General features: G+C 39.4%; 14 protein-coding genes and 1 long non-coding RNA gene across 29 annotated transcripts; 5 read left to right on the top strand and 10 right to left on the bottom strand.

Moving 5' to 3' along the window:
* Window positions 1-75,451: 75,451 nt before the first annotated feature.
* Window positions 75,452-106,129, top strand: ankrd27 (ankyrin repeat domain 27 (VPS9 domain)). 5 transcript variants are annotated; one of them, XM_053479624.1, is made up of 29 exons: window positions 75,452-75,586; window positions 82,208-82,330; window positions 84,844-84,954; window positions 85,048-85,204; window positions 86,294-86,448; window positions 86,539-86,598; window positions 86,694-86,747; window positions 87,014-87,079; window positions 87,680-87,756; window positions 87,861-87,982; window positions 88,553-88,631; window positions 88,809-88,941; window positions 89,259-89,351; window positions 89,763-89,887; window positions 92,476-92,558; window positions 92,779-92,894; window positions 93,481-93,573; window positions 93,705-93,902; window positions 94,422-94,466; window positions 94,762-94,881; window positions 94,973-95,017; window positions 96,995-97,117; window positions 98,118-98,315; window positions 102,498-102,617; window positions 102,758-102,922; window positions 103,093-103,186; window positions 103,801-103,840; window positions 104,099-104,162; window positions 104,267-106,129. In XM_053479624.1, the coding sequence occupies exons 2-29, from the start codon at window positions 82,229-82,231 to the stop codon at window positions 104,672-104,674; spliced, it is 3,246 nt and encodes a 1,081-aa protein (XP_053335599.1). In that variant the 5' UTR covers window positions 75,452-75,586; window positions 82,208-82,228; the 3' UTR covers window positions 104,675-106,129. The 5 variants fall into 5 exon arrangements, 4 of the variants coding, with proteins under 4 accessions (XP_053335599.1, XP_053335607.1, XP_053335589.1 ...); XM_053479632.1 differs by lacking the exon at window positions 75,452-75,586 and adding an exon at window positions 75,849-75,929; XM_053479614.1 differs by lacking the exon at window positions 75,452-75,586 and adding an exon at window positions 80,552-80,593 and having other exon boundaries at window positions 98,121-98,315.
* A 55,719-nt stretch (window positions 106,130-161,848) lies between these two features.
* On the bottom strand, window positions 161,849-164,314 carry LOC128507207 (uncharacterized). The gene is made up of 3 exons (XR_008355794.1): window positions 164,231-164,314; window positions 162,659-162,764; window positions 161,849-162,545 (listed from the first exon to the last, which is right to left on the bottom strand). It is a non-coding gene; the product is annotated as an uncharacterized LOC128507207 (long non-coding RNA).
* A 68-nt stretch (window positions 164,315-164,382) lies between these two features.
* Window positions 164,383-232,754, top strand: mafb (v-maf avian musculoaponeurotic fibrosarcoma oncogene homolog b (paralog b)). The gene is made up of 3 exons (XM_053477913.1): window positions 164,383-165,783; window positions 171,778-171,845; window positions 232,631-232,754. The coding sequence occupies exons 1-2, from the start codon at window positions 164,807-164,809 to the stop codon at window positions 171,803-171,805; spliced, it is 1,005 nt and encodes a 334-aa protein (XP_053333888.1). The 5' UTR covers window positions 164,383-164,806; the 3' UTR covers window positions 171,806-171,845; window positions 232,631-232,754.
* On the bottom strand, window positions 232,574-401,276 carry wwox (WW domain containing oxidoreductase). Its single transcript, XM_053477901.1, has 9 exons — window positions 401,101-401,276; window positions 400,789-400,853; window positions 397,858-397,915; window positions 397,487-397,656; window positions 386,236-386,342; window positions 358,458-358,546; window positions 352,251-352,436; window positions 349,128-349,392; window positions 232,574-233,902 (listed from the first exon to the last, which is right to left on the bottom strand). The coding sequence occupies exons 1-9, from the start codon at window positions 401,205-401,207 to the stop codon at window positions 233,711-233,713; spliced, it is 1,239 nt and encodes a 412-aa protein (XP_053333876.1). The 5' UTR covers window positions 401,208-401,276; the 3' UTR covers window positions 232,574-233,710.
* A 741-nt stretch (window positions 401,277-402,017) lies between these two features.
* Window positions 402,018-409,329, bottom strand: hprt1l (hypoxanthine phosphoribosyltransferase 1, like). Of its 2 annotated transcripts, XM_053482533.1 has the most exons (9): window positions 409,235-409,329; window positions 407,443-407,549; window positions 406,887-407,070; window positions 406,571-406,636; window positions 406,454-406,471; window positions 406,127-406,209; window positions 404,366-404,412; window positions 403,114-403,190; window positions 402,018-403,025 (listed from the first exon to the last, which is right to left on the bottom strand). In XM_053482533.1, exons 1-9 carry the CDS (start codon window positions 409,253-409,255, stop codon window positions 402,978-402,980), a joined length of 651 nt encoding a protein of 216 aa, XP_053338508.1. In that variant the 5' UTR covers window positions 409,256-409,329; the 3' UTR covers window positions 402,018-402,977. The 2 variants fall into 2 exon arrangements, with proteins under 2 accessions (XP_053338508.1, XP_053338512.1); XM_053482537.1 differs by lacking the exon at window positions 407,443-407,549 and having other exon boundaries at window positions 409,235-409,298.
* A 9,001-nt stretch (window positions 409,330-418,330) lies between these two features.
* nfat5a (nuclear factor of activated T cells 5a) lies at window positions 418,331-437,549 on the bottom strand. 6 transcript variants are annotated; one of them, XM_053476336.1, is made up of 15 exons: window positions 437,204-437,549; window positions 431,799-431,892; window positions 431,526-431,648; window positions 430,289-430,351; window positions 429,225-429,798; window positions 425,710-425,893; window positions 425,358-425,548; window positions 424,893-425,065; window positions 424,634-424,768; window positions 424,454-424,506; window positions 424,243-424,375; window positions 421,859-421,933; window positions 421,634-421,758; window positions 419,270-421,547; window positions 418,331-419,168 (listed from the first exon to the last, which is right to left on the bottom strand). In XM_053476336.1, the coding sequence occupies exons 5-15, from the start codon at window positions 429,728-429,730 to the stop codon at window positions 418,948-418,950; spliced, it is 4,074 nt and encodes a 1,357-aa protein (XP_053332311.1). In that variant the 5' UTR covers window positions 429,731-429,798; window positions 430,289-430,351; window positions 431,526-431,648; window positions 431,799-431,892; window positions 437,204-437,549; the 3' UTR covers window positions 418,331-418,947. The 6 variants fall into 6 exon arrangements, with proteins under 6 accessions (XP_053332311.1, XP_053332296.1, XP_053332304.1 ...); XM_053476321.1 differs by lacking the exon at window positions 430,289-430,351; XM_053476329.1 differs by lacking the exon at window positions 430,289-430,351 and having other exon boundaries at window positions 431,799-431,882.
* A 5,420-nt stretch (window positions 437,550-442,969) lies between these two features.
* On the top strand, window positions 442,970-449,746 carry dbndd1 (dysbindin domain containing 1). The gene is made up of 4 exons (XM_053487111.1): window positions 442,970-443,055; window positions 443,983-444,129; window positions 444,439-444,576; window positions 448,607-449,746. The coding sequence occupies exons 1-4, from the start codon at window positions 443,025-443,027 to the stop codon at window positions 448,774-448,776; spliced, it is 486 nt and encodes a 161-aa protein (XP_053343086.1). The 5' UTR covers window positions 442,970-443,024; the 3' UTR covers window positions 448,777-449,746.
* Window positions 449,747-450,920: 1,174 nt separating this feature from the next.
* On the bottom strand, window positions 450,921-461,502 carry afg3l1 (AFG3-like AAA ATPase 1). The gene is made up of 16 exons (XM_053487100.1): window positions 461,248-461,502; window positions 460,973-461,060; window positions 459,729-459,817; window positions 458,208-458,357; window positions 458,039-458,113; window positions 457,659-457,783; window positions 457,208-457,481; window positions 456,973-457,110; window positions 456,702-456,855; window positions 456,169-456,276; window positions 455,907-456,032; window positions 455,591-455,701; window positions 453,420-453,535; window positions 452,607-452,807; window positions 452,305-452,499; window positions 450,921-452,178 (listed from the first exon to the last, which is right to left on the bottom strand). The coding sequence occupies exons 1-16, from the start codon at window positions 461,371-461,373 to the stop codon at window positions 451,918-451,920; spliced, it is 2,337 nt and encodes a 778-aa protein (XP_053343075.1). The 5' UTR covers window positions 461,374-461,502; the 3' UTR covers window positions 450,921-451,917.
* Window positions 461,503-467,566: 6,064 nt separating this feature from the next.
* On the bottom strand, window positions 467,567-495,986 carry tdrd12 (tudor domain containing 12). The gene is made up of 36 exons (XM_053485902.1): window positions 495,934-495,986; window positions 495,665-495,711; window positions 494,452-494,616; window positions 494,193-494,329; window positions 492,327-492,446; window positions 492,166-492,221; window positions 491,982-492,067; window positions 489,076-489,283; window positions 487,873-487,940; window positions 487,700-487,779; window positions 486,204-486,272; window positions 486,068-486,116; window positions 485,849-485,922; window positions 483,338-483,421; window positions 483,183-483,243; window positions 482,627-482,734; window positions 482,338-482,523; window positions 481,957-482,110; window positions 481,740-481,867; window positions 481,468-481,656; window positions 479,914-480,042; window positions 479,426-479,543; window positions 479,202-479,341; window positions 478,008-478,225; window positions 477,141-477,222; window positions 476,870-477,051; window positions 472,871-473,078; window positions 472,205-472,297; window positions 471,923-472,095; window positions 470,686-470,904; window positions 470,540-470,604; window positions 470,379-470,445; window positions 470,147-470,260; window positions 469,836-469,989; window positions 469,402-469,462; window positions 467,567-468,713 (listed from the first exon to the last, which is right to left on the bottom strand). Exons 2-36 carry the CDS (start codon window positions 495,701-495,703, stop codon window positions 468,634-468,636), a joined length of 4,164 nt encoding a protein of 1,387 aa, XP_053341877.1. The 5' UTR covers window positions 495,704-495,711; window positions 495,934-495,986; the 3' UTR covers window positions 467,567-468,633.
* Window positions 495,987-498,466: 2,480 nt separating this feature from the next.
* On the bottom strand, window positions 498,467-503,319 carry urahb (urate (5-hydroxyiso-) hydrolase b). Of its 2 annotated transcripts, none has more exons than XM_053484990.1 (4): window positions 503,257-503,319; window positions 498,933-499,065; window positions 498,678-498,813; window positions 498,467-498,581 (listed from the first exon to the last, which is right to left on the bottom strand). In XM_053484990.1, exons 2-4 carry the CDS (start codon window positions 499,052-499,054, stop codon window positions 498,483-498,485), a joined length of 357 nt encoding a protein of 118 aa, XP_053340965.1. In that variant the 5' UTR covers window positions 499,055-499,065; window positions 503,257-503,319; the 3' UTR covers window positions 498,467-498,482. The 2 variants fall into 2 exon arrangements, with proteins under 2 accessions (XP_053340965.1, XP_053340968.1); XM_053484993.1 differs by lacking the exon at window positions 503,257-503,319 and adding an exon at window positions 501,288-501,371.
* A 6,336-nt stretch (window positions 503,320-509,655) lies between these two features.
* On the top strand, window positions 509,656-515,489 carry si:dkey-234i14.3 (fibulin-7-like). Of its 3 annotated transcripts, none has more exons than XM_053484980.1 (7): window positions 509,656-509,748; window positions 510,942-511,116; window positions 511,612-511,782; window positions 512,663-512,845; window positions 513,052-513,189; window positions 513,411-513,546; window positions 514,940-515,489. In XM_053484980.1, the coding sequence occupies exons 2-7, from the start codon at window positions 510,948-510,950 to the stop codon at window positions 515,298-515,300; spliced, it is 1,158 nt and encodes a 385-aa protein (XP_053340955.1). In that variant the 5' UTR covers window positions 509,656-509,748; window positions 510,942-510,947; the 3' UTR covers window positions 515,301-515,489. The 3 variants fall into 3 exon arrangements, with proteins under 3 accessions (XP_053340955.1, XP_053340951.1, XP_053340959.1); XM_053484976.1 differs by lacking the exon at window positions 509,656-509,748 and adding an exon at window positions 509,830-509,987; XM_053484984.1 differs by lacking the exons at window positions 509,656-509,748; window positions 511,612-511,782 and adding an exon at window positions 509,830-509,987.
* A 529-nt stretch (window positions 515,490-516,018) lies between these two features.
* Window positions 516,019-543,187, bottom strand: glg1a (golgi glycoprotein 1a). 2 transcript variants are annotated; one of them, XM_053478499.1, is made up of 27 exons: window positions 541,599-543,187; window positions 535,022-535,051; window positions 532,580-532,666; window positions 532,270-532,485; window positions 531,649-531,852; window positions 531,494-531,565; window positions 531,192-531,378; window positions 530,435-530,646; window positions 529,866-529,987; window positions 527,887-527,988; window positions 527,520-527,673; window positions 527,221-527,250; window positions 526,578-526,715; window positions 525,193-525,279; window positions 524,992-525,054; window positions 524,723-524,836; window positions 523,703-523,791; window positions 523,415-523,532; window positions 523,145-523,237; window positions 522,697-522,834; window positions 522,446-522,569; window positions 522,129-522,271; window positions 521,919-522,020; window positions 521,724-521,831; window positions 521,514-521,634; window positions 521,329-521,435; window positions 516,019-519,460 (listed from the first exon to the last, which is right to left on the bottom strand). In XM_053478499.1, exons 1-27 carry the CDS (start codon window positions 541,896-541,898, stop codon window positions 519,293-519,295), a joined length of 3,429 nt encoding a protein of 1,142 aa, XP_053334474.1. In that variant the 5' UTR covers window positions 541,899-543,187; the 3' UTR covers window positions 516,019-519,292. The 2 variants fall into 2 exon arrangements, with proteins under 2 accessions (XP_053334474.1, XP_053334484.1); XM_053478509.1 differs by lacking the exon at window positions 527,221-527,250 and having other exon boundaries at window positions 541,599-543,185.
* A 2,159-nt stretch (window positions 543,188-545,346) lies between these two features.
* Window positions 545,347-554,050, bottom strand: rfwd3 (ring finger and WD repeat domain 3). The gene is made up of 13 exons (XM_053491215.1): window positions 553,840-554,050; window positions 552,921-553,135; window positions 552,134-552,444; window positions 551,217-551,275; window positions 550,923-551,135; window positions 550,008-550,099; window positions 549,804-549,918; window positions 549,320-549,542; window positions 549,075-549,225; window positions 548,498-548,674; window positions 546,675-546,889; window positions 546,100-546,314; window positions 545,347-545,995 (listed from the first exon to the last, which is right to left on the bottom strand). The coding sequence occupies exons 2-13, from the start codon at window positions 553,133-553,135 to the stop codon at window positions 545,825-545,827; spliced, it is 2,157 nt and encodes a 718-aa protein (XP_053347190.1). The 5' UTR covers window positions 553,840-554,050; the 3' UTR covers window positions 545,347-545,824.
* Window positions 554,051-556,468: 2,418 nt separating this feature from the next.
* On the bottom strand, window positions 556,469-572,088 carry ticrr (TopBP1-interacting, checkpoint, and replication regulator). The gene is made up of 22 exons (XM_053491078.1): window positions 571,023-572,088; window positions 570,693-570,939; window positions 570,367-570,599; window positions 570,039-570,249; window positions 569,018-569,159; window positions 568,730-568,857; window positions 568,367-568,558; window positions 568,115-568,260; window positions 567,909-568,009; window positions 567,662-567,749; window positions 567,455-567,537; window positions 567,128-567,355; window positions 566,958-567,045; window positions 566,796-566,871; window positions 566,564-566,698; window positions 566,365-566,455; window positions 566,190-566,248; window positions 565,786-565,920; window positions 565,481-565,623; window positions 561,736-563,764; window positions 557,545-557,673; window positions 556,469-557,255 (listed from the first exon to the last, which is right to left on the bottom strand). Exons 1-22 carry the CDS (start codon window positions 571,698-571,700, stop codon window positions 557,125-557,127), a joined length of 5,493 nt encoding a protein of 1,830 aa, XP_053347053.1. The 5' UTR covers window positions 571,701-572,088; the 3' UTR covers window positions 556,469-557,124.
* A 337-nt stretch (window positions 572,089-572,425) lies between these two features.
* Window positions 572,426-573,572, top strand: zcrb1 (zinc finger CCHC-type and RNA binding motif 1). The gene has a single exon (XM_053515127.1). It carries the CDS (start codon window positions 572,460-572,462, stop codon window positions 573,117-573,119), a length of 660 nt encoding a protein of 219 aa, XP_053371102.1. The 5' UTR covers window positions 572,426-572,459; the 3' UTR covers window positions 573,120-573,572.
* Window positions 573,573-576,290: the final 2,718 nt, after the last annotated feature.

The following is a 576,290-nucleotide window of genomic DNA, read 5'->3' as shown; positions in this document are numbered from 1 at the left end:
GCTAAAATAGGATCTCCTGGCAGGATCTCCTGAAATTCAGGAGAAGGTGTTACAGTAGGCTACGTACAGTACAGTTATTTTTTAGGCGGTCACTGCTGTTAACTAAATCAGAAGCAGTAATAATTCATTTTCTTTCATTGTCCACTTTTCACATCCTTTAGTTTTCATAGTCTTCTAGTAGGATTTGTCCTTTACACATCCTCCTTTTGCACAGCACCACAGGAAAAAAAATCAAATGGAGTGAGATCTGGACTTCTTGGAGGCCATCCATAAGGTCTGTGTCATCCTAGCCAATGTCCAGGAAAATGCTGGTTCAACCACACATGCACAGTAAGAGCAAAATGGGGGAGAGAATGTCTTCATGACTCCAGTGATCCTAAAAGTTTCATAGTCATTAAATGTTGCTTAAATTTTACTCACCATGTATATATGTTTATATTGATTTATTTAGCTATCTATGTATAGACATGTTAAATATGTACAATATATATATATATTTTTTTGCAGGGGGAAAAACATTTTATGCAATTTAATATGAGGGATATCTTTAAAAAAAATCAGTTAAATGTGCTGTAAATGTGTCCTTTGTTGTGAAACAAAAAATAATAATTAAATGGTGTGAAAATAATTAATTTATCATACAAATAGTATGAAAGAGATGTATTTTAATTTTAGACACTTATTTACATGTAGTGTTACTTATGTTGAATTTGTTGGACTTCTTAAAGAAACCTTTTAAAACTGTTTACATATATATCACATTCAGATAAGTAATGTTATCTCCCCTAATACAGTGCTGAGCTGTTTTTTTTTTTTTTTTAATTTGACGATAAAAATACATATTTGGTCCTTCTGTGTGTGTGTCACACTAAAGGACAACCATTCTAGTTAATACATTAAAAAGAAAGTGAAAGGTTAACATATTAAAGTATTGTTTAAAACTTTGAATAAGCCAAGAGCAATGAAACTTTTACTTGCAATCTTCCACATCTCTTTTAAAACAAAATAACTCTCTCTCTCTCTCTCTCTCTATATATATATATATATATATATATATATATAATCAACAAATTGCAGTTTCCACTAGAGGTTCTTCAGCCACTGCCTCCTGAGGGAATTTCTTATATTTAAGCAGAGAAAAGTAGTCCTACTGTACTGTGTGTACAAGTTAAAGGGAAGTAAGATGAAAATGTGAGCTGGGTAGGTTGAATGGAGTGGAGGTAGTGATGCAAATAGTACAGGGAATTAATAAGGTTGTGTGTGCAGTCGATCGCTCCGATTACATTAGGAAAACCGGCGATCGCTGCAAATTGCGCTTTAATGTTTGGCTGGTCAACTGCATGGTATGGAAACCTTATATACCCGCTAGACATGCGGATGATCCCGTCCCATACAGCTGGCATTGCACTGCTCAAAGACGACTGGCTTAACCCAGAGCAGTCTGGCAGTTCTCTTCGGAAAGAACCAGTTGCCAGGAAACCAAGCGTTGTCAGCACCTGTAAGGGAATGGGTAATGCGTGGCTCCTCGCTGTCTCTCTTTCCAAATTTGGACCCAACTCAGCACAGAGCTCTAAGAGGATAGCTCTTGGAAATCTGAAACGGCTAATAAGCCAGTCATTATCGTGGGCAAGAAAATCACTGTGATCCCTAAAAACGCGTCCCTTCGGATTCGGCCACTGACAATGTCCTCTAATGAGGCCAACACTGCCATTTCCATAGACTAAGGGTTGTATACATTTGCAAATGCTTTTATATGTTCTAAATCTCATAATTGGTAGAAAAATTTTGCGTCAATTAACAAACTTTATCAATTATAAATTAATAGCAATGTTTTTACATGTGTTGGTGTGATACTTTGTAGTGTGCAATTTAACATAATTGCCTCTAGGAGTCACCAACGGAAATAAAACAAACACACACAAGAAATACACGTACGCCAGACATGAAGTTGGCGTGGAAGAACGCACATTCTCACGTTAATTTCACTGTTAGTAAATCCGACCGTGAGCGTGAAAACTGGCGTAAGCAAAGTTTTTGTGTGTACGCAGCGTTGATACATGAGGCCCCAGGTGACTGACTAGGCCAGTGAATAACATTCCATATGCCAGTTTGGCTCCCCAGTTTCAGGAACATTAATTTTGCTTCACTGTCTAAATTTAGGAGCACAGGCTGGCTAGGATTCATGAAGTACAAAGCAACTAACAAAGTGAAACAGGTACATTTTTATTATATTATTAATGGTAAGAAGTAAAAAGTAACAAAAGAAACTTCTTGAATGAGGCGGTGGCCTGTTCTATCTTAATCTTCTTCCATATGACCTATGATGAGAAAAAAGATTAAATTAATTAATTCAATAATGAAGTAGACATTGCTCAGAATTTAGTTAATCAAATGCAAAGAAACCCTAGAAATCTTACCTAGGATTCTGCCCTCGTTGTTATTTTGACCTTGTACTGTAAAAAGAGGGCATCACATATCTCCAAGTCCATAATTTTATTTAAATGTATACTGTAAATGAATATTTAAACAGAAATACAGTAACTCACTGTTAATATTCTGATCCAAATTCCCACGGTCTTCAAATATATTATCCTGCACAACAAGTTGATGTGAGAGGCTTCCCTTATTGCTTATGTTGATCCTCCCATCTTCAGTTTAAAAGACTTGAAAGTTTGTTTATTAAATAATAAAGGTTTTACATCAAACTGATTTTCACATCAAATAATTCAAGCTGATGATGATCCTGATTTGGGAACAGCTCTACAAGAGCTGCTGTAGAGCGTCCTGATCTGCACTCAATCAACATCAAGCGGTGCTGGGCCAAGGCCACCGTCTTTACACATTGCTAATTTTTTACACAAACTTACTTAACTGTAATGTAATTTATCCTGTATAGGAAGATAGTGAAAGACCTCACCCACTCCAAAAATGGACTTTTTTCTGTTGCAGTCAGGAAAGTGTTTTCGCTCCCTGAAGGCGAACACAGAAAGACTGAGGAGAAGCTTCTTCCCGCAGGCTATTTGGACCCTCAACTAAAATGCCACATACTGTAGGGCTAAACAATCTGATCTGTCTTCTTTGTTCACTCACACAATCAATCAATAAATACTCTCACTAAATTCCTGCTAACACATCAAGGTGGGGATGTCGCACATTACCCAAGTTGCATATTTGCACATTGCTTACATGTTGCACACTTCCTGGTATCTTATTTTTTTGCTCGTCTTTACACATTGCAAATTTTTCACACAAACTTACTTAACTGTAATGTAATTTATCCTGTATAGTTTATACACTTAACACCTATTCTCTATATGAATATTCTTATTTCATTTAATTGTATTGTAGTAAGGTGGCACGGTGGTGTAGTGGTTAGCACTGTCGGCATGCACGTCCGGGTTCGATTCCCGTCTCTGTGCATGGAGTTTACATGTTCTCCCCGTGCTTGGTGGGTTTCCTCCCACAGTCCAAATATATGCAGGTTAGGCTAATTGGCGTTCCTAAATTGCCCGTAGTGTGTGCGTGTGTGCCCTGCGATGGATTGGCACTCTGTCCAGGGTGTACCCTGCCTCGTGCCCTAAGTCTCCTGGGATAGACTCCAGGTTCCTGTGACCCTGAACACACCCTTTCTTGCGCCGCAAGGTGGCGGAGCTGCAGCGGGAGAACATGGCTCTTCGCGAGACTGCCCCTCTTCCGGTTGGCCCGCCGCCCGTCGCAGCAGCTGCTGTGCCACAACCTTCATCTCCTCCTGATGTTTACCTGGCACTTCCGGATAAATGGGATGTCACAGATGGGAAGTGTAGCGTTTTTCTAACCACACTGGATCTCGTGTTTAAGTTCAATTCCACCAGGTACTCCACAGACCGGTTGTGCATCGCCCTTCTCGACTCATTGCTATCCGGGCAGGCAGCTGAGTGGGCCACGGCGGTTCTGTGCTTAGATTCAGACACAGCGCATTCCCACAATGAATTCATTTGCCAACTGAAGCTCACTTTTGAACATCCTGACGGTGAGGTGGAGACCGACACTAAACTGTATCACCTTTGGCAGGGAGGGTCGTTTGTGATCCGTTACAACGCGGATTTTCGTACCCTCGCAGTCCAGACCACCTGGGGAGCCCTCCGGACGACCTACTACAAGGGACTGGCTTACCGTATTAAGGATGAACTCACCGGACGAGAGCTGCCAGCGACACTGGAGGGTCTCATCCAACTCGCCCCTCCCACGCCATCACCCCCACAGTCACCAGACCCGTCGGATCTCCACCTCCCGCCGTGGTTGACACGGGTGTCGGGGAACCCATGCAATTAGGACGCGCCCCCTTGACCGCTGCAGAACGGGAGCGGTGTTTTCGAGAAGTGCTCTGCGCTTATTGTGGATCAGCGGCGCACCACAGAGCTATTTTCCCACTCCGGCCGGGATAACGCCCAGACCCGGTGAGAAGTGAGAGCAACTCGACGGGTCACCTTCAACTCTCCGCTACCACGACAAACTCCTCCCGTTTCACGGTTCAAGTAAACCTCCAGTTTGGCCACAAATAGGTCAGAAGTACTGCTTTCATCGACTCCGATGCCGCAGGTAACTTCATTGACCCCTCTTATGCCAAAAAATTTGGGGTAAAAATCGAGGCGTTATCCCAGCCCGTTCGAATTACATCTGTTGACAGTCGGCCCCTGTCCTCCAGTCCCATCACAAACCAGACCCAACTTATCACGCTTTCTATTGACCAACATCAAAAACAGATCCCTGGCTGATTTAACATGATCCACTCATCTGCTGGACTCACACCTGGATCCTCCAGTGGGGAATGACCTGCACCAATCTCTATGAGCTTCGGCTGGGACGTGCTCTAGGGAGTCCGAGGCCCCTCGACATGGTCGCCATTCCTGCCAGCTACCGGGACCTGGCTGTGGTGTTCTGTAAAAGACAAGACAGCATCTCCCTCCTCACCGATCTTACGATCTGGCTATAGATCTTCTGCCAGGTATGGTCTGGATGTAACCAATGCCCTTAAGGCACCATCTGGCCTTACTCCCCGCCTGCCGCCGCGGGGTTCTTCTTTGTGAACGCTCTGGGCGCTTTCTCTGGTGCTACCATTTTTAAAAAGTTGGACCTCCGGAGCGCCTACAACTTGGTGCGCATCAGAGAGGGCGATAAGTGGAAGACGGCCTTCATTACCCCTACAGGACACTATGAGAGCTTAGTTATTCCATTTGGACTTTGCAACGCTCCGGCAGCCTTTTAACACTTCATTAACGATGTCCTCCGTGACATGCTAGGTCAGTGGGCATTTATTTACTTGGACAATATTCTCATTTACTCCCGTACAGTTGATGAACACGTCCAGCATGTCAGGGCGGTCTTAAAGAGATTGCTCGCCCATCAGCTGTACTGTAAGTTGGAGAAGTGCGCTTTTCACGAGCGCTCCACCACGTTCGTGGGTTTCGTCATCTAGCCCCAGGGTGTGGCCATGGACACGCAGAAGCTTGAAGTTGTGCGTCATTGGCCCTTACCCAAGACCCTTAAGCAACTTCAACGGTTTCTTGGGTTTGCAAATTTCTATTGTCGCTTAATCCGGGACTACAGTACAGTTGCAGCGCCCTTAACCGCTCTGACCCATCCATCATCTCGCCCTTTCAGCCTCAACTCCACCGCCATCTCCGCATTCAAGAAACTCTGCCACCGCTTCACCACTGCTCCAATTCTTCTCCATCCAGACACCAGCCAACCATTCGTTGTGGAGGTGGACACCTCAGATGTGGGCGCTGGGGCTGTTCTCTCCTAGCAAGGTCCGATCAGAAACTACACCCATGTAGTTTCTTCTCCAAAAAATTTGCCACCACTCAGCAGCGATACGGGGGTAGGGGACCATGAGCTGCTGGCAATGAAGTGGGAGTTGGAGGAATGGCGTCACTGGCTCCATTCATTATCTGGACCGACCACCTAATCACCATTTGGAACTTGAAACAGCTGATCCAAGACAGGCGCGGTGGGCTTTGTTTTTCGAACATATAATTTCCACCTCTCATATCGCCTGGGGTCTAAAAACACCAAGGCAGACGCCCTCTCCTGTCAACATGAGGAAGACGTCTCCTGGGCGGACCCTGCGCCTGTCCTTCCACCCTCAAAGATTATCGTACCACTTCAATTAGACCTGGAAACAAGGATCCGCCAGGCACAGAACACAGAGACCAAACCGGCAGGCGTGCCACCTGGACGACTCTATGTGCCTAGCACCATGAGATCAGAAGTCCTTCAGTGGGATCACTCGTCCCCCATCTCGGGACACCCAGGCACGCGACGTACCCTACAATTTCGTCTTTTCGCCATCTATCGTGAGGGATGTCAGCGAGTCCGTCCAGGCATGCCCAGTGTGCGCCAGGGCAAAAGACACCAACCAACCCACATCAGGAGAACTTCAAACACTTCTGGTTCCTCGTCGGCCCTAGACGCACATTACCGTCGACTTCATCACGGGCCTGCCGGCCTTCGAGGAAAAAAGACACCATCCTAACCATCATCGATCGTAGGCCGTGCACATGGTGGACCTCGCCGGACTCCCATCAGCCAAAAAGACAGCCGAGCTGATATTAGAGCACATAGTCCGTTTGCATGGGTTTCCAAAGGATATCGTCTTGGACAGAGGGCCCAGGTTCTGGAAGGCCTTCTGCCGTCTGTTCAACTCCACCTGTAGTCTGTCATTTCGATACCACCCTCACACGGAGAGACGGAGTGGGCCAACCAACAACTGGAGCACTATCTGAGATGTTTCTTCGCCGACTGCCAGCGCTCCTGGGCGCGCTAGCTCATCTGAGCGGACGTTTCACACAGCCTCCATGTCTTGTTTGCCACAAAGGTAAGACCATTTGATGTATGCCACGGTTTCCAACCTTCGATATTCAATCACCAAGAACCGGAGGTTGATATACCGTCAGCCCAACAGTTGGTCCGCAGGTGTCGGCGGCTGTGGAATCAAGCAAATCGGGCCATCCAACAAGCTAACGCCTGCTACACCACCCAACATCGCCGTCGACACCCTCAGGGGCGATTGTATCACCTAGGCTTTCACCTAGATTCATCGGCCTATACCGCACCACCCTCCGGATAAACCCTGTCACCTACCAGCTCACACCTCTCACATCTCTCAACTAAAACCCTTCACCACCTTTATAGCTGGTATAAAACCAGCAGATAGCTGGTGTGAAGGTTGTGGTTAATCCCATAATCCTAACATTCAGTAATGCTGAAGGTGAAACTAATATATGACATCATGCAAAGCAAGATAGTTCAAGCCGTGATTTGTCATAATTGAGATGATTATGGCATACAGCTCAGGAAAACCCCAAATCCACAATCTTTCTAAATTTTCTAGACTGCGTAGATTTGAATACATAACTTTCCCATTATGGATTTAAGAACATTGTGTTCACTCCACCACCTGGGTTCAATTCAATTCAATTCAATTCAAATTTTATTTATATAGCGCTTTTAACAATGGTCATTGTCCCAAAGCAGCTTCACAAAAAAAAAAAATTTAAGATTTTTTTTTTTTTTTTAAGAAAAGAAAAGAAAATATTTGGAAGTGTGTATGTGTGAGAAAAATGTGTCTAGATAATAATTAAATGAATGAATGATGAATGAAATGTCTCTGATGAGCAAGCCAAGGGTGACGGCGACAGTGGCAAGGAAAAACTCCCTGAGATGGCAATAGGAAGAAACCTTGAGAGGAACCAGACTCAACAGGGAACCCATCCTCATCTGGTTGATAACAGATAGAAATAACATCAAGTGTGTTGTGCAGGTGAAAGTTCAATATATCAGAAGTTGTGTAGATTCAGTTCAGCAGTAGGTGCAGAGGGCAGATGGGGTCAGATCACTGGAAGCACAGGAGCAGGATGTGTAGCTCCAGCCATCATAAAGCAGAATCTAGCTGGAGCAGGTCCTTCTCAAGATGCCTTAGAAACCTCGCAGGGTTGGCCTTTGTCTACTGAAGCTGGCACAATCTCCAGATGTCTCAGGATGGGTAGAAAAATACAGAAAAGATGGAGAGAATTAGCGTAGTTGCCATTCAGGATAGGTGTACTGGAGTATGAGGTTATGGGATGAGTTACGCGTATGCCAGATTAAAGAGATGCGTCTTGAGCCTACTTTTGAATTGGGAAACCGTGTCTGCTCCCCGAACAGTGTCTGGAAGGCTATTCCAAAGCTTTGGAGCCAAATATGAAAATGCCCTGCCCCCTTTTGTAGATTTTAAAATTCTGGGAATTACCAGAAGTCCGGAGTTTTGTGATCTTAAGGGACGTGGTGGATTATAGCGTATCAAAAGACTGGTTAGGTATGAGGAAGCTAAACCATTTAAAGCCTTGTATGTAAGTAGTACTATTTTGTAATTAATTCTAAATTGAACAGGTAGCCAGTGCAGGGATGATAATATAGGTGTTATATGATCATATTTTCTGGATCTAGTGAGAACCCTGGCGGCTGCATTTTGGACTAACTGTAGCTTGTTTATTGAGGATGCAGGACAACCACCTAGTAATGCATTACAATAGTCCAGTCTGGAGGTCATGAATGCATGAACTAGCTTTTCTGCATCAGATACGGATAGGATACTCCTAAGTTTGGCAATATTTCTAAGATGGAAAAAGGCTGTTTTTGTGATATTGGAAATATGATTTTCAAAAGACAAGTTACTATCTAATATCACGCCCAGGTCTTTTACTGTTGAGCTAGTAGTAACAGTACATCCTTCTAAACGCAGGCTGAATTGTGAAAGCTGTTGTGTGCTGGTTTTTGGGCCGATGAGCAATATCTCTGTCTTATCTGAATTTAGTAAAAGAAAGTTATTGGTCATCCAATCTTTTATGTCCTGGACACACTCTGTTAATCTAGACAACTTGGGTATTTCATCAAGGTCTTAATTCCTGCAGAAGTCTTCATTACTTCCTCATTCACACCAGCCCTGTAAGACTGGCATCTTTGCTAGGTATCAAGGACCTCACACTTACGGAGCATTTAAGATATAAAACGCTCTGCTCGTGTTCAGCTCAGCCCTTGAGCTTATGTCTAGTTCCAAGATACTCCTCTATCTTAGTGCCAAGTCCCATTTCTGTTCCCTGCCAAGACCCAGCTCTGTCCCCATGCCAAGTTCCTGTCCCAGCCCTATGTTCATGCCCTGTCTCACCATAGCCCCCATGTCAAGCCCCAACACAGCCCCAAAGCCTTGCACCATGGCCTCTGTTTCAGAAAGCCTGAGAGAAGATTTTGGGGGATGTTCTGGACCACCGATGGCATTCTGGAGTAGTACCTTTTGTGAGGTTATGTCAGGGATAATCCCTGGAGGGTGCTCTGTGCCCATGAACTCTCCATTTTGTGTTTTTGGCACTCCTTGTGTGTTTTGGATCTTTTAAGTTGCTATCATGTCTCACTGTCTTGTGCTTCCTTTTTATGTTTACAGGTGTTCTAGTTATTCTCAGAATTACTATTATTATTTAAATGCCTAAGTTTGGGCTTGTCTTTATTCTTGCATCTGTTCTGTTCAGTTTAGTTTACTGATGTTTTCCTGATGTTTTCCTGATCTTGTTTACAGTATGTCCCATATTGTTAATACTACACTCATAACATTCGTGCATACACCATGCCTGCAGTACCATATTATTACACCTACAATTAAACTTAAGTCCTTAATGAAAAAAACATTTTTACTGGTAATTATACAAAAATGTCATACACTTTAATATATTGTCAGATCGCCTTTTAGTTTTGTTTACATAGTTACAACATTTCCCTGACCAATAACCCTTCTAACCAATCAAAATTGAGCACTAAACTGCATTGTGGTATAAAATAGAAATGCACATGAGTGAGCTAGTACGATTAAACAACCTTAATAAACCCAACTAGAGATCAGTGCACATTATTTATTACCCTGCCAATAAATAGAATTCATGAAGTACAAATCAACTAACAAAGTGAAACAGGTTTATCTTTATTACATTATTTATGCTAAGACGTAAAAAGTAACAAAAGTAACGTCTTAAATGAGGCGGTGGCCTGTTCCATCTTAATCTACATCCATCTGACCTATGGTGAGGAAAAAGATGAAATTAATTAATTCAATAATGAAGTAGACATTGCTCAGAATTTATTTCATCAAATGCAAAGAAACCCTAGAAATCTTACCTAGGTTTCTGCCCTCGTTGTTATTTTGACCTTGTACTGTAAAAAGAGAGCATCACATATCTCCAAGTCCATAACTCTATTTAAATGTATAGATGAATATTTAAACAGAAATACAGTAACTCACTGTTAATATTCTGATCCAAATCCACACTGCCTTCAAATGTATTGTTCTGTACAACAGGTTGATGTGAGAGGCTTCCCTTATTGCTTATGTTGATCCCCGCATCTCCAGTTTGAAAGACTGAAAGTTTTTTATTAAATAATAAAGGTGCAGTTTTACATTAGTGTCACATAATATTTCACATCAAATAATTCAAGCTGATGATGATCCTGGTTTGGGAACAGCTCTACAAGAGCTGCTGTAGAGCGCCCTGACCTTCATTCAATCACCATCAAGCGGTGCTGGACCAAGGCCAGTGAAAGACCTCAGCCACACCAAAAATGGACTTCTCTCTCTATTGCGGTCAGGAAAGTGTTTTCGCTTCCTGAAGGAAGCGAAAACTGAGAAGCTTCTTCGCGCAGGCCATTTGGGCCCTCAACCAAAACTCCACTAACTGTAGGACTAAACAATCTGATCTGATTCTTTGTTCACTCACACAATAAACACTCTCACTAAATTCCTGCTAACACATCAAAGTGGGGATGTCGCACATTACACATGAAGTTACATATTTGCACAATGCTTACATGTTGCACACTTCCTGGTATTTTATTTTTTGCTTGTGTTTACACATTGCAAATTTTTCACACGGTGGCATGGTGGTGTAGTTGTTAGCACTGTCACCTTGCACCGCCAGGGTCCGGGTTCGATTCCCGGCCAGGTTCAATTCCTGTCTTTGTGTGCATGGAGTTTGCATGTTCTCCCCATGCTTGGTGAGTTTCCTATATGCAGGATTGGATAATAGGCAAATATATGCAGGTTAGGCTAACTGCTGTTCCCAAATTGCTCATAGTGTATGAATGGGGTGTGAGTATGTGTGTATGCCCTGCAATGGGTTGGCACCCTGTCCAGGGTGTGCCCTAAGCCTCCTGGGATAGGCTCTGTGACCCTGAATACAGGATAAAGCGGTATAGATGATGAGTGAGTGAGTGTACTGTAGTATAAGAACATTAACCCTTTTTTATTTTTAGATCACTGTATACACACGTATAAGCATTTCACTGCATATTATACTGTGTATGGCTGTGACAAATGAAATTTCAATTTGCTAGTACCATCTTGTTGTTCGGCCACAACAGTAGCTGCTCCTTCTCTGGCAGGAGGTCCTGAAATTCAAGAGAAGCTGTTACAGTAGCCTACATACATTATGCTGGTGCATGTTATTACTTTCAGGCGGTCACCGCTGTTTACTAAATCAGAAGCAGAAATTTATTTCATTAACTAAAGAATGAGAAAGCTGGACTTGACAGGACAAATAAAAGTACATTACAAAATTCTATATAATTCAATTGCAGTAAAATACAATTAATTATTGGTCATTTATAATTAATTGTAATTATAATACTTCCCACCAGTGTAATTGGTACGACATGTAACTTGTCCTTTAAAAGTGTTTCCCAACAGAATCGCACCCGTATGTACTCCTTCATCTGTAACATCTATGTTTACCCCTATAAGATCTAAAAGAAGAAACAACATCTGAACATTCCAAAGCAGTTGTTGGGTAAGAGTACCAATGTTTGTGTACAGACAATTACTTAATGAAAGTACTTACCGGGGTTTGGGTATGGTGGTGGTGGTGGTCCTCCTGCCATGGTGCACAACTGAGAAGCAAAAGCACCAAACCTCAAAGATTTTCTGTTTTAGTATCTTCCAGTGTTGCCAACTCGTCAGTAAGGAAAGTAGCTATTGGCTGTCGTAGAAGTCGCTAGAAGTCGCTAGATGACGTCATCACGTAATTTGCATAATGCACGCTGCACATGCAAGTTATTTGCAAATTCAGAAACCGAAAGTAAGAGACAATTCTGTCATATGGTTTTCTTAAAGTTACTTGACACTTATTTGAAGCTTGTAAAAATGTGTATTTGTATTTGACAAACCCATTTGTAACATTTCGACTTTTATCTCATAACATTGAGTTTATTCTTGTAGATTTACATTTTTTTTAAATTTTTAACGTGGCACTAAAACTCCACCGTACCGTCGTAGTTTTTATACATAGATATATAAATATATATTACTATATATATACCACCATTTTTTTTTCATATTTAGCAGATGTTTTTATCCAAAGGGACTTATAAATGAGGACATTTAAAGGAATTAAAATCAACAAAAGAGCAAAGACATGCAAATGCTATGCCATGTCTCAGTTAGCTTATTACTAGTGCATTTAGCAAATGCTGATAATAGAATAGAAAAAGAATAATACATGCTTATGGTAGGCCTCTGTTTTTATTTTTTTAATATATATAAAAGGCTAAATAAAATAAAAAATATAGTAAACAAAAAGAACAGGAAAGCTAGTGTTACTGGTTAACATTAGTTTATTTTTTTTAATGTCACAATTCCTACCCTCCTCCTTTACCCGGGCTTGGGACCGGAAAAAGTGACCCAAATGAGACACTTTGGCAGAGTTTTTTTTCTTTTTCTGTTTTGTTTTGTTTTTTGCTTGTTTTTTTTATCTTTATAATCTTATAATCCAGTTAGAACCTTAAAACATGAACAGTTTAACCATAACATTGTAACATTTTTTAAATACCATCTACATTAACAATTTAACAGAGTAGTCCAAATTTTTTTGTTTTTTCCAGACCCCCCTCAACACTAACACTAGTTAACACTAGGGGGGGGACTCCTGCGAGAGGATAGGCCTGTCTGTGAGTGCTTTGGGACGGGGGAGGGGCCGGCGGCGGCAGCTGCTGTGGCAAGTTGAGAAGAGTCAGTACAGACACATCAGCGTCTCCAAAAGTCTCCAGTAACACAAGAAAAAGTCGCCAGATTTGTCGCTAGTCGCTTTTTTATAAAATTGACGCTAGAGGGATTTCAAAAGTCGCTAAATATAGCAACAAAGTCGCTAAGTTGGCAACACTGGTATCTTCTGCCTTTATTTCTTTCTTGCTTACCTGCTCGTTCTTTAGTTGTGTTGTTTCCACTTTTACTTTCTCTTTGAAAATACCAAGAATGTATCGAATTTATAACGATTTAGGTTAATTTGATTATCTGCATCAAAATTTATAATAAACACTTTATCGACTATACATCCAGCGTTTAGCACAATTTAGTGGATTTTACCAGTTCTGCTTATCACGTGGCCAAAGATGATAACCCAAAATCCAGTATTTACCCTCACTTCTTCCACTACGTGTCAGTCCAAGAATAGTGGACCTGGTCCTGCTCAGCAGCTGTGAGATGGGTGCACGTCGTTTCATTGAAAGATTATGGCGGAGTTTCTCGTTGACGCCATCAGACTCTTCTTTAATATGGTCTAACTGGGAGTCTCTGTGGGAAGAGCTAGTGAACACGCAGTTAGCACAGCTAGAGAACAGGGGCAGAAAAAAACAACACACAGAGCAAGGGATAGAGTAGGAATGGTAAGCTTCCACTTTTATATAAGAGGAGGTTCTCTTTTTTGTCAGGAAAGGTTAAAGCTAATGTTAATCTGAGAAAACAAAAACAAACAGAATCTGCCTTTCTGGTGGCAGAATAAGTTCAATGGCACGTTTCTACTCCCTCTTTTTTTGTTAAGTTTGAATTAGAAGGGTGCTCCTAAATAAAGGGGTTTCGAAATGGGGATTTCTCAGTACCAGGACTGGACGGTGATTGGTAATAAAAAAAATTCTCTAGGCGAAAGATAACAATGATGGTATTGGTTTACTTAGCATTAGGGTTGACAACCATACACCAATTGAAATGCATCTTACATTTGGGCATTTGGCAGACGCTTTATCCAGAGCGATTTACATTTTTATCTCATTACACATGCCTTGCTCAACGGCCCAACAGTGGCAACTTGGTGGTTGTGGGGTTTGAACCTGGGATCTTCCGAACCAGAGTCCAATGCCTTAACCACTGAGCTACCCCTGGCCAGCTACCCCTGGCATCTTCAAACTTTATGGACAGTTTCCTAGTTGACCTACTTTAACCTTGGCTTGGTAGGATCCCAGCATGAAAAGGGAAGATAAGGTGAAAGTCCAGACGCCTTTGAACCTAAGAATTAATGTTTTATCAATATGTTACGTTTCTACGGTTTCCTTGCTTTTATGACTTTCACAGGTACAATCCTAGAATAGCAGCAGTACTCAAAACAGAAGAGGAAACTGAGAAAAAGAGAAAAAGAAAGTTTTTTTTCCTAATGTTAGGACACTTATTAGGACACTTGTTAGGAATTTCAAATTAGGAATCATAGTAAATAATTGAGCTTTAAATAGCACTAAAAATTGGTAGGAGCAATTTGTAATTAACTTAATCGATCACCTATCATTGAATTAGGGACCCAACTCTAATTTATTACTTTACGAGTTTTTAAATTTTAAAGTTATAATGATAGTTGACGATTAAGTTTGAATAATGTTTATCATCAAAATCATACAAGTTACAGTTAAGTTAATCCACCGGTATCTGTGCGATGAATGCCGAAATTGTAATAATTTATGAAGTTGAATTCATGTTTTAGATTAAAACACTTAGAAAATGATAAACTTTTCAGGATGTCATCAAAATCAATAAAAGTAGTTTTAATTAAACCAATATGTATGGGGAAAGGACCCACTGGAGTGAGTTAGAGTTGGATGTAAAGAGGTTAGGTCACTTTAACAACTTTCGAACAGTGTATTCTCAACTGAAAAATGCTACGTGCTAACCACTAGCCTCCGATGCTACTAGCATAAATACTACATGCACACAGTCATCAATGTAAACACGCTAGGTTTGCTAACTAGCGTAGCTTATGCTAGGCTTTGTTTACAACTGATTTCAGATGAGGCTTAATTTACAACTGATTTCAGATGAGGCTTTATTTACAACTGATTTCAGATGATTGTTCGTGGTTATGCAGGAATGCCGAGGTGGTGGCTTACTCCAGGATGAAGGTTTCGTAGGAAGGTTTCGAGTCTTGAAGCAGTTGGTAGTCAGTCTTTGTGTGAGCACTTCAGGGCTGGATGTTGTTTGGAGCAAATAGAATCTACCTTGGTCTTTTTAGTTTTACTGCAAGGTCACAAGTACAATGTGATTTGACTTTTAGGCTTGTGTGTGGCAGGGTTTCTTTGCTGCCTGTTACCCACTATCAATTACAAACAGGGTTTCTTTGCTGTTTGTACACATATTAACACCTGATCAAGGTTTCAGAACACTCATTTACATACCAATTAGATAGATATGATTAGATTTGAACCAGGCACCCATTTGCACGTTAATGGGTAACCTAAGAGAGTAACGATCGTCTAGTTGGAGAAAATTTGCAACACAAATAACTCCAATCTAGCGATATAATCATCTAAGGCCTTTAAATGATAATTGGAGGAACATCGCTCAGATCAATCTTTATCGTGATGAAGGAAGATTTCTTCGTTCCAACAGGCAATCTTGATAATATTAGAATGTACAGCAAAGAGATTTCTTCGTCTTTACAGCACCATTTTAATATTATGAACTGCAGTTTACTCTTTAAATGCTATAGTGACTTGGTCTGTCTCTGCAGACAAAAGCTCACGTCTATAGCTGAGCTTGAATATGGAACATACATTTTCCGCTTGCTATGAGGGCTTTTTAAAGATGATAGGAGGAACATCGCTTAAATCAATCTTTATCACGATGAATGAAGATTTTTTTGTTCCAACAGGCAATCTTGATAATATTAAAACTGCAGTTTACTTTAACCATTAACCGTGGCTAAATGTTAGACAACTAGCGTTTGTTAAAGTACAGTACTGAAGGTGGCTTTGAACCATCCGATCAAGAGAGTGAGTTCATGTTGCATTTCATTCATTCATACAGCAGTGTACCGCGATGCAAGTAGGTATACAGTATCGCAAAAAGTCTGTTTCTCTGTCTCTAATCTATTTCCGGTTTTATAATTTCTTAAGCCAAATAATGCCTGCTTTCATTCTCCACCAATATATATATATATAGGGTTTACATAATTATGACAATAAATGACTGTCGCATTCTCCACCAATATATGTAGACATTTTAATGTGGACACAATGCCCAACGCATTCTTCCCCATTAATATGTAGTGTTTAGCTCTGGGTCAGAGTTGTATTGAATCTTTAATGATTCGGGTTAATTTGATTAACTGAATCAAAATTTATAATGTACACTTTATCGACTATTATGATCAAGATAACTTAAGATCTGGGCAAATGTTTAGCATTTAAAATACATGACCAAGACAACAGTTCTTTATAAAGAAACAAGAATTTATTTGGCTAATCTACGACACATGAAACTACGCTACTCAAACGCATGCACACACACACACATACACTGTTAGAATTATTTTATATATAAAGTAGTTATTTCTACTCTCTTACTCTCTTCCTCGTAGATCTGATATTACCATGTTAAATCTTTCCTGTTGCTATCTTCCTGTCTCCTCTTGCATCTGCTCCTTAAGGTGTGAACGCTCCCATGCTTACCTTCCCATTCTCTCTTCATGTCTCTCTTCTCTCTCTCTCTCCCCCTCTGTCTCCTTCCCCCTCTCCCCCTAACTCGAGCCAACATCTTGTGATCTGTCTCTGGACGGACACCTCTTTATCTTCCTCTCCTTTGATTCTTCAGGATCTCACCAGGACATTTACAATGGTTCATGTTCTTTGTAGTAACATATGTCAATGGCACAGGCGTTTGGTCAAACATATATAAACCCCATCTTTTGCTGTTAATAAACAGAGACCTTTCTGACAGACAACGTGTGTGTGTGTGTGTGTGTTTGACTGAGTCTCTCCTGGCGCCAGAGAAGCTTACCGAAACACAGCGGACAGACCAAGCAACTCGCCTCTCCTACTACGTAACTTTAGAAAAACTTTACACACACATACACACACGCACACACATATACAGTATACAAACAGTTTGGATGAAAATTAATGAAGTTATTCTAGTTATTCTCTGTTTACTAGATCAACAACTCAGGGTGAAGCTCTAAATCTGTCCGCTTTGTTTTCCGGATCGACAATTTACACCCTTGGTTTTGGGGTTTATTTCGAGGCATCTGGTCTTAGCGTAGCTCCAGACACAGCAAACTTCCTGTCCGATGCTTTACAAATGCTCCTTTACGTATGTTCGCGGATTAAATAAGATGCGACATGCATGACATTCATCTTTATTTCTTTTGTTTGCATAAGCGATTTGATATATATGTTAAGGCCCCCCAGCTTGGGGAAGCTTTATGCACTCCAGATGTTTAGGATGACATCATTGCATGTAGAATGAATTCTTTTGTCCTGGTTGGCTATATAATGGGGGAGCATACGAGACATCGTGGCGATTCTGCAGTCTCCCCCGGACGTTATTGCATGATAAATAAAGGTCGATATCTTCTCAAACCAAAGCCTGGGTCTTCAATCAATTTCCACGACATCTTGGCACTGCGAGCAAGTGTGGTGAAGGGGCAAAGGTGTGGCTGATCTCCGTGGGCATCCTTGACAGGCAGCACAAACAGGTGGCCACCTTAAAAAGGTAAGCAACTTAAAGGACGCCTGATAAAGACCTCTCCAAATTAAGTAGTCTCTACGTGGGCTTTGGTTCCAGAAGGAAATGCATGCATCAGCTTACTAACTGTTGTACTGATAGTAAATTGATAAAATAAGGATTGCATTTGTCTGTTTTGTTGTCAAGAGGGCATTGATTGATGGCAGCAATAAGCAGACGGTATAAGAGAGCGGATTTGAGTGTCTATTTGAGTTGCTAAGAAGGCAATGTAAAAAGGTATATAGTCTTGATAATAATTTGTACTCATTGTCAAGTGGGCCTTGATTGGATGGCAATAGTGGAAAGCAAGTTAATACGGAGTTGCACTTAATTAGTAATATTGCTTGTGTAAGGATATGCAGCAATTAATTAAAAAATACCCTTTCATATGAGGAACACATTTTGGTGCCGTAAGCATTTTGTAGCCACCTTAAAATTTGTATTGTATGAGGTTTTTGTGGCTTTTATTGATATCTTTTCTATGAGGAATGTACTGTTGTACATCATAAACATTGTGTAGCCACCCAAAATAGGTATTGTATGAGGTTTTTGTGGCTTTTATTTTATATCTTTTCTATGTGGAGCACTATTTTGTGCTATTAAGTTGAATGCAATTGCAATTGTTTTGTCTACGCAGATTGTTTGTGTCCAATTGATGTGTCTGTCTCTTACTGTCTGAGTGTGTGAGAGCTCTATGTTTGCTTGAGTGTTTCTGAGAGAGCGGCTGGGTGAGTGAAACCATAAGCTTCGTGTCGAGCAAACGGGCCTGGACCTCCTGAGGGAATTGTGTGTACAACCCTTAGAGGGGGGCAGCTTGTTGCCAGACCGGAGACGTGTGTGTGTGTGTATGAGCCCTTACTATTTTAATAAATAAATAAAGAGCTAAATAGATAACTATTAATCAATAAAAGGGACACGTGTGAGTGGAGGAATGAGCCCTAATTAGCAAAGGGGACAAGTATGCAAAGAATAAGCCCTATTTGACCAGGAAAAGAGGGACAAAGTATGAATGCTTAAGCCTATGAATGAATAAATAAATAAATAGTGTGGAGTGGTGAATGTGTCTGAACCCCATATTAATACTGTGCCATTAATCAGTAATTGATGAAAGTGTTTACTGTGCATAAAAATACTGTGCTTTTTGGCAAGTACTAATAGTAATAGTGAATATTGTACATTAAGGAGTGATTATCATTTTTAAGCCTTGTTAAGGAAGGTGGATATTTCTGGCATTATACAATATTGGATGTTGTTGTAAGTAAAGTTTAGTCATTAAATAAGTGCATAGGCACAAGATAAAGTAAGACTATTTAAGTTGTGGTGACATAGGCTATAAAGCATAATGGCAGCCTCTCCAGTGGAGATATTAGTGCTGAAGCATCCTTTGTGTGCAGATCTCATAAATAAGATCTCCAATAAATGGCAAAGCGGACTAAAGATATGATTACAAAATGGCCAAAGGAAGGGACATTTGATGTGACACTTATAAAAATTATAAAACGGCATCAAGAGAGAAAAAGCGTGTAAAGAGAGAGTTGAAAAGACAGCAGGAGAGAGAGGTCCTAGCGCTGTTTAAAAAGGAGGGGGAGGAAGTGGTAAAAGAAAAAGCAGGCTAGGAAAAAGTCTAGAAAGTCAGGAAGTGAGGCACAGAGTAATGGTGGGGAAGCGCTAGTTACACCTCCCCCATATGTGAAGACTGAAGGTCAATTCCCTATGCTTAAGGGCATGGTGGAAGTTTCTGGTAAGATGCAAATGGAAGGTAGATTTAGAAGGAGACTACAGAGATTCGTGTGCGAAGTCAAGAAAGAGGCAGGATAGGAAAACGGATAGAGAAAAAAGCACACCATTAGATTGTTACAAGGAAGTAAGGGCAGATCTACAGAGAGTGAAGATGTTGTATGGGAAGGAAGATAAGTTAGAGGAACGGGAAGAGGTGCAAGCAAGTGGAGAGAGAACAGACAGGAGTGCTAAAACACCAGTAAGAAGTCAGGTACAGGTAGATACAACATTAAGGACTGGGCATGGGCCTTTGTGCAGTGGCGAGGAAGGGGATAAAGAGGAGTTGTCATTTAACATGGGCAGTTGGAAACTGAGAAGGAACACTGGGAGACTTAGGAACCTGGCTCCACAATTTCCAATTTTAATTAAAGGTGCACAGGGACAATATGTACCATGGGCAACTCAGGATCTCGAGGGACTTGTCAACCGCCTCCCTAACATTCACGAGGGTGCAGGGAAATGGATTAAGGTCTTAGAAGAGGAGACCATAGGCAAGCTTTTGTCGGTGGAGGACATGAAAGCTCTGTTGGCAAAGATTTTAGGTGGAACCAAAAACAAACTATACGCAGGATTTACGAAATACTCAATATGTATGATTTAACACCCTTAGACTTACTTAGGAATAAATGGGAGACAGATTTAGATGAACCAATTTCAGAGGAAATCTGGCACAAAATAATACAGGGAATTTTCTCATCATCCATTTGCCTTAGACATGCTGTAATACAATTTAAGATTGTGCATCGGCTACATTGGTCAAAAGTCAGACTCTCTAGGATTAAAGCTGATATAGACACCACGTGTGACAGATGCAGACAGGCTCCTGCAACTCTACTGCATATGTTCTGGACTTGTCCAAGACTCTACATGTTCTGGACCAATATTTTTGAAACTTTTTCTGGAGTATTTGGAGAGATAGTAGAGCCAACTCCATTTGTTGCATTGTTTGGTGTGCCTTCAGAAAATACCAGTTTTAACCATAGGGAAATTAAAGTATTGGCCTTCTGTTCCCTTTTGGCTAGGAGATTAATCTTGACTAAATGGAAAGACCCTGATCCACCAACATTTAGCCACTGGATAAGGGAAGTGATGCACTGTCTTAAACTGGAGAAAATTAGGTATATTGTTAGAGGGTCTACTGACACATTTTATAGTATTTGGCAGACTTTCTTAACAAAGTCACTCTGTTCTATGCATATTTGCACACACAGCACAGTATATTTCAATTTGTACAGTAGATTTCTATTTTTGCACATCATATTTCTATTTTTATTTTTAGTTCTATTTTTTTTTCTCCTAGCACATTTCTATTTTTATTTTTAGTTCTATTTTTCCTAGTTTAATTTAATTTTTTATTTAATTTCTATCATATTTCTTTTATTCATATTTATTTCTTATTTGTAAACTTTAATTCTCTTCTAGGGTCAATGGCAGCCGTAAAATGCATTTCACTACATTTCGTACTGTGTATGTTTGTGTATGTGACAAATAAAATTTGAAATTTGAATTTTGCTGAGGTTATAAACGCAGATAAGATAAAGGTAAAGGAATAAAGATAAAGGAAGTGTGTGTGAAGATTACTTATTATTATTTTATTTATGGACATCTGATTGTTATGGCATCCTTGTGTTTGTCTGGTGCTGGGGGGAGGGGGATGGGAGGGTTTGATTTTGTGTTCTCTTTTGTTGTGGTTTGTTGTGTTTTTTTTCTGTAAAGTTTGAAAATAAATAAAAAAACTTTGATCAAAAAGATTTTAGGCGGAGGGAAATTGGAGGAGATCCTCCAGGCTTCGGACCTGAGTGAGGCCATAGATACATACCATATGGATGGAACTGTGTTTGATGCTTATCGTCCTTCTGTGTGGCAAGCCTTGCGTATTGAATATCCAACTAGAGGTGACCCAAAAGCTTTAAAAGGGGAAGAGTTGGAGGAAACAGAGAATCCAACTCTGTACATCCAGAAGCAGCTAAAAAGGTGGAAGCAAGAGACTAAAAGTGATCCAGAGGGAGATGCACTGTTGTCTACGCTGTTCAGACAAACCATAGTAAATGCCATGCTTCAACCGGTGAAAAGTAAACTGGAAGATGTCGTCGGCTTAACTTCTAAATCACACAAAGAGTTCTGTGGACAACAAAAAACAAATGTCCATGAGGGCTCCAAGCAATCCATCACCCACAGTACAGCCAGCCGCAGTCACTGCGATGACGGCACCAGCAGCATTTTCTCCAAACTCAAACCAGATGCCTGTGCCTATTATTAGCGTTTTTACTCAAAAGCCAGGGCAAAGGGAATGGAGAGCCAATCAACAACAGAGAGGACAAAGGAACACTCAGTCTCACTTTCCCCCAGGCTTATGTTGGGGGTGTGGACAGGCTGGACACAACCGATCACACTGCCTTTCCCATTCATGGCCCCAAGCCCAAAGGGGTGCAATGGGAGGGGAATGGCAACAGCCTCCTCGAGATCAGGGTTAAGGCCCAGTAAACCCACGGGGGGGGGGGTTCAAAACAGGGATATTAGGGGTGCCCAGAGAATTCTGCAGGGAAGAGTCAGTTACCTATTTTGACAACTAGTGCAAAACAAGAACCCATATTACACGTTGAGATAGACGGTAAAAGTACACCCATATTAGTTGATACAGGAGCGGTTTATACATGCTTAAACTTACGTCATGCCTCACATCTCCCCATGTCTGGGAAATTTGCCAAGACAGTAGGATTCTCGAGAAAAAAGCAGTTAATTCCTATGACCGCTCCAGTCCGTCTACAAACTAACAAAAAAAGTGTGACCCTACCTATATTAGTTTCAAGTCAGGTAAATTTATTAGGAAGAGATGCTTTATGTAAATCAGGACTGCAAATATGGTGTTCCCCAGAAGGTGTGTATGTTGACATGAAAGGTATTAAAAATCAAATGGAAATGATTGAGCCACAAGCAAATGTGTATTGGATAGGACAGCTGGAAAAAAGATGTTAGTCAAATAATCCATAAATGGGAAAAGTTCATTAAAGCACAAATTCCTGAAGCACAGCTACCTTGTTCGGCTTTCCTCTGCACAATGATTTATGACCCAGCTAAGGATACTGACTTAGAACAGACATGGCAGAAAGAGACAAAAGAGAACAAGGTTGAGTAAATTACACAGTACATCACTATAGGCCAGCAAGGAGCAGCTATCAGTGTAGATGAGTGTGATTTTGTAAAAAGGTGGTTTAATGTAACGGATTCTTATTCTGTTCCTCATGACTTTGTATGTAGGAAAAAACTACAGCTCAAAGGACTTAGGACCAATGATGAAGAAAGCTAAGGAAGTCCAGTGGGAATTAACCATAAACCCGTTGATTTTTCATTCTGCAGATATAAACTATATCAAAATCTTGTGTGGTAATAACTTGATTGGTACTCCTCAGGAAGTGGTAATTAGCAGCAACTTACCAACCCAAATGATATCAGCATCTAAAGTAATTGATACTGCCGAAGAGGAATTGTATAGGGACATGGAGAGTCAGGTCCCACCTGAATTATGGTCTCGGCATGATACAGATGTAGGTCTTATTAAATAAGCCAGCCCAATTCAAGTACAACTTAAACCAAATGTAAAACTGCCCAGGATAAGACAATATCCTTTGCGACCTGAGGCAGAAGCTGGCAAAAAAAACACCATTGAAGGCCTTGTAGAAGCATCTGTGCTAGAAGAGACAACCAGTTGTTGCAATACTCCAATTTTCCCTGTGATCAAGCCAGGTACAAATAAATGGCATCTTGTGCATGATTTGCATGCAATTAATAATATAACTTAGGATTACCCAGCTGATGTCCCAAATCCACACACACTGCTTACCAATGTCCCTCCCGATGCCAAGTACTGTAATTGATCTTTGTTCAGCTTTCTTCAGTATTCCAGTGGCGGAAGAGAGTAGGTATTTGTTTGCATTTACATATGCTGGTAAACAATATACATATCGTAGAATGGCACAAGGGTTCAAACACTCACCAAATATCTTTAATCAGGTTTTGAAAGCTGATTTATCAGTTTTAATAATGGAAAGTAACTTTTGCAATATATGGATGATATCGTAATCTGCTCATCCTCATTAGAAGCATGCCATAGGGCAGCACACAGTCGATGTAAATCCCAGTGCGGCTTACAAATGTTCCACCGGCGCTAGTTTAGCGGCTGCTGGTGTATGCAGTCCCTCAGGCCTGAGAACGTTACGCAGCGGTAGTCCCGAGGTCCCGTGCCTCGGCATCGCCGCGAAACCTCAGAGACCTGCTCGTTGCCTAGCCGTGACGGGTAACCCTGTCCCTGGCTAGGTTCACCTACCGAGCGCCACTGAGCTGCGGGTGGTCGCTTGGCTCATTCGCTGTGATATGCCGCCATTATGGGCTTAGCGTGCTCGGCCTCGTGCAGCGCCTCAGAAAGGGAAGCTGGTGCCACTAACCTGATGTGCTCGCGGAGCCACGGCAGTCGGAGTCCCCGGACAAATGAGCGACGGGCTAGCTCTTCCCGCTTGTCGTGCTCGAATTCCGGATAGCCCCGGCGCGCGAGACATCTCAGATCCGTGGCGAACGCCCCCAGTGGCTCTGAAGTGCGCCGCTCGCAGACCGCCAGCTCCTCGCACGCTGCCTCCTTACGGTCACCCGCGCTGAACCAGACAGGTGAACGACTCCCGCAGCTTGGCCCAGTCCTTCCCCTCATCGGTCCGGAGGTCTTCCAGCGCCGGGAGCGCGTCGCCCTTCAGCGAGAGAGCTACCCGGACTGCTGGTTCCGCCGGGGACCAGCCCGCAAAGTCGGCGGCTAGCTTAACTTGGACGAGGAATGCGTGGGGTTTAATGGCGCCGTTGTAGTAGGGAAGGCGCAGCTGCAGGTTGCTTCGCCGGCTGACGGCGCACGGAGCTGTAACTTGCTCCGGCGCTTGCGCAGTGTCGGCCTTGGCCCCGAGATCCAGTGCCAGGATTTTTTTATCTCGCTGCCCCGCTTTGGTTGCCGTTGTGTGCTTGCGCTAGCTCGGTCGGGAAAAGGCTTTTTTTTTCCTGAGTAGTCGCTCCGCTACTCGGCGGCCTGCTTGGATTTTTAGTAGGTCCTCCGTTGTGCGCTCCAACCCGTTACTCTCCATCCCACTTTTGACACCAATGTAGCGTTTTACCGCCGAGAAGGATGTTGGAGAGACGAGTGAGCTTACTTGCTGCCCAATGCAATGGCTGGGAGTACTTTATTTTATACACACAGTCATACAAAAGCATAAGCAGCACATTCACATGAAGCCTACATCCAATTTAGCCTAAGCATGAACCGGAGCAAATTCCACACGTTACACACACACCACACACAAACAGGGCTGAAGCCACTTACCCAAACACCCTTCCCCAACATGGTGAACACACCGACAGCGCCTTCTTCACTGTTTTCTCAGTATGAACTGACCATGTGAGATCCTCTGCTATATGAGATCCTCTGCTATATGAACACCCAGGAAACGGAAGCTGCTCACTCTCTCCACAGCAGCGCAGTTGATGATGATGGGGGAATGTGCACCTCTACACCTCCGGAAGTCCACTATCAGCTCTTTGGTCTTTCCGACATTGAGGGAGAGATGATTCTCCTGGCACCAATGTGTCAGGGCTCTGACCTCTTCCCTGTATGCTGTCTCATCACCGTTGGTGATAAGACCCACCATTGTTGTGTCATCAGCAAACTTCACAACGATGCTGGAGCTGTAGTGGCCATGCAGTCGTATGATTTAGAGTGAGTACAGTAGAGGGCTCAGTACACACCCCTGTGGAGCACCAGTGTTTATTATAACGGAGGATGAGGTGATACTGCCCAGTCTGACCATCTGGCGTCTGTCAGACAGGAAGTTGAGGATCCAGCTGCAAAGAGAGCTGCTCAATCCTAGATCTTGTAGTTTCCTATCCAGCTTAGAGGGAAAGATGGTGTTGAATGCAGAGCTATAATCTGCAAGCAGCATTCTCACATGCATATCATTCTTCTCCAGGTGGGTAAAGGCAGTATGTAGAGTCAGGGCTATGACGTCATCAGTGGATCTTTTATGGCGGTATGCGAATTGTAGCGGGTCCAGTGAGTTTGGCAGCGCAGAGCAGATAAAGTTTCTGACCAGCCTCTCAAAGCATTTGCTCATGATGGGGGTCAGGGCTACTGGTCGCCAGTCATTCTGAGATGTGACGGTGGAGGATTTGGAGACACTATGTGCGCACTGACGTCATCCATGATGCGTTTGTTGTCGAGTCTCGTGTTGTTTGCTGTGTCGAATCTAGCGTAAAATACGTTTCGATCCTCACACAGAGAGGCCGAGGTCTGCGGTGTGCTGGTTTTCCCGTTGAAGTCCGCGATTGTATTCAGTTCCTGTAACATTCTTCTAGGATCATCAAATTGTTGTTCCACCCTGTCCCTGTACTCACGTTTCGCAGACTTAATAGTCTTCCAGAGTTCGTAGGTGTTTATATTCCGATGTGTTAGCGGAGGCGAAAGCAGAGTTCCGTGCTGCCAGTGCCATGCGAACATCACTGTTTATCCATGGTTTCTGGTTTGGATAAATTTTTACTGTTTTGGATGGTACAACATCATTTACACATTTCCTGATAAATCTGCAGACTGAGTCTGCGTATTCATTAATGTTGTTCTCAGCCATTCGAAACATTTCCCAGTCCATGTGATCAAAACAGTCCTGTAACATGGAATCTGATTGATCTAACCAACAGTGCACCGCCCTTAGGGTTGGAGCTTCCTGTTTCAACTTCTGCCTATAGGCAGGCAAAAGCAGAATGGAGCAATGATCTGATTGGCCAAATGGGTACGCATTCCGGAAGGGAGTGTAACAGTGGTCGAGCAGCCGCTCTCCTTGTGTGTTAAACTGAATGTGTTGATGGAGTTTTGGTAAAACTTACCTCAAGTTGGTTTTGTTAAAGTCCCCAGTTGTGATAAACACCGCCTCTGGGTGCGCGGTTTCCTGACTGCTGATAGCGCTGTACAGTTCCCCGTGTGCTCGGTCAGTGTCGGCTTGTGGGGGAATATAAACAGTCGTAATGATGACTGCTAAAAATTTCCTCGGTAGCCAGAATGGCCGACAGATAAGCATCAGAAACTCCAGGTCTGGTGAGCAAAAGGACTTTATCGGGTGCTCGTTTGCATAATCACATCAGAAGTTGTTGATCATGAAGCTCACGCCACCGCCTTTGCTTTTTACAGTTAGCTCCCGCGACCTGTCTGCACGGTGCACAGAGAATCCTGGTAGCTGAATCGTGGAGTCCAGTATCTTGTCTGACAACCAGGTTTCCGTAAGGCAGATCACGCAGCAGTCCCGCGTCTCTCGGTGGAATGAGATTCGTGCCCGAAGTTCGCAAAGCTTGTTCTCCAGAGACTGCACGTTAGCCAGTAATAAGCTGGGGAGCAGTGGTCTGTTAGTGCGCCATCTCAGTTGGAACAAAACGCCAGATCTTTTGCCTCTACGCCGGCGTTTGCGAGTTCCAGGGATCCAGGACAAAGGCGTCTCGGACGAGATGAATTGGGGGTTTGTAAATGGAGGATCTGTGTTCCAAAACTTGAACTCCAGGAAACGGTGAGAAAGTCCTGCTCATATATCCAGCAAGGTTTGGCAATCATAAACAAAAAGACATAACGTTACTAGTAATAAAATAAAATAAAAATAGAATTAGACACAAGATTATGATTATTTAGATTGTCTGATATATATGGCTGCTGCCTGTTTTCTAGACTGCTTGGATTTGAATGCATAATTTTCCCACTACAGATTTGAGGACATTGTGTTCACTCCACCACCCGGGATCAAGGACTTCATTCCTGCAGAAGTCTTCATTACTTCCACATTCACACCAGCCTTGTAAGACAGTCATCCTTGCTAGAATTAAAGGACCTCACACTTACGGAGCATTCAAGATATAGAATGCTCTGCTCATGTCCAGCTCTGCCCTCAAGCTTATGTCTAGTTCCAAGATACAGCTTTGTTTCAGTGCCAAGGCCCAAATCCGTTCCCTGCCAAGACCCAGCTCTGTCCCCATGCCAAGTTCCTGTCCCAGCCCTATGCCCTGTCTCACCATAGCCCCCATATCAAGCCCCAACACAGCCGCAATGCCTTGCACCATGGGCTCTGTTTCAGAAAGCCTGAGAAAAGATTTTGGGGGATGTTCTGGACCACTGATGGCATTCTGGAGTAGTGCCTTTTGTGAGGTTATGTCAGGGATAATCTCTGTAGGGTGCTCTGTGCCCATGAACTCTCCATTTTGTGTTTTTGGCACTCCTTGTGCGTTTTGGATCTTTTAAGTTGATATCATGTCTCACTATTAATATATTAATATTAATATATTAATAGTAATAATTACTATTATTATTTAAATGCCTAAGTTTAGGCTTGTCTTCATTCTCGCATCTGTTCTGTTCAGTTTAATTTGCTGATGTTTTCCTGTTCCTGGCACAGACCTTGTTTATGTCCCATATTGTTAATACTACAGTCGTAACATCTATGCATACACCATGCCTGCAGTACCATTTCATAACACTTACAATTAAACTTAAGTCCTTAATAAAAAAAACAAAAAAACATTTTTTACTGGTAATTATACAAAAATGTCATACTGTACACTTTGTCAGATTGCCTTTTAGTTGTGTTTACATAGTCACAACAACCTTACAGTATGTGATGTCAGAACATTTAATTTTCTCCGACCAATAACCTTCTAAGCAATCAGAAGTAAGCACTAAACTGCATTGTGGTATAAAATACAAATGCACATGAGTGAGCTACTACAGTTAAACCACCTCAATAAACCCAACTAGAGATCAGTGCACATCATTTATTACCCTGACATTAAATATATTTATAATATTTCTGCATAGTTATGAGGATATTGTGTTATTGACCTTAATTCAGGGTAGGATTCATGAAGTACAAATCAACTAACAAAGTGAAACAGGTTCATCTTTATTACATTATTTATGCTAAGACATAAAAAGTAACAAAAGAAACGTTTTTATGACGTTGAATGAGGCGGTGGCCTGTTCCATCTTAATCTACATCCATCTGATCTAAAATGATAAAAAGACCAAATTAATTAGTTTAGTAATTAAGTAGACATTGCTTAATATTTATTTCAATAGCAAAATATCCTTGAAATCTCACCTTCGTTGGTGCCCTCGTTGTTGATTTGCCCTTGTACTGTAAAAGGAGAATGTGTCACACAAGTTTATAACGCCATTTAAATGTACAGATGAATATTTAAACAGAAATAACTCACTGTTAATATTCTGCTCCACATCCACATTGCCTTCAAATCTATTATCTTTTAGAATAGGTTGAGTTGAGAGACTTCCCTCATTTCTTATGTTGATCGTCCCATCTCCAGTTTGAAAGAGAGAAAGTTTAAAAATAAAGTTTAAAATAATTAATTAATTTTTTTAAATAATAATAAAGGTGCAGTTTCATATACAGTAAATGGAAAGAAATAATTCAGACTGATGCAAGTACCATTTTGTTGTCTGGGAACAACAGGAGCTGCTCCTTCTCTGGGAGGAGGCCCTGAAATTCAAGAGAAGCCACATACAGTACAGTACAGTACGCTGCAGCATGTTTTTACTTTCAAGCGGTCACTAATATTTACTAAATCAGAGAGATTAATCATTTTTATTACCAGTGTAATTGTTACGGCATGTAAATTGTCCTTTGACTTTATTACCCATCAGAATTGGACCCAGATGCGTTCCTCCTCCTGTAACCTCTATGTTTATTCCTGTACGACCTATCAGAAGAACAAAATTCTTTCCAGCATCTGAACACGCAAAAAATAGTCGTGAGCTAAAGCCTATAGGGTTTGTGTACATATTATCACAATGAAAGCACTTACTGGAGTTTTGGTTTTGCAGTGGTGGTCCCCCAGCCATGGTATACAACTGAGAAGCAAGTGCATCAAACTTCAAAGATTTTATGTTTTAGTACCGTACCTTCTCCCTTTGTGTCTTTCTTGCTTACCTGCTCATTCTGTGGTTGTGTTGTTTCCCGTTTTTACTTTCCCTTGAAAATATCAGGAAGGGCGGTGGCTCCAGGAAGGAAGGGCGGTGTGCAAAAAAACAGGTTAGATTGGTTAGAAAGGTATGTATTAATAAATATATATAAAAAGAATAATTTTATATATGTAATAGTAGGCTATCCAGAAAAATTCTATATATGGATGTTCCGGACCACCGATGGCATTCTGGAATAGTGCCTTTTTGCCTTTTGTGAGGTTATGGTCCACCTCAATAAACTGACATAACCTCACAAAAGGCACTATTCCAGAATGCCATCGGTGGTCCGGAACATCCAGTAAAATGTTTTTGAGGGTGATCTGTGCTCATGAACTCTCCATTTTGTGTTTTTGGCACTCCTTGTGTGTTTTGGATCTTTTAAGTTGATATCATTCCTCACTGTCTTGTGCTTCCTTTTTATGTTTACAGGTGTTCTAGTTATTCTCAGAATTACTATTATTATTTAAATGCCTAAGTTTAGGCTTGTCTTTATTCTTGCATCTGTTCTGTTCAGTTTAGTTTACTGATGTTTTCCTGTTCCTGGCACAGATCCTGTTTACAGTATGTCCCATATTGTTAATACTACAGTCATAACATCTGTGCATACACCATGCCTGCAGTACCATTTCATAAGACTTACAATTAAACTCAAGTCCTTAATGAAAAAACATTTTACTGGTAATTATACAAAAATGTCATATACTTTTAAATATTGTCAGATTGCCTTTTAGTTTTGTTTACATAATTATGCGATATCAGAACATTTAATTTTCCCTGACTAATAACCTTATAACCAATCAGAATTGAGCACTAAACTGCATTGTGGTAAACCACCTCAATAAACCCAACTAGAGATCAGTGCACATCTTTTATTACCCTGGCATTAAATATATTTATAATAATTCTGCATAGTTATGAGGATATTGTGTTATTGACCTTAATTCTTGATAGGTATTTTACACTTCTTTTATTATTAAATTCATGACTTATGCTGTATAATAGTTTTGAAATGAAGTTCTAATAAAAATAGACATGAGTGTATGGGAGAAAATTTTATTTAATTTCATTTGATTTTACTTACTTTTGCGAGGTAGAAGGTACCATATCTGTATATAATCGGGGATGTGCGTGCGAAGCTGAGACATAGGCTTCTCTGTGTGCATAGGAAACCAGAGCTTTACATTGGGGCACCTTCATTGTGAGCTAAAGAGGGCCCCTAATGGGAAACAGATGTTGAAGGCATGTACAGCGAGCCCTGCATATATAATGGTGGAAACGGACCAGAGATTCAGTTGTGTCCATGGTGCAGCTCCGGCCGTTATTGCATGATAATAAAGGTCGTAATCTTCTGTAAGCAAAGCCTGACTCTAAGTATTTTTCCACAACATCTTGGCGCTGCGAGCAGGGTGGAAAAGGGGCAAAGGTGACTGATCAGCATGGGCTTCCTTGGTCAGCAACACAAACAAGTGGCCACTTACAAAGGTAAGCAACTTTTGCTTATATACTTAGTTTGTGTTGTTTGCTGAGGATCACCCATGGTGGTAAGGAGGCCTGATAAGAGCCTCTCCAACTTAAGTAATTAAAATAGGCTTTGTTTCTAGAAGAGAATGCATGCATCAGCTTACTAACTGTTGTACTGATAGTAAATTGATAAAATAAGCATTGCATTTGTCTGGTTTGTTGTCAAGAGGGCATTGATCGATGGCAGCAATAACAGACTGTCACGAACCCCGTTTACTCCTCTCTTTTGTTTTGGTTTGTTGTTTTTTTTCCCACGCTGTCAGATTTCTCTTCACGTGGTCATGTTTTCTCTAGACTAGTCACGTGTCTTCCCACGCCTCCGTACCGCCCCTCCCACACACACCGGTTCCCCATTCACAAATAATTTCTCCTGGCATTTGAGGAAGCGGAGTGCGCTTCCTTGCTGCCGAATTATTGCGTGTTCCACAGCCCAGTTATCTCGCGGTTATTTTTCTAGGATTCATGTATATTTTGACCAAGTGTTTTGTTTAACGGTTTTCGCTTATCGCTCTTCGCTTCGGATTTGTTGGACCTGATATCTGCTTCACGGACACCGATTCACGCTTCGCCCCTTGACTTTGCTATCGTCTCCCGTTTCAGATTTATTTGATCTGGCTCTGATTGCTCTCATGGATACCGACCCACACTTCGCCCCTCGACTACGCTTCTGTTTATTACTTCCGGATTCCACACACTTCGAGACACCAACAGGTGAAACGACTCTGCTCTTCCCCTTATCTCTGACCCGTGCGGATCTGCATCCACTTCTGTTTTTTCTACTGCATTACGATACCCAGCAGCCATCATCCACGTCAAGGCTAACTGTAGGATCTTACTTCATTAAGACATCAGAGCCTTACTGCAGAGCTGCACCTCAATCCTCCTTTACGGCTCCGTATTCACCATACAGTTGCATCCGTGATAAAGTTATGCCAAGCACTACCCACCCCATCTCCTACACATTCATTATTAAAGTTTTTCAAGTAGCATTCCACAGTGGTGTCTGCTCTTGGGTCCTATCAGCCTGCCTGACCTCGCTTAGCCCATGTGACAGACGGTATGAGAGAGCGGATTTGAATGTCTATTTGAGTTGCTAAGAAGGCAATGTAAAAAGGTAGATAGCCTTGATAATAATTTGTACTCATTGTCAAGTGGGCCTTGATTGGATGGCAATAGTGGAAAGCAAGTTAATAAGGAGTTGCGCTTAATTAGTGATATTGCTTGTGTAAGGATACGCAGCAATTATTAAAAAATACCCTTTCGTATGAGGAAATCATGGACTATGATGTTTGCAGTTGACATTGTGCTCTGTAGCGAGAGCAGGGAACGGGTGGAGGAAAATTTGGAGAGGTGGAGGTATGCTCTGGAAAGCAGAGGAATGAAGGTTAGCCGCAGCAAGACGGAATACATGTGTGTAAATGAGAGGGACCCAGGAGGATCGGTGAGGCTACAGGGAGCAGAGGTAAAGAAGGTGCAGGATTTTAAGTACTTAGGGTCAACGGTCCAGAGCAACAGAGAGTGTGGAAAGGAGGTGAAGAGGCGGGTACAGGCAGGTTGGAATGGGTGAAGAAAAGTGTCAGGTGTGTTGTGCGATAAAAGAGTATCAGCGAGAATGAAAGGAAAGGTGTACAGGACAGTGGTGAGACCAGCGATGCTCTACGGCTTAGAGACAGTGGTGCTGAAGAAAAGACAGGAGGCAGAGTTGGAGGTAGCAGAGCTGAAGATGTTGAGGTGCTCTTTGGGAGTGACAAGGATGGATAGGATTAAGAATGAGTTTATCGGAGAGACAACCCACGTTAGATGTTTTGGAGATAAAGTCAGAGAGGCCAGATTGAGGTGGTTTGGACATGTTCAGAGGAGAGATTGTGAATATATCGGTAGAAGGATGCTGAGGTTGGAACTGCCAGGCAGGAGGTCTAGAGGAAGACCAAAGAGGAGATTTATGGATGCAGTGAGAGAGGACATGAAGTTAGTTGGTGTGAGAGAAGAGGATGCAGAGGATAGGGTTAGATGGAGGCAAATGATTCGCTGTGGCGACCCCTGAAAGGGAACAGCCGAAAGACAAAGAAGACCCTTTCGTATGAGGAACACAGTTCGGTGTGTCGTAAGCATTTTGTAGCCACCTTAAAATTTGTATTGTATGTGGTGTTTGTGGCTTTTATTGATATCTTTTCTATGAGGAATGTACGGTTGTACATCATAAGCATTGTGTAGCCACCCAAAAAAGGTATTGTATGAGGTTTTTGTGGCTTTTATTTTATATCTTTTCTATGTGGAGCACTATTTTGTGCTATTAAGTTGAATGCAATTGCAATTGTTTGTGTCTAATTGATGTTGTGTCTGTCTGTTACTGTCTGAGTGTGTGAGAGCTCTATGTTCGCCTAAGTGTGTGTGTCTGTGTGTGTGTGAGACAGAGAGAGAGAGACAGAGAGAGAGAGATGGAATCTGGGTAAGTAATACCATAAGCTCTGTGTCCAGTAAACAGGGCTGGACCTCCCGAGGGAATTGTGTGTACAACCCTTAGCTGCCCCCCAGCTTGTTGCCGGACCGGAGATGTGTGTGTGTGTATAAGCCCTAATTAGCAAAGGGGACAAGTATGCAAAGAATAAGCCTTATTTTCTAGGAAAAGAGGGACAAAGTATGAATGCATAAGCCTATAAATAAATAAATAAATAGTGTGGAGTAGTGAATGTGTCTGAACCCCATATTAATACTGTGGCATTAATTAGTTATTGATGGAAGTGTTCACTGTGTATAAGAATAGTGTGCTTTTTGGCAAGCTAATAGGCAAATAGTAAAATATTGTATATTAAAAAGTGGTTATAACTGTTGAGCCTTGTTAAGGAAGGTGGACATTTCTGTGATTATACAATGTTGTATGTTGTTGTAAGCAAATTTAATCATTAAGTAAGGGCTTAGACATAAGATAAAGTAAGAATATCTAGTTACACCTCCCCCATATGTGCAGACAGAAGGTCATTTCCCAATGTTTAAGGGAACGTTGAATGTTGAAGAAATGCAAATGGAAGGTCATGTAGATTTAGATGGAGACAACAGAGAGCCAGGTGTAAAGTTGAGAAAGGTTGACTTGTCAACCGCCTCCCTAATATTCATGAGGGAAATGGATTAAGGTCGTAGAGGAGGAGACCTCAGGCAAGCTTTTATCGGTGATTGATATGAAAACAAGATTTTGGGGAGAGGAAAAACGTGCTTCTGACTCGATTGAGGCTGTGAATACATAACATGGATGAACTGTCTTTGAGGCTTACCGCCCTGTTGTGTGGAAGGTCTTGCGTGCCGAGTATCCACCTATAATTGACCCAAAGACATTAAAGGGGTGACCTGGAGGCAGTTACAGCTTGAAAAACTTACAGAGCGAACCAAGAAAAAGGCCCAAGCTACTCTGATTACCAAAGAAACAGGGAGTGCCCCAAGCAGTCCTTTACCAAAGATCCAGCCAGCTGCAGACACAGTGAGGCATCATCAGCAGCACTACCTCCAAACTCAATCCAGATGCCAGCGCCTGTCATTTAACGTTTTTACTCAAAAGCCAGGGCAAAGGGAGTGGAGAGCCAATCAGCAACAGAGAGGACAAAGGAACACTCAGTCTAACTTTCCCCCAGGCGTATGTTGAGGGTGTGGACAGGCTGGACACAACCGATCAAACTGCCTAACATTCATTGCCCCAACCCCGAGGGATGCGATGGGAGGGGGTGGCAACATCCTCCCCGAGATCAAGTTCAAGGCCCAGTAAATCCTTGAAGAGGGGGATCCAAAACAGGGGTGTTAGGGGGCCCAGAGAATCCAATAGGGGAGAATCAATCACCTATTTTGACAACTAACAAGAACTCATGTTACACACTGAGATAGACGGTAAGAGTACCCCATGTTAGTTGATACAGGAGCAGTTTATACATGCTTAAATTTAAGTCATGCCTCACATTGCCTCATGTTTGGGAAAAATTTTCCCAAGACAGTAGGATTCTTGGGACAAAAGCAGTTAGTCCCTACAACCGCACCAGTCCGTCTACAAACTAACAATAAAAGTACGACCAACTCTGTATTAGTCTCAAGTCATACACGAGTTAATTTACCAGGCAAAGAGGCAGTAGGTAAAATAGGACTGCAAATATGGTGTTCTCCAGAAGGTGTGTATGTTGATCACAGAATCCTGAAGCACAATTACCCTGTTCAGACTTTCACTGTACAAAGATACTGACTTAGGACAGGCATGGCAGGAAGAAACAAAAGTGCACAACGTTGGTTGAACTAGTTACTTAGTATATCATCATAGGCCGGCAAGGAGCAGCTACCAGTGTAGATGAGTGTGATTTTGTAAAGAGGTGGTTCAATGTAACTGATTCTGTTCTTCAGGTGACATTATATGTACGGTAGTATAAAATTGCAGCTCAAAGGACATAGAACCAATAAGGAAGAAAGCTAAAGAGGTCCAGTGGGAGTCAACCATAAACCCGTTGATTTTTCATGCTACAGATAAAAGCTATATTAAAATCTTGTGTGGTAATAATTTGATTGGTAACCCTTATAGGGAAGTTGTACTTAGCCACAAGTCACAAACACAATTGGCATCAGCATCTGAGATAGTTGAGACTGTCGAAGATGAATTGTATAGGGAAATGGAGAGTCAGGTCCCACCTGAATTATGGGTTCGGCATGACACAGTTGTAGGCCTATTTAAATCAGCCAGCTCAATTCAAGTACAACTTAAACCAGATGTAAAACTGCTAAGAATAAGACAATATCCTTTGCGATCTGAGGCAGAAGCTGGCATAAAAAACATTATTGAAGGCCTAGTAAAGGCATCTGTACTAGAAGAGACAACCAGTTTCTGTAATTCTCCTATTTTCCCGGTGATCAAGCCAAGTCCAAATAAATGGCGTCTTGTATATGATTTGGATGCAGTTTTAAAGTATAACAAATTCAAATTAAAATTTTATTTGTCACGTACACAGTCATACACAGTACAATAAGCAGTGAAATGCTTTTTCGACTACCAGTGACCTTAAAATAAAAACTTAAACATAAGAATAAATATAAATTAAAGGTAATACGGTAGAAAATAAAGTTAACTGGTAAAATATACTGTACAAGTAAAAATAAAGACATATTGCAGTAAAAGAAATATTGAAGAAAAATGAAATTAACTAGTAAAAGTAAAAATATACTGTGCCTAAGATAAAATAAGAATAAAAATATACTGTACAAATAAGAACAAAATATATATAATATAGAAATATGAAAGAAGAAAATAGAAATTTGTCCATAAGTAATGTAAAAAATGGCTGAGGTGTGCAAATATGCATAAAGTGACTGACTTCGTAAAGTGTCTTATTATTAAAGTGATTTGTGCAGTGGTCAGTGCAGGTAATTATCCAGCAGATGTTCCAAATCCACACACACTGCTAACTAATGTCCCTCTCAAAGCCATATACTTCACTGTAATTGATCTTTGTTCAACCTTCTTCAGTGTTTCAGTGGCAGAAGAAAGTAGATATTTGTTTGTATTTACATGTGCTGGTAAACAATATATGTACCAAAAATGCCATGGAGGTTCAACCACTCACTGCATATATTCAATCAGATTTGGAAGCTGATTTAGGAGGTTTAAGGATAGAAAAAAGCCTTCATCAGCATATGGATGAGTGTTTAATATGTTTATCAACTTTAGAAGCATGCCATAGGGATTCCATTAAGGTACTCAGAAAGCTATGTAGCTCAGGGAGGTCATAGAGTGTCCAACGCTAAACTACAATACTGCGAGCCTCAAGTTGAATGGGTAAGGTGACTAATTTCACATGAGACGATAGCCGTAGTGCCTACCTAATTAGAAGGCATAAGTAAGGAACCATTGTTACAGCCAGATAAACAGTGATGACCTTTCTAGGGGTAACAGGTTTCATGCTGACTGGAGTGAGGAGTATGCAGTAAAAACAGATCCACTACGGAAAATAATGAGAGAAGAAAAACTGCAAGATCTAAATGCTTCCTTAAAATGGAACACAGATGAACTGTTAGCATTTGAAACCATCAACAAGAAATGCATTTTAGGTACACCTGATTATATCCAGCCGTTCTATCTGTATGTGGCTAACCGAGCTGATGGATCTGCCTCAGCTATATTGATGCAGGAAACTTTCAGTGATAGGAAAAACCAGCCCTAGCTTACTACAGCTCTAAGCTAGATAATATAGCTCAAGGATACCCACCATGCTATCAACAGGGTCTTGCAGCTGTACCTTATGCATATGGAAAATCATCTACGTTGACTAGGTTACCTATAGGTTGTATTGTTGATAAAACAAGGGAAATTTGTTCTAACTCAAGCTCGCATTCTAGGTTATTCTTTACTGCTCATATATCCCGACATTACTATAAAGCGATGTGACACAGGTAACCCAGCTAAATTAATCCCTTATGCCTATGAAGGAGTGTCTCATGATTGTGTGACAAATTCATTGGCATTTACTAGGTTATGGCCTGATCGAGTCTAAACCGATATCTGATGCAGAAATCACTTACTTTGTTGATGGATCTAGCTTTAGAGACCATGTAGGAAGTCACACTGGGTATTCAATAATAATGAAGAATGGAGAAGACTTTAAACCGTCTTATCTCAGAATTGTTCGTAACCGTGTTTTACTCAATCAGCTGAGCTGAAATGTGCCCACAGCCACCTGCCAATTATGAAAAGGGCTAATGGCAAATATTTTTACAGATTCAGCCTATTTGCATGGTGTATGTCATCTGTTTGGAGCAGTATGGAAGCAAAGAGGGTTTAAAAGGAGTGAAGGAAATTACATTCAACATGCTGAACAAACAAGTAACCTAATATCTGCTATGATGCTACCAAGACGGTTGGCTGTCATTAAATGCCAGGCCCATAAAAAGGGAAATGACTACGTCACTAAGGGTAACAATATAGCAGACTTAGAAGCAAAGCGAGCAACAAAGTTTCAGCTGGCAGTGCAGGTGCCAATAGTCCTTATAGAACCGCAGCCTCAGTTGAAAGATATTATTTGTATTCAACATCAAGCAAGTCTTTACTAGCACTCGATGTGGCTCCAGAGGGCAGCGCAGAAGGACGCACGGGGTATTTGGCATTCACATGAAGGTCTGATCATAGCACCCACAGCACTGTTGAACATTTTTGGTTTTAAATGCTCATAGATTTGACCATTGGACAAGAGGTGAGGTACTGAGAAAAATCAAACAACAAGGGTATTGGTCTTCATATCTGCATGCTATGGTTGATGATTTCCTAGCTTTATGTGAGATATGTGCTAAGCATAATGTCAGGAAGGAAACAGCGACACCTATTGGTCATATACAGGTACCAGAATGACCATTTAAGCACTTAGTGGTGAACTATGTGGACATGATAAAGTAGGGTTCGAGGCGAAAGGTACATAACTGACAGATTTAGTAGATGGGTAAAATCAATACCATCTGCAGACGAAGGGGCAGGAACAGTTATCAAATCACAAGGGAAGTGATACCTAGATTTGAAATTCCGTTAGAGATCAGTTCAGATAATGGATCAGTATTCATTCAGAAAATATAAGGCAGGTATTACAACGGTTGGGAACATAGCAAAGATTTAGGCATGTCCACAGTCCCAGGAGAAGGTAGAAAGTATAAATGGCAATCTTTAAGCCAAAATTAATAATATTTGTAGTAGTACAAAGCTTAACTGGGTTGAGGCTTTACTTTTTGCACCAATGAATTAACAAGCATGCAAACTAACAGAAATACACACTTAACCCTGCATGAAATGCTTACGGGTCGACCCATGCCTGTGCCATTCTGTAGAAGCCATATAAAGGCCCACCGCTAAAACAACTGCAACAATCTTATATAAACATAACTAACTGCCATATGTAAAGCAATTATGTGCAGGAAATGAGCAAGGAGGTGATGAAGAAAAAGACGCTCCATGTCCCACCACTCCAGGGGCACAGGTCTATCTCCGAGTGTTCAGGAGGATTGGCAAAAGCTCAGGAGGGAGGGGTGCCACAAAGTTGTGGCAGCCACTCAAACAGTAATTCAAGTGAAAGGCAAAACCACATGGTATCACTTGAACTATTACACAAGAGTCCCCAAAATATGAGTACTGAAAACTGAGGAAGAAGGAGAGAAGAACCTAACATCAAGAAAAGTGCAAGAAGTTAAATCTTTATTGGGAAATAACCAACTATTGGCACAAGTTGGATACCAAATTGTGCAGCGTCAAACACTCCACTGCTTCAAATTAAGTATGAGAAACTGCTTAAGAGCAGCATCCCACTTCTGATACAAACGAGACTGACTGACTGACTTCAACCAGTTTTCCCCTGACACAATTGACAGGACAAACAACTGTACGGATTATGTGTGACAACGATTCATGTCCTCTATATTGTATAAATGCATTTCTGTTTAACTAACACTATATTGCTTTCACAGATAAAACAGCAGAAGCGACAACTAATTTTAATTTCCTCCGCAGGAAAAGTGCACGAGAAGGAAGCAAGCCTTAAACAAATTATGACAATGTGTAATGCCACTAAACAACGTTCTCTTTTATTCCAGATGCAGAAATGTAATTGAAGCAGCTAATGGGTGACGTTATTGTGTCTAATAACCAAAGGTTTTCTAAGATTAACAGCATTTCCTAGCAACAACAGACAAGGATAAATTTCTGGACACAGTCATTAAGGATATCCCTAACTCACCCATATATAACTCTAATAAGAGACTTTACTGGTTCATATATTGATGCGTATCGTCCATGGCATGAGCCCATAATGACGTGCTGGCAACCTCTCTTGTGGGCTCCAACTGACTCTCTACGATGCGCAAAGCATCTGGGTTGATTATTATTATATTACGACAAGGCTGTTTAAAATTCTATCTATTCTTAAAAATTGTATTGTGTTATGTATGTTTCATTGTAGGTTATATGATTTATCCAATTGATGTAATCCTAGAAAATCACTGTATTAATTACATGTTCATGTCATATTATTGGGTTATGGGAAGTATAAGGTCATGGAGGTCGAGTCTTTTACTCCGTCATAGTCAAATCAGGGCGGAGATGTTTGGCTCGATCTTCCCTAGAGTACGAATCCATAGGTTGGTCATTGATAAAAATCCAGTGATTTAATTTAATCACCAGTTAGTGTAAGGAAGACTAGCTCATGGAGTCGCACTCTAGAGTAAACAATTAGTGTGGGACTTATAAGCCCCAGAGGGGGGGATATGGGAGAAAATTTTATTTAATTTCATTTGATTTTACTTACTTTTGGGGGGTAGAAGGTACCATATCTGTATATAATTGAGGATGTGCGTGAGACATAGCTGAGACATAGGCTTCTCTGTGTGCGCTTGCATAGGAAACCAGAGCTTTACATTGCGGCACCTTCATTGTGAGCTAAAGAGGGCCCTAATGGGAAACAGATGTTAAAGGGATGTACAGTGGGAGCCACGTCAAACAGCCGCTTGGAGCATGATAGGTCCATGACAGGACCGTGACAGGACCATGATCGATCCGTGCACGGAATGTTATCCCCCGCGATGACGTAGTTAACGATGCCCCGCCCCATAAACGCCCCCATGCGCTTTCTAAAAAGATAGTTGCAATGCTGTATAATTCCGCCAGATGGAGCATTGACTGCTTCAGTTAACTGCAGTGTTCAAGCAGCCGGTTACTATATTTGATATATATATAACATAACTTACGTCAACATAGTTTCATAAATAGATCATGTGGTAAAGAAGGGGGATAAAAAACGATTCATAAAACAGATTTAAATCCCTCAATACACAATCCATGATGCTTATGCTATTTTTAATTAATGATTAAATTAATTAATAAAACTACTTATTGCAATATTTTTCACGACATCCTTAATAATACTTAAAGACACGGTAACATCTGTAATTTATCTATACCAGTCGTTGTAGGTACGGAATACAATGCGGGCTATGTACAGTATTTTACATTACGGTGTATTTTATCTATTTCCGTTTAATACACTGGTAGATAATATTTTGTTGCAAAGTAACGCTTAAAATTTTACTTCTGCTTGGGTTTGTTTTCGTTATATTTTTTATGTTTTCGCTAATGTTTTTTTTCGCTGATAGTCAAAAATTGGCAAAACAAATCGATTAATAACGCATAATATATGAAACAAATATCTGTCCATACGGATCAGTATGTCTTTAGTCATTTAACCAGTATAACGTCCCCCATTAAAGATCTGATGGGACATTAATCACTTATCACTACGGTGAATAGATGCGGCAGCAGAGACAGATTAAATCCCCATAAACATTCACACTTGAACACAATACTAACAGAACTAAACAGTTCCAGAGGGTCAGCGCCTGTTATCAGGACAGGAATCACCTACAGGATACTACTGTAATTTTTACTGCTTATATATTTTTGCCATAGTTTTATTTGGTTTTACGCGATTTCATGTTTTATTTGTCTGTGTGTGTGTACGTGTGTGTGTGTGTGAGAGAGAGAGAGAGAGAGAGAGAGAGAGAGCGTGCGCGCGGGAGAGGGCTTATATTGTGATTTATTCAAGGTTACTAAAGCCTGGCTTACTACTACTAATAAAATATTTCAATTTAACCCATGGGTCTCAATCACAAAATCAGCCAACGCTGTAAACAGATGACAAGACAAATTATATAGGCTACTCTGAAACGTTAATTTGAACATTAAAAAAAAAAAAAAAAATATATATATATATATATATATATATATATATTACGGGGCTTCTCAGTCTTTCGTTAATTTTACTACTGACTGGAAACCAATGTGGCTTATTAAAGATGCACTGTTTTATTGGACATGGCTGTTTTGTAATGTTATGCAGAATAAACTCTGTCTACGGTTCGAATATACTGTGAACCAGTGGCGGCCGGCCCATAGGGGGCGCTGGGGCACCGCCCTCCCTGATAAGAGGGGCTAAAAATGTAAAATATATTTTTTACAAATTAAGTTTTTAAATTCGGTTTACCCACCAGTATGTGCCTACATGCGATATGAATAACATATACAACATTTCCCACCTAGTGGCATTCATTCAACAGTGAATTTCCACAGACAGACTTGTATCGTTTCTGTCATGGGGCGCTGAGAAAAAGCGCCCCTGAGTGCAGCCAAATAGCCAGTCATGTAGCTGTTGCTAGGGTAAATTAATAAATATGCGGCCAATCAGGTTCTCAGAATTTTATGGTCTTGGGGCGCTGGAAATTCTGCCCCAAGCCGCAGAAAATACCGCGAGATTTAAGTTTTTTTTTTCTTTTGAGGCGCGGCCAATCAGAGAGAGGCGGGGTCAATCAGAGTAATGATGGCGAACTTAACGAGCGAAGAGCAGTTTCCACCAAATTCGGTGAGATCCTTAATATACCCGTTTTAGACTGTTGTGTTAAATTGCATTTTTAAAACTGTTTTTCTTTGTGTGAACCACTTTGAGATGCAACTTTGCTTGAAAGGTGATCCAGCTGATCATACCCTTTGATCAGTGGCGGCTGGTGAAAATTTTTCCTGGTGGGGCTGATGTGACAAAATATTTCTTTGCTTAGTCCAATATAAGAATTAAAATCAACAGTCAGACGATGATTACAATTAACAGTAATGATTTAATCTCCTCCTCAAAATCACCAGTTTCACAGATAAAGTAAATGAACAAATTTCCATTGTATAATACGCCATGTATTCATGTATTCTGGTGATTTTGAGGAGGAGATTAAATCATTACTGTTAATTGTAATCATCGTCTGACTGTTGATTTTAATTCTTATATTGGACTAAGCAAAGAAATATTTTGTCACATCAGCCCCACCAGGAAAAATTTTCACCAGCCGCCACTGCTGTGAACGTCTCAAAGTCACGTCTCTAGATCCTTCCGCAGTAATGTTATCGTGGTGTAAATTATTAACGTATCGATGTATTTCACTTGCAGACAAAATAGTCTAGTAACGAAAGTAACGAATTCGTCACTACTCTTCTCTTACGCAGCACGGCTAAAAAGATAATAAAAATGACACCAATCCTGCCATGATGCTACCCTGTCCATACACAACACTGGCTGGGGAGATGAACTCAGACTTTACAAAACTTACTATTATTTCATGAGATGAAATTAAGCTAGGATGAAGAGAACAGAAGTGAACTCTCCTCTGTGTAATATCTAAGTAGAGTGTAACTGGATCAGCCACAAAATGCCCCCCGTGTAACTCTGATTAGGAAAAGCTCACAGACACCAAACCTGCAGCACTTTGGTGTAATTTTTATTATCTTTTTAGTCGTGCTGCATGAGAGAAGAGTAGTGACAAATTCGTTACTTTTAATAACTTGATGTTTGATTGAATATTATATCATTTCCAAGTTTGATAGTGTCGATTTTAGAGTGCATTATACGATGCGAAAAGGAAGTAAATAAACACGTAGCAATGCAAAGAGGACAGAGCTGTGAAATATTTAAGCAATATAAATTCAACAAAGTGTGATCATAATGGTTGTTGTTGCTGCTGTTTATGTAATTGGTTCCACCGTGTTACTGAACGCAACTGTGTTCACAAAACCGAGCGTAGGAAAAGAAAAACACTCGCTAACGCGTTTGAATGAAAAGGGGCGGCGGCTTTTCTTTGAAGATAGCGATTGCGTAATGGGCGGCAATCCGTGGAAGGGGGGTATAACACACCTCTGAACGTCCTTTGTCTTGTAAATGATTATATTCGTTCACCTTCCAATCCCCCACAGCGCACACACTGTTGCTATGTCTGTTGGAGCACTTGGTTATACACAGCACCTTAATGTATGAAACACTTACTTCCTGGTTTGTTTTATTTTAAATATTGCTTATTACCTTTTCCCGCAAAATAAACATTAAACATAAACAACATGTTATCATTGTGTAAATGATATCATGGTGTCTTTTAATTAAGGACAAAAACATACCCTGCGCTTGTGTTTAGGACTGATGCTGAACAGCTGTGTTCTTAGGTTTAATCAACGATTTACAAGACAACAGTTAAAGCGGTTGTGGATGAGAGGTGTGTGTGTGTGCGCGCGCGCTCCTGCATTTCTCCGTTGGTTTAACACAAACATTTTGCGCACAGACAAGTAAGTCTGAAGTACCCCTCCCCCTGCCAAAAACACACACACAGAGAGCAATTAGCACCATGTCATAGTCAGTATTCTCCACTGAGGTTTCTTACCTTCCAAGTTTGTCTTTGCTCTTTTAATGGATTCTTAAAACCCCCCCAAAACATTATACTGAGAAAAAAATGATTATGGGTCACAATCACAAACACAAACTAGCACAGATACATATGATCAAGTGTTTAACTGTTGTTTTCATTCGTTTCTATAACCAGTAATAATAATAATTATTATTATTATCATTATTATTAGCCCAACTCTTTGACTATTTAAAACAACGTCGGGTCCCATTTTTTGCACATTGAAGTTGTTGGTTTAAGTAAATGTATTTTTAAATACACAAACAATCCCCCAACAATTAAAACACGCACACATGACTTTAAAAATAAAATTTATTCTTTCAAAACTAGTCAAAAGTAAAAGTAAAAACAAATAATTTGTATAAAACAGGTGAAAACATGTTTAATTTTTGCTTAAAGGTCATTAAAATACCCGGATAACACCAGCTGCTTATCAGTCTCTATCTGGTTCTTGTATATATTAAAATATCATTTTTAAAAAATATTAAAGATGGAACTGTTTAATTCTTTGTTTCCCCCCTAAAGTATCAGACGTTTTGCAATTCTATGTTCAGAACATACAGTAGACCTGACCAAACATCATTCTAAAGCTGTTGCACTGTGACGTCATCCCTCCTACAGCTCCCTTTAACAGCTTGTTCAGGCTCCTCCAGTAGCTCCAAAAGGCCAACCGTCATCCGTCTGACCCCCCAGTCCTCCACAGCGGAGCCCTGATTAAAGACAACAGGAGAATTTAGTGAAGACAAAGATAAATAAACTTTACAGAATATCTAGTTGTAATAAATATAAAAGATATTAGTAAACCTACACCACAGAGTGTGTAAAATACTGTTTTGGGGAATTCTGGAATGTAAATAAACTGGGATAACTTTAACCATTGAACTTTGTTAGTGTTAACCCCGGTCTGTCTGTATTATCGTCTGCATTAAATTAAAATGCGCTTTTCATACAAATAAGTTAGGCGATATAACACTCGTATATATTAGTTAATCTCTGAAGCCAAACTATAACTACCCGAGTACTGAAGCCCCCCTCACCTCCTCCCACACACACCTCCCCCCCACAACACACACACACACACCTCCCCCCCACACTCCTTAACTGATAAACACTTCAGAGTTTTATCCAGTTCGGTAACTAAGCGCTCGCGCTACCGCGCAAAGTCACGGCCAAATTGAGAAAAATATAAACCCGGTTATGAGCGTTTAGCTCGCGAGCTCTTGTACATCTATCCTCAGCTTGTGTCCTTCATGAACTGCATCACATAATATTCACAGATATAACCTGCAGATTAACTCTTACCCAAAGAATAAATAAATGCTGAATTTATCCAGACAACACGCGGTCAGACTCTAAAGGCATTGTTATAGAGCACAAACAGTCTTCATCCGGTAGTGCAGCTTTTGTATTAGGGACATTAATAGTATTTTCGAAGCTTTAGTGTCTTTTTTAATTAAAGAGGAGTGACATTGTGAGTTTGTGACACTGACAGTAAGCTGTAATGTTAACTCCAGACTTGGTAAACAGATCATTAAGTTATCTAAAGTCACATCTGACCGCTGCTGGTGCTGCCAGTGATTTTCAAAACGGCCAATAAAAAAACTAAACTGGGAAATAAACTGTAAACTAATCCCAAACAAATTTTATAAATAAAAACACCACTTACCGCGAATAGTCCATTAAGCCGCCATCTTCATCTCTAGTGCAGTTTGGCAGCGTCAGTTCGGTGGGGGTGGGTAGTTAAAATCACGTGATTGCAACTCAGCGCAACTAAATTGCTGGCTTGTGTTAACGGGTCCTTGAGAACGAAGCGCCATCTAGTGGTGGAACCAGGTAAATGCATAAATAGGGCTTGAATGGGCGTGTTTACTGTGAAATCTTGACACGCCTTTCTCGAAGAAAAAGGAGGGGGGACTACGGCGTGCATAAGGCAGCCGTACGCCATTCGTACGCAATTCACACTTCCGCGGCTATTTGGCGTGGCTCCATCTGTACAGCGAGCCCTGCATATATAATGGTGGAAACGGACCAGAGATATAGTTGTGTCCATGGTGCAGCTCCGGCCGTTATTGCATGATAATAAAGGTCGTAATCTTCTGTAAGCAAAGCCTGACTCTGAGTATTTTTTCACAAGTGCTGTCATGATATGCTGGATCAATTCACACTAAGCCATAAATAAGAATCATTTATGCATCTACCTACATGTCATCATAATGAAAAGAGAAGTACAAATCAACCAGTAAGGTGAGTCATGTTCAGCTTTATTGAATTACTAATGCTAAGAAGTAAAAGTAAAAATATCAACAACAATTTTTTTTTTAATAACATGGCCCTTTGTTTCATCTTATCTTAGATCCACATCTTCTATAATAAAAAGACAAAATTAATTAGTTTAATGTCAAGTAGACATTGTTCAGTATTAATTTCAGCAGCAAAATATCCTTGAAATCTCACCTTCATTCCTGCCCTCGTTGTTGACTTGTACTGTAAAAGGAAAATGCGTCACACAAGTTTATAACGCCATTTAAACGTATTCTGTTTAAATAAAGATGAATATTTAAACAGAAATAACTCACTGTTAATATTTTGCTCCACATCCACATTGCCTCCAAATGTATTGTCTTTTAGAATGGGTTGATTTGAGAGACTTCCCTCATTTCTTAAGTTGATCGTCCCATCTCCAGTTTGAAGGAGAGAAAGTTTAAAAATAAAGTTTTAAAATAATGAAATAATAAAGGTGCACTTTTGTTTACAGTAAATGTAAAAAAATAATTCAGACTGATGCAAGTACCATTTTGTGGTCTGGGAACAACAGGAGCTGCTCCTTCTCTGGGAGGAGGCCCTGACATTCAAGAGAAGCCACATACAGTACGCTGCAGCATGTTTTTACTTTCAAGCGGTCACTGATATTTACTAAATCAGATAGAGTAATTTTTTTTCCTACCAGTGTAATTGTTACGGCATGTAAACTGTCCTTGGATGTCATTACCCATCACAATTGGACTCATTTGAACTCCTCCTCCTGTATTGTCCATGTTTACTCCTGTACGATCCATCAGAAGAACAAAATTCTTTCCAGCATCTGAACATGCAAAAACTAGTCCTGAGCTAAAGGCTATAGGGTTTCTGCACATATTATCACAATGAAAGCACTTACCGGAGTTTTGGTTGCGCAGTTGTGGTCCCCCAGCCATGGTATACAACTGAGAAGCAAGTGCACCAAACTTCAAAGATTTTATGTTTTAGTACCGTACCTTCTCCCTTTGTGTCTTTCTTGCTTACCTGCTCATTCTGTGGTTGTGTTGTTTTCTGTTTTACTTTCTCTTGAAAATATCAGGAAGGGCGGTGGCTCCAGGAAGGAAGGGCGGTGTGCAAAAAAACAGGTTAGATTGGTTAGAAATGTATGTATTATTAAATATATATAAAAAGAATAATTTTATATATGTAATAGTAGGCTACCCAAAAAAAATCTATATATGGATGTTCCGGACAACCGATGGCATTCTGGAATAGTGCCTTTTGTAAGGTTATGTCAGGGATATTCCCTGGAGGGTGCTCTGTGCTCATGAACTCTCCATTTTGTGTTTTTGGCACTTCTTGTGTGTTTTGGATCTTTTAAGTTGATATCATGTCTCGCTTTCTTACTTACTTGCTCGTTCAGTGATTGTGTTGTTTCCAGTTTTACTCTTTCCTGAAAATTCCAAGGAGGGGGTGGCTCCAGGAAAAAAGGGCGGTGTGCAAAGAAGCATAAGTTTCTAACCACTCTAACCTACAGTAGTAAAAAAAAAAAAAATTAAGCTAAGTATACCAAATCCTAGCATGCCAAAGCATACTTAAATGTACTTGCAGCCAGACTAATGATTAGTATACTTGAAGTTTGCTATTTTGGAACAACTAATTTTGTACTAAGTGTATTTAAGTTGTAATTAAATTGTACAAAAGCACAATTTTAGGTGTATTAAGTATACTTTTGTGTGCTAAAGTGGAACAACTTTAAGTATATGTTATAATTATTTTATATATAAAGGAGTTATTTCTACTCTCTTGCTCTCTTCCTCATAGATCTGATATTAATGTGGTAAATCTTTCCTGTTGCTATCTTCCTGTCTCCTCTTGCATCTGCTCCTTAAGGTGTGAACGCTCCCACGCTCACCTTCCCATTCTCCCTTTATGTCTCTCTCCCCCTCTCTCTCTCTGCCCCTCTGTCTCCTTCCCCCTCTCCCCCTAACTCGAGCCAACATCTTGTGATCCGTCTCTGGACGGACACCTCTCTATCTTCCTCTCCTTTGATTCTTCAGGATCTCACCAGGACATTTACAATGGTTCATGTTCTTTGTAGTAACATATGTCTATGACATTACAGCGGCTGTAGCGGATGTGGTTAATTGAAAGATATAGATAAAACTAGGTGTTTAACTGAAACGGAACCGGTGTTGTAAGCAATAAGCTAAAAATATACACAGCGCTGTCGTCGCGAGTACCTACGTCATCAAAACCGCGTCCCGTTAGAGGAGACGCGCTACTTCGGGTGTGTTTTAAAAGGTTTTACGTTCACTAACTTCTGTTGTTGACGTAATTTATGCATTACAATATTAGTAATTTAGTGAGGCATTTGTAGCGTGCACTTTGTGTATAAGCTGGCCCTGGCGTAGAGGCGCGTGGCTAGAAAATAAATAAATTAATTGGTTATAGCCATATTCCTTAGAGTGTTCTTTGGAACAGGGAACGGCGTGCAGTTGCAGTTATACACGTGGGAGGTGCATGAGTTTTATTGTCTCCCTGACGTAGAGGCGTGTGGACTCAGCCCGGCGCACCTGAGGTTCATTTTTCTGAGAGTGTTCTCAGAAACAGGGTAGATTGGCCGAATGCCTTATTAATTCACTATATTGGTATTTGATAAGTGTGTGAATAATCTCCAAAGGTGTAGAGGCACGTGAGATTTGAAATAGAATCCATATTCCTGGTAGTGTTATCAGGAACGCGGAGGTATTGCACATTTTGATAATACACTTATAAATTACAGTATTCTTCAGTTTTAAATAGATTCTGATACACTCTGTTCGAACGTCACACCACCCGTAATTAAAAAAAAAAAAAAAAAAAAGCTTAAAGTGTCCGCTTAACTTCGATAAGCTTGGTTTGTTTACTAACTGTAACTTACTAACAAAATGGGTAATGGTCGTTCCAAACAGTCTCTTACTCCTAATGATTGGATGTATAATCAAGGATTTGGAATTTTTGTTCAACCTTTCATTAACAATTTGGCTGGATGGACGGAGGGTTCTTCTCAGTGGAGACATTATCCAGGAGAAGGTCCATTTGACAATGCTGACATTATCACATGTTAATCTTGTCTCTCATCTTTTACAGGCTAGTTTGCTTCCCTCACAATTGGCTATAGTGAAGGTCAAAGGGTCATGCATCTGGTGACTCTGAAGAGGTTTTGGGTAACTGTTTAGCTGATGAAGTTGCCAAATGGGCCGCTAAAGAAGCACCTTTGTCCCCACAGGTTTGTAGGGATACAGTATTCTCTCTGACGTCCCATGTTTCCGTCCCAAGTTTGTCATCTGACATTGACATAGCCTTCTTGCAAACCCATTCATCACCCGAAGATCTACATTTTTAGTCCTCCCGTAAGTGTTCACCTGGCAGCGATATGCTAATTCGGGATGAGACTGGCCGTATAGCTCTTCCAGCATCTGTCCTCCCGTTATTAGTGCGACATTTTCATGGTATTTCACATGTCGCAAAACGGGGGGTAAGATCGTATGATCGAGGACAGATTCTGCATTCGCAATATCAAACAGGCTACACTTGTTCTTTTAGATTCCTGTTTGATCTGTGCTCGCGCAAATACACAAGGACAACATGTTAAACATGATGCCTTGCCAATGCCTATTGCACCATTTCAATGTTTACAAATTGACTTTACACACATGCCACCTGTCAGAAATCTTAAATACATGCTTGTAATTGTGGACAGATTTTCTAAATGGGTAGAAGCATTTCTATGCTCAAAAGAAAATGCAACAATAGTAGTTAAAATTCTGGCTAAAGAAATCATTCCTGGATATGGTATTCCAACATCTATTGACAGTGATAATGGTACGCCCTTCGTCTCCAAAGTGACACAAAAATTGTGTAAATTTTTAAGCATTGATTGGAAATTTCACATCCCCTACCATCCCCAAAGTTCTGGTGTGGTAGAAAGGATGAACAGAACAATTAAAGATAGGTTGACCAAAGCCATGATGGATACAGGTAAGAACTGGGTTGACCTGTTACCTTCTGTGCTTTGTGAAATTAGAATGACGCCCAATTCTACAACCAAACTTTCACCATTTGAGATTATAATGGGATGACCATTCCCCACCCCCTGGGTAAAAGGTAACCCTGGTGTTTCCCTTACAGGTGATCTGGACGTGATTGTCGGCGATTACACGCAAGCACTCATTGAAAAACTGAACAGTGTTCATGGTAATGTCTCTGCTTCTCTCCCTCTGCCTACAGACAAGCCTACTCATTCTTTTATCCCAGGTGATACAGTGCTGGTGAAAAGTTTGAATCCCAGGAAGGTGGGGGACGCTGCCTACAGTACATCTACAACTGTAATTGCAGTGACTCGCACAGCTGTTCTCACAGATTCACAGCCACAGTGGATTCACGCCAGCCGTGTGAAGAAGGCACCGCAGACGACTCTGACTGCTTGAGATAATCGACCACTACTTCACAAGATCTCCTAGCCCGCACCGAGGGGCTAGTGGAGCGACACACGTCCTGAAGACACCTCAAAAGGGGGCTCTCGTCGCTTCTCACCTTTTTCACATACACATATAGGTTCAACTTTGTATTAGCTCTTTTTCCACATTTTATTTTATTTTGTGCCAACGCCTGATGACCTATGTACTGTTAATTTCATTTCTAATTGTGATTTTAGAAGTGATTTAATCCTGATCTTCTCTATAACTTTTCTATCTATTCTCTTTATTATCCTTCTTATCATCTTTGCTGACTTTACTAATTATGAATCTCTGCTTCTTCACGTTAATATCTCTTGCTATGTTAACTAATTGACATTCACAAATTCTTTTAGAATTTAAGGGGGCAACTGTTATAATTATTTTATATATAAAGGAGTTATTTCTACTCTCTTGCTCTCTTCCTCATAGATCTGATATTAAAGTGGTAAATCTTTCCTGTTGCTATCTTCCTGTCTCCTCTTGCATCTGCTCCTTAAGGTGTGAACGCTCCCACGCTCACCTTCCCATTCTCCCTTTATGTCTCTCTCCCCCTCTCTCTCTCTGCCCCTCTGTCTCCTTCCCCCTCTCCCCCTAACTCGAGCCAACATCTTGTGATCTGTCTCTGGACGGACACCTCTCTATCTTCCTCTCCTTTGATTCTTCAGGATCTCACCAGGACATTTACAATGGTTCATGTTCTTTGTAGTAACATATGTCTATGACACAGGCGTTTGGTCAAACATATATAAACCCCATCTTTTGCTGTTAATAAACAGAGACCTTTCTGACAGACAACATGTGTGTGTGTGTTTGACTGAGTCTCTCCTGGCGCCAGAGAAGCTTACCGAAGCACAGCGGACAGACCGAGCAACTCGCCTCTCATACTACGTAACTTTAGAAAAACTTTACAGTATACTTAGTACACTTAAAGTATATGCCTGTGTGTGTACTAACGTACATACCTGACAGTAATTAATGAAATGTAAGTATATATTTAATGTATTATAAGTACATTACAGCTATTCTTACTGTGTTACAAATACATGATTAATATACTACGAGGATATTCTTATTGCACCAGTAGCACGCTGTTATACCTCTGGCTGGCAATCGTGGTAAAATCCTTCAACTGGCGATAGTAAGAGGCTAACCTTAGGAAGGTGCGTAGCTGCGACACATTTATCGGTTCAGGCCACAGTTCACGTGGATCCCCGCACGATTTCCTACACGCCCTGACAGGAAGTTGAATCCAGCAGTTGGGGAAACAAAGACAGCTGTGGGAGGCGGCTTCCCCTCGGTGCCTCCCGGAGCTAGTTCAACGGCTGCTGGGGTACGCTGTCCTCAGGCCTAAGACTTGCAGCGGTAGTCCGGCGGTCCCTGGCCTCTGCGTTGTCGCGAAATCTCGGAGGCTGGTTCGAGGCCTAGCCGCGACGGGTAGCCCTGTCCTTGGCAAGGTTCACCTACCGAGCGGCCCCGAGTCACGGCAGATCACTCGGCTCTTTCGCCGTGGTGTTCTGACATGATGGGCTCAGCGCGCTCGGCTTCGCGCAGCGCCTCAGACAGGGAAGCCGGTGCCGCTAACTAGATGTACTCACGAAGCCGCGACGGCCGGAGTCCCCGAAGGAACGCACGACAAGCTAGCTCTTCCTGCTTGTCGTGCTCGAATTCTGGGTAGCCAGCGAGACACCTTAGGTCCATGGCGAACGCCCCCAGTGGCTCGGAGGCTGGAAGTGGAGCGACTCCCGCAGCTTCGCCCAGTCCTTTCGCTCATTAGCCCGGAGGTCTTCCAACGGCTGGAGCGTGTCGCCCTCCAGCGAGAGGGCCACCCAGATAGCTGTTTCTGCCGGGGACCAGCCCGCAAAGTCGGCGGCTAGCTCCACTTGGGCGAGGAACGCGTGGGACTCGACGGCGCCATTGTAGGAAGGCAGGCGCAGCTGCAGACGGCGCACCGAGCTGTAGCTTGCTCCGGGGCCAGCGCTGCGTCACCGTAGGAATTCCCCCCCGAGGTCCAGTGCCGGAAATTTAAATGCGCCGCTCTGCTCTGGTCGCCGCTCTTTGCTCGCCCTGGCCCCGTCAGGGAGGGTTTTCCTCCTCCTTAACTGTTCTGCTACGCGGCGGCCTACTTGAATTCTCCGGATGTCCTCCGGATAAATAAGTATACTTTGGAAATTAAACAAAGTATATATATATTTTCCAATAATATATTTTTGGAAAGTGTACTATAATACAATTATTTTTAAGTATATTTAAAGTATAATTCCAAAATTTAGTAAAAGCATTATGTTAGTATTGTCACATCTGTACCACCACGGTCCGGGGAAATAAGATCTGGGTCTCCGGAATACTGAGCCGCAGCTTTGTCCCCCCCTAGTGTGGTAAGGTGGTAGGTCTCCCCATCACTAATGATGTGCACCTGTGTCTCTTCCCTGTGTGTCTCTATTTAAGCCAGTCGAACCCGTACAAGCTTGTCCGTTCACTGTTGGTGTCACCTGTTTGTTTTATGTCTGCCAAAGCCGGGCTATATCCACATGTCTCCTCCTCAGGACTAGCTGGAATCAGCAGGGTTGGGGAAGGCCTGTCAAGGGACAGGCAGAAAGAGAGCAAGAGCAGGCCGAGACGCCGGCCACACCTGTGTTAAACTGCTAGTGACTTGGTCGCTAATCTACTGTGTCTGCGTGTGTGTGAGTCTGCCTGCAGATCCGGCCTGAGGAGGGTGACCGGGAACTAAGTTTGTTTGGTTTTGTTTGTTTTATTGTTTATGCCTTTTTAGTTCTAGTTACTGTTCAGCTGATCCCTTGAAGGAGAACAAGGGTAATCAAAAAGAAATAAATATTGACACTAACTAACCTGCGTTTGCGTCCTCTGATTCAATACCAGAAGCATGACAGATGAACGGACCTTCATGGACGCAGCAGGAGTTCCCCTGCCAGATGAAAACGCTCGCCTCCACAGTTACCTGCGCGACCAGCAGCAGAAGATCGGCAGCCTAGCGCGGGCCGTTCACGACTTGGCCTGCAGCATCAGCCAACTCGCCGCTGCGAAGATGCCACCAGCATGCCCGCCTGTACCCAGCGCTTCGGCCGTTCCACGTCCCTCACCTCCAGAAAGGTATGGAGGCGACCCTGAAGGATGTCGCCGATTTTTACTCGCGTGCAAACTGTATCTGGCTGAGTTCCCTAACATGACGGATCCGCAAAAAGTAAGTTTTGTTATGCAGCACCTCACCGGGAGAGCCCTGGACTGGGCGACGGCCGTCTGGAGCGCGGGGGGCGCTACGACCACCCGGTATCGGCGATTCATCGAGGCCCTTTGCGCCGTCTTTGACCATCCGGACATGGGGAAATCGGGAGAACAGTAGCTGCTGAGGCTGAGACAGGGAAACACACCTGTGGCCGAGTATGCGGTGCGGTTCCAAGTCCTGGAAGCCGAGTGCGGATGGTGCGATAAGAGTTTGCTGGCCCGGTTCCAAGATGAGCTGAGCGCGGAGATTCAACGAGAACTCGCATGCAGAGATGCAGAACTGTCGCTAGAAGAGTGCATCACCTTAGCGATTAAACTCGATCAGCATCTACGCAATCAGCAGCGCTGCCCTCCGTCCCGGCCTGAGAGACGCACGGAACCGCGCCGCTGCAGCCGTCTCCCTCAGCAACCGCTTCCAGAGCGCGAAGGGTCCCCCCGTGGCCAAGCCTATGGATATAGGCTCATCACACCTGTCCACAGCAGAGCGAGCGAGAAGACTGACTGCTGGCCTCTGCCTGTACTGTGGAGGCGACAGGCATAAAGTCAGCACATGCCCGTTACTCAAAGTAACCCACCGCACACCCCCACGCACACACACACCTTTTTGTTTACCTGCTCGCTTGTCATTTGGAAATAACACTGTGTCTGTCTTTCCTTTAATAGATTCCGGGTCGGCTGGCAACTTCGTCTCGTCCGCTATCCTTTCCGCGCTGCGAGCTTCTGTGTCGAAGCTTCCGTCCCCGATAGCGGTGAAAGCTCTGGATGGCCACCCTCTAAACCAGTCGCCACTTGAAGTAATTTCTGCGCCCCTCCGGTTAACATTCCCCGGTCACGCTGAAGAGATAAAATTCTTTGTTCTCCCTCAGAGTGATCATTCCGTCGTGCTGGGTCTGCCCTGGCTCAGCTTTCACAATCCTAATTTTGATTGGGCTAAATCTCGCATCCAATCGTGGTCCCCACGATGCGCCAAAACGTGTAAACCGCCGACATTGGCAGTCCAAACCACCACAATTGAGAGCCCGAATGATAAAGTGTCCATTAGTGTGCCACCGGAGTACGCAAAGTTTAAAGACGTCTTTAGTGTTAGGGCCGCAGCGAGACTTCCCCCCCATCGTCCGTGGGATTGTGCCATTGAGCTCGTGCCGGGGAAAACACCGCCTTACGCACGTATTTACCCATTGTCCCGGGAAGAAACCAGGGCAATGGAGGAATACGTGGAGGAGGCTCTCCGACAAGGTCTCATCAGCAGGTCCACGTCTCCAGCTTCGGCAAGTTTCTTTTTTATAGAAAAAAAAGGCGGAGGCTTACGGCCCTGCATTGATTATCGCTGGCTTAATGCAGTCACAATAAAATATAAGCACCCACTGCCGCTGGTACCGGCCGCTATCGACCAACTCCGAGGTGCATCCATATTCACAAAGCTCGATCTCCGTAGCGCTTATAATCTCGTTCGCGTGCGTAAAGGGGATGAATGGAAGATGGCGTTTAGCACCTCATCTGGTCATTATCAATATAACGTAATGTCATATGGGCTGGTAAACGCACCTGCGGTGTTTCAGGGGTTCATGAATGACGTGTTTCGGGATATGTTTAACCGCTGTGTCATAGTATATTTAGACGACATTCTGATATACTCACGGTCGTATTCCGAGCACGTTAAGCATGTAACCAACATCCTTCGTCGCCTGCGCGCACACGGGCTCTATGTGAAGGCGGAGAAATGCGAATTCCACAAGCGGGAGGTTGCATTCCTCGGTTATCGCATAGGGCCAATGGGGGTCGAGATGGAGAAAGCCAAGGTGGAGGCGGTAACACAATGGCCAGTGCCCAGGTCAGTAAAGGCGCTACAAAGTTTCCTTGGGTTTGCAAATTTTTATCGGTGATTTATTCGAAACTTTAGCTCGGTGGCAGCGCCCCTCACCTCCCTACTTAAAGGTAAGCCTAAGAAACTGAAAGCGTTTTCGGCCGACGCTGAAAGCGCTTTCCAAAAACTGAAAAGGGCTTTCACTACAGCTCCTATCTTGCGGCTTCCCGACCCCGAGAAGCCGTTTATCGTAGAGGTAGATGCATCAGAGGTGGGGATCGGGGTGGTGCTGTCACAGCGCCAGGGGCAACCCGAGAAACTGTATCCTTGCGCATTCTTTTCTAAAAAACTGACAACTGCCGAAAGGAATTATGATATCGGTAACCGGGAATTGCTTGCAGTTAAAGCGGCGTTAGAGGAGTGGAGACACTGGCTAGAGGGAGCCAAACATCCGTTCATAGTATTAACCGATCACCGAAACCTAGAATATATCCAACAGGCGAAAAGATTAAACACTCGGCAAGCCCGGTGGGCGCTGTTCTTTACTCGGTTTTACTTTCACATCACCTATCGGCCTGGGTCAAAAAATAAGAAAGCTGATGCGCTGTCTAGATACTACCCTGCACCTGCGCCGGCAGAAGTGCCTGAACCCATCCTGCCAGCGCCACTCGTAGTTGCCCCGGTGACATGGGATCTTGACACAGAAATCGCGCAGTGAGGGCGCACTAATCAGGTACCTGTTGACTGTCCCAGCAGTCGAACTTATGTCCCTGAGGCGCTGCGTAACCGATTAACGATTCAGGCGCATACTAACATGGCGTCCGGACATCCAGGCATGACGCGCACTCTTAAACTTCTCACTCAAAAATATTGGTGGCCGGGGATAAGAGAAACGGTAAGAACAGTTGTTTTATCTTGTGCCGTCTGTGCTGTCACAAAAAGTCCTCGCAGCCTCCCCGTTGGGAAACTAATGCCCCTACCGACGCCGAACAGGCCGTGGTCACACATTGCTGTGGACTTTGTCACGGATCTGCCGCTGTCTAAAGGGTACACCACGGTTCTGGTCGTAATAGATCGGTTTTCGAAGGGATGTCATTTCATTCCGTTTGGCTCTCTCCCGTCAGCCCTCCAAGTAGCCGAAGCCCTTTTTGAGTTCGTGTTCCGTTACTACGGCATGCCCGAAGATATTGTTTCCAATCGTGGCCCCCAATTTATCGCTAAGGTCTGGAAAGCGTTCTTCCAGAAGTTGGGGACCACCGTTAGCCTAACGTCGGGCTATCACCCCGAGTCAAATGGGCAGGCAGAGCGGACTGTTCAGGAACTAGGGAGATATCTTCGAGCATATTGTAATAGCCGACAGCATGACTGGGCCAACTGGTTGCTCTGGGCAGAGTATGCCCAGAACTCGATAGTACACTCCTCCACCGGCCTGGCGCCGTTTCAATGTATACTTGGGTATCAACCTCCGCTCTGTCCTTGGGACGCCACTTCCACCGAAGTACCTGTGGTGGACCAGTGGTTTCGAACCGCGGAGAGAGTATGGGAGGATGCGCACGCGCACATCTCCCGAGCAGTGTCCCGTTTTAAAAGGTTTGCCGATAGACGAAGGAAGGAAAGTCCTCCGCTCCAGGTAGGCGATCGGGTATGGCTCTCGACACGGGACCTTCACCTCAACCTCCCGTGTCGTAAACTCTCACCCAAGTACATCGGTCCTTTCCCCATCATAGCCCAAATCAACCCGGTTTCCTTTAAACTTAAACTCTTAGCACATATGCGCATTAACCCTGTGTTTCATGTCTCCCTTCTCAGGCCAGTGATCCGGGGACCCCTCGACGAAGGCACAACTGACCTTTCGCTCCCTGGGGCCGTGGAGATAGAGGGTAACCCGGCATTCAAAGTCACGAAATTCACGAAGGAGAGGAGGGTCCCTCCAGTATCTAGTAGAATGGGAGGGCTACGGTCCGGAGAAAAGGAGCTGGGTCCCGGCCAAAGACATCCTAACCCCAGAACTCATCACCACCTTCCATCAGGAGAGGCCGGAGCGCCCAGCACCCCGACCTCCGGGCCGCCCCACTCCACGGCCGACCCATCCCGGCCGCGAGGCCCGACTTCCTCCAACAACGCGTCGGGGGCGCCCTCGCCTCCCTAGGGAGGTCGGTCCTGAGGGTGGGGGGGGTACTGTCACATCTGTACCACCACGGTCCGGGGAAATAAGATCTGGGTCTCCGGAATACTGAGCCGCAGCTTTGCCCCCCCCTAGTGTGGTAAGGTGGTAGGTCTCCCCATCACTAATGATGTGCACCTGTGTCTCTTCCCTGTGTGTCTCTATTTAAGCCAGTCGAACCCATACAAGCTTGTCCGTTCACTGTTGGTGTCACCTGTTTGTTTTATGTCTGCCAAAGCCGGGCTATATCCACATGTCTCCTCCTCAGGACTAGCTGGAATCAGCAGGGTTGGGCAGACAAGAGAGCAAGAGCAGGCCGAGATGCCGGCCACACTTGTGTTAAACTGCTAGTGACTTGCATGACAAGTATGCTTTTTATATATTAACTGATGGTACAATTTTTTGTTAGTTTATTTGCAATGTACTATCGAGGATTTCAATATATTTGTAATACACTAAAGTGTATTTTTTTTCACTAGGGCTGTATTATTACATATATTTTTTATATATGTAATTGTAGGCTATCTAAAAATTTCTCTATATATGCAATTTATTACAAATAGGTTGTACTTCTTTTTACTCAACAATATTTTTATTGCTTTTATGGTGGATTGATGGGTTCGAGTCACACCTCTTTAAGTAAAATTAAAACTGTTTGGGAGAAAGATTTGAATTTGTCACTGTCAGATGATACTTGGAATTAAATTCTTCAACTTGTCAACTCGACCTTCTTATATGCTCGCCACTCATTATTACAGTTTAAGGTTGTACACAGGGCTCATTTCTCCAAACTTAAACTTTCCCGTTTTTACCCAGACATTGATCCTTGCTGTGATAAATGTAAAAGCAGAGAGGCGCCTCTTATTCATATGAATTTGGAAAAATTCTGGAGGGATCTTATTAAAACCTTGTCATACATATTGAAATGCAACCTTGAACCAGACCTTTATGGTAGTAATTTCTATGTGATTTCACTTACTTTTAGGTACCCATTGGAACATAATAGTCATTTTCTGTAGTCAGTTTGAGAAGTGCTTGCCTAGGAATCCAAGCTATACATAGGATGGGGAATCGTACGTGCAAAAGCTAACCATATAAGGCCTCCTGGAATGTGCTTGCCCAGGAAGGTGAGGTATACATAGAACGGGGGAATTTAAAGAAACCCAGCTGTTGTGGAACATCACTGTATACTGAATACTCCATTGTATCAGAGGGTATTTAAACGAAAAGCGTTCAGAGTTCAGTGTGACACTGCAGTCTCCCCCGGCCGTTATCTTCTGAAAACCAAAGCCTGAGTCTTCAATTAATTTCCACGACACCTTCTGATTGTTTTTTTTTTGTATGAATGGAGAGGAAGATAAGCGTCTAACTTCAGCTAAACAGCGTTTAGTGCTAAACCACTACACTACCATGCTTGCTACACAAGTGCTGTTGTTGGACTATTTTTTTTATTATGAATAACCACAGTGAATTCATTCAGCAATTCTGTGAAAGCAAATCTTTTTGAAAATGGACAGTTTATCACTTAGTATGAATCTTAATTCTTCTGTGTAGAAGAACAAGTGTAACATGTTTCCAAGTTCTCTAGCCCACATTTCTAAGGTGGGAACAGCATCAGATTTCCACATGAGTTTTTTTTTCAATAAACATACAGAATAAACTGCAAGAACTCCAGATTCATTGAATACGCTTCAGAAAGAAATTTAAATATATTTTTCCAGAATGGTTGTAATTTACTGCATGCCCACAAAGAATGAAACAAATTCAAATTAAAATTTTATTTGTCACATACACAGTCATACACAGTACGATATGCAGTGAAATGCTTATGAAATAAATATGAAAATTAAAATAAAGGGTAAGTTTAACTAGGGAAGAATAAAATAAAAATATACAAATAAAAGTTAAAAAATAAAATATCTGTACACAAAAATATACAATATAGAAAAATATATGAAGAATATATAAAAAAATGTAAAACAATAAGAGCAGCCGAATAAATGGTAATAAAAGAATGGTTATGTCCATGGTTGTGCAATCCACATCCACATAATAAAAGTGACTTGTGCAGTGCAAATATGCTTAAAGTGATTTGTGCTGGAGTGATTTGATTTGATTTGATGACCACGAAGTGTAGTTGTGCAGTGGCCAATAGTGTAAACAAATGTCCAGAACGTCCAGTGTGTGTGTAAAAACCATATGTGTGGGTCAGTACTGTGTGGTGGTGTGATTGTGATTGAGAGACCGTATTGCCTGCGGGAAGAAGCTCCTCCTCAGTCTCTCTGTGTTGGCCTTCAGGGAGCGGAATCTGCTCTCAACAGAGAGAACAGTCCATTGTTGGGATGGCTGAGGTCCTTCACTATCTTCCTGGCCTTAGTCCAGCACTACCTGCTGTAGATTGAGTGCAGGTCAGGGAGCTCTGTGCGGATGGTGCGCTCAGCTGATCGCACCACCCTCTGTAGAGCTCGTCTGTTCTGCATGGTGCTGTTCCCGAACCAGGTTGAGATGTTTTCCGTCAGGATGCTCTCTAAGGTGCAGGAGTAAAAGTTCCTGAGCACCTTGGAGGGCAGTCGGAAGTCTCTCAAGCGTCTGAGGTGGTAGAGACGCTGTCGGGCTTTTTTCACCACGATGTTGATGTGACAGAACCATGACAGGTCCTGCGTGATGTGAACACCGAGGTATTTAAAGCTGTCCACTCTCTCCACTGGGCTCGCGTTGATGACGGGGGTCTGGTAGTTCCTCTCCCGCTTGGTGCTGAAGTCCACTACCAACTCCTTTGTCTTACTGACGTTTAGAAGGGAGGTTGTTCCTCTGGCACCAGTTCTCCAGATTTTTTTTTTTTTTTTTCCGGCCTGTCAGTAACACAGATAACACATAACAGAGTGTATATGTAGTTGTGCTATCATCATTCACAGCCATTTTAAAAAAAATTTATTTTATTTTATTTATTTTTTCTTTTAATTAACAGTTTTTTTTTTTTTTTGGTTTGTTTGTTTGTTTGTTTCCCATATTATGACAGACAAGACCGGGGGACCAAAAAAAGAGAAGAGAGAGAAAAAAAAAAACAAAAAAATAAAATAAAATAAATAAATAGACAAAAGAACAAACATTTAAGAAAAAAGAGGGGGAAAAAGGGTGGGGGGTGGGGTGGGGTGAGGGGGAGAGAATATAGTCAGAATCTGCTTCCGTACCTGCTGAAGAAAAAAAAGAGAAAACAACAAAGGACACAACAGCAGAGAAATTGCAGCCACAACCAACATCTGTATGATTCGCAGTAAATCATAAATCCTAAAACCTGTTGAGCAGCGCACATAATAAAATATTTTGAACTAAACATTTTGTTTTGAAGCAACAGCAAAGACAGTGTGTGTGTGAGCACCTGTTTGTACACCAGTGTGAACGTTTGTGTGCACACCTGTGTGTGTGAGCGCGCTTGTGTTCACAAGGTTCCTCCATGTAAATGTTTAATAGTGTGTGTGTGTGGGGAACCACAGTCCTGCCCCGCAAGGCATGGAGCAGACACGGCGGAGACCCGGGCCCCAGACATCCAGAGGCCTCCCAGAGCACAGGAGTCCCAGGAGAATCTCCAGATTCCTAATCCCCTTCAGGTTGGCCGTCTCGTTGTTATCAGAGATCAGGCCCACCACGACGGTGTCGTCAGCAAACTTAATGATGGTGGTGGAACTGGTAGTGGCCACACAGTCATATGTGTACAAAGAGTACAGCAGGGGGCTCAGAACACAACCCTGGAAGGCTCCAGTGCTGAGAGTGATGGAGGCTGAGACGTGTCCGCCCATCCTTACTGCCTGTGGTCTGCCAGTTAGGAAGTTGGAGATCCACTGACACATAGATGAGCTGAGTCCCAGGTGCTCCAGCTTGGTGGTGAGTGTGGAGGGAAATATGGTATTAAATGCAGAGCTGTAGTCGATGAAGAGCATTTTAACATAATTCCCCCTTCTAGTGTCCAAGTGAGTAAGTGATGTGTGGAGGAGATGTGAGATTGCATCGTCTGTGGAACGATTTGGACGGTAAGCGAACTGTAGTGGGTCCAGTGTGTCGGGTAGTGATGAAATGATGAAGTCTCTGACCAGGCGTTCAAAGCACTTCATCAGTACTGAGGTGAGGGCTACAGGGCGATACTCATTGAGAGAAGCAGGATTAGGTTTCTTTGGGACAGGAACAATGATGGACTCTTTGAAGCATGTAGGGATCACCGACTGAGATAAAGAGATGTTGAATATCTCAGTAAACACAGGTGCTAGCTGGTCTGTGCAGGCTCTGAGAATACGACCTGAGATGCCGTCTGATCCTGCTGCTTTCCTGGTGTTCACTCTCTTAAAGGCTCTCCTCACGTCATGCTCGGTGATGATGAACGCATTTCCGGTTCTGGCAGTGTCTTCCTGTCTGCAGCTGTTAGCGCCGCTAGCATTAGCATCACTAGCGTCTTTAGCTGCAGCCTAGAAGCGAGCATAGAAGGTGTTCAGCTCGTCTGCCAGAGACACGTCTGCGTTCATCATACCGGATGTTGGTGCTTTATAATCCGTTATTGTCCTTAGTCCCTGCCACAGGCTCCTAGAGTCACTCTGTTGGAGCTGTGACTAGTTTTCTCCCGTAGCACTGCTTCGCCTCTTTCACCGCCTTCCGTACGCTGTATGACGCAGCCTTGTATGGTTCCATGTCCCCCAATGCAAGTCTCGTGTTGTAGGCAGCGGTGCGAGATCTCAGAGCATCGCGGATGGTTTTATCCACCCACGGCTTCTGGTTGGGAAACGTTCTAATAGTCTTTTTCTCCACGGTATCGTCCGCTAGTTTCCCGATAAATCCCACAACCGCTTCCGTAAACACGCTGACGTCATCATCGGAGCTGTTTCTGAACATGTCCCAGTCTGCGTCATCGAGTGCGTCCTGTAACGCGGCCACCGATTAGGCCGTCCAGGGCGCGACCTCCCTCTGAACCGGAACTTCCTGTTTTAGCCTTTGTTTGTATTTTGGCAAGAGGAAGATGGCGGCGTGGTCGGATTTACCAAACGGAGGGCGAGATTGTGCCTTGTAGCCGTCTTTGACCGTTGTATAACAATGATCCAGTGTCCTTTCGCCCCTGGTGGGGCAGGTGATATGCTGATAAAAGTTCGGCGCTGCGCGTTTGAGCGTCCCGGTGTTGTGTCTGGTAGATAAAAAGGACGACACATGATGGACAGTAGTTCCAGATTGGGTGTGCAGGAGCGTGTAAGAGGAACAACGCTCGCGCTGTTGCACCAGCTGCTGTTCACCATTAAACACATGCCGCCTCCCCTTGACTTCCCCGAGGTCCGTGTCCTGTCCATGCGGTGAACCGAGAAGAACTCTGCCGGCTGGATGGCCTGGTCCGGCACCGCTGGGTTCAGCCATGTCTCGGTGAAGCAGAGGAGATTGCAGTCCCGAATGTCTCTCTGGAACTTTATCCTGGCCCTGAGGTCATCTAGCTTGTTCTCCAGTGACTGGACGTTGGCGAGCAGGGTGTTAGGCAGAGGTGTGCAGTGTGCACGGGCTCTCAGCCTGTTCCTGACGCCGGCTCGTTTCCCTCAGGGCCGCCGCTTCGCATCGCGTCCTTGTTGTCCCTCAGGATCTCACTCGGCCAGCTCGGATCCGGAGTTAAAAACGTTGAATTGTGAGTACATTATTTACCAATAGAAACAAGAGTGTATCTACCATAACTAATGTACTCCATGGTGGTAATTTTGCTGGTTTTAAAACGCTGTAAACTTACTTAAAAGACAAAAACAAAAAAAAGGTGGTCGGAGCAGTCGTGACGGCAGCCGACCTCACCGGCGCCATCTTTGAATTTTCCAACAAGGTCCTGTTGACACATTGCACTTATTACAACATGAAGAGATTGTTGGGAATATCTTATGAAGTTTTGATTTAGAATAATGGAGCCTATAAATTACCTTATATTGGCTCAGATGATGTCTTGCGTTCACGAAACATGAATGTACATTACTCAAGCATTCATCCCACCTGTTATCACTAATGCTAATACCTATTTCATCTTCCCAATCCTGTCTCATTTTGTCTGTATTGCTGTCCACCTTCCCTAACAGTAATTTGTATATATTAGATACATTACCAATAATTCCAGGATGTAAATTAACAATTGTATCTAATGTAGGATCCAACCTTTTAGTTTTAAAGTCTTTAATATGTTTTTTAACAAAATCTCTAATTTGCAGATAGTGAAAAAAGTTTGAGGAAGTAAGGTTGTGGCTTTGTTTTAGCTGTTCAAAAGAGCTAAATGTTCCTTCTTTGTTAAGATCTTGAATTGTTAATATGCCCTTATCTTTCCATTTAGAAAAAGAATGATCATTTAATCCGGGAGGGAATGCATGATTATTGCAAATTGGAGAGTCCAAATACATATCTATAATTTTCAAGTATGCTTTAATTTGTTTCCAAATTTTAATTGAATTAGAAATAATTATATTACCTTTAAAGGTCCCACACATCCCATTTTTCATTAAATGTTAATATGATTCTTTAGGGTCCTAATGAAAAGTTTGTAATATACTTTAATTAAAAAATTCTCAATGGTTGTGTAAAAAAACACTACTTTAACCTGGTAAAAACTAGCTCTGTTCTCAGCAACCTGTTTTAGTACATGCTCCTTTAAATGCTTATTATCTCTGCTGAGCCCGCCCCCCAGTACTGTGGGGCGTGTCTTCACAACACACGTGGGGTATAGCCACGGGAGTGTAGTCCAGTGCGGGCAATGCTTTGGACTGCATTACCCACAAAGCATTGCCCACAATGCGAGCAACAACAAAAAAAGCGGAGAAGCTTACTGAGAGAGATACGAACGCGATGTGTTTACTGATGTGTTTACATGACTTTTTAATCATTAACAGATATCGTTATAAACCATCTAACGTAACAAAGGTTTGCAACTAGACAATCACCTTAATGCATTGTTTATTATAAACGTGCAATTAGGAATTATATAGAGACGGATGTACATAGAGAAGACGACATAGCCATGGTCTATGAGAGTGTAAGTTAACTTACACTCCGCATTCATTGTGATTATTAGAAAAGGCGATCTGCAAAGATTCATAGAAAAAGAAATCACACTCACCGAGCCTGGTGAAGATGAAGCAGGAACACGAAGTGTTAGTACAGATCCCTTTTTTAGGAGCAGCTTCCTAGCAAAACCTGCTTTATATTAACCCCGTTTATAAAGCAGTCTGGTGAAAAATGATTAGCCCGAACATGAATGCATTTAGGTAGATCGGCGGGGACGTTAGCTTCAAAAACAAAATTCAGCCACTGCGTCCTCAGCGGCTCAGATGTCGGTAGTGAATGAAGACTGCTGTGTTCGCTATTACACCCAACAACTGTACACCACACTCGCTTAGGCGGCATTTTGCTCCAGCGGCGAAAAACAATGGCCGACAGCTTCTTCTCACTCGGGGCGGGTCTTTGCTAAAACACCAGTGTCAATCAACTATAGCAGGAGCGGCCTCATGCGGTGTGGCGTCACATCGACAGGCATTTGAGATTGGCCTGATTTCAGAAGGGGCATCTTATTTTAATAAATGAAAAGAAAATCACTGGGCAGCTCTTTATCATTGTAGAGTGGTTATATACGCACTCTTCTAAAAAACATTTCAGTCCAAACAGCTTGAAAAAGTGCATGTAGGCCCGTATGACCCCTTTAATATTTTTTGTATCTATTTTGGTAGGACTGTTAAGCATAGCCGGCAAAGAGGTCATATTGCAAGAAGCGTCCTCTATAGCTAACCATTCTGGCTTGTCTCTTTGTTCCACCAAACAAGTCTTTCTCCACCACGCCAGTGTGTTTTAATTAGCTGCCCAATAATAATATTTAAAATTCGAAAGACCAAATCCTCCTAGATCCCTTGGTTTATTTAAATGTTTTTTTTATTAATCCTAGCAGTCTTATTAGCCCAAATAAATTGAATTATTATTGATTCTAGATGTTTAAAATAACTTAGTGGAATAAAGAAAGGGATAGCTTGAAAAACATATAGAAATCTTGGTAATACAACCATTTTTATAACATTAATCCTACCTACCATGGACATAGGGAGTGTCTTCCAAAAACTAATATCACTTTTAAGCTGGTCTACCAAACAGAGAGAATGAGTCAAGAGTTGGAGGCAACTCTGCGGTGCATGACCTCTCAGAACCCAACCTCTTGGAGCAAATTTCTCCCGTGGGTCGAATACGCCCACAACTCTCTCCCAACTTCCTCAACGGGATGGTCCCCGTTCCATTGCTGCCTGGGCTATCAGCCACCCTTGTTTCCTTCTCAGGAGGAAGAGGTACAGTAACAGTTCCTTCTGCCCGGCTTTTTGTTTGCCGTTGCAAAAGAACCTGGCTACAAGCCAGAAGACAACTCCTCCGGTCTGTCAAAAGTTATAAGAAACAAGCGGACCGACGTCGCTCTGCAGCCCCAAGATATCGCATTGGCCAGAGAGTCATGTTGTCCACAAGGGATGTACCTATAAAAACGATCTCTCGTAAACTCTCACCCAGATTCATCGGACCGTTTACCATAATTAAGATCATCAATCCCTCTTCTGTAAGATTAGCTCTACCTTCCACCATGCGTCGCATCAACTTTTCACGTATCCCAAATCAAACGTCTGATTCCTAATCCGCTATGTCCGCCCACCCGCCCGCCTCCTCCCCCCCGGATCATAGATGGTGGCGAAGCATTCACGACCCGTCGACTCCTCAAGGCCCATCGCCGAGGGCGAGGCATTCAGTATCTGGTAGATTGGGAGGGTTATGGACCTGAGGAGAGAAGCTGGGTTCCTGCAAAATTTATTTTGGACCCCAAATTGATTACAGACTTTTACAAACGTTTCCCCGGAGGCGCTACGTCCAAACACCCAGAGGCGTTCGTAAAGGGGGCGGGGGGAGGTACTGTCACGAACCCCGGTTACTCCTCTTTTGTTTTTTTGTTGTTGTTTTTTCCCACGCTTTCAGATTTCTCTACACGCGGTCATGTTTTCTCTAGACTGTCACGTCTCTTCCCACGCCTCCGTACCGCCCCTCCCACACACACCGGTTCCCCATTCACATGTACTTTCTCCCGGCGCGCTTCCTTGCTGCCGAATTATTGCGTGCTCCACCGCCCAGTTTTTCTCGCGGTTATTTTTCTAGGATTCATGTGTATTTTGACCAAGTGTTTTGTTTAACGGTTTTCGCTTATCGCTCTTCGCTTCGGATTTGTTAGACCTGATATCTGCTTCACGGACACCGATTCACGCTTCGCCCCTCGACTTTGCTATCGTCCCTCGCTTTGGATTTGTTTGATCTGGCTCTGATTGCTTTCACGGATACCGACTCACGCTTCGCCCCTCGACTACGCTATTGTTATCACTTCCGGATTCCACACACTTCAAGACACCAACAGGTGAAACGACTCTGCTCTTCTCTATTTCTGCCCCGTGCGGATCTGCATCCACTTCTGTTTTCTCCACTGCATAAACGACATCCAGCAGCCATCATCCACGTCAAGGCTAACTGTGGGACCTCACTTCATTAAAACATCAGAGCCTAACTGCAGAGCTGCACCTCTACCCTCCATTACAGTTCCACATTCACTATTCAGTTGTATCCATGATAAAGTGACACTAAGCACTACCCCCCCTATCTCCCACACTTTCATTATTAAAGTTTTTCAAGTGTCATTCCACAGTGGTGTCTGCACTTGGGTCCTATCAGCCTGCCTGACTTTGCTTGGCCCCCTGACAAAACCTTGCTGTAGTTTTAAGTTTCTTGAAGGAATATTATCTCTGCACCTATTTTCTTAAGATGTGCATAAACTTTCCCTTTTTTGATTGGACTGTTAATTCCATGTACATTCCAACTTAACATAGTCAATGTCCCGCCACCGTTAACTTTTATATTATTCACTGTTTAAAACAAAATTGCATTGTAATTGACCTTCTTGAATACTTTTTTTAAATTAAACCTACTAAATAAAGGAAAATGACATTCCCATGAACACGAACATAATGAACCTTAAAAAATAGAACAAAATCCGGACTCCATCCACCCCCCCCCCTATTATTGTATCCCCCGTAACCATTATGGTTACTCTTCCCATTAAAGTTAACGTTTGCATCTGTCAACTCACTCTCGATGCCCCTTGGCATTCTTCGATTAACATAGTCACCGCATATCTCAAAATATCACTGAAATTATAGTTTATAGTCTTTTGTTAATCAAATATGTCCGTAGCTATACTCGTTCGTTATGATTCCTTTGCCACTTTCAACTGGTCAGTCCAATTGCTTTACCAGTTGGCCACTGTTTGACATAGATATGATTCGGCCACCTCCGGTGAATCAAAAACCTTTGTTTCATTAACTTTGACGGTTACGATGAAATTAGAGGGAAAACGAAATCCACATCTCACCTCGTGCTCTCTGCATTTTTTTCGTATTCTTTCAAACTTTTGTCTCTGTTTCCTTACGTCGGTTGCAAGATCAGGAAAGATATGTTTCGTTGTACCATCGTATTGCAGGGGTTTCGATCTTGCCAGACGTAGAATGCTTTCCTTCACTTGGTAATGATGAACTCAAACGATAAATGCCCGGGGTCTCTCATCTCTTGATGGTTGTGGCGATCGGTGTGCTCTGTTGATAACTGGACTTTCAAAATTCCCTTCGCTCAGTACCTGCATCAAAAGTTTGGTCACAAACTCTGTTGGTTTACCTTTCTCAACACCTTCCTTTATTTTATAAATCCTGATGTTTTGACGGCGTGATCTTGATTCTAAATTACATGTCTTTTCCCGAAGTTTTCCACCTTCAGCCTCCAGGTTTGCGTATCGTTTCTCCAACAATTCAATGAGGGTTTCGTGATTTTTAGTCACCTCCTCCGTTTCAGTCACCCTGGCAGAGATATAAGCGTGCGATACCTTTACCTCGGATAATGTAGATGAAAGAACATCAAATTTTTGGCCGAAGGAGCTGTTCAAATTAGCAATTGCTTCCAGAATGTCTGAATTTGTGGCGTCTGTAAAGTTAGCCTTGTTGCTAGCGTGACTATCATCTGTCGGTGATTCGGAAGAATTGGTCGTGTTTTCTTCATCGATACACGCCTTTTCAGCTTTCTTTTGCTTTGCTGGCATTTTAAATCTTTCCGAACGGGTTTTTAGTACTTTTAAAAGACCATAATGTATTTATTTAAATGAAATTATTGAGATTATCGGAGAGCTATTGAAAACATGTCTACTCCATTCACCGCTGGAAGTGCGCCCCCCTATTATGAGTACTTTTATACTAATTGATAAATACAAACCTAAATCAAATGATCAAAACCCATCAAAATTTATTCAAGACTTGGACATCAGCATGGTCCCATGTATTTTTTTTTATAAAGACAACAAAACAATATTTACATTCTCAAAATCAAATATACAAGTGTCAGGGTGGACATTTTTAAGCATTTTGGGCAGACAATCTAAGCATATAATTTTATAGAAGGGCTTTTATTACAAAAAATGATTTTACACACACATGTTAAAATTGTTTATGTCCTCTGTCCTGCATTGTGGTTTTTAAGTGCACACTACACTGCGGTGTTAAATATGTTCATGTATTTTGTAATGGGTTTGGCACAAGGGGGGCAACAACAAACATGGACATGTGGCAAGGTCTTACAGAAAAGGGTAATTTTATTTAGGGAAGGTAAGGGTTTAAGGAGGGAGAAAGGGAAAAAGGAAAGGAAAGGCGTGCATGTCTGGTGGGCAGTGCCCTGCTGGCATGCGGGCACAGGCTGGTGAGCGGTGGCAGCAGGCAAAGTGGTGCATGCTAGCGGCTGGCCTTGCCACAGTGATCAAAGGGCCGAATACCATTCACAAATTTAAAGTCCTTGGTTAATGTATATTAGACGGCTATAAACCATAGAAAAAACTATTAAAATGCTAAAAATATACAGTATAATGAGGGCAATCCGGTACAACCAATAATGTTGCTACCATATTTTTTACGGTAAATTTCTGACAACCACAGTTGCCAGTTTTTTACCGTAAACTGTTTTAATATACAATAAACATGTAAATAAAATGGCTATAAACCGTAGAAAAAAAATATTAAAATCCGTAAAATATATATTATAATAATATTATAATGTGCAATCCTGTCCAACTATTAACGTTGCTACCGTATTTTTTATGGTAAATTTCTGGTAAATTTATATTTTTTTACCATAAAATTTACGGTTTATTTTTTACAGAGCAGATATTTTTCTAATTTTTAAACTCTATTAACAAAAGGTTAGTAAAATATAAACTTATGCTTCAGTTTATTAGTAACAAATACCTTCTCTGAGAGTTTATATGTTACATCCAAACTTTTTTTTTATTTTACTGCAATAAACCATATTTTCATATGTTTTAAACTGTTAAACTAAACTTTAAGGTCCTACTTTGTATAACTAACTACAGTTTTTCACTGTAAATTTTACGGGTATCCCTAGTTTTGTAAAATACGGTTTTATTCTGTATTCGGTATTTTACTGTTAAAATTACGGACGTTTTTACAGCGTATATCAGTTATAGGTCCTGAAATCATGAGATGGTTCCTGAAAGCCCTGTTAAACAGACATTTTCTGTCAACACTGGTAGCATAGAGATGTTTCCTTGTAAGCTCTAAGACATTCCCTGTTGGCCCAGCACTACCAGAGCAATGCTTGGCCATGTCTCAGCCAGATACTGCACTCTCTCTGTCTAGCTCAGCAGCGACCTCTGGCACAAGGGAAGTGCTGCTGTTTCCACTAGCTTGGTTTGAGAATAGTGCAGTGCTTCTACCATCAGGTGTGAGGACAGGGTGAATGTAAGGGAAATGTATCACTTACAGCAAAAGTAAAGAAATAATTCAGGCTGATACAAGTACCATTTTGTTGTCTGGGAACAACAGGAGCTGCTCCTTCTCTGGGAGGAGGCCCTAAAATTCAAGAGAAGCTACATACAGTACGCTGCAGCATGTTTTTACTTTCAAGTGGTCACTGATATTTACTGAATTAGAGAAAGTAATAGACAATAAAAGCACTTAACGGAGTTTAGGTTTCGCAGTGGTGGTCTCCCAGCCACTGCTCAGGGACAGTGGTAGTCTAATGATTAAGAGTTGGACTATTTATTGGAAGGTTACAGGTTCAATCTCCAGCAACACTAAGCTAACAATGTTAAGCCCTTGAGCAAGACTCTTAGCTATTAACAGCTCATGTGTGTAACAAGATGAATGTAAGTTGATCTGGATAAGGGCAGATATTGGTAGTTCTTACATTGATGTGAGAGGTGCATAAGAGAGTGGGGTTGGAATTGGACATGGCTAAATTAGGGAAAAAATTGGGAAACCCTACACCCCCCATGAAAAGAATGGACATGGACAAAGAAATATACAATATATGATCTTCTTACTGATCGGTAATGTGAATATTATTAATTTTAAAACAAATTTTGCAAATGTCAATTTTGAGTAATTTACTCGAATACTATTTGGACAGTAGGCATTCCTCGAGTGGTGACATAGTAGAACATAACATCACTGGAACATTTAACTATATGTATCACTCTGTGTCACAGGTGTTCTAATAATCGAGAATAACTTTTGGTTGGCAGCATGAATGACAGTATCGACAGTACTGGAAAGAGGGGAAAGCAGCTGCCAAAACCCACTTGCAAAAACCATTAACGGAAGCACTTTTAGCAAGAAAACACATCTGATAATGTTTTGTCAACTTAAACAGCACTTAGTAATTGCTCCTAAGTCATTTCAAATTTATCCATCTGTGTTGTTCTGTTTAAAGCTAATTAAGAAGCAAAGCTAACTAGTTTGTAACACAAGGCTAAATCCCTAATCTCTCTCTAACCCCTGATCAAGAAAACTAACTAATGTGTAGAACTAGGGATTCTAATTTTTTAGAAAATTGAAGCTTTCCATTTTACGCTTTTTGAGATTAAACTCCGGAACCATGGAAGTTAGCTGATATTCTAATGCAAAATAAATGCATTAAATAAATGGAAATTAGTTATGGAATTAGTTCCTCTACTTGCTGCAGGATATGTGTTGGTGGTGCAAAATAACTGATTAACTAAACAAACAAAACCTGTTTAAAATACAGTAAATGTTCTTTAAAGAACCATTGAATAATAACAATATCTCTACCATAAAGACGGTTCTGGCCTCGACTGATGTTGACAGCTGTTTCTCTGAGGACTTGACTTGGCTGCAGTTGCTTGATAGTTCAGGCCTGGAATTCTTGAAAGTCTACCTGAGTCTCCAATAACTACCTGGACTCCATATTAACATCAATTAACATCAACTGTTATAGCTGAACTGCCTGCCACCTAACACACAGTATGAATGCAGATAAATTCCTGCTTTCTGTTTCACCTAGATAAGGATGGGTTCCCTGTTGAGTCTGGTTCCTCTCAAGGTTTCTTCCTACTACCATCTCAGGGAGTTTTTCCTTGCCACTGTCGCCCTCGGCTTGCTCACCAGGGACTATCTGACCATTTTGATTCATACCCATTCACATTCCATACAAACTTAAATGATTCTTTTGATTGTGTAAAGCTCCTTTGCGACAGTGACAATTGGTTAACGTGCTATACAAATAAAATTGAATAAAATTGAATTAAATATCACACACGAGGTCATGCTGTTGGATTGAATATCTGCATGGCTGTAATATCTTAGACACTAGGTCTGTGCTCTTTTGCCTAAAATCGCATCACAGCCATGCTGATATTCAGTGAAACAGCACTCCCTCTTGAGTGATATTACTTACTTATATTGTTACAATTATGCCTGTCAAGTGGTGTGATATATGAGCAAATTTTTAAATGGGTGCCCCAGGTTTACTGATGCACATAGGCTCCCTAGCCTGTCTGGTCGAATCCCAAAGACTAGTTATTGAAGCAATTATTGCTGAAAAACTTGGGGGAAGAACCTCATATGGGTCAGATGTCTATCTATTTATAGTACCAGACAAAAGTTTTAAACAAGGCTGAAGGCATCCAAAACATGCAATAATCTCCATTGAGCAATTGATATTGAGATGTGTCTGCTACTCATGCGTTGTAATGCGTTCATAATGGCTCTAATCTAAGATCTTAATCTGTGATTTCTGAGGCTGGTAACTGGTGGTGTTGGTGGCGCTTAATCACCTAATGCCATATGTGTTGGTGACACGGTGGCATAGTGTTCAGCAGAGTTTGCATGTTCTCTCCATGATTGGTGGGTTTCCTCCTGGTACTCTGGTTTCCTCTATTACGTCCCCAGGTCTAGGGTCCCAGGGTGTAATAAATAAAATCTTAAACAACCAACTTTGTCTTCGTTATTCTCTTTTTATTTTCCACACACACACACCGGAAGCTCTTGGCTTCAGGGTTGGGCCAAGGCCAAAACAATAAACAAAAACCCTGCCCTATCTCCTCCCAGAAACTAACTAAACTACAAAGAAAACTAAACCAAAAACACAAGGCTAAGCTATCTCCCCAACTAAACATACAAAAACAGGAGAAAAAACGGGTCTAACTAAAAATGGCACCCAACCCCTACTGCGTCCATCAAAAGAAGTGTATATACAAGCAAAATAACTATTTACAATATTTACAACACAATTAACATAAAACAAAAGAGACCACCACTCACACCACACACGCTCACGAACACTGGTGCGACCTAACAGTTCTATTTTTGTAACAAAACAAACACAAGCGAACATCTCCACCAACATCACCGCGCGCCGCTTTCGGCTTTCGTCCGCGACCTTAAGGCGACGCGCCGGTCCCAGGATGACCAATCACCGGGCACGTCAGCGCACGTCCAATCAGGGCGGGGCCACCTGCAAAAAAAGGGAAAGCGAGAGAGAGAGAGAGAGAGAAAAAGAGCGCGCGTGCCCGCCACCACAAGCATCCACGCCTCTACACACCTACATGCCACACACACAGGCATGTAACTCCTCCCACAGTCGAAAAGCAGATTAGGCTAATTGGCGTTCCAGAATTGCCTTTCGTGTGTAAGTGCGTTCTGTTCGTACCGTCTTTATACTGTACATTTCAGCAGAGCGTGTGTGCTCTCTGATTAGCATAAACTTCTCTGCAAAGTACTGTACCCGGCATAAGGTGTTCAGGCATGTTACAATAAGTGTGATTCCAAACCTCAGGGAGTGATACTGCTCAGTTCAGTTGGAACCATGAATGGTGTAGGGAACAACTGAACAACGGGTCAATGAGATTTATTTATTTTATTATTATTATTATTATATAGAGCATATAGATGATTCTATACAACTTTAAATGAACCTTAAGCAATAAATTATTTTTACTATAAAACTATTATATAGGCTAGTAATCTGAAAAAAAACTGCACAATAATATTTTCTCTGAACATCTTGTAAATGAATCGAATAATGTATTTACGAGTTATACTCATTTCAGTAGTATACGCTTTATAATCGTATCAGATTTTGATTCAATAAATATTCAATATTTACTGTCCATAGTGTGAAATGTCCTCAGTAGCAGCAACAGGTATCTGGGATGCTTGTTACCAGGATAACGCACTAAGGAAGTGACATCTGTACTAGTGGCGTTGCAGGGTGTTATTTATTTTATTTTGCTGTAAACAATAACACACAATCCAAACAACATAGCCAGAGAGATAAAAGGAGCAGTAGATAACACACAAAAAAAACAACAACAACAGAAAATAAAAATAAATAAATTAATAAATAAATAAATAAATAATAATGGTAACACACCAGGAGAATCAAAAAGTAAAGGAGCACCAGAAGTAGAGACTAAAAATTCATCCCATACTGTATATCTCACATAAATGTAAAATTCTAACTGCTTCAACTAGCTTATAATACCGGGATGAATATCTAAAACCGTTGAGCGGTGTTTCGAATAATGGAATTTTGTTGGAGGGAAGTTCCCCAAATCGGACTTTCCCTGCACAAGGAGTAGGGAGCACCTTTTTGAAGTACACGGGAATAGAACGCAACCCGTGTCTGCTCGTAGAGGGCGGGTCGGGTGAGAGACCGTTGTGATTGGCCAGTCAAGCTGTCACTCAAGTGGTAAGGGCTTGGGGAAATGTTGTGTCTCTGGCTAACGTTATAATGTCGACTCAGGCAGTCTGGGTTATCCTCGGTTTGCTGTAATCCATGGTAAAGCTGTCATGCAGAAGAAACTGACATAAAGCAGGTAAGCTTCTCACAAGTGTTCCGTGTTGTTTAAAGCACATCACGTGATTAGTCACGTTTTTACACCACACTGAATAGCCGCGTGTGTGTGTGTATTAGCCAAGTTAGCTTGCTGCCGTGTGTGCCTGTTTATTATTGTGACAGTCTCATGGTTTTTTATTTTGTTATTTTTTTTTATCCATGCTTGATTTTAGTTAGGGGTTAACGCAGTCTGACTAGTGCAGTGTGTGTGTGTGTCCTGGCATGCTAGCAAAACCAGAGCTAAATCGGAAGTTTGCAGGGTGTGATGGTCGACACTATAACATCCATGTCAGATGACCAGCTGAGGAAATGTCAAAAGCTGAGTAAGCATGTTGCTAAAACCTGTGCCCGCGTGTGTGTGTGCGCGCATGTATGTATGTATGTATGTATGTATGTGTGTGTGTGTGTGCGCGTGTATGTGTGTGTGCATGTGTGTGTGTTTTCCTTTCTTACGTAGCTATGATGAGTGTGTTAGTAATTACTCCTTCTCAAGCTGTAACATGGTCTTTAGGTGAGTGTACCTGCAGGACTGAACGACTGACTTAAGTTTTATAAAAGTATAGCTTTTCTAATTATTGTGTTATGTATGATGTTGCTTAAAAAAAGAGTGCAAGTTTATTTATAAAGCATGGTTGCAATAGTTTTGAGAATTATTTGACAAATATAAATTTTCTCAAAGTCAGCTGTTTCAGTGTTTTTTTTTTTTTTTTGGTTTGCATCTTTTGGTCAGATGTTACTATGGTATACTAAAGTATAATTACAAGCATTTCATAAGTCTTAAATACTATTATTGACAGTTACGTTAAGTTTATGCAGAGAGTCTGCATTTGCAATGTTGAGCCTACTTGCTCAACACCTCTGTAATTTCCCCTGCTATACAGTCAACCAGCTTCTGGGCCACATCCCGACTGATGGCAGCCCATTCTTGCATAATCAACAGTTGGAGTTTAGAATTTTATTTTTCACCTGTCTCTTGAGGATTGACCACATGTTCTTAACGGGATTAAGATCTGGGAGTTTCCTGGCCATGGATCCAAAATGTTTTGTTTCTTGAGCCACTTAGTTATCACTTTTACCTCATGGCAAGGTGCTCCATCATGCTGAAAAAGGCATTCCTCATCGCCAAACTGTTCTTAGATGGTTGGGAGAAGTTTCTCTTAGAGAGTGCCTTTGTACTATACTTTGAATTCTTAGGCAAAATTGTGAGTAAGCATCGTCCCTTGGCTGAGAAGCAACCCTACACATGAGTGCTTTAGTGTTGGCATGACGCAGGACTGATGAAATGTTCATTATTATGCTTCACTACACCATAGTAACAACAGACAAAAAGACCTTAGAACACTGAGACAGAAGACTTTGTAAAGACTTTAAAATTTTATATTTGTACTGTAAATACAATTGCAACAAGTATAAAGAAAAACAACAACAAAAAACTTTCATCAGTTTGTACATAATCAAGCTGACATGAAAACTTTTAAATTGATTTAAAATCAGTTTAAATAAAGTTTATTTCATTTAATTTAAGCCTGTGCAATGACATGTTCTCTGTGTCAACAATCTTCTAATAATAAACGTTGCTAAATTCTGACTGCGTATGCAATCTGCAAAATCAAAGCTTGTAATAAAGACATGTGCTCAGAAGGCATTTTATTAGAAACAATTAGTACATATTCAAGCAATTATTAAATCTACCAATCAGCTTACAGAAGTGCCCTCAGATAATCAGTGTGTACAACCTTAGTAAGAGGAAAGCATCTCAGAATGTAAAAAGGCAGATGGGTGGCAGCAGCAGAAGAAGAAAGGTTCTCCTTTGGCAGCCATGAACAGTGTGTCAGCAGTCCAGGCTGGTGTGATTTTGTGGAGAATGTTTTGGCAAACCTGGCCCTGTTAATGCCAATCAATCCTCACTTTAATGCCACATTATTTGAATATTGTTGCTGAGCATGGACACAATTTATTATCTTCTAATATTTACGTACAGCATGATAACACAACGTGTCCTAACACAAAATTAATTTTAGACTGGTTTCATGAACATGACAATGAATTCAGTGTTCTTTAGTGGCCTTCTGCAGGATGCAGTTGTGTCACCATGGAGCAGAATCTCAGAGGAATGTTTGCAACATCTTGTGGAATCTATGTCATGAAGAACTGAGACTGATTTGAGAGCAAAGGAAGGTCCTGCCCAGTGTTGGTAAATGTTCCTAATATACTGTCGGTCTTAGTGAGTGTATTTTTAATTGTGATGTAAAGCTGTTTTCTAGGCAGTCCAGCAGCTGTATTCTGTCCTAAATTCATTGAAATAACAAGTATGTTAATCATAAAGTAGAAAGTATAAGGATTCTTATTTTTTTGAATCACAATTAAAAACACAAACAAAAAAAAAACAGGAAGTCAGGGAATGAGACGACGCATTAGCAGCAATATTTTTGAAGCTTTCCTCATGGTTAGTTATGTTCAGACTGACGGGATGTTATAATCACAGTAAGCCATAGTAAAACAGGAACAGAAATTGAGATTTAATGCTAAAAAAAAACTCACAGGTTGCCTAACTCCCTGTTGGCAACTGTCTTACTGAATCAACAGAACCTTGAAATGCTGTCTCTTGTGTCACATACATCCATCTCTAGTTTAAATATATTCATAGGTTCAGGTGCAGCACAAACAGGAGCACTGCACAACAGCGCTCTCACCCTGTCGAAGCTTTCTGACACTAGCTTATCACGTTTAACACAAACCCTTTTTCTGTGGGAAAACTACAACTGCTGAACATGTGGTGGTACTCAGCCATAACTAAGAAATGGCGCAAGTTAAGTGAGGACAGTCTTCAACTTTCACCTTTCTGTAATCAGAAGTAGAAAGAAATTAAAAGCCATTTTGTTAAAATCAGTCAATATTGATAATTCCTCATTTGTAATGTGTAAGTAAAATGCTATATATTTTCTAGTAAACAGCAGGAGAAAAGGATTTAATTAAACAATTGTTCAAGGCACACAAGGATCGATACTCACCAACAGCTGTTCAGCTTGGCAGGACAGGTTTATGCTGATAGATGCTGCAGATTTTTAGGCAAGAACGCTGAAGAGCTGCTATTTTTGTTGTATAACATTTACTGATGAAGCTGATACAAATTGCACTGTAGCACAGTGTTTATTGCATGCTGCATTGGTGTGTTTAAATTTATTTTTTTTATTGTTAATCGCTGTGGTAGGCTGACGTTTTGTCTCGGTTACAGATTAATCTGTTGCACAGTTGCACAGTTTCAGTTATGACATAAAAATAATTGAAGTTCCGTTTTTCATCAGTCTCTGTAGTGGAACATCTGTAAACAGATTAGCATACTCCTCAAAGTCTGCGTTCAGATCCAGTTCCAAGTCAGGGAGCAGTTTGGAGTTCTGCAGACCGGTAGACAAAAGAAAAGAGTGTGGGTTAAGCCATTATCAGTATCAGCAATGTTTTCAGTTTCAGTTGCTATAGTAACTAAATCAGGATTAATACCAGGGGCAGACAATCACATCTCAGCTTTTCACAGATAACATTGTTTTTGACATATCCACATGGCATACAATGACACGACACAAACTGAGCAAAAGAGAGGGACAACTGGGCTACATTACAAGCTTTATGGAGCCTTAGTAAGTAAAATGCTATATTCACGAAGGTTACATCAAAAGTCAGCTACTGTAGATCACTTCTAATCTTACCTTAACAAGTGCGCCTGCTTGAAAAAGGTGCCAGAAGACGACCAAGCGGGTGGGCTCCATTGGCCAGGTAACCATTAATAACATTGAGGCACTCAACTGTCTGTGCCTTCTGGTCATTTTTGTAAACTTGCTCATACTTATTTTGATTAAACCTGATGTTTAGTTGACCGACATGCCACAGATCTTGTCTTCCAGCAGGCATCAAACCTCCCATTGCTAATGGAGATTGTTTGCAGAAAGTCTTAAGGGTCGCTGTCAAGATTCCAGGGGTTTCCTAGCTGTCTTGTGTATTCATGTTCAATGTCACAATTTATATTGTCTCTCTTAGAGATGGGGGCAAATCAGTTGAGGGATTGCCACACTCTCCAAAATGTAATTTTCCAAAATAAAATTTAAATTTTTATGAGTCAAAATGTATCCATAATTTTTAATGAACTTTTAGAAAATACATTATTTTTTGACATCATCTCCTTGTATCTCAATACACGTTGTCCATCTGTCAACAAGCTTACGTATTCACGCATTGAAAATGTTTTAGGGTGAGCTGAGATCCACAATTCCACCACAGTCTTCACTACTTTCTCAGAAACCAATTCTTGGTTTAGAATTGAAACAAAATTAGAAAACAGCTTGATATAAAATTTATATAATATTTATAATATATTTGTAAAATCGAGATAGTTACAGAATCGCAATATGTATCGAATTTGCATCTAGGTATTGTGATATCATAGCGGAAGGTCCCTGTCGATTCCTGTCCCTAGTGTCTCTCTGCAGATCTTTTTGAAAATGTAAGGTTGTTGTAAAGAAATAAAACTTCTGTTGGTTTTGTTGGGAAATTGCTTTAGGGGGAATGAGTGTTTATGAATTATCATTATATTAGAGTAAAAGGATTCGTCCTTCAACATCACAAGTGTGTGTTTCCCTGCCAGTCAGTTCTGGCCCATAAAAACCAGATCACATGGTGTGTTTCACATTCCTCTGCTTCTCAGCATTCATCAGAAGGGCTGTGGTGATGAGGGTCAGAGTTCGGGTTGTGTATTATGTTGTGATGTGTTGTAGTAGAGAGGAGGGCCTTTTTACACTCAGGATTGGTATTGACCTGCCTTATGGGTGGTGTGATTTGCCTTCGACTGTGCACACCTCTTAGTCCACATGTTGCGTGCTTGGACCGGACTCTGAAAAGCTTAATGATGGCTCTGTCTTTCCTGATTCGTCACATTAGGGCACTGAAGATGCGCTTATTCTCTGTGTCGCATGCGCTACTTGATCATCATAAACAAGTGAGTATGCTAACACCTGAGCTGGACAACTGAGGAAAAGAATTGGTAGCTTGAGTAGTATAGCTGATGTTCTCTTTCAAGATTGAACCTTGAAGATTTTTGTTAAAAAATTTATTCTCACTTATTCAAATATTAATCAGCTAATCAAGCTGCTAATAAAACAGTAAATCCTTTTTAAGACCATGCTTAACCTTTCTGTAGGTCTAAGAAAGGTCTGATCCTATTTGAACAGGATTTGTCACCCGTGCTCCTAAACATTTTTTTTATATTAAAACTATAGTTTTATAGATTTTAAAAACGTTCATAAATATTTATTGTGTGTCAAAAATATGTAATCGGCTTGTTTTCATGATAAATAGTCTGTAACTTAATTATACTGTACTTTTGTTATCAGTTATGCGCTTATGCTGAAAAAGGCAGCCGTCGTTTTTTCAAGAAGTAGACGAGCACAATGAGACAAAACAAAATGGCAAAAAGCAAGTTTTTTGTTTGGCTCAGAAAAAAATCCCACCCTGTACCATGTATACGTTTTTGGATTTATAATAGAACTGCCACAGGCTAACAGAGTAAAGTGTGACATCAGGACGAAACTGTTAACTCAATGTTGAAAGCAGAACACTTGTTGGGAGGTTACTGTGCAAAAGTGTACAAAAGTCCCTCTCATTTCTTTAGGGTTTACTTCCAAAGAGCCAGACTTTGTTGTATTTTAATATAGTTTTGAGGAATAGTCCCTCGATAGTTTCTTTTCAATTATATCTTTATTTAATATGAATATGAAATCGTATTAATGTGAATGTAATATGAAATAATGAGGGGCTTTGCACAGTAATGTGTATAATCCTTATAGCTATAAGGTTCCAGGTTGGGTACAATAAATTTTTTAGTTTGTCAGAAATAACCCTTACATGTATGTATAGGATTTATTTCTATCTTTTTAAAATCAAGTGTTTTCTAAAGACCTTGTTTCAGTTTTTCCTGCCAGATTAACAGAGATAATTGACAATAGTACCATTAGGATTACCTAAATACATTATTTGATTGTTTTAATATAGTCTGCATTGTTGTTGTTTTAAAGATATTTCTCCTATAATTTGCATTATGAAAAAAATTAAAGCACAGTTAGACTATGTGTATCTTTTTTAGTCTGTTGTGGTCAAAGTCGATTTGTTCTTACTAGTGTGTGTTTTTAGATATTAAGTGTATTAAGTTGGAACTTTATTTATATTATTGTATTTGTTTGCTTGCTTGTTTATTCATATATTTATTAAAATATTATAATTTATTATAAACCCTCAAGGTGGCACAAGAGAAGTTTAGTTATGTACAGTATTTTGTAATAGCAGTGTTTTCCTTTATTGTAATATGAAGTGTTTTATCAGTTTTAGCTACTATGGCTATGACCTTAACCAGCAAACAAGACTGTATTCATACAAGCTAATAGGATTAATGTGTTGCCCCACAATGCACAACACTATATATTCTCTCTTTATTTCATTTTGTGCTCTTTTCCTGCTTATTTAAAATTGTACTTTTACTGTCTTCTTTCCAGCTTGTCTCTCTTCATCTCCCTTCTTCTCACTATCCTTGATGTTTTCCCCTTCATGTCCACTGCAGGAGTCTGAGTGCTGGGTCCCTATGGCTGTGTATGATGAGAATATTCTGAAGAATCCATTTTATCTGGCACTGGAGAAACAAAGACCGGACCTCTGCGCCAGAGTGGCAGAAGTGCATGGCATTGTAAGCAATTTTCTTACAACATAAATTTTCTTTAGTCTGCATCTGCAGTGTATAGAAATATCCTGTTAATTAAAGGAATCTACACTTGTAACGTCTGTAGATTTTGCTTACTTTTGTCATCTATAGTGTATTTAAAATGTTAGCATATACTTGGCTGAAAGTTTGTGAACACCCGTCCATCTGACCCACATGTGGTTCTTTCCCAATCTGGGGAAACCGGAAGCACATAATTGTTAAGTCTTTGTAAACTGTTGCAATTGCAACTGGAAGTAAGAAGCTCAAACATGTTCCGACATGATAGTGTCCACGTGGACATTTGGAGCTAGATGAAGATATGTTTTGCCATGGTTGGACTGACGTTCTGCCCCAAGCCAAATAAACACCTTTGGGATGTACTGAAATGCCAGCTGTGAGCCAGACCCTTACTAATGCTCTTTTGCCTCAATTAGCAAAAATTCCCAAAGACACTTTCCAAAATCTAGTGAAAAGACTTTCCAGAGGAGTGGAAGCTTTTACAGCAGCAAGAATGTTAAAGAAGCAGCTTGGCTATATATATATATATATTTTTTAATTTGTTGCATTTACGATTGAACCTGATCATTCTGACCACTGAGAATGTCCTACAGTATGTTTAGTCAGTAAATGTGTGAATATCTATCTATATCCAGTTTTCACCATGTGAACAATACCATGCTGTACTGAATCAGTTGTAGACTCTGTTTGGAAGCAGCATGTGGTGTCTGTGTGGTTAGCACTGTCGTCCTGCACCTCAAGGGTCAGGGTTTGATTTCCGCCTCTATGTGCATGAAGCTTGCATGTTCTCCCCCCGTGTTCGGTGGGTTTCCTCCCACAGTCCAAAGACATGCAGATTAAGCTAATTGGCGTTCCCAAATTGGAGTGACTGTGGGAGGGAGTGACTGTGGGAGGGAGTGACTGTGGGAGGGAGTGACTGTGGGAGGGAGTGACTGTGGGAGGGAGTGACCCGCCATGTGACCCAAGTCTTCTGGGACAGACTTCCAGGGCCCCCCCCGCAACCCTGTACTTAGGTTCAGGCGGTATAGATGGTAGTTTCAGTCTACCATCAGTCCTGTGTCATGCCCACAATAAAGAATGCTGAAATCCTGAGAAGCATCCTGGGGTTGCTTTTCAGTCAAGGGAGTAGGCTCACTCACAATTTTGCCTTAGAACACAGCCATGAATAAAGAAAGGTACAAAAACATCCTCTGAGAGCAATTTCTTCTTCCCAACCAACAACAGTTTGACACGCAATGCTTTTTTTGAGCATGATGAAGCATCTTACCATAAGGCAAAAGTGATAACTATTTAAAAAAATCTTGGGTCCATGGCTAGAAAACTCACCAGACCTTAATCCTATTAGGAACTTGTGGTCGATACTCAAGAGGCAGATGGACAAAGAAAACCCCACAAATTCTGACAAACTTCACGCATTAATTATGCAGAAATGGGCAGCCATCAGTCAGGATGTGGCCCAAAAACTGGTTGACAGCATGGCAGGGCGAATTGCAGAGGTGTAGAGAAAGTAGGGTCAACACTGCAAATAATGACTCTTTGCATAAACGTAATTTATATGTGTATAAGTCTCAAAACTATTCCCGCGTCTATGAAACATTTACTGATTTTTTTTTTTTAAACCTGCCTATAACTTTTTCTTTTTGTACTTTTTGTGCTAAAATATTCAAGGGTAATGTAATGAATAATGAGACATTCTTACTAAAGAGAGTACATTTTTAAAAAGCAAATATCCTTTATAAAGATTAAAACCATTTAATATAAAACTCATAAAATAAGGAGGAACCCTTTAATGTTAGAAAGGAAATCTTTGCCGTTGAACACAAGCAGTTTTAAATCCTGGTTAAAATGTTACATGACCATTTTTTATTCTTTTGTCAATAGTGACTCATAAACCATTCAGTCGTTAAACATGTTGTTGGGAGTGCTCCATCTGTGTACCATTCAAAGTTCAGAGCAAAACCCCCCCTTCTTTGTTGGTACCGATGGCCACAGATGTTGCACCCACCCGGAGTAAATGCTGCATAATTGACACTGTCCTTCAAGCAACTTGTATTGAGCTATGAATTTAAATAGCCATTTTAACACGATTTTTGTGCAGATGTGGCAGCAACGTTAATGGCATAAAAATATCTTGTATATAAACCTGTAGGGAAAAAAAAGACAATATATTGTTTAAAGGGTGAATTATTAAATTATATAATTTAGCACGCCTCTCCGCTATACTTCACGACCTCTCACCATGTAACCTCTGAATGTTAAACCTATGAGCAGACAGGAAGTACCATCTGTAGAATTTTGCATGAAGAAATTGTGTTTACCCTGACTTAGTGTTTGCTTCTGCTTTTTACACCGAAGTATTTTTTTAGATTGATAAGCAGAAATCATTTATATTGTCTTACTTACTATGAAATAGGCGAGGGGGATCTAGATTCTTTCTAAATGCACTGTAGTTCAGCAGATGTCTTCTGTTATGTCTATAGGTCTTGGTTCCATGTTGTGGAAGTTTAACAGCTAGTTCATACACAGCAGCACAGTTTGAGAGCTATGTCCTCTTGCCTGCAGAACAGGGCTTCCAGACAATTGATGGAAAGGTGTGTACATACACAAACCCATATCTGATCAGTCACTGGGAGGGTTAGCAGTGTGCACTGATTGTATGCAATATTCTCTCTTGTATCTTTTAGGAGGTGTCCATAGAAAATAACCAAGTGCATTTGGCAACAGGGTTTGTGAGCCCTGCTTCAGTCCCCATTTTGTTTGAAGAGACATTCTACAATGACAAGGAGCAGGCCTACAGTATCCTGTGTATCGCTCGGCTTATTGAGTCTGAGCCGAGCACAGGTAAAGCTCTTGACCTCTTTACACTGGACCCTAACTGGTGCTGGAACTGGATCAGAGAAGTGGTGGAGATTTCCAAGAAGTGTTTAATGATATAATGAGATGTGGGAGTGTTATAACGCATGGTATTAAAGTAATAATAACCAAAGTGTTTTAAATGTTTGACAACATCTCTAACTTACTGTCTGAACTTATTCAAGCCTGTCTAAAATTTTTCAAGCCTTTTTATATAAATTTTATGGACTGCAACTTATAGCTCATAAAAATCTGAGCTATGATCAATCTGCCCTTTCAGTGGTGACCTCTCGTGACTCTTTGTGCAGGATGTCCGTGATATTCGTTTGGACAACTGTGAAGTCAGCACCCTTCCACATGATTGTGGTTGTGTCTACTGAAATAGATAGAGAGATACAGGGTATTTGTACAGTATGAATAGTAATTATCTAAACTTGAAATTCAATATTCTCATATTTTGAGATGCTGGATTTTCATGGGTTGTAAACCGTAATCCCCTAAATCGAGCCAAAGAATCTTACATTATACAGTATATTTCACTTTACATGTAAGGAATCTAGAATATATAACTGTATATAGTTCATATATGGTTTCACCTTAATAATGAAAAAAAACTATGCACAATATTCCTATTTTTTGACATCCACTGTAGATATACATTGATTGCAGTTATTGATTTATTTAATTATTGTATTACATTTATTGTTAGCAATAAACTTCACATTTAAAGTATCTTATTTTATGAAATTCATATGCATGTCAAGAAACATAGATAGGTGGTTAAAGCACTTTATTAATCTCATTCATGTAATACAGTACACATTCATGCAAATTATTTGATAGTGTTATAGTGGTTTCAGATAATCTTAATGCTGGATCTGAAAAGGAAAAAAGGAAAAAGTGGCATATCGTGATAATTTTATTGCACTTTTGTTTTTGTTTCAAGCGAAAGGCATATTTTTTAGGCAGTTTTGCAAAAGAAAAAAAAGGCAATAAGTGAGACTAAATGAATAAACTCTGTGAGCTCTATGATCTTTGTGATAAAAAGCCTGATCTTTGTGATACTCTGATTGCTAGTCGAGCTGAGTCCTGTCGTTGCACACTATTGCCTGAAGAACGTCGAGGAGGTAAAGGACTTCCTGGGCCGTCATGCAGAGAAACTGGATAAATTCATTGCTCCCTTTCGCCAGACCTTTAAAGAGCAGGAAAGGAAAAGTCTGCGCCATCACATAGTGAGAGAGAGTCAAATTCAGCTTATTCCTCCTTAATGCAGGTATCGTGTGGCCTAGAGAAAAACATTTACATTTGCTTTTCTCCCTCAGGATGCTGTACATGCTCTATATACGAAATGTCTTCAGTGCTTACTGCGAGATTCACGCCTGGTACGTAGCGATCAACTTGTGCTCTAGAGTTTATCTGTTTGTGTACTGGTGTCTTGTGCTGTGAGCTGATGAAGTGAATGTTGTGGATTTTTTAGAAGGTGCTGACCAAGCAGGAGCTTCAGATGACCCTTCTCAAACAAGCAGTTGAGGTACGTGTACATGGGGCTACAGCCACACTAATCCCAATCCTCTCCCAACATATTTATATTCCTAGGGGATGAATGCAAGTACTTTTTAAAATTAGGAGTGCTACTCTCTTCCTCCTCATAATAAGCTAAACAATGTTTTTTTTTTTTTTTCATTAAAGTAGCCTACATCAGGACAGCTTGAAGTACAGAGTAGATAGTTAACATTTTGCGATTTGTCTGTAGGTCACCTTATTTATGCATATTTTGAAAATATTTTTTTATGGCAGATGTACATTCATGACTGTATCCATGATCTCCTCTTTCGTTATGTTGGAACTCTTGAAGCAACTCAGGTACTATTTATATGTTTTTGTGCACTCGCAATCCAAGGTTTTACTGTCTATGTATATATAATTTTATATTATATATATATATATATATATATATATATATATATAATTAATTTAATTAATTGAAATATTATATAAAATTCATTCATTAATTTTTTTTATTTTGCGCATTTTCCCCACATTTTATTCCACAGTACTGTTAAATTCTCAGTTTTAATTAGTCTAAAGTCCTTGATTCATTTTCTATAACAGCAGCTTTTTCAGCAGTTTCCGCAGCAATAAAAATCATAGGTTTATTCTACTGCTTTATTTTTTAAATGATCTATAATTATCCAATGGGTTAAAAAGTTATATAGCAAATAGCTTTAAAAAAGTTTTTTTCTTCACAGGAGATGCTTTATTGTTTCTCATTAACATGACAAGCTGCTTTAATTAATATAAAAATGGTATTAGTGGAAAACTGCTGTGGTGTAAGAAGAAGAACACACTTTTATGGGAGAATATTCTTATTTAGATTGGTAACCGCATCACGTGAACCTGTATATGATTATGTTTCCATAACAGCACATTTCATCTCATTGTCTATATCTTGTTCTTTAATAGGATGCTGCATTCAATAAAACTACAAGAGGGCTGCAAGAGCTGCAGCAGAAAGATCTTGGAGTGAAGTCAGAATTCAGGTGAACCTAATACATAAAAGTTGATTAATTTGTCATTCAGCTCTCGCTCTGTCTCACACCTTCTCGCTCTCTTCTGCTGTTTTTAATTTCCTCGCTGTATGCAGTATAAATATTCCTCGTGCCAAGAGGGAATTAAGTCAGCTTAACCGCTGCAGCTCTCCTCAGCAGAAGCTGCTCTGTCTTAGGAAGGTTGCCTTCACCATCATGCAGTCACCCAGCCGCAAAGGTGTGTTTCTTTTAACCCTTATTTCCTTACTTTTACTTTTTATTACTGGAAGTCTTAATTCTTTGGGATATATTTATGCTTGGCTTTCCGAAAAGTGGAACACATCTATGTGAAAAAAGGTGTAAAGAAAAAAAAAATAGAGTATGTTGATTTGCTTTACCTAGTAATGCTGCTTTATTGTTTTCCTTGACAACACAGTTTAATGGGGTTTTGTTGTTGCAAGACAATGTTGTATTTGTCCTTCTGTCCAAGCATTCTCCTAAACTTTACTATAGTAACCAGATTAGCTGGGACACACACTTGCATGCACACACACTCTCTCACACAGCATTCTTAACTCTGTTTCACGGCAAACTGTTATTATTGAAATACACGGTGTTGGCAGCGCAACAACACTTCACTGTTTGTGTAAAGTAGAGCAATCTGCTCTTGACCAGTGTTTGCTAAGCTGCCAAGTGGGCCAAATGCGAGATTATTGAAGCAGACACAGTAGGAGTGTATTGCAATGGTGAGACTGGAGCACATTTACACACTGAATATAGAATGGATTTCCTCTCTCTTTTGTTTTAGTTAACTTGGAGGCTGTATGTGCAGATGATCTCCTTTCAGTGATTCTGTACCTCCTGGTGAAAACCGAGATCCCTAATTGGTATGTAAAGCAGTAATCCAACATATTCAGAATATATCATCAAACTGAGATCGATCGAAAGCATTATGTTTTTTGGCCTGGGTTTTATTTGCATTTAATTGCCTCTAAAAGCCATGCATTTATATATACAAGTATTTTTTTTGTTCCGCTCACATCATATTTGTTTATTTTTTCCAGGATGGCAAATCTCAGCTACATTAAAAACTTCCATTTTTGTAACTCTACCAAGGATGACCTGAGTTACTGCCTGACGTCGTTTGAGGCAGCTGTGGAGTACATCAGCCAAGGCAACCTTAATCAAGGGTCGACGGTAAGAGATGTGCAGGGTCTCAGACCTTATTTCTCTTTCATTAAGCTGTTCTAAACAAACATTACAGTTCAAATAAATAATGGCTTATTTTCTTTTTGTTTACAACGGTGGGAATGCTGAGAAACAAAATCCTTCTGTTTAACCACGTAATGTAATTGAGCCGCATCTTCTAGGCATGAGAGATTGTTTTAATCATATCAGAGTGGATCAGAATCTCCTACTACAACTATGAGAGTTCTTACACAAGTTATTGCACAAAATCAGTTTTTCTCTTCATGTATTGATGTATAAATTGAAATATTTTCCCTGGTGCATAGGGTTCAGGAGAGCTGAATGACAAACTGTTCTTCAGGCAAAAGATGAATCTTCTTTCCCAGAGCGCTTCTACACCTATAGACTGTTTGTTTGAGGTGAGAAACACATTGCATCTTTTTTCCCCCTTTTTAAATCATACAGTACCAAACAAATGAACAATGATGGTCCCTGACTTATGATGGTTTGACGTTCCAGTTGTGAGAAACAGATATACATACAGACAAAACATGCTTTGAACTTTGACCTCCCAGTCAATCATGTGAGGGTAAAAATCCAATATCTCAGTGTACATGTTGCCAGGGTTTTTTCGGAATATCATAAAAATACATTTGTGTTCATTGATTTTGCCTAAGCTATGATGTTTGGTACGTGAGATGTTAAACCATCTGTGCGTTCACTACTATCTTCAATTAAAGAGAAACACTCTTCTACCACAAGATGTCACTATAAAATGTTCATTATACAGTATTTAGCACTTGTTTAGCACATTGTCTCTGTGTCTTTAGCATATAGCAAATGGAAACAATGAAGAAGTCCAGCACTTGCTAAGTGAAGGAGAGAGCGAGGAAGACAGGAAACTGATGTGTCACCCACTGTGCTCCTGTGATGCATGTGACCTCCGTTTGACAGGGTTAGACTCTTAACTCTTTGCTTCCTCTCCACACACACGTACACATCCTCATACTCATCTAATTAATGAATCTAATTAATCATTATTATCATAAAGACATGTCTATGAACCAGTAACAGCTGTTATTATTTGACATCCTGTTTACTTTTAACGTGCTCAGCCATGGATATTATTGCTTTATGCGCTCTATGCACTACATGCAGTTCATGCCATGCAGCTTTTGCCAAAGTAAACGAATGTGCCAACATCCATTTTATACATATTTTCATGAGTAGAGTTAAAAGTTACCACCAATCCTAACATGTATTTACAGTCATTTAAACGGAGGTGCTGATAGTGATTCTTTAGTTCTAAGTACTAGTCCTTCTTCACTCTGTAAGCATTTTTTTCAGAAACTCCAACAAATAGCATCCTTGTATCTTAAGTAAAGTGACAGCCTAATGTTGGTCTCTTTGTCAGTGTATTGAGTACAGTATGTGATTGCTCCATAATTATACTCTGATGGGCACACAAGACTACAGCCTCAGGGATTTTTGTTGTTTCTGGGTAAAACAATAAGAACGTCATTCTCGTCAACCACTTAAGTTGTTTTGATATCACAGTGGTACACAAGTCTGTTTTTCCTGGTAACTATAAAATAATTATGATTTATTGGGGTAAAGCAAAAACCCAGTCATTAATGAGCACAATTAGCCCAAGGACAATTTAAGTAAGCGTTTTACTCCCCTTTTAGACGGCATTTCCTTAAAAAAAACCTGTTCATATGCTGTTCAGATTAAAAAAAACTCTATCTCTCTTTAAAAAAAAAAAAAAAAAAAAAAAAAAAAATATATATATATATATATATATTTATATATATATATATATTTTATGTATGTACAGTGGCTTGCAAAAGTATTCGCCCCCTTGAGAAGTGGAACAAAAATCAAACATGATTCCGAACATTTTTTACAAATAAATAATTGCAAAGTGGGGTGTGCGTAATTATTCAGCCCCCTTTGGTCTGAGTGCAGTCAGTTGCCCATGGACATTGCCTGATGAGTGCTAATGACTAAATAGAGTGCACCTGTGTGTAATCTAATGTCAGTACAAATACAGCTGCTCTGTGACGGCCTCACAGGTTGTCTAAGAGAATATTGGGAGCAAAAACACCATGAAGTCCAAAGAATACACCAGACAGGGCAGGGATAAAGGTATTGAGAAATTTAAAGCAGGCTTAGGCTACAAAAAGATTTCCAAAGCCTTGACCATCCCACGGAGCACTGTTCAAGCGATCATTCAGAAATGGAAGGAGTATGACACAACTGTAAACCTACCAAGACAAGCCTCCACCTAAACTCACAGGCCGAACAAGTAGAGCGCTGATCAGAAATGCAGCCAAGAGGCCCATGGTGACTCTGGACGAGGTGGGGGAATCTGTCCATAGGACAACTATTAGTCGTCCACTGCACAACGTTGACCTTTATAGAAGAGTGGCAAAAAGAAAGCCATTGTTAACAGAAAACCAGAAGAAGTCCCGTTTGCAGTTTGCCACAAGCCATGTGGGGGACACAGCAAACATGTGGAAGAAGGTGCTCTGGTCAGATGAGACCAAAATGGAACTTTTTGGCCAAAATGCAAAACGCTATGTGTGGCGGAAAACTAACACTGCACATCACTCTGAACACACCGTCCCCACAGTCAAATATGGTGGCAGCATCATGCTCTGGGGGTGCTTCTCTTCAGCAGGGACAGGGAAGCTGGTCAGAGTTGATGGGAAGATGGATGGAGCCAAATACAGGGCAATCTTGGAAGAAAACCTCTTGGAGTCTGCAAAAGACTTGAGACTGGGGCGGAGGTTCACCTTCCAGCAGGACAACGACCCTAAACATAAAGCCAGGGCAACAATGGAATGGTTTAAAACAAAACATATCCATGTGTTAGAATGGCCCAGTCAAAGTCCAGATCTAAATCCAATCGAGAATCTGTGGCAAGATCTGAAAACTGCTGTTCACAAACGCTGTCCATCTAATCTGACTGAGCTGGAGCTGTTTTGCAAAGAAGAATGGGCAAGGATTTCAGTCTCTAGAAGTGCAAAGCTGGTAGAGACATATCCTAAAAGACTGGCAGCTGTAACTGCAGCAAAAGGTGGTTCGACAAAGTATTGACTCAGGGGGGTAAATAATTACGCACACCCCACTTTTCAGTTATTTATTTGTAAAAAATGTTTGGAATCATGTATGATTTTCGTTTCACTTCTCACATGTACACCACTTTGTATTGGTCTTTCACATGGAATTCTAATTAAATTGATTGATGTTTGTGGCTGTAATGTAACAAAATGTTAAAATGTTCAAGGGGGCTGAATTCTTTTGCAAGCTACTGTGTGTGTGTGTGTATGTATGTGTATATGTGTGTGTATGTATGTGTGTGTGTGTATGTATATATATATATATATATATATATATATATATATATATATATAAATATATATATATATATATATATATATATATATATAAATCTTGACTGTGGCTTCCACTCTCAATCAGTAATCAGTCCAAATACTATGTATTAATATGTTCTTTTGTCTTTCTATTAATTCCCAGGAGATTAAATGACCCATCCATAGTCACTCCATTTTCCCGGGACGACCGAGGCTACACTCCTCTTCATGTTGCTGCTATATGTGGTTAGCTGTCTTTTCATATGCTTTAACACACTGTCATACTTGATGTATCGTATAGAACATTCCAGGTCTGATTCCTAATCCTAATCAGTGTCAGTTAATGAAGTTTAATGATAAAGTTTCTTAGGTTTGTTTTTAAGTCTTTTACACACGCATATCCCAGACCTTTTATGTTGACGTGTAGAATGTGTGTGTGTGTGTGTGTGTGTGTGGGGATGAATAGGTCAGTCACAGCTGGTTGAACTGTTGGTGTCAAAGGGAGCTGCAGTAAATGCCACAGACTACCACGGCCTCACAGCTCTGCACCTCTCCTGCCAGAAGGGTTACCAGGGAGTCACGGTGAGTGTCTTGTCTCAATACCCATGCTTACAGAATATTACAAGTCATTTAGAGCTCCACATGAGCCTAAAAAGTGCCCTCATTGATCTGGTGAGATTTTCGCTAAGGCGATATTTACATGTATTTATTCTGTATTCTTTTAAAAAGTTGTTGTTGTCAGCCATCACTAATAGTCAGAGTAAACCTATTCCTGAGACGCATAAGAGAGGTCTTTGCAGTTCCTTAATAACTACCACGATCGAGAGCAAAAAGAGCTGCTGGTGAAGGAATGCTTGTTTACAGCTGCTGTAATTTAAATGTTATCAGGAACTGGACGTTTTACAACTTGTTAACTGTAAACATAAAAAAGAATTCAGTGGCATGACACCACCTTGTTACTGATGATGTTTCTTTTTCAGAACAATATCTGTTGTGTTTTATTCCTGTTTATGTCATGTTATTTTCTTTGTAGTTGTGAAGTAGTAAATACCATAATGTGGTAAAATTGTGATATCAGGTCTATTGTTATTTACCAAAACAATTCAGAAATACTGACCTCTCTTTTGAGATTTCATTCTGTTTGACACTCCTTTTTGTTCTCCTTTAGCTGCTGCTGTTGCACTATAAAGCAAACACAGACGCTCAGGACAACAATGGGAACACACCGCTTCACCTAGCTTGCATGTATGGCCATGAGGATGTAAGCACTCTGAATAATACTCTGTTCATACAATTCGTTAAAGACCATGTCATCATAACATGAAATCGTACAAAGTTCTGTTAAAATCCATAGAATTTCACTATGTTAACAGATACCTGTGTGTGTTACAGTGTGTAAAGGCACTGGTTTACTACGACATGCACACATGTCAGCTAAACGTACAGAATGACAAGGGGGATACGGCACTGCACATCGCGGCTCGTTGGGGTTACGGAGGCATCATGGAGGTGCTGCTGGAGAACGGCGCCTCCACACTCCTACTTAACAAGGCCAATCAGAGCCCACTGCACTGCGCACTCAACTCCAGGGTCAGAACACCACACATTTCAGCATTACACACAACACTCAAGCTCTCTTAGCTGAACACTGAAATATTCTTATTTATTTAATACCGATAATGCACAAATCTGCCCTAAAAAGAAGTTGTATCCTTGAAGAAAGAGGTAGAAGATCTTGTATGAAAGTGATAACCGTACATGATAACTTTTCATAATGAATGCCCACATTATTAGGCAAATATCCAATACTTGCAAATATTCAATGAGTCAACTATGTGACAGCAGTTTAATATACAGTAACGTAATTCTTGATCCGCTTTTCGATCCACTCATTTTTTATGCTTTGCTTCCAAGGGAAAGTAATTGAAATAATCAACCTGGGAAAATTTGATCGATAATACGTTCTAAATGTCGATTTCGATTAATCGCCCAGCCCTAGTTGTTTGTTTGTTTGTGTAATACTGAAGTAGTTCTATGGATTTAATTATTTTACATTTTTATTGTGAGTAACACCTTTCTAATCTTGTCCTGTTTTTCTTCTTGTTGTAGGTTTTGTCCTTGCTGGAGCGCACATATGGAAGTGCAGGTAAAAAGGTAAATGGTTTCAGAAAAATATTAATAGTACACTTTCTTTATATAGCATGTTCTACATTAAAATCCTACATTAAAGTGTAACCAAATTGCTTTACAAAAAATAAATAAAAACAAGAAAATAAAAATGTACAATTATATAATTTTTACTGCATTCTAAAATTGCTAAGTGAAGAATACTGAAAATCATGTATAGGAACATGACAGAGAAACTAAATGAAAATGGTGACAACACAAATTGGCAACAAAACAATGAACGGATTCTAATTAAAATGCCCTTTTCTGTTTGTTTTCTTAGACTCCCAGTCCTTCTCCACAGTCAGCTGACAGCAGCAGCAGACGTACCTCTGTGTCCAGTATGTCCTCAACAGTCTCTCTGGAGGCTAGTTCTGAAAGTGATCGCACTCGCCAAAAGGAGGTGACACCAGGAAATGTGATAAAAGTTTGAAATTATGCCTTCATGTTGAATGAGATTTAACTAAGGCATCTCTCTGTATCTCATTTGGCAGGTGGAAAAGTTACTGCGGGCAGTGGCAGATGGAGACGTGGAAATGGTGAGCAGTTATTGCAGATAAACTTAGATGATTGCAATCAAATGGCATCATTCCACTTTTTTTTACTTTTTGGACTAACACAGGGCCTGTACTAGAGCCAGGACTTGTTCTGAAAACTTGCAAACTTTGTTTTAAGACCTAGCCAAGGTTTTTGTCAATTTAGAAGCGAACTTATAATGTGGTGTTTAAGTACGGTACATGTACAGTGTGTGTGTGTGTGTGTGTGTGTATATGTATGTGTGTATATGTGTGTGTGTATATATATATATATATATATATATATATATATATTAGGGATGCACCGAAATTTCGGCCGCCGAAAATTTTCGGCCGAAATAGCATTATCGGTTTCGGCCGAAACGTAAGAAAGCGCCGAAAATAAAAGCCGAAATTGTCGCCACGCCTCTCCCATCCTCCCGTCTCGTTCGCGCTGTCATTACGCATCAAACACGGAGTATGTCGCGGTTTGGAAGCACTTCAAAGTTTCAGATGAGGACAGCAAAGTTGCAATATGCAACATTTGCTCTGCAAAAGTTTCAAGAGGGGGTCACGTGCTAAAGCACGTGACATAACAGAGAAAGTAATGAAATTCATTGCTTTAGATGACCAGCCGTTTTCAGTCGTGGAGGACATCGGATTTCGTAGGCTAATACACCACATTGAGCCGCGTGATTTTATTCAGTGCAGTATGTTCTTCATGAGAAGAGGAACTGTGTCTTCAGCCAGAAAACTGAAAAACTTTTGTTCATAAAGATAAACCTGCTTCTTTTGCTTAAATTAAAAGCAGACCAATTTAGTGTGTATAGTTATGTTGTTTACAGTAAGAGGTTGGATTTATTTATTTTTCTTCTGTTTGTGCACTGTTGTTTGGTACAGTAATTTAAAATTGAAGTAAAAAAGCAGCTAGAATTTTTTTTGCACAATTTTGTTACAGAAAGAAATTTTATTTAGTTTTGTTATTGTTAAACAGCCTTATTACTGTTATTTATTATCAATAAAAGTTTGATTGCTTAATTAATTTGTAGTTTTTTTAATACAAACAAAAAGAAAATATTTTAAACATGTTTTTTAATGAAGCCATTTTCGGTTTCGGTATCGGTTTTCGGCCAAGTGCATCCAAAAATTTCGGTTTCGTTTTCGGCCCAGAATTTTCATTTCGGTGCATCCCTAATATATATATATATATATATATATATATATATATATAATGTATGTATGTGTGTATATGTGTGTGTATGTGTGTATATATATATATATATATGTATATATATGTATATATATATCTATGTATATATATGTATATATATATCTATGTATATATATGTATATATATATCTATGTATATATATGTATATATATATCTATGTATATATATGTATATATATATCTATGTATATATATGTATATGTATATATATGTATATATATATATGTATATATATATATGTATATATATATATATATACGTACACAAAATTGGGCTTAAATATGATTAAATTCTTAACAAATTAAACCCAATATTGTGTACGTTTCCCATGGCGCCAAAACAGCCCTCACCTCTCTGGTCATAACATCACGAGACCTCTAAAGGTGTGCTGTGGCATCTGGCACCAGAACGTCAGCAGCAGATTCTTTAAGTGCTGGAAGTTGCAAGTTGGGGCCCAACTTGTTTGGGCCAGCACATTCCATGGATGTTTGTTTGTATTGAGATCTGGGAATTTTAGAGGCCAAGTCAACAACCTTGAACTCTTTGCATGCTGTACACACCATACACACCAAGCTGAGATGTACTGGAGGTTCTGATACCTTTCTGTCAATTTTGCTACATTAGCTTTTCTGTGGGATCAGACCAGACAGGTTAGCCTTTGTTCCCCACACGCTGGAATATTATATTACTGGAATATAATTGATAGTCAATGTAACAGTTCAGCTGCTGGTGGTGGTAATCTTATAGCTGTGTGGATATTTTATGTTTCAGGTACGCTACCTGTTGGAGTGGTTAGATGAAGAGCCAGAGGATGAAGAGAAAACTGAATTGCCTGCAAAGACAGACCTATGCCATCCTCTGTGCCAGTGTCCAAAGTGTGAACCCACACAAAAGGTTTACACACTTTGTGAAATACATGCTTTTAGTTATTATTAAATAGAATTATACTGAACAAAAATATAAACGCAACACTTTTGTTTTGCTCCCATTTTTAATAAGATGAACTCAAAGATCTGAAATATTTTCTACATAAACAAAATAACCATATCTTTCAAATATTGTTCACAAATCTGTCAAAATCCGTTACGATGAAGAACTGGAGTCAAGTCGAGACCCCAATGAGGATGACGAGCATGCAGATAAGCTTCCCTGAGACTGTTTGACAGTTTGTGCAGAAATTCTTTGGTTATGCACTCCGATTGTTTCAGCAGCTGTCCGAGTGGCTGGTCTCAGACGATCATGGGGGTGAACATGCTGAATGTGGAGGTCCTGGGCTGGTGTGGTTACACGTCGTTTGCGGTTGTGAGGCTGGTTGGATGTACTGCCAAATCCTCTGAAACACCTTTGGAGACGGCTTATGGTGGAGAAATGAACATTGAATTCACGAGCAAAAGCTCTGGTGGACATTCCTGCTGTCAGCATGCCAATTGCACGCTCCCTCAAAACTTGCGACATCTGTGGCATTGTGCTGTGTGATTCAACTGAACCTTTCAAAGTGGCTTTTTACAGGTGGCCAGTCTAAGGCACACCTGTGCAATTTGAAAGATATGGGTATTTTGTGTATGTACTATAGAAAATGTTTCATATCTTTGAGTTCATCTCATAAAAAATGGGAGCAAAAACAAAAGTGTTGCGTTTATATTTTTGTTCCGTATAGTTCTTACTTACGAGATGCACATTTAGCTCTAATCGAGCTTGACAATGACTTTGTGAACTGTGATGGTTAATATAAAATATAGTAAATTATTAACGCTGCTTATATAAGAACTGTTACTGGAGTAATACTCCAGTCAAGTATTTTTTTCAGTAAATTTCTGATCTCATACAAAGAATTTCAGTGTGCCACCTTTAAATTTTTTGGGATGGGTTTGTGTGTTGTTTTATTTTTTTAAAGAAGTTACGCACCCTGCAGCTCGACAGGTTGGGAGTGAACAGCAGCAGCACAGATGGTTTCATGCCTCTGCACGTTGCAGCCCTGCATGGACACACAGCACTAATCTCATTGCTCATCCGCCATGGAGCCAACATCAACGCCTGTAATGGTCAGAACGCCACTCCACTCCATCTGGCCTGCCAGAATAGCCACACACAGGTGCTGCTGCTGCGTTACATAACTGTGTATAATCACTAAACATTCAGCCAAACATGCCAAATCCCTTTTTATATATTTTTGTCACACAATCAGGTCTGTTCTTACTGGAATAAATATTGGAATATTCTGGAAGGAATACTGGAATATTCATACTAAAGCGAATCACATCACTGTTCTTTTAAATTCTCTATCTGCCCGCTTCAACAGATATTTTTATTTGTACACACCTTTCTAGTGGGGACCATGAAATACATTAAGGGTGAGGGGGATTCATTCAATCAATAATTCATTCATTTTTTTTTATTCATCTAAAATTCACATCCTGCAATTATCAGAGTTATTATTTTATTTGTATATCAGGCTGTTGTTTGGTCACTTAAATAAATTTGATATAAACTTCAGAAAGATTAAGGTATTAAAGGTTAATTTGAATCTCAGTTACAATTAAAATTTGAATGAAAAAATAAGTTCTGATAAATAGGGAACAAATTATAGCACACATTTAAATAATTAACTTTTTACATAAAAAGTGGTTTAATTGGAATAATGGTAAAGAAATTAATCCCAGCTAAAGGTTTTCAGAAAATGTATTTTTACCATTTTATTTCTGGAGCAAACCTTAAGAAACCCCTGTTGCCCAATTCCCTTCACATTTAAATAAGTAATTTAAAATTTTAAATTAATATTTTATTTGCAATATTTTGTCTGCTTGCTTAGCAAATCAAGCCTGCATAGCAAGGCAGAAAATGCCAAACATGAAAAAAACTAACTTTAAGGATGACTAACTGCAAATAGAAAATTTACTTTCACATGCAAATTTTGCATTGTTTCGAGGTTAGCTGGGTTAACTTTTTTTGCAAATTTACCGACATGGAATCCACAAGCCAGTAGGAACAAACAGGGTATACTGTAACACTCACATAGGTGAGATGTTCACTTTAAGCATTCAAAGATTTATGCCTGCCCACTTTTGTTAACGTGGAATGCATAGCCATTGTACACTTGCTTTTTTTTTTTTCCTCTGCTTCTTTGGTCTCAGTTAGAGGGGATCATTCAGTGTAAAAAGTAGAACTTTTTGGTTATCCAAACTTACTGTTTCCAGATGAAATACATTAAGTAACTTTTGGTTACTTTAATGTATTTAAGTAACTTTTGGTTACTTTAATGTATGCTTGTTTTTCTTCTTTGGATACAAAAAATGTGTCGAAGTTAAGTTTATAGTCTGAGCACCAAAATGAATGGTTATGACTATAACCTCTGTTCCCTGAAGGAGAGGAACGAGGTACAACACATATTGTATGGGATATCACGCCCTCTCGTGTCCTGGCTGAAGCCACCTTTTTTCACGCCGTAAAGGCAGGCAAACCTGTGGTGACGTAGGTGTAGCCCCGCCTACACCTATAAACCATCGTCGCCACGGTTGCCCCTCAGTTCGATACCCCAGGCCGACTGCCGTGGGTTTTGCCTGGGAGGCTTTTGCTTCACCGGCCGGGAGCTCGAGCTAGCTGCCGGCGGTGGTCTTTTATGAGGTGGCCGCGGAGGGGTCATACTTCGAGCCTGTTTGGGCTTCACCTCTCGTCGCGGAATGATGTCTCGCAACGCTTCAGCCCGTTTCCTTCTGAAGTCAAACTTTGCCTGAATGGCATCGAGTGACTGGCTGAACAAACCCTCAGCAGACAGCGGTTCATCCAAGTAGACGGCCCATGTCAGAGAGCGTGAGCCATAAATGCCTCTGTGCTACCACTGCGCTCACCATCCCTTTCCCGAGGGAAAGAGCCGCACAACGAGACATGCGCAAAATGTAGTCTGTCGCGGTCCTGACCTCGTTAAGCAGCGCACAGAACGGGCTCTCCTGAGGCACCAGTGAGCCGAGCTCTGCCAAACACATTGCCTGATATGTTTGAAGCAGCTTAGCGGAGTTGAGCGCACGAGCAGTGCCCGTTTGAGCGCGGTAAATCTTCTCCAGCTGGGCAGAGGAGAATCTACAGTGTTTGGACGGAAGGAGAGTAGGGCCAGACACTCCATGATTATGCGAGGGTGCCAAAAAAGCAGCCAAAGATGGCTCCATTGGCGGTGGGCTAACAAGTCCTGCTCTTTCAGCTCCTTTTAATTCCAAATACTGTCCGTAACCGGGCACTGATACACGGGTCGACAGCGGCTTGCTCCATGATGACGTTAACTCGCCGACAAAGTCGGGAAACATAGGCAAGCAGTTTTTAACGGTTGTCGGTTCAGGAGGAAGAAAAAATCCTGTGAACCTTGACGATTTTTGAACCGGCTGCGGGGAGGGCCACTCCACCTCCAGCTTCTCGGGCCGCTCGGCAGTAGAGAGCAAAAAATGAAGTGTCGTCCCGAGCGGCTAACGCAGTAGCAGCGGAGCTCTGAGCGGGCGGCAAAATTTCATGCTCGTCCTCCGACAAGCCATGCATCTCTAGGCCAATGTCAAGCACGTCATTATCCTCAAAAGCATGCTGCTCTGTGCCTGGCTGCTGGCCAGCGCTGTAGGAGCGCCCACAAAGCGCACATGACTCGGGCGCAGCTAGAGCTTACCTAGAGCATGGAGAATTCCCAGACAGACGGGGCACGCTTCATGCTGGTCCTTCTCGTGCAAGGAGAAGCCACACTCCTGAGGACAGGAGCGAACAGCGGACCTCTTCTTTGCCACATTAGCTTCCATGCCAGCTAGCGCTGTTAGCACAGCTAAACAGAAGCCAACTAAACTGAGATGTCGCTAATGTTCTGACTGACGGTGAACTTAAAAGTCAGCACTTCGCGGGTAGACGACTCACCAAAATGAGGCTGTTGTCGCTAACGCCAACAAGAGCAGTTAAGCTGATTTTAAGCGCAGTCTTGTAAAGTAAAGTGTAGAGTTAACTAGCAGCACCTAGAAAACTCTACGGAAAAGGTGTTTACAGCGAGGTGAAGAGTGTAAGAACTGAGGGTCAACCGTTGCGACGATGGGTTATAGGTGTAGGTGGGGCTACACCTACGTCACCACAGGTTTGCCTGCCTTTACGGCGTGAATAAAGGTGGCTTCAGCCAGGACATGAGAGGGCGTGATATCCCGTACAATATGTGTTGTACCGAGTGAATTGACTGAAAGGGAACTAACGATAGCTTATTTAGCAATGCTTTCTTTCTGTGATAATTTTAGAATTTTTGGTAGGGTAGGACATGTTTGTTTGTTTTTAATTGTGATTTTGTGAAGTAGTGAACAGTGAATCAGAGGTTATCAAACTGGGCTGTCTGAAACTTTCTTATTCAGAATTCTTTTTTGGATTTATGCCTTTTAAAATGTCCACTTTGTTACAAATAACCCTCAAAGATTCATCTAAAAAAAAAAATTATTTCGTACTTTTAAGCAGACAATCTCACTGACATACTGTACTGGTAACGCATAGCTATTATTTTTTTTTTGTTCAAAGTGTTTTTATTAGTTTCCGCAGCATATATAACACATACATAGAAATCCAAGCATAAAAGTACAGAAACAAACACAAAAATACAAAATTACCAAACTAAGGTCAAACATCCCAACTCCCCAATCCCCAGACATATATATACAATGCATACATACAGAAGCCCGAAAAAGGATGGAAACAAACAGTGTATTATAAGCCTAGGGTAGCCTAGGCTACATGGAGATGGTTCTATCCTCTCTCCAAACGTCTTGGAGAAGGTCTCAAAGATGTTAACCCAATATGTGTAAAGCTTCGGGCACGTCCAAAACATGTGCAGTAGGGTGGCAGGATACTGTCTGCATCGATCACATATAGGGTCTATATCAGGCATAATTTTAGAGAGTCGGGTCTTGGACCAATGCAAGCAATGAACAATTTTAAACTGTATCGCAGCATGCCTAAGACAGATGGATGACGAAAAAATTCCTTTTATTATATTGTGCCAAGTTTCTTCTGAAATAGGTTCCTCCAAATCTGTTTCCCATTTATTTTTAAGCAAATTAAGTGACTCTAGATTATGCCTATTAAGTAATTCATATATCCTACTTACAGTTTGTTTTCCGATTGATTTATATTTAAAAATTGAGTCTAATAGAGAAGCAGGAGGCAATAATGGAAAGCAATTAGAGTTCAACGCTACAAAGCTCCGAAGCTGCAGATATCTATAACGCATAGCTATCATTAACTGTGTTCTTTTGTGTGTTTCCCTTTGTTTCTGTAGGTAGTGAGATCTCTGGTGGAGTGCAATGCCAAGCTAAATAAGAAGGATCAGTATGGGAACACTCCACTGATCCAAGCCTGTTTAAAGGGACATGAGGAGATAGTAGCAGTTCTGTTAGAGGTACCATCAGCATTACACTCCTTTCTCACAATACATGATGTAGAACTGCCTCTATTTATTGCTTTGTATGTAACCAGTCATCTAATAAGGCCAACCTAAAACAGAGACTGGGTAAAGTTAATTATTTTGTCTCCCTTTAGAGTGGCGCTTCATTGAACCAGTCCAACAATCAGGGGAACACGGCTCTACACGAGGCAGTGAGAGGAGGACATCAAACTCTGGTGGAACTGCTGCTACAGGCTGGGGCACTCACAAACCTCAGGAACAACAGACAGTGCACTGCAGTGGACTGTGCTCAGGAGACTGTAAGAAGGCTAGCATTTATTAACTGTTCATCCTCACATTCCAGAATAGATAAATAGTAATAGGAACACTGTCTTCTAATTTGTTGACTTATAAGCAGATTTACTATTTGATTTACATGTACAGTTGATCTTGTTAAATGGATATATATATATATGTATATATATTGCAGAACACAGCGATTCTGAGGATTCTCCAGAAAGCCTGTGTGTGCGGTCTTGACGCTGAATCAGTCAAACGGTTCTGCATAGCCCAAAGACATCTAGGTAAAAATGAGAGGTTTATATACACCGGTCAGCCATAACATTCACACACATTATCCATTATACAGTATACCAGTAAACTGGTGACAGGATCATGGGCACCCAGGGATCATTTATGCCTGAGGGGAGCAAAGGCCGACCTGTCTGGTCCAATTTCACAGAAAAGCCAGTGCAGCACAGTTCAGTGAAAAAAGCCAATGCTTGCCATGAAAAAAGATACCCTTTACAGCACAACCCACCTTGCACGGTGCTCCACAGTCCAAGAGCCCAAGGTTGATCAATCCTCCAAACTCTCTAGCCTGATCAAGCAGCCGTGGAATGTACCGGACAAAGAAGTCCAATCCATGTAGGCCCACCCTTAAACATACAGGACCCAAAGGATCCCCTGCCAGCGTTCTGCTGCCAGACACCACAATATACATCGCACCAGGGGCCAGAGACACTTCGGTGGCGCAAGGCAAACCTACACAATATTGAGCATAATGTTTTGCTTTGTAATGTCACGGTTAATTCATGTAAAATTTACATGTAATACAAATATACATACCGACATACAAAAAACAGCTTGGGAATGTGTTCACCCATGGTTGCTTTTTTTTTCTTTTTCTCTCTTACAGCGCCCTCTGTTGTCCAACACAAGAGTCCTGATATGCAAAGGTGTGAGACAGACCTATCTGTACTTCGATGCGTTTATGAATGGATTACTTGCTAAAACTTTCAGGGCTTTATACAATAGTTACAGTACATAGGAGATGCTGTTCTTGTTGTAGCCATCTTCTGGTCTAAATCGCAAAAACCTATTTTCATTAGCTCAGCACCTATATCTAGATAAATTACTTGTTAACTCCAGCAAAAGAATAGAATTTTTTAATTCTGACTGATTCGTTAATAATGTTTATGCTCTTTTATGTACAGAATACAGCAGATGAATAAATCACAAGACAGTACCATACTTCTCTCTACCAACTCTTCATATAAGGTAACTATCTTTGTTTTTGTATTTTCTAAACCACGCCACACTGTTGACCTTGTATTATTTTATTATATATTTTATTTGTGGTCTTTGTCTCGCATGGATCACAGGATTTAGACGATCTAAGTTATAGAAGGCGACTACGTCGGGGAGAGACTGTTGATGGCTGCGACTTTTTGAACCATCTGCCTGAAAACTCGCGTTCTTTGAAAAGGGCTGCACTGAACCAGGGCAGAAGCTTAAACCGCAGTCACACCATACACCAGGACCTGACTTGTGGCTCCTCCACGGACCTGGATCATATGCAGAGTAGCTCCAATGCAGTCATAATGGTTGATATTGAACAGAGTGATTATGCCACCAACCTCTCATCAGAACCTGAGCAGGTTATTGGCAAGGCTGACGAGAGTGTACACGCCACCTTGGAGGAGAAAGAGGAGGAGGAGGATGAGGAAGATCAGAACATGGACAAAAACCTTTATATGGTTTCCGCAGAGATGGATAATATTGTGCTCTGAGGACTTCAGAGGCTGCTCTAACTTTAAACACGATGAAACAAGAAAATCACTATAGAGGCTATGCATTTAGCTGTTCTGACTATGGTTTAATATCTGTGCTTCAGTCTGCATTTCCAAACTCACCCCAGCCACTGACATGAACAGCTGCTTTAGCTCAAATCTGAACTGCTTTTAAAATGTCTAAAGCTTCAGATTTAATTTAGTGAACTGACTTTGAGACACAATTTAAATGAAACTGTCAGGGTTGAGAGGATTTGTGAATTAAAGTATGTACTCTCAACAGGCACGATTAATGTTATAAGTATTATTTGCAATATGAAGGGAGATAAGGATGAGTTATGAAATGAAGATATATTTCTAGGACTGAAACGATCACAGTGTGACACAAAATGGGATGCTGATAAATTGTCTACATTTTAAAAGTCCCAGATCTTAGTTTGTTTTAGTAATATATCCCTTTTTGCTAAAATCCAGATCTAACAATGTGTGGCTTTATGTAGATGAAGTAGTCAGAATTTCCCTGTTAGGAGCCTTTCAAAATTGGAGAAACAACTTAAAACACCTTTAAGAAACAGTTTAGCCTGCAGTTTTATTTGCCCAGCACTTTTACCAGCATAGATTTATTTTCCTAGTGTCATAAAAAGGGATGATTGGTTATCATTTTTACTTTTTAAGGTCCAGTTTATCACTTGACTCTTTTTGATATAAACTTATCAAGCCGGTTGTATGTTTCATTAGCTTAGGCGTCACTTAAGCTGATTTTACACAAGACTGCATGAATGACAAGATATTTCCATGCAAGCCATGTTTCTTAGAAGTCTTCTAACATGCTTTGTAAGTTTATTTTCGACAAGAAATTTCACCTTTCTTCATAAATTTTGTGTACTACTTGGGTAGTTTTGAAATTGATTTTTCTTCCATCTTTATTTGATTGAGGAATTTTAAAGTGTGGAATGTAGATATGAAAACAATGCCTCGCTTTTAAATGCCAAGGACATTCATCTTACTTCATATTCTTAACTCATTTAAACCTTCTTTGATGCATAAACAAAGTATAGAGGAGAGAATATTCTGGTCCGGTACTGTTTTAAGCATGCACTTTAATCTTTAAATACATACACACATGTACATGTTCTTTTTATAATGACTAATCCTAACATGGAATAGGTTCACTGTGTTTTTTTTTTTTTTTAGATTTGGGTCTAATTTGAACTTTTTTCCTCAGAAAAATAATTGCAAGATCGCAATTAATAATGAAACAAAACTTTCTGGATTGTAGCATCTTTACATCTCTAATCTGGAAAAAATAGTGATTATTTTTTATACATGTCCCTATAAGTGTTATTCATGTACCAATTCAGTGAATGTGCCTTATTTAAACAGGGTCAGAATAACCTAAGATAACGTCATACATCAACATTCAAGAGTGATTAATAAAAAAACATGTTCAGGCTGTGCTGGATTTTCTTTTAAATTTATTTGCTTGCAACTCTCAATTCTCCCTCCACCATTTAGCAGTAGGTATGCAAATTCAAATTTTATTTGTCACGTACACAGTCATACACAGTACGATGTGCAGTGAAATGCTTTGATCCAATTATTTGTTAACACAGTCCATGTCTCATATCTATTTTAAATATATGCAATTACAATTCTGTTACAAATAATTTTTCTTTTTCAACAAAAACAGAGAAAATGCTCTCCTTATTATTATTTTTATTTCTTTTAAATTTTTTTGTTGTCATTTTTATGTTGAAAATCAAGGTGAAGTGAACATGTAGGCTAATAAAAATATTTTACAATATTTAACAAAAAAATGTGCAAAAAAAACCAAACATACTTATTTTCTACGCATTTCTTTTTTTTCTTGATGTACTGATACTTGTCATTTACCAAATGTGGTTATTTACCCAGTTAATTGTTAATGTGCTCAAATCTTACACAGAATGCTAGGAAAATAAGTGAAGGAAGCTGTTGGACTCTTAAACCACACTGTTATTTAACCACTATGTTTGGTTCCAGATGTCACTTTTACATCACTTAACCTGTAATCAAACTTAATCTTGTGCAGAATTTAAGCCACAATCTTTATTTGTATATGGGAGTAGTACATTTAGCAGTAGAAGGCAGAAATGTTTGCTAGAACCGTGTGACCAGTTGCAAGTGTTCCCTGTGGGTGTGTGTATGAAATGTGCTCCTAGTCTATCACCCTGATTGATGAATATGGTGAACAGGCAAGGAATCTTATGGCCGCTCTGATTTAATGAAGGAGATGTAGGGAAATGTAGTCATTACCATTATTAAGCGCCAAGGCAGTTTCACAGCCAACCATGCATCACGCCAATAGAAGAAGATTAAACCACTTAGTCTAAACGGGCAAAAAAAAAAGAGCACTTTTACAAAAGTGCATTAAATGATTGACACGCCGTTTTCTGGAAAATGCTGTGCCTTGAGACTGCTGCCCACGGTTAAGGCGAACACTCTTACTTAAGATGGCTCTAAAGTGCAAATCGCCTGTGGGCTCATTTGAATATGGAGGAGCCGGGCAGAGGGGAAAGAGAGGTCATCAATTAACACATTAAGCAAATATCAGAATGAAATGTAGCATTCACAGATGCCCAGAACAGGAAGATAAAAGTCCCTGTGTCAGCTCTTCCACAGCAGGGTCTAAAGAGCCGAGAGCGTAATTAATCTGACCCCCTTTCAACCTGTTAAATATGGGAAACCAGTTTTCTTTTCTTGTAGCTCACAGTCTCAATTTGTGTGACGACTGCTCTGGGGTAAGATTTTTCCTGACAGATGGAGATTCTTTATAATTCCCCACAACCGAGCTGGTGCTCAATTGCAGTAATTTCTCTACTGAGGCTGGCACACACTGAATCAAACAAATATGTCATGCACAAACCCTATCTCTTACTGCTATTAAGCCAAAATATATTGAATTATATTGTTTAAGTAACATTTATACCTGGATTTTTTCTTTTTTTTTTTGCTTACATCATTGTGGCTAAATGTTTAATATCTAGCTTTATTATTTTGACTTTTAATTATTTAGTGATCTGTTTGGACTGTGTGATTACTTCTGGGACTCTGTATCCAGATTGTGTTTAACACCCGGTGTGTTACTTTGAAAGCAGCAATAATCTCAGTTTCATCCTCATAGATTGGCCTCAAGTGTTAAACGGCAATACAGCTTTCAATATAAGGTGATAGGGCAGTTGACCTGATTATCTATTAGAATGCTTTAGCTGTTCTGGGTCACACCTTTTTGCATTTCATTATACTGTCCAATTAAACATTTTAGTCACCTCTTAGTGAGTACAAGGCCAGCAGGCAGGAGACCCCTGAACTTTTCCGTGTAGAACAAATGGCCCAATTTAGCTAACAAGCAATGACGAGAAAATCTTTTATCTTTGCATAGAATTAAATCTCGAATGAAAGGGCATCTCAATCAATTACACAGAATGGCAAGTTCGTAAATAAATTAGTCTTGCCAATATATTGCGAGAAAAGATCAATAGGCAATGTTAACCAGATATTGAGACGATGTTCTGCAACAAAGTGTCAATATGTGTCAGCTGCATTTCTCTGTCTGTTAGTGGATATCAGACAGACAAGATGGATCTACACTCACACCAAAATATAAAACTGAGATCGTTTACATGTCACTATGACCTTTTATGTTATTCGGACCAGCCCAGAGGCTTGCAACTAATAGATTTTGTCAAGCTCCAATGAAGATGAAGGTGTGACATGTTTGTTGTAAGGCCCTTAAAAAATTCATGATATTTTTAGTTCATTTGTTAGTTTATTTTTTTAACACCCAAGTAAGGAATTGCTCAATGCAGAACTCTTTGTTATGCCTTAGTAATAAAATGTCAAGTGACTCCCAAAATCATCAAAGCATCAATTCATAGCACTTCTTATCTGGTCACTTCACAACACAACATAATGTTACACTAAAGTTTTTTTTTTTATTATTATTATTATTATTAGATCTTACAGTCCTTTACTGGTAGATTCTTATTATTCTTATTCCAGTTTGAACTATTTTCTTATTTCTAAACTGTTTTTGTTGTTTAAAATTTATACATTTAAACTGCTTCTCTGTTGGCACATGATTCGTGTGCTGACCCTGTTGCCTGAAGTAATTCAAAAGTCTTGATTCCTTTCCCTTATATAAAATTTGACAATTTTTTCATACCTAAGATGAGTCCAAAACTAACAACAAAAATCTAATAGACCTAACCCAAACAAACACAACATGCGCTTTTTTGTTTAAGGTCATCTGAAGTCAGTAATCAGATTTAGCCCAAAGCAATCTTTGCATCAAAGGAGAAAATGATGTCTGCATATAACGGCATCAGTTCTGATATATTATGAAATGTTTATTACACAAATACCACGACGTCAGAGGCTCTCAAGTTTATAATTAACTCTAATTTAAAGTATAATTTAAAGTAAAATTGAAGGCCTCTGATTTCATAGTATTTGTTGATCATCTTGATATCCAGATCCAGACTTTATTGTCTCCCTGTAGACATCATGCTCCAAACGGTTGCAAAACCATGCATGTTTAAGGACTGTATTTTTCCGAGAGGTCCTACTAAATAAATGCCATCTACAAGGTGACATTTCTGAGGTGATTCTTACTACACAGTGATTTTAGCAAAACATTAGAGGGCAGTGTTGCCCTAGAAAAACCTCTAATGGATAATTCTAGACGTGTACTATGATCAGTTCAAAATAAACACAAAACACATTAGTTCTTTGCGTGTCTTATGTAAATGTAACAGAATTGCACTCACATGACTCTACTCAGTAGCTGCTTTTTTCCTGAGGGTCACAGTGGATCCCAAGATCACTGGGTATAAGAGAGAACACTATGGATTTAAAGCCAGTTCATTACCACACATAGTCAGGACAACACGTTTGTTCACACCCATTAGAAGTTTGAAGTCAGTTGACCTACTAATATGTTTTGTGAGGTGTGAAGAGAATAAAAAACTCAGAAAACAAACAAACCAGCAAGCATGTAAAGTTCTGCACTGGCAGGATTAGAATGGGCACCCTGGACTGTGAGATGGCAATACTGTGTGGCACTATGCCACCATGATCCCATTTCTTTGCATTAAATACAGATGACTAGTGTGTTTTAATTTGAGTAAAGACACTCATTCCACTGTCTCACTATTTGCATTTTTGGCTGTTAGATTGTCTGATTTTAATGTGTCTGATAGTTATGGATTGAGAAGACTCATCAGGAAAGAAGAACCAATTACTTGACAATGATCCAGTTTATGTGGTAGAATAAGAAAAGCATGTCAACATGTGCACATATTGACAAAAGCTCAGGCTAGAGACAGGACTCACCATCACGTGAGCATAATATTGGCATGTTGTCCAATTTCAAGATGTGTCTCTTCCATGTTTGCTCCAGCAAACACAGGAGAAGCTTGCAGACACACATTAATCCATATTGGTGGAGATGTTGCATCAAACTCCTCTACAATTTGTTTTTGTCTGTGTGTATGTGTCTGGAAAGGATTTTGTTCCATTTTAGGGTTGGACATGATTGCTTATCATTTACTAAATATGCTCCTAGATTCTTTTTTTCCTCTAAGGAATTAACTTTTTATTGAATTTTACTTGAATTTTATGACAGTGACTACACATTTTCTGGCAAGAAAAAAAGAAAATTATACAGATCTCAAGATTTGTAGTTATATTTCAGTACAATTCAATATTGGTAAACAAATGATAGAACTATAATTAAATTACAACTTAAATATGTCATTTAGGATTAAACTGGTAAAATCAACATGTTGACTTTTCTTTTAATCTGATTTAATACATTTTTTTTCTTCGTGTCAATATCTAAGTAGTATACGAAGTAGAAGTAGTGCTAAACCAGTAGGAGAATGGCTCTTAATTATTGTTTTTTGGGGGGATAATTAAAAATATGATGTTTTCCCCCCATATTTGTGTATCGCAGGCCTGTGCTATAGCTAGAACAAATTAAACTGGTGTAGCATTTCATTTGTCATTGCTCTAAATGTAAAAAAATGTAAGAAATTAAATCCACCAGGGCAGAACAGACAGTGCAGGAAAGGGAGTCTAAATACAAACAAAAAAAAAAACTCACAAACAAACAAACGTACAACCGAGTGCACTTTAATTTACACAAATAATCGTTTGAGTTATTTTAAATAAAGGAAGCGTATAAACAACAAATATTTTAAAAAGAAGGAAAGAAACTAAACCTTGCAGAATATGACAGCATTTTACATGAGCATATTTCATCTGTAAATTATGTAAGTATGGCCTAATGCCTAAGTGGCCTCAGCTTGTTTATCACGAAACACAACTCTGATTTTCAAAAACGAACCGGAAGTGGACATCACAAACACCAACTTTCCATTCGAGTCTGTAGCTTGGGCGCGCGCGCACTGCCTTGGCGCGCGCTCGTGGCCTTCCGGTGCGCGCGCCGCGCTGACAGCAGTAGCCGCGGGGCGAGGCGCGCGCTGACAGGAGGCAGGAGCGCGCGCCGCCGTTCACTAATGACACGCGCTGTGCCTCCCTCACTCCGCGCACACGCACAGCTCCAGCCACGACAAAACTGACGGAGTGACGAAAAGTTTTGGCAGACAGAGAAAGAAACTTTCTGTAACAAGGTGACAGCTCTCGAGGCAGGCAGCTGTCCAGTCTGCGGACCGTCTCCAGAGAGAGAGAGAGAAAAGGAGGACAGGAAAAAGAGAGAGAGAGCGCGGTAGGAGAGAGGAAGAGGAGAGGAGCGGAGAGGAGAGGGTCCCTAATCACTAATTTAGTGCCAGCCATGGCATTGTGCCGGCGGGCACGTACACACTACTGCAGGCTTGTGTACACACTCATGTGGTCAGACAGGCAGAGGATGAGGCTTTCTGTCCTGCTGTCCAGCCTCTGGCTTATATACGCTTCATATCTGGCCAAAGTCTTTCACATTAATAACACAAACAGAATTCCTTCCTTCCACATAATTCTTACATTTAATTGAACTAATTAATTGGTTTTTTTGGACTCTTATACGAAAGGTACATGAACTTTATACGTGACTGATCACGTGATTTACATGTTGGCGCTCACTTTTCACTTGTACATCATGTGCCCCCCCCCCTCCCCCCCAACATGTGGTACTTTCTACTTTAGTTTTTGCTAATTTATTGCACATTTCATCACGATTCACCACATTTCCCCCATTATTTCTTTATTTTAGCATGTGTACGAAATTCTTTATGTGGTATTGCATCTCCACCCATAATTCCCCCCCCCCATGTACTTCCTCAGAACACACAATTAATACATTTCTACATACGATTCTTCAAATAGTTCATTTTGAGCTTCATAACAGGTTTACATTTCATGTATAGTTTCATTTTTTTTCTTCACATTTTATAGTTTCCGGATGATTTAACTATGCTCCAATCAAACAAACATGTAATTACTCAGTAATATCATTATAATTTTCCAGTAATACCAGTTTGAACTTGCTACGATAAAAAGTGATCAAATTTTAGGAAAGTCACTCATTAAGGCCACTTTTTAATGTAATTTTTTTTGTCTTTTTGTTATTTTTGTTGTATGATTTATTACGTTAAACGTTTGTTGTTGATTCATTATTTTCACCTGCTTTCTACCATAAGTAATTATATTTACAATTGATCAAAATAGTCACATTTTTCATATTATGCATCCATTTTAACATGTCATTTTTATATAATTGATTGCTTTCTTGTGTAGATAATTTATTAATAGTATGGGAAAAAATAAACAGCAAAATGATGTGTCAGATAATAGTTTACACATAACTCATTCATTTTAAAATGTAATTACACATTATATCACATTAGTTTACACATGCTTTTGTCATATTATGATCATAACCATGTTTTTTTTCATGTGATGCATACACACATACAGTACATACGCTCACTGTACTACACAACGAAAGGGATTTAACAGTAATGGATCAGATTCTACTCAGAGAAATTTATGCTTTATTATATTTTATAAATTTTAATTCATATTTTTGCATTTTCTTTTTAAATCCTATGCAATTTTGGGTTATTAAAAGCATCTCATGTTTTTTTTAGACGCTCCATCTCTTCAGTGGGAGTGCTGTGTATATCACCAGCTCAGCTTATCTAATTTCATTAATGTGATCTTCTGTCCATTGGCTGACTGCTTAATGGCTATTATTTGTGGTTCCCTTCAAATAAAGCTCAGACAGTAAATTGCAGTCTGTGGCAATTGGGATCTGAGCGCCTCCCTGCATTACTATATAATATCTATTCCTTTAATTAACTGAAAGCAATGCTGACATTTATTGGATTGCAAGTTACTTGTTAATGGCAATAAATTGTAGAGAGTGAAAAATATCATTGCTTATTTTACATCAATAATTTGCGAACCTTTTGCTAATGATTATTCATTATTCTCCCCTGTGGCTGTTCTGTTTGTTAAAGTATACTGAGATATGGTCTAAACGCTAGGCTTTTAAGGAGACATAGAGCTGAAGCTGAGCATTATAATCAGATGCCAGTGTAATGCTTTTTAGCCTACATAATGGCAGTTTGTGGGCTAGTTTAACCAAATAATTTTGGTTTCGGTCGTTAATTACACATTTAGAGGTTAAGAAATATAAAATATAATTCAATGTGCACGTTTGGTTCTTTAATTTTGGACACTCCCTTAATTATACAGTTCAATAAATAAAACAAACGAAGTTATAGTGCATTGTGCTGGCTGATCAGTCTGGTGTCTTGCCCATTTCCCTGTATTATCAAACTGAGCACTGTGCGGTTTCTGTATGTACTTCTGCTTAAGTTTGTGGTCACTCAGCTGCCACCAGCTTGCCAGTTGTGTGAACATATTCCCTTTCAGTGCTCAGCTGCTGTCTCTTCACTTGCTGCAGCGCTGATCAGACTCCCAGTTCTCCGTGATGTGACAGCCCTGCCACTCTGATGAATGGCTCAGCTCAGAGGCCGAGTGCCGCTGTGAAATGTCCACTCGGGCCGCACCAAAGTCAAAAAGAACAGTCAGGCTTGCACGGCCACGAATCCCAACTGTCTCATCTGATCACTGCAGCGCAGAGGCAGCTGAAGAGATTAAGGGAGAAAACATCAGGCAGAAGGAGGAGCAGCACACGAATCAGGCATGATGGAAAGGAGCAGCCCGGGGTCTCGGCCTGATGAGCCTCACAAGCCCCCATGGCCTTCAGGGCAGAACCCCTCTGAAGTGAGTCAACTTCGCTCCTGTCATCACTGCTCAAACACAGCAGTCGCAAATTTTTCTCTCCATCTCTCACCGTCATTTCAAGAGTTTGAGAAAATCCTGGCTGACAGAAGACATTGTCCTGAAATGAGCAGCCTCCCTTCCCTCCTTCTTCCTTCTGCCCATCAAGCGCTCTCAGTCACATTCCCTGATGGCCTTTACAAATGGCAAAACTGAGCAATTGTGACATGAAAATATATATAAAAATCAGTTATTTTTGCAAGACAGTCAAAAAAGCAAACAAAGATGAAAATCGGAAAGAACAGATTTGGGTAGAGGCCGATTTTACATGTTATATAGTAAGAAAAAAGGTTACAAATCTTTCTCTTTTTTTTTAACGTTACCTTAACTGTTGACATGGAAGGTCTGTCTCACATGATCCAGCTTGCCATAGTCAATAGACTCTGTCTCTGGTTAGGAAAGATATGAGATGTAAGGTCAAAGGTCAGCCTCATGTTTAAATGAACGCTTATTAGTAGTGCTTCTGATTACTGGGTAGAATAGCGATATTGGTTTCCTGAAGGGATTGGCATTGGCAGGCACTTGTCAGGGAGAAAGGCCCATATCGCAGCGGCCCTAATGGGGCCACATATTGTGCTAATTGTCAGCTGCAGTTGGAATGTGAACTGTATGAGGCTTAATTAGAACTAGCAGTGCTCCGGTGTGAAGTCTGTCAGGAGTAACGTTTCCCACAGTGCATATTTTAAAACAGCACTGGCTTCATAATACTTCGAACAAAGTGATATAATCCAGTAATACAAATGAAAAAAAGGCAATTTTAGTCTCTTTTACTGCAAAACCAAAAAGTTATTAAATATCATTAGTGTTGTTTTGCTTATTTTTTCAAAGGGCCTAAATCATTTATCCTCCCAGATATTTCTTTCTAAGTTAGAAAACAACTTTACTGGAGTATCACGAGGGTTTTAAAGTCACCTTTTTCTACTCTGTGACCTACTGGACGTATAGCAATCTCTGCTTCAAAGTGTTTTAAATTTTTTTTTATCAGACCATAACCAAGATGAAATTAGTATTTATATAAAAAAATATATAAGGTAGGTGTTTAAACAAAATGAAGTTTATTATTTTACAGATCAAAGACGTGGGGTATTTGAAGCTAAGATGACAGGTTGGAGTCTGGCATGAAAATCAGCTTTTGAGGTGATTCCAGTTAATCCCGATTTATCCCTTACTTTAAGATAATATTTGCTTTGTCTGTTTCTTCTTAGCAGAAATAAATCTTATTAACCAATAAATCTTATTATGGGATCTGTTTTTACACCACAATCAATTCCAATGAGAAGAAATTAGATGAGAGCTTTATGTATTTGACAAATAGATAATTGGCCTTACTTAACCCTGACCCTAAAATGGCACTTTGTGAGAGTATAATCTTCTTAGAATCATTGAAGCGTTCAATTAACCAGATTAAATGACAGCCTGGAAACATGTAATAAATAAAGAATAGCATATTTCTCATGGATCCTCTCTCTCCCTCTCTCGCTCTCTCTCTCTCTCTCTCTCTCTCTGATGTAGGAAATTCTGGAGTTGTGCATGTAAATCAGTTTTGTGTTGGTAAGCTGAAGACGAACCACTCAGAGACAAGAGTATTAACCAGGCTGTCAGAGCCTAATGAAGTGTCCTGGTGAGCCATATCAAAATACACACACACACACACACACACACACACACACGCACACACACACAAGGCACACAGAAGGATTCTTACTGACAAGTGGTGATGTGGCCAGGATAAGTCCAGGGATGATGTGATTTGACAGATGGGTTGTGAGTGGTCGTGTAGAGAGCCTCCACTAATCGATTAGTTTTAGTTAAGTGCACTCTGAGATGATTGTGTTGTGCCTTTATCGTTCCCCTCCATAACACTGACAACCTTTCATTCCTCTCCAACAAGAGCTTGCTCCGTGCGGGCAGGAAATCTATTATGTGCGATGATCAAATCTCACTGGCACTTCTTTCTCACCTCTACAGTGTATGGCTTTCACTTAAATCATGACACAGGGGCTCCGGTAGATTGTGTGTTTTGAGCACAGCACTTTTTTTTTGTTTTAAAAAAAAGAAGAGTTTAAAAAATGCTGTTTGTCAGAGAATGAGAAAAGAGACTGAGTTATGAATTCCATTCGCTCTCTCCCTCTTGCTCTCTCTGTCCCTTTTTCTGTCTATCTGTGTGAGTGTGTGTCTCTCTCTCTCTCTCCCAGTGTTCCCTGGGGCAGTTATTATGATCAGCACCTGTGGGCATGGTTCATGGTTCAGCCCAGCTCCCTCTCCAGGGCTCATTATTACTGTATTACTGTATGTCCTTCTGCCCCAGGAGGCGGACTGACCTCTCTGACTGTCTGTCTTTTCTCTCTCACTTTCTCTTTCTGGGAGAAGCGTGCCTCCTCATGGCATCAGCTTTGGTACACTCAAACTCTGGGACTGCAGAGACACTTGCACTAATTGCACGGCCATTCATGACAATTTATTGGTTTTTTTTTGTTTGTTTTTTAATAAAGACAAATATACAAAACATTTTCTTCTAGAGGACATGTGGCATTATTTTGAAGTATTATTAGGACGAAATAATAAAAAAAAAAAATGTATGTAATAACCAGATGTGTCCGGATCATTGTCCTTTCTGACCTATTAGTATTAAGTAATTCTGTGTTGATGGCTTAACTTGTTTACTAGAGAAAGTTATGATTGCAGATGCAGTATGTAAAAGAGATTTTAAGAGTTTGAATGCACTCTTAACTAACCAACTAATGGCCTGATGGCGGCTTAGACGTCGTTCTACCTATGCTTAATTTAGAAAAATATGTTGTAACTTCAATTTGTTTAAATGTGAAGTAAACTCAAGTGCAAGACTTTATGTCAAATTTTAATGACCTACATATCAGACAAAATATTAAATATTTTAGTTTTTCGTTTATTTTATTCTTTTTAATGATGTTTCGCATTTTGCAAGTTAGTCTATCTTTGTTTTTAATTTTTGAGGTTTGTCAGTACCAGGACATAATGCGTTAGTATTTATTCTAAAAGGCCCATTAATGAAAGCACTGAAGGCTTTCCCATATGGGAAATCCATTATCAATGGGCAAAACCAGGTGCTTAACATCACCAGCTTTAATTATGATCCCTTAATTCCAGTGCTTGACCCTCAGGCTCTAATTCACAGGCTTGCCTGAGTGTATGGGAAGGAGTCCGGAAGCTTCTCTCTCTTGTCCTGATGCATGGCCCCCCTGTTGACATGCACTAAGTTTGATATATACGACCGGATGAATCTCTAATTACATTTTGGCAGGAATTCCACACTTACTTACCACTGCACTTAATTATTTTTATATTGCAGGGTTTAACAGTAAAGGCCTGCAGCGTAATTTAACGTATACCACTGTTGTCATTTTTGGTTGGATACTGACCAGAAAATATATATATATTTTTTTCATTTAAAAACCCATTAATAAAAATTGCTGTCTATGTGTGTGCATTCATGCTTCCTTTTAGTGGGATACCATGATTAGGACGAACTTATATTATCAGTGGTACGTATCATGGCCTTAAAAAAAAAATTGTTATTGTTATAATTTTCAACAACACTGTGGGTGGGATGTAGCATTGCATTTTAAATGTGGCTGTAAAATAAAAGGCCAACACTGTTTTAATTTAAAACACATGGAGGCAACTCTGTTACAGCAAACTGAGGGGGTTCATTGTAGGAAGCTAATATAGTCTTTATGGCTGTTAAAGGGACAATAATGAGGCCAAAGCTGATTGGTTACTCGTGTAACAAGCATCTCCTGATTGGGCACAGATGTCTTCTTTATTCCTGCTTTATTGAACTCATAGGGTGCTGAACCTCCGTGTCTTTTATCAGTAGTCATATCAGCACATACACAGACATTTACATGTGGTCCGGGTATTCGATTCACTGCTCATCTGAGATGTAATTTTTGTAGTTTCTAATTAAAGTCGTACATGAATTGCCTTTAATTAAACATGTATACTGTTCATTAGTGTTCCCTACCACCAAATTGCTTCATTTAGTCTGTAATTTGTATTGTCATGCAAATAAACTTACGTTGCTTAACAAAGTACCTCTGTTGCAGTCAGTAGAAGGCATACATTTGTATGCTGCTAATTTCTGAAATATTAAGCAATGAATAAATAAGTTTTAACATGCACATTAAATATGAAAAAAGAATGACTTATTTTTTATTAAAATTTTATCACCAAGACTGAATACAATCCTCTTTACTTTGAGAACAGCCTTGTTTTGTCATGGGATGATTCCACATGGTTTTGGAAATGATTCCTAATGGTTCTTGTCGACATTGTTACATCACGAGCTACACATTCATGCTTGCAAATCTCCCATTCTACCAAGTCCTGAAGGTCTTCTCTTGGATTCAGATCTGGTAAGGTGGGAGGATGTTAAAATCTCTTTGCCGTATTCATGGAACCCGTCCAATGTGATTTGTACCTTAACATGTCTCATGCTGGGTGTACTGTAGCCATATTTTATTTAGGAATAGTGTATTAATACTGTGCGAGGGGTTACCTTGCTTTCAAAACACCTCATTACTTTTTGGTCAATGTTGACATTATTGCATCACACAATTCCTACAGATCCTGCAGGTGTACGTTCATGCTATAAAGCGCCTCTTCTCCACATCTCAAACGTGTTCTACTTCATTCATATCTGAAGACATGAAGTAGCCATTAAGCCATGATAAGTTCTTCGCATAAAGGGTCAGCAACAATACTCACATAGACTATGATTTTCAAGTAATGATTGATTTATATTACCAGGTGAACAATGTGCTAAAAAGACATTCCCCACACCATTACATAAACCTCCATCAACCTGGACTGTTGACACATGTTAGGTTGGGTCAATGGATTCATGAAGCTTGCACCAAATTCTTACCATTTGGGGTAGAAAGAGATTCATAATTTCAGGCTATAATTTCAGCTGTCCAGTTTAAGTGATCCTGTGCCCACTGCAGCCTCAGCTTCTTGTTCTTGGCTGACAGATTATGATGTAGAATGTACTGCTGTTGGTTTGACATTTTGTGCATTTTGACATGCTTTTCTGCTTAACACAACTGTACAAAGTAGCAATTGTAACTTTTCAGGCAGAACATTTAAAGTCTGCCAAGAACTTCATCGGCATACCGTGGATGACCTGTCCTTTTTTATCAAAGATCATTACCAGTGACAAAACTTGGGTGTACGACCCTTAGATGAAGCAACAGTCTTCACAGTGGAAGAGCCCATCATACAGTATCCACAACCGAAGACGCAAGGCAGATCTGCAGCTCGACCAAATGCATGGGCATCATCTTTTTCGTCATTTGCAGCATTGTGTATCAAGAATTTGTTCCTGGGGCCAGACCGTCAAAAACAAATTCTGATTTTGAGGCATCTGAGTGAGGATGTACATCAAAAATGAATGGATCTATGGCGCTTAAATCTCAAAACTGTTTAATACCTCTTCATAATTTGCCCTATTTTGCTAGTTGACATATCTGCATGAATTTATAAAGAGCTGAGTGTGTGTATAATATGAATCCCAGCCTCATAACGTTCAAATGAGTAAAGTCTCAGATCAGATTAATTAAAATGAATATGCTGACACACAGAAACCAAATAAATAAAGAATACAAGTACAAACAATACAAACAGTGCAATCTAAAAAATATACAGCTTACAAAATCCCCTCAGGATTTCTTCATAATTCCCAACTGCTCTTCCATCAAAAATGACACACAAAGAGAGAGAGAGAGAGAAGAAGAATTAACACTTAATTACAGTTTAATTAGCATAAGTATGCATTTTAATTGCACCACAAATGGGTAGCAGTTATCAGGATCGCTGAACCTTTGTAATAGTGCAAAATGAATACCTTATCATATATTTTTTTTCCAAATTTTTCTGCTTTTGAAGTGGCTCTCACTATTTAATTTCATTTTTATTACATTGTAAGTTTTTTTTCTTTCTTTTTTTCTTTTATTACAGTCCATTAGAAATGTTCTTAGCAGTAAAGAAGCTGAACGCTGGCTGTAGCAGTCGTGTTCAGATAGAGACCCAGTGGGGGTATGAGAAAGTCATGGCCTGGTTTGAGAACTGAGAGAATTGCACTGTGTGAGAGCAGCACAGCTCAGAGGAGACTGATGCTGTAAGCAGGATGTCTGATTCTAATGATGTGGCAACAGCAGTCGAGAAAGCTGGAAATAAGTGGGAGTGCTCCAGGTCGAGTCTCCGAAGTGAAGGAACTGTATGTTATCTGGGTTTTGGTTTGTCTGACTTAGATCAGGGAAAGAAGGTCTTGTATTCACTCCCAAAAAAAAAAAAAACACTGCTTGTATAATGATTCACTTTATTAGGAACACCTGTAAACTTGTTTACTCATGCAATTGTCAGTTATTCTACTGACTTCGATAGTGGCATGCTTGTTTATAACAGGCAGGTCAGTTTGAGTATTTCACAAACTGCTCATCTGGGAATTTCATGCACAACAGTTTCTAGAGTTTACACAGAATGATATGAAACGAAATAAATAATAATAAAAAAAAGATCCTGATTTCTGCTGTGACACGAAGAGGTTCAAATCAACAGCAATAAATCCATAAACCCAACCTGCTTTGTGTCAAAAGTTAAAGCTGGTGGCGGTTCTATAATGGTGTGGAGGATTGCTTTCTTGCCACACTTAATACGAATCGAGCATCATTTCAATACCACACCCAACCTGAGAATTGCTGAATATGCAGCTGACAAATGTGTAGCAACTATGTGATGTAATCACGTCAACATTGCCCAGAATCTCAAAGAAAGGTTTCCAACAAGAACTAAGGCCTTTCTTAAAGTTGTAAAGTAGCCACATAAAGTATTTTATCCACATTTATTTATTAATGAATTGCTAAAATTTAGATGATTGCCACTCTACATTGTTACTCAGAGATGAGGTTTGTGCAGCTTGTTTGCTGTCTGATATGTCACACAGATCGATAGGGCTTACTGCAAGGAGTGGATTGGCTAATGGCAGAATGGAAGATGATCTTGCAGGGTAGCGGGCTAATCAATGATAAGTCTTGAACTTGGGAAACCCTTGTCATGTTTGTTAATAAACTATAAGCATTTTTTTTAGTGGGACTGGACAGTAACTCTTGAAGGTTCTTGTCTTTATAAGAGGATGATAATGTAGCAAAGATACACACCTGTTATAAACCCCTGTAGCACATAGCCAATAAATTTTAAATGTTGTTCATTCTACATTTTCTGTCTGACTTTCAGTTCACCTTGGTAAGATTTCACATCATGCGTGTGAGAAGATGATGCGGATTTCAAAGTCTTGCTCGGAAACTTATCTCCGTCTTTTTTTGTTGTTGTTGTTGACTCTGTCTGGATTGCCGTCTACCTAATGGGTCATTTGCATTATCGATGAGCTCACCCTGTCACCTCTAACATAGACTCCTAAAAGAGAATAATTTTATGTAAATTAGATATTGATGCCCTAATGATTAATTGGCTTGTGAGTGTCATTAATATGCAGTAGCTGTCCTGTTTTGTGCATTTCTAATGACTTTGTATCGCTCTGCTCAAACAAGTGGGAAACTTTGATCATTGAAGGCTTCCAAGGCTTTTTTATCATGTTTGTGCTGGGATAGAGAATTAGATACTAGAAAAGAAATATACAATAAGTTAAACAATTCACATGAACCATGCACCTTATTATCTATAGGTTTCAATCAGTATGTTACGTAATGTCAAGTATGAAATGACAGCCGAGCTAGTTCTATTTCTCCACATCTCTTCCTCACATACAAGCATGCAGAGTGAGGCAGACTGGCAGGCCACTCATCCATCTTTCTGCAAGACAGGTCGAAGTGGCCGGTTTTGCCCTTTTGATTCACAGATGGGCTGAGCGTGGCAGCCGTTTTAATTTTAAATGAAGTGAAGCCATAAAGTCTCTTGCAGACCTCTACTCCATCATCCCTCTCCCACCCATCAGCACCTATCAGCACAGTCTAAAGAGCTGCCACTCGCCCCTACATGACTTAACACTTATTCAATATAAGCACCCAAATTCACCCTAGATTGATCACAGGAAATAAAATCTCTCTCTCTCCTCACGTTCAACCTCAGAACATAATTCAGCTGCAAAATGTAACATTTGAAACTACAATAGCAGTGTTAAATATTCAAAGTGTCAGACCAATGGAATAATATATGATCATATAAAAGTGGCTCCTTATTCACTGTCACACTTGAACAGGCCAGTGGTTGGATATTGAAAGGATTTTTTTATTTGATAAAAACATTTTAATAATAAAAAACATTCATTTTCATCATTAATTTTTTTTTCATTGACACTACATATGAATCTGCTGTATGTTTTGGACAATGATCATTTTAACTTACTGGAAAAAAGTATGAATTCATAGAACACTCTCTATTGATTTGCCAGTGAAATTTACAACCTTTCCTGGATATGCTCTCTTGTTAATGATACACCCGCCATAAGCATGAGTGAATGTAAAGGTATAGATAAAACACACCTGGAGTAACACTGCAGTGTCACTTACTCATTCTGTATACCACTTTGCTTTTACAGTTTTACTGGCGGCCTGGAGCCTATTCCAGGGAATTCTGGGAAAGGTAGGGTATACCCTGGTCAGGGTGTCAATCCATTGCATAGAATAAGCATGCACACACTCAGAGACCTGTTATTGACTGTGGGCAATTTGAAAACACCAATTAGTCTACCCTGCTTGTCTTGTGGGAGGGAACTCACCAAGCTTGAGAAGAACATGCAAACCCTGTGCACATAGACCGGAGGCAGTCATCAAACCCTTAACCCTGAAGGTGCGACGCCACAGTGCTAACCACTATGCCACCGGCCTTCTGTCCCAGGGCACAAAAAGGCTTGCAACCTTGACAGGTGGCCAATCTCTTGCCAGCACTAGTACAAACACATACAAAATCATACACTATGGGCATTTAAAGATGATAATCAGCCTACTTGGACTGTGAAAGATATCCAGATTGTGTGGGAGAAACCCTGCAATCACAGGGACAACATGCAAACTACATGTACAGAAACCTGAGGTGAGATTTAAACTTTTAACAATGGATTACCAATGGATTACCATTACCATCTATAGTTATATTACAGTATTATGTAATGTTTAGTTCTCAATAATTGAACAGAGCCATTGTCAGGGACAACATTTTAAGCTTTATGAAAGAGAATATTTCTGGTAGGCACGATAGTATAAAATAATTTCAAATTTCTGTATATTTAACTAAACTAGGTACTAGGTACATGTAAAAGCGATGACTTTTTACTTTCACTGACTTTTTAAATAGGTTCTTGTTTTCACCTAATTATATGTAATTGTATTTTTAATATGTATTATCTGGTACGGTTAAGTCGATTTGTTGTAACTATTCTTATGTGCTGAATATTTTTAGATTTGTCCAAACTGATTAAATATTCTTTTAAAACCTTTTAGTTATTATTATTTTTATTATTATTATTATTATTATAAATAATAATAATACTAATAAAAAAACAAATATATATATATATATATATATATATATATATATATATATATATATATATATATATTTTTTTTTTTTGCCCACTCTCCTGTTGGGTGCTGTTACTTTTGAACTACTGATCATAAAACTAAATATGATCAAAATCTAATACAATTTAAGATTTAATTCTCCTGTTTTAGTTTCAGATTTATTTGCCTGTACTAAAACTAATTACTTGATTAATCATAATAAAAGTCCTGGCACGTAAGTATTGGCACACAGAGGCCTTTGAGAATATTCAGTGCTACTGCTGGAGGTGCAGCTTAAGATCACATGTGGCAAAAATGTCCTGAAATCTCTTTCTAATTCATGTGGGTCAACATGAGGCTGTGACCTTAAGTTAGTCTCTGTCAGGGGGTGTGTGTATTGAGAAGACAAGCACTGTGTGTATGTGTGTGTATGTGACAGGTATCTGAACCCAACATGCTTGTTTAACCAGTGTTTCCCGGAAGGTTAGAGCGGCACTTGGTCAGGTGAGAGACGGCGCACAAGTGACACAATGACTGCTGTCCTGCCTGATTGGCCTGACACTCTCACTCATCCTGAGGTACAGCGAGCTGTCTGTCTGTCAGTCAAGAGTGTGTGTGAGAGTGAGAGAGAATGAAAGAAGGGGGGAGAGAGTCAGAGACAGAGACAGAGACTGACAGCACTATGGCAGCACATGTCACCCATGACAGTGACACTTGCGTGACATCATGTATAGTACGGACATTTGGATGTGTGGGGTTGTGGGTTTGGGCTTGTTAGGTGCAGTAATCTGTATGTGTGTCAACCTATGCATTGGTAAAATTTTTCTACCATTTAGCCCTGTCATGTTGTCACTATGTATTGATTTATTACACAAAACTAAAGACATTCGGTGGGAGTAGTAGTAGTCAGACCTTATGTAATAACCTGAAAAACAGCCTGTGTGTGTTTATGTAAGACACAGTTAGAGAAGTGCACAGGCATTGAGGAGCAGAGAATGGCAGATGCTGCTAGTTCATGTACGAGGCTGTTTCCTCCTTCCTCATGCTCTAACACAAACCCTCGCTGGCAGATGCTCAACAGTGTGAGTCCTGTCTGATTTGTTTAGTAGAATTGTGTTATATTAAACAGGTTAGAGAGAAACATCATGTTGCGTCATTAGTGAAATATGACCCAATTAAAGAAGCCAAATAAGCTCCATTTATTTCGAAGTAAAAAAAAAACCCTCTTAATTATGTTCTTAACACAATGGTAATTCTAGGTGAATGGGACAGACTCTATGTTTAATGTCAGCACATGCTGTCATGGAGCCATCACAAGATCTCAAGCAGATAAACTTCCTTTTTTCTTCTTTGGGACCGAAGCACGAGACAGACAGCCAATTTCTAGCTGCTGATGTGATTGATAAAGCCTCAGTGACAGACTGGAGTAGATCAGGCCTATTTGCTTTGATACATATAAATAGGAAATTAAGCAGCAACATTGTCAGGGTTAATTAGCTGAGAGAGAAGTGGTGTCTCATCTGTCTGACATTCTGAGTTTCTTGTAAAATCCTATTGTCATCTCTGTCTTGGTTCTCACACACACACACACACACGCACGCACGCACGCACGCACGCACACATCCTTGTGAGGACATCCCATGGATATAATGATTAATTAAGACAATTCATTTTATGTCTATACCTAAATTTTACTTCACAATAACACCATTATCCAACCATTTATTATTATTATTATTATTATTATTATTATTATTATTATTTTTAATATATATTTATTTCTTTTTTTTCTTCTTTTGTTAAAATAAATTAAAATAAAAGATGAAAGCAGTTTTCCGAGTAGTTAGTCAACTATATTTTTGAGGATTAAATTTAAAACTCATTGCCTCACATCTTCTTGCAGTTGAAATTTACTTTTTTAGTAGTAGTAGTTATAATAATAATAATAATAATAATAATATACCTATTTAAGATGGTCAATATTTAATATTCAATTATTTATATATCATTGTGTATAGTAAGCAATATACAATAGTTATATACTGTATAATAGTCTTCAATAGTATATATATATATATATATATATATATATATAATAGTATATACCTTGCATAATGTCATAACCTTAATCAATATTATCCATGCATTTATTGCTAATGCTTAAAACAACTCCATCAAATGTATAATGGACACTAATGGGAGCGAGCACTGCCGAAAATGAATTGCTTTAAGCAGGATTAATTTGAACAAACCAAAAATTAATAAGCATTCTGCTGCTAATGCAAACTATTAATTACAAGGTTTGAAGAGGGCTACAGTTGAGGAGGTCCATAGGATTAGTGCACTATCCAGGTGAAGGACGGTGAGTCCTCCAGCAGCTTTGTCTTCACTACTTTACCTGATTCAGTTGGCTGAGTCTCCCTGACATCGAACCCTCACTTGTTAGCAGCACAAGCGAGCTGACATGAGCGCGAGAGGGAGAAAGTGAAAGAGCGGGGGAGAGCTATAAGTCATTACCCGCTGGAAATAGCACATCATTGAAAAGATAAGCGCAACAATGAGTTCCCATTCCCTGATAAGTCTTGGGGGATGCTGTGTTATTTCCTCTTTCTTATATATATGGTTCCTGTTATTGAATTTAGCTGAGGATAAATAGCAGTGGTGGGGAGTTGTCTATTCGTTCATGCTACCTCAGTCACATTCTTTCATTCTGGGCTTTTGTCTCTGCCCTTATAGCATCTGTGTGTCTGTATGTGTGTGTGTGTGTGTGTGTGTAGTACTGGCCCACTAATAGAGGTTCATGTTGCTATTCTTGTGATCATACCTTGGTAGTGGAATGCTAAAGACTTGACGCGACCTTGCTCTGACATTTACATTGTTTCCCTGCATTAACAAGGAAATTATTCAGCGTTTTCTATAAGCTTCTTATAAGATAAAGATTACATATGATCATGATCACAGGCCAATTTGATTTCATTTCAGTCTACCACACATGGCCTAAGGATCAAAATCCATCTACGTGTCATGAAACAGCTCGAGGATCTCCTGTCTTTTATTGAATTCGGTGTCAAAGCCGTTCCTCGTCACTGTGCTTGATTAAGAAACGATCCATTAAGCGTATGGAAATGTATGTATAAGAAGTGAATTGATCCCGGCGTCGGAAAGCTATGATGAAAATAGGAGAAGAGGGAAGGAGCTGACCTATTGAAGAGATACTCAATGCTATGTCACTTTCCTACGAGGACTAATCAGTAAGCCTTATGTGATGCTCTCACAGAGAAGTCCATCTACTTCATGCTGGTCATTGTGGACATTTGGCGGACGTTGGTCTAAATGTTTTAGGTTTTCCTAACAAACTTATGGAACCTAATTATTTAAAGTCACGATTTTCAGCCCACATGTGCCAAATAGTGTGGCAGAACCTTTTTTTTACGGCCTATGTGTAGACCATTCAAAAAGATTTATTATGAATACATTTCATAATTAATATCATAAAGGTCTAATGAGCAGCAAAGAGACGCATTACGAAAACTCCCCAATTGCTTTAATATATCCCACTGCACTGAAAGGAAAGTGCTTCCACAGTGTTTAGATACTACGGATGTGCTAGATTAGGCTGATTTAATTTGACAGCTCCCACACTCATCATCATCGGGAATGACAGAGCTGCTTAAACATGAAATGCCCTCTGAGTGAACAGGGAATCCAGCTGCACTTGATACGCTAATTGTTTTGGCTAATTAATTGAATCGTTAATTTACAACACAGCTTCATTTTTTAATCGACTGCTATTGGATTAAGACAGCGCTACCTCTAATGCCTGGTGACATTAACTTAAGGGCCTGTAGAAGCTCGAACGTTTTGCGCTTTGGGTTTGTCTTAAAGCAGACTGCAGCATTTTTTCTCTCTAGTCTGGCTCACTTTTTCTGTCCGCGAAGAGCTGTCAGGTGCTTAGCAGATGTTGTATGTGTGTGCACATATGTGTATCTGTGTGTATGTGGGAGAGATCACCAACTGTGCCTATCATTTTCTACAGAAGATAGTGCAGATGTGCTACAGGTGTAATACCCGTGAGTTGATGTCAATCACTTCTTCAGGGTGCTTTGGCCAAAACTCAGTTATGTCGGTCTTGTAGTTTTGTGTTCTGTGGAATGTGGACTTGTTTCTCATGGCTTCTGTGCTTATGTGAAAGAAAGGTGTGTGTTTATTCTTTAATTTGTGTTATTATAAATTGTATTATTTTATCAGTAATGGATATCTTTTTATATAATGGACATAAGGGACATTGTTGCAATTTTATGGAACAATTAGTAATGGAAAAGCATGGTGTTTGAAAGGTAGTCAGGAAACTGGAAAATTCTGAAAAAATGTTACTTAAGGTGAGAAGTATTGCACACAGCCTATAACACCTAACGTGACAGGTTTTAAATGCTGAAGTCTTTCTGAATATAATATATTTATTACAATCATAAAAGTGCAAATTTATAACAATTCAAAAATTATGGAAATTACCAAATTGAGGAGGTTTTAAAGCCACTCCTCTACTTGACAGAATGTTGTTTTGCTGGGTACACAACAACCAACCCAATCACAAGAGTAGTGCGATATGACAATATTAGATAGATTATATGGCATAGCTGAAAAAGAGCAGTATAGTCACAGCAGTCTGTGTCTAGAATCTGTAAAATGTAAACTGTAACCTGTCCCATTTCTTATAAACAAGAGTCCAAATACATCCTACACGCTCGCTTGAATATGTATGGCGTTCTCATGAGATCAGGTTGCTCAGTTGCTGTTAAAACCTCAACACAGTGGACAAAGAAGTTTATAGGAGTTGGATTGGTGGTGGTGAAATAATATGATTTTGTGTGTGTGTGTGTGTGTGTGTGTGTGTGTGTGTGTACGTGTGTGTTTTGGGAGGGGATCCATTCAGGGCTGTGTGGAAAATGACAGAAGCTGTGTGAGATAAGCAACGCTGTCAAGCAGGACAGCAACAAAATGCCCCCATCTTCTTCCCCCGATTTCCACCACCCCCCCACTGATAACAATTAGATGTAATTGGACAGTCCAGTGTGGCTTAGTGCTCCGCTTGTCGGCTCAGTGTGTGAGCTTCTTCTACAGACAGTGAGGGAGATGATAGCTGATTGAAGGAAAGTGAGGCTTAGTTAAGCTCTCCTCCGTGTCCGTGCTTCTCGGCACTGCCAAGGACACACGTATAACCATCTCCTCCAGTCTGTACCAGTATACATGTTTTTCATGTACATTCTGCAGAAGCAGTTTAAAACCTATAATATCTAAATAGTATATATCAGGTTCGTCAAGTCAGATATTACTTTTATTCCATTATTGCACTCATATGTAGTCATTGACTTTTTATGGTTGTATAGAATCCCTGAGTACTACACACTTCTACAGACTTACATACACAGGATTTTATAAAACAGAAGATGTAGCAAAAGTAACAGTATCAGCTATTGTTTTGTAAAAAGTCACAGATTGCAACAGAAAATGGACTGCGCAAAAATATCACACTGAACAGTGTATAGGCATATTATAAACCCACATTACAGTTAACAATTTGCATAAGGTTACAGTCAATTTTTTTGTAATGTTTAATGTTTCTTAGATAAATCACTTAAACTTTAAAAATACAGTGCATAATTACCTGCGCTGCATTTAAGAATAAGCTTAAGAAATAAAATAATGACTTCAACTTTTGAACTATTCATAAATGTTAACTCTTTAAACCTAAAGCCTAATAAAAAGGTTCTGTGCATAAAACCAATTAAATGGTGCAAATGTCAAGGCTGTGTGTCCACTGCAGTTGTTCACACGAACATTCAGCCCGTGGAACGACTGATCCTTGAAAATCACAGGATAACTTGTTGCCAACTTGTGGAAGAGACACAACTGTCTGTGGAAACAGTATAAAAACACATTCACAAACACCACTTCACACACACTACAGGAACTCAGCAAGGAGTTATTTCCAATCCCTCTGGGATAAGAGTGTACCACGATTAGTGTATTAGTGTAGCAGAGGATTATATAAAGAAATAAAGGGAGATTTTAATCGTTATAATTGTTTTCTGTTATTCTGCGCATTTAAAAAACTCCGTTTGACTTGAACAGCGTAAATCTTGTAGATTTGGTGAAGACATTTGCACCCAAATTTTCAGCTAGAGAAAGTAGCAGCTTCCACACCTAATAAAATCCACACTGATGTTAGATAATGAGAGGCCGATATATGAGCAAAAGCTTTTAAAACGTTTACTCCTAACGGGCATCGACCATTTTGATAGTCTAGCTTTTAAAATGAAACCCATGAGTATTTATACCACCTATCTGTGTATGTAAACCAAACTGCTCTCATAAAGGGCTTCACTGCCACATTAAATGCATAGTTGAGCTAAATTAGGTTAGCTCTTTATAGCACGAGAGGAAAACGAATGGACAGAGACGATGCTTTATTTTTTCACTGTAATAACTTCAATGCATGCCTAAATCAATGGGGCTGGACTGGAGGCAATGATATTAGCCTAACTGCAGGGAATTAAATATAGTGATGTGAACTGGGACTTGCTTGAGGAAAAAAAAGGAAAAGATTTGCATTGTAGTAATGACAGCTCATTAAGGGCAGTGTGAGACCTATTGAACAGCACTCCATAACGCTAAATTATAGTTAATCCAATTGCATCCTGTGGAACAAACCTAGAACTCTGTCTCTGCTGTAAACACTGGATTTGTTTTTAGTTATTGCTAAATATACTGGACAATACTTTACACTGTTCTGTGCCAAGATTACAAACTAGTCTGGGAAAAAGTACATTGGGTATTTTAAATATCTGAGATGCAAATCAGATTTCTGTGTGTGCAGAGAACATTAAATGCAACACACACAATGAAACAGGAAAACAGCGTTCGCAGTATGTTGCATTTAATGTTCTCTGCTCACACAGAAATCTGATTTGCATCTCAGATATTTAAAATAAGCAATGATAAGACTTTTCCAGACTAGTTTTCAGACACTAAAACAGGAAAGCAGCTCTCTCAGTATGTGTGGACTACAGCTGTACTAAATTATACTGTATTAAAATTAAATTCCAACAAATATGAGAAGGATTTAATGTTTGTCAACCACTTATACGTATGCTCCAAAAGATAATTGCTTACTTTCTAACTCACTTTCAATAAACATTTCCCAAATACAGTACAGTTCAATACATCCCATGCAAAACATCCTCACTATAAGTAAGTGTTTATATTGTAGATTTGTTCAGGACTGGACAGTACTTGCTGTCCTCTTGTACTGGTTTTACTGTGAATTTAAAAGTTGCTTTTTTTTATGAGGCTGTAGCTTTAGTGTGTTTGTCATTAGGCGCAGATTGTTCCACAGGCACCGATGGGACAGGAATTCAAAATTTATGATCCGTGTGTACACTTCTTCAATCCGGCTTAACTACAGGAAATGCTACAAGCACTTTTGTTGCTATTTCTGACAGCATCGAACCGAGCTGTTGCCAGAGCCACCAGGGGGTTGACTGGTACCAAAAACACAGCTCTAATGAAGCAGCCTTCCGCATGGCCATGTGTGTTTGCATTTACTGAAGGCAGTGGTGGTGGAAAGTGAAGTTTGTCTTCCTCACAGTAGGCTACTCCCTAGGTATGGTTCTATTACTCCCAAACCCCTTGTCGCTTTTGAGGAGCTCTCCCTCCCATTTTTATTCCCGTGTATAAGTGTGCGCGTGCTTGCATGTGTGTGTGTGTGTGTGTGTGGGATACAGAGCTGCATATGCTGTTTTATGAATTCTCCCTGTACATAAATGAAGGAGCCGGCATCATTTTCCTACACAACAATGAAGTGTTTGCGTTGCTGGTGGGGGGAGAGGGGTGGATACCTGTTACAGCACTCTAGTCCCCTTTTTTTAAACTTTAATAATCTCCAGCTGTCAGGGACAACCTGACCTGCCACTTCTGCTTATAACTTGTCTCCTAGGCATGAAATAATTAAAGGTGCCAGCCGGAGACAGAGTCACTGCAGTAGGCAGAGGCTGAGAGAGAGCCAGGAAGGCAGGGACATTATTAGATAAATAGCCCTTGAAATGGAAAGTGTGCACAAAGCAAGAGGTGCGATTTCCAGGGCCCTGGCCCCGTCCTTCTCCTCGAAGGTCCCTTGGTAGTGCTAAAGGGGACAGATTGGGAGACCCGGGCTGTCAAGTGCATTGACACGGTGAAATGATCCACTATCTTGACGTCCTCAAAACCTACGCTCTCTTGGTCTGTATGGGTTTGGAAAGTGGCAAATTGGCAGAATTGTGCCACTCCTGTCTCTTAATTGCTTTGGTAAAGCATTTTAATTCATTGTTTGTATTTTAACTTATTGAAGTGGTTAAGATTTTTAGATTGATTGTGTGGTGTGCAAGGTCACGTAAATAAAAAAGGCACAAAAATGTTCAAATCATGATTTAGCACAAGTGCTCTAATTTGAATATATAATCCTGTATAGACTTAGATAATTGATGCACACTTTATACTGTACGAAACCTTCCTATAACATTCATGTCAACAGTGGCTTATAAGTTACAGTAATTAATAGTAATGCAACATAAACCTAGTAGGTTTCCCTTGTGCCACGGGGGCAGCTCTGACCCCTGAAAGTGTACTATGGGATCTGGCACCAGGGCGTCAGCAGCAGATCCTTTAAGTGCTGTCAGTTATAAAGTGTGGCCTCCGTGGATCAGACTTGTTTATCCAGCGTATCCATGGATGCTCAATCAGATTGAGTGTTACAACTCAAGCTGTGATGCACGGCTTGTTCTGATACCTTTATAACATAATCAGCATTAACTTTTTCAGCAATTTGTGCTACATTGGCTTTTCTGTGGGATCAGCCCAGACAGGCTGGCCTTTGCTCCCCACAGGCATAAATGAACCCTGGGTTCCCATGATCCTGTCATCAGTTTATTTACATCAGTTATTTAGTTCACCTGGTAGTGGTGTTAGTGTTGGGGTTGATTGGTATATACTGTACTATGCATAAAAATCAAATAAACACTTGGCATTAAAAGAGACAAACAGGACATATGTTTTATTTCTTCATTTACATGTAGGAATTAAAAAAAAAATACTAAGCAAATAACTGTGTTTATGACTTCCATAAAGCAATTTAATGATTTTTTTTATATTGTAATGCACATACAGTAGGCGGAAAAACTTTCAGTGGAGAAAAACATTTTTGATTCTCTGTCTAAAAAATGTATATATCAACCAAATGTTAATTTAAAATGTAAATTACAAAGGCAAATCTATAAAAAAAAGACAAATAATAAAAAAAAAAATATTAAAATTAGTTTTTTTACTTTTGGATAGACAGGAAGTTCAAGATATTTTGACCCAATTCAACTGGTCTTTTTCTATTATAATTAAAAGTAAAAAATAGACATTCATATTATTCTGATATATATATATATATATATATATATATATATATATATATATATATATATATATATATATATATATATATAAATGGGTGAAAAGCTTAAAGAAACAGGGTCAACTTAATGTAATGTGCTCTATAACTACTATCTGTCTCTTTCTCTCTCTCCCTGTGTCTCTTTCTCCCATCTATACATCCCTCCCTCCTCTCTAAATATTTACCACCCCTTAACCACATTTACAGATTCATTTGCAGCATGCGCGCCTTTATTGACTGGCAGTGAGGCTGATTACTGGAGCAGTCGGGCCCATCGTGTGACGTTCATTCCTCAAGCAGCAGGGCCTTACCCGAGAATAACAATCCTGTCAAATTAACCACGGGGGTCTAAATTATTCAAATACTGTAAATCCTCTCTCTATACCACTTTCCCTGTGCATAATTTGTCTTTTCATTGTTGCCAATTTACTGGCAATACTATCAATTAATGATGCCAGCTCCCTCTAAATGGTGCTGGGGAAAAAATGTGTCAACACGTTGGCTGGTTTGGAGGAGAGGAGCTGGCAGACGGTGGATTTAACGTCTGCTTTCATTCATTATTCTGACACTTCTACACTCTTCTATCTCCCTCGGAAAAAAAAAAAAAAACCCAGGATGATTATTTAAGTTTTCTCTTTGCTGCTTATCTCCTCAGTGTTCAGTAGGTTCATTGCACATGCAAGGTGTCTGATGGTGTTAATATTTCCCTCTCATTACTGAAAGAAGCTTAATGCAATATAATTATAATTATGTATAGTTTATAGTATAGTTTCATGTCCTGTGTGTTACTGTAGAGCTTTCTTGGGACAATAAAGAAAGTACATAAATAAATAAAGCTTAATAAATAAAGTGACATAGTGCGAGGGGTGAGAAAGATTATGGGTAACCTAATTACGTCTTTATTGATTCAGATTTTTTATTTAGCTTCGAGAATTGGTTTATGCTGTTCTTCTAATGACCCCATCAGTTTACAAGATGAATAATACTAATCAAGATATGATTAATGTAAGCAAATGTGCTAATGCCAGCAAAGAATAAGCCGATGTCTTATTGAAAAACACCAATTATATTAATTACAGGAAGCAGTGAATAGGGAAATATTTTCACTTTTCCACATTTAATGTTTTACATTATGGAATGAAGTTAATTCAAATGTAATTTATACCAATTCAATTTGGTATGTTTTTGTAATAAATTTTATTAACATTATATATGACATAATCCTTTTTACCTAATTTCTAGAAATAATATTTATTTCAATTAATTCTAATTATGTATAATGCTTGCAATTATAATTTATTATAATTTCATATTAGCCACATAGGTACAATATATTTGACCAATTGCATTAGTTCCTAAACATGTTATTTTAATGAATAGAAAAAATGTATACACAATTTTCCACTTTTTTATAATTGATATTGTGGTAACGTCACAGCAATAAAGAGGCTCAGAGAGTTCCTTAAAAAAAGACCACTGTGGTTTTAAAGTAGTATAATGTAGTATTTGCTATAAATACTGTTGTCATATAGCCGTTTTTTTCCCCTGAAGCCTTTTTGATTGGAACTGATTCTGTATGAAAGGGAACTTTGGTGGTTAATCACAGAACTGCATTTACATAGCAAGCATCAAACTTTTCCCATTCTAACTGCAGTGGCAGTGAATATAAATAGGATAATAAATGCCACAACGAAATGAGAAAGCATCCCACCTTAGGACTGACCTGAAAAGGTGTTTAGGGATGGGTGCTACATGCATGTCACTAGGAGAGTTAAGTTAACCTTGTGGTCCCCGAATAAAGGGGAAGCAGTGGCAGAGACTGACTTCTCATAGACCAAAGACGATGTCATGGTACAGATGATCTCTATCACCCAGCGGGCCAGAGAGGGGAGCTCTCTCTCTCTCTCTCTCTCTCTCTCTAACAAATAAATCGATAATCTGATGATAGCCACAGTACAGTCCAGACATACCATACCGGATATAATAGTAATATTCTGCAGGTTCACTCTAGAGATGATAAAAGGGACACAAGAACATGGCTGATAGATTAAAATGAAAAATGAGAATTAATGCGATTTAACCTTTTTTTATGTTGACTAAAATGTAATCCAAATATGGAATATCCCAGATATATTGCATATTCAAAAACTTTTATTATAAATTTATACACTCTAAACACCATTTTGTTTTTACAATAACAATACTATTATATAATGAATTAATAATGTTAATTATATTCCTAGTAGGTAATCATAGTACTGGGACAGTGGTGGGTTAAACAGATAATGCTCTGAGTAACTAATCAGATGGCTGTGGGTTCAAGCCCGAGCACTGACAAACTGCTATTGATGAGCCTTCAAGCAAAGCCTTTAGCGATATGCAACAGGAACGCTGTATCCTAGAGCATTCCTGTGCTCAGATCCCAGCTTTCTAACTGGGATATTATAGAATTGTATAATTGTCCAGTAAGGTACAGTACATGTGACATATAACTGAATTTTAATAGAACTCGGTGTGTGTGTGTGTGTGTGTGTGTGTGTGTGTGTGTGTCTGTGTTTCCAAAACATTATAGTCTGTTTGTTTAAAGCAATAAATGATTTGACACCTAGGTGAAAATTTGAGGCCCATCAGAGCTGAGTAGTCTGATATTTTGCACCCAAGTGCAGATTATGAACAATGAAGTTAATTAGGAAGGAGGAGCGACCTGCATTTAACTGGCCTTGGGGCAAATCCATTTTTTTTTGCAGAGCAGGGCTGTCTTATGTAGTTATGGAGGTAAGCATTCACCCTGAGACCAAAAGAAATTCACTTTTGATGATGTTGTTTTGTGCTGTCTAGACATTTTGAGTAGAGCATTATTAAAAATCATTGTGCTAAACACCATCTGGGTGAAACATGTAAAATAAGAGAGAAAAAAGTCTGATGTTAACTTATTTACCCTGATCTCTGTAATGACAAAGTAATAATACAGTCTGAATTAATCAGATGGATATCAAATGCAACATAAAGGACTTTTTACACGTTCTGAGGAGGCATGTTTATGTAAATATTGTAGCATTATAGCATAGTATAATAGCATATTAGTTTCATTTTATTAATTTCCTTAATAATATAATAAATAATTATGCTTTATAATACATGAAACTATTTCATTGGAAAGAACCCAGGACTTAAGGGCTTCCAAGGCACATGCATAACCATTGACTGAGGTTTACATTATCACACATTTTCTTAAACTTAACGATTTTTATAGGGCATCCATTGAAATTAAACAATTACAAATGTTTATTACCTTTTTCAATACTTTTTTGTTTTGTTTTAACTTTTGTAATTTTTTTTTTAAAACAATTGTTATTTTTATGTAAATCAAGGTCAGTGAAGTTACCATATGGTTCCTTATCCATCTGGGGTAATACTTTTTCCAAAAATTGTGTTAAAAAAACAGATATAGATAAAGATTTATTTATTTAAACATAACAATGTGCAAAAATACTTATTTTTTCCAAACATCTATTACAAATATTAAGTTACCAAATGTGGTTACATGTGTTACCAAATCTTTACATGTGCAGGAATGTGTTTGTAAAGTAGTGATCTGATTATCCAGGTTGGTACTGTATGTCCCTGCATCACTGTTATGTGGTAATCAGGCTCAAATGACCAACTTCTACAAGCTCCCATCCTTTATTTCACTGCAATACATGTACATTAGGGGTTTCCATTGTTATTATAAAAATGCTGCGCCCTCTCGTGTTGGAAGTGTGGGATGTTTGTGATGCGGATAGAACGGATGGTTATGAACAGTGTTGGGTGTATCAGGATACCAAGTAACGCGTTAGAGTACTTGCATTACTTTTTTAATGTAACAAATAAACGCGTTAGGTCTGCCATTTAAGTACTCAGTTATTTAGTTACGTTTTCAAAAATGTAATCCATTATTTAGACAATTTATGTAATCCGGGAGCCAGACAGCAGTCATTCCCAATCCGTTATTGTATGTGTGTGTGTGTGTGTGTAAAAGTCGTCCTACAAGCCCCACCCCCGATAACCCACCCCCTTTGTTATACCCCTAGCTCACCTATGCGGTTTGACTATGTAAGGTCCGATGTGTGGAAAGATGGAAACCTACTGTAATCACACTGGCCACCAAGCGAAACTGCGTAGGTAAGATAGGGGTATTAGTAGTTAATAGATTATGGGCCAATTAAACTTCGCTGAGTGACTTTTATCAGAAAGTAACGCTGTAATGTAACTGATTACTTTTTAAAGACAGTAATTTTGTAATGTAATTAGTAACTTTAAAAACCCAACACTGGTTATTAAGTACCGGATCCTCAGCTCTTAAAGTACGACGCAATGCGTCTGGTGTGAATTCTGGGTTAGTTGTGAGAAAGTAGGTCAACAACTGAGTTAGCAACATTAGCATGTCTGTTAAAACAGAAATGAAATCGATCACAGTGCTGCAGTGGCAGGTGCAGTCCCCAAAGATTTGCTTGTGAATTTGCTGTTGGAGGACAAAAATGGAAATAATTAAAAATAGTCAATCAGTGCTGCTCCTAGCATCAACTCATCTTTGTTTTATGCTATTTTGTAAATGTCATGCTTTCAAGTGTTTTGTGGCTATTTTTGTGCATTGGTTGAAACGAGATGTATGTTCTCTTTAAATGAGGTTGCATGTTAAGGCTTTGTAATGAATGATCTATGTAATTTAGCATATTCTTTTAAACAGAATGTAGAATGTACTGAAACATTATCACATATGCGAATGGACAAAGATAGAATAACTCTCAAATGTCATAATTTAGATTTTCATACACTATTCAATTTCATTAGACAGAAACACATTTTAACTCATCACGACATCCAGGTTCTATAAATATGCAAATTAAAAGTAACCCAAATTCTTCACAAACCAACAACAACATTTGGTACGCTGTTGTTACATGGCTTTAATTTGCATACTTCAACATATGCTCTTATATTTTATCCTGCAGTAATATCAGGCTGTTTATCATTGATTGCGACTTTCACATACGCAGAACTGTATCTGCATTTATGTGGTTTGTATTAGTGCTTTCGTTTCACTACTTTGACAGGAAAAATAAATTTTCTCATTTAAATAAAACAAAAGTTCCATCAGTAAAAAAAAAAAAAAAAAGAGTCTATGTTTGCATGAGTTTGTGCGTAAGGAGTTTTCTGGCTGTTAAAGCTGTGTGTGTATCGGGCCTCTTGTTTTGTGAGTGACGGCTCAGTGAGATGTAACATGTGGTCCCCTCAGTGTGTGGTCGGCCTCATTTCTGGAGTCGAGCCAGATACACTGTTTAGGATTATTACTCCTGCTGAAGCTCGGCCAGAATCCCTCCACTCCCAGCTGATAGCGCTTATCAATATTTTACTCAAACAGTGGGAAAATACAGGCTCACACAGGTGAAATAGTGTCTGTTTAACTGTCTTTAGGTTGGTACATTCTGTACATACCATATGGACCGAGAAAGTAATCACCAATAATGATTAGAAATTTAATAATATTAGAATTTAATTAATTATTAGCAACATAATATGCTTTTATAATAATTAGGAGCATGCAAAAAAAGCATTAGTGGCTGCATTCTTCTGTACAACCATATAATAAAAAAAATCTTAGCAGCTTTGCAGCATGTCCACCTTTGTGTTTTTTTTATCATGCACTGTTGACTTCTCTTAAAAAGAGAACACTGACTTTTTGCACTGCCTTGTGTCCTGATTTAAAAAATGCAAATATTAAACAAAGCACTGATGACATGTAGTCTGTTAATAAAATTGACATTTAATTAGAGGCTCTGATTTAATTTGGTGCAGATGCCTATACGCAGATGGTTTACCTATACTGAAGATCCTCTCCATAGCAGAACACCCTGCATCAAAATATTTAATGACACTTGGGTCATAACGACTGCTGCGCTCCTCGTTCCGTACGTACGCTACGGAGCCACGCAGTCCTAGCTCTGATTGTCATATTTATGCTCTCAGCCACCAGGGTGCCATGAAAAAGCTTTGGTAATCTCTGGTGTCATAAAAATCATATACTTGTGCTTTTATTTGGTGCAATAAACCTTGCTGTGGGGGGAATAAAGCCTCCATATGGTCTATTGTCTTTAATGTTATGTAAACCGTAGTGGTAGTAGATTTAAATGATATGAACAAGATCTGACACTTCGCGAATCACACTTCATGTTACATTCTTGATTTATTCTTCTCAGCAATTTAAAATGTAGATTAACTTTATTACTTTAATGCAAAAAACAACAACAACAACAACAAACATACAGACAGATGTTCTTAAAGTTTCGATGTAAATTCTTGGCCTTGTTGGTTGAATAACACTGGCAGGATCGTCCCATACTCACTGCACACATTTGCATCTTTTCAAAGCAAATGAATGCAGTGTACATTTTTCTTTATAATAACTGTGTGAGAAGTTCACGAGCTACTACAGGCCAAGGTTAAGCTTATTATTTTTGATTCCTGTCTTTTTTTTGTATTTGACAGAACAAAAAAAGAATAAGCCACCCAGCTAAAACTGATTATGAAAAATACACCACCTTTCAACTGACCTACATAATCCATTATGTAGCGAGCTATTATGGAAATTGCCTTTTGTGGTGTATGTGTTGAATTCAGGGACTCATGCTTCTTCGTCAGAGAGTGCTTCGCTGTTATAGTTTGCAACCTATTCAATTAAGCGTTTCAATCGAACTGTATTTTAGCTGTAGCCTCTTTTACTTTTTTGGGGGGAAAATGTCAAAAAGTGTATGATTAGCAGTAAAATACTTTTATATTTTTTAATTAGACAAAGTAGGAAATTTTTTTACTTCTCAACTTCTCCAAAATGGCACATATCAGTAAGGGTTGGATAGCTTGTAACTATAGCTTAATAGCTTGTAAAGATGTTGAGTCTAAATCTTTAAGCTCCTGCATTTCGCATCTTGTATCTTGGAAGCTTTCGTCACACCTGATAATGCCTGAATGCTGATTCAGAAATTGATACTATTAATATTATCCAAAGTTTTCTTCCTGGTTTGCCCTTTATCCTGAGCTAACATGTGCATGCTGATGGTGGGTCTGTACCGGACCCTGCCTGAGCCTCGCTCTAAACCCAAAGCTATGAATAGGAGCATGCTGACAGTGAAATATGGCTCTGCTATGGACTCCCTCAATTCTAATGAGAACAGAGTGTTCTTGTCCTCTGCTCATTCTCAATGTGTTAATTTAACTGAATCCGGGCTGCAAGATGCACCTTTAATGTTACTTTGATTAAAAAAGATATAAAAGTAACCATTTATTGTTATTCTCTGCCATTGTGTTTAATGTTGTCATAATTCTGCTTTTAGTATCGTGGATAATATATGGATATTTAAATAAGTAAAATGTTTCCTTAATAGTTCATGGATTAAATATTATTAAAAAGTTGCCTTTAAATATTTGCTCATAATAGTCAACCTTTCCCTGATTCCCTATTTTTCTGCCGTCACCGAAATGCAAATACTTTCTCTTCCTGCATGCAGCTGAGCAGGAATTTTTCATATACAGAACTGTATGCAAATCACATAGTTCAATTCCATCAAATAACGTTAAAACCAAAAGTCTATAAAAGAAGTAATTTAATGAATTTTTCAAAAATGCAAATCCATGGCCGCTTGGAGCACAGTTTTTCATCAGGCATTAAGCTGAATTGAGTTGGGCAACTTATCTTAATAGTTGATCTGAGTGCAGTGGCTCTGATGAGTGTGGAGGCCTCGGAGTGTAATCAACGCTTTGCCTCCTCTAGCGTGGCTTTTTTTTTTTTTTTTTTTTTTTGCAGGGACCAACTCAGAATTAGCACCACTCATGCTCCGGTGGACACAAATATGACAGCCGCACCATTGATATACGCAGTTAATTACTTTCAGATGATTATTAAAGGAGCCAGCCTCTATTCCAATTTTGGAGTCTCCCATAATAGCAGTGGCCTGTTTGAAGAGCCTCAGCATTACAGCTCTTGAGTGCTATAACCCAACTGGGAATAGTTAAAAATGTATTCTAAATATTAATGCCCCATTATTTTGTAGGATACTGTGGTGTAATGCTCCTCTTTAAGCCATCATTAGGCACTACGCAATCACCCAGTGGAGAGGTCTATCTCAGTAGATTTAGATTGGCCAGTTGCGCTTCATCTTTTATTACTTCTGTCCTGCTGAGTGAATGGTGAATGTGTTTCTGTGTTCCCACTGGCATCACCTCACAAGACAGATTTGCCTCTTACCACAAAGACACACAATGTAATTAGACCTATGACACTATTAGGATTAAAGCTGATAAAGCTGTCGCTTGAACTACAGGCCTTGTGCCCCGCCAATTAACACCGTGCAACAAGACATGTCATTATGCAATGTGATGTAGTCATTTTCAAGTTCAGTTTAGCACTTTAGGAGTTTAGCTACTTAACCCTTATGTTCTATTTGCCCATGTTTACAATCTATTTAATAATAATTACAAATATTCTTAGAAATCACATGTATACTATCTTATCTTGCCTTGCTCTGCCCTGTCCTACCCTCTCGGTTCCTACCGTATCCTTCCCCATGCTATTGTATCCTACCATACCTTATCTCCCCCAACGTTACCCTACCGGTTACCACCTTTTACTATCCTACTGTACCTTATCGTATTTATTCCTACTCTACCCTCTACCCTGTGGTCCCCTACCTTACCCTACCCTACCCTTTACTACCTTACCTTTTCCTATTCCATCCTATCCTACCTTACCTATCCTACAGGAGCATTGGTGACTCAGGTTTATGTTTAAAAAGCACCCTAACCCACCAACCCACCCACCCACCCACACACACACACACACAGACACACACACACCCACACACACACACACACACTCACACAGGCACATGCTATCATCAAAAACAGATAAAAATCCGTGACTTTGGAAGTGTAAGATGACAGTGCTAACAAATATATTATATTATATTATATTATATTATATTATATTATATTATATTATATTATATTATATTATATTATATTATATTAGACTATATTGACTTAGGTCCTGTTTATTTAAGAGTTTCAATGTGACTCTTTTTTAACATTATGTTTCTAATTGGTAAAACGAGACTTTTACACTTCTGCATACACTCTTGCACAAGGTACACTGATGGATACTATGTGTAAAATACCCATAAACATTGCTTAGATTTATAATGAGTAATATGAATGTAAGATATCTTTGGAATAAGTTTTTTTTTTGTCAATTTAAACTAGACCAAAAACGTTTCTAGGAATTTTAAAAAGAAAAAGAGAGCACCATATAAACATTTTGAACATACGGAGTTGGAAGTGCAGTACCATGGCTTAGGTTGAGACAGACAGACAGTCGTTAGGTTTTGATTTAGAGCGTATAAAGCACAATGTATAGAATGTGATACTGGGTATTAATTTTTACGAAAGCTTTAAAAGGCAACCTTTACTTATTTTTCTATTTATGCATCACAAGAATTGAAGCGAATGGCACAGAGGGTGTATAATTACATCAATTTAAATGGACATTATTTTAGCCTGCGCTAAACAAGCCACTGGAGCAGAAAATTGTCCAGTTTCATCCACACTCACTATAAACACCTTAGAAAATATGATGATTTCCCTCTTCATCTTTTCAGTAAATCCCCTAAGTGTTGGCCCATTCTTGAGCACTCAGTGGTTTTTGTATAAGTCTTAAAATACACCACACAAGTTGTCACCCCCTGGTTTTAGCCATGTCCATAAAAATGAAACTTAGCCCACAAATAGCAAAATTTTTTTGGGTTCAACAGCTCCACTGGGGTTTATAAAATTACCACGAAAAAATATTTCAGCTGATGTTAAAAGTATTCCCAAGCTTTCATACGTCAAATCATCATAGCACTTCGATTATGGAACATGCCTTATTCCTGGATAATTAGAGGTAGCAATATGAGAATCAGCAGATTCTCTATCAGTAATTCTTCAGTTTGTAATATAAAGTATTTTATTCTGTAGTACCTTACCACTACACCACTTCTCCACCATGCACTACCATATGACATAAAAAAAAAACATGATGTGAGACATATAAAGAATAACAGAAAATCACACATTTTAAGTGGTTGTATTGGGAATACAACAATACCATGGTTTTTATCCTGAAAATTGCAGCAACTAATGAACTCCAGAAGTAATCACCAGTAATTATTAGCAATTAAATAATATTAGAATTTAATTAATTATTAGCAATACAATTCATTAAAAAAATTAAAGATTGTGAAAAAGTCAAAGTGTACCTCTCATATATTCAAGATTTATTACACATAAAGTAAAATATTTAAAGCCTTTTTTGTTTTAATTTTGATGAGTATGGCTTACAGCTCATGTAAAAAAAGGGTAAAATATTTCCTAAAATGAATCAAACATTTTTAGAATTTAGGAATGCAACAGTTTCACATTGGCCATTTCCTGAAGATGTCTGTGTGTGGTGGCTCTTGATGAACTGACTTCAGACTTACTCCAGTCCTTGTGAGGCTCTCCCAAGTTCTCGAATCTGCTTTGCTTGACAGTGTTTTTAAGGCTGCAGTCATCCCTGTGCATTTTTTCCTACGACGTTTTTTTCTTCCAGTCAACTTTCCATGAATATGCTTTAATGTAGCATTCAGTGAACAATTACATGTAACGAACTAACAGGGATGATCGGAAGACTTTAGCACTTAGCAGTTAGCCCTTTGTAGCGTGGATGGTAAACCCAAACGCGGAAGTAAGCGAATAGGCAGGATAATTACACGATTTTGTCTAAGGACTCTCACACAAGGGTAGCAAGGGAAAAACACAAATTTAACCCACGTCCTATAAACACACACTCGAATCAGAAGGCAGACCCAAGAAAATGAGTACTCACGATTTGGCAGACGAACAATCTGGACCAACATGGGCGAAACTCAATGACTGAGCGAGTGTGAAGCGCCATCTTGTCTCCTTTTATGTTTCTTGTTACTACTTACGGGTCCTAGTGCCGGTCGCAGAACGGGTGTGTGTGACAAAACATTCAATTAAATTAAATTCAGTTTTATTTATATGGCGCTTTTAACAATGGCCACTGTTATCAGCTTTACAGATTAAAAAATAATAAAATGAGTGTAAAAAGTGTGAGAAATTATGTAAAAATAATGATCAGATTGCCCATGATAAGCAAGCCAAGGGCAACAGTGGCAAGGAAAAAAATCCCTGGGACGGCAATAAAAAGAAACCATGAGTGGAACTAGACTCAACAGGGAACTTATCCTAACTTAGGTAAAATTTACAGCACCTGGAACTCCCAGGCAGTCTCCCATCCCAGCACTATCTAGGCCCAAGCTTCCAAGATGAGACAAGGTCAAGCGCTTTCAAACAGACAGCCCTTTAAGCAATGACCTTCTGTGGCTTACCCTTTTTGTGGAGAGTGTCAGTAATCGTCTTCCGGACTACTGTCATGTCATCAGTCTTAACCATGATTGTGGGAGTGTGTACTGAACTACAGTATATAGAGAGAAACTGTACATGTTATTTATAGTACCAGTCAAAAGTTTGGACACAAATTCTAATTAAATGTTTTTGTTTAGCAATTTATTTTCCAATTCTAGAACAATACTGGAGATTTGAAAACTAAGAAGAAACACATATGGGATGAGGTAATTAAGTATGAACAGTCAGTTGTTATTTTAGGACATGAAGGTCAGCTGTTAGCTGGAATAGTTCTTGTAAGAACAGTATTGTGTCAAGTGCATTTACAAACCCAGCAAACACCATAATGAAACTCTCAAGAAGACCATTCCAGGAAAACAAGACCAAAACTTCTGCAGCAGAGCAGAACTTTATTTAGAGTAGTCAGCCTCAGAAATCACCAATTAACAGCAACTCAGATTAGAACTGTTATGAAGGCTTTACAGAATAAATAGCAGACACATCTCAATATCAACTGCTTAAAGTAGATTATCGCATATTTTGTATCAGTGTAAAAAGAAATAAAAATGAGATGGTAATGTATACTGTATGAGTAGTAATGTACTCAAACTTAAAATAAAAAATTCTAATGATTTAATATACTGGATTTTTTATTTTTATGAGCTGTATGCTGTAATCACTGATATAAAATAAAAAAGCTTTGAAATATTTTAGTTTATTTGTAATGAACCTAGGATATTTTAAATTCAGATATTTAAAATAAAAGCTGCTCCATGATATAATTTTTTAGATTTGTCTTGTTTAATTCAAAATTGCAACCAAACATCAGATAGAATAAGTGTGCTGGTTCTATAGGTTTGTGTGTTTGGACAGGAAGGGCCATCCCTTCCTTTGAAATATGGACAGGGCAGAACAGGAGACATTAGCATTTTAGCTGCAGTCATAAATCTAATGAAAAGAGGGAAGAGGAACGGAACTGGAGATTGATAGACTTTACATTTAGTAACAACCTGGAGCAATAGCAAGGTTTTATTCTGCCTTTCGGGTCACCTTCCTGAAAGTGTGAACTTTTATCTAACCAAAACACCAAGTTTAATATATAAAGGTTACAGGATGGAGGAATTAAAAGAAGGTGTGAGTGTGTGTGTATGCGTGTATGTGTGTGTGTGAATTACCATTTGTATGATTATGTGGTTGACCCTGATGTTATAGCGAACATAATTAGAAGTAACATAGTCCCTTGTTCTTGATAGATGTTTCTTAGATTGTTCATATGATGCATGCAAAAATCCACATGACAGTGATGGATCTTTGTATATTTCACACAGAGCGTTTGTGTCAGAGGGGGGTGGACAGGTGTACTGTCTCCAGTGGGCATGTTAATAGAAAATTTATAGCTAGAACACAGACCTGTTTATTTCAGGTGCTTTATTCAGTATTTTTTTTTTTTTCAACTTGGATTGGTTGGAAGTTTTTTTATTCATTAACATTAAATTAATCTGTCAACTTAAAAACACAGAAAGTGAGTGTAAAAGCATTAACTTTCTGCTGATAGACACAGGTGACATTAAAAAAATGTGTCTTAATAAGGTCTTTATCCACTGTAAGCAGCCTGATTCCGTAAAGTATTTCTACTTCCAGTAGATGTGTTGTTGATGGTGGTAGACAGTGTTGTCTAACACATCACTCCAGAGTCTGATGTGCATCCAAGTGGATTGAGATCCAGTGACTGTGAAGGCTGTAGCATTTGTTTTACATTATTTTCAGCTAATCAAACTTTCAGTTTGCTATTGTCCTCTGTGGATTGAGACATTGTCCTTCAATCAGAATCAAAATGTTTCATTGTATGATATAAGTATAAATTTTGAATGACTTTGTTCTGACGTGACATCGTACCCTAAATGGACGAGAGGCCGAATACAATGCCAACCAAATCCCCCCACAGCATAAGAGTCAGTGGAATACTGAAAATGACCCTGACGCTGCCTGCCTTCTAGGTGGAAAAGGCCTTCACATGGTTTGGAGTAAAATATATTAGCATTTTTGAGAGAAAAAAACACAACCTACAAAAACAACTCCATGACCCAGGACAGTTGGATAGAAAATTCCATGGCCCAGGACAGTTGTATGCGCTGAAAGACGTTGTCGTTCCTTTTTCAAACTCCCTGCATTCAAATTTAACGTTGGAGTCAATCAGTGCAATGTGACTTCTAGGTAAATCCATAAGAGTAAAGAGCAAGACGCTGCGTGCCTGACTTTTGATCAGATATCCGATACACTTCACTCCTGGCTCAGGATTGCACTGGTGAGGCTGCCTCGAGAAAGGCGGGGGACTCGTTGCCTAAATGACAGGAGACTGGCTGTGTGACACACATCTTAGTGCTCACGGTCCCTTTAACAGTATGCACAAAGAAGCTGTCAATTCCTCCTCATGCTCACTCTCTCAGAGAGCAATCTATCCATCAAGGTACGGAGGGAGTGCTCCGACAGTGCATTGACCTTGAGTGCTTCACATTGATTTCCAGTACCGTCATACAGATGGGGGTAGTACAGAGGGGTTTCTTACATGGCTGCCTGCCTGTAGGTGTGATTGGGAACAGATTTCCGAAATTCCGATACGGCGCCACCTGCCCAGGATGATGGATCACCTTCCTCTATCCCATCAATCCTCACCTGCGGGCGGGAGGGTGACACCTGTGTGAAATTTATCATCATATACGACATCTTCATATTCACCCAATAACAGCACTGGATTGGTAAACAAAACTCTGAGGGTCTTGTAAGAAGAGATATGAAAGGTTACTGTACTACTCAGATTAGTACTTGTAATTGTGAGTAAAATTCTGAAGCCATAGAAAAGTTCATCATTTAGGGTTTGACCGACTGCTCTTTAAAATTCTTCTCATTCTCAGGCTATGACGGATAATAAACCATTTCTCATGCAGTGTATATCTAACAGGGTTTATTAATGTTCCATCCATCCACCCCAAAAAAGCAAGGAAAGCATAAAGGAGAGTCATGTGGCCATGAATGCACTAATTTAATTAATTTCCACATCTCCCCTCTCAAGATTTTATGGATAGTTAAGAACCTTCTGTTATTTTTATGACTTGAGGAAGTCAAGTGTGAGCTATCTTACATTGACTCGATTCTTTTTTTCTTAACCATGATGCTTAATCAACGGTAAAATTAATAGTCTACAGAGAGGTCCAGCATTTTCCAGCTTCTAGCATCTGAAAGGCAGATCAAAGTAATTGTTTTTTTTTATGTTTTTAATTATTAAATTATTAAATTAAATTATTATTACATTTTTAATTAAGCTACTTTGTCTTCAATAAGCTCTCTGGCCTTTACTGTCCCTGCCAAAACTGTGAACGTACAATGCTGTATTCAGAACTGTACTCAAAAGCCTTACTATGACTCATGGCTATTGGCTGTAATAATCCCTGCTCTTCTTCTCTCCATCTCATTAGCCACAAGAACTAAACAGCTTAAAGAACACACGTACATCAGCAATAAAACACCACAACACAACAGTACTTAGAATATGTGCTGCTTTTTTTGTATGTATTCTTTTGCCTTTCCCTTTTTTTTTGCCATTCCCGCCCATACTTTATCAAAGCCCCAAATGGATTAGATGTCATCAATGGCTAAGAAGTGTTACCAATTGATTTTCATAACAGCTCATTGTTCTCCCATAAGTAGAACTTGGAATCACAGTTTGCTGTGTGCTGGGTTTTGATGTGGCTTTTTTTTTTTTTTTCAGACGACGCACTGTGCATATGAAGCAGGGCTAGCCAGATGTATAGCAAAGTCGTTTAAGCAGTTGAGAAGATGTGTAAGGCTATTGTTCTCCATGACTTTGCTGCATCAAAGGGCAGACAGATTCTCAGCTCTGAGAAGTCTGATTAGTGCTCAGCATTGTGATTGGAAACCCATAAATTGGTACAGATGCTTAAGCAGCCAGCTTTAGCCTTAGAGAGCCAAAGAAGTTCAGGCAGTTTACAGAGTACTAATATGAATATAATTTCTAATCAGACTTAAATAATGCCACTCAATCCTCTGACATTATCTCAGATACATTGTGGAGTAAACTTTGTTGCCTGTACGACTAAAAGCAATATTCTATCTGATTTTTTTTTTTATTTGACTGCTGTCAGCTTTACAGTTTCTCTTGAAAATACTCAGTGACCAATGTGTGTGTGTGTGTGTGTGTGTGTGTGTGTGTGTGTTTGTGTGTGTGCACGCACACAGATTGTGTCTGAAAGAGAACATGCTGCCATATTTCTTCATGAGTACAACCACTTCCAGCTGAATCCAGCTCTGGAATGGCCTGTCAGGGGAAATGAGAACAAGTAGTTCCAGTGCTGTGCAGGACACAAATCCTTTAACCGTCAACATGCTTCCTAACACTAAAGCATGCTCCTAAACAAACACCTCCATGATGGACAACTCCTCATGCTACACCTTTCAAAAAACCTAGTCTTAGCATCTATTGATGTTTTATATCACATAATAAAAAATATATTATAGTAATCAGGGCTGGGAATCACCAGGGACCAGCCGATATAATATTATCATGATACATAATATCTAGGTGCCAATTCGATTTGTATAGTGATTCTGTATAACAATTTTATAAATATCACAATTTAAGTGATTTAAGACTTAGCAAATAATTCACTCCTACCACACAGGATGCTGAGCTTCATGTCAATATTTGAATAGTTTAGAGTGTGCCACCTGTAGGATTATATGGGACCAGCAGCATTTTACCAAAACAAATTCACACATAAATATATAAATAAATAAATGTTGTTGAGCCAGTTTTGTCATGCACAGAAGAATTACCATACGTAATCAAATTTACAATTCCACCCCCCATGTTTAATCATAAACGTCTAATCTTATTGTCAGAAGTGAATATTTGAACTCTTTCTGGCGACAGTATAAATTTTAGTACAAACTGTTTTCTGCAAATGCTTACGTCTGCTCAAGTTTTTTTTTTTGTTAAATCAAAAGACACACATTGCAATGTTAAATGTATAATTTAGTATCTCATTATTCTAGGCTAACAGCAAATAATGACACAGATTAGCACATTGAAAGGATGTTTTCCAATATTTATTTAACACTTAAGTTATTTTTTAAAAATGCTTACGTTATTGATAAATTTCTGACTATGTGTACTGTATTACTGCGATTTTATAATTACACATCCATATTTTGATTTCTATTTCATGCAATTAATTGTGCAAATTAAAAATTAATTAATGCATTTTAAAGGAATGTTTAAAGACAATTTGTTTTTCAACTTAATATTTAAACTCTGTATCTGTAGCATATATGTGTAGACTAGATGTACCCACAACTTATTCGAACTAAATAATCTAAAATTTTTACATGTTACTGTGAAGTGTGCGGAAGGAATGTGTGAGATTGTGTTATTAAGTAGATTTTAAATTGCACACTCAGCAGATATTTAAAAATGTATAGCAGCTTCTGTTGAATTTTGAGATGAACAAATGATTTTTTTCAAGGTCGATAATTTAATGAAATAAGGATGTTTTTCCTGTGAATTTCAAATTTCAATTTCAAAAAGCATCTTGATGTGTTTTATTATTTATCTTACATCACTTCAAATAGTTTTTTTGTAGATATCTTCAATGTATAGACATGGCAACTTTACAGTTTTATTATATGTATAGATTAGGGCTTTCCAGGTTACAAATCACAAGGTATACAAATGGGATTGTGGGAAAAACTTTTCTTTCCATCCATTTACTTTGCGAATTAACATTAGAAATATCAAAGATGGATTCTGTGTGCTAAAATTTTTATAGTGTTACTCAGTTGTTACACTTTAAAAGTATTAAGGTATTTATTTTAATAATAAATAAATCCATTAATAATAGGTATAACAGCCCAATCAGAATAAAATTACACCTCAGTCAGAACAAACTGATCTGTTTCTGTGTGGGACATTTTTTTTTTCATTCCTGATCGATAAACTCTGTGGGAACTACTTTCTTGCATCTGTTTTTACTTTTATTCACTGGGTTTTTGGCTGAGGAAGGGGCACTGATATCTTCACCATTAGACGCATAGTAAAGCAACAAACCAATTAAAGATGAGACTCGAAGATGAGTTCTTGTAACCTAACCGCACAAAAGGCGGGATTTATAGAAAAAGAGAAGCCTAACCTAACCTCATAATTGGAGAAATTACTTCACCTTCTTTTGCTACACCTGTCTGTAGTAACGAGCAGAAAAACTTATTATTGATATTCATATTTAAATATATCAACCACTACTCCTACTACAACCACTAGCTGCCCTTTACTTCCTTTATAATAAAGGTTCAAGTCAACGGAAAAATATGTTAACAATATTCTTTTTTAATCATCACACAAATGCTACACATCCATTTACTGGGTAGAGTTTAGACAAAAAAAAACTGTTCTAACTAGCATAGTTGAGATATACTTTGTTCTGTGCTATGGTATCTGACTCCATTCAGGCACCATTCAGAAGGTCTCATGATATCCCTCTTGAGCTTCCATTCTCTCTGGCTTTCCTCTGTGCATTCTGCTATCATCCACTGCATCCCGCATTGACAGAGGAGTAATTTGAACTCCATCTCCCAGGGGTCCACTCCTTTACTTCCTGCTCCTCGAATAAGCAGCGTATTGATTAGATATCAGCCGGTAATTGGGCTGCGATCGCTCTCTCTCGCGCGCCCCTGAGATGTATGATGGCTGTGACGGGGAATGGATACCCCCACTGATGCTGGTAAATAGTCTGTTGGACAAAATGTCTTCCCTAAACAGTTGTCATGTCAGGCACAGGCCTTTTTTCCCTCTCTCTGTGAATGTAAAGTTACACATCATTAGGCTTGAGTAGGCTTGATAAAAAGCCTATACATGACTATGTTCGAAATATAGCGATTAGCGTAGTTTAAAATGTGTTCCATTAAGAGGGTTATTTATATGTAAACAACATGCTTTACCCTTACAAATACTGGCATTAATGCTCATGTTTTTTTTGTTTTATGTCCTGCCATGTGCCATGCCATCTCTGCCTGTTTCTGATCTTTCTGGTTTCTGTCTTGTAGCCCACTTCTCTTCCTTTCGATTATCGCCTGTGTATTTCCCTTTGCCTCTTCAAAACCCTATTGTGCTTTGCATTTTTTAATATTACTTTTGTTTTTCATTTGTATTTAGCCACTGTCTAGTTAAATACACACATGTAAATAGATATATTGTAAAACAGAGTGAAAGATAATTTATCTGTTTTTTCCCCTTTTCATTTGGCTAGGTGAGGTAGAACATTTGCCATATGGTTATTTGGGGCTGGATGACTTTTCTCCACAGAAAACTTTTCTCACCTTTAAGAAAACAAAACCTAAACACAATTCTGGACTGGCTTGTAAAATTGGGCAAGGTTTAGGTATTCAGAGCAGCAGAAAAGCGACTAAAGCAGATAATTAGAGAGAAGAAATGTGTGATTTCTTCCTGGAGTTTCTCAGGCAGAACAGACACAACATGCCAAAGCAGCCATTTACCTCCCAGAAAAATGAGCTTCAAAAGCCCCCACTGCTCCCTGACTCTCCTTTAAAGCCACATTTGACAAGGATCTCATTTGGATGCTCAATATTGCCGTCATCAAACAGTCAGCCATCTCAGCCAGCCTGTTCATCTTAGCCGCATCAGTTTTGCCATGCGGTTCGATAACGGCTCCTGAGGAAACTTTGCTCCGATATGCACAGGAAGTGTTAGGAATAGAGATCATTGGAGCTTTATGTCTGTTGATTAAAATTAGGACTTAGAACATGTGTATGTCATATGTATGTCTTAGAAAATGTGCATATATATAAAAAATCACTGTCTAGTGAAATAATTATGAAACTTTAATGACATACAGTACATATAATGTTGATTAATGATTGAAATTGGGCTACTGTTGGTCGAAAAAGGAGGGGAGGAAGGCGTGTTTGAAAGCAGAGAGAGAAAAGGAAAGGCAAGAGTTTAGGAGTCACAGTAGGGACTTTGAATGTTGGGACTATGACAGGGAAGGCAAGAGAGTTGGTTGATATGATGCAGAGAAGGAAGGTGAAAAGGTGTGTCCAAGAGACCAGGTGTAAAGGTAGCAAGGCTAGAAGCTTAGGATCAGGGTTTAAATTGTTTTACCATGGTGTAAATAGTTAAAGAAATGGAGTAGATGTTATCCTGAAAGAGGAGTTTGTATGGAACATTCTAGAGGTGAAGAGAGTATGAAGCGTACGACAGGGTGCCAAGAGAGGAGCTGTGGTGTTGTATAAGGAAGTCTGGAGTGGCAGAGAAGTATGTTAGAGTGGTGCAGGACATGTATGAAAGCTGTAAGACCGTGGTGAGATGTGCTGTAGGTGTGACAGAAGAGTTCAAGGTGGAGGTGGGTCTGCATCAAGGATCAGCTCTGAGCCCCTTTTTGTTTTCTTTGGTAATGGACAGGATGACAGATGAGGTAAGACAGGAGTCTCCATGGACTATGATGTTTGCAGATGACATTGTGCTTTGTAGCGAGAGCAGGGAACAGGTGAAGGAAAATTTGGAGAGGTGGAGGTATGTTCTGGAAAGCAGAGGAATGAAGGTTAGCTGCAGTAAGACACATATATACATGTGTGTGAATACATGTGTGTGAATGAGAGGTACTCAAGAGGAACGGTAAGGATACAGGAAGCAGAGGTAAAGAAGGTGCAGAACTTTAAGTACTTAGGGTCAACTGTCCAGAGCAACGGAGAGTGTGGAAAGGAGGTGAAGAGGTGGGTACAGGCAGGTTGAAATGGGTGGAGAAAAGTTTCAGGTGTGTTGTGCAATAAAAGAGTATCAGCGAGAATGAAAGGAAAGGTGTACAGGACAGTGGTGAGACCAGCAATGCTCTACGGCTTAGAGACAGTGGCACTGAAGAAAAGACAGGAGGCAGAGTTGGAGGTAGCAAAGCTGAAGATGTTGAGGTTCTCTTTGGGAGTGACAAGGATGGATAGGATTAAGAATGAGTTTATCAGAGGGACAACCTATGTTAGATGTTTTGTAGATAAAGTCAGAGAGGCCAGATTGAGGTGGTTTAAACATGTTCAGAGGAGAGATTGTGAATATATCGGTAGAAGGATGCTGAGGTTTGAACTGCCATGCAGGAGGTTTAGAAGAAGACCAAAGAGGAGATTTATAAATGCAGTGAGAGAGGACATGAAGTTAGTTGGTGTGAGAGAAGAGGATGCAGGGGATAGGGTTAGATGGAGGCAGATGATTCGCTGTGGCGACCCCTGAAAGGGAACAGCCGAAAGACAAAGAAGAAGAAGAAGAAGAAGTACATATAATGTTGATTGTCTTGTTATCTTTATATTTTTTTCTTTAAGAGGCAACAGCACTGAAACATGTTTAATAAGTTTGAGCTTAAAAGAGCAGTCCTTAATCGTAAAGTTCTGTTCTTCAGTATTCTTCAGTTTGTTTCTGTAGCGCAATATATATTGGTATTAAATTACAATAATGAATCATTCTCCAAATAAATTTTGCGAATGTGGTTTTTTAGAGACTACATGTTATGTTTTTCCTACTTTTAACACTTGGTCTTTAGTAGATGTATTTTATTACTCTAGGATCATTTATACAATCATCAGTAACCACTTTATACTTTTCAGCACTGTGGTGGATCCAGAGCTTATTCTATCCAGAGAATCCAGGGAATATACACAGGTTTACACAAAAATTAAATTAAAATTATGAAATTAATCAATCTACCTCCTGGCATGCTTTGAGGAGATGGGAGTAAACCAGAAAAGCACTGTTAACCTGAACTCAAACCACAGACCCTACAGTAGGTTGAGACAAGGGTTCCCTGTAGTTCTTCCACTCCATCTTTGACAAATCATGTCCTTACAGGGCTCACTCTGCGCACATGATTGTTTTGACTTTTGGTTCAAGTGAAAGAAATGGTTATACTACAGTACACAAAGACATCTTATACACGTGTGTGCTTTCAACATTGTTGCAACATTTTATGGAAGGCCCACATATACGTAGCTTTAAATGATGAGGTGTCCAAACACTATTGGCCTCGCAGTGTATTTTTATCATACCTGATGCTTTCAGAATTCGGTGACAGAGACACAATGGGATTTAAATTTTTTTTAAATGAATCAGACACAGATCACACCAAAGCATCCTCTTGCAACACTTCAGGTGGCAGCAATGATGTAGTCAGTATACAGTATGTGTGGCAACAAAGACACTTATACATGTGCTATCTACAGTTTTTAGCATTACATCTGCATTACATTTATCTCCAATCATGTCACCTTTTCTCGCCGCAGTGCTCTCTATCTACACTGTGTCTTATATAAGTCATAAATAATGGTGGTGTATGTATGTTTACACCGTGCCGCGTTGCATGATTCATGTCTTTCATTGTTACTACTGTTGTGCACATTCCCAGACACGTTTTAAATGTCTGCACTGATGGCCGATATGGGAGCATTTGAGGCTCTGGCACAAATGTATTTGTGGATTGTATATCTCCCCTGTTCATGTGGCCCGCTACAATTTCTCACACGCTCTGCACTGTTTGCAGGTGATGGATAGCCGGCACTTGGCCTCACACACTGTTGTTGGCTGTGTGTCTAATAAACTAGTGGGGGAGTTCCTGCTGCCGTTGTTTAAATAAGGCAACACTATCTCCTCTTGGGCGAGGTGAATAATACACTCAAACATTATTTAAATAATTCCTAATTCTCTGTAGCAGTTTATCATCATGCGAATGTATAAGATTTACAGGGCAAATGTAGGGGGGGCTAGTGAACGGATTCTCTCCTCTCCTCCTCCTTTTCTGAGGTGACTCTTGGGAATGGTGCCATCTCTGGAGCTGTTGGTCATATCTCTGTATCAGATCTGGAATGAGGCCAGGTTCCTCGGGCCAGTTGGGAGTGGAGTAAGAAGAGCTAAAGACCGTAAGTAGCTGCCACAACAAATAAATTCTCAATGTAAAAAAGGACAGAGGATCCATGGAGTAGGTGCAAAAATAGAGAAACAGGGTAATCCAAGCGTTTGAAGGGCTGTGCCTTCAGGGAATATGTGCCTCGCTCTTACCAACACACACACACACACACACACACACACACACACACACACACACACAGGTCCTGGACTTAAGCCCAACATTAGTCAGCCATGTTTGCTGGACTGTCACTGTATGTTTGTTCAGTTACTGTAACTCTGTGTGTATTTCTGCACACATTGCTGTTTCACATGCAGTATTTTCTACACAGATACACTTGCCAACATTTGACAGGTAAAACATAATCTAGGATCATGCCCAATCACCTGGTCTAAATCTGTCTTTTTGTCATTCCTATATTTTTCTCCAGTACACACACACAGTTTCCGCTTGTAGTTCAGGATGAGGTTTGTTCTCTCAGTGCCGATCTGCACTGGTTGGACATTCCCCAGATACAGGTAGATATAATCCACATGTGTCTTGTTGTGCTAAGTACCTAAATTTTGTTCATACCAGGCTTTAAATTTCTTGCCTTTTTTTGGTTTACCATTAGATTAATTCATAAGGCAGATGTGTTTATGCAGAGTGACTTATGACTCAGGTTTTGGGGTAAAGGCTCTTGCTCAAGGTCCCACCAGTGGCAGTCTGACAGTTTAAATCAGTACTCCACAGCTTTAGCTGCTAGGCTATCTAGTGGTAATGGTTATTTTGCATCTCTGTTAAATGCCAGTCTTGATAGTTTAATAAAAAAAATAGATCTACACTATGTGAATCATGTCCATCACTATCTGTATCTACTGTTGATGGGATGATCACTGATTACAGTCAATGATCAGTTGAGTTCTTGTGCATTTCTAGTGAACAATTATGAAATCAATTTTAATAGCTGAAATGCCCAAAATACGCCCTGTTGCATGTTTGTTTGTGCACCGGGGCAACTGTTTTGAAAGAGAAACTTGCATAAAGTCAGAGGAATGCACACGCGTGTAAAGCCAATAACTGTGCTCACAATACTGTTGTGTAAAATGCCAAACTGTGCATCTCACAGTGACTTCCTATAGAATTGTCCTGAAAAAAGGCCACTCTTTGATGTGGGATTATGTTGATTTTAGGAAAAAAATATAATCTCAAACGAAAGACTTTACCTGAAGAGTGTGACATGCATAAACTGTCATAAGGAGTATGTGTACAATTCTAAATACTACAGTAGTTGGAATGTCACTGTACTTTTGCTTTGACAGCTCTGTTGTATTTGAAACATTAATATGTTTGGTAATAAATGCATATGAGAGTAACCGTAATTGATGTATGTATGTATAATGTACTCTCTGTTTGTCGTAATTGTAAATGGTGGTAGAATTGATTTTCTGGAAACATAAGTGCAATAATTATTACAATGTGTGGTTAAACTGATAATTTATCAATCATTAATTGGTTTATTCAAACCGATGATCAATTATGGAATGCTTACCGACTCTACAGACTGTACCTGTATCTATAGACACCTTAATTTTTAGATATGCGTTTTTGGGTTTATCATTTTGATACATAGCTAAGTATAAGAATTTAATCCTTTAAATATTTCAGAAATGTAAAGGTTGTCTGGCAAAGAAGTCTACTAAATATTACTTTGGATGTATAGTATTGTGCAAGTCTTGACCTCATACTGTCCATAACACCACTTGCACAGTACAGGAACTCAGCTGGGAGTTATTACCTCCTTATCTCCTGTATAGTCCTGCCCTTGATCCAAGCCATTCCCACATGTTTGGGCCATTAAAGGAGTTCCTAATATTATAACTAATAGTGTGTAACTAATAATACACTAGCATAAGTGCATTAGTGTACCAGGGGATGATGTGGAGAAATGAAGGTAGTTTTACTCTCATAACTGTGTTCTGTTATGCTGCACAATCGAAAGTTCCAGTTTGACTTAAACACCTCTCGTAATTTGTGTTTAAATTATATATATAATTTTAATCTTTGAATTTAATATTATTGAATCATATTTTTTGCAAATTGGTTTTCTAAAGACAAGACTTTTAATAAAGGTATTAAAAGACATGGGTTTGAATGAGTGTGTGTGTGTCGCTTTAACATAGGTGTGTGGTCTATTGACTGAATGCAACAGACCTCTCTGGCTGATTTAAGACTCTGGTAAACCACAATGCTTCATTGTGTTTGGGGCTATTAGTCAGGCGTATAAGCTGTGCATGACCCCTGTGCAGGCTTCCCAAGATCAGATCAGATCATGTGATCTGATTTTGATTGTCCTGCCTAGTTTATACCCAACACCTACGTAATAGATATTAATGCAATCTAAGTTGTTTACATACAGATGTCACCATTAAAAACGCACGTTTCGAGATGATTCCATGTGAACATACCATAGTTTTGGGCTCAAGTGTCTTCTAACAGAACCTCCAAAAGATGTTTACCACAAAAAAAATTATGTATTTATTATATTTCTTCTCCAGATGTTTTAAGATCCACATTTTGAACCATGCAGGAAATATTAGAAGAGAATTTGCTTACAGATTAGAATAATCAGTGCAACCTCGGCCTACACCAGTCATCCGTTTAGTGCATTAACCACGATCTCTCAGGCCCGGCTCAATGCTGCTGACATTCCCTCTAATTTCAGGCTTATTAGCAGGAGTGGGTGGATGGGTCGGTGTGGTGGGATGATGCAGTGTGTGAGGTGTCCTGTTCCCACGGCGAAGCTGAACTGATGAGGTCAGAGCCGAAGAGTTAGGCTTCCCTCTGCTCTCTAATAGCTCAGGTGGGAGACGCTTATTAATGAGCACCTCCAAAGCGATATGTGGCACATAAATAACAGAGTCAGGCACATGGCTTCCTCCCTCTGCCATATGAATCATCTGCACTCTGCACTCACATCTCCCTTTCCCTCTGTGCGTCCTGCATCCTGGGTGAGAAAGCCCTTTCCCACTGACACTGAGTTCGGGTTTTGCATAAATGGACTAGAGTGAAGATGAAATAAATAAACAGAAAGAAGAGTTGCATTGCATGCGTGTTTCAAGAGGTCAATGTTGTTTAATGTAAACATTGGAAGTGAGTGAAAAACAGATTTATACCATATGAAATCTGATTGTTGGTGCTTGTAGACTGTGTCATTTTTTACATACAGGACTGGATTTAGTGGTTAGCACTATGACCTTCCACCTCCAGGGTCCGGGTTTGATTCCTGTGCATGGAGTTTGCATGTTCTCCCCATGCTTGGTCGGTTTCCACTTGATACTCCGGATACCTTCCACAGTCTAAAGACATGCAGATTAGGTTAATTGGTGTTTCCAAATTTCCCCTAGTGTGTGAATGTGTGTGTGTGTGTGTGTGTGTGTGTGTGTGTGTGTGTGTGTGTGTGTGTGTGTGTGTGTGTGCGTGCGTGCGTGTGCCCTGCGATGGACTGGCACACTGTCCTGGGTGTACCCTGCCTCACCCTCTAGGTCTCCTAGGATCAGCTCCAGGCCCCCCACGACCCTGTATACAGGACTAAGCGGTATATGGACTAAGCGGACGATGAGTGAGTGAGAGAGTGAGGACAGGATTTAGGAGGGAACGGTGTTGGAAAAAAATTTAATTGTGACAATGTTAGGAATTTTATGCTCCTGGAAAAGCTTATAGCTCATTATGGTTTAACTAGTCTCTCAGGTGGATTCCTGCTATGTTAGGTTCTGTGTGGGACCCTACAGCAGGGATGATCAGAGAAGAAAGTTGGAGTCTTGAGCTCTAACAAAGTTTCTTTTGATAGATTGAAGAGTAAAAATTTGGTGTTGGGAATCATTTATATTACAGATATTCGTTTTGCACTTTCAAGTCCTTGATGATTCGTTTCGGAGTTGAGGCAGGTGTATTAGAGATGGGAGAAGTGTTCTACATCAGTTTCTCAGAATTTAAACTAAGGAGCACATGGCAGTAATCTTTTCAGCATGCCCACCTTGGTGATATTTGAGAACTCAGCATAGTCTTTAGAAGAACTTCAAGCAAAAGAGGGAAATAGAGAGAGAAACTGTGTGTGTGTGTGTGTGTGTGTGTGTGTGTGTGTGTGTGTGTGTGTGAGCCTCATCACCTTCCTAAGCACCTGCCAGATAACCTGAGGCTGTGTGCTTTCACAGCTTAGTCTGTTTAATTACATGAGTTTGAACTTGTACTAGTCGGGAAATTGATTCTGACTTTATTCTGCTTCCCCACTGACATTTAAGATGTGTTTAGAGGGCATCAGATGACTTTCCTCAAAGCAAGGAGGAAGCTGAAGATCCTGCTGAGTAAATTGACTTCCTGGTTTGCCTTTGTACTACACACTGGAGTTGTCTGTTATTATACAGGTTTCGGCAACGGAGTGGGAGAATAAACACACTCTGAACTGGTGTTTTTAGGGTAAGCATCCTGACTGGGGACAATATTGACGACGTATTTATAAGGATATACTGTAAATGGGAACTAAGCATGACCGTTTCCCTAGAAGGTTTTATGCAACACTGGACAGTGTGGTTTACATTTACCTCACAGCATACACTACTAGTTGTTGTTGGTCTTTGGGCTGATCCACACAAGGTTTTATTAGGTTTTATGCCGGATGCCCTTTCTGACGCAACCCTCCCATTTTGTCCAGGTTTGGAACTGACACTGCATCCAGTGACGGGTTTGGGCATACACTTCGAGTATATTGCAAAATTTATGAACCCACGATTGGTAAGTGTTGCAGTGATTGACAGAGGATCGAGATTATACCATCTCACCAGTTCAGAGAGGACGGCTAATTTCTTCTCCCATGGTTGTCAGCCGTGGATATGCATTACATATGAACCTGATTTCCTGATGAAAGGGTGACGACGTATTCATCATGCCACTCTGGAGCGTGCTAAATCAGTTATAATACTTAGATATGTGGAAAATCAAGTAATCAGACAAAGATCACTTTGGATTATTTGACAACTTTTTGTAATTTAGTTAGTTTTATTAGTTAATGAATAATTATTCAAACCTAATCATATCTGAACATAACCCGTGAGGCTCAATTCGTGGCTTTTCAGATGGCTTCCACAGCTACTTTTTATTTATTTGATTTAAAATCATCACAAGGTTTACATAATATGCGTTAATCAATCATTATGCATTCAACTTTTTGCATAGTAATTGTATGAACAACACACACTCAGAATTCTCTGACATTATGCAATCTGAACTATCAGATTCAGGGATGAGCCTCCTGCAGAGTTAAAGCTTATTTTCAACATTACAAAGGAGCCAGATCTCACTCACACACACACACACACACACACACACACACACACACACACACACAGAGATGCACATGCACACACAGATATACATTCTAAGAGTGACAGTAAGTCATTTCTCCCTCCTCAAGTCTTTGTGCCATAAACGGATGAGTAGTAAAATCTTCATGGAGAGAGGGATGGGAAGATGGGAAAAGGAATGATAGAGAGGGGGAGTGAGAGGTGGATATGTGAAGATAAATGCGTCTGCAGATGAAATGGGAGTGCATTAAAATCCAGATGGTGAAAGGAGAATATTAACTTTGAAATGAGGGAAGCCGATGCTCAATTACCACACTTTGTTTCCATGAAGTGGAAGAGTATTATCTTAATATGTATTTTTTATTCCATTCATAAAACATTTCGTAGAAAGAACTCTGTTCACCTTTTATGTTCAGCCTCGTAATAGCCTTAACGCTCTTTTTATTCTCTTACAAAGAGACACCACGCTTAGTTAAAATACTTTTGGAGAAACATTTCATTTCCTTTTGCCGATAATTAAATGTTGCTCAAATGAGTGTGCTGAAATCATCTTGTTCAGTTGAAGTAAGTTCAGTATTTAATATACAGGTTTAAATAGGGCTTCCATAATGAATATTAAGCTAGTTACCCACTGGGAGTGCATAATGAATGATAATGCTCATAATCCCAGTAATGGTGGATTTCTTTTTATTGAACAACTTTATTAAAGTTCAGTAGACAAGGTTTACACCGTAATCATCACTACTAAGAGTCTGCTTTCTCCTGTTCACATCTTTGAATACCATACTGTATAATTTGTTTGATCATACTGTGTAATTTAATTTCAGCAAATCAACAAGCAGCAGTAACATGTGTAAGCAATAATACAAAAAATGCAACTGTGGCTAAAAAAATAGTTCTTTTCCTCTCTTTACTGGGCTAGAATGCCCCAGCGAACAGTGTAAAATTCCTGTGTGGACTGACTTTACTGATGAGCACAGAGTGGTCTTGATACAGAACCATTGTATATAAACTGTATATCTGATATTTACATTTACATTTAGGCATTTGGCAGACGCTCTTATCCAGAGCGACTTACATTTTTATCTCATTACACATCTGAGCAGTTGAGGGTTAAGGGCCTTGCTCAAGGGCCCAACAGTGGCAACTTGGTGGTTGTGGGGTTTGAACCTGGGATCTTCCGAACCGCAGTCCAATACCTTAACCACTGAGCTACTTACCCTATATAGGTCCTATTCATCATTAATCTCAGGGGCTGATATTAAGAATGTCATATAATATCTTTTATCAACTTTACTAAATCCTTGTTAATGGCAGCACAGTGCTGTGGAGTTATCACTGTGACCTTACACCTCCAGGGTGCTGCCTTGGGTCTGTGTGCATGGAGTTTGCATGTTCTTCCAGTGCTTGTTGGGAATCCTCTAAGTACTTTGGTTTCCTCCCACAGTCAAAAGACATTGCCCGTAATGTGTGAGTGAGTGAATTGCTTGTGTGCCCTGCAATGGCACCTGCCATGTGGCCAAGTTCCCTGGGATAGGCCCCTGCAACCCTGGACAAGATAAGAGCTATAGTGAGTGAGTGAATGAGTGAGTGAGTAAAATCCTTGTTAATGTGCTCACATGAACACAGAATGTTGTAATTTCTCTTCAGCTCTCTTTTGCTTAACTGATCAGGCATTTCATTGTGGCACTGCAGACTGATGAACTCTGTCCATATTTTGAAAAGACACTGGAAAATAATTATTTAACAACCTTAATATTTATGTTTTTGATTTAAAATTGTATATCAGTGAGAGCACACTGAATAAAAATACACTTAATTAATATATTATTAAATAGTACCTGAATGGCTATTTGATAAACCCAGAAGGATCTCCTGATGCCTACTTGATCAGTCTTATCTAATCAACATGCTGTAACGTTATCTTGTTGTCAATCTCTCATATTTCTGTCAATAAAACATAAACAAAGTGTATTACATCAATGGATGGGGTATGGGTTACAACTGATGTTTATTTTAATGTGTGAGCACAATGACGTAAAAATTAAAGACAAAAAATATATATATATATATTTTTTTAAAAAGCCATTGTTTACATCAGGTAAAAAAAAAAAACATGCACCAGCAACTTTTTGTGTATTTTTGCTAGTTGTTACCCTAATTAGTATCACTTCACAATATGAAATGGACATTAATAAATTAACTAACTTAAATAAAATAGTGAATAAATAATTCCTATTATTTACATTTTGATTGGACCTTAGTTTAGACCTTCCTACAACTTTCTATAGGTTAAAGACAGTTACAGTATACCCAAAGTAAAACATTTTGCTTTTACATTACACACACAAAAAAAAGGTTTTTAGTATTTAATATTTCCTCTGATCGCTTGAGCTTTTATGCAATCAGGAACTAAATTATTCCAATAATACATTTATTACAGTAATCATTTTTTGTCACTTTTTATCAAAATATATGTCCTTTGAGAAGAATAACCTTATTTCATCTTATAGTTTATGAAATTTAGAATGATTTTCAGCACAGACTTCAGTGAGCTATTTTTGTCCCTCAAATTTTATTTAAAAAAATCCTACATCACATAGATGGTTACAGTATGATGCTTTAATGGAAACGGTTCTGTTTGTTATTTATGCAGGCAATAAAGAAAAAGACTCTTTGAAACTTCAGTGAAGTGTAAATTGTTTAAATTGCATCCAGACTATTTTATATAGAAAAATTAACCATCTACAAAAATCTAACTAAGACCTGAACAAGTGACCAAACCTTTTGTCCTGTATAAATGCTCATGCAGCTTAAGTGACAGTTCCCGTTTGCTCCGAAAGGTGGCACTGTTGCGTTTCAGTACTGGACTGAGTGACGTGCTGGAGTACCTTTTAAACTGTAATGCTGGTGCCTTTTTAAGGTGGGGGTTAGGGATACACTACATGTTGTCTATGCGTTAATAGTTTAATACAAGCTAAAGCGGTCTTAAATATTGTAATAATTTATTTTTAAGCTTCATTTTTTCTGTTATTAGATTACAAAATGCGTTATTTGTAGCGTATAAGTTACAATTGAGAACATTTAATTTTTAAACACGTTAAACACACACACGAAAAAAAAAAACAGCAATATACATACAGACTTCACAGTACTCAAAAAAAAAATCCCATTTTAATCAACATGAATTTGACCAAATTATTTTTCGGTGACATTTCGGACTACACTTAATCACTGGCTGTTCATACTCGAAATACTGAAATACTTTAAAGGTTATAAATGTGCTGGAAAAAAATAGCTCATGGGAAAAAGACAGTTTTTCAAATTTCTTTAAAAAAAAAAAAGAAAATAAATAATTTAGAATAATGTTAAAGAATGAAAGGGTGGAACCCCGGACATCAGTCAGGACTTACTGTTTAGAAAACTTTAGTTTTTCCCTGTAGTATGTAAATTAGAGCTCAGATGTAGCCCGCCCATTGGCTCTGAGCCCGATTCCATTTCCTCTTCAGGTGTGACGTCAGAGCAGCTATAAAACTCAGCAATGCTTTTATACTCGTCTGCTGGGCGATCCTTTAAAAACTACAACGAGCCCACAGTTCTCTTTTTTTCAGCAAAGCAACAATTTACCAGTCACATGCACGTTAACCTCCTCAGTTTTTACGCAATTGTAGCAAAAAGAACCGAAGCCATGAAGTGTTAAATATTTCAAATCCAGTCGCACCGACACTCGCCCGCAGAGAGACAGAGGAACAGGAGAAGCGCGCGCTGCTCTCACGCGTCCGTGAGAGGAGAGAGAGAGAGAGAGAGAAAAAAAACACAGGCTATTAATTTATATATATAAAAAGAAAAATCCTCGCCGCAAAGTCGACAGTCTTTTTCACGGTTCTGAAGAATTAAATAAAGAAATCAAGCTGGCTCACGCCGTCTCGAACCCGACTAGTTTGACAGCTGCTCTTCACCCCCTTTGGAGGACTGTCAACAGCAAAAGGATGGCATCAGAACTGGCAATGAGCAACTCCGACCTGCCCACCAGTCCCCTGGCCATGGAATATGTTAATGACTTCGATCTGATGAAGTTTGAAGTGAAAAAGGAGCCGGTGGAGCCCGACCGCAGCATCAGCCAGTGCAGCCGCCCAGTCGCCGGCGGATCCGTATCTTCCACCCCGATGAGCACGCCTTGCAGCTCGGTTCCTCCTTCGCCAAGCTTCTCGGCGCCCAGTCCGGGCTCGGGGAGCGAGCAGAAGGCGCACCTGGAGGACTTTTACTGGATGAGCGGCTACCAGCAGCAGCTGAACCCAGAGGCGCTGGGCTTCAGCCCTGAGGATGCGGTGGAGGCGCTGATCAGCAGCGGCCACCAGCTCCCCAGCTTCGACGGCTACACCCGGGGCCAGCAGTTCGGCGGCGCGGCGGGCGCAGGAGGCGCCGTGGCCGGGGAGGAGATGGGCTCGGCGGCCGCCGTGGTCTCGGCCGTGATCGCGGCGGCGGCGGCGCAGAACGGCAACCCGCACCATCACCACCACCACCATCACCACCATCACCACGCCAACGCACACCACGGAGCGCCCGGAGCGCCCGCCAACGGCAACGCAGCGGGGAGCCACCAGCACACGCGCCTCGACGACCGCTTCTCCGACGAGCAGCTCGTCACCATGTCCGTGCGCGAGCTCAACCGACAGCTCCGCGGCGTCAGCAAGGAAGAAGTGATCCGGCTGAAGCAGAAGCGGCGGACGCTGAAGAACCGCGGCTACGCGCAGTCCTGCCGCTTCAAGCGCGTGCAGCAGCGCCACGTGCTCGAGGGCGAGAAGACGCAGCTCATCCAGCAAGTGGAGCACCTCAAGCAGGAGATCTCCAGGCTGATGCGGGAGAGGGACGCGTACAAGGAGAAATACGAGAAGCTCATCGGCAACGGCTTCCGAGAAAACGGCTCGAGCAGCGACAACAACCCTTCCTCTCCGGAGTTTTTCATGTGAGTTTGTTGGCACTTCATAGGGAAGCGATTTCATCCAGCGTTAACGGGGTTTCACGCAATTTATGTTTTTTTTTTTATTATTATTTGTTGTTTTGCGAGTATGAGGTGTATTTGCAAGTCACAAATGACACGTGACAACCCAGAGTTTTCCCTTTTTGTTTACTTTTACTTTTATTAGTATTATTATTTTATTTAAAGAAAAGGGTCAACCTTAAAAGTAATAAGAATAATTAAACACAAGTTTCAGGTTCAGGCTTTCATACTTTTCACTACAGTTCTTGTGTAGGTCCAGACCTCTGACACTCTGCACACACACTAGCTATACTTTGCTATTTTTCAGTAGTATGTGTGGTTTTGTCTCTGTATGCGGTTAGGACATGGACCTTGCGCATGCACCAAACTTTCACTGCATAATAACCACATTTACAATTAAGCAATTATAAGCGTTTAATTACACAACCTGGTGTTGTCTGGTACGAAAGATGTGTGCATTTTTATTGTCTTCCCTGATTGATTTACCCCCTTTCTTCACCATATCCTGTAAAAAAAATATTTTTGGCTAATTATGCGACTTTTGGTGGTGCATTGTTATAATTGTTACAGATTGTTTCCGTTTCCACATGCTGGTCATGTTGGTTTCTCACGTTGCTGCCTTTTGAATGAACATTTTATTTTTTTGGATTGCTTCGGCTTTACATTTCATCCTCCATCGTGTGGTGTGTCCACTTTTTTGGGACTTGCAGCCAAAAAGTGAGCTCCATCCTCCCTCCGCACATGAACCTCTACCCTGTCTCCATTGAGTGTTGTCTTTTGATCAGATCCAGCGGAAAATGCTCAGACTGGATTTCCCTTTGACAAAAACATACATAAGTGACGAATGTGGCATGAAGAAGCCTCGATGAAAGCAGATCTTTGCTACATTTTCTCAGATAGTCTGCAGTAGTTTTACACAGTAACTAAAATCATTTTATTTAAGAATGTGATGGAATATTGTTTTTTTCCCCAGTGTGTTAAAAATGATGCCAAGCTACAGGTTGTGACAAGCAGATTTATGTTAAATTGGCATTAAGTTCAGTGCATTCGTTTCGATTTTTAAAAATTTTATCTTTAGAGAGAGAGGGATGTTATTTAAAAAAGTTTATTTTTTAGCACAAGTAGCCTTCCAAAAATGTAACCTATAAGACACCCTACTGTAACTTAAACCAACACCACAAGCTCGTTGAAATATTTTACGTTCCTGTGCATCAACCAGCTGATTTTATTTATGACAAATCCCAGATTTAAAAAAGAAAAAGTGTAAAGTGAAATGAAATGAATAAATAACGTCAGCTAATTAAACAGTAGGAGAGATTTTGATGCGATGTTTCAGCCGCTTTTCCACCCTGCAGCCTGTAGCTGTGTAATGCTGTTACCTGTATAGCAGGGACTGACTGTAGCCTTTACACCACAGCACCGACATGCAGTTTATCAATAAATTTATAACGATGAAAAAACGGTTGTTTTGTTCTCTTATTCCTTTCTTCACCATTTTTACAGGCTTACATTTTTTTTTATATAGCTTATCATTAATACTGAAGCTTCCAGTCCAGACAAAAAGCAGGACCAGCTTTTCCATGAAGAAATATTTAACTTGAAAATTAAATACAACAACATTTAAATATTTACAATATTTTAATACGCTTGCTAATATTATTATTTATTCATTTATATATTTTTATTATTTTATCCGTGTACATTCTGGAAAACTTGAGTTTGTGAAGAGGAAAGACTGATGCACTTGTTGCCGCCCGACATGTAGATTATTAATTATATTACTTTTATTATACATATATTAGTTTAAATATAACAACGTACTATAAAGCATTATATACAATAGCCATGCTAACATATCGTTATAAAGTATTTATTTTGTCAGTTTTAAATAATCATTTAGCTTTTTTATGTTTTTCATTTCTATGCGATGTTCATTAATGTCTTATAATTAAGTAGATTTATTTTTCCTAATGTACAATTTTTTTGTGATTTTGGTAGACTATTTTTTTTTTTTTTTTTTTGCGCCGGAGGCCTCTGAAATAAATTGCGCTTGAGTTTGTAATATCTTTTCTAAACTATATATATTTTGCACACAGTCGGACTGAAACGCGAGATTATTTAATCTCAGAACAGAAGTCAGGATCAGCTGAGCGCTTTCATGCCTATACGTTTGTTTTTTTTTCGTCTAAATGGACTGACCTTCGCTCCTGCGGTTAATAATTCATTTACAGACTTGCTCTTAATGGTGTTAGGAACTGCTTAAACTTGTTGAATATCGCCATTCACTCAGAACAGTTACTCCAGAATAAAACCGGTTCATATGGGCTAATAAAACGTATAAAGATTAAATGGTATTATTTTACTCATCACGTGGAACATACCGCTTAGAATAAAATCCACTTAATTATCACAATAATAAAGCATTGCAAATAAAATGTACAAATATATTTACTTGATTATTATTATTATTATTATTATTATTATTTCACTAGATGTGTGTAATTCTTCTCAGTGCTCTATATTATGGCCTTGCATTTTTATTGTTTCACACATGCTCAATTAGATCATGTTAGCAATATTATTTGTATAACTGTATAATACATTTGCTTTTGTACCCATAGTGTAGGCCAATATTCATTTCTTTTTTCTTGAAGTTTAGGGATGAAATAGCAAGCGTTGCAGTATTAGCTCGATCCTGAGTTGATCAAGGCATTGCAGTGCTGATCGTCTTGAAGAAAAAGCTTACATATTTAATATTGGTTCTTGTCCATTGTAGTATTGATCGAAGTATAACGGAGTTATAAAAGTATCCTTTAGCAGCTGGACACACCCACCGTCTTTCTGCGACTGTCTTTGTCTTTCTCCGACTGTATTTCTGTAATGGCTCTGAACAGATTTCGCACAGTAAATTTAGAGAACGGGATTAAGTGAGGTCCGAGTTCTCAGCACACTGAAGTTCAGCTCTCGGTTGGGTGCCAGCAGCCCGGAGGCCGTGGGCAGTGCTGTGCCCTGTGCAACATGCAGTCATTTCCTGTGTGATTAATAGGAAAGAAAAGACCTTGTTTTTGCCCCTTTAAAATGATGAATTATTGGCCAGTTTCCACTCTAGGCTAGTATGCTGTTATTTATTGCTTTTCTTCCTGATTAGGCCAATATGTAGTGCTGTTTAATTACAGGAGTGTTGTATCCTTGGACTGTAGCATGCACATCCTCCTGCTGGGGAATACTGCTGGAGCTTTTGTGTTAGAGTCAGTACAACAATAGTGGACATCTGCTTGCTGACTTGTGATGTCATTTCCAAGTCTGATGACATCAAGTAGTTTGCATTTAATTATAAGGATTAGGAATGCATCAGGTATTAGCATATTAGCATATAAAAACGTAAGTCAGGTGTGATTTCATGGCTTTCATGAGAGGGGTTTTTCCTGACCTCCTGATAGGATAGAGTAGGTTTGGCCCTTTTGAATCCTTCTTGATTGAAGTAGGTTGTAATTATCCGAACAACAACGATGTAAACATTATTAGATAGTTTTATAAAATCGTTTCATCCATGTAACTACTGGTGTAAATATATTTACACACTCACCTACAGCTGTAAATTGTATATCCTTGAGAGTGTATTCTGCTTAATTTAATCACAAAAGGAATATTGACACCATATGTGCCCTGATCATTGGCCACGGGCAGCTGTGATTAGGTTAATACTGATAACACAGTTGTCTTCTGTCACTATATCGGTTTCTTACATCAAAGGCCAACAATGATGGGAAATCACACTTCATCTCATGCATATTGGCATCTGAATCATCTCCATGCATTAAGGTAAAGGATATTATCTGTAATCATATCAGTGAATGCCTGTGTTGGAATCAATGCTCTCTTTCTCTCTCTCTCTCTCTCTCTCTCTCTCTCTAGATCTCTCTCTCTCTCTCTCTCTCTCTCTAGATCTCTCTCTCTCTCTCTCTCAAGTTAAGTCATAGTTCAAATTAATGATAGATTAGTAATGTCATGTATATAAGAAGATTATAGTAATTTACAGAATAATAGCAAGAAGAATATTATAAACATCACATTTGTATTTATTTACGTAGCTCTAATCACCTTTTAGCTTAGTTTATTTTACTAATGATCCAAGTATCACAGCTTTAGACAATTCCCCCACCTCATAATCATGTACAATTAAACCTAAATGATTTCATTGAATTTTTTTCCATGTATGTTCCGTTCTAGCGAGTTCCATTGACGCTGTGAAGCCAGTGCACACAGGAGGACTGGATTTAAAAAAAAAAAAAAAAGACTAGAAAACAATCTCAGTAGCCAGCGGTCCAGGCTCATCTGCATCTCTGCCACTAAACATTTCCATTTAAAGTGATTTAACAGAGGAGAGTTTATGTCCCCACTGCTGCGTGTCCATCATTCACCGACATGCCTGCTTCTCCCCACGACCCAGCTCGCGCTCTGAGTTATAGGGCATTTATTTGAAAAGCTAATAATTTAAGCTTTTTCCCTCCCTGGCCCAGCATAGGGTCGGTCGGCTGCAGTATTTTTAAAGATGTCATGTTTATATCCTGAGTATGTGTTTCAGCCAGGACTATGACTGCTTGAAGGAGTGAAGTGTGCTAAGGAACTCTTGTTTGTGGTGTGTGCAGTGTGTGTGAGAGAGTAGTGAGAATATAGCAAACCATGAAATTATTGAATTACTAGTTAACATAATGTTCAGTATCGCAAAGTTAAATTTATTGATAATTAATTGACTGATTAAAACTGACTGAAGTCTTTGTTTTTTTATAGAGTGGCAGTGCATGCCTTAATGTGTGTGTGTGTGTGTGTGTGTGTAGAGTGTGTGTTTGTCCACATGTCACATTTATAACTGTAAGGTTTGGCCTGATGCCCATTCTGTGTTATACCTGCATCTGTGCGGCCGGCAAAGGTGATTTATTGGCAACGTATCTTAGCTGCAGTCATACTCTTTCTCTCTCTCTCTCTCTCTTTCTATCTCTCTATCCATCCTTCTCTTTCTCCTGCATCTTCTCCTCAGCCAGCCAAAGAGACATTGATCTCCCAGCCATGCAAGGTGACCCCACTGTACAACACTTCCCCAAGACTTTCCTTTCTTCTCCCTTCCTCTCTGTCTGTCTCGTCTTTCTTCTCTCTGGGAGCGAGGGAAGGGTCTCGACCCGCTGAGTGATGTCACGTCCGGCAGGGGCAGAGCGGAGCAGTTAGAGGAATATTTAATCCTGGGATGTCTAAAAAGCTTTCTCCTATCGATAACGCCCCCGTCCACAGCACTCAGGCACCAGACCTGGAGTATTCACATGTTCATTGGTTTAGATGTGCTTGTTGGCCAACAGTTACAGCTATTTTTGAAAGCCAGCTTTAGTAACCTTAAGCAGGCATGACACGTCAATCCATACGAGACTGTGACGACAAACTTTTAGCGACAGCTGCCGGGTCAGGCCAACAAGCCCAACACAGCAGAGAAATAACAGCGAAAATGGTCATCCTGATCTCACTGGGCTTGTTTGGAGTTGCAGTGGATCAGTTTGATTAAATCAATGATTAATATAATGTATTCTTAGAGAGAGCTAACATGTTCAGTTTGATTCTAACTTTGAATCTGATATTGATTTATTATAATTCCTGCAGTGAAGTAATATAAACATACCGTTATACAATTCTCATAGCAGAGAAATGAACTTAAAATTAAATTATTATTATCATTATTATTATTATTATTATGAGTGTCAAATCGTATTACATAATCAGCAAATTGCTAAAGAATTTAAAAACCTGAATCTTAATTGTAATATTCCATAATAATTTTTTTTTTAATATATATTGTGTAATTAAAAATAAATAATAAATAAATAAATATATATATATGAAACACTTTTTTTTACTTTATCACTGTCTTCAGTTTAGTACTCTTTTTCACGTTTTATTTTCATGCTTTTTCAGGTCTTCAAGAAAATTTCTGCACCTGTGATATGACGTGTGAGTCCTAATCTTCACCCCTGCAGTCTGAGGTAAGATTGCAAACCCTAGCTAATATTTCCCATCTTTATATTTCAAAATCATAAGGGTTATTGGATTTCTTCGAAACGTTATTCATTTCATTTCACCGTTATCGATTATGCCATTTTCTGCACTGAATTTAATGCAGCTAATTTTCTTTGGGAATTCGGTTTTTGGACTCCAAATATTTTCCTGCAAGAGTCCTCAGGAAGTGTTTCAGAAACCTTCACAATGATCGTGAATACATACCCAGGCAGAAATATTCATATCCAAATTTTTTTTTTTTACCCAAGATTGAATATTTAAATGATTTACAACATTTTCATTTATAACAGATGTTTTTCTTTTGTATGAGTTTTTATATATAGTACAGTACTTTGGTGAATGATTGATCTAGTTCTGTTCTGAAAACCATCTGAAACAACGATGTTGACTCGGATTATAGTTGTGTGTTACATACTGTGCTAACTGTTCGAAGCGAACAATTTTCTAGCGTGGTGGGGATTTTGTACTGTATTTTAAATAACAGAGAGATTATTTTTGAATAATGAAGATAGTTCGACCGGCACTTCAACACGCACAGGAAGCCTTGGGCCTGTGATAAAATGTGCATTAGGGACAAATTCGAGTTTTGCATGCTAGATTGAAGTGAGAACCAGGGCCGGTTTGTGTATGGTTCTTAGCCTCCCACGCAGAGAAACCGAAACTTATTTAAAGGTTACATGTACAAAGCAGGGTGTCTGAAGCAGTTTGTTTATAATGGATATTCATGTGTTGTTGTCCGTATGCAACACACCCTATAGGCCAGGATTGAGGTACACTAATGCCATGCTCACTTCATCTCTTCAGTGGTTGTGATGCCTGAAGGAGATGCATAGATTACAATGCATGTGTCTTTGTGTGAGCCGTGAGAGAGAGAGAGATTGCCATTGTGTATAATGAATAACAGTGAGTGTGTGAGTGTGTGCACTGGGCTCATATTCTAAGCGCGTGACGAGAGGATGAATATGATAGGATGGTATTGGGCAGGCTCCTGCCTAGTGCAGCACTTTTCTCTACTGTAACTCTGGGACACGATGCTGAGGTCACCCACAGAGGAGAGGATGAATATGATTCTGCTTCTCTCACTCTCTCTCTCTCTCTGAAAACAGAGAACACACAGTCAATCTTGCTTCTCCCTTCCTGTGGAGTAGCACCTGCTGTGCATCTGAATTTGTGAGTGTGTGTGAGTGAGTGTGTGTGTGTTAAAGCTGTGAACCGTAACCAAAGACAAGCACGAACATGGCTATCTTTAGCGGCGAGCTCCTGAAGACACTCGCTTCTCGTACGGATACAAATATAACTCAGTAACGTACATCATGGCCTTATCCACCACAGCCTGCAGCCCAGTTCAGCCCAGTACATTCACACACACACACACACACACACACACACACTCACACACACACACACACGCGCGCGCGCAGGCACATTGTGAGCATTTGCTCAATTAACGTCACAGTGTGCTCACATTCTGTAATAAGCTCGAGAACCCTTCCACATGGATAAAACCAAAGATAGGAAAAACACCAACTGCACAGAGCAGGAGCGTCACAAGGAATCACGTTTAAAAGTGAAGCTAATTCAATTCTCACTAAATTTCAAGGGAATTTCTTAGGAACTTTCCCAGTCTTATTGGTGACATTATTTAGAAAAGTTATATTTTATATTTTCGAATGATTCATTTCAGCAACACTTTTTTCCTTTCGCAGATTAATAACACCCTCACCGTCTCAGCTTATTATTCAATTATTCATTATAAAGCATGATTACTATGAATTATTTAATAAGTACAGTAAAACTAATTGGAAAGCTGTATAGTTTTACTAAAGAGTGAGAAATATCTGGAGCTTTAGATTTATACGGGGTTTAAAATATTGTCTTTATTTCAAAAGGCTTAATTAAACTTGTGTCATATGCTATGCTATAGAATATAGTTTAGAACAAATGGTGTGCTCAGAGGAGGGATGTTCACTATTTATATATAATAATAGTCAAATATAGAGAATTAGATACTCTTTTAAGAAAGAATGTAAAGTATACGCTTTTTTTCCCCCTGCTTTGTCCCTTTTATCCTAGTGGTTGCCAGATCATCTCAATTGGTTCACAAGATCTAGCACAGGCTTTTATGCCTTAAGCGCTTCCTGTTGCAACCCTCCCATTTCCTAACTGCGTTTGGGACTGGCACTGCATGCAGTGGCTGGGTTGTATAGGGAGCAGGGTATAGGGGCTTGCTCAAGGACTCAACAGTGGTAACCTGGCCTTGGCAGGACTCAAACCCACAACCATCTAATCAACATCTGGGTGCTTCAAAAACCTGAGCCACCACTGCAATAAACGATGTATGTGCGTAAAAAAGAGCAGAAAATAAAACATAAAAAAAAGCTTAGAACATAGTAAATTAATGACCATGAATTAAGGAGTGTAAAAACTCACTACTTCCTAACTTGTCCATGCACAATTACAGTTATAATTATATAAAAATAAATATAGTTATAGTTAAAATAGGCTTGTGTCCAGACCTTTGTCCAGAAATTGTGTCCTAAGCTCAGATATAAGGGTCAAATAATGAATATTATAACACGTTATGTTGGACAAAACAGTGCGTTAAAGACAACAGTGCATCAAAATCATATAAAAAAAACAAGAAAGGCACAAAAGTGAAAATCCTAAGTATTATGTATTTTATATACAATTTCTCATATATATCTGCTATATATACATTTTTTTTTTTTTTTTTTACCTTCATGTAAACAAATGGGTTAAATTAGAAGGCTGAGAGCTGTTCATCCAGTAGTCTGTCTCAATCTCACAACCTGCGTTTTCTCGTTTTAGAGAAGGGTAACTAAGATGTACAGGGATGTATTGCTTGTGTTTAGTGACCTGCACCCTGGCGCTCCCCCTCACTCTGCTCTGAGTCCCTGTGTACAGGCACAATAAGTAGCCTCGCGCCCTCTGGTCAGTTCATCTGTGTCTAACCCTGCCGAGGATGAATGTGTCTGAGATGAGGGCACCATCCATATTGCTCTCCCTGCCACCCCTCCATCCCTCCCTCTTTTGCTCTCCCTGACACTCTCACTTTTATTCTCGCACTTGCAAAACCCAAAGCTGGAAATTTAATGGCACATATTTCCCAGGCAAGGCTGTAGGAACAGGGTGCCTCTTCCCCCCTTGTTAGCTTGATAAATAACTTCTCTGGCCAGAAAGTGCTGAATTTTAGGTTTCTATGTCTATTTTCTGCAGGCTGACATTAATTTTGCGTGCTCTGCAGGAACTAACTAACAGAAATAAATAAATAAGGCAATGAGAGGACTGAGGCGCGTGCTGCCGGCCCATTATGTGGTTCCTGTACACACATGCGCGCACGCACACACACACACACACACACACACACACACACGTACACACACACACTCATGCGTGCCCCATTTGTTGGCAGATGGGCAGCTTATTTTTTTTAACCTATTTGGTTTATGAGAGCTTGTGTTGCCATTGCTTTTTATTTGTTATAATAAGGTTAATTTTGTAAAAGCCTGTACGTAATACATTTACACAAAGCAAGCGCATACATCCTCAACAGAAAAAAATATTAAACATTATAAAACATGGACACACAAGGTCATCATCAAACACGCAGTTTATCATTTATTTCATACAATACACACTACACTCCTCTGCTCTCTCACTCCCTCTCTTACACACACACACGGAAATTATATTGACAAATATCTTCTTAGTAAATAATTACCAATAACACACATGGGTCACATTTAAAGTTTTATTGTTTACAGGTATGAATAATGGAATATTCTGTGACGTGCGATGCATTTTAAATCAGAGCTCTCTCTGAGTTAAACTCACACACACACACACACACACGGGTCCATGTACATGTCCATGGCCTGTGCTGCTTTGAACTGTGTGTGTAATTCAGTTTTTTAAATCAAATAATAATATAAATCAGTGTCTGTGACTAAAGTGTGGATTTCACAGTAATTACTGCTTATAAGAGCAACACTAATAAAGACCTTATGAGAAAGAGGTTTAGATGAAGGATTAATAAGAAATATATTATAAAAGTAATTATGTGTACAGTTTAGTCTATTCAAAAGGCGAATATTTCTTATTTTCCAAAGAATCAAGCACTTTTGCATACTGAAGTATGACCTCACATTTTTAATGTCATTTCATTAGATAAGACTACACATCATTTAAAAAATGTAATAAAATTGGCATTTGAAAATTATTATTATTATAAGAACTTGCTTATGTTGTTTGACATGGAAAGTTTGCCTCTAACTCGCTAATATCTGAGCTATAAGGCTAATCCAGGTAACGTACAGTATGAGAAGATTACAGCTTTAATTTACATACAATACTTTATTTGCATGTAAAATAAACTAGTAGAATACGTGAATCAGTATTCTCATCTGAATATACAATCCTCTATCAGCTGGAGGTCCACACAGAGTGAAACAACTGTTTTTATTTTTTATTTTTTTATTTTATTCCAGATGGCTGCTTCTACTGTGTTCATGCATGTGATGAACATTTGTCCACTGGAGAAGAGAACACGCAGTTATACAGTGTGATACAGTGTGATACAGTGTGATACAGTGTGATACAGTGTGATACAGTGTTAGACGCCACATAAGCAACTCTCAAGGAGATTAATTGGTGCAGTTCTAGGCATGTGTGTGCATATGTGTGTGTGTGTGTGTGTGTGTGGTCATTTCAGCAGGCGTTAAACTGATAGATACGTTTCCCTTACTTTAAGTAACATTATCCTTGTAGCTTCAGTGCAGGACTAAAAGAGCGAACTTCAGATACCAAGCATGTCTTGCCTAAAGTCAGGGTTAGGGGGAAAATTATAAACATTATTATTACACAAAAATATTTACAAATAATTTTTTTATATGAAATAATTAATTTCCAAAATAGTAGTAATGCTTTACATTTAGATTATCTTAGCTAACATTCTTTAGTGCAATATTGTAATTAAAATCAACAAACCATAAACATGTATTAATAAGCCATAATCAATATTAACATAATAACATAGCATGTTTACAAATTGTAATTTTTATATTAATTGATATTAGTTAAAATGTTATTGAAGTTCTTCTGATTGATGTTTAACATATAAATAATTACTGAAAATAGGTTAAGGAAACATTACTGTACAGCATGTTGTAAATGTTGATAGTGTACTAAATTCTGGTGTCTATGGTTAAAATATGAACTTTGTATTCAGCCTAACTTGTAAATGAATTTTACTCACTAATACTACAAGCATTGGTTGGTGTAAGTGTTGATTTGGTTTATTGCCGATGCTTTTTAAACCAGCAAATACAATTAAATGTCATCTGCTTTATTAACATTACAAACGGTGCATCGATGCTGAAGTACATGGTTTGTTCGTGTGTGTGAATTTCTGCTTCTGTAAAGTGTCACCAAAATGGCATTCAATGAAGTCACTACTTTGCTTGCAGTTGCTTACCAACAGTATTTGCACCACCACAAAGACATAAGCTACAATAGCAACAGTGCTTTGGTACTCGAGTCAAACTGGGACTTTTGACTGTGCAGAATAACAGAACACTTTATTTCTAAATATAATTCCCTTCTCCACTAATGCACTTATCCCAGCATTTCACTAGTACTTGGATACCATAAAGGTAGAAAGTTTCTTAGGAGCGTCTTTAATGTCTGTAGTTCTGTAATGTACAAGTGGTGCGGTGGGCGGTATGAGATCATGCATTGACCTGCAAAAACAGAAGGCTTTAGGTGATCAAACCAGGCTGGTATTTTGCATTTAAGGCGTTCCTAGAAGGCCAACATTTACAGCTTGAAGCAGTTATGCTGATCATGGCTCAGCTGTAAAAACGGTGGGATTAGTGAATCAGTGTAACAGAGAAATATATAGAGAAATAAATGTAGTTTTTACTCTCATAACTGTGTTTTGTTATTCTGCACATTTAAAAGTCCTCTTTTGACTTGAACAGGCCTGGACGTTTTGTTTATGGCCTAGTGATGTTCACAGAGTGGACGGAGTCACTGTGGACAGACTGGACAGAGACATCACCATGCTGTATGTTATAATAGAGCAAGCTTATAGATGTCAAGAATATTTTTACTTCTCGTGACTTCCTAGAGTTTTTTGGAATGTTTTGCAGTGGTCATCTAATAAAAAAACAAAAAAAACACAAATTCCTTGAAACCTGTTATTGTACAGCCTGTTTTGCCCGAAACCCATTTAAGACTGAAAGTAATAATGCACAATATTCTCATTGGAAGTGTGTATTTTCTAGGCTTGACAGAGAGCCTTAGGCCTGAAAAAGCCCTTTAGTCCAACTGAAACATAAATCAGACTGTGAGTTTGTCAAATGACAATTAGGTGCACATTTGCGATTTACCAAAGAGTAACAGAATCCGCTCGATCTACTGTTCCTTTCAGTGCTGATTTTTGGACGGTTTCCCCTTCCACAATACATGTATCACTTTCCACTAAAAAAGCAACGTTTGCATTGGATTAGAGCACAGTTACTCAGCACTAGCTATTCATCTTAAATGCCTGATTAAATTTTCATGAGAGAAAGGAGAAAAGAGTGATAAGGGGAGCAGCGGGGCTTGTGAACATTTTTAAAAGCATTTTAAAAGCATTTTAAAGCATTTCACAGGTCTTTAAAAAGCTTGATGCGCACAGAATGCATCCTTGTAGGAACACAACTTTACTAGTGTAAAGGAGGCGTCGTTGGTACTGTAGCTGTCATAAGCCCTCTTACATCAGCATGATTCAGGTAATTAAGCAATCACCCTCAGTGTTATCCAACGTGAAGTGCACCTGAAAGGTGACTCTCAGGCAGCGTATATATTTCTCAGACCGCTGCTGAACACACTATAATATCCGGGCCTATAGGAAACGCACTTGAGTCGTCCTCTAAATAAAATAAAAAAAAGTCACTTTGATCACTAGGTAGCAAGCAAATGACTTTAAGCAAAATCAAGAGAGTCACATGAGTGAAGGAGCTGTAGGGTGAAGAGTGAAGGAGACAAATTATTCCCTAAGCACCTTGGGAGGATAAAAAATGATCTCGTTATGGCAGGGAGAAAAATGTTCGACTGGAAATTGGGAAACACTGCCATAAAGCATGCGAGTAAAGTTATTTAAATGGACCTTGTAGCGGCAAGCGAGTGTGAGAGCAATCAGGATCGTACACAGTGCTTAAACTGTAATTTCCTGAAGGTGAAGGTAGCTGCAGCGTTCTGCCTCTAGCCCGCAGCTTCTAGATTTCTTATCTAAGTGGGTAATTATCATCCGACAACGTTGGACATGTGGAACAACAGACCGAGCGGATTTAAACTTGGAAATCAGAGAAAGTAAAGAGAATGGAGAAAGTGGACAGCTGAGTGCACTGTTCCAGGCTGAAGGAGCCATCAAGTGCTGTTGAAGAAGCTGGTTTCTGCCACGGCTGTGTGTGTATACAGTGTGTATGTGTGTGTGTGTGTGTGTGTGTGTGTGTGCGTGAATAGAGGGCTATCCTCAGTTGTAAGAAGCAGCGATTTTCAAGAGAAAGCGTTTCCCTTCAAGCTGCCTCTGATATCTGTGTCCTTGATCAGGCACAGTACAGGGGAGGAGAGAGGGAAGGGAAAGAACAGATTTCTCTTTGCTTTGTGAGGAGCTCTGAAGTGGTGATAAAAAAGCTGGTACAACCGCAGTGTGAGCTGAGGAGTTTGGTGAGGAACTGAACCACAGCACACGCACACACACTCATACACAGTGGGGAAGAGACAGAGCGAGAGAGAGAGAGAGAGAGAGAGAGAGTGAAAGAGGGAGCTTCTTGCTATCGATGCGTCAGTAGCAATCAATAGAGGCCAGCGAAGGCTTTTCTCTTATCACACTATTGGATTGTGTGTCTCTGTCCTGCTGCTGGTGTATCTGGCAGTCCAGTTCTTCTCCATTATACACACAGACACAGTTATGTACATTACTAATGCCTCTATACTATCACAAGCAGATGTATATATATATATTTTGCCAAAAAAACCTGTGCTTGAATCCGTGTACTTGTGCATGTGTGTGTGTGTGTGTGTGTATGTGTGTGCACGGCAGTACCGCTGAGTGGTGGGATGTTCGAGGAGCGGAAGTAGCCGCATTCCCGTGGGCCCACTCAGCTGCTCATCCTGCACAATCCCATAACCGCCCCCCTCCCCCCCTCCGCTGTTATGCCCCAGCCTCTCTGTGCATCGAGAACTGAGTGATACTACAGTCTGTTTCCTTTTTATCCAATCCTCTCTTCCTGTAAGTCCCTCATGCTCCCCCCCCTTCTGTATAGCCACGCTATGTCTTCAGTGAGGAAGGACACAGACGCTTGACCTCACGCAGACAAGCCCTCGTGACATGCATTGACCTTTTATCCGCAGGGAAATTCAATAGTGAAGAGACAGTTGACATAACCTGGCAACCCCAGCAGCCTGAGAGTCTCGAACGATAGCAGACAGGACAGTGAGAGAGAAAGAGAGAGAGAGAGGGAGAGAGGATGGAAGCGTCTATGGGGACGGCATGCTTGGCTTGTTTTTTTTTTTCAGAGGTGTGAGAAATGAAATTTGAGTGCGAGTGGACGTACAGGTTGAGACAAGGTGACTTGTCCGAGGTCGAAAGAGAAAAAGACGTAAACAGAGGGAGAGGGGGAAAAGGGTGTGTGTGGGTGTGACAAGCAAAGCAATGATTCTGCAGTCATTAGATTAATTTCAGATTAATACGAGAGTTCCTGTGTATGCTGATCAGCAGAGTGGGAGCACTTTCACATCAAGCCAAGCGGTGTTTTAAAGCAGCCTGCCTTCCTGACCCAGTCATTCATAATCAGGCCTGCCAAGTGCACGCCGCTTTTCTCCAGCGCACTGCCACCGAAATTATTCACACTGCAGACACGAGTGGAATTCAGCCACCCGCGTAAAGCCGCGTTTGGGTCGTCGCTGAATCTTCAGTGAGAAAGTCTCACAACCTCATGAGCTACACACTTTTAAATGTTAATTGTCGGAAGGAATAACAGTTAACTGCTTTTGACTTTCAGTTAACACACACACACACATGTAACCACAGCTTTTCCATCAAGCTCATCACTTTCTGTGGAACACACCAGCAGAGAAGAGCTGGTAAACCAGGCCAAGTTCACCGCACGGTCTGTGACCTGTATTCTCCGAGTCACCACAATAGTGAGGAGCGGTTATTATGAGAGGGTGAGCTGTGTATTACCTCTCTGCTATTTCTTTTTTTTGCTTAATTGTGTGTTTAAAGCTGGGGTAAAGCAATTGTATCATTTATTTGGTTATTTAATAAGTTATTTATCTATCATATTTCATTTTGATTCAACATGCATTTATGTTCACACACACACACACACACGCACACACACACACACACAGTATAATGCAAAAGTCTTAGGCACCCTGTGTTTTTTAGTTCAAACTTTATTAAAGATTTTTTTAATTAATTGTATATTGTTTATTGTTAAGTCAATTTCAAAGGTCAGTATTCCTACCCTAAATTAAAAGTTGCAGGAAAAATTATATTTGGATGCCAGAAAAGAAACCAGCACATTATGTAAGCGACCACTTTTCAGACAATAAATTAAGAATGAAATAAATAATTGGACGTTGCTGGGTGGTTCTGCAGGACGCTCAGTAAAAACTTCCTTAAAGCTAATTTCCTTATACAAATGCAAAAAATACACCTAAAACTAAACAGTCCTCTAAGTGTCATCACGCCAAATACTGACTTTGTTCTATTAATTACTGTTTAATAGCCTTTATATGTTTTTTAAGAGGCTCTACAGCAATGATTTGCGTGACATGTACAGTATATATATATATATATATATATATATATATGTTATTGTGTTGTTGTGTGTGATTCCTCTGATGTAGTCTCACATTCATGTTAGTGCAGGAATTTTCCATGGATAAAAGAGGCTTTTTAATGAGTCAACATTCCACTTCCCACATGCATCCACGTTTCCCTGCCACTTTCCATATCACAGGGATCTCTCTCATTATGTTTCTTTCAAATGATTGAGAGAGAGAGAGCGAGAGAGAGGAGTATACTGTATGTGTGTGTGGCCACAGAGGAATAGTTGTGTGTTTTAGCTTCAGAGAGGCAGGTGTGTTCTCCTCAGTGAGACTAAATTGAAGCAGACTGCTCCGTTTGTTAGATTAGACTTTTTGATCATCTCTACTGCGAGCCTCGGATCGGCTTGTATTAGATTACACGTTCCACTAAAAACTCTTCTCCCTAGTGCGACTCTTGGGAATGAGAATATATGAAAATAAGGCAGATGAAGTTAAAAAGCACTTGTAATAAATGTTTTCCTGCTATTCTATCAGATATGTATATCTAAACATGTTTTATTTTTCATATATAATGTGGGGCTAATGCTTGCCTCCTCTAATTCACACACACACACACACACACACACACACACACACACACACACACACATGGTATAATTAGTATTTGTTTCCATTGTTGTCATGAAATGAGACTAGAACACTGTCTTTTAGGAGTAACATTTTTTTCTCCCTGGTTGTTTTGGGGTAAAGGGGACAAAAATATTCATTTCTCACATGGTAAACTTTTCCCAATCTTGCAAGCATATAATGAATATGTCTGTGTAACACTGGTGTAGTGATTATTGGTCATAATCTGCCTGGATGCTTCTCATAAACAGATAGAGATTTGAAGAAGTAGTGGGCTTGTGTATGAGTGTGTGCGTGTGTGTGTTTGTGTATTTCAATGTATGTATGTATGTATGTCTGTATGTATGTATGTATGTATGTATGTATGTATGTATGTATGTATGTATGTATGTATGTATGTATGTACACTATCGTTCAAAAGTTGGGGTCACTTTCTAACTCTGTAGGGGCCAAAAAATGCATTAATCTCCTTTGAACAGTTGATATTGAGATGTTTCTGCTACTTCTGCTCTGTAAAGACTTTATAACGCCTCTAATCTGAGGTGCTGTTAATTGGTCATTTTTCAGGCTGATAACTCTAAATGAACATCTCGTCTGCGGCAGAGGTAGGTTTTGGTCTCGCCCTCCTGGGATGGCCTTGATGAGAGCCAGTTTCATTATGGTGCTTGACGGATTTTGCAAATGCACTTGACAATACTGTTCTTGCAAGAACTATTACAGAAAGGCTGACCTCTGTGTCTTAAAATAACAACTAACTGTTGTTTTTGTTGTTGTTACGTAATTACCTAATTCCATATGTGTTATTTTATAGTTTTGAAATCCCCAATATCGTTGTAGAATGTAAAAAAATAAATTACTATACAAAAACTAAGAAATTTGCAAATGACTCCAAACTTTTGAACGGTAGTGTGTGTGTGTTACAAAATGGAGACACGACAAAATTTCGTGTATTACCACACTGACTTCAAAATAATCATAATAATAATAATAATGATGATAATAATAATTATATTAATATATTTATGTTTTCATTTTAAAAGGTGACTATAAGAGGTGACTCTATGGTTAAGGTAGAGTTAATGGTAAGGTAAGATTAATGTACAATATGTTAGTGTGTATATGTATGTATATATGTATATTGTTTGGTATAAATTAACTAGTCAAAAGAGGTAGGATTCAAAGTTTATACTTTTTTCGACTCCTTTTCAAACATTTTGATATTGCTTTTTTATAAAATTTTTTAGTCGTGATATTGTTTCGAAACAAAGTATTCAAATCAAGTCAGGGTGTTGGACTACTGATCAAAAGGCCCCAGCATCACTAAGTTGTCCCTGTTAGCCCTTTAACCCCCAACTTCTGTATATTTATTAAGATAAAATATTGCCAAATACTGTAAATGTACATTTCAGTTGGGAAAATGTTGCATTTCCTCTAAAATCCTACAGGTGGTGCATTTTAAACTATTCACACATTGGCAGGCAGCACAGTGTCCTCTGTAGTAGGAGTAAATAATTTTCTTAAGAATTGTGATATTAAAAGAATCACAGCACAAATCAAATCCGCACCTCGGTATCGTGATAATAGTGTATCGTGCGGTCCATATGGCGATTCCCATCCATATTACACATAGGGACACTAAGGACATGGTGCCACTGTCCTCTGTTTTGCCACTTGTCCTCTTCGGTTGCTGCTGTGAACAAGACTGACACGTAGTGGCGGAGACATCCAATATATCTGACCTCAAAAAAGTTCAAGAATTAAAGAGGTGATAGTTTTGTAGAGAAAGAGGAAAGAGAAGGAGAGTAATGAGATCGAGAATGAGTTAGTCTATGCGTGTGTGTGTGTGTGTGTGTGTGGGACAGAGAAAAGTGGTTCACCACACTGATTTGGCACGCAGCATGAACCTGCTGTGCTTGCTGAGTAAATAGAGTGTTTCTCTGTCCGCTCTCGCAGCCTGTCTCTTGGCTTCTCACAGGCTCAGTTCATCTTCTTTACACCTATAAATATAGCCATGAAATAATCAAACAAAAGCGCACATGATGGAGCACGAAAGCATTCTTTAATCTGGCCGTCTCTGCCGGTTCATCTCTATGATTGTGTGCACGCTTTGTTGTGTTGTTGTGTCTGTACACATGGTTAATGGTGTGAAATTAATGGCACAGAAACAGAGAAACTGAATTGCGCGTGCCCTCTCGCTGACGTATGGGTGCTAACATAAACGGCGAAAAATGCATTATTGTTATTAGACACATAATAAATAGAATGAATTACTGGAGATGAGCAAGAAATTACAGCAGGTTTCAAAATGTGCAGCCTTTGTATGTAAAACCATGCCAGGGGTAAGTGCATTCATTTTGTTCTGATCTTCATTTATTTATTTATTTTTATTCATGATTAAGTATAAAAGAACTTGCTAAGACCTGAGTTTGGGTGGCCTGTGCCCACTGTAGCCTCATATTCCTGCTCTCCCCTGACAGGAGTGAAACCTGAACTCCTCTTCTGCTGTTGTAGATAAACATCTTCCTCACCGTTTGATGAGTTGTTCTTTCTAAGATGCTTTCAGAAGCAGAGAGGAAGATGCTATTAATTGTCACATATACCTTCCAGAGCAGTACAATTCTTTTTCTGATCCCAGGAACTGAGCCTTCTGCAAATGTCAATCGGTTTTACACCTTCATTCACAAGAAATTTAATCACAACACAGTGTTCCACTAACATGGTTGCAAGACATTTTGCTTAACATGCGATTCGTGCAGCCTGACGCATTAGAGCCACCATGCAGTAATAGGAGACAAGTGTCACGTGCCAGCACGACTAACGCTATGTCCTCGGATCTCTCCTTCTCATGAGATGACAAGTCCTGGTTTGATTTGAACGGCCCTCGTATATTCTTCTTGCCAGCTCAGACCAGTCTGTTCATTCTCCTCTGGTTTCTCTAATCAACAAGGCGCTTTCACCCACAGTACTGATGCTCTCTGGATGGGTTTTGTTTTTCACACCATGCTTTTTAAACTAAAGACTATTCAGTTTGCAACAAACCCAATATAAGATCATTAAGCTTATTTCATGTTCTACTGGCAGATAATTTTCTTTATTTCAACAAATAAATTCCTAAAAACAAGCAAAACTAAGGCATTGTTGCTTGCAATTTTAGGACAATTTAAATAGAAATGAGCTTAATATTCTCATATTTGGTTTGTTGTTAACTTATTTCAAGAAATTATAGATAGGTTAGACAAGATTCAAGACTTATTCTCTTGCTGTCATTTCGTTTGCAATGCTGGAAATGATCAGTTTCTGAAATACTCAAACCAGTCTCTCTGGCACCATCGGCCATGCCAGAGTCTATGAAATAAAATTTTTTTTCCCTTTTAATGATTGATGTTAAACATTAACTGAAGCTCTCTTGTCATGTACATTGTGGCGCTGCCATGTGATCGGCTGATTGGACAACTGCATGACTGCACAGGTCTGTAAGTGTTCCTAATAAAGTGGAAGTGTAACATATTCGTCTTTATCCTGGTCAGGAATGCTGTGGTTTCAGAGCGTGGATCCAGACACACACACACACACACACACACACACACACACGAAGAGAACATGCTAAACTTTGCATATTAACTTGAGTTAATATGCAGCACCAGGAACTGGTGTTGTGACATGATAACACCAGTATAACAATACACACTATTCTGAAGAACCCCACACACACTTCACCAGCAAAAACAGGCTTGATCATTTCCCTCAAACCTTGACCCACTATCATTTTTTTTTCTAAATGTCTGCTCATGCTGATGGCGTACATCTCGGCTGCAGAACACAACACACACACTGATACTTTAAATATCGGCCACTTTTAAGCACAGGCTGGAATTAATGAATGGATTCCCTTTTTCCCGCTCATCAGCCTCTAATTTTACCCATGGGCTAAAATAAAACCGTAGCTTTGATTTGTGTGCGTGTGTATTTATTTCTTATTTCTCTATCTTAGCTCTAGCGGAGCGGCCAAGTCGGGCGTTCTCTCAGCAGAATGAGTGGCAGGAAAAGCCCCTGGCACACTGGCAGTCTCTCAGTCAGGCCTCGTGCTGTGGCAGCCCCTTTACAATAACCCCCAGCCGAACACACGGCCCCACGAATTAGCAGCCTTAAGTGCAGACGGTGCACATTTACAGCCTCTGCTGGGATGGGCTTTGATAAATGAAAATAAATACTTTTCATCAGCCACTGGAGAAACGTTGAGTGGGGGCTGAGGTGTGATGTGGTGCGATGTGGTGCGGTGTGGTCTGGCATTCCCGCACGTCTCGTCTCCCTGGGATATTCAGCCAAATGCTGTTTTCCAGCTATCGATATATTCCGACCACAGTGAAATATGAAAAATGAGGGATATTGACATGAAGCAGGTGGGAGCTTTGCATGCTTATGAAGGTGTGTTTCAGGAAAACAAACCAACCAACCAAAAAAAAATAAATGTGTGAGTGTTGGTTGGATTAAATTATGTTTGGAGGAGTGTATAAGCTGGAATAAATTTCACAGCCAGTGGATCAGTGGAGATCTCTCCTCCCGGAGCAGCTCCGTGCTCACCTCTCTCTCTCTGCCATGTCTCTGTGGGGAATACATTCCTACGACCTCACCGCTCGACAAGCCCTTTTTCACTCACACACACGACACGGTGCAATTTTTTTTTTTTGCTTGAAATAAGCGTGTGTGCTGAGTACTGATGCTGACTACTGTATGTGAGTGAATGTGCCTTATACTGTACCTTCACACTGTACATACAGTTGGTGTGTGTGTGTGTGTGTGGGTCTAGTCACTCTTCCTGTGGAGAGATTACCCTTTTTTTTTTTTACTTTTTTTTCAATAGACCATTAACATTAGACATTGCTTTGCATGCAGCATAGTTGTGTTGCACGAGCCTACTGTACACTTCTGAAATATTGTCCTGTAAAGCCCATAGTGACTTGCAGTGTGTGAAGAGGTGCTAGTTACTGTACACACACACACCCCTCTCTACTCTTTTTGATTCTGTTTGTGTAAAAAATTTTTTAGTGCTACACCGATCGGTACAGCAAACCCGTAGATGTTGCACGCTCCGTCCGACATTAAGCTACTGCAGGAGAAGCTTCTGCGTCATGCTGTGCACTCCCGCTCCATTTCTGCTGAGCCACCAACTCGTCCACACACAAGTGCATTTTAAGAATTACTCTACGTGATACATACAGATTTATTATTTTACACATTTATTGCAGTGATTTATTTACTTCCGTCATTAAGAGTGTAGCCTGAGAAAGCAGCGAAGCTGGAAATGTAATTTGTAGCCTGTGTGCGGCTGGTAATTGAAGTGCGGCGTGACGCATTCTTAGCTGCACAAATTAAACCACCTAAAAACGGCGAACAAGAACCACCTACTAGACCAGTGATCTTTTAAATCACCAGTCAAGTAGGAAAAGTTAGACGTCTTGCAACCCCACCGTGTCTGTGTGTGTGTGTGTGTGTGTGTGTAAGAGACGTTTCTGTGTCAGAAGCAGTATTGGAAACCTTTGTTTTTCCTTCTCCCCAACACACACCCACACTTTCCATCATCTCCTAGAACACCGTGTCCTACTTGTGATAATCATTTAGCATTTCCTCCTCAGCTCCCTGTGAGCGATACTCAACATCATCACACACCAGGGGAGCTCCAACCCTGCTCCTCTCTCCACCTTACAGCTTACACACACACACACACACACACACACACACACACCACACACACACCCCACAAACACTCGCCCCACAAACACTCACACACTCCCCACATACACTCCCCACACACACACACACACACACACACACACACACACACACACCCCACACACACTCGCCCCACAAACACTCACACACTCCCCACATACACTCCCCACACACACTCGCCCCACAAACACTCACACACTCCCCACATACACACACACACCCCACACACACACACTCGCCACATACACTCCCCACATACACACACACACACTCGCCACATACACTCCCCCCCGACACACACACCCCACACACACCCCACGCACACACCCCACAAACACTCGCCCCACAAACACTCACACACTCGCCACATACACTCCCCAAATACACACACACACACACACACACACACACCCCACACACACCCCACACACAGTCGCCACATACACTCCCCAATTACACACACACACACACACACACCAATCATATCCCCTCCCCCCACACACACACACACATTCGCCCCACAAACACTCACACACTCGCCACATACACTCCCCACACACACACATACACACCGCTCATACACTCCCCAGTCACATACACACCCCACATGCACTCGCACCACATACACTCCCCAGTTACACACACACACACACACAAACACACATTCACCACTCATACACTCCCTAATCACACAGACACACACACACACACACACACTGACCATTCATACACTCCCCAGTCATACAAACAGTCCTTACCCCACACACACTCACCCCACAAACACTCCTCATACACACATACACACACACACACACACTCCTCACATGCTCAACCCAAACACACTCTCACACACACTCGCCCCAAAAACACACACACACACACACACACACACACACACACACACACACACACGCCCCACATTTACCACTCATACACTCCCCAGTTTCACACACACTCCTCACAAACACACACACTCATACACTTACTCACACACTTGCCACACACACTCACTCATTATTCACTCACTCTTTTCACACTCTCTCACACATACCACTTATACTACCATCACACACTCACATATTTACCACTCAACACCTACTAACAAATGCCCCCACACACCCCTCTCACTGCCCACACACACACTCCAGAGGAGGCAAAAGTACAAAAACTTAATACCCAAGTCAAAGGACTAGTACTTCTAAATCTGTAATCAACCTCAAGTAGAACTACCACTTTGATGTGTAACTCAAGTAGAAGTACTAAATACTGTATGGTTCAAAAATGTTCTTTTAAGTAAAAAAAAAAAACACAAGTACTGCACAAAGAAACTGTGTTACTGATAAACAGTATTTTAAACACAATTTCAGTCGGTGCTGTAGATAATATTAATGTGCATGTCTAATAAATTAATTAAGAATAAAGGGTTTTGTTCAGATGCTTCACAAGTTCATAAAACCTTGTGGGTATTACAAGAGATAAAATAAAATGTTTGACATCAATTTATTAGCATTTTTGGCATAGTGGTTAGCACTGTCGCTTTGCACCTTCAGGTTCTGGGTTCGAATCCCGCCTCAGGTCTGTGTGCATGGAGTTTACATGTTCTCCCCGTGCTTGGTGGGTTTCCTCCGGGTACTCTGGTTTTCTCACATCTCCACAGTCCAAAGACATGCAGATTAGGCTAATTGTCTGTAGTATGTGTGAATGAGCAAGTGTGTGTGTGTGCCTTGCGATGGTTTGGCCCCATGCCCAGGGTGTACCCTGCCTCCCGCAACCCTGTATACAGTATTACGTGGTATAGACCATGAGTGAAATGTTGCATTTTGTAACACAAGAGTTATATCACAAGAGTTATGCCACAATTTTCTTGGTTGGTTTAGAAATGGTTGGACAGAAAGTGAGAAAGAAATGCAAAGAGTGACCACTGCATAAGTTTTAAGACAAAGGACATTACAGCTACAGTGGTAGCTGTTTTTTTTTTTTACTTTCAGCATTGATGAGTTTTATGGATAAAGAAGAGACCACCTTACCAACAATGCAAGTAACCTGGTTAAAGATTATGGTATCATTACTACCTAGACAATTCAAATGGGCTTACTGCAAGCATATCGAATACAATGATGAATGAAAGGATGCACCCAAAACATTAGAAGCTTGTTATAAAAACAATGTTGTTATTAGTGTGAATCACAAACCAAACACATAAGAGTTCACACCTCTTGTGCTTAGGCGTTAGTTAGTTAGATCACTCCTAATCTTACCTTGACAAGCTCGCCAGTTTGAGACACTTGAAAAAGTTGGCAGGATAATAAGCAGCCCAGAGTCCAACTGGACAGGATCGTTGCCCAGGTAACCGTCAATCACTTTGGTGCGCTAACCAATCAGCACTTTTATAATGACCTGCCAGTCATTTCTGTAAACTAGGATGTGTGAAATTTTTCTTTTTTGTTCCAGTGGCTGCATGAACGCTTATGTTTAAATTACAAAAAAAAAATCTATACACTTTTGTGTGTTCGCTATATAAATACAACTGAATTGAATTGATCGTCACCTCAAAAGTAATGACACTGTAAAAGTAGTAGTTGAAGTAAAAAGTATCACATGGAAAATGTGCAAGTAAAGTACAGATAAACAGAAAAAATACTTAAGTACAGTATCAAAGTATTTGTACTCTGTTACTAGCCACCTCTGCTGCCACTCACACACTCACACTGGCCTCACACACTTTGTGAGTAAAGAACATTATGCTTTTTAGAACATTATGCCTATTTTTAGACAGTTATCTCCGACACATTCTGTACTGTTAGTTTTTTTTTTTTTTCCAAAGACAATCATGATAATAAGCTTAGCCGTTGAAATGACATCACACCCAGACGTCGGATGTCAACACTTCTTGGTTCCTGTCCACCATCATCTCTGTAATTTTGCTGACCAGACTGGCTTTTTTGCTCGCTGATTAGACACCAGAATTCGCAATGCTAACACACACCTGTCAAACTGCTTTCATCCATTCGCCATTTCTACAGTTTTATTTGCTCGTCTTTACTCGTAAACATCGCTGTACTTCATTTAACACGAATCTCTGTACATTGCTCACAGTCTGACTAGTATGATTAAGTAACTAATTTCAAGCCTGAGCACGATACGACACAGCACAATACGACTAAGATCATTCGCTTCAGTCGTGCATATGCTGTAGCTAATTGTAGTAATCATACAGAAAGTGTGTTTTAGAATATTCTCAGGTAAAATAATAGTGCGTTCTGCTGTATGTCTGATGAGACACATCACATGCTTGATATAGTGTTGTTATGAGAGCTGCTCTTTCTGTGCCTGATTAAACATGGACATGTTTTTAGGGTGCCTGATGGGAATTTACTGTGGGTTATCATTCAGGAAGTTGCAAGCTTGTGTGTTTAATCAACTGATCGGTATCAGGGACTCCACCATGCCTGGTGTTTCATCAGCTCGTTTAAAACACAGAGGCTGAAGCCCAGACAGCTTCATAACTATAACTCTCTCAGCCTGCCTGCCAGCTCCAAATTGTTCTGTCGCTTGTGACAGAAGTGAAAGAACTTATCTCCTCGCTTACAAGCACAATGTCTGAGTCGAGACAGTGAGAGAGGGAGGGGGAGAGAGAGAAGGAGAGAGAGAGAGAGAGAGATATGTAAAGTTTCCATATTACATGTAAGCCCTCTCTATTTCCTTTCTTATTTCTCGTTTATTGTTTATTTAAAGTCACAATTATAGCATTCAATATTCAGCACGGAGTTCGTCAGCCTGAGATGCCAGTCACGGGAAAGACAGTGCCAAGATTCTTCAGGGAGAAAATGCTATTACATGAATGTGATTTATGATACAGAGACATCCATACTCGCTTGATTAAAAGTGATATTCGCCATATGTTGTGGGAGAGCCGTTGGTTCTCACCTGAAACAATTACAGTAAAAGCTTTGAAGTGAAGAGAGGCCATTTCTCCTGCTTCCCACGCCTCTCTAAGCACACTCCCAGTGCTCCGAGTGCCTGTGAACTCTCCGTGTACTGACACATATGTTTGTTTCACTCTCCTTGTGAGGACCTTACACTGACATCATTAAAGTTATGCCTACAGTATACATAAACCTAAGCGAAATCTCAGCAACCAAAACGTTTGCCTCATCATTATTTTTATTATTATTATATTATTATTAATATTATTATTATTATTTCTAAGGGCATTAGTGGTTCAGTAGTAGGTTTCTCGCTTGCCATGTGGAAGGCTGGGGGTTTGTGGCACTGGCTGGGAACCAAACCAGGGCTTCCCACAGTGGGCAGTGCCGGTCCCAAGCCCGGATAAAATGGGAGGGTTGTGGCAGGAAGGGCAGCCAGTGTAAAACCCGTGCCAAGTTATGTGCAGATCAGATGGTCCACTTTGGTGACCCCCTTGCCAGAAGTAGCTAAATGTCCATATTCTTATTATTATGTTTTAAATAAAAGCTACGGTTTTTGTAGCAAACATTGTTTTTCTCATAAGGCTAAGCCGAATGGTCCTACAAGAGGGCTGAAAATGGTCAAATGTTCCTCTCCATTTTTTTCTCTTAAAGATATAAAAACATCCACACACACAAATGTATTTCCTATAAGAACGTTCAGAAACGCAGTTCTCATGCTGCGCAGTCGATCTCTCGCAACTAAACAAAAACGAAAAATAGAAGATTTTTTTTCCTCGTTCATAAAGTGGCACTTTGACATAAGTGAATTAGCGTCCAAAGCTAAGCTTTTAAGTAGTCCTATATGAAGGATCACTCATACAGAACTACTAAAACCTCTAGCTATCCCTGATGATGCTAAGGTCACCCTAAGGGATGCCACCTTCTTAAACGACAGTATTTAATAATAAGGGCTAATGGCTCATTTTTAGGCTAAGGGCTAATATGAAAATGCAGGACGTTTTGCCTCCGTTAGTAATAAGTAGCATTTTATTGTTCAGTACAGAACAATCCTGTATTATAAGCGATGAGTGGAGTAACATCAGTATAGTGCTTTTTTAAAGAGAACTCTATCACTTATAATTTACATCAAATATTGAAGCCATTTGAACAGAAAAGGCAATTCCAGTCTGATAACAAAAGAATGATGGCTAAACGCTGAGGCGTTTATCACTTCATCTGATACTGTATATGAAATTCTAGCATGAACAGAGCACATGGCCCGCACCCAAAATAGATCAGACCACCAATCAGACTTTATTAATGCAGAACCTACAGCTAGATCATTAACAGCTCAGACCTGATCTGCACTTGGGCAGTAAATACCTTAAACATGGTTGCATTTGGTTTATAACACAATTTGTAACTGCAATAACTGGCCTTATTTAACTAAACACAACATTAATGTCCCAGAAACATCTGTTATATAATATTTTTTCAGTGTCATATTCTGTAGCTTGCTATGAAACATTTTAAATTAAATGAGGTTAGAATTATTACACAAAATTCATTCCTAGTAATTTTTTACCTTTGGCTCAGATCACCTCTCATATCTTCTGGTCCGTGTCCCATTAATCTATTGCACTGATTAGCGCCTATGGGAGTCACGTGACAAAATAACGAATGACTAGGACTAGAAGACTCATTAAAAAGAACCGTTGAATTCTGTTTCCTGTGTACTGCACTGCATAGCGTCTATGGGAGTCACGTGACAAAAGAACGAATAACTAGGACTAGAAGACTCATTAAAAAGAACCGTTGAATTCTGTTTCCTGTGTACTGCACTGCATAGCGTCTATGGGAGTCACGTGACAAAAGAACGAACGACTCAAAGGTAATTACTGTTTCCTTTACACAACCTACGGAGGTTTTGCGATGCTTTGCGCATGCGCGCCCAGTGGAAAATGAACGAATCACTCTCTGAGATGACTCGCTCAAAAAAATTATCGTTCATGAACGACCCATCACAATTTGAGACCTTTTATTATCCCCCGAGTGTGTAAACAATGTGATTACCAATAATCAATTTGTTCGCAACAGACAGCATCTCCTGCGCATGTATCTTTGTGAAAAGTTGTTTTCTTTGCTAGTCAAAGTCACAGGGAAAGTATCACAAGCCAAGGTGTGGCTGATGCATATGTAAATTTCATCAATACACGTGCAAACAGTAATTGATCTACTTGGTTTTGCACACGGCGATGATTGTGGAAATATTCGGCGTGTGTATGAGGACGGAGAAACCTGCGGCATTGGCAGCTTTTAATCGCGGGTTTGAGACAAAGGCTGAGTTGAGCGGTAATACCGCCGGCAGCCCGAGGGCCTCACTCAGCCTTGTCTGGCCCTCAGAGGTGTCCCCCAAGACCGCCTGAGCAGAAAAGCTAATTGGGCTCTCCATTAATGCCAGTAGAAAACACACACACAGAACAGAGAGAAGTCTCCACGTCAGCACTTCAGTCTCCCCCATCACGCCTCAAGTTTCAGCGGCTTCAGCAGACTGTTTAACTTTTAAACTTGTGTCATGTTGGTTCACGTCGCTGATATCGGATTAATAAAAAGAGACTGAAATGGACAACAGAGACAGCTGATCGTAGTGAAAATGTCCAAGCTTTAAGCAACATAATAAATGAGCAGAATGAACAAAAGCACTTTATTAATATAATAAACAGCAGTAGTCTCTCTGTGGCTTCACTTTCCTCATGGACTTATTACAGAGACGATGTGTTCATCAGTGTTTCCCTGCGAGTCGTCACACACACACACACACATACATACCATGACACGCAGCAGACAAATCCCAGCCCTGATTTAGGGAGTCCTTACAAACCGTATGCCACTCATTACAACTTGTGACGGCAGATGAAATGTTAATTTAATTCCAGACGGTAATTAGCCTATGCGAGCTGATCCGGCGATGGAGACGGAGAGACGTTTTGAGTGGGCTCCCTGGCTGCTTTGTTAATCTGTTAGCACTCATCTTTTTTCTCATCTATTCCGTCTCTTTTTTTTCTTCCTATTCTCTCTGGGGCTCCTGACAATAATGTTAACTTACAGGAATCCTCGCGCTGTTATGAGAAATCAGATGAATTTGGCTTCCTCGCGATTATCAGTCTGTGTACGTCGGCGCGTGGGCACGTGTGTGTGTGTGTGTGTGTGTCGGCATGCACGACTGCGCTATGTTTATATGAATGAGTGTAATATGTAGATGATCGAGCCGGTCCAAGTTTCATCAGTTGTGTGAGCAGAGGGGGCAGATTAGAGTGTGTCTCTGTGGTTCAGCCCCAGTCAAATCACACTGCATTATCACCTGGCCCTGGAACTAATATAAAAGTGAAACAATTTCCAGCAACCCATCTCATTACAAAGCGCAGACCCTCTGGAGAATAGCGATGAGACTAGGGGGGCTTAGTATCACTAGGCAGATATCCTGTTTGTGTGAGACTGTGTGTGCTTGCAGTGTATAAATGTGTCTGCCGTTATTTAAGGGAATGTGTCGCATGCCTGTATGTGTGCATCCTATTATTCAAGTAAAAAGATACCAAGAGAACCTCACATCCTTTCTCTTTCTGTCCCTACACTGGAATTGTATCTGACTGTCAAATATGCACACACACACAGAATCACACAGACGCACAACTCCTGAAAGAAAGAACTTTATATCCATCATACAGTACACAGCATAAAGAATAGTTCAGTAGATTGTAGTTGGTTGGTGTTAGCTGGAACTCTCAGCAGCGTGCAATATTCTTAGCCAGATCCAAATGCCTTTTGTACTACATCACACTCTCGGCAGATGTGCGCTCAGCGCATATATACCCCACGCATATACAGCGCGCTCGACAAACACACTGTTTGGTTGTAAGATGAATTTGCACCTGTATTTGTTCAACCCCGAACAATACACACTATTTTGGTATCACCTGCTCGAACATTTATTTTGCGTTGTAAACTTCGTCCCTGAAGAATAAAAAAAAAAAGTTCTGCAGCTTTCTTTTTTTTGTTGTTGTTGTAAAAACTCGCATGGGAACACAAGGTGCGTTATTTCCCACAGACCTTATTAGATGTTATTCTCATATACCGTGTGTGTATCTACATCAGAGAGGAGCAGCGCAGCGGCCCTGAACTCGCTCATGAAAGCGCCTCGTCATCTACTCACCCACGTGACCCACTCAGACTTCCGGTCCAACACTGACCTTTCCCATCAGATAGCCAACACTCTCTCCCTCTCTCACTTTCTCTCTCCACCAACATTAAAAATTCATAAATTTATTGTGTGTGTGTGTGTGTGTGTGTGTGTGAGAGAGAGGCTTTATTTTCCTCTATCCCCTTTACCTCTCTTCTCACATTCTGTCCTTCTCATCTCATCTTTTTTTTCACTATATATATATATCCATGTGTATGTATACTACAAAGTTTATGATGTGCACTCCAGCGTGTTTTAACCCAATCTATATCACATAGACAGATACAAAGACTAAACAGGTGCACTTTTATGAAAAAAATGAATGCAAAAAAATTTGTTGCCTTTATTATGACTACTGTTTGTTTCCTTCTTTTAAGACTTGATCATACTCATCTTCAAGAATACCAAGAATTGAAAGTTATTATAGGACATTTGAGATTTCTGCGCAGACTCAGATGAGAGGGCTCGATCTAGCTCGATTTATAGGTGATTTAAAGCAAAGATGTGGAACATTGCTGGAGTCGTGATGTGGTTGTGCCGTGGCCTTCTTAAAGATTTGTTCATACTGTTCGAAGAGCTGTTTAGAGCAATCCTCTCATTTTGAACCTAGGTGAACTGCTGCTCTTTAAGCTGCTAAATAAAAGTCAATAAAGTACAAGTAACGTGTTAAACCTTAAAACACAGTGTGTTTTTTATTTTATTTCGTGTGGAATATGTACTGTTCAGGATTGCACAACATAGATTGTCTTATATCGACAACCTAGGCATTATGATGTAATTAGTTTGATTTAATTTTAACTAACTATATGAACATGACTAAGCAGCTGGATGCAGTGCCAGTCCCAAGATCGGATGAAGGAGGGTTGCGCCAGTAAGGAAATCCGGTGTAAAACCTGTGCCAAGTTGTTGCGAGGATCATTTGGATCCCTCAACGGAAGCAGTCGAAAGACTAACAACGTATAAGCATGACCGAGCAAAAATAAAGCAATGAATAAACAAAACGGACAAATAGGCAAAGAAATCCCATAGATACATCGGATCACATGTTTTTATGGTTTGCTTCGGTGATCAAAAAATAGTAACAATATAATTCCCATATTCTAGTAGCCGTAAAACATACATGTTTTAACAGTAACGTGGTTCTACCATATTCTTATTTTATATATGAAGCCTCTTTCAAAAAAACAAACACACACACACACACATATTGGCCTGACTTCATGTAAGTCATTGTTTTTATTTTAAATCCATTATTGAACAATATTACATTTCTGCTGCATATATTTAATAAAAAAAATAAATAAAAAACAGAACATGTTTAGGCGGTTGTTGATGCAAAATACAAAATGTGTATTTTTTACAGAATATAATTCACACAAAGATTTCCTATTGTAAGATCTTGGTTTTGCCATTCATACATCCTGAGATTAAACAGAAAATAATCGGTAGTTACTTGTTACTGTCTAAAAATATATGAACGGAGGTCTAGTTTTGGATTGGACATGTATGAATACGATGAAAGCCTCTGGAAAGTATCAGGAATTGTAAAAACTTTTTGCTGTATGTATGTCTTGAGAGTCGAATAAAACTGTCTGAGAGAAGTTTTTGTCCTGTCTGCCTTATCCTAAGATCATTACTGTTAGAGTGTAAAGGTTGTCGTTTTAAACAAGCATTACTGTACAGTATGTTACGTATTTCTTGCCTGTGTTCGAAATGTTGAAATTGTATTCTGTGGTGATCACAAATGCAGATGTGCTGTATAGAGCTGAGGCTGGAAAACACTCGAATATTCCTTTAACGTCTGCGTGAAGCTAGTGCACGTTTGGCAGGGTCATTAAACCGAGTGAAGCTCTTTCTCTTTCTCTACCTTTCTTCTCTCCGACACTCAGACGCACGAAATAAGCCACTGTTTAGCGGGGATTAGAGGAACTGACATTCATGCCATGCTGTAATATGGAGACAGAAAGAGTTCATTAAAGACACTCAGCCTCACATCCATGTCACTGTGAGGAAGAGCAGCTTCACATCTCCTCCACTGGAGCCTTCAGTCTCTCCACACACATCACACACACGTCATCTCGCACAGCTGACACCAACACACTTCAACTAGCATTGTGTGTTTGCTTCATAATCAAAAAATGGAGTCAGTAGTGTGTGAATTTCTTTTGTTTGCATAACTTTTGACAGTTTTAGTTTACAAAAAAGCAGGGCCACGGTTTGAGTGTGTGTGTGTGTGTGTGTGTGTGTGTGTGCACATGTGATTGTACGCATTATGGACATAAGTGATGACGGAGGCCAAAAAACCCATCGCAGTGTGACTTCCTGACGCTAGTCAGAAGACCACAGCTCATGCAGCTGTTGGAAACATCTGTGGCTGAGAGTGAACCTTTTTCTGTCCTGCCTTTCTCACTCGCTCAATCTGGCCAAAACAGCTGGGCTCCTTTAGCACTGAGCTCCGATTTCTATAAGGCATTTTTCATAATTAAACCTGTGGGAATGAGCAGTGCTCCGGAGCCATCACCGAGTTTGGGGAGGATGACGCTGTCCCGCTGTGCTCTGTACTGTAGGTACAGCTAAACACCACTTCCAAACACACTAATCACTTTTACTGGCTCTTTGTTTTATTTACGTGCCACTCTGTATGATCTGATTCGGGTTACACTCAATTTTTCTTACTGATCGCGTGTAGGAGCGTTACTGATAAAATGATCAAAATCATCTGTTCTCTTACAATGCTGTCTATCTTTGCTTTATTTTTATTGTAGTTCTGCATACAACAAATCAAAATCGACTTGTTTTTTTATTTGAAAACCATTGTTTTGTTGTTTGCATGTAGTTATACAATATAAAACAAAGTACAGGTGCACATTGAGGTTTTAAAAAATATCCTCTGTTTTCTTTAGTCTTTGCTCAGGAATTTAGACTGTTATTGAAATTTGTGTTCTTGCTTTATATTCAGCCAGAGGTTTGGAGGAGCTTTTTCCCCATTTGCCCGTCTTCTTGCCATTTTTTTTTTATCTGTGTTTTTTTATTCGGTTTGTAAAACTGAGGCAGCTTTAGATGGCAGACTGTGGACGAAGTGGAGGTCTTAAGGAATGATACGGAGCTAAAAGAATAGAAAAGACGGATGGGGGAGGAAGAGTGAGTTATCTGTCTTACTCTCCCTGCTCTCCCAAATCACACTCCCCTTTTTTCACCCCTCTCTCTCTCTCTCTCTCTCTCTCTCTCTCTCAAGACAAAGAGACACAGTCTAGGACGTGTATCACGCAGCGCTTGGGAAACCACCAATAAAGCCTGCTGCATTGTCTAATATATCTGCTGGCAGCGCTGGATATAATGTATATTGTTGGTGCAGTATGGGAGCACCGTGGCTTGTAGTAGTTTGATTGTGGAAGCTTTACATAAGGGTATTAGGCTCTAATGCAGTCATATCTCAAGCTCACAGAAAACTGGGCCTCGCTTCGTCTTATGCATTTGTTATTTCCAAAGAGGATTGCGCACCACCACCACCACAAGACAAATAGCCTGGTAATATTAGACATTGTCTGTGCATGTCTGTCCATATACATACTTATATACTGTACATGTGCGTATGGAATATAAGTGTGTATGATATTTTGGGTGTCCCGAAGTTTGTGTGCGTCTTGGAGGGGTAGTATGTAATTATGAAGGCACTGGCTTTGGCTTCATGAGGCCTCCCTCTAATTAGCCTGAGTTGAGCAAGAATAATTTATTGAGAGAGGAATCCTTTTGTTAGGATAAAGCGCTGCAAGCCTCTAGAGAATTACACATGGCTGTGTGTGTGTGTGTGTGTGTGTGGGTTGAATGTGTACAAGCTTGTGTATGCATACATATTTGTCTACATTCACTAGTGTACCTTTTCCCATTGTGTGTTTGTGCATACTGTAGTGTGTGTGTGTGTGTGCATGTGCTATATAAACACATGCGGTGCAAAATCAGGGCCGGATCTAGAAGTGTGTACAACACGCTCCTCTGACCAACACATTGTATGTATAGTGTAATGTGTATTCAGTGTGTTCTGCTCTGCATCCGCGTCTCTCTGAATTGTTCCTGTAAGGATCACACACTCCGAGCTCGACTCAGCCACGAGAAGAAATCCAGCAAGGTAGTCTGGTCTCGTCCGTTTCTCTTTTAGACAGCCTTGATGGACAGCCGTCTGCAACATCTACTGCTTTTATTTAAATAAAGGAAAAATGAAGAGCCAAATCCCATAGCCTTAAATCGACCCGATAAGACCACCCAGGGGTGTTCACCGAACAAAATCAATATTACAATCCATAATCCTTTTTTTTTTCTCAGGATGTTACAGAACATCAATCATTGTCCTGCTTTTCCACAGTCCCTACACTCCAGCTCAACAAGAAAGGGGATGGTTTAAAGGTGTAGTACTGATAAGTTCTATTAGATTTAGACATCCAGAGCACGGATTTGTCCTGTTCCCCCCTGCCACACAGACACACACACACACACACACTCTCTTTTGCATAATCTAAAATGTATGTTCCAAGGTGCTGCATATGGATGTTTATCCAGGCAGACCACAACCACAGGGTTAATCTCTCTCTCTCTCTCTCTCTCTCTCTCTCTCTCTGAGTGATGACCTAGGCAGAAGACAGAAGAGAGTGATCTGCCCCACCTGATCGTTCATCTTCATAGCCTCAATATTCAATCAGTGAGCTAATTGCAGTGGAGAGAGGAGCAAAAATCATGACTGCTCTAATAGTCTTTTGGGGCATCTCTCTCTCGCTCTCTCTCTCTCTCTCTCTCTATATATATATATATATATATATATATATATATATACTATGTGCACATGCAGAGCGAGCAAGTGTCTGGAAAAGTACAAGAAAATCCTGCCAGTATGTGAAAGATGAAACTCTGACGTGTGTCAGTAATTCCAGCACATGCTGTGCGCCGTGCTTTTTAAACACTTAGTAAGTTTAGAGACTGGAAAAAAAAAAACATAACCTGTATAAAACAGACTGGTGTAAAAGAGACTTCTGTGCATTCAGTGAGCTGAAGAGGGAAAAAGAGAAAGAAGTTTGCCGGGGAAAGATTCTAAGGGAAATGTGTGTGTGTGTGTGTGTAGTGTAAATTCTGTGTGTAAATCAGAAGTACAGAGTACGCCACTCTGCTCCTTCTCTCTCACTGAAGCAGACTGCAGCAGCACCTCACTGCGAAAACCTGAGCTATTTGTGGATTGTGAGCCCATGAGCTTTCACTCACATTCAGCCACTATTTCAATGTACAAACATCCATCTTTCCTCCCTCAGTGCGACGCAAGCCTGACTGAAACGCACGTCTTAAGCAAATAAAACGAGCAGTTTGTTTGAAAAACGGGCGAATTCTCCGAGAATATGCGTGTACATTAAAGCTTTGGCCATCATTGATCAAGAGTCCTTCAGTGTGTGTCCTTTAATCCCCTAATATAAGGACACACACACACCCACACACACACACACACAGGAGCAGCTATCTGAAGGGGGCAGTCCTGTGAGCAGCCTGCGGAGGTGCTGTCATTGATTCATGCCTACAGAGAGAGGGGATTGATTTAAATGTGATTTCCTATTTCCTATCTCCTAATTGAAATAAACTGTAAAGCTCGCTGCTATCAATAGGCTTTACTGTAAATAGGCACGGGCCAGGAGGGGATCGAGTATCCCGGAGACAGCAGTAAACATGCATGTCTTAGCCATGCTGCTATAGTCTTCTTCCGCTCTCACTCTCTCTTATACAAACACACACACACACACACACACACACACACACACACACACACACACACACACACACACACACACACACGTCTTTCTATCCTTGGGAGGACCTTCTATCAGTGTCATCATTAATGCAGTTAAGTAATGCTGTGTTTTACCTAAATCTTGGCTTAATCTTAAGTTCAGGAAGCAGGATGAAACATTGTAGCACTTTAAGCTTGAAGTAAACAAACCTTGTAGTTTTAGTATATAGTAAATAAGACTTTTTTTTTTTAATGAGAACCAGAGAAAACGGCCAAATTGTCAAATATTCCTGTCCTATACAGCTGCTCACCAAGATACATTGATCATAAATCACATATAGTTGGTTATTTTTTATTATAAATTCTTTTCTTCCTTTTTTTATTTAAAGATGGTTAGATGTGTAAAAGAATTTGTATATAGGCTAGCCAAGTGTTTTGTCTGTATTTTAAATTCGATTTATTTAATTAATAAATTTGTTTATTTCAGTTATATCATTTTCACATTTCTACATCATCATCATCGTTTGCGAACTAAGGCTTCATGCAGGTTATGAACAATAATATCACACTGGAGCCACTAAATCAGAAAGTTTCAGAATCTGTGGTGTTTGCTACAGTACGATTTCAAATCATCATTTTATAAATCAAAATCCTATCATATGGTGTGGAAGTCTGAGCTTTACACTTCTATTACCTACACACACACACACACACACACACACACACACACACACACACACATTATCCTCCATCTGTTTGCCTTTCTGTCAGTATGTCTATAGAGTATGTGCAAAGTCCAGCTCTGGGTGTTTTATCAGTGCTTATGTGTTCCCACTCGTCCTGAATCAGATCGGTAACACTCTCTGACCCTTGTTTTCATGGCTTTGCTGTTATCTCCTTTTATTTGCCTATTTGCAAATATACTATATGCTGGCTCCTTAAGTTAATGAGAAGAACACTAATTATGGCATTTGTTTTGGTGTGTGTGTGACCGGCGTTACAGAGACTGAGTCACGCCTGCTGCATTGGCCTGCTATAAATAGGGACCACAGAAGGCCCTCCTGTCGCGCATGTTCTGCAATGCAGAGAAGCACAGTGGGAATTCTGGGAGAATGAGTCTAAAGCTGCGAAGATGTGGTCACAGGGCATGGCTGTGTCATTCACAAATCAGATGATGTCACTTAGACGGCTAAAATAGCCGAGAAACACGGAACGGTTTGACAAAAAAAAAAAAACAGTCAGCGAGATCTCAAATGAATGATTGTAAAGAAAACTCTTTTCTCATGGTAAGAGTTTATCCGGGTTCCACGTGTTTAAAAGGTTTGATCAATTTAATGGTGCCTTGTAGGTTGCTTAAAGGAGCCGTGTGCACATTACTGTGCATAGTGCATCACAGCACCGATGTCCTTCAGCTTTCTTTTTCTCTTCCTTCACCATCACCATAACCCCTCCACCCATCTCTCTCTCTCTCTCTCAGTGGGTTATGTCCTCTTTGGTCCTCGCCCCCAGGTGGGATGTCTCCCTCAGCAGATGATGTGATTAGGGCTGCAGTGCCCTGGCCACCTTTTCACCCACATATACATTTGTGTCACTCTCTCCATGTCCCCGTCTTTATTTCATTATGACCGGGCATCCAGCCACAAGGGGACTTCATATGAGAAGGCCATACGTCTCTTTCAGCAGATGTCCTAACAGCTCTGCGATCGTACAGACGATCAGCATCATTATCTCTGTCATGCCCTGTTTCCGACTGTCAGCATGCACTTCTTTATGGGAGTATAATAAAGACAGACAAACTGTTTTTTTTGTGCCAATAAACCAACTTTAAAGTTAATATAATTTGTGAACGAGGCAGAATCTCTTCCATACATTCCACTTACATAAGATTTCTTCTCCCTCCCTCCTTTTTTTCCCTTTCTCAGTCCCCAGCTGTTTTTGTCTTCCTTTGTCTCCCTTTGGTTATCCATCATGTCTGAATACAGAGCAGGTGGTGTTGTAAACTTTCACTGCAGTTTTTTTCTAAGGTGATAGACTGTAGCTCTTCTTCTTCTTCACTACCACACATACACACACACACACACACACTGTCACTCAGTACTCGATGTCAGAAGCAGCTGGTTCGCGATGTTAAAGAACAGAGAGTGTGAATGAGATCTAACCCTTTCCTCTTCTGTAAAATATTCCCTTCTCCCTCTAGATGGGTGGGAAACGTGAGTGGAGAAATAAAGGACAGTCCCAGAAATCAATATGCACGACTGGACGGCCGGTCATTTGTATTCTACATGTGCAGTGAGGGGAAAGACGCAGAGACAGGAGTTAGAAAAGCAAAGGTTAATTTCATACATCAACTTCCATCTGCATATTTTTTTTCGGTAAGCGTGGTGTGCATCTTGCTTCACTATCTATATATTTTATGATGAGTGACGCCACAGAATGGTAAAGATGAGACACTTTCGGCTTTGTCTTGTTTTCTAAACAGTTTTAGCCCACGGTAATAAAACTATACAGTGACATAGTAGAGAGATAGACATTTAAGTCTAAATTATCCAGGTCCTACAGAACGTTCAATGTCTTTTTAGCAACACCATTTTGTTAATTCAAATTTATTTAAGGAGGAAGAAAAACAAGCAAAACGTAGTAATCCCATATTTGTATTTTACTCGTATTTTAAAGGGAGGATTATTTTCCTTTTCAGTCACACAACTTTCCTTTTAGCAAAACTGCTAGCGTATGGTGCTATGTATGAAAAGTTTGGCAGGCCACATAATGACGGCTCTTTAATGGGTATAATGTGTCATCGGTGAATGCTAGCACAGCGCAAAGTGATAAACATCAGTAACTGAATCCCCACAGGGGCGGAAAAAGTTCCAGCCCGAGCCGCCATTGTTCTGCATCCTCAACAAACCTATGCGAGGCTTCCTCAAGGAAACAATCAAACGCTCGGCTGTCCCTGGCACCGGCTCTCTATTGACTGCGACTGGGCTGCTTTAGGCATTCAAATACATTCACTATAAAAAGAGTGTGTTTTTATGATACCATTGTAGCATCCGGTCTTTCACGTGTCTGCAAGTCCTACATTAACTAGCAGAGGTAGTCTGAATGCTAACTGTAGAAGATTACTCAGGGATGTGTGGTATTGGGGAATGGGAATTTTTAAATAATCCATTTTGAGATGTGTCTGTTTCCCTCTCGCAACAATTGCGTGTCTTATCAGAAAAATGCACAGGAAGGAAATGCATCTGCTGTTTCTTATTTCTACAACCTCTTTCAGTTTCTGTTATGGATTCTCTGGTCTACTCTTCTCTAGATTGCTGAAAAAAACAAGCACCTAGTGTCGGACACATTTGCCATATTTTTCAGGTTTTTCCTGGCTCGGAATTTGATTGATTTAAATAGACTTTAGACTCCCTTTTTCACAAGCACCTAAGCTGTCAGCATTTTTTTTCCAGTTCCTTACACACCTTTAATTACTTGGTAGAATATTTGTCATAATTACCTTTGTAAAGCAAGCGGGCTAATCGTGATCATTAAGATTGGTTTAGTTTACTCCTTCTGAAACATAAAGTGTAATAGTGTTCTATTTTCTGTTTTTTTCCTTTGTTTCTCTGTCGTTCTTTTTCTTTTTCTTCTATAGCAGTGCATAAACTACAGTAAGTCCCCTACATACAGACATTTAGGTTACGAACTTTCAAAGATACAAACATGCGTTCGCGCAATGTCAGTCACAGATGTCTGGCGTACATTGTCACATGCGTGCAGCGTGTATCCTCTGCAAGTGCAGTACAAGCCCAGGATGTCCGGAAGTAAGAATAAAAGCAGCAGCGATGTAGTTGGTACTTTTAAAAAGGGCCAAGCAATAGCAAAGGAGACAAAAGTGAAAATAATTGAGAGAATGAAGCGAGGTGAAAAGATTGCTCATTTTTTTGGAACATAAATTGTTCAATCATCCGCACAATTCCAAAGAATTGTAATATATTGTACTGTGTATGGCCAATTGTATTAGTATCCTAGTACCTGGACAATTTTTGTTGGATTTTTGAACAAATTGGATTTACGAACAAGCTCTTGGAATGGAACTCGTTCGTATGTTGAGGACTTACTGTACTCTGTTCAACACAATTATACATCCATTTGTTGTTTATAAATTAACGAAATCTACTGTATAATAAGCATATCCAACTGCAGACAAGGCAATATCTCTGCGCCACACACTAAGAACACTGGTAATATGTCCGCTTCTTTAATAATTGGTGTTATAGCATCCAGGCTCTGATGGCCTAACATAGATATTTCCTGTAATTTACTACAATAAGGTGCCACAGTGAACAGATAAGTGATGTTATACATCCAGCAGCAACTATGCTGGTTTTGGTGGGACAGGATGACATTATTAATGGGATAGCCTTGAACAAGAAATAGGTTCACAGGCTATCACACTTGTCTTATACTATGGGCTACTATCTAGTGAATTTTAAGGATGATCCTAGGCAGTTGATCAACAACATGGACTCATCCAGTGTAGGGTCTAACAGCTTTATTTGATAGGTTTAAGACATTTATTTGTTCTACTGTCTCCAACACTGACAGGTTTCAGCAAAGTTTAAGTACAGCTCGACATCCAGCTCAAAACCACACATACTGTAATACCTGAAACTAGTCAAAAGAAACTGGGCTTTGGAAAAGAGAGACTTGTCACTTGTTCTCAGTGTGAGATCTCCCTTCCTCTCTCCCAATTTTGCAATATATCGTACAATAGAAATTATATCATAGAAACTGGAGATTTTTTCGTGTGGCAATACCATCACCACAATGACTCCAGAATTGCTCTCTCACTCATTCATTCTCGCTGTTGCTCTCATACTGTAGCTTTTTAAAGTTCCTTTTTAATTTATATATGTTTGCATTTGAGGTGGTAAAATGTTGCAGCTCTTTACTCCTGTGCATAAACACATGTGGTGTGTTTTAAATTATTCACGCACTGGCAGCACAACAGCATCCTGTTTGGTAGGAACAAATTATTTGTTAAAAGTTTGTTTAGAATCGTAACAAAACCTGAAAGAAACATGTAATATTGAATTGGGATATTTATAAAATTGGGATATTTATAGAATCGCAATACAGCATCTTATAACAGCGCAATCATAATAATAGTGTATCGAGAGGTCTATGGTGATTCCTCTCACTAACAGACACACTGTATCCATTTGCCTTTTCTTTTCTTTATTTTTTTAGGAAATGCATAAAAGTTTATTCTGCTTGTTTGCTATTAATCACGATCTGCAATTAAAACTAGCCCGGCAACCGGGGGCGGTGAACGAGAGGTAGACAACTGATTTGATCAAATAAAATGTACAGGATTGTGAACTTTGATAAAATTTGATTCCGTAGCACTAATGCTTATTGTCTAATTTTAACTCAAAGTATTAAAATCTTTTAAAAGTATATAATATCCATTGAAATGACGATTGTATTTTCTGCTAAATAAAAAAGGTATATTTTTAAAGAATAGAAATTGGAATGATGAATCAGAAAACTGAATCAATCAACAAAAGATTAATAAAATTGCATGTTACATCCAGCAGCTCTACTGGCAACCCTGTCTCAACTGACCTTTGTTCTGTTCCTGTTTTACTAAAAGGCAAGCATGGGGGCAGAGAGTAATCCTGCCCCAATGGACACATATTGCAGTATCTATTTTGACCACTAGGTGCATAAATAATTCTATGGAGGATAAATGAAGTTCTTGTGGTATGGCTGCTCTAGAAAGGGGAACATTGGAACATTAGTATACTTAAAAAAAAAAGTTTACCTTTGTTAAACAGCTTATAGAAATAATGAGATCTTTGACTGAGCTGCTCCTATATATCGACTACAGAACTACCACTGTATATTTCAGATACCAAACCAGGTATGATATGGTTACAAATTCTTGTACCTGCTAGAGTCAGTGATACTGTCACAAGTAACAAGAAACAATGTGCAGTGCAACACACGTCTTTTTTAATTTTACCAAGTGCTCCCTTGAAATAACAGTAGATCTAAAGTTATGGTACAATTACACATGATGTTTCGTTGAGTAATCTTGCAGTCTGTTTAGGTGAAGTCTATGTTGCCTTAAAGTCTTAAAGTCTGTCTTGTAATGTGTAATCTTTGTAAGTCTTTTAAATCAGTTGCTTCCTCTGTGCAAAATATTTCTGTTATTGAGCCAAGAAGAGGCAAGTCCTGACCTGGTGTATAAATCTGTACACTGTAGTAGACTGCCTGTATTTATTGAGCTGCTCTACATTTACTTTTTTTGTATTTACACATTCAGATGCAATATGTTCCTGGTATTGTTAGTGTGTCACCGGTTGTGAAATCATTTTGAATCCGACGTTTCTTAATACAAGGATGATACTACCACATTATTAGGAGACAGTGTTTCTCAGCTTGCTGTGTCCTACTTCTTTACTTGCCAGTCCGGTGTTCCTGTTAGATCTTGGCTAACCACAAGCTTTTAAATCTGTTTTATCCCCCCACTCCTTGTCCTTGGACTCCCAGCTGATGAGTGTATTGTCATTCAGTGGTGTATTGTCCCTCCTAGCCAGGGTTTCAGTGGATGAATGGAGTTATATAGAAAAAGTAATAGGACTTCCAGTAAACGTTAATGTCCAAATTCTATTCTTAATATTCTAAATGATCGAAGAAGGCAAATTTGTGGTCTTCTGTGTCCTCTTGTGTGTACTTGACAGACAGTAATTCTGCAGATTTGAAAGGATTTCCATCATTTACCCCTCAAAAGATGTTTGTTGCATTATTTTTTTTGTACGGGTTGAATGTAGAGAGATAGACAGATTATCCAATTGTACAGCTGTTTTTCTGACTATTGAAGATATACACACTTATTGGATGTGACACTTGGATAGAACATAAAACGTTTTTTCAGTTTGCTGGAGCCATGATCAGACTGCCTACTTCTGGTCTAAAACAGGTTGTCCATTATCCTGCAAAAACAGAATGCCTTTGGTGATCATCAAACATTACCTGCTTCATACCGGCAGACTGACAAAACTTTGTGCCTTAGTGGTGTCCAAGAACTAGTGAAATGATGGGATAAGTGCATTTGATGGAACAATCATACATCATGGAAATCCCAGTTTGACTTGAACGATCCTCGTGTGCGTGCGTGTGTATGTGTGTGTATTTGCATGCCTATGAAGAAAGCTGCATATTACATGACAGACCTTTTTTTTTTCAGATGGAAACAAAAACCTAATGTAAACTCCTGGGTTTTGCATAAAAAATAGAAAAGAAGCAAGTCTGATAAAGATACCAAAAGAATTCATTCTCTAGTAAAACCTAACAGTTGTTTTAATTAGAGTATGGTGCAAAAGTCCTGAGCACATATAAAAAATGCCATAAGCATAGATGCATTTGAAAAGAAAACTTCTATAAAGAGCCATAAAGAATAATAAAATAAACACAGACAATATTTGGAGTGAAAACCCTTTGCTCAAAAAAAATTTATCAGTAGTGTTAGATAGAGATTTGTGCAGTTTTATAAGAAAAACAGCTGTTAGGTTTTACCCATTTACTTTCTGTTTTCATGAAAAACCCAGGAGCATATATTAACAAGCATGCAAATATTCTTCTGTAATGTTATTTATTTATTTATTTATTTATTTATTTATTTATTCATTCATTTATTTATTCATTTTTAAGCTGTGTTTGGAAAATACAAAGCTTTTTAAGCTGTGTTTAGATTTGTACATAGTAATGCAGATGTTTTGAACATATATATAACAAAATTTGTATTAAAGATAATATGGTGATTAAAACTTTTGCACAGTACTGTATACAGTATGTTGGTTATATGTAGCTAATGAGCAGAATATAAAGGAAAAGACTTAAGTTTAACAGTCAGAATTTTGCTATATTTTGCTATATACACAGTATAAAACTCATGGGTCTTGGTCCTAAAATGTTTTAATAAATTTAAAAATCCTGCATTACCATGTAATCCCAGGGGATATATACACAATATAAATAGCTATGCTTTTCAGACTACTTATTTACAGAGCAAAAATCCTCTAATCCTTTTGAGAATGTAGAATCTTTATGCTGAACTGCAAAAATCAAGTATAAATATTAAAATTAATATGATTATAATATGATTGTTACATTGTAACAATATTTAAAAAAAACATATTCTAATCTGTTACAGATGTGCAAAGTTGGGTGAAAATCTACTATTTTTAAAACAACAACAACAATAATAATAATAATAATAATAATAATAATAATGCTTTGAAAATGTTATGGTTAGTTAATAGGTATGGTATGATTATATATTTAATTTGCAAATAAGTAAATTTAACAAAATGTTAAATTGCCCAATTTAGCAAAGGCAGAAACAACTAAAGTAGCCAGAATCATCATAATTAATAATAATAATATAGATTTTGGGCAGGACCAGCTTGTCATGTTGTAACTATTTATGACAGTAGATATTTGTTAGATGATATTTTCCATATAAGAATTTAAACAATGTTTAACACATTATGCTGTTGTGTGCTTTGCACAACCTGTTCGAGATAAAAATACGACTAGGATTATTACAGAAAAAAAAAAAAAAAAAAAAAATATATATATATATATATATATATATATATATATATATAGAGAGAGAGAGAGAGAGAGAGAGAGAAATCATACTCAGCTTCTGTCTGTATAATTAGTAAGGATTGTGATTATGGGAATGATAAGCATTAACTGATTAAATTAATAATAATTATAAAATTAGCATAATAAATTTTAATTGTCACAATTTGGACATTAAACCTGAGAGGGCTGGAAGTAAAATGAATAAAACAATTTACTGAAGTGGCACATAAAGATTTGTATGATAATTATTTAAACTGTTATGTAAACTGAAACAAACCAGAAAACAAATTTACCAAAGAGAACGAGCCACATATTAATATAGAGATGCTGCGCAGGTCACTGTTTCCTGCTGACTTGCAGGAAAGACTTTTTCAAAACCACACCAATTCCTCACGACTAAAGAGGCACTTGTTTTTCTAGGCAGATATTCATCTCTGTGTTATTTAGTTTGGTTTTTTTTTTCGTTTCGTGCGGATTTAAGGGACCCACAGTCACGCCACCTCTTTCTTCTCAGTTTTCCAGTGTAGTGACAGAAGTCAAAGTGCACGGAAAGCAACATGAAGGCAGTTTAAGCTTGATCGTTTACTGTTAGCTAGCTAATATCATGCTTTTTTTTTTTTTTTTTTAATATATTTAATTATATATTTTTAAAAACACCCATATGTGTTTCAGCTGGTTTATTCAACATGTCAGGGCCTTTGACTTTCTGTTCCTGAGTGACTGTTTAAAAGAAAAAAATTCTACCTAGTCACATCTTCCAAATGGGAAAACAATACCTGAACAAAAATAAGACTGCATATGAACTTAAAGCTCAAGCGGCACAGATCTAGCATAAGCAATTTCCCTCGGGGATTAATAAAGTTCTTTAAATCTTGAATCTTGAATCTGTGCTGGCAACACATCATACAGTAGGTCAATGACTATATACAGTATATGTGTGTTCAGGCATCAAATCGTGCATATGGGTTTTTGGATATGTCAGGTAGAACAAAAGTTATCATTACTTTTATAATGTGTTAATTTTACTACTATTGGAATATATGTCACAAAAATGTATATTACTATAAATTTTTGGGCATAGAAACAACCAAAAAACAACAATAAAGCATGTGATCATGTGTATATACTATATATATATATATATATAGTATATATATCACAGTTCATAAAACAGCACCATGGATTTTTCACGCAAAGTCAACATTTACACAGAGAGAAAGATTACAGATTGTTAACTTCAGAAAGCTTGAGTTTTCTCTGATACTGACAGGCCTGTGAACTCACGGAGAGAGTAATTCACCAGGGTCAGGATACTGTATATACCGGCCCTTTTACACTAATATCTCCAAATCGTACTGATATTACCATTTACCTTTAAACTGAGCAAGCCTGAGTGAATAAGATGTTTAAAGTAACAATAGTTTTGCTAACACATTGTTCAGTTGTCAGTGACGAGCGTAACATTGGAGGCAAAATCAAGGGCAGGGTCGGTGGTTTTGTGAAATCGACTACCCTTCTCTTTTTGACGTAAATGTAGGTTAAGGCTTTGTGTTTTAAGCCTGTGGCCGAGACGCACCGTCTGGTGGCTGTCATATAGTGTCAGGTTAAGATGGAGAAAGCCTGTGTCGGCAGTTTGCTTCCTTTTTCCTTGTGGTGGAGACGATATGAGGCACGTGTCTTGAACGGAACATTAAATCGTGCCATTTACTCGCCGTATTTTTCTCCATCACACCTCTGACCGCACACTGACTTTCTGCTTCTCTTATACACAGTGAAGAACCAATCAGAAAAGCATTAAGCATTGCTAATTTAATTTCACACACACACACACACACACACACACACACACACACACACACACACACACACACACAAATATTAAGCTATTAGAAATTTGAAATGAAATTAGTTATGAGTTGAGTTATGAAATATTCACAGTGAGTTTTAATGAAATAATTGTACTTTGGATTTTTATTCCAAAGACACAAATCAAAAGAACCAAATATCTCAAATAATTCTCCTGAATCTGAATGAATTGAAGCACGTCTTCTTTTCTCTTTATTCTTCTCTTTAGTGTTCTTTCGTCCCACTTGTCTGTGCTGTGATATTGTTAGCTGGTAAATGGCAGGTCTTTAAATGTAGTAATGTCTCTTGCTCTCTCTCCAGTTCATTATGATCCTTTTTGTCTGTCTCCGTCTCTCTAATATGTCCAAGTACCTGCTCTAATTGCTCTGATTTTAAGTCAGAAAGGCTGCTCTCTCTCTCTCTCTCTCTCTGTATCTGGAATTTACTGAATGTGTGCACGGTGATTACACAATTCTCCGAAACCTCAGTGACAATGTGTGTGTGTGTGTGTGTGTGTGTGTGTGTGTGTGTGTGTGTGTGTTCAAACTCAACCTGGTTGCACAAACGGAAAATATGTCTTTCTGAAACATGTCCCACGTTCCAAGTTACACTTTCATGCCCTCTTTCTCTGTTTATTTGTGTGTGTGTGTGTGTGTGTGTGTGTGTATTGTATATCTCTACATGTACCTTTCACTAGCACAGCACAGGACAGAGCGAAATGATCATGGTCAGTGTGAAGTGGAAAGGAGCAGAAGTTCGATTATTTTCAAATAAAGAGGATCTGTTATGAGTTCAGATTATTATTCTACAGCAAAAGAGCAAAGGAGATTAAGAGGTTCAAAGTAAACATTAGGAGCTTTTACACTAGTGTCACCGTGTCAAGGTACAAACACACACACACACATGCACCCACAGTCTCAAAATAGCCAGTCTCGGGGAAAGTTTAGGGGACTTATGTGTATCACTGTGTCTAAATAAATTAAATTAATTAATTAAAATTTTAATTAAATTAAAAAAATTATATATATATATATATATATGTGTGTGTGTGTGTGTGTGTATATATTATATATATATATATTTTATTATTAGATATATATATATATATATATATATATATATATATATATATATATGTGTATATTTATTTAATTAGCATAATATTGTGTTTATATATATTGTTTTGCACTTTATGATTTATTGTTAAATATTTTTTTTTAATGGTTTAAGATGGAAAGATGAAGATCCAAACTCGTATCAGGAGCAGAAGGTGTGATGAGCGTGATGAGAGAGTGACAGCAGCGTACAGGTGCTCTGCCAGTGTCGCTCTGTTTGTGTATATTATTTAAGAGAAGTCACTGGAGAGATCATGTACCTCTTAATATTTTATCATCTCTCTCTCAGTGATCTGATGGCAGTGCTTGTGCGCTCAGCGAACTCTACTTACTTTCTCTTCCACCCTCTCTCTCTCTCACACACACACACACACACACTCTCTCTCTCTCTCTCGGGTGTCGGCACTCGGTCCGTGTTTCCGCTGGCTGGATAGCGTTACTGGCTGTTTCCTCATATTAGCAGAGCTATCAGGTCGAGCCATCGATCCCTACTGAGAGCGCACTGAGGAGAAGCCCTTCACTACTGCTGCTGCTGTCTTCTTCAGTCGGGGGTGGGGGGCGGCCTAGAAAGCTTCACAAAGTCTGTGGAGCTGTGTGTGCGGCGCGTGTGTGTGTTTTAGGGACTCTCTTTATTTATCTGTCACATTCTATGAGTGTGAGGTGTAAATATGAGACGTATGCTCATACACAGCCCACAATAACAGCGTTCATCATATACTTCATTAGTTCACTGAGGACATGGCAGTGCAAATATAGCACACTATGTCTAAATAGTTATGCAATGCTTTATGCCCATATTTACTAAACTCATTAGTGTAGAATTGACTGGTCCTGAATGTCATCTCTAAATTACTGATTTCTTTTTTCAGAAATCCATCATTCTCACCCACTTCTTACTTTATTCTGTATACAGGATCGCAAGGGGGCCCGGTGCCTGTCCCAGGAGACCTAGGGCTTGGGGTGCCAATGCATTGCAGAGCACGCACATACACACACTCATTCACTCACACACTATGGCCATTTTGGGAACAACAGTTCAGGATCATTTCAGGCCTAATCTGCATGTCTTTGGACTGTGGGAGAAAACCGGAGTACCCGGAGGAAACCCACCAAGCACAGGGAGAACATGCAAACTCCATGCACACAGACCCAAGCGGGAATCGAACCACCGACTCTGGAGGTGCAATCACTATTTATGCCACAGTTTGTAATAGTCTCTTGAATGTCAGTGGGATATTAATATATCCATATTTTGACATGCTGTTATAGTCTAATTTATATGTCTGGCTTCTGTTCGAAGCACCTGCTACCATCAGTGCAAAAAAAAAAAAATAAATCTGACCCCACTGGCATGTATACAATCCTCAAGAAGAGGAAACGTTTCTCGTTACTGTCTGCCGATACCTTTGAGGGATTCAGAGTTCATTTCAATAACAAGCCATTTAGTATGTCGGGATTCTTCCTGTTAGATCGAAAGACTTTGCTGTTGTTGTTGAAGTTGCAGACAGATCCGGGAAAATAAGAACACAAGGCACTCGGGGGTAGATATCACAGCACTGCACTGACGGCTTTAAAAGTGAGGATGTGTGAAACTCAAATATCTTAATCACACACACACACACACACACACACTCTTACACAGTATTTGAGCTTTCGATATCTTAGCAGAGCTGACGTCTCGGAGTCGCTGCCTCATCCGTTCTTTAGATAAAGTGCACCGCTGCCGTGCTTCTCGCCGGCGTTCGTCTCGCAGAACATTCCGCTGCTTTTGTCGTCGTTATCACTTCATACATTTGCGTTAGGCGTGCAGCAATGCTGTGGGTCATTTAAACGAGTAAATGGAAGTTAATTACACACGTGTATAATTTGTTTATCACACACGCAGACTGTTGGAATGAGACTAATTTATCTGGGAAATTAGACCTTAATTATATCAATAAGAGCATTAATTATCTCCCCTGCACGGCTGCGCGCTATGCTACCTCGGTCTGTATAGGAACTGTACAGTAAACAATAATGGCCCATAAATTAATATGCTTAGCAGCTATAAATAGTCATTGTTTATAGTAGATGCATGTACATGAAGGGGCTGGTGTATGTAATTGCTATGTGTAGTTAATCCTATACAATAGCTATTGCTGTCCATCTGTCAGCGTGGTGAATGTGCTATATTTCACAGCTTGGAGTGCAGGCCCGAGCTCCAGCGCAGTGTTAGGGCACACCAGTGGCTGCCCGCGGTACTGCACAGCCTGTGATTCGTGCAGGTGTGTGTGTGTGTTTTTTTTAGTCCTTTTATCAACCGATTCATCCTATCAGTCACCTGAAAAATGATTTCCCAGCAATAGAAACCTTAATCCTCTGCAGTCACCTATTTACACTTTATTAGCATGCCCGGCTCACCTGGAGGTGAAGCGTCCCTCCTCGGGCATCATGGCCGACCCCGGCCCTGCCCACGGGCACTAATGAATAGCTACATGAGAGGAAGTTAATGGCCATGTCATAAAGCCACAGGCTGAGTGTGATTGATGTCTGTTCATTAAAAGCCAGCGTTGAGATACTATCTGTGCAATCTGTCACTCACCACTCAGATTAACCTCCCCTCCTGCCTCTCACCAACACAGGCTTTTATTGTAATCTTTACAACTACTGAACAGCCCGTTTTAACACCGGGGCCGTCATCTGACCTGCACGTATAGAGCATATGTGATGTGTATAGAGGATGGAAAGCTTAGCTTCAAAACTTGCGAAAACAGACCATCTAGTAATCTTAGCACAGATTTATTGTATGAATATTATCTAATATTGAAACACAAACTGGACTGTCTTGTTCATTTTGAAGATTTCGCATGTTTGATGAGCATGTTTGATGAGCATGTTTGACGATTGTTTATTGGAGACATTACAGAAAGGCTATTTTTTTAAGTTTGTCCCAAAACCACTGTTAACACTTATTAAAATGGAGGTCTAATCTGTAGTCCAGTTTTTCCCAGTGTTTCAATTAGGAAATATTATTTTAATAACAATGAACAATGTCCTAATTAGCTGAGAGAATGTCTAATGACATACGTTTAATGAATAAACGTATATATATATGGTACTAGATTTTACCAAGCTGCAGTCAGAAGTCCTTCATCAGAGCTTAAGTGTGTGTGTGTGTGTGTGTGTGTGTGTGGGTGGGTTGGGTGTGTGTATGATCTCACTGTAATCAGTTAAGCCAGCTGACAGAGCGGTGCACATTATTGTGTTATCTATATCAGACGCAGGGCTGTGTCCGTGTCTTTGCATGATGATGGACCTGAGCAACGGTGACTGGAGTTAATGGCTTTTTAAATGTCATGGAATGTCACAGAATGATAAAATAGGAATCGGTTATCCCAGGTTAGAGTGTTCATCCCTCTGAGAGAGAGAGAGAGAGAGAGAGAGAGAGAGAGCAACACATCTTCAGTTATACTCTTGTTCTCTTTCTGTCCCGTCACCCCTACCCCGCCGGCCCAGGTGTTACTGTGTATGCTTAGTGATACAGAGCGTTCGCGAGTGACGCTCTGCGCTCGCTCTGTCAGTGTGTGACAGGTGAAAGACTCCACAAAAGTGTCCACAAGGTGTGATAAAGTAATGTCTGCTCTCTGCACTTCTTCTTTTGTCTTGTCTTGTATGTGGTTTGTATAATGCACCACTGTCTGTGTCCATGTCTCTCTCTCTCTCTCTCTCTAAGGCAGTGTTAGTTGTAGCTCTGCTCTGTTCGAGATCATCATTAGCGCTGTGACTGCAGATCACACAGAGCTTCAACCCAGTGCTCTTAAAGCCTACACAAATCCCCACTGGCCTGCTGCGTTCTGAAGGAGACGAGGAGCCGTATGGGTCAGTGCGCTGAGCTGTGATATCTGGGATCAGTATTTATATTCTTTTTTTTTTTCTGTCCTACTGAATGTGATGATGTGAAGGAGATGAGCTGATCAGAGAGTTTATCACAACAAACATAAAGCAGTGTGTGTTCTGTTCCTGCCTCGGTGCTGGTTGTTGAGAGTGTTTACTTTGTACATTTATTTAGATGTATTTCTTATGCTAGTATTATAAAGGATTTAACAGAAGACAAGGTTTTGTTGGGATGTAAGTCTAAGATTCTGTCTATAATGACTAGAATACTATATATAAATATATTTTACAGTTTCTTTAGTGAGACCCGTGGCTATACAGGAACCTTTGATGAAGCATTAACTGGTGAAAAGAATTCATTCTGAAGGACACCTTAATGTCATATTTAGATCTGTTTTTATTATCTTAGAATTTTAGCGGATTTAGGACATATGTGAGACCGGGGTGTTTCTAGGGTGTACGCTTATCTATATCTATAATGCATATTAAAAACACTGCATTTTGTTTCTCTCCATGTTTTGCAATGTTGGATTTATTATCTAGCTAATTCAGGATATTCAGGTCTTTTGACGGAAAAAAAATACATAGGGTTTTTGTTTTAATCTAACTCCCAGATGCTGCTTATTATTAAGCATATTTCTTTCCCTTCTTCTAATCATATTTAAAATATGTCTGTCTGTAGTCCAGACCCAGGTTGATGGTTTTTCTTCTGTCGTGTGGTATTCCATGCCTCACCACACTGCTTACTTTAGTGCATCTCCTCTGTGTATTCAGGCCGTTAGCCAAGCGCTGGTCTGCAGTCCTGTCCCCTCACAGCGCTCGTGTGCTTTGGCCTGTAAACTCAGCATTGTAAACAGGAGTGCTGGGACTGCGCCGCTACATCACACACATTAGTCCTCATTTATAGAGCCTCCTTATGCAGATGAGCTTCTCTCTCACCTCATGCTCCAACCTGCCAGACTGACTGCATTCTAATGGGCCCTACACACACACACACACACACACACACACAGTCTCCCTCTGTCTCTCTCTCTCTCACACACACACACATGCACACAGACTGCATTCTAATAGGCCTCATGACAATTAAAAGCACCAGGGGCCGGTCAGGGTCACGGGCACACCACCGCCTATGACTCGCATTATGCAGGGTCGTCAAGCACACACTAATTACGGAAGATGATTTAATTAATGGCGCAGTGATACACGCCACTTGCAATTAAGCATCTTAATACGCATGTATTTTTCAGGATAAAAAAACAAACAAAAAAACACACCTCCTTTGTTAACACCTTTCTTTATAGGAAGTGCATTTTAGGATAAACGCATTAATCAGCTCATCATACCTAGCCTAGAAATACTCCACTTTATTGGTAATTCGCTGATAATTTAGAGACAGCCATAATCAGTTTATTAACTCTCGTCGACGCATCATACAGTATATCGACGCCTAACAATTTCCCAGTTAACCCCGAGACAGAGTGACCCCTGCGCTGAAAATCTGAAACCCAGCCACTCTGAGCTGCTCGTGTTTGTTTTCCCGCTCGCATTAATGATTTAATTCATGTAGTTAATCAGCGGTAAATTGAGACAAGGCAGGATCGTGTTGCTCAGTCAGTGTAGAAACAGGGCTGAAATCTGTCTGCGGCACTGCTTCAGTCTCTCAGCCGTCCCCACTGTTTATGTAGCAGTCTGGCTTTGTGTTTGTGGGAGATCATGGAACACGAATGACAGCGGGGAAAGATGTGCAAACCTCCCTCCCAGAATGCAACGGCTTACAAAAAACATCTTTGTTTGCAAGAAGGAAAACTTCAAACTGTAGCTCCACTGTAGTTTTCTGCTAATGGCCTTCATTCTGATTGGTCGGACTTGTATTCAGATAGAGACCCAGAGCAAAAAGACCCACAGACATCTCGCACGGCGGGTTGGTGCGGTCGCTTGTAGGAGTGATAAAGTGTAAAGCATGTCTGCTAAATTGGTGCACTGCTTTGTGCACTATGAGGAATTAGGTTTCCACACAGTGATCTGAATCCCTCACAGAGCAGAAGCAAATATCCACACACACAACAGACATTGTCCATGCACAATCACACACCCACAAACTAAATCCAACCCATGATTCTACCAAATATTCCGAACCAAACAAATTCATCTGCTTCCCCGCTCTTATCTCCGGCCAGGTTCATAACATCTGCAGCGGGCCGAATCCATTCCGCAGCACATCACAAAAAAGGTGTGTGCATCCATTAGAAATATTTCACCTTTAAAATTCACCCAGGTTATTAATCAACTTCTGGTTTCTTTCAGACCGCATGCTGTAATTTGTCATTGCTTACAACCAAACATATACACAAGTGCTTACACACACACACACACACACACACACACACATATTGAGGTGTGCAGATATGCTGCAGTGTACAGAAGGTCTTTCAGTGACTGAGAGCTGCAGCGTGTGTGTATGTGCACTGATAAACGTGAGCCCGCACTCGTCACTTACTAAAGAATAGAGCTCTTCTGACCTGCCCTTTAAAACAGGCTCGGGTTTGAGGGATTGTACTTTACAAGTTATAAAAAAGACAGGAACGTTTCACAGCAAGCTTTCACACACTCGAATTCTTAAAAAAATAATAAATAAAATTATATGATGTTAATAGTGCCTAAAGTTATATACTAGGATTAGAGTTAGGGTTAAGGTTAGGGTTAAGGTTAGGGTTAAGGTTAGGGTTGTACTTTACTTTACCTTTATGTTGTAAACAATCTCACACTAGGTTTGATCAGCGCTAGCTCAGTTTTATTAAATCCTCTAACAATGAAGACACAAACTAAAAAAGCAAAAAAGGCTTTGGTGAAATTCTGACGCGTGGAGATGGGGTCACTAGATTCCCGCTGAACTGACAGCACCGACAGCCCTGAGAAGTCTGACCTCCCTGCTTTACTCGCACATTTCAGCTCCAATCAATCTGCTGAAATCAAACCCATCAGGTCACCTTTATGATTCTGAGCGAGATGAAACTGAAACTTCTGCTATTAAATGCTTGCATGAGCTATATTTAGTGCGGCCATACATTAACACATCTGCAAAAAAACGCAGAGTTTTCACACTACGGAATTTTGTTGCTGAAGTGCCATTAGACAGAAGTCGATATCAATGTTAGAGTGCATGCCAAGTCATTTCAAAGTAAAAAAAAAAAAAGTCTCTGCTGTCACACAGCTTTGAATTTACTAAAATCGAGTCAAGGGCAAAAACTCAGGAGCGTGCATTAGTAGTGCTACTAAATAATACTTTCTGGGCCTGCTATCTGTGGAAAACCGATGGGGTTATTTATCTGATGAAACTAGACACTACTGACTATTCCCTATTTTTTTCATTTTTCGTTTTCGAGTACTTTCACAAAAAGACAGACATTTGTTCTGAATATTATATCGTGCTTACAGTTTTCTTGCTTGAACAGGACTTTGTGTCAAGCAGACGATGATTTAGAGAAATGTGTTTACGCCAAAAAGTAAAGAGGGGGAAGCAAAAAGATGGCCTCGGTTAAAAGGAAGAAAGGACGAGTTCGCGGCCTGAACTGCTTTTCCAGAGCCGTGTCGGGGGGGGAGTGCATGACAGAAAAGGAAAGATGGTGCCAATCACATTTTACTGCTTGTACAGGAAGAACAGTCTTATATATCTTTTGTGTTCGGGACACATTGATCAATGCGTACAATCCAAAGAATTACACACACACGCGCGCGCGCGCACACACAAGCACATATATCTTGTTTACCAAAGAAAGTTAATGCAGCTCAGCATAAGACCATGGTATCCCGCCAATATTCATTTCAGATAGCGCATAAGCAATTTCATCTCACAAATCAAACGAGGAAGAAGAAGAAGAAAAAAAAACAACCCTGGACATCTGAGTAATGATGATGACTATTCTATAACATCATAACTCTGGTATTGTCGTGCTGTCAGTTTTTCATAAGCCAGATTAAAATATAGTTGTGTTGATGGGAAGTAATTTATTAAAAAGTGCTATTAGGCTTATTTACAACCTGATTCTGGTTTCTTGCCAGTAATACCATTAACTGCAGTGTTGAAACTCATTATGTTATAAAATACACAATAGTAATTGTAAAACAACAAAGGTGCATACTATATATATATATATATATATATTTTTTTTGTCCTTCACCCAGATCGGTTGGTGAGAACGTGCTGCCGTGTTTGTTGGGCCTCTCGGGCTGCCGTAGGGCCACAGCATGCGTTCCCACTGCAGAGCATATGGCCAAGGACGAGCCAAGTGTGAGCTCAGTGAGTCCTGTGTGTGTACAGCACTATGACTCGCCTCAGCGGCGCTACCGGCCTCATAAAACTGACACACATTATCCCCACTCTGACTACGCACAAAAACACTGGATAATCACATCTCAAAAAGAGTCAAATTCTAAGACTGAGAGTCTCAGATTTTGTTTGAATGAGACGAGCGATTCGTGCCGCAGGAAATGACTAACTGTCCTCTGTTCCCTGCTACCTACAATCTGGTCACCCTCTGAGCGGTGCTCTGACCCCTCAGCCTTAATCGGCATGATCTCGGTCGCAGCGCTCTGCCAAAATGTCATCACAGTGTAAACAGCCAGCACCAGAAAACCAGTCTACAGATTACCATCAGCTCGCAGCGTGTTTAACGTGATCTTTAAAAACTAATGCCAAATATTGGTGAAGAGATTAGCTGGAGATATATTTGCTCAGGGATTATGTGGAATTACATTATCTCATGTCAGGGAGAACTCCTGCGCTGGCTTATCACAGGAGTTAATAATGTTCCCTTTGTTTTGTTTTTTTACACTATTGTATTGAAGATTTTATTTCGTTACACATATTATAAAAAAGACGGATTCAGATATTTGAACAGTGTGCGCAAATCATCAAGCAAATAGTCACAGGCGACCGGTTTAAGCCCCGCACAAGGTCTCCGCTGCTCCTGCCGCTCCACAGGCTTGCGCCCACCTTCGTTAGCCGGTTGGAGGTACGGCGTGTTCGTTAGGGAAATCTCAGCCGAGCTTCCTCACTAGCTCTATGGCAGGTGTACCACGAGCTGATCAGATGCTTGAGTAACACGCACACATGTCCCCCTGGGTATGGGAGCCAAGATGTAAGGCTCCCTCCTTGGGATTCAGCCCCTTAAATGACACATTCAGTCATGCTGTAGGAGAGCGAGTGAGGATAGACATGTGAGAGGGAGTATGTAAGCGCGGGTGAGATAGAGGCCCTTAGTGAGTTGAGCTGCAGCTGGAAGGCACCATTAGGAGGAACTGGGAGGCATTTGAATAAATCGAGTCATTAGGTAGCCGTTTGTGAGAGAGCCGTCACCACCTGACAATCCAGCAGTGCCAGTTCCCTCTCTCTCTCTCACACACACACACACACACACACACACACGCACACACAGAGCTCGCTCACTCTCACGTGCCCTCCTGCGGTTCTGCAGGGCGTCACAAACCTGTTTCCTAAAATACAGGCCTTCTGGTGAGCCAGACTCACACTGTCACTCCTATCAGTTTCACTGCCTTTCATTTTTCACTTTTTATTTGCTGCATATGGCCAAGAAATGTTCAACATATGGGGACGATTGTTGCTGTACACATAACTCAACTGTTAATGACAGTGCATGATGTGTTTGTGTTAACCTTATGATGAAGACTACGTCTCCTCGGCTGCACGCCTGGAGCCTTATGTTCTCCGGAAAAGATGGGAGGACAGACCGAGTTACGGCGGGCGGATAAACACTGTTTAGAGCGCATGCTTTAACTTGGAAAAATGCTGATATTCACAACTTGCAAGCAAATTATTATGCGTGATAATTACAGTGGTGTCCACTGATCACACAGCCCATAAATGAAATATGTTATTTAATGAATTATGTATCAAAGCCAGGAGAGAGAGAGAGAGAAAGAGATGTAGAGAATGAAAGAGAGAGAGAGAGAGAGAGAGAGGGGGAAAAATGGCCGGTTCAGTAAGATGTGAACCACAGGTGGATATGCATGATTCATAGAGCGATGAAAGGCTAAACAAGCTGCATACGAACCGATCCATGTGATCCTGTTTGATTTAACACGATCTAGAAATTCAAAGATATTGCTTTCTAACACGAATATCAAGATGAACGCAGAGACATACTAAGCAGTCTCAGTGATTCTAACACCTTATTTAGTCGCTCTTTTGTTCTGAATCTTCGCCGTCTGTAGTTTTGTTACTTGTTGGTGTGGTTTGGAGTGTTTTCTTTGGTTATGGGATGCCACAGAGGGGGTTTAACACTTCAAAGCACGCTACGCTGAACATGGTGTATGCCTGAGGTCTCAACTACACAAACACCGGCAGTGTTTAAGGGGTGAAACACACTCACACACATCATTAAGTAATATAATAAAGCAGCAGGAAGAGAGAGAGAAAAAGAGATTGTTCTGTTGTAAAAAAAAAAAAAAAAGAACAGTTAAATATTATGCCATAAATGAACTTTATATTAACTCATGTGTACCGTTCTATAAAGCGTTGAACTTTTCTTTAATCCCTGCATTTAATTACAGAGGTGATCATCAAGAGAGCTCAGGATCTTAAGCAGAAGAGAGAAAACAAACGGGAGAAATACAGTATCATGCAGCTCATGGGGAGTACAGCTGCCTAACACATCTGGAACTGGTGGTAGCATTAGACATGCTTTTTACTACACAAGGTCGCACGGTGGCTTAGTGGTTAGCACTGTCACCTCGCGGCTCCAGGGTAGAGGGTTCGATTCCTGCCTCGGAGTTTGCATGTTCTCCCCGTGCTTGGTGGGTTTCCTCCAGGTTCTCCGGTTTCCTTATACAGTCCAAAGACCTGCAGATTAGGCTAACTGGCGTTCCCGAATCGCTCGTAGTGTATGCGAGTGTGTGTATGTGTGTGTGTGCCCTGTGATGGACTGGCACCCCATCCAGGGTGTACTGCCTCATGCCCTCCAGGGGGTGAGGTAGTGCCCCCTAGTGGATACCTATTTAATTCTCCAGGTGCACAAAAAGTCTATAGGTGACTAAATAAACAACACTGCTTGTGTAGCGACGGTGTGAACGCCAGCTTTAGTGTTCTCATTACTCCGTAACTTTGAGTCAATCCTCCAGATTGCGTAATGACCATATCTTAACAACTGTCTCACACCACACATCATCTGAAGAAGTGTCTGTGAATTAAGTTGACAAGTGTGAGCGGTGTTAGATGTGTTAATGCAAGAAACAAAAAAAAAATGCAGCTAGGAAAGAAAAAGATGCCAGGATGAAGGTCAGGAAGTCTTGAGAAGTCTCAGGAGTCTTTTTCTTCCACCACTTCACCCTTTAAGGAAATGTGCTTATGAAAATGCTTTTTCATTCCGAAATAAAAGTAACCGTGTGAACTACAGCCACGAGGAGTTTTAAAGACAATGAAATAAACGTTCGGTCCTGTGTGTCCTGGCTCACTCGTCCTGTCTGAGCGACGGTGGAGCGGAGCGGAGCGGAGCAAGGAGAGCGGAAGACTGAGAGAAGGAGAGACTGAGAAAAGAGCAGCAGAGAGATCTATTCTCTCTGGCAGCCTTAACAAGCCGGATTAAATTGCTAGTCGTTTATGTGCCCGTGACAAATCTATTTATATAATACTTTTGATAGCTATAGATTGGTGCAGTGGTGCAACTTAAAAGGTGGAGAAAAATGAAGTTTCAAAGCTAACATGGCGCATGGAGGTGGCTGTTAACCTGCACTCTAATGAGCAGCCTCTGACAGTGGGAGGTAAACACACACACACACACACACACACACACACACTCGGACTGTGAGTGCAGGAGCGCTGCTCACTTACCGCATCTAACACACCACTCCATCATGAAGAGACTTCCTGTGAGGGTGAAGCATCATGAGGTCTCTCATTGTGAAACAGAATCCCGTACACTAATATAGATTTAATAATTCTTCATATTTTATAGTCTTTCACTTAGTACTTTCGAGAAGTTGGTTGTTCAAATCAGTGTTTCTGAAATTGTGTGTGTGTGAGAGAGAGAGTGTCCTTACTTTTCACACACACACACTCTCTCTCTCTCAGGTATCTCCCTGTTTGTGTGTGTGTGTGTGAGTGACCTTGGAGTGGCGGCGCTGGTTAAACAGTGTGTCGGCGAGGTCGCTGGAGCGTGTCTGTGCCGATTATGAATGTTTCATTACTGCCACCTCAGCCTTTAGCTCTGAGCCTTCCTCTAAAGTGCACTGACAAATCCTCTTTCTTTCTCCTCATTTTTTTTACCTCCACTACCTCTCCATCACTCTCTCTCTCTCTCTCTCTCTCGCTCACTTTCTCTCTCGTTTTTTTATCCACACTTTTTTCCCACCACCCCATCCTTTCTTCCTCTTCTTTTATTTCTCTCATTAATTTTTACTCTTTCTTTCCTCCTCTCCCTCAATCTCTCGTTGTGATGAATCTCCAGGCAGAGGGGAATAATTGTTCTTGAGCCCAAGTGCTCGTTTTTCCTCCTGTTTTGAAAGCTATGGCAGGTATGAGTTCTCTCTTCTGTTTTCTCCGTCACTGTGCAGCTTCCTGACAAAGGAAAAGTGACATAACTCAAAGCGCCCAAGGTCAGTTTGGCTGAAGAGGGGTTTGGGCTGTTTTTTTGGTGCAGGAGTGGAAAGAAGGGATACAAGCATGAGACATGAATTATTTAAAACGTATGCATTTACTGGTATAATAAAACTCATTAAACTCATTTGGAGAGCGTTTTAATTGTTTAAACTGTAAAAGCAGTTTTATCTCTTGTCAAGAAATCTATTTTCAGTAAAAATGCTAATTATTTACCGCCCGACATGCACACACACTCTTAGGTCCATAAGTATTTGGACAAACCCATTTGGAAATTTTTTGCTTTTGTACACCACCACAACGAATATAAAATGAAGCATATAGCAGATATATAAAAAGAATAAAAAAAAGAAGCTTAAAAAAAAACATAACGTTCACCACAATAATCACTCACTCATCGTCTGTACCGCTTTATTCAGGGTCGCTATCCCAAGAGGGCTTAGGGCACAAGGCAGGGTATATTCTGGACAGAGGGCCAATCCATCGCAGGGCACACACACACACACACACACACGCTCACTCACACACTATGGGCAATTTGGGAACGTCATTTAACCTAACCTGCATATTTTTGGACTGTGGGAGGAAACCGGAATACCCAGAGGAAACCCACCAAGCACGGGGAAAACGTGAAAACTCAGAGACGGGAATCGAGCCTGGCAATAATCACTATACTTGTGATTACATCTAGGCATTTGGCAGACGCTCTTATCCAGAGGGACTTACATTTTTATCTCTTTATACATCTGAGCAGTTGAGGGTTAAAGGTCTTGCTCAAGGGCCCAACAATGGCAACTTGGTGGTTGTGGGATTTGAACCTGGGATCGTAGTCTTAACCACTGACGTACCCCCTAAAATTATATTTCTTTAACAAAGTTCCACATCCAAACGTCTGGTGTTTATTCTAAGTGCTGAATTTATATTTGGTGGCTGTTCATAGAACTTCTCAATATACACCACAAAGAGGTGCAGATGCAAATGAAGCGAAGTTTCACTTGCACTGGAATGATACAGTAGTAAGAGAAGTGAATGGAGAAGGAAAGAAAGGGCTCATTATCCAAAGTATACCATATCATCTGTCAAACATGGTGTAGGCAGTGTTATGGCATAGGACTGTGTGGCTCCCAGTGGAACTGGGTCGCTGGTGTTTATTGATGATGGAACCAGCAGAATGAATTCTGACATGTGCAGAGCTCAACTTTCTGCTCAGATTCAGTCAAATTCTGCAGAAATGACAGGACAGAGCTTCAGAGTACAGTCGGATAATGGCATACTGTAGAGGAACCCGAGATCTTCTGTAGGCAAAGAAAAGACATGTTTTTAAATGGGTGAGTCAGTCACCTGACCTCGACTCGACCGAGCAAGCTTTTCACTTCCTGAAGATAGAACTGAGGGCAGAAAGTTACACAAATAAGCAGAAACTGAAGGTGGCTGCAGGTAGAGCATCTCAAGTGAAGAAACTCAGTGCTTGGTGACGTCTATGGGCTTCATATTTCATATTACTGTTAGTCATTGACTATAAGGCTGTGCATCCAAATATTAAAGAGTATAATCCTTATTATTATGATTGATAGTCTGTCCAATTACTTTTGTCCCTGTAGGAATGAATGATGGGGTGCACTTGAGGCTCTGATGGCGAAGTGGGTGCCACGTTCAGCATTCAGCAGTCCTGAAGGCGTGTGAGGGAATTTATACAGAATGGAACTTAAAGGAAACAATGACTTATACAGATTACTTTTGCAAGCAAAATTAGGATTTTTTTTTCTCATTAACAAATCGTCAATATACACACTGACCCCAAATATCTATCAGCTAAGAGCGGGTCCAGTCAGCTACCGGATCCCATAGAAATAACATCGACTTTATAACAGAACCTAATAAATATTGACCTACATTTTAATCGCATGCTAATCTTTAGAGCTGGAGAGATGGCAGTTTATGGTTGGCAGTTGGATGATAAATTTTCCTCCTCTCATGCATCTATGGAGTATATCCTCAGAGAGTGATAGGATTGATTGGAATCATTAAAAATATCTACAGACTTTGGCATTTCACAGGCCAGTAAGCCAATGAAACTTTGAGAATGAGCCATAATTATTTTCCTTCAGCCGATATTAATTTCAGAGTTATAATACACTAAATGTACTCACGGTAAGGATTATTGACCGGCTATATTGTATGCTTCAAGGAGCTGGAGATAATAACAAAGCGCGGTGTAAGGAAGTTCACAATTCCAGTCGTCATATTTTATTTCTGTGTAGCGTCAGAAACGCCGTTACGAATCGGCGCACAAGCATAATGTTTGGACAGCACTTCAAATGCGATCAAACCGAAAAAAAAAAAAACCACCTGAGTGTAACACATGCTCGGTTTGGTTTCTGGCTCCAGTCAATGTGTAGATGGCAGTAAGTGGCTGGAGCTGCTGGTCTCAAAGCTCCCACTCGAGCGATTACAGCCGAGCTGCAGGAGCGTTCTCACAAAGCCACACATCCACCACAACTGAGTGTTGTTTTAAAGCCATGGGGTATTGTAGGAAAGAGTGAGTTCGACCAGCCTTTTCAAAACTAATTAGGATATTTAGAAAAAAAAAAAAAAAACGAAACACCAGCAGCAATATTGAGCCAATAAGGTGAAATTAAAAGCTCGTTCCTGTGCTGTAATTGCTCTATGAAGTGTAGATATTAAGCACCTGGTCTACAGTATGGCGGTACAGCTTGCACATCCTCGACACAGATGTGTGGCAAAGAAACCAGGAGACAGACTGTTGATGAGGTTGGAGAGAATCCACACAGGTCAGGGAGCAGCTTGCTATTTACTGACAATCCGTAATAAGCACTAATGATAGCTTTGCTACAGGACTTGTCATAATTCCCTGCCCTCTGTCTCTCTCTCTCACTCCTGTTCATTTAAACAAGTAGAGAAGATAAAAGAGTGATCCAGATTGAGAATGTCACTCTAAACGAGGGGAAAGTAAGTACGTGCTGAGCGTGTGTTCAGAGACAGGCTTTTGGTTACGCGGAAAGCTGTACAAACAGGAACTGATACAGTCTTATCGAGGTGTCGGTGGTAGAGCTTGCTACCTCGAAACAACCCCTCTGTCCTCTTTTTTATTTTATATCTGGTCTAGCGATCAGATCAACATGTAAAATGTCTGAGATACGGGGCGACAAGCAGAAAGTAGCCAATAAACACTTGGCAGTTGTGATTTTGATACTCGTATACTAAAGCCCAGGATAATTAATGTTTCAAATGTACATGAGATGAAAGCAATAATAAAAAAAGCCTTTATGTCAGAAGTTATACTCTTTGGTGCTGAATTTGCTCCTGGACCATACTGAACCGTTTGTGAGTGTGTGTGTGTGTGTGTCTTTAATGCACCGAGGTTCAAGGTTGGGCTTTGAAAAATGGCCTCCTGCACGGCACTGAAAGAAAATGTATCGATTAACTATCAAATGATTCCGATACGGTGATCAATAAGGCTTTGTGGGGAAGACCTCAGAGGACCAGCAGTTTCCTTTGAAAAAAGGAGAAAAACATACCCTCATGAATCCTTCAGTGCCGCACACACAAAAGAAATCTTTATCCTTCCTGTAAGGCATCAGTGGAAGCAGTTCCTGTGCACTAACCTGAGATCTGAGCATCACAGCTGCTTTAAAGAGATGACCTGGGGGTGGGTGGGGGAGTTGCTCACAAATCAGCGGACAGGGCAGAGTACTTCCAGCATACGTTGCGCATGGAGCACGTACGCTCTGAATGCACTGTGTGTACGCCTGACTCTCTGCCTCCACGCTCCGGCCTCTGTGGAGCTCTCAGCGTCGGACCCTGACTCTGCTGACATTGACCACGCTCATGGTCATTGATGTCTGGTTACCAATGCCAATCAATCGCAGACAGACCTTAGCCTCGGCTCGTGCAAATATATTGACCCTTCGTGCATGTTGAGCCGATTCTGAAAGAGAAGGAAAGAAGGCTTGTGTAGTGATCACCATTTAACATAACACTCGAGTCCGGTATCTCATATCAAACCCACTGTCTGGTTGCTTTCTTCTCAAACATACTGTAGAAGAAGAAGAAAACTATATAAATATATAATATAAAAATACTTTATAGTATTGAAAGTGTGACTGAAATGAGAGATTATACTAGAGTAGGTGGACAGCGCTCTCAATCTACCTGCCGTACGTGTTTCTAACAGGTTAGATTCCGTAGGAGGTCAAGTGGTTTTTAGTCATGGGTTAAAGTCGGTCTAGTGGGACCGTGTCAAAAACAGCATGCTACAGAGTGTTGAATGTTTCTGGTGTTTTTCTGAGAGAGACATAGAGCAAGGTCGGGAGACCGGGAGATTTCCTTCCTATGTTCAGGCCATTTGCAAACAATACTGTGTGACACCTGGCTGGCCCAGAAACTGCACATCTGCATTCCCACTTTATCTGCTCTTATCCAGCATCATGTCTAGCCCACAGCTTCTCACACATACACTCTTCCACTCATGCTTTAGTGCCACTACACGTTTCACATCATTAGCTAACCTCCCTCGATATCCGACAAAAACAAGCAATGTCTCATCTCCCTCTCCATCTCTCCGTCTCTCTCCATCTCTCTCTCTGTCTCTCTCATGCACACATTTATTACACAGTGACATTTTAACTGCCTCTCCGGGTTCGTCACCATCCAGGAAAGAGATGGAGAGAAATAGAAAAGGAGAGCGAGCACAAAAAGTGAAAGTCTTCATTCAGAATTAGATGCAGATTTAATGCGAGGTATTTCGTTTTGAAGATTGGCTCACAAACATTGGCTTTTGCGAGCTACCTGATGGAGGGGACTGAGCCACATTTCTCAGAACATCCTGGCCATCTGGTGGGAGGCTGATGTCAGAACCGTGCTGGTATGTGTACTGTCTCCGTGTTGCATCACAGTTTCCTTGCAGAGAACAGTGTGTGTGTGTGTGTGTGTGAGAGAGAGAAAGCAGAGATAGGCCACCTGCACTCAGGACCCATACAAACAGGGTGCTCAGTACACAACCAAGGCAGTGCGTGAGAGAATGTGTGGGTGAGCAAATGTGTGTGAGACAGATGCTACACACAGGATATAGTCGACCTGCTTTGAAAAACAAACTGTGTTTTAGTGCGTTGGTGCATATTGTAGAAGGCTGATACCCAAAAGCATCTATAGCGCACGTCCTGTCCTGTCCTGTCCTGTCCTGTCCTCTCCGGGACTGAGACTGGACCTGTCTGGGTGTACAATTGATTCCACTGGGTGCCCAAGCACAAAAACACACGTCAGCTCGGCTGTATGATTGGTTTCTTCATGTGTCAATTACTCTGCTGGAGCGAATAATGTGTGTGACAGGAGGTTTGTTTATGGAGTTGTTCCGGGTCATGGTCAAAGCGCTGCTAAACACACACGGGCACACATAGTCACATACAGCACAGCTCACTGAGCTACAACTGACCAATCCTGCACACCACACACACACACACACACACAGTGCTGCTAGACATGACACCATAAAGCTTTGCTTTTTTTCTTTTTCATCTCAGTGTTTTAATGAACGCAGTGCCGCAATATAACTGCATTTGAATTTAAATTTAAAAGTGGCCATGGCTTAAATATGACTTTTTCTTTATTTCATTCATTTGATTTTTTTCTGCATTTGTGTCCATTTGAAGCACATCGTCTATTGAATTCGAAGAACATATTCACATCTGCTTGCATTCCTAGCTTTAATCGCGTACTTTCTGTATGCTTCACCCCAAAAGCCTGATGATTCATTTTAATTCTGTTTAATTAACTGCATTTCCAATGATCAGAGTTATTAGGACATGACCCCTAAGACAGCCAGTGATTATGCGTGCTAATAGAGACACCTGTTACAAGTGCTAGATCTTGGATACAGGAAAAGGCATAGTTAATTATAATTATAATTATTCTTTGTAGTGCTTGGGTTGATGGCTAACCCGTTATACAGAGATGACCTTATATGAATACAAATATGAATACACTCACTGGAGTTGGTAATACTGTACATCTTGTATGCATTGGCTTAAGCCTGATTTATGCTTCTGCGTCAAGTCTATGCAAGTGGCCTACAGCGTTGTGAGCATTTAGACTTTACACTACACTATTTGGCAGTGGGGTTTCTCTGCCACTGAGGCTCTTCATCACTCTCTTGTGCATTTTTTGGATGCGAATAAAACAAAGAAAACAAACAAACAAACAAACAAATAAATAAATAAATAACCTCTTCCCATGTGTTTGACTGATGGCACTTAGTTAGTAACCCAGTGTAAGTATCTATGATGTGTAGGTACATTTCTGTGGCGGCGCACACCAGGCTAGCCCATCTTATGTGGCTGTGCCGAGGGCCCTGGCCTAGACTTGACGCAGAAGCGAGTAGTCCCATATGAATGATCCCAGCTATATGAATGATCCCAGTAAGATTGGTGAAAAAGTTTGGGTTGATTACATAAATCACACAACACAAAGTTTAGTCTAAATAAAATTAATCTTTATTTGTTTCTCTCTCCCCTGTTTTCCCCCTATGTTTTTCTTTAGAGATCCCACAACACTGGAATGCTTCGAGCTCAGACTGACCCATGGCACCAAGACTGCCCCAAAGCACAACAGTCAACCTGCAAAGATAGAAAAAGACGAGCGAGAAAAAGAGGAAAATGGAGAGGGAAAAAAAAACTAAACTAAACAATCTGGTGCCATTCTTCAGTCTTTGCCACTTTCTCTTCTTCTGCTGAATTCTTTTTTTCTAAAGCTGGTTGTCAGCAAATGAAGACCACGTTTTACAGGGGAAATGCTTTCAAAAACATTACACAAGACTACAAGGACAAGGAGTTGATGAGGAAGGTTCCACCTGAAATTTCTTAAGACTGCAAGACTCTTCCCTTCAGCCAGCACTGGTCCTCCTTTTTGTCCTCAAAGATGCTGCTTCATTGTAATTAGCATTAAGGTAGAATTTTGTAAAAGTTCACTGGACTGGATCTGGAGTCTTTGGGCCGATGGGGTCAGAAATTAGAAGAATATTCAGAAACATATGCGAAGTAGAACAGCACTCTATGTATATTATGTACAGCATATCTATACAGACCGGTTCTTTTCAGTGGTTGTACCTGTAAATAGACGACATGCATATGCTTCCTCTACATCATCTCTGCACCTTCAGTCTAACATGTACTCATTCACCTTAATTTGTACAGATGGATGGGCAATAATGACGATTTTAACTCCTGATCTTTTCAATGAATTTTTGTGTTGGCTGCATTAAGAGGATCCACTTTACACTTTATTTTTTACCAGCCCCCTAGCTAGAAAGCGTGGTGTTAGCTGTCGATTAGAGGACAGTGTATAGTGCTTTAGAGGTAGCGCTAAATCACCTAGAGGAGAAAAGACAAGAAACCCTGGGACTAAGGAAAGAGAAACAGTACAAATGACCCTCTCCTTGCTTTCCATCCGTCAGTCTAGCAGACTGAATTTCCGCTCTCCGGCACTCTAAATCCCCTTTCCCTTTCTTTTTGCTCGTTATTATCTGCTCATGCATGGTGATGAAGCAATCGGTAGCGGTGATGCTTGAGCAGGTAAGCCATGCCGGGGCTGAGGGATTATTGCGTGGCGGAGGTCGTGAGATCACAGCGCCTGAGGGCCGCCGGCGCGCTCCTGCACCAGCCTCTCGCTCAGCTCCCACAGGCTGAGGGCACTCGACGGGTCCTGGGCCTGCGCCGACGGCATGCAGCGGAAACAGTTGTTGAAGTACATCCCACCCAGACCTTCCAGCTCCGGCGCCACCGCACAGTACACCGTCGTGGCTGCACCCTGTTGCTGCATAAAGAAATCAAAACACACACAAAAAAAATAAAACCATGATGTCAAAACATATAAAAACAGAGCATGAGCAAGGATTTGGTGATAAAGGGGTGATAGACAAAGAGACTTGGTTAGGATCATCTTCACCCCCCGCAGAAGGTTCTAGATCTGAGGCCTGTCGGAAAAGATCCCAAGATTGAGACAGGCAGCTTAGCCACAGCCTCGGCGAGCGGACTGACCACGTAAGGACGAGGGCTGTGAGTGTGTACATACAGACTTCCTAACTCCGCTGTACACTGGATTAAAGGCGTAAAGACACTGCATGCTGTCATGTAAATGACTGACACTTCTGAGTCCTGAACCTGAGCCAATACGAGTTTCTTTAAGACACAGTGGATACTAATGATGGTGGAATGCAACCGTCATGTACTGACGAAACACTGCACGCTGCGTCTTTTCTTTATGTATTTCGGGAAAGAAATGCTGGAATTAGGGAGAATTTGTCCGGCTTTATCGCGATTTACAGAAGGAACATGAAACACAGTAGACATATGTATGTAGTATAGATAGAAGGCTTTGCTCTTTGGTTATCGCCTTGTACACAGAACACACACACTGACTGCGCAGACTGTCCATACATACGATGTCAAAGTGTTTTCCCCCGCCCCCAGAGTTGGAGGGGACATCTGTAAACACACACATGCACATTGAGACTGCAACAGGCAGAGTGACAGTGACGAGGTCACGACTCAGCCAATGGGACGGCACTTAGTTTGCCAGAAATGTTCTGCACTCGGTTCTTTATTTTCTATATATGGCCAACATTAAATAATACTTGTATGTCTCCTCATTGCTTTCTTATAACTGCTGCTCACTTTCTGATTCGCATGATGAAACCTGTTTTAGACTTGCTCCATTTGAACATTTATACCAAAAAAAACAAAACAAAAAACAACCATCAAGTGGTCCGTCTCCACCAGACAGAGGCACAGCTTTTCTTCCACATGACAGCACCACAGGTTTAGACTGGGTTTTTTTTTGGGAGGTGAAGGAAAACATGTCAGATAGAATTAGAGCACAGTTGTGTTTCATGCCCCTCCTCATGGAGGAAATCTGTCGCTGTTGCTTCACATGAAACTCTGCAGGAGACTCCAAATGGGTCTGTTCTTTATCTTCCAATAGCACCGGCGTTGTGCACCTCTGCAAAGCCAAGACCAATGTTTAGGAGCAATCTGAGAGAAACTTACTCCTGGTGTGCACACACACACACACACACACACACACACACACACACACACACATACACGCACACATACACGCATGGAGCACAAAGACTCAGCCTTGTTTAAACAGACGAATCCACAGCTGTAGCCCAAGCTGGTGAAGTCTACAACAGCAAGCTGGTTACGCACATACACACACATATACACACACACACACACACACACACACACACACACACACACACACACACACATACTGTACACACAATGAGAAGAAAGCCAAGGCAGTAGCCAGAATTTCTGTGAGGAATTTTATTTTCCTCATCTCGAGCTAAATGCCCATGCGTGTGTGTGTGTGTGTGTGTGTGTGTGTGTGTTTACGCGTGTATGTATGTGTGTGTGTGTACCTGAATGCCTTTTGAAGTACGCAGATGTCGCACATTCCTTTGGTTAGCGAGTCAATAAACATGACATCAAAAGGATGCATCTTTCTGAGTCTTACCTGCTTTTGGAATGATAAGTTAATACACATCTGAAGGCAAAAATATAAAAGGACATAAAATGTCACTCAATCTTTGCTAGCCCTTGCAGCCGCACTGTTCACCAGGCAGACTCGGACCAGACAGTATTTACTCATCAGGTAATTGCATTCCTAGGGTGATATGCTGAAAGCTCGACAACTTTTTTCAACTGAAGTTTTAAATGTAGGGGGGGCAAAAAATAAAAGGCAGCGGAGTTGGCAACATTTCGCATAATTCACTTAAACAAAAACTTGAATTAGGGCCTAAATGCTCTCTGACCTTGGCGGGGAGAAAAAATCAAGAAGAAGCAGACAGAAAGACAAAATGGCAAATGCAGCTAAATCCAGATCGGGGTTGGGGGTGTGAAACACCCGACACCCTTGTCATCCTGCCAAGCCGTCTTTATTATTACACCTGTATGTGTAGCCAACACCACCGTCATACTCCGTACGGCCAAATATTTACACGTCATGCAGACAAGGCCACTTCATCAATCTCTTTACTGCATGTGCAACCACCCTGGAAATCTTGTTTTTGGATTAAGCAAAGAGGGTGCAGGTAATAAGAGACCATCATCCTGTTCCACAAGGCCATTTGTCAGCCTGTAGTGTGCACGCACAGAGAGGTTAGAGGAAGTTAATAAATTACCTTTCTCGCTCTAAGCCTTTTCTCCTTACCCCACCTACTGTATCTCCTCTATGTTAAGGGCACAGGAAGTGGCTTCTTGTATCCACTCTGAGATAGTGTTGTGCTACATATCTAAAAACTTTCTTTTTTTTTTTTTAAATAATTTAATTACTGCTCATGAGGTCAAGCTACAGAAAGTACACAATCACTAGACCATTTGGGGGCTGTTTAGGGTATACAAGTGGACCTGGGCTGTTCCTGCGCTGTTCCTGCCTGCTTGTTTTCATCTCTGCTTCAATGCAACAGCACAAACACTCTCCAGACTGGTGCACGTACACTATTACAGTAGTGCTACACTGCAGCAAGGTCAGGAATATCATGCCTGAGATTATCCACAGCTAATGGGGTTGCAATGCGAGTCAACCAGGAATGTGGAATGAATGACATGACGCTGTGCCAAAGCGCTTCAGCACGTCCTCAAAGCTGAACATAATCAAGAAAAGTTGAAAAGCTGGACTGTTAAGTCTTAACACTTAGGAGCAGAACAGCTGAAACTCCAGAGCAGCTAACATGACTCGGTCGCTGCCCCCACGGGCTCCACAGACAAGTCTGGTTATTCACCCGCTCGTTTATGTTCGCGCCGGAAGTCTCCCTACTGAATAAACAGCATCCGAACGCTTTCAACTTCAGAAACGCGACGTGTGAGCGAGAAGGTGAACCGACACTGTCAGGCAGAACGAGACGGATGCAATCTCACCGCTGCTACGCTCAACCCCTCACCACTTGACCTTGGTGACCCGTTTGGGACGATAAGCTTTATGAGATATCACATTAACATGCGAAACCACCCAGCGCTGCCATTTATCACACGCTGCCCTGTTTAGCAAAGAGCAGGGGAGAGCGCAGGAAAAAGACAGGGAGACGGGGAGAGGCAGGAGCAAGCGAGCGCTCGCTGGAGAGTCGCGTAAAAGTCGACATGTTTTTGATGTCTTGTTTATCTGCGCGTGTTCATGATGGGTCGTTTATTATCATTAATAGTGTGTATTTGATTTAATGGCTTTCTGATGCTGAGACACAACGTACATTAAAGTAAATTAGCAGCAATACTGATTTCAAACCAAAGCAATTGAAAGTAACAAGGTAATAACGTAAATGTAAGACAGATACATAAATTAAAAAATCCCATTTAAGCTTTAAGCTCTTAAAGCAATAAAGCTGTCTGGAGTCTTTCCCGAGAAATCCTTTCAAGTCTTCCAGTGTTTTTTTTTTTTTTTTTTTTAATCAGTCAAAATATCCAAAATGAGCAGCTTTAATTTTGCAATAAATGCTAAGGATTAAGCGTGTTTTTTTATATTATTCATTTTTTTTATATTTAGAATTAGTTCTAAGTACTTTGGCACTGTAAATGTTTTTCTTTAAGTCCGATTCTTTAAGTACTTGGATTGATCTGGTAAAGTCACCTCCACATCACTGAATGCACACACTGAACTATCAGGCTGTATGTACTGTACATAATCTAAGTTAATGATCACCTCCATCAGTCCTGGGAGGTTTGTGCTGGGTGACGATTTGTAGTTGAGATACGTACATATGTAGACCCCCTTTTGTACCCAAACCCCCACCCCCTCCTCACACACACACCACTCCTCTTAATAGGCCTTCAGACCCTTTTTCCTTGAATTTCTACTCCGGCCTTTCGTAACCAGTGTAGACTGAGTATCTACTGTATGTAGCAGAGCTGCTAATAAGATTAATGACCCTGACAGGTCATCTTCTGTTCGGTTTTGTTTTCTCATGAGACATAACCCCCCCCCATCCCCCATCCCCACTCCGAGTCATCTTCCAGAAAAATGTAAAGATGTCCGCCATCTCTGTAAATAAATGTAGATACCAAACAGCTATGCATGCTGATATTCTAGCAATTATTTCAGGTACTTTTATAATCAAAGTCTCATGTGGCATGTGCTAAAAACAAAAAAAATAACATAAAACAAAATAAAAACTTCAACAAAAAAAAAACGGTTATTAGCTCATTAAAAATGTGGGCAATTGTGACATTTTTAAGTACTGTAAGTGGTTGTTTCCTTTGCCTGTCATCCTCATTGTGTTTTGTTTCTTGTAAACTTGTCTTTACATTTGTAAAGGTAGGGTTGAGGCAAATAGTCAGGAGAAAAAGGGGAGCAGATAAGGACCACGCCTGAACTTTTAACTTGGTGCCATGCAACAACAAAATAAGTGTAAAGAATTCTTATTACCATGGCGATATTTCATGTGTATTGTAAGTTTATGAGAAAGAGTCTGTAATGTGCATTAATATCACTGGAGGCAGATCTCATCCCAAGTACAAGTGCCAGAGTCAAAATCATGAACAGGGGGCTCGAATAATGTTTCCTTTATTTTATAAGGAGCACTTAAGTATTTTGAAGAAGGGTACTTCAAAAACTCCTAGTAGACTTTTAAAGTTTACTTCCCAACGCACTGCACCGCGTGGTCATGTGATCGTCGGCTTCAGACGAACCCAAAAGCGGCATGATTTGCCTCAGCCCTGTGTGTTGAAATGTACATTCTTATTCAAATGAAATATTCTATGAAGGCCAAGATGTATCCTAAGAACGGAGAAGGTTTTTTAGGAATGTTTATTTTTCATTCATGATGATCATGATAGTCGGAGGTGTCTGATTTTTAATCTGTGCTAAAGATATTTTAAATTTAATAAATAATCATTGTAACAAGATCTTCTCTGGTTGTTTGTTTTCAAACCGTCTCTCTTTATTTATTTTTTTTACTTCAAACTGCAATCCTGTACTTTGAGACTGAGGTCACGCTGTGCATTAAGACACTTCTAGATCTTCTCGTCACACGGCACTGATGCATTTTCAACAGCATCACCAGGCTGAGTAAATGATGCTCACAGTCGTGCCAACAGCTTGGCAGTGCATCACCTCCGGCCAGGCATACCTCCCCCTAGAGTCACCTCCTTTATCTGCTGTGTCATCACTTCCCCCCGGATCCACAGCACTGTGTAAACCTGACACAATAGACGTCCGGCACCCAGTAAGCTTCCTGACATCACCAGAGTCAATCCTAGGGGCCTTCAAATAGGGTCCAACAACAAAAAGGGTTTGAGTCACTATTCCGAAAACACATTTCTCCTAGTCATAGATTTCATGGGACTTTTTCAAAAGAGAGAGAAAAAAAACACAGCTGGCTGTGTGTGTGAGCCAAAAACAAGTCTACACACTGTGACACCTCTAACACCGTTACAGATTTCCAGGCTTTAGCTAACATCTGAGAAGCCGTCGTCAGTGTAATAGTGTCCGGAGGAATGAGATGCAGGCTTTTGACTCCTGAGGGCATCAAAGTGTGCAACAGGACATTCAATGATTTCAGTTCAAATTTTCACTTACTCCTACCATACCGCACAAAAGAGCCAAGACTGCAGAGCTTTTTTACACAGTTCCTCTTTTCTCTTTACTGTTTATCTTTGCAGTCAGTGTGGCTGCTCTCGGTGAACCGACAGCCCATCTGAGCGTGCTCCAGTCAGCTGTGAGGAGGATTCTGGGTAGAGGGTAAACACCCCTGCCACTTTTTCTCTCTGCCTAATCAACCCTCAGTGAAAGGATTTACACACACACATACACACACACATACACACACACACCAGACAGAACAGACAAGAACTGGTCCTTTTCAGGGCTGGAGAGTTACAGCAGCTAAAGCAGTCGCTTTTTACATGAGATGATCTCAACTGTAGTGAAATAGTCAGCGGGCAAACATGCTGCTGTGTCTACTGTTACTGTTATAACTAGAGCTGAACAGGAGAACTAATGCCAAGCACACCACAACCCGAAAAGCTCTAAGAATTAAAGTGAATAATTCCTCATCTTTTATTTCATCCCAAGTCAAATTTCACTAACTGGACAACAAACAAACGGGGGGAAAAAAACAACAGTTGTCACACACACACACTAATATATTGTCCAAGCTCCTTTAGCTTTAATTATGGCGTGCAACGTGTTGGCCAATTTATGTGTGAAAATGATTCCTTATGCTCCCAGAACCGATTTTTCACAATTTGAACCCTGGAATATGCCTGTTCCATCAGGAAAGGAAAACTTAATTGATGTGATAACCTGGTCTTTCAAAACAGTAAGATCATCAGCTGACTTCATTTTATTGCCACGTCACATTGCTGAGACTAGACCTAGCTAACTAAGGCAACCCCAGATCATAAGACTTGCACAGTGGCCACTATACATGATGGGTGCATGGGTTCATGTGCTTCCCCTTCTTACACTGACGTACCGATCTCTCTGGTACAGGGTCTGTCTGTACCCATCAGACCACATGACCTTTTTCCATTGCTCCAAAGTCCAATGTCTATGCACCCTGTGAGTTCTCGTCACATTAGCCATTCAATTTCATTTCAATTTTAGTTATTGTCTCAAAACAGCTTCAAAAAATGAAAAGAAAATTTATGGAAGTGTGTAAGAGTGAGGAAAAATATGTTTAGATAGTAATGAAATTGTGGGATAGTCCCTGAAGAGGGCAAGCCGAGGCCGACAGTGAAAAGGAAAAACTCCTGATGATGGCAATAGGAAGAAAGGAACCTTGAGAGGAACCAGACTCAATGGGGAACCCATCCTGATTTGGGAGATAACGGATAACAGAAATTATATAACGCATTGTGCATGTGGAAATGCTCTCACTATTTAACATGCCTGTCATTGCCACAGATTTTTTAGCAAGCATTGAAGTGATCCTAAATTACAATCAATCATAATTTTTTGCTGACCACATTTCTGCACTGAATTTAATAATGCAATGGAGATTTCTTAACAAAATTCAAATCATTTCGTTGCTTGATGCAGGCCAGGGAAATGACGCTTCGAAAAGCAGCAACTGTTTTGACCAGGCAGTGTATATACTGGATACTACATTGGCAAAAGTATTATTAAAAAGTTGGACGCCATCATGACCCATGTGAGACTGTCTCAAACTTTTGCCACAAAGGAGGCAAATGATTGTCTATAATGTATTTGCATGCTGTAGGATTATAATTTCTTTTTACAGGAACTAAGAGGCCCTAACCTGTTGTAGCATGAAAACGCAAAATGCGAGATCTATAAAGACCTGGTTTGCCAATCATGTGTCCTGCATAGAGCACTAAACCACCACTGGAAGGAACAGAAATGTAGACTGCCCATCAAGCCTCGGCACACGGCATTGTGGCTGAAAGAACACAAATCCTCACAGTCATAGTCATTTTTATTTGATTTGATTTGATTTTTTTATTATTTCAAGGTAAAACATACCAAGGCCACATACTGTATGGATGCTATTTTTCCCCTGTAAACAACAGATTACTGAAGAGGGCATGATCAGTGCATGCAAACCTTTGTGATTTCACTCTTGCATTCTTTAGTCAGAGCTTTAAGGTAGCAGGACCTCGACCCATAACGTGCATTAAATCCTATTAAAATCGCCTTCATTATGGAGTAGGCCTGTGTGTAATGGAAAAGGAAAAGTTTCTCCTTCTCCCCTGAGTCTAACATTACTGATACTGTAGTGTGAACACATGGCCCATTCCCATGAACCCTTTCTTACTTCCTCAAAGCTGTGTAATAACGTTCACATTGGAAAGGTGAACTACACAAGAAACATTGCGCAGAACAGTACCTGCCTAAAGCTCAGGCTAGCCTGGTGAAGAATGATGATAAAACAGAAAGACAAACTACTACTATGAATCCATCCATCTTTATATATATAAACCACTGTAGTCCAACTAAAACAATTTGGGAACGCCAGTCATCCTAATCTGCATGTCTTTGGCCTGTAGGAGGAAACCGGAATATTCAGAGGAAGCCCACCAAGCACCGGGAGAACTTATAAACTACATGCACACAGACCCCCAGACGGGACTCGAACCCAGACACTGGAGGTGCAAGGGAACAGTGCTAAACACTAAGCCACCGTGCCGCAACTATTAATAATACTAACTAGTTAATATATCGATTTCTGTATCTGTATCTTGTATTTGTAATGTTCCTGGTATGACTCAGCATACTGTAAGCTAATTTATTTATGAATGTGCAAGGCTAAATAAGGATATTGAAATTAAATTAGAAAACAAAAAAACTGAGAGTTTAATAAAAAAAATATTAGATTAATTTTTATGAAGTTTTATTTATATATTTATTTATTTTTATAGATAGTGGGTGGGAAGGGAAGAGGTGTGATCCTGGACGCCAGTCCTAAAATGAACAGAGAGACAAAAAAAGTGTACCCTGAATAGAAAAGAGGACACAACCTGACCGCCAGTGTGGATGTGGGAATAAACAATGTTCAAGTGACAATCATTTATCAGTCAAAAGCCCCATCCTCATACACACACACACACACTCCGTGTGATAAGATCAAGTGTGTGTCTGTTGCCAAGTGGCTCCTGTCACACTTCAGGTTGGAATGAAAATAGAGGAGGTGTGGAGATGATTGTGTGGAGAATCAATGGGGAGGGGTTAATGTATGTGTGCGTGTGTGTGTGTGTGTGTGTGTGTGTGTGGATATGTGTGAAAGAGAGGGGGGTGTGCTAGGACATGAAGCACCCATGGGGAAAACGACCCAACTAAGAAGGACTTGTGCAGTCACTGTGAAACTCTCTCATTTTTATCTTCCGAAAGGACTTCCGAGGTGATCCGAAGAACGTAATTATTTTCACCTAATAAAAGCAACATATGCTAAGACAATAAAAGCCCTTATTGGACATCTATTCATTAAAAGGTGGTTGTAAAAAGAGGAGAATTCGTGCATGGGGACGAGATTTAAAAAGGCTTTTCGGAATGTGAAAATCGGCTTAGAGCTCTTTTTAACGCGGCTCTAGCACCCCATGTTCTAATATAAAAGAGCTTGAATAAAACATGAGAGGGGTGTGGGTTTATTGGGCGTGCGCTCTTCCGTGCTCAAAGATCTTTGAAGGAGGAAAAAATTTGCAGCTATTTAACCTTATTCATTTCTGCTCACAGTAATGAGAGTGGCCTGCTAAAATAAAGGGGTCTCGGAGAAAAAGGGAGCCTGCTCCGGCGCTCGCTGCGAGGGTCTGGCCTCGATAAAAAGCAAAGCCTTAGAATATTGTAACCCTATGAGAAAGAGTGACGCAAGGGCCTGACGCAAGGGTATGGGGGAGAGGATTCAACATGGTTTGACCTTGAAGGAAAAGCCAGGTGAGATGAGCACGCACACACACACACACACACACACACACCTGTTCAGATATTTCCAAGCAATGGAGTGGCTTTGGTTTTGACCAGATAATCAGAGGCTCTGATGGCTTTATAATGGGGTTATGGTGAGTTAATACTGTAGCTCAGAGTGCTATTCTAGCTAAACTCAACCTATCCCAAGCCTGTGCTGCTGGGTTAATCAGCCTATCCCTGTACACACTGCTGGAATAATAAGGCCAAAGACAGGTGTGAGCTCCTCTACAGTACCTGCCACTCTAATTGGTCTCAAAAGGCTCCTATACTGGGAGACCACAATCGCTGTCTTGAAAAATTCCTTCAGTCACACACACTCCAAAATCTCTCATTAGTGGGGCTCACGGGGTGTCTCCTATAATAAAGCCATTATCACTCTAATGACGCCAAACCGAGAGCAAAAAGTCTGTCAAAGGGTGCAGACACAGACACACACGCGCGCGCACACACGCACCGCACAAATCACTTGACTGCTCTAGGAAATAAAGTTTCTTGAAACTGAACATCAGACTACAAAAAGTTAAAGTGACATCTTGTTAAAAGCGTGATCACTTTTTTGTGATATGATGGTGGAAACGTCCCCAAGAAATGCAGCACTGAATCCAGTAAAAGAAAGCTTCTTTGCAATGAACTCTCTCACATTAGGCATTATTAAGCAGTGTTAAAAACTTAAGTTAAAAAGTTCCAATCCATTAATCTGATTGGAAGAGCAGCGTTCCAAAAGTTCTTGTATTTAGTAAAACCACGCTGAGACGTTTCACTGCTTGCGTTCTCCCACTGGAACAGTTACTACAGCCTGCTTGCAACATAATCAGCATTTGTATTTTATAAATACAACGTCAGAATTAAAATCATCAGATGAAAAAGAAAAGGAAAAGTATACGGAAATTTATTTTATATATAAACCTCAGTCGGAACAGTCTGACATAACCCGGCCCAATTTGAATAAGAGAGGGCGTAAACTTTCGATAATCAGTTCACTCGATAAATATTAGTGATGTAAACACTAGATCCCATTGTTTCTCTCTTGTCCAAACTAAAATATTCTGCCTGCGAAGGTTTGCCCCACTCGTGAGTAGCATCAAGAGACTTGACAGGGTCCTGGGAGGGAAATTTCGGTTTGATTCCCAATCAGGAAACTCCTGGAGAACAGCTCTTTCACAGCTGCCGTTATATCAAAGTTTCCCTCACTGGCTCCTGGTCTCCGGCAAAGAAGGGAGTGCGGATTGGCTCGCCGTTTCACACACAGTAAAGCATCTAACCAATCATAGATGAGGCTGAATTCCTGCAATCCGTTATCACACAAATGAGGGTTCCCTGTTGAGTCTGGTTCCTCTCAAAGTTTTTTCCTATTGGCATCTCAGGGAGTTTTTTCTACCATCGCTCTCATCTTTGCTTGCCCATCAGAGACAATCTGATCATTTTGACTTATACATATTTTCCCACACATTTTCTACTCAATTCCTTTTTTTAATTTTTATTCTGTAAACCTGCCTCGAGACAATGACTACATGACTACATGACTAAAAGCGCTATATGAATACAATTAAATTAAATGTGACTTATTTTAATTCTTAAAACAAATTATAATACAGAAAGTGGGATTTGCTAAAAAAAAAAAAAAAAAAAAAAAAAAAGGCTAACCTAACCTTAAACTTGGTGAAAAACAATTTCTCCTTCTGTACTATTCCTGGCAGATTAAACACTTGACAGCGGGCAGAACCACTTCACGCATACCAAGGAGTGTTAAATTCTGATTAAACACCTTGAGCATATTACATCCGTTAGGATGAAATCTCTAATCAGAATGAATTTAATCAAATTTATTAAATATCGTAAATGTAAATGTAGCTAGTGGGTGTGGCTTAGTCGGCATTCATTTCCGTTAGACCTAAGCCCGTCCCGGGGGACTCGGTGGACGAGGCAGGGTGCCAGTCCGTCACAGGGCACACAAGCACTACGTGCATTATAATAATAATCTAAGAGCAACAGAAAAAAAAATCTGCTGATTTGATTATTTAGCGCATCAGTATGAATGCAGTACATTTTAAAATGATAAAACTAAGCAGTAAAACTTCACAGGTTTGTGATTACTGCTCATTTCCTTTTGGCTTTGTGCTCCCTTGCTTGCTCTTGCCTCTGCAACCCCCCCTCTCCATAATGTTGGAGGTCGTCGGCAGGACTCGATCTTAAATATAAAAAGTATCACTGCGCCATTAAGCGCAAATAGTAATGATATTAATTTGCCAAGACTGTGTCATTTTCACAGGAGAGCAACTAGCAGAAAACATTATGAAAATGTCTGAGAGGACTGGTAATTGAGTTGATTAGTGTGACCTTGCTAGGGAAGGTAATAATGGAACGAGTGAACGAAGCGTGGGGGGCTGAGTTATGACCCCTTGCACATTTGCTCCCTCTCTCTCTGGGCTCTGCTATTTGTTGCAGGCTGAACGGTAGCAGTGCGCACCCTGCTCTGACGGAGTGATCCTGCGTGACTAGCCGAGCTTGTCATGCTGCTTAGCGCTTTTATCCCTGAGAGTAATGAGGGGGCTAGCAGCGAGTCCGAGCAGTCCGTAAGGAGCGGAGACCAGCCTGTCGTGGGATTAACCAATTCTAGGGGAAATAGCTTTGCATTTAGAGTAGACAGCATACACTGGCTAGAGTGGGAGTAACGGAACCAAGGGCAAAAAGCCCAGAGGCTAAATATCATATAGAATTTACTCTCAACCTTTTGTTTATTATTCATATTAAAACACGGCCACATGCCACACAGAGAGACAAAGAGGGAATTAAACGTATATGACTTATACTGATATGTCCCGCCACACACAAATACATTTATACACACACACACACACAGCATAGCACTATGTTGGTTGCTATTTTGTGAGCTTCCTGGTATAACAGGCCAGTGTGAGGTTTGGCAAATAATGGTCCTCTCCTCTCATCCAGGTTTTATTAGATAATGAAATAAATGTGGTGACGCCCAGCCTTCCTAACCTCTATCCCATAAATAACAACCTGCTGAGAGCTCAAACATTACCACTGAGACCTGAGCTGTGGATATCAGTACATGGTGTGTATGCATGCAGTTTAAAGTATTTTTTTTGTTTTCGTGTGCATTTATATCTGGGGTCAGAATGGGGTTCTTTTTACTCAAGCACGCTCAAGCACAGAGGTGAAGCGATGGAATAAACGGATGAACTAACCGAACAGACGTGCACCGAGATCAGTCACCGTGCTGAATCGTTGAAGATTGGTGAGCACCTAATCAGAAGACTGAAGGGAGGGAGTGGGGAACATAAACTACAATGGCACACATGGATCAGCGCCTGAGTTCAATGAGCCATGAGCTCGTTCACCCCTCAGACATGAAGACCGAGAGAAGATCTGATCCGCACACTCGCCTGGCTTCAATTACACACTGCAGTTTACTGGTCATTTGAGCAGCGCAGGAATGAAGGCCGTGCATGAAGCCAATCGGAGCTTGCAACAATGTCTAAGTGTTCAGTTACAACTGAAATTATACAGGACAAAAGCAGGAAGGAAATCAGCAAGCTTTCATCTATAGAAAAATATACTTTTACATTTACATAGTCAAAGTACATAGATGTGCACATAGATACAGTTCAAACGTCTATCTCCCATACGGACAGGGGCCAGACACTGCTTTGTCCTTATCTGGCCTGCTGACCCCTGAGCCGACAAGTCTGGCCTCCTCACACGCTTACACACACGCCCTCACACACTCCTGCCGTGCGGCATGCATTACTGCTGACACTCCACATTTAATTATGCTGCTGTCAGCCACTGCCCCTCTCCTCAAATTCATTTTAATAAACTTTCTCTCTCTCTCTCTCTCTCTTTCACTCTCTTACTCAAGGTTACTGCTAAGGGAGTCACCTTCAGTGCCAACCCCTAGGGTGCTCTCTCTCTCTCTCTCTCTCTCTTTCTCTCGCCTCCTCTATCTCCTTGTCCCTCACAAACAAACACAAATTAATGCATATAAACACGTCACTTTTTTTAAAGGAGATGTCAAACCTATTATCAGTAAAAAAAAACTAATAAGTGAAAAAAAACAAAAAACAAACAAGCAGGTATAACAGAAGTGTGAGAAGGTTCTCTCCATCTCTCCGAGCGTCTCAGCCCCTCCCAGTCCGGCTGTGGGGAAACGGAAGAAGAGACAGAGGAAGTGCGCACGTGGCATTAAAGTGAAAGCGATTGTGAATTGGGTGGATGAACTTAATTAGTTACAGCCGTGAGCACCCGCAGCCTGAAGTCACAGCTCATTAAGATCAGGTGTGTGGATTAATTAATTAAGAGAGTCATTCGTTATAGGCCGCCCTCGCCACCCTGAACTAGCAGAACTATATAAACCGCTGTGAGTTGATGAGACAGGTTTAGGCTCATAAACACCAGGTTATATAGTGTAAATCAAAGTCTATTAAAGGCACAAAAGATCAATAGTTATAAAGGTCAATATTTCACGCGGCGAACCTTAAAAATGCATCAGCAGTCTCGGGTACAGAACGTGCAGCTTTATTGAGAAATTAGAGAATCTGATGCTCATCCAAGGTTCTTCTGGAGACTCTGATTCTTGCACTTGTTTCTTTTTTTGTTAAAAAACATCTGTACATTTAAAAAAAAAATCTTTTTGCACACACAATAATGCAGAACTTTTAAATATAATTTTATAATACAAGACTTCATAAATTTTTTTGTTTAAAAAAATTAGGGTGCCTTATATTTTTTTTACAGTAGTAGTAATGTTGGTTTAAATATTAAGATAATGAATACAGTATTTCAGTTCAGCAAGAGTGTGTTCGAGCAGTAGTGTAGTGCAGCAAATCAAAGCAAACCGTCAAAAGCAACAGGATCCGAACGCCGTAAGAGACGCCGCCGAGATCTCCTGGTTGGCGCAGGTGTTTCTGATAAAAATCTCTTTCTCCTCTACACTGACGCTCACACTTGCGTGTTATGAGGTATTTCAATGCAGCCTTTACACATTAAACACAAATGTTTCAGAGGAGATCGCGTTTCAGTGTGTCTTTCAACTGTATCATGGGTGAGCCACAGGGTTGCGCAGAATTCTCTTAAACAGCTCTGAAGTTCAAGAAAACAAAAAGGTATTGAGTAATGCATTTCGTTATCATACATGAAGGAACCTGTTCAAAATTCATACTAAAAACACAAATGTGCTCCATCGCCGTTTTACTGTTCATTTTTACTATAGACACCCTATTGTGTCTATGTCTTATTGATCAGCAGATTGCTTTATGTTATAATTTATACACTATCATAGCTAGGTTTAATAGTGAAAGGAAGAGCATTTCAATATGCACAATGTCACAAGAACTCACAGGATTAAGCCTAAACTGCTGTGTCAATCAGGAAACCTATTGAAATTAATCGGAACAAAGGCTTGAATTTGTTAAGGAGCATAAAACTGGAGATTAGAGGGCATGTGGTCTGATGAATCCAGATAAACTTTTTTCCAGACGTGTCAGTGTAAAAAGGGAAGTGCACCCATCATGCATACAGTAGTGCCCACTCTACAAGCTTCTGGAGAGTGTGTTATGATCTGGGGTTGCTTCAGTTGGTCAGGTCCAGTCTTAACAATGTTATGTAGCAATAAAATGAAGTCAGCTGACGAGCTGAATGTACTGAGTAAATGAGCAGGTTATCACATCCATCCATTGAGTTTTTCAATCACTGGTATATTCCAAGACTCGAATTGTGAACGAGAGCTTAGGGAGTTATTTTTATACATGAATATACCACCGCTTTTCACACCATTTCTCAACATCATATTGGACGGTGTGATTTTCTTTTCTTTTTGGCCACGCAGTGTTGAATAGTTAGAAATGAAGAGAAAGCCTCAAACAACTCAAATGGCCTATTTTATTGCAATTTTCCAATTTTTCTTCCTGTACATAGTATATTCTAGCCAAATTCAAAGCAGATAAAATTTTATATTTAAAATGAGAAAAATAATATATGTGAAAATAATACACAGATTGTAGAGTAATAAAGTTCTTTTTAAAGTCTTAAGTGAATAATGTTTAAACATTGGCAGGAGTAGTAGGCGCCAAAACAGTGGATCTCAATGGAAATATTATTTAAAAAAAAAGTAAAAAGCAGCTTTTATATCTAATGTACAGTACCTCCTGGACTCTGTACACTTTAATGTTCCCTACACTTGCCCTTTTCACCTAATACACTGAGAGCACTGTATAATATTATTATATTACAAGTGCTAAATATTAATGCTTTGTTTAAACCTAATGTTCAAATTTCACCAGGTTTGGAATGATACGCTGGGCCTGTGAGAAAACTATGTGGTTTGCATAGAAAGGCTTTGCAAAGTGCCTCTGATAATTGCTATTAGTCTATTAGCACTGTAACCTTTCCATGTCTTTATAGCCTCCATTAGACAGAGAGGCCCTCACCTTAATACCGAGATTAAGCACGGGAGAGAAAATGTATTCCTTCATTAAAAACACTTTGCATTATTAATACTGAGGAATGTATTCAGAGAGCAACCTTTCCGATTGTACACGATTTTTGTTCTTATTAACACACCGAGATTAAAGCAGGGACAGGAGCTACAGAGGGAACCGGCACAGGTACAGTACAGTATGTGTTTCTATCCGTGCTTGTAAAATAAAATAAAATCTGGAACCTTCAAACAAAAGATGAATCTCAAGACTACAGTATATACCAGTTTCCTGGTCTTTGGTTCATTGTAAATAAAGGATCCCAGACGTAATGAAGTTGACTTCCTCTTTTGCCATCTCAAGTGTTTCAGTGCTGTTGTAGGTCATGCAAACTGAAGTGGACTTCCAGACTTTAGCCAGCCTTAATATGAATAGTTTGATAGGTTTAGCCCAGGCCCTCCAGCAGGCCCTCTTCATCCAGACAGGATCCAGACAGCCGGTCCCAGAGGAACTCTCTATGCTTTCATCAGCTCATATCAAAGCGCATCATCTGCCCTTTCACGGCAGCATTAATAACAATCACTGCTGCTCTAATGATCAGGTAGTTTGTACTCTTTAAAACGACAAATGGAGTATAAGAGCACTGTCAGTCTAACAGAAACAAATCAGATACGACCCAGAAATTCAATGGGCCCTCATCTGACATGACTCGTGTGTAGAAGCATGAAGTGTGCAGAGTTTGTTCAGGAGTTTCATCAGCTGCTTTAGAGGTTATTAGTAATGGATTGGGATGGAGGGGAAAAAGTTCTGAACTCTGATCAGCATAATGAAGCATGAAAGCTCTAAGAACAGAGTGAAGAAGAAAGCCAAGGAAAGGTGTGCTGGTTAATATTCGGAAGAATAAGGAACTTTTTTTGGCTAATACGGCAGAAAAAAGCTGTCTCGGAAAACACATGGGATTATTATAATGCCCGTTGTTTAGTTTTGATGCGGGTTTGCTAATATAAACCTCCAGCATTAAAAAGGATAATCTAGACTTTCTCTTTACTCATTAGTCATCATTTGTATGCCTTAAAAACTGATAAAATGTACCTGACTGAAGCAATAAAAAAAAAAAAAGAAAAAAAAATGTGAAAAATGTCACCTTGCTGTGACATTGACCTTTGACCTTGCTCTGACATTAGCCTTAATCTATTTAAAACTCAGTTCAATTCTGGTTAATCTGTTGATTGCAATGAAAATTCTAGACAATTCCTACAATCATTCTCAGACAGACAGACAGAGAACCCCAAAAAATAGGGAGGGCGGCATAAAAAGCACATACCACATCCAAAAAGAGGTGGATGTGGTAGGGGGGACACGGACGAGGTAGGGGGGACATGGACGAGGTAGGGGGGACGGGGACGTAAAGTAAAAAGTAAATGTTGGAGGATGGGGACGTGGTAGCGGGACGTGGATGTAGAGTAAAAAGTAGAGATAGGAGGACGTGCTGGTATAGGACAACATTGCAGCAGACATTTATTCTTTTAAAATCCTACAATAACACACATAAGTCACTGAATGCCATCTGTGTGTGAACTGGAGTCTTTGAACAGAGGGGAATATAAATAGGATTTTTCAGTTCGTTCATGCCTCTTTAGAGTTGAGTTGAGACCAGGAAAAGCCCATTAGTGTGTGCCTTAACCCTGTTCTCTCTGTCCCCCCAGGCTCAGACTGACCTCTCCTTACTCCATCCCTCAGCACATTACTATTCATTGCCCAAGGAGAGGCAGGTCAAGCTCAGCCTTATTACAGTGCACAAATGTAAATCTGAGGGACTAATAAGGAGATCGAAGGGAGGTCTGGAGAAACCCTTTCACTCTCAGGACAGAGGAAAAAGTGACAAGCATATGTACTGCACATAAGGAGTGGTGTTGAACCAGTGTCTTTGGTGATGATTTCATTAGTGTATTAATGGGCCTCAACCATCACCTCATCAGAAGAGAAGAACGAAGCATGGAAATTTGTTTGCCGTCTCGCTCCCTGCCGTACTCCTCGTTCACCTTCCCCCTAAACAAACTCATTAAAACCTCTCCGGATTGATGGTAAACCTCCCACCCCCAGTCGCCCCTTCCCTCCAATTAACGCCAGTAATCACGGTCAAAGCTCCGCCTTTACCTCACAATTACACCCTCACCCCTGCCGCCCACTCGCCATCACACAGAGCGCCTGCACACACACACACAATCAGGAGAGACAGAAAGAGACATTGTGTGTAATTGGATTTGAATAGTGAATAGTGCAGAGGGACTTGGCATTGCTCTCACACACAACTTTCTGAATCCCAATGACATACAAACGGAAAGGTGGGGATCAGAACACGTCAGCTGCGGCTGCGTTAACAATACATGCAAGAATGACTGAGTGTGTGTGTGTGTGTATGGCTATTTGTCAGAAAGTGTTATATAGCGATGGTCAAAAAAACAGCAATGCTCTTATTAAGGCTGAGAGCAGAACTGATATCTCCCCAGCACACAGCAAATATTTTCTCTCTGGGCCGTTTTCCACAGTAGTGATGGGTCGTTCATGAACGATTTGTTTTTTTTGAACGAATCTTTAACATGACTCAGATGAACGAGTCGTCTCGGAGAATGATTCGTTTATTTTTTATTAAAGCATAGCAAAACCTCTGTATGTTATATACAGGAAACAGTATTGAACGATTCTCAGCAATGAGTCTTCAAGTCCCGAGTCGTTCGTTCTTTTAACACGTGACTCCCATAGATGTGTGCGGTGCAATAGATTAAAAAAAAAAAAAAACTCAGATTGGAAGATATGAGAGGTGAGCTGCTCATTCTGTTTATTATAATATGTCCTTAGTTACATTGTAATATTTTCAATATATTGAAACTATATGAACTAACTCTGGAACTATAGCCATAATTTGTAAATGTAGACGTATTGGGGAATTTTTTTAAAACGCAGTAACATTTTAATTTATTTCTGATCAAAAGAACAAAATGAACAAAATGACTCAAAAAAAGATTTGTTCATTTTGATGAACGAGATTCAAAGAACCGAGTCACTAAAATGATTCAAACTTTCCATCACTATTCCACAGCACTGACCGCTACACAAGACAGGCTCCAACAAGACCTTATGCTCAGGGGAGGAGCTTGGAGCAGTGCTTGTTGCTGATTGGTTACATATACAGTATTGCATTACACAACAGGACACACATCCCTCCCAAGCTATACCACAACAAGCTAACTATTCTTGTGTTTTACCTTTCTGCTTTTCCAGTGGGGAAAAAAAGTTTTTTTTGTTTTGTTTTTGCAATTACAAATGTTTGTTTTTTTTTAACCTGCACCAAATTAAATTTCTCCAAAACTGTCCTAGCAAAAATCATTACTTATTATATGGAGTAGGATTTTATGCTCCTAGTACACTGATAATATTCTCACAACTTTAGTTTCGTTTAGCCCAAGTGTCATCAATAATCAGAAAACATTCAATTCTAAAATTTACTTTCATTACTAAGATTTTTTCATTATTATTAATTTTAATTAAAATATTTCATTAAACCCTTACCCTTGCAAAGTTTTGTTACAAAAATTGTTGGCAAAAAAACCTGTATGAAACAGCAAATTTATTTGAGCCATCCTTTACAGTGTGACAAATTTCTCCTAAAGAACTTCAGTATAAATTATCCAAGTTTTATTTGATAAAAGAAACTTTGGATGTACAATTTCGGGTTGTACACATAACTCACGCAATAACAGAGTCAACATTAGCCCACGATACCAGCTCCTTGCACGTTCAGCAAGCGACGACATTGAATTATTCTGTCTTGTCTTGGCGTTGTCACTCTTGGCTTAAGACCTAGAGCGATCAGCAGGGAAACCAGTTGTTCAGAATCTGTTCCATAACCTGGAAATGCTCCAGACCACCTGACACATCCTGGTGCACCGCTTCTGGTTGGAGACCTGGTCGTGTGGTCTGCTTTGGATGCATGTGGTGACTGTGGATGGTTCCACTCGACCATGAAGATGATCTTGGACTCAGGTGATGCAGACATCTGTTCTCTGAAGGCTTGTGACTGCAGTCGCTCGATAGTCCAGGACTAAAATTCCTACAAACAGTTTTGTCCCTGAGCCGCCAATAAAGAAACTGGCCTCCACCTCTCTTGTTATACTGATCTTCCAGCCTCCTAAAACAGATCAATCCCTGCTATCTGATATCACCCGAATGTAAAGCTACTTTGCAACAACAATCATTGTTAAAAGTGCTACGAGACTGAAATAGTATTCGTGTCTCAATTAACACCATCGGACATCCAGTTCTCCCACTACATCTACATTAGATTTCTCACTCATGTGATGTTGACTTACTGGAAAATTGCGAGTGAACAAAGAAGCTCTTGCTGTTTTCCTTTTAGGAGCAAACTTTAAAACCTAACCATTATCCCTTTATGCCTTACATCTGATACTGTTCAAATATCACTATAAATGTGTTCAACTGTGACACCTGAGGTGGATGAGAGGAATTAATGGAAATACAGCAACCAATGGAATAACTTACAAACTTAATGTGAGAATAATATTGTTTTTTCTTTATCAATGTCAGAATCAGTTCGGACTCAGCGCTGCGTTGCCAATGTTGGGTCCTTGGGCATGGTCCTTAACCCTATTCCCGTATAAAATACCCAGGCACTGGAGATGCTGGCAGGGTATCCTCAGTGCCGAACAAAAAAAAGCTTGGGGGGAAGAATGCAGTTGCTGACATCATGCCTACAGTCCGTCAGATTGATGGAAAATTAACTAGAACTAGAAGATCTGTTGGTTTGTGCTTAGACTTGCACTCTCTCTTTCTCTCTCAGTTTCACTCCGAGACAGACACAATATACCTAATATTTATATGTTTTTATATTTATATGTGACAAAATAATAATTGCATTTAAACCTTCTTCATAGAATAAATGGATAAATGTTACGCATTAACACAATTGTAGGATCGTCCATTTGCAGATTTTCTCGAAACCACCCCCTTGCACAAACACCCGGCTATTTGCGAGTACACCATAACGCTGATTGTGGACCAAGTCGTCTGCGTGCCCGTGAAGCATTAGACATGTTAATGTTGCCTGCATTTATTATCCAGTTTACATGCCTTTGACAGGCGTGCTTGCCTGCCCATGATTACATTACCCCGCTGGGCTGTGGAAGGTCGCGCCAAACGCAGCAGAAAAGATCATATTTTTTAAAAGGCGCATGCTGCCGAGTCCACCAGGGCCCACTGTTTACAGAAGCGCTTAATGGATGCCATGTAGCTCAGGGCAGGGCTGGGAGTACACGCAGCACCAGAACACACAAATAATCACGCTCCATGGCCAAGCCAGTCATGAATCCGCCCCCCCTTGTTCATTTGTTTATAGTTTCTTGATGGATTAACTTTAGATATTTGTTGTTTGTCAGAAATTGCTAAGGCATGTTTAACGGCGGTAATAAACTGGCCCTTGCACTTAAAGCAATTGATGTAAGCGTGGTGCGCTCGGTGAGCCGATTCACTAGCGGGTTCACTCGCCTTCACCCTATTAAAGTGTTCCCCGCTGCAAGTGTACTGTAGGAAAAAAAACACGGCGCGGTAGCGCATACACAGGCTAAAATGTACAGTATTATGATGCTCTACTGCAAACTCGATTAGAGAATTTGACTAGACGAATGAGCGCACGCACGACCTCCTGACCCCTCCATCTCACACTCTTATACAGAAGGGGAGAGCAAGACTTGGGTTTGGAGCTGTGTGAATTTGAGTTCCAGCCTGCTGCTCTAGTAGTGTGTGTGAGAGTGTATGTGTGTGTGTGTGTGTGTGGATAATGAGGTGTGACAGAGCACACAGAGAGACTAATGGCCTGTGAAGTCATTAGAGCCCTTCTCTCTCTCTCTCTCTCTCTCACAAGCAAACACGTGCAATTGTTTTCGCACTGTCTTAAGGACAGGTCTCATTCGAATAAAAAAAAAAAAATTGTATAACTTGGTCTTTATCTACCACGCAAGTAAGATAAGTGTAAAAAAATTTTTTGTATATCAAGATAAAAGACGACCCAAAACACACTCACAACCAACTGCACCGAAACATTCTCGTCTCTGCCCACATGTGGCGGGGTTAAAAACCTCTGGAATATTCCTTTAAGCTCGGGGCGCGACAGAGCAGGGGTGTGTGATTGTTCTGTAAAGCGTGTTCATGTCTGATTGATTTGCCACTCCTGCATGGCTTAAATCTAAGGATATGTTTCGGGACACAGACTCCCAAATTCATTCAAACTATCAGTGACTTCAACGTCCTCTTATTCAGCGTCCTGCACATATCCATCACTGTCTCCCTGTCCCCCTCTCTCTCTCTCTCTCAGTCTTGCTCTCTCGTTCTGTCTGGGTAGTGAGTGATACACCGAGAGAGGAGGGGCTGAGTGAGGAATGACCCTGTGCCATGCCATCCATCCATCAGCCCTCCTTCTCTCCACAAGAGAGATAGAGGAAGGCAGAGAAAGGAACAGGAGAGAAAGTGAGAGAGCGAGTGAGAAAGAGATACATATAGACACAGAATGTGTCTTTCATCCAGCAGATCAGATTTTTTTATTTGTTTTTTTTTTTCCTCCAAAACTAAAGTCAACGCTGAAGCTTTAATCAACAAGTCAGGTGTCTTTATAGAAGACATAAAGTTAAAAGACGAACTGACACCAAAGCGAAATGATCAACACATCAAGCCACATGATCTTCCCCTAAAAGCACCTCTCCCAGGCCAGGTGTGAGTCCTGCTTAAAGGAAAAAAAAAATCCCTGGTGGTTAAAGAGCTGGAAATGTAAGTGTATCTGTGATGGGCCGATCAGGCGGCGCTGTGCGTTATCCTATTACTCCAGGCTGTAAAACTCTGCTATTGCAATGTCACAAAGATAAGAGATGAGAGAGGCGAAGAGGCAGAGCTCCAGTCAGCACCCTGCCAGCCCCTCTCCCTCCCTCACTCCTGCACCATAATGAATAAATGACATATTATGCACATTATCTACAATTATATATAAATATAAATGAAAAAAAAAAAACTTTGAGATAAGAGGAAAAAGTCCATACTGGCTTCCTTCATCTCTCTCTCTCTCGCTTTCCATAATCTCTTCAATTTCTCTCATTGCTCTCGACTGTCTGTGGGTTTGGGGGTTAATTTGAATTATTTCTGAGCTGCTGAATCTAAAGACACACTGGTGGAAAACATGCGCAAAATATCCGACGCTTGCTCTTACGCTTACTCCTACGCTTACGCTTCCGTGTGTATGTAGTGTTTCACTGCCTTTTATTCAAACCTCTGTTCAACTCCATTCACGTTGCCTTAATACAAAAATAGAGCAGAAGATGCTATAAATTGATTCATTATTATAAATCACACAGCTCTAAGCTCTTGCCAATATCAACAAACACACCCTCCAGCAGTTAGGTTCTCTCTCTCTCTCACACACACACACACACACACACACACACACACGGCGTGGTCACATGCCAAAATAAAGCCATACATGACGCATAGAGCAACTTGTAGCTCTTTGGCTATTTGCTATCGATTGACATTACGTGTTAACAAGCATCATACATGCATGCGCATGCACACACACTGTCCCTTTGATACACCCACGCATACACATCCTGCACATCTGCACACACAACCATGAAGCGCTGAGGTAGTACAGGCAAACGTCCAAGTGGTTGTTTGCGATAATGCTGCATTGATATGGTGATGTGATGGCTGCAGTAGTGCTGTGTGTGTGTGTGTGTGTGTGAGAGACATGTTTAGTTCTCAACCTGAAAATGCCTTAGTGTTCCTGACTCAGAGCCTCTGTGTCACTTTTAATAAACGACTGACACCAAACGCCTCCAGCTGCTCCATCCTCAGTCTGTCATCACTACAGACTGTTTGTCTATCAAGCCACATCATACACACACTCACATCGCACACACACACACACACACACACACACACACACTACTGCGGATACTCCCCAGACTGCACTAGCATGTCCCCCAACACACACACAAACCTGCATTTGTCTCTATCCATAACTGTTTTGAGTGTATAAAGGTGATTTTTTTTTTCTCAAGAGGAAAACGCACTTAGTGATGTTAGCTGATCAGATTTTACCTCGCCAAGTCTTGCACTTTTGCCACTTGCATGTCTGCTGCTGTATCACAGTTTAGGCTTGATATGAAGGAGAAAACCTTCGTCATACTAGTGAGTATACAGTAGTGTCTGTGTGCTTGTAGCTCGTCTGTAATGGGGAGCGAGCCATTACATTCGTAGATTTATCAGAATACAAATGCGCAGGTTTGTACTCTGATAAATTAGGCGTTTAAACGGTCCAAAGGCTTTATGGCTCCACCGAGCACATCATCCTGCCACAGACGCAGCACAATGCCGAGTGGATTTATGAAAAGTGGGGACTGCATTATGGCATACGCTTACCGTGGAACCACTTTATTAGAAACACCCGTACACTAATTACCAGTGAATGTAATTATCCAATCAGCCAATCATACGGCAGGAGTGCAATGCATACAATTCATTTATACAGATGCAGGACGGGAGACTCAGTGGGCACAGTTTTACTACAATGAACTTTCTCCAGTCTTTAACTGTCCGCTTTTGCTGAGTCCGTTCCCTGATGTGGTCTTCTGCTGTCATAGCGCATCCTCCTTAAGTTTTGACGTGTTCAGAGATGCTTTTTCTGCTTTACATGGTTGTACAGTAAGCAGCGTTTATTTGAAATGACCACAGCATTTGGGACAGATCAAAGCATTCTGATCATTCTGTTTTCTCTGATATACTCAAACCAGAAAGAACTGAATGATCCAATTGGAGACAACCCTGCTGCTCTGGACATGTCACTAAGGGTCATGTCGTCATTCTGATGTTTAACGCATCTGTACGATTTCATGCACTGAGCTGCTGTCACATGATTGGCTAATTAAATGTCTGCATGAAGATGCTGATGTTTCGTACAGGTGTTCCAAATGTGTTATAATGGACACATTTCTTCTTCTTCTTCTTTTGGCTGCTCCCGTAAGGGGTCACTACAGCGGACCATTTATCTCCATCTACTGTAACTCTGTCTACCACATCTTTCTCTGTCACTCTAACCTCCTGCATGTCGTCCCTCACCACAACCTCATCTTGGGTCTTTATCTTTTTCTCCTGTCTAGCAGCTCCATCTCTAACACATTCCTCCCTATGTACCCCTCATCTCTCCTCTGCACATGTCCAAACCATATCCCTTACTTTGTCTCCAAGCTGTCCTACCTACACTGTCCCTTTGATATACTCAATTCCTAATCCTGTCCATTCCTGTCACTCCCAAGGCAGATCGCAGCATCTTCAGCTCTGCCACCTCCAGCTCTGCATCTTTTTGTCAGCTGCAACATCTCCAAACCGTACGACATTGCTGGTCTCACTACATCCTGTAAACTTTCCCTTTCATTCATGCTGATACCTTTCTGTCACAGATCACTCCCCTTCACCTCTCCACCCATTCCACCCTGTCTGCTCTCTCTTCATCACTTATAATAGACACATCTAATAAATATATATATTGTTTCGTAATATTTGTAGGCACTGAAGTGGAAAACAGTAGCGGACAAAAAAAAAAACATAAATCACAAAAATTAGGGAAATACTTCACTACCAACAGCATCAACCATATTCGTCCATAATGTGTCTGGTGCCTAAGAGAACGGTCATTTTAACTCGTTAAAATGGTCCCTCCTAAAAGTTCTATAGTCGTCTGAAAAACCAGGGAGGAATCTGGCTGATGATGTCGGTCGTGACGTATTTCCATAATATTTATCGCAGGAATGCTGGTTTTTGCTGCATGTTTTTGTTTTACACTAGTGATGGATAAATCATGAAGAATTTGTTCTTTTGGAACGAGTCTTTAACATGACTCAGAAGAACGAGTCATCTCAGAGAGTAATTCATTCCACTTCTTCTGGCCAGGCTTGCGCAAAGCATCGCAAAACCTCCATAGGTCATGTACAGGAAACAGAAATGAGTAGTTACCCTTGAGTCTTCTAGTCAATGAATCATTTGTTCTTTTGTCATGTGACACCCATACAGACTATGCAGTGCAATAAATAAAAAAAAAAAACGAATGACTCGGACTAGAAGACTCATGAGAAGAAACGCTCAATTCCATGTAATGCACTGCATAGCATCTATGAAAGTCATATGACAAAAGAATGAACGATTCAGACCAGAAGATATTAGAGGTGAACTGCTCATTCTGTTTATTATAATATGTCCTTAGCTGCATTTAAATATTCTCATGACTTGAACTACAGGCAAATTTTTTGTATGTAAACTTGTGGGGGGTCTGTTTATTGAAAATGTAATAAAATTACTCAAAAAAAGATTTGTGAAATTTGAACAAGATTCAAAGAACTGAGTCACTAAATCTGATGATCTAAACTGAGAATTCAAAGAACTGAGTCACTAAATCTTATGATCTAAACTCCCCATCACTATTTTACACTGCAGGGGTGAAAGGTTATAAAAACTGCCTTACTTAGCATTTACAAAACTAAATCATTAAAACAGAATTGGTATAAAATACAAAGATTTGAACAACTGTGAAAGCCAGTTTCGATATAAATTCAGACACCTGAAAATACCTACGATACTCATGATATAGGAGCATCATGATATTAAAATTACTTAATAATAAATAATATAAACAATATGACAAAATCATGACCAAAATCCCAGAACCGAACAAACCAAAACTCGGGAGGAACTGGAGGTCTGACCTTCTGCCAGTACCCAGATTCGCACCAGCTCCATTTCTTTGGTCTGCATTAAAACAGAGTTTTCATTAGGCACTTGGGAGATACACCACTTAAAAAGCATACTATTATCATTTCTCACACGCCAAACAGCTTGCGCATTTTATGCTGACATAACTGCCTGAGTCTGTCATGCAGGAAAGTGGAAGGCCGGCTATTCTGAAGCAATGGGAGGGAAAAAGGACTTGGTTCTTCAACCTCTCTCAATATTAAAAAAGGTCAAATAAATAGCCACTTAAAGTTACTGCCAAAAAATATCCCTTAGACTCAAATTAGGCTGCAGCAATTTAGCAGCTATCTAATGTTAGCTGGAATGCTCTGGATACATGCGTGTGTGTGTGTGTGTGTGTGTATTGCAGCAGTGTGTAGGTAAATATAAACTGATGGTGACACTTCTTGCCTTTCGGGTGTGTTGGATGAGCGATTGGGCCGAAGTTGAAAAAGTTGCGCCTAACAGATGAGCTAATATTAGTTTTCAAAGCACGGCATATATCTAATCAGTCAAATGGCCCTAACCAATCACACAGGGGTTTTAAATGTGTACCTGTTTAAAACAATCTTCCCATCCTGCGTGTCACCACATAAACATCTATCACAGTGACAGGGGTGCAGACTTAGTCCCCCAGTAGCCTTCCACTGGGGCCTCAGCGCTCTGTCAGATGAACAGTTGTCTTTAATTATGCCTGCAGATAAAGGCGGACATGCTCAGGCCAGGGAAGATTAACTGGAGGCCTAGTTGATCACATTTGCCTAATTTCTGGCATAAATCTTCACCACTGCGGCTTCACAGTCAGACCATTATCCTGAAATTGACGTGCCATCTCCCCCCTTTCCCTGACGCTGGAAATATAAAAGCGCAGACACTCAGTGTAAGGCTTAAAAAAAACAAAACGCACATCATGACAGGCGAATATACGATTAGCCTTTATGATTGTCTGATGCTACGTCTGTAAAACTATTCACCTTAAACGCTGCACATGTTGTTTTAAGTCAGTATTTTTGGATAAACTTTAAAGTGTAAAGATTAAAGATTTGTCCTCAAGAATTAAGCAGATGTGCAAACAGTGTCAAAGTGTCACTTGCAAGTCGTGCATGAAATGAAATGGAAAAGCAATTAGCCGGGATCTGCATTATGAACTAATTGGATCTATGTTTAAAACAGCAGCAAGCTGCCGCGCAGTTCAACATTTCAGAATTCAATCTGATGATTCATATCATTTGGATGAAATCTGCAAGCACTGCAGACATTAAGAAGCCAGGGTGTTAACGCAGATCTGCCTGGAGAACGAGGCCTTAATGGAAAAATTAGAGCAACAAAAAGGTGCAAAAGGTGAAGGGAACATGTCTCTCCGTATGAACATCGTGTCTGGTTAGTGTAAAAACACCCGTTCGTTGTTTCAGTTAGTAACAGTTAAACTCCTCATCTTCGGTTCCGCACCTTATCGGCTTTGGCGGTCGTCCTGACATTGACCATGTTGTTTTCTGAGTGTGTTCATTCTAAAATTGCTTGATATATTACAACACACACAATCTCGGTGTTCAACATAAACTCCACTTTGGCTTGACAGCTCTCACTTATACATTGTGATGAAGTTGTTGTGCCCCTCTAACCTTCAGCGGTTCCTGTTTCCTGTGCCCCATATTTCACACGGCGGCCTTTCCTCCCCCACGCATCACCGAGCGCTGAGGAGGCCGACACCGCGGTGTCCCTGTTAGCTCCGCAGCCAGGCGCGCGGCACAGACAGAGACGCCTCGGAGAAAGAGGCACACTGTAAGTGAGGCGAGGATATGAACCGAGAGTGAGAAACTGCCTCGCTGCCCTGGATTTCAATTAGCCTGAGAGCCATCCAGATCGAGGATTACAAATGGGAATACTACACATGGGTTAATAAAACAATGAATGTCATAAAACAACAAATCCCTCCAAATAGAGCATGCAAATGCTGGGTTGGAGCAATCTGGCCCAGAGTGCATAATTTAGCAGAAAAGGTGCCAGAGAGGGAGAGAAAGGCCATGATTATGTGTACAAAACAAGAGGGACAAAACACTAGAGACAAGCATAATAACCAAACATGAGCTCTCACACCCTAATGATAGCACCAGGGAGGAGGAACAGTTGCTGCTGAACGAAGCAGAAAATTGCTGGTCATTTGTAAACAGGTAACGATGTGGACCAGGTGTGTGAGCATATGTAGCTGAGAGGAGGGGTTTCCTTCTGCCTTGTGTGCTTGTGTGTATACAGGCCTGTCCAGCACGGGCCACTGTTGTGCTCATTAATGGTGCCAGTGCCCAGCGTTTCCAGTTAGATGACTTCATTTACTAGTGTACATGGGATAGAAAAAGCACATGCACATTCTCTCTCTCTCTCTCACACACACACACACACACACACACACACACACACACACAACCGCAAATACCAATTATTTTACAGGTCCCTCCACTGAAATAATTATTAATAGAGCTAATTAATGCTGTGTCCACACCTAACTAAACCCTTATATTAACCTCACCAGATCTACAAAATCTGAAGTTTTTGTATTTAAAAACAGTCCATTATAAAAATCTGATGATTTCAGTGTTCACAATCTTTCTCCTAGGAGTAAATACAGTTATTAAAAAAGTTTTTTCCCTTATAGGGATCCTATTATTCTGTATAAAATTTGGTCGCGGTGTACAAATAAACAACGCATAAATGTTCATTGCCTCATTTTAATAACTGTACTTTCTTTGAAAAATCCAAAATGAAAACAACAGTAAATTTTAGCTTATGGGAATAAAGTTTGTTCGAGGAGAAGTAAGTCACTTCTTCAATTAAGTGTCATATGTTAATATATTTGATCATTATTTTACTGATTCTAATGCGTGTCACTAATATTTTAGGAGTAGAGCTCTAAAGGCGGAAGTGCTGGCAGTCACACAGTTTCAAAGTTCTCTGGTTAGAAATGAAATGGTCCAACGATGCCACTGGGACATTGAATCACATTACCTCTGTCCCTTTCGTGTGGCATTAAGATGGCTTTAGAAAGAGATCACAATACGACATGCATATACAGTATACAGCTAGCAGTACACACATTATTATTCATATGATAAACAAACTGGCTCTGCACTACATCCCTACCTTTTAATGTGTTACACATACTGTAGTTAATACTAACAATTGTGTATTCACTAGTTTTTACCTTATAGCTTTGGATTGTACTGTGTGTTGCATCATAACTTTGCCCTAACAAGTTCAGCAGGTAAATGACTTTAAATGATTAAAATTTTATGAATACAGTATGCAAATAAAGATTGTAATACATTATTATAGAAATAGTAATTAATCAGTTGAAGCAACATTGGACAATTTGCTGGACAATGTGCTGTGCATACTACATCTCTGTTTTTATACCTACCTATATTTCTGTTTTATACCTATTTAGGCTCTTTATGCATCTTTAGTCTAGTCATTACCTAAAAAAGTCTAAATCCTGATCAAAAGCCACATGTATTCTTGCACCAGAATAGATGCTTGCAGTTATTGCTATCAAGCAGACACTTAAAATAGTACATACGTGTTTTTTTCCCAACTAGTTTCCTTGTCGGCGTGGCTAGAGTAATTATTAGTTCAAATCTTTAGTGAAAAGTTTTAAAAGCCTGCCTAAAACATCTGGCTTTGGGTTCATGCTTTGGGTGAGGGTGATGTGGCTATATGTATGATAACTACAATAAGGTAGGGAATTAATGGAAATATAACACTGGTTCTGATTTCCTTGTGATCCAAACATCATGTGATTGGGTGACTTGTGCTGAATTGTTAACATGTTCGAAGAGGAAAAACATCTTACCTGTTCGTTGAAGAAATGATAATGTCCAGGATCATGGAAACAAAAAGAAAGAAAGGGTAAAATTAGACAGCTCCTAGCCAAAGCAAACTTACAAGGCATTAAAGCTTTATGTGCATTATTCTAATCATTCATACAGTAAGAGCCAGTGATATAAACACATTTTGATGGCCTTTAGTGTGCTGGTTTAAAAAGAAAAAAAAAGAAGAAGAAAAAAAGGTGAAAGTCATCAGACGACGTCTCTTTGTCCCACACAAAGGCAGAGCAAAGGGAGAAAGAGACCAACCAGTGGTTGTCCTTGTTGTATATTCCTCAGAGGCCATGTTCACATCTGTCTAATTTATCTTCTCCTTTTCTTTTCCCCCCCTCACCCTCTCTCTTTTCCTTTCAGCATATACAGAAATCCTATAAGGGCTGTATCGAAATTATTCACAAGCTCCATTTACGCATTGAAGCTAGATTTTAGGTTTAATACGAGATCCGACCTAAAACACCTCACAACAGGAAAACACCTTCACCATTAGCACAGAGGAGAGAAAGACCACCCTGTATATCACACCCCTCTCCTGTGGTACAAACAGCTCTGGGGTCACCCCTCTATCTCTTCTTGGGGTCAGAGAAGTGTCCCAGTGTTGGGAGGTGGACGGGTCAGGGATGGTGCTGGGAAAGTAAGGAGGGGGAAGGGTGGAGGCATCTGTGTCGAGCTGGGATGCAGCTGATGGGGCTACAGCATTCTGGTCCACAGAGAGAGAGGAACAGACCCTTACCTCCTGATCACCCATTTATCACTGCCGCCAGCTCTGCTGAACCATAATTACTCTTCCCCCTATCCCACTCCCACTGTCACATTCACCAGCGCCGAGCAGAGAGAGAGAGAGAGAGAGAGAACAGGAGGGAGCGAGGGGAGGGACGGGATGGGGAAGAGCGAGATGGAGAAAGGTGTAGTGTTGTACTTGGATGTAAACAAATCAGAGGAAAACACGGTAAGCGCTGGAAAGAACAGGTAAAAGGAAATACTTGAAAAAAGTGGGCAGAAATGAGAGACGTAAATAAAGGAAAGGAACAAGAAAGAAAAACTAAAATAGAACAGAGTGGAAGCAAGACACATGAGAGGAACAGCAGAATAAGGACAGGGGAATAAAAGAGGGAAAAAGCGTAAAAGACAAGGAATTTGCTCGTCCTGTTGGAGTACATGTTCCAGGAGATGAAAGATAAGAGAAGAAAGGAGGCAGTACAGATCCCCGCCTCACAGAATCGTTCTCTCTGTCTAATGCATGTTCCCATCTGCGTCTGCTGCTGGGAACAGAATGAGCAGAGAGCTCCCGAGTGTTATTACACACCAGCCTCCGAGCAGATTCATTACGTTCATCAGGTTACAAGATTAAAACAGCGTTGGTATACATAAAGCCTTTCCATCACATCGCTCTCTTACACTCTTACACGTTTATCTACCTGGGATTCACCACTAGGAGATCGGGAGCATTCAGTCGGAACGCGGTAAAGATCCGGTTACTTCAGAGTCGTATCTTACAAAGATCTGACCCACAAAAGAACAACAGTTACTGTACATTTTAATGTGCAACCATTATTTAATAGCGATAAATAAGACATTGTAAAATGGTTATGGGTGAGTTTTCTTTTGGCATTTCACTAACAATGTGGAATGTGGAGTAACTCCACATGTAATTTAAATGCACAAACACTTCTTCGTACAATCGTCTTTAAACATTGCTTTTTTATCATTAGCTCTTTTAAAAACAAGCCAGGTCATTAGTTTATTAACTAAACAACCAAGGATTTAAAAAAAAAAAAAAAAAACAGTCTCTTCCCTTTGTTATCTAATGTCTTTAGTCCCGTATCTACAGTAGTTTCTGGACTGATGAGCTGCCTTCAGCTAAATAATTTACTGAATAAAGCGCAACAGGGAATCTGCTAAAGAAGCTACACCGGTTGGAAAACTAGCGTCTAGACCGCGGTCCACCAGTTGACGATCCCTGCTGTAGGACTTAACACTGTTCTTTCTCAATAGAATTAACTGTGGGTCAAGTTAGTAAATTCTTTCAGTGTAACATACTGTACAGTATCTGATAGTTACAAAACCAAGGTAATTGGGGGGTTTTCAAGGGGTTAGGGTGTTTTCACTACTACGTTTGTGTTACTACCAGAATTTTATATTACCACTATAAGATGATTTGTCCCAATACCAAGTGCCCAGCGTCTAATGATCTCAGTTTGCTGTGTGGAATAGATTTTGGGGATACAGTACTTGTGCCTTGCTTTTCCCTGCTCCTCCAAACAAGCCCTGTGTCCTCTCTCTTTCTCAATCTATTAAAAACAACTGGATTTGAAAAATGTGTTGATGGGGTAGAAAGTAAAAGTTTACCCAAAGGAATAATGTGCACTTTGACAGATGTACTGTAGGCTGATAACAGTAAGGATGTAGGCATGATGACTGATTATGGACACTACTGGATTAGAGAGTTAAGGATTACCATTGTTGCCTGGCTGACCACTTCTCATTGTCCAACATTATTCTATTTAAACAAATCAATTAAATTAAATCATAAATAATCTCTAAACCAAAACATAATTGATGGTCAATTAATATAATCAATGACGATGAGGGGGATAAAACAGTGTTTTTAAAATTTATACGACAGAGAAGAAGGAGCTCATGTTAAGCGGGACACAAATCATTTTGCAGGTACAAGATGGAGATCTGTCAGAAACCTAGCTGAGAGAACTTTTGCGATCAATAACAAATGATAAAATCTATTTATTATTTTATTTTTTTGTATTTATACTTTTGAAACAAATAAAAATGGTTGTGGTTAACTAATAGTTTTAGATCATTTTTTTAGGAACCAAGAAACCCTCATTCGCATTAACATTATTTGTGTGATATTATAACATGCTTTTCCATAATAAGTAAAACATAAAAAGAAAGAAAATATTTGAAAAAGATGAAGATAACTAAATTTAAAAACATAGTTATAAAGATAAAGATATCTAAAGCTATAACATTAATTCCAAGAAAAATTAAATTCATTATATTTGTAGTTTCTGCTGGAAGTTACTCTGGTAATAATAACAACACTTGTTCTGTAATCCATATGGAGATGTGTTGTTTTCACTCAATCCATCTCACTTTAAAAACCTCAAAAAATGTACAAGCTAAAAGTTATATATTTATCATGCCTGATATATAATCACCTGAACATAAACGTGTCTTATAATAAGGGAGGAAAGACGTACGCCATAGCTAAAATGGACTGTTCCTAGGAAAAGTTCTGCAAGGACAACACACACTCTTTGTCTCTCTATCTCATTAGGCTGTTCTCTGCTCTGTGGGGCGGCAGTGGGCTGGTAGGCAGAGTGGCACCGAGCCGGTTTTCCTCAGGCAGTCACCCCTGTGCCATCCACACACACTTACACACACCTGTCTCCACTACTACCACCTCCAAACTTCTGCACCCAGCCAATGATGTTCTTTCAAGAGAAGAAGGTCACCCTGACGGATCCAACCTCTGCCTCATCTAAGCTGCACAGACTGTACGCAGTCAGACACGATCCAGGCCTTGGCATATCCTGAGCATTTAGAAAGAGCTGCAATAATGGTTCGAGCACAGGGTTTCACTCCACTAGGATATTTCAAGAAGCGTTTAAGCAGCTCGGCAGACAGCGTATTTGTACACAGACAAGAAGAAGCCCTGTTACGGGGAGAGGGGACAAGCAGGAAGACTGCATGAAAATGAGGAAGACAATAAGGTAGTAACAAATGCTCCATTGTAAGTGGCTGGGCTTTGATTTATGTAAGGCATGCCTGGCAGGGGGAAGATAATGCCGTTTGAAATGGTTCATTTCAGAAATCTATTCTAAAGCCCTCCGTTTCCCACCTCTCACCTGCTACTGACTCTCTCTCTCTCTTTCTCTCACACACACACACACACACACACACACACACACACACACACACACACACACACAGATCCGTGGTAGGTAATGACTCTGATATGCAAAAAGTATAGAGGAGAAGAGGACAGAAGGAGAAAGAGAACAAGCGAGACAATGTAAGAGTGTGAGATCAAACAAGGGAACTTGTATAAACAAAAAGCAGAGGAATAATCAACAAACACTCAATTCCCCACCGTCCTTTGGTGCGCGCACACAGCCCACGGCCTCCCAGCTCAGAGGCTCCATTAATAACACAGTGAGCCCTGCAACCCAGGCCATTAAAGCTGCCCAGACGGAGCGAGGGAGCACAGGAGGAGGAGGAAGAGAGGGGAGGGGGGGAGAGACAAGTAAAACATGAGTTCATCACAGAAATAATTCCAATATCCATTATGGACCTAAAATGCGGGTGGGTCTTTGCACGAGGGCAGGTGCTGAAATTAGTTTACTCCGTTGAGAGTTGAGGTAATGGCAGCCAATGAGATTCCCATGCACAACCCAGTCACTCTATGAAATAATAATGTGTGGAAAAACAAACCACGTAATAATTTCCCTGCTTTCTACTTAGAGACGATGCATCTCTGTTGAGTGGGGTCAACTAACCAAGACTGTTACAAGCTAGAAAACAGCGACTAGCGCACCGTCCTGATAGGAATTTTATTTTCTAAAGAAAAACTGCATAAACATGGTGACATGGTTATTTTTTTTGTGTGTGTCAGGACTATATGCAGTTCAAAATCTAACAATTAGGTATTATAGTTTTGCTAAATAATTTATTTCTCATCTTTGAAACTAAATATGGTGCTTGATCTTAGAAGCACTGGCTTCCTTTAGAGGCAACATTAATGTCATTTCTGTAAATTTAATTAAATTACATTATGTAGATTAGAAATTAAACAAATTGGAACAAGTGTTTGACTATAAAATGCTGCACACTGCCTAAAGATACAATTAAAAATGGATTGTGTATGTAACAACCTCAGCAGCAACCTCGTTTCCCCTCTCGTCTGTTCCAACCACTCAGCATTCAGCATCACCAGTATCCTGATCACCGGCCTGATCATCTGTCATCATCTGCACCTGTTTCTCACATGCCTTAAGTTAGATGGTTTTTTTTGTTGTTTTTTAATAACTGAATGATTCATAGGTCACAAGAAAGCATTCCTCTGAACCGGGTCAGGAACAGGGACTGTACTGGAAGATTTGCCAAAAATAATAGCCAAAAAGTAAATCAGGAAGCCTGGAGAACTATTCATCAAGACTATATTAAATCACAAGGAAGTCTGTCTCCTTGGAAGCAAAATATGAAGAAATGAGGTGTGGCTCAAGACTTTTGCCTTTTGCACAGAACTATATTCACATGCTTTTGCTTCCCCATGCCTCTCCCTTTCTCCTCCCTAAACAAAGATCTGCTTCACGGCCCACTGCCATCTCTTAAATTCACAATCATATCAACTATCTTTCCTGCAATTACATTTGAAAGAACTTGCTACAATAATAGTAAAAGGTGCTAAGCTAATAACGCAACTGAATCACTAATGATGAAATAATCTCATGACCAAGATGTAGTGCAAATCGTTCCGTTTAGTCACATTTATTTTTCCTTCAGATGATTTCCTTGCGCAGCATGTGCTCAGCTGATTCGTAGGAAGATTCAGGCAGGTATCAAAAGATCTCGGATGAGACGAGCTGATTAAGGGTGAGATGCGTACTTCACACACTGCTCTTAATTGCAGCTTTCTGGCTGCCGCTTCAGCGTTAAGACGGGTGTAAGGCTGAGCTGCTTCGGCGTATGAAGTTAAGTTCGGCACATGCTCGGAGGCAGAACGTCTGCCTCTGTTAGAACAGCAGGGACAGACACAGTCCTTACTGCCGCTTAGATACAGCCTGTGGAATCCAGCAGACACTGTGTCTACAGTCACACAGATTAGTGTGTCTTGAAGACAGAAAGAGAGAGCACACTAGAGACAGCGTGCAGTTAGTTCTTGTGTTGTTGCAGTGCAGGGTCAGGACACAGTCCTAGTCACTTGGGAAGGAATGATGAATAACAGCGCAAGTTCGGATCTCTGGAGAGAAGCTTCATGTTCTCACTCAAACAGCATGGCGACAGTCGCTGCTTGAGAAGTCTGCAGCCTGAGAATGTTTTTACTGCATCTATCCCTTCTGCCGAGTCATATAACAAGTAGCAGTCGGTCCTGACTGTACAGTATAGTGCAGTGGTGTCCATGCGCATGCTATCGGGCCGTCATACACACTAATGCACGGTCTATATGAACTTCTGATCTCAGTCCAGACTCATCTGAGATTCGCGGACATGCCTGCTGCAGGTTCAATTCACTTCAATTGAGGAACAACAGATTTAGATCCATATTGAGCAAATATGAGAAAGAAGCCACATTTAGAATTTCTCTGGTGGGCGTGTCTAGCAATCTTACTGTTGCTGCTCTTGTGTACTTACTTTGCTCAATGTAGTCCTCAATGTAGCGCCATGCTTTTCTCCTGACCATGGATGTAAAGTTGTTATGTTCGTTATCTGGTCAGTTTACAACCATTCTCATTAACAAGATGTTTTTTCCTAGTACCTGTTTGGTCTATCGTTCATCACACCATTTTGCGTAATACTATAACTAGTGTTTAAATTTTAAATCTAATTTTGTCACATACACAACCATACACAGTATGATATGCAGTGAAAATTTTCCAAAAATAAAAAGATTTCACTGCATAAAAAATATTCCACTAGTGATTACAATAAAACTAAAGATAGAACTTAGTGTGAAGTAAAAATTTTAAACAGGAAATCATTTTACAAAATAAAATTGAATTAAAATGCAAAGATATTCATTATACAGGAGTATTTACAAAATAAAAGTGTAAAATTTGGAGTATAGAAATATAAAAAAATTTAAAGTATACTGTAGAAGTTGAAACAGATAAGAGGGGAAATGAGGTTGCTGCCGAGGTTGTTACATAAACAACCAATTTTTAAAATGTATCTTCATTATCACTTTATAGTAAAAAAATTGCTCCTATTTTTTACATTTCTAATCTACATAGTGTATTTTAATTGAATTTACAGAAATGACATTAATTTTTCCATCTAAAGGTAGCCAGTGCTTCTAAGATCAAGCACCATATTTTGCTACAAAGATAAGAAATAAATAATTTAGCAAAATTATAACACCTAATTGTATAGTAAAATTATGGCGCATGAGGTACGACAGCAGCAGTATGATTAAAACATGGAGGATGAAATGATGTGTGAGAGTAGCGGCGTGATTGTCCATGTCCTAAACTGCTAAAAAGTTAGTCCTCGTTTTATGTGCAAGTGTGCAACATGCAAGAAATGTGTGTAAAAAAAAATCCCAGAGCATGAAGAGTTTCTGAAATGCTCTGCTTTGGCACTTCTGAAGCAGAGCGAGTCAAGCGCTTGTTAGAGGGCTCAACAGTGGTAGCTTGTAGAGCCTGAACTTGTGATGTTCTGATTAGTAGATTACAGCCTTAATCATTGATACGGGGGAAAAAACGCACAATATGGGTGGGTCTGAGAAATCATCCGAGTTTGAAATGTTAATAGAATTTTGGTTTGTCATCACTTTAAATGGTCACTCGAATTAATGAGACATGAGAAAGGCTCTAGGAAAGGTAAACTCTTCCTGCTTACGGTGAGCGAGCTGTCACACTTATCCTAGCGGAGTGATATTTTAGAGCCCTGTAGTCAGTGATGGAGTCACATTTCTCTTGTAGGTACACCATAGCACTGAGGCTGCACCTGAATCTTCCCTGTTCTGTTCTTCAGAGCTGAGTGGGCACAGGAGAGACTATCCCAGGCCTAATTACCGCTGCTTAATTAGTGTGGGGGCGAAAGCTCGATGGGGCACCTGCAGTCTTACTTCATATGCTGACAGCGAGGAACAAGTGTTAATGTTCTGTATTTATGATAATACTCCCAAAGTGTGTGCGCGTCTGTGTGTGGGGGTTAACACCTGAGAAAGCTTCCCTAACCGCTCCAGATGAACAGAAGTGGAGGACGGGTACTGAGGATAATTACATAAGTGCTGCAACGAGACAGGAATTGTGCAGGAATGAGAGAGTGAAGGAACAGGCACGGTTAAATGGGAACCAGGATGAGGGCCATTTTTCCTCACAAATTAAAAGGAAATAATAATAATAATAATAATAATAATAATAATAATAATAATTGTGCTGGTAGAGAGGTGTAAAGCAGTGCTATTGTTGTTTCATGAAATTACCAGCACAGTCTTCTAGTGAGAAAAGGTTTTATTTTTCTTCGCTTGTCCTCTTGTTCTGGAAAATTAATGTCTGTGTGCAGAATATAATCCATCAAAAGATGAACGCTGAGGACATTTAAAAAATGATAGCAGGAAAGATTAAGTCTCTCCTTATGAAAGTACACACACACATACACAAGAACAAAGACACAAATATTCACGTTAACGTGGCTTTAAGGCGGCACCATGTAGTCAACAGGCAGATGGTTCCATCCTTCCTACAACTTGTTTCGATTTTACCGAAGTAAAGACAAGAGACGAGGCTACTCTGTTCTTTTCATTAAAAAAAATAAAATCCATTTCAGCATTCCTATGTAATATCCACTGCTCCCCAGCTAAATACCTTTATATGTTTGTTAGGAAAATAGTCAGAACTATTAGAATTTATGGCCAAATACTGTATGTGTATGTACTCCATACCAGAACCTCCATCCAAACCGAACCGACACTGACCTTCACACTCCGAGGATGATCCTTTTAAACTACAAGGTGAAATCATTTAATATGCAAGATGAAATTAATGCTAAAAACTAGTCTAGTCAGTGCATATCTGTCCCCTTTGGAAGGTCTGCCTCTAGGGGAATCAGTAAGTGATCACCCAAGGCCAATGTAATCACACGGAGCTGGTCAATACTGAATCAGGCAGGGCTGCACCCTCAGTGCAAGGTCCTCACACATTAATGCCATGCATTAATTATTGACACTAAATTTAATTTGAAAGGCAAACATACACCTATACACTGATCAGCCTTTTAATAATCCATACAAGCAGCATGAGGCTTAATCATATTGCTATCGATTAATAAACAGCAACTAAGAGCAGTCAGGCATACCTTATATCCCATAAACATATCACCTTCATATCATAAAGCGAGAGGTTACGAGAGGAACAGGGAGGAGGCTGAACATCAACGCTCGATCAGCATAACCACTGAAAACTAGTGTGTCTGGGCGAGCATTGGCTTTACGCTGAGAAAAGATAAATGAATCAAAATGAAATAAGGAAGTGAGAGATGTTAAGAAAAGGGTCATACGTTCCTTCTGCTCCATCAAGCTCTCCTTCCATCAGTGGACTAATTTAATATGGGAAAGAGGTACAAATCTCTAAAGTATCTCCTTCAGTGAAAAAGCGAAGAAAAAAAAAAAAAGAAGAGCTCCAGGGCTAGAGATCATCTTTAACACTTAGCAGTGACTGGATCAGAAATAGTTTGCCACCCGCCGCTGGCGCTTATGAGTGGAAGCCATCAGTCTGTGAGCCTGAGAGAGTGAGCCATCTCAGCACCTTGATTTATGAAAATAATGAAATATGTACGGCTGACAGCTAGAAGGATCACCGTAGAGGTTTTATTCTAATTCACTTGTCCTCTTTGCAAATCACACATCACCTGTGGCATGTCAATGTGTGCGCTTTTTTTTTTTTTCTTCTTTAAACAGGCACACAAAATCCTACTAATGAAGCGTACAGGCCATAGCCAGCAGCCATGCAACAAAACACTAACAGTGTTTACTCAAGTGCCATTTTTTTTTAAGCAGACAATCCAGTATATGTATTTTGTATTTGGTAGTTGCTTCAATATTGCAGTTTAATATCAGACGTTTTGCCTTCCGGCTAGACTGCGTGTACTGCGCACAGTGTTAAAGCCAAGATCTTCACAGCCTTTTAATAAATGCTTGTAACATCACCAGAGCCCTCCCTTCGCTGCACTGCATTATCTGGAGAAACTCTCTTTAACGAATCAGATTATGAAAACCTCATATTAAAAGCCTCTCACGTAACAAAGAACTCAAAGGCCCCATCCAGCTCTTTCACCTCCTGTCTGAGGTTTCAATGAAAGCCACAATATCATCGAGCGGAGGCCCACCTCGCTAGCCGCTAAGGCAAAGGGTTGCCGCTGTAATCTAATAGATATTGTATTGCTTACAGCAGTACATGCATAGGGAGTGGCGCTCTTTTCAATGGGCCCTAAATGGGAGATGAATAGAGTCAGGCATTCTGAAGGACGCCTAAACTTAATTTGAGTGAGTTAAAAGGTTGGAGATGGTATTGAGCGGCTCGGACAGAGCCTGGGCGTTAGCACGGCCGTTTCACTGCCATTTCAATAGGCTCTTTTCCTGTTAAAGGCCTTCTTGCCAGACCCATCTCATTTTCTTTAAAAGCCCATGCAGCACCTTAAAGCATTATTAAAACAGTGTGAGGGAGAGCAAGAGGTTAGCCTGGAGAGCACAGGACACACTGACACATGGACGGTCACTTATGGTGCATTGAAGAACGGCGCAGTTCCAGGAAATCCATGGTCGGTATAGGTAATGATGGAGCAATAGCTTCGAATCAATCCGGCCCTTGAACAGAACGCGTTATTTTGGGCTATGCTACATTCCTCTCTCGGCCCCTTTAAGGCCCTTCAGAGGAGAGCGCTCCCTGTAATATCACTGTATTCTACATCCTCTAATGCAGACCTCTAAAGCAGGACCAGTGTGTGAACAAGAGTCTCTGTGGGTAACATTTTCTGAGGACTGATACCTAAATTCATATAAAGTACATAATTTCTGCATGTTTATTTGAACACAAAGAGTACCAGAGATCTTTTCCATTTTACCCGAAACACTTGTCTAACACTTGTCTATAACGTGAAGAAATACTAAGGGTAACGTAATGACATCATCCAACTGAATTTCAGTACTGTAGGATGCACTGGTTTGGTAAAAGTCTACAGTGATTTTAGAAGTGGTGGCAGCGGGTGGAACACATCGCAGATTTAGAATTCACCAGAACACCTTCCACACTCTGTGCTATTCAAATTAAAAAGAAATATGCACTTCCTCTCCTCCTAACTCATCCCTTTTCTTCCTATCAGCTCGGTCAGTGGCTTCTGAATCAGACCTTCCCCTCTCTCTGATTCTCTTTGATAAAGGAAGAAACGGCGCTAATCTCTGCATGCTAACTCTCCCACTTTCATGTATTATTTAGCCGCGGCTTTTTATCACTGTAAGCGCTTGTACTAACTTTTGTAGAGCAGCCCGGGATTAATACAGCGGTAGAAGGCCTTTTTGAACGCGGTGTGAGATCCTGTTTGTGTAGCTTCAGACCCTGTGTTTGCTCAGTAGTATTAACACAGTAGGGAGCTGAATCAGAAGAAAATTTGTTGAAGAAAATCAGGTTCTGCTCTGCTTAAATAAAGTGAGCCGGTGGTGTTTCACAAGTGCACTGCTGCTCCTCTGCAGACTGGCTCTTGCTGCAGAATGCAGCTAGTTTTTAGATGTCAGCACCTGAGGATTGTCCAGTGGGCAGGCAGAGAGAGAGAAAGGGAGTCATAATGAGATCATAGTCATAATGAGATTTATCAAGAGAGGCCACTTTGTATGCAGCGCAGCCTCAGACGCAGGCTCTCAGAAAATCCGCACTTTTTTATAGATTGCATAATGGATAGTATAAAACGGTTTCATTGTAAAATAAATCATACGTCAAAATGCATCCTGTACAACGACGATCACGTGACTCATGGAATATGACAAATTAGCATGTAGCATGAGGAGCTTCCTCAGATCCGCAGATGAATGTAGAACTTAATGGCGTACATGATAATTTATTAGTAGGTTTAAAATATTCATAAATATCAAATTAATCATTTATAACACATCTTTAAATTAACGGGCGTCCTTGAAGTTCTACTTACAATGAATTGCCGCCATGGACGTAGGCCCCTGTGGCAATTTTCTATGTGCTACTGACAAATTTCAACTGCAAATATTTAGTGCATACTTGACTGGAAATCAAGTGACGTCTTAAGTAAGGGGACTGGGCTGCACCGGAGTGTATTTAAACATTCGAAAAGGCAATTTCACTCTGCTAAACTAAATGTGAGGCGGTAAGAGTCTGGAGATCATAAAAGTTAAACAGGTTTGTTGTCACTTTGATTAGACCTGTTTCCTGACCTCGTCTAAGACTATTTCTGATCAATGCAGTCCCTCCAGGGTTAAAGCAGACTTAACATAATGACCAACAAGGAGGAGAATTGCTGAAGAGCTCCTAAAAAAAGAAAAAGTAAATTTCACAAAAGTGTACAAAAGGTGTTCAAGTCAAACCAGGAATTTCGATTGTGCGGACCAACATAACTCTGTTATGAGTTGTACTTTTATTTCTCTATATAATCCCCTGCCTAATGCACTTATCCCAGCGTCTCACCAGTGCGTGGATACCATCAAGGTAGAACGTTTTCTCAGAGCCATCTCAGATCTGAATGCCTGCTTCACTTCTGAAACTCTGGCCTCCCAGGAACTCCGATAATGGCGCAGATATGTGGAAACGGCTTGAAGTCAAGTTCCTGTAATTTGCAAGTGGTGTTCATGAATGATTGTGTGTACAGTTCCCACAGACAGAAGCATTATTTATTATAAGACAGAAGTTATTTATTGATTTTCAAGCATCAGGCGTTCCACTCACTAAATGTTCACATGGAGGGCTGCAGTGGGCTCTGTGCCACCTTGGCCGGGATCGCCATTCAAAGACATACAGCCTACTTTAAAACGTTTTGTACCATTCAAATGTTTTACTTCAGCTAAGAGTCTCATTACCGTACAGTGCGTATATATTTTGTCGAATTTGGTTTTACGCCTTAATTCATGAGTCACGGTTTGACGTGAACGTAAATCACATGTTTTGTTTTAAAATCAAATACCTAACAATGTAAAATGTCATGCATGACTTAACCACAAAAGACAATAAAATGACAGTATGTGCAAGTTTCAAATCATTTTTTTGAGATTATTCTGAGATCCAATCAAAATAAAGCAGCTTCCTGCCAAAAGTCTACACTTCAGGCACCAAAAGTCTGAGATAATGAAGACAGATGAGTATCTCTGGCCCAATTTATTAGGTATCCTCAGTTTTAAATGCTTCAAAGAAAAAAGCAGGATAACAATCTGCAAAATATGCGAACCAAACCCGTGGAGATGTCGGCATTTCACAGCTCAACACCCAACCTGCGGAAACGTGTACAGGTAAAGCCATTAGCTACCTGAGTGATCTACACTAGCTAGGCAAATCTTTTGATGTTGTACAGTATTAAACTTGCAGTACAACTTCGATGTTCAAGCTGACCGTCTGCTGGACAGTCTCATAGATAACATAGCTAGATAACAGGTTCACTGTAAAGGTGGTGTTCTGGTCTGTATTACTGTAGTTCTACCCCAGCCCCTTAAGGGAACAGTGAGCAACAGTGAAGCTGCACTACCTTCTGCTCCATCACTCTCATGTTTGCCCATTGTGCCAAAACGTTAATGCCTACTGGAATGCACTCCCTCGTGCTTTCCTGTAAGTAACACGAGTTATCAGAGACAACAGCTGTTGGGGTAGTGTGCGTTTTCATGATGGCAGGAAGCATGATTTTGGCACAAAATCTAATCTTAAAAAAAAAAAAAAAAAATCAGCAAGCATCTGTATGCACTTATCAAATAGTCTCATCAAAGGATTACCACCATTTACCATGGACCTGGAATCTGAAATAAATCCTCACAGAAGAAACTCTCTCCCCAGAGCAGAGAGCCTTGGAAGTGGACTATTAGTATCCCATCAATAAGGTCTTCAATTGTAAAAGGAAGTGATGAAAGACCAAAGAAGGGGGAAAAAAGAAAGGTTTGAGATAAAACTTTTTAGTTTCTGAAATACTCAATCCAATTACCATGCCACAGTCAAAGTCACCGCGTCAGAGTCATTTTCCTCCATACTGCTCTTGACCTGTATCTACATGATTTCATGCATTGTGTTGTTGCGACATGATCGGCTGATTGAATAATTGCATGAAATATATAGAAGATTATAGAACATTCTGAAAGCATAGCTTTAAATCATAAATTTACATCTAGAGCAGCATTAGTGTTTTTTCCTTGTGACATTGAAAGGGGGATGTGTCGAGTGCTAGACAGAAGAAAAGCCCTATAGCAAAAGTTGTAGCTTTGGGATGGTTTATTGACTTTGAATGTTTAACATGCTGCTCTGCAATCCTGCACACTCCTGTGTTTATCCTGTTGTAGCCGCTGTGACATTGTGACACGTATCTCTGTGTTAGTCGGATCTTCAGGCTCTCTTCCTCCTATGCACTGCATGCACAGGCTGTCAGGAGAATGATTTTTTCCCCCCTAGGAGGCTGAGTTCGCCAGCACAAGTGATAATCATTTCTGACTACAACTAAATATCCAGCTTGAGACAATACGCTAGATATCACATTTGACCTTAGTCAGTTACGTTTCTGGACAAACAAATAATTTTTATGGCATAACAGTTACAGAGATATCATTCCCCCAAACTTACCCAGACAGGACAAGGCAGTGGTTTACACACTTAACTATGTAGAGGCTTTAAACCTAGCTCTCATAATAACAGCTCATTTCCTCCACAAAAAATTCATTACTCAGAGTCAAAGTTCAGAGGTTCAGTTGCTGTGATCTGAGATTCCTTATAGCACTGCTGAGGGCAAAGAATAAGCAGGCTTGTGATTTAGCTCCTGGGGAACATGCCTAGGAGCACTGCATGGGACCGACGTTTTAGGAAGCGCTAACAAACAGGATATCCAAAGAGCCCTTGAGGCATGCATACACACAGGTAAAGGTAAACTGATGGAAGGATGGATATATGGATGGATGGATGGATGAACGAATGGACAGTCCTATATGTTTTATGCATGCATTTTTTATGAAGCACTTCTAAATAGAGCACTCATGTGGTTTGGCTTCTTGTGGACATACTGTACACACATCGACATGGAAGCATTCACATCTTATATTAGTTTCTGCCTGAAATTTACTATACTAATTATTCCTCTGGTCTTAAATTTGGTAGAGTACATTATAACTTGTGTAAGACTCAAAAAATTAAGCTAAGGACTTGTAACTAAATTTGCCACTTGAATCCCAAGACTTACTCATGACTTGGAATTGCTCCGGCATAGAGAGAAACCTTTTTACCTTGATGGTATCCAAGCACTAGTGAAACACTGGGATGAATGCATTAGTGTAGCAGGGGATTTTTCTATTGAGAAATAATGATAGTTTTACTTACACAACTACATTCTGCACAATAAAAATCCCGGTTTGACTTGAATGCCCATGGTAGATACAGAGCAGATGCTTCCCGCTGTAGGATGGGAGCGCATGGACAAGCTGTCCAATTAAGTGAGTGATGTTAGCGTTAGCCATAAGATGAACATGTGTGAGAGCATTGTGAGAATCTTGGGGAAATAAGTAAACCTTTGTATTGAAGCAGGGTATATTGTTAAAAAACAGTACACATGTTGTACAGAGGATGTTGAAGAAGTGTCATGTAAACGTACTGTATATAAGCGTGCATCGTGGAAGAGATGAGAGCTTTTCCTCTGCAGAGAAACTGCTCGGCTGTATTCTGAAAAAAATAAAGTCTATTGGCCTCAACATCCCTGGTCTCCGGAGTGATCTTTGCGTCTTTGGGTAATCGTCCCTGAACTAGCCAGAACAATAGATAGATGAATGATGTGTAACAACAGAAAACAAGCACCATTCTGCACCGGGAAAAGCTACAGTAAGAACATGGATCGGATCTATGTTTAAGCTTCAAGTTGATGGAGTGCCAACAGTTCAATGCCAGCTTGTGCCAGATGTGTCAGAATGGCGGGTGTAGTTATTGACTTATGTTTTCGATATATCAAATGCTAACTTTAATGTCAATTGGCCAGTCACTTATTTATTTCATTAACTGTGAACATTATCATTAGTTTTCCAGCATCAGTGTGATTGGATTTTGCATGTATGAGCCACATGTTTGACTGTAGGGTGTTCAGCTTATAGGACATTCCCAAATAGAAGTGGCATTTTTGGAACCCTGTTGCAGCAGCCAATAAAGAACAATTAATTTTTTATTTCAACTGATCTTGTTATGCTCCAGACATGATTTCACAGACTCCAACAGTCCACGACTACACCAGACAAGCATATATGCATAAAAACACACATTCCTTCTAAGAAAAATGATGCAGGCTCCCAAGGCGCAACAGAAAAGGGTTTACCCTACCATCAGGAGATCTGAAGTGTGAATCCCGGGTGATACTACAGCCATCTGTAGCCAGGAGTCTAGGGAGCAGATTGGCCAAGCTCTCATGGGGTAGAGGTGGCATATTTGCTCTCTCACATTATCATCATAGGGACACTCATCAGTTATGGGCATATGTAACTCATGCAAGCGGAAAAGGGTGGATAGCGCTTTTCTCTGAGGGTGTTACGCATTGCCTACTGGTGTGTGAGCAGCAGTTCAAAAAGATATAGTCAGTCGTTGGTAGTTGGCGTCTTGATGGGGACATGCCCCAATCAAAGGATGGGTGTGAATTGGCAGTCAATACATTAGGAAGAAAAAAAAAGAAAGTAATCGTTTAACTGTTTTAAACCTTAAGGTTTCCTTAGGGGTAACTAATCAGGGGTTTGTGGTCGCTTTGCAGGGGGTTGGAGTGACTGTGCTGGAAATGTCAATGACTAATTAGGGCAAATAAAATTACAAAGAACAAAATGAATTAAAATCATTAATACTGTAGCATTTATGGGCCTTGGTAGCTCAGGGGTGGGCTTCTCGTCTGTCATGAGGAAATCCCGGGTTGGATTCTCTGCTAATGCCCCAAACCCAGCCAATACGTCGCATGATGTAGTGCCAGTCCCAAGTTATGCAGATCTTATAGTCCACTGAACAACATCAGCATTAATATTGTAGCATTTCACTGAACCCTTATGAGTAGAAAGTGATAGAGGGTTATTAAACACACCATAAGAAATGAGTTCCCTTTCAGTCGATTCACTCGGTACAACACATATAGTTCTTACACATATAGTATGGGATATCACGCCCTCTCGTGTCCTGGCTGAAGCCACCTTTATTCACGCCGTAAAGGCAGGCAAACCTGTGGTGACGTAGGTGTAGCCCCGCCTACACCTATAAACCATCGTCGCCACGGTTGACCCTCAGTTCTTACGCTCTTCACCTCGCTGTGAACACCTTTTCCGTAGAGTTTTCTAGGTGCTGCTAGTAAACTCTACGTTTTACGTTACACGACTGGGCTTAAAATCAGCTTAACTGCTCTTGTTGGCGTTAGCGACAACAGCCTTATTTTGGTGAGTCGTCTACCCGCGGGGCGCTGACTTTTAAGTTCTCTGTCAGTCAGAACATTAGCGACATCTCAGTTAGTTGGCTTCTGTTTAGCTGTGCTAACAGCGCTAGCTAGTATGAGCATGGATGCTACTGTAGCTAAGAAGAGGTCCGCTGTTCGCCCCTGTCCTCAAGAGTGCGGCTTCTTCTTGCACGAGAAGGACCAGCACGAAGCGTGCCCCGTCTGTCTGGGGATTCTCCATGCTAGGAGAGCTCTAGCTGAGCCAGAGTCATGTGCGCTTTGTCGCCAGCTCCGGCGTTCAACGCTGGAAAGACGGGTCACGTTCGTGGAAAGGACCCTGGGGAGAAATACAGTCGCTCAGCAGGACCCCCTCCTTTCCGAATCAGCAGTCCCAGCTTCGCCTGTGTCTGCTGACGAGGAATTTCCGTCAGAGGTCCCCGCACTTAGCTGGGCGGACCAGATGGAGTATCTCGAGGGGTCGGAGGACCGTGGGCTCTCCTACAGCGCTGGCCAGCAGCCAGGCATCGAGCAGCATGCTTTCGAGGGCGATGACGTGCTCGACATCGGCCTAGAGTTACAGGGCTTGTCGGAGGACGAGCATGAAATTTTGCCGCCTGCTCAGAGCTCCGCTGCTACTGCGTTAGCCGCTCGGGACGACACTTCATTTTTTGCTCTCTGCCGCCGAGCGGCCGAGAAGCTGGAGGTGGAGTGGCCCTCCCCGCAGCCGGCTCAAAAACCGTCTAAACATTGTAGATTCTCCTCTGCCCAGCTGGAGAAGATTTACCGCGCTCAAGCGGGCACTGCTTGTGCGCTCAACTCCGCTACGCTGCTTCAAACATATCAAGCAATGTGTTTGGCAGAGCTCGGCTCACTGGTGCCTCAGGAGAGCCCGTTCTGCGCGCTGCTTAACGAGGTCAGGACAGCGACAGACTACATTTTGCGCATGTCTCGTTGTGCGGCTCTTTCCCTCGGGAGAGGGATGGCGAGCGCAGTGGTAGCACAGAGGCATTCATGGCTCACGCTCTCTGACATTCCAGATAGAGACAGGGCTGTCTACTTGGACGAACCGCTGTCTGCTGAGGGTTTGTTCGGCCAGTCACTCGATGCCATTCAGGCAAAGTTTGACTTCAGAAGGAAACAGGCCGAAGCGTTGCGAGACATCATTCCGCGACGAGAGGTGAAGCCCAAACAGGCTCGAAGTATGACCACTCCGCGACCACCTCATAAGAGACCACCGCCGGCAGCTAGCTCGAGCTCTCGACCGGTGAAGCAACAGCCTCCCAGGCAAAACCCACGGCAGTCGGCCTGGGGTATGGGCCCCCCACCGGGCGTCCGAAAGGATTCAGCGACTAGGAGGAGGAATCCTCACTCCTCCTAGCTCAGATTTTAAAGAGAGAGGAGCTCTGGCAGCAGGGAGACACTGTTTCTCCTCTCTCAATGCCGCCCAAAGAGGCCGCTACGTTATGTTCAGGAAATCAGTCCCAAACGGCGCTGCACTTCCCTAACACAGTCTCCCAAGCACAATCCCCCCCTCACACACAAGTGTTTATGTTCGAGTTATGAACCCCAGTTGGGGTGTATTAAAAAGTTCTCAGGGACTTACAGCAAGTACCCGCGATGTTTACAGTGTGATTGCCCCAAAAAATGGTGCATTTTGTAAACCATGTGAATGTTACATTATTAAAACCAATAAAGATTTTTCCTGTTTACAATGTTGCAAAACAAAAAAGCCCGGTGCCATCGATGAGGCTGCACTCTGGCGGAACGCCAGGGGGCAGCAGACCCCTTTCAGAAATCAATGCGGGCCGGTTGGCGTCCCACGTTCTCGAGTGGCGCGCATGCGCAGTCTCGACATGGGTGCAAAACACAGTCGCTATGGGATACCGACTACAGTTTCGCATAAAGCCACCGCGCTTCTCTTCCATAATCAACACCGAGGTGTCGGACGACGCCGCAGCGGTGCTTCGGGAAGAGATAAATTCTCTTATGAGCAAAAGGGCGATTCAAGTGGTGCCTCCTTCGGAAGCGAACTCAGGTTGGTACAGCCGGTATTTTGTCGTTCCGAAGAGGGTGGGTGGACTGCGTCCTATTTTGGATCTGAGAATATTGAACACGTTTCTAAGAACGTACAAGTTCAAAATGTTTACCCTGAGGCAACTGCTAAATGCAATAGGCCCGGGAGATTGGTTGACTACGATCGATCTCACAGATGCTTATTTTCATATAGCGATCTTTCCGCGCCACAGAAAGTTTCTGAGGTTTGCATTCGAGGGCGTGGCCTACGAGTACCTAGTGCTGCCGTTCGGCCTGTCACTAGCTCCCCGAACGTTCACGAAGTGCGCCGAGGCGGCGCTGTCTCCTCTTCGGGAGAAAGGCATTCGCATATTAGCCTATTTAGACGACTGGGCACTAATAGCGAGCAGGCAGAGAAACAGACAGCACTAGTTCTGTCTCACATTCAGACTTTAGGGTTCTCAGTAAATATGCAGAAAAGCTCACTGACTCCGAGTCAACAGTGTTCATTCCTGGGTCTGGAGATATGCTCCGTTATCAGCCGAGCACGTCTCTCAGAGCGCAGAATAGCCGCGTTTCAGCGCTGCCTTGCTCTGTTTCAGTTGCAACACAAACTTCGTTTCCGGGTGTTTTTACAACTAATGGGAATGATGGCGTCTATGATCACTGTGGTGCCTCTCGGGCTGTTGAACATGCGTGCGTTTCAGCGCTGGGTGCGCTCTCACCGCCTATGTGCGGCGCGCCGCCTCAACAGGAGGCTGACGGTGACACCGTCATGCATGTCAGCCCTTCTGCCCTGGAGGGAACCCAGGCTATTACGTCAGGGCTCTTCGATAGGCAGGGTATCGTTTCGCAAAGTGGTGTCAACAGATGCCTCCCTCAGCGGCTGGGGCGCTCTGTGCGACGGCTCCGCGATCAGGGGGGCGTGGTCACAGGAACAACGCAGGCTTCACATCAACTATTTGGAGCTGTTAGCAGTGTTCTTAGCCCTGAGACATTTTTGTCTGGTTCTAACAGGCCATCATGTTCTGATCAGGACAGACAATACAACAGTAGTGTCGTATATAAACAGACAAGGGGGGACTCGTTCACTTCCCCTGCTGAAATTATCTCATTCTCTATTGCTATGGTCCAGTGTTCATCTTCTGTCACTCAGGGCCACTCACATTCCAGGGCACCTGAATTTGGGGGCGGACCTTCTATCCAGAGGGGGCCCGCTTGTGAGGGAATGGAGATTACACCCATGGGTGGTAGCTCAGATTTGGGAGCGCTTCGGCAGGGCAGCAGCGGATCTTTTTGCATCCAAAGAAAATGCTCACTGCCCACTATTCTTCTCCTTAACAGATCGCAATGCCCCACTGGGGATCGATGCGCTGGCACACTCATGGCCCCAGCTCTATTGTATGCTTTCCCTCCGGTAGAACTGATTCTGCCTGTCACAGAGAGGGTACGTCAACAGGGCCTGTCACTAATCCTGGTGGCACCTCATTGGCCGGCGAAGTTGTGGTACGCGGAGATAGTCAGCCTGCTAGCAGCAGAACCATGGAAACTTCCTCTCCTCAGGGACCTTCTGTCTCAGGCAGGGGGAGAGGTAGTGCACCCGCGTCCCGAGCTGTGAAACTTGCACGCTTACCTGTTGAAAGGTCCAATTTGTTAGCAAAAGGGCTTCCTCCGAATGTGATTGAGACAATCCAAAAGTGCTCGGGCCTCGTCTACTAGAGGTTTATATGCTTACAAGTGGCGAGCATTTGAGCAATGGTGTCAAGAACATAATGTTCTTCCATTTCAGTGCTCCATGGTGGAGATTTTGTCTTTTCTACAAGAACTATTAGAGAAAGGCCTTGCCTTCTCTACTATTAAAGTGTACTTGGCGGCTATATCAGCCTGTCATGTTGGTTTTAAAGGAGTGTCACCAAGGGCTCATCCGCTGGCAGTACGATTTTTAAAGGGAGTGCGACGTCTGCGACCCACTACGAGGTCCAGTGTTCCGTCTTGGGATTTATTGTTAGTGCTCGAGGCCCTCTGTGGTCCTCCTTTTGAGCCAGTTGAGTCTATAGATATGAAAATTCTTTCATATAAGACGGCACTTCTTCTTGCTTTAGCGTCTGCTAAACGAGTGGGCGATCTCCACGCTTTGTCCGTGCATCCATCCTGTACGCAGTTTGCTGCTAATGGGTTAAAGGTTACTCTACGGCCGAACGCGGCCTATGTACCGAAGGTCGTTTCCACTGATTATAGCTCTATGGTCTTTGACCTTTATAGCTTTTTCCTCCTCCTTTTTGCTTCTGATGAGCAGAGAAAATTGCATAATTTGTGCCCCGTACGTGCACTACGGGTGTACATGGACCGTACAGTAGATATGCGCTTATGTGATCAACTGTTTATCTGCTTTGCCAGTCCAGTTAAGGGTAAAGCGCTGTCTAAACAGCGGCTTTCCCATTGGATTGTGGAGGCTATTACACTAGCTTATAGTAGCAAGAGTGTCCCATTGCCTCTGGGTGTGAAAGCACATTCAACGAGAGCTATGGCAACATCATGGGCTCTGTTCAAAGGAGTGTCTGTGGGCGAGATTTGCGCGGCAGCCAGTTGGTCCTCACCACACACTTTTGTCCGGTTCTACCGACTTGATATAACGGCCCCCTCGGTGGCTCATTGGGTCCTCTCTGCGGGGTCCATGATGCAGTAGAGTAGCTATCAGGGTTCTTGTGACTAACTTTGATAGATACTCGGCGGGGCGTGAATATATGTCCCATACTATATGTGTTGTACCGAGTGAATCGACTGAAAGGGAACGAATGGTTATGACTATAACCTCTGTTCCCTGAAGGAGAGGAACGAGGTACAACACATTGCTGCCCCGCCTCATAGTTACGCTCGGCGAAGAGCGGCTATCGAACTGAGGGTCAACCGTGGCGACGATGGTTTATAGGTGTAGGCGGGGCTACACCTACGTCACCACAGGTTTGCCTGCCTTTACGGCGTGAATAAAGGTGGCTTCAGCCAGGACACGAGAGGGCGTGATATCCCATACTATATGTGTAAGAACTATATGTGTTGTACCTCGTTCCTCTCCTTCAGGGAACAGAGGTTATAGTCATAACCATTCGTTCTTAAAATGTGAGAGTTAAACATAAGTTATATTGTTAGCTAGACAAATCATTATTCAAGGGTAAAATCTCTTGAGCCCAATAAAATTTAATAAAATGGACAGACACTTACAGGACAGATATTTAGCATTTGAATTTTTACGTCCAAGGACAGTGACAAGTCTTCCGAATGTGTGATGTTTAAAACTTTTTGTTAACTTGTGTACATCTCTGTGCAAATAACTGAGGTTAAAGTGGTTTAGCTGAGTTTAGCATCATCTGATCCAATAAAACAAGTTTCCTACCTTACTTCCAGCTAAACCACCAGAGACCCAAATATCATCTGCTCAACAAATGGTAGTCTTTATAGAGACCTCATTCACACATCTATTTCAATTCATAATGAAATACATTTGATCTCGTTTGAGTGACCTAAACAAATGACAGATAGAAGTTAATGTTCCACTGATTTGCTCAGCCTTCTGGATGTTGTACAATCATACAGACACTCGCTTTCAGCTCCACTGTTCCTATTTCACTAAACAGTCAAAAAGGGAAACATGAGACCCCTTGGAGCAGGACTTACTCATCCCCATGAACATCGTCAGTTGAGCAGCAGAAGCAGCCAGAAGAGATAATGAGAGGGTTGGCATGGCTGCCATCTTTTTTCATATTGTTCTAGTTTAAATAAGACACCTCTGCCACATGTGTTATATACAAATATAACACATGTACACACATGAAGAAGCAGTATATGTGCATATAGTTTGTTTTATGATGTGCCGAGCATTTCTACTGTAAGATATATTGCAAATATTAGGAAAGTAAGAGGAATTATGGTTGGCTACTGTAAGTTTACATTACCAGCCTAAAGTGGCTCTTTTTTTTTTACCTTAAAAATTTGACACAGATCTGATTTTTAAGGCAGTCTGAACGCACAAATTTAATGTTTTTCAGATTGGATCTTAATCACTTTTATTTGTGGTCCTACATCAGATAAATATCGGATACATGGTTGAATTAAATGAGAAGAGTCAAATCAGAGGTGGCACGCTGGTGTAGAGGTTAGCACTGTCACCAAGTTCGATTCTCAACCAGGCTTGACGCTTGGCCCTGAATACAGTGGAACCTTGGATTACGAGCACAATTTGTTCTAGAAATGAGCTCGTATTTCAAAACACTTGTAAATCAAAAAGAATTTTCCCATTAGTAATAATGAAACACAAATTATTTGTTTAACAGCCCAAAAAACGAAATACATCAAAAATAATTAATACAAAATATAAAGTAAAAATTAAAAAAATAACCTGCATTTACATTAAAAAAGTAAAAATAAATCCCAACAGATAAGTGTTTGGTTCCGTGTTTATGCGCACAGGCTGTGTATGAAAGAGAAAGGGATCTTTAACCTCTCTAACGAGACTTCTTCTGCCTTACACGCGCGCACACACGTGTGTTATAATAAACAGTACAGGTGCGCTGTACACAAACGCATAATACACAAACACAAAATAAAATATGTTTTAAGCACACACGTGGTCACAGTGTTATAGTAAACAGTACACGCGTGCACGGATGTTGATTATACCAGTAAGAGACGAGCACTAAGACCCAGCAGGGGAGAAGATTACCCACAATTTCACAATGCAAGAGAGAGAAAAACCGTTGGCTCAGTTGTTATCACGTGACGCTTAGCGTCAAAACAAGAAGCGCATGCGTGATACATGATACTCGGTACTCGTACATCAAGCCTTTTTTAAACCAAGTGAACCAAGAGGTTTCACTGTATCGGATAAAGCGGTATAGACAATGAGTGAGTGAGTGAGTGAGTGAGTCAGATCAGAATTCATGTGACTTTGTGCTTCTCCACATGTGCAGGGTGATGACATTATCAGTCACCAGTAGCGCAAGCATTTAATTTTGACAATGGAGAAAGTACGCAGTGGAGCGAAAGTGAAATCAATGATTTAGTAGTTATTTGGTAGTTATTTGGGGCAATATGCCTGTCGCAGAAAAACTGCAGGGAACCTTAAGAGAGAGATCAGTGTTTGAGATAACTTCTGTGAGCTAAAACGTATTGATGTGCACAGGCGTGTTGTTGCAGAGGATAGACGCGTCAACATTAGAGTCAGATAAAAGTCACTTGTAATTATGGATGTGGACCGTCATGGCATGCAAATGCAATCTTACCAAAAATTTGGAACTGAATGACATGGCTTGTGACGTGAACATCGCCTTACATCGGAAATACTGATACACAGTGCAAACTGATTTTCTTCACACTTCTCAGACTCATTTCCATCAGTTTTTTTTTTTTGGTTCTGTAAAGCTTCTTTGTGACAATCACAACTGATTGTTAAAAGCAATAAATAAATAAAACTGAATTGAATTGAGATGGATATAATAATAATAATAATAATAATAATAATAATAATAATAATAATAATGGAATAAAGTTGTTACCTATTTAAAACATGGAAAAGAAAGAGAAGTAAAATGTGCCTGCCTTTACAATGCCTGATTTTGGGTGAGGCTCTAGAAGTAGTTCAGCTGGAAAGTTTGGTGAAACCATGGTTAATGATCTTAGCTCAAAGCGATAAGAAGCAAAGCTGCTGTATCAAACAGAACTGAACAGCATGGGATGTAGCAGCAAGAAGGCTTTCAGTTACTAAAAGTCGTGTTTTGACTTTACCCTGCTATTCTAGCTAGCGGTATATAACATGGCCCATTTGCATGTTGACCCCCTGATAGGCTGCTTTACTTTAGGACACAGCCTTTTGTATAACACTTGTCTCTCGTGTGTTCGGTGAGAAAGTTGACTGAGGTTTGTAGCTTTTGAGCTGAACTTGAACGAGATACAAAAAATACTCTGATCAAGTAAATTATGTACAATACATCAGAAATTCACCAAATTCAAATCTTGTTAAACTCTTAGTTTTTCAGCCCTCAATCTATTTATAAATGGAAATAAAAGCCACAAATATCATTAAACTAATACCCTTCATTTAACCTTGATTGAAATGTCCTGATAGGACCATCTACAGATGAAGTATTTAGTCAAATGTGTGGGGGGGAAGTCATCTGTCAAAAATGTAGATGTGTTGTGGATCGGCTCTAAGCACATTCTCTACCTCTCTCTAAAGACAGAGAGACAGAGAGAGAGAGAGAAAGAGAGAGAGAGAGAGAGAGAACATTTCACTTCAGTTGTCAATCTGTCATAGCACATGAAGAATGCATTTATCATATCAGTGCTGTGTGAGGGATTTTCATCTGAAGACAGCAACAGTCTACATCTTATTTATCTCTAATACTTATGTCTCTAGTTCTCACTAATTTTTTTTCCGCCTTGAAATCAAGGCCTTTTTTTTGACAATTTTGACCTTCGGTTCAATGCTATACAATCCAGTTAGGAATAAAGCGGAGGATGTAGTTAGGCAACTGTGATTATTGCTGTGTTTTTGTGGTAGCGGGGCGAATAAAACGGCAGTCTGCATTTATTATGAACACAGCCAGGAGACCTGAGCAGTCGAAGAAAACAAGTCTGGGATTTATCGTCTTTGTCAGAGTCGGCCCGAGAGTAGATGTATGTGTTTCTGTGAGGGATAGAATGGGGCTAACGCAGGAACGCAGGCGAGTGTGTGCAGGTGTAAAACGAAGCACTGGGGCTGGGGTCTGAGCTGACCAGGCAGGTTAACAGTGCAGGGAAGACTTGCCTGGCACCAGCGAGTTGCACTAATACACTTGGCAGCCGATTCTGGGTCAAAGCTTAATACTCTGTGGGGTAGAAGGACACCGAGTAATCTGTATTCAGTCTTGACTTTGTCCACATCTGATACGCAACATTAGCCGCTAACTCACTCTATAGACTAGTGTCCTTCAGTTTATATTACTTTATGTTAATAGAAAAAAATTACATACAACATCATTTGTCATTGTTAGTTGGTGCTGTAGATGGCTGATTTATATGCATGTGTTTACGGTAGAGGGGGCGGAGGTAAGGCGGGGCAAGTGGGGTGAGGTGTCTCTTCAGAATTTATTGATCTTTGATCCAGTCCCCCCCTCCATCTTTCACCACCTCTCCTACCCCAGGACCCCCTGATTAAATCGGCAACGGTCTTTCAAACCTGGTTACACAAATGAGATCCAAAGCAAGCATTCAATAAAAAAAAGGACAAGTTGTCGCACCATTTGGGTAAATTCGAATAACGCAGAGAATGCACAGATTCGTATATATATAATGGTCAATTAAATATCTTATTTACAAAGCCAGTCCTAAGACCTACAGTATAGTTTAAATGATCGTTTACAACAGACAAAGTCTTTCCCTACAAACCCTACAGTACGTCCTACGCCTGGTCTCTCTGGATCGTCCATCCTGCTCACCCACATACCTGAGTCAGATGACACACACGTCCACTCTTGCCACAGTGCTGGCTCGGAGATAGACAGGCAGGTTAGTCAGACAGCCAAATCAGCGATCAATGCAGTCTTTGTGCCGGTGCGTCTACATACACACCCAGACTACAGGAGCCGTCTGGTGCCACCTCACACTAAAGTTTCTCCTTAAACCGCAACAAACCAATGAGTTGGGACTCTTAATAGCATTCCATCATCGAGGTCTCCTTCTGTTTTTTGGATTTCTTTTACAAGTCATCACATCCACCAAGCAGACGCGTCTATACCCGATACTATACAGTGCTCAAGTCGACATGTGAGCAAAATGTTATGATTTAAGTCTTCGGTTAATTAATTGCCTCTAAATGCTCATACGTTAATTACAAAAGGCTTTGCAGAGCATTGTGCTGAAATAACATTCCTAATGAGAGCTCATCTGTGCTAATTGGGTTTATTGTGTCATTATTTTCCTGCTCTCTGTAGTTTTAACCGTTAATTTAAATCCGATTACATATGCATTGCGGTGTATGTTTAAAGTGTTTCATACAATTAAAACGCTATGATGTATGAACTAAACAGGATTCAAATATTTCTTTAGCTTCGTCTGGATTTTAAAATAACAACCAGATAAGACCAAAAGGCATGATGTTCGTTCGGGATGGATTAGCCTCCCGTTTATCTAGAATAAGTAGCCGTGCATATACAGTATAGTAGAGCAGCAGTTAGTCCGGTCCAGACGGCACCCACTCGAGTCAGACGTCTCCAGAGACCACAAGCTTTATACAGTATAAACACTATCCTAGTACTGTATGTGGCTCTATATCCAGATATTCTTCTCTCAGCACAGAAAAAATGCAAGCTTTAGCTCTGACTTTGGATTTATGGATTGATATTTGTAAAACCAATGGAGTGTTTAATCGCTTTGGTATTTCTATAGGTGTAGGGAATTAATGCCTGCCTCTAACAATCACATGTACAAAGTGCGTAATCATATTAAGTCCATCATAATATTGTAGTGTAGTGCAAGGAGAAGGAGGGAGGGGGAGAGAGGGAGAGAGAGAAAGAGAGAGAGATTAGATTAGCCTTACAGGTTATAGTAAAACAGTCTGCAGACTTCAAATGGTGTGACTCGCAAGGTCAAGGCTAAACCATCAAGCCCCGACCCTACTCCCCTTTCCGATGTACAGCAGTCTGACATTTTCAGGTCGCTCAGTGAAAGCAGCATGGTCTCTGTTGTCTGCTAATTATTTAGTTAAGGTAACCTACAGTCAGAGACAATGGCATCGCCTCTCTCTCTCTCTCTCTCTCTCACACACACACCCACACACATACAGATCTCCCAGTGGGGGTGAAGGGTGAAGGACAGCTATGGTGGTAGGAGAGGAGAGGGGATCTCGTTAATAATTCAGTGTGGGGAGCCGGCTGGGGCCTGGGGAGAGAGGGCAAGGAGAGCTTGTCAAAGAGTCAATCAAAAAGACCCTGAGCACACCGAGGTAAGGTCCCGTCACCCAGGTCACGAGCTGCTTGTCCACCACACAAAACCCACACACGCTCTGCCTTTCAGCAGGGGTGCGAGAGAAAGGGAAAGAGAGAAAAAGAACGAGATTTTTATATATATATATACGGTACACGCACCGGAAAAAATAAACACCTGCGTGCTTTGGGGGTTTGATTACATTTGCACAAGCAATCACAACCGCACCCGCCCTTTCCATGTCTTTGCCATTAGAATTGAGCCATATTAGAGTCAGTTTTCCCAGAGGGCAGTTTGCATGAAGCTCTGAGAACATGCAAGTGGGCTAAAAGGCTCTGCTCCTGATTATGAAAGCTCTGTTGAGCAGCAAATGTCTTGGTTATGTACCGGAAACAATTAAAAGACTTCAGATAAACAAACAGTTGCAGTGACTGACAGTAAGACGAGGTCTGAATATCTCGCTCGCTCAGATCCTAATTTATCAGGGGCGAAGTAGGAACGTGCAGACGGAGAAGAGCGACGGAGGTAAGACAAGAAAGCAACCCTTTCTTCAATATTAATTGGTGTGAAGTTGAATAGACTTACTAAAATTGCAATTGTTACAACATACTGTATATCTAGGTAACAGTTTACATGGAATATTAAAAAATATGATATCATTTAAACAGCAATCAGTATATTGTCTGTACTTATCGCTAATACTTCATGGAAGTAGAGCAATTCTATTAGAACAATGCAAGCATAGTGATTAATAAACATCTGTGAATTTCCATTGACTGGAATGTCACATCTATGTGCAAAATCCCTACATGCTGTACGTAATACAACATCCATGTCACTGACCCGGCACCATGCCTACAGCATCTCCTCCCACGTCCTCTCCCAAACAAACTCCACTTCAAATTGTGCAAAAGTATAAAGCCCTTATCTTTCATATTCACTCTCACTCTCTCACACATCTTCTATACCGCTTTATCCTGTATCCAGGGTCACGGCGACCTGGAGCCTATCCCAGGAGGCTTAGGGCACGAGGCAGGGTACACCCTGGACAGGGTGCCAATCCATCGCAGGGCACACACACTTACACACCCATTCACACACTACGGGCAATTTGGGAACGCCAATTAGCCTAACCTGCATATCTTTGGACTGTGGGAGGAAACCGGGCCACCCGGAGGAAACCCACCAAGCACAGGGAAACCATGCAAACTCCATGCACGGGACAGTGCTAACCACTACACCACCATGCCGCCCTTTCATATTCAATTTAATTAAGTTATGTAGATTCAATTAAAGAAAATAGAACAAATGTTTTACTGTGACAGGCTGCAAAGCGCCTAAAGATTAAAATTTAAAATCTGGGTAACAACCTCAGCAGCAACCTCATTTCCCGTCTCGTCTGTTTCAATCACTCAGCATTCAGCATCACCAGTATACTAATTATCGGCCTGACCGGTCTGAGGTTTTTAATGCTTGAATTATTCGTAGGTCACTGTGTAGCTTAACAAAACAAAACATTTCTCTGAAACAGGTCAGGTACAGGAACTGGACTGAAAATCAGCACCAAAAACTTGCCCAAAATAAAAAGGCAAAAAATATTCTGAAGAACTATTTCATTAAGACAACATTAAAATACAAGAAAATATTTTGCACAGTACTGTATATGTAAATTTCATCCTTAATCCATTACTATCCATCTGCATTTTCAGGTGTGAAATATTTTGAATCTACACCTCATTCCTAGACATCTCCTGCAGACCATCTACCCCAGACTCATCTCTGCTCTCACAATATCAATACGTGTAACCCATCACGATCACAGACCTAAAGACCTGTCTCCATTGTCTCCAGTGTTCATTGAACGCACCGTATTTAACTGGGCAAGGTTTTTTTTTTTCTTCACAGAATGACCTCTTAGATACCAACCAGTCTGGCTGCTATTGAAGTACTGCTGGATCTATCTGCATTTTTTATTCTATTTGGTCATTTGGTAATACATGCATATCTACTACTTGGTGCCCCATTATTACATGACACATACAAATGAGGAAGAGTAATATGTTTTGTTTTTTTTGTCTAGTCAGCAGGGAAAAGAGTAGTGCCATCCTTCTCAACCATAAAACACAGACAGTTTTCTTTTCTCTTGGACACATGGCCATGAACAGCTACGTCATCATCAGGATTAACATTCATGCTCTCCTAATAACAGGGCAAACTTCTCTCTGTTGCATCTCTTAGGAGACCCATTAGCCTTTAACATGAACACAGGCATCAGATCCAGTTAAAAAAACATCTCCAAACCTGACACAGCAGCAACTGCACAAGGCTGACTTCTCAAATGAGTCCTCAGGTCATCGTGGAGAGACGAGAAGTCCATGCTGCATCAGGTGATGCTCTGTCTCTTCTCAAACATTTACACTGAATATTAACAAATCTCTTAATGCAATACAACACTTCTATCAAGCCTGGATCGCCGTCACTACCGTCATCAAGGTGATCAAACATTAACCCAGAGTAACAGATACCCGTCCTGGGGATTTCCCAGATTTGTTCTGGGTTAAATCAAGACTTGGAATACTGTATGTGACAATCCCTCATGCTTGTTATGTGACACAACTCCTCATGCTCCCGTTACTTGTCACAGGTCATGTGCGCCACATCTGCTTGATCCAAAGCGACTTACACTTGAGACATGATAGAACTGAGCTGTTGAGGGTTAAGCGGCTTGCTCATGAATCCGACACTGACAGCTTGGTGTTGCTGGGATTTGAACTCATGACATGCTGATCAGTAGAGTCCAGTATCTCGACCTCTGCCACCTTCTGTTGGTCAGCCTATATTAGATTCTACACCTTGTGTGGTTACAGTATAACCTGCTCTCTGTAAAGTATTTGCATCAAAATAAAAGTCATTTACTCTTGCCTAGAGAGCACTGCTTACTTTGTGACAACGTGAAACATGTATTCTCAAACAGCTGGATTGTATACTGGATTGTTTGCCACTGTAGATAAATGCAGCTGCAGGAGGAATAAATGTTATCTGCATTTAATATCAAATCACTTGTTTAATACAATGTATTATCATTTCTAGCTCTTCCAGCTACAGAGCTCTAACAACTCTGTCCCCTGTAGTTTCCCAGATTTGTCCATCTCAGGTCATTTCCTCTCCCTAGACCCATTCTTTTAATATTCCCAATCAGGACAAGTAGTTGGTTTTGAGTCACTGGGGGTAAAAGCAGGCAAATTTACTGCTCCTATAATAAATACTTTCTACTAGAAACAGAGTTTCATTGTCAAACAGTCCAGGATGGTGTGAATACAGTTAATCTATTAGAACGGTATGACTAGAGTAACTCCATTAGAACAGTGGGAGTGTAGGCAGTCTATTAGAGTTCGAGCACAGAGAGGGTGTCAGTGATGAATGGTTCAAATGCAGTGAGGGAGATAGAGAGGGAACTGTGTGCTTATCGAGCCTGTTGGGCCCTGGATTTACAGGCACCCCATGACCTGGATCCAGTTTGAGTCTAATGACCTTCAGCCCTCTCTAAGACACACACACACACACACACACACACACACATACACACAATATGAGACAGTGTGGATCCTACATTGGAGCTAATGGTGTTTTTTTTCCAGGTGACTGAGTTGCCATTTCTTGTTGAGAGGAATTAAGATGTTAGGTTAAATGACGAGCACAGCACTGTTAACTGCCTCTGCATCCAACACACACACACACACACACACACGGACCATCCAGCTAGAACGATAATTGGCAAACCCACACAGATCACAGATCGATATGGTTAGAGAGCAGAGGTGTAACGATATACCGGTATGATGGTGTAGCATGGGAAAGAAATCTAAAATAATAGCATAGCATTGTTCGTTATATTGCTGCTTGTTATTGATGACATCACATTTTTTCAAACAGTACTGTGCAAAAGTCTTAGGCACTCCATTTATTTTGTACAAGTTCTGTAATAGATTTCTTTTTATCTTACGACTTTTTAAAAATCATATTTTCATCTTATGAATTGTGACATAATTGATTCAGTACAAAAACATTCCTGATTTTTTTAACATTATTTTTTTCTACCACTAAATTACAAGTTAACAAAAAAAAAAACATGTGGGTGGCTCTGCAGGACACTGAGTAAAACTTAAGAGCTAATTTCTTTATAAAACTGCAAAAATTGTACCCGAGTCTTAAAGCATGTACAGTATTTGCAGACTTTTGTACAGTAACTTTCAGGTGACGTCTAACGAAAGCCTTTACTATAGTCAGTCAAAGCCATGATGCACATGCAGTATAATGTTTTAATTAAAGCGTGGAATGTTGGTGTATGACAGATGCAGTGTTACTGCATAGATTTTCTTTCTTTTTTTAATCATTAAGTATAATAAAAGAAATAAATCTCTCCACAGAAGAAGCTATTAAAGTAAACAGTAATGATAATACTTTCATTTCCCTGTTTAGGCAAAAAAAAAAAAAACACCACTGAAATCAATCTGTGCAGCGTTTTGAAGCAGAGCGAAGCGTGTCGTATAGAACATGTCAGGCGCTGAAATGAAGCCGTTTGAGTGCATACTCTTTTTCCCGCTGGCTGCACAGCTCGCTCCGGCTCAGCGCAGACACTCAATAGCCACAAAATGAACGGCCTTGTTTTTCAGCAGCCGGAGCCGCAGGCTTGAGCAACCCCCATATCGGGACAATAACACAAACATGTCATTATCAGCGCTAAAGATATGATTAAAAGAGCGCTCAGGCTCCATGCAGCCCAGCGCTGCAAAAAAAAAAGGATCCTCACTCCCAGTGGCACTTTAACATGGGGCTTGGGGAGTCTATCGCTCTGCCACTCACAGAACACAAGTCTGGATATCAAAAACGAGACGGAGGTACGGCGAGAGAGAGAGAGAGAGAGAGAGAGGGAAAGAGAGAGAGGGAATAAACCGAACGAAACAAGCAATGGAGAGGCACCACTGGGAGAGCTGGTTGTTGAGAGAGGTAATAAAGCACTCATTCCTGGTCTCTCTCTCTATCCGCCCCCACTTGGGACTCAGGGCTGGAGAGCAATAAGAGAGAGGGATAAAAAGAGAGAAAATGAAAGCCTTTTTCTGAAAGAGTGGGCGAACAGAACGTGTACACATAGATGCTTGCTCACACACAGATACACTGGGCTCCCCAGTCCCGAAATGAGATAGGAGCCTCCTCTTGAGGCATGGCTAGATAGAGTGGAGGAGTGCACACAGAAATGAAGGCAAACTAAAGAAAGCCATCATATCACTCCCTCTAACCCATGACGGAACCCTGTGGCCCAGTGAGGTAAAGCCGTTTAAACCCCCAGCCCTCCCATACTCCCTTTCCATCTATCCCAGCTTCCACCACATTCCCAAATTCCCATTGCTCCTCTAGACTTCTTGGAAGACTGCTCCCCATTTGCTGCCTCTTTCCTCCCTGTCTTTATTAAAAACAAACAATCCAGGGCAGCCAATTCACTTCTGCTCAACTGCAAAAAGCCCTGGATTTTGAAATGCAGTGTGGAAATGCGTTCATGTTTCATTGTAAATTTATGAAGTCTCTGAGCATGCCACCACTCTCTGGGGGGGGTGGGGAGGGGATGAAATGAAAGGAGCAGGCAGTCCAGATTAATATCATTTCACAGCGCTCCAATTGCACCAACACTTTAGAGTCCAAAAAAACCAGGGGGTGGGGGTGGTGGACAGGGTGAGTATTCTGCTGCCTCTGATTTTTTTTTTGGGTCCTGTATGGGAAAGGACTGTGATGCCATGTAGAGTGTAAAGGCATACTGAACACCTCTTCATTCATTTATGTGAAGGGAAGGCAGCTTTCGTGTCTTATTAGAGCAACTTGGGACATGGTGCGAGAGAACGGAATAAAGATCGAGCACTGTCTTTGACTTCTTCTTGACAGGTCTCTTCTAATAAATGACAGAGGCAACTCTGCAGACTCATATGAAAAAACTTTGCTTTGATTACCTATAACCATGTTGGTCTGTTTTCAAAGTAGTTTCTAAAAAATCTACAGTAACAAGAACTTCAGCCCAATAGCAATTAATACACAATAATTAACCTCCTTTCCATTGCAAATAAGGCACGGTGTAGAAAAGTAACAAATCTACAGTGCATCCAGAAAGTATTCACAGCGCTTCACTTTTTCTGAGAACCATCCAGATGAACAACCATCTCTGCAGCACTCCACCAATCAAGCCAGCATGGTGGAGTGGGCCAGATGAAAGCCACACCACAGTAAAAAGAGACATCAAAGGTGCCTGGGGTTTGCCAAAAGGCACCCGAAGGACTCTCAAACCTTTGGCACCAATTACAGCCTTAAGTCTTTTTGGGTACGATGCTACAAGATGGCTTTTCTTCTGGAAGGTAAGATTCTCTGCTCTCCACAGAGAAACACTGGAGCTCTTTCAGACTAACCATCGGGTTCTTGGTCACCTCCCTAACTAAGGGCTTTTTTCCCTAGCCTCTCATTTTGTCCAGATGGCCTGCTCTAGGAAATGGCCTGGTCTAGGAAACGTCCTGGCGGTTCCTAACTTCTTCCATTTACAGATGATGGAGGCCACTGTGCTCCTCTGGACCTTAAATGCTGCAGAAAGGTTTTGTACCCTTCCCCGGATCTGTGCCTTGATACAATCCTGACTCGGAGGTTCCTTGGACTTCATGGCTTGGTTTGTGCTCCTTGTGACCTTATATAGTGTGTTTCTTTTTTGAATAATGTTAAATTAACTGAAGTTACCACAGGTGGACTCCAATCCACAGGTAGACTCCAATCACTTTAAAAAACCTCTCAAGGATGATCAGTGGAAACAGGAAGCACCTGAGCAAAATTTTGAGTGTCATGGAAAAGGCTGGGAATACTTATGTACATGTGATTTTTGTTTGGGGGGCGGGGGGGTTTAATAAAACATTTAAAACAAACTTCTTTCATGTTGTCATTATGGGATATTGTATGTAGAATTTTAAGAAACATACTAAATTTAATCCATTTTGAAATACGGCTGTAACATAGCAAAATGTGGAAAAAGTGGAGCACTTGAAGGATCCCATTGACCGATCCTACGGTGCATGTCACACTCGCGACTACAATTTCAATGAAAACTTTCTTTCCAATTTTCAGGTTTAGGGGTAAAAATAAAAGAAAATTTTCGACCTGTGGTTTTATCTTATCATGTTATGTTTAACCTCACATTAAATGTGTGCAGAAACATTAGGAAAAGAAGAAAGCTTGGAAGGAAAGCATTAGAAGTTATTGGTGCTTCTGGCAGGTGCATGTACAGTAGGTAACATATATACATATTGCTTTGCAAATCAGCCAGCAAAAATTATGATGAATCAGCAGCACACATAAGCTTTAGAAGCTATGAAGGGCGTTCAAGTCAAACTAGGACATTTGATTGTGCAGAATAACAGAACCCTGTTATAAACCTACCTTTATTTCACTATATAATCCCCTGCTACACTAATGCATTTATCCTAGTATTTCAATAGTATTTGGACACCATCCAGGTAAAACGTTTTCTCAGTACACTGGTCTGCCTGCTTTACATTTGAAACACTGGCCTCCCAGGAATTCCTTTAATGCCCAACATGTGGAAATGGCACTAGCGAGGTCAGGACTGTACATGGGATGTGGTAATAACTCCCGGCTGAGTTTCTGTAATGCGTATGTGATGTTTGTGAATCAATCTGTTTACAATTCTCACAGACAGATGCATCTCTTATGCAAGTTGGCGACAAGTTATCTGTTGATTCTCTAAGACCAGGCGTTCCACTCGCTGAGTGTTCATGGGAACCACTGCACTGGGCTGCGAGCCGCCTCGGCCCGGATCGTCTTTCACTCATGTACAGACTTCTTCAAAGCGTTTGCACCATTCTGCGAGCTGAGAGTCTCATCACTGTACAGCGCTTGAAGTCTTCTGTAAATGTCAGTTGGTTTCACAACTTTGTTTATGATCAATTTCATCACAAGTCCCAGTTTGACATGAACACCCAATGTATATACATATTATTTCTTATTGAAAAAGCTGTCCAGTGTACACACACACACAAGTGATGACAGTCACAGTCAATACTCGACCACAAGAGACAAACTACACGTTAGTGTGAGTGTAGGGTAAAGCACTGTAGATATAAAAGAGATATGTTTATTTATGCATATTCATAATACACATATTTATTTAGTGATACTAAAGTGATACTAATCAAGTCTTGCTAGATTTCTTACACTTCTACTGGGTTAGTTTAAAGAAGCACTTGAACTCTCCCACAGAAGTAGTGCAGTCAGTGCCCCTGCACGGCTCCAGTGTGCCGAGCTGTTAATTAAATCTATTCTAGGTCACAAGATAAATGGCTGTGACTCTAAAGTGTTAGCCCCACACCAGCAAAGAAAAAATAATAGTGCTTTTCACCAGATTTGATAGATTTAAATGAAAAGCGTCATTAATAAAGTCAAGCGGTTGAGGGTAAAAGCACACTATTAATAACGGTGCTTTATGACTGCAAGGAATATTGTACATAACAACACACGTCTGTACAAACGGGAGGGGTTTGGGGAAAGACAAGGCAACCCGACAGGCGTATACGGGAGCATGATGTAGAACACCTGTGGGCTGCTTTGTTATGTTCAAACTGTCTTGAACACACACACACACACAGGCCGATAGGGAAGTGTGTACTAGTCTAGTTAAAACCTAGGGAACAGGGGAACGATTAAATTTCAAATTCAAATTTTATTCGTCATGCACAAACCATACACAGTGTGATGCACAGTGGAATGCTTGTATGAGTGTTCGTCACAAAAAAATGGAAAGATAGGATGGAATAGGAAATGTAAATAGAAAGATTTTACTGCAATGAAAGAAAAATTAATTTGGGATGAAACATACCGATTCATTTACATATTTACAAAAGTAACAGTAAAATATAATTAAAATAAATAGTCATTGATTAGTCAGTTTGATTTTCACTGACTAGCATTAAACAATACAGTACATGCTTCCAGAATAATTGTTCATTTTAAAATGTAATAAAAAAACAAAAAAACAAATGCAATGTTGTAAAGTGTGCCGATAAACCTGGAACGAGCGATGAGAGAACGAGCAAAAAATGACCACCAGAGAGCAGAAAGCCTGACACATTTCAATAGACAAACAGTATATCAGTTTAAACAGTTCCGGTGTCACCCCATCACCCTGCCTAAACCTGCCGGCAGGCCACCCAGCCAATCAAAGCTCTCCACCAATTCATTTAAATAAGAGAGGACTTGGCCGGGGGGAGAGTAAATGATGAGGCGACATGTAACGCTGATTTATATCTGGAGGCAATAAAAGAAGCATTTCTGTTCCTGCCTGTTTAATATGCGAATATGCAGGGCTTCTCCGTCCTGACAGCCCGTCATTAATAAAACCCTTGTAAGTGAGCAAAGATAGCAATATTTCATCTTTATGAAAATACATGATGATAGTTTTACACTGTATAATTTTGAAACCGGTGCCAATGTGCCCTCACAGGCCCAGTGAGAGTGTGATCCCACAGCCATAAGTCAGACAGAGGGACTGGCCCTGGCGTCTTCGCCTGCAGAAAGTACTAGCCTGCCAACTCAAGAGACAGACCAGCTCAAATCTGGACACTCGCTCATTTACTGGCTCCCTACATTAGGATGTAAACAGAGAACAGTGGAATTAAGCACTATAAATCTCCGCGATGCAATTGCACTAAAAGTTTAAAATAGGCAATGCATGCTAGAGCTTTTGAATTAGAAGCATTAAGGCGGAAAAGATGCAAGAGTTCTTTAACCATACCAATAAACTGACAGCTCTGAGAACGCTTGCCATGGCTTTTAGTCTGATGTCAAAGAGATGTGCCGTATGAGAGTGGGTCCCAAGTCTACCATTATGAGCTGTAACCGAGCCCAGTCTCTGCGTGTGGGAGGACACCCCCTTAGGATAATCAGGATTGCCAGCTACAAACTTGGCCTCTATAACAAAATACATTTAAACACAGACAAATAATGAAGGCTTCGCCAAAAACAAAGCCTTCCTTTTTTCTTACGCTGGAATTCCCCCATTAACAGAGATCCCCATTTCCAATTCAGAGGGGGGATGTCATCAAAATCTCACACTATTCAAATACAAATTTGGGAGATCAAAGCAAGACTGATACAAGAAATTATTAGACAGATGGAAGACAAGCAGGAAAAGAATGATAAAATGTTAATTAGTCTTTTGGCTAGTTGGGCCCGATTGATAAAAAAGACATTTCTGGTTTAGGCTGTGAATGTGTATTATACACTTCCAATTGAGCTGACCATGCTCAAGTTCTCAACCAGCAAAAGAACTACAGTACCAACAACATTCTATTGTTTTCAGTTTCGCTGTGTCTAGTTTATAATAAAATTTGCAACCCCTGGTTAAAAAAATAGAATCTAAAGATTGTTTGAGTCGAACCAGGACTTTTGATTTTGCAGAAACAGTTATTCAAGTAAACACACTCCATATACAGTAATGCCCTGCTACACTAATGGACTTATCCCAGTGCTTCTCTTGTGCTTGAATAGCCTCAAGGTAGAAGGTTTGTATCTGATTGTGTGCTTCACGTCTGAAACGCTGGCCTCCCAGGAACCCCTTTAATAGCCCAAACATGTGAAAATCACTTCAAGTGAGGTCAGGACTGTACGGAAGAAGTGCCAATAACTCCCAGCCAAATTTCTGTACTGTGAAAGTCATATTGATAAATGATTGTGTGTACAGTTCTCACAGTCGAAAGCATCTCTTCAAAAAGGTGGCGACAAGTATCTCTTGATTTTCAAGGATCAGGCGGTTTACTCCCTGAATGTTCCCGGGAACGACTGCAGTGGGCTCCGAGCCAACTTTGTCCAAATAATCATTTATAAATGTACGGCATTTTTTCAAATGTTTGCACCAATGAAATGTTTTACATAAATGCCCGCTTGGTGCCATTAACGAGCAGGTCTGATCGGTAATTAGTGATCAAGATCTACTTTTCTCTCCTCAAAATATACACACGCAGGCACACAAAGACACACATCAGCAAAGTACAAAACGATGGTCTCTGGTGCAGAAACAGGTTTTGGAACTGAGATCGACGAGGAGCGTCTTCACACGAAATGATGCTTAAAGATTGAATTTAATCAGACACAAGAAAAACACACACATCTCATCATTTCGGAGCAAAATAAATAAGGCTTACTATGAGTATAATAATAGCTTAGCTGCAGGGGAGAAGCTGCCATTCTACGTGATGAAAACACCCTTCATGTGGAGCATGAGTAATCAGTAAACATGAAGAGAGATTTTTTTTTTCATACACACACCATCATGTCCTGCTTGAAGGCAGACAGAGAACATGTTGGCCTAATATTGAAACATATGTTTATCTATTAAAGACATGACACCCTCTGCCCAGTGCCAGGCAAAATGGGAAGTTTGGGACAAAGGTGCAGGTCTGTATAAGGATCTCCGTTGCAACTGGAAAAGCACTACAACACTGTTAGAACAACCTTTTTTTTTAGGTTATAAGGATGATAATATATATTGTTGGTTTACATTTTCTATATATCAAATGGCACAATCTGCAAAACCGTTCAACAGTTTTACTATTTCTCCTCCCAAACGCAGCAGTCTTCGGTCATATGAGGCTGATTAGACTCTGGAAGCGAATCACACAGAGCTAATAAATGGACGGCAGCATTTTCATTGGCAGCTCTTGGGGAGGTGTAATGAAGAGGGAGAGAGGGGTCTGATGAATTCAATGGGCCATGGGGAAACGTCAGTTCATTCATTAGGAAAAGCTCCACCTTGTCCTCTGCTATTGAGCCAAGGTTTCTGCTTCATATAGACAATACTCATCATTGGACACTTTAGAAACAGGAAGTCACTAGGAAATATATATATATATATATATATATATATATATATATATATGCACAGCTGCCATTTTACATGGTAAATATTTTTTAAACAAATCATATTTATCTCAACAAGCAGTCGGTTAAATCTTTCAATGTATGCAAATGCACAAAATCTAGTACCTTGCTTGCTGTGTGTGTGTATATATATGTGTGTGTGTGTGTTTAGGAGCCTGGAGCCGATGGGTATTAGGCAGATGAAGTCATACAGGAAATCAATGCACTATTGAGAGCAGAAAAATGCAGCGCCTGAGGATAGGCATATGCAGCATTATAAATGAATGTGCATATAGAGACAGCTTCTAATGAGGCATTAGGGAGAAAGAAACAGAAAGAGCAAAAAGAGGAGATGGAGAGAACAGGAGAGACATAAAGACTTGTGTAGTTTTAATCCTGAGCACAAATTCTCATCTACTGTAAATATTCATCAAAGGAATCCATTCATTCATTGATCATCAGTAACTGCTTTATCGTGGTCAGGGTCAGGGGGAATTCAGAGCCTACCCATGAAACCATGGGCACAGGACAGGAATTTAAGATTAATCCCACCGCAGCAATGAGTCAAAAACTGTGAATGGTACAGCTAAACAGTAAACTGTAAATACTGGCAGGTCTGTCTCCTAGCTGATTTCGGGAATGTCTGGGAATCCCACTTTGGGACCTGGAATCCGTGGAATTCGTCATGAATATGTTGCCAGTCCGTCATAGAGTATCGTGCACACACACTTGCACACTCCTTCAACACTTAAGGGCAAACTAGCATAGACACTTCAACAGCACATGTTTTTGGAAGCTGAAGATAATTGGAGAACTATAAAGCAATGATACCTGCTGCACCACCATGGGACAGCAATGAATACGACGTGAAAAATAAATAGAATTTAAAAAGACATAAATAAAAATAGAATCTAGTTTGAAAATTTATAACTGAACCCTTTGTGGATTGAGGACTTGTGACAGTGGAAGGGCTTTTGTCCCTTAAAGAATTATGTCACCAAGAGCTTGAGCAATGTCACGCTTGGCAGAGCGTAATCCTATAAAGCTCGTAATAGGTACAAAAAGTAAGTTTTCTCTGCTGGAATAGGGTTACCATGAACCCACCCCTGGCCCCAGACCTGTTGGTAATAGCTGCAGGCCTTCCACATCAGCCCGATATGGCAACACTGAGCATCCTGTAGGCTCACCACTTGCGAGATGAAAAGTGGGCATCAGGTATAATATCCTTATATACACACACAGTTTAGGTTCATATATTAAACTAGGATCGAAAGTAAACTAGGCCAAGAGTATTTTGGTCCATTTATGAGTAACATTTTGTGAGAAAAAAGTTTACATTTTTCCTTACCTAAGCTTCGGATAAGTGTTGAAACTATCTCACACAACGCAAATGATGTCTAACTGGTAAATCCAGGAGAGATCTTTGGGATGTTTAGGTGGATCAGAAGTTTAGGTGAGGGATTTTTTTCACTTTCACCTTACAGTGAGGTCAGGTACACAGAGGCTGATTGCACTATGTTGATGATGCAGGAGGCCTTCAGGTTCTTCTCTGTCAGTAAAGAGCTACAGCTGAGCAAGAATGGTTGCAGTGAAATCAGATAGAGAAGAGAAGGCTTGGGAGATGTTTGGAGAAGCAATAAAAGAAAACTTTCAAGTGGCCCTAAAGATGTTCTCGCCTGTTCAACCGTTTGACCCCAAGCTCTACTGAGCGAGTATAGGAAAGAGTTGAGCCCTTCTGGGAATATCATGAGAACTTCAAGCAACTCAGGGGACAATGGCTTCATTTATAAGCCCGGGTGTTTTAGACTATATCTATGTTGCTAAGGTTATTATAACATTTAGAATCCTTTGTGGCTAAGCAGCAGGGATGGATGAGATTTGGCCACGGATGTTAAGACACTGAACAATGTTAGGGTTGTCTAACGTGCAGGTGTCTCCTGATCTGACCTGCATATGATGCTTCTTTTTAAACATAAAAATGTTTTCTCAAGAAACAGCCAAAACATTTTGTTCACAGCAAGGCCTAGAAATGTATCAAGGCTATAATCCTTGCACTGCTGGTGCCACAGACAGCAGGACTATAGGCGCTCTATTGAAAGGCATTTCAAGAATGTGTGTGCAGTGACTCCCTGAAGGGTTACTCCATAAGGAAGCAACACCATTCTACCACTCTCTATGCTAATTGTTCACACTTGTGTATGTTATTATATTCTATTCTAAGAGTGATAGAAAGATGAAGTCTTTAATTATTCATGGCTCGTTCACACTGTGGCCAGACTGACAAAAATAACCCAGATCACACAACTGTACCATCAGATCTACTGTGTTAGAAAGTGGTATTCTAACATTCTCTAAAGGACCCCTGGGAAGAGTAGGGCAGAGGAACATACATGAAGGTGGATCGGCAACAACCCGGGCCGGTGAGTTGATCTCATGATGGACAGAGGTGTATCGGGAATAAAGCACAGTGTCTGGTGTAGAACAGGTGTGCCCAGAAAGAGAAATGTGCTTAAACGGCTCTGACTCGAAGACATACAGTAGGCTGTAACCGGGAATTCTTTGCACACATTTCAGCAAGGAGAACCATTGAATCAAAAACACAGCTTAAGGATACAGCTTGTATTTCCAATAGGAGATACTGCACTGACACCATGATGTCCCTCTCTATACAGACACAAACACACAGCACCACCAGCAGCACTGGGTTTAACATAATCCAGACGTAATGGTCCTTCCCAGTGGCTGATTTGAAAGCATAAAGCGGGATGATGGGATGTGAATATTTTCGGCAAATTTACCGCAGAATTACCTGCGCAACAGGGAGATACTTAGCCACTTATCCATTAAGTCAAACAAATACTTGCTGCTTTTTGCTAGCGCGAGCACTTTACTTTTCCATCTCTTGTTCAAGGGTAGTGACATGATAGATACGAAGGAGAGTGGGGGTGGGGGGAACAAGCGTAGGTTTCAGCCATATAAAACAGCCTTCGAAAGTTAATTGGTTCACACTAGCTTTGTGTAAAGAATATGATGTTAAATAGTCAGGGAGGTAAAAAGCTTATGCTAGGTTTTGCCCGTCCTTTGTTCGGTAACGGCTAAATATTTAATGGTCTGGGGGTCCTGAGATAAAAGGTAACATGTTGTCAGTATCACTGGAATAACTTCAAAGGGTGTAAATTATGCATTTCCTTTAGCAGTACAAAAAAGAAATCAAAGAAGGTAATGAAGATTAAAGTTTGGAGGGCTCCATACGCAATGGTGCCAAAGGAAAAGAAAGAGCTGAAGGGTCCTGGTGTGGAAAGGTTAATCTATTTTGATTGTGCTTTATCTTATTAGACCTTCATTGTTTTAATTCAATCTGTTCCGCCATTCGTATATGGTGCAGGAGTTATTGAGATGGAGATTTACAAAGCAGGAAGGCAGGAGGCCATTAAATCACACAAGCAATTAAAAGAACAACATGACTTTGATGAGCACTCCTACTAAAGTGGGCCACGGTGAGCTGGCCGTGAAAGTCGAGCCGTTAACTGTGGTTTTAATTGAAGTTGAATTGGTGCTGGGTTTAACTGTAGCTCCACATCAGGGGCACTGAAGTCTGAGGGATGGGGAAGGAGCAATGAAGGCTCATCCTGCCTCCACCAATTCACTATAAGCTGACATATGGTCATCATTACTAACCTTTCATCCCTCATGCTCAGGTTCATCTCTATAGTAAATGATGGCCTCAGCAATTTAGTGTCTCGAAACACATTGCAAACCAACTGGTCAAAGAAGTTTGCACAACCTTACCCATAAAAAGCTTGATCGCACTCTTGCTTTCACCTTGTGGTATAAAGAGGTGTTTACATCTAATGCGCAGAAGGCTTTCCAGGACAATTTTCTTTTGGGGTTCATTCCTTGTCAATCATTCCGTCAGTGAGGTCAGACAGTGATGCTGGGGGAGGAGGTCTGGGGTGCAGTTGGTATTCTTCCCAAAGGTGTTCAGTGGGGTTGAGGGCCTGACTCTGTGCAGTCCTGTGCCCCTTTGAGTTTTTTCACCCCAGCCATGGCGACATCACGGACATTACTTGATGTATAGGTGCACTGGACATGCTAGAACATGCTTGTGTGCTTTCAACAATCTTGGAAAGGTCAGGTGTCCGTATACTTTTGGCCAAAGAGAGTATATTTTACTTGTGCTTCAGAGAGATTAACTTACATTTTTGACTGAACAAGAAAGAAGAGCTGTCTGTAAAACATCTATCATTCATTTAACACCGTCCCTCTAGATCTCCATAAGAGCACTAGAGTTAGAAGAAGCTGAGGGTCGAGACTATCCTGCACGCCAGAACTCGAGGCCCCGCTGCCAACTCCTGTATATGAAAATGTGAACGTGAGAAAAAGAAAAACAGAAAGATGTATATCTAAAGTACAAAAGAAAGTGTGACTTGCAGGTTATGAGTGTGCGCTCGTGCACCGGAGGTCTCCAGTGTGACGTTCGGTACTATGATCCTGTAGTGTCTATGAGTGCTCCATAAAGAAAGTCACCACCATTAGCATGGTGTCAAGTGGCCCTAATAGTCCGATTTCATTAGAGTCAATGGCGGTGAGAGGAGCCATTTGGAAAAGTCAGACAGTCAGCGCAGCGCCATCCTGCTGCAAATTGCAGACTGGAGCTACTTCGTCAATGGAGCCACACACAGGACACGGTGAGAAGATGGGCCATTTGACCTAGCATGAAATTCCCTCCCCACCTATAATCTGGAACTCACACGGCACTTTGCGGGACGCTCTGTCTCATTTTGATGATGTCATTTCAAGACAGCCCTCGACGTTAGGTGAGACATGATACACTGCAGACGTGGTGCGATAAAATACTATATAGCTCTGCTATTTCATTACCCTTTTAGCTGAACATAAGACTACGGATGATCGCACAGTGACACATTAGTTCACAATTAAAAGAGAAAAGGAAACCACATCAGCAAAAAACTAATATAAATCCGAGAAAAGTCAATTCTGGATGAGGTGTCCCAGTACAATAAGGGATAGAAAGATGCACAGATTTTTTTGTATGCTAAATAATTCACTGAAGATACTTATACATGTACTTTATACTGTACATGTTCTGTTTACTTATCTAGAACTATTTCTAGATAACAATTGACAAAACTCTGTCTGTTGTTCAACCCATTGATCAAACGTGTTTGAACGTCGATGAGCTGTGTGCAAATATGTGTGACAGAGTGCGTGTGAATGGCTTTGTGCTCTGCTCGAGTGTATCGACGGGCCGCAGTATAGACAGAAGTCGAGACAGATGCTCCTCTAATGTAATAGTTCCCCTGACATAATCAGAGAAATGAGTGAGTTCAAGTAAGAAAAATGAACCATACAAAGCAACTCTGATCTTAGTTTCTTAAGCAGGCAGGTGGAGAAGCAGCCTGTCCCTGTATGTGCATTAAAATCTCTCAACTAATAACGGTAGAAAGGATCAAGAACCATTTGTGAAAAATAATGAAGAGAAATTGTTACAGGGAAACAAAAAATTAATTAAGCAAATGAGACCGATAGACGTGAAAAGAGCGCGGTACCATGTAACAGCAGGCAGAGGGGCGCTTTAAAGAAAGGGCTTTCTGCAGAAGCACGCCCTCTCATCTCCTCATCTACCTCTCTACAGATTATTTCTATGCAAATGCTGGCAGGCAATGAATTAAATCCAAAACCATTTGTAAATTCCAGTGAATTCCAATTTTCGATTCAGGTGAAAACTGCACAAGTCTGCAGCCAGGCAACATGCCACAGCATAAATATTCAGCTTTATTTACTGTGAACCGTGAAACATCCGGCTTCATCTGAGCGTCTAAAAATGAGTGATCATAAATAAGGTTAATAAAATTAAACAAAACTTTGCAAAAACAGGGAAAAAAATACTGCATATATCAGCTTAGGTTAACAAAAAACAAACAATAAAAAACAAACAATAATTTGTTAAAAGATCATATTCGTTTATTGCAAGATATCTGATTAGGGCTTGTGCTATTTCAATTTCTCTGTTGAAATTCGATCTGAAACCTGTACACAGCTTTGATTTAATAACCCTTTTCCCTTGTCCCAGAATTGACCGTTCCGTATGTGGCCCCACATTATCACTAAACGGCTGGGTAATTAGTAGCACGTCTCGTTACATCATTTTCTACATTTATCTATAAGAATGGGAGGGAAAGTAAAGAACCGAGAATCCTGCCATGCCGGTTTAACATGAATAAACCGGTGATGTGAGATATTTATTTAAATATGCAGCGTGATATTAGATACATGATTAAATCAGAGGGATGAAGTCAGATGTACAGCAGAAATGGAAATGTCCGGAGCTGTTTAAATATGCATCAAGTATGATCTTAAATCACTACTAACGTCAAAGCGCTTTCATTTTTATAAATAGAGGATTTTTCATGTTGTGTGTGTGTGTGTGTAGAGGGAGGGAGATCGAGACAGAGAGAGAGAATATTTTGACAGAGTTGATTTTGATTATTACGTTATCGATGTGCTTCATTAACAACATGGAACAAATGTTTTACGTTATTTTCTAAAATGTAATAAATATTTACAATTACCAGAAAGGAACCTCTTCATCATAATGACGCTGTATTTAAAAAAACAACAACAACTCTGTTTTCTTATAAAAAGACATAATAAAGCGAACAAGCCTCGTGAAGGTGGCATGTGGTTTTGCCATGCTGTGCAGGTGTGTGTGTGTGTGTGTGTGTGTGTGTGTGGGTGGGTGGGTGTGTGCGCTTTGTGAGGGAGGAGACTGCAGATGTACAGAATTAAGTGCCAACTCAAAGAAAACTACTTCCGTAAGCACTCGCAAAGTCAAATGTTGCATCATTTGTGTCTGTCACAAAAGATCTGAGCACTTTTTTTTTTTCCTAAAAAAATGCTAAAGTGTACACATGCATGTACAATAACCATGGCACGCTCGAGTGGGCAAGCAGGTCAAGCGCTCAGGGTGCACGCAGATTGGGAACCTGCCGCCTGGCCGTGGCACAAAAGTCACAAGGCAGAGGGATGCGGCAGATAGGGGTAACTGCTTTAACACACAAAATATACCGCAAAATGTGATGTTGCTGAATTGGTGCCTTCAGATTATAAAAAAAAAAAAAAAAGCTTCCACCATTTTATCATAATGTTCCAATATAAAGAAATCACAACAAGCAGACTTTTATATTAAAGGCAATCAAAATGACTGGCATTTCAAATTAATCAAAAGTGACAGACATTTTCTGGCACAATTCAAGGAATAAGAAAAACAGCAAAGCGTGCAGTGATTCTCAACGCACCGACACGTACCGCATGTCCTTTTTAAAATACCAAAATTAATTTTATAGACCAGAGTAATAACCCCCCCCCCGCCCCCCCGACACACTAAAACATATCACACAGTGCGCTTGCTTTTCCAAACTTACAACAAAGAAATGCATTGCAAGCCTTCCTGTTGAATTAATCTTTACCATAACAATCTTAAAAAATATATATACTGTATAAATATATATATATAATATAATATAAGTAAAGCTGAGCAGCAAAACAAAGAGCAGATGGACTGGCTTCAGAAAGCGTTTCAAGAGTCTTTCTTCCAATCTAGTCTGTAAAATTTTTTCGGATGGGGAAAAAATTCTAAAACACACGGCCGGTGCTCGGTGGCACAATAGAATTTGTTTGTCATTTGCATATGTATAGCATAAACACTGAGAGGAAGGACAGAGCCGGGTTTCAAAGGAAATCAAACACACAAACACTGAAAAGAATCGAGAGGAAGAGGAAAGGGGAGGGGAGAGATAAATCATCTGTAAACTATGAACATTGTATACATGTTCAAGAGAAGTAATAAGCTATGCAAATCTCTCCTTCTCTCTCACTCGCTTTGTCACAAACATACATGCTCTGACTTCCTCGAATAAATTGATTTCTGGTTTTATGGTGGAGGATTAAAGACACGAGTTTAATAAAGCGCAAGACGGGAGAAAAAAGGATGTTTGGTTTTCAAAGAGTTCGATATGACACTGTGTAATAATTTAGGCAATTGCGTTCCTTTCCTTTCCCTGTCCGAGCGCCCTGAGGTCACACTCTACTCTACTGCTTAATTTTGACAGTCTGTGTACGTGTGTGTGGTTCCAGGGCCAGAGGTGACGGCAGCTTCGACAGCTATACCTGTCGCGTTACAGTAACGCCAGATAACCTTCTGTCCTAACAGAGTGTGTTCAATAGTCTTCCATTTTCTCTCCGCTAACACACATTCATGCTTTTATAGACGTGCAGAAGAGGGGAGAATCTTCTCCTCCATTCAGCAGCGCACAGTCACATTGCGTCGTGCCTCAAACATATGAAAGGCAATTAAATTGATTCTTTTTCACCTTTTTTCCCCTATTTTCTCCCGGCCAAGTCTGGGCAGAGTGAGTATTCAAGCCCAATCTAACCTTCGCTTGTGTACTTCCTATCTGGAAGAGAAGCTCTAAAAGAGGAGGTAAAAGGATCTTTATCAGTGTGTGAATTAACGCTCAAAGTCCTCCATTTGGAAAGTATATAAGGCCAATCCATTAAAAAAAAGGCTGAAAAAGGGGCCTGGCAAAGGGACACCTTGAAAATGAAGAGAGGACCTTGCAGCTCCACGTGGAAACTCCCTACTGCTGAACCAGCAGTCTTTAGGGCGAGGGAGAGAAAGAGAGAGAGAATGAGAGAGAATGAGACAGAATGAGAAAGAAAGATCACAATCACACTAGCACAGAACTGAACAATTATCTCCTAAGTAAAGGTCATTTGCGTCAGTGTAACAGTAAAACTGGGGAGATGAACTCACCGCTGATATTTACTCAGCACATGCATCATGCAATATAGCATGCTCAAAAGTTAGTACCCCCCTCTTTTGTGTGTGTGCGTGGGTGTAAAAACATAAAAATCATCTAATCATGGTGGGCTTTTATGATTATGCAAATACATCCTAAGACAAAGAACATATAACTTTTCTAACTGTGCTATTATTTATGTAACAAAAAAATAAACCCCAATAGAAAAAAAAAACATTTGAGCAATAGTAAGTACCCTCATGAATAACTAGCTTGTAGATCCACTTTTAGCAGCAAGAACCTGAACTAATTGTTTCCTACATGACCTTATCAGTCTCTCACATTGATGTGAAGAAAGTATGCCTCATCCTTACAACATTGCTTTAGTTAATTGAAGTTTTTGGCCATTCTCTTATACACAGCTCTCTTAAGGCCTTATTTCTCTAAGCATTGCACAGTTTGACCTCGGGGTGAATGTGCTCGGATGTCCACTTCTGGCAAGATTGAAAACTGTCTTGAATGCTTTCCATATGTGAATAATCTTTCTCACTGTAGAATGTTAAACTCCAAATTGTTTGGAATTTATTTTTTTAACCTTTCCAGGTTAATGTGCAGCGACAATTGCTTCTTAAAGACCACTGCCTACGTCTCTCCCTAGTGTGTTAACACACAACTGTGTCTTCCAGACCAGCAAACTGCCCAAACTTCTGCTTTTATGGAGGTATGCACACCTGCTGATGATTAGTTAATCAAGGGCTGATAACAAGCTGAACCTGAATGCAACTTACCCCCTTCAATCCTGTGGAAGCAGTAGTATCGCCAACATCATTTTTAGTTTGGCTTCATTTTTGTAAAATACTTAATTACACAGTGTTTATTATATGATGATGTTGTTCATCTGGGTTGTATTTGCCTATTATTAAACGCTGCTTCGGTCAGATGGTTTTTATTATGTTTTTATACCAAAAAACATGGACTTAAAACAATGGTACTACCAGGGTATATAAACACACACAATAGATAGTTTTAGAATATTTTACTGTGTTACAGATTTAATTAGGAATTAATTAAATGGATTATCCCGATCAGCCATAACATTAAAACCTCATAACATTAACATCTGTGATTATCAATTATATACATGGTGACAGGAACATGTTCACCAAGGGCTCAGACAAAAAAAGTAAATTCTGGCCACAATAGACACCCACAGCCCACCGTGCAGGGGCCCAGGCCGCTGAGCCAGCCTCAACACTCTGCAGATCCCAATCAGATTCAGCACCCATAAAATGTTCCAGGCAAACAAGTCTGATCCATGAATGCCCTAACCTCAACCCTCATCACCCAAAGGATCCCCTGCGAACACCCTGGTGCCAGACACCACGCTCACTAACTCAGAGGCCTTGTGGAGTCATGCCCTGAGGGGCCAGAGATGTCCTGATGGCACAAGTAGAACTGACACAATTCTGGGCAAAATGTTTTAGTTTTGTAATGTTATGCCTGATTGGTGTATATTTAAGTAATAATTGTCAAACCATTCCGACTATTCTCCCTTGACCTTCCTGGCCAGGTGATTCCACCTGCAACTGGCGCCCACTGAACACTTCTTTATCAACATTTTAGAGACTATACCCAAGAGATCAACTATTTCTAAAATACTCTAACCAGCCTGTCTAACAGGAACAACCATGCCATGGTTAAAAAAAAGTGAAATTACACCCCCCCCCGCCCCCCCCCCCCCCCCCCCACAAAGCAGCTGCCACATGAGTGGTTGATTGATTAAGTGTATAAATATGCAGAAATTCCCATTAAAGCATACTATATGTGCAGAAAAGGATTTTTTTTTTTATATCGTTTTGTTGTTAATTACTGTGCATTGTCTACAATTGAAAAATAGCTCAAACACAGAGAAAAACAACCAGGTTGTCTTTCTCCATGGTCCATTAATTTTGCTGTAAGGCCTGTCCTCAGCAGGTCTAGCCCAGGTAACTAGGGGTTGGCCGGGGCAGGAGCTAAGGTGACTCGTGTGTTTGATGGAGCCCTGCACGAGCAATACCTAAGGGCAGAGGGTCACGGACTGGGTCAGGCCTGAGTGCACCGATGGGGAAACTGAAAAAGAAGACTGGGCGAGACGAGGCAGGATTAGGCCAGGAGGCTAAATTAGGAGGCAGGTGTAGAGCACTGAAACACACATCACAGCAGCACGAATCTGACAGGATGATATACAAGGGAGTTAGCACAAATGTGACCTTCAGAAGAACTCCTAACACCCACTGACCAGAGTAGGAGAGTGCAAAACGGACATTAAGCGTTAGAAATGTTAAAACTGTAGACATCCAGGCTGTTACACAACCACAGGACTGGCCACTGTTTATACGATCATAATGCCAGATTTTATTCTCTGTGCATTTGTGTGTGAGACACCATTCAGTTGTGACCTCAGCGCTATCATGACAAAGAGAGTGAGACAAAGGGAGAGAGTCTCCCCCAGGTAGCTCAAGTTTTTCACGCTTTGCTTCTCTCTTTCGTTAGAGAACAACGAGCGTCTCTGTCTTTTTGTCTTTCACAGTTCACCCTTCGTTCAAAGCTGAACTCCTGGAGCTTCTCACACTCAACCAGACCCCGGTCACTCTATTCACCTCTTCTCCAATTAAAAGTGCTCAAAGACTGATCCCTCCTTGTATTTCTGGTTCTTCTCATATTTACTCTTCGCCTAAAAGGCTATACATTATATTCTGCGTTGGAATGGAGATAGAAGAGTCGCACAGCTGTGACTGGACATGTCTCCTGGACTCTCACAGAAAGAGAAAGCATGGTGTCAGTGTACACACTAGAGAGCAGGGGATTGTACACATTACAAGTGTTTTTCATTCACTGCACTTTCTCACAGGCCACCTTTTAACTCCCTGAACATACTCAGTTTAAAAAAAAATTAAAAAGTCAAAGCAAGTGCAAAAAACGGCAGCTGTCACAGATCTTATCAGGTATTACATATTACGGGAGTACAAAACAAGCTTGAATTTGTAGAACGCAGTTAAAACTCTTCATCTGTATACATGCACAGACGGATGCAGACACAATGGTGTAATACTGTATCTTTGTGAGCGAGTTGTATTGAATTGGATCTTAACTTCAATCTAATCCCATCCTTAACCTCACTAGCCAAATGTAATATATATAAGAACATATTTTGGCTCCTTGGATTGTATAATCTTTTTCTAATAAAAATACAGACATACGGCACCACTCTTTCACTGTGATCGTTTTTCATTTAAGACGTCACACAGCATGAAAAACATACCCGCCTGTACACATACAGTATGCACACTATGGCTAGGCCATATGATAATATTAATAGTAATATTAATATTTTGTGATGAATTATTTCATAGTACACTTTTCTAAGGTATCATGTGTAATAATTAACAAACTAAGCAGCAGCAAGTTATTTTTTTATGGATAAAAATGCATTTTTAAATATGAAAAATGAATAAATAAAAACACATCTGTATTGCTGCTTGTACTGCCCTGCTAGAAAATTGTTAGCAAACCAATATATTGTGATACATATTGCGTATCGTAAAAACGTATTCGCTATATTTCTGTCCCACTCCTAATGCAAACTGCAGAAATATGGAGATAGGAGCGGTGAGGGCTTTAAAGGGATGACAAATCACCCCCTTAATCTAAGTGCAATCACTCTTGCACTCTAGTATGCACTTTGTAACAAGTGTACACTTCACCAGATAGATGCTGTTTCCTGCCATGGTTTCAGCACGGCAACTCATGAGAGTGAGACAAAGTGATAAATGGCAAGAACGGGCAAGAGAGTGCATTACAGCCAGTTACATCTTTTTCTTTACACACCTTTTTTTCTGTTCCCCGGAGATGCATGGACACACTCCGCCTAATACAGTCCTCATACACTGTTTATGCGTCTCTCTTACTACATCAATCTGAGAGGGTTTAGGTGCTCCAAAGCCACATGTTTTACATGTATATCTCACAGCAGATATACAAAGCTGGATAAGCTTCTGGTCACCATATTCTGTGCACGACATGCTCACAAACACACACACACACACACATTCTCCCTCTCTACAATTACACTTCTTTATTATGGTAAAAGTGTTTTGCAAAGAGTCTTTAAAACTTTAGTGACACACTCATCAAAAATACAGCCATAGTACAGAGTGATACACAGGCAGCTAATAAAATGTTCTTACACACACAAACACACACACACACACACGCACTAAAGAGCACTTCCTCCCCTGTGCATATGCTGTTTGAAGAATCAAATCCTCCTCATTACAGCATGTGTATGTGTCTTAGGCCAGGATATCCCAGTCTCGCTGCATCACACTGACTGTGCAGCTCATGTCTTATGCATGAGGGCACGTCTGCGGACAGCTGCAGAGCAGTCCAGAGCCCTACACACTTTCATATTCTAATGTGTAGAACGGAGAAGGGGAAATTGCATTTCTAAAGCCCCAGTACTACAGGGCATTGGGCCCAATGCAGCCAAAACATAAACATGCTCGCTGGTCAAAGCTCCACTGCCACAGAGCGAAAATAACATACATAGAAAATAGTAGGCTAAATAGGACAGCATGGCAGGCTTGGAGTGGGATAAAAGCTTGCTGAGGACAGCAATAAAATAAAGCTAAAGGGATTTCCAACATATTGAAAGAGGCTCAGAGGGAAAGAAGTAAGGGAGGGGATCCAAGCAATGGCACAAAACAAAGAATCTACACTGATCACCGTCTTTTAACTAATTTTGTCTAACGGTTGATTTCTAGCCATGCTGTTATTACTATGGGTGTAACTGTACAGAAATCAAAAAAAAAGTTTTGAGCCACTCCTTATTCTTCATATAAAATGAAATTATGTACATTACACTAAAGAAATGCAAATACAAGTTTCACGGCGCCAGGCTGCACACTGCCTAAAGATACATTTTAAAAATGGGTTCTTGATGTAAGAACCTCAGCAGCAGCCTCATTTCCCCTCTCGTTTGTTCCAACCACTTAGCATTCAGCATCACCAGTATACTGATCACCTGTTGTTTAGAAACTGATTAGGTAGAGGAACGGGACTGAAAATGAGGGCGAAAAAAGTCCATCAGAATTCCTGGAGAACTGTATAAACTTGTACAAACTTTTAAAGTGGTGAACTGGCCATAATTCCCTAAATGCACAAGGAGTGCAAAAATTGCCAATATTTTTTTATTCTTAAAAATAAATAAATAAATAAATAAATAAACCCTACCTGTATTTTGGTATCTATGTGCTAACGTGTTTAGAAGGAATAATGGCACAATCTACAGCAAATAGTGCAAATAATGGTTCTTTTGAACAAGAGACATTGTTAGATGATTTTTTGCACTATTTGCTACAGGTGGTGGCACTGTTACTACTTTTGTAACTCAGTCAACCCTACAAAGTAATAGAGCAGTGTTGAGAGTAAAACTTCTTGCCTTTAAATGGGTTATATTGTATATAGACGTATAAGCTTCAGTTTAATCAACATGTAGACAAATTTCATACTTTAATTCCAACCTTGGTGAATTCCAACCTTGGTGAACCATACATCATTCCTGAGTATACAGTAGATAATATAGGAATTGGTTCCAGGACCTACCCATAGTGCTAAATCCATAAAATGTTGTAGGGTTTCCATATAACCACCTGTATACTCCTATAACTGAACCTGTCACTATAGAGCAACTTATATGTTTTAGATAAACCATTTCCTGTTCCTAACAGTAGGGTAACAAATATTATGTGCCTTGATCAGTCCCAACATTAACACCAATGCCTTGGTAAAATACTGGAGTAACACTGATCATCAATTATATACCAGTAGAGTTGTGACAAGATCATGGGCACCCAAGGCTCATTTATGCCTGTGGGAAGCCTATCTGGTCCGATCCCACAGAAAAGCTACTAAAGCACTGAAAGACATTAATGCTAACTATGATAGAAAGGTATCAGAACACTCAGTGCATCAGCAGGCAAAGAGCTCAAGGTTGTTGATCTGACCTCCGATCCGACTGATCCAACTTAAGCTTATACTTATTTGAAGTATCTTAAGCAATATCTTTTTTAACAGGCTGCAAGAGAAAGCACAAAAATAAGCCGTAAGTTAATATTACAAATTGATGGATTTTACACTGTGCAAAAATTATTTATCTAGTATACAATAGGTATTAATGAAAATGGGTGGCAGATTCAATAGTACAAAAGAGAGATAATATTTATTTCTTTATTTATTTAAACAAAAAGAAACCATAAATCTGTTCTGGTCTGTTCTGATGCATTTTTCATATTAGCTAAAAGAATCCTTTTAGACACATCCAGATAAACAAAACTAATAAATTCCCAATAAATGCACAATTTTGTAGAACCATACTGTATATACATCTACATAAATGTTGCTGCCTGTCCTTCCCCTCAATCATGTATTCAGTGCAACTCTGAGCACTACTGCTCTGTTCCTGCATCTCTAAAGAGGGGAACTATATTCCGCCCACGTTACAAAGGTCCATTATTGTAGTATCATATCACAGTAGGAATACAGTGTCAATAAAAGCAGACACAGAGAGACTTATTCTCCTAGATAAATCCCTGCAATGGGAAATGATCCGCCTCCCTACAACACTGAGGTGAGTGCCGAAATAGAGGAGGGGAAGGAAAAGAAAGAAAAAAAAAAACAGAGAAAGATCACAGAGTCGTTTATTTAACCTCTTGCGCATTCTGCGCTTAACTGCACCTTATACACAGATATATTAATATGGTATTATGCACAATAACAGTTTTATGGATTTTAAATGGCCATCATTTACCAACACTGCGCAGCTATCACATGGAAGGACAATTTTATAACCCCTAAATGTAAATCTTTCTCTTTTTCCCCCATCATCTGGTAGGAGGTACAAAACATTAGAGACGTTTTATTGACGCACAAGTCTGACAGATGGATATGAATGATATCAAACAGAAAAAAATCTTTAATGATGAAAAGATTTGCAACTAAAATCAATGATCAGTCTTGCAGTAGGTTCATGTGGCGTTATGGAAATGTATTTAGTGACTCGAGAGCGGCGCCCATATAAATGACCTGATTATTTTCCCCCCATGGGTTACTTTAATTTTTTTGAAGATGTAGGGGGACAGGGCAGAGAATGTGTGTGGGCAAAAATTAAACAGCAGACTTAAAAAAAAAATTTGCTTTGCATTGTTTTGTTTATTGTAGAAGGTCATACAGCAGAAAATATAATCCTGAAGTACCTACACCTTTTCATCCCTCAGTAAGAAATCCAGCCTTAATAATTACAAATACTCCCAACCCTTCACACATCTATCCCCCTCCCCACGTACATGAATATATATACAGTACATACTGTACACAGGTGCATCTCAGTAATTTGGAATGTCATCGAAAAGTTGATTTATTTTAGTAATTAAAAAAGTGAAACTCATATTATATAGATTCATTGCACACCGATTGATGCATTTTAAGTGTTTATTTCTTTTCATTTTAATGATTACGCCTTACAGCTAATAAAAACCCCAAATTCAGTATCTTAAAATATTGTCAGACTCTAATCAGTTAATTACCTTAAAACATCTGCAAAGTTTTCCTGAGCCTTTGAACTGTCTCTCGGTCTATTTCAATAGGCTGTTCACAGAGTGCTGTATTCAAGCACATTAACATCATTTTGAATAGAAGGGAAAAACGTGGTAGAAAAAGGTGCACAAGCAACAGGGATAACCGTAACCTTGAGGAGGATTGTAAACGAAGCTCACCCAAGAATTTGGGGGAGATTCACAAGGAGTGGACTGCAGCTGGAGTTAATGCTTCAAGAGCCACCACACACAGACATATTCAGGACATGGGCTACAACTGTTGCCTTCCTGGTGTCAAGTCACTCTGGAACCAGAGACAACATCAGAGTCGTCTTACCTGGGGCTAAAGACAAAAAGAACTGGACTGTCGCTCAGTGGGCCAAAGTTGAATTTTCAGATTGAAGTAAATTTTGCATTTCATTTGAAAATCTTGGTCTCAGAGTCTGAAGGAAAAGAGGAGAGGCTTAAAGTCCAGTGTAAAGGTTCAACAGCCAGTGATTGAAGGAGTTTTTTTTTAATTTTTTTTTTAACATTTTGGTTCTCATTCTCACTCCAGTCACTGTACCTGACCAGATGAACGTGCATAAACCAGTGAGAAACAGGTGCAGAGGACGACATGATCAGGCCAGTGATTGGTCTACTGATGGATACTCAGCTGAATCCTGAGAGCTGGAACATGCGAGAGGAGGAAATGAGGCTGCTGCTGAGGTTGTAAGATAAACAAGCAATTTTACAACTGTATCTCTAGGCACTTTGCAGCAGAAAAACATTTTGCCTTCCACTTCAATTTAACCTACATCATTTCATTTCATTTCATTTGGAGAAATGAGGTGCGGCTCAAGACTTTTGCACAGCCCTGACTGTAATTAAAAATAGGTTTAATTGTAAAATCTCAAAAACTCTTGGGACTTTTAATTGGTTGGCCTTCAGACTGAAATCCCTTTGTTTTGGGTAAGAGTGAAATTGAATTTTTTATATTAATTTATTATCGCAGATCATTAAAATTTGTTTTAAGCGTTTAACTCAAAATGGTCGGAATATAACAATGTGAGTCAAAGAATCCCAGGAAATATACACTATGAAAAACATTACAAAATATTACTTGTAGAAGGTGTGTAGGTTGACACACACACAGTACATAGGTGAGGCAACTTTACATCAGTGCTAGAGAACAAAGGAGTCTACACGTCCTACATTATCCATTTGGCTCCATTTTAGCAGCAAACAAATCAATTCTCTCAAGAGCTTAATACCTTTGAAGGTAGAACAAGCCAAAGTGCCGGCCAGAATCAAGAAAGTATCCATTATTTCCCCAAAACAATAGCGCGCTATCGGCACTGGACTCGCAGTAATTACATCATTAGCTAATTTCTCCCGGCGGGACACAAGACACTGCGTGTGATGGAGACAATTTGACCGAGGAGGAAAGAAAGAAAAATCAACAGCTAAGCAGAGACTATCTCCGCTAGTGTCTGATCAATTAGCACGATGAAAACACAATGGATTTTACATTACCAGTCTAGCACTCGCTATTGGTTTACTTAATGTTTTGTTGGATGATATTCTCTGTACTCGGCTGATGTGACGCTGAACAATCAATGAGAGAGAGATGGGCTCATCCAGTACACGGCGAAGACTCAATCAGCCAGGACTAATAAGACACACTCCTACGTGCACGCACACACACATCTGTCTCACTTGCCAGAGAACCATGAATTTCTTTCTTTACTTCTGTTATTTACTTACTTGATGTTAATTGTTTTTATTATTATTATTATTATTATTATTATTATATTTATTAGGTTTATTAAAATTAGATCTATATTGTAAAAGAAATCATTAATACTATCACCTACAAACTTAATGCAACTCTTTTTTTATTATTATTATTATTTTATTACTATATTTTTTAATAAATCTTCAGTCTTTCGTGGAAAAAACTGTTTTTCTCCCTGGGTTGTCCACACAGGGACAGATATTTCTATCCCTGTGGGGACATTTGGTCCCCACCACTATAGAAAAATAGGCCAAAATACACAGATACACACACAAATAGTCTTTTTGACAATTCACTTACGTCGTTCTGCGATTTATGAATGTGGATTATAAGTGTGTGTGTGTGTATGTGAGAGAGAGAGAGAGAGAGAGAGAGAGAAAACCTATCTGAAATCCAAAAGCACAGAGACTAAAGCATCTCCTCCTCGTCCTCCTCCTAAATGAGAGGGAACCCCTGACCTGACAGGGAAAAGGTCGACAACAACCATAAACCCTATATTTAAATACAAAAACATGCGGTCCAGTGCACCCTGGGAATTCCTCCCTTCATTTACACAAGGCTTATTTTAGATGATGGAATTTAATCAGGAAAGACTGTGTGGCTAATAACTGAATATGGATATATGAAGTCTGTAAAGACTTCAAAGCAGTAAAAGTAAACGTAGTACTTCGCTGTAAAAGCTGTGCTCTGGGACGACGGCGGTTTACTCACGCGCTCCCTGCTCCCCCTCTGCCATCGCTTTTTAAAGTCATGTTACATTTAATACGAGTGGGGGCCGTTATTGCTTGTGTTACAGGGCTCCCACCCCCTCATGGGCTGGGGGTAAAAGAATGCTTTTACATGACAATGAGGCCGACATGTTACAGTCAGAGGATCCATTATCATATAGAGCTGTGTGGAGATGATCAGTCGATGGCAGCCTTCTCCTGGCTAAAGGATCAGGATGATAATGCATGTTTATTATGGCCTCTCCTCTGAACATGCACGCATGCACGCACACACACACACACACACACACACACACACACACACACACAAACCTTTATAGAATAAAAGCAGCTATGAAAGAGCCACTTGTATTAGTAAAGCACTTTTGCTATTTAAAAAAGTGCCTCTCTGAATCATCATTCTCTCTCTCTCTCTCTCTCAATCACACACGTACACACACTCACATATGCACAAACAAACTAAACCTATCTATCACTACTGTAATTAACATGATGGAAAAAGACCGGACTGGCACAACCCCCCACTTTGGCAGTTCAGCTAAAAGAAAAAAAAAAAAAAGGAAAAAAATGTCCATTTGAAAATGACCCAACATACCTTATACTGGATCGTCAGATTTATGGCATATTAAAAACTGCAGTGAAAGAGAGAGGTGGAAAAGTTAAAACGTGTTTCATCGTAGAGATAAATAATACACTTGCAGCTCCGTGATTGCAAGTCTTTTTATTTCAAGTCAGAGATCTTGGCCTGTGCTGTATTTGTGAGAGGAAACTCAATGTTATGTGACACTCAGAGAAGTCAATAAGCAGTTTACCATGAATAAAAAAAAAATTAATGACATGGAAACCTATGTAATGTGTGCATAAAAAAAAAACTAAATTTAATTGAAAGGTTATTTTTTGTTTGTAATTTAATAAAAGAAAAAATAAACTCTCACAAATTCAATCATAAAAACATGTAAAGTAATAATAATTTAAGCATTTCTGGTTAAATTTGCAGTATCTCAAAATAATAGAATATTTCATTTTCGTTTGTTTAAATTACTTTAGAAATACGATGTATCCCTTGATACACAGGTCGAGCTCAGTACACTCTACCACAATAATGGGGGAGACTGCTGACTTGACAGTTGTCCAGAAGATGATCATAGACACCGTCCACAAGGAGTGTAAGCCACAGAAGGTCATCGCTGAAAGGGCTGACTGTTCGCAGAATGCTGCATTGAAGCATACTCATGGAAAGGTAACTAGAACAAAAAAGTGTGGTAGGAAAAGTTTGCACAAGCAACAGGGACAACCATAGCCTTCAAGAATTTGGGAAAGCTTCACAAGGAGTGGAGTAAGGCTGGAGTCAGTGTATCAAGAGCCACCATGCAAACAACTCCTGCATTCCTAGTAACAAGACACTTCAGAACCAAAAACAACATCAAAAGAGTTTTACCTGGGCTAAGGATAAACAGAACTGGGCTATTGCTCAGTGGTCCAAAGTACACTTTTTAGACAAAAGTAAAATTCGCATTTCATTTGGACATAAAGGTTCCATAGACTGGGGTAGAGTGAAGAGGCACAGAATCCAAGATGCTGAAAGTCCAGTGTGAAGATTCTACAGTCAGCGATTTGTGGTGCTATGTCATCTGGTGGTGTTGGTCCAATGTCTTTTATAAAGTCAAATGTCATGCAGATATCTACCAAGTGATTTAGGTCATGTCCACACGTAGGTATTTTTAAAAACCTACAGCAAGCAACGTTAACACAGTCACTAGTTCACTGTATGTAAGTCCACCATTCCACAAAATATCCTCATAAACGAAGCTAACATCAAATTAAGGAGATTAGCACACAGACAATCACATCATTGGCACACAAAGTGACAGTACAACAAACCAAAATATTTTGGAAAGTCTTCACTTTTTTCCGGATTTTTCCAAAAGCTCTGTTTTCAACAGCCAAAACTGCGAAAGGCCAAAGCGCAGATATAAATCTCGGCTACGTGTGGACATGGCCTTAATTATCACGCCTGCTGAGAAGCTTTATGGAGATGCCGTTTTCCTTTTCCAGCAGGACTTAGCTCCTGCCCACAGTGCCAGAACGACCACTAAATGGTTTGCTGACTATGACATTACGGTGCTTGATTGCCTGGTCAACTTACTTGGCCTGTAACCCTAGAGAATGAATGGTGTATTGTCAAAATGAAAATAAGAAATAGTGGACCCAACAGTACAGATTAGCTGAAGGCTGCTATCAAAGCAACCTGGTCTTCAAAAAGACCTCAGCAGCCCACAGGCTGATCGCCTCCGTGCCAAGGGCGCACTGATTTGTGCTAAAGGAGCCCTGACCAAGTATTGAGTGCATAAATAAACATACTTTTTAAAAGCTGCACATTTCTGTATTTATTATACTGTAAATGCTTTTATGATTCATCTTACGAAATATTCCAATATTTTGATGGGAGATATACGGTATATATATATATACACACACACACACACACACACAGTTGACATACTCTATCTGAGGACAAACATATGTTCTGCGTGTTTACAACATGCACCTCTGTTCGGCAGGCTGGTATTAGACTTCCTAATTGCCCCTGCTGTGTCTCTGGGAGTATGGGACAAGGGGCTTGCAGGGCCTAATTGACCCTCTTGGTACTGTAGTGGAGTACTAAACGAAGGCAGGGTAAATAAGAATGAGAGGGATGATTAATAGTGTGGGGTTAGAGGCCTGAGCACGGCCCGGAGGAGAGATGACCCAAGCCATAGACCACGGAGCATTAAGCCCTCCTTAGCGGAAATGCAGTATCCCCCACCCATCTGAGGACAGGATGAGTGAGGTTAAAGGTTAGGAGGACGAGGTGAAGGCTGAAGGCTGAAGAAAGAGACAGAACAGAAGGAACACAAGGAGGCCAAAGAGTAAGACAGGAGACTCAGTGGAGAGTTTGTGTGTGTGTGAGAGAGAGAATAAAATGATAACATAGCAAAACAATAAATTACTTGATATAACACATACATGCAGTACTGTATATCCAACATCCACACTTTTTTTTTTTTATACAGCAAGCTGTAATGTTGACTACAATTCTCAAACTGCCTTTAGTAATGGAAATTACTTAAATTGTACCTGCATTCATCCAGTGAGGGTGCAGAATGTTGCATGTAACCATGTGCAGGCTTCATCTCACACCTCTACAGCTCTTAAAAAGGGGCAGGGCCTCATTTTTCATGCAAACTGTAATTTAGTAAGACTGCCTATTGATTCAGCACGGCTTGTCTCCCAAACAATGCCACTTCAATCAGTGCACTTGGAGGCTGCCCAGCCCGCTGCCAATAGCCGCACGGACTGATTTAAGAGATGGATAAAAAGTAGATACGTCGAATGGTCGCTCAGTGACTAATGGGGCTCCTCTGCTCAAGCTGGGACTATGCATCATGATTTAAGCAAAAGACCTGATGAGAAGATTAGGAAGGGAGGAAGCACGAGGCCATCGGGAATTTCAATACAGAGGGAGGAAGAGGAAGAGAGAGAGAGAGAGAGAAAGAAGAGCACATGGACGAGAAGAGTAATGCTGTGAAAAGACAGGAGGAGTTTAAAGTGTGTGACGTCCAGCTTAGGTTGGAAAATACCGATTTCTTTCGTGGAATATTTTAACTTTGACTTCTAGTAAAAAAAAAAAAAGAAAAAAAAAATTATTCAAAGTTTTCAGCTAATCATTAGTTCCAAACTGTAATGGAGAAAACTGACTCTTGCTTTAATCAAACTTCTTTCTTAAATGAACTATTATTTAACTAACAGATTTTGGAGATCCCCAGTGGTGCAACACAAAAGTGTTAAGTCTATTTTTAGGTGGAATCTTGACAATTCACAGCTATCCGTGGGTAAAAGCCAAGAAAAATAATCAAAACTGGCCACTCTCTGGGTGGGTGGGATGTCATTCTCTCTCTCTCTCTCTCTCTCTCTCTGTCATCATTTGCAGTAACACGGCACTGGGGCAGGCATGGGTGAGTTTGGGTAAGTACAGTAGGAAAGGGTATACAGCGTGTCCTTCAGAGTGGGTTAAAATGAACAGGCGGCAAGACGCTGTTGGCTGGCATCACATGAGAGGAAGCACATGTTAGGCTTCACCCCAGTTTAGCTTCGGGATTTGTCTTGTAAGCTAGCTGTTATGTGGGAGCTGGAAAAAACATTTAAAGGGGGGCAGGTAGGGGATAGACAAATAAGGCATGTCTTTGTTCCAAAAAGTGTTTTATATAAAGGTGCAGGACAATTTGATTTGGACGTCATATCAGGACCCAGATACAATTCAAATTTCTTGTATTTAAAATGTTCCTATATTTTTTTTTAAACAAAATACATTTTCTTTAAAGCGTTGCATAAAACTACAGGCAGTAAGTGATAAGCATCTCTAGGTTGGTCACCTGTTTTATATCCCAGTGTAATTATATTATAATCATACACTGGCCACTGACATTGTCAGGAGAGAAAATGGATCTTGGCTTTGATTGAAAAGCCGTTTATTCCCTGTAATTTCCTCGTCTTCCCTTGTCCTTAAGCACAATAAATGAGGCTGCACTTGACAGAGCACCCAAATGAGCCCGGTCAAGTCCCTCGCTCAAGGTTAGCGCAGAGACCACAGATAAGCAGAGTGGAGAGGAGAGCCAGCAGCACAGTACCGGTGTACACACCATTCACACACACACACACACACACACACACACACACACACACACACACAGGTGAAGGGATGAAGGAATGGTTTAATTAAACCTGAGAGCAGGGTGGTTTTAACAAGATAAAAGGGATAAGACATCACATCATCAAAGAGCGGAGACACTTCAGGGAAAGAGGGAGACAAAATGTTTTTTATTACTATTATCATTGTTAGTATATTATGGTGTATTATTATTATTATAATAAAATATCTGCTTCAATGGCCTTCACCATGCATTTCAGAATTTTTCTCAAAAACTAAAAAATGACCTTTTTTTTTGTATTTCAGCTTTCTGATAAAATCTTACACCAAACAGTACACCACAACGGCGATTGTTTCCTTCCAAGCGGTATGGTCCAGGCGCTTCAGTGTGCTTGGAGGAGAGCACTAACCACTCAACTCTCAGTGCAGTTAGGGCTCGCTTTAATGAACCATTACATCATGCCACCAAGGACAGAGAGTGACCCCTACTGTCCAAACCCTCCTTTCTGAGAGTCAGTCAATTTCCCTCACATCCAAACCCATTAATGGTCACATCAAATCAACTTAGATCAAATGTTCCATGGAGTTTTCTTCTTTTCTTTTCTCCCTTTTCTTTACTGGAGCACACTTCTTCCTAGTCTTCAAATTATACTATGTACTAAAATTAATGGAGGAGGAAATAATATGATAAAAGCATCGACATACTGTATATAATTTGATGCAAGATGTCTAATAAAATACCAAATTATAAATCGGGAATGACAAAAACATTCTTGAATTAAAAATAATAATAATAATCAGAAAAATGTCTCTCGCAATATCACCATCTCACATATCGAGGTTTCACATCTTAGACACAATTTTATTAAGATTGGACTTTCAGTTAAAATAATTCCTCTTGCCACATGTGTGTGTTGAAGCTCATATCTTTCTTGCTATCTGCAGATGTCTCTGTGCTAGCTGTGAGTTTGGCTATGTCTCTGATCGGTGGGAGCCGTTGCAGGGCATGTGTGTGTGTGTATGTGTGTGTGTGTGTGTGTTTGTAGTACCATTAAAATGAAAAAGTAGCTCTTATGCCGAAGCTGCTGAAACGCCATTAGGAAATGGAGACAGATGCAGAGATGGACACTAAATCAGACAGAGACTAATCTACAGTCCACAGCGGAAGCTCGCAAACACTTTCTTTCTCTTTCTCCTCTTCCCTCTAACCTGCTCACAACCCTCCCCCTACACACACACACACAGGACATAGGTAAACAAATGTATGGCATATTTGGAAATATAAAAATTAGAAGGACGTCAGATTGAAAGGTAGATTATATATATAAGTGTGTATGCTCTAAATTAGATATCACTAACGAATGTTGCATCTGTTTCACATGTTCGTGGTGTAACCCAGCTTAATATAAAGCAATAGACCTGTGTAACCTTGTAAACCTGATCAATGCTTATTTTAAATCCCATTGATTAACAGTTGTAATTATTGATTATGTCATGCAGCTCATGCAGACAAAGCTGATGTGTCTGGTAGCACACACTCAGGTATGGGGTATGCCGCATACACCCACCCACACACACACACAGTCGCACAGTTATGAATGTCCTGTTCCATGTAGTTTGCTCATCCCAACTATGTCGACTTGCGGTCAGGTAACTACACTCCTGCCTCGCTCAGATTCCTCCACTCCTAATTTCAGCCTTCCATGTGAAGACCCCGGCCTTTCATGCTCAACACTCCAGTAATATTCAATTACCGTATGCACCACATTTCCTTCCAGCTCACAATTGATTTCTTTTAAAACGCTTGGCATCCTTCACTCCTGACGCGCCGCCTTGTTCCCGTGGTTCGGAAACATCCCAGTTAAATTACAATGCCATCTGCTTTCCGCCGCCGTGCCTGTTCCGCTCCTCCTCCTCCCTAGCCCAATCCTGTCATAATGAATATGCACTATCTCTCTCTGCCATCAAGCGCCTCGCCCTCCCATTTAATCTCATCTTAATCTCTCCCTATTGTAATTTCAAATTGTTTTGTGTTTTACGGCAAATTGAGGCGAGCGGGCCACCCGCGCGGAGGCCTCGCGCCGCTCCAGCAGAGAATGTTTTCATTTCCATTCACTGCTCCCTAAAAAAAAAAAAAAAAAAAGCACTTTTATTATTAACATGCTTATATAAATAAGAGAAACACACAGAGAGAATATTGCTCTGTTGCGGAGGGGGAGGTGACAAGCAGAGGAGACAGAGTGGCTAAAACATTCCTGCATGGGAACGTAGACGGGAATGGGGAAGAGAAGCCGAGACAAATGCCAGTCGAAAAGTTCAGGTCGAGGATAAGCTGAGTTGAGTATTAATAAAAGTTTTACGCTCAGTAGGAGCCATGAAATGATATCAGTAGGTTGCGATTATGTACAGTTAAAGTAAACGTTAATAGTGGACAAGTTGTTAGTGATTTAAATAACAAAATGCTGTTTGTTTTACAGTTATGGTCTTTATTAGAGATGAAGTGAGTCAGTATTACATAACAGTAGTACAGGATTAGTGAACAGGGCATTGCTGGCTCAGTGGCCTGCCATGCGGAAGACCCGGGTTCGTTTCCCAGCCAGTGCCCAAAAACCCCAGCCACTGGATGCAGTGCTGGTCCCAAGCCCAAAACCTGTGGCAAGCTTGTGTGCAGATCGCATGGCCCACTGTGGCGATACCTTGCCAGGAGCAGCCGAAAGACCAATAACAACTAGAGGATTGTTGAGCAAAGTCAAAAGGCAGGGGCATTCACTTTCATCAGAGATGGTTGAAAACATGCAGCTGGATCAGGTTCGCTGTGCGGAGGAAAGCTTTTATTTAGTATCTTCATATCATACACAGAAGGACACGGCGACACGCGAGAACGCTCGCGAAGTGGTCCAAAATGAGAAAATGTGTTCTGTATAAAAAGCGCATTTCTATCCAATTAGGAGCTGAAGTGAATTAGATTCTTCCAGTGGCAAAGTAGGTGAATAATGCGGTTCAATGGGACATAAATTGATAATCATCGCAATGATTTCTGCTTCTTTGTACAGAGAGGAGCAGATGGAATCCTAAGATGAGAGCAGAAAGAGAATGAGAGCGTAGTAAAGAGGGATGGAAAGCCAGGCTGAGCGCGAGTGCGTTCGGTGTTTATCATGCAGTCCATAGTCCTCGCGCTCCGCCGTTGACAGTCTCTCTTGACAAAAGCCATCGTGCTCGAGCCACCAGTATCGAGTCCAGCTGAGGACAAATTTCAAGATGAACCAGAAATCAATTTGCCATCAAATTTTCATGCCTGTCCCACCCTCTCTGTGGCATTTTAATTACTGCCACCCCAGACCAGGGGTGCAGGAGATATTGACACTTAGCGCTTTACAATAAACTTTATTGGCAAGCTCTGCTTGATTGCTGTACTAAGGTAGAATAACAAGGGATATGGGTGGAATGTGCTATGTGTTGGTGTGCTAGTATGTAAGCGTGTGTCGTGTGTGTGTATGCATCTATACATGTTCACTTAGCCACCAAACCTAGAATACACTATATAAAGCAAACATCTTGCAGAAGGAAGAAGTCCTTTAAACTGACTCTTAAACCCACGCGAACACCACAGAGTCGTCCAATACCTTTACTTTTCATTCCTGAATGCTTTACAAACACCTTGTTCCCTAACCCTCATTCCTTGACATGTTAAAGCGTTCAAAGTGCAGATGATGGAAACTGATGGTTCTCCCTCTGACTGACTGGAGCTCAGCCCTTAGGCTCATATGACATAGGCAGGATATGACAATTCTCCAGAAAGGAAAAAAAAACTGACATGGATAAATTGAACGTGAAAGAGATGAAAGATGGATAGACAGATTGGTGCAGGAAAGAAGAGATAGATTTCCTGTCATTAGTGATCTATGCGCAATCATCTATCTATTTTCGGCTGTACCGTTAACGGCTATTGGGTGCAATTAAGATTTTTACTGTTCTAAATCGTGCTGATGAGACGGTGAATTGAATCCATTATTCCTCCATTGTGTGCAGTTAAAACTAAAATCACCGCATATTTTTAAACCCCAAAAAAAGAGGTTGTTAATTGCTAATATTTACAGTACTGGGCATTTGCATACACTATGAAATAGTGGTGATGGATCCTATAAGAATGCCACCAGCAAATAAACTCTTCATTAAATGATAAAGCTGATCCATCAGAAGAACTCTGTAGTGTTTTACAGTGATGTTTCCTACCATAACGGGGACTGCTTTCTTTTTATTTTCAGTTTATCACATCTTATACAAAACTTTAAGCACTTTTAATGAAATGGTATTAAACAATAACACCTTAATAATAATAATGAAATATTAAGTTCAAACAGTACTTAAAATGGCGTCAATTCTCCCAGGTATATTGCCGGACAGTTGGCTAAAGAATACCATCTTCTTCTAGGATGTCCTACAGTTCTTCTGTGTCTACAAGTCAAATCCTAGGCAGGAACATCAGTCAGTACTCCATGTCATTATGCATTTAAAAATATTATATACAATGATTTTTTTCCTCCAATCAGAGACAGACAAATACAGAAGGGCATACAATAGACCTGGTGTTGTTCTTTCAGGTGCTACCATTAGAAGGTTTAAGAGCAAACCGTCCAATCCGCACATTTCACTTGGCACAGGTTTTACACTGGATGCGCTTCCTGATGCATCCCTTCTGTATTAATCCAGGCATTTGATTTTGGATTTTTGGGGAATCTTTGAAATTTTTGAGAATCCCACCCGGCCTTCCGTACTGTACCACTGAGACACCAATGCTTATAGTTTGCACAAAAGTAGAAATCACATAGTACAACAGAAATTCTAAAAACAATAAAGCTGTACAAACACCAGCAATATCTTTCTATCCATATTATACGGATAATTCTTTAAACCAAATGTGATCTAAATCATTTATCGTTATTATGATTAATATATATATATATAGATAGATAGATAGATATAGATAAGTGTGTGACTTCACAGAAGAGAGTACTTGAAAAGAAAAAGAAAAGAGATTTCTGGGCAATAGTAGAATGTGAAATTCTATTGGAAAAGAAAAGGAAAGAAAAAAAAGAAACACACATGCTCCAATAAACTTCTGAACAATAGCATCTCAAAAAAAGCTGCAGGGTAAATTCATTCTCACTCTGATAGAATAAAAGGCCTGGCTTTACATCTCCTGCAAAATTACCAGTCAATGTGCAAAATCAATTTGGCAAAAGAGAGACAAATAGAGAAGAAAGAAGCTCAATCAAGGATGTGTTCGACTTCCGGTTGGGGTTGTGAGGCTCTTGGCTGGAGCGTAAAGCTATTCTATAGCCTGCTACTGTATATTCACTAGGCCAGGTATTGCCTTGAGAAATTTCTTTGTCTTTGGAATAACTATATAATCAGTCCAGTGAGTCAGTGAACCCAGCAGACTTCCTACACGTGTTTAATTCTTCAAGCAAAATAAAAAATAAAGAAATTAAACAACACTTTGTCACACATTAGTGTAATTATACTGACTGTTTGAAGAAAAGCATAATTTCAGGAGGAAAAAAAAACACTCATCCAACTGAGTGCTACGCCTGTTCGTTTAATGGAGGGGTGCGGGAGAAAACGTACTTAAATACTAGAGCTGAGGCAGCAATGAACTTGATTTATAGACACATCATATGTCATGAATGAAAATAGTTAAGGATGAGGAATTGCCTTGTGGTTCCAAACCTTTTTAAAACACCTTGTACGCTGTAACTTTTTTTTTACTTATTTTTTTTTATTATTAAATAAAAACCAGAATATTGTTTCTTCCAAATAAACCTGGCACAAAACAGAGTACGAGGAAATATTTTACCTTACAAGCTTGGCACATTATTTGTAATAGAATGTCATGAGAGGGCTAGAGTTAAACCATGATGCCCCCTACTGGTAGATATTAGCACTCTGTTCATGAAAAGTTCATACTGTATCTATATATTTTCTGTTTACCTAAAATCATTAGATTAGAGATATTTAAATTCAGTCTCTGTAAAAGTATTAACTATATGAGGAGGAGAAATGTTAACAAAAGAACTTATGAAGATTGAAGAAAATGACATGCGGATGTTCCTGGACATAACATCAAAGGATTAAAAGAAACTGTGTCCTAAACCATAAGGCTGTGTTTCTATTGCAAAATAAATAAATAAATAAATAAAAGGGATTATGATTAATTATCAAATCATATTTCTGTGTTGTACAAACTGATTCCTCACATGCTCGTTTGTCTGGCCATATCCGCCATGGTTTTCCTCATTAGCCTCACACACTAGCGCAGAAAGATCCCCTGGCTGCAGTCTGGCATGTGTACGGGAGGAAGAGCAAACAGGACACAGACATTCCCACTGCTGCACAACTCCGTCCAACCCACAGGAGCCCTCACCTTGAGAAAGCACTGACCTCTGAACAGCTCCAGAGCTATTAAATTAGAGAGATGGAGTTTTAGAAAGGTCACTCACCTCGTCTGAGATCTGTAATAACCTCCAGTGCCAAAGGTGGGCTAATCAAAACTCACACTCTTGTATAATTTTTCTCTCTCTCTCTCTCTCTCTTCTCTTTCATATCTTTCAATAGCTGAACTAATCAAACCATGCTTAATAAATATATGAAATCCACAATGTGAACAGATCTTGCATCAAAGAATATCAGACCTCTTTTTCTCTCTTTAATTAAAGAGATCTTCTAAAAATTTTGCCCATAACTTCAGCAGAAATACCTTTGATCTCCTCAAAATAGAAAAAAAAAAAAGGTTGGGAATGCAGGAGGGGAAATGATCTGTAAAAATGATAGTAGTTCTTTGTACTAGTTCTTTGTACTTTGTACTTGGAAATGAAAGATGAAAATCTTCATATAAACTTAAGTGTTCTTATTTACAAGAAATAATATAAAAGAAAGCACAATTCCTCTACATTTCCAACAAACCTTAATCAATATTTCATTTCCAACCAAACATAAAAATGTATAAATTATTCTTAATAATATTTTTTAAATCAGATGGAAATAAGCACTTTCCCCTCTGGGATTAATAAAGTTCTTTGAATCTGAATCTGAACCTGAAATGAACACTGTAAAACTGATGTAACATCACTTCTGATTAGTGAACTCAATTTAAAGGTTCAATGCGAGTCTTCCAAGGGAGACCTTTTTTGCCTTTCTCATGAATGCAGCACATTTTTAGCAGCTGTATGAGTTACAAGTGATGTTACTAAAACTGTTTAAAAGAAATAAATAATACTTAAATATTTATTTTGGCATCATTCTCTCTGGATCAAAATAGGCAAAATCTAAACACGGAGTGTATGCTTTCTGAAAAAAAAGTAAAACAAATGGTTTAGGGAAATTTGTGGATAGCAAATTTAAACCTCTTCCTTGAAATAATAATAAAACATACTTATAAAATAACAATAATAATAATAATAATAATAATAATATATTTTTCCAGAAAAATCTAATTTATTAGAAAATTTTATAGCATACACTCTTTCTAATAAAGGTGCTGTGAAGGTTTGGTCTAATTCCCATAAATGGTTTTTAGGAGTGGGACATGAGACAGATAGTGATCCCTGCGTGTCGTTTATGCTTTGCAGACGGGGCAAAACAAAAAAGAGAATCTTTAAAATCACGTATACAGTATGAAAATGGCAGCAGATAAGAAATTTCTTTCTGTACTTTGCATAGAGTTAAAAGTGTGGAACTCGGCAGAAGTGACACAAGTGATTCTGAGGCAACTGGATATTAGTCAAACACCCAAATAATAATTCTTGGCCAAACACCAAAAATTCTAATTGTGGCACTGTTGGGGTTAATTTATTTATTCAGTAGCAAACAAAAGCATCACAGATTAACATTTATTTTCACATGAACAAACTGGCATTTACTTTCAAATTTTACCATTAAATCTTCTCATTAATCAGAAGGTGTGCGGTATTTTTGTATAACAGCATGGCTGACAAAGTAGCTCTGGCTGTAATATGAACAATAGGATTATATTAATGACCTGATTCTGATGTGTTATTATTGCCATAGTAACAGCTAATCCACATAATCTAAGACTAATAACAGGCAGATTTCTTTTAATGTATAAATAATGATGTGGTGACGTTATTGCTAAGAGGCGTTAATTTAAATTTTGCCTTTGAGGGAACAACAGTTTGTTGCAGCTATAATGTTGACGAGAACAGGAACAAACTCCTGGACATCCCATAATATTACCTTCAACTATAAACCGTTCAAATGTGTTCAAATTTTGTACAATAATCGATGAAACATCGTTGCCAAATCACTGTGGTATTACACTCCAGACCATGGTGTTATACGGAAATAAAGCAGTTCAGGGAGTCGCGGCACTCCACTTGCGTGTTGTGCCACATCACACCCCTCTGGCATGTATTTTCATATAACAGCATGGCCTGTCGCTTGAAAGTCATAGGCCAACACCACAAAATATGGACAGGATGCAGGTCCTGGCCATATGTGGTCTACAGGATGATGAGAGTTGTCTCAGTGAATACAGATTCAAACCATGAAATGTAACCTTTTGAGCAAAGCATACTGTAACTGCCATCTTGTCTTACTGTGATTAAAACAATCTGGCCAATTTCACCAAGTGCTATTACTACACCCATGTATTTACAGCACAGTAGAAGAAACAAAAGAAACACATTACATTTAAAACTATTTTGTTATACAGTCATTTGAAACGTCTTGAGCCAGCCCTCATTTCTTCATATTAAATTCAATTCAATGAAGTAGATTAAATTAAAGAAATGTGAACAAATGTTTTACTGTGTTTTTACATTTAGAATGCAAAGTGCATAAAAATACAATAAAAAAAAAATTGGTTGTTTATGTAACAACCTCAGCAGCAACCTCGTTTCCCCTCTCATCTGTTCCAATCACTCATCATTTGACACCACCAGAATACTAACCACCAGCCTGAACATCTGTCATCATCTGCACCTGTTTTTCACTGGTCTGTGCCTTAAGTTTTTTTTTTTTTAATTATGCTTTAATGTTTCACTGTGTAGTTTAACAAACAAAAAAAACATTCTCTGAAACTGATCAGGTACTGTACAAGAACTGGATTAAGAATGAGAGCCTAATATATATGTCTTGCATTAACAATACAAGTCTGGCCTTTTGGAAACACAATATGACATCATTGTTGTTCACATTTTTTCAATGTTTAAGTTTCCGAGTAAGTAAATAACAAACATCAAAAAATGCATCAGACTTTAAAGTAGTCAAACTTATCAGTTAAGGACTATGCTTTGTTTTGTGTGTGCATGAGTATGTGTGTGTGTCTAACCGGAGCTGCAAGGGTAAGAGAGCAGGTATGAATGCAGCTAATCAGGTGTAAGTGTAATACCTAATCAATGCATGAATACATTAGAGCAGTCTAATGGCCCAGGTGGAGAGGCCCAGCACAAGATGCATTGCATAGATGATTGAGCAGAACATGGAACAGCTACACAATCAATAGCATATAGAGTAAGTAAACTCAAGGGGGATCGCAAACAGCAATGAGCTGGCTCGAATTTATTGAGCTACACTATTGGAAGCTGGAAATATTCACACTTTTGCATTTTGAGTATTTAATTGCCCTCCTTTAGATACTGTATAGTAATGATGTACGGTTAGATTGATATGACAAACTAAACTCTGAGAGCACATGTTTATCTGTTGTCTTTCCAATTAGGAATGCAGAGGTACCTATTTATTATTATGCATCACTGTGTATGCATTAAAAAACACATAAAGTGTATATGAATATGTTAAAATTCTAACAATAGACTATGACTCTGTAATGCAATAAGCTTTACATTCTTCACACAGGAACTTTCACTCTCAGTTTACAGATGTGGTTTAAGGGTCAGATGGTGGGTGAATCACGCACGGGCAACAGCAGGCACTAAAAAACATTGAGATCACTCTTATACTCCAAATGATCCTTGATCTCTAAACGCAGCTTCGGTTAACTTGGGTTAATCTATTCTAGCTGAATAGATTTTTTTTAAATGCACAGTCACATGTTGCTGCGGCTGAACCTTTTAAAAGATGACATGCCCTGGTAAAAAGCTGTCTGTTTAGCAAAGGGAGTGCATGGGTGCATTTTTAATGCTGCAGTGCACAATTCTAATAGGATTTTGGTTTCATAATCAGAACATACTGTACACCAGCATTAGTGCCACTGTTATAGAAATCATGGCACTTTATTTAAGTAAGTAGACCAGTGCAGCTTTGACATGAGCTGGGTGATATGGGAGGCAAAGGGCAGACACAATATGTGCACTGATTACAGAGAGTAACGCTTGAACATGGGGATGCATGGTCCTCAAGCCACACCTGACTGTTCATTTTCTCACTCTGATCATACATCTTTTTTTTTCTTATCCTTAGAAAGAAAGTTAAAAAGAGGGAGAACATGACACTAGACCATTAGCATCAGGCATTTATTGAATGAGTGGCTATGTTTAACTAAAACTGATGAAACTGTTGTGTTGGTGTGTCCGTGTGTGTGCGGCAAAAAAGAGTGTGTATAAGTATGTGAAAAGGGGTCAAGGGTTAATCCCTATTGATTCGGCTCAGGTCTGCATACAGCGCCTCTGGGAGATGGCCACTTCAGTTGGCAATCAGCTAGCACAAATACACAATAAATCTTACTGTCCATAGCCTCTGATCACGAACGGCTTAGCACACTCGTTAAAAAGAAACACAGAAAGTCTGCTTCCTAAAGGCTAAACGTGAATTCCACAAAGTGCAGCCTGTCTTAAGAGAGCAGTGGACAGGTCCTGAAAACGGCCACGTTCTGGCAAGTGTTGTTTTCATTGTTAATGACATTATTGGTATCTGTATCTGCTTAGTGCTCCAAAATCCATCTGGGGGAAAAAAAATGCCAGCGTAGGCTGACTTTTTCAATTGCACTCAACATGAGGTAGTTCTGTTGCCTAAAACATGTCAGATCAGTAGTTTAACTTCACCCCAGTCCCAAACAAGGTACTCCAGATCATGCTGTAAATTTGCAAATCTGCATATACAATATATATACATATATATACAGTATATATATATATATATATATATATATATATATATAATATATATATATAAAAAAGTGTGCATCTTTCCTACTCAAGCAAGTTTTTTCTTGCATACTAAGGGATCCCAGCTGCAGCACACACCTTTAGTCACAATACGGTGCGCTGATATCCTTTCTGCTGGCAAGCTGCCCAAAAAACCTACAATAAAACCACAAACCTCTTCATATATACGTATCTATTTAGAACACATTTCATTCCGTTCAAGTCAAACTGGAGTTATTGCCACATCTGTCGTACAGACTTGACCTCAGTCCAGGCCATTTCCACATGTTCGGGCCATTAAAGGAGTTACTGGGAGGCCAGCATTTCAAAAGTGAGGCATGAAATCTAGAGCACTTCGAAAACCTTTTAGTTGCTGGTATCCAGGTAAGTAAGCATTAATGAAACGCTGTGATAAGTGCATTAGTGTAGCAGGGGATTATATAAAGAAATAATCCCCTACTAGGTCTCTAGTTGTTCCTTTTTTTTAAGTCCGGGTTTAACCTGAACGCCCCTCATATGTTCATTCCGAACCATGTATTTATATTTGGTTACATCACTAACGTACATCTCTCACTGAAACAAAATCACAGCACAGCATACAGTAAGACACAATTTCCCACCAACCCACAGCACAGCCTAATCAATGGTTCGCAATCAGGACATCAATCTCACATAATATCATTGGGCTAATCTTGTCAGACAATATCTAATTAACAATCATTCGCCCTCGTTACACATTAATTGTGCAATTTTTTTATATTTAATAATCAGTTTGGGTAAGGGCGACAGGGTCATAGGGGGTCATGACCTCTTGTTATGGCTGAGCCTGAGTCTGGAGAGATCCCAGACAATCATTACAAATGAAATGAGGCTGCAGCAGAACTGCACACACACACAATCGCTGAGAAAGACTCTTACCCCCATATCCACAACATACAACCGCCAATTAGAAAAATGAATAGCACTATTCATATGGACGGTTATAACTTGCTGGATGATCAATGAGGCAAAAAAATATACAGCAGCATTTGTGATGAAACTGTGTAAGCATTTCGAGCAAAAAGTGTATCCTCGCTATAGCTAGAGAAAATAATATAATAATATTTGCCAAATCAATAATAATTCTCTCCATTTTCCTCTCAATCTTTTCATCTCGTTCTGCCTCCGCCTTTCTCTCATTCTCCATCTTCACTCTCTTCATTTTCCTCTCTCTCTCTCTCCCCCTAATCCGATCATGCAGGGAATAAGTGTATGCACCATGAACACATTTAATTTTCCCAGTTGGTTTTCAGCGGGCCCAGAGGTGAGCTTTAATAAGGATCAATGGCACTTTATCTAGGACAGGACCCACTTCACAGCATGCAAATTAAACACCAACACTTACAAGAAAAAAAGAGAAAGAAATGGATTTAATTAAAAAAATGTAGAACCACAGGCTCTGGGAATTCAATTAAAGGATTTATGCAAAGGTTGGCTAGCTTTTTGTGTTGCAGTACTGCTTGTATAATGAGCTTTTCATATTAAAAATCAATAGGTAATCTAGGGTGGAAGATCGCCTGCTTACATACAGTTTTGAAATCAATTTGAAAAATAGTCCATCATTGCAGTGTCACAGCGCTCTAGACTTGGGCAGCCAGTCTTATTCTGAAGTGTCGGGGGGTTGGTATCAGACCCGGTCTGTTCCGGTGCACAGGAAAGACTAGAAGAGTGATTGGCCGAGGCTTGGGGAGGGGCAGGAGCAAAAAGGAGTTATAAGTCTTTTCTGTTAGGCAAACAATGGGGTTTTCCGATACTTATGGTACTCATGGACATAATCTCACTCAGCATCCCAACACACTGTAGAAATCTGATTTAGAAGTTTAAAATTATATATATATATACGGCATTAACAGTGTACGAAAGAAAACTACCCAGTGTGCGGTGGAAAATAAAAATATACATTTTAATGTCATAAAAACTGACATATTTAATTAAAATATAGATATAAAAGTGATGACTCTGCAACCTAAAGCACGTGATCCAAAGAACCTGTATCACAGACTTCACCTGCTTTCTTGCGGAATGTGTTGAAGTTACTTGCTAACAGACTAGCCAGCCAATAAAATTAGCAAGCTAATACCAGTGCTACTCTTGGACTTGTTTTATAAAACCTTTTTAACCGTCCACCAGCTCCACCAGCTCCACAGCGCGTGTTCATTCGGCTGCCGTTCTGAAGGGTGCTCTTTTTTTTTCGCCGCTTGGCCTTTCAGCTATAAAGTGCAATTAAAGTTGCTCCTTACTAGCTATTATTCTCTGGTGCTGTCCAGCACTATGTACTTTCCTGTCCATTCTGTAGACATGCTGTGCTTCCAGAGTCTCCGAGAACACTGTTCAGATGGCTAACTACATTATTAGCTTCAGGATTGATTTTCCACTTTCATTGCTAATGTTAAGCTAGAATCTTTTAAGCTAGTATTCGGAAATTGTGAAAGTAACACCGTGCACAAGGGTTTCATTTTGCTGACACTAAGGAGACTACAATAACCGGGAGCACATAATCACGGCGTCTTAAAACATTTGGGACTTGTAGAAGAGGAATTCATATGGCAGGGTGGTGAGGCGCACTCCTGACTTTATAAATGTTGTTCCCTTGATATACCACTATGATGAAACTCTTTAAAAAAGAAAAAAGTTATGTACTGCAGTTTTTTATTATTATTATTATTATTATTATTATTACAACTACTACTACAAAGACAATAGCAATCAGAAAACAAACACCAAAAAAGAAAGAAAAATTTATAGGAATAAAAAAAAAAGAATAAAGATTTAAAAAAAAAGCAACAAATAACAGAAATCCCAAAGAACTGGGATTATGTGAGCTGATATGTTTAAAAATGTATTTGATTTCAAGCAGGTGAAATATTAACACATTAAAGCGAACAAAAGTTTTAGGGGATTTGTTGAAATTCAATTTTAGAATGTTCTTTTGTTTTTTATATGTTAAAAATAACAAAGTATTGTGTAATTAGGTTTCAAAAATTTAAACACATATCCAAAAGAAAAGAAGTTATCAGCTTCCATCAACTACTTTTATGCAAATATTCTGAAAAGGGTGCAAAACCATGTAATCAAAAGAGCCAACGCAACACGGCACAGTGAATCTCAAACAGTCACGCGGAGACGGAAACACCGCTGCTTTGTCATCAAATATTTGAAAAATTGGTTCGTGTGGCCCTTTTATCATATCTCTTTATCCGTATGCCAGCGCTTCATGCTCGAGTAAGCTTAAAAAATAAAATAAATGTAGAATTTCTCCCATTTCCGTTGAGGCTTCTCATGTGCAAATTTAAAATTCACATTAAAAAAAAAGAAATTGGATGAAAAATACTCAGCTTAAACTGCTATTGACAGACACTGTATATCAATATGTCTCTAACGGAGCTGTCTATTCAAAAACAAACGGTAAGCGTTTTTGGAAAATGTTAAATATTAAGACATTACACAACCGAGCGATGGAGGAGGCTTGGTGGAGGATCCTAATTACCTCGTGTTATCCGCCCACCTGATGGGACGTGTGAAGTTAAATCACGTACAACTTTATCCAAATCCCTGAGCGTTCTACTTCCATTTACACCGAATCAGTTGGGCACGCTGAGCTCATTTGATGAAGATAGCATTAGGTCTCAGATGGATGGGCTGCTGTGTGACTTTGACTGGGGGGGGGTCAAACGGTGTGACATGACAGCCACTGGTCCTGCTTGAAAGCTGCCTGCCAGCCTCTGACGGCCTCCTTATCGATTCGGACACACTCCCGGCCACATCAACTAATCCACAAAAAAACCATTTACTCAATTTCCCTCAGTGGAATGAGCCAAACACAGAGGACGAGATGCTGTATGGGTGTGTGTGGGACAGAGAGAGAGAGAGAGAGAGAGAGAAAGCTACAGAGTGTACGTGTATATGCATTGCTTTAATGAAATGGCAGCCTATGTCTTGGTAGGCAATAATCCAGGTAATAGGTTTTGCACAGGGACAAGTCAATAGAAGCAAATGGAGTTGTTACCTTTTAGGCCAGATTGTCAGATTGCCTTCCAGAGGCTCAACAGGCAAAAAATATTATATGTACAAACACTTACAATTATCATCATCATTATTATTGATATTAATCTCTATATCTGCTAGAGATGGGGGGGGGGGGGGGGGGGGGGGGGGGGCACACTGACTTAAGAATAAAAAAGAAAAATAGTTTGTGGTAGTACAGTAATATGTTGCTGTTCCTCTAAAACCCTACAGGTGGCACACTCTAAACTATTCACACAGTGGCAGAGAACACAGCATCATGTGTGGGAGGAGGGAATCATTTGCTAAATCTCTTTAGAATTGTAACAAATTCTAAGAAAAATAACATCAAACCGGCATATTAATAAAATCTGATACACAATCGTAATTAAAAAACGGATCGGCACCCAGGTATCGCAATGATATCGTGTCTGGTTGTCCCTGGCGATTCCCGTCCCTAATATCTACAGTATGCATGTAGATATAACCGAATGTTTTGTTAAAAACAAGTCATCTCCTTCCTATGATGCTTTAGCAACACTCTAACTGCAATCCAATAAAGTTTATTAAATTGATGTAGGGAGGGCAGGAGGGAGGGAGAAAGAGTGTGTGAGTAGAGAACGAGAGGCTACAGGTTGAGTTGCGCTCTCTGGTGTTTACTTGCAAGATCTTAATTTAATACACTGGAGGAAGACACTCTAAAATAAACCACCGCCTCCTGTTCCTTTGTTGGATTATAATGGAAACCCATTATGTTGTGTTGTCAGAAAGCGTCACTCCGCCAATCATGCAGCCATGAAACATCGGGTAAGAAGACGAGAGACTGAGGTGAGGGCAGTCTGTAGCTTTCGCAGTATTTCCACTGCTTTTCCTGAAGGCCCTAATCACCAATTATGAGTCTATTAGGGCTCCTGGCAGCTCGCTAGGCCCTGTTGGGGTGGAGAGACTTCTGCACCTCTCCGCTCTGCTCCAGTAAGCACATGTCAGCTGAGCTGCATGTCACGGGCCCTAGTGAAGCACAGAGGAACAACACCTGACCTCACTGCCGTTAACTTAAAGAAGACATGCAAAGCACCACCAGCACTGCACACACATCAGTGCAATGACGCCAAGTCTTTTGGGAGGATGAGACTTCATACAAAATTTTTAAAAAAGGAGACGTAGAGAGATGGAAAGAGATGGACTGCGCTAATAGAAATAGGACTCTCGTTAGTTGGACACAAAGAGAAATCCATCACTAGAGTCTGCGTGATCTTTGTCCTCTCTGCACGACATCTCTGTCCTATTCTACCTACAGTATACTGAGGGACAGGACACTAGGGAAAGGGCTTGAGAGACAGAGACGTGCACTGAGAGAGACAGAGAGAGACAGAGAGAGAGAGAGAGCGAGAGAAATTTAACCTCCCATAAGGATGAAGTGAGACCAGGTCTCTCAGCAGCCTGGTTAAATTACCTTGCAGGCAAGTGGCGAGACAAGTGCCAATGCACAGAGGAACTTGTTAAAGTCTCCCTTTAAGAGCAAACTGCTGGCTAATATACGACTATTGGGCCGTGGTCAAAAGTTCAGCCCGTGCATATGTAAAAAGGTAGCTAGAAGCCTGAGGCGGAATCCTGGGGAAAATAATTGCCCTAAAATGCTGAAAGCATGCAGTCAGACGTGGGGCACGCTCCCTGTAAAGGGTCCACATGGTGGGGAGAGGAGAGGAGGGGAAGCTGATTGGACCACAGTGGTTCCAAATCCCCTGTTCTCATCAGACCTCTCTCCCAAAGCTTCACACAGCCATTAGACGTGTGCCACCAAGGCCAGACATCTCAGAAATGTCATGCAAAACATGGTAAAACAGCTGTCTGACAACACTAACAAAAAGGTTACGGCTGTCAAATTGGAAATCTGAATGCACACTGAGGATAAAATTGCAGTAAATACTGTTACTCTTTACTTAGGTGTTTGACCTTGAGCCAATGCACATAATAATAATATTAATAATAATGTTGACATCTATAATAATATAAAGATATTAAAATAAATATTTAATATTATAGATATAATATATGAAAGAATTAAATATTATAAAATATTTTTTAAATTATAAAAAATATATCACTTGTATCAAATTAGCTATAATAAAATTTTAAGTACAAATATAGACTTACTAAAGAAAAAGCACTCAAGTTAATATTTCCAGTACTAAATACTGGAGATGGAGAAAAAAATCTATTTAGTTACGTATCGCAATTCTGTTTTCGTGTGTGTTGGCAATTTATGTATGGCCACATTGACTCCAAATTTTTTTTTTTTCTTCTTTTTATTTAAATCTTTGCATTTAAGGTGGCTAAATGTTCCTCTTTATTCCTGCAGGTGGTGCACTCTTAACTAGTCACACACAGGCAGAAGCACAGCATCCCCTGTGGTAGGAGCAAATTATTTGCTTACAAGTGGTTTAGAATTGTAACAAAATAAAAAATATAAAAATGAACATTGCATTGGGATATTCATAAAATGGTGATACTAACAGAATCGCAATACAGATTGAATCAACACCTAGGTATCGTAATGATATCGTATCGACTGATACCTTTGCAATTCCCATCCTTATTAAATAAATCATTTCTTTTCCAAACTGGATCCAGTTGCATATGTTACAGTCTGAGAAATTCGATACGTTTTCTTTCATATCCAATCCACCATTTTTGCTGGCGTTAACTCCAACTAAGACCATATCTCGAGTAAAAATGCTCCATAATGCTTCATCCACATTTCCATATTAGGAAGAGGGGCAGGCATTAATATAATCAGTACATCCATTCTTTCATCACTGCTAAGAACCGTTTTCATTTTTTCAAAATGACCCTGTCTTCATTCGATGTACGGATCTAACACAGCGCTAACGTCCAACTCTGGGACAACCGGCTCTACTTTTAGATAAGATTAAAGAAAGCAATCGAAAGAGAGATAGTTATTAGCCTGATATAATAAATTGCGGCTCTGCGGTGGAGATGACTTTCTCAACTCAGCAAAAGTACGTCTAAATCATATATCATGATATCAAAGGATGGGCTGAATATAGAAATGTAATCAAAAGTATGTTTCTCTTCACAGGTTCCAGAAATTAAGGCAGCATTTCAGGATAAGTACTTACGTCTGTCTAACTCAGGATCACACAGATCTAGTCAAGGAGATTTACTTTCGCAGTAGCAGTACCTGGAGTTGACACCGACACTGAGGCTACAGTACGTCCTAGAAAAGGATTTGTGGACCAGCTGTTATGTGCATCTGCAATCCAGGAACTTTTCCTTCTTTAAGCAAGCTTCATAGACTAGATCACAGGTTACTCCTGGTCATACAGTATATTTGAACACATTTGTTTGGTATCGGTCCAGTATAAATCTCCCACAGCCTATTTTAAAAGACACGCTGCGTTCGGGGCTAATATTGTTTTGAGCCTCTTCCTGCCAGCATTATGCTTATGTCTGCAACCTTGAACAGGTCTCTCAGGGCCTCAGATGTGTTTGCAAGCAATTAAAAATCATACCGTCTTCATATCAGCATAGCCAGTAAATAAAACAATATCTGGTTTTATATTGAGGTCTTTGATATTTACAGTTAGGGCAGGCCAGCGGAGAGAGGAAGAGGAGGAAGAGGAGGAAGAGAAGGGAACATGCACTTGAACTAGGAAGATGAAGTTACAAGCAAATGTTTTGTTTTTATTTAGTAATCTGATATTTCATCAAGGTTATTAATCAATCAAGGTGATCCAGCTGACATGAGAAGAAGATTGAATAGTTTTTATTAGCTACGCTGACACGCTGGCTATGGTTGATGAGTGGACACGACCTCACCATTATACTATGGCCTTAAAATATAATCATGTTCGTACATTTTCCTACACAACATTTAAAGGTTTTCTTAAAAGGAAAAAAAAGGCATGCATCACAAAAGTGGTCATATTTAAAACACAGCATACGTCAAATGCAATGTGTGGCCTCAGGCAAACGATGACAGGAAGAAAGGGCCAGAGGCGTATGAGCAGCAGATATGGCTTATGATTTATGATGATGTTCGGTTTTATAGTTTGGCTCTCTAAGTGTGTGTGACTTCCAGCTTCTGGCTAAAAGATGATCCGCAGGAAGAGCTACTCAGTTGATTTATGCCACAATAAGCTATATGAGTCTGTCAGCTGCGCACATGCACGCACACACACTTACACACACACATATACATGCACAGGCGGTGCAGGACACATCTCTGAAATCACATTGCTACATAAACATAAAATTGCAACCAAAAAAAAAAAAAAGAAGAAAGATGCAAGCGTTGCCTGTTTCAGCACAAACGCCAATGACATTTGTGTCATAAATAATGTACGCCTAACACTTAATCTACCTGTGGCGACTTAAAGCTGCAGTATGTAACTTTTGTGGAGCATTAATACATGCAGGAATTTACTTGTAGGCTATTTTAAAATATATAAAGCTCTAATTTAGGTAACCCAGGGAAAAACAAAACAAAACACTATATTAGCATTCACCAAGCAATGGATGATAATCATGTGGTGCTTTGGTTAGATTTTAGCTAGTAACTTCAGCTGATATTAACGACGGTATATTGAGGCTAGTGTTTAGTTAGACACATTTTAAAAATTAATAAATAATTAATAAATAAAAACAAAGCCAAATGTGAACAATCACAGCCGTGCTGATATTAAGCACAACACTACTCCCATGTGATATTGGCTAATTCTATAGTAATCTGGTTGGAAGAAAGGTATTCCACGAGTGGTAATAATGGAGCATAACATCCATTAATGCTGTGATGTGGGGCATTTATGTGCGATGGGTATGCTGTGATGCACCAGGTGTTCTGGTGCCTTTCACTTATTGCCAGCATTGACTTTTTCTGTGATTTGTGCTGCTTTGGCTTTTCTGTGGGATCAAACTGGACATACTGGACTTTTGGACCCTGGGGGCATGGGCAATCCTTGGGTGCCCGTAAGCCAGTTTGCTGGTGTATAGTTGGTGATCAGTGTTGTTCAGTTCTCCTTGTGTTGATGTTAATGTTATGGCTGATTCGTATAAGTACTACTATTAAGTATTATCTCATCAGCTACTTGATCCTAAACACTTTTTAGGGAATTCTCAATGACTATCATATATTTTTTTAGATACTCAATCAATGTACCAGTCATGTTTTTCAAAATCAAGACTTTGTTGAAAACGTCTCATTTACCAAGTCACCTCAGATTAATTTGTGCAGGAAAATGTTTTTCAAGTTACTTGCAATCATACTTCTACCATAGCGCTTTTTAAAATCCCATCACAAATATGAGACTCGAAATCCAATTCTCATCATTACAGCAAACACATAAGGCATGTGAATACGCAGAGCAGCAGCCAGACCTTACCATGGACTTGGTGAAAGGGCGCGCCAGGTTGAAAAGGAAGGTCATGAGCCACCAGCTGCGGTGGATGGACGTGTACATCATGTTCCCCGGATGAACAGCATTAGAGGTGACCCCATGAGGAGAGAGACGACGGTGCAGCTCACTGGAGAAAAGGATGTTGCAGAGCTTGGCCCTGTTGTAGGCCAGCATGGACCAGTACTCCTTCTGGGGAGGCGAGAGCAGGGAAAGCTCCAGCTTTCCACAAGAGTCCACCAGATCTGTGAACCTATAACAAGAGACGAGAGGAAAATCTGTTCAGCTTGATCTGTATAGGCAGCAACATCACGAAAAAGGGTTCGGTCCAAGGTTTTTCGTAGTTTTGTTGTCCTTAAAGCTGCCAACTTTAAGGAGAATGACAACGGCAATGGCTCAGTACGTACGAAGATAACGAGGAAACGTCACACAAATGTGTTTCATCCTGACCATTCTCATTCATGTCTCATAGCACATACTGGATATGAATCCAGGATCTCTTGAACCACATTAAAAAGGGCCGCAGGTCTGAATGGATTCTTGTGTTTATATTTATATTTATTTTTGACGTCAAGTCAGAAAGTTAGATTTGTGTCACTTTAACTTGGTCATGTGCACACAATCCAAACCTCACTATGCATTAAACACCATGCTAACAGAATGCTTATTAACATTCATGGATGACTTTTTTTTTTCCATTTTACAAAATTCAGAGAAAACCTGTTAAATATAAAAGCAAAAGCCAAAACTAGTATTTAAACAAAAAAAAGCAGCTTTGGCGAAGTCCTGTGCTTCCAGCACTGTTACAACCTGGCTTAGCTTAATGCAAATCAAAGCTGTGACATGATGTTGTTTAATTGGCTCCGAATGAGCTGTTAAACACCAGATGTTTGACAAGGCTTCATGAACACAAAGCTGTGTATATATACGCCCGTGTGTGGTTAAAGCCTGGAGAGATGGTTTACTGGAAGAAATTCTCTCTCCCAAGGAGTTTATGTCTAACTGTTCCAGGCTCATCCCTCTCTCACTCTTACACTCAGAGTCAACATTTACATTTTCACTAAAGCCATTACGCAGCAGCCAATCAAACTGCTCCGTTTGCCGCCGACTAGCCCCGTGTGCCCATGCCGGGTTGTGGTTTGGCATGTTAGCTCTCTGGTTAATTAACCAACAACAGCTGCACACCGGTTCTTTGCCGTCCAAAACCTTTCTCCGCCTCTTCCGGCCCACAGCACCTCGCTCGTGCACTGTAGTGACAAAGCTGCCCGCTGAGGGATGCTGAGTATTTACGTTCACTTTAAACACTCGCAGCACAACCTTACACATACTGTATGCTCTGTCTCAGTTCTCTGATGCATTAAGAGCTGAAGTACGGCTGGGGGAAGCATTAAAAAAGAGAAAGTTACAAGTAACAACTACAGTGTGACAGAATCCTGGTTTAAATTAAGAAAACAGATGAGTACGTGTATTACTTCATATTTTTAGTCTCCTGCTGTCTGAATGAGACCTGCTGTCCAAGGTCTGCCTGCCAGCCTGCTCCCTACACCTTGGTGTAACACACCAAATAACGTCTTACTCTACTTTTTTCTTCCTACATCTCAATACCTTTCTCCTTCTGTGGCTTCACCCACCTTTCGAACCAGGTCAAGGTTGTTCTCAGTGCCGAAGTACCAAAATGTAATTTAACTCGGGTCGAAAGTCAAACCATTGAAGTGAAAATGGCTCGTATTCAAGCTAGTGAATCAGCGTTAGGGACGTAGCAGGGACGAGGACACAGGAAATCACAAGAACATTAAGAAATGGTTCATTTCGACTGCACGTTGTGAGGGAAGCGTGTGTGTGTGTGTGTATATGAGTGTGTGTATAAGCTCAATCAGTGCTAGTCTGTTATGAAGAGGTTACTGGATGAATAACAGTTGGAGATCCTGATGGAAAGGATAACTGTGAATTTTCTCTTCCAAATCAGAAGAGTCTCAAAATGACTCTCCTGATGTTTCCCCATCACCCCGAACTTTTTATTAAGATTGGCGTGTCTCATCTGCCTCTCATCTTTGCTGCTTTTAGGAAACACCTCTGTTCTTTTGTGTTCCACAGGCATTCCAACCTAGAAGTTGAACGATGAAGCATTTCAGTAGATCAGATCAATTCGGGCAATTCTATTCCAAATTAATCAAACTCTCCTATGCCGGAATCAATATCCTACTTCACCAGAAAACTACATGCAACAAGACATTTGTAAAAATGGAAAAGCTTAATATATGTAGGTGTGTGTTCATGCTTGAAAATTGTAAAATTCATGTATTCTTTTTTTGTTGCTGTTAATTAGAGCTGATACATGTGAGATGATTAAATCAGCCATGAGAAGTGGCCGTACTGTACTGACCAAAAGTCTTGTTCCACTCTTAATCATTTCTTTACATTTTGCTTCCAAACAGCCAGACTTTCTTGTATTTTAATGTAGTCTTGAGGAATAGCTCTCCAGGCTACCTGAAAGACACTTTGGCTCTCATTTTCAGTCCGGTCCATGTACCTGATTGAGGAATGTTTTGTTTAAGCCACACAGTGACCTGCAAAACATTTACCTAAAGGCAGGAACCAGTGAGAAACAGGTGCAGATGATGACAGATGATCAGGCCGGTGATTAGTGTACTGGTGATGCTGAATGCTGAGTGGTTGGAACAGATAAGAGGGGAAATGAGGTTGCTGCTGAGGTTGTTACATAAATAACCAATTTTCTTATTGTATCTTTAGAGATTTTATAGTCTGTCACAGTAAACCATTGTGTTCCCATTCCATTCATTTAAATATATGATTTATTTATTTTGATGTGAAGAAATGAGGGGTGGCACAAGACTTTTGAACATTACTTACATACAGTATTTATGTTTATTTGCTGAGGACCACCAATACAGTACGTGTCAGCAAAATTACCAGCAATTTTACATTAACAAATCTGTCAAAAAGACTTTTGCTTTCTGACTACAAAATGATGAATGAATGCAAAACGACACATATCAAAGTTATAAATATCATTTCTTTCCATGGTGCATTTAAGGATTTGGCTTGTTTAGGCCACAAAAAAAGAGAGGAGTGTGTGCAGGAAGCTGTGACCTGTGAGACTCGGAGGACAACACCACCACGCGGGCAGGAGCCGAACGCCGCATCACGTTCTGCAGCAGCTGCACCAGGTAGAAGTGGCCCAGATGGCAGATCTGAAAGGTAGACTCCAGTCCGTCCTCTGTCAGGCGCCATGGCTGCGTACACACTGCCGCATTACACACCAGGATGTGCAGGGGCCTACAGAAACACACACAGACACACAACATACACCTTATATACAGTACTGTATAACACTTTCATTTAGCTATTTATTAGAGAAGGATGACATTTGTTTAAACTAAAAGGAAAAGAAAATTGTAGTAGCAAATTACCCTACATGAAAAATTAAGAGTTAAACCACATTACAGGTGACGATTATTGTCATTATTTTGTATTGTGATATTTGTGGAAGCCAGAACTAGTGGCCATAAATAGCAAGTTTAAAAATAATCCAGTTCCCTGAAAGCAGCACAGGATGTGCGGTGCTGTTCTGGTGGAAAACAGAAAGAAGGAAAACAGCACAAGAGGGGAGAAAGGTGAAAGAGGTAGGACAATGGCTGTGAAAGGTGAGAGAGGAAGGCAGCGGGTGCGAGAAAGCAGCTAATGGTGTCAGCTGACATCTGGGCTGGAATCCAGCTGGAGCCGCAGCCACTCTGTAGGATCAGCTAAATCAGCTTGAAGAAAGGTGAGCGCTACTTCACAGAGGCATCTTAGGACAGCTCTTTTCCCCATATGTCCTCAGATGAGTACATTAATGTCTTACACGGCAGGACTCAGAGCTGGAATACATACTACATAATATCGCTGCAGGATTATGGATAAAATAGGAATAATTTTTTTGGCCTAGAACTTAGATGATTGATAGATGATCATTATTTATTGATTTTTTTTTTTAGGAACAACCTGTATGTTTATTTATGTGTACAATTGTAATGTTAGGAATTGTAAAGTTAGTTTTCTAGCATACTGAAGGACAAGTTGGACAGATGTTCTACTTTAAATAAGGTCCAACCTTGAAATCACATAATGGCCTGATTATCACATGACACTAGATTACGTTTTGGTAAAAAAAAAAAAAAAAAAAACATGATTCTAATAAATGCTTATCAATAGATAAGACAGTTTTATATCATCAGCCACTAATGAGCCTAAAACCAAAAAGGTCAATATAAGCTGATCTCATTCGAAATACGCCATAAGCCTAATAGACTAGTAAGATTCTTACAGTTTTGACGGCTGTTTCAAGCTTTTCTCAGAATGACTTCTACCAATGCATAAACGAAGAGATAACTAAAACAAGGTCATCTCACATACGGGTACACAGAATAGTCCGAATCGCTGGAAGATCCTTGCCTTTGACAGAGTCGCTCCACTGGTCTTGAACCCTTGGTGGCGCCGCAGAACGATCTGAATCCACCCCACCAATTTTTAATTTCTTCCATTAGAATTAATTATGAGAGCCAGAGGCAATTTGTGTACTCTGTGTTTAAAACTGCCTGCACTATTAATTAAAAACTGGTTGCTGGAAAATTAATGGAGGAATTGTTATTCGCCTACTATAATGAGCTTTCCCTATGACATTAAAAAAAGGGAATGCATGATGCGTTTCCCCCCAGGTTCAGAGAGGAAACACCGTAGTCGGCATCAGCAGAGGGGATGTAGGAAGTGTGCACAAGTACAGTACCACAGTAGACCAAGCAATGCCTTGCAAATGATTGGTAGGTCTGGCTTCAGGCATGATCACGGTGATAAGATCCAAAAATAAGCTACACTATAAAGTTCTATATGTGTGACAGCCTGGGGAAACCCTTGACCTGATAAAACTGGTACACCATCCATAGTTCTTAAAAACTACTGCCTTTAAAAAAAAAAAAATTCCAGCTAGCCAATATCTGATTATAAAGTGAATTTTTTAGGCTTGGGTAAATTTCACTTTGCCGCTTAGCTACCCAACAACTTTACGCTTAGCTAACAAGAATGTACTCATGAATGGCAGAAAGTTTTTCTTTTTTTTTTACATTTTTAATTTCTCCTTAGCTAGTGCGATCTTTGCTCACTCAAAATTGCAAATGAGAAACCATTTCCACATCGTTTTCAAGAGAATATATTATGTTTTCTTTAAAAAAAATTGTGTGTTTGCTAAAATTCAGGCACGTCAAGCACAACACTGGCAGACCACTTAGAAGGGAAAAGTGTTAAAAAGTATATTTAAGAATTTCTCTCTCCTTCAGCCTGATTAACAGGAATGGCATGTTACACAAATCACTGCGTAAATAAGTAGCACCCCTCATTTAAAAAAAAAAAAAAAAAAACATCAGCACGGGTCTCTGAGGGTGGGCATTCGCACCCACTGACTGACATGCATGCACAGACTCTACACGAGACTTAATGAAGCATGAGGCCAGAGGAGGGGATGATTGGACTTCTCAGCGAATACTATTAAACTTTATGACTTTCACGCTCTGGTCGAAAGGCACGTAATGGAAGAAGAACATGTTTGCGATTTCCACTGAACTGCAGGACGCTGATCCCACAGCAGCACATACCCAAGACAATGTCAAAACCAGGCACCGTTCACAATAGGATGATTTATAATTTCTGAATACATTGTCATCTTTACACAAACCACTGGACAGCGTGATATTTTTATCCACCATGGCATCTGTGTCAAAAGATACAGGAAAAGAAAACAAAAGCCCTCTTAATGTTGATGACAGGGAATCAAGACGGCAGATAACGGGATCAGGTCTGTTCCTACAGAAGACCAACCCCCACTGCAAGTTTCATATATGAGGTGGCTGATTGAACGAGCCTCGGCGGGAGAGAGGACCATGTATTGCTGTTTGCCCCATAAACTCAGGCTAATTCTCCTGGTGTGTGGCCCGTGATTTAACAACATGCCTTTACAGCAGCCTCACTCTCTTAATACAGCTCCCTGCCAGGTCTGTCCTCATAAGCAAAAAGCTAACAAACGGCTTTAATAGGCGAGCCCACATAATGCAAAAACTCCCTTTAAACTTATTAACACGATCGAGGGGGTCTGCCACAGATGTGCAATTTACATGCTGGGCTAGCGGGGGCAGTAACGAGGGAGCAGGGAGAAATAATCCTACATATTTACTTTAAAAGAACCCCCAGGGCACGACCTTTGACCTGAGAATAATCTCCCCACATAAAAGAGCGATTACCTTCTCTCCCTCTACTCTGGCCACCTACTATTAAGGGGCTCTGTTTATGGGTCTACACAAAGTGCTGGTGTAACAGAGCACAGATTTAAAATACACACACACACACGCGCATACGCACACACGCGCACACTTTTTTACAGTAAGGGCTAAATTAGATTGCATTCCTGACATGGCAGTTGATATTCAGAGCTCATCAAGGTAATAATGTGACTATGGAGGGACATCTAATGCACAAGCAACGAGTGATATGGGGAGAAGTTTGTGCCCAAAAACGGAGCATATTTTCGAGGTAATAAAACACCATGTGCACGAAGCTAATAAACAAAGTTAATTACACAGAAGAAGGGAAAAAAAGCGAATATGCATAGATATGTATGTAATACGCTTGTGGGATAGATTTTCTCTCTCCTGCTTGTAACTGACCATTTAAAAGGAAAAGAAAAAAACACAATACTGTACATGATGTAATCATCCAGAACCGATGACCTACAAAGATACGAAGGTAAGCGCTCAGAGCATTTCAGCTTTAAATAGGGACGGTATATTAATGATAATAATAATGATAATAATAATAATAATAATAATCATAGCTTTGCAGTCAGGGGCAATCAGAAAAACGCATCTGAGTGGTGGATTTTTAGGTGATTTCTCATTAAACAGTGAAAACAGCCTTCAATATAATTCTTTTTTTCTTTTTTTTTTGCTACTGCTCCAAATGTCTATTGGCATGTTCCAATGTTGCGACATAAACGTAACAGATATGATGGCAGTGTAGCGACAGTTAAATAATTACATTATACACGCCTAGTTTGTAATATACGGAGAAGATGAAAAAGTACAAGAGAAAGTAATGTTGAAGCGCAGATCGCATTTGCATTTACTAGTACCGTGTGTAATTGCTGGAAACAGAAATAGGGGGTGGGAGGCACCTTCACCAGCTGCCTGCTGCCATTCACACCTCAGCAGCTCTCCATTCTGATGCGAATTAATCTACTCTTCTTCCTCTGGGACACACACATACACCAGCCCACCAATAATCCAGGAATAACTAATGAAGAAATACAACCTTGATCGAAAAGAAAAAACATTGCTCTTCCATTTGAAACCCCGGAACAGATCATGCTTGAGGGGTTCGTGTCCTATGGGCACGGCCGACGAGTACAAGAGATTCGGACATCCGGTAACAGATACAGCATGTCCTGTCCCTTTGTGATAAATGAGTATAATAAAGATCGAAGCAAGACAGGAAATGATCTATTGTATTCACTCATACTGTAGCTTTCATTTAGTATTCACACAGTAACGGTGAGCAGGGAAGGAACGCAAGTGTAAGCTCCAGGAAGTCGGTTGGGCCTGCGTGTGTGTAAGGCCATGTTTGAATCCCATCTCCACACTCACTGTGGGTCACTGGGCCAAGTAAATGATTTGGGTCCCAAATGGCCGTGGACTAATGGGTTAATCTTTCTCTCTTATTAAATGCCATCAGCTTCCATTAGAGCAGCCAGAGAGGCTGATCTTAGTGCGGCAAAGAGAAGAAAGAAATTTGCAAGGGCCCAGGCTGTCACTCAGCCATGACAGAGTAGAAAACCCCACTCGTACAGACCTACCCATTGACCGCAAAAAAGCAGTCGAATAGCAGTGCAGTATGACATGACTCCACTCGGTTTCTCATCAAATACTACAAAATCAGCTAATCGCACCTCAATTTGACTCATGAATGACGACCGATATGACCTCGTTAGGGTTTGAACTGCATACTGTGTGGTAAGATGGTGAGGTGGGGGAGTCAGGAAGAGATATGGGGAGAGGGTGGCGGTCACCTCCAGGCCCCTGGCTGCTGACCAAGCGGCTGCTGCAGGCGGCAGTGTCCTGCTTGAGGGGCTGCCTGGGGCCAGATGAGCCCCACTATCCCCTGAGAGCCTAGAAAGCATGATACCACCACCACTACCATCACAACTGCCAGCAGTCACCTCTACCACATTCTCTTCCTCTCTATGTGAGAGCTCCAGAGGAAGGAGTGCTAGGACAATAGAGAAGTCCACATGACAGAAACACCCAAGTAGGGCAGGAACGGATTGATCCCAGGAGCATCTGGGAAAGCTGAGGTGGCAGCTCACTTGGGTGCCAAATGGCTTCTCTAGCATAAAGCTAAAGCACCAACAGTGTCCGAGAAATATAATGACCCAAATAACCAGGGAACCCAATTCTCATCTTACATTCTGGAGATCTACAATTACAGAGCGCCTTGTAATGTTTTATGATTTGTATTAATCATATAACATACTGCAAAATACTTTACTTACAGGTACTGTATAGAACTGAGAAATCCCAAATACTACAGGTTGCTATCAAGTGATATAATGAATAAAAAATATCAATATTACTGCGTTTAAAAAAATTATTAGAGAGTGTCACTAAAAATCCTTGTTCCAATACTTTAGCTAAAAGGGGAGGAAAAAAGCATCGTATCCCTCTTTTCTTTACACAACCTGTCTTTGAAAGCCAATGTCACTATTCCTTTGCCTTCAGTCATGTAATGTAACTTCATGAAAGCCTTGCCAGTAATTGATTTAACTGGGAGACTGTGAAGGACTTCAAAATCTGTGGAGATGAGATTGATGGAATTATGCAGTAAGGTTGAGATACTTATTTATTGACCAGGGAGTGGGGAGGGGAAGCTTATGATGAGAGAGGCTGGACCTTTTGGCCCTGTGCTGATTTGATAGCTCGGTAATGGAGTCAGGGAAAGGAAGCAAGTGAGTTTGGTGGGGTCAGGCTCTAGCCCTGGACTCAGACCACTGCTCAAATGGAGCTAATGGCTCTCCGGAAAAATTCCTGGCTGAGCCCCCAAGACCATTCTGTTTTATGTGCAGGATTCTCTTTGGGGTGGAGGGATGCATTAATGCTTTTATGTATTTTTTTTTTTTTTGAGACAACGTCCTGCTGATGACAAACAATTGAAATCACAATAAATAAAAAAAAACATGGTTGACAAAAGGAACTGTGTTTTTAAGTAAACTGTGATACTTACAGTTTCTTTGCTTTGAAGGCCTCTGCAAACTCTCGGACGCTTCTCAACGATGCCAAGTCCAGCATCATGGCCTCAACACGAGCTTTGTGCTAAATGGAGAGGAAAAAAAAAAGTATATAAAGCATCTTAAGCATCCATCAAAACACACAGCGTCTTTCTCATCCATCATTATATATTCGCTAAGCCATCGGCCACCGGTTACACTTCCTCAGACATTCCCCACCTGTGCATTACTCCGGGTGCTATACGGCAGCGAGGCTTTAGCCACTGATATACTGACATGCCCACATTTAAATCAACTCTCTATCCGCTGCAATAAATCAGGAATGCATTTCCACCAGGAAGAGTTGGACAGTCTGCGGCTGGATAGCATCTCCATAGGCTTTTTATGGCACTTTTATGATTCCCCACACTCATCGTATTGAATCCATTCAGTATTTACATTAAGTGAGCAGCGAGGTCTTGCAGAAACCTGTGCTCTTATGAAGTCTGTAATGGCATATAGAATAGGCTCGCAGGGATAAATAATGGATGAAAAAAGCCAAATCTGCAGTAATGGTGCCGCTCAGCACTGGCTTTTAAGTTTACCTTTGATCGCTCTGTAACACAATCAATAAGAGGAAAGGTATATAAATCACTCCAAAAGATATAATCATACACTGACTGGTCACAGGTCAAACACAGGTCCCCTGAGGTAAGAAAGGCTTGTAGTTGTAGTTACATGCTACGTGCAGAAAAAGCGAGGATTTTGCATGGTCCCTTCATCATACACTGCAAGTGAGAAAACACTACAGTAAAAAAAAAGCAGCTTGATGCCAGTTTAGCAGGTCCAGTCTTGACTTCAGCAGCATCTGTGATGAGGGAGTTGGTTGATGAATGAGCATCTGAACTCTGCACATATTAGAGTGGGCTTAAGAGACACAGGGCATTTTAATCATGCCACATACAGTACAGTAGCAGGTTAACACACACACACACACACACACAAAATAATAAAACTGCAAGCTCAGCACTTCCCGCACATCAACGAGCCGTCTGTCAGCCAGTAACTAGCACTAATCAACTACACTGCAATCAGTTCTTTAGTACCAACTCTATAAGTGTACGGTGCCACGAGGACGCCAACACAATCGTGTCTGCTCATACACACATGCGCCCAGCCTCATTAAAATAGGAGCAGATACAAAATAGCTGTCCAGCTAATTTTCTGGATAATTGCTTTACACAGTGCATTATCAGATCTTGACTGGAGCCTGGTGCAGAGGTATCTGGCACTCTTGACAGAAATGTCAGATCTCACAGTTGAGCGTCAGATAGGGAGCCGTCTCTCGTTTTCCCATAATGTTTGACGCATCTGCTCGCTGTACAAGTCTTTTTTTGGGGGGGCCAAATTAGTATTAGTTACGAGGTGTCGAAATCCACAGACAGCATAAGGCACGCAGGGCCGAGTTAACCCCCGCCACATGCTTTGTGTTGACTGAATGTCCTGACTGCCTGCCAGACTCAGAACATACTAATGCACCATGGTCTCCATGCTAAGAAGTACAGTATATTGGCCTGAAACGCTAGACTGGTGTCCGAACTTTGATATGTTACATGCTATTTACTGAAATATCGGATAATTAAGGTGTTGTAAGCATGTGTGGCTGTGTAGTTTCTTAAAATAAATAAATAAATAAATAAATAAATAAAAATCAGGTGTTGGACACTTTAGACACTTTGAAGAAGTGCGCTGTAAATATGCTGATGGACATGAAAAAGTCAAGCACCGAGCCTGAGGCCCTCCTCCTAAACAAGAGTGACAGATTTAAAAAAGATCACCATTTGATCAGACTAATGACTGGAAAAAGAAATGTAGATGCAATGCGTGTATGACTTATTTTAAGTCAGGCTTCAGTAGCCATGCTTGTCAGGCCTTACTGTGTGAACACTGTAGCATAAGAAACAACAGCTGGTGAGAAACACACAGCACAGACATGAAGACTAATGACTAAATGACGAAGACAACTGTTTTCCATAAGCAGAGTGAGACGTTGCAAGATGCACTGTACGAAACTGGGGCACAAGTTTGGTGTGAACGTTAATCTCCGGTTTCATAACGCTTCCAATTTTCTGAATTTCAAGCTTGTCTTTCAATAGCTTACCGGAAAAAAGATAAAGGCACTTACCCAAAGCTCCCTCCCTATTTACCCCCCCCCCCCCCCCCTTCGCTCTTTCCCTCCCTGTACGACTCCCTCCATTTCTCTCATTAACTCGCCACCGCTATCCATTAGCTGAACCGATTAAGAATACATGCACTCCATGGTTTCCTTTTTCTTACAGTCTTCACAGAGCACAAGCAATCAACAGAGCACAGAACAGAGTAGCGGACTGTCATTGATAAATTACCTGTCCCCTCTGAAAACCATTTATCTATTTGGGGCCGTGTGTGATAGGGACCTTGTCAGTGCTGCGCACTCCGCTCTCCCTGCTTCTCCATTCAAAAAACTAAATCATATGAAAAAGGCAATAGAACATTTCCATATGACGAATATGCGCAGGTGGAGCTGCCAGCCTGCTCTACTCTGTTTGAGGTAGCGTGAAGCAAGTGGGGGCCACGGTCACATAGAGCAGACAAATGGCCTGGAGAAAGACCATTCTTCATCAAAGAGCACAAGACGGAGGAAGGAGAAGGGAAGCGGTGAAAAAGGAAAAAAAAACTAGACAGATGATAAGTAAAAGACAGAGAAAAAGAAAGAAGGAGAGAAACGACAGAACAAAAAGACAACACTGGATTCGCTCACCCTCTCTGGGATTGGGAATATGGAAGTTCTTCCAGCTGGGCCGTCCTGCTCAGTCCCACAGGAGCCCTGTCAACTCATATAACCACAGAAACGTGTTCCGCCTGCCGCTATCCGCCTCTACGCTGTCCATTAGTTATGCCTGCTATCTATTCTAGAGCATCGGTCTCTCATGTCTGCAGATTGCAAGACTAACAGTACATGACACTCAGAAATAAAGCAGATGTCCGGGAACAAGCGCTGGCAAAAGACTAGTTAGCCGCGAACACCGCGTCCTGCATTCGCATGGCAGTAGTAGCGCGATGTTGGAGTTTGATGTGCGAGTGAACTGGACCAACTTTACAGACATTTTGTCCATCAACGGTACTAAAACTGTCTCGCAGGCAACGGTGGAGAGAAATATTTGAAAGCGGCGTGGCGTGCTACAGTAAGGCCACATCACTCACAGTCATTTCATGATCAAACTAGAATACATTATGGCGCCAGGCTTCGGAATAAGACGCGTTAACTGAGCGCTGTGTACCCCAACACTTTCCGCATGGCTACGGGAGGAGGCGGTAAATGTCTCCATATCCTCCACCTTTAGCCACAGCTCAGCTCTGAGGGAGATGAATTGGTTCGGTGGGAGTTAGCAGCTGAAATAGCACTCGCAAATTATTTGATAAATGCGAGATGGAAAGGCGACAAACAGGTTTATTTTTACAGTGATGGCACCGAAGGCCTCAGGGCGCTTCCCCAGTCTCCATCACCCCCCCCCCCCCCACTGGAGGGCAGCGTGATTTATCACAGACCTGATGAAGAGGAAAGCTGAGAAATGGGATGGGACTAGGACGGAGAACAAACGAGGACCGAATTCGTCGAGGCACCGAAGTCCCTGAAGTCAGCCGGCTCCAAAACAAATATGCTTTTTCATTAAGAATCGAGAAGACAGGGTGATTTCGAGACAGTCCTAAACAAGCAATCAAGGTAGATAAAAGAAAAGGAAGGGCACACACACCCGTACAATATACTCAGGAATATATGGATGTGTCCAACCTTTGCACAGGGATCAAAACTGGGAATTCCACTGATAGGCACACAATAAGACAATAACGGGAAAAAATTGAGCAGAACTATATTCTATCCATTTGTCCAATATTTCCTAAAACAAAATATTAGCATCACATGTGTAGAATGGCATTTCTGCAATTTATAAAACACAACCATGCATGAATGTCAGCTGCGTGGTCTATTACCACCCGTAAGAGTAGCGCCAATCTCCACTTCATCAGCAGTAATTGATATAAAACTTAAACAGGATCAAAAAAGAAACAAAAAGAAAAAAGGCAGATAGAAACACAATGGATTTCCCTAGTTTAAAAAAAAGAAAAAAAGAAAATAAAGAAAGAAAGAGTGAGTGAGCGGTCTGAACGCCTGCTTTCCTCTGAAGATTGAAGTCTTGTGATGAAAATAAAGTTTATTGCCTGGAAAGAGGAGGGAAAAAAGCATGTAGAAGCATTAAAGCGACAGAGGTGAACAATTAGACAGATGGCCAGGTTTCAGAGGAAGAAGCAAAAATAAAATGAGAGAAAGACAGTGAGAGAGAGAGAGAGAGTGTGAGAGAGAGAGAGAGGGGAACACATGAACAGAATCATTCAGGAATTTTATGAGGAGTCTGACAAGCCCACATCTCTTCAAGGGCACAGCAGGAGCGAGCTCGGAGGCTTCCTCGGAGAAACTTTGAGCTAAATGCTGAGTGGGCAGTCGGTGGAGGATACACCGAGAGCAGAGATCATCACCGGGCCGAAGTCTCCGAGCATTACAGTTAGCCCCTGATGGTGACCCCAGAGCATTTACAGTTAAATAAAGGAAGTCAAGTCTGTCAAGACTGCGCCGTGGCAATATGATCTTTAAAAAGTTTAAATGAAATTTTTTTTTAGCTTAAAGGGTAAAATTTGGTTTAAAAAAAAAAACAAAAAAACAATTAAGTGAGAACAGAAGCTTCATGAAAACAGTTCTGATAATAAAGGACGGCGTGTTTTACTAATAAAATCCTTCTCGATTTATTCCTTGGGTGTCTGGAATGAAATATACGATTATTAATAAGAGATATTATGGATATTCTTTCAAAATGTATTCCTGAGGATGAAAAAATGAATTAATTTATCTCTGTAAGATCTGCGAAATGCAAGAAAATGCATTATCCTGCCTGCAACATTACCACTTGTCTTTTTCTCTCATTCTTCCTCTTCACACTATTTTGGAAAAAAGAAAAAGAAAAAAGAAGAAGTAGCTAGGAAAAAAAAAAAATCAGTCACCTTGTGAAGACCTGACCACACAAAATTGGTCATCAACTTTTAAGACTATATTTTATCATGTTTTTTTTTTGAAAGCAGAAAAGAGGTGAGAAAAATGGTCAGTGCTCATGCTCCATATATCATCCTGTCACAATTATGACATTCGTTCATAAATACCCACCAATCTCCTCTCCACCTGGCTGCTTCCACTATTCAAGCCCTGTGGAAACAGCTAATTACTGCTCGCTCTCTCTCTCTCTCTCTCTCTCTCTCTCTCTCTCATTTTTGGTTCTTTCTACTATTATCTCTCATTTGTTCTTTCATCCTGAAGGAGTTGAGAATAGAGAAGAAGAAGAGGAGAGCATACAACATCCCATACAACACACATGTAACACACCAGCACACAAAAGCATAAACTCGCTCACATGTGCGCACGCGCACGCGCTCACACACACACACACACACACACACACACACACACACAGCAATTAATAAAGAGGCCGGTCCCTTCTGAGCACTGGGAGAACTGCCTGTTCAGCACATAGAAGGAGAATATGCAATTTCCCCAAGTTAAGTCTATATTAAATTGATTTCTTCTTTCACTGAGATGGGCTGGGCTCTCTTTCTCTCCATCCCTAATGAAAGGCAGATCATCTACAGGTTTTCTCTCTCCTGAAATCAAGTTACAAATCAAGTACTGCGAGATACAGAGAAGGGGGCACGGAATGATTTTTCAGCTGAGAATAAGCAGGAAATCAGCACATACGTATACACACACACACACACACACACACACACACACAGGTGTAAAGCAACAGGCTCAATTCAATCCGACTGATTAAAATGTGTTAATGACGGAACATATATCTGATATGAATCCAGATACCAGTATGTGAGGTTCAAGTACGAGAAGCACATTAAATAGCAGACTCGTGTGAAATGAGTCCGAGCCTTATACAGCACTGTCAAAAAGTCTTGTATTAAATGTAATTAAATGATGCAGATAAAATTAAAGAAACATGAACCAATGTTTTACTGCGCCAGGCTGCACACTGCCTAAAGATACATTTTAAAAATTGCTTGTTTCTGCAACAACCTCAGCAGCAACCTCGTTTCCCCTCTCGTCTGTTCCAACCACTCAGCATTCAGCATCACCAGTATCCTAATCACCAGCCTGATCATCTGCACCTTTATCTCACTGATTCATATCTAAGGTTAGATGATTCATAGGTCACTGTGCATCCTAACAAATGAACAAATTGCTCTGAAACTGGTCAGGTACACTGAAAATGAGAGAGAAAAACGTGCAAAAATAAAAAAAAATGTCTTTCAGGAAGTCTGGAGAACTATTCCTTAAGATAGCATTAAAATACAATAAAGTCTGGCTTAGCAAAATTAGCTCAAGACTTGAAAATGTCTAAATTTGCTCCGACTGTGGCACAATCTACTCAGAATACTCACACACTCAAATGCACATTAAAAAAAAAAAGCCTGAAAAGCGATCCACCATCAAAGCTTTCTCATAAAGGTTAAAGGGGTAAATGAGCACAAACAGGCCGTATTCCCATATTCATTGTGTATAACCGAAGTGGAACGGCAGAAAGGCAGCAAAAATAAAACAAATAAATCCACTCGCACTCAGACCACCCACAGGCCTCTTTTCTCTCCACCCTTCTCATCTTCCCTCTGTCCCACTCTCTCTCTCACTCGCTCCATCTAGGCACTACAGGGGGAAATTAGATTTGCATCAGAAAGTGATGTAGATTGAAATAATGCATCTTTATCGCCGGAGATATTGAGATTTACTCCCAATTTTCCTCAGCCCTCGCGGAGATCTGCTCACCGTGCAAAAATTTACCAACACATCTGCCATGTTTCTCCGATATCCTAACAACTAGACATTAATGCAATACCTATTGCTCCCTAATATTTCAGAAGGAGAAATAAGCGCCACCAATTACATATTTACACTGGGTGTATTTTGCAATTCTGCAAGTTTGTTTTTTTTTTTTTTCCTTTTTTTTCTCCCCTCTCACTCTCTCTGTATGTAATTTAGTGGACAGAAGAAGATTTAAGGAAATTTCCATTGCCTATGTTAGATCTAAATGAAGTCTGTACAAGGTAAATCGTATTGTGCTTGAGCAAAACTTCATATTGTTAATGTCAGCAAAATGACTGCTCCTAGTGACACAAAATAATGAGGTTTGGTTTTTTTCTTAGTTTTTTTTGCCACGCTTCTTTCTTTATGACTGCATTCCTCCAAATCAAGTTTTATGTAATTTCACTCCAACAACAATCTAAAGTTTTTTTGGGGGGAAGAAAATCCACCCATCTTAACATCTACAGGGCTGAATCATGAAAATGTAGCAGGTTGTACCTTTCGATGCATCCTATTCCAATTAAGCTTTAAATAACAAATACATGAAATAAGCTCCAAAAAGAAGCTAATATAATTGAATTGGAGAGAATATGAGCTGCGGGCGACCGAGATACTAAATACCTTATGTAGCTCTTTTATTTATATTTCACAATTTAACATTAACACATGAAAATGCATTTCACTTGAAGATAATATAAATTTTTTCTGTCTCAGTAAGCCATGATTTATCAGATTTAAAAAATAATAATAATACAAAAACCACACGTTACTGATGTAATTAAATAAAATATATTCATGTAGAAATATCAGCAGTTTACGTTTATATTCATAGCTTATGAAAATACTACTGGAGCTTTATATAATTAACTTTATTTTTTATGTATTTTAGACATAGAATTAAAAACTATAAATCTCGTTTACTACACCACACAGCAAATAGCAAATATGCAAGTTGACTAAATTTATTCTATTTAAAATATGACTGAAGTAAATCAAAATACAAGCAAACAAATAAATATATATAAATGAGGCCTTGGGCAAATAACACGAAAGCAAGCCGACTTTCTCGCGCTCGTGTATTCGTGTAACTCCATCACTCCCAGCGTAATCCCAGAGTTCATAAAGTAATGTAATACATTTACGGTGCAAATCGTGACCAAAGGTCATAGGTCAGGAAATCGCAGGCTACAGTTGAAGGTTCCTTGACGTGGAATAAATCACAGGTTGTAAACAAATTGTGTTATTGCTTTATTCATGAAGCCTAATTCAATTTAGAGGAAGATGAGACTTTCGACAGGACGTAGAGACAGAGAGAGAGAGAGAGACGGGAGACGTCGTCGGACACGGCGACACAGACATCTCATCCTGTTCGTCTAAGCTGCGGCAGTAAGTGCATTAAAGTGAGCCTGCAGAGGCTTGGTGGATAATCAGACTTGTGCTCCAAACATCATCAACACTTTGCCTTCTATCTCTGGACTAATTAAATCATCTCTAGTGCAAATCGAGTTAGACTCTAGGCCTGGTCGGGCTCTCCGGACAAGCTTGTGCTTCAACTGGGAGGGAAGACTTGAGGAGTTGAGGAGAGAGGAGAAGAGACAAGACGAGAAAGAGGATAAAAAAGGAGATGGGGAAAAGTGGTGAGGACGGAAAAGGAGTGGATTATCCATGAAAGAGTAAAAGAGGAAAGGGTAAGGATAAAAATGGGAGAGGAAGGGAGATTAGAGGACAAAAGAGGAGAGGAGGGGACAGAATGCAAAGAGGACAGAAAATTAAAAAAGTGAAGAAGATACAAGAGGAGAGAAGACAAAAAGAGAGTAAAAGAAATGACGAGAGGGAAGCGTAAAAAACAAAAATAATAAAAACGGCTATGGATAAGGGGGTAAAGGATAATAGTTGAGAAGAGATTAACAAAGAAAGAGGTAGAAGGAGAGAGAAGATAGGAGTAGGAGAGAGATTAGGAAAGGAGCGAGGAGGAGGAGAGATTAAGAGGGGAGAGAATAGATTAATAGACTTCGTTGCTGCTTACTTGTATAATCTGAGAACTGGCAGCTGTAACGAAACAATTTCCATTTGGGATTAATAAAATACTCTATCTATTTAGTCAAAAAGAAAGGCAGGTGTAATTACTATTAAAAAAGGAGACAAGAGGAGAGGAGTGACAAGAGATTAAGTAAGAAACAGAAAGATATGTTTAAGTAAGTTTGAAGGAGGAAAAGACAAGTCAAGAGAGAATAAGAGAGGAGAAAAAAGGTTAAGATTAAGTTTAAAATGGGGCAAAGTAAGAGGAGATTAAAATTTCGTTTAAAAGGAGAAAAAGGGAGAAATTAGGAAAAAGATTAAGACAGGAGATGCTAGTAGTAATTAAGCAAGGGTATGAAAAAACATAAGAGAAGTGACTAAAAGATGAGAGAAGAGATTCAGAAAGGAAATAAGAGATTAATCGAGAAGAAATAAAAAGAGTGATTAAGATGTTAGAGAAGTAGAAGATGACAAAAATTACAAAATTGAGGTTAGAGGATGATGAGAGGAGTGCAGAGATGAGGAGAGGAGGGGAAAGGACAAGGGACATTAAGACCGTAACAGGAAAGGAGAGATTAAGAGATGAGAAGAGAGATTGATAGAGGTAAGGAGAGATTAAAGATGAGATGGGAATATGGATTCAGAGAGGATTTGAGAGATTAAGAGAGGACAGATGAGAAGAGGAGAAAATAAGAGAGGAGATGAGATATTAGGAGCAGGGAGGAGATGTTGGGAGAGGCTGAGTATGAGTAAAGATTAGAGAAAAGAAGAGGATTGAGAGGTGCGAGTTGAGCTGAAGAGACGAGATGACCATTTGAACTGTAGCAGGTAAATGAACACTGGATTAATTTTACTCTCCCAACAAGACACAAGCGACTGCATAAATAAACACCTTTTTGGTATAGAAACAGTCTACATTCTCCTTCCGTATTATTATGAGAAACAACACATTTTCCTCATTAAGTTATAGGTATAAATGCTCTAAAGCATGAAATTACCCTCGAGCCTCCCTCTCTAAATAACCTGGTTTGCAAACAAATGATCCATGTAAAAGTAGTAAGATGCAGATTATTAAAATAATAGGAGGGACTGAAATTTGCATCCACAGAACTATTCAGCGTGCACAATGCAATTACTTCACTCATGCCTCTCCTCCCTCCTTCTTCGTTCTCAGTCCTACTGAGCAGCACGAACACACCGCTCGTTCAATCGCAAAGGACTCCAGGCTTTTCTGATAAACCTACAAAGATGATTTCTCATCCATAAGAGTAATAATTCCTGGCTTATGAACTAAAAGAAAAATATATTTCCCAGACAACGACCTTAACTTTTCACTTGATTTTTGAAATTGTGGGGCTGAGAGCGAACGCATGCGCCTACACTTACTTACTGAACGCCCTAATCTCTCCGTCTTTTGTTCGACAATCCTTTACACTCGTTTCCAGGATAAACACAAACCACTAACTTTGTATAGACACAATAACAACCCCCTAACTCTCAAACGACCAGCAGCCCCCATGTTGGGTGACTCTCCCATATGGTCCAAATGGAGAGGAATGACCGTCCGTCCATGCTAAGATCTGCATTATGTTTGAGTTATTGTCGCCATTTGCAATTCAGAGTGGCTCTTTGGAGAGTTGACCACCTTGGTAACACCCCATCAGTGTAGAGGTACACCGTGCAATCAGAGAGATTTACCATGCTGAGCTGAAGCTTCCAAAGAGCACGGGGTGCCGGAGTACAAGCCATTCCCAGACTCCCATTCTCAAAAAAAGCCCTACTGGGCCACATTCTAGTGGAGAATAGCTGCCACATTTAATGAGAAAGATCCAGGCCGAGAAAGGGAGAGAGACACATAAAGATAAAGAGAGAGAGAGAGAGACAGAGGGACGATAAAGACAGACAGAAAGAGAGAGAGAGAGAGAGAGAGAGAGAGAAAGATGATGAGGCAGACTGACAGACGAGAAGAGAATTTGCATTCAGTCCAAATTACATTAGTCAAAATTAACGTTGTTCCTGAAAGAATAGTTCTTTTTTATTTTCTAATAATATCTAGAAGAAACAGTTGTAACTGGATCGATTCCGATCACCTACTCAATAATATTTATCTGATATCACAGTACATATATTTAGATAAATGAAGTGCTGGTGCATTCAGGGACACGAACAGCTGCAGTAAGAAGCGACAGCCAAGAAGTCACTTATTCTAATCACATATTTTAAATATGGTGAACATACTGTATAACGCCATATGTAAAATCAAGTAAACAAAACAATAATTTATTCATGAATCATGTATTTTCACATATATTTTCACAGTTAAGAAATAATCTGTAGGATTATTATATACTTTTATGTTGATATTTTTGCAATATATTATATATATATATATTATTATATTTTAACACTAACAATTTAACAATGTAATTTTATTTGAAAAAAAAAGCCTTATTAGAAAGGAAAAGGAAAAATATTTTCTATATTATACAAACATTATCTTATGATTAATCGATCATAAGATACGTTTTATTATTAAAGGTCTACTTTTGTCCTGAATAAATAGAAAAAAAATCTTTTTTTTTTGCACATAATTTTTCTTCTACTTAGGCAACAAAAATAATTTGAAATATTTTATTAGAACCCAACGTACAAGTGTTTAATTCAAATACTGTGACATAAAAATACATTTCAATTATCTTTCTATTCATATTTCACAAAACTCTTTTAAATGTGCAGGAGAATTTTGTGATTTTCAATTATTAAAAAAAACATGACATGCTATTTATTAAGATGGCGTGTGTGAGGCAGAAGCCAAAAGTAAGCTGAAGAGAGATAAACAAAAATAAAAAAAAAGAAGAAGAAGAGAACAAGCAGGGCTTTCCGATAGCTGGGGATCAGCTATTAGCCGAAAGAGAGAAAAATTGGGGCCTCTGAAACATTAATCAAACTCTTCACCTAGTGGGCAGCCATATGGCGGAACAGCATGTGCATCGTGCAAACTTGCTGATCGCCAGTAACAGGGTGCAATTAATTCCGCTGGCTGCATCCAGCACAGGCCTACCAGTTTAGAGCCCTGGGAGAGAGGGCTGGGAAAAAAGTGCTGCTCTTCTCTTTCCTGCCCAAAAAACAGAGGGATCAAATTCAGAGTGATGAATGAGAGGGAGAACCGGGCCCTCGTTCCTACACTCGAGAGAGAATGACTGCACATGGATGGAGAGATTAAGACAGGGGGGGAAAAAAAAGAACAGAATTGAGGAAGAGAGAGAATGAAAAGGTAAATGTCTCAAGACTAATCACTCATCCAATCACTGCATTATCACACGTAAAAACATTATTAGCGAAGATCCTCCTCACAACCCTGTTCACACACTCATTCGTTTCGGCATGCAAGGACTTGATTTTCCCTGCAGCATTCCCGATCGATCCTTTTCCAAACCTCTTCTACTTATTTACTATTTACTACTGACCCTCTCGGTCAGCTATTGTTCCGTCTTCACTTAGGAATTCTTGTCAAAAACTTCTGTTTTTCTTGTTCGGCAAAATTAGCATCTCTTTTATGCTCTTAATGAAGTGGAGGCTCCTTAACACATAACATAGAATATTTCAGTAGAGGAAATGAGATCCTGTTAGCTATTCCCCAGGTCCTTCGCCTCTCTCCGGCCCATACCAATATCTGAAATGACTTTGGGGATGTTTGCTTCATTAGAATACACCCCGCCTCCAAAGACTTATTGTTCATTTTCGACCATGTATTATGACCCTGGTGGGACGCTGTTAATGAGAGGAACTCTGTGTATCTCAACTTCCTGGGTGGACAGCTCTGCATTTCCTTGCTTTTTTGCTTATGTCCAGAAGGCTAGCGCTGAATAATGAAGTGCATTCATCACAGGAACAACAACACTACCGTGTGCTCTCAAACACCACACATAGACACAAACACACAACGCAAACACACACAGATTTGTCTGTACCTATAAATTACAAAAGTAATGTGCATGAAAAGAAAAAAAAAACATTTCTTTACATGCTTATACAGTCTTTTACAAATTAACCTAGAGCCAAAACATTGTTACAGTGTGAGTGTGGTGGCGCCCTGCACCCTACAAAGCAATCGTCTTTATGGTTGCCACCGGGCTCGGTCATCAGTGGATTTATGATTATTTGAGTCTGTGGGCCCTTGCGCTCAGCTGGGACCTAATGAAGTGCTATTCACACAGCCTTGCCTGCGAGCCTGGTGTTGAGATTGGGTGCTGGTTAACTGTTTTCAGTTCCTGAAGGCTTGTGAACGCACCAAAGCACAGCGTTAGCTGAGGCCTTCCTCGTCCTTTACAAATCAGTAAGTATCCCTTCCTTTCATTAAGCCACTTCAAAATTGGTATAGAATAATCATCATCAGCAGGGTGGTCCTTTTTTTTTTATATAAATATGCATACACAATACAGAAGCCTTTTTATTTATCTCGATCCTAACCCATAACTCTTATAACCACTCCAGGTCACACACAAGCACCTCAATGAATCTGACCCTGACCCTTATTCCCACCTGTGAAACCGCCTAGCACTATCATCTCTCTCTCTCTCTCTCTCTCTCTCTCCGTCTCTGGCCAAGTGTTGTTTTTTTTTTCCTCAGACGGTGAGAAAGTGAGCGCGAACGGCAACCATCATTAATCAATACGTTGGGCTTTATTTGTGATAATTCATCATGACACAATATTAATGGGTGGCTGTGCCCTTCAGAGGTGAGCCTCATGCAAATGCAGAGGGGGAAGCAATTAACTTTCGAGAGACGCACAGATGATTATAAATGACAAGGATATGTCAATTACCGCAGCCAATAAAGGGAGACAGAGGCTGCGAGGGCAATCTATCCACTTTACAGCTCCTCCTCAGCCCACAGGCTCTGTCTGTACAGGGTGAATACAGGCTGCTCGAAGGCGACTTCTCATGAATTCCAACCTTTTGCTACCAGTGTTGATTTATTTTATTTATATTTTTTAAAGGCCGGCTAAGCAAATAGTAATATTACAATATATTAGCAACATTCCAGGACTTCATCAGAAATATTTTTTAAGATGATTTTTTTTTCTCTGGAAAAATATGACAAAATCGCTCTCAAGAAGTCAGGAACTTTACATTCAAATACACTGAGAAAAGATGGACACGCATCTAAAGCTAATTCTCCCCGCATTTCTTTAAGACTGTACAAGATCCCATTAAAATCTTGTCTGGAATCAAGTTATCCTCTTACTGTAAATACCTACAATTAAAGAAAATTTGCTGCATTCTGATTATGTCCTTAAAACCAGAAATAATTGGAAAAAACTCGCTATAATAGCAGCAACTGTATTCCTAAAGAAAACATTTTTTTTTAAATCAATAAAAAATTATTATTATGATATTATTATATAATTATTACATTTTTTTGAAAGACACAAGTCTACTCGTTTCAGTGAGTGCATACTCATAGTTGCTTTGCAAGTCACTATACAAGTCATCAAACACTTAATATTCCATCAATTGATTGTTATTAATTTATAATATTAATTTCCATTAATTTATAGTTATTATGTTTTATATGAAGTAATTAATTTAAAATGTCTGCACTGCCAATGCCACTAACATTTTTGGAGCCCTCCCCTGAGTTTCATCCAACTACTGTTGCCTTTTGGACAAATGTCACAGAAACGAACACAAATGGAGTTTAATTTTTAAAAAACTCTGACGTTGTCAGAAATTTGTGATCTGCTGTTTTCAGTCACAAGAGCACTAAATCGGCCACTGGTGAGCACATGGCATTATATGTTTTAAGACTAACAGCTGTACAGTGTGCACTTAAGACAGAGAAATATCTGAGTGTCTCTGGGTGACGTGAATATTTTAACATTTTGACTTATCACACAACCAGCCTATTAACACAACACACAATGCATTCGACATAGAGACATACAGTACTGTGCAAAGGTCCAGAGCTACGTCTCATGTTTTCATATTTCGCTTCCAAAGATCCAGACTTTCTTGTATTTTAATATGGTTTAAAAGAAGAGTTCTGCAGGCTTCCTGAAGGACTTTTTAGCCTCACATGTTTAGTCCAGGTCTCGTTCCTTGTTTTTGGTTTGTTAAGCCACACAGTGACCAACGTTTTAGTGTTAAAAAAACATCTAATTTAAGGCACAAACCAGTGAGAAACAGATTAGTAATGCTGAGTGATTGGAACAGATGAGAGGGGAAACAAGGCTGCTGTTGAGGTTTTTACATAAACAAGCTATTTATAAATTGTATCTTTAGGTACTTTACAGTAAAATATTTGTAGACATTTCTTTAATTTAATCTACATCAGTTCATTTAATTTAATATGAAGAAATGAGGTTTGGCTCAAGACCTTTGCACTGCACTCTCTTTCATGGTGAAGAGTTCACTGAAGGAGACAACGGCTCACCTGGAAGCCAGGACAGTGAAAGAGAAGCTCACCTACAACGCTGTGAAACGGCAAAGTCTATTAGCATGTGTCAGAACCACAAGATGCACTAAAGAAGAAATAACTAACTTCAAGCAGCGTTATCTGAAGGAGGGTCCAGGGATCAGGTCAGATGTTTTGTTTACTACACCACAGCTGTATACGATGTTTAAAGAGATGAGAGAGAAAATATTTCACATTTCCTCCTTCCTTAGCTTTAAGAAGTCTATGTAAACTCGGCAGGGTGACTATTCAGATTTAGCAATGTAGTTGCTGAGTCAAAGTATTGAACACCATTGTCTCTTTGTAGGTTCAGCCCTGAGGCTCGGTCCTTGCCCCTGCAGTGCAGCTGAACCAGAACGGGCTTATTCCTAGCCTTAGCACAGAAAGGACAATCCTGGCTAGCAGCCCTCTAATTTCCCAGCACTAAACAATCAACAACCACCAGGGGACCTGTACAGCACATTACAAGTTAAGCCCTCATTTTGTCGCCAGGGCACAGGGAGATAAAAAATAAAACGGAAAGGTGGAAAAGGAGGGGGGAAACCTGAAACTTACCCTCCGTTTTGACCTGTGGCTGTACCCAAGGAGCAGTGAGGGAGCCCAGAGGTGTCAGAAGTATTTGGGTGGGTTTTCCTAGGAGCAAGTGTGGTTATTGTGTCTGAGGTCTGCTGGGGACAGGAGAGCAATATTGTTTTAATGTGTGTGTTAGTGGAGAGGGGAATGGATAGATTAAGACAGAGTCCCAGACCAGCAGGAGCCCAGTTCCCTGAGCACAGCTCGGCTAAGCTGCACAACATTTAAGAATCAGTATGTGCTGGAGTGTGTGTCTGTGCTTGTGTGTGTTGAAGCAATCGCTAACAGTACTGTAGTTACCACAAATAATACTACCAGAGCAAAGAAAACTTTGTCAGTTCAATACAATTCAACGTACAAATCAGTGTTCAATTAGTGCATCCAAACAAAGGATAAGGGGGAAAAAAGTGGAAAATGATTACACCATAATTCCTTTAAATAGAGTAAAGCTAAGACATCATGAACTCAACAGAAATGCAAATGTATTCTATGTAATCTCATGTTTATGGTTTCCATGTGCAATGATGATGTGCATATAGGGTGGGCTAAAACATCTGTGATTAATGAGACCGTGTCACACAGCGGCACCAAACAACTCGTTTAAATGGTTCACCATGAATAATTTTAACAAACACGCCGCTGTCTTATCAGAGGTACTCGATGATTCATTTGATAAGACATAATAAATGCAAGAGGAGTCCAAGCAAGGGTTTCATCTGTAGCTGCCTCTCTCGAATCGAACGGCAAAACACAAATACACAATGATCCTTTTTGGTAAATTCCACATTCCGACTGTAAAACTGCAAATCGCTCATGTTGGGCGCTAGATCATAATTAGCATAACGCTTCTTAAAAAGACGCTGATAAAGTATAACAACTTAGAGATTTGCAGCGAGCATCATCATTAGACAGGTTAATCCTTTTTTTGCACCAGAGCACATAAAAATGTTTTAATGCTTTCAAAATTACATCCTATCAGTTTTTCAATTCATTCGCAACTATTTCCTAAACCTGCTTACTAGACATGCGATCAGCAATGCCATTTATTTATTTATTATTTTTTTACATAGTATAATGCAAGCTGTGTGTTTCTTTTATTTTGATTACTTTGGATTTCTGGATCTGGTTTCATTATACCCTATTAATAACAGGACAAAACCAAGGAGGGACATGCATTGCAACAGACAAGCATAAATTACTTATTATTCCCAAGCACTGAGCTGTTAGTGTCTCTTATTCGGTGTGCTTGTGCATGTCAGTGTTGTGCAGTCATAGCCACTGGTTACCCTGCAAGTAGCTGAGCTTTAATATGGTGCTGGATGAGAGTGGTTTGTTCAGGGCAAAGGTAAAGATTTCCCAGAACTGAGCACTAAATGCAGGCAATTTATTAAACAAATGTACCATGTGCATACATTTGTTTAATAAACTGCGTGCTTCTTATAGCAAGGACAAGTCACCTAATAGATCATGAGGCAAATGTCTTGTGTACAGTTTACATGCACGGTCAGGTCACTAGGAACTGGTGCGCTGCATTCAGATTATGAAACAAAACTCTTATGTGCTGTAGATCCCTGCATTGTATATCATGATCACATGGACCCAAATAGCCAGCCAAAACTTATCCTTAAACACTTGCTCTAAGTGCTCACCAAATAATTACCTTAAATTCTAGTAAACCTGAAGAACCTACACAGGTATAAAATTAACCAGAACACAAAGGGAAGGCCATGTAACAGCTGCCCTATGATTAGCAGTACATATTTTCAACCCGCTCTGTTCTTCAAAACTGCCCTTGTGTATCCATATCCTGAGATCCAATTTCAGCAAAAGATGCAGATTTCAGAGTTCAGTGAGGGCCAATTGAACATGTCCTGAAAGTACAATGGTGCTTTTCGGTCCCATATGGCAACCAAGGGGTGCGTGTGCTTCAGATGCCTTGTCACATAAATCATTTTGCAACAAAATACAAAACAGAATTCCACTGATGATGAAGAAAACACACATGGAAAAAAGGAGTCAAGTATTCGAATCGGCGCCGGCCTTGCAGACTCGGATCAACTGCAGAGAACCAGTGCCGAAATAATCTACTGTTCAATCTTTCTGCTGCCAAAGTAAATATACTGTACATACAATATTGCTTTAGAATACAAAGTCTTAAATGGCCATTTAGAATTTCTTTTTTTCAGTGGACATTAATGTCGTTATTCCAATTACTAACAACTTGGTTAATAAATGTTACCTAGAAAGTCATGAGTCAACCAAGCATTATATATATATGTATATATATATATATATATATATATATATATATATATATATACACATACACACACACACACACCTAGTTCTAAAGTATATACATACACACATGAACACACATAGTGGAACCTTGGATTGCGAGTAACTTGGTCTGCGAACATTTTGCAAGACAAACAAAAAAAGTTTTGATAAATTTTACCCTAAGGTCCCCGAGTGACGCAGAGGTCAAGTGCACACCCTATCATGTAATTTCCATTATTTCATATTTGTCCCGCTTCTGGAAAAAATCATGCTCGCAATCCAAGGTTTAACTGTGTATATAATATATGTTATATATTATGTTAGTCAGTCATTTTAATTAATTCCCCTACATTCTATAATATCTAGCAAGGTTTAAATTTTCAATTCATTAATGAACAACTTGTCACACTTATAACAGCTTATGGTTACATTTAATGCTGCAAAACATTCACAAGATAAGCTAGTTCCAGGTATCACTTCTGATATTAGAGTTATAATCAGCTGTTCTTGCCTACACTAAGCTTCTCCATATTAACAATGATAAAATTTGCATATTTCTTTGATAAATAATGTTTCTTCTAAAATGTTTTGGTCAAGAATACCATTAATCCTTTGGGCATGATTACATCTAATTTGTTTGTCTTGATCCTGTTGAGACACCAGCAATGGAATTACGAAACAGTTATATTGTGCTGTAAAACAAATAAGATTTACATTTATTATTGATAGAGTTTAAAACTTATATTTCAATCATTTAGTATTTTCCTGTATGTCCACTGATTTGACAATGGCTTAAAAAACTGCATCATAAAAATAAAAAAAATGTTTTTTCCACTTAACTGAAATAAACAAAAAGCATTTATATTAGTGTTGAGGCTTTGTCTCCAGTTGCCTCAACACCAATATAAAATGCTTTATATAAAATGGCAGTTTTTTTTTTTCAAAGAACTCAATTAGCCCTACTCAAAGTATATGAACTTTCTTATGTCGATGTCAATGAAACATTCAAGATGTTAACACTGGTCTTGTTTATAAAATATAGCGCAAACTAAACACTTGTCAAAGATTTATTCGTTATATTTTAGTTGTTCTTCATGATTTCAAGCCATGTAATGCTGTATAAATAGACATCTGTTAAATTTTTTTAATGATTGCATTAATAGTTGTAACTTATATGCAATACACAGTTAAACCCTTATTAAACAAACAATTTTTTTTATTTTTTTACTTTTTTTATAACCTTAACTTACAGTAGTTAACAAATTGTCAAGGAAAAAAAATAACCTAAACTTCTATGTTAAATATTTGGGTTCTACATATACTGTAGGTAGCATAAAGTAGTGGAAAGTGAGTGCAGTTTAATTAAATTTATATACTGTATATAAAATAAATCACAAAGAATTAAAATGTGCTTCATATTAAAGAGTAGAATTTTATATATAATTATTTATGTACTAAAAGTTGATACACTGTAAAATAAACGCAGAAGTCACTTGATGCATTATAGAATCTAAAGATTTAACAGATATTTTGGGTTTTAATTCATGATTTAATAGTTTACAGTATATGACCAGGCCTATTAACAGTATTTATTATTACAACGAATAATGCAACGAGAACTAACCTTTAAATAAATCTAATTCTATAGTCTTTCCTGATTTTTATTTCTTTCTATAGTGTACAACAAGGCTGAAGCCACCCAAAATATGCAACAATCTCCTTTTAAACAGATGATATTGAGATATGTCCTCTACCCATGCTCTGTAAAGCCTTCATAACGGTTTTAATCTGATGTACTGTTTGTTAATTGGTGATTTCTGAGACTGATAACTCTAAATGAACTTCTCCTCTGCAGCAGAGGGAAGTTTTGGCCTTGCCTTCCTGTTAGCCAGCTTCACCATGGTGCTTGATAGGTTTTGCAAATGCACTTGATAATATGGTACTTTTAGATCAGCTGTCCTCAGTGTCTTAAAATAACAACTGAGTGTTAATGATGTTTTTTACTTAATTACATAACGCCATATGTGTAACGACATAGCTAGGAAATCTCCAGCATTGTTTTAGAAAGTAGAAAATCCATTTAAAATTCATCTAGGAGGTGTCCAAATGTTTGACTGGTTCTGTGTGTATCTGTGACTCAAGGCATATCTGTTTTCTATTTAGACTAATACATAGTAAATAAACTTAATTGATTTGCTTAATCTGTGTTAAATTAAACAAATAAGACCCTCGTTAACCTCTTATAATGTACATATTACTTGAAATGAAATGTTACCAAAATATTTGCAAAGGTGCCATGATCAGCATTCTAGCCTTTTCTTTTCTCCATTCAATCTTCAACCACAATCGAGACCAGCATCCAGTGTAGCTGAGTCACCTGGACATAGCTTCCTCTAGACGAGTTTAAACAAAGATGCTTTGTGATCCAAGCTCAGCAGCTTACAGAACAGACACACTCCTCATTAACGCACGTAGAAGGGAGTTCACACTTTACTAACACTGAAACGTTAAACTTTTGCTTTCTTCTTATACATTCCCCCTTATCTTAAACTAGAACTCATACAATCATAACTACAGAGTTTAGCACTTTCAATTTGATACTTCTTTATTGGAGCAAATGGACATGTTTTGTACATGTCCCGGCTTCTAAACCAATAGATATGAAACAATGTATATTAATAGATTACTATCCAGAGAAATTAGTTAAAAACAAAGAGGAATGTGTGTCTAAACACTCAGCGCTGCCCTGAGCACCTGCATGTGAAAGGTTAAACATGGTCGCTTATCTAATTACAATGGCGTGTCTGTCTGCCTCAAAGATAATGCACATTTTAAACATTACAAGGTTGATCTTTTCTCTACTCACTCGCCCAGTAAACCTCTGCGGATCAGCAGGGATCACCCTAATTGGTTCCAAAGCACATCCTAGTAACACAACACCACTTTAGCTGCACAGGCCATGTTAATTTTCCTCTTGATTGGAAATAGAATTCTGCAAAAACAATGAATAACTGGTAACATGAGGCTAGGTGGGCAATTAGCATGATTACAAAGAGCCTTATTAGAATTTTTGACGCCAAACATGCTCAAAATCGGGGGGAAAAAGTTATTCTGGTCAACAGATGAGCCTTGATCAGAAATGTATTCTCCTCCTGGGACCCTACTAAACATCTCTCAGGGGATCATGAATCAGAGTTAGGCAGAATTTTACAAGCAATCAAGAAAACTAAATCTCATCCGCTCACTTGCTCTCTCTCTTTCTCACTCACACACACACTATTATTAACCATCCATTTTACCCTCACTTATGGTGCCAGTTCCCTTTAAAGTGACAGCAATGTAATGTAAGTTTCTTACTTTTTCCTCTCAAAAAAAAAGCCCCAAATGTGAATTACAAATACAGACTCACAGCTGAAATTTTAAAACACTGTGACATCTGCAACGAATATCATTCTTTTAATACACCAAGTGCAATTATTTTCTTTATCTAGTAATCCACTGGTTTTTGCAGCATTACTCAAGTAATCTCGCTTTAATGTATGCTTCTCAATAAAAATATGAATGATAAGCTTGTATGCTAATAAATGAGTAATCCCATCAACATTTATACAGACGTCCCCTAATGCCATTATTTTAATTATGGTATAATTTTTACTGAATTTGGGGGCTCCTAAGTTGTGTGTTTATAAAACGCTGTAGGCCCTATATGAAGATCGCTCCCTGGAGTTCGATTTCTGGATGATGCTACAGCCATCCGTAACCAGGACTCTAGCGAGCAGATTAGCGGTGCTCTCCCAGGGGGGTGGGTGGTATACTCACATCCCCACAAAGCAACACTAGCTAATCATGGACGTCGGTGAGCTCACACAAGCGGAAGACAGCAAAGTGCACTTTCCTTAGAGAGTGTCTGTGTGAACAGAAATTCTAAAGGAGGCAGCACACGTTAGGCTGCACCCTCGCTGCTTGGTAGCCGCCACTGATGGGGGAGTACCCTAATAAGGGGGGGATGTAGGATTAGATACAACTGGATAAAAATGATCCATTAAATGTTCGTTATTATGATAGACTTAAGTGCTAGTCAGACAGTGAGATTTGTGAAAATTTGGTGGAGCCTAAAACCGAGGTGTGTCTCAGTTACAGATGATTCTGATCATGGAGTTTCCTGCTAGAGCTAAATATAAACTCCAGCACAATTAGATGTAATCATGCCCAAAGTATGTTTTGCAATATAAAAAATAAACTATGCAAAAAGTTTACAATCCATTGTTAAATACATATGACAAATGGAAAGATATAAAGAATATTTTGTGAAATGATGAGCTAAACTTACAAAAAGTGAAAGCTCGGTTACATGTAGTACAATTAAATGATCTTAATTTAGTGTGTCATCTGGCTTTATAACATTGTGTGCACAAAGAGAGTGTACTAATGAGAGAGTAAGGATGTGCTGGGTCAAGTGCTATTCTCTATAATAGTTATATCCATATCTATACATAAAGCAATATACTGCCAAGATACATGACTATTAAGTGTTTCTTTCGATGCTTGCCATCTTCTCAGATTTATTACCTTTTTTTTTATTGTCTTATGTTTTTATTACATTTTATTTGAATTTATGAATATAATGAAATCTTTAAATGGTACAAAAATTATAAAAACAGTACATAAAATTTGTAGTCCCAAAAGCAGAAATCTATTACTGGTCCAGCGTTCTCAGTAGCCTTTTTTATTACTGCCTTCACAAAGATATATAGCTTGTTACACCTACTTGCAATGAACAATGCAAAACTGAAATAAACATTAAGGTTTTCATTTGACTCTCCCATGTACTTTATACTGCATTGTAGTTAAAATCATTTACCTAATTGTTTTTTTTTTTGGCAAGTGGTGGTCTAACCACTAATGAAAAACTCAATCCAGGACAGGTGTACTAAACAAACAATTGGCAACCCCAGAAGAGTAAACTACACATGGGTAATTTTCATAGTCCTAATGGCATGATTAGAAAACCTACTTCAATAGTTGCATAACCTGTCTCTGAATATTCATAATTATCTATCTCACCTACGTGGTTTAATGATGTGGCTGAAAGTATGGTTCATCACAATTCACCGCGAGTTTTACCGCTGTGATTACGTTTCCATCTTTCCACGTGTCAGTTCTCGCATAGTCAAACCGCATAGGTTAGATAGGGGTATAACAGCAGGAATAACAGAGGGGAGTGGGTTATCGGGGCGGGGCTTGTAGGATGACTTTCACACACACACACACACACACACACACACACAAACCCTAAGGGATTGGGAATGACTGCTGTCTGCCTCACATATTACATAAATTATCTGAATAACGAATTTCATCTTTGAAAAAAGTAGCTAAATAACTGAGTAATTAAAATAGTGGACCTAATGCTTTAGATTACTCGTTACATTAAAAAAGTAATCCAAGTACTCTAATACACCTATCTCACCTATGCGGTTTCATGCGGTGGTGGGAAGTACGGTTCATATCATGATTCAACGCGAGTTTTGGCGCTGCGATTACATTTCCATCTTTCTGCGTGAAAAATGTCAAAAAATTTAACATGTTAAAAATTTTTATATAGTTTATTTTTTGGGCGGTCCTTGCGGAAGCTTGCGGACCTTGCAGAACTTCGCGGAACATCAACAGAACATCAAAGGAACCGCAGTGCCTAACACTACAGCTCACCGTGAGTCAAACCGCATGGGTGTGATAGGGGTATAACACGTTACTTTGTAACGCGTTACACCCAACACTGTATACCAATAATATTCAGCTGACAATTAAACTTTTGAACTGGTATTTTTGTGAGGTGGAATAACTGCAAAACATACATCTTAAAGAGATGAATTTGGTGCACAAGTTATTTTAAGTACAGTATTTTGAAATCAACATTGTAACAAACAGTTTTGGTATTAGCAAGCTTATGGCAGGTTGGATATTTGGCCACTCTTCTTAGCAGAATTGTTAAGGTTGAATTAAAATAGTTGGTTTCCTGCCACTGACTATACTTTGCAGAAAGCCTAACAAATTTTCAGTATGCTTGAGGCTCCAAAGTCACGAACAGCTTTAATGTGTGTTAAGGGTCATTGTCCTGTTGGAACGTTTTGTCCATGTTTAAACAGTTTAGCTGATGATTTGAGGTTATGCTAAAGAATTCTGGGGTAATCTTTCTTTATTACTCCATCCACCTAATGCAATGCACCAGTTCCACTGGCAGTCAAATAGCCTGAAATGCTAATGCTACCACCCTGCTCAACAGTTGGTACAGGGGTTAAAGGTCTTATCTTAATTCCTAACATACGCCTAGTCAAAACTGTCCTTCAGTAGGCGTTCTGTTGGTCCAAGTGGTCAGAATGATGTATGAATGATGTGAGAATGATTTTGGAGCAGGGCCTTCTTTCTTGGACAGCAGCGTTACAGACCATAGTGATGTAAAGCTCACCAGAATGTGGACAGTGTCGCTGGCGCTCCAGCAGCACCAGTTCATGGCAGGCTTGTGGCTTGGTTATATTATATACATATAATTTTTGGTTTTGTTTTTTTAGATCTGCACCGTGCTCCCTGTACTTTTCAATCATAATGCGTTTTGGTCAATCTAATAAATGATCCGACCACAATACCGTGTATATCAAATACAAGGTAGTCGTTCTTTACTCTTAAAAAAAAAAATTAGTAAATTGGCATGAAATTCATGTTTATGATGCACAGATGCAACAATGTTGAACCAGTGCTGTGTTTAAACAGCATGCACTACAGCCTCAGCATATAAAAAAGGCCTTTAGGAACCATTTTAACTCTTAAGTGTAAAATTGGATTAAAACCATCATCCTTCTTCTAAATAAGGAATTATGTTGAGTAAAACATCTTGTGTTGGAAGGTAAGGCCTGCCTTTTCCGCCCAAACTTCTTGAGTCAGAGCAGTAATTTGTATATGGCCTGAAAGTAAAAAGGTCAAAGCAAGATCAAGGCTAAAAAAAAAAAAACAATTATAATAATAATCAAAAGAAGTGTGTCTGCCAAAAAAAGTCCTCGTACTGTTAAATCATATCAGCTGCATTTATAATCACACCGATAAGGAGATGAGCCAAGAATGTGTTCAGACCTCAAACCTACTGATATTATTATAGTATGATTTCTGAAGTAATCAAATAAATTCATCTGATCAGTGTCTGTGCCCCTGTACTAGAAGCAAAGATTTGACATTTTACAAGTCCTTTGTGAGCTGTGTCCCCAGGTGAAGATGACCGTCTGAAAGCTTTATCTTGAAGGTGACAGAAACAAGTACAGCATGTGATTAGCACAAATCAGAATGTTATTTATGTGATCAGAATGCATTTCTCTAAAGCAAATCAGATCATGTTGGGATTTAAAATTTTTTTACCCAGGACACTTCACTCTGCTTCCACATGACCACTCATATGAGGATCTGACAACACTTTATAATGTCTTGGGTTTCCGAACAGGCTGAACCAGTGAGAGTGTTTTTAAAGATTCAAATTATGCCATGATTAGCAAGTGTGTACAGGGTGAGGGGGTTATGATTAATAAGCACATTTGTGATTTGCAGAGAACTGTAAAGACCAAAGCAGTCTACTCTAATAATAAACTGGTGTGTTCTTTTACTGATCAGCAAAGTTACATTTGTTGAAATCAGCAGCCCAGATTCACAGAGTCCACATCAGCATTGTGAAATCATAGAAGAAACCCAAACAACTAAAGATGCAAACTATCTCCTGTGATGACACGGGCACACTGCAACCGTCATATACCAGCATAATGCTCGAACAAAACGAGAAGTCAGCTTTAATGTACATTCGCTTACAGGTGCAATTTGGCAGATAATATTTATTTGCAGAACTTACAGCAATATACAACTAAGCACAAACCATCGTTCATATAATTCCAGCTGACAGCTAAGTAGTACTTAGCTAACTACAAGAATTATTATAGCTAAGTACATTTTATGACTTTTTGTTCAGGAGACATGAAAAAAAAAAATTATATATATATATATATATATATATATATATATATATACACTGTATATCAGCAAATCTTTTGACCACAAATGGGCCAAAAATGTATACATACTTCAACAGTTATCTATGGCATTTTTAATACTTGAATTATGACAGCAGTGTGTAGAATTATGTTTCCAGTAGTCGCACCATCGTTTATGCTGCCATGTGACATGAATTTTTATGCATCTATTTTTATTTATACGGGTTTGGGCACCCTCCATGTGTGTATATAAGATTCAGTTTTGTATCGTGATTCTTTTCAGAGGCAATTCAGGTATACATTCAGACAATTCAGATTGTACTATCTGAATATTTATAAAATTTGGACAATTCTGTGCGACAACACTAATTGTTCGGCACCTAAGTATCACAATAATATTGCTTTAGGAAATCCCTAGTGATTCCCATCCCTAAGATGTACGTGTTTATTATTATTATTATTATTATTATTATATAACATTGCAAAAGTGTTCAAGTACTCGTGTAGCCACAAGTCACATCCACTCCACTGTTACTGCCTCATTACTCATGCTAGGATATCAGACAAGTGGGAGTCAAATCAGATACTGGATTTTAATCAGAAAATGAGGATCTTAGCATGATCAGCACTATTTCTGACTTTTCAACCAGTCATTCGTTAAAATGATATCAAAGCGTGACCTTTTTTTTCTTAAATGATTTTAAGATCTACTGACTGGTTTTCTTTTTAATGTAATGACTTCATACATTTTTTTGCTGGTGTGTGTGCATGTGTGCGTGTGTGTGTTGTGTCAGTGCAGTTACATTTACTAAAACTTGGCTTGATTCAAGCTGTCAGAGCTGAAGAATTATACAGCATCAAGGAGTTGTCTTTGTTCCATTAGATATTTTAAGCACTTTAAAGTGCTTTAGATTCCCGTGTAATCTATCGACATCCTGTAATTAATCAACTAATTCGCAGTCTCGCGACGGCTGTAATTACAGCACTGGTAATAGCTTATTCTTTACGCTCCAGCTCCTACATTTCATTTGTTTATTTTCCCACAGTCATAAATCTAAGGGAGCGTCAGGAGTGCCACAATATTAGTGCAATAATCAGAGTTAATTATCAGATGGCCATTTCTGCTCTCCTTCCACTAATAACGCCGGCTATCAAAGAGCTCTGCCTCAGCGCAGACTGGAATAAAGGCTCAAAATTGTTTCATCCAAGCAGAGCTCACAATAAACCTAGTATTAATAGCAAACAGATTAAAGCAACAATATACTGTATAACCAGAATTACCATTTATTGAAAAGGTTTATTTAATAATTTGGACAATTTATTTTTGAATCTCAATTCTAATTAAACAGGTTAATCTAAAATCATTAAATCTCTTTTTTTTTAATCCGCAAAAAGCCTTTTATATTATTTATAAATGATCAAAGGATAATGCAGGATTTCCCTTATAACTGTATTTCATTCTGAGACACAGACCTGCGCTTACACACTTACCCACTCCTCGAGGATCCGGTTAACTGCATTACTGCTGCGAGCTTGGTTCCGGCAGGCTAAGATCACATGGGCACCATGAAGGGCAAACGACCTCGCCGTCTCAAAACCTGCAAAGTGTGTGTGTGTGACAAAGAGAGAGAGAGAAAGAGAGAAAGATAAACTTGAGACCTCTTTTTCATATAATGCTGCGAAAAAATTTCAATGCTCTTTTTTTTTATTTGAGGCTGAACTGAACGGAGAAAAGGAAAATTAAGATGGGATAAAACTGTATCTCTACATCACTTCCATGAAAAAGACAGAGGCTGCAGGAGCCGTTCTTCGCTTCTCCACTGCTAAAAGGCAGAAACGGGACCTTGGGTAACTTGGCTAGAGATCTTGCTATAAATACACACACACACATATCTATATATATATATATATATATATATATATATATATATATATATATAGATAGATAGATAGATAGATAGATAGATATAGATATATAACTATAAAAAGAGACACTGTATATACAGTAACTACAGGAATAGACAATAGAAATTAGACGTGAGAATCTAACAGCACTAGAGCATTTTTACGACAGGTAAGCAACTGATAACACTGACATACTGTACTTCGGGAAAAATAAATCATCATTCAGTTGCCTAGCAGCACGAAAGACATGTTGGAGATACAAGTACAAATTTAATACCAAAATCACAGGTTCACTTCATGTCCAAAACCATCTGAAAAGGTTAATACACTCCACAAAAATGTTGAACTAATTACGCGGGCATAAGGGGAAGATCATATTAAAATCTACTGTAACGTACCAAAAAAAGACAAAAACAGGTTATTTAAGGGGAGCCTTGGGCTATTGTTTGGGTTGTTTTGCTGACCTGTCGTTTTACATTGTCCCTTTGATTACACAAAGTGTGTTTAAAGTTTTTTTTTCTCTCTCTCTCTCTCTAAAGCTAGCATCAGCACTTCAGCAGGCACAATGGGCATCAGATTTAGAGGTTTGAAGAGCCGGAAATAGACACTGGAGACGGTGACCAACATAGGAAAGTCTGACAATAATTAAGTTAAAACGAAGTTAGTTTAGAATAAAGGAAGGCCCTGGTGCAGGACACACAAGTGCTAGCTAGCTGCTTGCTCAGGCTCTCTGAGGCTGTAAAATAACCCCTGGCCATGTCACTTGTAAAACATATTACACTGTCATGGCCTGAGAAAAGAGCTGACAGGCCAGCACAAGTCAAACAGAGAAGCGTTGCTCAATTCTTCCTCCTCTCTCTCTCTCTCGAGCCTGTAAAGGGCATCTCTTGCTACGACGCCTGTCAGCTGCAATCTATTATGAATGACAACTTTTACCATCTTTTTAGAGTTCACACATGAATTAAATACCCACGCCCTATGCTTCCATGCGTGCTTCATTCGGGTAACCTTTGACATAAACTGCTCGATCAGAAAACTCTGCGTCTCTGAGGTTATGAGAAACGGGAGCGTTATTTCTCGCGCATGACAAAACCTGCACTCAGTTGATCGGCTGACCTTACACTTCTTTGTAAACTAAACGAGGCTGACGGAGAGTCACCAAGATTTCAAACGACAGACCGTCTGTGCGATAGGTGGATTAAAATGAACTTTAATTCGATTAAGCTTTAATCTGATTTTCATTAAAAGGCAAACTAGACGCCCTAATTGTGAGACGAGTGCTAAAGAGTAATATCCATTAAAACTCAAAATTGGAGACGGATAAGAGCTCCTTTCTGACAAGTGAAGCATGGAATTAAATTATATGACACCTTATTAGGAGTAATGGAGAGAACAGTGTGCATCTCCATGGAGAGTTCTTATCCTAGAAAATGAAAACGAAAAGAAAAAAAAAACAGAAAAAAAAAATCTGAATGTTTTCCTTATCAATAAATAACCATAAGAGTCCAGGGCACATGTTTATAAAAAATCAGAAGGAAACAAAAATTAACATTATACTAGTCGGACAAAATCAAAAAAGGATGTCGGGGAAAAAACACTGTTGGCCCTTTATAACAAGAGTGGCAGCAGTTGGGCTTGAAACATGAGTTAATTAATGCTGATATTTCCATAATGGGAAACAAATGAAAACATGTTTAACCTCAACCTGGTGGGTGTTGTGTAAAGAAAACAATAATCCTCAATATTAACTTGGACATAAAAATATAAAGTGTAACCCTCCCAACTCCGGTTTCCTCTAAAAAGATATGCAGGTTTGGCTAATTAACATTCCCAAATTTCCCATAGTGTGTGAATGAGTGTGTGTGTATGTGTGTGTGCCCTGCGATGGATTGGCATCCTGTCCAGTGTGTACCCTGCTCCGTACACTACGCCTCCTGGGATAGGCTCCAGGTCCCCACGACCCTGAATACAGAATAAAGCAATAAAAAAGAAATAATGCAAAAATAATCTCTGTATTTAAGATTGCAAAAATTTTAAAACTGATATACTAACGAGAAAGAATGAATTACATTTGGTGTGGGTAACGAACTGCATGCTAATTCACATTAATGTACAGTATTTTCCATCCATACAATACATAGCCTGTGTGCAAAAGGTTTTCGATCTAGCTTCGCAGCATTTATCTATACAGATTTTAGATTTATTGCAGTGAAACACAGAATAAAGAAGGTGAGAAGCTATGGCACTTTCCCAAAGACATCTAAACCTGTATAACTCAACTGATAAAGTGTACAACCCGTTTTTTATCATTGATATTACCTATACTTTTAAACCTATACTTTTAAACCTATTTTTTTCTTCATACAACAAAAATACATGGGTGAGTCAAAAATGATCTGCACTCCGGTTATATTAAAACTTCTGTAGACTGCATCTTATAAACACTTCCCGTTCAAGGCTACTGTCTCCCCAGGCCCTGCTGTGCAGATGTGATCATGTTGCATCAGTTCATTTGTAACTGCGAGGCGAGCAAAACTGAACTTGTTTTGTATCTGCAAACAAAATTTGGACCGATACTCTGAGGAAGGTGACAGTTTCTTAAGGATTATCATAACTGGTGACAAGACAAGGATTTATCCTTACAAGCCAAAGAACAAACAGCAGAGTATGGTACGGGAACATCCTCAATTGCCAGAAAAGAAAAGGATCAAAAGGCAACCATCAGCTGAAAAAAATTGATGCTTAAATTTTTTTAGTATTCTCAAGCACAAGTTTTGGAACGACATCAGGGAAAAAGTTTTAACAATCAACAGGACTCATTAAAGTGAGATATTTATTGGAGATCTGAAGCATAAACACTCTCCATCTTTGTTGAAGACAGTGGTGCATTTGTGACTCGCAGCTCAACCAACAACATTTGTAATGAGGGAATACGGAAAGTTTGTCGACAGAATGACAATGTGTTTTGGAAGGATATATATATTTTTTAATGGATTTGCCTTTTCTATAGGTTAATTAAAATCTATTCTACAGCTAAAAGTGTAAATCATTTTTGACTCACCCTTGTATACCAAACAGACTAGCGGCTGTTTAAGTCTTGTGTATGTTACAGTGTAAGACTGGTTCTTTTTTTACACTGTAAAAAATGGTTCTTTGTATTTTCCCATCAAATTTTTTTGGCTTTCTTAAGAAGAGTGATTGAGTGGCTTTCTTTGCTGGCAGCAAAACCCTGTTATACAGTTCTACATAGAACTATTCATGGTTCCCCTGAGAGATCAGCTAAGAGCCATTAAGAGTTCTAGACCTTTGTGTAATTAAAGTTAAGGTCATGCCCATTTCATTATATTACATGATGCGACCTGGGACACCAATGTATTGATAGACAATACTGAACTGCACCAATTAGCCATAACAGAACCAACTACTGACAGGTAAGGTGTTGATGGGACGAAAGTGTTGATAGGGCAAGGATCTGACAACTTTGTGCTGGGGGGTTTTGGCATGCAGCGGTTAGTACGTACCTAAGATAAGGACAACCTGTGAACTGATAATAGGGTCATGGGGGCCAAAGGTGATGCAGGTTAGCTTGTCTGGTCCGATACCACCGAAGCTACATATTGCTGAAAAAAAGTTCATGCTGGCTATAGTATAAAGATGTCAGGACACACAGTGCAGCACAGCTTGCTGTGTATGGGGTTGCACAGCCACAGTTCGGTTACAGTGCCCAGGCTGACCCCTGTCAATCACCGCAAGTACCTATACACCTTTACAATGTACACATAGGCATTACTACTGGACCGTGAAGCAAAGAAAGAAGGTGGCCTGGTCTGATACATCACATTTTTGATTAAATCAAATGAATGGCAGGGTGTGTGAAGATGCTCAGCAATGTTCTGCTGGGAAACCTTGGGTGTGGGAATTCATGTGGATGTTACTTTGACATGTACAGTACCACCTACTTAAATATTGTTGCAGAGCAAGCACGCTTTTATGGCAGTGGTATCCCCTGATGGCAGTGGCCTCTTCCAGCAGGATAATATGTCCTGACACGCTGCAAAAACCACTGCTCAGGAACATGATCAAAAGCTCAAGGTGTTAACTTCACCTCTAAATTCACCATATAACCAGTTCAGAACTGTTTTGATGGCACAATAGAAACTAACAAAATATCAGGTAGTTTTAATGTTATGGCTGATCGGTAAATACGATTTTTTTTTTTTTTTTAGCGCAGCAGGTGTTCGATATATGTTTTGCGGTTAAAGCGTAAAATCCGGTGCTACAGAGCATTCATGACAAGCTCCAATTCCCTCTATTAATAACACGCTACTTTCATTTTGGATCAGAAGACATTGTCACAACCCAAAGTAAAATGTATGGATTGTAATTACTGGAGTTGTGGGGGTGAGAAGTTCCACCTGAGCAACCTCATGCTGTACTCCCACCCCCACCTCTTGCCCCTGACTGCCTTGTACAACCTCTCCTGCGCCACCTCCCACACTTCAGTCTTGACCCCAGCGGCTAGGGCCAACTCCCACCGCAATTTTTCATCATGCCCTCCACTCTCGCCGGTCACCGTATCCCCACAGCATCCTCTCACACCAGTCCAGTCCGTCACATCACACTGGGTCAGAATTTGAGCACTGCTTTTTTTATTTACTGTCATCAACACACACACAAAGTAAAAAAGAAAAAAAAGAAGAAAAAAAAAGTAAAGAAAAACCACCACAAGTTTAATACTTGTGTTCTGAGTGAGATAATATTGCCGTCATTATCGCCTGCTTTTAAACCCCTTAAACAAATATGTATTGTAGTCCTTGCTCTCATTTATTTAGCCGCCTCACAAATGTAATCACTTTTAAACTTTTACTCGCCAGCTGTAATTTTCTTGCACGCTAAATACGAAAGATTTGCCATGCTCGCAGAATTTTAAACAAGGTCAAGAAAAATGTGATCATTTTACTAACCAACCTCATATTCATTAAATAGCCAATAAACCTAGTTATTGAAATATAAAAATCCTTAAACTAATCATTAATAAAAACTTCACAGAATAAAGACAAAACGGCAGGTTGGGTAAAAAACAGCAAAGAAATTAAACCAAACAGTATGTTAAATCAGAGATGTTATGATGGTGCTTTTTCTTTTCCCATACTGACACCTTGAGTATCGGCTTATGTCACTAATATAACTATTAAAAAACATTAACCTTTAAAATATTTTTTAAACAAAAGCATGTACATAAATCCACGGGAAAAATGCATAGCTAAAACAGAACTTATACAGAACTGTAGTTTTTTTTGATCAGATGAACTCTTTCATACAAAAAAAAATCACATACACTGCAAATATATTAACTATAATGATGGGGCTTTTTTCCCCTACATGTCTAGGCCCATAAAGCAACAAACAAATACTCCCCCCCACTGCTCGAGAGATATGTGTCTTTTACCTTTACAGCGTTCGGCAGACGCCCTTATCCAGAGCATCTTACATTTTATCTCATTATACATCTCATTATACATCTGAGCATTTACTGTAAGAGTTGTTAAGGGCTTTGCTCGGGGGACCAACAGTGACTACACTGGTGCTGGGATTTAAACCTGGGACCTTCTGATCAGTAGTCCAACACTTTAACCACTGAGGTACTCCCGCCCCATAACAACATTTAAATATGTATTTTTCAAATTTCTCCTACATAAAAATTTCCAGTTAAAAAAAAAAAAAAAACCCTTTTCCTTATCCATTTGCAGTCAGATCGAAGTCATTTGTTTTTCTGCTCTGATATCTGAGCCACTATTTTTTAGAGCCAGCCTTGGTATCAGACTGGTGTTATCTCAACATAAAAGCAGTCCTAATCTCATGTAAATTTACATTTAACATTTATGACATTGGGCTGACACGCTTATCTAGACTTTTATTTATCTTATTTAACCCAATGAGCAGTTAAAGGCCTTGCTTAAAGGCCCAGTAATGGCACTGTGACAACACAGGGATTCAAACTACCAACCTTCTGCTACTGTAAGCCCCGATCTCTTCTTCAGTTACCACTACTTCTGCTCTTTAACTGCACTGTATATAAGAGCATCCACAATCACAAACAATGAGATGCCGCAGAAAGTGAGTTGTGACTGCTTTTAATATACTAGTTATAATGAAGATCAGTTTCATTGTGATTCCTCTCGCATAACGTCAAAGCCATTAGAAGTTTTTCTCCACCCGGTGTTACTTTTCCAGCTCATCACTATACCAGGAGATAATCCAACATACAATATAGTAAAATATATACCAATACAATGATCAAAATCTAATTATTTAAGAAAGAAAAATCGACTACACTCAAGCACACATTAAGCATTCGGTTTTGTTTTAGTTTTTGTTTTAGTTTTTTTTTTTCAATCAATACTATAATTGGGTGTTGGAAGCTTCTTAATTTATCCTCAGAACAACCAATCACTCGATTCTTTAGAAACATAATGAGATCGAGAGACAGTGCCAGAGCCGTAACAGCCAAGAGCATAGGTAAGCACTTTTCAGCCCAACAGGTAAGAAAACAAAGTAGGAATACACAAGACCTTTACAGAGAAAAGTGTTTAATGATATTGCACTTTTTTGGCTGATTTTTAAAGCCTTGTTTTGTTTTTTTTCTAGCATCTACAGTAAATAGCATCTTTAATCCAGCTAAACAGCTTTTTTTAACATACTGACCAAAATATTATTTTATTTTTATATATTTATAAAAAGAAAAAAAAACGCCTTTTCCATTTTCAGCTTTTTTTTTTTCTTGTCAATTACATGAGAGCAAGACTGTATAACAACCAGATAGTGCTGTTCGATTGTGGCGATAACCATAATAATTGTTATTTTTTTCAATACTGAGATCACGATTATTTAAAACTATAACTCACTGACTTTAGAAACATCATGTATTTATTCAACTTTGAATAAAGCAAGTTGCTATTCTTGACAGTGGAGATAAATACCAGAGAGATAAATACCACAGCCTGTGTGAGAGTGAGTTTAGCGAGGGACGAAAGCGTTCGGCCGTAAAGTAAAAGGATATGATGGATTTTTAACACAAACCGAGAACGTTGCTCGCAAAAAAGGAATGCAGCACAATAATCATTTAATCTCAATTATCTTGTTTTCATAGTCATCAAAACCCAAAACTGTAATTGAAATTTGATTAATTGCACAGCCCTATAACCTGATCAAGTAAAATAACTATTAAACTAATTGGGAGATATGTGCATACATCTATATCTAGACTGCTATAAGACAGCAGGCCAAGTGCAGTCTAATTAGTGCAATGCGACTGCCATGTGACATCCATCACCATCAGAGAAAAGCTACAGAGACACACCTGGAGACTGTACAGATCTGGAGGGCAAACAGTAATGAATCCAATATCAAGAAATAACGTACTGCTCTTAAACAGCAGCTTTCATCCCTAATAGAGGCTGACATACGGTAGAAGTGTAAAAACAAGAAAAGATGAACGGATTTTCCCACACAGCGCAAAATATGAGGATGGGAATATGAAAGTGCAAAAGCTTCTAGGATGTTTAAATATCTTTACAGTTTACTTTAGTTAAATAATGTAAATTAAAGTAAACAAATCAAAAAAATTCTAAATTCTAAATAAATTAAAAAAAAGATATTTTGCAGAAAACAAAAATAATAAGTTCCAACTTATACTGTATGTTTAACAGAAGGAATGACAGGAGAAAAATGCTAAAGTGTAATTTATGACTGCATAAGCAGAGAAAAGAATCAGATCAGGAGACAGTGACAGCAGTCCGTTACATGACCACAGAGAAAGGAGCAGAGCGCTGAACAGTAAATAACTTTTACTTGGCTCAATAGAATAGAATTAAGGTAAGCACCCCAGTTGCTAATGGGAATGAATGGGAGGCATCAGCTCAGGTCAAAAGTACTGCAAGATCAATGCAGAGGTACAGGTGTAGAGCAATACAAAGGACAGTGTGTGTGTGTGTAAGGGAGAGAGTAAATGTGTGTGTGTGAGAGAGAGAGAGAGAGAGAGAGAGAGAGAGAGAGAGAGAGAGAGTTCCTTTAACACGATTAAGTGTGGTTGAGAGAAAAGTTTAAGAAAAGAGTGAGAGTCCCATAATGAGAAGAGTAATGGACTAATGGGATGCAGTGAACAGTGGTCTAATCAGGTTGAGGATGGAAATGCACTATGCCTTCTAACCACAATTACCATATCACATGGCTTATTATGGGAAAAATTATATTGCCTCTCAATGCATGAGGTAACTGGGGTCTGATATACATTTTCAATGCACTAAAATTGCCACAATAGAAACCACCAGAATAAATAAGGCAACAGTATTAAATAAATTATATAAAAAAAAAACACAATCCAAGGGTTAGATGTATAAGAGTAACTACAGCGTGTATTTAGTACGAACTCAAAACTGTTTATTTCTTCATACAAACAGAACAAGTCAATTTTCCTCCTTACAGTAGTTCAAGGGGAAAGAATCTGAAACATAATTAAAAATTCTTTATATAATGAAGTTTTGTCCTATGAAATAACAAAAAAAGATGGTTTTAAATAAAATAATAATAATAATAATAATAGTTGTAGGGACACTACAACTTTTTCGCTTTTTTGCCATAATTTACTGTATTTATATAAAAAATGCAAAATTGGAATATCAACATTATTATTATTATTATTATTATTATTATTATTATTAATGCTTATAGTCCAATCACAGATCTGGAATTCATTTATTTTGATTTTTAAAGTGATCACGAGGAACTTCCCCAACACTGCATCATTGTGTCTACAGATTCAGTAAAAAGGTTCCACTGCCCTCTAGTGTTCAGGGGAAAAAAAGACATTGAAAAGTTATTTATTAGTTTATTATGATTTATAATTAGCTGATCTGATATTACCAAATCTTTCTAAAATTTTTAATCAGGAATATCAAAAAGTGTGGGGTTTTTTACGAAATATTTTTTTGTTTTTTTTACATATTGTTTTTACTTGCTGAGGAAAATTAAAAACTGCATTTACAGCGTGCTTTGGATTTCATTTAAATTGAGCATTTAATAAGATGATTTATATTATCTAATTGTTTTTGTACAAACATGTAAATGTTTATTCCTGCCCTTAAGCAATTCTTTAGAATTATAGAATTATAGAATTATAGAATAATAATAATAATAATAATAATATAATTATATAACAACATTATGTAAAAAAATCACAATATAAAAAACAAGAGCATAGCAAAAGAAAAAAATCTGTTTAAAACCATTTTATTTATTAATTTTTTTTATCAATAAATTCTAAACTCAATTAAGTTGCTTCAGAATTATCTGTATGAAGAATAAACATACGCTGGCCAGCTCAGGGTAAGCTTTACCTTTCACACAAGCCTGTGTTTGGCAAAACAATTAACACGTTCATGTTGAGTTCATCCCCTTGTTCATCTCGGACTGACTCAATCATGGCTGCTTGGAATAAGTCACAATATCACGAGTGAGGAAGTTTAACAGTCCATTACCTTACAAGCTGTGCATTTACTCAGCCCAAAGCCATTCTGTCCTTCAGAGTAAATACTAGTGTGCGGTATTAAGGCATGATGTGTGGGTTTTGTATGCATCATTCACAAGGTAATGTAAAATAATGCTTCAGTTAGTGTTGCATCTCTGTAATAAACAGGTACGCTGTAAAACTGCAATGATTCACAAGGCTACAGTGCCACCCTCTGTACATTATGTAAAATTACGTCATCTCATTCTACTCTTCCTGCAAAAGGTGCACACTTTAAATGTTCAGTTAATTATGACAAAATTTATATTTATTCTCTAACACCCCGAAACAGTTAATAAATGCCTTCATCATCCATTTGCAAAACAACGACAATAACTAAGAAATGACTACAAAAGTCTTGTGCCACAACTCATTTCTTCGGTCCTCTGAACCTCGTCAGGTACAGGGACTGGATTGAAAATTAGAAAAAAAAAAAAATCATTTTGGAAGCCTGGAGAACTATTCCTCAAGACTGCGTTAAAACACAAGAAAGTCTTGGACTGCACTACTCTAGAACTAAGCTCAATAAAATGTACCCTACCATCTCATCCATTTGTGACAGATATAAGTGCCAAAAAGGTGCTCTTGTTCATACATCTGGTTTTGTGTCAAGGTAATTGGCTTCTGGTAGGATATATTTAACTGTTATTCAAATGTTTATGAAACTGAGATCACGCCATACTGTAAACTTGCTTTGCTTGGTTACTCTGATGCAACCAATGAATTACCTCACCATGTGTAGTCTTCTCTCATGTTTGGAATGACCGTGGCTAAAAGGATCATTTTCAGAGTGTCAAACTCATCACTTTTTTCCTCTTTTCAGAGATGCTTTCTTTTTTGCCAAAAAAAAAATAAAAAATGGTTATTGTTTTTAGGCAGTAATTTGTTTACCCCAGCTCTGCTCTGTCTTAATGATGGGAATATTTATGTTTATGTGTGTATAAGTTATATTTTAGTGCACGCTTTGTGGTTTTCAGACTGTCTGTCAGACAGACTGTTTTCCCAGGGTTTGGAGTTTCTTGCTATTGTTCTTTGTTTTGGGATGGAAGGTTGGGGTAATCTGGGGTGTGTTTGTTTTTATTCTTGTGAAAAATGCATATAAAATAAAATAATAAAATAAAATAAATAAATAAAATAAAATAAATAAATTCTGACTCTTTGAAAGCAAAATATGAAAAAAAGGGCCTGGTTCAAGATTTCTGCACGGCAATCTGAATGCATATACAGTGGAATACGGACAGCACAAAAACTTCTAGCTGCTAGTGCACTCACCGATACCAGAGTTGCCCCCTGTGATGATTACAACTTTGTCAGAAAGGTCGTGACCCTGTAGGATCTCCAGCGCAGACGTATTGCCATCATAGCGCTTAGGCTTCACCTGCACATCCTCTATGGTGAAGGCCTGCCGAGGGTCAAAGTACGTCTTCCTCTTATTGATGTGGCTGAAAGATATTATTTTTAATTATTATTAGTTATTTTTAACTATTATTATTATTAAAAATGAGAAAAGAAAAATTGGGTAAGCTGATTCCTCTTTCTTTCAATTTTAAATGTTAATTTAAAAAATGGGCTAACAAGCATATAATATCAGAGAACATGGGCATGAAAGGAAATTTATTCATGGTTAAAAATGCAGAACTCACTCAACATAAAAGATTTGACCCTTGCCGTCTGTCTCCTGCTCCCATCCATAAGGAAGAGCTGTAAAAAAACACATAAGCATGAATTAGGTAAATCCAGTAGCTAAAATGGAAAAAGTTGCTTTATATTTTATGATGTCGATTGACTAGTAAACAAAACAGCTTCTTTTTCATCAATTATAATTCTTTTTTTTGTTTTTCAAGAAACCAGGAACAAATTCTCTCCTATAGAATCTAACTCTCCGGGGGGAAAACTATGGTCTTGGACTTGGGTGTGGAGGGATTGGAGTAAGGTTACAGAAATGCACTAAAACATGACAAAAATGTCCAGGCACACAATGATCAGCCTTCTCCAAATCCAACACTTATTAAGGGTTCACCACTGGGCCAAAGACAATTACATTTAAATTACACCCATCAATTAATACTAGAAATCAAAGCTTGAAAGCAAACTTGAGGTACCACTTAAATGTTTTTGACATTTTGTAGTGTTACAACCTGCAAATAAATTTAACTGAGATTATATGCCATGAATCAACTCGAAACAATACATACGATTCTGGGGGGGTCTATAAGGTGGGTAAAAAGTGACTAGGCATAAAAATTGGTAATAATGTCCACATTTCTAATATAAATGTATTAAAACAAATTGTACATGTATTTAATTGCACGGAAAAACTGAAGCAAATCTTTATATTTTAACAGTTTTCTCAAAAAGCCGGGGATGAAATGTACAGTCTTCTGAAGGAGGTCATTTGGAATATTGCTGAGAACCTCCTGAATCTGTGCCTCCAAGTCCTCCAGTGTGCGGGGCTTTGTCCAGGGGAAAAAAATCATATGGAGTGATATCTGAACGTCTTGGAGTACATTCATGAGATTCATTCAGCCTCAAATATAAGCAACAGTTGGGGAAACTAGGTATAAATGATATAAAACTTTTGAAATTATGTTTACACCTTCAAGGTCTTAAAATTGTAAAAAAATAAAAATGTAATCAGGATATTTATAAAGTCATGATACTTCTAGAATCGCAACATAAATCAAACTGGCACCTATGTATCGTGATGATATCTTATCAGGTGGCCCCTGCTGATTCCAATCGCTATTATATAGCTCGCAAAAGATTTAGTTGTATGTACATTATAAAATTAGGTGCCATCTGAAGTCATATAATTGGTTAATGGAGTCAATAAGTGTGTAATTAAAGTGTCATGTATAAATACACTAGTTTCTAGAAGAATAAATGAAAAACAACCTAAATAAGAGTCTATTAGGATTGGTTATTTTAAAATTGTGAGCAGTCGAATATACCCAGACCATTAGAGGACACCATATACACAATCATACACTCAGTCACACCAAGAGACAATTGTGCTGAGCAGACAAGCATCTCAGAACATACAACATCAGACGACGATGTGCATGGCCCACAATAACAGAAAACCATATCTGGTTTCATTCCTGAAAGCAAAAACTGTAATCTGGGCTTGTAATAGACACAGACTCAATGTCAAAGACTAGATAAACATCTCCAGTCAAATCTTCAACTGTCCAGCTTCAGTCTGTGCAGAGCTGAACATATATATTCTTCAGCAGTTGTAGTCCTTCCACCGAAAGCTTTGGTTTGTTGTCAGTTCTGAGAAGCTTGCTATTAACCATTGTTGTAAAAAGTTTTTATTTTATGTATTCATTTTTCATGAGTTATAGATTATGCTTCAATGTGGGCAAAATTTAGACTACTTTCTGTGCATCTCAGCTATGATCAATGATGGGGAAAGTCAGACCGCTGCTGCGTATAGTCTTCTCCAGCACATCCCAAAGATTCTCAACGGGCTTAAGGTCTGGTCTCTGTGTTGGCCAATGCATGTGTGAAAATGGTATCTCATGCTCCTTTAACCACTTTTTTACCATTTGAGGCCGTTGAATCCTGCCATTGACATCTTGGTATATGAGCATGCCATCAGGGAAGAAAAAAAATCCATTGATGGAAAAACCTGGAGCCTCTCAGCTGACAGGATAAGTATTCTGACCTGACTTTTTAAGAAATGAGAAGCTACTCACTGCGTCAGTTATGGTTAAATGGCTGGTTGTCAGCTGAAACATACAGTATTACTCACCGCAGTAATTATCAAAAGGAAAGCTGTTAACTATTTGCTTAGCTGCCTAACACACAGTATGATTACAAATCAATCCCTGCATTCTGAACTCACCCAAATGAGTTCCCTGCGAGTCTGATTCCTTTTAAGATTTCTTCTAATTGTCATCTCTCAGACTTTTTCTTCGCCACAATCACCCTCGGCTTGCTCATCAGGGACAATAGATCATTTTAATGTATATGTATTTTCTCACACATTTCATTGATTCTCTAAATCTGCTCCGTACCCATAACCACTGTTAAAAGCACTATATAAATAAAGTTGGATTGAATCTAATTGCTTATTTAAACCCAGGTAAGTAAGTTGTGTACGTGTGTTTTGGGGTTTTTTTTTTGGGCTAGGCCATGTCTAAAACATAGGAGTGAAACAGAAAGAGAGTCAAGAGCATGACAGAGTGCATAATCTGATTAAAAGTTTAGCTGTAAAATGAACAGACACATTTTGGAAACGTCTAAGACTTAAGATAACTCATTTGAAACACTATTGCATGCATTACACCATGCGTTAACACATAGGTTCATCATGAACCGGATGTGTTTGTTTGAATGGTAGAGGAAGGTCTAAAAATAAGGAAAAGAATTGCTATATGAAATAAATAAAGAAAAAAAATCAATTTCCCCTATGTATAAAGATTTGGGTCAGTCATCTGTGTACTGTGTGCAGTAGAGTATACAGTTACAGAACTCAATATGTGTAGATTATTTAGAATCAGCTGGTGCAACCTTTAAGGTGACATAACCAGACAGACCGACAGACAGATAGATAAAAAGTGAGGAACCTCCTGCACAACGTTTCTTCTTGCCAGTTTTTGGATGCTCCCACTGTGTCTTCATCTCCTCATGACTGTGAGACAGAAAGAAACACACAGTTCACAGTAATGGACATTTGCTCAACACATTATTATTATTATTATTCTCTGCATTATAATTCTACCATGAGTGCATTCCTGTCTGTCCAAACCTGCAGCACTTTACTAGGAACATCATTTCTCTCTCTCTCTCTCTCTCTCTCTCTCTCCAACACACACACACACACATCTCAAGGCAGATGACACTCATGCCACTCTGCACAGGACTGATCCAACACTCACTTGGCATAATAAACCCAGCCATCCTTAGTGGATCTCTCTTCCCAGCCGGGAGGAAGCTCATCCTCGCTGTCGGTATCATCCATTCCGGCGTACTTTAGAGCAGCCATTACACCGTGTCCGGTTTGTGTGTTTGTGACCCTCCTGAAAACTCAACTCAGAAAAACCTGACTCTAATTTTGCTGCTGTACTTCCGCAACAGCGTGCGTGACGTTGCGCGCAATGAACTCTGGGATGTGGAGGCAGCGCTTTACTCCCTACGTTACAATACAAAAGACTCCGTTTTAAACATCGCTATATTTAAAGAGAATTTATTCAGGTGTATTTTTTTTTCCAGCACTGTCCAGACAAAAGCATTACTTTATTCATACATTTCTGTAACAGTTTTGTTATATCTTGTGGTCAATCCAGGAGGCATTATGAGAAAACAATACTTACACATTCAACTTGTTTCCAACAAAACATACAGTACATTTTATTTATATTCATCTATAAAAACCCAAATAAATAAATGAATAAATAAATTAATTTATTAATTAATTGCACGCCTATTAATGTTTCTTTATTGCAGTAATTCAGGAAGTCTGTTATCGCAAATGCATCCTGACTTTACAAAATAAAAGTTCCTTGCCGTCATTCTTAATAGGCTACATGATAAATACACATTATAACCTCAGCCCAATATTGAGTAGGTCCCGCTTTTGCCACCACACATTTCTACCACAACCAGCATCAACCCTTTCAGTAATTTGATCTACACTAGTGCTTCTATTGGACTACATGGCCAGCCTTCGCTCCCCATATACATCAGTAAGTCTTGTCCACCTACAACCTGGTCACCAGCTCACCGGTTTTCCTTCCTTAGATGTCCTGACCACTGCAGACCAGAAACATCCCACTAGAGCTGTGGTTTTGGAAATGCTCTGACCCAGTCCTCTAGTCATCACAATTTGGCCCTTGTCAAAGTCACCAAAATCCTCATGCTTGCCCATTCATTGTTTTTTTCATTGTCAACACATCAGCTTCAGGGAGAAAGTATATTCTAGCTGCCTAAAATATCCCACCTACTTCCAGGTGCCTATGTAATGAGATATTGTAACTGTAGCTACAGTGAGAAGGGGCCAAACTGTGATATCTAGACACCAGGACCGGAGCAAATTCAAAACTGCAGCTCTTGTGGGATGTTCCCAGTCTCCAATAATCAGGACATATCAAATGTTGTCCAAGGAAGAAAATTCGGTGGACTGGCGACAGGGTAATGGGTGGCCAAGGTTCACTGATGCACATGAGGACCAAGGGCTGGCCTGTGTAGGTTGATCCAATATAAGAGCTACTGTAGCTCAAATTGCTGAAAAGCTTAATGCTGGCTCTGATACAAAGGTGACAGAGCACACAGCATGTCACTGTTTTGGTTGCAGAAGGGAGGACCTACTCAGTATTAGGCATGTGGTCATAATGTTATGGCTAATTGGTGCATACTTTACATTATTGTTAGAAGTAACTATATCCTGTCATGCACCAAATAATTTAAAACAAAAATGTCTTTTCTCTGTACCACTGCCACATAACTCAATGTTTTTTATAAAGTTTTTTTTCCTTATAAATCAAGTATATGCTAAGGCCTCAATTGTAATAAATAAAAGCATGTAAAACAGAAGTTCATAATAATGTCATATTATTCAGGTCTCTAACCTGAACTCTAAGCCTATTAATTCTGAGCAAAGTATTATTTTCCAGTTGCCCTTTCATTCCCCAATATCTTTGGCCTGTGGTTAAGCAAAGTCCATACTCCTTCAAGATAAAGCAGACCGTAGAAACACAACCGAGGCAGAAGAGGGTCACAGTGCTCTTAGTCTTCATGCGTCCACTTCATCGACTCTTCACATTTTGTACTTTTCTTTCGCCCGGTCACTTAGTATACAGATGTGCTGAAAGAGGGAGAAAAAAATCTTATGAAATAAACATAACACAAAAAGGAAATATGTTCAACTAGGGTTAATAGTGCAGGATATTTACATTTAAATCCCTGAAATATTCATTGTAGTCTAGAGCATATCCCACCAGGAATTTATTAGGAACCTCAAAACCGAAGTCTGGAAGAAAGACAAGGTCAGAAATGCAAGGGAAGGGTGATCAAGGTCGAATGAATCCATAGCACTCATCTGGACTGACCTTGAGTCTAAAATTACATATTTTTTTACTCTAGGCAAGCTATATATTTAAAATATCAGCGCAATTTTCATGCAAAGGTCAGTCCTACTGTGGGTGGAAAATAAGTAGGCATAATGCAATAGAGTTCCTACCGAACCATAACAATACACTTAAATACTAGGCAACTACAAACACTTAAATTTAATAACATTTTACTTTTTAATTAAACACTAAGCATCAAAGCATCAAAGAGGCACAAGAGAGAAGAAAAAGAAAAAAACCAAAAGAAATACCATTTTAAATATTTTATGTTGAAATTAAATATTCAAGCACGTTCTCTATGCAGTCTGCAGAGGACTGATTCAGTCCTGACACATCCATAACTCCGGTTTATCCCTAAAACATTTATTTCAAAAATTACAAACATTTTCAAATCAACATCATTTGTGTTCCTTTGGGTGTCATTCAGTGTAATACTTTCCACAGTTGTCATTGAAAATTCAGAGTTTGTAGAAAACCTGTACTGTCTCATAACAGTTTGTGTCACTTCAATGAGACAGTTATGAGAGTAAAAACTCATTTTTTCTCCCTTATAATCCCATACTACACTAATGCACATATCCCAGCGTTTCACTAACGTTTGGGAATTGCCGATCATCAACCCACAACTAAATAATTTCATTCAGGATAAGCAGCAAGCAGCAGCTCTTTCTTGGGTAAAGCCATGGAAAAAAAGATTCTGGGATCAAGACATCGTTGAACTTTCCCAGAGTGTGATGGAAGGGGCGGCCAACTCTACTAAAAATCTGTACTATTTAGCAATCTGTACCATTTATCACCTAGAGGATATAGTGCCTGTATGTATACCATAAAATTTGAAGCATCCTGCAATCTAGCAGGCAATTAATGGCTAGTTAAAAATCCAAAAGAAGAGTTAAATTACAACATCTGCAATTTGAGGAGAAAAGCTTCTCAGGCTCCAGCCTACTAAAAGCTTTACATAACCATTACAATTACAGATGCATCATAAACTCAGACTTAAACTTAAACAGTCTAATGCATCTGTGATTCTGATGCTTATGTAATGCTTTCATAGGAATAATAGAAGGGTACTCACAATCAGGACGATATCCAGAGCTTTTCGGTGTCCTTTTCACAAGCAGGCTAGACATTGATCAGAAAGATCAAAAGATGAATGCACTTAATATTAACTAATATAGAGTGCAAATACAGTATGTAACCATCCTTATGTATCACTATAACACATCTGCACGATGATTATAGTGTTTTTATTGTTGTTTTTTCCACCAATCTGCATTTGCCTGTCCCTGCACACTAAGTAACTATCCATAGAAAGTGGGGCTAGCATGAAGCTCAACATCATATATTGTAGGACATCCAGATGATAAGTGCTACACTGCACACAGACGCCTACAATTAGCAGTGATTGAGAGAGAAGAGTATAACACTCTGGAATCAATAAAACAAATACATACTGTAGATAGTGTCATCCTGACACCTGTCATGGACATAAACAGGTCTTGAATGAATATGGTACTGAAAATGGCTCCATATGGTTTGAATCTGGTTCCTCTCAAAGTATTTTCCTTATATCATTTTGGAGTTTTTCCCTTGTGTGATAAACTGATGAATCTGTTCATTTATAAAACTATAAATTGTTTTATTATTATTTTTCGTTATATTCAGAATTTTGTAAAACTGATTTGTGACAGGCAGCACGGCGGCCTAGTGTTTTGCACTGTCGCCTTGCACCTCTAGGGTCCAGGTTCGATTCTGAACTCTGTGTGCATGGAATTTGTATGTTCTCCCTGGGCTTGGTGGGATTCCTCCGGGTACTCCGGTTACTTCCACAGTCCAAAGATATGCAGATAAGGCTAATTGATGTTCCCAAAATGCCCGTACTGTGTGAATGAGTGCGAGTGTGTGTGTGTCCTGGGATGGGTTTTGACCCTGTCCAGTGTGCAACCTGCTTCCCAAGTTTTCTGGGATAGGCTCCAGGCCCCCCCGCAACCCTGTATACAGGATTAAGTGGGATAGAACATAAGTGAGCGAGTGATTTGCAACAATTCAGGTAAATGAAATGTAGGTGTGACTGAATATAATAGATCTACATGAGGTACATATTAGATATTTGGGCATGCCACATGAATGAGAAGAGCCTGAAGCTATTGCCGCTTAATAAAATAAAATATCAGCAAAAAAGGGGTACTCCAGCACCTGGTGCTGTGGTGCATGATCTACTTATAGCTCCATCTTGTGGAGAATCTGCAGCTTGCTAAATACATTAGTGACTGTGTGAGGTACAAGCCAGGTCTTATGGGTTACTTCCTGTTTAATAAAATAGCTTTTCTTAGATTGTGTGAGTATAAGCAGCACTGGGCAAAAACTGCTTTTAAAGGGCTGCGAAATGAATGCGGAAGATTCTTTAAGGCATTCAGACATAATATAAACAGCTCAAGAAGTGTTTGAAAGCATTTAGTCGTTAATAGAGAGAATGGTGTCAGTTCAGCAGTTCAGTCTTCTAACAATCAAGACACTCAATAGCTTAAGACATGTGACTTTACATTTAGGCATTTGGCATAACTCACATTTTTATTTCATTATATATTCGAGCTCTTGAGGGTTAAGGGCCTCGCTCAACTTGGTGGTCATGGGATTTGAACTTGGGACCTTCCAAGCCGTAGTCTAATGCCTTAACCACTGAGCTACCCCGACCCTAAATAATATCCTGTCCCGGGATTAAAGTATATACGTGGGTATATCTTATACTTATGTATAAGATTTATACAGAGATTCCTCTTTGGCACAGATGTGTACACCATTTATCACAAACATTATGAATAATGGCCACTGTTACCTGGCCACTTTTACTATCTTGGGTTGACATTGATTTAATAACTCTAGCAGAGTTTCCATTGTCTTTCCAGTTTCAATAATATCCTGTAAAACAGCCAGAGAAGTAAAATTAATAGTACACCTGGAATAATATTGATCGCCTTGCATCACAATGCAAAATACACATACACCCATAAAGATCATAATACTGTATATGATGTTAAAATTATCAGCTCAAGTTCTTTTCATATGTTAAAAAGAAACTTTAAAAAGGGATGAAAATATGCAGTAAAGGATACAAAATATGTAAATTCAGAACTTTTAATATATTTAAAGCAAAAAGACTCACCTCAACCACAAGCACGTTCTGTTGATGTAGTAAAGAAAGAATAGTTTATAAGACATGACAAATCAATGAGATAGACATGATCGTCTCTTATGTGCATAAAATTTAACCTAAACTCACCTTTCCAGTGAGAGCAGCCAACTCCTCACCTCCAATAACCTTTACACAGCTTGGTGACTGGTCATTCTGGATATAAAAATGAAAGATTTTAAGCAAACTCCTGTCTTAACAGTCATATATGGAATGATTGCACATCTTGTTCTGGTTTACATACCGTAAACACAGCACACAATTGGTTTTAGAGAACTTTTCTGTATGTACAGGATGTATGACATCAGAATAACTTGAAACAATCTGCTCAAAACAATCAATATGGCACGATTGTGCGCCTCATATAGCGTTCAGTGTAAATGGATGAGTGGATGCTGGCACTCACAGAGTAGCTCTTTAGCCTAATGAAATCCACAGTCAGCGGCACAGACTTGTCACTGTTCCGATTCAGTGCCTTAATGTAATCCAGCAGGTCTGCAAAGAATGTATACCCTCCTTTCAATACGCACAGGGCCACAATATGTTCTCCTCCCATATCACGAACAATATCTCGGGCCAAGCGCTCGGTCCTAAAAAGAATAACATACAGTATAAATGATAGAAGCAATGTGCAAAAACTGAACAAATTAGTGACCTACAGATAACCTGAGAAGCATTAGTTAATGACCTTAGAAACATTATGTTTGATAGAATGTACTAAAGAAATGCCATTGTGCATGAAAGGGATGCTCACAGGAAATTTGTTTAACAAAGATGGAGAAATGCAGAATTCAAATCACATGCTTATACTGTGGTCTGAGCCCAGGCATGGCTAACAAAGTTATGTGCTTTTCAATGCATCTAGAAGTCACATGTTTTACAAATGAAGCAGTTGCTATGTACCATATTGAGTTACTCATCACCAAGCTTATTAAGCAACATTAGTTCACAGTATCTCTTACCTATCTTTTATGAGACCATTGGGAATGATAACACTTTCCAAGTCTTCTTCGTAGTGCTTGGGAACACAAAAATGGCTGAGTGCATATCCTTTGTTCTCATCATCTATCTGTAAAGTTTAATAATAAAATGGAATGTCTTAGGAATGTATATTGATATTTATATTAAAATAAAATTATTTTAATGTTGGATATATCCATAGATAAAACAATAGGAATCTGTAGCCTATTAGAATGATAGAAAATGAGTACTTCTTACTTCTTGTCCCTAAAGTTGCAAACCTAAAAATTTAATTGAATAACCACTCAAAAATGTGGATATGACGTGCCTCTAAATGTGTTTTATATAATTACCCTTTAAAGTAATAATACTTTAGGGTAAGGATTTAAATGTGATTTCATTTTAGAGGTTTCTTAAATGGGATCTGTGAAGTATTGCTGGGGCTGTGTGGGTTTATTGCATCATGGTGGTGGAGGTGCAGCCACGCTACAACCACTGACACTAACTAATACTCATAGTCACTTATCATCTATACCTGTTTATCCTGTAGGAGGTGGGGTACACCCTGGATGGTGTGCCAATCTTTTGCAGGGCACACACACTACAGGTAATCTGGACGCCCCAATTAGGCTCATCTGCATGTCTTTGGATGGTGTGAAAAACCCGGCCTCCTGGAGGAAACCCACCAAACATGGGTAGAACATGCAAACTCCATGCACACAGACCACGAGGCAGGAATCAAACCCTCAACCCTGGGGTTGCAAGGCGGCAGTCTTAACCACTAAGTCACCGTGACACCTCTAACTAATACCACAATTATCAAATTTTATTCCTACAGAGTTCCTAATGTCTTTGCAAAGTAATTTGTTGAATAAAATTGGTTTGAAACATCAAGAGCTGGACAACAAGCAAAGCAATTTGTTAAATATTATGAATATGGGCCTAATGTGTTTTGTAGGTAGAAAGTTAGGGAATATATAGTAGTCATTCATTCGTTTATTTAACTTATATACCACTTTATCCAGAATACAGAGTCGCTGGTGGCCTGGGACCTATGCCAGGAGACTTAGGGCACTGAGGGCGGGGTCCTTCCTGGACATGGTGGCAATCCATCACTGGGAAGATGGATTGACACATGCACATTATGTGCAATTCGGGAACCTGCATGTCTTTGGACTGTGGAAGGAAACCCACCTAGGACGGGGGAGAAGATGCAAACCCGAGGCGGGGACTTAACCCTCAACCCTGGAGGTGCAAAGCAACCGTGCATTTAGAAATTGCTATAGATCTAAAATAGACACACAAAATATTATTATAAGTTCATTATTCAAGCTAAATATGTTTTGAGGGCATTTGTGGAAGGGGAATATAAATAAATATAAATATAAATAAATAAATAACAGGTTTAAAAAAAAGCATAATAAAGCTACAGAGAGGATGTGTGCATAAGTTTAAGTACCCTGGTTATAATGGAATACTGCAGACTGATGCACTTTATTTCTAAGGGGTGATTAGAGACAGGTAAACAGCGCCGTCTCCGGGGCAACAACTCTCTCTCTCTCTCTCTCTCTCTCTCTCTCTCTCAACTGGTTAACACATCATTGCTTTCTAACACCCTGGACATATGATCATACCAGTCATCCAGTACAGAGAAGAACCACTCATCATCGCCTATACACACACACACACACACCAACTACATGTATCCAACATTCATCCCACACCTTCGCAGTGCGTGAAGCAGCAATGACGCCCGTGTCACACAGTCAACACAGCTCATGACACACAGCTCACCTGTACATAAGTAGACGCCATCCTCAGCAGCTCGTCCTTGAAGCTCACCACAGTGATACTGCAGGAATCATGCTTGTCTCTGCGCGCGCTCCATTCGCTCCCCGCGCTTTTAAAGCCGTGACGTCATAACCCCGTTTCCTTAATAATCAGATTTAAGCGAGAGCCTCGGGAGTCGTGTGGAAAGCCAAAAGGGACAATCATTTTTTATTTGATTTTTTATTTTTTACACAGAATATTGCTTGTTGTCAATAAAAAATCTCAACAGTTCAAAAATCATTATGAAAAAGTCAATACAAAACTATTTACAATAACAGTTAAATTGTTGGATAGACCTACTTATTCAGTTTCTGTTCATTTGTTCTATTTATGACATAGGCAGCACAGTGGCGTAGTGGTTAGTTGAAACATTGTTTCTGCCTCTGGTATGTGCGCGTGATGTTTGTATGTTCTCGTGCTTAGTGGGTTTCCTCTGGGTACTCTGGTTTCCTTCCACAGTCTAAAGACATGCAGATTAGTCTAATTGGTGTTCCCCAAATTGCCCGTAGTGTGTGTGTGTGTGTGTGTGTGTGTGTGTGTGTGTGTGTGTGTGCCCTGCGATGGATTGGTACCCCTTCAGGGTGCACCTTAGTGCCCAAAGCCTCCTGGGATAGGCTCCAGCCCACCATCGACCCTGTATTCAGGATAAAGTGGTATAGACGATGAGTGAGGGAGAGAAAAATAAAGCAGATCCATTGCTTCCTTAAGAAACATTAAAATCAACATCAACCATATTTTTGGTATACAAACTGTACCAATCTGAACTGAACCAAACACCCAACTAACTAAGTGTCTATGTCCGGGAGCAATTTAAAACTTGTTTCCTTTAGTGGAAAGCCAAATAAAGCTGTTTCTAAAGAAGCAACCTACGATACCAACACTGAATTTGGCATGCGTTCAAAAGTAATGTTAATTTTCATGGTTTTTTTTGTGATACTGGTAACATTTTTAGGTGTCTGGAATGAATGATCTGCATTTTAATTATTTCTAATGGAAAAATTCATATTGGAATATTCCTACAGTTGTTACACCAGATGCCCTTCCTGACTCAACCCTTCCACTGTACTGATTTAACATTGTGACATACTTAGAGGCTCCCCAGGCTAAGAGGGGCCCCCTGACAACTATTGCAGTGGCAATGTGCAAAGTTTCCAATATTGACCTTCCTAAGAGTTCCCCCCGCCTAACACCATTCAGCACTTATTCACATGCTGTGACTCCTTACACGTCTTGTGCATGATTCTGTAAAATGAGTTTGACAGCGGATAATGACAATTAACCAATTAAGCATTATGACATGAGGGGGAGTGATGTTGTAATGAATATTATCACTTTATTGTCTTACAACAAGATCATTACTTATGTTTCTGGTACCAGGAAAAAGAGGATAAATTGCACCCTCCAAAGGCTAATAATGGTATGTTGTTTAGAATATTGATGAATGTGATGCATGCTGTTAGAAGAGGCATCCTGCAAATTTTTCCCTAGGACCCAACAGACTAGAAACAGCACTGAATATAACATTTTAAAAATTAAATGGTAAGTAAAAAAAATGCTCGATTAAAAAATTTAATACGTTTCACAATTTATATTATTAAAGTGCCACCGATTACCTCAATGAAACTTTACACACTCTTGGCCGCCCACAAATAGGCAAAATTAATGGGAACTCCTTCAAGACTGTTGGAAAACCATCCAGATGAGTACTTCAGGAAGCTGGCTGAGAATAATGGCTACTCTATCTAAAATCTAAAACAATTTGTCTGTTTTACACTGTTTGCATAGTATATAATTCTGTGTTTTAATGCCATCGGTACTATTTTGCAATATGGAAAAGAGTACAAATAAATAAATAAAAATTATCACAATTCATCATCATATTACACTGCATGGTCTCTTTTACAACAGTAACTTTTTTTTTTTTAATTAACAGAGTCAGTTTTCTGGACCTGAAACATCAAATTTTACAACCTTATGAAAATTATATTAAAACGTTCAGCCATGTTTCCCATGCACTATGGAACTACATCAATCTTGGCACAATATGAGTTTTTTTATTTATTTGCCGAACCTCTTTGTGCCCCTGACTCCAAGCTTGATCGTTTTGGTCAGCTCAGAAAATAAAACAAGTTACATTAAAGTACTCAAAAATGTCTATTATTACTATTTGATTAAAAATAATGAAAAGAATTGGTCCTGTGCTTACTCCATAGAGAATCAACTGCATATCTCCAAATCTCTCTTGCAAATTTATGCTCAATTTGTATGCATCCCTCAAAAAACTTACCTCACACCAGAGAGCCAGGTCTTCTGCCTTGTTCAAAGTTTGGTCAAAGCAGTTGGAAATTATAGTTATAGAGTTTAAAACATGACAAAACCAGGATTCCATAGGAAGCTATTCATTATACACTTTTGCTGCCATCATTGGACAAACTGTCATTTTAACCCTAATATACACACAGAAAACTTGACAACCCACAATATATTATTATTGCTTTATCTCATAGTGGTCATTTAAAAACAAACTGATATAGCATAACGTCCTACAGATAACACTCAGAATAATGCGATGTAGAATTATTGAAGTTCCCATTACTTTCTCTTATCCCTAAAATCTTTTCCATTCTCTTTGTGCTGATTCTTGATATGCCGTATGTGAATGCATTCTGTGCTAGGGTACCAGACATGGGTATGCAAGTCTCACAATAGATAAGTATTCTCATACAATAAGCTAAACCTATCTAAAATGGTTCACACACAAATGACACAAATGGTTGTAATACATCATCAAAAACTTTGCTTGAATTTCTCCATCTGTAGAACTTCTACAAATAAAATTGTGAAGATCCTGTTTCCAGATTTATCTTCCACACTTTGCACTGAAATTTTATTCTGGTTAAAACGACAATGACTGTGTGCTGAAATCATCTTGAGAAGGTGGAAACATATACACTAGATTAAGTCTAAAGTAATGATGATTGGAGGGAAGCCTTGTGATCGATCGTTAGTTTCTATAATCAGTTAACCTAAAAGACACACAAAGAACAACTTCAGATCTAACTTTATTTCATACAGATAGCAGCACATTTTACAGAAATAGAACTGCAAGAGTATACAAATTCAAGAGTTTACTGGTTTAAAGCAAAAAACAAATATAGTTGTGTTAACTGTTGTTACTTCACATGGACGAAAAAATAAACCGTTATCCCTGTAACTTCTAGGGTAAGTAATATTCACAAACAAACCAACCATAGGAAAACTGCGTATGAGGAAAATTAACTCGGAAAAAAAAAACACTCAGACAGAAAACAAACTGCAGCAGTGATGAAAGTGATGAGTGATGAAAGCTCTATGATTGCCATTAACCCCATTTCACACACGCTGAATTTTTTTTTCTGTGTTCTGTTTTGCTCTGTACCTTGTTCTAGCAAATCATAAAAGCAATCAACAGTACAAATAAAGTGGTGTAGCTGCATAGCAGTTTCATGACAGAAAACTCGAATGCATCTCTGCATTTGGATTAGACGACATGTTCACAAGACAGTTAAACATGGAATTTAAATGAATTTTGGTTTCTTTGAAAGTGGAACCTAAACCCAAGGGTTTATTTAGTTAAAAACGATACTTTAGAAGTAAGGGGGGACGGTTCTTTAAAGGCACAAAAGTACTTCCAATAAAAAGAGCACAATTCACCGGAACATAGAATGTATGCATAACATACTACACATTTTATGTAGTTCTTGCAATGATGGCCTGTGCAGACATGCTGTTTTTGATCGGTTTTTGCTTATGACGTGGTGTACCAACTCAAAACTTAAAAAGAGGAATAAATCGGGCACATAAAACTTCAATAATTTGTCCAAAAAGTGTTCTGCTGCCATATTGTACAAAATAAAAAGGTGTCATTTAATTGCTCTTTAACTAGATGTAGTGTGAAACCTATGTCTCTACACCATGAGGTAAAAACACATTCGTTCACTCTAAAATCAGAGTTACTATTTAGTTTGGACTTTGCATGTTGCAAATCATCAGCCTGTATAAAAAGCTTCTTCTGTTTGTTGGTTTAGTTTTTTTCCTGGTCTAATTGAACTATTTGAGTTTTACGTATATGACACACAATAAATCTGCTTCATAGCACAGTGATTGGGGGGTGGGGGGGTGGGGGTCGGGGGAGAAGACATCTCTTTCATGACCTAATACATGAAGTACTGCGAAGGGACACAATATTCAATATTTTGAAATGTACACAGTACATTTAGTAATTTTAGACTTACAAAAATACTGTATGTATGGCTCACTTAAAATGTGTTTTAAAAAGTTACTACATAGACGGCACAACACACTAAACCAACAGCACACAGAGGAAAACGATGTCACTACAACTACACTGTTCTTTTTTACAGAGCTTGTGGGAAGTGTTGAATACATAATTAGACAATCAGTGACTATAGAATGATCAACAGAGAAGAGAAACAACGATAAGTAAATGTATTTTGGAGGAATTTACATTTCTGTGGGGTGTGTTTGAAATTTTCTTTTTACTTAAATTATGGGAAAGTGGTGGAGGACTAGGCCACTAAGACATGGGGGGGAAAAAGCAGAAAAAAAATAAAAACCATGACCACTACCTTTAAAAACAAAGCCTTTTGTAATAAATCAGTCAAACTTTTAATATAACGGTTCTTTGTGTAATTTATGTAAACAAAGTAGCACCACTATGCCAATGAATTTTTATTTTCAATTTACAGTATATTACGGATCATATCTGTTATTTACATACTTGTATGTAAATGAATATCTTTAAAGTGAACCAACTTTTTAAAACCACATAACTCATAACATAAATGTTTATCATGGGGTGCAGTGATTTATTAGACAAATTATTGTAGAATTGAGACATTTAAGAAATAAAGAGTAACTTATAGAAAACAAGGGCCTCTCAGAGAAAGGTATCATTATCATTTCTTCCAAATTTTATATTCCTGAAGCCTTGTGGAGAAAGTGATTTATTTTTTCAGTTCAAAGATTTTATAGATAGAGTGTCTGACTTATTCCAATTCTCTGTTACATACTTTCTAGCAGCTACACTAACATTCCTAACAGACTGTTTGATTTTATGTTCAATAAAGACTGACTGTGGAAACCCAAACAGGAGTTTATACCAATTAAAAGTACCATTTTCCCACAAAATATTATCACTACTTATTTGTAAATTGATAAATTGTAAATGGATTTGTTTTTAACAGGCCCAGAACAAGTGGCAGTGGTTGGCTTCTTGGAAGCCGCAATACATTCAGCAGCTGGAAGAGACTTCTGGTTAGACAGACATAAAAATCTACTTTTATGTCGACGTTTCCTTTGGTAATATTAAAATTACCGTCTCTGTCAAAAAAAAAGTCTTTGTTTTCTTTGTACCATTCTGATAAAAAAAATAATAATCTGGTCCTAATGGCCACAATATTGGGTTTTACTTTTGGTATATCTCAAAAAAAAATCTAGTTTCAGTGGTCATCAATTGTGTATATACATTTTTATAAAAAAAAATTTAGTGATCGATGAAAATTATTTCACTAATTGTGCATGACATTAGTTATGGGGTCCTTTATTTTAAAAACTGTTTTCTGCTTTTTGCCTTTTTTGAATTCAAGTATTTGTCTAAACCTCTTCACTTCATAATGCTCGTCTTAAAAATGTTTTTAATTTAGTTAAATTTTTTCCTTTATACTTCCCTTCTTATTTTCTAATTTAGAGTATTTTGGGGTAGGCTTGCTATTATTAATATCATAATAAAGACCCCCCTCCCAACACTTGTATCTTCCTTCCTTATTGTTATTTTCTGAACAATCATCAAATTGTGCTTCTTTTTCCAGAATCTAGTATTAAGTCCATATTAACTGGGGAGTGATCTGACAAGGACATAATCCCAATACTGTATCTTATCACCCTGTAAATCTCAATGAAGCATAAAAATATAGTCAAGCCTTTAATATACAGAATGTGCTTGAGAAAAAACATCCATATATTCCCTTTAGTTTGGGACTAGATCTGGGAAATGTCTGAGAGTGCTAGGCTTCTCCCTTAGTTGTTTTATGCGCTTTTGTAATCTAGAACAGTAGGGTTTTGATGTTTCCAAGGTTGGGTCTAACAAAATCACCTCTCTAAACCAGGATACCTTGGATTTCTAAAATTAACATCCAGAACCTGGAGGAGACAAAAAACAACAAGAAAAAGGAACTTTAACTAGTAATTACCCCAGAATTAATACAGCTCTTCATCTTGTATCTTACTTTACCGAAGTACATGCACAGATAAGATTAATAGTGATTAAAATTGCCACAGGAGCCTGAACCACGAAGCTAGCTCCATCTCACAAGCTTTTTGTTTTCCAATTTTATTAAATGGGTCTCTTGGAGAAAAGCCACTTTTACTCCCTGCTTTTTTTTTTATTTTGCCATAAATTTCCTCCTTTTTCTTGGGTTTCCGAGACCATTTAATTTATAAGTGGTTAATCTGATTGGCTCGGTACTTTGTGAGATTTTAAGCACGATCTGTGTCCCCTAACGCCGATATGTAAATCACGTTCTGCACCCTGAGTGCTAGAAGCAACAGTACATCTCAAACATAGACCAACACCTCAGCAACAAAACAAATAAAATATTCACCTAAAACATTAGTGACTTCTAATTTAGAAAAGAATACGAGTTTTGAGGGAGAAGAGCTTTCCTCAAGCCAGTCAAAAAGGGCCGTCTTCAACTTTTAAGCTGATGTATGGTTCCATATGTCTAGTATAGGGTTTCCCGACCTGATCCTCTGACCCTATGGCTTTAATTTTTAACCTTCTAGAATTAACCTAGTAAAAACACCGATCAGCCATAACATCATGACTACCCTCCTAATATTATATATCCTAATAAGTCAGTCTCCATTTTGTCACCAAAACAGCCCTGACCCATTGAGGCATCGACCTCTGAAGGTGTGCTGTGGTATCTGTCACCAAGCTGTCAGTAGCAGATCCTATAAGTCCTTTAAGTTGCAAAGTAGGGCTTGGATGGATCAGACTTGTTTTTCCAGCATATCCCACAAATGCTCAAATGGATTGAGATCTGGAGAATTTGGAAAGTCAACATCAACAAACTTGTTGTGTTCCTAAAACTGTTTAAATTGTTGAACTATGTTTGCAGTTTGGCAGCGCACTCCTACTAAAAGGGGCCACTGCATTCAAGTAAGGGGTGTAGTTGGTCAGCCACAATGTTTGGGTAAGTGGTATGTGTCACATGGAGGGCAGAACCCAGGGTTTCCCAGCAGAACACTGTCGAAATGGTCGAAACACTGTCTCTGCCTGCTTGCCTTGGTGCATTCTGGTACCATTTGTTCCCCAGGTAAGCGACACGCACACACAGTCATCCACTTGATGTGAAAAAATTTATTAATAAATAAATTAATAAAAAATGTAATTCATTAGGCAAGGCAATCATTTTCTAGTGCTCGGTAATCCAGTTCTGATGCTCACATGCCCACTGTAGGCAGATGTAGGACAGCATGGGCACCTTGACCTGCACTGTTGGTTTTTGAGACCTTTCTATCTGAACCACCAACATTTTTCAGAAATTTCAGCTACATTAGCTTTTCTTGTAACACAAGCTAGTCTTTACTCCCCACATGCATCATTGGCCACCCGTGTCCCCATCATGTTCACCGGTGTTGCTTCCTTGGACCATTTTTGGTATGTCCTGAAAACTGCAGAACGGGAACGTCCCACAAGAGCTGCGGTTTTGAAGTTGCTCTGATCCAGTCGTCTAGCCATCTGGCCCATCTCAAAGTCACATAAATCCTTACACTTGTCCATTTTTTTCTGCTTTTTAGGCAGAGAAGCTTGGTGTAATCGCTCCATATTAAACACAGTTGAAGAGGGAAGCGCAAAACCTTTTATTAACAAATCTTCATCAAAAATGGTTGTTGATTGTTGCATTTTCTTTAACTTCCTTAATTTCTCCATGTATCATGAAATGATTCCAATCACCTGAATTGGTCATTTTGTCCTCCATTTGCTTTTGGAATTTCACCAACTCTGTGAAAACATCTGCCAATTGCTGAATCCAAGCCTCGGCCAACCCGACTTACTCTTCTACTTTTTCCACTCTTTTGTAAACTTTGTTACCACCCCTCTCTTATGCTGTTTAGTTAATGCTTGGAGTCCTTCCTAAATTCTCTTAGCTACTTCACAAAATTAAACCCAGACTGCCCCCCCGCCCATCCGAATGTGGAGGGTTTTCATCCTCCATGTTGCTGTTGGCTGACAACTGGCCTTCCTCTTCATCACATTCTATAGGTTGTGTAAAGTCTTCTTACCTATTTTAGGCATTTTTGTAAGCCCTATGCATCTGCACTTGCTTAAGCACTTTTACTCGCTTAAGTCGAGTCGTATCAGGCACTTTTTTTTGCTTAATGTCGGGACCCTGTTGTTCTATGCTGCCATTGCCTAGCCCGCTAGACTGGAAGTCACCAAAGTGTTTAAAAATAAACCATTTCTAACTTCATTTACCAAATCTACATAATAAATGAATAAAATGATGCTTAAATCAACTTTTTACATTAATAAATTTTTCCAGTAGCTAGTGCTCAACTAAACGGTACATGTAATGTGTTTTAATATAAAAACATGGATTGAAACTCAGGTAACATAGTACAAATATTAACACACTACTGTCTCCTATTAAACACACACACTAACAGACAGACACAGACAGCAAACACATCGTCATGGGCATGCATATCGATAGCTTGGTGGAATTTCCTGATATAGACACTTTTACAACAGTTTCTTTTTAGGTCCAATGAATGATCACTGATACCTTGCTATGTATTACATAGTATACTGTATATATTTAGGGCAGTCCACCAAGCTAGCTTATGTATGTATCTGACACATCATCATTATGTAACAATAAACACAAGTGATATAAAATGTCTATGACAGGAATGACCAAAGATGGACCGCTTCTTTATAAAATATATTAGATGACAATCAAAAATATAATTTATACAAATATATACAACGTATAACGTATGGATTGAAACTAAAGAACGCAGCATACAATTAGCTTAAAAAAAATAAAAAAAAAAGTAGTAGCCATGGCTCGTTATATAGGTTAATATGAAAATGGAGAGTAAATATGACGGAGCTGGTACAAAATAGAGAATCTTTAAGGAAAGACTATAAAAAGAGGCAAATATGGATACAAATGGTTTGAAAGCTAAAAAGCATAGAACTCACTTCAAAAACCCATAAAGTGCTAAACACACCATCTAAAAATTCACAGACAGTTAATTAGTCCAATGTATTACATCAGATTGACAACAGTTTAGCTAAAGAACTTGTGTCAGCTTCTGTTAGACAGGTGGACGATGATAAAGTATAACCGGAGACGGAATTTGTCAACATGACATACCGCCGAAATATAAAATGCCATGACAGATCACAATACTGACTTGACAAAACATTTTATTGGCCCCAATTATTTGGTTCCATAATTTATACCCACCTGGAACAACCAATCTATTAAACATATATTAAAGGCTTTAAAAACTTAGATCCTTCAAGTTGCCCAAGTCACTCTTGACTGTGAGCTCACAGCTGAGCTCAAGAAGACCTACTCGGAGTGACGTTTTAACTTATTTTACTGTTCTAAGAAGTCTCTGGGAAGCGTCTTCCCTTGTTCCTCAAACTGCTCTAGTAGTTCATCAATCTTCTCGCTGAGGTTGTTGGACTGATCTAGTAAACTGTGAATCTGTGCACTGGTCTGAAGCTGGTTCTGGTTATGATCTGATCTAGGATGTCCCATGGTGACAAGCTGGTCTGTCAACGCAGGACCAGGAGGGGTTAATAACTGACCACATTCTAGTAAATAGAGCAAAAAAATTATTTGGATTGGTGAGATTCTAGAAAATACAGTACCCTGTTTATGCGATAAATGAGGCATGATCACAAAGTAGACTTACCAGTGGGGATTTCAAATATAAATAAGCCTGTTTGTCCTGGCTGTCCAGGCTGGTTGAGGGTTCCCCCTAAAGCTGTCTGAAAAAGCGAATCAGGAGTCTGTTGACTAGATGAGGCAGTGGAGCTCTGCAACCCTCCAATTGCCACTCCACCCTGCCCACTAAAAATGGCAGTTGCTGTAGCAGTCTGAGGTAACTCTTGAGTGGCTACACCACTTTGAAGCGCTGAAATGGCTGCCTGTGGCAAGAAAATACTAACAGCGCCCTGGTCTGAGGGAGCAACAGTGGCACAGTTGCTAGCGCTTGGGACAACCTGCATTGGTTGCTGATCCTGAAATAGTCCTGGCTGGGTTGCAGGTATACCAGCAGACGAGTGACCCACAACAGAAGCCTCATCTTGAAATGACATCGGCTCAGTTGAGTCTTGCTGAGCCACGTTCACTACACTGGCTTGGGGGAAAAGTATCTGTGGACTTTGTGTTGACTGTGATGGAGAGACTGTAGTCTGGTTTGTGGTGTTGTCCGCTGTAATATTACCAGGGCTTGGGACCACCTGCATGGGCTGCTGGTCCTGGAAGATATTTTGCGGCAGTGGGTTGCCACCCATTGGACCCTGATTCTGTGTACTGAACAGGAGAGTTTGAGAGAGGTCTTGGGGATTAACAGGAGTAGTACAAAACAGTAAGCCAGGCTGTGGTTGCTGCTGGCCCTGATTTGGAGATATTGTAGAAATATTCTGAAACAGGGAAGCTTGCTGGGGTGTTGGTATTTGCTGAGACTGTGAAGAAAGCTGTTCCAGTGGAGTGGTCAACTGGGGTTGTCCTTGAAAAAGAGACACTGATTGGGTTGTTGAGCTTGATGTTTCCATGGGAGTGAGAAAAGCTATTTGTTGCTGTTGCTGATTTTGAGAATTATTAGATGCTATTTGGCTATGCAGTACACCCTGAGAAATGAACAGGGTAGTCGAGGAAGCCTGTTGCTCAGAAGATAAGTTAGTGCTTGTCAGCATGGTTACAGCATTGGGAAATAAATCAGGTTGGACCTGGGTAGCTTTGGGACTTACAAAGAGCCCCGTCTGTGGTTCCTGTGTGTCAGTAATAGGTGTGTGACTTTGAAACAGTTGCTGAGGAGGTGAGCTTTCGGAGGGTGGCTGCTGAAGAAAGCTGGATGTCTGAATAGTCAGTAGCCCCCCAGCCTGTTGAAAAAGTGCTTGCTGCTGTGGCTGTGCAGATGAATTCTGAAGAAAACCACCAGATGGCTGTGACAAGGGACCATCAATCTGTGTGGTGCTTTGATCTTGTGGCACTTGGAAACTTGGTGTGCACTGCATGGGAATCTGTGGCTGTAAGAGCTCTGACTGTAACTGTTTCTGCAAGTTTTCCAAGACCTCATGATGCTGTTGCTCTTGTTGAAGTTTTTCTAGATTCTGCTGATGCTGCTGTTGCTGTTGCAGATTATCAAGTACTTTCTGGTGCTGAATATTCACCAAAGAGTTTTGTTGCTGTATGTCCCCGAGAACCTTCTGGTGCTGCAGATTTTCCAGAACCTTTTGACGCGACTGTTGCTGCTGCAGATTTCCAAGATTTTGTTGCTGAAAGTTCTCCAAGACCTTCTGTTGTTGTTGGAGATTCTTCAGTACAGTTTGTTGATGCTGCAGATCAACCAGAGCTTTCTGATGCTGTTGCTGGAGATTCTGCAATATATTATGTTCTTGTTGCTGCTGCTGTTGATTCATTAAAGTATTCTCATTGCCACCCAGCCTCAAACTGTTCATATTTTCCTGGACATGTTGCTGAAGATTTTCAGCAGAAGGGTTTGAATCATAAAGCACAGAATTAAGTTGCTGTTGTTCTTGCAACTCCCTGACAGCTCTTTCTAGCTGTGCTACCTCATCTTGAGGCAAAATGGTCTGAACCTGGTGTTGCTGGGATGGGGGTGGCCTGGACTCCATCCCCACTACCACCATTCCTGTTCCATCTGGACTGTTGTCTTCTGGAGACAAGGTCTCCGGAGTTTCCCTCAAGAACTGCTGAGGGACCTGCGGGGGCACAGGCTGAAGAACTGTGGTGTCTTCTAATAAGGTGACTTGAAATGATGGTGCAGGGGGCATATCCCGTTTCTGAATAATTGTAAGGGGCTTTGGAGTTACTAACATTGTGGGCACTGATTGTGGTGCGTCAACAGTAGGCAGAGGCACAGGGCTAGGAAAGGATTTACTACTAGTAGGAAGGATGGTGGTAATTTCCAAAATCTGTTGGTCTGAGTTAAGGACCTCTGCAGGCTGGATAAGTTACAAAAATTAACGTTTTAATATTTTTATGTTAAACTTTTATTAACATTTAATTGTAATAGTGATTTACAGTTCACCTTAAAAATGTTAGATGTTGTAGCGTTGGTAGAGATTTCCATTGGGGTCACTTCTTCCCTTTTGACTATGGATATCATCGGAGCCATTAAAGTACTGTTGAGACTACTGGTGCCTGTTTGCATTGCTGCAAACAAATGAGTTAAAACAAAGGTAAATTTCAAAAACAAGGTAAACTTTTGACTAAACCAAAGAAACGACTTAAATATAAGTTCTAAATCTCACACCATTTATGTGCTCTTCAAAAGTGCAAGGCTTGGCTGTTACTGACAATTCTGACTTCACAGGAACATCCACTTTTTCTGCATGACAAAACAAAATATTACTGACACATTCATCTACAACATTAAAGATATTAGACAACCTGCTTAAAGTGGCACATGCATTAAATTGTCTACGAGGGTAAGTTAGTTTACTTGTAAATACAATGCAAGCAAAAATGAATGCCCCACTTGTGATTAGCACGAAACAAAAGCAGCATGCTGTGATTAGTTTTTTTAACAACTCACATAAGACCACAAACAATTTTGTTTGCATTTGGATGTCTACAAACAAAACTAGCAAACTTCGATACCCTAAGGAAGGTGAAAGTTTCTTAAATAGAATCATTACTGGTGACCAAACATGGATTCATTACCACAAGCGTGAGAGCACACAGCAGAGCATGGAACAAAAACATCCTAAATCACCGACCAAGAAAAAGTTCAAAAATCAACCATAAACTGGAAAAATTTATGCGTTTAGTTTTCTGGGATTCTTGAGGGCCAGGATTGGAAAATTATTAGGGAAAACTCAGGTGGACTTTTACTCGTTTGGTCCCCTGAAAGCAACCCTACGAGGACAAAGATTCAGTTCTGATGAAAGGTGAAGAAAGTGGTGCACTTATGGCTTGCAGCTCAGCCTAAAACTTTTTTTTTTCTATGAGGGAATATGAAACCTTGTTGACAGACAACAATGTGTATTAAAAAACCTTGTTGACAGACAACAATGTGTATTAAAAAAGCAAGGAGATTTTGTCGAAAAATTATGTATTTATCTATTCAGAAAGTTAATTTAAATGAATTCTACATTCAGAGTGCGGATATTTTTACTCACCCTTGTTTATATTTGGTAAAACATTTCTGTATTACATACACACTATATATACACACACACAGTGGAACCTCGGATTACGAGTAACGCGGTTTACGAGTGTTTCGCAAGACGAGCAACAATTTTAAATAATTTTTGGCTTGAAAAATTAGCATTGTCTTAGTTTACGAGCACCGAGTATCATGTTTCACGCATGCGCTTCTTGTTTTAACAACAAGCGTTACGTCATCACAAGTGAGCCTCTCTCTTGCAGCGGAATTGTAGGTAATCGTCTCTCCTGCTGGGTGAATACAGCGTGTGTGTGTGTGTGTGTGTGTGTGTGTGTGTGTGTGTGTGTGTGTGTGTGTGATGTGCGTGTGCGTGTGCGCGCGCACACACATTAACGGAGAGACCGTTTTTAAAACCGTTTAAAAATTAGCAAGGAACATCGCTAGTCACACTCTTGTGAGCGCATACTAACGGGATCACTACTGTGAAGTAAAACAACAACAAAAATGAAACAGCTCCTCACCTTTGAAAACAGTCGCGACAGAGAAGAGTTTGTGTGTTTGTTTGGCAACCTGAGAGAAGGGGAGCTGTAAAGCCGAGACCTATCGTCTCCCCTGCTGGGTCTTGGTGCTTGCAGTGTTTTTGAGTGTGCGTGTGTGTGTCTGTGTAAGGCAGAGAGTTTGTGTGTTTGTTTAGCAACCTGAGAGAAGGGGGCCGTAAACGCGAGCGAGCCCCCTCTTCAGCCCCCCTTCTCTCGGGTTGCCAAATAAACACACAAACTCCTCTCTGTCGCGATTGTTTTCAAAGGTAAGGAGGTGTTTAATTTGTTTTGTTGTTGTTGTTTTACTTACAGCAGTGATCCTGTTAGTATGCGCTCACGTGAGTGTGGCTAGGAATGTTCCTCGCTAATTTTTAAACAGTTTTATAAACAGTCTATCCGTTAATGTGTGTGTGCGCGCGCGCGCACATTTTACACACATACACCCTGCGTGCGCAAACGAAAACCCTTATCTGTCGGGATTTATTTTTACATTTTTTTAAGGTAAAGTACAGGTTAATTTGTTTTATTTTTACTTTATATTTTGTATTATTTTTTATTTTTTGGGGGCTGTAGAACAAATAATTTAAGTTTCCATTATTTCCTATGGGAAAATTAAATTTGGTGTTTTGGAATACGAGCCTGCTTCCGGAACGAATTAAGCTTGTAATCCGAGGTTCCACTGTATATATTATATATATATATATATATATATATATATATATATATATATATATATATATATATATATATATATATACATACACACACACACACACACACACATACATACACACAGATATTTGTAGCACAGACCAGAATTAGGCAACCAAATACACATAGCACTGGTCTTAACCTGGTATTTACCCCAAATCGAGCTATAACTGGTAATCCAATGATTTCTTCTTTTACTGTAATTAGTTACTTTTGTAATATGTTTAATAAAATCAACTTATAAAAGTTTTAGACTCAGTTAATAAACACTTAACAAACCTGGCTGAGGAGTATAAGTGAAAGGCTGTAGTTCATGAGTTCTTCCTGCATTTGTTAACACACAGATTCCAACTGATACAGGTGAGGTTATCGTCAGGTCATGATAAGGAGGCACCGTGACCACTAGGTGATTCTGTTGGAAAAAAGAAAAACAAAAATAAAGAAACTATGCACCAATGCATAACCTATTGTTCAAGCCAGCTGCACCTACTTGATGGAAAAGTTCCATGTCAATCTCTGCTTCAGCCTGCCAGGGGCTTTCATCTGAGGCAAAAGCAGAAATTGTTTTGTTTTTAAAATAACTTTAAAACTAACAAAAAAAAAGCAGATTAATAAAAATAGAAGATGACTTGGTGAAAAAGACATTTTATTAACTAGAACTCGGAGGTACCTGTGGCAATTTCCTGAAAAATAACTTTGGTTCCCTTAAGGAAGTTCTTTCCAATAATAAAGACCTCCTCTCCTCCAGTCACTAAGCAGGTGTGGAGACTCTTTTTGAGAATTTCAGGCACTCCAGCAGGTTGGGCTGTACAACAGGTAACAAAAAAATATCAACTAGTAACCTAGACATAAACATTAATTAAAAAAATGTACATCACGCAGAGATACACTATCTTGGGAGCTTTCACACAAACTTTTTATATACGTACTACAGAGGATTGGTGAAGAAAGGGTCTGCAGGGTGAGGACAGACCCGTCCGTTCTGGGGATGTTAACTCTAAACGCTAAACGAGCCCGAGTACTTTTCTTTTTAGAGCCAGCCACTCCTATTCGGGCTTCAACATCTGCATTCCTCAATTTCAATATCCCAACACAGTCCACTCTGAGAAAAAATAAAAGAGCACTCTGATTAAGTTTCAGTACAGCAGAGTTATAGGATATAAATAAAATAAATATACAGAGGATTTTCTTTATGTAATAAGCATTTCACTGCATATCAGACTGTGTATGACTGTATAAAATAAATAACATTTGAATTTGATTTGAATTTATGTTAAAATATTATTTAACATAAAAATTGTTTAACATAAAAAAAAGATTGCCAAACTTTCAGGCAAAAGAACAACAACAACAACAACAACAAAATAAAGAAAACTAATTAAGAAAATTCTTACGCTAAGGTCATGGAGCTGCTTGGCTCTAGGTTCACTTCAATAACTGTGGTCCCCTCGATATCCACTTCTTTACAGGCCGTCGTATTACGGCCAGTCACTCTACATGCTTGATAGAACCCATGAGGTTTTACACGTCCAGCATCATTAGCCACAAACACTTGGAGAACGACTGGTTCATTTGCACCTTCTAACTAGAAAAAGACAACAGTACATCCATAAACACCCTCTTTCAGTTTAAATTAAACAAGCTGCAGCCCTACAATGAAAAGTTGCTAAATGTAATAAATAAAAACAAATAAGTAAATATATATATATTAAAATAATACATAAATAAATTTCAGTCTTTAGTTACTTTGACCGTCGGGAAGCCTTGCTGTGTGCGGTCTTTGACAGATCCTCGGCTGCCCTCTGTAAGGTATCGTGCTCGGTGTTGTGTCTCAGGCTGTATCAAAATCTTTAGTTCTTTTCCCTCACTCTTTTGTGGATACTGTGTTGAAAGAATTCCACCTTTCTGACTGCCAGCCACCTCGAGGGTGCTGTGGAAAAAGAGCATAATTTACAAAACACATCTGGTGATATGAGATGATAAACTAATGAGATGGTAATTGTTGTCGGCCCTGGTTATAACAATTTTAATGCTGATCCGTCATTCAAAGAGTATGGCCTAATATGTTCCAACATATAATGCTTTTCATCTTCCCAGTGGTATGTTATTTATTTTTACATATATTTGTTGGACCGGATGCTGGCTACTCTCAAACTTGCTCATATACAATAAGACACATTTCCATTGGAAACACTCATACTTTGGCTAGTGACAATCTTCTTTTTTTTTTTTTATCTGTACATCATTACCGCAGAACTGAAATAAAGCAATCAATATGTAAATGAGGTGTAGACTTTAAGGTTTAATTCAGAAGCTTTAACCAAAAAAAAAAAAAAATTAACTGTTTAGTTACAGAGTCCCTCCACAGTCACATGCGCAAAAGTAATTTTGACTATTGCCTGTTTAGCAGTTTTACTGCCAAAGTGTGGCCTGTTTTCTAATTTTTTCATGACAAAATTTGCAGGTGATTCCAAAGTATTACTGAAAGTTTACAATTGAAACACAACAACACCTCACAAAGCAAACCACTGCAAAGAGAGAAACAGAAAGGTCAGGAAGACTAAAACCATGTAAAATAAAAGTCTGCCCAGTTCTTGGGCAAAATTGTATAGACCAATCTAAGATTTATTTCTAACAGAATGATAGTAAGAGAATAGGATGGGGTGGAGAAGGAAAGGAAGGGTTCATTATCCAAAGTATACAACATTATCTCCTAAACCCGGTGGAGGAGGCATTAGAGGTATAGACATGTAGAAGTGGGTCACTGGTGTTTACAGGTGATATTGACTGCCAATAGAAGCAGAAAGATGAATTCTAAAAGATCTACATCCTCCCCAGGTTGTGTCAAAACACATTATAGTACTGATGGAAGACCCACAAACAAGCAGCAGCTGAAGGCAGCTGCAGTAAGAGCCTGGCAAAACACCTCAAGGGAAGAAACAGCACGTGTTCATGTCCACTAGTTTAGACTTCAGGCAGTTATTGACTACAAATGTTCCATCCAAGTATTAACAGTAATAATATGATTGTTAGTTTGCACAATAACTTCTAAACCAGTTAAAAAACAAAAACAAAAAAAAAAAAACACAAAAGTCGTAAACAGTTCAAGCAATAAAACCACTTAAGTTGTTAAACCACTTGAAAGAAAGCTAAAAGTCTACACATCAGCTTTAGACTTGCATCTTGATTGTCTCATTTTAAACCATTATGTTGGGGTACAGAGCAAAAAATATTTAAATTGGTTCAGGCCACAAGTACTTATATACTAGACCAAGGGTCGGCAACCTGCGACTCTGGAGCCACATGCGACTCTTTCGTCTCTCTGCTGCGGCTCCCAGGATTGATGGAAAGTGATTGAATCATTTTAGTGATTCAGTTCTTTGAATCTCATTCATCAAAATGAACAAATCTTTGTTTGAGTCATTTAGTTCATTTAATTATTTTAATATGAATAGAAATAAACTAAAATGTTGCATTTTCAATAAAAAAAGGCCTGCAAAGATAAGGACATAATATAATTAACAGAATGAGTAGCTCACCTGACAAAATGGGAGTCACGTGACAAAAGAACGAACGATTTGGAGTAGAATCGCCGAATTCTGTTTCCTGTACATTAACCTACAGAGGTCTTGTGATGAATTGCGAATGTGCGCCCAGTAGAAAATGAACGAATCACTCTCCGAGACTACTCGTTCTTTCGAGTCACGTTAAAGATTCGTTCAAAAAGAATGAATCGTTCATGAACGACCCATTACAAGCTTCCAGTGGCTTTGGAAATAAATAAATATTTAATTAAAATTCATTTTAATTATGGTCATTAGCCTTTTTAATGTGAATTTGAACAGAATGGTGATCTTGTAACATTAAAATAAAATGTGTTTAATTTTTTTATCGCTCCAGTACACGCAATAAAAGACTGACTGCACTCAGAAGAAGACTAAATTTTTGGTTTGCTGCAGTGGGATAGGTTTTTTTTTATTTCATAAATGCTCAAAAACCTCAAATAGACATTGAGTATTTTATTTTAAAGTAACCTTAAACCAAGCGTCTTCTTTTTTTAGAGTTCAAAATGTTTTTGTTTCATGTAGAAATAAAATTTAGTTTTCTCTGTAGCAGTTTATTAATTTCATAAATGCAACACACTATACAGTTTTTTAAAGGTTTTGTAGCTCCTGGTGTTTTCTTTTCTGTGGGAAACGAGTCCAAATAGCTCTCGGTGTTTAAGGTTGCCAACCCCGATACTGTACCGTATAACCAGTGGCCACAGTTAATACAACCTGGATGTGTGCAATTGTTTAATGTTAAAAGATTGCATACATGTTAAAAAAAAGACCTGATATAACTTCTTACATTGGCCCTTTTTGTTATAACTGTAATGTTAAGCCTCTGCAATTTCTGGCAGTCTTCTGGAGAGATGCACATGTCTACAAGCTTGCATCGCTTTAAAGAGCACTCTTAAACCAGACTACTATCTTTGGCTAGAGACTGTGGCACCTCTCAACTCTAAATGTGGCCAAAAGCGACTACTCTCACACAAAGAGGCCATCTGACTGTGCGGATGTGAGATTCTCTCACTCATTTGCCTGCACAGGGGTGAGGGGTGGGATAGAAAATTCCAAAAATAAATATTTAAACATCTGCACCAGACCTGCCAAACCTTACTGTACCTATTTTGACATCCAAGTAAGCTGGAAAGTACTCTAAAAATACTACGGAAGTTGCAAGACTCAAAAAACAGTGAAGTGAGCAAATAAAGTTAAATACATTTACACTTACTGCATATTCAAGCAAAGCTGCAAATTCCATTAGTGCTTTTTTTAGGTATGGAAACTGCTGTAGAAATGCCTGTGTTTACAGAATTGATTCTGAAGCTTGTGGCCAGAAAAGCATAAAAAAGATGCACAAGGGCCTCTAAGCTCCTGACACTAAGAAGCTGCATTTAACTTTTTTTTGTATTCCTAGAAAATGAGATTACGCTGATGAGGTATATTTTCTAACAAATGTTCGTTCATCATTCAGAAGTTAGGTTGCGAAGTCTCTTGAGCCAAATTTTGTCGCCCTTGTTTACTTTGACAAGCTGGTGGTGGGGTTGTATTGGTAGTGGTAGTGACTGACTCTACAACTGGCCTCTGTCTTAATACTAAACAACCAACCAACAAACCAAAGCTCAGCTTACCCATTTTGTAATTTTAAGAACTTAACTCCTAAAGACTTACACAGGTTACCAAATGTCAAAAAGTCAGATAAAGAAGTCAACCCACCTTCCTTTGAGACTGCCCTTTCCGTCAGAGCCGAGTTGTGAAAGTACAAAGTGTGGAGCTTTTGCGCTGTCAGCATCAAACACATCCATGTTCGATTCGTCCCTGGCCACGGGCTTCGGGCCCGGCCTCTGGCGTGGCGTTCGCTTACGGGATTTCCGAGGAACCTCTGTGTTGTCATTATATGAACTACTGCTCAGCATGCTAAAGTTTGAAACGGAGTCGTCCATCCATATGCTGCCACTCTGCTCAGAGTCTGGGTTGACTGCTACCTCGTCCTGGCAGGACATGCGGCTGTCGTCGAGCAGGTCTTCGGGAGGTGGAGAGATGTTAAGGACGGTGCGTCGCTTTGAGGGTGTCATCTGGCTCTGATGGGCTGCCGATCCGACACAATCATTCCCAGCAGTCCCGCTGACACCAGAAGCCGAACCAGGCTCCGCTCCCAGCACCTCGACGGGGAGACAGTGAAGCCTGGAAGACGGCTCTGGAGCTGACGTAGCACAGTGCATGCTGGGACAGGAAGAAGCACTGTTGTGCCCTCCAGGGGAGGATGAAACAGCACAGGCGGTGGCTGCATCTGTAGTGTGCACAATGCGGAGGGTTAATAATGCTTGTTACTACAAAACTGGCTAGCAGTCCCGATCAAGCAAGTGCAATTTGTGCATGATTTTGCCCTAACCCTTTAGGCCAATTTCCCGCCCCCCAAATTAAATACAAAGCAATAATATCACTTAATCAATTATAAAAAGCATTTTTTTCCTTTTCCTTTCTATCCATTAATTAATACATGTAAATAAATAAATGTATTATCATTACTTCATGTAATTCTATTATAAATTACAGGTGTAAATGTTAAATATTAAATCCTGTGCCATGTAAACATGCGTAAGGCATACAGAGCATGTGTAAGAGTTATCGCATAATTAACCGCTGAACTATAATCAACACAACCTATCAAAACAAATGGGCTCAAATTATAATTTTCAGATGTCAGCTAATGCATGCCAATTGGAGGATTTGGTTGGGACTGAGCATAGCCATGGATACAGAATAAACAAGCTTCTGACCTACGAAGCAGAGAACTGCAGACCATTTTATAAGCAGACTCTCCCTGTTTCAGAGGGAACTCCCTGGAATAAAAACGACAAATGACAGCAAAAATGCAGTAAGTGCTGGTCAAAGGTCAGCCAATGTCAATATCAGCAAATTTTGGTAAATGAGCAATTTTGTGCACAAATCAATGCTGGTGTTAACCAGAGCACATAGTACCAAAAACAAATTTTGGTGAAATAATAAAAAATAATAATGAAAATAAAATAAAAAATTTGAACAGAGCCAGCATTAAATCTTGTAATACTCAGTAAATTTATATTTATTTAAATACTCAGAAATTTTAACTCTGATTCATCGTCTTCCATTTGACAAACCTAAAATGTATTGCCCCAAAACAGATCCTCAAACGCACAGCCCCATTTTCAGCTCAGATTCCTGTCAAAGCAGAAAAGCAGCTGAACAGGAACTTATAAAAAAAAATATAAGTAAATATAAAGTATAACCCTTCACCACTGCCCCGTAATAATTTCTGGGACTAGAAATCATAGCAGTTCTTAAAAGAAGGAAGAACAGCAGAGGAAATGCACTTAATTTATATTTATTTTAAGCAAAATGATAAATAATACATTTTAAGATAAAACTCCATATTCTTAAAGATTTCTTAAAGTTAAAACAGGTGCCAAGGTGGCAAATGTTAGTAAAGTCCTCTGGGGTCACCTTAACCATTAACTTGATTTTGGTGGCCGCATGCCAGAAAGTGGTCTGGGCAAAAACAACTCTCGCTCACTCTGAGCAATAACAGGAAATTCTTTAAACATTTTAGTGGTTTTATTGGCATGAGTCAAATGAATCTGGTTACAGAACTGAACAGTAGACTGACAGAGTTCCACCAAAATGCAAGTACCTGTGAAAAGAAACAGACCTTGGGGAAAAAAAGTAAAGTATGGCAGATGATATAAAAAAAAAAATAAAAAAAAACTATTAGGAAATGTTAACAAATGCAATGTTATGAACTTGGAGAGAGAGAGATGGATTGGCAAAATTAATCAAGGCCAAAGAGGAACGCTAAACGTGAAAATGGGGTCACTTTTGCATGCATGTTTACAAATTCTCACAAAAGTGAGCAGAAGGCAGCAGTGAAGTAAATCAGGATTGATTAGGAGGGAGAACATTGGATGACTAGTTTTTTTCTGGGCAACAAAAAGAAGAGATAAGATGGTTGTAGGAAACTCATGAGGGAAAGTTGTCTACCTGAGGCCACAGCAGCAGAGGGAAGAGGGCCGGCCTCTCCACCACTCTTCTGACTCATAGTTTGGAAGTCCTGTGAGGCTAGAGGAAGCTGAAGCTCTTTAGGCAGAAGGTCATACACTGACTCTGAAACATGCAAAACATGGATGTGAGCAAATAAGAAACAGTACATCAGGAACTGCATTTGTGCGTTTGTCGTGTATGGTTTTTGCGGAACTTAAAAAAGAAATAATAATAATAAAAAAGGAAATTGTTTTTGAATCTCTAAAGCCTAACCTTGGGACTTGGCACGGAATTTCAGTCCTCCTATTCTTCATCTCAACCACATGAAACCATCCATCCTTCAATTTTGTAATAATTCTAAATATCCCTAAAAAAAAGCGGGGGGAGGGGGGTTAACACAAAAACTGTTCACAGAATCCTCTCCCCTAGTTTTGTAATTTGATTTGAATCAACCAAGGCACCTAGTATAGTTCCAGAATTATTTGCACCGAAAGAATGCTAAGCGCATACTGCCGCAGAATCTTTCTGCTCACTGGTGGTGACTAATGAAAGCCCCATTCTCATGAGGCCTGGCAAAACGCACTTCACACACAGCAACAGAGAAGAAGTTTGGCAGAAGTTTGTACTACATGCAAGGTGAAACTATGTCTCTGTCCTATAAGAAAAATAACCAGCAAGCACCTGTACAGTTTTCTTTATACTGTACGTGCTAACTGGTAATATTAACGCCAAAGCAATGGAGCAGGTTAAATCACACACATCAGAAACTAACCTAATTTAACCAACAGCACAGTAACATATGCACAATTATGGTTACAGCCTGTTTATTTATGTCCTATTATACGAGCTCAGCACGGGAATTGATTTATTGACTGAAGTATGTCGAACTCTGCTACGGCAGGTGGAGATATGTCCCTTTCAGCATGTTAGTTCTGTATTCCCGGATGACATTTTACAGCACAGAACATAACAATCATCAAGCAAGTTAGCTAGTGTTAAACTGGTTGCATGTTGGGAGGTGAAAATATAGCCAACGGTACAACTCTGTATATTTCGTACGTGCTTGAATGCCTCACATTTTGTAGAAACAAGACACATGCTATCTCTTGTGGTTATGGTGTTATCGCAAGGCAGATAAAACTGCTGTTTCGCAGTTCATTTGACTTCCAGGACAGGAACTGTAGTGCATTGGACAGCGTCTAGGCCAATCTCTTTGTCCAACTCAGTTACGTGCAGGAGTAGCTCGACTCTCAACCACGTTATCTGGAGTATGTGCTAGTCTAATTAACTGAGGAAAAAAATCTAAACCATGAAAAGTAAGTTTCGCTCTAGATTCCTCATTCTTCACATTTTCTATCCATTAAAATAAAGCTTTTTAATGAACAGTATGAGCACAGACTGAAGAAGAGAGAAGAGGTAAGAGAAATGCTGATTTATGAGAGAGAGAGAGTTCCTCCACCAGATAACAGCATGCTCATAAATACTCTGGTGTCAATTCAAACATTTCACTTTTTAATCTATCCAACACTGTTCATTTCCTGATGTACAATTAAAAGAAAAATCTCCCTTACTCTCTATCACACACACACACACACACACACACTCTCTCCTCACTGTTTTGTACATCATACATTCTTATAAGAGGCAGTGCCCCCCCCTTAGGGCTAAACTCCACAACCAGTCTTGTCTGCTAGAAACAGATCAAACCTGCCTGGGTAGATGAGGATTATCATGCAAAGTGTTTAGAAACCACCACAGTAAAACTACAAAAACATACAGAAAAAAATATATCACAGATATCAATGCTTATTTTTAGAGCAAAAGTATCAAACTCCGCACAATAAGAGACCTTTAGTTTAACAGTCTGTCCTGACTGATAAAGACATTTTTCTCCAGATTAGTTTCTGTCCAGACACAGGAAATCCAAATGTGATTTTATGTTTTTATAGCTAGCTTGTTATAAATATATTAGTTAAATTATATAAAGTATTATTTGGAGAATGCTACATGCGAGCTTTTTACATTTTAAATGGCTAACAGTTGAAAACGATCATAAACTGATAAGCCGGTCTGTGTGTTCAAATGTAACCTGCAAAAGCTGATTTAATTGTAACCATTATAAGACTATATGATGTTTGTTTATTTACATACACATATAATAGCTACAAAGTTGGCATGTACACTGAAGATCTTTTTTTTTTTTATTATTTGGGGGGGGCATAAGATGAGTAACAGAGTAATAGGCCCTGACACGACGGAGAAGTTTTCTGAATTTTTGTCTGTCAGTTTTTTGTTTGTTTGTGCATGCATTATGCAAAAACTACAAAACAAATTTTAATGGGTGCATTTGGCCGAGCTTGAGGTAACATATAGGCTTTGTGTCATCGCAATTGCCTCAAGGGAATAAAAGTTATGCTTCTTTGAAACTTAAATGGAAAATGCCCTTATATATTTCTTTTTTTTACATTTTTTTTATTTAAAAAAGTATTAATTTATCTCAAATTTCAACAGATGGCGCTGTATTTTTTTAATATGTGCTTATGAGTGTGCAATTAAATTCCATGTGACTAAAGTCACAGGCACATCTAGTCTGCAGTATGATTCTCGAATCATAGTGAATCCCGCTTCAAGTTCAAGTAGGCTTTATTGTCACTTCAACCATATACAGTTAGTACACAGTGAAACGAAACAACGTTCCTCCAGGACCAAGGTGCTACATGCAACATAAACTTACAACATAAAGCTTGTGTCTCCCTGTGACAAGAGAACCTGGTCAGGTGCAATTTTGAAAAACACAGTAGGGTTGTGAAGAAGCTCTTTAAAAAATTATCAGTAAACTCAAACAAATATCTAAACTCACCACTTTAATAGGACAAGGCCCTGACTTTGATAAACAGATATGTCCACTTCAGACTGGGCCAGTGTGAGGTTAAAACGAGACAGGTTTACTGCTCTTTGGGAAACAGTGTAGTAGCCGGTGTACATATTCATAACAGTGTGAAGATGCAGAATTCAATTAAATTAGAAATCAATTCAATGATCCAATAGTATGAATGACACCTACATGTATACTTATGGACGAGAACTTTTTAAAATATATATTTTTCAACCCATTCTAATAATTGCCCTTGCGGTATTTATCAATTCATTCATTCATTCATCAGTAACTGCTTTGTCTTGATCAGTCTCGCAATCCAACATCACAAACACTGAGAATGCACTGGTCCATTTGGGAGCAGCATTCACACATTAATTCATACCAGAGGCAATGAAGCTTATGAAGCTTCGCTTTATTGCTGTGGTCCTGGATGCACCAAAAAGTATTCATGTTCACACTACAAATATGATGCAGCCCCAGGCATCCCAGATCACCACCAGAAAAGATATGAGCGAGCAAATCAAACCCAGACCTTTGGAGCTGTGAAGCAGCAATAAGGAGACCCAGTGTGTCGCCACGCCTGCTAGAGCTTTGCGATATGATCGATTATGCAATTTAATCAATATCTTTTGGTTTCTTTTTTCATTTCAGAATTGAGTCACAATCATTAAAATCATTGAGGTAAACAAACAAACATTGAATTGCATCAAGATATATACCATGCCTAACCTTCAGACATGTCAGTATTTTTGTGTACATCTTCTCAAAATGATGCAAAAACAGTGAACCAGTAAACTCTGCAAAGATTCCAAAACAATCCACAACATTTCAGCATTCTCATAATCCATCTTTGTGTTAAAAACGAAGTTGTGAAGTATACATTTCAAATACTCTACTCGTCACAAAACCTTTTAAAGTCACTGGGTCTAATTAGAAGTCTTTCGATTTGGAGACAGATTTAGCATAACGCTGCTGATGCTGCACATAAATTAAGAAGGCATAAAATTTAGCTCATGCAGAATTTTTCTTTTCATTTAGGAATGAAATCTGGTGCAAATGATTTGTACAGATACAACTAGAGCTCTAGACACTGTACCGACTGATTGGCGCATCGTTCATCTAATCACCCAGGATATATAAAAACAGAGGTTTAACTGGCTATCGAGAACACACTCGATCGATACACAGCTACAACAGTGTGATATGATGATAAACACTATGGGACGGATCGTTTTATAGGAGCAAACAATTGCTTCCCTAATTATACATATATACAGAACTATGGATTGCTTGTTAAACTCAAAACACAAGTATGGAAACAGATTTTTTTAGGTGAGGAAGTGAAGAAATCTGAGGTCTGTGCTGGCTGTAGGCCGATGCTCATGGATAATTTCCCTGTTGCATTTTGGGTTTCACCTGGGATCTCTGGTTTCCTCTGATCTCCCAATGTGGGCGATAGTGGCGGACTGGTTACTCTACACTCCCTGTAGGTGTGATTAAGGGGTTTGTTAATGCATGATGCTCTGCAATGAACCACTTGCACCGTTTTATACCAACATGTCAGTCTAATGCAGTAACTCTTCCCACAAGAGCACTCAACGCAGACGCGACACAAGATCTACTTACATCATTATTACAGTCCTGGTTAAATGGTTTGAGAGCCAGGATTTCATTCTGAGCAACAGCATGCTTAAGTGCCAGTCTACTTAAACATGCTGTTGTAAGGACATAACAGCCAGTAAGGTTTGTGCTATGCCACACCCTGGCCAAATCTAAACAAACACTAAACCAACTGAACCAGAACAACAAAGAAGAGTTTATTGGCAGTAGTTTTTTTAAATGACTTTGGACTGATCAGTCCAGGAGTACGATGATAGAAAATGACTGTCTTGTCAAGCAGTCCTGATGGTGTATAATACTAATTTTAGTAAATCCTCAACAAAACAAACTAACACTTTAAGTAAGTGTCACAGTAAGTAAACAGCAAAGTATCAAAGCGACATAATACTAAATATTGGCACTCTTGGCATATTTCAAGTCAAATTACTTAATAAACACCTAACTGATGTAAAATCCAGAATTTTTTTATATCAAGGTCGAAACTGCCCTCTGTTCCATAAGTGTGAGATAAATGAACTTCCTATTAAAAAATAAATAAAAAAACTACACCGACAAAAACGTTTATTTGCAAAAAGGGCTATACCACGTTCTGCCTCCAGGGGGCCTCCTGCACATAGCGAGAGACGTTAATCTAGAAAGCATTTTATTGGACGAACACAGGACTAGTACAGGAGTACATCATGAAACAAATGAAGGGAAAAAAGCTTTTCCCACAATGTGACAACAATACAATTAAAATATATACTACAGTTCTGCCTAAATTACTTTATAAAAATTTATTAAACGCCAAACAGGTATACAACCTGATAGGCATTCGCATTCAGACAAATATATACAATTATTTAAAAATATATACAATTATCACACATGTCCCATTCGTGTCATCTCCGTTCAAGGTTAAATAATCAGCAGAAGACCTTGGCCTTGGTAAAGGACTGTACAGCTGGTGTGAAGCCGTCACTGAAACAAATGACACTGAAGTGTAAGAAAACAAAAACACACCGCCGCCGTCAGGCAACACACACGCGCGCGCACGCACGCACGCACATAAGCGCGCACACACAGTCTGCCTACAGTGGGCTAGCTAGCTGACTAGCTAAACATTACCAGAATAATACAATCCTCAGTGGGTTTAGTCCATCACGAATGAGCAGAGTGATACGATATCCAAAACGCTTACCTTTGGAATACAGAGATTTGGGTGAATTGAGGTCGATATCCGTGCTGAGGAGAGCTATGAAATCAGAGGGCATACTAACTTAGCTCGGGTTAGCAGTGTGGTTAGCTCGGTGCCTGGTGAGAGCAGGGCTAACGGCTTCTCCCACTCCTCCGAGCGGACAGCTCAATGGGCAAGAGGCTGCAGAAGCCAAGCTAAGTAGGCGAGGACACCGTTTCAGGCTTAAATGTGGTTATTAACTCCATTCAAACCGGACTGTAGACACCTGCGTCTATTTCATATCCTGGAACGCGAGCTTTGCGATGAATTTTTCCTCACCCATCTGACTAGCTCTAGTTAGCCATAAGAGCCATTCACTTTCCTAAACGACTCCGCCCCCTTCGCGCGCATGCGCACGCGTTCTCGGGGGGGGGGGGGGGGGGGCGGGGGGGGGGGGGGGTAGTTGGGGTTCTGTCAGCAGAGCGCGTGTCGCTGGAGCTGCGGCTGAAATGCAGCTGTTCGCGTTTTCATCTGTTTCTTCTTTCTCTCTAGACAGATGTTTACACTTGTTAACTGTGTGTAGGAAATAGATTCCTGTGCATTTTTATTACTGGTTTTTATATGTGACATAATGATTTTCTACGTCAGTGAAACAAAGATTTTAGAAGTCAACCTCAGAGTGGATAGTAATTGCATTCCGTGTACTCTCTATCTGTTGATTTGAAGGCCATAAAGCAGTAAATCCTGTTTTTTTCCTTCTCAAAATTTTATTCAAACATTTTCCAAAAAGGCAATGCTTGCATCCCTGGTCTGGGTTCAATTCCAACCTCTGGGTCTGTGTGCATGGGGGGGGGTTTCCTCCAGGTTCTTCAGGGGGTTTCCTCCCACAGTCCAAAGACATGCAGATTAGGTAATTTCCAATAATACCTGTAGTTTTAAAATGTGTCTGGATGTTTACCGGAAGCCCTGCCATGGTCATGCCCTAGTTGGACTACAGAAGTTCGTAGATGGATGGATGTATGGATGGATGGTAATGATGGTATGGACCCATTTGTACAGGGGAGAGAGGTTATAGTTAATAAGGAGAGGTATATATGGTAATATACATTATACCTGTGCAAACATTGTTCAGTGAAGAAGACATGTCAAGAATATAACATGCTCAACACATTTTACACACATAGACACTTACACATATATACTGTATATATAGACATTTATATGCAAACTCTATATGTCTCTCTATATAGACTGATTAATTCAATCAGCCAATCATGTGGCAGCAAAACAGTGTATGAAATCATACAGACACAGGCCAAGAGTTTCAGTTAATGTTTACATTCAATGCTGTGACCATGGCATTGTTGTTGGTATAATTCATTCATCTTCTATACCACTTACACAAGGTCGTGGGGGGCCTGGAGCCTATCCCAGGTGACAAAACAGGGTACATCCTGGACAGGGTATCAATCCATTGCAGGGCACACAAACACACACATACTACAGAAATCCTGAAAACACCAGTTAGCCTAATCTGCATGTCATTCTACTGTGAAAGATAACTTAAGCACCTGGAGGAAATCACCAAGACCTGGAAGAACATGCGAACTCCACACACACCTACTGGAGGTGGGAATCGAATCCTCGACCCTGGAGATCTCATAGAGCTAACCACTAAGTCACTGAAGTGAGATGTAACTAAGTGAATTCATTTTCAAGGATTCAAGGAGCTTTATTCTCATACCAGCACACTTCCATGTTCTGGTACGAAATTAGGACCCAGGTCTGTTTAAGTCTCAGAGATAGCATAGTACTATAAATATGAGGGTGTAAATATGTACAGTATATACATGAATATAAATAAGAGCAGTCAGAGATATATTATGCAGGAAATTAGACACAAACTATACATAGTGTATTGCACATTTTAGAGGCTGTATTGCACACATTGTATATTCGACTTATAGGGTTATATTTATGTATTGCACCATAGAGTTATATATGACACTAAAAGTTTGATTGTGTTTAATGGGAGAGGACATAGAGAGCACAGCTAGAGTTCAGCAGTCTAATTGCTTCAGGGTAAAAGCTGTTTTTGAGCCTGGTGGTCTTGCACTGAAGGCTCCTCAGCCTTCTGCCCGAGGGAAGAGGTTGAAATAGAGCATGTGCAGGGTGGGTGGAGTCCTTAATAATGCGGAGGGCTCTTCCTCTGCATCTTGCAGTGTACAGTTCGGTGATAGAGGGGAGCCTGCTCCCCACTGTCCTCTGTGCAGCCTCGGTGCTATTGCCATGCCACACAGTGATGTAGGAGCTGATGATGCTTTCAACCGCTCCTCGATAGAAACTCTTTAGAACCAGGCTTCCAAGCCCAGCTCATTTTAGCTTCCTGAGGAAGTAGAGGCGCTGGTGGGCCTTTTTAATCAGGCCTGAGGTGTTGACGCTCCAGTTTAAGTCCTTAGCTATATGGACGCCTAGATACTTAAAGCTGGAGACCACTTCCACAACTGCTCCATCAATGTGTAGGGGGAGAGGAGTTCGCTTGTCCTTTCTGAAGTCCACCACCATCTCTTTGGTCTTTTTTACATTGATGCAGAGGTTATTTCCCCTACACCACTGTACCAGTTGTTCTACCTCCTCTCTGTAATAGGATTCATCGTTGTCAGTGATGCGTCCCACTACTGCTGTGTCATCTGCGAATTTGACTATATGACAGCTGGAGTGTCTCGCTATGCAGTCATACGTCAACAGAGTGAACAGGAGGGGGCTCAGCACACAACCTTGAGGCGAGCCTGTGCTGATGGTGATGGTGGAGGAGATGGTGTCATGGATCCTGACAGTTTGAGATCTGTTGGTCAGGAAGTCTAGGACCCAGTTCCCTACTGAAGGGCTTAAGCCAAGAAAGAAATTTTGTTACTGTACTGAGGTATATATTTAAATTATCTGTACTTTACTTGAGTAGTGTTATTAGAGGACACATTCTACTCTTACTACACGAAATCCTATTTCTTGTTACTTCAGTACATTTCTGCATGATGTCACGTTACTTAACCATAATGGTGTGTAGTATTGGAGGTTGGAATATTGTGTACTGATTATTATAATTTGTAATTGTGTGATTTGCTTTCCCTATATTAAAAGCAGGTGTTTTTGAATCAGAAGTGGAAATGTTTGCAGACAGATGACACGTTTACAGTCAGGAAAGAGAGAGATAGACAAAAAGAAAAACTCTTTTTCTATGATTTAAAGGCTACCATTAGCTAATACAAGTTTAGTACTTGGGTATCTCCATTTCTACTCAAGTATAGCATTTGTGTGCTTTGCCCACCACTGCAAATAAGCACTCGTCACAATTGTGGTGAAGACAAAACTTTAAACCTTAAGGTTGATCGGCTACAACAGCAGAAGCCCATATCACCCTAACAGGACGCATTTGTCTGGCAGATTATATGTTTGTTGTCCACCCAACATATAATATTATATCTCCAAGATTTACTACAGAGAACATTTGCTAATTGCAATATGTCACTGAGAGATGTCAGCATTTAATCAAAGATGTCCACCAGGTGATGTTTGGGTTCTAAACCAAAGCTGTAGTGGCCGCCCACTCTGTAGTTGGGCTTTGTTAACTACGATCTTTATTTGTTTAGGTCAGACAATTTAGACTGCAAATATTTTACAATCCAATCTAAAAATCAATACTAAATTCCCAAAATAGCTTTTTTAATATTGTGTGTGTGTGTGTGTGTATAATGAAGAGACATGATTCAAATTAAGAAACTTAAATGTTGGACTGAATGCCATCAAAAGGACCCAGCACAAGAAGGAGCACAGTAACAGTAAACATAAATACCTGAGACTTGGATAAGCCGTCATCTGTGCTCTTCGTCTGTCTATGGCACACCCAGTCGTGTCTTACCAGCAACTTTATTAACTATCACAGAAATAGCAAATTAATGGTGTTTTTTGCCAATTTACCTTAAGTGAAAGCTTACCTAAAAAACACAGTTTTTTGAGGGCCTGGAAAAATAGAGCACTACACCTCAGAAGATATCCACTGATGCGTGTCAGACTTTATAAATAGGAGGCTCTGAGGTTGACATTGGTGAGACATATGTGTTCTGTCTGGGCAGGTTCTCCTCCTGGCAACCAGGAACAAGAATCTGAGGCTTCCTGGCACCTTAAACAAAACTGGCAATTTTCCTCTGACATCTGTTATCTACAAGACATTTCCACCCACAGAACTATTGCTCATTCAGTGTTTTTCTTTTTGCACTATTCTGTATAATCTCTAGAGATTGATGTGAGTGAGAATCCCTGGTTATCAGCAGGATAAAACCTAGACTCCTAGGCACTAACCACCATGCCACAATTAAAGACACAGTAATCACATTTTCCCCATTCTGATGGCCAACATAAAACATTAACCAAAGCTCTTAACCTGTATCTGTGTGATTTGGTGCACTGAGCTGTTGCACCATTATTTATAATTGTATATCTGCATGAATGGGCAGGTACACAGATGTTCTTTGTTAAAGTGGACAGCGAGTTTATATTCTGAAATCCTATTTTGTCATAAACACCCTTCATTATTCAGTAATAGTGAAGTAGTGGTTAGCAGTGTCGCCTTGCACCTCCAGGGTCCGGGTTTGATTCTTGTCTCATTCATTTATTCCCTATACCATTTATCCTGTATAGGGTTGCGGGAGGCCTGGAGCCTATCCCAGGGGATAGGAGGCAGGGTACACTTGGATGGGGTGCCAGTCCGTGGCAGGGCACAAGTATGCACACTCGTCACACACTACGGCAATTTGGAAATGTCAATTAGCCTAATGTACATGTCTTCTCCATGCAGGAGGAAACCGGAGAACCCGGAGGAAACCCAACAAGTATTGGGAGAACACACAGACCTGAGGCAGGAGTCTAACCTTCTATATTCAACCAAGTTGTGTAAACTCTAAAGACTGCTGCTGTGTGAAAATCCCCAAAGATTAACAATTTATGAACTACTCAAACCTGTCCTTCTGCTACCAGTACCAAGGCCACAAACATAGTCATAGAGATCACACTTTTTCTTCATGCTGATGTTTGGTGTGAACACAAAGCTCCACCTGAACCTTTTTCTTTTCATTTTGGTGCTGTCACATGATTGGCTGCTTTAGATATTTCCTAATAAAGTGTTGTTGTGTATGGTACCAGGTAATTATTTTGTAGCCATCTTCATGGAATCTATAGAGCTCTATCAGGTCAGGTTTGCAGCCAGCACAGATCAAGCAGAACAAAGTCAATTCACTATAACTGCACAGAACTAAAGCAGAATTAATGTTTGTGTGAGAAAACAAAACTCTTTCAAAAGAGAGATGGATGTATTTTCTCTCACCTGGTTACTTATCTGATTGCCCCATTAGTACAGTATCTCCATATGTACATATAGCTTTGATTTCACAAAGTAATACATGTCCTTTAATATTGGCCCCTGTTTAACAAAACATGAAGTGACAGTATTACATTTACTACCAGAGGTTATCACTTATGCGTAGCTTCATATTTTAATTTCTTTTGAATCTCTTGCTGGGTCCTCTAATATTTTTTCTCCTTAGCACAATTTTTGTAGCAGATTTTAACAGATGGCGATTGTTTTTTAGTTTTTTTTTACCATTGTCTTTCATTGCCATTGTGCTGTGGATGCTGCAAAGAAAAGGGGTATGTGGATATGACTGCATGTATAAAGGGAGGAAATCAGGAGAGAGAGAGAGCAAGCATGACGAAGGAGGCTACGCCTCACACCTCCCCTCCCATCCCTGTCTGCAGCGCCAGACAGCATTGCACCAGCTGCTCTGTAGGCTGAATGGAGGCTCAGGCAGACTCCGGTGCTGCAGGTAAGAGACACCCTTTTTGTCTTAACACAGCTTGGCATGTGGCTGTGCAGACACAATAAATGGAAGAACCTCTGTACTGCAAAGGCTTTTACAAATGCAGGCTCTGCTATTTCTTTCTTGCACATAAGATAGACATGCAGGGGGAAAAAAAGACAGAATTCAGACAGCCTTGGTTCAGTAGCATGGGCAGCTGGTGTTCATGCTCATGAGCTAAAACTGAAAAGATGTTTGAGATGAAATGGCTGTAGTGCATTTAATGGGCATTTGCATAATAAAAAATCAATTAGATTTTGAAATTTATATATATATATATATATATATATATATATATATATATATATATATAGAGAGAGAGAGAGAGAGAGAGAGAGAGAAAGATAGATAGAAAATTTGGTTCTTTGTTCAAATCACTGATGGCTGACTGCTGTATCTGAATTTGTATGTGTGGGTTGTGTGAGGGGAGTACTGTATTATAATGAGAAATTTAGGAGATTTGGGGTAGGGGAAAGGATGCTCTGTACACTGCAGACAATTGAAGCAGTCTAATAAAATACCTGCCCCGCTCATAAGTGGTTCCTCGGTGAGAGAACAAAAGTAGAACAAAAAGAAATCCCTTGAAACAAGCAGATCTGTTTTCCCCCTAAGAGTAGTAATGGTTCTAGTGAAACAGAACACCTGTCTGTTGTGGTATCTGCCCCAAAGCACTCAATATACAGCGGTCAATTGCATTACCTCATTGTAAAACAAAGGTATATTATGTTTCTTAATTCTGGCAACCTCCGGCAACCACCCCTTCTGACCAAGTGGAGAGATTCTCTATGGGAAGGATGCTGGCGGTGCTTTCAACCCTCAACAATTGTGTTGCTGTGCTCTGCTTTATGTTAGATTAAATCCTTCAAATTCTTTTTTCTTCTTTTTTCACTGTAGAGCCCAACAGACAAAAAGACTTTCAGAAACTTCTCAAGTCATCCAGCTCTGCAAGTCTCACTACGGAGGCATCTCACAATGCTGCAGGAGAGCAAATCGGGACCCCCGGGCACCACTGCAGCCAGGTCCTGACCGCAGAGAGACGGCGTAAGTGGGAGTGTCCAACAGAGGCCACTGTGATCACTGCAACCAAAAAAAAAAACTGTAAAGTTAGAGCAGGATCATTCTCGCCCCTCCAACATGGATGATCCACTTTAAGAGAAGAAGGATCAATATATTTTATTAAATATTGGAAATAGTTATACAGCATTCTCCCAAATTAACCTAATGATCTCAAAGTTACTAAACAGAACCACACTGCATGCTCATTGTCTGCAGTTTTCCCTGTGGTTGTTAGTGATCCGAGTTATCGCCACTAGTAATGGTTTCTCACTGCTGTGTCTCTACATCCCTCAGAGCCCTTGAGCAGCGTGTCCTCTTTAGAGGTACATTTTGATCTGCTGGACCTGACAGAGCTGACTGATATGTCTGATCAAGAGCTGGGAGAAGTGTTTGCTGATTCAGATGAAGAGAATCATAATGAATTGCCAGCAAGTGAGTAGCAGTTTCACTTTACAAGCACTAACATTTTAAGGGGGAATTTAGATAGCAGTTTTGTTCTTAAAAACTTTCAATTCAGTTTGCCATTTTTACCTTTCAGTGAGTTTTATGACTGACTTTTATAAAAATTTTATTGAAGGAATATCCGAATGTCAGTGTTTGATGGAAGTGTTAGGAAGAAACCTTGAGAGGAACCAGACTCAACAGGGAACCCATCCTCATTTGGGTGATAACAGATAGAGATGATATAACATCATGTGTTTTATGCAGCTGAAAGATCAATATAACAAAAGTTCTTTAAATTAACATGAAGTCCAGTTCAGCACAGGGACGAGTCAGTAGGCAGTCAGTCTAATATTACAGCCAGGTCTTTTACTGTCGAGTTGGTAATAACAGTACATCCTTCGAAACACAGGCTGAATTGTGAAAGCTGTTGTGTGCTGGTTTTTGGGCCGATGAGTAATATCTCTGTCTTCTCTGAATTTTATATTTATATATTTTATTATTCTGAATTTTTTATATCCTGGACACACTCAGTTAGTCTAGACCACTTGGGTATTTTGTCTGGTTTTGTTGAGATGTATACCTGAATATCATCAGCATAACAATGGAAACTAATCCCATGTCTTCTAAAGATGTTACCTAAAGGAGGCATGTATCTTGAGAACAAGTCATTTGCTATTTTAACTAGTACAGTTTCTGTACTATAACGGGGCCTAAAATCTGACTGAAATTCTTTGAGGATATTGTTTTCCTGCAAGAATGTGCATATTTGAGCTGATACTACCTTTTCTAATATTTTTTATATAAACGGAAGGTTTGAAATCGGTCTGTTCCTGATACTATCGCTTTTTCATTAAAGAACTCTTCACTTCTAAACTGTGATGAGATACTCTCTGCAGGCATCATGGGTTTTGTTAGGCGAGCCACTGTACTAAATAAGAACCTGGGATTGTTTTGGTTTCTTGCTATCAGTCGGCTCAGATGCTCGGCGCCCTCGCAGCTTTTATTGCCTGTCTATAGCTGCACATCCTATCTTTATAAACAATTCGAAAAACTTTTAATTTAGTTTTTCTCTATTTTTGCTCGCGGTTACGGATTGCTCTCTTTAGGGCGCTAGGATAACTATTGTACCATGGTGTAAGTGTTTTATCTCTGACTTTTTTATTCTGATGGGAGCAATAGTGTCTAATGTATTGGTAAAAAAATAGTGCCCATGCTGTTAGTCACTTCATCTGGATCGTCTAGATTTAGGGGTCTAATAAGAAATTGGGACATATCTGGCAAATTACTTGTGAATCTGTCTTTAGTAGTCGAATTCATATTTCTACCCAATCGATAATGTGAGGAGAGACAGCTAATCTGTTCTACAGGTAGAGTAGTTTTTTTGGAGACATCTACTGTATACCCTGGGATATAATTAAATCTAGTGTATGATTAAAGCGATGAGTTGCTCCATTTATATTTTGTTTTACCCCAAAGGAATTTAGAAAATTCATAAATGCGAGTGTTAAAGCGTCGTAAGCAGCATCTACATGAATGTTAAAGTCTCCTACAATCAACACTTTGTCAGAGTTACTCAATAGGTCTGATGGCAGATGTCCAAACTCTTTAAGAAAATCAACACATGGTCCCAGGGGTCTGTACACGGTGGCCAGAGTAAAATATAGCAGGGGCTTATTATGTATTTCACTGAGTGCAACAATAATGATAAGCACTTCAAATTAGTTAAACGATAAATTTAAAAGAAATAAAATAAAAAAATAATATCCTGACAGAGTAGACTCATTCAGACCAATATATTCATTTGGTCTAAGCCAGGTTTTGTTGAGGCAGAGTGTGTCCAGGCAATAATCTGAGATCATTTCATTAAAGTACCACTATTATGCTTTTTTGAATATTTTCTTTCATGCAGTGTCATGTAGCTGTACAGGTATGTGAACATAAACTATCTGCACTATCTGTGACGCTGACAGTGCACAATAAATGAAGTTTTTGTCTATTTAAAAAAAAAGTCGGCTGTAGTTGGTCTGTAGGTTAAATAAACAGCGCTGCCGCTGAGAAAAAGAGATTGTTGTGGATCATTTTCTTTCTAGGATTTTTAAACGGATTATCTTTGACTGGACATATTCCCCGTCATTGGCCTCTCGGACTTCATTAATCCTGGTAAAACCGAACTATACTCCTCTAACACACATACAATAAACACGGACTTCGGACTTTTTCCACTCACTGGCACACATACCGTTTATTATATATAGTTTGTAAATATTGTTTATATCTTTGTTTGGTTGTGGTGCACCTTTTTCGTTTATTTAGTTTTGTATAATACACGTTTGCTTTATCAACTTGTTTGTGTTTGTCCTTTTTGCTCACCGGCCTTTTAACGCAACACCGACACAAAGATAAAAGACCTCTCGATTTTTGTAGCCACAGTTAATATAAAATTAAAACCGACGCCATCTTTTCTATGTATTGACGGGTCTCCAGAGCCGTCGTTCAGTTATCGTTATTGGCGCTTTTTTTTTCCGACACACGCTGTAGCGGTAGACCAATCATAAATCACTGCGCTATTTGACCAATCACAGCAGTGAGGGCTTACGGAAAGGAGGGGTTTAGACAAACTGAATCTTCCAACTGCTTCGCACGAGTCGTTTGCGAATCATTTAGAAATGGGGTAAAATTAAATATATTTTTGGAGAAAACTAAAGTGTTTTTTGACCTTGCATACATGTAAACCTGTTTTGAGAGACTCATTAAGCAATATTAGCAACCTTCAAAATGGCATAATTGGGGCACTTTAACAATAAGTGCTTTAGGCGCAAGGGATCAGATGTTGAGAAGTCCAAACTTTAGATTTCGATTACTTATTTGGCTGTTTTCTGATTTTATGGTTATTAGATTGTTTCAAGCTAATTTAACGAATTTATTATTTTTTCTCACTATTCGGGGAACAGACACAATTTCTATAGGACAAGCTATGTGTGCGTGGCTAATATGATTGGAATCTAAGGCATGACTTACTGCCAGTCAAATGGTTCATAGTGTTCTGGAGATCCAGCTCTGCTATGGTGCAGACCATCAGTGTTAAAGAGCGTAGGATGGTCCCAGAAAACATTCCAGTTATTAACAAAGGGTAATCTCTGTTGTTGACACCAAGATTGTAACCATTCATTAAAGGCAAATAATCTACTCAACCTCTCGATTCTTTGCTGAAATGTGGAAAGAGATCCAGATACGATGATCCTTGTCATCGTGTGCTACAGACCTTCTCAACCAGGCTCCTGATGTCCTTCTTTTTATTTATTGTTGTTAATCTTATTTTCATTTATAAATCATTTCATTTATTGTTGTTAACCTTTTGGCCGCTCTCCTCAAGGGGTCGCCAAGAGGACCATTCGATCCGCACAACAACCTGGCACAGATTTTACACCGGATGCCCTTCCTGACGCAACCTTCTTATTTTATCCGGGCTTGGAACGGCACTGTGTCCAGTGGCTGGGTTTATTGGACACTGGTTGGGAATTAAACCCAGGCTTTCCTCCTACCACTGAGCCACCAGTAATTAAACATTAAAGATCAAAATTCTCCTCTAAACAAAATAAATTTTCATTTCTCTGAGAATTGTAATTTAACTGCATGTTGCCAGTCACTCAATTTTATGCCAATGGGATATGCGTTAAATTACAGCTTAGTATTCTCTCTTACCCGTCCATACCCCAGGCCCGTCCATGATATTCTTTACCATGAATTTGGTTTACATTTGTTCCCTGAAAGAGGAAATCCTGAGCTAATCAGTAAATTAAATAGTTAAATCATGGAAGCTAGAATTAGGGAAAGCTTAAACTGTACAGATTACATATCTTGCATTAATATTGAGGGGGGGAAATTAATCTCAGTAGGTCTCTGGCCTGAATGTGACATGCCTAAGAAGATTAATCAGCCCTGTGATTAGGTCCAACACATGGACAATGATAAAAGAATAACTTGAAACATGTATTCTCTTGGTTTGTTCATCCTTCAGATCATCAGCCGCCGTTGCCTCGTTTCCCCCATGGCGGTTATGTCCGATCGCCCTCCTGGACCCGAGGTTGCAAAGGGGAGCAGCAACCTAGAGACAGAAAGCATCACAGCGACTCAGAGAACACTGAGCCTTTGCTAAAGATCGAGCGTTCCCAATCGCAGCAGCCCTGAGCCACGGCCAACTACGTGAGCTCAGAAAGGACACTCCGTCCTTGTCTGGGGGATGAAGATTCCTTCCCAAGGAAGTGATGAGGGATCTCTGAAAGGACACAGAGACCCCTACTGAAGATACAGCAATCTTTCTGCCTAAATGAGGCAAATTGAGCCAATAGATAATGTCGAACGGTAATAGAAGAGTGGGCTCTTCAGGAAATGCAAAATTTCTCCTTTAACCAGCAATTAATGGGAAGTGTGTCAACGATACAGTTAACCAGTTTTCAGCATATCTATGTGATGAACTGGCAGCATGACATCATGAAGCTTTCAAAAACTTTCAGTGTCTAAAAGGATCATTTTAATGAAGAACTGAGCTAAGGAGCTGTCAAAGTCTTATTTTAATGAGCAAGGCATTTCATCAACAAGTTTGTTCAAGTGGGCTGAAAAAAAACCTCACCTGCATTATCATACACAGACTAGCTCCTGAATTATTTAAAAAAGGGAACTTGTATAAAATTTGAAAGAGCAACCAGGCATTATGCCTAAATGTGAAAGCAATTCTATTTTTCATCCAAAAACAAATTCCCACTTATATTTCTCTAAGTGTTTTGAATCCTAATTTAAAATTCAAAGATTAAATGAACATGTCATTCAACTGTGTGAAACTTTTTTCACTTGAGAAATTATAAAAACAGTATAACAGTTACAGGTTATTACAGGGTTAAATGTTACGCATGTTTAAAACAGGGTACGACGATGAGACGACAGAGAAAACAAGTCAAACCAACCTAAATGAATAAAATGTCAAAATAAAATAACAATGGTGCATGTTGTTACTTAATAAGCGAGTTTAAATGTCAGAGGATCATATGCAGCTGTTTTTAATACTTGTATACAAATGGGTGACAAATTAAAGGAAAAGATTACAACAGTGGGTGTAAAGAAGGAATACAGCATGAACAAGACTCCAGTGCACACTCATATTCACACACTCATTCACACGTAAGAACCTGGCTGTAACATGATGCAAGCACTATGCAACGTCATGCATTTTGATTTATATGCTGAAAGCTGCGACAAAATGAGAATTTTTGTACAGTAGGTCTCTTTTCCTAAGAGCACTGCAGCTCCCAACATGACTGCAAAAGAAGTGAACCATCGAGAAGAAGGATGGATTCATATATAAGAAGGAATATGCAGAATGCTTCTTAGCTAGAAACAAGCTGATGTGCAGGTAACTGTAGTGCATAATTTTTAATACCAAAAAAGAACTTGAAAAGCTATCTGGTTTATATTTATGATATTACTTTAACTATATCAATGAAAACAAACACGTTGATGAGGGGAGTGGCTCAACATTCTTAAGAGGTACTTAAAATTAGCAGTGTACATAGATTTGGTTTTTGTAAGTGCCATAAATGCTAAATTTAATTCTTGACTGCCACATAGTACCAGTCCAAAGTTTGGACACACCTTCAAATTCAAATGTTTTTTGGTTAGTAATTTATTTTATACATTTTGGAACAACTGAGTTTTATCATCTATTAAATAAAAAATTATGAAATTAGATAATTAACAACGAGTTATTTTAAGACATGAAGGTCAGCTGTTCTGGAATAGTTCTTAAGAACAAAAGAACTGTAGGGTTTTGCAAATGCACGAGCAAGCACCATGATGACACCAGTCTTAATAATCACCAAATAACAGCATATCACATTAGAGCCATCATGAGGGCTTTATAGAGCATGAGTAGCAGACATATCTCCATATCAACTGTTCAGAGGAGGTTTTTGCATATTTTGGACCCCTTCAGCCTTGTTTTACAGTGTAGAAAGAAATAAAAATCAGGAAAAGACCATAGAGTAAGGTGTGTTAAAACATTTGACTGGTACTGAACATCACAGCCTGGAAATTTTATATATAATTATTAATAATAAATATTATACATCAAATGCTTATTTTAAATAGAAATGCGTTATTCAATATTCTATCACCTGTGAAAGACGTAGAGCTCCAGTACCTCCTGAATAACCATTTGAAGTTGTTTTTATGAATTTTATGTACTCATATGGGGTTATGAAAACCTGTGAACAGTAGTGTACACACTGATAAATGATCCGTTTTTACACTGGATTTCAAAAAGACACCACATCACGGCATAAAGTTTGTATCAAGACCAAAATTTAAATTTAAACTAAATTTTCAGGCCTGCAAGATGACACTGCTTCTGGTGTTCAGTTTTAAAAGCAAGATTTTCCAGATGGCTAAAGTATCCGCTACAGGGGGGAAGCAGAGGATGCAATAAATCAATCTGGCTGTGGCCTACTTCTGCTGACATTGTAAAATTGTGGCTTAGTTTTACCCATAAACAGGATACTAGGGAAAAAACAAACTGTACAAATATGATTACAGCAATGTGCAGTCTCATCTCAAAACCATAAGGGGATGACAGAAACTGTCGATAGGAATGACAAGATAAAGAAAACCTACACAGTAATAGTCACCCAGTAGTAATATCAAGATTAACATTATCAGTTGTGAGGTGGCATTACTGCTCACTGCACCACTGGCATTAACACAGACAAAACTATTTGGTCATCTTCATTTTTACAGTAAATGCACGTTTGTTTTTTCCCCCCAGATTAAAAAAAAAAAAAAAAAAAAAATTTGGGGGGGTACTATTCCCATCGATACTGACTATGTCCGATTTAGAATCCTTTTCTTATCATAAAAAAAGTAGCACATACATAAATACAGTGTTTATAATACAGGATGAAAATGTCTTTTATAAAAAAATTTTTTTAAAAGAGGTAAAGATGAACCATTGTTTAATGAAACAGGAGACATTCAGAAGTAAACTAAAATAAAATTGAATGTATGTTTGTTATGGTTGAATAAGACAGTTTAATTAAATAAGTACAATAATGCAGGTTTGTCAAAACAAAGTAATCAGACCAGTCCATAGGTTCTACAAATATACAGCATCTCTTCTCCTCTTCTTTCATAAAGAGGATTAAAAAAAAAAAAAAAAAAAAGCTGTTTACAGCATAAACAAATCAGTCCATCACCTACCTCCTAAAAGTCTGGAATTTAAGAACACCGTCTGAGGTCATGAATACAATATTTAAAAATGGTACAGACCCCAGTATAAGATTTTCATGTTACGTTGTGACATGGCTGCAGTTCACATTTCTTAAAGGTGAAAACCTTTTGGGAGCTGTCCACCTCATCCTGTTTCTTCTCCTTTTCCGTGTTCCAGTCCTTTAGCCCCTCAGGTAGGCTTGTGTCCTCCTCCAAGCTGCCTGTGCCTTCCACAAACTCCTCATAGGTGGATTTCTCCTCAAATGGCCTGGGGCCAAGCAGCTCCACCATGTCAGCTTTGTCCAGCACCTCTTTTTCCAGGAGACGCTTTCCCACCTTAACACACACAGAGACAGACACACACACAAAACATGAAGCAGCCAGATCATCTGAATAGAATGTGCTAAACAACTCTAATCTGCTATTAATATCTGCTAAGGCATTCTGATGAGTAGATCCTACCTTTTCAACCAGGTCACGTTTCTCTTTGATGAGCGTCAAAGTTGTTTGGTATGCTTTGTCCACCAGTTCTCTGACCTCCTGATCGATGAGCTCTGCCGTGGCTTCGCTGTATGGCTTCTCCATCACCATGTCACCCCGCCTCGGCAGATCAAACGACAACTGACCCACCTTTTCACTCATCCCAAATTGCACAATCTAGAGGACATGAAAAAGAAGAGAAGTATTTAAAAAAAAAAAAAAAAAAAGAAGAAGGATGAAATCGATAAAAAAGACAAAGACTGACTCCCAGGAGTTGTCCATACCTGAGCGTAGGCTGACTGTGTGATTTTCTTCAGGTCGTCCTGAGCACCAGTGGTTATTCTGCCAAAGAAAACCTCCTCAGCCACGCGACCCCCGAGCATCATGCACATCCTGTCAAACAGCTGCTCCCGCGTGTACAGGTACTGCTCCTTAGGGAGGTACTGTGCATAGCCCAGACCTTTCCCACGTGGAATAATAGAAACCTGACAGAATGGACAAAACATTGTCAATTGTCTTAAGTGAATGTAAAGAATTATGTAGACAGTGCTCCCTTGTGCTCTTTATATCCAACTGCACTTTTAATTACACATCCAACAGCAGTTAATTATTAAAAGAAACCCTCTACCTTGAATCATATTTAATATGTGTAACACGAAAATGTTTATGAAATGTTTGGGGCAATGGTTAGATTTAGATGTTCGCTCCTAAAAACAAAAAGATCATGAGATTCTTTTCTGCCTTTCTTGCCATTTTAAATGATATTCATTATTAAAAGTTTAGCAAAAGTAGTGCAGACAAACGTAGATTTAGAATGCAGAATAGATATACACCCTGGTTAAAAAAAGTCAGGGGTCCTGAGGGCAAAGAAAGTGATGTGATAATCTCCACTTATGTGATCATAAAATAGAGTCGGCTTACCACTTGAATTACTGAATGACCAGGTTATCACATTCATGCATTTTTTCAATAAAGGATATTTAAACAAATGAATCAAGATTTTCTTAGATGTTAATAATAATAAATAGGCAAGACATTCAGGTTGGATTTTTAAGCACAACACATCTCTTTCATTAAATTCTACATCTATAATCTACCTTAAGCAGTGGATCTGCATGCTCGAGGAACCAGCCGACTATAGCATGTCCAGCCTCGTGATAAGCCACTGTCTTCTTCTCTGTGGGCTGCAGGACTTGCGTCTTTTTCTCAAGACCTGAACAAAAAGTGCACAAAATGTATTTTCTAAGGATAATGAAAAATGGCTCTAAAAATGTTACAGCGGGGAAAATAAGTATTTAGTCAGCCATCAGTTGTGCAAGTTCTACCACAAGATGAGAGAGGCCTGTAATGAGAGACAAAATAGGAAAAAAAAAATCCAGAAAATCACATTGTAGAATTTTTTAAAAATGTATATATATAATATATATATATAAATTTAGTCATGTCCAATTCTTTTTCCCCGATTTTCTCCCCAATCTAGTCGTGTCCAATTCCCTTACCGTCACTAAGGGGGCTCCCACATTAAGGCTACTTACCTCCATCCAGCCAGGAGGTCACGTGTTTCGTCCGACCCACGTGACACCAGTCAACCTCTTTTTTTCGGAGACCAGCGCTATCCGCTCCCTCCGCGAGCTTGCAGACGCCCCGAATGGCGTAGAGCCATGCAATTAATATGGGAGCACTTTGGGACCAATTTAGCTCTCTCGAGGCCTCCGGCTGTGAGAGGTAACAGCATCAACCGGGAACTGAACCAGCGATCTCCGGATGATAGGGCGAGCACTTTACCACTGTGCCACTTATGCCACTGGAGGCATTTATTTTCAAATTACTGTGGAAAATAAGTATTTGGTCACCTACAAACAAGCAAAATTTCTGGCTCTCACAGACTTGTAACTTCTTTAAGAGGCTCCTTTGTTCTCCTTCACTCCTTACCTGTATTAATGGCATCTGTTATCAGTACAAAAGACACCTGTCCAAAACCTTAAACAGTCACACTCCAAACTCCACTATGGCCAAGACCAAAGAGTTGTCAAAGGACACCAGAAACAAAATTGTAGACCTGCACCAGGCTGGGAAGACTGAATCTGTAATAGGTAAGCAGCTTGGTGTGAAGAAATCAACTGTGGGAGCAATTATTAGAAAATGGGAGACATACAAGACCACTGATAATCTCCCTCGATCTGGGGCTTTACGCAAGATCTCTATGTGAATTACCTGCAGAGAGCTGGGACCAAAGTAACAAAAGCTACCATCAGTAACAAACTGCATCGCCAAGAACTTAAATCCTGCAGTGCCAGACGTGTCCCCCTGCTTAAGCCAGTACATGTCCAGGCCCGTCTAAAGTTTGCTGGAGAGCATTTGGATGATCCACAAGAGGATTGGGAGAACGTCATATGGTCAGATGAAACCAAAATAGAACTTCGTGTTTGGAGGAGAAAAAAATTGTGAGTACATCCAAAGAACACCATACCTACTGTGAAGCATGGGGGTGGAAACATCATGCTTTGGGGCTGTTTTTCTGCAAAGGGACCAGGACGACTAATCCGAGTTAAATAATGAATGAATGGGGCTATGTATCATGATATTTTGAGTGAAAACATCCCTCCATCAGTAAGAGCATTGAAGATGAAATGTGGGAAAAAAAAAAAAAAAAAAATCAGCATGATAATGATCACAAACACACTGTCTGGGCAACAAAGGAGTGGCTTCGTAGGAAGCATTTTAAGGTCCTCGAGTGGCCTAGCCAGTCTCCTGGTCTCAATTTCATAGAAAATCTTCGGAAGAAGTTGAAAAATGAAAGTGTTGCCCAGCGACAGCCCCAAAACATCACTGCTCTTGAGGAGATCTGCATGGAGGAACGGGCCGAAATACCAGCAACAGTGTGTAAAAACCTTGTGAAGACTTACAGAAAACATTTGACCTCTGTAACAAAGTACTGAGATGAAATTTTGTTATTGACCAAATACTTATTTTTTGCCATAATTTGCAAATAAATTCTTTAAAAATCCTACAATGTGATTTTTCAGATTTTTTTTTCCCTAATTTTGTCTCTCATAATTGAGGTATACCTATAATGAAAATTACAGGCCTCTCTTAGCTTTTTAAGTGGAAGAACCCGCACAATTGGTGGCTGATTAAATACTTTTTTTTCCCCGCTGTAAAGAGGTCATCACAAACATGAACTAAGTCAGCACAAAAGATGTCAGACAGTGGCAGACAACAATCCGAGAAAAGATAGGAGGCTGGTTGTGCTGAATTCATGTCTCACCTCCAATCACTCTGTCGATGGCCTGTTCAAAGTGTTTGCCGTTGACTGCTCCACTGAGATGTCTGGCAGCAATTAGGGCAGCTTCGTTACACACATTTGCAATGTCAGCTCCTGAGAGGAGAGAACAGAAACACACCATAAACATCCAGAGTTCATCAACAAAACACACAATCTTCTAGTGTTAATGTAAGGGGATGAGAGGATCAATGTGTCCAGTTTGCATTCAAGTATTATCCGATTTGTTATTTAACTGTTCAAGCATTTTTACAAATGTGACAAGAAACATCTAAATAAAAGTAAACTAAAGCCCCCTCACCTGTAAAACCAGGGGTGGAAGCAGCCATTTTCCTAGCGAGGGCATTAGAGTCTAGATTCTGGTCCAGTTTAAGTGGCCTCAGATGAACCTTAAAGATAGAGGCCCTACCCTTTATATCAGGAGGACCTGAAGAAAGTAGAAAAATAAGACATCTTTAATAAGTTACCCGACTATTTTGTGTGAACATGAAGGCAATGCAAATATAAGATGCATCATTAATATTGTTAAACACATTAAAATAGCTGGAAGAACAGAGTCCAACCTATGTAAATCTGCCGGTCAAATCTCCCAGGCCGCATCAGAGCAGGGTCTAGGATGTCAGGTCTGTTTGTGCCAGCCAACACCACAACATTTGTACTGCTGTTAAAACCTGATTATAAAAAGACACAAAGGACAAATTCTTAGGGAAATAAAATCTATGTTTCAAAAAGCAAATAAAAAACCTGTGGAAAGAATGAACTAAACTTAATGTATGGGCTATAAAACAGTAAATTAATTTAAAGTCTGAGGGCAAAAAAGTAGAAAACTATAAAAAAGGTGTAAGAAGCTGAAATATAAAGCTGGAAAGAAAACAGGAAATCAGGAAGAGAAAAAAAAGCAGTCAAGCTCACTATCTGAAAATGATTTTTCTGAATGGGAAAATATCCAGTATCAAATTCCTAGTATAACATTATTGATGCATCATCAATAGCATCAATAATGCGTTTGTGTTTGGAAGAACTCTGCTATAGGAAGAATGCTTATACAGACTGGCTTTTTTTTTTTTTTTTAATACCTAGTGGCACATAAACATACCATCCATTTCCACAAGCAGCTGGTTGAGGGTGTTCTCCTGCTCACTCTGACCACCAAAGTTTCCTCCACCTCTCTTCCTGCCAACTGCATCAATCTCGTCTATGAAAAGGATGCAGGGAGCGTTCTTCCTCGCCATAGAAAACATGTCCCTCACCTGAAAGAAACGAGGTTAATAGGTGAAATTGTTTTTTAAGCTAATAAAGTGTGCTTTTATATAATCTGTGCATTTTTTTTTATCTGTGCATGCGTTCTGCTTGGGTCATCAACTCACCCTGGCTGGACCGACTCCCACAAACATCTCAAGAAATTCTGAGCCATTGACAGTAATAAATGGGACATTAGCTTCTCCAGCAGTGGCTTTGGCCAGCAGTGTCTTGCCTGTTCCTGGAGGTCCTGATAAAACAGCCCCCTTGGGATACACAAGCACAAGTATACTTGGTTACTTTAACTTCAATACATGCCACCTTTGTAAATGATTATACACCACCCTTATGAAAAAATTATACCTTAGGGATCTTAGCACCCAGGTCCTGGTACTGTTGTGGGTTCTTTAGAAAGTTGACAAATTCTAGGATCTCTAGTTTTGCCTCCTCACACCCAGCTACATCTTTAAACTTAACGTCTATGTTGTCCTTCATCATCTTGGCAGGGGAATCACTCATGCCAAAAAGCCCACGCCCCTTTCCACCACCTGCACCTCCACCCATTGCTGCCCGCCGTAAGGTGAAGAGTAGAAAACCAATCAGCAGCAAAGTAGGAATGATACTCTTAATGAAAGACCTGGAGGGTGAGAACAGTGAAACTGATGATGTTTTGTTTTTTCAGTCTGGTTTTGGAATTATAGTTGATACAACATTAGTACTGGTAGTTAGGGGAAAAAAAAAACCAACAAAAAAAAAAAACATTCAAACGGGCAAGCCAGAGACAGCAGTGTAGCTCTCATGAATCAATCCTTACCCATCACTCTTTGAGCGGTACACCACTGGCACTCTGTTCGAGGGCTCCAGTCCCAGCTCATAGTGAGCTACTTCTAGATTTCTCTCAAAAGTGTCTACACTGCCAATGTTGAACCAGACATAGCTCTGAAAGAGGGAAAAGAAGACCTTAAAAATAACACCTTTTATGTCAGGGCATCAATACTAGTTACTAGTAAAAACTGTGTCTTAACCATTAACGACTACAAAGCAGATGAGTATTTTACACACAACCACAACTGTCATTTAAATTCACTTAATTTTTATTTATATAGTGCTTTTAACAATGGTCATTGTCTTGATAAAATCAAAGAAAAAAATAAATCCCATTCCAAAACACATTTACAAAACGGTGCAGCTTACGCCATCTGAACCTTCTGCTCCTGGGACAAGGATGACCCTGACAAACTGCTTGTTAATGACCTCCAAACCCTCAACCTGTTGAGAAATGGAAAAACAACAAACCATGAATTAGGCAAAAAAAGACAGTTAAGGCAAAAAAATGTATTTCTACGAAATAAAGTGTTCTCACTTGTCCTCTAGCCAGGTAGCGATGGACAAAGTCTTTCCAAGTAATCTCATTTCCTGGATCATTAAGATACAAGTAAAGCAGGACAGATGCAACACCTGCTACTGTGACTGCCATATAGCGGAAATCATTATCGTCCCATGGAATATCACCCTGAGGCACAGAATAAATACACAAGAAATGAAGTGAATCACACCGTTTTATAACAATGTCATGAGTATACATGTGACGGTTGCCACCTGTTGTGATGTGCTTGTTGCTATTCTATAAGCTTTCCAAGCCATGTCTAGATTTCATCAATAGAAAGTCCCTAAGCAGATGATATTTAAATTGTAGACTACATGACGGCACAGTAGCGTGTAGCACTAGGACAAGTAACCCAGGCCCTACAGCTCTGCCAGCTGAAGTATTTTACTCTTCACATTTTACTGCAATTGTGTTAAAAACAACAGGTCCCACTGCTTATGCACATACAAATACACAAAAAGTGTGTCTAAGTGCTCTCTAGCCTTTCATAAGCTTTTATATAAATTGAGGCATCCTGTCATCCTGTGGATTATTTTTGTTCTATGAAAACGTTGTGTGCAATTTTAATCATTTTTACATTTGTGCTGCTATTGCATTTTATAAGAGGGATAATGAGCTTGCGGAGCAAGTACTTGAAATTAATGCTGTAGTTGAGGGGGTTTTGAAGAGGGGACTGACTGAAAATAAGTTGTGCAAACATAAACTAGAACAGTGATTGGACAAAGAGGTGCATATTTACATACTACACAATCATGTTTAAGCAGCTCCCCATCTTTTAATTCTGTTTTTACGAGCAAAAACATAATTAATAAAAATCATTTGATCATAGTATTAGGCAAATAGAATCTCAAACGAACAACATGTAACTTTTTCACTTTTAAGAACACAAAAATCTGTATATATGGGGAAATTTGCACTTTTTAGCAAAATCTCTTCATATATGTTTAGCAAAAATGTTTGTTAATTTTATGTTACAGTAAGTATTATTTTTCAGAAAACCATTAAAATGTCTTTGACCAAAGAAAAACTTATTCAAATCATTATCATGAATGGATTTAAAAGCTATCACAAGGTTATGATGAACATGCAATTACATGCAAAACGCCAACTCATCGTGACTAGGAGAGATGACTCAGTGTGTTAACTGTGTCATCTCTCCTCGTGTGTGTTAACATAATCTTGACACAGTCTTGTAGAGGCTGTATTAGTAAATAAAATTACATGTGGCTAAAAACGTTAATGTCCCCTATGTATGGAGACTTTTGGGACATCCTGTATTATTGAGACAAAATCATTTACAATCATTAACAGGATAAACATGAGTATCGGCCGATACTGGGTGTTCCATTGTCAGTAAAAGAAGCACCAACGTGTCATTTTTTTCATTCTTTTTTGGAGAAAAAAAAAATCATTCAATTCTGAGCTTTAAAGAATTATTTAAGGACGGTAAAAATTGCTTCATGTTTTTTTTGCAAGCACAGGAATAGACTAACATACCTGTTGTAACCGGCTTTTCCAGTCTCTCTTTCCTCCTTTTTTTCCTCCATCTCCGCTCGACTGGCGCTCTGGTCCCCTTGGTTTTCCATCTGAGAGAGAAGAACTTGCGTTAACGTAATCCAGATAGCACCTGGACATGGGCCACTTCTGGCAAAGATGTGGCTTTATTGGCCCACTTGTGATACTGGTTAATACAATGTTGTAAGTTTTTCGGCTGCTCCCATCCGATCCACACACAACTTGGCACTGGTTTTATGCATGAACCCTTCCATTTAAATTGCATTAATGTATCTTATAATAAGAAGAAAAATTTTTTATCTCACTAAAGCGTAGAGACAGTGGCACTAAAGAAAAGACAGTAGACAGAGCTGGAGGTAGCAGAAATGAAAATGCTGAGGTTCTCTTTGGGGCTAAGAATCAAGAACCCCCAAGATCAAGAATGAGTCATCAGAGGGACAACCCATGAAGATAAAGACAGAGAAGCCAAATTAAGGTGGTTTGAACATTTTCAGCAGAGAAATTGTGAGCATATTGGTAGAAGGATGCTAAGGTTGAAACTGCCAGGCAGGAGGTCAGGAGGAAGAACAAAGAAGAGATTTTAATTAATAGATAGATAGATAGATAGATAGATAGATAGATAGATCGCTAGAGAGATAGAAAGATATACTTTACTGATCCCATGATTAAAATTATTGAATGTATGGATTTATAATTTATGGATGCAGTGAGAGAGGACATGAAGTTAGTTGGTGTGAGAGAAGAGGATGCACAGGATAGGGTTAGATGGAGGCAGTGGTTACCCCTGAAAGGGAACAGCCGAAAGACAAAGAAAAGAAGAATAAGTATACATTAAAGAAACACAAATTCTAGCAAGGTTTAAAGACATTTAAATGAATTCTTTCGAGATTTTTGAATTCTGGGACTTTTGAGACTTTTCTTTAGAGTTGTGCACGTAATAACGTGTTTAAGTTATGTGTTATAATTGTTATATAAAAATTTGTTGTTTAAAAATTGCATTAAAGAAAAATTCTATACACTATAAATATCCAATAATTGCTCAGTGTGCCTTTAGCATTTGGCAGGGACTGGACCTCTCATGGGCCATTATTCTATGCGGTATGTGGGTCAGAAGTGGGCTATAATCATTTAGCTTATTCTGGGAACCAGGTAACAGACAGAACACACACACACACACACACACACAGTGATGTCTGATGTAATCAGAGTAAGGTCTGATGTCTTACCTTTGGAAGTGCCGCCTGCATAAAGTATTGATGTAGCCCAGGGATTACTGACAGTGCAGTGTGGCTTCAGACAACTCGGGGTCAGGTTCTGAAAGAGATCCACATGTGCAGTTAGAGGAGGATGAAGCAGCTGAGGGTGAAGTGAGGCAGAGCGAATACACGCCGAGTCATCATGACCATGCCTACTAGAGTCTACTGGACTACTAGAGAGTAAACAATAACACAGTGCGATAATTTAATACATACAAACAAACAAACAAACAGCTGAGTCATACCCTGTTGGTATGGACATGTAACCTGGCTGATGAAAGTTTTCCCAGAGCAGCAGAGAGTGATGAAGAGCGCATTAAAGTCCTCCTCAGTGCGCCGCGGACAGAGAACAAGCCCAGCATCAGCGCCATATCCTTCCACAGTCTTAAACCTCCTGAACCTCCCGAATCGGCCCAAACCCACTCAGCCGCTTTTACTAACACCGCTAACTAGAAACATCTACACCGCTAGCCACCATGCTAACCGCTTACCGAACAAGCGAGAAATGTCAAACGCCAGCAGGACCCTGTAGGTGCCTGTACAAACTGCCTGACACAATTTCGTAACTAATTAAATAAAAATAATCAATGTGTACATGTGTGTATTTTTTAATATTTTATTTTAGCGAATGAATTTATGTTATCGACTTAAATAAATCCAAATAAATAAATCGTTTTCTTAGATAAACATGCGTTTTGCTTGCTTGCACATCCTCAGGCGGAAAGTTGGTCGACTTGGGGTCCTTCAGGAAACTGTCCAAGTTCAGTTTTCCTTACTACCACTAGCTGCTTCTCACTTCCACTAGATGACTCAACCGCTACAAATGGACTGTTTTTTTCCCCAGAAAAAAATGAGCAACTTGACGTGCATTTCAGAGAGCCATTAAACCATTAAAATTGTTACTTGTAATTATTAATGGTATTTAGTACCGTAAATACCGTAAAATACCATTTTGAGCTCAAATAAAAAACAAAGCATGCTGATGAACCTGAAAGATAGTTACATATAATAGTACATCTCAATAAATTAGAACATTATTGATGAGTTGATTTATTTCAATTTAAAATGTGAAACTCATTACGTACATTCATTCCACACAGACTGATATACTTCAAGTGTTCTTTCAATTGTGAAGATTAGGGCTTACAACTATAGAAAACCCGAAATTCAGCTCCTCAAAAATGAGAATATTGTGAAAAAGTTAAATATTGGAGACTCAGGGTGTCACACTCTAATCAGCTAATTAACTCAAAACACCTGCAAATTTTTCCTTTAAATGGTATCTCAGTCTAGTTCAGTTCACTGGCTATTCTCAGCGAGCTGTATCTAAGCACATTAATAAAAAGTTGAATGAAATGAAAAAATGTGGTAGAAAAAGGTGCACAATCAACGGGGATAACTGTAACCACAAGAGGATACTTAAACAAAGCTCATCCAAGAATTTGGGGAAGATTCACAAGGAGTGGACTGCAGCTGGAGTCAGTGCTTCAAGAGCCACCACACGGACATATTCAGGACATGGGCTACAACTGTTGCCTTCCTTGTGTGAAGTCACTCTGGAACCAGAGACAACATCAGAGTCGTCATACCTGGGGCTAAGGACAAAAAGAACTGGACTGTTGCTCAGTGGGCCAAAGTCCTCTTTTCACAGAAGAGGCACAGAATCCTAGTTGCTTGAAGTCCAGTGTAAAATTTGCACAGTCAGTGGTGGTTTGGGAAGCCATGTAACTTGCTGGTGTTGGTCCACTGCTTTATCAGGTTCAAGGTCAGTGAGGGCAGCTACCAGGACGTTTTCGAGCACATCATGCTTCCCTCTGCTGACCAGCTTTATGGGGATGCTGATTTCATTTTTTAGCAGGACTTGGCACCTACCCACACTGCCAAAAGGACTAATACCTAGACCAGTGTATCCCTGTGCTTTATTGGCCAAGAAACTCGCTAGACCCAAACCCCATAGACAATACATTGTGAGGATGAAGATGTGAGTGAGACCCAGTGCAGAAGAGCTAAAGGTCAATATCAGAGCAATCTGGTCTTCTATATCACCTCAGTAATGTCACAGACTGATCGCCGCCATGTTACGCCGCATTGCTGCAGTAATTCATGCAAAAGTCAATTTCTGTATTAAAAATCTTTTTTTTATTTGTCTTAAATAAAATTCTAATTTTCTAGAATATTACTGAATTTTGAGCTGTTATTAGCTGTGGCTGTGCAAGCCATAATCATGAAGAAAAAGAAATGAACACTTGAAATATCAGTCTATATCAGTCTAAATATCAGCTTCAGATACCTCGGTGTTCACATCACGCAGGACCTGGCATGGTTCTGTCACATCAACACCGTGGTAAAAAAGGCCCGGCAGCGTCTCTACCACCCTTAGACGCTTGAGAGACTTTAGACTGCCCTTCAAGGTGCTCAGGAATTTCTACTCCTGCACCATAGAGAGCATCCTGACGGGAAATATCACGACCTGGTTCGGGAACAGCACCATGCAGGACAGACGAGCTCTACAGAGGGTGGTGCGATCAGCTGAGCGCATCATCCGCATTGAGCTCCCTGACCTGCACTTGATCTACAGCAAGCGGTGCTTGACCAAGGCCAGGAAGATCGTGAAGGACCTCAGCCACCCCAACAACGGACTGTTTACTCTGTTGCGGTCTGGGAAGCAATTCCGCTCCTTGAAGGCCAACACAGAGAGACTGAGGAGGAGCTTCTTCCCGCAGGCGATAAGGTCTCTCAACCACAACACTATGCAGAACTAACACAATCTTTTCATAATTGATCAAATCTATCAATCTTTTTACATCCATGAACACTATGGACAATTACACGCTCACCTACCTTCACAACTACACTACATGTTTACGTTTACATCCTGGACCAGTGCACAAAGACACTTTAATAACCTCTGCACAAAGACACTTTGTTCTATGCATATTTGCACACCCAGTACAGTATATTTCAATTTGTACAGTATATTTCTATTTTTATGCACATATTTCTATTTTTATGCACATTATATTTCTATGTACAGTATTTTTATTTTTATGCACATCATATTTCTATTTATATTTTTAGTTCTATTTTTTCCTAGTTGAATTTAATTTTTTTATTTAATTTCTATCGTATTCTTTTATTTATATTTATTTCTTATTTGTAAACTTTAATTCTCTTTTAGGGTCAATGGCAGTCGTATAATGCATTTCACTACATTTCGTACTGTGTATGTTTGTGTATGTGACAAATAAAATTTGAATTTGACTGTGTAATTAAAAAGTTTCACGTTTTGTATTAAATTACTGAAATAAATTTTTTAATGATATTTCTATTGATTGAGATGCACGTGTATACACACACACGCACACTCTCAAGGGTACCCACGACCCCACCCGCATGCAAATCACTGACACCTGGCTGCTACCGCTCACCTGCTCCAGTGTTTTAGCAGCCCCATTCAGTACTTCTGCCCGTAAGGAAAACTTAACCACTTGATTAGTCTTAGAGTTTTTATGAATATAAAAAGTGCTATGATTAAACCGAATGCAAATATTTTAATGTTACTGCAAATAATCACAATCATTTCCCTCATTGAATAATACAGTCACTGCCCTTACTCATTCTTCTAGTGCTCCAGCTGGTGCAAAACTTCAAAGTCTGTACTGTACATGCATTTCAATGTTGATCTTTTTTTATTGGGGTACTGATTTGTTTAGCACTTTAATGACTGTACCAATTAAGCCTTGTTTTGTGTTTGGTTGATGCCATCATACAGCTATAAATGAATGTGAGTAAAGCGGAGGAGTGCCATTCCAGTCCGTTATGGCCACAATACTCCTGTACATGTGAGAGTGTGGAGCTCATTGTTTTTGCTTGAGTCTTTTACAGACAACTGTTTTGAATATGCCAGCACGAGAAATTGTGGCATGCAAACGTGTGAAGATAAGTGCATAAGTGTCATGCTCAATGTGACAGTTGACAGCTTTGATACAAGAATGTGGAGATTCACAGATAATTAACAGATTTTTAGCTTTGCAAATAATTCATTAAAATAAAAGTGAAAGCATGTCATTTTTTACATTTTATTTTTCCACAAAGAATATATTCTACAAATTATATGATGAACATAATGTTAAACTTGAAGGACTACAAACTATCATTCTTCCAAGTCTTTAAACCAAACATGTTAACAAATAGTAAGTTGCAAAATGTCTCATGTGGAACCATTTAGAATTAAATTAAAGAGGCAAAGTTAAATAGAATAGGTGAGACTTAAAAAAAAAATCTTCAAAATACAGTGCTTTTAAGTGGTCAGTGGCCAGATGTACATCTCACATCTTTATCTTAACTTCATAACAAACATCATGATGAATCTACAAAATAATATCAGCAGGGAAATTGTATGTGCAGCAACAAATTATCACATGGCTAATAACTGATAACTAGCTAGTAACTAGTTATAACTAACTAACTGATAGCTAATAAAACACTGAAACACAAACACTAAAACACAGCTGCTTTCCAAAATTACTGCTTAAAGCTGCATCCGGCCATTTTATGATCATTTACTATACAGTGCAATTACAATGTTGGCCCAACTGATTCATTAATTCATCATCTCACACACACAACTGGCAATTTGGGAACGTCAGTTAACCTAATCTGCATGTTTTTGGACTGTGGGAGGTAACTGGATTACACGGAGGGAACCTACAAAGTACAGGGAGAACATGCAAACTCTTAGAAACTATAACTTTTGCTTTAGAATGACAAAGTTCTGGCTTACAGGCAGAAACATTTTAGAAATTAAATATTGCACCACTTGTGGATGAAGAGCTGAGCTGAATCAAGGATCAATTTGCAAGTGGTTTTTACCCGTTATTAAGAGCAAGCTACTTATACATATTTGGGTTGGAACAGAGCTGGGAAAACAGAGATGGTGTAAACAGCACACATAACATGAACCTGAACTTGAATGTGAACTTGACAAAGAAGTGAGAAGTTTGGACTGTGGGCTTTTGTTGGTTTTAAGTTTACAAAGCATGCACAGAAAAGTACTTTTTAAAAATGAAAATCTGAAAGTTTGACAAAATATATATGTTTCCCAAGTCAACCAATCTTCTACACACTTAGAATGAATTTATTGAGGCTTTCATGATTAAAGTTAGGTGTATTAGAGCTGCAAAACATAACATTACTACCTAGAGAGACTAAACCCGAAGATCTTAACCCTGTTTCTAGAGCACCTTCCCTGCACATTTTAGTGTACAGCAGCTAAAGCTACACCTTTAATGTGACAGAAAAAAGAATAATAAAACTGCCTTTACTCAAAATGATGTGCACAAATTGAAACAAATTTACTAACATCCCCTCTAAAGGCATTGACACTGTCAGTTCTTTTGTTTTTGCAATACACTAAAGACCTTTCGGTTAGAAATTAAATGATCTTAGGTCTGCTTATTTATTGCATTAGGGATCAAAAACTGATCAGAATATTTAGCTTTCAGTAATAAAATATTGGATCATGTCACTGACAGTTTTTTGTTGCCCTTGTTAGAATTAACCTGTGAAAGCTGACTTTGTTCTTAAAAAGGTTAAACCAACATGAAGACCAGAAAGATGTCTAGGCAAGAAACGCAAGTCATTTTGATGCTCAGAAAAGATGAAAATTAAGGCCAGTGCATAAGCACTGCAAAAAAACTACTTTTGCCCTAACAACAACTAAGCAAATGGATAAGATTGGATAATTACCGCGTTCATTAATATGTTTTAGCTGGCAACAAGTTATTTAACCCTAACTGATGCAGTGAGTAGCTTCTCATTTCTTAAACAACCTTGTCAGAAGACACTTCCTGGAAATAACGTTACTCTATTTCAGAAGAGGCAAATTATTGGCCTACATCAAGAAAAGAAAACAACTACTAAGGAGATTGCTGAAACTACTAAAAATGGATTAAGAAGGTCACATTCATTAATAAAACTGAGGTGACAGTAAACCATCACCTTTGTGCGAGTGGTTTGAATTTCTTTTTTGAATTATTGTCATTGGGGATCACTTAAACATTAAATAAAATAAAATAGTGAAAAAAATGTGAATTATAATCTGGCCTTCCGGTCCTTACTGCTGATGATAGGTTTCCATCTTCTTGTTTGGCTTCTGAATTGTTGTTGATTTTTTTGGATGACTCGTCTGATTATTAGTATACCTATAGTTTTCTTTCTTATTTAGACAACGCCCAATGCCTTTTTTAAACATCAGTGTCACCTACTTTTTCTCCATGAGAAAGCTCTTCATGTTAACTTTAAACTTTCTGGCTACAAATGCAGTCCTCACAAATAATAGTTTCCACTGTTGGGCCCTTGAGCAAGGCCCTTAACCCTCAACTGCTCAGATGTGTAATGAGTTAAAAAAAAAATGTAAGTTGCTCTGGATAAGAGCGTCTGCCAAATGACTAAATGTAATGTAAATGTACCCAGGGCTCAAACTAAGAGTAGATGTTGAGAGATTTTAATTATTCACACAATTAACCTAAAAGTCCACAAGCAGGTAACAGTCACTCACTCACCTTCTATACCGCTTAATCCTGTATTCAGGGTCGCGGGGAGCCTATCCCAAGAGGCTTTGAGCATAAGGCAGGATACACCCTTGCTACAGGCAATTTGGGAACGTCAATTAGCCTAACCTCCAGGTCTTTGGACTGTGGGAGAAAACCGGAGTACCCGGAGGAAACCCACCAAGCACGGGGAGAACATGCAAACAGAGACGGGAATCGAGCCTGGACCCCTGGAGGTGCAAGGCGACAGTCACATGTTCCTTAATTTTGATCACTTAAAAAGGATGGGATCAAACACAAGGTGGCAAAATTAAAGTTGTTTAACAAATCTACAGTAGTGGCAAAAAAGGTAGAAGTGGGATCAAAAGCAAAATTCAATGCTTTACTGGCGTTCAATTTTTTTTAAATGATAAAGATAACAAGAATTATTTATACAACAATCAATATTTAGTATTAAGTCTTTACCTAGCCTAGTTATAACTTTCTGGATTTGACGGAGGATAGAATCAAAAAGACATCTAGAGTACTCTGGTGTCACTTGATCAATCCATGCCTGCTTGACGCTTCCCAAAGATTATATATAGATGATGATTTCTTGACTGTTACTGGCTTTTTTTACCATTGTCCAACAGTGTTCTATTGGTTTAGGTCTGGCGATGAACCAGGCCATGGCTCTAAAAGCTGAATACCATCGTTACATACACAGCTGTATACTAGTTTTTTTTAGTTAATTAACCCAACTCTTCAGCCACACAGGCTAAAACTAATTAGTGAAATCACCTATTTTGTGCACGAGTTGAACTATAATGCATGGCATATGTTGTCCTAATATTTTTGGCCACCACTGTGGATGTAGAATCAGAAAATGGAAACAAAAATTCTGATCTACTATTTCATGTGCATTTTTTAAATATTTTGAATATGAATGTCTTTAGTTTATAGCAAAAACAATAGGATCTGTCTTCTTTTTTTCCTTAAGTGTCTGTTTCTTTGTCACTCAAATTTAGTTGGTTGCTACATTCCAATAAAGATTGCAAGATGACTTTTATATGAACTGTTGGTATGTAAACCATTTTCTGTTTAGTCACTATCACTCAGACTCTGTTCTTCTGAGCTCTTGTAGTAGCCCTCTTCTCCTGTGTCACCCACAAACCAAGTACCTGCAGATGGGAATAATAATAATAATAATAATAATAATGTTATTTTATATATGCACACTATTTTACATGCATATAAATATATACTGCAAAAGTCAGGAAACTTTTATCATGTTATTACTGTATGTATAATGCTTCAGATGTATGTGGATAATTTAATACTTTGCGTAAGTAGTGCCACTGTGTGCCTCTAGCATCTACAAAATGATTTGATTGCCGTAAGGCAGCTTGGAACTGATTTTTATTTTAGACTGTTAAAAACTGCTTGGTGAGGGTTATACTAAATTTGACATGCTAAATATAACTTCTATAGCTAATTTAAGAAATAGTTTTGGTGTAATAAAAGTTTTTAAAATACCAATAGTGTTGGCTTAAGGCATTAAGTCCTGACATTTAAAAGGTTTCACAAGTTAAACCTTCCCACATCGCCATTTGCTTTGCAATTTCATCACTAGTTCATAAAAGCCATCAGAAGGTCATCTCCACATACGAAGTATGTCACACCTTACCCTAATACCGTAAAAATATTTTTACCACTGGATCATGAGGTGACCAAGCTTGAAAAGGCCCAAATTTGAAAAACATGCATCATGTAACGAAGGTTATTCTGATGGCTTTTTAGAAGACTGGACAAATGTTGCCATGTTCAGTTCACTGCCTCAGTCTATGTGTATCCAACACTAAAACTTACCATTTAAGAGAGAAATTTCTTCAACTTCAATGTGGTCAAAATCATAGCTTACAAAAGCACTCTGTTGAAAAGAAATAGTCAGGAAAAAATAGATTTGATTAAAAAAGTAGTAGTACTGTATTACTGTAAATATAGATTAAGTATATTGTAACGTAGGAAATTAACCCTGCAGGTACAGATTTATGTCTCTTTATTATCTGAAAATCACAATTTGCCTCGTCAAAGTCACTCAGACTTTTCCTGTTTCTAACAGGTTAATTATGTCATTACAATGATGTTTTTAAGGAGTTGGGATATATTCAAAAGTCAGTTCTCAAAGTTATTCATGTCCCCCGTCAGTGGTTTTACAAATTAAATTATTAACATTACCCCCAGCATTCTCTCTCACGATACACATAGTAAAAGTGGTCAACACTGCTATAGGAAAAACCTACCTTGTATTTAAGCAGTGATTTCCACTCGCCTTTCTTTTTCTTCACCAGTTTGATTACTGGTTCGCTGCATGTCATTTTCCATGAGCACTGCTCTGTGCTGATGTCACTGTGCAGCTCCAGATTGGCACAATACCGCTGTCTGTTTAAATATGCACTGAAAAGAGAAAGGGAATCGAAATAAATTACATACTTACAAGTACAATTTAATTACATTAAGCTTTCTAAATACAACACAATTTCAAAAACTGTAGCAATAAAATACTTTATTTTTTTAAACTACTAACAATGCAGGATCAAAAGTGTCCACTGACCTGTAAAGGACTCTATCAGAGAAAAACTCACACGTCTGCATCATGGGGTTGGTAAGCTTTATCTTAAGAGTGACTGAGTTTTCTTCTTGATACCACTTGATTTGTGGATGGAAACTGAAACATGCAGAAAAGAAAAGGACAAAATATTGATGAACACAACACATATTTAAAATATTGCTCTATATCTTTAAAGACCCTAAAGATGACCGTGTCTGAAATTAAGAAGAAATACCTTTTTGGTGCAGCAATATCCTGTCTACAGCCAGTGTGTAAGACTTCATTGTTAAATTCATGGTCAGCTGTTAAAGATTTAAAAATGGCTATTATAATTATTCATGACTGGTAATAATGAACATGTTACGACACCAAAGGTTTACTTTTATTTTGACTTGCCTTTAACTGAGCCATTAGAAAGAGCAGGAGTCCAGTCTTGAGGTAAACATGTTAGATCAGCAGACCTAAATAAGTACAAAAGTGTCAATACTTTAGGTATAAATAAACAAACAAATCAATTGATTAATCATCAGTACTGCACTCACCTCACCAGGTGTTCAGCATCATTTCTGCCTTCCACAGAGATCTGACTTTGTCCTCTGTTAGATTCAGTGACCTGGTTTGTGTTTTGAAAGTTCTGTAAGGGTTCACAAAGTTCAGTATCTGTAGACTCAGCAATTTGCATTCCAGCCTTCACCTTTCTGGCAAGAACTTCCCCAACTGCATGAATCCTCTGTTCCAGAGACACCACCTCACTCTCACATCTGATCAAAGATCAGGCCAATTAAAGAACCAAGAACAGAACATAAAAACTGTTAGTAAATTAAAGCTTATAGTGGAGTGTAAAGTGGCACAAAAGTAAAGATTGCCCTATTGTCAGGAATTCAAACAAGTTTAAATCCTGAAAATGCTACAGTCACCAATGGCCAGGAGTACAGGCTGTCTGGGTAGGAGGGATTGATTTTAATGAGCTTTTAGTTTTTTGCTTTGTTCAGATACCCAGTTGACAGCATGAGCAGCAGATTAAAATCATTAGGTGGTTACATTACAAGGAAACGTATGTCTAAGCAAAAAAAAAAAAGAAAAAGTTTGAGTTGGGAGTGTAGTTTTGGCCCTCAAAATTTGATTCTGAAAGGAAGACATCTGAAAACATCTTGACATGTATTTGTTACATGTATTAATGTGACAATCACTGATTATAGTCTAGATTTCCTGTGCATTTCAAGCAAATGATTTCAAAAATGGCAACTGATAAAACCTCTAAAATTGTTAAAACCTCTAAAACACACTATGTTGCATCTTTTTTCTGGATGACCCAGCAACTGCAGTGTAGCAGAAACCTGCATAACTGAGCATGCTTACAACACGATTGTGTATGTCCAACCAGAAAAGAAGAGAGTTAAACTTGTACTTTACTTACTAAGGTAACTACTTGATTTACCTCAGTGGGACTAAGGAAACCTCATATGAGTTTTAGCAAGACTTTTTTATTTATTTTTTATTTATTTTTTTATTTTTTTTTACACAGAACAGGTTGTGGCCCTACTTACTTAAATTGTACTCATGTTCCGGGTAACAAATTGAGAGAACCGGTTAGAGCAGGGCCAGTTTTGCTCCCTTGGATACCAATCAGGAATGGCTGTGGAATTGTTGGGATTCAAATGCGAAATTTTCTTTTGTCACTCATCTGTGTATAATGATTACATAGCCCTAGTTTTAGATCACCCCTCATTAGACAGAGGCTAAATATGGAAACTGGAAAAGTGATAACTGATTAATTACCCATTACTCTCACTGAACTCCACCACAGCAGATGTCTTCTCTTTCTGGCACAGCGACTTTAGTAGCTCCAGATGCTGAGGGTTTGTAGTGCCCATCCCAGTGGCTGCAATCTCTGCATGGACATTATATTCGTTTATTAAGATCTTCAGACCAGGCATGCGTGTCATGCGTACCTGTCGTCAGGTTTAAAGAAGTAAGGAATACAAAATTAAAAATCAGCATTATATAGACAAGAAATTTTACAACACTTTTACAAGTATCTCATTAATACCAAAAACCTACCATAGGATCAACCCATATAGTATTTCCCAAACACATCACCACCTTGGCATGATGTATTTTTCCTTTGATTTTCTGACTGATAGCTCTAGTAACCTGTAAAAATAAAAATACAGTTTAGAATCATTTCACAGCAAAAAAATATATAATAATAATAATTATAATTACAATATACACACCACTACAGCTACTCTCATGTGAAAAAGTGTAAACAGTCAGATATGGAGCTCACAGGACAGAGGAGCGATAGTAAATTCTCTCTAATTAAGCACTTTTGTTTGTGTTTTTATCAATTTTAAGAAAAACTACACAGCTGCTAGTTATTAGAAACATACAGTACATTTAATACTGTAGTGATCATTTCACTTCTAAACACTAATGGTTAGAATGTGCACAAAGCATTAGGTCTTAATATTAAGTATTCAGTAAAGCTTTTGTTGTTTGTTTAATAATTTTGTTCATTATATCTCAACACTATATTGGTCAAACACTAACACAAGTGCTGCCAATGACAGGAAAAAAGGAGAAATTGTAACAGTAATTCAGATCAACAAAGTATTTTTCTCCTCCAAAAAATATCACCTTATTAACACTTCCAGGTAATTAAACAGTAAAATTAGTTCAAAGACACATTTCTTGTCATAATGTAGGAAAAGTATGTAAAGTCACCTTTGGGTTCCAGTCGATCTCTCCATCAATGGGTTGGGCCCTACACAGAATGATTTCCACAGCCTGACCCGGTAAGTTCTGAAACTCCAGAGGAAGCTGCAGTAACTGATGCGATTTCATTTCCTGTACACGTCCTTCATCCACAAATCGAACGGTGACGCTGTTGAACAGCCTGTCTCCCTTGTCTGGCACCATGGTCACACACACCCTAACAGATAAACAGTCCACCATCTGTAACTATGCTTAATTCAAGAATTTGGATTAAATAAAAGTGTTTGTGAGGCAATATTCTATTATCTGTAATTATTTGAATTACTAAAACATCCTAAGCAATATTTCCCAACTATTTCAGACTTTGTACTCATCTGCAAACTTTTTCATTTATTCGGAGATAACAGAAAAAAAAACTTGGTAAGGACATGTTCTACATCCAGTATACAGTACAATGCACCTACCATTTGCTTTCTGCTAACCTTGTTATGGTTAACAGTGCATGGTCAGATGACAATTCACAGATGTATACTTTAAATGGATTTACGTGGGCGACTGTGGGCGAAAGTGGACAAATGCGTTTTTAACGAGGGTTTCCATGACGCACATTTAATTATGCACCTAAAGTGTCCTGTTTATATCCCACGCAGTTGGGAAACTTTTTATAGAAAGGCTACTGTATATGCTTTCATGTGGCACAGTGGCCTAATAATAGCTATGTTCTGTATCTTTTCATTGTTCATTCAGATGCCCAAAAGGACACTCCACTTACAGTGAAAAGGCAAAATTGTCAAAAGTGGAGATATATGGTTTTCATCAGACAGCGATGATATAAGACTTTTAAATAATATCTGTATTTCATATATATATATATATATATATATATATATATATATATATGAGTAATTCCATCTCAAATCAACCAATGGAAGAAAAATTTTCCACCATCACTTCTCAGATTTTGCAGATTTTTTCACCAATTGTTAGTATTGCCATGAAAATAAAAAACTTTTTTTTTTTCAATACCAACAATTGGTGAAAAAATCTGCAAAATCTGTGATCATGTGGTGGAACCCTTTGGTTGATTTGCCATGAAAATAAAAAAACCCAATTTCTTTGTCCCAACTCCCACTCATTAAAAAATGGCAGCCATCTCAATTTTTGGCCTCAAAGTGCTTCAAGACATGCCACGCCCCTTTTTGAAATCCTCTTTTCCTTGATAACTCACTTGCTATATGTCATATGGAGATGGAACTTGGTATATTTATGTAAGTTTTTATGTAGATTCAGATTCTGCAATCGGAATTTGGCTATCTGCTGTGGTTATGGAGATATTTCTAAAAAATATTTTCTTCTAAAAAAACATTTTTGGGGGGTACCCCTTTTCGACCCCCCAGAACCCAAGGTCTGCATGTATATATGTTACTCAAAAAAATAGGGGTTACTTCACATCACCTTATCTTGAAAATAAATAAAAACCAGGGGTGTGTTATGCCCTGTTTTATAGAAATCATCAAAAATTAATTGTCCAGGTTTTGCAACATTAAATGATTTGACACACAGAAATGTACTGCAATATCTGTAGAATACTTAATGCATACTCATAAAATCTGCTCCTTTTAAAGTAAAAGTTACCTCAAATTCTTCTGTAATGCATGTTTAGTCAAAGACTGATAATGGCGTTATTCATCTCTCTACACTAAAAGGACTAATCACAGTTTTTTTTTCATCACCCTGGGTATCTGATTCTGAAAGAACAAAGCCCACAAAAATGAGTTCATGGAATAAGACAAAAAGGTACATGTACATGTACGAGACCTGTCAAGTTGCAGTGACACAAATAATATCAACTAGGAAAGGCATGCACTTTGTAGCTAACAAAGTCATTTTGATAGGAAATGCCTCCACAAATTTGTAAAAAAAAAATTATAATTCTTGTACTGGCTGGCTGCACCATCTGAGAAGTAATGCACATGATTTAAATTTGGTAGAAGAACTTTCAGTGGATTCATGAGAACCTTAATAAACTTGTGAACAACAATAGCATTGTGTTCCCTTTCATTACTGACAACACAAAAACCTTTGCAACTTAGTGAACCATCGTTTTCACTACCACCCCTATAGTAAACCACGAAAGGATGCAGAATCACCTGGGATGTATCCCAATGAAAACCTTGAACAGCATCCTGACAAATAAAAAATAACATTCGGCAAAATCCATGAGGATAACAGCCTCCTTTCCAATGGGAAGTTTCTTTTTCAGTTCTTTCAAATAAGCAGCTTGTGCCTTGGCTGTATAGTGATGAGCTGTGCAGGAGTCACATTTTTCACAAGTCTTATAATAAAATCCACTGCTTGAACTAAACAGTGTCATCTGGGTCCAAATCAGCATTTTCAAATATACCATCAAGGGCCAGATTATACCTTCCACGGTAATACCGGTACAATGTTAGGCAATGATAAGAAAATGAAATATCGCGATAGAATATGGGTAAAACACGCATGTGCAGTGCCTTTGTTTCCAAACGCTTATGGCGGAAAAAGCTTGGCGGCGGAGAATAAGAAGGGCGAAAGCGGATCGTTGAATGAAACAGAAGAACCAGAATTGGTTTGTAAAAATGGTGCAACTTCAGTGGTGTGGAATTTGCATTTGCACTGTTAAAATTTTATATAGCTTTAATGCACATACAAACAGCTGCTTTGTCTCGTGTCAATCATATCGTCAGTTATATCATTATCGCAAATTTTCAAATATATATCGTGATAAATATTTTTGGCCATATTGCCCTGCCCTAATCAAGATAATCAGATAGTTTTTATTTAGCGGGGCACTGCTCACACCTGTGCAACATATAGTCACGAGAATCCAAAGAACAGACAAGCTTTGCCATCAAGTCTTTGTAATCAGTTTGTGATTAAGATAACAAACTACATTGGAAAGCTTCAGTTAATAAATTAACATAAATGAAACACACTCACCTGCTTTTGTTTTTCTGCACTTAATTAGTACCAAGAAAAAGATGATGCAATCACCAAGTTCTTTGAGTGCGAGGTCACTCATGGAGTTGGTAGGAGATAATTCAACTTCTGATCAGTATGAACCTGAATGGTTCAGTTACAGGATACTGTTTGACAGTGATACATGTATCTTACATGTACCACCATAAAATGACACATTTATTGGTAGATAAGGCCTATTGTGTACATCCATGTACATTCTCTGTATATAAAATGTGTATTAAATCGTAAAACATTTGCAAAACCTGGACAATTAATTTTTGATGATTTATATAAAACAGAGCATAACAGACCCCTGGTTTTTATTTATTTTCAAGATAAGGTGATGTGAAGTAACCCCTATTTTTTTGAGTAACATATATACATGCAGACCTTGGGTTCTGGGGGGTCGAAAAGGGGTACCCCAAAAAATTTTTTTTTCAGAAATATCTCCATAACCACAGCAGATAGCCAAATTCCAATTGCAGAATCTAAATCTACATAAAAACTTACATAAATATACCAAGTTTCATCTCCATATGACATATAGCAAGTGAGTTATCAAGGAAAAGAGGATTTCAAAAAGGGGCGTGGCATGTCTTAAAGCACTTTGAGGCCAAAAATTAAGATGGCTGCCATTTTTTAACGAGTTGGAGTTGGGACAAAAAAATTGGGGGGTTTTATTTTCATGGCAATATTAACAATTGGTGAAAAAAATCAGCAAAATCTGAGAGGTGATGGTGGAAAAATTCTCTGATGATACAGCCTACAAGTTTTAACTAAAAGAAAAAATTCTGTTAATGCATATAATGTTTTACCAAGATGTTTTTAGTAAATATGGGTTGTTTGTTTATTTATCCTTAAAAGGACATTATAAAGGACATCGAGTGTACTGTAGTTGTGGTTCTACAGGTGAGCAGAGGACTGCCAGGCTACCTGGTTCACTTAAGCAGAAAAGAATGACTAAGTAGGGCCCCAATGCTCGTTGTGACTTAAGAGACCGATATTTACCTATGATGTATATCCCCTTCCTGCACCGCATAAAAGCCTCCCTCTACCACCTCTGTTGTAAGAGGCCTCCCTTTAGCGTAGTGTGACTTCATCTCAGCAGCAAGTTTCTCAAAACAGTTCTCCTTCTGGTCCACAATACGCCCATAATACACACTCGCAGTCTTGATGTAAAGGGGCAGCACCTTTCAGAAAATATAAAACATAAAACTATTTAGTACTCAATCATGCTAGCAGTTCTGAGAGATTAGGAATAAAATGTGATCAAATTTACCAAAATAGTCCCAGAGTCCAGGTGTTGGGGAGAATCAAGAATTTTGTTGACTACGTGTCTGTCTGGGCAGCCTGTGCTGTCCCTGAGACCCAGAAAGTAACATTCAGTGATGGCATTTACAATATTTTAATTGAAATTTGCAAAAGAAAAAAAACAAGAAGAACAACAATATGGCAAAGCTATACATTGCAAAAACATATTTGCATATGAACAAGTTAATCAAATATTTTCTATTATGAACATAAACTAAAACAGATGAATAATAAACCCATTTCTACTACATTATTTCAATTTCCTTCTACTAACTTCATGCTTGGAAGTGCCTTGTGTCTAAAGTAATGTTGCTAATTTTTCGAGAAGTATTTAATTCTAGAAGGTAGTACAGTGGAACCCTGAATTGTGGTCATAATTTGTTCCGGAAGCGTAATTGTATATCAAAGTGAATTTTCCCCATAAAAAAAAATGAAAACTTTGATGATTCGTTTCACAACCCAAAAATATTAATATAAAAATAATTCATAAAAAATATAAAGTAATTATAAAACAAATTACCCTGCACTTCACCTTTGAAAAGAATTATGACTTAGGTTAAATGAGAGCAGAAGCAGGAGCAAGGACGACTTACACACACACTACAGAAATTATAAAACGCTTGTAGACCAAGAAACTCGCAATCCAAGGTTGTACTGTAAAAGCATTTGTCAATAAAACCTTTATAAAGTTATCAACAGTGTGGTTTTTTTAGCACTCTGATATCTTACAAATTGCACCTCAAAATATTCACCAGTGCACACTCTTATTGTGCAACATGTAATACAAAGCCAAATATATCCTAAATGTATTGCATGGTAGTAGAAGTGTAAAGACCTGCAGAAGCCCAGGCTCTTCATATAGCTGCAAAGAGCACGGTCAGCTTTACGCTGTTCCTTGGCCTGCTGAACTTTCTGGGCAGTCTGCAGGAGCTCTGGTGGCAGTGGAGTGTCTGTACGCTTCAGGTAGCGCAGGACACCGAATACATGACGAACATTCTGCTCTGACAGCAGCAACACAGAACGTGCTGCAGGAGACAAGCCCTCGGAATGATTCTGACCCAACAAAGATATGCACATATGCACACAAAGACATGTTTATAAGCATTTGTAAACAAAGCTGAAATAAAGCTCTGGAAAAATATAAGAGACCACTGCAATTTACTACAGAAAACTAAAGGGAATGTCATCAAGAGGAAGATTAACACAGTATAAATGCAGATCAATTCCTGCTTCCTGTTTCACCAACATGAGGATGGGTTCCCTGTTGAGTCCAGTTCCTTTCAAGGTTTCCTCCTATTACCATCTCGAGGAGTTTTCCTTGCCACTGTCGCCCTCGGCTTGCTCACCAGGGACTATCTGATCATTTTGATTCATACACATTCACATTCCATACAAACGTAAATAATTCTTTTGATTGTGTAAGCTGCTTTGCGACAATGACAACTGTTAAAAGCGCTATACAAAAAAAACTGAATTGAATTGAAGATGGATGGTCACATACCATTAAGCAAAGCTGAGCTGTTTGCTTTTTTGCAAAAAATATGATATAAAGTTACCCAAAAGCAATGTGAAAACTGGTGGAGAGCCAAAAACACATGAAAGCTGCAATTGCAAATCGGGGTTATTCCACCAAATACTGAATTCTTAATGTTATTTAGCCAAAGCATTAACACAATTTGTTTACAAATTTTTAATTTAATATTAGTTATTAAAGCTCTGCTAATACTGCATAATCTTGAGATATTTTGATGTGTCATCTCCTTTAAATATAGACTCTAACAATAGTTAGATTTTGAATTTAGGAGAAATATTGTCAGCAGTTCACAAAAAATGGAACAACACTGTTCATCTCACCAATACATATACCTGTAAGAAAAAAACATTAGAAACTGATTATTTTGCAGTGGTCTCTTATTTTTTTTCCAAAGCTGTATATACATTTGTTTTGACAGCAATACCACAAACATCACGAGTTTTTACATTTTTGTCAAGGAAATTTTTTTTTTAAGATTACTTTATTGATTACTACCTTATAGGAGAGATTCTTAAAGTTCTCAACCATGCAGAACATCCGGCTACCAAACAATTTAGGAGAGCTGGGGAAACCATAATGCACAACGCACGTGGCATCCCTGATACCAAGAGCCTTTAAGCACTCATTGGTGGTAACTGGGGGGTCAAAACAAAAATTATTAGGGGAGAATAAGTGCTGTATAAAATGAAAGAATTAAAGTAGTCACAATTTCCACATACCTAAAATAATCTGAGTGCCTGGACCAATGTCTTTCCTCCACTGCCCAATCACAAAATCAAACTGATAGGTAAGGCCCTCGTGAACTTTTAGAGAGAATGCTGCTGTGTTGCTGAGAGCCTGGATGAATACACTTCAGACTATTAGTGTGGGAAAATCCTAGACATTTTTGTGACATCTGCATCTCTGGTAAGAAGACTATAAAAACAACATTATTGGAAATAATTTTCCCAGAAAATCATTGTTTCTAAAGACACCTTCACAACAGTTAGCCCATTTAAATCAGAGAGTTTTTAGGTATGTTTCTCCTTGTTTTCAGTGATTTGCTAGTTTACACCCACTAGCTACTGTAGGTTTCCCGTTTCAAACACCAGGGAAAGTGAAGTCTAGCACATGCCTCATCCAAAACACACAAATCCGGCTGGCTTACAGCATGTTTTGGACCCACTGAACTCTAGATAATTGTGTGCTTGTTAACAGTCCCCTGTACCTTGTATACATGCTCCACCTCCTCTGCTGAGTTAGTGATGAGAAGGGTTTTCTGTGGGACAGAGGGGCTGAAGTCCAAAGAACCGAGTAGCACTGAGGTCTTATTGCAGTCCAGACACATCAGTATTGTCTGCAGATAGCAAACAGGAATTAAAACATACAGTACTAAATGTTTAACAAAACAGCTGCTGCACATTTAGCACCTCAGCCAATCCTTGCTTCATGGCCAGGACCCTTTGAATCAGTTTCCTGATTTGATATTAATACTTTAGCATCAGGCCCATTGCACCATCTGATTATCCCATTCCATATTTAGTCATCATTGCTGTAATAATAACCTTCACACTTGCCTTCCTGTAAAATTGCGTGGTTTTAACAAACAGTTTGTGGAAGGCTTTCACATAGGTGTGCTTGTCATGGATCCTCACACTTTTGACCACATAGCGTACAGTGGGTAAAAAAAAGTCATCTGGAGGTTGCTATTAGGATTCCCAGGTGATGCTACAGCCTAAGCAAACTTGCCTAGTCTCACTATGATTGATGGACACTTTGCAATCTCCGAGAGACTACAGTGGAACCCCGGATTGCGTGTAACCCAATTCTCAAGTGTTAATGAGTGTTAAAGTGGTAATGTACAGGTTAATTTGTTTTATTTTTACTTTACAGCAGTGATTCCGTTAGTGTGCTAATGGTCAAATAAGAGAGGAGGGAGGACTACTCTGTAAGATGAGAGGAGGCAGAGAGGGAGTCATTCCTCCTCTAGCTTTACTTTAGCTTTAAGTGCATTAAGTTTTAAGTGCATTATTTCTTCCAAAACAAATTATGCCAGCAATCCAAGGTTTCACTGTATTGCCAATCTGCTCTCTAGACTATCATAGCAACACTAGGCGATTACGCTCATCTGTAAGCTTATGAAAACGTAAGATGTAGCTTCTGCTTGGTTGAAATGAAAGCCTGAACCCACACTGATCCTTTTTGGATAAAGACTGACACCTGTCCCCACAGTTTAAGAAGATGTGGTTGCCCTGTGGCATGAGTCTCAAAAGGAAGCTCATGACAACAGATTTTTGTAACGTTAAATAAATAAATCAATCAAAGTAAATCATATGAGAACACTGTAACTTACTTATTACTGTGAAATCTAAAAATAAAACTGAAAAACAAAAACCTAAAATAAAAAAAAAAAAAAAGGCAATTCTTAATTTCAAAAGCATTCTAAATGTCCATTTGGCTAAATGTCTTCTTCGCACATTCCTCTAAGAGGTCATCTTTTTTCATTTTTAACTGAATTTAGAACTGGCTCATTGCTTTGGTGAGATCATTCATTGGTTGACTTGAAAGTGACCTCTGGATTGTTGTCGTACTGAAAGTTGAAACTACTCTTAATCATTTTTTGTTTTAGTTGAAGATTAAATCTAAGTTAATTATGCACTAGACAAATTTAAACCAAAGAAGAAATAGCATGACTCACAAAGCTTTTGGAAAGACAAGGAGTTTAATTTGGCTGTCATTTTGCTTTTCTGTACCCTCTCAGTCAGGTAAATGTATCACTAACCTGCTGAACCCCACCATATAAAGCTGCCTCCTCTGGCACTGTGATAATGATGCAGGGGTTAAACATGTAATTTTGGACCACAGTCTCCAGCTCCCGACACCAACGACTGCCTACAGCAACAAGCTGCTGCACACACATTCTCTCTGGCCTGGACACCACTTTCTGGTAATGTTGTAAGATGATGATCATCTATAAAGGGAAAAAATGAAGAAAAAAAAAATCACTAAACATTAACCATCTCAGCTTTCTTTCCATTTTTTTTGACTACTCACCTGTTCAGGAGCTCTTGAGAAGAGCTCATGAGCCTCATCCAGAATCAGGTGGCAGAGCCTTTGAAAGAAGAATAACTGCACCTCCAGCAATCTGACCAGGCTGAACGAGGTGGTAACCAGCAACCGACCTAAGTCACAACAAAAAATCCCTCTATGCTGCTTTCATTACAAGTTAAAGAGTAAAATAATTTTTTTTAAAAGCAGTAAAGGGGCTAACAGTTGTTCTGAATGTTGGTTTGTTTGGCCTCATCCTTGCCTACTCCAACCAGCACAGCAGCAGGATGTAGGTGTAGTGCAGCCTTGCTCTCCTTTAGTAGCTCCAGCACTGACGCTACCTTCTCCCTTCCAGGACAAACAATCACTGCTATTGGCTAAAAAAGGAAGGAAAAGAGAATGAGAGCAATGAACATCAACAACATCTACAGTATACAAATCTATTAATACTGACTGATTCTTCAGATGGCCCAAAAATGTAAGGATTAAGATACAGCCTACAACCAAAACATAGATTTAACCCTCACAATAGAAAAAATAAAGATTATAGGTGAGTGTTGAGGACACATGGTAAGGTACGGATATTAGAGACTTTGCCTCTTACCCCATTGTGTGCAGGGGAGGCATTGACCAAAGAGGCTAACTGCAGCTGAGAAAGCAGAGGTGGGATGTAGGAGAGAAGATCTTCTCCACTGTGACATATCAGCACTGTGTCAAAACCTAGTGCCACGGAGGGCCAGCAGTAACTCCCAGACAGACTCGGTCCTTTATACTTCCTCCTTAACAGGAACTAAGCACACACAAAAAATGGTGACTAAAAAAATCTTATACAAAATACTTTGATGTAAATAAAACATTAGACCCAAAATCCAAACCAGCAGGATGATGATTACTTTATGGAAATGTTCGGTGATGGGAGCCTGCATCAGGGTGCTACAGGGGTTTATAGGGATAACTGAGTGGACCAAAACTCCAGTTTTGCTGGAATCACAGCATGCAACCTGACACACACCAAAAAGATCATTCATAGCAGTTCATCAAACAAAAAACGAAAAAACTTTGACGAGTTGTGGAAAAATGCTATTTGTTATTAAAAAGAGACAAATCCTATACATCAAGGAAAGAATTTCTTTTTTCCTCTGCAAAGGTACTATATACATCTCAGCAGCAATGAGTTATCACTTTAGCTATACAACAGAATTGAGCCTTGATCAGAGGACATGTAGCCCTTTAATAGTGAGGTGTAAACAATAGAACAATTTTATTAGGTTGCAAAATATTAAATATCATGAATTATTCATCATAATGGCATAGAAAGGTAATATATAAAAGGCTTTACATCTCCTTTGGCAACAGATCCTTAGAACTTTAATCAACTAATCTGCATTGTAATTAGAGGCAATGAAAATAGCACACACAAACAAAACTTTATCTCTTTATCACACTTACATTATCACCAAGAGATTCTGAGTCTGGACCTATTGGATCTGGGTTCAGCAACTGTAGCAATCTGCATAAGAATTTGTTCTTAGAAGCTAAACTATGACATTTCTTTATTAAAGAAAAAAAAGAGCTGAACAATTAAATTGGAATTGTTGACCTACCTGGCACAGGCAAATTGGTCCTTGATACTTTTTTCTTGAGTGAAAGCTGACTCCTTTTGCACCGTGGGGATGACACTTGTACTACTGCAATTTACCCAAACAACCAGATCAGTTAAGTACGTCTAACACACCATACAGTATTAAGATATGCAGTTTGTTTGTCAAACCGAGTATAGATTTGCTTAAATTAGTTACTGCTAGTTAACCTATGACGTCGTCCCTCTTGATGTCGGTTATCATGTCATGGCCATCCTTAATCAACTCCTCATGCTGTTATCTTTTAAACAGGCTACAGCCTTTAAACAGTACCTTTTATAAGGAGTGCAAGGGTGGTTAGCCTGACATCACAGAGCAATATCAACATGCTGAGTGGCCATTAAAATGAGCTCAAGTATAAATGCTGGTGAAAAAAAAAGTGCATCTTAGTGCTCGATGATCACACCACAGAAGTGACCATCTTTCACTCGTTTTACAGCTCCAGTTTTGCAAACTTTTTTTTTGCTCTCTGCTTTTCTTTGATCATTAGTAATAGCATTTGACCAAAGCTCTTAATCATGTCATGTTGTTCTACACACACAGCATCACAAGTTTTTAAAAATATGATTCAAGTAGGGCTGCAACTAACAATTATTTTATATCGATTAGTTGGGCGATTATGTTTTCGATTAATCGATTAATCGGATAAAACCTAACCGCTTCTTTAATTTGATATTTCGCTTATAACTATTTTTAAAAAAAATCAGGGTTTTATTTATGTATAAAAATAAACTTTTAAAAATGCAAAAGCCACATAAAGAGTTTAATAATCTTTAATTTTGACATTTTAAACCTTAAATGAAATGTAGTATATAATATATACAGTATATATATATATATATATATACACACACACACACACACTCAACAAAAATATAAACGCAACACCTTTGTTTCTGCTCCGATTTTTCATGAGATGGACTTAAAGATCTAAAATTCATTCCAGATACACAATATTACCATTTTTCTCAAACATTGTTCACAAATCAGTCTAAATGTGTGATAGTGAGCACTTCTGCTTTGCTGAGATAATCCATCCCACCTCACAGGTGTGCCACATCAAGATGCTGATCTGACATCATGAGTAGTGCACAGGTGTACCTTATACTGCGCGCAATAAAAGGCCACCCTGGAATTTTAGATATTTAAGTCCATCTCATGAAAAATTGGACCAGAAACAAAGGTGTTGCGTTTATATTTTTGTTGAGTGTATATAGTTTAAAAAAATACACTGATATATTCAGTTGATAAGATATAAACAGCTAAAATAATGTAATTTTGTATAATAAAATGATGTATGCATAAGTAAAACTACAGTAAATTACAAGTTAACTTTGTAGTGGACTATAAAAAAAACTGTAGAAATGCAAAAATCTAATAGTCACAAATGTACTGTTATTTGCATTCGCTGAAAACCACAACAATCACTAAATGTAATATTCTACTGTTATTCGCACCGTGTGATTTAAGCTAATCTAAAATAGCGCCATTTAACTAATCACTATTGCTCGTGAGGTGATTGCGCAATGTGATGCTAGCGAGTAGCACGTGAACGGATCTAGCGCGACTGTCCCGAAGTTAGCAAACAGTTTAAACTAAAAGCACTTCAACTTTTACACGATGAAGAGATACAGTTTTTACTGACCCTGCTGACGTTTCGCCATCCGTAACGTTCGCCAACACGTTTTCTTTTTAAGTGTTCGTGCATGACATGCCGTGAAAGCTCGGTCTTGCATAGCGTGCAGGTTACCGTCTTCTTAGAGGCGTTTAATGTAAATCACTCCCATACCTTGGAGGACTCGGGGCGCGCGCTTTTTCCTGCCGGCGCTCCTGTAACCTCCATTGCGCGTGCGGCTGTGTATCTGTGTATTTGTGCATCTTGTGGCCGCGCGCCTCAGTGACGTGAGCAGCCCAACTAATCGATAACGGCATTCGTTGACAACGAATTTCATTATCGATAATTATCGATTTTATCGATTAGTTGTTGCAGCCCTAGATTCAAGAGTACAGTATTAGGCAGATTCCTGACCCCAGTATCAGAATTACTCACTCACTCATTGTCTATATCGCTTTAACTTGTATGTAGGGTCGCGGGAGGACATGAAACCTATCCCAGGAGAATTAGGGCACAAGACGTGGTACACCCTGGACAGAGTACCAATTCAAAACACATACACTTATTTACACACTATGAGCAATTTGGGAACACCAATTAGCCTAATCTGCAGGTCTTTGGACTATGGGAGAAAACCAGAGTACCTGGGGAAACCCACCAAGCACAGAGAGAACATGCAAACTCCATGCACACAGAGACGGAAATCAACTGCCTTAAAGGTGCAAGGCAATAATGCTAACCACTAAGCCACCTTGCCGCCAATATCAGACCGAATGCATCTTTAATTTCTGCAAGTTTAGAGGCAAATATTTAGGCAGACATTCAAAATAAAACTTATTAAAAGACTTAGTTTTTAATACCTGAGGTCCTTCTGTACCTCTGCTGTTTCATCAGAAGTTCTTAAATCCTTTTGATTATCTTCATGGACATCATGCTAAAACATATTCTGATGATCATTAACATATTCACATTCTTCTCATTATGCTGTGTTTATACTGTGAAGCACATTTAAAATCTGTTACACAGCTACTATATGTATTTTTAAACTTTGCAACAGAGAATGAGGGTGAAAGTCCTACTTTGGTACTTAAGTTTGAATCTGAGCAGGGGTTCAAAAACTTGAGACATCTGTTTTAGGGAGAGACAGGTTCCATGAGTCAGCCATCCAAACAACAAACAAACGCTATTTTTGTCTGTAAAAATACATTACCATACCTATACAAGTTTAGCTTTTCAGACAACTGCTTTGCAAGCATATTCTCTGTACATGACTCTTCAAAGTCTCTGAAAAACATCAAAGAATTCACACATGTATTAAAATTTATATAAAGAGTAGGTATTTTCTTAGCTCAATATTGCTAAAATAAATGAACGAATAAATTTGAGCTTTTCTATATTTCTCTCTCACTCCTCCAAACCTTAAGTATTGAAAAATAAAAATTATGAGCTATAAAATGTGACTCATTCTTTTTGTGCATGCACAACAAGCTACCAAGAAGCTACACTGAGCAAGTAAACCTGCCAAGAACCTAAAAAATTTAATTAAAAGGTATAGACCGTAATGTCTAACGCATTTCTGTTTTTGTTCAAATTGGTCTTTTAAAATCGGTATTAAAAAAGGATTGTTTATGAACCAGTATTTAAGTCAAGGTATCCATACTGATTTTGTTTAACAATACCCAACCCTATGTCTCACATAAAGCGATAATCTTTTAATTATGCAGATCTTCTGCTCCACACTCCAGTCCAGAAGGGGGTGGTATTGCACCAATCAAACTCAAAGTTAGGAAAAGCGATGTTCTTAGCAAATACAAGCAGCTTGCATTGAGTATGATTATAATATGCTGTGGTATATTTGAAAGAAATTTGTCAATTCTAAAGAATTTAACATTTGAAAGCTTATGGAAGTTGTTCAAAAACTCTGAATAGACTCTGAATTAAAAACTGACAAAAGAGATTAACAAAAGATTCATTTAATTGCATAATCAATTAAATCAAAGCTCTAACCAGAAGTGACCTTCACATATTCACTGACAATTTCATGACAGTATGATCCCTGAATAGCACAGGACACATACTGTACAGTATACACACAAAATACTGGGATAAAATGAAAAAAAAAAAAAAAGATTTAAAATGCAGGTATTGTACTATTTTTTCACACTTTTAAGACCAGTACCAGTTTACTGTGCCACAATATTTGCTAAACCATGGTCTACATTGGCTTATTGGATCTTTTTAGGACGGCGCCTTTGAGACAGTTGTCTCCATTGTTGTCATGAATATTCTTATACATTTGCTACTTAAAATGGTGATGTCTTGATTGTTGAAAGCTATAGAATGCAGAGTGATGGTTGGGCCATGTAGAATCGATCTCTTTCCCTATCACTAACCTGCATCAATTTTAATTGAGACTGAAATACTCCCTTATTGATTATCAGATGGCAAAATGAAGGAAATACTCACCTTCGATGATTTACTCTTAATTACTTGTCTCTGATTCTATGATCATTTTTTAAGGTTTTACGTTAATCTCTATGTTAAATACACTAACTCTAGTACATCATCCATGCTTTACATACACTACAACAAATTTGGATGAACTCTTTTACCCGGTGTTAATTTTGGAAGGAGAACAAAAAGTTGTAAAGATTATTAAGTTGTAAAAAAAAAAAAAAAAAGGAAGGAAATAAAAAATGATTAATTCTTACCCAGTCTTTATGTAACCTTCCTCAGGGCTCTTGGGCACCTCATTTGTGTCATGTCCTCCACATACCCCCTGTCCATTGGACTCCACCCAAAAAATATAAGTTTCACAAATCACTATGACACACTCTTTGCTACACTAAGGCTGAAGTTGTAAAGTAAATGCACAGAAACTTACGGCAGATATGGTTTCAGTGGGAATATCTGACTTCACTGCAGTCACTGGAGGATCCACACACACCGTTTCTAAACAGGGGAATGAATTTAGAGGATCATGAAACGGACAAATAACAACACACCAGACTTAATTATAGCATTCTCCAAAATTATTGACACCCCTGGTTAAGACGTGTTCTTAGGTTTCTAATAAATATTTTTTTATTGCAGGAGCATAAACATGCACTGAAAATTGTAGAAAAATCTAACCTTTTTTTTTTTTTTTTTTTTATAATCGCCCCTAAGAATTCCGATAAAATAAATGTATTTGAAGCTTTTTTGTAATTTTACTGTAGTTTTTAATTATAAGAGTATCTTGAAACTTTACATTAATTATTCATGACTGTTTCCCTGTGGTATAAATTTGATATGACACAGAGCCCTATTTCTCTTATCCACTATTTAACATGGGAAAGACAATCCATTCAAATAAGGCAGATGTGTGTCGACCTTTATAAGTCAGGCAATGGCTACAAGTAAATAGCCACTCGCCTAAACTTACAGTCAGAGGAATCAAACAACTAGAACAATGACAAACAAGGCTAGACAAGGACCCAAGTTTATTTTGCCACCACATACAATGAGGAGGATGGTAGAAGTAAAAAATAAATAAATAAAATAAAAATCTCCAAAGCACACTGTTAAAGAACTTCATCAAAGAGTGGTATTATGGCGTAAAACAAAAGATGAGCATGCAGAAAAGCACTTCATGCCCAGCCACATGTGGGGTGAGCTGAATAGTGCATAAGTGAGGATCCAAAGACTCTGTATGATCCAGAAAGATTGTGCAAAGAGGAATGGTCAAAGATCTCACTATCTGTATTCTCCGATCTTGTGAAATGTTATAGGAGGAGATGAAGTGCTGTCTTGTTGGCAAAAGGGGGGTTTATACAAAGTATTAACATCAGGGGTGCCAATAATTATGGCACACATGATGTAAAAAAATATATTTATTTATTTATTATTGTGGGATTTTTTTTTTCCCACGAAATAATTTTACTTTAATCAAAGGTTGGATTTTTCTCTTTTTTTGCATTGTGGTTCTATATTGTTCAAATAAAAAAAAATAATTATTAAAAGCATAAGAACACATCTTAACCAGGGTTCTACAGAGGGCACTGTATATTCTGACCAAAACAGTAGTACTCGCGTGGCATAAAATCACCTCTCTTACTCTTCCTGGTTAGGAGATGTGAAGGAGCAGACATCACTTTCCAGCCACCATTCATTTTGAGAATATGTTGAGGATTGCTGAAAATATCCCAGGTCAAGCAGACAGGGGCGTGATGGACACCTTTACCCTGATCTCCCACAGCCTTCTCACTTGTGAAACACGCAAACCTTTTCACCACCAAATCATCATTTACACAGATCTGCAATGAAAAGAAAGTTAAAAGTACAAAGTCTTAAAGTCTCTGCCTCAGGAATGCCAATGATTTCACCATGTAATTTTTATATAATTTATTTTACTATTCTTATTATTATTTTATTATATATATATATTCAACAAAAATATAAACACAACACATTTGTTTCTGCTCCGATTTTTCATGAGATGGACTTAAAGATCTAAAATTCATTCCAGATACACAATATTACCATTTCTCTTAAACACTGTTCACAAATCAGTCTAAATGTGTGATAGTGAGCACTTCTGCTTTGCTGAGATAATTCATCCCACCTCACAGGTGTGCCATATCAAGATGCTGATCTGACATCATGAGTAGTGCACAGGTGTACCTTATACTGCCCACAATAAAAGGCCACCCTGGAATGTGCAGTTTTTTGCTTTATTGGGGGTCTGGGGACTCAGAACCGGTCAGTATCTGGTGACCACCATTTGTCTCATGCAGTGCAACACATCATCTTCGCATAGAGTTTATCAGATTGTCAATTGTGGCCTGTGGAATGTTGGTCTACTCCTCTTCAATGGCTGTGCAAAGTTGTTGGATATTAGTAGGAACTGGTACACGCTGTCGTATACGCCTGTCAAGCACATCCCAAACATGCTCAACGGGTGACATGTCTGGTGAGTATGCTGGCCATGCAAGAACTGGGACATTTTCAGCTTCCAAGAACTTGTACAGATCCTTGCAACATGGGGTCGTGCATTATCTTGCTGAAACATGGTGATGTTCATGGATGTATGGCACAATAATGCGCCTCAGGATCTCATCACGTATCTCTGTGCATTCAAAATGCCATCAATAAAATGTACCTGTGTTCTTCGTCCATAACAGATGCCTGCCCATACCATAACCCCACCACCACCATGGGCCACTCGATCCACAACACTGACATCAGCACAGCACTCACCCACATGACGCCACACACGCTGTCTGCCATCTGCCCTGAACAATGTAAACCGAGATTCATCCGTGAAGAGAACACCTCTCCAACGTGCCAGACGCCATCGAATGTGAGCATTTGCCCACTCAAGTCTGTTACGGCGACGAGCTGGAGTCAGGTCAAGACCCCGATGAGGACGACGAGCATGCAGTTGAGCTTCCCTCTGAGACGGTTTCTGACAGTTTGTGCAACAAATAGAAATTGTTTGGTTATGCAAACCAATAGTTTCAGCAGCTGTCTGAGTGGCTGGTCTCAGACGATCTTGGAGGTGAACCTGCTGGAAGTGGAGGTCCTGGGCTGGTGTGGTTACACGTGGTCTGAGGTTGTGAGGCCGGTTGGATGTACTGCCATATTCTCTAAAACGCCTTTGGAGACGGCTTATGGTGGAGAAATGAACATTCAATGCACGAGCAACAGATCTGGTTGACATTCCTGCTGTCAGCATGCCAATTGCACGCTCCCTCAATGCTTGTGGCATCTGTGGCATTTTGCTGTGAGACAAAACTGCACATTCCAGGGTGGCCTTTTAGTGTGGGCAGTATAAGTGAACACCTGTGCACTACTCATGATGTCAGATCAGCATCTTGATGTGGCACACCTGTGAGGTGGGATGGATTATCTCAGCAAAGCAGAAGTGCTCACTATCACACATTTAGACTGATTTGTGAACAATGTTTGAGAGAAATGGTAATATTGTGTATCTGGAATGAATTTTAGATCTTTAAGTCCATCTCATGAAAAATCGGAGCAGAAACAAAGGTGTTGCGTTTATATTTTTGTTGAGTGTGTATATATATATATATATATATATATATATATATATATAAAAAACACTGTTAAAAGTCATCACAGTCTGAGGTAGTAAAGGGTTAACTTGGCCTTTAGCAAAAAAAAAAAAAATATATATATATATATATATATATATATAGCCAATGAAATACTCTATGAAAAATCTATCATTGAAAAAATCTAACAAAACATATCAAAACAATCTATAATTCCTATATAACCAAAATGAGTATTAAGCTTATTTTAGTCAAACGTTACTTAAATTATAAGCAAAAATGTCTTGTTCTATTGACAGAAAATTATTTCTTTCAAAAAATACAGTCCTAAAACTTACAAAATTATTTGCCTATAGAAGACATTTTAGAAATAAACTTAATCATCTTATTTTTAGGTTGTTTTGTCTTTTTAAGAAAGTGTAGACAAATTTTACTTTATTCAAGATATCTTCACTTACAAGATAACATTTTTCACAATGCATTCATATTTGCTTCATGGTTCATACTTGCTACTGCTCATCATTAATGACATCCGAGAAATGTACATTTTATGAAAATATCTGTAATAATATTTTCAGCATTTCAGCTTTTTTTGAAAAGTCAAAGAAAGAGACTTTTCATGCATGTGAGCAACGCATGCCAGCATGTTTTAAAAACAACATTTTGACTGACATCAAGCTAAAGTCATTAAAAACAAGACTTCTGGAATAGTATAACAATCAGCTCCAGCCTAGCTAATAAACCATAATAAGTAAAACTGTCTGACAGGATATTGCTTCTGATACAGACACAAATTCAGACAATTTTACATAGTGTGTAAACAAAAGAAATGAATAGTCTTGGATGAATAAAAATGTGGGTTAGCCAATCATTTAGATCGGACTCTGTGCTGTTATAACTGCAGTTGACAGTAAAGGATTAAGGACTGTTAAATTACCTTCACGCTTCTGATAGTCAGGTAAAGCTCAATAGCTGTGCAATCATCATGGGTTCCACAAATAACAGCCTCAACCAATTCAGATGCTGGAAAGGTAAAACACAAGGATTACAATACCAAATGAATATATGTCTAGAATTAAAATGCATTAAAGCATGTTTTTAATATCCAAAATAATTCTGACCTTGTAGGAGATTGTGGAGGTATTTTGTAGCAGAGCTATCCCAGTGAGGGGATGGACTGAAAGTGGGCACCAAACAGAAGTTCAATGGCACAATAATGAAGAGATTAGTCTATATATGACAGATATAATGTACGGTATCAGTGATCACTGTGATGGCTTACACTAGCTCTGCCGTTTTATTGCAGAGGGGAACTTTGAGTTTTAGCGGGTGAATCCGGGCCAGTCCGAACCTTCGCACACGAAAGGGCAGTTGCAGGAACTTGTCAAGAGGAGCCCTTACACTGCAGGAAAGAGTGAAAACTGGACTCAACAGAGAATGACAAGACTTGACATTGACAAACACTGACCAAACAAAAGTCCAGTAATTAACCATTTATTTATAATTGCATTTTAAGCCTACATGTTATCAATTAATTCTGTAAAGCATTTCAAACAGTTTATACAGTGCCATGCAATGTATTCATACCGCTTTTTCACATTTTGTCATGTTAATCAGAACATAAATGTATTTTATTGGGATTTTATGTAAAAGACCAAAACAAAGTAGCACATAATTATGAAGTGGAAAGAAAATGATAAATAGTTGTATTTTTTCTTTTTTTTACAAAAACAAATAAACATCTGAAACGTGTGGTGTGCATTTGTATTCAGCCCCCTTTACACTGATAACCCTAACTAAAACCCAGTGGAACCAAATGCCTCCTAACCACGTCACCTAATTAATAAATAGAGTCCACCTGTGTGTAATTTAATCTCAGTATAACTACAGCTGTGACTCTGTCAGAGGTTTCTTACAAAACATTAGTGAACAAATAGCATCAAGAATCCTAAGGAATACACCAGTCAGGTCAGGCATAAAGTTGTGGGGAAGTATTCAAAAAATCCCAAGCTTTGAAAATCTCATTGAGTACTGTTTAATCCATCATCTGAAAATGGAAAAAGTATGGAACAACTGCCAACCTACCAAAACATCGCCTGTCAAACCAGGCCAGGCCAGTCAAGAAGAGCGTTAATCAAAAAAGCAGCCAGGAGGCCCAAGATAACTCTGGAGAAGCTTAAGAAATCCACAACTCAAATGGGAGAATTTATCAGGACAATTATTAGTCATGCACTTCACAAATCTGGCTTTTATGAAAGAGTGGCAAGAAGAAAACCTAAGAAGTCCTGTTTGCAGTTTGCAACAAGCCATGTGGGGGACACAACAAACGTAAGGAGGTTCTCTGGTCAGATAAGACCAAAATGTAACTTTTTGGCCTAAATGCAAAATCACATGTACATGAACACACCATACCCACCATGAAACATGGTAGTGGCAGCATCATGTTGCGGGGATGCTTTTCTTCAGCAGGGACAGGAAAACTGGTCTGAGTAGATAGGAAAATGGATGATGCTACCTGTTAGCAAGCAGAAAACTTGAGACTGGGACTTGAGTCAAAGTCAAGACCTAAATCTAATTGAGAATCTGTGGCAAGACTTGATAATTGCTGTTTACAGACGCTCTCCATCCAATCTAACTGAGCTTGAGCTATTTTGGAGAAGAATGGGCAAAGTTTTACTCTCTAGATGTACAAAGCTAGTAGAGACATACGGCAAAAGACTTGCAGCTGTTATTGAAGCAAAAGGTGGTTCTACAAAGAATTGACTAGGGGGGCTGAATACAAATGCACATCACACTTTTTAGACAATTATTTTTACACATTTTTTTTAACCATTTATCATTTTCCTTCTACTTCTTTTCGTGTGGCACTTAAAATACATTTACTTTGTGGCTGTAACATAGGGTTTAAAGGGAATGAATACATACGCAACACACAAAGTACTGAATATTAAGCTTAAAAGCAACTCCAAAACCACTATTCCAAATTAATTACTTGTGTACTGTAATCTGTTCAATTCACTTGATTACTGAGCACATTTTGCAAATGTTGTACTACTTAACATTTTTACAATAGGTAGTACACACTTAGTATTTGCAAACACATCACATTCACCAATGAAAATGTACAAAGATTGCATTTGCTACACACTCATCTGTGCTGACAACAATATGCTCTCCGTGGTCAACTAAGATGCAGGTGGCCTGACTGCTTGCTGACCCCAGGAACAGAGACTCCACTCTGGCCCGACACCAGCTCTTTATCACTGGCCAAAACACAACACACACCTAGCGGGACAGAGAAATGATTAACTGATCAATGTAGACAAGCTAAACACATTAAACCAAAACATACATGAAATTCAGCAGCTTTAACTTCACTCATGCAAAGTGTATGATTGGCATGATACCTGTCCCTTCTCCAGTGATGATAGCTTTACTTTCTGGACATCCAGGGTGACACTATGATAAAAGAGATTCATTTTAACCTGCAGGTTCTCATAGTCTGGAGGACTTTCAACCTGTACACCAGGTCTTTTTACAGGTCGCCCCCAAATACATCCTGGATTCTCAACCTTACAAAGAGAAAGAACAAATGCACATCTTAAACACATCCCTTAGAAATACATATATCTTTTACTTTATATATATATATATATATATATTTCACACACACATACATTTGCCAATAATTAATTATACCATGTATGTCAATATATGTGCACAGACAGTGTATAAAAAGTTTTGAGATACGAGTGCCACAGATCCAGTCATTTTGGTCGTACGTCCTTCCTCAGACGCCTCAAAACCTGGCAATAGAATTCACTATTGACGGTCTGGCCCCAGGGACAATTCTTGATGCACAATGTTGCAAATGCATAAAAAGTCTATGTTAAAAAGACGTTGAACATGCACTTGGTAGAGCTGCGGAGCTATTTGGTAGACCTCGCCTTTTTCAGTCATAGAGATGATGGTGTCTTTCTCTGGTAATGGTCCACAACATAAATAACACATCATCCACAGCTGATGTAGTTCATGGAAGACTCCTGGGTCAGCAGCCTTAAAACAAATTTGGCAACAACACAGCACATGTTCAAGTCACATGTGAGAATTGCCTGGACTGTTCCGTATAACACACCAACAATGGCAGCAATGTTGTGGATTGTTCTCCAACAATCATCATGCACAAGTTACCAAACGGTTTCAACATTTTCAGGGGCTGAACTTGAAGGTTTTCCTGATCTCTAGTCATCTTCCAGGGAAGTTTATTTAAGCCTGTATGCTACTTAAAACACCTTAAACAACTCATTGCAACATCGCTGTAAACTTACAGAATCATGTCAAAAGTCTCTTTAGCAGAATTGCCCAGTTTCACGCATAATTACACAAAGTTCTAACTTACTGTTCATGATGAAATCGCAGACGTGGTAACGCATGTGGTCAAAATAGCACCGGTTGAACAGCTCGAGAGATACACAGGACATTGTCTTTTGGCACACTGACTTATAAAGGTCGGTGCTCCCTGTGTCTTGTGCCATTGTAAACTCCATTTGTCATGCTAAATATTGTACTGAATAAATGTTAATATTCAGTATGTACAGTTACATAGTGCCAAAACTGTACCTTAATTACTGCCAGCTCTAGCACGGCTCCAACGTCCATTTGCAAACCTAAGAAGCAGAACACCAGTATAAGACCATTACAGGGTTTAGTCATGAAACACCAACTAAACTTTGACTTTAGCAGGAAATTCCCCTTTACAATATACTTCTTTAGTTTCTGATATTTTCTACACCTGTACATAACTAAAAATATCAAGTAAAAGAAAACATAAAAAGTCAGACAAGTTAAATGAAGTTAAATAAATCTAGTTTAAAACATGGTTCACCCACAGAGCAGGCCGACTGCAAAAGCCTAAGGGGGGGGGAAAGTAGAAACCTTCGCGGTCTTCTAACGAGTAATTTGGTCGTTCTGGGTACTGAATTTGGACAAACAATTGGCAAAACTAGTGTAACGGTGAAAAGCGCGGTGAAATTTGCCGAGTCATTGACGACGTCACGTGGCACATGTGTGTTAAACGGTTAAACATAGGACTCTTCACTTCCGCAGCAGCCTCAATAAACACCAGTTCCTTTTATTTAGTGCTAATACATGCTAAATTCTCTTCGACTTAGCGAACACTAATGTTTGCTGTGTGCTGTAGAGGCGCCAACCTGACTCACTGAACACAAAAGACTTTCATACGTTTACCTGAACCGCCCTGGTTTTGCACATTTATTTCATTTATACCACCAATACGTTTATTTTATACACAATACTGTGTTTCTTTGTGCACATCTTCACACTAACGCTAGTGGTGCTAACTAATGGATATGATGGACACATTGGCCATTTAATACGCTGTAACGTTAACAGTTTTACTTCATCGTTATTGATTTTGTTTTTGCTGTTTTCTTCCCTCTGACTGGACCTACCTTAGTCCCAGTAAATCTCAGTCCGACTACTTTCTCTGTAAGTTATTGTGAAAATTATTATTATTTTTTTAATCTGTTGATTTAAAGTCTGCTTCGCTGTAAATTGACGGCGTCTGTCAGTCACCTGCCGATAGCCCCGCCCACACACACAGAGCTAACTGTTGCTGCTTTCCAGAACTTTCTCTCTCATACTTGGCAAATAATCCAGGAATAGGGGGAAATTATAATAATAATAATATAAAATTACAATAATTAAAATAATATATATATTTTTTTTTTTACAATTTTCAACGTTGTAGATTACAGTACTAGTTAAAAGTTTGGACACAAGTTTGGATTTATTTTCTGCATTCCAGAACAATACTGTTTTGTTTTTCCCAAAACTATGAAATAAAAATGGCATAAGACAGTCAGTCAAGTGCATTTGCAAAAACCCATCAAGCATCATGTTGAAACTGGTTCTCATCATGAAAACTTTTCCAGGAAAGCAAGACCAAATTTTACCTCTGCAGATTTGACCTCTTTTTAGCTGCAGAGGAGTTTTTTAGAGAATCAAAAATCACCAATTGACGGAACCTAAGATTAGAACATCTTAAAATATGAAGGCTTTACAAAGCATAAGTTGCAGACATGTTGCAATATCAACTGTTCAACTGTATTGCATATTTTGGATGCCTAAATTTAATGATTCCTTGTCTTTGTTTCTTTATGATTCTTTATGATTAATGATGTGTAACAAAATAAGGTAGAGAAAGCCAACAAGATGGCGGGGAGGAAATGCTATAATAAAGAAGTAGCAGAGGTGGCTAAAACTCACCAGTGTTATTTTCTAGTTCATATAAAATCACTTAAACACTCAAAATAATAAAACATAAAATATACTCTTAGAGCAGAAGGTGGCAATATGAATTCTATGGAATTTTTAAAACATACAAATTCTAAATTACCAACTATAAAAAGCAAATATTTAAGTATAAAAGAGACATTTTATGTGTAAAAATATTGTGTGTGTGTGTGTGTGTGTGTGTAGGCAGACAGGCCTACAGAAGGCAATCTTCGCTCCAGAATAGAGAACAGGTCAGATTAGCATAGAAATAATCTCAATTGTAGAAGACAATCAAATATTAATCCAGCAAACCTTAGAATTATGTCTATTCCTTTAGCACTGAAATTCTGTATATCAACAATAATTACTTAAATTATATAAAATGTCCGTTTGGACTTCACTTATGATTTTTACTCCCGGTATGTGTGACCCAAAATTCAAAATAATAAAAAAAAACAATGTAGAAAATAAACCCACATTAATAGTAAATTTAGACGTCATTTCCTGTCTAACAACTTTCCAACAAATTTGTTCAATACTTTGAATGTATTGTCCCACATATAGAAAATCCAAGAAAAACCTTCCTTTGGGTTAGTGTCAGTTCTTTTATGAATGGATTTTTTTACATTTATTAAATAGTTCTATTCAATAATAATTATGGTATCCAGTGAACTTGGTATAATACAGTAGAAATACATCAGACTTATCATTTGGAGAACTTATTGTTTCAGAATACCTTCTACTAGGAGTTGGTTCTCTTTTTTTAAAATGATGAAGAGAAGCTTTCTAAAAAAATATATCTACCTATCTCTTGATATATAACTTTAGATACTTAATATTATTTATGTAAAACATCATTCAAACATGAGTGGATGAATAAACAGCAGCTACAAGTTCATTTGCAATATCCAATTCTTAATATCACAACACATTTAAGCCATTAATACATTAGTCAGCTGGTAATTACCACAATGAAATTTGGTTAAAAATAGAAAAGGATGTACATGTCTCAAAAAGACAGCAGCACTTCAGTACTTTACTGAAAACCACTGTTAAGTTTTTATTAACATCATTTTTACTATATATACCAATTAGTCTATGAAGTTCTTTGTGATAAGCTGGTAAGCAAAAAGGATGCCTCCTACTGCCTACAGCTACACCTGTAGACACTGTATGTGTATCTGCTGAGATGTAGAGGCACATGAAACTTCTGGTCCAGGTCTGTTATTGTGAAGACAATCTAAATGGAAACATTGCATCATGTTACTATAGTATGATATATGGCTATGTCTTTATGTTATGTTAGTGTCTTCTTTTCTTATTCATCTTTACTCACCTCGACATACGGATAAAAACTGGTCTGGCCCAAGCTTTCCCAATACTGTCCAGTCTCAAAACGTAATTTGTACATCCCTGTAGCAAAATCTTGTCTTGAAATTAATCCGGGACAGTAACCATTCTCATCTGTGGTTCTATAAAAGATAATAAAACCATTTACACTTGTTTTTGTTCTGGTTTTTTTTTGTACAATCCAACAATTTTTATTTTGTAAATGTTCATAATATTGCCTTTAATATGAAGAGACACATACCCTGTAGTGATTAGGTTCCAGATGGCCATCTGAGAGTCTAGACGATGCAGACTGATAGCCATGCGTGCTGCAGGAACCCCATCTGCCGTGTTTTGCACATGGGTAACAAGAGGACTGTCCATCACAAAGGTATCTAGCAAGGAATTGAAACCACTCCATTAAAACAAATTTGTGTTGTAAGTGTAACTGCAGACTCCAGAGCATCTTACTTCCAATAATCACTTGAAAAAAAGATGGTTTTATACTATTTTGCCACTATTGTATTAACTTTGTTGTATGATTTGTCTGTATATATTTATACATTTATCATTTACCCCCAAAGGAACTATATACAAATATACAGTATATATTTCTCAAAAAAAATTGCCCTGGTGTAATGTAATTACTCCTCAGATGTTCTCAAGTCTTACATTTTTTAAGCAGAATATTTTACCAAACAAACAAGGACAAAGGCAGAGCAGAGGACAAAGTGGTGGAAGCTGAGAAAGGAAGAATGTTGTGTAGTCTTCAGGGAAGAGTTGAGACAGGCTATGGGTGGTCAGGAGGTGCTTTCAGGGAGATGCAGAGTAAGGTGAAGGTAGAGGTGGCAAAGGCCAAACAAAGAGCGTATGAGGACTTGTATGCTAGGCTAGACAGTAAGGAGGGAGAGGTGGATGGGAAGGATGTGCAGCAGGTTAGAGTGATTAAAGATAGAGATAGAAATGTACTGACAGATGCCAGGAGGGTGATGGAAAGATGGAAGGAGTACTTTAAGGAGTTGATAAATGAGGAAAACGAAAGAGAACAAAGAGTAGAAGAGGTGACTGTTGTGGAACAGGAAGTAGCAAATATTAGTAGAAGTGAGGTAAGAAGGGCGTTAAAGAGGATAAAGAGTGGAAAGGCTGTTGGTCCTGATGACATACCTGTGGAGGTATGGAAGTGCTTAGGAGAGGTGGCAGTAGAGTTTCTGACTAGTTTGTTTAACAAGATCTTGGAGAGTGAGAGGATTCCAGAGAAATGGAGGAGAAGTGTATTGGTGCCAATTTTTAATAACAAGGGAGATGTGCAAAGCTGTGGCAATTATAGAGGTATAAAGCTAATGAGCCAGACAATAAAGCTGTGGGAAAGAGTAGTGAAAGCTAGGTTATGGGCAGAGGTGAGCATTTGTGAGCAGCAATATGGTTTCATGCCTAGAAAGAGTACAGCAGATGCAGTATTTGCTTTGAGGATGCTGGCGGAGAAGTACAGAGAAGGTAACAGGGAGTTGCATTGTGTCTTTGTAGATTTAGAGAAAGCGTATGACAGGGTGCCAAGAGAGGAGCTGTGGTATTGTATGAGAAGGTCTGGAGTGGCAGAGAAGTATGTTAAAGTGGTGCAGGACATGTATGAGAGCTGTAAGACAGTGGTGAGAAGTGCTGTAGGTGTGACAGAAGAGTTCAAGGTGGAGGTGGGTCTGCATCAAGGATCGGCTCTAAGCCCCTTTTTGTTTGCTATGGTGAGGTAAGACAGGGGTCTCCATGGACTATGATTTTTGCAGATGACATTGTGCTCTGTAGCGAGAGCAGGGAACAGGAGGAAGAAAACTTGGAAAGGTGGAGGTATGCTCTGGAAAGCAGAGGAATGAAGGTTAGCCGCAGCAAGACAGAATACATGTGTGCAAATGAGAGGGACCCAAGAGGATCGGTGAGGCTACAGGGAGCAGAGGTAAAGAAGGTGCAGGATTTTAAGTACTTAGGGTCAACGGTCCAGAGCAACGAAGAGTGTGAAAAGGAGGTGAAGAGGCGGGTACAGGCAGGTTGGAATGGGTGAAGAAAAGTGTCAGGTGTGTTGTGCGATAAAAGAGTATCAGCGAGAATGAAAGGAAAGGTGTACAGGACAGTGGTGAGACCAGCAATGCTCTACGGCTTAGAGACAGTGGCACTGAAGAAAAGACAGGAGGTAGAGCTAGAGGTAGCAGAGCTGAAGATGTTGAGCTTCTCTTTGGGAGTGATAGGGATGGATAGGATTAACAATGAGTTTATCAGAGGGACAACCCATGTTAGATGTTTTGGAGATAAAGTCAGAGAGGCCAGATTGAGGTGGTTTGGACATGTTCAGAGGAGAGATTGTAAATGTATTGGTAGAAGGATGCCGAGGTTGGAACTGCCAGGCAGGAGGTCTAGGGGAAGACCAAAGAGGAGATTTATGGATGCAGTGAGAGAGGACATGAAGTTAGTTGGTGTGAGAGAAGAGGATGCAGAGGATAGGGTTAGATGGAGGCAAATGATTCGCTGTGGCGACCCCTGAAGGGGAACAGCCGAAAGACAAAGAAGAAGAAGGATTACATTTTTTTTTCTCAGAATTCTACACACCAACACCCCATATAGTGCACTCTACCATATAGGTCTAATTGGTGGATTGCTGCAGAGATGGTTGTCCTCCTGGGAGCTTCTCCTCTCCCCACAGAGGACCTCTGGAGCTCTGACAGAGTGACCATCGGGTTCTTGGTCAACTCCCTGACTAAGGCCCTTCTTCTCCGGTCGCTCAGTTAGGATGGCCGGCCAGCTCTAGGAAGAGTCCCGGTGGTTTTGAACTTCTTTCACTTACGGATAATGGAGGCCACTGTGCTCATTGGGATCTTCAAAGTGGCAGAAATTTTTCTGTAACCTTCCCCAGATTTGTGCCCTAAGACAATTCCTTTGACTTCATGCTTGGTTTGTGCTCTGACATGAAATGTCAACTGTGGGACCTTATATAGACAGGTGTGTGCCTTTCCAAATCATGTCCAATCAACTGAATTTACCACAAGTGAACTCCAATTAGGCTGCAGAAACATCTCAAGGATGATCAAGGGAAACAGGATAAAAATTTTTTATTTTCAATAAATTTGCAAAAATCTCAAGTAAACTTTCTTCATGTTGTCATTATGGCGTGTTGTGTGTTGAATTCTGAGGGGAAAAATGAATTTAATCCATTTTAGAATAAGACTGTGACATAACAAAATGTGGAAAAAGTGATGCGCTGTGAATACTTTCCGGATGCACTGTATGCATTTGCGTATCTAATCAATGTATTTTGGCAGTATTCTGGCTTTTAAAAATAATAAAAACTACAGAACACCTTATCATTATCTCTCAATGCTGGATATGATGAGATCCCAAGCAAAAAAAAACATAAATGCCTTAGTCTGTCTGGAGTGCGTTTGTTTTCTCTGTGTCTATGTGGTTCTCATGGCCAGTTCTTACGGTGGCCGAGAAGTGCAAACCAAAACAACAAAACCGAAATAACAAATTTAAAAACAAATGAAAACTAAACTAAACTAAAAAAAAAAATAACAAATTTAAAATCTAAATGACAAAAACAAAATAACAAAACCAAATACAATACTGTATTACAAATCAGAAAACACAACGACATATCCAGAAACAAAATACCAAATGAGAAAACACAACAACAATTCACTCAAACCGGAAAAGGCAGGTATAGTTCTCAAATTAAATTCTTATTGCTGATTGGATGAGACATCTGTCACTCAAGACATCAAGACATTTAAAGCACATTTAACACAACTTAGTTGACCAAAGTGCTGTATAATCCTAAATTACTGAAATAAATTCTTAAATGAAAATACATCTAAATGTACATGTGTTTCCTGTGTTGTTATTTTGTTTTCTGTGTCGTTATTGTTTTCGGTTTTGTGATTTTGTTTTGCACTTCCCGTAAGTTCTCCAGTTTCTTAACACAACATGCCAGACTAACAGTCCCAAAGTGCAAATGAGCATGTGCTTGTTGTGTCCTCTGTGAAAGACTAGTGTTCTATGCATGTTGCAATTCCATATTTTTCCCAAGGGTGCCAGAACAGACTCAGCATCCACCACAACCTTGACCAGGATAAAGTGGATACTTTATAAAATAAATTAAATTAAAATTAAAAAAAAAAATTTAATAAATACTACTTTTTAATAAATATACGTTTTTAACAAGAAAAAAAAATGCCATGAATTATTGAGACTTTCATAGAGAAATTGATGATATATGATGTAATGGAAATGAGGTGTATTGTTCAAGAAACGCATTTTTGTTTGTTCTGACAATTAATTACTTATACAGTATTGTCAGGGTTGCACAAAGTTTTCATCCCCTAACTTAGAAATAAGGTTTAAAAAAATATTTTACAGACATTTTATACACTTGTCACTGTAACACTAATGAGACTGTACTGTCCATGGTGCTGAAAGATAACAGATACATAAAAAAGATACATCTGAAGTAACATAAGTCTTCTTCTTCTCATTAGTACAGTACTTATGAGAGCCATATGAGAAAAACTAAACTGAAAGAAAAAACTTAAAGAAAAGAACAATACCTTTGCTGTGTGGGAAGGTATGATGTTGATCTGATCAGCTTGCCCACTCACTTAGGAATGAGGGAGATTCTGACTGGACTGGCTGTGTGTTTGTCCTGGAGCATGGTGGCTTGATGAGTTAATCAATAACAACAATCCCTTGGCTTAATGTTTAAAGAAAAAACATGACAGCTGTGTAGTTGAGACACACATTACTATCAAAATAAAGATTTTATCATTTTAGTTTAAAGTCTATGCAAGTCAAAACAAACTGGAGAATTCTTTTGAATCTTGTACTATGACCTGTTATACCAAACTTTCACAAACTTTACACAACATGAAATACAGAAGGTGTCATGTCTGGAACTTAACTTTTATTACAATTTAATCACTAAGTTAGCAATTAACCATTTTCAATAAAACAACGCTTTGTAATTTACGTATATATAATTCTACATGCCACTGATTTTTATTTCCACAGACAATTAACCTGAACCACCATATTTTTTAAAAAAATAATAAAATGTAAATTTTAAAGGTTTCAAATTCTGTAAACAACCAGTGTGAGTACACTGTTAACCCATGAAGCATTAAATAAATAAAAAATGGAAAAGGGGCTTATATGTATTAGATTTTTATTAGCTGATTAAAATATGTGGCAAAAAAATTCATTTAAAACAGGCTGTGCTTTGTTTGAAGAGTAACCTCATAATTTAAGTGGGTTATCTTATCACTTTTATTGTATCCTGACAATAGCTTAGTCATAAAACAGAACCTAAATGAAAAAAATGGTAATATGCATATCTAATGTTTGTGCAGGTCTTTTAAGATAGCCTTTTCCACAGTTGTGATAGATTAAAACCTAGTCTCTCACACTGAATCTTTTCATCTACACTGCAAAAAAGGTGCCATTTCAGAAGGGTCAAATTATTGCCCTGCCTCAAGCAAAGAAAACAAGTATTACACAGGATTAAGACTAACAGCTGTGTGGCCATAAAAAAAACATTTGTTAGTGAGACTAATCAGAAAAAAATAGATTCAATTTTCTAGACAGCATAAAGATTGGACATTAAAGCAAAGGAATGGCTTCATGTGGTCTGATGAGTTCAGATGTGATCCTGTTCCAGAGCAATGGGTGCATTAGTGTAAAAAAAAAAAAAAGCATATGAAGCAATGCACCCATAATAAATAGTGCCTGCTGTACAAGCCTTTGGAGACAGTGGTATGATCTGTGATTGCTTTACATGGTCAGGTCTAGACTCAGCAAAGTTATGTGTGAATAAAATTAAGTCAGATGATGACCTGAATGTCATGAATGACCTAGGTATCACATAAATGGATATTTTCCTTTGGGATGTCACAGGTACAGTATATCCCGTTTGCATTTCTATGTCAGATAACAGTTGCCTTGATTACAGTGCTGTGTCAATTTCAGTATAGCCTACTGTGTGCACCTATAAACACTACAAAGTATCTAGGAGTACCACTTTTTAAAAGTTGTTCTTAATCTTTGAATCTTAAAAAAATTCAGTGTGTATCATTACACACGTAATGCTTTTGCTATGATACATACAGTAGTTTATTGCGCAGGAATGTACATGTGTTTCAGTAAAATAATTTCTTCATCTTCTGAACTGTTCCTGCTTTTGTCTTACTTTTTTTATTTTATTTTTAATTAATTTTTTTATCTACATTGTAACTATCCATTCAGTATGAAATATTATTCTATTAAACTAATATTATCAAGTCAAAATGGGACATTTCTTGTAAAGAGCACATCTGTCTATGAAAACTGTACACACAAAAATTCACCAACACCTTCCTTGCACATAACAGGAACTCAGCTAGGAGTTATTGGCACATCCCATGTACAGTCTTGACCTTTCTCCAAACACTAGTGAAACGCTGACATGAGTGCATTAGTGTAGCAGGAGATTCTAAAGAGAAATAAAGGTAGCTTTTAATCTCATAACTGTGTTTTTATTCTGAACAATCAAAAGTCCCAGTTTGACATGAACACCCCATACAAAAGTGGCACAAAATAGGCATAAAAGACAAATAATTCGTGTGACTCATGAATCATAGACAGAGAAACTGAAAGAAACAGAAGGAGACAGAAAAAAACCCTGAAAACACTAATCATAACTGTGGTTGTTATAGTGATGCCAGACAGAATCAAAATAAAGCAGGATCATTTTAACAGGTGTGGTTAATTATTCCAGCTCATTTCAAATCGCATAATATTAATACTGCCAAACCTGAAACGTGCCGACACAAAGAAAAAGGAGGATATGTGAAACATTAAGAAGTGCATGATGTCAGACAAAATACATAAGCAAACAAAATTACAGCACATTAGAAATAATGGTGGTTAGATCGTGTATAAGAGGCAGGAAACATTGAACAAATCTGTTATTATCCATACTGCAGGCATGGGTCAGAGAAAAGGCAGCCAACATTATCCAAGAGTTATAAATCATAAATCAAATAATCAGACACAGGAAGCACTTGGAATTTAAAAACAAAGTGAAATGAAATCTAAGGCTCGGTAAGGAGGAAGGTATAAATAGACAAACTAACCAAGATCTAAGCACAGAGCACCTGGAAACAATCAGGAGAACATTAAGTATGTGACAGTGGAGACGACGAGACTCAAATCAAAATAACTGAATATGGCCAGACAAAAGCACAACATGAGATAAGTAACATGAGAACAGTGCTTGCCACTATTTGCCCCCATGCTGAGGGGGGAATTCACAACAGTGAGATGGAGCTCGTTATTTCACCACTTGCTTCATGCTGGGAAATAAAAGCTAAATTGTTAGAAATTTACAATATCTGTTTCGGCTGCTTTGTGGGTCATCTCCCTGTGATCTTTAACTACAGGGCTATAGATCACCTGCCATGCTAGTATTCGAAAAACATATACATTTTATTTAAAAGACAATGCAGAGGAAAATGCATGCTACTGTGGGAGAAAACCGGAGTACACGGAGGAAACCTGCCAAGCAAGGGGAAAACATGCAAATGTAGCACCCTCACCGCCTGATGAGGGGAGATATTATTGTTAAAAGCAACACACAACACACGGAGCTGCTGCTTCACAACGAGAGTCTGTGTATTTCTTTTTTGAATCAATAAAACGGACATTAATGTAAACAGTTCAAATAATGTCATATGTATATATGTACATATGTCACACAGATTAATCGAACTCAACTTGAAGTGACAAAACATTGGTTTAGCGTCATCGGTCAACTTATATTGCAAAGAAAGAAAAAAAAAAAGTTAACTTACATAATTACATTACATTAAATAATAATCACCTACATCTCCAGGAAACATATTACACTACATGTAAACATAACTGTCTTCATCATGCTTAACAGGATGTTAGCCAAGAATAACCACTGAAAATGTAGCACAGACAGATACACATACTTAAGGTGCATATTGGACTCATATGGTCGTACTTGCAACTTTACTATGAATTTCTCTTGAACATAAAGTGACCAGTGAAATCCGTAACTTACACAGTTAAACACCACAACATTCATGTACATATACATGTTACTTCTGAGACTGTGTGACATCATTCATTAGCCCAGAGCACATGTTGAGCATAGACAATATACAGGTTGAACAGGGTAAACTTTCAATTACTTAACAACAATAAATTAATCACAATATAGCAATAACTCTTTTCTACCTCATTCTCTAACATCTCAGGAATGGGTTAATGTGTTATTTTTTTAGTCCATACCTGATGAGGGGAGATATTATTGTTAAAAGCAACACACAACACACGGAGCTGCTGCTTCACAACGAGAGTCTGTGTATTTCTGAGCAGCGCGCCCCTGCCAGTGTTGCCAACTATTTTCAACGGAAAGTAGCTAAAGTCTGCTCGAAAAGTCGCCAAATGTCGCTAGATGACGTCATGCGTATATTTGCATATTAGTGACGTAATTACGTCGAATTTGCATTTTGCGTGTTTTCCCTAATGCTTCCTCATGTGTCCAATATAATTATGAACTTAAGCTTTGTAACAGTGAGTAATATAAGTGCATCGGAAGAAATAAGAAAAAAAAAAGAAAATAGTCAAATTAAATAGTTTTATTTCAAGCAAAAGAGAAGCAGGTAAGTGATAGGTCCGTTGCAACACCGTTTGCACATGTGCAGCTCATTCACATCCATGTTAGCTGCTGTGCAGTCACGGGAAAATGCTGCTCCTTTCAGCCGGAGCTAGCGCTCACTGATCAGAGCAGACACAGGGGGATGAGTAACTGTCTTCCTGGGGGGGGGGGCTCCTGCGAGAGGACAGCCCTGTCTGTGAGTGCTTTGGGACGGGGGAGGGGCCGGCGGCGGCAGCTGCTGTGGCAAGTTGAGAAGAGTCAGTACAGACACATCAGAGTCTCCAAAAGTCTCCAGTAACACAAGAAAAAGTCGCCAGATTTGTCGCTAGAGGGATTTGAAAAGTCGCCAAATATAGCGACAAAGTCGCTAAGTTGGCAACACTGGCCCCTGCCCCCCCACAGGTAAATGCTCCCAAGGAAGAGTAATCAACTACCTATAGTTGACTTCTTAGTTCAGGCAGAACAAAGCGAAAAAGACACATGTTTTTTAACACTGCCTCTATTAGTATACAATACACACATTTTTTAGCACATTCTCTTTGTTTCTCCCGTGTACTCCTCCCTTCACATCCACACCATTTACATTCACACATTGGTCTCATGAAATCCAAACCACTAATATATCCATCCATACATAAACATCTTGTAGCCATTACACAAACTCCCTGAGCACAAACGCAAGACAGAAATTCAACCCTCAATGCTGGATATGTTAGGCAACCATGCTAGTGAAGTTATTGGGTCTAACTCAGCGAGTGTTCTCCCAATGTGTGGTATTGAAGTCTAAATTTTTTTGAATTGGAAGTTTCCACCTTCACTGAATTTGCACTGCCTTAAATATATATATATAGCCAGAGCATATGCATTTGAGACCTTGTCGTCAGACCATGCGCAGTAGGAGACGACTATGATTTGACAGTGGACCTGCTCAGTCAATATTTTCTTATTGTTTGATTCAGTTTATGATTGTTATGAGTTAGCACAGACATAAAATTGAGCAAAATGCTTGGGAAAATGTTTGAGAGAAGAACCCCATTGAGAGTCAGTTACAACACTTTACAAGAGAAAAAAATGTATTTGGTACAGCGCTGTTCAGAACTTAAGGGCTGGGTTAAACGTTCTGTTCAAAACATCATCAGCCACATCAAACTCTTTTCAAATGATCACCAAATAACGCCACTCATTGTCTATAGTGTTTATCCTGTATACAGCGTCATGGGAGGCCTCCATCACAGGGCACACACACACACTCCCTCACACACTACAGGCAACTTGGGAACATAATCTGCATGTCTAAGGACTGTGGGGGGGGCAACCAGAATACCTGGAAGAAAACCCACCAAGCACGGGGAGAACATGTAAACTCCATGCACACAGACCTGAGGTGGGAATCGAACCCTGAACAAGGAAGTGCGAAGCGACAGTGCTGAAAGCTAAGCACTGAACCATGCTTTAAAGTTTTATTTTTATCTTAAGGAAAAATACTAGAAAGTTATTATTGAGGTCAATTTACCATAACACTATGCCCAAAATCAAAAATGGAAACCGGTTGCTCTTTGGTTAAGGTATTGGATTACTGATCGGAGGGTCCTAGGTTCAAACCCCAGCACAATCAAGTTTCCACAGTGCTCTAGGTTAAGGGCGTCTGCCAAATGTAAAACAATTTATGGGAATGTAATAAAGTCCTTTGGCTAGTGTTTATCAGAGTGGGCGTGGTTAAAATGGTAACGCAGCCAGCCACTAGGGGGCATCAGAGACCTTTTGACTTCACAGCAGCGACATTAGCACCACCTTGTGGACACTGAAAAACACACAAATACGACTTGCACATATGTTACTTGTATTTATTTATTTACCAATTTGTATTTATGTGTCATGTAATGCAATTTGTCATGTCTACACCATTTCCTCTTTACTCTGTTTTGTCCTGCCACGTTTTAAATCCGCCCTTGGGCTACTACAAGGTAATAATTTGCCTCTTTCTAATCATAACCATCAAATTTCTTAGTTTCTTAATATAGAAACCTAATATTAAAAAAAAAAAAAAAAAAAAATCAAAAATCATGCCTCATATTAGACATAGCATTAGACAGGATGTTGGCCATATGTGCGCTAATGATAGAGGCGGTGTGTCGTTCTGACGAGTTAATTCATGTGATTCGTGTTCGGTTCGCCAGATTAAAGTGAAGTGAGAGTGAAGTGCGAGTGAGTCCAAACCTCATGCTTCCCTACTAAACAGCAAGTAATAAAAAATAACGAAGCATTTGTAATTCTACATGGGGTTTAGTGGGGAGGTATGCGTGCGGGTTTGGACTCAGTCTGAACTCTTTCCAGATGTACAGAGCTGATGGCGCACTGAGGTGGGCTTTCCCCTCTGAAGGTGGGTTAAATATAACACTGCGAGGGGCTAAACATACTCCACACACACACACATATATATACATACATACACATACACACAAAGACAGACAGACAGACAGAAGAAGGCGAGCTGACACATAGACACGACCTGTGCTGGATTGTTGTTGTTTTTTCGCCCTTTTTTCTGTGATGATGTATAGCAGTGGGATATTTGTGATTATTTTTATGACATGCCAGATGCTCGGATCTCAGAGCCAGGTAGGTCCACATCATGTACAGACAGAACACAACCAGCTATGGACAGATGTTGCAGAGAGGTTTTCACACTTGTATACTTTTTCATACCCAAGGTTTAACTTTTCCTTGTATTCACACATTCATATATATATATATATATATATATATATATATATATATATATATATATATATATAAAGCTTAAAAAGTGCAGAATGTGTATGTGAAATAATAGACCCTAGGACAGGTTTGAAAATAATTTCCTTAGGGCAACGTTTTTTTTTTCTGTAAGACTGATCTAGCATGAACATTTTATGCTGTAAATGCATTATATTTTTAATTTATATATATATATATATATATATATATATATATATATATATATATATATATATATATATATCCCAAATGGCATAAATAAATAAATAAATATATATATATATATATATATATATATATATATATTTATATCATTTACAATGATCAGCATGATTAACCTTCCAGCTGTCTCAAAGACTGCGAGGGAACAAACTATGCAGAGTTTCTATCTGCCATTTGGGATGTTTTTGGCCCTGGTTTTGAATTAACAATAAAAATAAAATAAAAACACACCAAGAATTTGAAGGGAGGGGAAAAAAACCCTGGCATGCATATATTGTGCAGATTTAGGATGTGTAAACCTGATAGGAATGTCCCTGATTTGGGAGTGCTGGAGAGTTTGATCTATTTTTATGATTTTTTTTTTTGACATCATAATGAAATACATATATCATTTTTTTATTTAAAAAATCCCGCAAACATTAGAGTAGAAGCAATGTGAAAGATCTAAATCACTTGGCTCACTTTTTTGTTTTAATATAATTTCATATAAATTATTTTTAAATGGCACACTGTTTTCATGTCCTGTATTTGGTAAAATTGCCACTGGTTTTCTGTTAAATAAACACCATTAACTTCATGACCGCAACTTTACAGGAGTGTATGAGCAGGCAGGAGGTCCAGAGCACTCTACAATACGTCCATAAGCTGCTCTCAGCGCACGAGACCTCCTTCTTACAAAGTGTACGCAGCCTGCGCAAGAAACTCAACCTGATGCACAACGGCACAGTCAAACACAGCAGCAGCAGTAACACGGGCAAGAACAGCACATGTGAGTACAGCAGCAGACACAGCACTGTATACAGTTACACAATATCACATAACTGGGTATAAAAAGGGGTTGCTCAGGGATTCTTTGAATGCCAAACATTCCTAGATTTTTTTTACCATGAAAAAAAAAAGGAAAAGAAAACAGGCTATTGTACAAAGAGATCTTCAGATTTCCCTCGTTGGGACCAAGACAGGACCGTGAAGAACTGTTAACCACAATGAACTCAGCAAATCAAATACAGTACACTTAACCATAAAGGTTTTAAAGATTATTAGAGATTTACTTGGAGCCGTTTTCGAAAAGGAACACATTTATACAGTTATGCACTTAAAGCCTTTTAAAGATTTTGTTAGAGGGACAACACACTAAGGGGTTAGAAGGCAGACCAGTCTTTGAAAATGGAACTTGATCTAAGTATTGTGTGCATAAACCTGTTTTTTTCTCCCCTTATCACGGCTTAGCCTAAACTTTTTTATGTTGTCCTTTACCCAAAAGCTATGTGTCTGCCTCCAAACCCGCCAGCCAATGGAAGGATGCTGGGCCAAGTGTTCAAAGTGGGCCATGAGGTTCACTTCCTCTGTAACTCTGGTTTCCAGCTGTCAGGGCCAGAGACTAGGGAGTGTCTGGATTCCCTCAGCTGGAGTGGAGAAGAGCCAACTTGCAAGAGTATTTATTAAATGATAATCCAGAATTTAAAACCCCCATCTCTAGTTACCACATCTGTAGAACAAAAACAATCAATGTTTTTTATGTAATGAGAAAAGAAGCAAAAGCCTGTTGGCCTAAAATGTGCTCATAATCGCAGTCCATGGGCAGTCGCTCAAGCAGATAATTATTTATGAGAAACATTGTTTTTATGAATTCTTCACTGAAAGGTATTTGTGATGGAGCTGACTTTTCAAAGGGAAGAATTTGTGGTTATGCTTTATTAACATTAGTTTTACAGAAAGCACAAGACAACACAATTATTTTATACTGTACTGTTCCAGTGTTGAAATATTGAAAATACCTTAACCCAAGATTTGGTTTAATAACAATTATGAAAGTAAAAAACATATAACCCCTGCTACACTAATGAACTTATCCCAGCATTTCACTAGTGCTTGGATACCATCAAGCTAGAAAGGTTTCTTGCCGAAGCCATGATCAGATTGTCTGCTTCACATCTGAAACACTGGCCTCCAAGGAACTCCTTTAATGGCCCAAACATGTGGAAATGGCTGAAAGTGAGGTCAGGACGGTACAGGAGATGTGCCAATAGACTTTTCTTAAGAATGAGATAGTTACGAAAAACTGTAAATGCTTCACATAAGTTTAACATCTGCTCAAGGGCCTCCAAGAGCATTTGGAGCTGAATGGATTTGAAACATGTTGAAATGATTTTCTGTGGAAAAAGCACATACTCTACAGACATGGTAGATAGAGATTAGGTTGAAAACAATGGCTCATTCATTTAATTCAGTATGCTTGTTTAAAATCTATTACATATGTAATTCTAGGTTTCCTCTAAGTCACACACATACTTTGAATGATCTATCCTGTTTAGTGGAAGATGCTGGCACACACAATATCGCTACCTCCTCCATGCCCACATCTACCTCACCATCTTCTCCACCTCCAGCCTCGGCCTATGTCCGTCGCTCTCACTGCATCGAGCTAGAAGGCTCCATGCAGTGTACATGTGAGCAAGGCTACAGCATCTCCAGCCAGGACAGAGGCTTGTGTACAGGTAACATCTCCAACCACTCTCACTTAAACAGTGTTATCCAGAATTAATCTGGACTATGTCTTCCAGTCTATTTGATCATATTGATTTGGATATGACAGGAATCAAATTATTCACTCAGTGAGCTCCAGAGAGAGATGCTGATTCGAAGAATTGTAATGTGGTTGCATGGAATCTATAGGTAAAACCCTTTACTTTTCTTTTTTTAGACATTGATGAATGTGAGCTTTTCCGTATGACCCAAACTGGTCGTCTATGTATGCACACGTGTATCAACACGGCTGGGAGCTACTACTGCCAATGTCCCACTGGTTACAGCGTCAACAAAGACAACAGGAGCTGTCAGGGTCAGTGTCCAACAGACACTTTCTTATTTACTGGAGATGAAAAAGAAGGAAAAGCATCCTAAAGATTACATGGTTTAATAAGCACATAAAGATTAATCCCATTGATCTTTTAATACTCGCATTTTCTTTAGAGCTGTATTTAATTGTACTTTTGGAACCTTTTCTGTCTCAGAGACAAACTGCAGTTCCTATAATAATAATGAGATTCTTTTTCACTGCAGATGTTAATGAGTGTGAGAGAGGAACTCACAACTGTACCAAAGAGCAGGAGTGCGTGAACACTTTCGGAGGTTACAGATGCATGGTAGTCGAATGCCCTCGCTTTCGCAATGCTTCCTACATCAAGACCTCACCTTTGTAAGTATACAAATTGTATTCTGCTTGACCTCTCACCTCAAGTCCACCTGTGTGTGTGGAGGTCGCATATATCCTCCCCATGGTGTGGGGGGGGGATGGGGGTGTATGTGTGTGTACATGTGTTCACTACAATGGACTGACACCCCATTCTACTTATAAAGAAAGAGTGAGAGTGATGTATTTAAACTAAATTTCCACTAGGAGTAATACAGCACAGATTAGATATGAGAAATGGGTTAATTAAACTGCACTTCCTGAAGCTCCATTGTTCCACTGAAAGAAAAAGCACCCCAGACCATTATGGCGCCCCCTCCACTGTGGCGCATAGAAAACATCTCAGGTGGGATCTGCTTGTCATGCCACCCCAGGCCACCCCAGGCCAGGGGTAGCTCAGTGGTTAGGGCATTGGACTACAGTTCGGAAGATCCCAAGTTCAAACCCCACAACCACCAAGTTGCCACTGTTGGGCCCTTGAGTAAGGCCCTTAACCCTCAACTGCTCAGATGTGTAATGAGAGAAAATGTAAGTCACTCTGGATAAGAGCGTCTGCCAAATGGCTAAATGAAAATTTAATGTAAATGCCAGTAACGTTGGAGACCATCAAGGTTAAAAAAAAATTTATCAGAGAATAAAACTTTCTACCACCTTTGAATCTCTTATGTTTGGTGCTCTCTTGCAAAGTCCAAATGAGCAGTTCTGTGGCATTCAAGGAGGCGAGGTCTTTGAAGACGATTTTTGTTTTTAAAGCCCTTCAGTCCCAGATGCCGTCTGCTGGTTATGGGGCTGCAGTCAGCACCAGTAACAGCCTTAATTTGGGTCGAGGATTGTCCAGTGTCTTGACGGACAGCCGATTGTATCCTCCGGCTCAGTGCTGGTAGAATTTTTTTGGGTCTTCCACTTGACTTTTTTGTTCCATAACCCTCAGGATCATTTAAGAAATTCCGATTGACTGTCTTACTGCGTCCCACCTCAGCAGCGATGGCGGGCTGTGAGAGACCCTGCTTATGCAGTTCAACAACCCGACCACGTTCAAAAAGGGAAAGTTTTTTTGCCTTTGCCATCAGAACATGTGACTAACTGACAGAAAATGACAATGAATCCACATCTTTGCACAGATTTGGCCTTTTGAAGGCATGTGGTCCTAAAATTTTGATCAGCTGTAAAACAGCCTGTTTCAGTTTAATCGTTATTTTTAATTAATTGCATGCTCGAAAAATGTTTTGTCTCACTCCCATTTCTTCTTGTTGCATGTTGAAGCTCTACTTGGAACCTTGTTAAGATCCAACAATGCAAAATATGATTTTTTGCCATTTTTCAAGTGGTCTTAAACTTTTGATCGGGACTGTATATATAGATGGGGAAAAATTTTAATTTCATTTGAAATGTGTTACAGGCAATGTGAGCGTAACCCATGCGTTCAGAGGAACAAAGCTTGTCTCCAAGCACCGGTCTCCATCAGCTTTCACTTCATGTCAGTGGTGTCGAACATGAGCACTCCCCGTGTTTTGTTCCGGGTGTCAGCGGCCCGAGTGGTAGGAAACACCCTGCGCTTCGCACTGCTGGGAAATCGAGGAGAAAGACATTTCACTGTTCAGCGTGCAAGCAGACAGAGCGGCGAGCTGCTGCTGGTGGAGCCGGTGCAAGGCCCTGCCACACTGGAGGCTGAGGTGGAGATGAGCGAGTTGGAGAGGAGAACACTGCTGGGACGATATCTAACAAAGGTTACACTCTTCGTTTCTCCATACAGCTTCTAAAAGGCAGAGTGAGGAGCCAACAGACTGGAAAATTTACTTTATTTCTTGTCTTACGAACTGAAATAAGGTGCAAGAGATTTGCAGATAGGCAAATCAAAAATTTATAATTATTATTTAAGCCTATTACATCCATTAAGCTTATTTTGTTTTTACAGCCTTTTATATATTCAATGTGATTTATTTCCTAATCTCGTGTGTAATTTATCTACATATATATATATCTTAGATATAAGATTTTTTTTAACAATAGCTGAGATTTTTGCCTAAACATCCACACTGAAGCACAGGGGCATCTTTCAATATTTTGAATTTTTTTAGCATTATTGCCTTTGCCAAAGGCAAAATCCTGCTCATGATTCTAGCCCATCACAAATCATAATCACAGGCACTCTCCAGAAGCAAAAGGACCGTTCTCCACTGACTGACTGAAAAGCATTCCCACAAAGAATGTTTCACCCTAATGCCAGAATGCCAAGGCAGGACCTTACAGACCTCTCTCAGTGCACATTATATACCTGTATGGAGCTATAAAAAGCATTCAAACATAAAGAAGTCGCCTTTCACACGCTTGCTCTGTCTCACACACAGTATTTAAAAAAAAAAAAAAAAAAAAGAAAGAAAAAAAGGGGCAACAAGATAAGCCTACCATTATACATAAAAAATTTAATAAAATAAAGCTTTAAATTTAAAAGCAACACAATCGTCATATTTTGTTTCCAGAAGAGAGAGAGAGTTTAATTTACCTTCCTTGTTTTAATGTAGCTAATGCAATATAATTCTTTTTTCTGAATGCTTTTAAAGTGGGGGATCAAAATACAAACCAGCGAAATTGATTTTATTAACAATTTTCCAAATCACTTTGTACATAACAAAAACCAATAAACCAATAAAGACAATTTCATATATGTATATTACATGACAATTAGATCTGAGGGGAAATACTTTTAAATCAGTTTGTACAATGAGGAAAAAAAAAAAGTCTCATTACCTTTTCAGCCATATTTTTAATAATTACTGTGTTTACTTACAGAAAGGTCACACAGAGCAGACAGTGAGCACTTACAATATGACTTCACATTATTTCCTGTCTGAAAGTTGGAGGTAACCAAGCAAATATGAGGAAATCTTTTCAGTGTGCTACATTCACTTGCTTAATCATTGGCAACATTTTTAAGGAATGGTCCACCCAAAATGCCCGTGATTTCTGGGCTGGCTGAGAGAAGTGACTGCATGCTCAATCTCAGCGCAGACACTGCTGGTTTTTCTAGCCAGACTAAAAGTGAGGGTGAATGTAAGCCATGAGTTCAAGCCAACATAAGTTAATACTGAAGAGATGTGACATGGGAAGCTGGACATTTTCTGTGGGCCAGTACTTACAAATTGCTGTTGGTTGAAAAAAAAACAACAACAACTTTTGATCAAACATAAAACGAATTTTTGGAGGAAACTGCTAGAATAGCGAAGAATTTATTAAATTAGTAAAGCTTTGAGGAAAATCCTGCTCAACACCATGGCAATTTTCCTAAACCAACATTCTTATTACCAGTGAAGCTGGGGAAAGCGTGGCTCCTTCTGCTTCTTGTGAGAATAATCGAGTAACTGTACAAGACTGTCACAATTTCTACAAGAAAACAAAAAAAAAAAAAAAAAAAAGCAAAACTGAAGCAGAGACCTCTTTGTAAAACCACAGCTAAATACAGTACATTGACAATATTTTACTTCTCCCTATGGCATTGCAACATGATTTATGATTTATCAAAAAAAAAAAAAAAAAGTTTAAGTATGACACTGAAAAAACAGACACGGTTGAACGCAGACCATAGTAAAGCTCTTTTTGCTCAAACAGCCGTTCCTCCCGAAACGACATTAGGAGTGTTGACGGGTATAGATATCTGGGGACAAAACCCTAAGATGTTTTTAACAATGTTGCAGATTCAATTACCAAAAAGCTGTCAAAGGTTTGTTGTGTTAAGATACTTGCACATGAAACAACAGGCTCAGTAATTTGAGAAGGACGGCAGATGATTATGGGAACGCATGCAAGAGAAAATGGTCTAAGGGGCATGATTTTTAAAAAGGGATTTTCTCAGTTGTGCAGGTGGTGACAGGTATAAAAACACACAACAATGACTGGATGAATTAAACAATTTCAGCAAGTATTAAAAAAAAAAAGTTTATTACTCTTACCCTTGTAGCAGAGTACAAGACTATTCCCACTACTACACACTGAGACATACAGAAAACACCCCAAACCCCAGACCTTAAAATTACAATAAATTAAGGCTGTCAAAACAGTTAATTAATGCACAGATAAGCAATCAGACAAAAACCATGTGATTTGAAAAAAGTATGAAATAATGCTATTAGCAGTCTTTATGTATGGCACTGTAAGACTTCCCAGTCACCAGCACACCTCTACAGGTGTTGAACATCCAACAAGCTAAACTCGGAAGAAATCCAAGCAAAGGAAGTGACTAACTTGTGCACATACTACTCTGTATCACACTGGTGTCTGTCTCTGCAGTGGAAAGACCCAATCACATTGCCATGTAGGAACCACATCTTTGCCTTGCCTGAGCTCCATGAGTGCCTTGGCATCCACTCTGAGGCCACTATGGAATATTTAGCAAGCATGTCAGTCAGAGTAAAAAAAAAAAAAAAAAAAAAAGTTTTTTCCAAAGGTCATTAACCTCATCAATGCAATATTTAGAATTCTTTAAATGATTATAAGCATCCTAAGCCTCGTCTTAAAAGTATCTTTATGGCCCCTAGATCCTGAGTGTTTCTGGCTCAGACAGGAAAAGCTCTTCCTTTAATGTTCAACGGCCGGTTAGTATCTGAAGAGTACAGTGTGTCTGACAACCAGTGGATCGGATGCCTTTATCCATCAACAACCCAAAACTGTGATCGCTGACACAATCATCCCTCTGTAGAAAAAAAATCTAAAATCTTAAACCCTTTAATGCAAATAAGTAAACATATAGACAGATATTTAATCTTGAACTTTTGATTCACCTTCACAAGAAATCATTTACTCATTCACTCACACCACACATTCACGCCAATCATGTTTTTTAACCCTTCGTTAATCACAAAAGGCCCTATTTAGTAGTATGCCTACTACATCAACCATGTTATTTATAAATAACACTACAAAGCAAATGGTGTTATCCTCCTACTAGATGTTCTGCAACTAAGCAGAGAGAGGAAGAAAAAAAAATCTCAGCCGTGACTTTATTGAAAGGAACAACCCATGTCGATGCTAATGAAATTAAAATATCAGTTAACAATGAAAATAAAAAAACGTTATCAGACCTGTGTAACCCTAGCACACACACACAAACCTAATACCACAAGTATACTAGTCACCATGCATAACTGAAGTGTATGGCAACCATCCACAACCACACAATATGTCTGTAATTTAGTAGTGAGAACCTGCTGCTTCTGCCTCATCGCCTCAGTAGACCACAGGGGAGCAAATGAGCACAACAAAGCCCAAGCATACGTAAAAATTCCTCTCACAACATCCAATACAAGAAAAGCATCAACAATAAATACATGAATTGAAAATGAAAAACAGAACTGCAACAGGAGCTTCAGGTACATGGAGAAAGCTGAAAGGGGAGAAAGGATATTTCAAAGATGCCGACACACCAAACTTAGAATACGCAGACGCACGCACACGGCCCAAATGTCCACAGCAGGCAGGTCCGGTCACAGAGAAGCAGAGGACAATGCAGGAGTACCGCAGTCAGAAAACATGGACGGTGTAAAGAGGGTAAAATCAGGTCCCAACATGGCCGCTGCAAGTAGCAAGAATTTCTGCACAGTCTCAGCTCGTCCTCTTCACCGTGTCATAGCCAGGGCCTGGGGTGATTGAGGGACAGAGAGGAGCACCGCTGACTTCTCCACCCCCCTTTTGTGGGATGGGGAAGGAGGAAGGGAGGACATTGGGTCTCCCCCCATCCTCCTGCCCCTGGCAACCCTCTTTACCTGTCCTTTAGCTCTTGCGTGACGCGCTTGGTGATGCGGCCGCACAGCAGCCCCATGAAAAACAGCAGCACCACACACATTGCCAGCATGCTTAGAATATAGTTCTTAGCAGGAGAAGAAAAGACCTGACCGGCCAAGTCTGAGAAGCCTTCTGCTGGTGCCACCTGGAGGCAGGAAGAGAAAATGTCAACATGGAAGGAAATCGCTTGTAGTTATGATTGAGAAAATTTATTATTAATACTACTACTATAGCTATAATACCAGTGACAATAAAACAAAACGTGCACAACTCCAACTCTATTAAAAGTTTACTATCTGTATTTGTTTTATTTAAGGTAAGCCTTGAAAAAATGCTTTATGCTCTCTCATACATATACATGATATGCAACCCAAATATACAGTACTGAAACAAGCGCATCTCGAACGTGAATTTGTGTTTGTCGACGGGGGAAGAAGCTCCACCTGCACTTGCTTCCAGTAGTGAAAAGGAAGATGTGTTGTGCAGTTGTTGGAAATGGGTCTCTCGACAGAGGAAAGTTTTCATAATTGAGTATTATTTCCACTGATATGGAAGTGGTCGTGAAAAGGGGACCGAGTTTAAAAAGGTGGCAGAACAATTCAGATAAGATTTAATAATAGGGCACCAAGTAATACAGCTATGCTGTCTACTGTAGTGTACTGTGTCACCATTACGTCTGCAAATCGTCTCCTTTGGGAGGAGTCTGCAGCAACCTTTGTTCCGGGATATGCTTGAGAATCTGGACGAACAACATGAACACTGTCTACAGTGAGGCGATGCACAAACACTTTGAACACTTACAGTACGCATACCATAGTAAATCAACACGCTATTGTTTATCTTTTTCCTTCAGTACTGTACATTTTGCCGCAGACTATATAAAAGGTTTATACATGTGGGCATGTAATTAGAGATGAGAAACTCGGATCCTTTCCTATAGTCCCTCCACTAGAGGGCGCTCACCGAATCCCTAGGATCCACCGAATCCCTAGGATCCACCGAATCCCTAGGATCCACCGAATCCCTAGGATCCACCGAATCCCTAGGATCCACCGAATCCTTGGACTAATGAACACACTGAGTCCCACAGATCCAGCTGTTTTACTCCATGCTACGAGTCTGACAGATCCGCTGAATCCCCCGGTTTACATAAATAAGCAAGGACACGTATAGTATTTTAAAGTCTTTTTTTGTTTCTGACCATAAAATATAAATGACAAAGAATCAAGAATTATGCCAAATGTTTATTTTAATGACAAATGCACATAAAATAAGTTGAGACAACAACGAATATAATAAATGAATAAAATAAATATATCAGCAGTATTTCATTTTTATGGGTTAAAAACGGATAGGCTATCTGGCATAGTTAGTTTTAGATGGTTAAAAAAGGCCTGTTGATAAAACCGAGATTTGAATTTGAGTTTTCATGCATATAATACAGTCATTGTATAATGCTAAAGCATCACACCATTAGGATTACCATTCTGTTGATGTGTTGTGATGGATGTAATACAAATGCCAGAGCCATTTTTCATACCAGTTTGTCATAAATCATGTACATGACACCAACATGTAACAAATATGTTTGGTGTTAATAAAATCTAATTATGGAGCAATACGTCTAATCACACAATATTGTAAAAGTGTAACAGCTGCGGTATGTTACATCATTGTGAAACGGATTCTGCCGGCTTTTGCCATGGTTCTCCACTAGGGGCGCTCAATGAATCCACCGAAACCTTGGACTCATGAACACACACTGTCTCTCAAATTGGCTGTTTCACTATGCGCGTCTGGCGGATCCTACAGTTACTAACTAACAACTACTGAGAACAACTGAATTGTCAAATTATCAGTTTGTATGTTGTTGTTGTTAGCAACAAGATAACTTAGGACTCAACTGATCCGAGTAAATAAAAAGAAGGAATTGTGATTTGTGAGTCATATAAAAGAGATCGGGTTATTTAACCCGGATGAATCCGGATCTGCTCATCTCTACATGCGTAATACCTTGGCAGCGTAGCCCCACATCTCCAAGCGATCTTGCAGTCTCTTCTTACACTCAGGCTGGAGTCTCACTCTCTTATCATCAAGGGCCTCCATCAGACAAGACATCTCTGAGAAAGTACACAAAGAAATTAATATCCTCCGAATTCCCTCCAGGACTAATCATACAAACTATAGTAAGTACTCACGTCTTCCTCTGCCAGGTGGAATGGCAGCGCACTGATGCTTAAGGTCAAGCGCGCATGCCGTGTGCAAGACTGGATCCACAAAAATGTCTGCCTTACTCTCCTTGAGGATGTTCAGTACTTCCTGCGCACAAACACCCCACATGAATTAAAACTGGAATAGTTGGGAAGAATTTTAGACAATTAAAATGGTAGAACACGCAGATGAGGCACCTTTTTGCAGCCCTCATTTTTAAGCTTGAGCAGATTCACTTTGAGACATTCCTCCACCTGACCGGTCTGTTCCTGGGCTGCTACTTCCTCTGCACACAGCCGCGGGATCTGAGACAAATATGCAACGTTATTCCTCACATAACTAACTTTGTGTAATTATGGTGATGCATGGAGGAAGCTGAAAGAGTAGCTGACCTCCTCAGTGCACTGCAACTGTAACTGAGGGTCCAGTCTGTAGTCCAAGGCAGACTCCTGCAGAATGACCCTAATCTGGTCCTCGCAGTCTGGGGAGAGACGCTGCACACACAGTCCAACAACATTTACAAACACAAATCGAGTCACAAGTCAACCACAGCGTATTGAAAAGCAGAGTAAAATAGCGGAGGAGAGTGCACTAGAACAGACCTGGTCGGCATATTTTAGTTTGAGGCAGGAGATGACCTGGCCTTCTAACTCAATGTCATCTTTCGCTTTGTTCAGAATGTTCTGGCAGAATTTGGGAATGTCAGGCTTACAGGCCTTCCTCAGCACTGGGTTTAGTCTGAAATCTGGACATGTCGAAAGAAAAGAAAGACTATTAAGGAAAAAAAAAATTATATCCAGAACCATATTCATAACTAAAAAAAATAATTTATTTACTTTCTCTCTCTAAACTACATTTTTGACAAGAATAACTAAGAATCATCAATGCATGGTGTACAAGCAAATGAATCTGACTATACCCGTGTTCTGGGTGATCTGTCTCTTGGTTATCAACTGCTTGCATTTAGGGTCCATGAGTTCACTATTCTTGTTTTGTTTCAGGCACTGGAACATGCTCTTAGCATTGGCTTCAGAGCAGAAACGCTGCAAGACCAAAGGGCATGTTACAATGTAATGCTACACAGAGTACGCAAACTTCATCCACACAAGTGCGAAATGCGATTTTTCAGTGCAAGCTACAAAAGAAAACAGTATTTTAATGATCACTTACCCTGATCATCTGCTTACACACTCTCATGAGCTGAAAGTCGAGTTCAGGGTCGATCATCTCGGTCTCCTGCAGTTTGAAGATCTTCTGGTGACACCGCTGGGTCAGATGCTTTTTATTGTCCTTCAGACACTCAATTACCTGCATGCATTAAACCAAGCAGAAAACATAATAAAAGCTATTAAATGTCTTATAATATATGGAGTATATAAATATAATGTAATAATGTACTATAACACAAACTCTATATATAGATGTGTTGTGATTCGATTCCTTCAAAATTCACCACCCCCAAAAATTTTTTTGATAAATAATGCCAACAAGCTGACAAGATTCCTTGTCAGCATCATCTACCTATGTTAGTTTTTTTTTATCTAAATGTGTTGTTTTTGTCCCTTTTGAACTCTAGAGCTTGTGGAAAAATAATCTGGGTTACTTCAGAAAGACAGACCTGAGCATTGCCGAACACCACGTTCTGACAGTGATCCTTAATGTCCTGCTTACAGTTCTCGTACAGATCTGGGTCCAGGCGAATATCTTCAGACTGGAACACAGTGTACATACACTTAGTCTACTGTAACTACAGACAATGCATGTAGGACAAAAACATAGCAGTTCACCAAGATCCAGCAAAAGGTCTACTACTCTATATGTAACATCATAGTTTCTGGATAAACATTTACGACTAGTATGTGGATTCTGAGTATGAGAATTAACCAACCATCTCCAGTTCCTCCACTCTGAGTTGTCTTCGGCACTTCATGGAAACGCGCTGATCTTTCACCTCCTGCAACGTATCGTTCCTGACCATGGTGCTCAGACAGATGACCACATCCACCCTGCACACAAACAGGTTTATTCCATGAGTGATTCCTCCACCCCCCAACAATCTGGGTTAACTACCCCGCCAAAAAAGCTAAAAACAATCAAAGCATAGGAAACAACTCCATTAATAATGAAAATCTGTGTTAAACCTGAATTAGTAAGTGATTGTTAGCTCTACACGCACTTCTTTTTGATGTTAGGGCAGAGCTTGAGAACATCCTCCTTGCAGGCCATCTTGAACTTGTAAGAAAAGCGGAAGTCTTTCATTTGGATCTGAAGTGGAAGAAAAGAAGAGCAGTGAACAAAGAGGAAGTATATATATATATATATATATATATATATTTATATATATATATGTAAAACACAGAACACTGTAAACTAAATACAAGTAGAATTAATATTAATGCTGTGAGTGTAGGTGTGGTTGTGCTTAAACACACACAGAGCATTTGGAAAGGTTTTTTTCCTTTCGTTAGAGTGAATTGTGTGTGGACAATCATACAAAAAGAACCGAACTACTGATAAAGAGCAATACTCAAACAAAATAACTCTTGCTGATAAGGGAGGTTGCTGAAAAGAAAAAAAGGCAACACAAATTAGCTCATCAGTAAGATAGTTTACAGGCTTTTTTTTTTATATAAAATGCCTCAAGATAGATCTCATCAGCAACCCTCTCATCTGTTCCACCGACTCAGCATTACTAGTATACTACTTACAAGCCGGGTTCAGGTATTAAGTTAGATTTATTTATTTTTTTGCTTGAACGATTCATACGTGTAAGAAACTGGTCAAGTACAAAGACTGGACTGAAAAAAAGAGGAAAAAATACATAAATAAAAAAAGGGAAAGGAGAACTATTTCTCAAAGACATCACTAAAACTGCAAGAAAGCACAAACAGGGGCGAAATTATGGGGAGGCCCAAGACTTTTGCACAGTACCGTATATTTTAGTTTTTATTTTATTTTATTTTTAAATGTTTGCCCCTGCCGTAGAATAATTATAATAAATATAAAACACTAATAATATTAAATGAAACAGCAATTTTAAAAATCATGGGGGAAAAAAAAAAAAAAATATATATATATATATATATATATATATATATATTTACTTGTTTACCTGGTTCTTACATTAATCTGCATGAAGAATGGTTTCATAGCTAGACACAAAACTAAGGGTTAGGGAGTTTCAAAGGTCCATTACCAGTTGAAAGTGAGTGACTCCAACAACACATTTCTCGTTCATCTCCTTCTGGTGTTTGTTGAGCACAAGACACTCCATCAGATCTCCAGTATCGATCTGATTATCTGCCACCTCCTGACAAACAAATTAGGCAGAAAAAGAGAGAGAGAGATCCACAAATGGAAAAGAACAGAAAGAAAAGAGGTTGTGCATTTTATATAGGATATTGTGTGGATTGTTTTGTTTGAGGATTTTGTTTGGTTCATCAATAATCGGACAATCGGACTTACATGGCAGTGTGACTGGATGACAGGTTCACAGGCTCGGATTAAAAGAGCTTCAATCTGAATATCCTTAAAGAAAAAACATTTTTGTTAACCACAAACATACATAAACAAGTACATCATAGCTGAAGTAGTTAATAATGCAATAATAAAGAAAATATCTAACAGAACGCAAAAATAGGTGAGGAAGGAGAAGAGATTTCTTACTTCAGACTCCAGCTCTGTCAGGTTACCAACTACATCACGACATTCAGTGCCTAGATCATCTAAATGATCCTGTAGACACTCCAACTCCTGCAAAACACGGACACACACTTAATAAAAATACACTCTGCAGGAACATGATGCATGGTATTATTACATTAAACACTTGCTGCTGTTCACCAAAAAAGAAAAAAAATTCACCTACAGAAGAATGGATAATGCTAGATTAAACCACAACAGTTAAAATTAATTAGTTGACATATGAAATTAAAAGTGTTTCTCAAACATGTGCTCAGTTAGATGCCCCTCCCCCCTTTTATTTTTAACTCCTCCAGTTCCCAAACCAGAAGCGTTTTACACATGTTCCTCATGACCCTTTTCCTCGTTCTGATTTCACAAGAAAGCAAAGTATGAGATGCAGGAACAAAGAAATTGATGACATTTCTTTTTTTGGTTACAAAAAAACTCAATCAGAATATAATTAAAAGCCAAACCACAATAATCTATGACTGCTTTAAATCTGCGCTTTATTTATCTTAATTTCTAGCACTGGTTCGACTAAATATGTAAAGAACCACCATGTATGCAGCAATGGGCCAACAAAATTCCTCAAACAGTCTAAATGGCACTTTAAACAGAGCTGTCAATCACTGCTCCAGTGCAGGGTAAACAAAACCACAGGGCTGAACACGAAGTTTAACAATCAGTTCACTTTATTTTAAATACAAACTGTTAAGCAAGGTTGCTTTTAGTGCACTGCCAGCAAAGTGACCGTGAAAAAACACCAAAAAAAAGATTTTTAAAAAAGGGAAAAAACATTTAAATGAATAATATAATAAAATAAAATATGATATAATAATATATTATGCTTAAAAATATGCTTTAATGGCTCTGCTCAATGCTTGTGCAATGTCCCTGATGGATTTTCCTTCTTTTATCGACTTAAACAGTTTGGGGTTTTCTTCCATACTGTAGGTAGCTCTCTGGTCAACATGTCGGTTTATCCGTTTTAACAAAAAATTCTAATCTCATAGACAAAACCCATGGCTTAAGCCAAGATTGCCTACTCACAAATATTAATTGTGTTAACAGTCAATCTAACAGAGCATACTTGGGCAACAAGAAACAGTATTTTAAGAAACAGATATCATTAAGTTTAAGCTGAAATTCGTATCCATTATCTCAAACGTAATCATCTCATATTTATAAATGTTTACAGTGAATAAGGAGAAAAAGAAAAAGGAGGGGAGAAAAAAAATCCATGCTGTTCCAATACTTTCTAATGGGACAGTATTAATTAATGTGCTGTGTAATTATAAAGATGCTGTAGAATACAATTTGACCCAGGTAACCGTCTTATTCTTTTTTTTGATCCAAGTGTTACTAACCTGTCCAGGATCAGTTTTATCACTGCACCACTTGCCCAGATCAGTCATACACCGTCTCTGCAGGTCTGGGTCCAGCTTTACATCCAGAGCTCTCTGATGAAGAATGCGCTGCACTTCCGTCTTACAGTCACGAGACAACTATGGATAAACAATATTTCAGGGCTCATCCATAACTAATAAATACACACTGTGTAAACTTGTTAAGGACGAATGGACACACTGTCTTTATGACAAAAATAAGAGATAGGCACAATTAAAATAACTCATCCAGACCAAAATAACCCCTATATGTTTAAATGATCGATTTGGCAGAAGGATCCCACTTCCCACACCAACCAAAATCATTGGCAAATTAAAATGTTTAATTTAAAAAAGTTTCCTAGGAATTTTCAGTCTTTGTGAAATGAATACCACTACAGATTCTGTAGTGTCTCAGCTCCTAATTCTAACACTCTAATTCCACAAGAAAGAAACAAAACTATAAGATGTAAAGAGAGAATATTTTTCATTGTTTGATCTGAATATTTCAATTCTACGAAGACTGAAAATTTTACATTACTTCACTTTGACCCTTTCATCTGGTTAAGAGTGCATGCATAATTTTCTTTCCTAGTGAGCACCCGCATAAGAATACAGTACTTACAGTATAAGAAACGTTGCCGTCATTGAGGTCCTGTAGTTAAATTTAAAGTTAGGCTTGGATAAGGTTTTAAAAAATAAATAAATAAATAATAATTTAAAAAAACCTATCCCAGCTACAGTCAAAACTTCAGAACTTAACTCCTGGTCATAGAAAACCTACTATCTGACCATGTCTCATGCCTTTAGACAAATGCCTCATTTGGTTCTAAGATGTATTGGATCCAGAGTTAAGGTAGAGTTAACTTGGATTGAGAGCTGGGTTTGGTAAGAGGTATGCATGTGTGTAAAAGGCACTCTTACACGTCGCCCCTGCTCCTCGGTGCGATAGGCATGACGGTACAGGCAGGAAAAGACAGCACCTGGGGGCATGAACTCACTCGTCTCGTTCCAGCCATGAGTGTGGCAAATACGTGCTGCATCATTTTGACACTTTCTGTAGAGGATAGGGTCCAGCCTGCAAGTGACATAGAATATATTAATAAGAAATATAAAATTATATTTAAATAAATGAATGAATAAATAAAATGTTTTTACAGTGATTTGCATAGTAGGAAAAACATATGTGGGCTCGCACAGGCCGGCCCATTCTTCAGGTCAAACTAGTAAGAAATTAGACGAAACCAGTGACACTTGAAACCTTTATTGCCACATATTATTGGTCACTCACTTCCAGTCTCTGGAGATGAAGTACTGCAGCTCAAGCAACCGTTGCTCACAGTCTTCCACCATCTTATCAGTGTAAAGATGCTCCATTAAACAAGACAGGATCCTGTATCGAAAGCAAGAGGACACGCCATAACTATCTTCTCCAAACAAAACAGAAAGAACCAATCATTATGGTTTGGATTGTGTAATATGGTATGCGGCAAAATATACAGTACTCAAACTCTCGCATCTCGGAAGCGCATTTGTGTTTGTAAACGGGGCAAAGCTGCAGACACACGTGTTGGCAAAAATGAAAAGGAAGTTGTGGATTTTATCTGATGGAAATCAGTCTTTTGACAGAGGAAAATGTATTCATAGTTGAGTAACATGTCCGCTCATACGAAAGTAATCATGAATGCAGACCGAGTTTAAAAAGGTGGAAGAACAATTCCTTTCCATACCCGTCCCATTCCCCTGATCTTACACCACCTGATGGCTACATGTGGGGAATGGTAAAGGAGAGTGTGTCCAGTTCTTTGATCCACATGTGTCTGCGTTACATGAGCATATCGTCTCCTTTTGCAAGAGCCATGGTTCTCAAAGTGTGGGGCGCGCCCCACTCGTGGGGAATACAGACATGACAGGTGAGGCGCAATGAACGGGAGGGAATTAGTGGAAAATAATAGGAAAGTACCTATTCTAATTCATGCTTTTCTTTATTGACAATAAAGATCGGACACTTGAAACTAAACAATCACACGCAAAGAAATGGATCATTAATACAATTAAAATAATATCAGAGAAAAGGTGGAACCATAGTGCAACAATAACAGTTTAACGTCGGCATGTTAATTGCAGAGGAACAATATATAAGGAAACATTCTGTATTATACATGTAAATTCATTTATTCCAATGTGTATGCTGATGTTTCTATATTTTTGTTAAAAATAAAAATTTTTTAGGCAGTACTAGTCTGGCATTTCTAGTTTCCAGTGTGGCAACAAAGTTGCTTTTTGATCCTTCAGGCACTGAACAGGAGGGAAGATCAATATCGTTTTATGCTTTTTGTTGGTGTGCGGCATTTTGGGATGATCCCTAAATCATTTGTTGCGCCGTAGAGAATAATGGTGTTTATGCTCTTAAACATGTAATTTAAGGCGGATGTAGCTTAAAGACAATGTAGAGAAGAAATATATGTGGGTATCTTACTTGCGGGTTAATTTACGCAGCTATTGAATTCGGAGATGCGAATATCAAACTAACTTTACCGCGGACACAAACTGGGTCAGTAGCTGTATGTAGTGAGCGTAATAACGTCAATGAATACATTTGTTACATGGACCACAAAAAAGCAGGTGATTCAGCACCATCAGCCTAATCAACCAAAAAGTCGGCCGAAAGGAAAATATGATGAAGCCTATGTTGCGCTTGGATTCATGGTGGGGATGGTGGGGGCAGAGGAGAGACCTGTGTGTGTTTTGTGTCTTAAACCGCTGGCAGCAGACAGCATGAGACCCAACAAAGTGGGAAGACACTTAGAGAAAACACACCCCAGTCACGTTAATAAGCCACTCGACTTCTTTGAAAGAAAGCTCTAGATAAGTAATGAATAAGCTTGTTATAAAAATTGCACGTGTACTTTATCTGTTTTGAACTTGGTGTTATTTGATCTTATTGGTTTAAAAATTGATATTTCAATAAATAGTAAACTTTTTCGTCTTCGTTATCATTTTGTTGACAAGTGTGGCTTGAAAATTCTCCCACCCCCTTTAAGTGGGGAATGACAGAAAATGTTTGAGAACCACTGGTCTACAGCAAGGTTGTGTAAACACACTTCGAACACATAGACAAATTACACTTACTGTGGTAAATCTAGAAGTGTGTATGTACCTCACAAATGACAAGGTAATATTGTTTGTCTTTTTATTTCAGTGCTGTACATTTTGGCGCATACTATAAAAGGGGTAAGACTAAAGAGGTATGAGGTTGGGTTCACTCACATGGGGTCTCCGTTACGGATGTGTTTGCAGGCAGTCTGGATGACCGACTCACAGGCCTCATTGAGAGCCCGATCAATCCGGTAATCTGCCCCAGGATCAGTCTCCTGGATCAAAGTCTGGAGCTGAGGAGAATTAAAATAAAATTATCAATTACACACACATACAGTTAAACATTTTAAGGACTTAAATTTTTATGACCATAGGCAGGAGTTCAGACAGAATACAAACTTTTTATTTTGGGTCATTTTGGTGGAAGTTGTCTAATTCTCAAAAAAGAGGTGGATAATAAATAAACACAGACATCTGTGTGCGATTAACAAGGTCTTATTTATATTACAAATACCTTGCAGCAAGATGCTGAAAAGCTGGCATGAGAGCGCCAGTGCTGGGGAGTGCTAAAGAGAACCTGTACGTTTGACGTTCATGGTTTCTTGGTTGAGAATGCTATGAGGTAAACACTAAAACAAATACAGCCCTGTGCTTTCTCATGCCTACTCCTTCGATCTCCTTATTTGCCCTCACACCTCTTTGTGAGGCAAAGCCATCGTAACAATCTAAAGCTCACTCACAGATTTCTGACAGAGGTTGTCTACAATGCCCTTGTCACGGGACACTCTCATGAGGCAGTGGAGGGTTCGGCCCTTGTGGTGCAGACCAGAGCAGTGTGTGTCAATCTCCCCGCGGCAATGCAGCACAATCTCAGGACTCAGCGAATAATCCTCCATCAGCATGCGTCTGTAGTCCAACATCTCCCCCTGGCACTCACCGCTCACAGTGCGCCCTGGCATACAGAGAAGATAAGACTGCCTCTTTTACCAGAACGAGGTCATCAGCAATCAGTTACATGAGCATTATCAACATAAACATTACATTAGGCTAATTTTACACAATGTTGGAGGATCAGATCTAGTCGGCATGAATAGTGATGACTAACAAAAACTATGTAACGTATTGCTGCAATTAGCACTTTAAATCAAGAGATAGATTGGCTGTGGAAAATGGCTGTGTGAAGATGTATGTACAGCAGAGACTTTGACGATCTTTAAACGACGACTCAAGACGTATCTGTTTCTGCAGTACTTGGACTAATACCACCGCCCCCCGATTAAAAAAAAAAAAAAAAAAAAAAAACCTTCTAGTTGTGTTTGACTAATGGCACTTAGTTATTAACCTAGTTAACCCAGTGTAAGTATGTATCCAGTCATGTAAACTTTAAAGCACTTTTTGTAAGTCTCTCTGGAAAAGAGCGTCTGCCAAACGCTTTAACATAAAAAAAAAAAAGTTTTTTTATGTGCCTGTATCCGATGTGCTTCTTCACACCATTACCTCTATGAACAGCGGTCTCCAGACACAGCAGCAGGTAGGACAGCTTGGCCTCTCTGCCACGGGGTAATGTGGTATCTACATTGCACCGGTACTTCCGCAGATCCTGTTTGCAGGCTTTTGCCAGGGTGTAGCTCACCTTGTAATCCTGTGCTATCAACTTCTGTCTCGTGGAGAGAGCCTCTCTACACTATCAATCAGGAGGGGGGGGGGGGAATAAATTGCCATGAAGGTTTCTTATTACTGTAACTATTCAAAATTAATAAGTCTATATAAGCCGCTGACATAAGAGATTATTTAAATACCTTCGGAGACATGGAATCTTCAAATTTGTGGTTAAAGAGACATTTGTAGACCCTGCCTTCACCAGCTGGAGTCTAGATGAGCAAAAACAATGAGATGATCACGCTAGTCTACCTGTGAAAAGTGCACTGCAAATATTCAAAGTCACAAACCGTACGTTTTCACAGAAGCGCTCACGGTCATCCCGGCATGCAAAGAACAGGTGTCTGTCGAGGTGGAAGTCATCAGACGATAGCTCAGCCACACGCATGATGGCCTTCTTACAATCTTCTTTAATCGCATAACGCCCTGGCTGTTCCTCGGCTTCACTTACCAGCCCTTTCTCCAGACAAGCTATCACCTCTCCCTGAGAGTGTATATCCTAAAAAAAAAAATTATAATAATTATTGCACATATAAGAAAAATAACCTTTTTTGTAAGAGCTTAACAGCTTTTTAATTGGATTCAGAGCAATACAACATTTTGAAAGTGCACTTTTGATTAACTTCATATAATTTATTATGCAGGTGTTTTGTTTATTCCACAACCCCTGAACTACAGCAACACAATTGAATACACATCACACGTTCTGCCATTAATACAAAGTTAGAATTAACTGGAAAATGTTGCAGGTTTTTTTTTTTTTTTGTTAATCTGCTCATGAGTCATCTGTGCAATTAAGATGAAAGTCTTGATATGTGGCCAGTGGAGCACATCAAGGCTTCATTCTGGGACACATTCGCTAAATCTTTGTTAAGAGTGACATTTAGCGCTTGTGTCCTGAAAGGTCCTGGCTCACCTTCTCCCCAGTGTTAACACTCCCACAGTGCAGTGCGTTGATGTCGTCCTTGCAGCTGTCCATAAAGCCGCAAATGAGCCGGAAGTCACTGAAGATGATGGTGGTCATCTTTGTGATGTACTGATTGCACTGATATTCAGTGATGTTGGTACGGTGGTCTACCAAACATGACACTAAATATCCCTTCCCCCGCTCCTCTGCTGCACACTCTTTAATCTGTATTTAAATAAAAATAGATGGATTAAGTTATTTAAAATGGTCCATAATTTGATCTAAAACCTAAGACCAATCTTGACGTAACGGTACTCACATCACTAATGGTGCTCTTACACACCTCCACTGCCACAGACTCAAACTTCGGGTCTGTCGTCAGGTTCAGTTTGTAATTCCATAAAAGCTGAAAAAAAGAAATAAATAAAAGAAATGTGAAATTAAACATTAGAACTCCATATTAGGTGCCTATTGAATGTTATCTATAACCCATCTATCTGACAATTTGGAAACAATTATTTCCCTCGATGCAGAAAAAGCATTTGATCGAGTGAATTGGGATTTTCTTTTTTACACTCTTGGTAAATTTGGTTTCGGCCCTAAATTTATATCATGGATAAAAGTGCTATACTCATCCCCACTGGCTGCCGTTTGGACAAATAACAACTTATCCCCTTTCTTTGAGCTTCAGCGTGGTACTAGAGACGGGGTGTCCTTTGTCACCTCTTCTCTTTGCTGTGGCTTTTGAACCATTGGCTATCGCATTAAGGAAAAATGCCAATATTAAAAGGTATCTCTCGTGGGGGGGTGGAACACAGTTTCCCTGCATGCTGGCGACATGCTGCTTTTCATATCCGATCCTCCTCATAGCCTACCAAAACTTGTGGATTTACTGAAAGACTTTGGTGAAAAATCTGGCTACAAGGTTAATCTACAAAAAAGTGAAATGATGCCAATTAAAAACAATATAGCACAGTTTCCTGATTCAACCCCCTTTAAGATTAGTCAAATATCTAGGAGTTTGGGTAACACATAACCATGCAAATATGTACAAGGGGAATTATCAGGTTCTACTTTTCAAAACAAAATTAGACCTTGAAAGATGGGACTTGCTACCTCTCTCTTTGGGCGGAAGAATAAACACAATTAAAATGAATCTGTTTCCAAAATTCATTTACCTATTTCAGTGTCTTCCAATCTTTTTTTACAAAATCTTTTTTCAATAACTTAAGTAGTCAGATTTTTAACCACGTATTAAACAAAGTATCCTACAGAGGCCCCGTGAATTAGGAGGAATGGCACTTCCAAACTTTATTATTACTGGGCTGCTAATGTAAGGGCAATGTTATTCTGGGCGCAGTATGCAGTCAACCCTCTCGTCTGGGTAGCTATAGAGGAAGCATCCATGGGATTAATATCCCTCATCATTATTATGTGCTAAATTGCCGCAAAAACAACCCACATCTTCTCTTTCCTCAAACCCACTGGTTATACACTCCGTTAAAACTTGGAATCAGTTTCGGCGTCATTTTAAGCTTACTGATCTATCCCTGATAGCACCATTAAATAGACACTGTATGTTTGCTCCGTCTTACACGGATAATGCTTTTGGGGTAAGGTTTAAGTGTGGTATTGTGTCATTATACGATCTTTACATTGACAATATCTTTGGCTTGTTTGAACAACTTGTACAAAAGTTTAACATTCCCAGGACACATTTTTATAGATATCTACAGCTAAGGAATTTTATTTCCTGTAATTCTGACCCTTTCCCTTTGTCTCCTACTCCATCCCTTTTAGATTCTGTTTATAGCTGTAAACCAGATGCCAAACAGATGATTAGTGCTGTATACAAGTTATTAAACACAAGTAACTCAGCCACATTAGATATACTTAAAGGCAAATGGGAAAATGATATAAAATAACAAATTTCAGATAAATTGTGGCAAAAGATAATACATAGAATTTACTCATCATCAGTTTGCCTCAAACACAGTCATTCAGTTTAAAATTGTTCACCGGCTTCACTGGTCCAAGGTAAACCGGGCAAGGATTAGAGAGGACTTTGATCCCACATGTGACCAATGAAAGCAGGAACCAGCTACGCTACTACATATGTTCTGGACATGCCCAAAGCTATAAAATTTTTGTAAAAATTAACTCGTATTGCATCTGTGCTAAAATAACTTTTTCTCAACAATATAAATAAATAATAATCTTTAATCTAGATTTTATAACACCCTCATAAACACTATAGCACCCTAAAATAATATTTTAAAACACAAACTTTACCTTTACTAGAATATGGTAATAACATCACAAAAAGGTTGCACTATGAAAATGCTTATGCTTTTATCATGTTTGGTCAAAGAAACAACAATAAAAAATATGTGCTCATGTATCTGTGCTATTTCTTCCTGAATATGTAAATCCATTTTCAGTTGCATTTATATAGTTGGTTAAAATAAATTACAATTAATTCCATCGTATTTTCTTAGTCATGCTGACAATTGTCACTCTATATGGCACGATCTTACCCCATATACACTTATTAAAACATAGGAATACAAAAAAATGCTCTGGGCTTAAACAGCTTATGCACACAAGTAGGAAACCAACTGCTTTAAAATCAGTTTTAAATAAAGCATATAAATAAAACCCATGCTAATAAATATCTCATTATTGAGCTTGAAGCAGCAGGAATCTAAAAAATATATGAAGCACTTGACATGCAAGAAAACATTGCAAATATGATACTTACATGATTACAACTGGCTGCAATCTCGGTTTCCTAAAGGGTGAAAAAAACATAAAAACAGGCATTAAAGGATTATGACTTGGCTACAGGAGCACTAAAGTACATTAAAGAGGTTTTTAGACTTTTTAGTTTTTGGTTTCAGGTACTCAGCACCTTGCAAGCCTTACTAACCTGACTTAGTTCAAACAATCCTGTCAATAACTAGAAGTTATCAGTGCATTAATAAAAAAAACTTTTTAAATATAGTATAACATATACTCTGTTAATAATCAATACTATACAACATATACTCTGACAATAATCATACTGAGCCGTTTTAGTGTCCATCATTTCTCTTGTCTGATCCAGTTTCTAATTTGAAACTGTTAACACAGCTGTGACATCAACAAGCATGACATCAGCAGAGATGGAAATAATACTGCATGTTTTAGGAACATAACATATGAAAGCTTGTCTGATGAAAATAAAAAGGATCAATGCACCTTTAATGGGAATGTACAAATCAATACGATGCAAGAGGCTATAAAGTTTGTAAATCATCTTTTGTATCTATTTCTGCTAACAGAACAAAAATAAACGATGGTAGCCCATATATTGTCTGAAATGTCACTTACTCAATATTAATTTCTTGCTTATTGAATTTCTGCACAAAAATAATACTGCATCTGTCAACTTTCAGTGCTGTGATTACCTACAGCTCTCTCTGACCAGTTCTTACCAATTGTGACACCTAAAGAGAAACTGGTCATGCAAACATCTTTCACCAAGATGCATTAGGAATTACTGGATTCATTCAATAATAAAATTAAAAAGCACGCCACAATTTATTATTTTTTTTATTTATTTTTTTATTCATACACTGTTTGCTCTGTGCAAGTAGTTTGCTCTGTGCAAGTCAACTTAGGTGTCGATTTCTGCAATATGTTTAAAATAAAATTTAAGTGAAATAAATGTATAAAATAAAAATAAAATATAATAAAAAAAACAGTAAAAATAAGTAAGCAGCTAATTGGTGTAGTAATCAGCACTGTGACCCCGAGGGCCCAAGGGTTCGCGTCATGCCTCGGAGGTGTGTTTGTAGACTTTGCGTGTTCATTCTGTGCTTGAAGGGGTAACTCTGGGTACTCTGCTTTTTCTTTTTCTTTTATTTCCTTTAGGATAAAAAAAAATCTGTCTTTCAAAGACATGCAGATTAGGTTAATTGGCATTCGAAATTGCCCATAGTGTGCAATTAAGTGTGGCGTGTGCATGATTGTGCCCTGCAACAGCCTGACCCTTCGCCTAGGATGTACACCACCGAGTGCCCAGTGAGATAGCATTCCTGTGAACATGTACAGGATAATCGATATACAGAGAATGAGTGAGTCAGTAAAATAAGTCTAAGATGTACGACATAAAAAGTTATACAATAAAGTGCAGTATGCAATATGGAGCATCATGATCTATAGTGCAAACAGCTGAAAGCAGCAGATTTAGATCTGAAATAATACAGGTAAATTTTGCACTCATAACAGAAGGTGTATAGTTGTTGAACTATAGCGCAATTGTGTTCCTATCATGTCTTTTGATCCAACATGATCAAAACAGACGTGATATTTGTACTAGATCGTCCATTCTTATTACAATGTATATAAACCGGTCAATACATACCAGAACAACACAGATTTTATTTACGACAAAGATCAGTAAAGTTAGACAGGATAGTGGAACCTATTCTGTAAGATTACAATCAAAGCACATAATGGAAAGCTCAGATGTATTAAGCATTAAACAAATTTTGTCTTTGTGCACATTCCTGCTCTGCTATTGTGTATATAAATGTGAACAAAGGATGAGAGCAGGGTTCTCATCCCCACAATAAAAAAAACGTATAATAATAATAATAAAAAAATAATAATAAAAAAACTGTCATGAGAGCCAAGCTAATCACCAATCAAAAAACTTTTTCCAGTTTAACATGGGTAAAAACATGCTTGACTGGGACAATCCCCTCATTCAACAGCAACAAAAAAAGTTTAACTAGGTCTCTGTGAAACATGGAACATGGCAAACAGGTTTTCTATTGAACAAACTTATTTTGAGAATCTGAACTCCAAACTTCAAAAAAAATTCCAACGAGTCCTTCAACTGCACCAGGGCACCTGATCAGCCTCGAGCCACTCCCTCTCTCCCACTGCTGACAGATAGAACAAGGGAGAGAAATACTTACCAGTCATACAAGTGAACTAAACAAACATTTGTTCAAACTAAACACAATGTTATAAAACTCACAATGTTAGACACGATGCAGAAAGACTTTGAGGTTTTCTCTCTGCCAATGAAACTTAAAGTTGGAAAGTGGACACTAAAGACTTACATAATAAAAATAAAAATCTTCTTTACAGGACACTTTCCCATGTAAATAATTATATTTCTTTGTGTTGTAACAACTTCATGTATTCTATTACCTGTAATAATAAATAGTCTGTCATATAAGTAAGGGGAAAAGCACTGTTCAACCTTTGATTAAATTAATTCAAGAATGCAATCAGGCCTGAAAGATGATGAGGCAGACCTGAGCGTTGCAGGAAAAGCATTGTGCGTGTACACAATGTATGCTGGATGCTCACAAATTGCAGGCAAACCACACTGGTGTCACACAGGAGCTAGCTGCTGGGGGGCGGAAGGTGTTTTCACCAAACACTCCAGCTGCTAATAATGAGGTCAGGTCTGGCAGCTAATAACGAGGTTGGCCCATATGAGCCAATCCACAGCATTTTTCTGACCCTGAGCACTTCACTGTTTTTTTTTTGCATTCTCCCTGTACTTAAAAACGAGACTGAATTATCTCTGACTGTGAAAAAAATAAACACCCTACAGTAACCTAGCATTGGTGTATGCTGCGGATCTTAAGCGTGATTCCACACTGCACACAGTGCTCCAGGAAGCTCTTTGCCATCCAGAAAACTACTATTTAATTTAATATTACTATTTTGCCCCATGCAACACATACAATTGATTAACAGGTGATTTGTCATTTTACTTCATATTACTATTATTATTATTATTATTATTATGACCTCCTGCCAAAACACACAAATGGCAGAACTGTTAGAAAGAATCACTATTTGGGCTGTCCCTGTTAAAACGTTCTCCCAGGTTGTGGCTCTCCATCAGCCTAATCAACTACTACTTGACGAAGTGGTCTGCAACATACTGTAGATGCGGCTAAGCTTTTACTGTAAAGAATGATAGAGGCTTAAACAGAACGACGCAGACCAGAACAAGAACTTGATTATATATAGGTTTTTTTTTTTATTAATAAAAAAATATTATAATAGATTATACCTTAAGAAGCTTTATTTTAGTCTCATCATTAAGGGACAGACACTCTGTACTAGTGATATATTATGTTTTTTTGCTTGTTTTTTTTAAACAGAGACTTTAACAGCAGAAGCTCTCCATCAAATGCTGTAGAACCAATTTGAAGCAAACTCAATTTCACACTACGCAATTTTAAACCAGATTCCCTGATTATTGACCAATTTCAGGGCTTGTGGTTTGACAACTTGCTGCACGTTCCCGTGATGACTGCTTGTACAGCATGGTTTTCTCAGCCTCATCAGCATTTAGAAACAGGAAGTGAATCAAATGATTCTGCCGTAATTTGCGGCAAGTCAGTGAATCGAGTTCCATAGTAGATCTGCTCGTATGGGAGATCAATGGCACGATGTAAGCAAAAATAAAAATGCTTCTATAACCATGTCATGTATGCTTCTCCACAACCAAACCTTCTGTACATTTTTCTTGCATTTCTTTTTCGTCACGCCTGTCAAAATCTTAAATGACAGACGGTTCTCATGTTTATTTTCACGACTAGGTGGGATTTAAGGATTAGCTGCATTTTGGCTCGGATCTCTGGGTCAACAGGATAAGAATGGTCTTCTTAAGGCACCTACAAGCAAACATCTTCAGAAATGAGTACACCTCACTAGTTATTACAGCACTGACAAGCGGCAGAAAATTCTCTACCAGCAGCATGTCAGTTCTTAACAAGGAGAGCAGTGTGATTAATGTGAGGCACGGCTCAGAGGGAGCAATACACTACCTTTCATATACATTCCAATAGTCAGAAAAAAAACAAGAATAGGACCAGGAGTGACATTTAAATTTTTAAAACCTGAAATCCATTCAGGTTGAACAAGCTAGAAGGAAAAATAGGAATGTGTGCTGCAAATTTGCATATTTATCTGTGTGCATTGCATCCACGGCTCAGGTTTCACTCAACGTGTAACTCAGAACATGTTCTTAGAAAGTAAGAAGCCAAAATAATAACGCAATTAACCATTTACTATAGAGCTCTCACAGGGATTGTTTCTACATGATTTCCCCTCACTTGATAAAAATTCCAGGGAGTCTACGATTACAAGTATTTAAATTAAAGTACAATACTTTGCCAAAGCTAGACAGTAAAAGGGAGCATCCTATGTTCAGCATGTGCCTCAAACATTTAACATGAGTAACCAGAAGAACTGGAATTGTTACACAGACCAGACAATGTTAAACATTCCTATAGGCTTTTTGTCTTCCAAATTAAATTGAAACCTTTAAAGTGCACCAAGTCCACCACTTTAGCTAAATACAGCCATTTGGAAATCCTCTCCCTGGACGCCTATCCTCAGAATTCTCTCAAACATGCAACTCCTACAATCTGTCATCATTATCTCCTCTTCTCCATTCAGCCTCACAGGAACCTTTCTTTGAACAGCTAAGACCAAATTCAAACAGAAGATCAACCGAAGTATCTAGAAGACTCAGAGGAGTACCACCTCACTGCTTTGTAACCTCATTTACAATCAAACTTTTTGAGTTCACGAAAGGTAAACATCTAAAAGGTCATGCGGCTCAGTAGACTGTATGAAAATTAGCGCACAAAAAAAAAAAAAGAGAAAAAGTCGACATTTAGTGGTTTCAGTGACTTTCAAATTCCACTAGTCTACTACATTAATTCAACACTGACATGTAGGACAGATTTTAAACAACGCTTTAGAAGACTTGATCACTGTTGTTGTGGGATGGCTCACAGCAAGCATGAGGTCCAGTGCCAAAGAAATGATGGAAAATCATAGGCTTCCTAAACTGCCCTGATAATATTATACATATTCTTGTCACGACTGGAAAAGTCTTCCAAAAAGGGGTGATCCCCTCATTCCATAATCCTGCCAACATCAAACCGCCTCTGCAACTCGCGCGGTCCATAGCAAAACCTCTCATTAAAGCAACCCCATCTTTTTATAGATCACCCTCTGCCCGTTCACAAAGTGCTGGAAATGAGCACGGAATGACGAGCCCCGTTTAGACAGAAAACGACTACCAAGAAATCTTCACACATGTCGGTGACATGGGGCCAGGAAGGAAAAAAGGTTGCAGAATTCTGCCAAAGCAAAATGTGTGTGTGTCTATGTTGTGTGTGTGTGTGTGTGTGTGTGTGTGTGTGTGTGTAAAAAACAGTGGATGTATGATAGCAGAGGAAAATCAAAGACCATCATTCTGCCTCTTATGTATAAACTACATGCGTACCAGGGCCAAAAGGAGCAACATGAGGGGCAACAGTCAAAATTTTTTAACAAAAGAATAATCTAATATTGCCATCTTATCTTCTCTTTTGGGATCCCTACCCCTCTGCCCAAGAGATATTTTTCCAACAGAACTTAATAGTTTTGTCCTATTCAGAGTTATTTTCTCATCAGAGGTCCCATTAGACAGTGGCACGGTTGAGCTGCACCACTACACAATACCAAGTTTATCACGGACTACAGGAAATCATGCAGATGGTACAGAGTAAACACAGATTCAGCTATTTCCTCATGATTAATGATTAAAGTAGAAAAATTGGAGTCATTGAGTCCCACCAAACATTGTCAATCAAAAGAAAGCAGTGAAAAGTATTTGAGTGGAACTGCAAAAGACAAATCAAGTTTAGATCCCTAAAGTCTTTAAACCCTGTTAAAACATTCATCGAAATAAAACCTGGATGACAGAGGACTGAATCTGTGGAACTTTAGGAGATGTGTACACTAATGGTAGTAACCAGGCTGAACTAGCACTGTGCAGTGCTGCATGCTCAACTGTTAGCCTGGTAACTTGACGATGGTCTGAAGGCGACAGTTTCCGGGTGCAAATACTTTAGCTCTGTGCCAACCTAGCTAGCAAGTTACATGAACTTAACCAAAACGATTACAGGTCAACCAAAGCTGCTGCTGCGATGTGTTAACTAACATTGGCTACCATGTTCAGTCTCATAAGTTAGTGTTTTGGTAACAATTAGCAAGATGAATATTGAAGGCAAAAAAAAGGAAAGCTCATGTTAGCATGTAGGCTGATTCCCAGCTAATAAAATAATTTATCATTAAAAGCACAATATCCTGGTTTATATCTGATTCAAGTGCTAGCTGTGGCAGTGGAGAGTGCTCCTCCTACGCCAGCTGTGTTAGCTCAGACCTGCGCAGATAGCACAGCGGCTAACGGCAGCCAGCCTGGCGGATTTCTCCCGGCACACCCAAGCTAATTACAGCAGCGAGCCTCACGGTGCTCTCCTCACCTCTTTGCGGTCCTGCAGACACTCGAGCACGGCCAGGTTGTTGTTCCAGGAATGTTTGGAGCACAGTCTGGTCACGTCGTCCCGGCAGGCCTCCTCCTCAGCCAGCCTCCAGCCGGTGGAGGTGCGGCGGGACTGAGAGGCCGCTCCAGGCTTCGGCTCGGCGTTTTTACCTTCGCTGGCGTTGTCTCCTGCATTAACTTCAGCATGGCTGGTGAGGGATTTCGCTCCCTGGGCAGAGTGAATGCAAGCAGGGATGCCTAGAAGCAATAAAAGAAGCTGCACACGTCTACAAGCCGCCATCTTCGGTACACCACCTACGCGGAGCTAGCGAGCCTACGGCAGCCGGACGCGAGTGATTTGTGCGTGGAGATGGAAGATCCAGAAAGGAGTCGGTTCACTTCGAGAGCCTGTCTCGAGGGAGTCAAATGAATCGATTCTGGACGACCCCTCTGAACTTCAACAATGTTTCTTCTTTTCTTCTAAACACAAAGTAATCAACGTCTACTATCCACACCATTTTTGTATCCCTAATTAAAAATAGTTTGTTTCTTTGCAATTTCATTCATGTACAGATGATATAAATATGTCTCTTTATATAACATTATCTTTGTACAACATAGCATATGTCTCTTTCAGGCCTACTTTACTCCTCTTTCAGCCCATGTATGGTGTAACTACAGTAATGCAAAAAAACAAATAAGGCTGCAGGTGGCAAATCATAAGTTTGTGTCTAAGAATGTTCCTACTTTTTATGCTATCCTGTGTACAAGTGCCACAAATGTGTGTGTGGGCACTTTGGGTCCACCTCGGACAGGGTGCCAATCCATTGCAGGGCACACCCTTATTACGAGCAATTTTTCGACTGTGGGAGGATCCCAGGGAAAACCCACCAAGCATGAGGAGAGTCAAATAGAGCTAAATCTCCATGCGATGGAGTGTCTGTCTGGTTGGTTGGTTGGTTTAGGGATGTGCATGGACCACCGTACTGCATCCAAAAGAAGTCCAACCCATGACCCATGAGGATAACAGCATATAACATAACATATTTATGATATTCTATCAGCATATATACTCAGCAAAAAAAGAAACGTCCTTTTTTCAGGACTGTGTATTTTAACAATAATGTTGTAAAAATCCAAATAACTTTACAGATCTTCATTGTAAAGGGTTTAAACAATGTTTTCCATGCATGTTCAATTAACCATAGTCGATTAATTAACATGCACCTGTGGAATGGTCGTTGAGACCTTAACAGCTTACAGAAAGTAGGCATTTAAGGTCACAGTTCTAAAAACGCAGGACACTAAAGAGACTTGTCTACCGACTGTGAAAAACACCCAAAGAAAGATGCCCAGGGTCCCTGCTCATCTGCATGAACGTGCATTAGGCATGCTGCAGGGAGGCATGAGGACTGCTGATGTGGCTAGGGCAATAAATCGCCATGTCCGCACTGTGAGAAGCCTAAGACAGCGCTACAGGGAGACAGGATAGACAGCCGATCATCCTCGCAGTGGAAGACCACGTGTAACAACACCTGCGCAGGATCGGTACATCCAAATATCACACCTGCGTGACAGGTACAGGATGGCCACAACAACTGCCCGAGTCACACCAGGAACACACAATCCCTCCATCAGTGCTCAGACTGTCTGCAATAGGCAGTCCATGAGGAGGAGATGCACTGCAGGTCTTTTAAGCAGCTGGTGGCCACACCAGATACTGACTGGTACTTTTGATTTTGAGCCTCCCTTCATTCAGGGACACATTGTGAAACATTTTTAGTTTATGTCTTATGGTGTTGACTCTTTTAGTGTTCATACAAATATTTACACATTAAGTTTACTAAAAGTAAAAACATTTGAAAGTCTCATTTCATTTTTTGCTGATTATATATATATATATATATATATATATATATATATATATATTTACCATATTATTTATTTATTTAATTAATGAAAGCTTTCATTTAAAGATTCCTTTTAAAGTATACACAAAAGACATGGACTTTTTTTTTTTTTTACATTGTTACACCATTATGATGCTTTAAATCAAATCCATTTACTTCAGCCAGTCAGTTATATAAAAGCCCTGGAATAAAGGTTAGGTAAAGACTGTGAATTATTATATCATTTCAATTAATTATCTTGTTATTTAAAAATATTGTGACTTTATAAATAAATACATAGTTTATTTCAATAAGCATTGGATATTTTTGACACATAGGCATACACTGATGTAATTTACTTAACAGTGTTGAGATATGCCAATAACCCACATAACCACTATGGCATTTTGTCAACTTACTGTAAGTGACAAAATATAAAAAGTCAAAATAGTAAGTGGAAATAACAATATATCACTGTGTTAACTCATATTGACATTTACCATACCAGTCAAAAGTTTGGACACAAGTTTGTATTAATTTCTACATTCTAGAACAATAATGGATTTTTTTTTTTTCAAAACTCACATATGGCATTAATTAATTAGCAACAATCACAGTCACTTGTTACTCTACAGTAAGGCATGAAGGTCAGCTGTTCTGGAACAGTTTGTGCAGTTTTTGTCAAGTGTGTTTTCAAGCACCAGAATGGAACTGTGTAATAGAAAAAATACACTTTGTGTACTAATTGTGTCTAAACCGTAGACTGTAAGATCTTTAAAACTTGTTTGTTGGATTGTAGAAGGACAAGGCCTTAGATGTAATAGAGAACAAACTAGTCGTCACTAAATGATAAGGAGAAAACATCTATTCTGGGTCAGATAAGAGAATTAGCTCCATGTATGTAAGAACATGATGTACAGGGGCATAGATTATGTTGGCAAGAAAGAAATCACCTTTTCCATGCTGCAACTGTTTGCTGTATGAGACTGCTCCTTCTGCAGAAGTTTCAATAAACCTTTGGTACTGTGCTCTTACTCAGTAAATGACTTACTCGTCATCAGGATTTCCACCACTAAAACAAGACTAAAACTTACCTCTGCTGCAGAGGAAAAGCTCATTTAAAAGTTCACCAGCCTCACGTCACCAATTAACAGCACACCACATTAAAGCTGTTTTTAAGGCCTTACAGAGCATCTCAATATCAAAGAAGATTATTGCATACTTTGACGCCTTCAGCATTGTTTTTTAACGTAGACAGAAATAATCACAAAAGTCTATGGGATAAGAAGGTGTCTCCAAACTTTTGACTAGAAGAGTAATGTTTAAAAAGAAAAAAATAATAAACATGATCCTGAAAATAAAACAACTCAAGTCAAAATAACAACAAAGCCCTTCAAAGATCTTTATTTTGCTATTACAATAGTCCAGGATGTCAGTGAGCCATAAATCAAACTGATACAAAACTGCCAGAAGTTGAGCTGTTTTGAATTAAAGAGTCGACACAGTGTAGTGAATCATGATTTCCGTAATTAGTGTGTTAGTTACGTCGTGAGTGAGCTGGAGCACAGAGAGGCCACGTAGCCCACATCACACAAAGATCACTGCTTATCTTCTCTATACAGATCTGACCAAGTCAAAGGCTAAGTATGCGTTATACACTGGGAATCACAACGCTTTACTGCACAACGAACTTATTAGAGATAAGGCAACCTTGTCCACCTCGTATTATACTAAAAGTAGGATAACATTAAAAGGTGTGTGATTGAAGTTCATTTTCCTGAGAAAATACCAGTCCAGTACTCATTATTTGAGAAATAAATTGCAATAAACAGAGGTGAAAGAAAAAAAAAAAAAACACAGTAAAACGTTATGTACACATTTATTAAAAAGTACAATCACAGAACATTTAAAAACATTTACATATATACATTTACATTTTCCATTACAGGGAAAAAGCAATAGCATGTGTCTTTGTTTATTGAATTCTTAAATTAAAGTATTGTGTTGTAACTGCACCAGTGAGGCAGGAGTATGCAGAAAATGGTACAATGATAAAGGGGAAAAAAAAAACTATATATTTTAATTGCAACAAACCATAAAAATCTCTGCAGATGTATTTTAAATTTTATGAACTTAATGTAAAATTGTAGTGGACAATTTATGGTAAATGTCACAATGGACAATCTGTTAGGTAAACTGAAGCCAGTCACATGCCCTGCTTTTATAATCACGTCATCACAATAAAAAGATATTCAAGATATTCCCGTGATTTCAACGAAACATGTCAAGATTTAACCGACCACATTCTCAGAATCCAGCGATAATCAAAGAAGCAAAGTCAGAGAGTCACTCTATCTGAGCCACTCTGCTCCCATTTATAGATCTTAATCATTTTCTCAGTTAGTGAAGCTAGGTAGTGCTCCTGGTTTGTCTCAAAAGGGCAGATGTCCATGACTGGTAAGTCTGCAGGAAGTTTCTGAAGCAAGCCTCCAGTACTGGCATCCCACACCTGAGGTAAAAAAAAATAAATGTGTACAGCACATCAGCATCCCATATCAATATTGACCCATATTAAAACACTGTACAACTGAACGCACACAAATGTTCACTCACCATAGTAGAATTAGAGCCCTCATCTCCAGCACACACCAGAGTGGAGTCGGAAACAGGACTTCTGAACACGGCATTCTTTGTAAGCAGCTTGGATGACGAGCCAGCAGTGAATGTCTGGACAGGAGAACAGGAACAGACAGGTGCCTGGGCAGCGTCCTGTTGAGGACTTCGATTGAGCTCCATCAAAACACAACGCAATGAAGGGTTGGTGCGACCTGAAAGTCAACAGCTGGTAAGCAAGTCTTGCGTATGGTTAGTTTACTGTTTCACATCTCTACTATCCTAAACATTCCTGCATAACATGTCTTACTGTTCCCACATTGTTAAATAGCTATTAAATGCATTAATTGTGTAATTAGCTATTTCCATGTGTTCACCAGGGACAATCAAAACAAAACCACTGGATAAGAGCATCTGCCAAATGCCTTAATGTAAATGCATTTGCAAATAACACGTGAGATTAAATAACGTGCAAAACATTGTTTATAAATTGTGTTTGGCGGATTTAAAGAACTAAAAATAAGTGCAATAATTAATTCTCGAAATCAGCCCAGAGTAAGAGTTTAAATGCTCACCCGGTCTGTAGGTGACTAGACAATGTCTGCTCTCAGGTTGCACCTGAATATCTGTGCAGCCTCCTGACTCTAAAGGCAGAATGTGCTGTCGATAAGTGGTTCCATCCACTTGCTCCCAGAAACATCCTCCCTCAAGGGAGCCAGCGATGAGGCCACCACAGGGGAACAAACTGGAGGCAGCACGGGGGAGGTAGGACAGAGACACAACTGGACAACTGTGTATAAAACAGCCACAAATAAGATAATCAGGGATAAATTATGGGAAATCTCAAAGTTATAGGCTAATATGCATTAATCTTAGAATTTTACTGTATTGCTTCTGGATGTTGCAGATACAAAAACTGCCTCTATAACAAGTTAACCTTAACAGACAATATTTAAAAATTCTGTAACATTCTGTAACCGGGCTGCAACTATTGTCCCTATTCATAATCAATTAATCTATCAATTATTCAATCAATTCATCGTATTACAAATGGCACAATTACTCAATAGTTCTAATTAAGCTCAAGTTTGTTTTTTGCATGTAGTAACTACCAATCAATATAAAGATCAATATGTCATTAAAATATTTCTTGAATGAACCATCCTTATTAAACAAAATCTAAAACCAAAGAAACTTAACAGATTAAGTTTGTGGTGTAAGGGTGGGGGTGGGGGAGGACACACGGCTAAGGCGAATATAGCTGATTGTGTGTGTGTGTGTGTGTGTGTGTGTGTGTGTGTGTGTGTGTGTGTGTGTGCTGTAAGCTGAAAAAAGAGAGCACAACAGCCTGCGAGAGGGAGAACATGCACATGCAGACCTCAAAAGCCAGCAATATGGCGTGTGGGTGTGTGTTTTACAAAATAGAAAATAAATGCCAACTTACAGTAACACAGTCATTAATTATCCACATTCTTTGCAGGTGTGAATCTTTTACCACTGACCTGATTCGCACCCGAGTTAAAACAAAGTCAAATAAAGTGGCCACACCCCCGCCAGCACAAAGTCAAACTGTTAAGTTCCATATAACTGCATGTATAAAACATATGTATGCTATATTCTACGGAGAGGAAATGAGAGCTCTTATTGTGCAGAGGGGGCATGTTAATGTTCTGGCAATTACGAATGTATTGTGAGTGATTTAAGAAGCCTCATGGCTGTCAGTAATAAATGTGTTATTGAGTGGTTTATAGTATTGTCATTTTCAAATTAACAACCTCTGATTCTAGCAGCTGTTTTGCTCAGTTAAGAGTGAAATGTTTGCTTGTGAAGGTGTTCTTCATCACCGTTACTCACTTCACTCACAAGGACACAAATAAGAAAATTGTACGCTATAACAGCTTCAGTGCTCCACTACTGTATACATCTGTTCAAATTAACTGCAAATTATTTTTAGGTAGACAAATGCATGACAGAAATGGACAGCATGAATAGGGCATTGTGAGTAATTATAATAGCTTATAAACTAATCTCAGGATGTAAAGTAGAAGTATTACTACGTTTGATTTAAAAAGAAAGGTCTCCAAAAGGTCTGACCAAAATATTTTGTGGTTTTTAAAAGTTTCTCTTTACAATGATTCATTGTCCCTTCTTTATATTCTTAAAGATATTCTTAATGTTTGGATGCAATGGCAAAAACATAAGTTTAAATGAAGCAGTCTTACCCTAAAAGCATCATATCAACCTGTTTTTTTGCAAAATTAGTTAAATTTGGACAAATAGAATAAATGTCCCAGGAATGACTAACCAGACTAACCATGAGTACTTATTACAATGGTTTGTAAAAAAAATAAGAAGCAAAAAAAGCCTTGCAGTTGTTGCATTATTTCATTGTATGTACCTGGAACGAAAGGGTGCAAGCTCCTGTACGTGAGTGCTCGTGTCCCGTGTGTCATACACCCGCACTGAACCGTTGCTCAGACCAGCATAAATGTAATTGTTGTTGTCATGGCACCAACAGCAGCTCCATACAGGTTTCCCGGTGTTGTAGGCCTGTACCACAGTGTTTGTAAACAAGCTGTGGAAAAATTTACCAATTTTAAAAGGACTAGACCATAATATATAATTACACAGAATTTATACACGATTAAGTGCCATGAAGTGAAGTATTCTCGCCAATCACTTTGATAATGCGCTTTGTTCATTGCCTATGGGGGATACATCATTTATTAAAATATCTGGCATCATTGCCTTTGGTGAAAAAACTTTTTTTCTTTGTCATTTTTCAAACAGATTTGGTGGATGAACTTGTGTTCCGCCCCCGTTGTATGGTCATGTTGCTGCAATCAATTACCCGTAACCAGACAGTTTTAAAATAACTAGATCATTAATGACTGCTGTGAAAGTCGAAGCACATGAGCACATTGCTGTTGTACTGTTCTGAAGCAACATACGGGCAAGGGAAATGTGTCTCATACCTTGTGAGCTTGATAGTATTATCGAAGGCAGCAGAAAGCAGGAGGCCATCTTGCTGTCTGTTGAAGGCAAGGCCTCTGATCTGTTTAATGTGGATGGGAACGTAATGACTGGCTTTGAGATTCACAGCACTAATTTTTTTCACCCCAAAACCTGAGACATAGCGGGAAAAATACAGTGAGGAAAAGGGGAGTTTGGGTGTCTGAATACTTATGACAATTTAAACGAGGTTCCTGTAGATTCTCACCAGGGACCAGAGAGGCATGAGGGGAGGGTTGAGAAGCCAACAGACAACTGAGGGGTTCACAGTAGGACAGCACACGACACCCACCAGCCTGAGAAACAAGAACAGCCTTGGAGAACACGTAATTTCCCCTGCTTGAGGAATCAGGTCTCTGAGACAGAGAAAAAGTAGAGGTCTGAGACTGAGTTGAGCTTGAGGGATTCTGTGCTATTAACATCCTCAGCTCCTGCATGAGAGAGAGAGAAAGAGAAATTAAGAGAAAGAAAGAAAACCCTTGGCAACAACAGTGGTGACTGGTGAAATAACAGGGATAACTTCAAAGTGACCTGATAACTATCATTTAAAAATAAACTACATTACAGTTGATAACATGCTCTGTTCGTTACAGCATTTATTTAGAATATACAAGGAAGCAAAACAGAGAAACAGAACACAATTCTCAATGTTGAAGGTTTAAAGTGTCACGTGATGAGATGACAGCTCATACCTGAACCTCTCTGCGGAGTTTACCACACTCATCTGTTACAACCTGTAACTGAAGACGACACTGAGCAGATTCCAGCTCTGCCTTCCTCCGCAAACTCTGCTCTTGCTCCAAAGATCTATACATAACACATAAATAAACACATACCACAATAATTTGACTCAAACCAAAAAGCCAAATGGGCATTGCAATTCCAAATTAGTATACCTCTTTAAACTCTCCTGTTCCGTGTTGTCCACTGCCCTCAGTTTATGTGCATACAATAAGACTATGTCAGCCCGCTTGGCCTTCTTGTTGCACTAGAGAAAAACAGAACAAAAGGGTTTCAAATGTACTGCTGTGCCATTTTGTGGTATTTTTTTCAAAACAATTATACCATATACTACAGTATGGCCACAAAACAGTTGCACTATCTAAGATTTCATACAGTCACCTTTGACTTTGATAACAGCACATAATATGATGGCCAGTTAATGTGTGAGAATTATTCCTTATGCTCCCAGTACCACTAACAATTTGAACCCTGGAATATACCTGTGTCATCAGAAAAGAAAAACTCCATGGATGTGATACCCTGGTTATTTAGCACATTCAGGTCATCAGCTGAGTTCACTTTATTGCCACATAACATTGCTGAGCCTTGACTTGACCAAGTGAAGCAAACACAGATCATAAAGTCTCATTGACAGTGTCAAGTTGGCACCATCCATGATGGGTGCACCACTTTATGTCCTTCCCTTTTTACACCGACTTATCAATCTCTCTGGTATAGGGTCATTTCTGAAATCATTAGACCACATGACCTTTTTCCATTGCCTCACTAACAAGTGGTTTTCCTGTGGCCACACAGCTATTTAGTCCCAATGTAAGATTTCTCATCACATTGTGTACGTATGAAAAAACTCTTACCTTCACTATTAAACATAGCTAAGTTTTTTTCTGGTGATTCATTACCATATTATTTAAAAGCATTTAAGCATTTTCCATTTACGTTTTGTTCTTGATGGAGCTCAATAATTTGAACTTTTTGAAATGACTTTTTTTTTTTGGCCAGGCAGTGTATAATCATATAGTGACCACTTAAGCCTTTATTCCATTCTTTAATAAGAGAGAGACACTGACATGGGGACATTTGGCTCCTTGGCCCTTCAGCCAGCGGTCAATACAGGTGAAGCCAAACAAGTGGCCACATCGCAATGTGGCCAGACGGTGATCACCAGATGTGGTCCAGGGTTCAAAACATATAGGGCAGTTCTCTCCATCCCCTTCATCATTCGCAGCCACAGCAGCTGAAGGTGAAGCACCTTTATTGGTCTCTGTAGGTGCTGAATCAGCCTATACCGGAAAAAACAATGAGAGATCAACACAATGCAGCTTTCAAAATGCCTGACACTTTGCACACTTTTTACAACTTACCCTGTCCTCAGACTGATCTAGCAGGACAGGCCTATCAGCCTCAGCAGAAACAGTAGGCTCTGTGTTGAAGAGAAACATTTTTTGTTTTAATTGCTTTAACTAAACAAAAGTAAAACAATAGAGCAAGACAATAGTAATAATAATAATACAAATCTATGCTAATATAAGCGCTACCACAAACTTTTCACAAATCAGCAGCGAATGAAAAACCTTTCCAGTCTCTCCTTAGCGACACCAAAGTCACAAGTTCCCACCCCATTTCGATTTAAAACCCTATTCCATTTTTAAAAGATGAATAATGACTGAATAATAATGAATGAAATGATGAATATGTTATATAACCCCAGAAGATGCAGTGAGGTGTTGATAAGCCTTTGCAAAGATACAGAGAGTGAGCTTTGTGTATGTTTGCTTTAACTGAAGCACTGAACCTGAACACTAATGCCACCAGAGAAGGCTTCTCTGTTTGTTCTAATTGACTGCTAAAGGATCACTTTTGAGTGTGGCGTTTGCATGTACTTCCTCGCGCTTGGTGGGTTTCCTCTGGGTAATCCATTTTCCTCTCACAGTCCTAAGACATTCACAGTAGGATAACTGGTGTGCCCAAATTGCCCGTAGTGTGCAAGTTAGTGTGCATAAGTGCTTGTGCCCTTAGATGGACGGCACCCTGTCCAGGGTGTCCCGACCTTTTTCCCCAGAGGCCCCTGGGATAGGCTCCAGGCTCCCCTTAAGCTTGTACAGAGTAAGCGGTATATGAAATCAATGAGTGAGTGAGGATTAAATTTGTTTATCTCCGATATACAGGCCCTAGAGTTGCCATGGTAATCAAACGAGAGCTGCTGGAAATCGCCAAATACTGCTAAAACTAATGCCTGCATGACAATGTGAGCAGATCAGTAAGGCAGATGATGGGCTACCTGTGGAACTGGACTGCTGAAGCAGAGGGATGACCAGAGCAACAGGCTGGCTGGTGTCTGGACCAGATTGTTGAATAGGAGGCATGACCAGAGAAACAGGCTGGCTGATGTTCAGTACAGGTGCAACATCCCCTACAGGTATCCAATCCGCTGTCTCTGCATTTCGTCTTTCCTCCTCAGAGTCGCTCACCTCATCTGTGCTACCTGAGAGAGGCTCCGTATCACTTCCTGTTGACACCCGAAGTAGGAAGTCTAAAGGGCCTCTGTTCAGATGTGTAGTCTGTGTGGAAAACTGGAACCGTAGACCTGCTCTGTAATTGAAAGATTTAGAAAACACTTGCTGGTTAAACTATCCAGTACTGTACCACACATTTAGCAGATGGAATTTTATCTAAAAGGTCGATTTCTTTCTATGTAACAATTGTGAAAGATGAACAGACATTTGCATAAGTGTCTTAATGTGCAGACTGTTCTATGTAACAAGTGTGAAAGATGAACAGACATTTGCATAAGTGTCTTAATGTGCAGACTGTTCTGGTCTGACTCCAACACCAATGATGCCTGTTATACTTGCCTATATATTAGAGCGATATGTAGTATTATGTGTCTTTTAAAAATGTTCTGTTATATATAATGTTATTGCTATCATTTAAATGTAAGAAGAGAGGCCTTTATTTTTTTCCATGCTTATGTGTGTATAGATTTTTTTGGGCACCTCTAGTAAACTCACGCTGCATGTTTTTTGTTACTTTTTTTATTTTTTATCTTGCATGCAACGTGTTCTCACCTAGCTCTCCTTCTCCTGACAATCTGAGTTGTTGAGAGCCGTGGTCTGGTAGTAGGAGGAGCGCTTCCTTCAGGTCTCCTTTCAGTCTCTTCATCCTCTTCCTCTTCCACTTCTGTGCTGCTCCCAGAGTCAGGGATGATGATAGGAACCTCAAGACCAACAGAACCAACTGGCCCTGCTGCTCCTAACTGCACATCCACCTCCATATCCTCCATCTATACAAAGACAAATAAAATAAAAGAGGGATTAGACAACCAGGAGAAAAGGTTTAACACACAGAGCTTGTTGTGTCAAACATTTCCCAGTCAGGCTCACTGTAGACATTATGATGTGCCTTAAAATGGTAGCATGCTAACTCAGCTAGCTAGGCTAACATGGGCGTCTGTCGATTGTCACCGCTTAAGACAGTTTTCAGGAAATGTATCAATGAAAAATATAACTAAAGGAGATGAAGTGAAGCGTGCCAGTCCTCCAAGCAGCACGACACTAAACGAGGAAGAGTACTGAGATAACGGCTGCTAAGCTAACTTTATTTAGGGCCTGCCGACTAGCTTAACTAACCCACAACTGTAGTGTACCTTAGTCAAGATAATTATGTAGCTGGGAATTAATGTTATATATATATAGGCTAAAATGTAGCATTTCGCACCATTGGTTTAGAAAAAAAAAATATATATATATAACAAGCTAATAAGCTAAGATGTGAGGAGACATCTGGACAGTTTGCTAGTTGACGCTTAAATAAAAACATAACGTGTGTGTCTCGGTCAGCTTTAACAAAAAGCCTGAATGTTTCACACGCGGTCTCTAATATCCGACTGTTCATTAATAACACAACTAACACTCTCTGCTGGTTATGAAAGCAGGGTTCCGACTAGCTAGCCGAGCTGCAGTTAGCAAACACGTAAGAAAACATTACCGTGTAGATCGAGTTTACGCCTTAATTCCCATTAATCCACCATCACCCATGAGCTTATCGATGCGTGCTTCAGAGGTGACTGGGTTAACAGGACATTGACCCGCTCTCAAATTAAATATTTATAATTTTCGGTCTGTTCCGCTCCACTAGCTTCTCTGGCTTTACTAACATCCAAAGCCCGCGCCACGCTTTAGCCCCGCCTTCCTCTACTCACGTGTAACCGCGCGCGCGCACCTAACGCTTCTGGTGTTGTACGGGCGATTTTTAAGCTTTAAGCTGTAGGTTTTAAAAATTGCACCAGTGGCCGAGAAGAACCGTGTGAAAAACATTTGATATTTTATACAAAATATAAATAGACCCTTAGTGCCGACCTGCACCTGATAATTATAGGTTTTTTTTTATTTTACTAATATTCCTGTCAGTTTGTGTCATAACATTTAGTACTAGAAAATGTTAATCTGAACCCAGCGTGTCTGCATTATAGCATTGGAAGCAGTATTTTTTTATAAACAGTGTCTACCAGGTTTTTTTTATCATTCCATCATGCGATTCAAAGATGTTCAAGAAATTCTTCCATCTTGACCAGCTCATTATGCATTTATACATCTGGTAGCTGGATTTCTTTCTTTTTTTTTTTTTACAAATCTAGGGTGCCACATTCTCTAATCAGATTGTCATAGTGCAATCATGGTGTGCATGTGGTGCAGAAAGAAATGTGACTGCTCACTGAAGACATGCCCATCAGAGAGAAGAACCTCCATACATCTTAAGAACACAGTGATAGAGTGAGGACAGATGTCAGATATTAGATATGCAACGTTCAGTAGTATAGAAAAAGAACTTTATCTACAGTGGTGCAATACATTATTTAAGGGATTAATTGACAATAATTATCTTACAGAACATTTATCCTTTCAAGGCATCAGTATGAAAGATCGTCAGCTGTACTGCCCGATGATGCCAAACCTTTAGTCATTGCTGTAAGGGTTAATTACTTTGCTGACTACCTAGACCTTCTAATGCAAATACGCCGTATATTTAATGAATTAGGCTCACAGTGGCTTAGTGGTTAGCAGTGACGCCTTGGATCCTTGGACTTCCTGGGTCTGGGTTCGCTTCCTGCCTCTGGTCTGTGTGCATGGACTGTGCATGTTCTCCCGGTGCTTGGTTGTTTTCCTCCCACAGTCCAAAGACATGCAAATTAGCCTAATTGACGTTCCCAAATTGCCTGTGGTGTGTGTATGTGAGCCCTGTGATGGATCGGCACCACGTCCAGGATGTACCCTGCCTCGTGCCCTAAGTCTCCTGGGATAGACTTCAGGCCCACCGCCACCCTATATACAGGATAAAGATGATGAGTGAGAGATGCAATCACTCACTCATTGTCTATACCACTTTATCCTGTATATAGTGTCACGGGACTCTTAATATGCAATCAATTATGCATCAATTACTAGTAATAAGAACACAGACATTTGATGGTGGTTTGGTTAACACATGCCAACTGTTGCATCAGAGGGAAATTACCAGCCTACTGAAGAAAGAAGTATTTTGAGCTGAAACCCTTTGTTTCTAATAATGGATCCTACTTTTCCAGTGAGACCTCTGTCCCCAAGGAAACAAACCTGTAAGGTGAGAATGACAAACAGGATGCCTTTCGATATTAAGTGCTAAAAAGTCAGAAAACCTGTCTCACATAACCCATTTCAGGTGCTGTTTTGTGCCTGGTCTAGAGGGTTAATGGAGAATGCCCAAGCACATGCAAAGCCACTAAGGGCCTGCTGAGACTTCAATCAGAATAGAAACATGAAACTGGCAACTTAAGGAAAGAATCTTTTTTTGTACCATACTTAACACAATTGTGTAATGTTTTCAGAACATCTGCAAATTTTTTTTTTGCTTGGTGAGTGACAAGCATCAATGGCAGGCATGTGTCCTAACCCGCTTTGCACATTGTCAGCAATTGTCATGGAGTCCATGTACAGAATGCTCATAAATCCTACTGTAACTTGGTAACCGACAAAAACACTCATGTTTTTCACTTTCTCGATTTTTCAGATTTTTACCAATCAGCACATTCAGTCTACATAACACATGTTATCAAGGCTTTACTTTGACACAGTTGCATTTCTGTCTTCAAATGTCAAATGTGTATGTACGGTATATGTATTTGTCATCAAGATGAATTAAAATTGTTTTTTGATGTACGATTTTCTTTGGAAAAACCAAGCAGGTTTGCATACTGTGGTGTTTTGACCTTTAAAATGGAAAATACAACAATAGCAACACAGTTCCTAGTCTTTTTTAAACAATTAATGGAAATATTCCACAGGCTGTATAACTCAAATAAAATCCAGTGAGTGGACTTTAAAGTTAAAAATTGTAATAAATCAGTGCACCTATCTCCTAAAAAGTCAGCTCAGCCTTTAATAATTTAGGGTGCAAGTGTTATTTGCTAGACTGTAGGAGGTCTGTTGTAGTTCAATGTATACCCACTAGATGGTATCATTCTAAGGGTTCTGTAGATCAGTAAGCAGTTGGGCCTTGCTGTTTTGGAAGACAACTACATACAAAAAATGTGTTGAATATTTATATCAAGATTCTAAAGGATAACAAAGACTCTTAAGAACAGAATCTTTATTAAAATAACTTGTTTCATGTTTACATTTAGTTCACAGTTTAACACAATCAATACCAGTTGTTCGAAAGTGATCGCTCAACATTTTTTGCAACTATTCTTTCTACTTATCCAGAGGCAAACAGAAATAAAAAATATAAATAATATTTTTTTCCTGTGTATGGTTTAAATAATTTTCTCCTGTGTACGGTATAAAAATAGCACCACTGCCATAGGAAAAAATAAAATAACATGGCACTATCAGCATTTACCAAAATGTATATTTCAGGTTTATGTTATTTCTTATTATTAGTTATTATTATTATTTTCATCATCATCTGTGTTACACTAAATGAGAAATTAATCATAATGGGTAGTAGAGAGAATTTCATTGCAGAAAATGTTCAACAATTTACTAACGGACGATAACATAAACTTGGCCCAGACACACACACACACACACACACACACACACACACACACACACACACACACACACACAAAGAAACAAAATAGCTACCAATTTTTACAATTTTTTACATAATTAAAAATATATACAATAGTGCATAAAATCCTAAAGTATACACAGAGAATTAAAATCATTAGGACAAGCAACGAGAATAGAATGCTCAAGAAATATTTAAATAAAAAACAGCAATGTCAAAGTGTTAAGGTTCGTCAAATCCTTCATTGTCCAGCAGTCTCTTCCGGCTGTACGTCCTACCACAAGCCTGGCGTCTGCGTGGTTGGCAAACAGGCGAGACATTAAATGTGTGTATACCAGAGTTTCCACTTGTTTCTGTGAAAAGATCACAGAACTGCAGGTAAGTTAATGTACAAACAAAAGTTTAGCTAACTAATATAAAATATAAGTTCAACACCAGACTTTAGGGTTATACTAAATATTTGAAATTATTTTTATTTATCTATAAGTATAAATAAAAAGGTGTGGAAGCATCCTACTGTGGCACGTCAAATTAAATATTAAATGTTTTTCCTCTCTAATCGTAATATTCTTAATATTAAAACAGTGACTGTTTAAGTACATATCCTCTTATATTATCGTGTCATTGGTAGAATCATCATACCTTCAAACTGTGTGGTTTCCTTGGTAACAGAGGCCCTTTTTCCTTTGTACAGAAGGGGTGACTGTGTGAGAGCAAGGATTCCACTGGCAGTAACTGGTTTCTTTACTTTGGAGTGTGGAGGAGTGACCACTGTGAAAACAATCACCCACATATTCCATCAAGACAACAGGTAGTGCATAAATAAATAAATATTAAATACGTTAAAATGAGTAAATAAATAAACGTTTTATGTATCTAAATGTAGGCGATAAAAATAGAAATATTAAACGAGGGAAATTATATTTATGTTTCAATTTTTCTAAATTTATTTTCCACTGAAGCAAACACATGTCCAAACAATGTTATTACAGTAATCTCACTATTTTTTTTCTCCAGAGTTTATGGCAGGACATTACATTAGGCAGGTTCGACTAGGTAGTGATCTTTCTTTCATTTGTTTAAAAAGTACTTTTTGCCTATGTGCTTGTTAAAGCACATAATGTATGATTAATTGATTAGAATCTACCACTGACACTCAGTGCATTAACATGGATCTAACTCTCCATTAATAATATAACATACATAATAACTAAATCATAATTAATAATGTAAACAACTCAATCTGAACAGTCTGACCAGATCTGGCCCAACTAGAATTAATTTTTATTCAGAATAAAAGCTGTGGTCTTATGTCCTATAAATATAAATATTAGCCATGTAAAAACTTGATCGTTTTGCACATGTTGAAATAGATATATTATTTTTGTGCATATTTGCCCCATGTAGGGGGAAACTTTAGGGGTATTAGCAAAATGCTTATCCTAGAGACATTACCTACTGTTTTTCTAATGTAAACATTAGAGGACAAGTCTCTAGGTGGAAAATTTTGCTTCCATTCCTGATCGATAGACTTCCTGCCACATGTTTTTAAAGTACTTTGGACATTCATCCACCGAGTCCTGGTCTCTGGCAGAAGAAAAAGCACTAATTGGCTAGCATGTTGCATGTGGTAAACCATCTAACCGATCATCGATGAGACTGAATTCATGTAACCAATCACAATGGAGGAGGCGGAAAATATGGGAATTCTAATGTAACCTCAAATTTAAAGGAAAAATACTTCTTATTCTGTAACCTTTCCAGTGGATTAAACACTTAATAGAGGGAAGAACCTTTTTGCACATGTCACCAAATTTATATTGTGATTAAATGCTTTAAAGCATGTAAATGCACATCTGATCCTATTAGCGTCAATTAAGTTGAAAAACTCCAATCATAATTTTAAACATTTCCATGTAAATGTAGCTAGTGAGTTTATAATTAATAATTTATAATTAATCTTGGCACTAAACAGTTAAAATACTGTATAACAGAAATTGACACTCATCAGAACAGACAACAATTTTTCACTAAATGGATCCATGCACTGGATACATTTTCTTTTTTTCAGACCATTCTCTGTAAATCCTGAAAATAATTGTGTGTAAAAATCCCAGTAAATCAACAGTGCCTAAACAACTGAATTGCTGCCATGTGATTGGCTGATTAGATAAAGGTAGGTGACCAGGTAGGTGTACCTAATGAAGTGGCCAGTGAGTATGAATACATTCATAAACATAATGCATGCAAATAGTCAGCATACTTTGAAAGTATTTTATAAATATTTATGTCCAGTTAAGGTGACATTTTACAGCAGGTTCAATTAAACAAATTAAATAATAATACAGTTAATTGCTGAACACAACTAATATAGCAAGAGGTTTTTCCAAATTCAACACAAATGGCCCCTTTCATTGATTACAGCAGTCTCAGAATTATTCAATCCCCTGAATAAAATTCCTCATTTTCACCCAACTTTGTAAATCAGATGTTGTCTCAAGCACAACTGATGCTACTACTTAGATGCCTCTAGTGTGTACTTGATTTAAAACACATCAAATACCTGGACATTCTAGAGATTTGTTGATGGAGATGTTTGACTGCATGTCTAAAATGACTAAGTCAAGAGAGTTGAAGAAAGCTAAGAGATCATTGCCTAGCACAAACAAGGACAAGGATATAAACAAAATAGCAAACATACTAAATCTTCCAAGAAATACAGTAGGTAGCCTAGTCTGTAAGTTTAAAGTTGAAGGTACATTGGCTACACCTCGACGTATCAGAAAGAGACAGCCATCACCTGCTGCTACCAGATTCCTGAGAGGGCAAGTGTCGAAAAAACCCTCCACTGAGTGCAAAAGATTTGGTGGCAGCACGTGTTTCACTCTGCACTATAAAGCGCATACTGAACACTAAAGGTTTCCATGACAACACCCCATGACTTACCCCGCTACTGACTCAAAAACACAAGAAAAGTCGGCTCTAATATGTTAAAACCATAAAAAAAGGAAGCACACAGGAGTTTTGTAAATCTGTTCATCATCGGACCTCCCAACAGGACAATGATCCCAAGATTTGGTTTCAGATAAAGTTCTAGAGTGGCTATTACAGTCACCTGGCTTGAATCCAATAATTAAAAAAAAGCAGTTGCAGGATGCCATGGAATAGACCAAGATCTCTCAGAAATACTGCCAGAAGCTGAAGTCTGTTTAGATCACATTTGCAGCAGGTCATAATAAATAAAGGGGGCTCTAATAAGTACTGAAGATCTCATTAAGGGGTTAAATAATTTTGGTACTAAAAACAGCAGAGTAACACATCTGTCATTATGCATTTTGATGCTGTTTGCATTGATTAATGATCTGTAACCTGTAATAAATTTCATCCTTGCTTGGTAACCAAACATAAGAGAGGAGATAAACACAGTACAGACAACGAAGTAGCAGAGAATTGTTACAAATATGCAGCTGAGTCAGAGAATAACCTCTTAAGGGGAAAGAGCTAGCTAAAATCCTTTTTTTATTATTATTATTTAAATCAGACAGCAAGCTACACCAATAATCAGGAGTAGTATTAGATAAGGTTCCTACTAAATATAAACGGAAACCTTTTAAGTGTCAGCTATTGAAAGTTCCACAGTGGTGCTACTGTTATTGGTATTTTTGGTGTTAAAAATCTCTAAAGTGCACTTGGATGAATCAATGAACATTGAGAGATCAAGTTTACAAAGATGTTTTACTTTTTGTTTTAGCAGTGACATAAGCTTATGATTTAAATGCTAACAAAACAAACACTCAATAAAATTGCTTTAAAAGCACCTAGTGATGGAAATAACATTCACACATCTACAGTCATGTTTACTCTTTTAAATATTTGCGCATTTGTGTAAAAACAATAAAAATTCATTCGATTTTAGCTTCTACAATACAAAGGCAATACTAAGTACAGTATACACTGCCAGGCCATTGCCTCATCTGTTTTCAGTTCTTGCTTGTTCTTGGTCTGTACTTTGCCTTTGTACTTTCAGAAAGTTGTATGCCTTTGGTGATTAATTTGGCCAAATTGCAAAATGTTAAAATATTTTGCCTTACAAAGTCTTGGGTTATTATGGAGATATGCTTATTTACTTCCTTTATAAATTTCAAATCAATTCAATTTTATTATAACAATGGTCATTGTCTCAAAGCAGCTTCACAAAAATAAAAAAAGAAAATTTGAAAAGAAAATTTATGGAAGTGTGTATGTGTGAGAATGTGAAATGTGTCTAGATAATAATGAGTTTGTCTCTGATGAGCAAGAAAAGGGTGAAAGTACAGTCCAATATGTTTTGAAGCATGCGCATAGTAGCAAAATTACAGCCCTATACACTTTCATTTTGTAGCTCGTGTCAGCCATCACAAGTAACAAAAAAACTAGTTACAGCAGCAGCAAAACATTTCTACATAAGATGATATTTTGACAATACTTTAGATCATGAGCATTTGTCTTTTGATTTTCACTGATGCTTTGCTTCACTGCTAGTTACAGCTCTTTGGACTTCACACTGACAGTTAACAGCAACAGATTTAAAATGCAAAAGCAAATCAAACAGTAGGCTACCTTTTAAGTGGAATAATGAGGAAAACATCTGAGCCATCAGAAGTTCAATTATTTTTAGCACCTTAAAATTAAAGCTGAAAGCCTGCACTTTTGTAATGAACCATAATCTCCTAAGTGGCGATTTCAAATAACCATTTGTACCAGAAAAAGAAAAGTTTGCATCACATGTTCATGAATCATAAAGCTGCTAATAGATAATATCTGTTTATAAAATAAAATAAAAAAAAGTCTTACCTGAGCCAAGCGATGCATTCCCAATTATCCATGACAGGTCGTCACTTTTCATACCGTCCCTTTTGTCAAAGTTTTCCACCACAGATTCTGCCCAGTCCATGTCCTCTGAGGAGCAGAGCTTAGATGGAATACCTAATGTATATTTAAAAGCAGACATTTCCTTTAAATCCTTAGGCTCTTCCATTCCTGGAAGTTTGAACACACCATCAAGCTCTGGGTCTTCCAAGATTTCAGAACCTTCCCTGATATCCTTGGTCTCCAACAAACCTGTCCTTGCCCTTTTCTTACGAGGCCAAGTCCTGAAGTTCTCTGGCGTTGACCTTCCCCGGCTCTGAGGCGATGGGGTCCAAGCCATGTGTTCTCCAGGACCCAGTGGAGAAGGGCTATTGGTAAGGAGTCTTGTAGGAGTGATCGACTGGCATATATATTTCTGAACACCACCTTTTCCAGGTGTGCAGTGAGGTGGAGATATACAACTAGGTTCTCGATGTTTGGAACAATGTGCAAGTGGGCTGTCCACTCTGGATGTCATCCTATTTACATGTGAAACCAGCCCTTTGGCTGCATAACCAGCTGTTTCACTGGAATTGAAAGAGTCAGTACGCTTTAACTTTAGCTTAGGTAAGCCTGATGCCTGCATTTCCAATTCTACTTGATACGTAGGAGGGTTAAGTTCAACATGCTGTTTCTTTCTATTTGTAGGTGTTCCCGAGGCTTGTGGACTACAGAACACTGGGAGCTCAGGGGACTGACTGAGTCGTGCTGCTGCCTTTCTTTGTTGCCGGTCTGGAGTCTGGCGAAAGCCATATCTACTACACTCTTGTGTAGTCTTGGGACAAAGTGCTGGTGTTTCTGTAGATTCGAATATCTGTGGGAATTTAGATGACTTCCGTGAGAAAGAAATGTTCATCTTAATGCCAGTAGTTAATTCTGTCTTCACTACAGAAGCTTCTTCAATATCAATGCTCTCTTCTGTAGAAGTAGCACTGAACTGAGAGAAGTCAAATTGTTGCGTGTCTGAGGATGATGCCTCCTTCATCTGAACGCTTTCACTCTGTTCATCAAGACCTTCTGTTGTCCAAGGCCCACAATGCTGGGCCTGATTATGCTCAGTCCCACTTGACAAAGCCAGTGGTGGATTTGTGCCAGATAATGGTGATCCAAGAAGCTGCTCTGGTGATCTCTCTTTATTAAGTAACACAGATATACTTTTTCTAGAGGAGGAACAGTCAGTTAGGCCTTCAGGTTTGTCAAGAAGCAGAGCAGGGTAATGTTTAAGAGGTGTTTGTCCAGAACGTGTACACATTGTGTGTGTTGGTCCAGGGCTTTTTCTAGGTGTTTTTATTTCTGGTGTTGATGGTGATGGATGATCATAAGAAAGAATATCCGGACTCTGTGGCTCTCCTTTCTCTGGCAAACTTAACATTCTTTTAAATTTCCCGGACCTCTGGCCCAGCTCGGGTTCTTTATTATCAACGTTTCCACTAATTTCAAGCAAATTAATTTTTCTTTGTGCTGTTTTAGGGGATGCCTTGCTTTTTTGCTGGCTAGATTTTTCAGGAGTTTTTAAAATATCACCTTGATCTCTGCAAAGTTTGCTTGGTGTGACCAATCTTGGGGAATATCTAATGGCAGAAACAGGGGAATCTGGGACTTTAAATGGTCGCTCCGTCAACCCTTTCCACGGAGATGGAGACCAAGTCACACTTTTCCTTGGGGTTGTTGTGTTAGGGCTCCTAAAAGAGGGGCCAGGATGGGACCCACATTCCATGAAACTTTTCACAGGGGTTTTAAGAATGCCCTTCAGCGGGCTTTTCTTTGGTGTTTCCAACACTAAGTTTTTTGAAGCAGGAGATCTAAATGGACTTCCTCTAAGGACCATACTGTTCTCGCCAATAGCGCAGCCTGGGCTCTTAGAAAAAAAACAGTCCTGATCTTTGGAGGAAGAAGTGGGTGTCCTTGGAGTTCTGTCACCACCTGCAAAACCAAGCTGCTTGTATGGAGATTTTCTTGGGGTTTTATTGGAATTCTGGGAAAAGATAAATGTGTGTCAGCAGGGCAATGACAAGAACATGGGCCATGCACTTAAGCTTTTTTTACCTTTTTAGAATACTGAAAAAAAAAAAAACACTATTAACTATAGCAAGTCCCCGACTAATGAACATTCGAGTTACGAACGGACTGCGGACCTCTGAACATTTGTAGATGTAAACATAATGCGGAAATAGTTCATGAGTATTGTACAAAAAATAGACAGTGCAGTGCACCAGATACGAAAATTTACAAATATATAAAATATTTTTAGTGTGTAAGTCAATGTATAAAATGTCTAAAGTCTGGTATATTGTACATGTGCGCATGTGTGGGGGCGCAGGAGAAATGAGTCAGCCTCACCGGTTTCAGTGAATCAGTCCGGGAGCACGATGATAGACAATGGCTGTCCTGTAAAACTGTCCTGGTGGTGAATACTTTAATCCTAATTTTGGGAAATCGTCAACGAGAGAGAGTTCAAAGTCCAATACAGCTTTAAGACCAAATGCTGTGTGTTTAAGTGCGCAGTAAACACCATTTAGCCTTGTCCTCCCGGGGCTACCTTTAAACTAGGTCAGTTGTTTTGGATTCCCCACGTGAACGCGAAATCACGCGAGAATATATACGGAACCAAAACACCAAACCTGTGATTTTTTTTATGCTTTACATTGTACATTTGTGTCAAAGGGGTACAATACTCCAATCTCTCCTATGCGGTTTGACTCGCGGTGAGACGCAGTGTTAGGCTCCATGAGTAAACATTTAATTTTTCGCACAGAACGATTGGGAACATAATCACTGCATCAAAAGTGCAAAAAAGTGCATAAGTGAGATAGTACTGCAAGAGTCAGTTTGTTGGACTTAGGAACAAATCTGACTTACAAATGTGCTCACGGAATGTACCTTGTTCGTAAGTCAGGGACTTGTGGTATTGAATATTGTATAAATAATATAAGAAACAAACAGTAAAAACAACAGTAAATTATGCGGTAGATGCTTTGATTAACAGCATATGTAAGGTAGTTTTAAAAAATGTTTTCTTAATTACATTTTTTAATACATTTAGAAAAAAACTTTTAATAAGATTTTTATAAATTGTTTTTATAAATAAGTATTAACTGTTCCTCTTTTGATTAGATAAAAAGTACTGAATTTTATTTATTGACATTCTTTACAATTTAAAAAATTAAACAAAAACAAACAAAAAAATTATTTTAATTTTCTTCCTCTATCTAAGTGTCAAGGAAGATTAAATGGACAAATATATCTAAATAAGAAAAACAGTAAACACAGTGTTGTATACAACTGTGGTTCTCAAGATGAGCCTGTAAACCCCCAACAAGTCTAAAATTGTATTACTTTGTGATAGTTTTCTAGATTAATCTTATTCATATAAAGCATAATTTAGATATAATCTAACTAAACAATAATTGATAATACAGAATCTTAAAATCTGTTTTAAATAACGTCAACTAAAATACTATTGTGTTAAGACACATTTCAACACTACACTAGGACACAATGGAACATGTCTATGCTCTGCATAAGCAAGAATAAATAGCTTAAATAGATTTCAAAATGTAAGGAGGCTGGTATGTTTGCATAACATGTAATATTAAATAATTACGTTAATTAAATTAAATAGGTACAAAAATTCTAAGAATCAACGAAATACACAACCATGTGTGTTCATTGGTGTTGTAAGATTCATCACCTCAAAGACAGAATCTGCAGACCCAAGTCGATCAACTTCAGCACCTCTAACCATTGATCTGGATGTGGAAGGGCGAGCGGGGGACTCAGCAGCACCAAAAAGAAGTCTCATTGGTGACTTAACAGCCTTAATATTAATATCACCTGCAATTGTGAGCACACAAACTAAAATATTACAAAACCTTCGAACAAATCAAGGTCTCAGGGGTTAAATATCAATGTTCTTTTATGATGCATATTATAATCTCAATAAAAGAATAAAATATTGTGCATATTCCAAAAACAAAGCAATGCATTTTTGCTTACCTTTACTGTCTGAGACGGGAAGCTGCGAGGAGGACAAGACTCTGTCCAAATTTCGAGACCGTGGTTGTGAGCTGGAATAGAAGACACTGGAATGTCTCCTTGCAAGCTTTTTTATTCTAGGACTTCTCCTCAAATCTAGCAAAAAAAAAAAAGAATCAATATATAAATAAAACCAAGGCCATGTGACCCGGCGAAAGATGGCCGGTTGACACTTTGCTCTGGGCATTATGAGTTATACACATTTACACATCTCATAGACATTTCCATAATTTTCTTTTGATTTTGTGAAGCTGCTTTAAGACAATGACCATTGTTAAAAGTGCTATATAAATAAAATGTTACTGAATTGAATCCCTGTGTGGGGATTATGCTTCGCAGGCACTGACAAAATAAATATAACTTACCTGAAGAAGGTTTAACCGGAGACTCCTCAACAATGACCATATCAGTGTCGCCAGAATTCCTGACAAATATGACATATGCTACTGATTTACCATTTGGAGTTAAAAGAGCAATAGAAAACATCATGTTTTTAAATGAGTTATTAAGAAGCATTATTGCTTCAGTTGTGAAACTTACCTGCTAGTCCTTTGTCTATGTAATAGCCGATTTGATACCTGCTTATGCAGGGGCGTCTCGGATACCTTTTTGGTTAGTAAAGAGTGTTGTCCTGGAATTAGAAAAAAAAAAAAGCTTTATTAATAATATTAATCATAATATTAATAATAGAGTAAGACGCAAACAGTGCATTGTCATAGTATAACATAACGTTTATTACCATCTTCCATCTGTGATCGTTTACGTTTCTTTATTGTATCTACTGCTGATACAGACTGGCTCCGGGGCATTTTTGCATTCTTGGAGGAAGACACTGTCTCCTGGTTAAAGAGGTTTCTCCTCACCTTTGTCACTTCTAAAAAATATTCGTGATTAGTAAAATAACTGATTACTTAGTCACATATTACACATGAAGCATGAAGTGTTTACCAGTAAGACTTAGAATTACATGCCTTGAACTGTTTGTTTTTGAGTTGGTTGGCTTCCTGTATTGAGCTTTTCTGGTTGAATACATTCCTTTGGTTTTGTCTGTTGTGGCAGAAAAAAAAGGAATGTCAGTGATTAATTAGATTAGTGAAATATACATCAAAACATTAAAACTGATGTATACTCACTTGTCTTGTGGATTTCCTGGGCATCTCTATTTGCCGGAGGTTCTGCTGGGCCTCTGACATGCTCTTATGACGTGTAAGCATGCTGGTTCTGAAAGCAAACAAACAATATATTATGTACAATTCTGTCACACATATGTGTAATCATAATATCCTTTCATCTTGGTACTCACCTCCTCTTTTTAGCAGAGCGATTGCGTAACTCTTCAAGTCGCTCTCCAACACTAGAGACCAGGCTCTGTGTGGCTGACACTGGCGGGGAGCTTACAGAAACACTTTCTTTTGCCATTGAATCATCACTAAAAAAATCAGCAGGCAGGACTGCAACGAGTACCTCAGGCAGCTGGGTGCCAAGGCTGTGGTAGACGTCAGCCAGAACCTTAGGTATGCCAGTCAGGTACCTATAACATGCCATATATAAACACACAACCTTAATTACAACAGGATCAGCTTTAATTACAACTTCATAATTTGATTTCCGTCAGAGTTCAGTTACGTACAATGGCAAAACATCCTCCTGCATGAACTTTGACAGGTAAACAGGATCTTTTGTCAAAGATATCACCCGCAGCATTCCGGCTACCTGAGACAAATGACAGTGGAAAGTTCAGTCTAGTGTGATGTTTCATGTTAAATTTCATCACTAGCATGTCATAGGCATATACTGAGTGGCCTGATAACTACTGTTTTAACAAAAAACATCTTACCTCCTCTACCAACTGATCCAAATGATCTTGGTTGTCTGGAGACAGGGCTTTGCACAACTCAAGTCTGAAAACTGCTTGTAGCTGACAACTTACAGACAAGAGATTAAAAGTTTTTGTATTATTCTGCATGTGAGTAGTAGTAATAATAATAATAATAATAATAATTTCTTTGTACCATTATGTTATAATAATACTAATCTGTTTGTGCTGTTATGTTTTGATAAAAACATTAACAAGCAATACATACTCTCTGATTTTACTCTCAGCATCAGCAGTATCTCCATAGAGATGACGAATGGTTTGGGTGCTTTTTAGGAGGTTCTTCTTAACTATATTTAAGACTGAAGCCTGCCAGGAGAGAGTCAATAAAATAGTCAACAAGTACAAGTATTTTAACTAATGCTGAGCCTTAGGTCAGTAATGACGCAACTAATTAGCGTAGGTCTTGCTCACCCCTGTATCAATGTTGCTTTTAATGAAGGTTTCCACCACTGAAAGTAGACCCTGCACTTGTGTAATTAGAGTGACGCTCTTATCCTCTACGGCCTGTTGATATCTCAGGCTCAAATGAGACAGCAGTTCCTCTTCATTTTTAAAATCTGGGATAAAATACGTATACAAAGTACACCGATTAACTGTCAACAAACAAATATTAAAATAATGTACTGTTATTTAAACAGTAAGTTTAAATTTCTTGTTACTCACTCATGGGACCAGGTTTGGTCCTTTCACTGGAGCATCTCTTGCCTCGCTTCTCAGTGCCTCTGTTAGTGCTGGAGGAGTCTGGTTCCGTTTGAGTTTTTTGTGCTTTTGCGTTAAAGCGGGCTACATTCAGCATTTGCAACGAGCGACTCATGGTCTTCATCTTTTGCCGAACTGGCGTACGCTGAGTACCTCCTACAGAACAAAGGTCATTAGCAAACTGTTCATATTCACTATGTAAACCGCATTTAAAATTTACACAGGTAGTGTAAATAATGCTCTTTCAAAAATTACCCAAGATTACATATTTGATACAAATAGATTGAATATTATAATAGCAATAACTGATATTAGAGATGTACTAACTTTTTTTGCCTTTTAAGCCATTGCTCGGTCCATCTTTATTGTTTCGATAGAGCTCTGCAAGACTGTTTGTCAGCTCCTGGGTGTCACCTTCTGTCTGTTCTTGCTCCTCTGGGGCAGCGTGAAGAAGCCTACATGTGATGAAGCAAATGTGTGGCGTATGTCTTATTAATAATCAGTGTATTATTTACTTATTGTATGAACAACCTCTCTTCACCTCCTTGTAAATGGATAGATGGAGAGATAAGATGTATAGTTAAACTTATAATAACAACAAATAAGAAATAATACCTCATTGACTCCATTAAATGGCAGCTAATCCCAGATTGGTCAGATAGTGAAAACCAGCCCTCTGTGAGCTCTGTTTTTAGATTAGTCCAGTGCTGAAGCTCTTGAGTTGCCCATTCAGGAATCCGACATGGACTCAGTTTTTCTGGGGAATGCAGTTGTTATTTTTTTTTAACTGTGCTATAAATTATATAATTCTAAGGATATAGCATAATGTTTATAGACAAGACAATCTGAGTCCACTAAGGCCCTTGGTATTTATTTATTTTTTATTGTTATCCTATTTTAATTGTTTCAGTAAAATGTATTCCTCTGTATTTTTCCCCTGTACTTGTTCCAATTCAGTTTTACACTACAGAGCTTTGGGCGAATTATTTGTCAGAAATATAGTAACATAACAGAAAAATAAACCTTGAAGATACACATAGAAATCATGGAAATAAATCAAGCACAAATCATTACACTGATCAGCCATAGCATTAACATCACCACTAGGAAAACTAAATAACAGCGATTATAAATTAGATACCAATAAAGTGGCGACAGGATGATGGGCCAGATGGCTCAATCCCACAGGAAAGTTAATGTAGCACAAACCGCCGTGGAAAAAAAACTAAACAAATATCAATGCTGGCCACAAAAGAAAGGTATAAGAACACCCATCTTAGCCATAACATTAAAACCCACCTAAAACCTGGTATGTAAAGGACACATGGCATTTCTACTGTATTATATGTTAAATGCCTGGCAGCCCCTTTGCCATAAATTTAGTCAGTTTGCAAATCATAAATTGCACACAACCATTTATAGATTAAGACTATGGTTTACTAACCACAATAATAACCATAATAGTTTTTTTTTTAGAAGCAGACAAAAAAAAGTTTTGTTCAGACTATAGTGGGTAACACCATGTGAATAAATAAAAAGGGGTTAAATGCACTAGAGCTTCCACTCTGGTGTGGCAGCATGTTCGTTCTAGTTTTTTAGTCATGACGGCCTATTACTACACTTGTGACATACATACCTGAGGTATCTTCATCTTTCATGATGTCTCTGAGAACACTACTGACAATTTCAGGTAGGTCTGAGGTGTCAGGAAGGTCTGTGGTTTCTGTGCGATCAAGGCATGTACACAGAGGCTCCTCACTGTGAAGAACTGTCAGGACAGCCAGACTGGAGGTCAACACTGACAGCACTGCAGAGTGGACTTGACCTCCTTCATTGACCTCAGCTTGCTGCACGCACACAAAAATATGTATAAACTGTATGTGTTGTATCCTAATATTGTGTGTAGTAAAGCATTGCCTTTGTTGATATATATACTTTTTGCATTTAAAGTAGCTTGATACTACCATGTCAGAAGCTAGAATGAGAAGCTCATTGAAGAGACTTTGAAAAGCAACTTGATCTTGCTCTGATCTTTGGGGGCAAAACAGGACCCAGCACTCTGAAGATGAATTTTTGAGGCAGCAGGTGTCCAAGTTGTGCAGCACAGTTCTGAGAGTCACCTCTACAGGAGCACACAGACGCCTCTGTCTGCATGACACAGGCTCCAGCGAAACGGTACAGGTCTGTTTGTCCTCATCTGGTACCACGAGGGAACAGAAGTGTCAGAGTTAAAGTATATGAGATTTATAAAGGTGTCAAGACTAACTTTTTTTAGGCCAATGTGTATTACCTGCACCCCAACAAAGCTTTCCGGTGAGAGCTGGAAAGGCTCGCTTGTAGGTCTTTTCAGAGGACAAAATGTATCCCGTGCTTGAGCCAGATGGAAATGCAAGTACACCCTTGCTGTCCCTAGGGTTAGAATCATGATGTTTCGGGGTTATACCAGTCATGAGCACAGGAATCACTTTTCCAGCTACTGGATGCAGCGCGTCCAGGACAGTCCTCAATCCAGTGTAGTCATCAGCCTCGTTTTTAACCTGTTGGCAAAAGACTGTGTATTACATGTGTATGGATGCAGTTTAAATATCCATGTTACTTAACAACAAAGGTTTAAACAAACCTCATGAGTACTGCAATCCGCCCAGTGCAGGACAACTTTCCGACTAATTAACATGTCTATTAGACCCTTTGGTACAATGAGCTCAGGTAAATCCCTCTGAATTACAGAGTCATCGGTGCCCAGCTGCAAAAACTCCACCACATCTCTTCTGGAATAGGGACAGTCTGAGACCAAGAAGATGACGTTTTTTCCTTGGCATGAGACATCATCCTCCGACAGAGGAATATTTGTTGGATTTCTGGTTGACCTCCTGGGTCGCAGTGAGAGTTTAGTGGGAGACGTTATGTCTGGTCTGTCCCACTGGAAGTCCAAAAGGATCTCCTTAAGTGTGTTTTGCACACAGATTGCTGGGCTCTGTCGCAGTCTGTTCTGCTCATCAGAGGACTTTCGACAACCAATTTTTTGGACTAATTCCCCCTCAAAATCGCTGAACACTTTCTCTAGCAGTTCTTTAAAATCTGGGCCTCTTGTTATAAGATTTGCACTTTTCACACTTCTTGAATGGAAAAACTTGTAACCCCATCGAACGTTTTCGAAACCATACTTACTACTCAAGGACAGCAGGGTTTTTAAAATCCACTGCTTTAAATAACTCAGGTACAAGTCTCTCGGGAGGTTGAGCTCCTCGGACTGATAATCCACATCGATAGCAAAAACAACATTATGACCGGCCATCATTCATAGGTAAGAAATGCATTTATGAGGTAAATAATGTCAATATCGGTTAAATCTACACATCTAGCCCCAGTCTGGCAAGATAAAGCATATATAAAAGTAAAGACTGCATGACCCGTCTTCTCAATAACGGTGTATCTGAGTTATCTGACTACGTGACCTGTCCCATTAGCAACGTTTATGTCAGGGTTAGCGCAGCTGCTAAACAAACTCAGACAAAACTAACTTGCCGTAAAGTATCCGGAGGTGTATATGTATCACTAATTGTGAAGAAAACGACTTTCTAACGACCCTGTCATCTGAAATATATGGACTATAAATAGAATATTATATTAAAAGCCCAATTTACAACATATACGAGTTCAAATCGCCATTTTCCTTCATTCTCCGAGCTCAAACCCTTGGCGCTTCAGAGCTGGCTTTCCAAACTCGAGCTGTGATTGGCTGAAACCTCTGGTTCGTCATTCATTTCCCTGCATTGGATAGGATCGGAGTAACGTCAATCAAACTGAATAACAGCTTTTTTTTTTTTTTTTTTTAAAGGCGTTTACGCCGTTTTGCCTAATGGAAAAATATTTTGAGAATTGAAATGAAAATCTATTAACATATACAGACTAATATGAGGAGTCAATAAATAACACATAGAAAAAAAAACTAAAACAAAAAAAAACTAAACAAAACACAAAACGTCATTTCCGTCGGATCCAGGGGCGCACAAGCATTTCCGGTTCGCAAAGGAAGTAAAGATAATTTCAGTGCAAAATGAGTGGCGGTTTAGCTCCGAGTAAAAGCACTGTCTACATTTCTAACCTACCTTTTTCGCTGACTAATAGCGACTTGCACAAGTTATGCACGAAATATGGCAAAGTCGTTAAGGTGACTATTGTCAAAGACAAACACACGCGGCAGAGCAAAGGTGTCGCGTTTGTGCTGTTCCTGGACCGAGAGTCAGCGCATAACTGCTCCCGGTCCCTGAACCACAAGGAGCTGTTCGGCAGGACGGTGAAGGCCAGCATCGCTGTAGACAACGGAAGAGCTGCGGAGTTTATCCGGAGGAGAAACTACACCGACAAGTCCAAGTGTTACGAGTGCGGCGAAGACGGTCACCTGAGCTACTCCTGCCCAAAGAATCTGCTCGGAGAAAGAGAGCCTCCACCGAAAAAGGACAAGAAAAAGAAAAAGAAGACGAAGAACGTTGACGAGGTTGAGCCCGAGGAAAGCGAAGATGAAGGAGAAGACCCCGCGCTGGACAGTTTAAGCCAGGCCATTGCTTTCCAACAAGCACGAATGGAAGAGGAGGAAAAGCGAAGAAAGCAGGGCGCAGGAGACCCGAGCCACACTTCCACATCATCGGATAGCTTGCACAAACCCAGGATCAAAAAGAGCACATACTTCAGTGATGAGGAAGAGCTCAGCGACTGATGATGTACGATCTTTATCAAAGATTACAGGACTTATGGGTTAAAATATCTTGTGAGACTTAAGAAAAGAGCATGCTACAAATAAAACAGTCTCCTGGTGTTTGGAACGATGTAGGAACTGATGCTGCATTGACATCTTTACAGACGTTGTGGTCATTCTATACAGCCATTCAGATTTGTTTTACATTTAAAATACTGGTAATGGTTTCACTCGTTGTATTTTTACACTGTGTAAATAGTCAAGAACGTCCACTAATTAGTACAGAATGATTCCATAATAGAAATCCTCCCTGTGTAAATAAAGACTGTTACCAGTTTGTGTGGATAACTGGAGTTGTAATGAATGGTGAGCTCTTATGAAGAGAGCTGAATACTTAATTTGGCAATGTAAATGTTTAGTTAAAAATAATAGAGGTTTTAAAATGATCTTTAACATTAAAATGATTATATTACATTATTGCCTCTGATGTTCCTTCTTTTATTATAATATAGGTTTAGATACTTCCTCTAGTGGAACTACCTATGCAAACCCCAGCCACACAAACACAAAATTTCTATTTAATATCTAGATTATTATTATTATATTTTCCTCATAGGATTGGCACACAGGCTCTATGAAACAAACTGGAACAACAGTTTTATATTATGCAATTAAAATGAGAATGTAGAACAATAAGAAAAGATTCCTATCATTAGTCTAAAACGGCAAATCATTTATATAATGTCAGTTCTTTGAGTTTGTGCATTCACAGGAAAGGATTGATGTTCCATCCTGTGTTTATCCCACTTTGCACTCAGTTTTCCTTGAAAAGGCTCCAGATAAGGTTGTTAATAATGATGAATTAATAAATGTGATTTTAATTGTTCTGCCTCTGACTGTAGGAATAGTATGTATTAAATAAAGTCTTAAGTTCTACAAGAGTAATTTTGATAGTCAAAGGCTCCCCATCATAGGAATCTCCATACAACATTTAATAGTTTGTCCAGAAATTAGCTGGAGAACCCTAAATGAGATTCTAGATTTAACCAAAACAGCCTAATGTTTGTTATATTAGAACACAATATTTTATGCAACATGATGTGTAATATTATTATTATTTATTGATAATAATAATATATATTAAAAACTGATTCATTTCCATAACAGCACATGCATTATTTAAAGCTGCCTTCATAGAAATCCATGTGTCAGTTGTTACTGTATAAATGTTAACATGTCTGAACATGAATAAACATGTGTTTTGCCCTGCAGCTGAATTTTTTTTTAGCTATTTTAACACTTTCAATCAGAATGACAGCTATTTATGATTACCTGTTTATTCTGTTAGGTTTTAAAAGAGAAGTCTCTGGGAGTTTATGTACAGAAAAGGAAACACAAAAGGCAGCTATCCTTCATACGACTGACTACCGGTTCTTATAAAAGAATATACTCCTGTGACGCAGGAACAGGGGCAAAAACAGAACAGATCTCACATAAAGATCTGGACTAATAGATCAAAAAAGACATAAATGGATAAGGTGAGTCAGCGCTAGACAAAACTAGGCAGTGTTATAGGAAGCCATTTTCTTTTCTAGTGGGAACAGACCGTTTTAATGCCAAAATGATTGATTACACATTAGAATCCCAAAACTTGTGTCATGATTTGTCAAAATAGGTTGACTGCATTTATAAAACTGAAATAAATCAATAAAATAACAAATGGCCAGTATAAATTTAAAAGCTATGGTTAGCCTGTGTTCTTAAATTAAAAGCCATAACAGATTTTTATGATTGTTACTAGGATACCAGGCAGATTTAAGACATTCTCTCCATTGTTGATTTTCTCTTCTTGCTGTGATAGTTTCTAATCTCAAGCTGTTTATATGACTGATCAAAAGAATTTTGATGATAATGGTACAAGGTCCTTTGTCTAAGCTTTGTTTGAAAAGCTTAAAGAAGCTTCTCTGTCTCTACCCAAAATGGAAATAAATACCTTGTGAGCACTTGTGTCTTTGATCTGAATTTTAGTGTCAATCCCACCTACCAAAATGCAGTCCTTAAGCAGTACAACACAAGGCGTGACTAAGATTTCCTTTACATGTTGTCTATTTTACCTCGTGAAATACTGAGAATTTCTATCATTGAGTCCCCCCATCATGATTCGAGAAAATAAATGAGATAAGTGGCCTACCTTCTGTTCACTGTGCCAGTTCACTGTGTTCCTCTGATAGAACAGTGTGGGGGCGAAGATTCTGTTCTATTGCAGATCTGAGAAAGCAAGATGTGGCAAGCGAGACTGACAAACATAATGCCCAAGGTAGTCTGGCTGCTGGTTCCATCCCTGCACATGTAAAGACTTTATTTTGTGGTTTGTTTGACTTTAGGGTAGAAGCACAGAAAGTGAGTGCAAATTCAGACACAAAATAAAAAAATATTTGTTAATTACACAATGCCAAACAAGAATGTCTATACTTTAAAAAAAGAATAGATCTAAAATTGATAGACGTAAGTGCATACGACTCGGTGGTGTTTCGCATCAATACTTAAAGCTGTTATCAGTTAAACTAAAAACACAGCATTGCCATGGGCCTTAACTCCTAATACGGTAATTAACTTATGAAGAGTATTTTTGCTACAGAGTTTCTCAGAAGCGCATGCCATCTAAAGGAAAAACAGAACAAATTCCCAACTCACATTGGATGATTAATTCTCCTTGCCTCTTGGCATATGCAGTTACCACAGATGCCTATCAAAAGAACAAGCCTGAGTCATTGTACTTCTCTCAATAGCCAGTCCTGATGCAGCTCTGTCTACTTGACTAGACAATCATAAACTCACCAGTATAGAGTATGGTGATGCATTAAGCCTACAGATTAAAAACACTCCAGAAAGCATCTAATAGAAATTATATATGTATAATGTGAGTCAGTACAGGAATCAAACTTTTTATGTCCTTTCCTTCACAGCTGGCATTAATGTGTGTATGCCAGGGACCATGTAATACAAGAGTGAGGCTGTAATGAACACATATTGCATAACTAAGATTGGAAGTAGCATTTCAACTGCCGGCTATGCTGATTTATTTATTTATTTTTTACTGGAGAACATTGTTTTTTTTCTCAGTTTTCCAAGGGCACACGAGCAACAGTCTAGAAAAACAAAACGAGATAAATTATATAATGTATGAGATCA

The sequence above is a fragment of the Clarias gariepinus genome, chromosome 2 (genome assembly GCF_024256425.1).
Source record: "Clarias gariepinus isolate MV-2021 ecotype Netherlands chromosome 2, CGAR_prim_01v2, whole genome shotgun sequence".
In the NCBI taxonomy this organism is placed as follows: domain Eukaryota; kingdom Metazoa; phylum Chordata; class Actinopteri; order Siluriformes; family Clariidae; genus Clarias; species Clarias gariepinus.
The sequence above is the reverse complement of the archived record's forward strand: the minus strand, read 5'-3'. Positions and strand labels throughout refer to the sequence as shown.

Coding starts and splice junctions, on each gene's coding strand:
- ankrd27 (XM_053479624.1), top strand. CDS start 82,229: ATGGCTGTGTATGATGAGAATATTCTGAAGAATCCATTTTATCTGGCA. Junction 92,559..92,778: donor TCATGTTGCTGCTATATGTG/GTTAGCTGTCTT, acceptor GGGGATGAATAG/GTCAGTCACAGCTGGTTGAA. Junction 103,187..103,800: donor CATAGCCCAAAGACATCTAG/GTAAAAATGAGA, acceptor TCTCTCTTACAG/CGCCCTCTGTTGTCCAACAC.
- mafb (XM_053477913.1), top strand. CDS start 164,807: ATGGCATCAGAACTGGCAATGAGCAACTCCGACCTGCCCACCAGTCCC. Junction 165,784..171,777: donor TCCTCTCCGGAGTTTTTCAT/GTGAGTTTGTTG, acceptor ATGCTTTTTCAG/GTCTTCAAGAAAATTTCTGC.
- wwox (XM_053477901.1), bottom strand. CDS start 401,207: ATGGCTGCTCTAAAGTACGCCGGAATGGATGATACCGACAGCGAGGAT. Junction 397,916..400,788: donor GAAGAAACGTTGTGCAGGAG/GTTCCTCACTTT, acceptor GTTTTTTTACAG/CTCTTCCTTATGGATGGGAG. Junction 349,393..352,250: donor TTGTCCTCCGAGTCTCACAG/GTCACAGCTTCC, acceptor CTCTTGTTATAG/GTTCACAGATCTGGTGGACT.
- hprt1l (XM_053482533.1), bottom strand. CDS start 409,255: ATGGCGTCTACTTATGTACAG. Junction 406,637..406,886: donor TTAGGCTAAAGAGCTACTCT/GTGAGTGCCAGC, acceptor TTTTATATCCAG/AATGACCAGTCACCAAGCTG. Junction 403,191..404,365: donor CTCTGGATATCGTCCTGATT/GTGAGTACCCTT, acceptor TCTTTCTTCCAG/ACTTCGGTTTTGAGGTTCCT.
- nfat5a (XM_053476305.1), bottom strand. CDS start 437,276: ATGCCCTCTGATTTCATAGCTCTCCTCAGCACGGATATCGACCTCAAT. Junction 424,769..424,892: donor TTCTTCACCAATCCTCTGTA/GTACGTATATAA, acceptor CCTGTTGTACAG/CCCAACCTGCTGGAGTGCCT. Junction 424,376..424,453: donor ACATGGAACTTTTCCATCAA/GTAGGTGCAGCT, acceptor TTTTTCCAACAG/AATCACCTAGTGGTCACGGT.
- dbndd1 (XM_053487111.1), top strand. CDS start 443,025: ATGGAGGCTCAGGCAGACTCCGGTGCTGCAG. Junction 443,056..443,982: donor GGCAGACTCCGGTGCTGCAG/GTAAGAGACACC, acceptor TTTTCACTGTAG/AGCCCAACAGACAAAAAGAC. Junction 444,577..448,606: donor TCATAATGAATTGCCAGCAA/GTGAGTAGCAGT, acceptor TTCATCCTTCAG/ATCATCAGCCGCCGTTGCCT.
- afg3l1 (XM_053487100.1), bottom strand. CDS start 461,373: ATGGCGCTGATGCTGGGCTTGTTCTCTGTCCGCGGCGCACTGAGGAGG. Junction 461,061..461,247: donor TACATGTCCATACCAACAGG/GTATGACTCAGC, acceptor GATCTCTTTCAG/AACCTGACCCCGAGTTGTCT. Junction 457,111..457,207: donor TGGGTGCTAAGATCCCTAAG/GTATAATTTTTT, acceptor GTGTATCCCAAG/GGGGCTGTTTTATCAGGACC.
- tdrd12 (XM_053485902.1), bottom strand. CDS start 495,703: ATGGACGTTGGAGCCGTGCTAGAGCTGGCAGTAATTAAG. Junction 492,068..492,165: donor CCTCCACAATCTCCTACAAG/GTCAGAATTATT, acceptor TTACCTTTCCAG/CATCTGAATTGGTTGAGGCT. Junction 481,868..481,956: donor AACCAACATTCAGAACAACT/GTTAGCCCCTTT, acceptor GTTGTGACTTAG/GTCGGTTGCTGGTTACCACC.
- urahb (XM_053484990.1), bottom strand. CDS start 499,054: ATGGACAGTCCTCTTGTTACCCATGTGCAAAACACGGCAGATGGGGTT. Junction 498,814..498,932: donor TGGAACCTAATCACTACAGG/GTATGTGTCTCT, acceptor TATCTTTTATAG/AACCACAGATGAGAATGGTT. Junction 498,582..498,677: donor GTTTTTATCCGTATGTCGAG/GTGAGTAAAGAT, acceptor GTTTCCATTTAG/ATTGTCTTCACAATAACAGA.
- si:dkey-234i14.3 (XM_053484976.1), top strand. CDS start 509,919: ATGATGTATAGCAGTGGGATATTTGTGATTATTTTTATGACATGCCAG. Junction 511,783..512,662: donor AGAAGAGCCAACTTGCAAGA/GTATTTATTAAA, acceptor TATCCTGTTTAG/TGGAAGATGCTGGCACACAC. Junction 513,547..514,939: donor TACATCAAGACCTCACCTTT/GTAAGTATACAA, acceptor AATGTGTTACAG/GCAATGTGAGCGTAACCCAT.
- glg1a (XM_053478499.1), bottom strand. CDS start 541,898: ATGGCGGCTTGTAGACGTGTGCAGCTTCTTTTATTGCTTCTAGGCATC. Junction 521,635..521,723: donor AAAATGAGGGCTGCAAAAAG/GTGCCTCATCTG, acceptor GTTTGTGCGCAG/GAAGTACTGAACATCCTCAA. Junction 519,461..521,328: donor TGTGGGGCTACGCTGCCAAG/GTATTACGCATG, acceptor TCCTGCCTCCAG/GTGGCACCAGCAGAAGGCTT.
- rfwd3 (XM_053491215.1), bottom strand. CDS start 553,135: ATGGAGGATATGGAGGTGGATGTGCAGTTAGGAGCAGCAGGGCCAGTT. Junction 549,543..549,803: donor AACTCCGCAGAGAGGTTCAG/GTATGAGCTGTC, acceptor TCTCTCATGCAG/GAGCTGAGGATGTTAATAGC. Junction 546,890..548,497: donor CTTGCACCCTTTCGTTCCAG/GTACATACAATG, acceptor TTTTATACACAG/TTGTCCAGTTGTGTCTCTGT.
- ticrr (XM_053491078.1), bottom strand. CDS start 571,700: ATGATGGCCGGTCATAATGTTGTTTTTGCTATCGATGTGGATTATCAG. Junction 570,600..570,692: donor AAAGCTTTGTTGGGGTGCAG/GTAATACACATT, acceptor TCGTGGTACCAG/ATGAGGACAAACAGACCTGT. Junction 566,699..566,795: donor TCAAAAACAAACAGTTCAAG/GCATGTAATTCT, acceptor AATATTTTTTAG/AAGTGACAAAGGTGAGGAGA.
- zcrb1 (XM_053515127.1), top strand. CDS start 572,460: ATGAGTGGCGGTTTAGCTCCGAGTAAAAGCACTGTCTACATTTCTAAC.